Here is a 576716-nt window from a genome sequence, read left to right on the forward strand (position 1 = left end):
CCACAGAACTGTGGAAAGGTCATGAGGACTCGAAATGTCAACTCTTTTCTTCTCCGCCGATGCTGCCAGACCTGCTGAGTTTTTCCAGGTAATTCTGTTTTGGTTTTGGATTTCCAGCATCTGCAGTTTTTTGTTTTTATCTCTATAAACTCCATCATGACCTCCCTACTTTTGTAATCTATGCCTCGATTGATAAAGGCAAGAGTACCGTATGTCTTTTTCACCACCCCACCAACATGCCCCTCTGCCTTCAGAGATCTAATGCACACACGCCAAGGTCCCTTTGTTCCTCAGACCTTCCTCATGTCATGCTGTTCATTGAATACTTCCTTGTCAAATTACTCCTTCCAAAGTGTATCACCTCACACTTTTCAGGTTTAAATTCCATCTGCCACTTATCTGCTCACTTGACTATCCAATCAATATCTTCCTGTAGCCCAAGATACTCAACCTCACTGTTAACCACCCGGCCCAATCTTTGTGTCATCCGCAAACTTACTAATCCTACCTCCCACATAGTCATCTATCTGGACACTGGACACTGGCTTCCAATCACAAAAGCATCCTTCTGTCATCACCCTCTGAGACCTATCACACTCTAGGAGACCTACAACTAAGCCAATTTTGAAACCACCTTATCAAATTACCCTGTATTGATGACATTTTCTATAACTTTGTTGATGATTGAGAGTAGACTGGTGAGGTGGTAAATGGCTGGATTGGATTTGTACTTTTCTTGTGTACACGACATACCTGGCAATTTTCCACATTGCCAGGTAGATGCCACTGTTGTAACTGTGCTGGAACAGCTTGGCTAAGGGTGCAGCTAGTCCTGGAACACAAGTCTTCAGTATTACAGCCTGGATGTTGTTAGGGACCATAGCCTTTGCTATGTTCAGTGCCTTCAGTTGTTTCTTGATATCATGTGGGATGAACTGAAATGGCTGAAGACTGACATCTGTGATGCTGGGGCCTCAGGAGGAGGATGAGATGGATCATCCTCTTGGCACTTCTAGTTGAAGTTGATTGCAAATGCTTCAACCTTGTATTTTGCACTCCCCTTTCATTGAGGCTGGGAATGTTTGTCAACCTCCTCCTCTGGTTAGTTGTTAATTGTCCACCACAACTCACAAGTGGATGTGGCAGAAGTACAGAGCTTTGATCTGATCTGGTGTGTGTAACATGCTGATTCTGCTGTCTGGCGTGCATGTAATCCTGAGTTGTACTTTCACCACGCTGGCATGTCATTTTTAGGTATACTTGATGCTGCCCCTGGCATGCTATTCTGCAATCTTCATTGAATCAGGGTTGGTCCCCTGGCTTGATGAAAATGGTAGATTGAGGGATATGAGGTTACAGGTTGCAGTTGAGTTCAATTCTACTACTGTTGATGCCCCACAGTGCCTCAGGGGTGCCCAGGTTTGAGCTGCTAGATCTGAATCTATCCCATTTAGCATGCTGGTAGTGCCATACATACAATGGATGTTGTCCTCAGTGTGACTATGTATCCACAAGGACTATGTGGTGCTCACACATACCAATACTGTCATGAACAGACACATCTGCAACAAGTAGATTGATGAGGAAAAGGTTAAGTAGGTTTTCTCCTCTTGGTGGTTCCCTCAGCATTTGTCAGAGGCCCATTCTGGTAATTATGTCCTTCAGAACTTGATCAGTAGTGATGCTTCTAAGCCATTCTTGGTGATGGACATTGAGGACCCGACCTAGAGTGCATTCTGTGTCCTTGCTATTCTTAGTACTTCTTCCAAGTGGTACTGAATATGGAGGAGTACTGATTCATCAGCTGAGGAAGGGTAGTAGGTGGTAATGGGCAAGAGGTTTCCTTGCCCAGATTTTATCTGATGGCAGGCAACTTCAAACAGTCTGGAATCAATGTTGAAAATTCCCAGGGCCACTCCCCCTCCTGACTGCACACTACTGTGCCATCCAACGCCTGTGGTAGGACACGATAAACCCAGGAATGGTGTTGGAGGAGTCTGAGACATCGGCTGTAAGGTGTGATTTGTTGAATATGAGTATGTTGTTTGATTAGTCTGTTGGACAGCTCTCCCAATGTTGCTACAAGCCATCTCCAGGTGTTAGTGTGCTTAGGTGAATGCTGATTGGTCTGTTCAGTTTTATTCCTATTCAATGTTTCTGTTGCAGTTTGATGTGACTGAGTGACTAGTGAGCCTAGGCCATTTCAGAGGGCAATTGAGAGTCAACCACAGGTTTGTAGGCCGGATCAGGTAAGGAATGACAGATTTCTTTATCTGAAGGACATTAAGGAACCAGATAGGATTTTAATCACAGTACAGTAGTTTAAAGTCAGCATTACTGATACTAACTTATTAATTCCAGACTTATTAATTAATTGAATTTAAATTCTCTCAGGTGCTGTGAAGGGATTTGAACACATGTCTCTGGAGTATTGGGCCTGGGCTCTGGATTACTTATCCAGTACCATCACCACTATGCTACCACTCCCTTATCAAGGGGAAAGCAACAGAGGATTCAAATCGATACTGGTCAGGCAAAAGATCTGTGGCAAACATTTCTCAAAGGAGGATGGTGCAGAGGGAGGGATATCATTGAAATTAATACTCTCTCTAAAAAACTTCTAACTTATAGGAGATACCCTAAATTTCATTGCTGATTTTCCTCCTTGATTATTTTCTCTTTTCACACATTAGCCTGTCAAGGAACACTGCTCAATGTTAATTCAAAAACCAACATTTTGGGCAAGCTTGGGTGCTGTAGTGGGAGCATCTTAGGCAAGAGAAAGCAGGACAGGCAGATTTTGAAGCAACAGCAGCTGGTTCCCGCTTTATAATACTACCATTTTATATTCAGAGCTATTAATATATATAGGGTTGTTAATCAATAGAAAGGCAAGCAAATTTTATTTTACCTGTAAAACCATATATGTCTGTCCTGTGGTTTTTGCTTGACTGTCGTAAAGCTATAAAATGTGTTCTCTTCTTGCTGCATGATGCACAGCCACATCAAAAAGCTCAAAGCTGGTCACAGGGTGTGGATTTCAATGGTAACATTTCTGAAAACCTTCAGAATAATATACTAGTATTTATCCCTCAATCAACATCAGTAAAGAAACAGAACATCTTGGCATTATCAAACAGTTTGTAAGATATTGCTGTGCATAAACTGACTGCCACAGTTCCTGCATTGCGTCAGTAGCTACAGTTCAAAAAGTACTTAATTGGCTGTAAAGCCTTTGGAACACACTGCGGTCGTGAACAATGCGATATAAATGGAAGTCTTGCTCTCCTCTTTTTATATATATACAGGAGCATCACAAATAATCACAACATTTCTGTAACTGTAGGGGAAAGAAAATCTAAGGTTCCTAGTTCCAGGCACTGTCCAGTTGGGATATACACATGAGCAGAAATTGAACATTGAGCTCAGCTGTGATGTACCTTATAGTTGAATAGTCTTTCAACGATCATTGTCTGGGTTTATATAATGTTCATTGCCTATGACTATTGCCTTGAAGTGAGGAGGGGAATAAAGGAAATAATCAAGCCAAACTCAGCACTACTATTCTTTCAATGTGACCTAACAAACTGTTCAGAATAACCATCATTAAAAAATACAGATGAACTGGTCATTATCACATTGCTATTTGTGGGAACTTTCTGCATGTAAATTGGTTACCATGTTTCCTATATTACAACAGTAGCTACACTTCAAAAGTACTTCATTATTTGTAGAGTGCTTTGGGATGTCCTGAAGTTGTGAATAGTGACATGTAAATACAATCCTTTCTTTCTTCTTTATTAATAAAATACAATAATTAGATCTGATTTATATAAGGTAGTTTGATTACAATGTAGACTTTGCAATATAACTCAAATTGTGTAAATGCCTATTGGAGGCAAGATATTAAGATATAAATGTTTCTTATAGTATTCTGTACACCTTTTAAATGTAAGCCAGAATGATTTTCAATTGTGAAAAATATCAAATAATTGTTCCTAGTTTATTCTGTTGGAGCAGTTAGAATGTGATTAATTTGTACATGCAAGTTTTCCTGAAGGGGTTTATAGGAGAAATTCAATATCAGTCCTCAATTAACCATGATGATGAAGAAATACTGTCTTTAGAATAAAGCACAATTAATAATGCCATTGTACATTTATTAATAAAGAATTGTCTAAGGAAGATTAATAGATATAATACTTCACTTTCATGAACAAAATCTTGAAATACTTAGACTTGTGAAATAACTTATTGTTGAACTTGAAGTTCAAAGAGGTAAATTTGTATTCTCTAATCTTAACTGGTGGCATCATAATTTATTATCATCCCTTAAGCACTGTTGTGGATCAATCTCCACACAAGATATGTGAGCCCAATTGACAGAATCACATGAGCCTCACCACAATCAAGGATGTGGTCCAATGTGTTTTCTGTGTGAATCCATACAAATACATGTACTGCCTGAAAGGATGGTGGAAGCAGATTCAACGGTTGCTTTCAGAAGAGAATTGGATATATACTTGAAATAGGAACATTTTCAGGGCTATGGAGGAAATAGTACAGGAGTAGGAATAATTGGATTAGCTCATTCATAGAGCTAGTACAGACATAATGGGCTAAATGGCGTCCCTGTGATATATGACTGTGTGAAAGCAGCTGGCATGTACAATGTAAGTATGTTGGTCTTATAAGCTTCTTTTTAAGATTAGGGTGCAATCATGTTGTTTTTATATTCATTCTTGCATAGGCATCACTGACAAGGTATGCATTTATTATCCATTCCTAATAGCTCTTGAGGACATAGTTGTGGGTCTTCTTTTAAAACCACTGCAATGTTGACCTCATTAGGGATAGACAGGATTTACCCAGGGATAGCCTATCACTACTATAGCACATGTTTGTTTGAACAAAGCATTTCTTGTCCAGCAACAAATTATTACTTCTTCTAATGAAGAATTCACAGTGATTGTATTGAAATTGTCAAAAGACAATGGCATGCCACAGTCAGATAGATTCTTACCAAACTCTTCTGCATTGTTAGCTTTACTTCCCCTTGGAGTCTGTTGTACTGATATTGAACTTGAGGTTGAAACCCACACAACTCTTGGGAGGTGTTCATTTTGTAAATCTTTGTAACTGCCATTCTCTGTATGTATAAGCAAAAATTATTACACGGTTAAAGAAGCAAAACATTTAACTAAAAGCAAATTGTTTCATTTGAACGGATTATTGGTGATGTATTTACTACATTATCTATGCATTTTGCAGCTATATCATTTTTACATATGTGTAATATATCTGTGCTTTTGAAATACTTCTGTTTTCTGCATAGTTTCAGAGCAACACAAAGTATGAACTTTATATATGAACCAATGTGAAAATGTCAGAACATGTAAATCATGTAAAGTAAGAATGTGTAAAACATGAAATGGGAAGTTAACATTTAGGCCAATTCTTTTGAGGCCCATATAGAATTTGCCCTGTGGACTCCATTCAGTTCACTCAGTCTCCTAAGGGAGGCAGGTGAAAGCTCCAAGAAGATAAAGCTTTGGGGCATTTCTTCCTGAGTCTCAAAGGTAATCAATCAAAACTCCAAGATATTAGCCCAATCTTAGTAGTGAGACTGACCAGCTATCAATGTCAATGCCTGCCAAATGATTGTATTTGACTGTGCAAACTGGCAGTTTACTGCCGTTTCCCAATGGTACAGCTGTTGACATAAAGGAAAAAAGAGAAAAAAGTAAACAATGGATAGTAAATTCTAATGTAAAATATCAGGATAAACACAGAGAATGGTATGTTAATGCATCTATAGGTTGTAAGGAGGTTTATTAAGCTCTGCTTTTGCAATTCGTAATTCTTCACTATGTCTTAACTTTAATCATGCTATGGGGCTTGTCTTATCCCATCTATGCTATAATGGACAGGATAAGAGAGAATTGCTGAAATCCCTGTTCCCTTCCCATCCCTATCTGTAATCAATAATATTTTGAGAGGAATGAGTGTGTGTGTGTTGTGTATGTGTTTTAACTCCTAATTGTATGGGCAGTTTGAATAACGAGAAGCAAACTTTTCGTGAGTTTCAAACAAAGAAAGATGATTGTTTATTTAAGAAATCACCTCAAACTCTAACTCTATGGCACCCATTCACACAAGCACACACACAAACATAGTCAAGGAAAGTTCAGTTGAAGAGAATAGTGCACTGTTACAAGTTACAAATAAAGGAATAGTTCATAATTCACATGCTCATCTTCTTTTGGAGAAAATGTGTTGCAGCCTGGTAGAAAGACGTCTTCACTGCTGAAGTGTAGTTTAGGTGAATTCAATAGCTGAAGTCATAAACTGAAGTTGTTTTCAGGATTTTCTTGAAGAGCTGGACTTTCTGCAGGTCACAAAGTTAGTTATTTGCATTGTCACTATCAGGAGGTCAGCTTGTTATATTGGTGGAATCAAAAAGTAACAGGCTTGGAGACATTATGATGTTACAGCCTGTGGTTCTTAAGGCATCTATGTTATTGTGCTTTCTGCTGTGTCTCTCTTTCTGCAGACACTACTTAAAGATTAAAAGGAGACAAAAGTGGCTTCCCTACCATGTGACTCCTCACAGTTCCTTTCCCAAATATTGTGGCGGTCTTGGGTTGATTAACCACATCCTGGTATATTGTTTGAAGACATTTATCCTGAGTGGGGTTAAGACGATCACCATCTTTGTTTCAAAAAGGACCCATTCAATTCAGGAATGTCTCCTGATGGTCTCAGGGTATGTATAGTTGATACCGTTTCATCTGGGGTGTGCTCTATTGTCTCTATCAGACAATGAATCAGCTTTTGAATACACAAGCCAGGTCAGCTGACTTTTGGCAGCCATCGTTGCAGCAGGTCATTGTTCATTTTCAAAGCAAAAGTCCATTTCCGTTCCCAATCGTGGCAGCGTCATGGCAAGCGCGATTGCAAAATCTCATGAGAAGGCCCAAGCATGATTTCCAATGACATTAAAGCAGGGAGCGATTGTGTGCTCCCCCCATCAATGGCGGTCCCCATTTCCCACCGTTGAAAGTTGTGAACGTCAGATTCATGTATTTGCATCTCATTATGATGCCGACTCACCGGAATCATCCCCCCACGCTGTACTTAAATCACACCCAGCGTGAAATCAGAACAATGGGCAGAATTTTCAGTTTGATGTGCGGGGGGGCGTGCGATGAAGTATGACACGTACCTACCATTAATTAATGGGCCAGTTCAGGCCCTTTAGTCTTCAATCGACGGCAATTTTTAGGCGCCAGTGTGATCTTCATGTCAGTGCACGGACGCAACGGGCAGGCAGGGAGGAGACTTTTCTATGAACTGCATCCACGGGCGGGATAAGAGGGCTCAGTGGGGTCGTCAATCTACTTTGTGGAGTATTTATTGGAGAAAGTATTTTAAACTTGCCTGTGTGATCTGCAGTAGTTCAGAACGAATTCCAGCAGTTTTTTCTGTACTTTTAACCTTCAGCTCAGCACTCTGCAGTCAGGAATCCTTTGTGGGCCTGTAGCTTTCAGGAAGCCTCCCCTCAGCCTGGGGGAATGGGATCTGACGTATCCACTGAAGTGCACTCCAATACCCCCCAGATCGTCTGTCAGTAATAGTGATAAAACAAAAAACTGCGGATGCTGGAAATCCAAAACAAAAACAGAAGTTTTTGTTCTGTTGTGTTCTGTTGAAGGGTCATGAGGACTCGAAGCGTCGACTCTTTTCTTCTCCACCGATGCTGCCAGACCTGCTGAGTTTTTCCAGGTAATTCAGTTTTTGTGTCAGTAATAGTGGTTGCATGCTGCACAATCTTGCGCTGGAAATGGGGAGACGCTGTGGATGATGAAGATGACGCAGTGTCTGCGGCTGCACACGATGAGTCCAGCACTGATTCTGAGGGTAAGCATGCACAGGGGAGTGCTGAGGGGTTAGACGCTGACCCGGGGTTACACCAAGCAGGCAGGGACACCCGAGAGGCTTTAATCCAATGAACCTTCAGCTAGCACACCACAAATGGATCAGCAGGACCAGCCTTGCCTGGTGCATCCATACTCGACACCTAAGTGCAAAATCTGCCAGGTCATCAGCAGGAACTAAGGGCCTTGTACATAAATTTGAATGTCCAAATAAACACTTATGACAGTTTTCTTAAACAAACACATGCAGAACAAACAAGCCACACTCAGCCATGGTCACACATCTGAATTTCAACTTTCAAATCAGATGTTCTCCCAATTGTAAAACAATACTGTAAACAAGCAAAAATAAATTCTAAGGACCTAATCTCGGGCCAATGCAAAAGCACCAGTGAGAAACCCATGATGTGCCTAATGTGCCTTATATTTCCGTTTGCGAATACTCTGTCTTGGTGCTGCCCCATCGCTCAGAGTGACATCTGAATCAGCTTGCTGACTCTACTGTCCTGTTGGCCTCGATGACATTGGCGGTCGTCCTCTGGCCCGTGGAGCCTGTGCTAGGCCTGCCTGGGAGGGATCTACCAGTTCCACATCTGCCATCTCCCCAGTCACCGCAGCCTCACTGGATGATACGGTCACTGGGAGAGGGGCGGAGGAGCTGGTGCCCTCATCCGGAGCACCCTGAGAGGAGCCCACAGAGATGACAGGCAGCTGCTGCGCTGATGTGAGGTCGCTTGAGACCTCCCTGCTCACTGTGGGTGGATGGGCAACAAGCTGGGAAGCTTGAAGCCCACACCATCTCCCACACTGGCACTGACCAGCTGTGGCCACTGGCGCTGTGAGTGTTTGCAGGTCTGAGCGTAACCCCAGGAGGACCTGATTTTTCTCCTGGAGGTGCCTCTCCACGGGAGTCGCCACTCTCTCCATAGAGAAAGCACAACGCTCTGCCATGAGGCTCATTGCATCAGTGATGCTCCGCGTGGACTCCTCTACCATGGACACCAAGCCAAGCATAGCCTCATGTATTACATCACTTTAGGAACCACATGGTATTTGCTCCCATAGCAAGGATGTGCAACTACTTGCAGTGTTGAGGGCAGCAGATAGTTCTTTACCTCGACACCTTGCTGCTCCCATTCCACCATTTCATCACTGTGAATAGGACATGTGTTGGAGTTCTGAGTATGTGCCTAGCTGCATCTCCTGCAGGTTGCCCCAGACTAGTCACGTGCGACTAAGAGCAACACATGGTGTGAGGGAGAACTCAGATCCTCATGAACCACTCAGGCTGATCTAAGCTTGGGCACTATCTGCTTGGCCACCCAGCGAAGGGAAAATGCCCTACATGATTCAATCCAGTCACGACAGTAAGAATTTCGGTGGGGGGGCGGGGGGGGGGGGGGGGGGGGGGGGGGGGGCCTCAAAGGTTAAGGCTACCTGCTGGGTTAAATGCCCAGTGCCAACATGGTACTCACCCTTCCAGAGCACAACAGATCATTGAAGTGCTTATGGCACTGGATCCAGGTGCACCGCACCACGTCACGGGAGCTCACCACCTCCTCCCAGGCATGTTTGGTCATGTGGGGGGTCTCCTCCTCCCATCCTGGGGGACCAACACCTCCCGCCGTTCTGTCACCTCCTTGAGGAGGGCAGCAAGGCATTCATCTGAAAAATGAGGGGTGCATTGGCCCCCCATTGACCTACGCTGCAGCCCGCCCTGCTCCTGTGGTAGACCCTGCAGCCTGGCCTGCTCCTCTGCCCTTATCTCCAGCCTGGCCTACTCAGTTGACCCCCTATGGTGTGACCTCGAATTAGCCATTGTCACCAGCCTACAGGAGGCTGCCAGGCCTTCCTTTTAAACAGACTGCCGGGTTGCCATTGGACCCAGCGGCCTGTGCACACCCGCTGCCGCCCGCCCACTCCCACTATCCATGGGAGTCAGGAAATACGCTGGGCGGGCCTTAATTGGTCCACCTACATAAAATGGTGGTGCAGACCCGATCACGACTGGCAATCGGGTCCGTGCCTGCCTGTGCCCGCTCTCCCCCTGCCCCCAAAATGGAAAATTCTGCCCAATGTGTTTTACAACAGCATTTAAATGATGTGCAGCTGGCCACCTGCATTTTGCGGAGAATTCTGAGGTTAGTTTGCACAACTTAGAGCACAGCACTCACGGGGATCAATGCAAGGCTTTGAATTAAGCATTGCTGCAGAGTCATGGGGGTCTCTCAGGCAAGTCTGCACAGTGACAGTCCTGGTTAAGTTGTAGCTGGCTTTTAATGTGCTGCAGGGAAAGGACTCCATTCTGGAAGGGGCAAGGCAGCGCTGAGTAAAGAGAAGGGGTCGCTGGGCAAGCACTCCACTGGGAGAGAAGAGCAGGGATGACTGTACACAAACACATGACTGGGGGGCGGCAAGTAAATGGCCCCCCAACTGGAAAATAAATTCAAAAATGAGGCCACTGCCGCAGCTGAGCCAGTTTAGCATCAGCTCAACTGACATGTGTGGAGTCAGGCAGGTGAAGAATTTTATGGCCACTTAAGCAACCCTGATTCCTTAAAGAGGCAATGACTCTTCCCTTTATTTTAACCCCTTGTGTGCAGCCTTCAAAATCAACAGAGACTTATGGAACAGCAAAATTATTGGGCGACTGGACATGCTTGAGGACTTCCTTCCCTTTCACAGAGGGGAATGCTCCAAACCCCCTAAATTATTGTAAGGTCGTCATTGAACTATCATTCTCATGGTCTTACCAATCCGCGCAGTCTTAGAGTGTAGGTTAGGATGAAGCCAAGGCCTGAGATGAGAGAAGAACATCCAGTCGAGAGTCCGAAGCTGTTGGCAGTCTGACATGTGGGTTGTGGCAGGGCTGGGGGTGGTTGTGGTCAACCTTCATGGGCACCCCCCCATTGGGCATCATTTTGGGGGCCAGGACTCTCCAGCATGCGTAAATGGGCCTAGAGGCCACAATCACTGGTGATACCTTGACCAAAAGTGGAGCTTAGGAAGCAGATGCTGATTCTTGCGTCTCTTTCATTGATACTGCAATGACGAGACAATCATGAAGGTGGACTCTGGTGTTATCACTGCCTGCACTATTGCTTATAGGCAGGAGAGAAGAAGGAAAAGAATGCGGTGGAGGGACCTGGCTCACCAAAAGGAGGAGTGGAAACCTCGATTCCAGACACAGAAGATGATCCCCCGAGGGCCATCATGTGTAGGCGCCTCACTAGACCCAGGGTCTATCCACATTGCATTTGCTACTTGCAGGTGAGTAAGAACCAGTGTTGCCGACAACTGCACGTCAAGGGAAATGATCGCTCACTTATGCCACCTTCTGCAGGATTTGGCACCTCAAGGACTTGGAGGCATCCACTGCCAGTGGCAGTGAAAGTAACCGCCGCACCCAATTTCCACTGCAGTGCCTCATTTCAGGGCTCCATTGGGGATCTTTGCGAGGTTTCACAAGCCTCCACCCACAATTGCGTCCAGGAGGTCACAGATGCCATTTTTGCCAAGGCCCACAATTTTGTCAACTGCAACAGAGATCAGGCAAGCCAGGACGCAGGAGCACTGGGCTTTGCTGAGATTTCTGGATTTCCACAAGTGCAGGATCCAATTGACTGAAATCTCATAGCTCTTAAATCTCCCTTGCAACAGGCAGTCCAATATGTCAACAGCAAAGGCTTCACTCAATGTTCAGCTGGTCTGCGACCATAACAAACATGTCATGCAATTTTGTGCTAGATACCCTGGAAGCGTGTATGATGCCTACATCCTCAGCGGGTCTCAGATCCCTGACATCTTCCAGGGACCACACAGGATGCAGGGTTATTTCCTTGGGGACAAGAGCTACCCACAAAAGACATGACTGATGACACCCGTGTGGCAGCCTCAGACAGCTGATGAGAGAAGGTATAACCAAGCTCGTGCTGCAACCTGGACATTGGTGGAATACACCATAGGGATCCTGAAAGTGCGATTCCGATGCCTGGCACAGCGCTCCAGTACAGCCAGCCCCCAAAGAGTGTCACGGATCAGCATGGTTTGCTGCACACTGGGCAACCTGGCTCTGCAAAATGGGGAGGGCCTGGTTGATGAGGAGATGGAGGAGCTGCACATCTCCTCCGATGAGGAGAGAGTTGAAGGGAATGAGGGTGATGAGGTCCTGGAAGCTGAGAAAGCAGGCAGTAAGGCCCTCATTGCCAGAAGACTCCAGGAGGAGGATGGCAAGATGCAGTGAGGACACTCCTAGATGACTCACCTCCATTATGGGCCAGCATGAACACAAGCATAGCTACTCTAGTTTCAGCCATGAACTTCCAGATGACAGTGCATGGTTGTATGGATTGGTCACATCGCCCTGATGCTTTGAAGGATGGGATCGCCTTGAGGGTGTGTGTCAGTCCTGAGAAGATGTACTACCTCGACATGGCACTCTTATCCGGCAGATTCAGTTCGGGTTGAAGAGTTTCATTAATCGCAACACAAGGATGGAGGCAGCATACCTGAGAATGACGAGGCCAGACACTTGGCTGCATGACATTGAGATGGCTGCTTCTGACATACAAGCAGTGTGTTCTCGTGGCCAGAATGATAAGATAACATAGAGCTCTCAAAGGTGTGTGTCTTGGCTTATAAGGAGCCCTGTTCTGGCTCATCACACACTCAATCATCGCATTAGTCCTCGGCACATTGTGAGAAGGAGCGATGAGCAATTCCAGTGCAGGTCTAAAGGCTGATGTAGCCCTCAGGGATCACCATTTGCAAGCTGCATCAATAACCTGCTGGGGAGTGAAGGCGATGGGATGAACATCGCTGTCCACGAATTTTGTGAAGATACCATTCTCCCCACAATAGTCACAAGGTCAGTGTTGCAGTCGCTCAAGTTTGGGCATCTCAGCGCCTGCACACAAGGGTGCCATTGCCTCAGCAATTTTAGGTGCCAAGGTTCTTTGACTTTGAGCTGAGATCATCATATTGCATCCGGAAGTGTCTGACACCTGTTTGGTTGATGGTAGCACATATAATCTCTGTGACAAGGCTCATAGCATAGAGACCCTGCTGAGAGAGAGTGGGCACATGGGGTTTCAGAGTACCTGAGCCTTCAGCAAGATATCATCATCTTCTCCCTTCAACACCACACCTTCACATTTCAAGAACGCAGATGAGATAGGGGGACACTTCCGCCTCAATGGTGCAGAACCAACACAGCACATCACAGGGCTCTGCGACGCTTGGTTTCGAGATTCTTGCAGCAACCACAGTTTACATTAAGGTGCAGGCAATACTGATCTGGAGAGTGACATTGAAATGGAACACTCACTGTGGTCAGAAGGTAACACACTGAACAGAAGAGAGGCCCAGGATACCGAAAATTGCCATTAGTGTGTGCAGGAACCAAGGTTTCACACCTGATTGACATTAACACAGCTCATCATAAGAAGGAGGCATACATAAGAAGACATGAAATGGTTGAGATTTAATATTCATGAACATTACGTACAAGTGTTTAACACCCGTGTCCACGCTGTGCAATTACATCTTCTCCACTTTCCTAACCCTGCTGCTACATCTTGGTGCTCACCCGACATCCACAGCAGAGGTGAAGGCAGCCTGCTGACTGCTATGCCCTGTTGTCTGTGATGACCTTGGCAGCCGTCCTTTGGAGGGCTGAAACCTGGAAGGCCCTGGCCTGCTTTCAAGGTCCTGCTGCGGGCCAGCTGCACCCTCCAGCTGGGCTGGAGCCAACGGAGTAACAGGAAGAGGGGATTTGGGTCGGCTGGACACTCCCGGGGTCAGCTGGATGGATGGCCCCGGGGTGTAGAGCTGCTGGCCCTCCTCCCTATGGGTGTCTGAAGGCCACTGGTTGACTCCTTGAGGAGAAGGAGAAGCTGGAGTGAGATCGAGACTCCCCATCCTCCTCTCGCGTTGACACTGATGGATGCCACCAAGGGCTTCAGCGATGGAATGCAGCTCATGGGCAGGATTTTACGTGTCGGTGAGCGGGGGTTGGGGCAGGGCCTGCTCACCGACGCGCAAGATGATGCATGGTGAAGTCAGGGGGAACTTCCGACATCTCTGCGCTCGATTTAAATTTTCTGGTAGGCAGGGGCGCAGCGAAATCAGCTGCATGCCTGCTGACCCGTCAATGGCCAATTGAGGCCATTGACAGAGGATATTAAGTAATTAAAGGACCTACCCGTCGAGCCTTAAGGTTGTCGGGCAGGCCAGGAGCCCCGACGCAAACTGGAAAAAGCATGAAACCTCATCCACAGGCTGGATGAGGTTTCATGTAGCTTTTAAAAAATTTTAATAAAGTTTTCCTGAAAATTATGGACATGTCCCAACTCATGTGACATTGTCACATGAGGGGACATGTTAGGGAAATTTTATTCTTCTATTTTAATCTTTTTGACATTTACGGCCGATCTCCCTGAGGCAGCACTTAGCCTCAGGGAGATGAGTGCGCTCTTTTGTGCGCATGCATGAAAGAGCGCACTTTCGATTTTGGGATTACCCCACCCCGCCCGCACAGAGAGCACATAGCACTTCAGTGTAGACATCACACTGGGCGGGCCTTAATTGGCCCACCCACGTAAAATAGTGCCGTGCCTCCGATCGGGGGCACTGATCGGAAGCACGCCTGCACGCGCCCACCCATCAACTTACCCCCCAATGGGGGGAAAATTCAGCCCCATGTAGCAATACAGGACTGATATCCTGGACCGAGGTCTCCGTGGCAGCTGCCGTCCTCCCAGTTGACCTCAGTGCATTGGCATGCCAGCGCTATTACCTCAGACTGATGATGGACAGATTCCTCCATCATGCCTTACAATCTGAGAAATGCAGCAGACATCCCTTCCTGATATTTCCTTGACTGTCGCTGAAGTTCCAGCAGCTGATTTAAGACCAAGTCTGGAGGCTCGTCATCGGACTTGCACTCAGCAGATTTCTGGCCTCCAGCAATCCTCCGAGTGCTGGCAGCCTGGGAAGTTCCTCCCTCCGCCTGCTGTGGATCAGACAGTGTGCTGTGTTCACCAGATTGTGACCAAGAGGTACCACTATAGAACTGGATCCCACCAAGGTGTGTGTCTCTGTGCTGGTGAAGGGTGTGAGCACTGTTATGGATCTTTAATGTGGCTCCCCTCAAATTCCTCATCAAGGTTTCATCGGGTTTGGAGTCAAAGGCTCAGCTCGTGCCCATCCTCAGCAGCTTTCCAGAGGGGACTGCGAAAGAGAGATAATTAGTGCATGGCAGTGGCCTGAAACAGGCCACATCACTCACAGCATGGTTGTCTGATGGATGTTGCACTGCTGGATCCTCACTTGAATGAGCACCGCCAACCTCACCGTCCACACAGGCATGTCCACTTTCTTGCTGGCCAGTTGGATGGTCCTATTCTCAAAAGCAAAAAGACTTTGATCTCGACGACACCTCTGCCGGTATAGGGCCTCTCTTTTTAATGGTGAGCTCGCTTGTCCTGCATGAAGACAAATGAGGAAGAGGCTTGCAAGTGCAGATGGCATGGATGCCTGGCATGTGTAGGTAACGAGTGGAGCCCTGGACAGGATTAGGATGCAAGCTCCAGAGGAAATGAGGCCAGTTGGAGATGTGAGGGTGTGTGGTGATGTCACTTCAGGTGGCAGCGAGTGAGATCATTGTGAATGTGTGATGGGTTTGCGAGTGTGTGAGCTGAGAGTGGAGATGGCTGACTCACCCTAGTGGAATGGAGGAGATCATTCATCTTCTTCCTGCACTGGTGCTGACCTCTTCTGCAGGGCATTGGCACTGATCACCACTATCACTGTCTCTCAAGCTGGATAGGTCAACTTGCTTGCAGTTCTCTGTCCATAGTGGGGGTAGAGAACATCGCAGCGGGTGCTCCCATGAAGCGTCACTAAATTTGGGCGCTGCATGCTTCCACCCTATGGATGCCATTGGTTTCCTGCAGCTCTCTTAAGCTGAGAGAGTGTGAACACTGTGCGAGGGTGGGGCGGGGTTGCCCCTCTAATATGGCACCCAGAGTTAAGGAGCTCTGAGGTCATGGCAGGGTGAGTGAATCAAAGGGCACCCGCCAGCGATATAGCGTGATCCCTGGGAGCATATGATATGGCACAAAAACCCGCCATTGCAGTCAGCGGGTGCAACAACTGCTAATGGACTTTGCCAATTTCAGGGATAATCTCAACCAAAAAGCCCACATTGAATAAAGTTCATATCTTAAAAGTTAGGAATGTGACATGTCTTTACTGAGCATGACAATACTATATATTGGTTAAAGGAATACAAAAATAAATTTAGAATAATACGATTGTAGCAACAATTATTATTTATTTATTTTTCAAATTGGGCTATTGAGATGTACTAAATGAAATGAAGGCTGTGGCAAGAAAAAAAAAAGAAGCCTGAAATATAAACTGGAAATGTAAATCCACAACAGTTGAAGAATCACATGTGAAGCATCCACTATTTTACCTCTGCAGATGCTGAATGATTTGCTGCTCATTTGTAACAATTTTTGTTTTCATAATCCATTCAATAACTGCTAATAATTTGTGAATAAGGAGAAAATAAGAGATAATAAGGGATGATTACAATGTCGTAATCTATTTCAGGATTTAGGTAATGCAATAACCCATGATAATTAGACTTGATTGAAGCCAATAATTGTACTCCATTACTGCTCTGTAACCGTTTTGAGGAATCTTCTGTTCGCTATAAAATACAATATACAAGATAATGCATAGCCTTGAATCTATTAGAAAAATGTAACTCCAGAATGCTCTCCTGTTAGCCATTGCATCAATATCAAGAATGTAATAACATTATAAATAGCTGTAATGTCATCCTTACCTTCATTACTTATTCAGATCTAATTAAGACTATACAATATCCATGAAATAATTGAAATTAGCCATACGGACTCAAAACGTTGACTGTGTTCCTCTCCAGAGATGCTGTAGACCTGCTGAGTTTTTCCAGCTATTTTTATTTTTGTTTCAGAAATTACACTTGGGCCAGAATTTTCACGGCGGCGATTTGGGGGTGGGGCCCGCTCGCTGAAGTGAAAATGATGTGGGATGACGTCGAGAGGAACCCCCGACGTCATCCTGGTCCCTTTCAACTTTCAGGAAGGCGGGCGGACAGCGAAATGAGCTGTCCACCCGCCGACCTGTCAATGGCCAATTAAGGCCATTGACAGGATAATTAAGATAATTAAAGACCTGCCCGTCCAACCTTAAGGCTGGCGGGCAGGCCAGGAGCCCCAGCGGGCTTCTGATAATACATGAAACCTCATCCACTGGCGGGATGAAGTTTCATGTTCCTTTTTAAAAACTTTAATAAATGTAATGTGATATTTATTAACCTGTCCCATCTCGTGTGACATTGTCACATGAGGGGGACATGTTAATAATATTTTTATTTCTCTATTTTTTAACTTTTGTACACTGTCACTAACCTCCCTGAGACAGCACTTTGTCTCAGGGAGCAGTGCCCTCTTTCGTGCACATGTGCGAAAGAGCGCACTTTGACAGCTGGGGATTTCCTCGCCCCCCCCACCCCATAGGAAACGCATAGCGCCCACTCAAAATAGTGGTGGGCCCCATTTCAGTGGCGGGGGTCAGCTGTCCGCCCGCCACTGAGCCAGTGAGGCCCGCATGCCCAGCAAGGGCAAAATTGTGCCCTAGGACTGGTGAAATGTTTTATTTATTTTATCCAAGAAACAGAATAAAATGAAAATAAGATGTGATGGCCTTCGCAATAGAGATAGTATGCATGCAACTCAAAGAGTTTGATGGGCCAAATAACCCTCTTTTATCCCATTTTTTACATTCTCAGAATGTGTATGCCACTGGCAAGATCAACTGTTATTGCTCATCCCTAGCTGCTCAAGTTTAATACAACTGAGTGGCTTGTTAGGCCACTTCAGAGGGCAGTTCAGAGTTAACATTGGTGTCAGACCGGAGCCACGCATCTGGCAAAATGGATAAAATCACAAGTTTCTTCCCAAAAACCTATTAATGTTTTTTATGGCATTCTGAAGCTTTGTGGTCAATTTTTTTTAATATCCAGATTTTTTTTAACTAATTCAAATTATCAGTCCATGGGTCTGTTTGACTAGCCTCGTAACATAACCATTATTCCACTGTACCAATTTTCTTATGTTCTGTATATACTGAAGCTTGTTAAATAATAGAATGTGAGAATAATGTTTGAAAGACATATAACTATCATTGTAATCTTAAGCTAAAGCAAACATCATTTCCACATATCCACTATTTTTGATAGTTTATAATTTAAACTGTGGGGTACATAGTTTAATTGTGTCCCTGTTTTTACTGTCAACAGCTACAGAAATGGCCAACAACTGGCATCCAAAAAGCATCTTCAACACAGTAAAATGTCCCTAGGCACTTCATAGAAGCATAATCAGGGAAAGATTCAGTTCAATAATAAATCAACATACTCTTCATAGTTGATATGTCATGACATATACACAGGATTTTGGATCATAGCAAATTTATCAAGTGATAATCTCATATACTAAGAATAACAGTCAGTACAATTATAAATGATGTTTTTCCTGAAAAGAAGCAATGCAACTGAGATTATAATGATTCCACTTGGACCTATGCAAGACTATATTCCAATTAAAATCTCATCTAGTTGCTATAATATACTGAAAAATGTAATTTACTCTTCCCTGATTTAGATATTGGAATAGAATAATGAATAATTATAATCTCGCATTGAGATTCTGTGGATATCATAAACTATATGTGGGAAGTCTTTAAATCAAAAATAAGACATAATTATTTCCCTTTATCCATTGTTTCATATGTTCATTCAGCATTTTTGATGTCATTATATTTGTAACTTGTACTAGTTTCTATTTGTTTATTCTATTTGTTTATGAATGTTGTTTCTGAAATACTTGATCTTGTGAGGTATACTGATTGTTAAGGGTAGTACAGGGTAACATTCCTAGATTAACTAGCCTGTGACATTATTACCAAGAGGATTATTTGCAGTTGATTCCCAGCAATGTTGAAATCTAGTGTATACATACATTATAAAAGCATATTATATCATTTCATTGGAGATACAATATTGTTGACATACATTCCAAAACAATATGACACAGTGCACATCTGTTGATGAAGTGCTGAGAGATTTTATTCTCTGAGGTGCTTCACCTGACATAAAATGAAATATTTATAGTCTACCCACAATAAAAAAAAGTTCCCATGTGAACAAGAAAGAGTGTATGTTATAGAAACAACAGAGGCAGTGACAGGATATGAGAATGTCAGAAGTGTGGATGGGTGAAGGTGCTAAGACTCATTTCAAAGAGTTTTAAAATGATACTATTCACAGTATTTGATGGTTAACATTCCAAACTAGTTAAATAATAGTAATGGTATACATTTCCTAATTTAGGCTTGAATATTTTCACTAGGATTTCGCAATGTTCTGCTAAAAAGGTTATCAACCTGAAATGTTAACCCTGTTTTTCTCTCCACAAATACTGCCAGGTCTGCTTAGTAACAGCAGCACTTTCATTTTTATTACAGCTAAAAATGGGTTTTTCCCAAAAAGATATGCATTTTAACATCCTTGATTAAAATGATGACATACTGAAAATGATTTTATAAAATATGCAAATCTATTTCTTAGTAAAATTGTGTTATACGAGTCAACTCCTTAGTTTTGTTTAAAAAAATTGAAAACCTTTCAAAATGTATTAGTGTCCATAGTTAATATTGTCGAAAATGGGTTTACCATAAGAGATAAGCATTTTAAATCACAGTGTCAATCCACTATCTGTGAATGACCTGATTTTAATTTACAGAAAATGTCTTTTAAATATTATGCAACAAAAATTCTAGTTAAATCAGGATACAGTAAAACTTTCTCAGTTTCTTAGTAATCTTGTTTAAAACTCACTCAAAACCACCGAAAACAAATGTATTAATGCCCATGCACCCAAAAGATCTAGTTTAATTTTGGAGTCTCGTAGAAGGCCTGCAAACCAGAGCAATTAGCGGAAACTCCCAATGGTGACTACTTCAGCCTAGGTGCATGACCAGCTTTGTGAGTGATGTTTGCTTTGAGCACAATATTTTTAAAGCTAGCACAAAACATCGCAGGAACTTGATTTGCACCAAAAGCAATTTGCACTTAAAATTCCGCTATCTTTTGCACCAGTTATGCTGATATCAAATGTAATGTGCTGAAAAAAGTGCAATCAAGCAGAAACTCCTGGCAACCTTCTTCTGGGTGAGAAAGTTAAACTGAGATCCCATCTACCCTCTTGGGCAGATGTAAAAGTTCTCATGGGCATTATTCGAAGGAGAGCAGTGGGAATGAGAGACTAATCTTAGTCAGATTAATATTTATCCCTCAACCAACATAACTAATAAAGTTGAATTGGGCATTTAACAATTTGAGCTGTCTTCATTGTACTTTCCCTACATTACAGTGTCAACACTTCAAAAATGCTCCATTAACTCCCTTAGGGACATCCTGCATTAAAAATGCAGCCTCTAACTTTTTTGGAGCGAGCCAATGGATTTTTGGAGATACCAAAAGGAACAGTAGCATTTCTACATGGATAGGGGAGGGAGAAGTGGTGTATAGAGGTGAGGTTAGGAAACAGAGGCACCGCAGGTACAGTGTATTTGTATTTCTATCCTGTATTTCTAAGCAGTTGTTGACAAAATAACATGAGTAAAATTTGAGAACTGGACAGGTATCCATCCTTTCATTCAGGAATGGTAATTGAAACTTGGTGGCTTTCAGAAGGAAAGGTTGAAAAATAACAAATATCATATGCAATATAATAATTTTATGCTGCGGTGCACCACTTAATTTTTCTAATAGCCATAGGTCAATAATGCTTGTCTAGTTCAAAACATCAGATCCACTGTAACATAACAATAGCGCCACAATCCATAATATTTATATTATGTAATCCATGCTGGCAGAAGCCCAAGACTGGAAAAGTTTCATTGTACTTTGGAACTCAAATATGAAAGAGACAGAAACAAGTCAAAACCCTTAAACTTCCAGCTTTGTTTACGGCCGTATGTCTTGAGCATGGCAACTAAAACCTGCACTCTTTTGCACTGCTGTTAGTACCAACAAAAGTTGCATTGATAAAATGTATTCCAGAGTATTTAATTAAAACTTTAATTTCTCAGGCCATAACATACATTGACTTTATCATTTTACCTTTTTTTTGGTCTATCAGGAAAGCAATTATAATGCCCCCTTCCTTATATTTCCTATTTTAATAAGCCCACTTATTAGCAAAGGTGGGATGGGGAATACTATTATAATGAGTCTTACAATCAAGTTTAATTACATAGTCCCATCCTTTAACTGTTTCCTTTTGATGAATTATATTTTTTGGAAATGACTCAAAGTGTATTGCATTACTTTATTAGCAGCTCTGCATTCAATCTTCAACAGATTAATACAATGTGCAGAGAATGATTAAAATGGAGCAATAGATCTGAGGGGCTCCTGAACCATGAGAATAAAGCTTAGCCAAAATTAGACCACCGTCCTGTAACCACTTTAAGGCATATTTTATTACCAGCAAAATGTAATGTATATAAGAGATTAAATAATCTGGAATATTTTTGCAATATATGATGCCAGAATATTTATCAGTCATATAATCAATAGATATGCTTGTATTGTATCATAGCATTACTCAATATTGATTTCACTGCAAGTCCATTTTTGTACAATTATAATAATTAATTTAACAATGGACAGAATGTATGTGAGTGACTTATGATGGCCTCACCAATGGAGAGGCAGACAGCTTATTTAATAAGGAAAGGGAGCTAGAGGCTACTGTAAAGGTAAGATGTAACATTATTCATTTTATAACCAGCATGGTTGCTATATAGGTGTGCACATTTAAGTTGAATAAATCTCAGGGCCTGACAAGATGTATCTGAGGATCGTTCAGAAAATAAAAGGAAATTGCAGGGGCTCTGGCACAGGTTTTCCAGAAATTACTGAATACTGGAGAAATGCCTGACCACTGGCGAAAGGTAGATGTTGCTCCCATTTTTAAAAAGTGTGGCAAAAATGAGCAAGGAAATTACAGAGCAGTGAGCTTGGTGCCCATTGTGGCTAAAGTTATGGAAAATATTAATAAAGATAAGATCATGGTGCATTTGAGGGAGGAACTAGAACCAGGAGACAGGGTTTAAGAGTAAGAGGTCTACTGTTTAAAACAGAGATGAGGAGAATTTTTCGCTTTCAAAGTGTCATTAGCATGTGAAATTTTCTTCCCCAGAAAGCAATGGGGACTGGGTAATTGAATTTATTCAAAGCAGAGTTAGACAGATTTTTGATTGACAAGGGAGTCAATGGTTATGGGAAGCAGATGGCAAAGTCGAGTTGAGACAACAACTGGATCAGCCATGATCTTATTGAATGGCGGAGCAGACTTGAAGGGCTGAATGGCTTACTCCTGCAACTAAGTCTTGTTTTCCTATGTTCCTAACTATGCCAAGGAAGTAGGTGGGTGGCGGGGGCGGGGGGTGGATCTTGTTATTGTAACTTAGTGGTTTCCTTTGAAGATGTAACAAAGGAGTTTTATAGGATGTGGTGAACTTGGATTTTAATAAGGCTTTAGCCCAGTCTTTCTGGTAAGGTACTAAAAATAAAGAAAGTGGGAATCAGTGGAGATATATTCCAAAATGTATGTAATTGGTTGATCAATAGGACCCGGAGGATAACGACACAAGAACTGTCATCAACCTAACAGATTGTTACTTCTGGGATCCCACAGATGTCTATTTGGGACCTTTTTTGTTTAATATCTTCATAAACAATCTGGAACTCGGAGTCAAAAGCACAGTGGCATAACTTGTGGGTGATACAAAGTCAATGATCATTGTATGCTGCAAAGGTGATCAGGGTAAACTATAGGAGGATTTGAACAAACTTGGGAATTGGGCAAACAGGTGGCAGATAAAAGTCAAAGTAGGGAAATGCAAAGTGCCTCACAAGGGAACAAAAATTCCCAGAAATGTCTATTAATTGAATGGAAAGTAAATAATGTGCACAGGAAAACAAAGATATGGGGATTCAGATTGCCAAATTGAAGCTAGCACAACAATCTATTGTGGCATTGTAAAGCAAATCAAATACAGGCATGTATTTAAAGATCAATAGTGAGCTGAAATAGTACGGTAATCCTGCCAATTTATAAATCATTGGTGTAACTGCACTTAAAATATTGTGTACTGTTCTAATCGCCACAGTCCAAAAAAATGTAGCTATTGAAAGGATACAGGGAAAAAACAACCAGAATGATTGAATGAATGGAAGAATTGAATTACATCCGATATGGATCATGAAAACCTGTTTCACTTGTCCAGAACAGTAGAACCAGAGAATGTTGCTCACACATGGAGAAAGGTAAATTCAAAACTAATCTGCTGAAACAATGGTTTGGTTTGAAGCCTAGAGGTGAGTTCTTTCTGGGCATGGTAGGCTGGTTGAATTGTTGTGAGGTCTGGGAACCCAAAAGAATGGTTCCCGATATCTTCTGCAGAATTGAACTGCAGGGCTGATTTAAGTTCTTTTCTATGAGGCTCTCATTCACTGATGAGCTGATTGACAGGCTGGAGACCCCTTGGGGGAAGCTGGCTTTACAAGGCCAAAGCCAAGAAGGCAGGTAAGCATGCTGTGAGAATGGGAGAGATTTAGGGGTTGTCCCAATCACTGGGGCAGAGGTGGTGGTGGTGCGGGAATGGAGGTCCAAATCATCGTCATGGGAGCTGAGTACCAGTCTGCATCGTGATTGGGGTGAGGTGTTCTAATGATTTGGGAAGGATCCAGTGGTGGTTGGTGTGTTAACTGGTAGAGGGGGAGAGAGTAGACAGCTCATGAGTGATGGGGAGGGGATGGGTTACTGGGAGCTAGTTGGTCATAGAGAAAGCATTCCTCCTGCTCATCCTGAACCCACAGTGTTGTGAAGGCAATTCCCTCATCGATTCAGCCCTCTAGCGTCCTGTAAGCCACTGAGCTTCCCAAGGTCTGAGAAATCCGAATGCCTGTGGAGAAAAATAGAATGACTTCTCAAACAAAGGCACAACCTCATCATAATGTGTAAATAACTAACCTGCTTCCCATAATTGATTTGTTTCCCTCCCACTTCCTACTCTGTTAAAACCCAGAATGCTTGCACTCGAGGTGCTTCTGTTCTTTTTCCAGGGTGCAATTTTACAACCCTGTTGTAGAGGGGGCTGCCCCTAAAATGTGGTGAAGCATTCAAACACTCAATGACTTTGGTGGGATCGTAAAACCCTGCTCGTATAACATCCTACCACTGGAGTTTCTGCATTTTAACTTCTGACATAACTTTGACTTTTGGGAGTTAAGGTGCAGCTCAATATTTTTGTGAGAGAGTGGTCAATCAATTGAAGAGGTTTGCTAAAGAGATGGAGGAAGCCGTTAACACTGATGCACTCAAATGTAAATTTGGTAGCTTTCACTTTGAAAATAACACTCTGGGACAGTCCGTGTAATTTTATGGTCCTGTCATTGCAGGGATGGGACCAGAAAATGCAACAAGCATTTCAAGGTCAGAATTTTATAGATGACGTGCGGGTAGCGGAGCCTGCACGTCAGCGCTTAAAATGTCGCGCGCTGACGTTGGGTGAGCATCCCGAGTCAGCATGCGACAATGCGATATTTAGGGGGGTGGATGCGTGATGAAGCGTGACACACGCCTGCCATTAATTAAAGGCCTTGTTAAGGCCCTTAACTTGGCAATTGACGCTGATTTTGAGGAGCCCGTGCGATCTTCGGCTCAGCGCATGGACGCAATGGGCAGGCGGGTAACTGATTTTTGAACAAACCTCATCCATGGGTGGGATATGTGGGCTCAGAGGGGTTGTTAATGTTTTATCTGAAGTATTTGTTGCAGAAAGAGTTTTAAACTTGCCTGTGTGATTGTTACCAGTTCAGATCAATTTCCAACAGCTTTCTCTGTATTTTGAAGTTTCAGCTCACCAGTCTGCAGACAGTAATCTTTATCGGGCCTGCCGCTTTCCGGAAGCTTCCATTTGGCTTGGGTATGGGTTCTGACATCTGCACTGGAGGCAGCTCCTCTGAGGAAGAAGGGAGGGATAGAATAAGGAGGAGGCCAGGAGTGGACAATCAGCCTCCAGGGGAGCCACCTTTGGGAAGCAAGGCGCAGGCACAAGGGGTGCAGGGCCAAAAGGTAGTCCAAGGTGGAAGGAGCCACAGAAGATGCCACTATCCTGCTGCCAGGGTATACAGGCAGAGAAGTGGCTACCTCAATATGTCTGAGGTGCAGTGCCGAAGGAGGCTCAGACTGTCAAGGGGACAGTGAACTATATCTGTCAGATGATTGGCCCTGAGATCTCCGCTAACTGTGTGGGTGGACACCCCATTCTAGCGGCTCTGAAGGTCACAGTTGCCCTCCACTTCTATGCATCTGGCTCCTTCCAGGGCTTGGTGGGTGATCTTTGCTGTGTCTCCCGATCAGCTGTCCACACTTGTGTCAAGCAGGTTACAAGCGCTCTGTTCAGACAGGCATTGACTTTCCTCCATTTCCGCTGCGACCAGGAAAGTCAGGCACAGCGAGCCAGAGGTTTCGCAGCCGTTGCTGGCTTCCCCCGTGTCCAGGGTGCAATAGACTGTACACATGTGGCCAACAAGGCGCCAGCAGGTGAGCCCAGTGCCTTCATCAACAGGAAGGGCTTCCACTCCATGAACGTGCAGATAGTGTGTGATCACAGGATGCTGATTCTGCAAGTTTGTGCAAGGTACCCAGGCAGCTCCCACGATGCCTACATCTTCAGGCACTCCCAGATGCCGGGGCTCTTCAGTGCTCCAGCTTGGCTGGATGGTTGGCTGGTGGGTGACAAGGGCTATCCCCGCAGAAGGTGACTCAGGACGCTGCTCCGCCATCCAAGAACAGAAGCTGAGGAGCACTACAATAGGAGTCATGGCACCACAAGGGCTGTGGTGGAGAGAACCATCAGTCTTCTCAAGATGTGCTTCCGATGCCTGGACCGCTCAGGGGGCGCACTCCAGTATCCCCCTGATCGCGTCTCTCTGATAGTGGTAGCATGCTGCTTTCTGCACAATCTTGCGCTGGAAAGGGGGGACGCAGTTGACGATGAAGATCTTGACGCAGTGGATGAGGCTGCACATGATGAATCCAGCAGTGGCTCAGAGGATGAGGAAGCACAGGGCAATGATGAGGGGCAGCACGCCGACCCGCTACTACACCAAGGAGGCAGGGACATCCGGGACACTTTAATCCAGCGAATCTTCAGCTAGCTCCACACACATGGATCTGCAGGACCAGCATTGCCTGGCGCTTCCACACATGGCACTTAGGTGCTACATCTTCCACCTCATCAGCTGCAACTAAGGGCTTAGTACAGAAACATCAAAGTCCACTGAAACACTCATGCAATGTCTGTGAAACATACATTTGCAGCACAAAGGAAACACCTTCAGCCATGGTCAGAAATGTGGACTTTATTGCCACCAAAATAAACAACAAACATCACTCTGACACAGATAATGAAACATACCCTAATCTAGGGCCAACACAAAATCACCAGTGACATACCTATGGAATGCCTAACATGTCTTATGCTTACGGTTGCAGGTGCTACGTCTAGGTGCTGCCCCATCGCTCGGAGTGGCTTGTGAGACAGCCTGCTCACTCTGCTGTCCTGTTGGCTCGATGACCTTGGCAGGCGTCCCCTGGCCCTTGGAGCCTGTGCTGGCCCCGCCTGGGAGGGGGTGGCCAGTTCCAGAACTGGCACGTCCCCAGTTGTCGCAGCCTCAACAGATGGCAGAGGGGCGGAGGAGTGGCTGCCCTCATCCGAAGCGCCCTGAGAGGAGCTCGCAGCAACAACAGGCAGCTGTTGCGCCCGACGTGAGGTCACGTTGGACCTCCCTGCCACAGATGCATGGGCACTGAGCTGGGACACTTGGTGCCCAGAACATCTCCCACATTGCGAATGATCACCTGTGGCCATTAGCGTTGTGGGGGTTTGCAGGTCAGACCGTAACCCATTCAGATGATTCTCAATCTGCTGGAAGCCCCTCTCCATGAGAGTCGCCAATCTATCAATGGAGGAAGCCTGAAGCTCTGTCCTAAGGTTCATGCCATCACTGACACTCTGCCTGGATTCCTTCACCACAGAAACCAAGTGAAGCACACCCTCATGCAACCCTGCCAGATGCTCCAGCGCATCCTGCCGCTTGTCCTGCAGCTGCTGCATGGTTGATTTCTCCAGAGGCACATCGTCACTGCATGACTCAGCATGTGCCTGGTCCCCTGCAGTCCTCTGGCTGCTGGGTCCATTGGCACTCTCTGTCCCGGCCATCTCCTCCAACGATTGTGAAGTGCCCTCTCCACTATGCCCCAGGACACTAGCCGACATTATAATCCCCACCGTTGTGTTTGTCGTTGCGTTGGTGCCTGGCTCACTGACATGATGTGATGCAAGTTGCAAGTGACGCTCCTCAGGTGTGGAGGGGGGGGCTCTGGACTTCGTGCTGGTGACCATGCGGTGGTGATGCTGAAATTAACAACAAGGGCAGTGCATCAGTTAGCGTTCAGTCAGCAGCACCATTCATCCCTTTCCCCCCAGGCTCATAATACGCTTAATCTTCAAGAACCTAAGGAGATGAACATTGGTGGGATGGATAATAGTCAAGAGGAGGCCCAAACATTACACGCTCATACAGACAGGCTGGTCAGATGGCCTAAGGAATGCCACATGGAATATTGTGTGGATAAGTGTGAGATTCAGCACTTGGGCAAGACAAGCAAGGTACGGGAATGCATGAGTAATGGTAGGACCTTGGAAAGTTACAACGATTACAGGGACCTTGCTGGGCAGACCCGTTAAGGTAGCAGAACAGGAACATAAGGCGTTTAACAAGGTCACAGCCAGACTTGCCTTTATTAGCTGAGGAATAGAATTTAGGAAAAGGGAGGTCATGTTTCAAGTGTAGAAAACGCTGTCGAGGTCACAGCTACACTTCTGCGTTCAGTTGTGACCTGCGCTTAATGGGAGGGATGGCATTGGAGTGGGGAGAGTGCAGAGGGTCCTGACCAGGATGCATGCTGGCCTGGTGCGGTGCTGAGGAAACATTGCAAACACTTGCGACATTTGCCATGGAGCACAGGAGATTGACAGGTCACATTATTGACCTTCATACCCTTAGGAGGGGCAGAGAAAGGGTGGACAGAAGGCAACATTTCCCCTTGGTGCAGGGATGAGTAATGTGGTGGCATTTATTTGAGTGCCATGAGGTTGACAGGTGAGGTGCTGAGGACCTTTTGGACAGAGTAATGTGGGGCGCACTGGCTGAAAGGGTGCTGGAGGTACACACCCTCCTACGATGCAATAAGTACTTGGATGTGCAGCAGTGATGCCATGGCATGTTAGGCCATGGGGATCGTGGTCACAAATGGGATAAGGTGACTTTAGAAGGTGCTAGAGACGTGCATCCTCAAGAGGCCGAGGGACCTTTGTGTATGACCCACACGTCTGACTGTATCAGTCTGTGAATAAGCAGTGTTGCTGCATTAACAATTGCAGCAATCGTCAGTGCTTTGGATGGTGGGCAGACAGAATGGATGGGACTGTGGCCCTCAAATACCTGGCTGCAGCATCCCAGCCTCGCCAACACCTACCGACCTGGCTTCCTGCCTCCTCCCCAACTCCATGGCCTGCTCCTCATAGGTGGTTACATGCTTCAACACGGCGTGCCCACCACCAGTCCACAAAGGCTCCCGGCTATTGTGCTCTGTTTTTGCCTGCAGAACAGGGAAGAGCATTTATTGGGGCTGATTGCTTATGTACTCTGCACGTGCATGCCACACCCCAACCACAGTGGCCCAACTGAGGCCTCCAGTGGCTCCTGTCCTGGTGATCAGTCCCCAGAAGATAGTACGGCTGGTCCCAACCCCCTCCCCCAACGTCCACCTTGGTCATATTCAGATTCCATCACTTTGAATAACACATGAGTCTTAGCGCCCATGGAAAAGAGGCGCAACTAGGTGTGGCGCCGAAGCCAGCAGATGGCTCTTGGGCCACGACACCTTGAGGCTCCCCTTCCACAATCTCATCACCATCACTAAGACATGTGTTGGAGTTCTGAGTATGTGTCTAGCTGCCTCCCCTGCAGGTTGCCTCCAGACTACTCAAATGCGACAAACACCAACATATGCTGTGGGGAGAGCCCAGCTTCTCCTCAACCATTAAGGCTGATGTAAGTATGGTCACTATCTGTTTGCCCAACCAGCATGCACCAAATTCGCAATGCAGTATAGACACTAAGACGTGAGGGGGGCGGGGGTCTCAAAGGCTAAGGCTACCTGCTGGGTAAAATGGTCAAGGCCGACATGGTACTCACCCTTCCAGAGCGCAACAAATCATTGAAGCGTTTGCAGCACTGGGTTCCTGTGCGCCACACAGCATCTTGAGAGTTAACAGACTCTGCCACCTCCTGCCATGCCTGCTTGGTATCATGGGGGGCCCTCCTCCTCCCATCCTCGGGAAACAACACCTCCCGATGTTATGACACCTCTTCGAGGAGGGCAGCAAGCCAGGCATCGGAGAACCGAGTGGCACACTGGTCTACCCTGCAGCCTGCCCCCCTTCTCCTCCTCTGCCCTGACCTCCTCTGGAGCCCGGTCACTGGCCATGGTGAACAGCCTAAAGGAGGCTGCCTGGCCTTTCTTTATACAGACTGCTGGTTCCCCATTGGAACTGGCTGTCTATACATGCAAGCTGCACATCTGAATTTCCCGCTGTACCCGGGAGTCTGAAACGCGCTGGGCAGGCCTTAATTGGCCCACCCGTGCAAAATGGCCACTGATTAGGTTGGGCCTGCCTGCCCAACAAACATAAAATTCAGCCCCAAGAATCCATTGACTTCAAATTCAGAAAATCCTGCTGTTGGGAGGGGTCATAAAATTCTTCATAGATTTATTAGATTGATCACATTCAATAGAATGTGAATAAGTTGAGACATGACATGTGGAAAGTGTAGCATGCTTGAGAGGAATGGGTTACTTTGACCATATGATTCCCAACTATTCACTACTAGGGTTTTCCTCATTTCACATTTGTGTCTGCTGTTGACTAATTGATTACTATGATTGGCCAAGAAAACCATTATCATTATATGATGTGACCATGAAGATCGTGGAAAGTGAACAAGATGGACTTTGGTCTTTTTTCATCTAGCAATTCCCAAACTTTGCAGAAATGGTAGAAGTTGGTACATGATGGCCCAACTGATCTTTCTTCATTCTGATGCCATAAAATTGGATTTTGTTAAAATAGGATTTTGATTTTATTCTGAAATATGTTTCTGCTATAAGTTAAACACAGTGTGTCAATTCTCTAGGAATCACATTCTACCCATTCCTCTAGACATTACAAATTTCTGTACCATCTTTAAATACCAGGGTCAGGATGCCTGCAACTTCTTAACTGGTCTTCCCATAAGCAAAGCCTGGGCCCTGATCTAGATCCTGTTTTGTTACATACCAGAACATTAATTTCAAAACTGTGTATATAGAGTTGAGGTACAGATTAGCCATGATCTAAGTGGTTCTAGGGGCTGAATGGCCTAACCTGGTTCCCATATAATTAATATAGTGACTTTAAACATTTGTTAAATCAAAATTTGTGATAGCAACCAATGCTTATTAAAGTCAAAACAGGGTTGAAACATCCTTATGGTAAACATCTGTTAAGAGATTTGATTCAACAATTCCCTCATGAAGTTTAACAGCATTCTATCTATTCTATGGGTGCAATGGTCCCTGATAGAATCTGAGACTTGCCTTTAAATGAATTATTGAACACTGCGTGCTACTGCCTACCAATAAGTGTTATTTTACAACATGTGAACCATTAGGTTTGATTTTCATGTGTGTAAAATGCAGGTCTTCTGGGAACTGACCTTCCCGCTCACACCCTCAGAATATAAATGAGAACTGCACACCATCCCACAACAGAAACACCAGTGAGTTAAGGAAGGGAACCAAACAGAAACAGATATCCATCACTATAAATGTATATATACTGAAATTCAATTATGAGGCCATTACATCATCTGCATTGCATCACTGTCTTGTAACACCTTGTTATTCATGGTTCTATATATATATAATATTAAAATGTGTGGCACAAGATATGTGAAGGGATAACCCAAGATATTGATCACTGTTGAGGCCGACCTCATACTTTTTGAATAATTAAGTCAGCATTGTAATGCACTCTGTAATTTAAATCAGTTTCTCCACACGCATGCCATTGGATATGCCACTGAATAGGTTTCTGGGGGTGAAATTGGTCTATGCTAGCAGTTTGAAATGGCTTATAGTGAATAAACAGCCTGTTATACACTTCGCCAGTCTTCATTTTCCATTGACTTAGAAAATATTGTGTAATATGTTAGTGTAAGGACCAAGCGCGGTGAAAACTCGCCCATGGGCAAGGAGCCGGATCTGCGCTGCCGGCTGGGACCAATTTCACCCCCTGTGACTTGTTTTTTCTGCAGCTTCGTGGCGGGTTCTGATCAATAATTCTGTTTCTCGTTTCTTTTTTCTGACATCATTGCTTATCGCCGCAGATGGAGGAAGGGCTATATTGCTGCTTCGCTGCAATGTTGTGACTTCACTGTTAGTTCTAAAAAAAATCAACGATTTGTCTATTAAAATATTGAGAGTGACATTGATAACGTTTTTGGCGATGCAAATATAATTTGCCATGTAATGCCGATACGGTTACAGCAATTGTTTTAACTTTAAGATTTGCACCTACCCGTCGAAGCTTCCAGCTTTGAAGCAATCGGGAGTGGAGCTGGGGAGCTGGATAGTGTGCGATAGTGGCGCTGACAGTGAACGTGGGATGTCATGAATACAGCATAGGTGCTGCTTACAATCCAGTCAGGTCGAAGGCTCGGACACCAGCACTAGAAATTGGAAAGTTGCAGCGTTTGGGGGAAAGAAACTATACCAAATGAGGACGTCTCACTCTCGGTAGATCAAGAGATTTAGCAGCAAAATGAGGGAGGTGAGCGGGCTGACGGGGGAGAGAACTGGAAGCCGACAGAGTAAATGGGAATGCAGGGCACGCACAGCTCAGGAAAGGTGGTTTTCAACAGGTCAGCTTCGGGAAATAAGCTGGAAGAGGTGAAAATTGTATAGAAGCAAAGTACATTGGGGGAAAAAAAATCAGAAAGAAGTTTGAACCAAGCTAAAGCAATGCAAAGAATCCCAGGTTATAGCAGGTTGCTAAAACAACAACGAAATATTAAAGAGAAATGATACCGTACATCAAGGTCAAATTATATCTTATCCTAATCGATAATTCAGACCGTTTCATGCGCTGAAAATAGACACACAATTGTGCAAATACAGCAGGTAACCAGTAGGAAGTGTTTTATCATTAACATAGGTATTTTTAAAATTAAGGGGTATTCCACTCACCTCAAATTATGCGGCCGAACCCCCGGAGAATAAACAAGCAAATACATCTCCAAGGATTCTGTCAACCATTCACCAAAGTTACAAATTCTCGCACAAATTCAATTTCAATTTTGATTGGTTTCATGGAACTTGAACTGAAAACAGTTTTGACCTGTCTCTGATTTCCATTGTTGCAGCTTTCAGGGCAGTTACCGAGTGTTAGAACATGTTGCTAATAAACTAAATACGGTGTCACCGGTATGCTGAAATCGCGACTTAAAGTATTACAAGTGTAAGAAAAAACATTTGTCGCAGAAATTTAAATGTGTGATATCTGTGATTTCAAAGGTGTGAACTTATTTTGCATTCATTGAAAAAGAACATGTCTTTCTGAGTCCAAGAAAAGTGCCGATCTATCCAGAAGTTAGAACTGTAAAAAATTTTGTGTCAAAATTCTGGTAAAGTCAAAAACAGGTGCATTGTGCATCCTTCAGGAAAGGTGTGCATGGGACCCTGTCTTACAACATCAATCTGTAGAAGTGATTCCGGGATTTCCCCCAGCAATTTGGAACTATATCACACAGTCTCATTGTTTTCTCTCTCTCTGAAAACTGGGATCCGGTGTTCTGGCTGCCACAATTATTAATGACCTCATATGGAGCGAATGGGAATCTTTTGTCCCCCCACTGAGAAACCAGGCTTTCGATCATATTCAGCGGGAAGAATTGATAAATTTCTCCTGGTACAGAGGGGCAGAGAGCTGGCGGCTGCAGCAAGTCCTGAAGCAACTTCTTGCAGCCGGCTGGGAAGTGGGCATGGTGCTGCGCTGAGGGTGATTGACAGGCCCGTGCAATAGCTGGATTTGCGCTGAGTTACTCCTCCCACACCCCCCCCCCCCCCCCCCCGCCTCCAGTCTCTCTCGGTAGCATATGCGCATGAAGTAGCTGAATGTCTCTCACACACTTACATAAAACAGTCTTGAGTGGTTTAGACCCAGCTGAAAAGCGTGGGGGGTGGGGAGCATCCTGCAACCTCTGGAGACAAGTGTCTGTGACTGAGGGGGGGTGGGGGGATGTGGGATCGGGAGTTGCAGTGTGTAGATCAACCTCTTCCCTAGTTCATCTCTATCCACCCCTCCTCTCCACCTTACCCCCTCTGCCCCCACTTCCCCCTTCCCCGGTTTGTGTGGTACAGAGTCTGCACCTCCCCCCCCCCCCCCGTCTGTGTGTGTGTGTGGGGTGCCTAGTCTGCACATATATAGGCAGAGTGCTGAGCATCTCCCTCGCTGCCGGGCGGACTGTGAGACGTGAGCCGCTCTCCCCGGGTCACTGCCAGGCAGACAGCGAGCACTTTGGGCCGGGGCCGAGCGATGGCACGGCGGCGGAGCACGGCAGCAGCCCTTCGGACGGCACTCCTCTGCTGGACTTACTACTCCTTCTGCCTGGTCTGCTGGAAGCTGGAGAGGTGTGACGGGGCCGCGGGGCATAACCAAGGTAAGCGAAGGGGAGAGCCCTCAGAATTCACATCATTGAAGCCGCCCCCTATTTTTTTTGCCGAGTCTTGCTGAGAGTGAGGGGTATGGACAACAGCCCAGGCATTGCCGCTGACCTGCTCTGTCCTGTCACTTGTGTCTCTTAATCCAACCTCCAGATTCAAGCCCAAATTCCAAGTCCTAGACTCCCGCCTCCAGCCCCTGCACCTAGATTCCAAAGCCAGGATCTCAGACTCGAGTCCCCCTTACACTCGAGACTAATCCTCTCCCCTTTAATTTTCTTACAAAATTCCAACCTGTTTGTGCTGTTTAATACCAATGTATATATAAACAAAATGCCTCATCGTCCCGAATTGAGTGGACGTTGTTCAGTGTTGGTTAGCACCGCTTCCTTCACTTGAAATTCAGTTTAAAAATCAATGGATCTGCTACCTCCCCCAACCTCTGCTAACTTTTCCAGGCCGTTTTCCTTCTGCCGGTAACAGTCCATCGCTTTCTCTCCATTTCAACTGCTCCCAATACCTCTGTCCCGAACTGTCGCACCCCTTATGCTTTTGGAAAAAGACCTACTTTAAGTTTGATGGTGTTATTAGCTCGGACTCGCTCTGAGCACTGACACACACACACCCCGTCAAACTCCGGGACCGACCGGCGCCGTGACAAAAAAAGTGGGTGAGCGGGTGGGGAGAAGCAACGTTTTATAAATAAATCGTTACTGCTTTGTTACTTAAAAGATAACGCGTTATTTGAAAGCTGCTGGGCCGCCTTTCTTTTCTGAAGGGACCGGGGTTTAAAAAGGGAGAAAGACATTTGCTCCTTCAAGTAAGACATGAACCTGTTCCCGCTGCCCTGTGGATCGCTAGACTCCTGATAATTGCAGACAGCACTCAGCAGCGCTGTTGAAGTTATTTACAATTCAGGATACTTTGTGGCGTGAATTCCTTCGATGTGAAATTCTTTTTCAGGGATTGGAAATATTTTTTCTGACAATTGAGTTAGCATGTCAGTTTTAAATGTACACTGCTTACAACGTTTAGCGACTCTGACCGATTTGATTTTACCGCAATTCACCTTTGCCCCACGTCCAAAAACGTTGCTACCCAGCGTTAATAACCGCACAGTACGGACGACCTTAACTTGGTTGTGGGCAGCTTTTAAACAAAATAACGTGAAATAACCGGAAACGAGCTTGTTAAGAACGAGGATTTGGTAGTGAGAGCGTGTTCCAGTAAGGGTAGTATAACGAGTTGGTGACAGTGGCTGTGATAATGTGTTCCACGGTTAATGCTTTAATTGCACCCTGGTGTTCTTGAACTGCACCGGTCATGTTTGATGTGGAAGGTTTATTCTTCCCCTGAGACGCCTCTCCTTGTTTGTAAGCTATATGATTCGTAATGTAAGATTTATATTCTGCAGCTACCTTTTGTGCGACACTGAATGTGCTTTTTAAACATTCAGAACCAAAGGTTTTTTTTAAAGAAAAGCACAATTTTCAACGCTTTCTCTGCAGGATCTCAAGCGAAGAACCGCGAGTGGAGGTCCACATTGGCGTTAATGAGTTGTATTTGAATGTATCAATACACAGTGTAGTGCAGATTGGTATTCGGCGTTCACCAAGGACGAATCTACTTTAATTGACTTTGAACCACAATCACACAGAATACGGTTTTATTATGTTTTTTGATTCTGAAATAAAAAATGTAAAGCAAACCTCAGAGCAAGTTTTGCTCTTGAACCTGATCCTGTAGAAAATGAAGAGGACGGATTTGCTGCTCCGCGTGTGGTCAGGACGCTTGGAATAGGAAATGGCAATGTCAGTGCAACTAAAAAATACAATGTCTCAAAACGCTCCAGAACTTTTACAATTCATACAAGATTGTGGAAAATAGAAAAAAAACCCCTGCAAATTCGGAAAAAAAGCGTTGAAACAAATTACTGGAAGTTCGCAATATGCTTTTATCAGAAAAAGATTCATGTTTTGGATCTTGATTTTGTTGCCCATATTTGAATGTCATGGGATCAGGTGTTAAGGAATTCATTATTTTGTCCAAGTACTTAAAATAATTCACATTCAGAAGGATGTGAAATTAAAACTTGGGTAGAAAATACATCTCAATATGCAAATATAAATTCTTTCAAAATGAAAAGAAACCTTTACATTTAATAAGTTCCCATTTCATTCCCGCTTTCGCTCCTTGCAGTATTTCGTTATTTTATGGTCCTTACGTTGTAACAGAAAGTTTTTTTTCTTGATTTTTGTTTCCTGGGTCCTCTTCGAGCTCGTGCAGTTGGCGTGACAAAGGCGGATTAAAAGCCAGGTCCAGTTATTGGTTGAGCTAATGGTAGATCACTGCCTCTGAGGCAACATTTATTTGTACCGCGTAATTGTATAACGATATCTTTTCACTAAATCAAATGACGTTGCTGGGATCCATACCATTACCGGTCAAGTCATAAATGCACAACTTTATGTGGCTGAAGGAATAAATGAACTGGCATGACCCAGAAGCTGCCTTTTATGACTGCTGCATTTCCTGTTTTAAATGCCTTCTGTCTTCATTTTTAAGATGATGGCTCTTGATTTATGATGACGCTTTTAACTGTCACACGCTTTCTTTGGCTCGAATAGTGGAGGCGAGCAGAACCTTGACAGAAACAGCGTAGGTACATAAAATAGCGCAAAGTATGTGGGGAATAATTTATTCTCGTGTTCTGCTTGCAAAGGTAAGCATTAGGTAACAAATATAACTTGGGATAACTAAAATTATAATATGCCAAGCTGTTGAAAACAATGATATATGCTCTCTGTGGCAAAGTTACAATTCTGCTCCTACCAACCCTACAGCAGTTCGTGGTAAAACATACTATCCCTTCGAGTGTTGAATGCTTTTTACACATTCAGCCATGCAACTTCTTGCTCCTTGCCTAAGATCAATATGCACACCTCTGGAAGGAACATTAGACATGTTGGTCATCAGAATTGCAGCATGCCAAAAAAAAAGTTGACAACCTTTGTCATCTACAAACACTGACACTAAAATTGAAGGCACTTTTAACATCATAGATATATGTGAGCATTTTTGCCCCATAGCCACTGGACAATTTGACGTTGGAAGTCACTAATCATTTTTGTAATAACTTCTTCATTTTTAGCTCAGTATCTTGCTAAAAATGTATTGTCAATGGTTAGGCTGTCTCTTAAGTAAATTGGAAGGGGAGCTTTGAAGGGTACTGATGATGTCTTCAGAACACATTAATGAGCCATAATTAAGCAGAATGAATCAAAGATGGGGTAAATATATTTATGATACTCTTATTGCAAAGGGCAATAAAACTCAAAAGGATGCTATATATTTTGTCTTCTTTACAGCAGAGGACGGAAAAATATATCTAAGTAGTTTTTCCACATGTAAATGAAGTCAGATATCCAGCTTGCAGCATTTAATCACTTACAGGTAGATATTTGTGACAAGAAAAATATGACTAGGACATGCATTCATGCATTCCTACAATGCATAATTGTCAAGAATTTGCCACCTGAGTATGTGATATATGGTGTTGATTGGGATGAAATATGTTAATACATTATAGAGGATGCCTACATCCTTCAAGCAAAAGCAATGAAAGTGAGATTGCCAGAAGTTTTTAAAGGGTTCTCAATGTGTCTTTTGAGTTTTTACACTTTCAAAGTTCAATGTAGGAAAGGTATATCTGCATGGAGAAAATTGAAGGGAAAATGCTTAGTACTTCCACCATGTGTGATAAGTGATTGAGGTTCTTAGTCAGAAGCTACACATTCTTGTGATTGAGAAGCTCAGAATTTTCTGAGCTGGTGTGAACATGAAAGATTTACTTAGCTGAATATGAATTGATTATTTTCTCTCCTTCCATGTAATATTTTACAATCTGCTGGAGAGAAATTCCAATTTTTCCCCCTTAATTGGTTCAGGTTTTTATCTTTTTTATCTCTCTGACGTTATTATATAAATTTCAGGCGGGGTGGGGAGTACCGGTATTGTGTTGCACAAGGCATCAATGTTGTGTGGAACAGCCTGGATGGACTAGTGGGTCTTTTCCTGTCCATCATTATTTGTATGGTTGAAAGTGTTCACTTTACCTGTGCTGCCTTTTTCACAGTGATGATTTATTTCAGCAGCCAATCGCTTTGCCATGCTAACACTTCTATTGCAAAAATCAAAGGCGGATCCTTATTTTTAAAAAAAATTCTGCCAAATTATTTTTGTTTTCTGCTCTTGTCTATAATAATTTTTTTGAGAAAAAAATTAACTGTCATTGGGGACAGTATGAGGAAGTTGAATTAGCATCAGTAGAAATAGTCATTAACCTTGGGCGTTGCAGCAATTTTATCATTTCAGCTATGTGCATTAATGCAGATTGCTCACACTGTTATGTTCAGTAACTTTTCTGTGACAGTATTCCTCAATGAGGTCATCAACACATAATTATCTTTTTTAAAAAATCTAGCAGAATTTTTTCAAAGGGAACATTGATGTTAATCTTAATGCTTCATTGTAAATGGAATTCTGATGGTGATGCTCTCTCCTTCAGCCCTATGTGCCTGAATACACAATGTATCCCACTTTTCCCACATGCTACAACTTTTAGACTGTTTCTTATTTACACTGAAAGCATTGGAGCAGCGCTCCATGACTCTAAGGAAAAAAAAGAAAGATATGCATTTATGTAATGCCTTTCACAGTCTTATTACATCCAAAAACACTTCACAGACAGTAAATTACTTTAAAATGTTGTAAAGTAGGAAATGCAGAAACTAAGATATGCACAGCAAGGTCCCGCAAACAGTAATGTGATAATAACCAGATCACCTGTTTCTTTTTGTGCCATATGATGACGGCTAATTGTTGGTCAGGAAAGCAGACACGTCACCTATGCTGTTCTTTGAAATAATACCTTGGGATCTTTTATATCCACTTGAGAAAAGAAGACCTTAGCTTAATGTGCCACCTGAAAGGCAGCACTATCAGCACCGGAATGGAGTACTATCAATGATTTTGTGCTTAAGTCCCTGGATTGGGGTCCAAAGACATGACCTTCAGATTCAGAGGGGAGAGTGTTATCGCTGAGCCACCCAGGTGGTCAGTCATTCCACAGCTTTTTCAAATGTTCTTTTCTCTCCAGCAGGCTGTGATTCAGACTGGGTCATGATCCTGGGTCACTGTCGACCAATACCTTGCTTAAGTGACCATTCTTCATCATTGAGCTGGGACAATGAGTGTTGCCAGCATATTCATTTGTGGTATTTTTATTTGGGGGTGGTGGTGGATGGTGTGAGAGGACAAGGAAATCAAGCCCTAAACTATCTTCATAGGATGCTACAGATGTACCTTCAATGAAGGTTTTCCCATCTAAGAACACAGGAACAAAATCTCTGGCTGTTTTCCTGCCTCCCTAGCCTGGAGTGCTGTAACCAACTGCAGCATTCTAGACTACAGCTCTGGCTTAGATCAACTGGCTGAGCTCAGATTGTTAATTTTAATTTAAAAAAAGACATGACTTTGAACAGCCATTTATCCAACATATCTTTGAGGTATAGTAATGAACAAGTAAAAGAAAGACATGCATTTATATAGCACCTTTCACAGCCACAGGATGTCCAAATTAAGCACTTCTGTAGGGTAATCACTGTTGTAATGTAGGGAACACCGCAAACCCTCACAAACAGCAATGTGATAAGGGTCAGATGATCTGTGTTTTTGGGGATGTTGTTCTTCTTTCAGCTGCTCCCACTTGTGTTCACCATAATGCTGGTTGATCATCCTTCTCCAACTCCTCGTCAGTCACTCATTCCTCATCCAATTCCATTGCATTTAAGTCTCTCACCACCATATCCTTCCACCTGGTCTTAGGCCTTCCTCTTGTCCTGCTTCCTGACAGTCCGATCTTCATTACTCATCTTACCACATGTCCTCTCTCTCTCCCTTCAACAGATGACCATATCATTTTAAACTCTTCTGCTGGTTCTTGATTTTGTCCTTTTTCATCACCCCACACATCCATCTCAGTATCCATATCTTATTAGTCTTCTTGATTTAGCTCAAAGTTCTGCACTATATAACGAGGGCGCTCTCACAACTGTCTTGTAGATTCTTCATTTTAATATCAGTAGTACTTCACTCTCACATAACACTCCACTGCATTTCTTTCAGTTACTATTCTATTCCATTGTTTAATTTCCATTTCTATACTCCCATCTTCTGCTACCACTGACTTCAGGTACTTGAAACTATTCACTTTCTCCAAGTCTTCACCTATAATCTTTATACCTTCACTCTGGGCCTCTTCTAAAGGCTCAAATGGACAATCTATATTGGGTCTTTGGTCTACTGATCTTCCTACCCTTGACTTCCCTTTCTTTGTGTGATGTTGATTGAGGGATAACTTGGTCAGGACACAAGGAATAATTACCCTGTTCTTGAAAATAATGCCATGGGGTCTTTTACATCCACCCGATTGGGCAGTTTGGGCCTTGATTTAACATCTTACTTGAAAGCTGAGATTGTTGTGCTCAAGTCTTGGCATGAGAATTGAAAACAAAACCTTCTGCCTCAGAGGCAAGAGTGCTACCAACTGGATAGCATTGGTAATGCTATAATTTGCTTCAGCAACATGTCATTGAGGAGAAAATTCAATCAATTCCTGATCTCAGGAAGCACCAAAGGCAGAGCACATGGATGGACATTTATGAAGCCAGATTAGAGATAATTTTGATGTATCCTATAGCTGAGTAGCTATCTAGACAAATGAAGAATGGTCAGTCCATATTTTTAACTATTTTTCAGCACTGTATTTGATGGTGCAGTTCCCAGCTGGGCCACAGGGGCAGCTCACAATTGTGTTTCTGCTTGGAGTTTTCTCTTGGCTCAAGAAATAAGTTTAATGTCAACAAACTGCCAGTATTTCATTTTGATAGGGCAGGCAGAGTGGAATAACATTTGAGCTGCCGTTTATTTGATTACGTAATCTCTGAGGTATAGCAATGTGTAGGCAACAATCACAATCTTTCACAGCAGAGTTAAATAGTGCTCACGTTATGAAAGATATTTTTATTTTCTGCCCAATTAAAAAGTTGTCTGCTCCATATCGTACATTGGGAAAGAGGAGCAGGTTCCTCAATGGTAGCAATTCGCCTCAGAGTCAGGAGGTTGAAGGTTTAAATCCCAATCCCGTGAATAGTTTGGCTGACATGTCAGGCAGTAACAAGGGAGTACTGCATTGTCATAGATAACATCTCTTTGATGAGCTGTTAAACTGAATCCTCCCCTGTTATTTCGTTTGAGAGTAAAAATTCCCATGTCATAAAGAACGGAGGAATTTTTCCCGTGTCCTGGAAATATTTATCGTTTAAACCCCATATTATCTCATTGCGGGCTGTAGGACCTTTTCAGGACCCATGTTGGCTGCTCTTGTGTTCTACATCACAACATTTCAACCATACTTCATCGTCCCGAGTTCGTCAGAGGCGCCATATAAATACAAAGTTCTTTCTTTAAGTCTTGGGAAAGGCTGCACCGCCCTTCCGAGGCCAATTCTGTCCCTTCTCTCCCTTCCTCCATGGAGGAAACTCACTTCATTGCCGGTGGGATCAAGCACTGATCATGCGGAAAATTGAGGGCACACCCTCATATGCTACTGTCCTCATGCTACTGAATGTTACTATCCCAGAGTGGTCCGCCCCTGAACTGCCCTTGAGATGGAAGAGCACATTTGCGTAGGACTAATGATGCTTTTGCAGCGTGTACTTTTTAAAGTGTGAGTGGGGGTCGGAGCAATTAGCGGCTGTTTGCAGGCGGCGGCCCCAATAAGTGTGTGGATTTTTGCGAATTTAGAGCCACTGATTCGGTTTTTCAGATTGAAGACTCCCACTGAAAATGATCCTTATTGAACCGAGGAATGGTTTAACCCTTGAAGAAATGCTATACTGCTAGTACTGAAAATCTCATCTGAGCTGACATTTGTGTTGAGGGGAATCTAATTTTTTTTAAAAAATAGAACAAATCGTCACTGCAATGGCACTTTTCAGAAAAGGTTTAAGCGAAGAAAAAGGCACTTGTCAGTTTGTAAACTCCTGAGTGATCGGGCCTCACGGGGTTAAAGGTGCCTGAAATAATCTAGCTCTATTCCGAGAACAAAGTTGGACAGTAATTGGTTGTGTTGGATTTATTGATAATAAACTTGGCGCGTGATCTCCAAAATATGCGATTCTTCACAACAAAAGCGACAGCGGCAAGCTTCAGTCGCAATTTAGCAGCCTTTAAATGTATTACAACATGCTGGGCCCCGAAAGATCTAAAATGTCTGTCAGTGGTCATGTTATCTCTGTATAAAACTTCGGGATCCTACTCAGTCTTTAAATCCCTTGTGAAATAGATTGCTTGCATCTTGTTTTCACCTCGATGTTTTGAACAACAATTTGTGCCCTTGCCACTTGTCTGGGTTAAGAGTGTTCTTTAATTGTGAGTGGGAGTGAGTAAAAGAAACCGGAGATTTGCACTAGAAAGTGACTGAAACGTCGCTTATTTGACCACTTTAGTTGTTATCTGTCTCTGTTACAAGAGCACAATTGCCCCCACTTTTTGTTTGTAAGAAGGCCGTTCATTTTTTTTTGACGGGGATGGTTCCAATATGTTATTTCTAGATATATTTATTTATGGTTCTCAGGAGGCCTCCAGTAATTACATTATAAAAGATTGAATACATCAATACACAGAGGCTGCTCTATAATGTAACTTAAGTGAGCAGTTCAAACATTCCTGTCACTGTAATTGATGTACAACATATTCTTGTTATTTACTTCACTTCAACATTACGGAAAAGAAATGATTCTAGTTATACCACAGAATCTTCCGAAGCACCGAATCATGCCCTTCACTGCGTCTCTTCCATGTTGAAGCTGCATGTTCTATTTCTGTACCCATCACGCATACAGATCCCACACATAGTCGGTGTTCAGCAGCCGAGACGCGCGTCTATTAAAGACCAAGAATCGGGAATAAACGAAGAAAAAGAAAATCTGTATAAACAGTTCCGGAACTTTGCAACTACACTGATCTTCGTGTTTCTAGTCAAACATTTGGAAACTGCTAATCAGTTGAAATATTGCCCTTCCCTCTCTAGAAATTCCCGAGTTATGTCAGTTGCGCATGCACCAGGTGGTGCTGTGTTGTGCGACGGGACGTTGTGCATACTAAAAGAGGCTGGGGGGAGGGGGGTGCATTTAGTTTTGTTATTTTGCGTTAATTTTCAACTAGGGAAAATGAGTTGGGAGTATCGACTTGTCTTGTGTGTAACAGTGAATACTTGTTTAGTGTTTAATTGCTGTGAAAATCTGTCAAATAGCTTCATGCTTGATAAGTGCTGTAGGAGCAATTCTCCATCCTCATGCATGATGCATATTTCCAAGTGTATTTCCCAATGTCAAAAACAGCTCTTACAAATATACTTTCTTGTACCCGCACAACACACAGTTGTATTACACAAAAATTGCTGGAAAAACTCAGCAGGTCTAACAGCATCTGTGGGCCGCTTTGCAGAACACCTTTGGTCTGTCTGCAAGCATGACCCAGACCTTCGGTCACTTGCCATTTCAACAGATCACCCTGCTCTCATGCCCACATGTCCATCCCTGGCCTGCTGCAATGTTCTAGTGAAGCTCAACGCAAACTGGAGGAACAGCACTTCATCTTCTGACTAGGCACTTTACAGCCTTCTAGACTTAACATTGAGCTCAACAACTTCAGATCACGAACTCTCTCCTCCATCCTCACCCCTTTTTGATCCCCTTTTTTCAAATATTTATTTTTTAGTTTATATATATATTTCCCAACTATTTCTATTATTTTTAAAATTTATTAACATTCATTGTTTTATCCCCACCTTTTAGCGTATTTCGAGCTTTTCTCCCACACTGTCCCCACCCCACCCCCACTAGGGCCATATGCCACTTGCTCATCCGCTTTCTAACCTTAATGTCACCATTAGCATCTCCTTTAGCCAGTACCACCACCATCAACACCCCTTTGACCTTCTGTTTATGACATCTTTTGCAATCTCTCCTTTGCCTTCACCTATCACTGGCCTTCTATCCACCTTCACCTGTCCTACCCCCTTAAACAGTATATATTTCACCACATTTTTACTTTTCTTTAGTTCTGAAGAAGTCATACAGATTTGAAACGTTAACTCTGTCTTTCTCTCCACAGATGCTGTCAGACCTGCTGAGTTTTTCCAGGAATTTTTGTTTTTGTTTCAGATTTCCAGCACCCGCAGTATTTTGCTTTTACCTTTGTATTGTACAATCTCAGCAGAAATATCTGTTTCTAATCTTGATTTTATCTAGGTTACCCACATCCTGATATTTCACAGCCAGCTGGCACTAAGGCAGCAACAGCAGGTTCTTTCATGTGGGACCTCAAGGGCTGTGGAGGAAGAGCATGTTTATTGTTGTGAAACTTAATAAGACAAGTTCATGGCAATGTGTTAATGTCCAAGAGCATGGTTCATATCCATATTGAAAAAAGAGCATATTGATGTGCTCTTAATTATTAACCAGGGTGCAGGAGAAACAATTTCAGGAAATCTCTCAAAGTGGAAGATCAAAATTTACAAAGTACTGTGATTCTGTAGTGCAACAGTTTCAAGGAGTGTTTAAGTGACAGAAAACAATGGGCGGAATCATCCCAGATTTGCACTAAGCGCAGTGGTGGGCAGGAAAAATGTGGCCATCATGTACTGACCGCAGTGGCAGGTTGTCATGCTGTACCACCTCATTAATAATGCAGTTACAGGAATCACACCATCTTGCTGATGGGTGGCCTCTGATTTGCCCACCATGCTGTTACTTTGCCACTTCCTCATGCAGGGCACCACATATAAACTGCAGCTGTATGCACACTTCTCAATGCTTGTAGCCCAGGAGGGCACGGGTGAAGACATGGCCCCAAAGGCCAAGAATAGTGCAGCCTCCCTGATTCAGTGACGCATCCCTGGGAAACTGCCTGGACACAGTGGAGGCCCACACGATATCCTCCAGCCTTGCTCTGGCAGCAGGAGACCCATCAGCCTCACCATTCTGGCTTGGGAAATAGTAGTGGCGATCAGTGCCAATGCTGCGCACAAGAGATTGGCCATCCAGTGCAGAAAATGGAAGAATGATTTCATCCGTGCCACCAGGGTAAGTCAACCATCTTATCACTCTAAACTTACACACTCACAAGCCCATCACACATTCACTGGCATCTCACTCACTGCCAGCTCAAGGGACATCACCACTCACTTTCTCACACACACCTGCACATCTCCATCTGGCCTCATCTCCTCTGGAAACTGCCTTCACAGTCCTCACTGTCTTGAGGCCACTTGCACGGATCAAGATGTGCCCCCACATTCACCCTGGAATACCCTCCTTCCCCAGTACAGCTCTTGCCCTGCAGCCTCTTCCCTTGCCTGAGGCCACTTCTCCCCCTTCCCCAAACAAGACCTTGCCCTGCAGCCATTGAAAAGCCACTCCGGACTTCCCCCAGTCTGGTAGGTAGAAACCTGCCTGTGAGCCCCTCTAAAAGTGATGCGGTGCTATCTGTGAAGCCTGGCACTGATGACCTCAAGTGCTTTCTGAAGGAAGCTAGGCAAATAAACCTCGAAGTCCTGTGAAAAGTGCAGCTCACCAGGTGCACGTCACTTATGTACAGTTGTGAAACATGCCGACGTGCCCGGATGATCCGACGTGGAGGGATAATTCCGTTGAGCAGAGCTTATAACGTGATGCAAGAGTATTGAAATTAGCTTCCTGATGTGCGACGGTGGGAAATGCAGCCCACCATTGATGAGTGGAGCAGACGATTGCAAACTAGTTTCACGACAGTGTGACATCAATTTTTGGCCTTCCCACCATATTGTGGTTCCCCCCCCCCCCCCCCCCCACCCCCACCCCAACTGCCATGCGCTTGATGCCAACGGGGCCGGAAAGTTCTGGCCAATTATAATTCGTATTAAGGCATGGCATATTAGAATTGTCATCATTTATGTAGATAACCTTACATGACAAAGTATATGATACCATTAATATTAAATGTGCATAGATTATGTCATTGTACATTTGCATCCATGCAACAAAATGCTTGGGAGACATTGTGCAGAGTTACTACTAACTATTGATGGATTTCGATGGAAAAAGCAGAAGGATTATAGGGAACTATTAAAATCAGCCTTTCACAGAAGCATCAAGATCCTAGAATTTTATATATGTGCAGGTGTTGCAGAAGTAGTCAGAATTCTTTACTAAAAGTCAAGTTTCCCCCACTCATTGCATGGCTTCTGCATATAAAATTCTCTTTCAGTTTAAGTTGGTGCCATAAATAGCACAAAAATAGTCGATAAGAAAGCAAGCCAGAGCCTGCAGCATACAGTGTAGTACTGCAGGTGGCTTGATGAAGGTAGCTATTACGCATTGAGAGACCTTTACAGGGAAGCAAAGCTGAATTCTGGAAGTAATGTCAATATCAATTATTAGCCTAGAGCACAGCATTAATTATTGAAAATGTACATTTTGCCACCTTCACTTTATTATTAAGATATTTTATTCAGGTTTGTCTGGGATATTGTTTATGTTCATAAAGTACCTTTGTGATATTCCCCAGCTACCTGAAAAATTTATTTTATAATTTTTGCTTAATGAACTAGTAAGTGAGCTGATCCTGTGGCAAAACTATTGTGTGATGTGACTCCATTTCATTTAAAAAAAAATTTGTTCATGGGATGTGGGTGTCGCTGGTTAGGTCAGCCTTTTTTACCCATCCCTAATGGCTCTTGTTCAGAGGGCATTTAAGAGTCAACCACATTGCTGTGGGTCTGGAGTCACATGTAGGCCAGACCAGGTAAGGATGGCAAATTTCCTTCCCTAAAGGACATTAGTGAACCAGATGGGTTTTGATGACAATCAGCAACGTTTTCATGGTTATCATCAGACTTTTAATTCCAGATTTTTATTGACAGGATTCAAACCCAGGTCTCCAGGTCATTGCCCTAGGCCTCTGGAATACTAGTCAGTGACAATACCACTATGCCACCACCTCCCCCTAAATGATGCTGTTCATGTTTTGACAGTAGCAATGGTGGTGATGAGTTGCTTGTCTTTTCATATACACATTAATGCTTGTTATCAACAACAGACGGATGCACATTTGCTGAAGTACAAATAACTGGGATCTGAGTCCTTGCTACCTCTAAGCATTTCAGATGGTGCAAGATAGTGCAAAGTGTTTTGAATGCAGTTTATTCATACACCATGTCGTTGTTTGCATATCTGATGTGTGAGTTTTATAAGGTAAATCAATTTCCTATTTTCAGTTATTCATTTCAATTATTTATTAACGGGAAAAAGTACAGAGCATAGCAACACCATCTTCTTGAAAAAAATTAGCACATTTGCAGATTCTAAAACAAATCTCTCTATGAACTGTATTGAATAGCAATTGTTATAGTTGCTTTCAATAAATGTAAGCATAATTAAATGTAAAAGAAGGTATAGAGATATTTTATATCTGCATGTTATTAAGGTAGTCCGTCTTTAATAATCAAGAACAGAGGAACAGGAGTAGACTATTAATCTGCCATTCAGTTGGATCATATCTCAGTTTCATTTACTTGCCTTTTTTCCATAATTTTGGCACTAAAGCTCCCTGTAAAACTTTGTTGCTTTGCGCATCAGATTGTTTCAATGTGCAGAACATTAAGTCTTTTTTTTACACAGTATTAAATACAGAATAAGGCCGACACAGCAGTTTGCAGTCTTGCATGTATGCAGATTAGTAGGAACATTGTTTTTTATTACCCTTATTTAATACAAAATATATTGATATCAGTCTTGAAAGTTTAAATTGTCTCAGAATCCACAGTGCTTTGGGGAAAGAAAGTCCCAGGTTTCCACTTGACTATTTAAGGTATTTTCTTGAAAATACTTTATTCCTATAGATTGTGGTGAATAAGTTGACTTATGAAGCCTCAAAAAATCCTTCCAAAAGTATAGGTTGACGTATACACTGAGTAGAAAACGTGAACCTGTGGTTTTGGTGTAGGTGGTTGTCATTTTAAAATGTGAAAAATAACAACACTGGTATTCAAATTAAATCAATCTAGTTTTAATTATTTGAATAAAACGTGCCACAAACATACATTTAACCACAATCAACATTTTCTGCTCCACACTGGACCTTTTCATTCCATAAAGCAACTATACCAACTAGCTGTTGCTCTGAAGTCTTTGCAAGACTCAGGGTTTGATTTGGCCCATTTAAGTGCGTATGTATACATTGCATTTCTGGTGACAATGTAACCGTTCTGACGATTTTCGAGGACCCATTCCGATACATGCTTCTTATGATCAGGCCAGTGGCTGGTCCCTGTTCTCATGGCGCTTTTGGTTTTGGGCATCTTCCTCAACACAGATTCCTCCTTCTTCCAACGTTGCACCAGTTTTTCACTAGCAGTGAATTCTCTTGCTGCAGCACAATTATTTGATGAGTTAGCAAATGTTATGACTTTTAGCTTGAAACCAGCTTTGTACTTCATTCTTTTTTCTGGATGACCCATTTCTGTGCATTGTCGCCATGTGCGGTCTGCTCTCTGTGGGCATGTTTTTAACTCCCGTGTGTCTTCTTGGCCACCCGGCCCATTTCACCTGCTTGATCTCATGCGCTGACTTAGAAGGTGAGTAAAGCATGCATTTCTGAGGTGAAAAATTGAGGCAAGTATAGCATTTCCTAGCAGAAAAGGGGGTCAATCTATACGCTGGGTATAGTCTAAACATGATTCTTAGCGCTAAAAAAGGGTAATCTTATATGCCAGGTGGATTTACATGCTGTGATCTACGGTAATTAAAATATCATGCAAATAAAAACTGAAATGTGCAATAAATGTGCAAGTGGGTTATCTTTTCCTTAAGGTGAGCGTCTGCTGTTAAATTTTTCTTTCCAGCTTTCATAAGGTGTCGGCAGCTGGTTCTGTTTGCAACTCAGAATTAATGTAAACCTTACTGATTGTTCTGTTATTTGCTTTTACAGTTAATTTATTGGATTCCAGAGCTGTAATGGGAGACCTGGGATGGATAGCCTACCCAAAGAATGGGGTAAGTCTCTCAACACACTCTTTGTCAGAAGCTGCATTAGCAGGCGACGTATTAAGGGTACATTTCAAGGTCTGAAATTCCCTGGAGTAATTTTTTGCCAACCAAGAAAAAAATAAATTGTATCATAAAGTGGTTGTAGATTGTATTTTTGTACAAGACTTAACCAAATACAAAAATCTGTTACACAAAGAATTAGCTTTAAGCCTTTCAGCATGTTCTACTCCCCATTATGAAGTAGTGGAAGCCATTGAGGCAGCCTTATTGCAATAAGTAATCTTGTGCTAAGTAGGAAGTATGCCTAAATATTTAAGTTACGTGTTACTGACCCCTTTAAACAATGATTGTGTTTGCTGACCTAAATTAGCTCCTGGTCCACCAACATCTTGATCTTAAAATTCGTTGTGTTCAGGTTCCTTTATGGCCTCTTGTGCATTCCACACTTCTTTCATCCCACCAGTGGTGGCCATGCCTTCAGCTGTCTGGGGCCTGAAGTCTGGAATTCCCTCCCTAAATATCTCCGTCTCTCCATCTCTCTGTCCTCCTTTAAGACACTGACTAAAACCTACAAAGCTTTTGGTCACCTGTCTTAATATTCTCCTTCTTCGTGTCAATGTCTAATCATGATTCTGTGAAGTGCCTTGGGCCAAGGATGCTATATATATGCAATCTATTGTAGATCTGAACCTATTTTAATCACAAGTATGACAATCTAATATATAAATATTTATACAAACTAATCTCATAAAAACAATGGACTGAATAATACAGGGGTGGTGGGGGGTGGTGGATGGCATACCCTGCCCCCCAGAAACAATGTCGGCGTGAAGCTGACATGCTCCATGCTGAGCTGCGGGCTGAACTAATGAGGGCCGAGTAGGACTTCTGCCCCTCATTGGGGCAGAAATCTTCCCTCTGGAGCTGCCTAGAGATTAGCCAGCAGCTCCATCAGTCCTGGCAGCACCACGAAGGCATCAGTGGCTGCTGCTGGGACTGTTGCAGAAGAAAAGACTCCAAGGCCTTGGATCCCCAGAACAGGTAAATCCAGGGTCATGGGCTGGGAGGGTTTGGGTAGGTGAGGGAGAGGTGTTGGGTTTAAGGGAGGAAGTGGGTAGGAAAGAAGCAAGGGTTCGACCGAAGTGTGGGCCATCCTGCGATTGGCAAAGGGCAGCCCCCGAAGAGCGACCCCCCCCCCCCCCTTTCTTCCTGCCCTTTAAACAGGCAAGGTAAAATAAAATCGACCTGCCCACTCCCACCTGGCTGCCCACCTCAAACATTTTAAGATGTAGGTAGCTTATTATCAGGGTCAATTGGTTTGATGACAAGTCTAATTGACCCTTGATTATTCACTTAAATATGGTAGGCGGGCTACTGATTTTGGCACCCGCCTGCCCCCACTGTATTATGGGGGTGAGCTCGGGGGTGGGTGGGAAGGTGGTGGGATGGGCACCTGCCCTATTTTACATGCCCCCCTGCAGGAAACATGCCCGCTGGGAGCATGTAAAATTCAGCCCAAGTATATCTAATCATTTAAATTATATTGAGTGTTAGACTCAGCTTGTAACTAAATGACTTAATTACATCACTTCAAAAACCATGCTTATTCTGAAGACATATATTTGAAGTTGGAAGATGGTAATCCAGAAATTTCATATTGAAATGCATTTTTGGTGCATGTTTTTCAAGTTGTTTGTATCATGGGGCAGAATTTTACGACAGCGGGATTTTACGTCCCCACCGAAACAGGGCTGTAAAATTCTGCCCATGGACATTATAATGTAAATAAGACTTTCCTTGTTTATACAAGTATTTGTAATATGTTTGAAACATAACACACAAAATCTGTAACTGTGGACTAAAATAGGGGCAATTCAAATTGTTGGGAAGTGATAGTAATTTTTGGCATCTAAGAATTTCTGAATATTGGAGAACACTGCTTCCTTTGTCAGAAGTATAAGTTTAATCCCCATCCCTAAGTATATTAGATAATGGAAATTTCCAAGGTGGGAAATTCTCAAGTTAAAAATATAAAGTACCGTAACAATAAAACATGCAACTAATTTGCATAATATTAAAGTAACTACTCCCTTCAATGTTTAATGGTCAATTTATTGTTTGACAGGTTGCAATCCTTTTTAGTTAGGAAAGTTTGAGATCTCTCAAAGGAGTGGACTTTTTGAACTTTGAAGTACAGTGACAGTTCCTTTGACAACATAGCCCATTTGAGAGTAACAGTTAGTTCAGCACAAGCTGAGATCAAACAATTCAAAGGACTCTAGCAACCTGACTTGCATGTCTATGTACTCTATCATAGCTTTTACATCTTTTCTGTATGTGGAAAGATTGAGTACATGCTGAAAAAAGAGAGGATATCCCAAATTCTAATGTTGCCATTTTAGATACAGACTTGCAGATTTAATTGCATTATGACAAAGACATGTGTAAATGGTTTCAGACAGGCACTCTGTAAACAATTTTAAGATAAAATAGTACTTTGAAGAACTCACAAGTATTGATAGATGGCATTTAGCGTGCTTCTTTGGAGTTGAAAGGTAATGAAGAAATTTTACCTATAATAAAATATCAAATGTTAAGATGATTGATAATAGAGCATTTTCCAAAAATATATATAAGTACACAGAACATTTTAGTAAGATTGCAGAATAGAACAAAAATATGATACTGATGTTTTACTAACCATCAAAAAAGATTGGAGTGTCTTTCATATTGTGTAACCCACAGGAGGAAAATTCCTGCACAGTAGGTTATATAACTGTTCTGCAAAATTCAATTTAATCATTCAAGGTATTAATGGGAACAGATTATGCATGACATAAAAACCACTTTTGTGATCAGAAAGCTAGCATGTGATTTTCAGAGAAAATGTTGCTTCTATTTTGAACTAGCTTGTAAAATTACATGCAAAACTGTGTACAAATGTTGATAGAAATCCTATTTTCACTGTCCTGGGAGCCCTGGGAGATGCTGGTTGAAAGGCCTGCAAAATACAATTAAGCTCAGCATTATTTCCTTTATATCTGGTACTGAGGTGTTTGAAATTGCACCTGCTTTATGCTGTGATTTAATTTGATAAAAAACATCATTTAAAACAATAAGGCATGACTGCCCCTCACAAATCTTTTCTCTGTTTCCATATGCCTCTTAAATACACATGAACAGTATTAAGTGTTAAGCCCACAGAATATCCTTGTAGGTTTGAATTTCACAATATGATTTTGCATTATTTCATTACATCACATCAAGCAATGTAGAAAAATGATACGGTGTGCAGATTTTTCAAACACTGCCTTATATACTCCATTAAGTCGCAGTATCTGGAATTTAAGACGAACAGTTGACAGGCTGTGAAAAATCTTATTCATTCTAACTTAACTCTCAGTTGGCTAAATAAACAGGAAGTTTATAGAGTTAGCACACCACATTGTGGTTTCTACTTTAAAGGTTATTTATTTATTGCCATGTTGGAAATTTATACCAATAAACTTCAACTCTAGGAGAAACAATAAAGCTGATTTTCATCTATAATGCAGATGGACATGGCAGTAAATGGAGAAGTGGCACTGTCTGCTTGATGACACTATCGAGATGTTTGAACCATTTTCATGTTCAGACCTTTGTTTAACTTGTCCTGAAATTTTCCAGTGTTTGTCATTGTCCGGTGACATGGAAGATTTTTGGGGTGCCAAGAAAAGCAGGAATCCTCCTGCTGGCAATGCAAATATTAGTGCCACAACTTTATTTTTACAGTGTTTTGGAGGGTACTGCACCAGTCCCTTTAAAGGCTGCTGGTTCAGCTGCTTGATCTACCGTTCCAAAGGGTGAAGGGCATGTTTCATAAGGAGAATGGGATCTTACAAATACCATAGGACACCCATTTAAATATTTTAATTTCAGATGGAAGCACTGGTCACTTATTTCAAGAGAAAACCGAGTCGGGTGGCTGCTTTAAGATGAGTGAATAGTACATTTCTTTAATAAAATTTCCATCTGCCTGCCATGTGAATGGGACAGTGGACAGATGAAAAGCCCCCAAAACAAAACTGCCAAAATCAATGAGATAAAGTTATTTAGATTTTGAATATAAGCCCTTGTAGTTAATGTTAGAATTGCAGATGATCTGAATCTGAGCAGCTTTCATAGAGATTCAAACATGAGTTTTTGGAGCAACAAGTGGCATATTCAATGCTATCTAAGGGAATACATAAAATCTGAAGGGCTTTTAATCCAATTTTCAAGCATTTCTTTCTGATTAAGTTGTATTAATAATGCTAATTTCTAATTCCTTGAGATACTATTTTTGCTTTCACCTATTACCACTGAAACCCTACTCCATCTTTATCACCTTGAGACTTGACTCTGACTTTTTCCCACCCTATCACCTTTTGCCCTGCACAATTTCCAGCTTACTCAGATCTCTTAAGACACCATTTCCTCTCTGCATTTCGATCAGTACCCTCCTCAACAAACTCCCCCATTCCTTTGCTCACTGCATTAACATTAAGATCCTTGTCCTTGCTGCGAAGTCCTCCGTCCTTTCTCATCCTCCATGAGCAATCTCCTCCAGCTGTATATGAACATTTTAAATTATGTTTTAAATTAGTCTATACAGCTGCCGATGAGAGAAACACCTGGGTCCATTATGTTCCTCTTATGCTGCATTACTCTTCCCTTTCTTGCTTTCTTCACTTGTTCCTTCAGCAAGTTGCCCATGATAATTCATTCCTAACCATCTTGTATCTCAACCAGTTTTCTTCACAAGCCAACCTTTCTGGCCTTTCTCAGTGAAACTTCTTTCAAGCTGTAGCTAATTTTATAACGTGGAAATAGGAAAATTATGATCAAATTTGTTTCATTTACAACCAGCAATAGCTTCATTCCACCAGTATAGGTTGAATGTAAACTCAGGCTCCACAGATGAAAAAGCTTGGCAAATATAATTTCTCTTTGTTACATATGATTCTACCTTTCAGTATGTCACTGCAGAGACAATTTTACACTTCCTATAGTCACTTAACTGACTTCATACAAAGGTTTTCCAGGGCATCTTTGTTTACATTTTTTTTAATAATCTAGTAATTTAAATTGAACTTGATCTGAACTTGGATGTTTGAATTTATTGGAAATTTCCAGGTAAATTCACTCTCAGAAGAGGCTATATGCAAATCAAATTGTTGAAATAAGGATTGTATGCCCTGTGATATATAATGGATTTTACATTAAACAAATGATCAGCTTGCATCTGGAGAGACAAGAAAAAAAAATCTTGTGGTGGTTTATTGTTTCCCAGAACCAACTCTCATGGGAGAACAATTGTGATGAAATCCAAACAAGATCAATTATTCTTTGCCTGTAATTTTCTCATCATTGTTTCCTCATTATATTAGAGCCAGGAGCATTTGAATGGGAGTAGTGCCTAACTTCTATTCCCAGCTGAGTTCCTTGAATATTCACCTATGTTACAGAAACGAAAAGCAAGATGTCATCCAAATGTAGCCTTCAATTAGGGCTTGCAATACATAAACCTATATATATATTCCAGAACAGATACTGTCAAATGCACTGTTTTTAAGCAAGCATTTCCCTCTCTATAGGTAATGTGGATGTCATTGTATAAAATGAAGATGCTGTAACAAACTGACAGGGCACAGTACATTTTTTTAATGGAATAGTGGTTAGAGAGCTGTGTAAAGCAGAAAGAAATAGGCAACAGAACATCACAGTTTTGTAACCGGAAATAGCATTGTTAGAAGTACATCACTGTTGTGTAATGAGGTATTGTCAGAGTTTTAACTGACACGAGCTGGGAGTGAGTGGGAGGCGAGTGGGTTCAGTTTCGCAAAGGGGGTTAAAGCCCTGAAAGGTAGCTTTGGGTCAGGAACCCAGTATGATCCCATCCACTTCCAGGTTTAACCTGGGCGGGATTGCAGGTGATTGGGAAACTCCCTTGGAGCTGTCAGATAAGAAATTAAAATATTCAAAGAGGCAATTCACTGCTTATAACATCCAACATTCTGGCTTTAATAACCAGCACACAGGTTTCCTGAGCTCTGTGGGACTCACTAGGGCCAAATAGTTGAGAACACAGTGGGCAGTACTTATTCAGCCCAACGTGTCTGCACTGGCTCTCCAAATGAGCATCATGACTTAGTGCCATTCTCCTGCCTTTTACCTATACCCTTGCACATGGTTTCTATTCAAATAATCATCCAATGTCCCCTTGAATGCCTCGATTGAACCTGCCTCCACCACACTTCCAGACAGTGCATTCTAGAATCGAACCACATGCTGTGTGGAAAAGTTTTTTCTCACATCATATTTGCTTCTTTGCAAATCACTTTAAATTACTTTTATTCTCGATCCTTTTATGAGCAGGAACAGTCTCTCTCTATCTACTCTATCCAGCCCCCTCATGATTTTGAACACCTCTATCAAATCTCCTCTTAGCTTTCTTCTCTCCAAGGAGAACAGTCCCGCTCTCTCCAATCTATCTTCATAACTCAAGTTTCTCATTCCTGGAACCATTCTTGTAAACCTCTTCTGCACTCTCTCCAATGCATTCACTTCCTTCCTATAGTGTGGCGCCCAGAACTGTACACAATACTCCAGCTGAGGTCTAACTAGTGTCTTAAATAAGCTCAGCATAACCTCCCTGCTCTTGTACTCAATGCCCCTATTAATAAAACCCAGGATACTGTGTGGCTGCAGTCCTGACTAGGTTAGAAGCTGGTGCTCACAGCACTTGTCAGAGTGTGCTTTCACTGCTTGACAAGTGATTTCCAACTTCTTGGTAGTCATTTTGTCTGTCTTACACTTCACTCAGTTTAATCTACACTATTCCACTTCAGCCTGCTCTACACCATGGGAGCAGTTTATGCAACTCCAACTTGGATATCTGATGAGAAACAAGAGGAACATCACCAACAACATCCACAGCAGTAGGAGTAATACCAGCAGATGCACAAGCTTCCACCTGCTCAGCCATATGCTGCTCCACAGAACAGAGTGGACACAGAGTTCCAGCTCACAGGAAATGAGACCACCAGGAAGAGGATCAGCTGTCTGGATATGTATGAGCATCAGTGCTTCAGGAGGTTCAAGTCTTTTACAGTAGGCCGTTGTTGAATCTGCAGTCTCCTGAAACAGGACCACCTTCCTAGTAACCAGAAGGGCATACGTTGTCAATGGCCAATAAGGTGTCTGTAACTAGAGGCCTCCCCACCCTCAGCCACCCTCCTCACTCTTGAGGCACATATTCAGGTTCAAGGGTCCATACTCTTATTGCACGTTTCCTCAGCTGCTTTCATCCACACCTGTCAGTGTGAATGGCAGGCCTCTTCCGATCCCATCCTTGGGACCCATCACCTTATTTCAGTCCCTCAGATCCCTCCAGGAAAGAGTCTGAGACCTGGGGTGCAGCCTTCCAAGGTCAGTTTACCATTTCTGTTGTTGCTTTAGCTTCAGGAATCAATTCACAGTTCAGCCATTCTTACCATGCCTGGACCCCTTGTAGTAGAAATCTTTCCTATGACTGTTACAGTGCTTCACTCTGCCTGACCTCTCTGATTGGTCAAGAAACCCAGAAACCATGGCTGAGTTAAAGAGCCATGGCAAACACACTTCAATTACAAATGGATTCACTACCCACTACCAGCCTCTGGGCTGTATATGGTTCTGTTTAAGTAAAAGTCCACTCATTATTTGTTACAATCACGTAATTCATGAATCAATTGAACCTATGCTTTGTAAAATAATTTTTCAACATTATTTATATATTATGTGTATAGTGTTTACCTTCTATGTTGAAACAACTCAAAAGCCTTCACACAATTAATTACTCATCCTTAAAGACAGGGTTTTTTAGGTATGTAGGCAAACATTCTGCTGTGCCAGTGGGCACTTTTGCATAAATCTGGATTAGTAGCTTGTTCTGAAATGTCAATTGCAGAGCAGTCAATAACCTCTAATATAAAAATTCTGTACAAACACTAAAACTTAACACCAGAGGCAGCTCCAGATTTCCAATACCAAAATCAGGAATCTGTGCAATGGAACAGAAGAAATTCACTTGATTGCTCCTACTATGCAATTTTAGCTCCAATTTCTTAACTCCAGTTTTTTGTTCCTTTTCTATAATCCCTTAATATCTTTATTTGTCAAGTAACTATCCACGATCCTGTTATATACTTCAATTTCACCTCAAGTTCTTTTGGGGAAGAGGATTCCATATAGCACAATACTGCGCAGGAAGCATCATTTTCTTGAATTCACATTTTTTAATTAATCTACAGGATGTGGGCTTCACTGGCCAGGCCTGCATTTATTGCCCATCCCTAATTACCCTGGAGAAAGTGGTGGTGAGCTGCCTTCTTGAACCTCTGCAGTCCATGTGGTGTAGGTACACCCATAGTGCTGTTAGGAAGGGAGCTCCAGGATTCTTATCCAATGAAAGTGAAGGAATGTTGACACGTTTGCAAGTCAGGATGGAGAGTGACTTGAAGGGACCTTCCAGTTGGTGGTATTCCTATGTGTCTGCTGCCCTTCTCCTTCTAGATGGCAGCGGCAGTGGGTTTGGAAAGTGCTGTCTAAGGAGCCTTGGTGAGTTTCTGCAGTGGATATGGTAGATAGTACACTCTGTTGCCACTGTGTATCGGTAGTGGAGGGAATGAATGATTGTGGATGGGGAGCCAATCATGTGGGCTGTTTTGTCCTGGATGGTGTCTGGCTTCTTGAGTGTTGTTGAAGCTGCACTCATCCAGAAAGTGGAGAGTATTCCATAACACTCCTGACTTGTGCCTTGTAGATGGTGGACAGGCTCTGGGGAGTCAGGAGGTGAGTTACTCGCTGCAGGATTCCTAGCCTCTGACCTGCCACAGTATTTATATGGTTAGTCCAGTTCAGTTCCTTCTGAATGGTAACCCCCAGGATGTTGATAATGGGGAATTCAGCAATGGTAATGCCATTGGATGACAAGTGGTGATAGTTAGATTCTCTCTTGTTGGAGATGGTCTTTGCCTGGCAATTGTGTGGCGCGAATGTTACTTGCCACTTGTCAGCCCAAGCCTGGATATAGTCCAGGTCTTGCTGCATTTGGACATGGTCTGCTTTGGTATTTGAGCAATGGTGCTGAACATTGTGCAATCGTCAGCAAACGTCTCCACTTCTTTGATAGAAGGAAGATAATTGATGAAGCAGCTGAAGATGGTCAGGCCTAGGACACTACCCTGAGGAATTCCTGTAGTGCTGTCCTGGAATAGAGATGATCGACCTCCAACCACTACAACCACCTTCCTTTGTGCTTGGTATGAATCCAGATTTGCTAGGGTGCCTTGATGCCATACTCGGTCAAATGCTGCCTTGATGTCAAGGGCAGTCACTCTCACCTCTTTTGTCCATGTTTGAACCAAGGCTGTAATGAGGTCAGGAGCTGAGTGACCCTGGCGGAACCCAAACTGAGTGCTAGCGAGCAGGTTAGTTCTCTGATAGCACTGTTGATGACCACTTCCATCACTTTACTAATGATCGAGAGTAGGCTGGTGGGGCTGTAATTGGCTGGGTTGGATTTGTCCTGCTTTTTGTACACAGGGCTTAACTGAGCAATTTACCCCCTTGCCAGTGATGCCAGTGTTGTTGCTGTATGGGAGTAGCTAGGCTAGGGCCGCAGCAAGTTCTAGAGCTCAAGTCTTCAGTACTATTGCCGGAATGTTGTCAGGGCCCATAGTCTTAGCAGTATCTAGTGCCTTCAGCTGTTTCTTGATATTTTGTGGCATGAATCAAATTGGCTGAATTCTGGAATCTGTGATGCTGAGGACCTCTGGAGGAGGCCGAGGTGAATCATCCACTTGGTCTTTCTAGCTGAAGATTGTTGCAAATTCTTAAGCCTTATCTTTTGCATTGATGTGCTGGACTCCCCTATCATTGAAGATGGTTAGGCTTGGGACACTACCCTGAGGGACTCCTGCAGTGATGCCTCCTCCTTCAGTGAGTTGTTTAATTGTCCACCACCATTCACTACTGGGTGTGGCAGAGCTTAGATCTAATCTGTTGGTTGTGGAATTACTTAGCTTTGTCTATCACTTTTTTTTAATGCTTTTTGGCACATGAGTAGTTCTGTGTTGTAACTTCACCAGGTTAACACCTCATTTTTAGGTCTGCCTGTTCCTGCTCCTGGCATGCTCTCCTGCAGTCTTCATTGAACTAGTGTTGATCCCCTGGCTTGGTCGTAATGGTAGAATGAGGGATATGTTGGTCCATGAAGTATTCAATGAACGGCATGGCACTAGAAAGTTTTGAGGAACAAAGGGACATTGGCGCTTGTGTCCATAGATCTCTGAAGGCAGAGGGGCATGTTAGTGGGGTGGTGAAAAAGGCATATGGGACACTTGCCTTTATCAATTGAGGCATAGATTACAAAAGTGGGGAGGTCATGTTGGAGTTGTATAGAACCTTGGTAAGGCCACAGCTGGAGTACTGTGTGTGTGCAGTTCTGGTTGCCACGCTAGGAAGGATGTGATTGCACTGGAGGGGTGCAGAGGAGATTCACCAGGATGTCGCCTGGGATGAAACATTTAAATTATGAAGAGAGGTTGGATAGACTTGGTTTGTTTTCGTTGGAGCAGAGAAGACTGAGGGGCGACCTGATCAATGTGTACAAGATTATGTGGAGCATGGACAGGATGGATAGGGAGCAGCTGTTCCCCTTAGTTGAAGTGTCAGCCACAAGGGGGCATAAGTTCAAGTTGAGGGGCAGGAGGTTTAGAGGGGATGCGAGGAAAAACTTTTTTATCCAGAGGGTGGTGACGATCTGGAATGCACTACCTGGGAGGGTGGTGGAGGCAGGTTGCCTCACATCCTTTAAAAAGTACCTTGATGAGCACTTGGCATGTCATAACATTCGAGGCTATGGGCCAAGTGCTGGCAAATGGGATTAGGTAGGTAGGTCAGGTGTTTCTCACGTGTTTGTGCAGACTCGATGGGCCGAAGGGCCTCTTCTACACTGTGATTCCGTGATATGAGGTTACAGATTGAGTACAACTCTGCTGCTGCTGTTGGCCCACAGCGTCTCTTGGTTGACCAGTCTTGACTTGCTCAATCTGTTTGAAATGTCCCATTTAGCACAGAGATAGTGCCACACAACACGATGGAGGGTTTCCTCAATGTGAAGATAGGGCTTCATCTCTAGAAGGACTGTACAATGGTCACTTCTACCGATACTGTCATGGGGAGATGCATCTCCGGCAGGCAGTTTGGTGAGGATGAGGTCAAATATGTTTTTCCCTCTTGTTGGTTCCCTCACCACCTGCCGCAGACCTAGTCTAGCAGCTATGCCCTTTTGGACTTGGCCAGCTCAGTCTGTGGTGGTGCTACTGAGCCATTCTTGGTGATGGACATTGTCCCTCACTCAGAAAACATTCTGTGCTCTTGCCACCCTCCGTGCTTCCTCCAAATGGTGTTCAACATGGAGAAGCACTGATTCATCAGCTGAGGTTGGGGGCGGGGGGTGGGGGTAGAATTGGGGGGTAGTATGTCATTATCATTCCTTGTCCATGTTTGACTTGATGTCATGAGACTTCTTGGGGTCCAGAGACAATGTTGAGGACTCCCAGGGCAAGTCACTCCTGACTGTATACCACTGTGCCACTACCCCTGTTGGTTCTGTCCTGCTGGTGGGACAGGGCAAACCCAGAGATGGTGTTGACTGTGTCTGGGACAGTGTCATATTCACAAGGGAACATACCTTACAGCCAATGGCAGGCTGTTGCTTGACTAGTCTGAGAAACAGCAGCTGTTGCTTGGTGATGGACATTGTCCCTCACTGAGAAAACATTCTGTGCCCTTGCTGAGAAACAGCTCTATCAATTTTGGCATTTGTCAGATGTTAGTAAGGAGGACTTTGCAGGGTCAACAGGGCTGAATTTGCCATTTCTGATGACTAGGCCGATGCTGGGTGGTCCATTCCTTTCAGGCATTTTAGTAGATTGATACAACTGAGTGGCTTGCTAGGGCATTTTAAGAGTCAGCCACCTTGCTGTGGGTCTGGAGTCACATGCAAGCCGGATCAGGTAAGGACAGTATCCCTAAAGAGCATCAGTGAATCAGATGGGTTTTTACGATAGTTGACAATGGTTTCATAGTCATGTTTTAATTCCAGATTTTTATTGAATTCAAATTTCACCACCTGCCATGGTGGAATTGAACTCAGGTCCCCAGAGCATTACCCTGGCTCTCTGGATTGCTAGTCCAATGACAATACCACTACATCAGTGCCTCTCCATTTAACTATCTTAGTTTTAATTTAAAGAGTATAGTCCTGTGCTCTGATTTTCAGGATGAGATGTTGATGGCATTGTGTCAGTAGGGTGCTTGCTTTGTGGGTTTTGTATGTTGAATATAGTGGGTTTACATTGCTATACTGCTGGCATGGGACAAAGAATGGAGATTCCTAATAGAATAAAGCTCTTTTGTGATCCCTCCACATTAAAAGGGGGAAATATTTTTCCTTGAAAGTGCACTTTATCCCAAAATATTGGCCCCAATGTTGTGAGGAGGCTGTAATCCCCAGATCCAATCCAGTAACAGCCAGCTGTCACAAGGCCATAACTGAGAAAGAGAGTTGACAAGATGGGATGGAGATATTGTGGGGTGGGAGGGATGGGGAGGAGGGCTGTGAATCATGATCGGGAGCTGATTGTGGTTGGGAGGAGAACGGATTTTAATCAGATGGGAGAGATTGTGGCCACAATGGAGAGATCCTAGTCAGTGGAATCATGATACATAATGCGTTGCCAGTGCTGATGAAAGAAGCTGGTAAGCAGGAAAATCTCTGAAGTTTTAAACCATTCAGTCAACATGGGGTGTGTGGTCTATAACTGGAGATCAGAGCACACAGATAGTATGTGAGTTTAACAAGCAAGGAACAGCACCTTGAGAAATGCCCAGCTCATCCTATTAAGTCCAAAACTGTGTCATCTACTCATGAATGGATTTACCCTTATGTAATATGCATGCTCCTAAGCCTTTTTTGGATGACTCCACTTCTAGAATGGGCACTTCTCTGAGATCGTAGAATTACAATAATGTCACAAAAATATGCCAAATCAGTACTAGGAACCATTTTTACCACACCAAGTTCCTTTTCGTTCTTGGGCCTAGATTGCTTCTGGTTTCTTCCACATCCATCGGACGATTTCTTAGTTATCATTGATTATTTTTCCAACTATCCCATCATCCATCAATTGCACGATACATCAAGCACTAACACACATGCTAAGTGTTACTTTAAGTTTATTTTGGGTACCCAGGGAGATAATCTCAGATAACAGGCTTCAGTTTACCTGTAAGCCATTCAGGGACATGGTAAGAAGTAGGAAATAGATTACACTACTTCATTTTTGCACTACCCCAGATCCAATGCATGGCTGAAAGAATGGTTTATATAGTGAAACCTTTTATCCTGAAGTGCAGACAGACCAAGGAAGATCTGCACATTGCAATGCTATACCTTAGAGCAACACCTCTAAATGCAACCATCCCATCACCGGTGGAACTCATGTTTGGTGGACCAGTGTGCACAAATCTACTTGGTATTCATTAATCTACCCTTCCAGAGGTCAGAGAAGATTTTTTCAAAAACAGTGGAGGACGAAAGGCAGGACAGGAATACTGGTAGAGTTGTTAAGTTCAAAGATAGGGTAATAGGATCAAATTCAAGATACCTCAGAAGGTACATGACAACCAGCTGAAGTGACAAGGAATAAAAACAGAAAATGCTGGAAATACTCAGCAGGTCTGGCAGAATCTGTGGAGAGAGAAACAGTGTTGACATTTCGAGTCCGTATGATACTTCTTCAGAGCTGAAGAGAGGCAGAAATGTGATGTATTTTGCAGTTTAAGAAAGGGGTGGAGCAGGCGAAGCGAAATAGAAGGTCAGGGATAGGTGGGAGCTCAGGAGAAATTTGACAAAGGTGTCATGGACACAAGATAAAGGAAGTGTTAATGTTCGTGTGTTAAAGACTAAAGAAAGTGATAATAGTGGCATAAAGGTCGGATAGAATGTGTTAATAACAAGACAAGGGTCAGCACACTGAAAGTAAAACATAAGAACAAGTTACAAGGAGCCCTGTGGGGGTAGAGGCTGGAAAAAAATTAAAAATGATCAAATTAGAGGACAGAGTTCATGGTCTGAAGTTGTTGAACTCAATGTTAAATCCAGAAGGCTGTAAAATGCCTGATAGGAAAATGAGGTATTGTTCCATGAACTCTGGCAGAAGTGCTATCTTTCAAATGAGATGTTAAACCTAGTCCCTGCCTGCCATCTCAGACGGATGCAAAGCAATGCTATATTTGCACTTACTTTATCGATCTAGTATTGCCTGCCTTTTACTTTCATCTGCTCGACTTCCTGAGGCCTGGAAAACTTGTCCAAAATAGGTAAAAGCAGAAAGCATGTAAAAATGGAGGTAAACAGTCTCCTTTAAAGATTTTAATGGTTAACCCGCCGCCTGAGAGCAGAATGATCTTCACACCCCCACCTCAACCTACCATCTGAGAGTGGATTGGTCTCCACCCCACCACCTTAACCCACTGCCTGAGAATGTATTGGTCTTCACCCCACCACTCTTAACCCACTGCCTGAGAATGGATTGGTCTTCACCCCACCACCCTTAACCCACTGCCTGAGAATGGATTGGTCTTCACCCTACCACCTTAACCCACTGCCTGAGAATGGATTGGTTGTCACCACCCCAAACCTGCCTTCTGAGAGCAGAGTGGTCATTGCACCCCCCCCATCCTCCCCCTACCCCAACATGCCTCTTGAGTGCAGAATGGTCATTGCTCCCCCACCTTCAACCTCCTGAAAGAGCTTGGTCACTGCCCCCACCCCACCCACTCCCAGCCTGCCCCCTGAGAGCGGATTTGTCATTGATGTCCCACCCCCGACCATCTCCTGAGAGTGGATTGGTCATAGTCCCCCCCCCCCCCCCCCCCCCCCCCCCCCCCCCCACTCCCCCACCTCCACCCCCCAAATACATTCCGAGAGCAAATTTGTCATTGCCAACTCTGGTCCTCATCGCAGCCCACCTCCATCCCAGGCCACCTCCTGAGAGTGGATTGGTCATTTCCACCCTACCCCCAACCACCTCCTGTGAGCAAGTTAATCATCGACTCTCGCTACCCACCCGTCACCCCTACCCACCTCTGTTAGCATCCCATGTTGTAGACGGGCTTAAAATTTTTCACATTTTAGCTTCTCAGCTGACCCAAATTCAGGCTGAAAAATCTTTTTTACACCTGTGCACTCTTTTAATTCTGTTCATCATTGGCAATGTATTTCAAATCATTTGCACAGATGTTCTGTGTGAGAAAAGGTGTATGTGAGTTCAGGAAGTGGAAAGAGTATTTAAGCATGAAAGTGGATAAATTGACCCACTGCATGCAAGATCCTGTGTTGCTCTAATGTATGTTGGGGTGTTCCTCCAGGAATCAGATTGTTATGCATCTGCAGTATCTGCTGTTTTTTTCCTTACAGGCTAGAAGGGAACAATTACATCCTGTGAATCTTCCTCACACTTGCTGTTTACTATTGTAAGCCAATTAATCATAGAGTCATCATTGTGGCTATAAATCTATGATAGCAGCTCGAGGATTGCATTCCTGATGTCAGAACTCCCATGGGGTTTCCCAATTTAAATCATAAAAGCATCAGATGTCCTCTGAGGTCCTGTTGATTACATTACCCATATGGTCAAAATCCCAAGACATTAAGTCATTTGCTTTATGTAAATCTATGACAAATAATGAGCAAAAAGCTAACAATAAGAAACATTATTATTCAATTTGCAATGTTTTAATAATCGATTAGAGCCCACTACAACATCATTTGTACATTTTCATTAGCTTTCTCCTGGTAGACCTAGTCCAAGAATTCACTGCAGAAGTGGAAACAACACAAAGAAAAATGCAGCCAAAAAAAGCGTTAAAAGGTAAAACTGAAATAACTGTAGTTTCATACGTCAATAACTGAAATACTTGCGGGAAATGCACTATCTCTAATATAACCTGTACTCCTGATTTAAATCCCAGGCTCGTCTTTTGGTAGAAATATATCCAAAACTCTATTGACATCCTGATGATTGTATTTTGCATTATGTTTGGGAGATCTTCAGCGTGTATTACCCTGTTGTTTGACCTGCTCTGCCTTCTCCCCATAACTTTGGCAGAAACCCCATTGCAGTTTCCGCAATATATGGCAATGAAGTGGAAAAATCCCTGAGAAAATTTGCTCTACTCATTGTTGTACAAAGCTGCGAAATTTTCTTTTCATGAGAAATGCCCTTATTTTGGTTGATGATCAGACTCAAGACAGGTCACTACAAAGCTAAACCTCTGCTTTTGGTTTTCGTAGACAATCAGAATATCTATTCTTGATGGCATGAGGCTGACTTTTCCAAATGCTAGGTGTCAGTAGGGAATGGCATCTGCTGGCTCGTGCATAGCAGAAAGTTGTGGGCACTTTGCCCACTGTTTGTCATCCATCATGTTAATTCTGTGGTGGCATTCATGAAAGGTGGACTAGGCTCTGTGCTGGCAATGTAAACTCAGGGAAATTGGCCTTGAACAATACTTGAATTTCTTGATAGATTGGGTCCTGACATGAACGGAAAGAAGCAAGATCAGCTGCCAAATCATTGACCTCCCCAACACCTCCTCTGGCCCTCTAATTCAGGCTGGCAGTTCTTCTTCCCATTCCTCCAGCAGTAACATTAACCTACTTACAGAGGAGTGAGAGCGAATACTAACCTCAGTGGAAATGTAGGCTTCATAGCCTTTGTCTAAAAGCCCTAAATGTAAAATGGATTCCCTTAGCATTATCATGTTCATATTGACCCTTGTTGAGAATTAGAGGATAAAAAAGGTCTCTTATCACCCGAGTTAATAAATGTACTATAATGAATCTCATCCAGCAATTACTTCATTTAGAAGCTTTTATAAATTGAGTTTCATTCATCAGCCTAAGGAAAGCTCTATTATAAGAAACTTACTCTCAAATTTTTTTTGTAGTGCGCGATCGATTCATTTATGTACAAGGACTCTTTAAATGTTTTTGCAGCACCGTGCATGGGTGGTAACTTAAAGGGGCCGATTTGTGCTTTACCTGCGCAGGAACTTTCAGGCTGGTGCTTAGTCGTATGGCTGTGCAGCTTAGAGTATATGCACAATGTAAGAAGGTTGAATTTAAATTTCTTCAATAGATTAAAACAGGACTGGCAAGTCAGTTAGAGTAGAAATAGTGGGTTGATGTAACAGCACAAACTCTGTTCATGCAAGTGCACAGGAGATGTGATTTTCACCTTCCTCCTTTTCCCAATTTTCATCTCTCATTAGCATTTGCTTACCTGAGTGTATTAACGCTTTGTTGGACTAAGGTTCCACAGGGGCTGGTTGCACTCTGACACCTCATCCAAGTGCCAATTATTTGTTTGTGTGTGATTTGAGGCAGTGAGTGTAGGCAGGCTACTCAGCTACATGATGCATCACAGCAAATCCCTAAATGTGCCCTCACTTAATACTTCCATGCAGACACTTGCAATAGGAGTCACTAGATAGTGATCGAGATTGGGAGCCAGTTTCCTTCGCCCCTACCTCGGGCACTCTTATCACTGCCTAGCTGAGATTATCTAATGCACACCTGAGAGTTCCCTAATTTGTATGGTTTACTTAGTTTTTAATCAGCAATGTACAGATTCCCATCACATTTAGCCAAAGCAAATGAGCGATCTACACATTTGGAGAGAGTACATTCTCTTTCCTGATCCATCATGATCCATTTAGCCAGCCCCAGACAGGTTAGCTAAGGTTTGGTTGAACCACATCTTAAGCACCCTAAGTATGCACAAGAAGACTGCTAGGTTCATTGGCTTCCTAACTTATCTTGAGTTGAGTGGAAAAAATCCAAGTCCCACCAGTGACAGACCTACCCTTCCAGATTCCATTACTGAGCCAGGTTAGCTAGTCAGTCAGAATCCATGCCATGGAGTACTGTAGATATACGTGGGTTTAGGTAGAAATTTACCAAGTGTGTCACAGAGAGTGGAGTTATTGTCTTCCTTCTCTAGATCATTTGACCTTAAAAAGAACTCACATACCTCTCTCCCTGCTTTCACCACCACCACCCCACCCCCCCACAACCCTTCAGAATACACTCAAACAGCTGGCTGATTGGGGAAGCTGCAGATGAGAATTTTAGTTTCCAGGAGCATAGACAGGGGCTGGATATTCATTGCAGGGTTGGGAACCCAACAGTTGGACGAATGCCAGGTCCCGACCTCGCACTCAAGCTGCGTCACTTTTACAATGCTATTTTTAAATTCAGCTAGACAAATTGGGCAGGAGTTGAGCTTGGGCACCCAGCTATTGGTGCCATGCTCTGCCAGGAGGCAAGAGTTGCCTGCCTGTGCCGGCCATGTTGGGGGCTGCTGCTGCTTTATCAATGAGAGCAAGCAACTCCCTTGAGGGCCAGCTGTGTCCATGGTGATAAAATGGGTCCCACAGATAAACTACTGTAGGGCGCTGTATTTGGCACAAAGTGGTCCAGGAAAGGTCAGATTTAAATAAATGGAAAGAAAATTTCTGATGGCCCTGCAGAGAACCCGACAGCTGTACACTAACATGAACCAGACTGTGTTCAGGTTTGTGGAATTAAAGATTCAAAATTGCAATTGTGAATGCACTGGCCCCTCAACAAGCTCATTAAAGGGCTGTTATTTGGTGTCAAGTGGGTTTCCTGTTCCCTCCCTTTACTGGCCCTTTGAAAAGTCAAATCTGTCCTGGAGTGGTTGGGATCTAGAGATGAGCTCTGGGTCTGTGATTTTTCAATTCCACTGCACCAGGTTCCGACCCTGCACCCTTTGTAAATCTGGCCCAAGGTGTTTGTATTACCCTTGTAATGTCCATGCCAACCTGTTCTTTCATAATTACAGTGTCCAGGGCTGTGGGTCCTAGCTGACTGAGGAAAGTGATAAAATTTATTTTCCTCATTGCTAATATCCACAGGGAAAGTGAATGTCTGGTGGCATTATTGGCCAGTACAAAGTACCGTAAATACTGAAATTAGCCACTCTGTGTACAGAAGATGCACAACAGTGATTGGCATTCAGTTGATAGCTGATTATAATCATGAATGAAATTATTACATTTTTTATTACAAATTGACCATGTCAGTCCTCCATTTGCCGTTAGAGAATTATATAAATGAGCTGACTGCTCTGGTGAGGTCAGGTCTTTTGTGCACAGGCACAGATAGTATCTGAACTGTGCCAATGTTGGGAGGGACTGTATTATTGGCCATCGATACACAATCAACGTTGCCTAGAACTGTAAATGTTTCTGGTGTGTATTTTGCATCTGTGGTCCATGCAGCATGCTTAATTCTTAGTTTTGCGTGAGCAGTGTTGCAAAGGAGAAATAAAGATGTGCAAACTGATATACTTGTTACTTTTCAAGATTATTTATATACTTTTTGCATTGGTATCCTCCTCAAGTGCTCAGATGGTTAAGGTAGCCACCTCCTGTGGGAAATGTCTTTGTAGCAGCCAAGCTATTGTTAAATTTGAAAAAACAATCTTACACCAAGGCTAACCTACTTCCTCCCACCTACAGGGTTTACAACCTTGGACCTATTTCCACAGATTCAAATTGAGCCTGAACTATGAAGCATTACAATGTTTTTCAACAATGATAAGGCCGATAAAGCTACTGTGCATTGGTGCAGGGCAGTCTGGAAAAATATAGAATTCAGACTAAATCTATACTGGGAAGCTTTGGCAGAGGGAGGCTGTTTTTTTAGCTTGTGTGCTTCAATGCATGTCAGTCTTGAATCGATTCTGTACAGTTTCTATTTATAATTAGTTTCACATGTTTCTATTGGAGTTGATGAAAATGGGCATATACAAAGTACAGAAAGATTGATTCAATCAGGCATCTGCTTGCCATCCGACACACTGCTCAGAAATCATAAAATGTGCTTCTGCATTATGGTGTTTTATAGTACAGCGCCTAATGAACCGAACATTTTTGTATGTAGTTGAGCATATACTCTTCTTTCCGAACAGGTGTAGCGCCACTGAGTCAAAATATAGAAATGTCACGTAACAGTCCTGTTTTTTTCTTGCATTTATAGTTTTAGATAATTCAGTGTGGCTCTGAGGTTCTGTGAATATTCCTCTAATCCCACTTTTGATATTTTCACTGCAGTATTTCAGAATTGAAGACTCCAAAAAGTATCCACTATTAAAAAGGTTTAAAATTGTTTTTGGTACCATTTCATAGGTTGCAGTATGGTAGGGTTGCAACCCATCCGAAGAGGACAAACACTTAAGCAATACTGGAAATTAATTTTGTCAGGTTCTGCCGTAAAACATGGCTAGATTTAGCTTTTTTTGGTTTTTGAATGCAAATTCACAATGTTCATTCACAGTGGCGTTAATCCAACCAGTTTTGTATAGATTTCTCAGTAACATACACCTTCATATCCATTGCTGTCATTATTTCCATGCAAGTATTAGAACCATGTCACACTAAATGATTTCTTGTACAAAAGCATGTTTTTAAATTTTATTTTTATTGGGTTATTTTGGAATTTTTTTGTTTTGTTTTGGCATTGTGAGTGTATTTTTCCACAACCAGCCTCATGCTTGCAGATGAGATGACAGCCCCATAGCCTACTCCCAGGCTGCTGCCAACATTCTTGTCGCTGGTCATTGAACAGGGAAGTGCGACTCTCCTCCTTTCAAGTTTCCATCACCACCTAGGAAAACACCAAAACCATGACACAACACTACAAACTTGTCACAACTCAGATTGAAAGCGAGAAATACAGGACTCAAATTTGCGTTCACCCCTGCAACATGATGCTGTGTGTTATCATGCCAAATCTCCATAGGGCAGCATCTTCTGGTCGGTGAGCAGGGGTGGGGCCCGCTCGCCGACGCACAAAATGACGCGGGGATATGTGGGGCGTGTGTCCCGATGTCATCCCGTGTCACTTAGATTTGCAGTTTGGTGGGCGCGCAGCCGAATGGACCTGCTCATCCAACCTTAAGATTGGCGGACGGGCCAGGAACTTAGGGGGGCTTCGAAAAAAATATGAAACCTCATCCATGGGCGGGCTGAGGTTTCATGAGGGTATTTAAATTTTTATGAAATGTTCCAATAAAAATTATGGACATGTCCCAACTCATGTGACATGGCAGGGAAATTTTTTTATCACCTTTATTTGAAGTTTTCAATCGGAGCCGATCTCCCAGAGGCAGCACTTTGCTTCAGCGAGATCTGTGAGCTCTTCGCGCGCATGCATGAAAGAGCGCACTCCTGGCTGAGGGAATCCCCCGCCTGCCTACACAGGGACCGCATAGCGCTTCCCGGCACACATCAAACTGCGCGGGCCTTTATTAGCCCGCCCACGTAAAATGGTGTGCGCCCCCCACCCGGACGTCAGAAGGTCGCTTGCTCTCACCCACACCTACACTTACACCCTGATGGGGGGAAAATGTTGCCCATAATATCAGAGCAGCATCATCAAAATAACAGATGTTAAAAATGTGTTCAAAGTATTGATTAGTTGGAAAACTTCAGTGCAGTGCTAAGGGAGTGCTGCGTTGTCAGAAGTGTTGTCTTTCAAATGAGATGTTAAACTGAGTCCCTGCCTGCCTTCTCAGATGGATGCAAAGCATCCCATGGCAATGTTTAAAAATGAGAGGACCAATATTTATCCGATAGGCAACATCACTAAAATACTGATTATCATGTCGTTATGAGCAAGATGGGAGAAGTGCACTGTCTGTCTCTAGTTCCACTACTCCACCGCCACAACATGTATTTAAATGGTTTCTCCAGCTGGGTATATGGTCAAATATGTGCTTTACCTGTGAATTTCAGAACGAACTCTTAATGCCCAGATTTCTTCAATAAACAATAAAATTATTAGTTTATTATGAAGCTAGACTTGTCGAGCAGAAGGCAAAGCTTAGGAACATACAGTATGAAATTTGAAATGTTGGAGCTCTCACACAAACACACCAAAAACAAATAAGATAGAGGAATTTTGCGAAAGGTTAAAAGTCAATAGTCCAAAGGAAAAGGATAGATAGTGGAGTCCTTGAAATGGTGTCTAGATTATACAGCTGGTGTCTCAGCACTGGTCTGTGAAACAATTGATGACTCTTGCACCACTTTTCAGGTGGACTTCACAGAAAACTTGCAGTCAGTTTCAGAACGTAGAGTGACTTTGAAGTAACTTACATTCACTTTCAGTTTTTGACCTGGGCTGGAGCTTCAGGAACTGTTGCCTTCGTTACCCAAGCAGTTGATCCTTGTTTTTCCTCAAAGCAAAAACCAGCCTACCAGCTTTTAAGCACAGTTTTCCAGGCAGGTTTTTTTTCAAAGCTGTAAACCACCATGTGACCCTTTTGTAAACGGTCCACCTGGGTCAAGAGGTTTCTAGATTCTTTAAAACCGCATAATTACCTTTTTATTGTAAAATGCTGACCTTTCCAGGAACAGCAGCAACCAGCGTCCTTGCATTAACTCTTTAAGAGACAGTGTCTTTTGAAAAATGCGAATTTTTCCAGAATGTTCTTCGCCCTTGAAGACGAACCAGTTTCTGTGATTAAACACTTATGACAATGTACCTCATTGCTATTTGTGGGATTTTGCTGTGTGTAAATTGGTTGCCTCATTTCTGTCCAGAACAAAATGCCAATTCACTTCAACTGTAATGTGCTTTGCAATGTCTTAAGGCTGGAAAAGGCAATACATGAACACAAATTTTTTCCCTTCCTTGAAAATTTCTTTTTTAAATACCAAAAATGAAAACTTGAAGGATGTTTTAATAAGCTGCTGGTCAATGAGTCTGTGATAAAAGTGCTTGTAAGTCTTACCTTGTGTAATTGTTGTGACGGTCAATTAATTATTGGCTCATGAAGTGGAGGTTTTCTTTAGCTGCAGGGAAATCACAGCATGATGGAGCCTTCAAATACATTAACTGTCTCTGGTTCCTGTCCCAGCCTGATGAAAGATTTGGGCAGATTTACTGATTACACAGTAGAAAATGTATGATAATGGTCTGTTATTGGTTTAAGGCCGATGGGTCGTGCTGAGCAGCTGGTTGTGCGTCTGGGTCCCGGAGTGCTCCATTTTAAAGACATTAGTAAAGCAGAGAGACTGAATGAGATGGATCATGTACTATTCTAATGGCTGCCACAGTAGTAAGAGTGGTAATTGCATCTCACTTTACTGAGCCAAATATATCAACAAGCTGATTCTCTGAAGGCAGCTGCAAGATTATGTGGAAACTTAGTCTTATTACCATAGCTTTCAGATTTATTAGACATAAGAGAGAAAAGAAGAAGCAAAAGATGCTTGCACTGCATTAGTCAAGGGAAGGAAGGTAGACATTTGTGCTTGTACTTTGCCTGCTTTCGGAAGCCGTGTGGCAGGTTTCCTACTTTCTCTGTCACCAGGGGAAAAGCATTTTCCTGCACCCTGTGGGCTAATTTTCAAAACAATTGCACTGCCTGCCCAATGTCATCAGCAAGAGGCCCAAACCGTCTTAGCGATTGAGCCTCATTTGAAGCATTCCACTGATGAATTACCAGCGTGTTCCAAGGATTGATAGGCAACTCACTGTTTTAGGGATGCCTCCCTGTGGTGGCTGAAAGGGCTGCCACCAGTTAGCTTTCTTGCTTTTGAGTTTCAGAGAATTTTCTGCTTTAAAAGTAATCAAAGCATCTGCTTCCTCCATTAGAATTTCACATAAGTGGCCCCCCAGTGCCCAACTGGCAGTCCAGCTCATGATATTGGATAATTATTAAGATAAGTAGTTTGAGGTGTTATTTTAACTTAAGTGGCAGAAAATGCAAAGTTAGATGTGACAGTGCAAGCATTTATCTGAACCAGCCACAAAATCCAAGCTGAAGGCTTGCAGTTTTGGAATGCAAGCAGTTAGACATAATACCAGTGCTTTCCATGCTCAATTGCTAAAGGGGATGCCATATTTCCACATTCATAGCATGGGTGTACTTTGAGTTGCCAGTGATGGACAACTTCATCTTGGCATTCTTCCTCACAACAGGCGGATTTGGTGGGTGCTCATTTAAGCAGGTTTGGGGTTAGGGGGACCCTGGCACCTTCCCACCTCCACCCTGAATAAACCCATGGATAGCCCTCCCACCCCGCCACCAATTGAGGGCCTTAATTAGGCAATTAATCTTCTCCTTAGGCTGTCTCTCAGGGTCAAGGATGACATGCTTCCGCACTAAAAATGAGTTCGCAGATGACTGAAGAGTTCAATACGTAACCTACAGTCTCTATCATAGGTGGGTCAGATAGTGGTATGGGGAAATGGGCAGGTGGGGTGCCCGGGCCGCCACACTCTCCTTTTGTTGTCAACACTTGCCTTCAGCTAGCCCTCGTCGATGAGACTCAAGGTGTTCAACTCCTTTCCAGCTGCTTTCCCCCCACTTTGGATGGTCTTGGGCCAAGGATTCCCAGGTGTCAATTGGGATGTTGCACTTTCTCCAAGGAGGCTTTGAGGATGTCCTTAAAGCATTTCACAGAATCACACAGTGCAGAAGAGGCCCTTCGGCCCATTGAGTCTGCAGCGACACGTGAGAAACACTTTCCCCTGCCCTCCTGGGGCTCGCTTGCAGTGGCAAAGCTCTGAGTACAGCGCTTCTTTTGGGAGTTTTATGTCAGGCTTGCGGACGATGTGGCCCGCCCAGTGGAGCCAATCGAGCATGGTTAATGTCTTGATGCTGGAGATGTTAGCCTGAGTGAGGACACTGATATTGGTGTGCCTATCCTGCCAATGGATTTGCAGAATTTTGTCTGAGCTCCCAGGCAACGATAGCAGTATGCCGTTCTGGTCTGTCGCTGTTGGCGTTGTCTATAAGGGTCCTTACATTCCATGTCCTGAACTCCATTTTAAGGGGCTGGAAGATGCCTGTGCATGAGTTCTTTAACGTGGGGTGGCCGTTACCACATGGGCTTCACGGAACAAGGCCTTGGTCTAGTGGCAAGTGGGGTCTGAGACGACTGGAGACCAGGCTCCGCAGTGTGGGCCGAGAACATACAATCCCAATAATACATTCCTTCGGATGTGAGGGATGCCGACTCCTCCCTGTAAGGTCTTGTACAGTTTTCTCTCAGAGAAGCTGAGGATGCTCTGCTTTCTGTGATTCCAATTTCACTGCCATCTCCCCTGTTGATGATGTTATTCGTCAGGTAGATATCACCAAAGAGATGCTGCTAATTTTCCTTTCAAACTACTAGCACTAGCTATCCTTGTCGTTATTATATTTCTCTCTCTCTCAGCACAATGACAGGAGAGGCGAACCACTGGGCTGGGTTGCTTTCCCCCAATCCCCTCTCCTGAATTATTCAGATCAGTTTCCTGCTTCTTTTCCTATTCCTATCCTTTCCTTCTCTGAGTGCCACTGACTCCCCCTATTGCTCCATCTTCTCTCTTAATCAATGCAGTAATATTGGTAAGGCAGTAGACTAACTTGAGATGCTTTAAATTTCACAGGAGATCAGCAAGAGATGGAGTGTAGGTCTTATGGTATAGCCTGTGTACTCCAGAGCAGAAAATATTGAGTTGATGTTGAGAGGAATCCGGGAATTAGAAGCCAAGCTTGAAAGACGTTGTAGATCTAAGTTTTTCCAGAGGTTGCAGATCAGGAAAGAAGAGAAAAAAATACAGCAGATTCTGGTTAGAAGCAGGGTCGTACTTTTTTTTCCCCAATGTAATCCAGCGCAGAATTATGGTCTAGATGCCCGATGAAGTCGAGGGATTTAAAACCAGATTTGAGAGAAAATCCGCAGCCAGGTCTTTTCCAGATCTTTAGCAAAAGTCATGTCGGGGGATAGTCTTTGAACCATGTGGCAGAGGCTGCTTAAAATAACACTTGAAGTTTGTGTTAAAATGCACCCATGGTTAGAATCGGGGAACTTTATCAGCAGAAGTGAGGATTTATAGGGGTGAAACAGCAAGGGATGGCAGCAGATGGCCATAGATAAATGGGCATGGTGAGGAACTCCCTAGGAAGCTGACAGCCTAGCGGGAGCCATCTCTGCAGGAGCAATAATGCCCACTTAAGGACTTCATCCCATTGCTGCTGGTATAAATCCATCACAATGCCCCTGCCAGGACAAGCAAACTCTGGCACGTTTGCTTGCAGGCTCCTGAGGAGGGAGTGTGTGAGGGGTTCCTTTGTTCAAAGACACTCATAAGAACATAGAAGATAGGAACAGATTAAAGCCATTCATTCCCTCAAGCCTGCTCCGCCATTCTCCTCAAACTTTCCTCATAGGATAATCCTGCCATTCCAGGAATCAATTTAGTGAACCTTCATTGCCTCCTTCTATGGCAAGTATATCCTTCTTTAGCTAAGGAGACCAAAACTGTATGCAGTACTCCAGATGCAGTCTCACCAAGGCTCTATACAATTGCAGCAAGACATCTTTATTCCTGTACTCAAATCCCCTTATGATGAAGGCCGTTTGCCTTCCTAATTGCTTGCTGCACCTGCATGCTAGCTTTCAATGACCTATGAACAAGGCCACTCAGGTCCCTTTGGACATCAACATTTTCCAACCTCTCACCATTTAAGAAATACTCAGTATTTCTGTTTTTCCTACCAAAGTGGATAACTTCACATTTTTCCACATTATATTCCATCTGCTATGTTCTTGCCCTCTCACTTCGCCTGTCTAAGTCCCCTTGAATCCTCTTTGCACCCTCCTGACCACTCACATTTCCACCTTGTTTTGTGCCATCAGCAAACTTGGAGATACTATATTTGGTTCCCACATCCAAATCAGTGATATAGGTTGTGATTCACTGGGGCCCAAGCACTGATTCTTGAGGTAACCCACTAGTCACAGCCTGTCAACCTGAAAAAGACCCGTTTATTCCTACGCTTTTTTTCTGTTCATTAACCAGTTCTCAATCCAAGCCTCTATATTACCCCAATCCTATGTGCTGTAATTTTGTTTACTGATCTCTTGTGTGGGACCTTATTGAAAGCCTTCTGAAAACCCAAGTACACCACATGCACTGGCTCCCCCTTATCTATGCTGCTAATTACATCCTCAAAAAACTTCTAACTGGTTTGTCAAACATGATTTCTCTTTCATAGATCCATGTTAATTCTTCCCAATCCTACTAATTATTTTCTAAGTGCTCAATTATCACATCCTTTATAATAGAACTCTGTGGCTGATCGAGGAATCTGATGTTGAGAAGGTGCATCGGCAGAGAAACATCCTTTCCCTTGTTGCTGACCTCATCCACACCATCAACCCCCACCTCCCCTGTGATCCCTCCTCCTGCCATCCCTCAACTGTTCCTCGGTACATTTTCAATCCATCCCAGTGGCAACCATCACCACCCTGGTTGCGCTGAAGAGTATAGAAGAGTTGCCAGCTTTTGATTGGCCAGCGGCTCTCAGCAGGTGGAACTTCTGCTCCTGGGGTCCTTGATCACAGAGGAAGGTCTGCCACTGGCCTGTTAAGTGCCTCATTGCACTTAATTCGGCAGGTCTTCCTGAAAGGAGGTGACCTGGAGCTCCCATTGGATCTCCAGCTGGCTGGTGAGACCCCTGTTACCTCCATTAAATCCAGCCCAATGTTTTATAGAAATTCTTTAAGAGCTGAGGTTCTAAGCATTCCCCAGCCACTTTCAACCACAGCAGTCCTTATTGCTGTAGACAATGTGTCGGCTACGTGATGGCCCAGATTTCACAGTTGTCAGAGAAATGATGATGTCATTACTGACCTCAAAGAAAACTCCCCACAAAGATCTAGTGATCCCTATGACATGGATTTCCCCTTTCCTGATAGTTTGAATGTGGTTCCAAGTCAGGGGCACCTAGCAACAGTGGTATCATTGACTGCACAATTACATTGAAATATTCTCAGACAACAAACCACAAAGTTAAATGCAGTCATTATCATTCAATTTTAACTAAATATTTTAGAAAGTGTAATAAATAATTGGGATATACACGTGGGATTATGGTAGAAGCTGAAATAGCAAAAAAAGTAGAAATTCTTTTTATCATAATGGAGAAATTTGACATTACACAAATATAAAATTAGTTTTTCAGGGTCAGAGGTCCCTTGAATAGTAATTATGAATTTAATATGCTGTTAAAAACACTCATTCAACAGGTGTAATTTCTTCAAGGTTATTACAATGAGCTTAATAGCACAGAAGGGGAAGTTCTCATCAGTTCAGTGATTTTTATTTGATTGCAGTCTGGGCAGATTTCACCTACATACCCAATGGAGAAGTGGAGAATCACTGACAGTAACTTCTGGATTTCTGTGCTTTACTACACATGTGCGGATTCCAGAAGTTGTTGTCAGTTTCAGAGAAGTAATGATGATAAATGATGACAGTTTCTCTGTCATTACTACTGCAAAATCCAGGCCAATAGTCATTAAAATGATTTGACCTTTGAGAATTTAGTGAGATTTGCTTCATGCTTGATACTTACCCCACATGCCAGAGGATTGGGCCCCTTTTAGCTGAGATGACTGATTTTACCTTGACATGCAATAATGATGTTAACCTGTTTATGAGAGGACATTTTATAATATATATAGCACACAGAGGAAATCTCCCCATCTCCTCCAGCCCTAGGTGATATAGTCTTTTATTTCACACATCTACAACAGTATTTAATTTTAATAATTGGAAATACATCAAACTATGCAAGAATCCAAAGCCATGGTCGATGGCAAATGGAAAGGTAGGAAAGTTTTATCCAATATAACTGTGTAGGTTTTGTAAAAGACCTTTTTAGATTCAAATGCTTCCCATGATAAAGGGAAGAAAAATCCCCTTATAAAAAGGGCAGTTAGGGATGGGCAACTAATGCTGCTGGCCATGCCCATGATACTCATATTCCATGGACTGCAGCAGTTCAAGAAAGTAGCTCATCACCACCTTCACAAGGGCAATCAGGGGTGGTAATAAATGCTGACTCAGCTAGCAACCCACTTCTAATGAATGAATAAAAAGAATGAATTTAAAGAAATGAAAATTTCTTCTTTTAGCTGTCCCCACAGAGTCAAAAGCTGGCAAAACACTAGCTGTTGGATCTGAAATTAATCATTGTAACACAGACACTGGCATCTCTTTCAATGCTATTTAGGAATTTCTTCCTGGTTTATGATGCTCTCTTTTTGTCGAGGCTAGTTGTACTGCAGTTTGTCAGTACCTTCTCAATTAGAGTGAGTTGTGGTTCTTCTGATTGCATTATATTCTTTTGGTAACCACATCAATTGATCTTGCCTGGACAAAACCTTCAAATTAAGTGCTTATTTCTGGGCCTGGTCCTGATATTCTATAGTTTATGGTGATCTCTGTTATAATTCATTGCTATGGTAAATATCATGGATAGGAGAAGTGATATCTACTTTCGCACAATCCAAAAGATGTTATGAATACAGTTTTTCTCGTCTCTTGTTATCTTTTGCAGATTAGGTTTTGGACAGGTTGGCCCTTTGGTGCATTTGACCTTATCTCTTTCAGATTATCAACATTAGCCCTTTTGTTTCACAGCATTTGATTGTTTTTCAAATGAGACCATTGCCCTGGCCTCAATCTCCCTCCTTGGCAATCTATTCCAGCTGTTGCTTCTTCTCCAAATAAATAAATATTTATTGACATCTGTCCAAATTCCTGACATCTATCCAGTCCAACCCTAAGCCCAAGACTTCCTTGTTTGATGCCCTGATGTACGTGAAAACATAGTTTTGATCAAATTTATTACTATGAGGTTCCAGTTCCCAGCATGAACCCCTTGGGCCATTCATTCAGTATTCCTCGCTGCTCTGAATTTTGTGGCCAGGCTGTTCTTACAATTCTCTGCTTCCCTTTAGCTACCTACTAACTCAAATTCGGGTTGGGCACACATCCACTCAATGAGAAAAAAATTATTTCCCTGATTTTCATGCAAAGATATTTAAATAGACACCCAGCACAATTCTGTAAGAATTGCCACGTATGTCCTTTATTAAATAAAATTTAGTGGAAATCTGGAACTTACTCCTCAAAAAGCTGTGGATGCTTGGTCAATTGAAATTATCAAGCATAAGATCAAAAGATTTTTGATGGGTAAGTGTATCAAGAAATAGGTAGGGAGTAAAGGCAGTAAATAGAATTAACATGCAGATCAGCCATTATCTAACTGAATGGTAGAACAGGCTCAAGGTATGATTACCTTCTCAATTAGAGTGAGTTGTGGTTCTTCTGATTGCATTATATTCTTTTGGTAACCACATCAATTGATCTTGCCTGGGCAAGAACCTTCAAATTAAGTGTTTATTTCTGGGCCTGGTCCTGATATTCTATAGTTTATGGTGATCTCTGTTATAATTCATTGCTATGGTAAATAACATGGATAGGAGAAGTGATATCTACTTTTGCACAATCCAGAATTTGACCAGAATTTAACGCTGTTTGAGTGGGTGCGTGCCCAACATGACAGAGCGCAAAATCACGCGAGAAAACATTGGGCGCCTGCCCTGACGTCATCGCGCACTCGTGCAATATTTCGTTCGGCCTGCGTGCGCAGCAATCGGAAGTGCGCCCGCTGACAATTAAGTGGGTAATTAAGCCCATTAAGGAGTCAATTGAAAGTGATTTTGCATGGCACATCCACTTTTACGATAGGCAGATGGGCCACTCGGCATGGCAGACTTCATGTTTCTTCTACAACCTCGATCCAGGGCAGGCTGAAATGTCCGGGGTGAAATATAGTAAAAAAATTATGTCCGATAACTGAGGTTTTTTGAGTTCTGCTGTCAGGTGCTTGAATGGGCTGCATCGACACAGTTTTTTCTTCTCCTTTAACCTGTCCAGGTCTGCAGATTCCTGAGGCAGCTCCGAAGCAGCTGCCTACCTTCAGGGAGCTTGTTAGAAGTGCCCAGGCACGCCCTCACTTTTCTTGTTTCCCGCCCTCTTCCTGCCACCCCAACCCCCACCTCGGCATGGCCGAGGCTCTCTCAGGGCACCTTTCACGCTGCCTGCCCGTTATTTGGCTAACCAGAGTGAAATTGGGTTTGAGGGCTGACTGTGGCCGCTTCCGGGCCTGCGGATTGAGTGCGCCCAAAGAGCGCAAGTTTCAGGCCTGTGTCTTGCATAAGAACAGGAGTAGGCCATTCAGCCCCTTGAGCCTGTTCTACCATTCAGTTAGATAATGGCTGATCTGCATGTTAATTCTATTTACTGCCTTTACTCCCTACCTATTTCTTGATACACTTACCCATCAAAAATCTTTTGATCTTATGCTTGATAATTTCAATTGACCAAGCATCCACAGCTTTTTGAGAAGTTCCAGATTTCCACTAAATTTTATTTAATAAAGGACATACGTGGCAATTCTTACAGAATTGTGCTGGGTGTCTATTTAAATATCTTTGCATGAAAATCAGGGGAAGAATTTTTTTCTCATTGAGTGGATGTGTGCCCAACCCGAATGAAAGTAAAATAGTGTGCGATGATGTCAGGCGAGCGTCCCGATGTCAGCGTGCACTCTCACGATATTTCGTTCGGCGGCCGTGCGTGAGAGGGAACAGCGCACCTGCCAACAATTAAGAGACTAATTAAGGCTATTAATCAATTAATTAAATCTGATTTTTCGCTGCCCGTCCAACTGTTTGGTTGGTGGGTGCGCGAAAAGGCCAAGCGGCCTTTGGATTTTTTATGAATCCTCATCTACAGGCAGGATGAGGTTTCCAACAGGAATTAAAAATAAAATAAAAGTGTTGAAATCTTATTTATAACATATCCCTGCTCATATGAGGGGACATGTTTTTAACATTTTCAAATTGTTTATTTATGTTTTAAAAAAATCTTCAGCTCCCTGAAGCAGCTTAATGCCTTCAGGGTGCTTTCAGTGCGCACATCCGTGCGCATGGGCAAATGTCTGTGCTCGCCCTCCTCCTGCCCCCACCTTGGCGGTGCTCAGCTTTGCAACGCGCGATTCACGCTGGCTGGCCGTTAATTTGCCAACCAGTGTGAAATCGTGGTCGGGGCCTGATCGCGGGTGGTGGTCAGTTCTGTGACCACTCCTGCACCCGCCCGCCAAGGTAAAAGTCCTGTCCAAGGGCTTTATTGACACAAAGGCACAAAATAGCATAAGCAATCAAGCACACAGTACCAAGAATACTGTGGAGTTGCAGCTCAGTCTGAAATGGGAGCATGATCAACTAGGCACTGGGACTGCATATTGGGAATTCAGTGATTGAAAGAATCTGTTCTAGGACTTAACTGTCTATTACAGTGAGGGTGTGCTGAACTCTGTTCCACATTCCTGGCTGTAAGAGGGATAGATCTTGCTTGACCAACCTTTTTCTGAGAAATTAACATCCTAAAATGATGATGGAAAGCCTTGTGATATGGCGCACCCTGACCTCCAAATGATTTTTGATGAAGTATTATCTAAAGGACTCCTTGACAAACTATCTTTGGGTTTCAAAAGTAAGATATTAGGAAATATATTTTGTCCTTTGAAATCATTCTGGTAAGCTTGGCCTGTATTCTTTTGAATTTAGAAGTTTAAGGGATGATCTAATTGGAGTATTAAAAATCTTAAAGGAATTTGACAGGGAAGATAAAGATAAACCATTTCCTCAAATGAATGAGTCCAAATCAAATTAAGTGTTAGGCCATTTAGGAATGAAATCAGGAAGCACTTTTTCACAGTTGAGTTAAGTCCTCCAGATATCGAATTGTATTTTGAGTGAAGCTAAAATAATAGAGAATGATCACCAGGAGAGAAGTTCCACCACTGTGACAGAGGGATTGCAGCACTGGGGAGTAACAGGCCCTGTTTCCATTTTCTACTGGGCTGCAACTGCAGTGTGCTGAACATTGTCTGCTTGATTGCTTGCACTTATTTTATGCCTTAACATTATTAAAGACTGGTTTCATATAACAATATTTAACCGGATACCTAGCAGAATTCCGTGGAAGGTTTACCCTTTTTGCTGAAATGCCCTTTTGGATGGAAAACAAATGTATAACAAAACTTGATAATTGTGCTTTTGATGTAGAAAAAAAATGTGAAGATGCACTGAGGCATCATCAGAAATAAAAGAGATACAGTATTAGGAAAGGTGGCCGGTGTCTTGGTCAAAGAAATGGCTTTAAAGTGAATCAGGAGAGACCTAAAGGACGAGAGGATGGAAAGGTGGAGGTTCTAAATCAGTGAACTCCAGAACTTAGGGCCTAGTTGGCGCAAGTATGGTGGAGTGAAGGGATGGTTTTGTATAAAAGGTTATATTTGGAGAAATGGAAAATTTGTGAGGGATTGTAGAGTTAGGGATTATTGAGAGAGGTGAGACCATAAAGCAATTTAAACATGAGGATGAACATTTTAAATTGGAGATGTTGGGAGACTAGGGTTGAATCTTCAGGGCCCCCTGAAGTTGGGAATGAAGCTGGGGGCCCCTGAAAATACTAATACCAGGCAGCGTGCTAATTTCAAGGTGCCAATCCCAGCACTGGCAATAGTAAGCATCATGGTGGGGGGTTGTTGGAACAGCAATCCCATTCTCCCTTCAATTGAGGCCAACTAACACCATTTAGAAGCTTGTTAAGAGATTGTCAGAGGCTGACCTTTTTATTTTTAAAGGGTTGGACAGATTAGCCATGCCTTCAGAAACTGACCAGCTGAAACCAGATGGGTAAGGAGTGGGGAGCCAGTCATGGTTGCCCCATGGCATTACCGACCCTACAAGAGGGTCAATTGGGCAAAGGTGGACTGGACATTTGGAAAGGGGTGCCCTTGACACTGCACAGGGGGCAGAGAGAGTGGACGCACAGCACCCAGGTGTTGAACAGGTTTCGCACTGCCCACCAACCACACCAACCCCACCAACCCCACCAACCCCACCAACCCCTTGGATTGGGGTGGGTGGGAGGAGTGATGAGCAAGAGTTAAGGACAATTTGGTGGCCATTTGCCAAGAAGGAATGTTCCAGCTGGCATAGGGGGCACATTAGCCAGATATCGGGTCTCATGGCAATGAAGTATAACAGCATTGGCAGGAAGGGCAGAAGGGCATGAGGAGGGAATGGGAGATAGAGGGCAGGAGGGCAATGGAGGACAAACCCTCAATACATGATTAACCACTGAAAACGGGGCTATTTGGAAGTGACCAAGACCCAGTTCTGCAAGAGACTGTGATGGTCACAGACATGTGTAGCCTTATTGCTGGAAACCTCATATCTCACAGCACTGGTTGTCATGCTCTGCCAGTGGTTGTCAAAGTCACTGTGGCCTTGAACGTCTTCACTTCTGGCTCCTTCCAAAGATCAGCTGCAGACCTTAGTGGCATCTCAAAAATGGCTGCACACACTGCATCTTAAGGTCACTGATGCCTTCATTACCAAAACTGGACAGCATATTCACTTAACAACGGACATACCCTTGCAGGTACGGAGGGCATTGGGTTTTGCCTGCATTGCTGGATTCTCCCAGGTGCAGGGCATCATCGATTGCATCCATATAGCCATCAAGGCACCCAATGACCGATCAGTGTGATTCATCAGTGAGGCTTCCACTCCCTCAAAGTCCAACTGTAAGCACAACAAGAACATCCTCCATATGTGTGCTCACTTTCCTGTCAGCTGCCAGGTCTCCTTCATTTTCTGGCAGTCTAGTCACTGCAACCCCCAAAGTACGTGGATGTATCCTAGGGAATAAAGGAAGTCCTCTGAAGAGATGGCTACTGACCCTCTACAGTGGACCTAGACAGAGGTGATACAACCAATGCAACCTGCTCAGTGGGACTACCAATGAGCAGGCCATCTGGGCTTTTTAAGATGTGATCCCGATGCCTGGCCTGGTCAGGTGGTGCCCTGTGGTGTCTTCCTGCAAGGGTCCTAGTCATTGTGGTGGTCTGCAGCTCTCTCCATCACATGGCCCTCCAGAGGCATGGACTTTGAGGATGGTGAGGCTCTGGAAGGGACATCTTATTGTGGGAGGAGCAGGAGGTAAAAGACAGGGAGGGGGAAGCAAATGATGCTGAATGAAAGGTGCCCTGCTGCAGAATGAGGTTATCTCCTCTTGACATATTCCAGAAAGAGGACCCCTCCTCCTCTTCCTTGTGGCCCCCAACATTAGATCCAGGTCGGCAGCTTTGAAGCAGAGGACTGTCCTGCCCTGGATGCCAGGCTGCTGGCTCTCCTGTGACATCTCACTTCTCTTTGGTGCTGTGAAAGGCATTGACACAATCACTGGATTTCTTCCACAGAGATAAAAACAAAAAACTACGGATGCTGGAAATCCAAAACAAAAACAGAATTACCTGGAAAAACTCAGCAGGTCTGGCAGCATCGGCGGAGAAGAAAAGAGTTGATGTTTTGAGTCCTCATGACCCTTCAACAGAGTTTTTCCAGGTAATTCTGTTTTTGTTTTGCAGTGGATTTCTTCCCCAGGACAATCAGTACCCTCAGTGATGGCTGCCTTGGGGGTGAGTCCCACAATTCATCTGACCTATCCCTGTTCCCACTGGCTCTAATTGGACAGAAAACCCGGCTCCATATTAATTAATATTAACCCCTGTGAAAATCAGAACCTCAATCACTTTCCCACTGGAGGTGGGTTTCTGACCCCAAAAGAGACCTGGCTTCTGTTTCCTGCCTTCGTGGTGAAAATCCAGCACTGGGAATGAACTTACATCGGTAAACATGGTGGCGGATAAATGGTACTTGGTGTGGGATAGGATAAGGCATCAGTGTTTTGGATGAGCTGAAGTTAATAAAAGGAAGAAGATGGAAGTTGTTATAGGGTCTGGATACTGTTCAGTAGGTCCCAATGAAATCTTTGTAGTCTTAAGTAGGTTAATTGTATGTATTTATTAACTACAAGAGCTATGTACATATGTAAGTAAAGTGTTCAAGCTATGAGCCATCTCCATGCTTGCTTGTGAACCCCTGCTCTGTCCAACACTAGACTGACTCCTAGGTGTGGGTCATGTGTTCTCTTACAGCACTGTGTGGATGTTATTGTACTCTGTCCCACAGTAACCCCATATGTGCCGGACCCTTATGCTACAGGAGTCTATTCCAATGCTTTGCTGGATAGTCGAATCTGGAAGTGACAAATGTATGGGTGAAGGTTTCACCGTCAGGTGGGCTGAGGGAGGAGTGGAGGTGGCCATGTTAGGGGGAAGGAAGAATGTTGTCTGTTGTAGACAATGTGGAGTCAAAGATTCAGCTCAGGATCAAATAAGATGCTGAGGTTGTGAAGAGTCTGGTTTATCTAAAGATACTGAATCTTATGAGGGGCATCAGGACCCTGACATTGGCTAAAAATGGAGCCCCACTTGCCAGCAGCAGGACCTACTCAGCAATTTTACCACAGCAGCCTCCTAATTGGCTGCCTGTGGGCTCGCCAGCTTATGCTGATGGCCCATAGGACCAGCAGCTCTGAAGACTCAGTAGCAGCACTGAGAGAGGCAGTCACTGCTGAGGAATGCAGGAGACCTGGAAAGCTAGGAAGTTAAGAAGAAAAAAGAAATCAACATCTTGGGGCAGTGTCAGAGGGGAAATCCCTGCAGGAGACCATTGGAGCTACAGGGTTGCTTTCCCTGCCCCCTCTTTGTGTTATTAAACCAGCCCTCTCCAAGCTGCTGCTGGGAGGCTGCATCCATTTAGCTAGTGGCTTCCCCAAGCAGTGCGAGGTCACAAAATGCCAGAAAATAGACCCTAATTGAGCCTTTTGTTGTGGAAATCAATTGTCTGCCTCCTTGGAACATCTTTGCATCTGGTTCCACCATCAATAAAATGCCTGGATGATGGCAGTGCATCGGGGAGCCAATCCAATGCGGCTCCCCATGATTTTACCACCCACCCTCCATCTCCCCAAACTCACCACCTCCCAAACTGCCCACAGGAGTCAGGAAGATGCTGGCCAGTGGCTGGGAAGAGGATGAAACTGGTAGCAAGTGGATGCAAGTGGAAGAGGCAGAGATAATGGATTTGGTTTTCCTAATATCCAACTGGGAGAAATTGCACCTCATATAAGACTGGATGTAGGGCAAACTAAACTGTCTGACAACACTGAGGTAGTAGAGGAACCGGCACAGGTGGTAGAGAGATAGAGTTTGGTTTCATCGGTATAAATTGGGAAAGTGATCCATGTCTATGGATGATGTTGCTAAGAGACAGAATGCAGGTGAGGAAATAAAGGGGAGCAAGATCGATCCTTGAAGTATATTGGGAAAGTGATCCATGTCAGTGGGTGATGTCACGGAGAGGGCAGGAAGAGAAAGGAATGCTCTGGCTATGACTGGAGAGGTAAGAGTGGAGCAAAGCAAGAGTGGGTCCATTGAACCAGACTAAGAGGAACAGAGGTTAGAGGAGGATCATGTGGTTTACTACATCCAAGCTTGGAGAGATGATGAGTAGGGATAATGTACCATGTTTACAGTAACAAAGGATGTCATTTGTGATTTTGGTTTGGGCTGTCTTGCTGCTGTGGATAGAACCAAAACTAGATTAGAGCGAGATAATTTCTTAAAATGGCATGGAGTGATGGAGTTCTTAAAATGGCACAGGCTTGTTTGTTGCTTTCCGATATTTACATTGCCCTTTTAGTACAGTGTTGTTTTTAACTGAACACGTCCACCATAATCCTATAATTTTAATCCATATTGTTGCAAGAACATTTTTGTGGGCTACATTTTTTATTTTTAAAGTGGCTTAAATTACAGTATTTCATGATTGAGGTTTTGCAAGATGAAATTAAAAAGGCTTGCTAGGAAGATCAGTAAGCACCAGATCTTATTTACAGAAAATGGCCCACCTACCTGTAAATAAGCTTGGACAAATGCCTCAGCTTCCCTCTTTTCAGCAGGGACCTTGTTGCAGAGCTTCACCATTGCAAGGATAGCTGAAGCCAAGTTGTAACAGAGAGATGGCATTGCCAAAGGTTTACAAAATTACCATTGCCATGCATGATTATGCCAGTGGTTCACAATCTGATAGCATTACAATATAAGCTAATTTGCTGATTACACATGTATCTGTTAGGTCAGTATTGTTCAAGACATTAACCACTAGCCTCATGTGGTTAATTGGGAATCCAATTGCATTTTTGATTAGTAAATAAAAATTTGAGTAATAAGACACTGTTGTTCGACATGTGTTGTCAATATTAATATTTGTACGGTATATACATGTGCACATTAATCTATTTGCGCATTTCTTGGTAAAATGGTACGATGAAAAGCAGAGTGTATGAGGGCTTTATGGTCAGTGTGTTGTTGCTTTACTTCTTTGGTTACTGCTTATCTGCTAAAGTGGTGCGTAATACGAACGAAAATGCACAGTGGAAAAACCAGCAACATTTTATGGGGAGTGCATGGGGCCATCACCATGATCCGCTTGACCAGTTGGAATAATTGCTCCAAACCAGCAGTTAAAAAGCAAGTCCAACCAATAATGAACCACTTGCAACAGGGCATGTCAGTGTGAGCAGCATCCAACCAGGTTCTTGGATGGGTAGCAGTACAGTTCTGGCACATGTTGCTGTGCCAGTCAACATTCTCAGTAATTAATCTGATGAAGTCAAAAGTACTGCTCACAACTGCTGGATGAACTCTTTAAGTGCCATTAAGAAGTGCTGTCTCTGATAAATTCACACCAAAATTCCAAACTTTGGTGAAAGAGGAAGACTGCAAAGTTCCAAACTAAACAGTTAAATATGTTTAAAGCAAATATACAAGTGAAGCACTTTTACCTGCATTGTGTGTGAGAGGTGTTACTTACTATATCCTGTGGCCAAAACTGAATTGCTGTTACAATACCTTAGCTAATCAGTGAATGCTACTGGACAACACTAATTAGATACTTTTGGCCAACGTGCTCAGCATTTTCACCTCCCTTCCTGTGCTGTTATATATTCCAATATACAATGGGTCACAGATGCCTGTCTAGAAGAGGGTATTTAACCCAGTATCTGTGATTTGATGCTGACAGAATTTCATTTTGTGCATACCAAATTATTTCAGATAGTTAATGTATTCAAGTGACATTCACATGCGTGATGTTCAAATGATCTCATTCGTTTGAGCTTAGTTGTAGGTAACTAGCAGGAGACCTGCACTCAGCAGGACAGTTTGCTCAGTTTGCATAATTTATGATTTTTGATGTTACAAAGAAGCACAAGGAATTATATTGAATTTCACTGAAACTGTATCCTGGTTTCTTCACATGCAAACTAAACCAACTTGTTGGTTGACAATTGGCCTGTTCTCACTAGAGTATTTAGCACTCTATATCCTGAAAGATGTGGGGCACAGCTGATGCTGGAGGCACGCACAAAATTACAGTGTCCAGTACACAGACAAGCTTTCATTGTTACAGCCCCAGGTTAGGTTGTCTCATGATTAGACATTGGGTGGCAAGGGTGAACTCTTCAGTGCAGGGCATACAAAGTCTGCTACACGAGCCAAAATTTGTAACAGTGGTACATCTTACTATTGTTTTTTGCCAGCTCCTTAATGAATGCAGGCGTTTCCTGTATTTGTTTCCACTGCATATACAGTGTTGAGCCTGGGTGCCATCTCTAGCCATGTATGGTACACTGCCTTCTTATGGAGAGAGCAAAGCCTCCTCATGCAGCAATATGTCCACTTCGCCAGCCAACAAACAAGAACGAAGGGCTGATGAGCTGTCACTTAACCACAGGCCGGGGTTTTCTGGCCCTGTCGTGCTGGAACATTCGGCAGCCTAGCCAGCTGTCCATTGACTTTCGGTGGGATCGGATTATCCCGGCAGTGGGCGCGGCCGGAAAACCCCATTCTCAGACTCCGCTTCGCAACTTGACATTTATTTGCTTTTTGACTGCCATGTATTCTTTTCTCTTTCCCCGATCAAACTCTACCCCCAAATACCCACTCCTCAAAAGTTTTCAAAGTTCTTCCCAGCCTTTCTGAAAGACTGGAAACGTGCCTGTCTTCTCCCTCTTCATGAGGCCATTCATCTTTAAGTGGCTGAATCACTAAGTTTTCTCAGCAGTCCCCTGAATTTTGCCATATACCTTGTCCCCTCCAATGCGCTCCTTATGCCTGGATCATTCAGAAGTCAGATACAAGTAATTTAAATAGTCTGACACTTGTGACATGACTTCTGAATTGGCCTTTTTGAGTTAACATATTTTACCAGTCTCCTCCACACCACCCACAGTAAACCTGTATCTAAAATTACTTCAAATAAGATATTATTTCTTAAATTTACAACTTTAGTGTGTTAGAAGAAAGGTTGTATGACAGTAATGAACTCAAAGCCTTCATTTGGTTTTATCACAAAGCAAATCAAGCCACTGGTTAAAGAAGTGGGGCATATTCTCTTGTTCTGTACCAGAGTGTGTTGGTTCACCTGGATGTAACACACTGAGCAGGGAGAATGACATGCCCATTTAAATTGATGGATGGTAGTGGCCTCAATTGTTCCACTACTATTTGTCCTTACAAGGTCAGCACATTTCCTGCAATATCCTTCTCCTCCCAAATCTGCATAGTCATCTCTGATGTGCACCAAGTTTGTATCTTTGAACCCCCACCTTATTGCACTGCTCTGCACAATATCCTTCATAGGCACGGGGTTATATTATGCAGACATGTAAGTAGACAACACCCAGGTCCACATGACTTCATGATAATCCTGCTAAGGACAAGCAAGAATTTTCCTTAAATTAACATGACTGAAACTATCTTGTTTATTCTTCACAAAAATTCTATCATCCCGCCTCCTGGGTATTCAATAAGACTAAATCCAGCATTGTACAGCCTGAGTATCTTGTTTGATCCTAAGCTGTTGCTACAACCCTATAAAAGTGTCAATCAACCAGACCTTTAAAATATCATTAGCAGAGTTATAAGCACTTGACACCTCTTTATCATGTGCAAATAAACATTGAGCCATCGATACAATAGATCACAGAAACAATAGCTCATTATAACCTCATAAAGCTGTCCATCAGGCAAAGTTTTCCCTTCTCCTCAGCTGCATGAACAAACTAAAACCTTTTGTGGGAGTCTGAGCTCTCAGCCCCTGGAGCGAAGATCCAACCATCTGGGGCACATTTTCCTGTGTCGGGTTTGTGTAGCCTGGCATTGTCCCGACTCTGAGCTCCCAACCCAGGAGTGAAAATTCAGGCCTTGGTGTCCAGTTATGAAGCATGTGAGGATTGTTTGATATATTCAAAGTGCAAAAAAAAAATTGCAAGTTGTAAACATTTTTTGTAATACAGCACACACTGAAACAATGGCTGACTAGGTTAAAAACACATCTTAGTGCTACTAAAAATAAAAGGCTTTACAGAAGTAATACTTGTTCGTATTCATTACAATTACTGGTTTCAGAATGCTGGGTTTAAATACAAAATTGTGTGACTTGTGTGTCAGTCATGGCTCAGCTTGTAGCACTCTGATCTGTGTTACAAGCGTCTGAGTTTAGGACCCACCCCGGCCTTGAGCACAAAATCAAGACTGACATTCTAGTGCAGTACTGAGGGAGTGCTGCACTGCTGGAGGTGCCATTTTTCAGATGTGATGTTAAACCACTGTCCCATTTCTCTGTTCGGATTCATATAAAAGATCCTATGACACTACTTTGAAGACAAGCAGGTGAGTTATTCCTGATGTCCTGGCCAATATTTACCCCTCAATCAACATCACAGACACAGATTAATTGGTCATTATTATACTACTGTTTGTGTGAGTTTGCTGTGTCCAATATTGGCTGCTGTGTTTTCTTCATTACAACAATTACTAAATTAAATAGTACGGCACTTGCTGTAAAGCACTTGGAGACATCAGATGGTTACTGAAAATGCTATTTAAATGCAAGTCGTTCAGTTTTTTTATTTGATTGCGTGGTTTTGTGCTGCTCAGTTAATGCTCCATGAAAGCTTTTGCTCACTCACAATTATCAACTTTTAAAACTTTGGCTAGCTGACTGAACCAGCATGGTTAATTTAACACATTGTGATTATTTAAGAAAATGAGAAAAGATGAGATAATTAATGCAGGAATTTTAATTTTGTGACAAGTGTGATCCTCAGTGGCTATTCTGAAAAAAAATAGGTTCCTAAGATTAATACCATGAAAATGGATGGAGATTTGGGGAAAATGTGCAACAGATGTAGAATTTTTTATGCCCAATAATCTGATATTGGCTCCTGGCATGTGATACTCTTCTGGAGTAGGGAGGGGGCATGTGTGTAAAAGTTAGAATAACACCTGTTACTCCCTCCCTTCTTTTTTGGTTAGAAAATTAAAGGAGCTATCCTAGATTCCTCATTTGGTAAGTTTTCAATGTAAAATATTAACTGTTTTTTCTGGTTTTAGATGCTAATGTATATTTGCGCATCATGGATATATGCGATATTCAGTTTACTTTTACTAATTTTTAGAAAAACTTGTTTTGACATATTTAAACTTTTTGAAGAACTGTTCAATGGTCTTGTATAATATTCCAGCATTTGATTAGTTTCATTAATAAAGCTTCACAATGATTAGAGAATTTCATGGGACTTCCCTAATATCCTGAAATAGTCTATTGAATTAGATGGAGGGGACATTATCGGCCTGCCTCCCATCTCTTTTTATTCTGCCTGTGTTCAATGAACATCCCAGGGGTGCTTGAAGATTGCTGGTGTGGGATCTGATCCAGGATCTGTACAACCAGAGACTGAAGATGCAGGCAAGGTGAAAAATAACTTTAGACTCCATCCATCAGGCTCTCACCCCCAGAAGATGCAAAAGCTTTGGACTCTCCAGGCTATTGCTGGAGATCAACAACCAGCAGGCCCTGATGCTGATGCCAGGATGCTGCTCCAGGCTTCTCAGGCTTGCAGTTGCATTCCTGCTTCCTCCTTGATGTACAAGCACACAGCCCAGATGCGTATTGGCCAACATCTGAAGGTCTTTCTGCCAAAGTGGTGTCCATGGAGGAAAATCTATCTTACACTGTGTCAGAAAATCTGCCTTTTAAATATATCTGTCATGCAGCTCTTCCAGTCTCTTCATCAGTGAATGTGGCTCGTTCAGATTTGTTCTGGTATTAAAGGAAGCAAATTGGAGAGAAAATAGCAGTGATGATAGTGTTAATTTTGGAGATAAAATAAGAATGGCTCAAGCGTAGAGATTAAACAAGATCGTGCTGTGATGCAATATGGATAGAACAATAAGTGTGTTAATTAAAGATAAAGAATGAAGAAATTGTAATGATGAGAATACAGGGAGAAAACAGCATGATGATTATTGTGGGTCGAATAAGATGGATACACAGAAAGAGTCAACGCTGGGTGTACACTGGGTTAGGGATTCCTGGTGGAGGCAGTCATCCAATCAGTTCCATATCTTACTCTGTTATCATGAAAAAGCCAAGGGGGACCAGAATTTTTCAACATGGTTAGAAATGGGCATTTACTCACTGAGTTCAAGTTCAGCTTCTGCCCCAAATTACTCCCACACATAATGGATAATTTTAACCATGTGCAGTTGCATAGAATTGGTGGTACCAAACTGGCAGCTCATTTTACAGAGAATCATAGAATGATACAGCACAAAATGAGGCCACTTGGACCATTATGCCTGTGCCAGCTCTTTGGTAGAGCTAGTCAATTAATCTCACCTCCCTGCTCTTTACCCATTTTTTTGCCTTTAAGTACTTTTCTAACATTATTAAATTTGCTTCAAAACCCCTTCATACAAGGACGTCTCAGATCACAACAATTCACAGTGTATACATAAAAAAAATCCTTATGTTGTTACTGTTCTTCTGCCAACCACCTCATATCTGTGTATTATGGTTTCTGTCCCATCTGACATTGGATGAATTTTTCTTTATTTTCTTTATAAAAATATTTTATGATTTTGAACACCTCTATCAAACTGCTTCTTAATCTTCTCTGCTCTAGGCAAGCTCAGTTTCTCTAATCTCTCCATATAACTGACACCCCTCATCTCTGTTCCCATTCTAGTAAATCTCTTCTGCACCCTTTGCAAGAGCTTGCCAGTCTGGTGCCCAGAATTACAGGTTTAGCATAGTCCTTGCTTCCTTTTTTTCACTCTATTCCTCTATTAATAAAGCCAAGGATCTCATATGCTTTTTCAACAGCATTTACTTGATCTGCCATCTTCAAATATTTGTGTATATATACCACAATCTCTCTCTGCTCCTGCACCCCCTTTAAAATTGTACCATTTAGTTAACTTGCTTCTACTCATTGTTCCTACCAAAACATATCTCTTCACACTTTTCTGCATTAATTCTTATCTGCCATATGTCTACACATTTCTTCAGTTTGTTTATGCATGTCCTCTTGGTGTTTCTTACCATCTATCTCATTGTTTACTACATTTCCAAGATTTTTCTCATCTGCAACCTTTGAAATGATGCCATGTACACCCAAGATAAAGTCATTAAAATACAAATAAAACAGCAGTGATTCTTCTACTGACCCCAGGGGTGTACAAGGAATATGTATACTTCCCACCAATCTGAATAACAACAATTCACCACAACTCTCTGCCTGCTGACCCTCAGACAATTTTATACTCACAGTGTTACCCTCCCTTTAATCCCATGGGCTTTAATCTTGTTAGCAAGTCCATTCTTTGGATTTTGGTACTTTGTCAAAAACCTTTTGAAGGTCCACATACACACCACCAACAATACTATGTGCATCAACCCTTTCTACTATTTCATTAGAGAACTCGATCAAGTTAGGTAAACATGATTTGCCTTTCATTTATTAGCCCATACTTTTCCAAATGCCAATTAATTCTGCTATGCATTCATATCTTCAGAAGTTTCCCCAGACCTCTCCTATTACAGTCAATAGAAATAAAAATGAGATCTCAGATAGATTCCAATTTGTACCATGCATTTTAAATTACCACACAGGATCAACATTTTGCCAATTTGTGCTAGTTCTGTACTTCTAAATGAACCAGAATTTTCAGAATGAACTATTTTCCATAGGTTAATGGACACGGACGTGGAACAAACTCACAGAAAATGTATTTTAAAACAAGTTAGATGAATATCTGCTGAATAGGGAAATTAAGAACTAAAACACTATGAAAGCACAACTTTATTTTTAGTTTCATAAGAAGTGTGGGAAAGATTTAAATCGAATTTACAAACGGCAGCGGAGGGAAGTCTCAGATATCTTGGCCCCTCACTGGCTCTGGTTGACTCAGATTTGATGGGCCAAATGTTCCCTTTTCACTTTGGATTTTCTTAGTTACTGTACAGACTGTACAACTTACAGCAAATGTGCTTCATTAAAGATGGTGTTAAGGATACATTATACTACCATGTCAGCACGAAAACTAGTGTGCATTGTTTTCTTCCTTTTGCAGTACAGGATCCACATTTTTGCAATTAGCTTTGTTAGCTGCAAGCTTCACAGCATTCATAGCATGTTCCCTTCGAAAATTCATCTTTCCTGAAATGCAATTGATAAATGGGCTCACATATCTTTCACTATTTCATAAAAAAAAACTCATCTTTGCCCTTCTTTGTAATTAGTGAGCACCTACTGTTCTTTCTGCTATGCAAAGACGAATTCCTATCCCCACTCTACAAGAGCTATTGAATGTGGTAGTTGTTATGCTAACAGCTGAGGATAGAAGACCCTCTCTACATATGATTAATCTGCTCAGCTCCACTTAGCTGAATGACTCTTAACAACTTTAATTATGGATTCTTGTAATCTGGTTTTCACATATATATTTAGTGGAAATTCATTCATATATGCTTATTAGATACATTTTACTTGCAATGAAAAACAGGATGTGCATATTTAAAAAAAATAGCATACAGAGCATGTCATAATGCACAATGATCAGTTAGGTTTTGATAAATGGTCATTCAGAAGGCAGGGGACGAGCAATGTAACAGCAGAATTCAGTGTATGATTAAATTTGGTGTTTTGGTCCAATGCTATAATAATTATGGGGTGTACTGGAATCAAAGCTGATTCCATCTGCTGCTGCTGCTGGAGTTGAGACAGCTGTATGATTACAACATCAAGGACAGTCTAAGTGGGCAGCATAAAACAAGCCCATTATTGGGTGCGAGGAGGCTTTTATATCTTTAACACCAGAATCCTGATTTACTCATAGACATTTCTGCTAGTGAGATACATTAATGCTGCTCATGAAGATCAGGCTGAAAGGACTTCAATGTTTATTAGAGAATATAATAACTTAAGCTTGAATAAGCTTCAAAGGACTAATGTGGACTACTTGGCCAGCAGGAATGAGATGTAAATTTGGCCTGAATAGCCCCTGATTACAGATAGATAATTAAAGCTGGACTGAAATTGATTTATGGATGCAGTTGTTGAGACTAAGCTGCAAGTGTAATATTATCTGTGTGAAAAGCTATGGACAGATTAGTGTCTGGGGAATTGGGTACAAGAATGTTTTGCACGTGGCTGCACAAATTTAGAAGGTTTTCTGTTACCAGGTCATTCAGACATAAGGGAATGACATTCTGATTAGCCTGAGCAGTGAATGCAGAAAAGTCCAGAGATGATCAAGGTTATTCCATTTAATCAGACCAACCTTATTTCTTTTGAGGAAGGATGATTAATGAGGATAGTTTAAGTTTATATCCTGCTTTGTATAATATGATTATCTTGAAGAGCAAAACAACATATCACTGAATTTCTTTGTGAGAAGCCTGCTATAATTATCACCTTTTTCAAAGGAAGCTTTACCATTTCTTCCACAATGGTACTGTACAAAAGGGGTAAAAACTGTTCATCATTCTGGGTGCATAGTCATAATTATGTATGTATAATGCGTGTGGTATCTTTAGTCTCCCTTTCCCTGGAGAACATTTTAGTTCCTCTGTAAAAGTGGTGCCTGTTGGGATGATCTTTTTAATATTAGTTCCTTGCAAGTGTTTGTTGATTAGCAATGCTATTTCAGCTACTTTACTTTTCAGTAATTGTGACTAAAAAACATTTATATTCTTGAATAGTAAATAGTACAGGTGTTTATTTTAATGCCAAGTTGATTTAATAACTGGGATCTACAGAACATGTTTGGGCAGTGGGGCAACAATCAGTTTAGCGATATTTAACCTGTTAAAGTAACTGAAGATAATCAAAGGTAGAAACTAAAACTCAGCAGTATTCACCATCAGAAGTGTTAAAACACTAGGCTATAGATTAATATAGTTTTCCAAAAATTACAGTCAATGGTTTTCTTTATATAGCTTGACCTGGGTACTTATCTCTTTGGGTTTGAGGATTGAAGCCCAAATTCAGAAACAGAAAACTGATGAGTCCTTAAAAGACATTGGTTAGTTCATAATTTCTGATCCCATATCGCCTCCATCATCATGTCTCTGTCTGTGCAACAGCTCACCTGCTACCGAAACCTTCATCCATGCATTTGTTACCTCCAGACTTGACTAGGCTAAGACTCTCCTGGACAGCCTCCGATCTTACACTTTCTGTAAACCACTGCTCATCCAGATCTGTTGCTGCATCTTAAATCAGACCAAATCCCATTTATCCAGCATTCCTGTGCTCGCTATATTGACTGCTGGTCCAATAGTGCCGTAAACTTTTCAAATCCCACCATGGTCTCGCCCTTCCCTATCTCTGTAATATTCCCTAGTCCTGCAGCCATCCATAACATCTACAGCTTTCCTCAGTTCTGGGTCTTGTGCATCCTAATTACCTGTTTTGATCTTTAAAAATATCTCAACGTTCTTTACAGGGTAATGAAAAGACACCAAGCCAAAGTAGGAATTATATAAAGAGAGACTTGCATTTATATTTCTTTATTCGTTCATGGATGGGGTTGTCACTGGCTAGGCCAGCAGTTATTGCTCATCTCTCATTACCCTTCAGAAGGTGGTGGTAAGCTGCCTTCTTGAATCGTTGCAGTCCCTGTGGTGTAGGCACATCCACAGTGCTGTTAGGAGGGAGTTCCAGGATTTTGACCCAGCAACAGTGAAGGAATGGCAATATATTTCCAAGTCAGGATGGTGAGCGGCTTGGAGGGAAACTTCTAGGTAGTGGTGTTCCCATGTGTCTGCTGGCCTTGCCCTTCTAGGGGGTAGTGGTTGTGGGTTTGGAAGGTGCTGTCTAAGGAGCCTTGGCGAATTCCAGCAGCGGGTATTGTAGATGGTACACCCTGCTGCTACTGTACCTTTCATGACCTCAAGACACTCCAAAGCACTTGTATCCAATGAAATCACTTTTTAAAAAATACTTTTGAAGAGTGGTCATGGTTGCAATGTAGGAAATGCAACAGCCTAATTGCACATAGCAAGCTGACATAAACAGCAATGTCAAAATGACCAGATAACCTGCTTTTTGTGATGTTGATTGAAGATTAAACATTGGCCACAACATTAGGGCTAACTCCCTTGCTCTTCTTTGAAACAGTGTCTTAGCATCTTTTACATTCAGTTGAAGGGGCAGACAGGGCATCAGTTGAACATCTCATCTGAAAGACAGTTCCTCAGTAGTGTACTGGATTGTCAACCTAGACTTTTGTGTTGGAAGTCCTGGGCAGAATTTTAGGATTCCCCCACTTTTAAGATTGCAGGTGAAGTGGGTTTTGTGGGGGGTGGGTCTGTAAATTTCCTTGGCTGGGCTTCCCACCTTCCTGCCTGCTCCTAATCTTTCCGCTATTTGATGTGGTCTAGGGCGGCCTACCTGTCCTCACCGCAATTGAGGCCCTTAAGCCTCAATTTTGAGGCTGGCAGGAGTAGTTCAGGGGCGGAGGGTGGGGGAAGCCCAGCAGGTCACCCTGATCCGGCCTCCGGTGTTAAGGGGATGTGGGGAAGGGGCGCTTCCCTCAAGGGCCACCTTTTTATTTTGGTCTCCCCTCCCCTCCCCCCAATGACTCCCCTGCCCCCTGCCAAAATGTACTTGGTCCTGTCTCCGAGACTTAGAACCTGGGGATTACTTGTAGTCTCAGTCTTGACCACTGTTGCCACTGGCGTCACTGGGACTACAGAGCTGCCGGCCAATCAGATTGGCCGACAGACATCTAAGCAGAACCTCCTTCTGAGTGAGGGGTGGAAGTCCCATCTGCAGTCATTTAACACTCCTCAGAGAGTTAAGTGCCTGTGGAGCTGCAGTGATCAGTGGGGATGCATTCCCCACCAACTCGTCAGGTGTTGGGGCAGGAAACCTGCCATCTGAAAAATCCTGTCCCCGGAGTGGGACTTGAACCCACAATTTTCTGGGTTAGAGGTGAGAATGCTACTAACTGAACCACAACTGACATTATTAGTAGAAGAGGTGAGCAAAATTGTGGTCAGTCAGATGAGTTTTAAAAAGGATCTTAAATGAGGAGAGGAAATTGGAGATTCATTAGAGTTTAAGATAGAAATTTTAAATTGTGGGGCCTAGTTGGTTGAACACATTGCTAACAATGATGGGTGAGGGGTAGGCATTGCACAAGAGGCAAAAACCTTAGAAAATTATGAGCAGAATGTCATAGGACTGGTGGTTCATTGAAGAGTACTAATCATGCCAAGGACACACATACCAAATATTTTTTATAATAGTATCATTGCTGTGGATCATGGTCTGTACGTTACGTTGTAATTAAGGCTGTGCACTCATTATAGGAAGTCAGAACTGTCATGATTTTAACATTTTAGCTCTTTTTGGGCCAATCTAATAAACCAAATCAACAAAATGAGGATAAAGTAAACACAGCCCTAAGTTAGGTTAGCTGTAAAACCAAAGACAAAGTTTAAAGAAAACTTACAAACATCAAATCAAACTGTGATTAAGAGGGTCAATAAAGCACCCCAGTCTCCAGAGTGCCCACCGGGCACGGAAGGCCTTGAGGGTGCCTGCAGACACCGCATGCTCCCTCTCCAGGGACACCCGGTTGCGAATGTAGCTGCGGAAGAGGGGCAGACCGTTGGGTGGGACAACCCCCTCAATTGCCCGCTGCCTGGACCTGTTAATGGCTAATTAGGGATTTTAACATTTTAACATTTTAAATCAACAAAAACATGGACTTATGAACTAGAAGCAATGACGCTGCATTCCATTCTCAGGCACTAAACAGACGCCTAAGTCTCCAATATTGCAGATGCACGCTCATTACGGGTTGGATGCGTGCCACCTGCCACATTGGTGTAGACAAAAAACAAGTCATCTAGGCCTGCTCCTGAAACAGCTATTAGGCACCTTATTTGCTAATGCCTGTTTGAAACAACCTCTGTAATAATGGTTTGCCCTAAGGCTGCCACCAAACTGGTAAATTTGTTTTAAAAAATTCCGAATGTGGGGCCGAAGGAGCACGAGTGCTTCTCCCAACTCCACATTAAAAACATAGCCTGCTCTCAGGCTCAGCTTTCTCTACTCCAGCATCCATTTGTGACCTCAAGCCCCCTCTGATCACTGCTATCACCCCCTTTCCTGACTCTCAGGATACCTATTGAGTATTTGGAGTTTACCATTTCGATAATAACAGGTGCCTATCAATTTAGGCAGGCCAGTGTGAATTAATTTCTAAGTCATTGGTTTTTCCCATTGGGCTGGAGTCCACATCAGTCACAACAGAGAATTCGAACTCTGCTTCTCCCCATCTGCAAAGTCTCAATGCTGCAGCAATAATTTTCCCAGTCAAACCTCAATGCTGTGCTTGTGCTTGTCTGCTCCCTCAAATCCTTTTTCTCCTTCTCTCACTGCCTATCTAAATCCTAACATTTTGCTACTTTCCACACACCTGTCCATTGTCTCTGCCTCTCCCTTCTCACAGAAAAATGTTGGTTATGTAACTCTTAAAAGGGGTATTGTGCCAATTATTACGGAAATAAGAACATAGGAACATAGGATTTAGGAGCAGGAGAAGGTCATTCAGCTCTTCGAGCCTGCTTTACCATTCAGTATGATCATGGCTGATCAGGTTGTGGTCTCAACTGCACTTTCTTGTCTGCCCCCCATAACTCTCGACTCCCTTGTCCACAAAAACCTGTCTGACCCTATCTTGCATAAATTCAATATCCCAACCTCCACTACTTTCTGGGAAGAGATTTCCACATACTAATGACCCTCAGAGAAAAAAAAAAACTCATCTCCACCTTAAAAGGGTGACCCATTACTCTTAAACTGTGTCCCCTAATTCTAGACTCCCCGACAAGTGGAAATGTCTTCCCACTATCCACCCTATCGAGTCCCTCAGGACTTGTATGTTTCAACAAGATCATCTCATTCTTCTAACCTCCAATGGGTATAGACCCAGCTTGTTCAACCTTTCTTCATTAGATAAGCCCATAATCCCAGGAATGAGTCATGTGAACCTTCTCTAAACTGCTTCTAACACAATTATATCTTTTTTCAAATAAGGCGACCAAAACTGTACATAGTCCAGTTGTGGTCTCACCAAAGCCCATACAGCTGCAGTAAAACTTCCCAACTTATATATTCCATTCCCCTTGCAATAAACGCCAACATTCCATTTGCCTCCCTAATCACTTGCTGGACCTGCATACTAATTTTTTGTGATTCATGTACCAGGGCATCCAGATTCCTCTATATCACAGAATTTTGCGATCTTTCCCCATTTAAATAAAATATTGTTTTCCTATTCTTCCTGCCTAAGTGGATAAATTCTCATTTTCCCACATTATATTCCATCTGCAAATTTTTTGCTCACTCAATTAACCTGACTATATCCCTTTTCAGACTCTCTACCTCCTCTGATAACTTAATTCCCAACCTCTCAGTGTCATTGGCAAATTTAGCTATGATACATTTGGTCCTTTCATCCAAATCCTTGATGTAGATTGTAAAAAGCTGAGGCCCCAACACTGATCCCTGTGGCACTCCACTAGTTACAGCTCGTCAGCATGAAAATGACCCAATAATCCTTACTGTCAGCTTTCTGTTAGCTAACCAATCCTTTATCCATGCTAATATGTTACCCTTATAGCAAGTAATCTTATCTTGCACAGTAACCTTTGATATGGTATCTTATCAAATGCCTTCTGGACTTCCAAGTATGCCACATTAACAGGTTCCACTTTATCCACCTTGCTTGTTACTTCCTCAAAAAAATTCTAATAAACATGATTTCCCTTTCACCAAGCCATGTTCATGGCTCCCATAGAATGGGAGGAAAAAGGTAAACATGAATGAGAAGAGGAAAGAGAAAAAAAAGTGAAAGGAACATTAGAAAGAATTGAAGTAACAGGGAGAATACAAAATAGAAGTGAGTAGAAGAAAAATACTGTAATGAAAGAGGAGTCTCAAAATGGAGTGAAGGAACAGGAAGAGAGAGACAAGGGGAGAGAAAGAAACCAAAGTGGAATGGGAAAGACAGACAAAAAAAAGATGGAGGACAACCTGAGGGGAGAAGGGAGGAGAGCGAGAAACAGAACTAAAAGGGGGGTGGGGGTGGTGGATGGGGGTTGGTGTGGAAGCCATAGTGGAGTTGTAAAATAGAAAAATAAGAGCAGAGTTAAAGGGACCAAATTGGGAGAGATAGAGAAGTAGAACAAAGAAGAGAAACAGGTTGGGGAACTGAGAAATAGAGTGACAGGAAAGAGAAACAGAAAAGGGGAAAAATGGAAATGATGGAGGAAGGAGAATCAGAGGAGGAAGAGAAGTGAAAGAACAAAGAGAGAGAAACAGAACTGGAGGGTCAAGGAAAGAAAAATGCAGAAGGGGCAGAAGAAAGTGGGAAAGAGAAAGATAAACAATGTGAAAGACAGAAGTGAAAGAAAGACAATTACAGCGTAGTATAGGTGATCTGGTTACAAAAAATATCCCCCTGACATTGCACATTTTTTACTACAAGTTCTGCAAACTTTGATATTTAATAATGAAAAATCTGTGATTTCCCAAAAGATATACCATGACAACTATAATTCATTAATATTTGAACAGTTGCTTTCCTATGTTCTATCTAATGCTGTACTTTTGTTTACTTTCTACAGTGGGAAGAAATCAGTGAGGTTGATGAGAATTACACTCCCATACACACATACCAAGTGTGTAATGTTATGGAGCAAAATCAGAATAACTGGTTACAGACTAACTGGATCTCCAGTGAAGGAGCCCGTCGTATATTCATTGAGCTAAAATTTACACTACGAGACTGCAATAGTCTCCCTGGAGGTCTCGGGACCTGTAAAGAGACCTTTAATGTGTACCATTATGAATCCAATGATGAAGATGGGAGGAACATCAGAGAAAATCAATATATAAAAATTGACACGATTGCTGCAGATGAAAGTTTCACAGAACTCGACCTTGGAGATCGAGTCATGAAGTTAAATACAGAAGTGCGAGATGTTGGCCCTCTTTCTAAAAAGGGATTCTACCTCGCCTTTCAAGATGTTGGAGCCTGTATTGCTCTGGTCTCTGTGCGAGTCTACTACAAGAAGTGCCCATCTACATTCCATAACCTTGCTTTCTTTGAAGATACGATCACAGGAGCTGATTCATCCTCACTGGTGGAAGTGCCAGGCACGTGTGTCAACAACTCAGTGAAAGATGACACTCCAAAAATGTACTGCAGTGCTGATGGGGAATGGTTAGTCCCAATTGGGAAGTGCATGTGCAAAGAAGGCTATGAAGAGAAAGGTAACATATGCCAAGGTAAGTTAAACCACAAATAGTTAGATGCTGCTGAAACTAGAGAGAGAGATGGTAACAATAAAACAACAGAAAAATATGCTGAAAATTATACTTCTTGGGTGACTAAGTAATTAACAATGACATAAAAGGAATAAGTGATCTGATGCTGGTTCAGATTTGCAAGTTACAATAGTTGATGTTTGTACAGTTTTGTGCATGCTTATGTATCAGTAAGTGAGAAGGGGATATGACATATCTAGAGTAGGGGAAGCACAGCCCTAGAGATAGAGGAAGGCTTCTGGCTGCATCTCCAATATGTGTCTCATCCTTTTGTGCACAAATATGTTCAAGATGGCCTCCCCTTAGGGAGTCAGAAGCTTGTAATTTATGGGCCATCCTCCAGTTCATTTTGTATTAAGTGTCACCTTTTTGTATAGGCATATGTAGCCTTGAGCTGTTGCAGATTGAAATGGCACATACAGTGACAAACATAGGCCAGGAACAGATCATTTACCCTTTATCCTAAGGCCTTGAATAGTATGGTACTTCAATCCTTGGACCGTTTCATCCTTCTACTTATTTAATATTGATGTAACGGTTAAATGTAACAACGTGAATGAATGCTAAGCCAGAAACTTATACAGTCATTTGTTGAATTTAAAATACTTGTACTAAGCATACGTGACACAATTTTCAACTTAATTCCCTTCCTGCTCTCTAGAAAAATGAGTTCTCTGTTTCGAAAGAGGATAATTTAGTTATTCAGTGCGTTTTAATTCTTGTTTTCTATATCTAATACACATCAATCTCTTGCACCTACTATTAGGGAACTATTTTATCAAATCACCATTTAACAAAGCCAGATGCAAAGCACAAGGTGGAGAAAAGCTTCTAGTTATTAACCTCTGACCCCCATAAGGCTTATGTTTATCACCAGAAACAGACTTAGCACCAATTTGTTTGATAACAGCAGGGCTCTGGGGCGGGTGGGGGGTGGAACTAGTTTAAATGTATCACTTAAATTAGAGCATGATCACTTTTAGTCTACAAAAATAAGTACCATCTCTTCAAGCTTATTCATTTAAAATTACAATTTTTAATATTCTCAGATCCAATGAAGGGGATTTTAATTTGCAAAAATGGATGAGTTTTGATTGGATGGCATGTTTAAAAAAACTGGAACCCAACCCCAACCTGCTTCCAAATCATCCATTTCTGATTTTAAAAGGCATGTTGGGAATGGGCAATTACCTAATCACTAGTGGCAGGTTAACATAGGAACATAAGAAATAGTAGCAAGAGTAGACCGCACAGCCCATCTAGCCTGCTCTACCATTCAATAGGATCATGGCTGATCTTGGGCTTCAACTCCATTTTCCCGCCAGCTTCCCATATCCCTTAATTCCCTGAGACACCAAAAACCTGTCTGTCCAAACTTAAATGTATTCAATGATGGAGCATCCACAACCCTCTGGGGTAGAGAATTGGTTGGTTATTTAAATATTATAATGAAGTAGAATATCAGGATTAACCACTAGTTTAGTCTCTGACCATAATCTTTCAGTCTTGTCTGGCTACAGGTATAGTGCCAGAGGACTGCTAGCATTGTACCTTTGTTTATAAAAGGAGAAAGGGATAGACTGAGTACAGTCAACCATCCTAAACTCGGTAGGCAAATTATTGGAAAGATTCTGAGAGACCGTATTAATCTTAATGTAGAAAGGCCTGGATTAGCCAAGGAGAGTCAGCATGAATTGTTTAAAGGAAGGCCATGTCTGACTAACTTGATTGAATTTCTTGAAGAGGCAACAAGAAGGGTCAATGAAGGTAGCACGATTAATATCATCTACATAGGTTTAGGCAAAGCTTTTGACATGACCCAACATGGTAGACTCAGAAAGGTAAAAGTCCATGGGGTCAAAGTGATAGTGTCGAGATGGATCCAAAATTTGTTCATTGGCAGGAAGCAAAGGATAACGATGGGCAGGTATTTTTGCCATTGGAATGTTGTTCCAGTGGGGTTCCACTGGTGGATAAGGTGGTAAAGAAAGCTTATGGAATGCTTTCCATTATTGGACCAGGTATAGAATACAAAAGCAGGGATGTAATGATGGAACTGTATAAAATGCTGGTTGGACCACAGCTGGAATTTTGAGTACAGTTCTGGTCACCACATTACAGGAAGGACATAATTTCTCTGGAGAGAGTACAGAGGAGATTCACAAAAATGTTGCCAGGGCTTGAAAATTGCAACTATGAGGAAAGATTGGATAGGCTGGGGTTGTTTTCCTCAGAACCAAGTAGGCTGAGGAGTGACCTGATTGAGTTGTACAAGATTATGAAGGGCTTAGATAGAATGGTCAGGCATGCCTTGTTTCCCCTAGGAGTAGGGTCAACTACCAGGGGGCACAGATGAAAGGTGATTGGTAGAAGGGTTAAAGGGGACACGAGGAAAAACTTCCACATCCAGAGGGTGGTGAGTGTTTGGAATTCACTGCCTGATTTGGTGGTTGAGGCTGAAACCTTCAACTCATTTAAAAGGCACCTGGATCTGCAGCTAAAGTGTTGTAACCTGCAAGGCTATGGGGCAGGTGCTGGAAGGTGGGATTAAAATGGGCAGCTAGTTTTTTTTATTTTTTCTTTTGCAGCCAGCGCAGACATGATGGGCTGAATGGCCTCTTTCTGTACTGTAATTTTTCTGTGGTTGTGTACTAGGTTCCTTGTTTTCCATGACATATATGAAAGATTTGGATTAAATGTAGGCAGCATGATTAAGAAGTTTAAGATGGAAGGGGAGAAAGCTGTAGATTGCAGCAAGATATCAATGGGCTGGTAAAGTGAATAGAAGGGTGGCAAATGAGATTCAATTTGGACAAGTGTAAAGTATTTCTTTGGAGAAGGCAAACAAGGCAAGGAAATACACAATAGATACTGGGATACTGAAGTGTAGAGGAATGAAGGGATCTTGGAGTGCACGTCCACAGATTCCTGAAGGTAGCAGGACAGGTATGTAAAGCGATTAAGGTGGCATCTAAGATGCCTTCTTCTGTTAGCTGAGGCATAGAATATAGGAGCAAAGTGGTTATTCTGGAAATGAATAACACACTAGTTAGGCCACAGCTGGAGTACTGCATGCAGTTCCCACCACCATAGTACAGGAAGGATATAATAGCACAAGAGAGGGTACACAAGATTTACAAGGATGTTGCTAGGACTGAAGAATTTTTGTAATGAGGAAAGATTTGATAGGCTGGGGTTGTTTCCTTTCAAAAGAGGAAGCTGAGGAGAGATTTATTTGAGGTTTAGAAAATTACCAGAAAGCTAGGTAGAGTGGATCTGAAGGACTTTTTCCCCTCAGCAGAGAGGTCAATACCAAAAGGAATAAATTTAAAGTAATTGCTAGATGATTGCAGGGAAGTTGAGAAAATGTTTTCACCCATATGATGATGGGGGTCTGCAACTCACTGCCTGAAAGGGTGACAGAGACAGAGAAAAATTCTGATTTAAATAAAGTGTTTGGGTATGCACTTGAAGTGCTGTAACCAAGAGGTATGAACCAAGAGCTGGAAAGTGGGATGAGGCTCAATAGCTATTTTTCAGCTGACAAAGACACAATGATCCAAATGACTTCCTTTTCTGCTGTAAATTTCTATGATTCTCTGATTTTAAATATAACCCTGGCTGGGCTTTCTGGGCCTGGGAAACCCATAGGTTAAAGGATGTTGAAGGCTGCTGGACCAGGAGATAAGAGGCTTTACACTTATCTGCTGAATGTAGTTTACCTGCTCCACCCAGCTCCATATTCAGACACCCTCCCAACCTTTTGCATCTCGCACCCCTACCTTTCCTTCCAATCCCCTCTCTGTTCTAGACACGATCTTCCTCAGTCCCTCTGGTGTCCCTTCTGGCTTCCAATCATCCCTAGCCTTTCCAAACCCTCCCTCCCTCTCCATTTCTGTTGTGGACTAGTCCTGAAGCTGTACTTGCCCAACAATCAGCCAGTCTCTCCATCTGGCTGGCTGCAGCCAGAAAACAGAAACAAAAATTGGTCATTCGGTTCTCTTATTAAATTTAGATCTGCAGGAAGCTTGTTCATTTGGGTTTCCTGACCACAAAATTGATCCCCACCGACCCACCTGTTCCCTCCCTGCCTCTGAGATAAAATCAAGGCCAACTTTATTTTTAATTTCTTGGGATGTGGACATTGTTGGCAGGGCAGACATTTAAAGATCAATCCTTGTTGCCCGAGGTGGTGGTCTGGACCTTCTTCTTGAACTGTTGCAACAACTGAGACACGTGCTAGGCCGCTTCAGCAGCCAGTTAAGAGTCAACCACATTGTTGTGGGACTGGAGTCATGTGTTGAATAGACTGGGTTATGATGGTGGATTTCTTTCCCCAAAGGATATAGGTGCGATTAGGTTGTTATGTGATCAGATTTATATATGCCAGCTTTTCATTTCCAGAATTTTTTTCCCAAATTGAAACTGTTATTGTTCTTCAGATTATTAGTCCAGGATCTTTGATTATTAGACCAGTAACATAACTACTAAACTACCATACCTAAGTAAATTATAGTTACATTAATTAAATATATATTAGCTTTCAGTGAATTATTAAAAGTTGTGGCTGTCTGGTTTATTACACTGCAGGAGCAAAGAGCGGTTCCATGATATCATATGGGGAGTGGGGAACTGTGCTCATGGGTGGCATGGTTTAGAGATATAGCCACAAAGCTACAGTCCCAATTGACCAAATGGTCAATGAGTGTGATCTCTCCCTCAGTGTGGGATTGCATAATTTCTCCATGTTGTGTATTTGCTGATTTGTTGTATATTTTATTTACTTGATTTGCCTCAGAGCAATGCAGATATGAAAATAGTTTCTGAGTATGCAACAAGTTTATTTACAGTGCTTTTAAAATATCTCTGCAACCACAAAATGTCTGTACCATGCTTTATCCCAGTGCTAACTTCTTGGAATTTCTGTGGCATCTATTTAATTATCTGAGTCAATACCCAGGCTTAACCAATCAAGAACAGTGAGCACAGATCAGTTATCAGACTAACATAATCAAACACAGAACAATTAAACAATTGGATACCTATAAAAAACAAACAAAATAGCCAAGTAAGCTTGTAAAAAAATCTTTATTATCCACCATAGCTCCAATAGTTTAACAACCTTAAAACTATTGTCCAATTGTGTACATCCTGGAGTTGCCCACTTGCAGTTCTACCAGCAATGGTGCCATTAATAAGAATTAGCTATTTAATGTATCTATAAATCTCTGAAGGTGGATGCAAGTGAAGAATTATTTTCTATCAGCATTTATGACCAGATTTTTGACACTTTATTTTAGAGTAGACCTTGTACATATTTTGAAGTATTCTATTTGTATATCCTACTACTTTAGCTTTATAGGAAGGAAATAGGAGTTCCACATGTTGTGCCTACAAGCAATGAGAACCTAGCAATATCACGTGATATGGTTTTATCACCCCTACCATCCTCATCATATTCGTACCATGGCTCTAGATGCAAGAAAGATATTTATTAATTTTAGGTATAACTGTATAGGCTACTGCATGACATTAGAAGAAAAGATCAGAAAGGATATCAAGGGATAACTAGTCAGACTTTAGGAGGATAAAAGCATGGGTCTGAATGATCTGCATATACTGAAAGAAGCTAGGGAAGAGAAAGCAGAGGCATTATTATATATTGAAAGAAATCAATAGAAAAGGAAATAGTGGACTAGCAGACAGCTAATTTGTTTCCTATATTTAAAAAACAAATCCAGGAAACTATAGACCAGTTAGCTTGACATTGGTGATAGGAAAGTGTAGTGACTGTAGCTTTAAGACTTATTATACTGTGTAGTATCATGTGACAGTGTGAACGAATCAGCCGGAAGCGCGAGGAACCTTAGGGGTGGAGTTTGTTACTAGTGGTGGTTCTTGAAGAAAGCATGTAACTGTTGCTGAAGCCCTGTAAATAAAGTTCACTTTCTTATGAGAAATCTGTCTGGAAAATTAAGTCTATAACAACTGGCGACAAGAGTAAATTAGTTCTGGCGCTGTCCCATACCCAGTGAATGTGAGTATCTTGTTGTAAACAGAAGAAAGGGTAAATATACTCACTAGGTAAGCTACTCTATGGCAGGATCGACCCCTTAAGCTCATCCACAGAGGAATTCTCCTAAACACCTGTGGGAGTAAAATTTATAATTTAATCTTGCAGTTTGATGGCCCCGAACGCTCCCGATTTGAAAACCTGCAGCAACTTGATAGATCTCGTAAAGGGTCATTTTCAACCCAAACTCTCTGTAATCATGCAGAGGTTCAAATTTAATTTGACAGTAAGTGCCCCGGGGGAGACCATACGTAGCGAAGTTGAAACAGCTAACTGAACTTTGTGACTTCGGGGAGACCCTAAACAATATGTTAAGGGATTGTTTGGTCTGTGGTGTGCACAATGATGCCATTCAATGATGGTTGTTAGCTGGAGTAAATACCGAATTTAAAAGAGCATTCGAAATAGTGCTTGTGATGGAAAGTACCGAGCAGGATTTGCAGGCCATACAAGGTGTACAAAATGGCGCCTTTTTCCAGTTGGGGTGGGAACAGACTGCCGGGCGTGGTGCGAAAACCATGGAATCAGCTGCAAAGCGGAAAAAGTCCTTGCTATCCAAAAGTTTTTAAAATATACAGGGGACAGCTCAGCAGCAAATCTGAAAATGAATTGTTACCAATATTGAAGTAATCATATCCCTGAAACTTGCTGCTTTAATGGAGTGCCATTATTGTCATAAAAGAGGGCACATACTGAAGCAATGAAGCAAGATTGAGACAGACTCCGGGCAGCAAACTAAATTGATTGAAGTATATAATGCGAAAGAACTAGAAGCCACTAATTCCGATGTTTATTCTCTATTTAATGAGAAAGTACGGAAAACAGAGCCAATCACTGTTACTCTACAGATCAATGGAAAACCTTTTGATTATGGAAGTGGATACCAGTGCATCAACCACCGTAGTGTGGGAGCACACATTCAAATATTTAAACAAGGGTACTCAACAGTTGAATATGGAGCAGACTCCAGCCAAATTGAAAAAAAGTATACTGGTGAAACCATACAAGTGAAAGCTATTACCACTATACCTGTTTATTACAAACACCATGGTAATGGAAGGTGAAGGGACAAGCTTTCTAGGTCGTAATTGGTTGAGGGAAATTAACATTGATTGGCCAGTGATATTTCGAAAGAAAGCCAGAGGAGTTCCCAAATTGGAAAAAGAACAAGTTACTTCAGAGTGAACCCGGAAAGTCAAAGGACTTTAACAGGATGCAGAAGGAGTGTGTAGTGTATAGCTATTCAGCAGTCTGAGGAAATGAAGACTGTCTTAAACAGCAGCATGAAAGAACAACAGAAGAAACTCAAGGAGACTCTGCTGAATTACAAAATTCAAGATGAAGCAGTGAGCTTCGCAAAATAAAGGAAAACCTGACCACACACTGCAAGGATCCCTCAGGTCAAAATTTGTATCTCTAAAATTATTAAGACAAGCAGAATGACTTTAACATCATTCTGAACAAACTGAAGAACCAGCTGGCAGAGAAGATGTAGCAATGTTCAAGGTTCAAGGGGGAAGCCAAAAGACACAAGAAGGAGGCAGACGAGCTGAAGAATCAGCTGAGTGAAACAGAAGAGGCATTGGAAGGAAAAGTCGTGGAACTTACCAAAATGCAAATGGGTGATGAAGCCATGGGTAGCTCAACCCCTGAACTGAACCAAGTTGAGATTTTGCCTGAGAGAAGCCTGGCCAACTGTGGAGTCAAAATGAAGGACGAGACTAAACTCTGTGGTAGTCGGAAGATGACAAGGTGGAGGATGGTTCAGAAAAGACAATGAATGACACCCCACACAGCAACAGGTTCAAGACCTTCAGAATTACTTATGATGCGCCGCCTTCATATGAGATTAAGCCTGATACTCTGCAAATTGGGAAGTAAGGTAGAGAACAGTCAAGGGAATCAAAAAGTGACTCATGATTTGCATAGTCAAGTGCGAAAATTTACTGTTGGTGAAACAGTATTTGTACAAAACCTCAGTGGTGAATTGAGTTGGTTACCTGGTGTGATAGTTTCTGTGACTGGACCGTTGTTGTACCATGTAGAAGTGGAGGGCTGGATCACTCAAAAATACGTGGATCATTTGAGAAGAAGGGAGATACCCCAATCAACCCATGTTCCACCTGTAACCACTGTAGAACCTGTGGTCCACCAAGGATAGACATACCAGATGCCTCTGTCGGAGTGGATAACACTGAACTGCCTATGCCCGAGGAGGTACCTGATGTTGCTGCTGTTCCAGATGATGAAGATTCAGTCAAAGATTCTAAAATCGTAGAGCTACAACCTTCCACCCGGATCAGGAAACCACTTGCGAGACTGAACTTGTAATTTCATTACCCATGTATACGTGTGTAATGTCATGAATGTAGTTGTTCTTGTAAATACAAATTGTAAAAAAAAAAAGGGGGAGGAATGCAGTGACCCTAGCTTTAAGACTTATACTGTGTAGTATCACGTGACTGTGTGAATGAATTAGCCCGAAGCAAGGGGAACCTTAGCGGGTGGAGTTTGTGTCTAGTTGTGGATCTTGAAGGAAACATGTAACTGCTGCAGAGCCCTGTAAATAAAGTGCACTGTTTCTTATGAGAAAATCAAGTCTATAACAGAAAGATGTTTACTCAAGATGTAGTAGAAAGAAAAACATCTAGAGTCCAAAAATATAATCAAGAACAGTCAGCACAATTGCAAAAGGGAATGCCATGCTTGATTAACCTTCCTGAATTCTTTGAAGGTACAACATAAGAAGTCAACAAGAGTAATAGAGTGGATGTAATATACTCAGACTTTCAAAAGGCCTTTGTTAACGTACTGCATAGTAGATTCATGGTGAAGATTAGAGCATGTGAAGTCATTAGACTAGAGGCAGAATGGATTGTAAACTAGCTGCAAAACAGAAGAGTAGATTTAAAGGTACTAATTCAGACTGATGGAAAGCAGAAAATGGAGTTCTACAGTAATTGTTAATAATTTACATAAATTGTTAATAAGCACAAAATCAGAATTTTCAAAAACCTAATTTGGGGATATAGTTTATATATGGGGGAAAGACTACAACAAAATGTAAAATGTTAACCACTTACAGAATGGACAATTGGATTGCAAATGATTTCATTGTGGATGTATGTTTGAGATGATGCACTTTAAGAACATAAGAAATAGTAGCAGGAGTAGGCCAACTGGTCCCTCAAGCCTGATCCACCATTCAAGATGATGATCTTTCTGATCTTCTCCCCTCACTCCTCTTTCCTGACCTATGTCCCTTAATTCCCTACATACCCAAAACTCTGTCAGTCTCTATCTTGAATATATATTGAACAACTGTGCAAGCAAATCCCTCTGGGATAGAGAATCCAAAGACCAAAACATAGAGTGGAGGAGTTTCTTCTTAATTCAGACCTCAAAGGTAGGAGGAAAGAGGAGGCCACCTACTCCTTATGAAGTAAGAGTCTAAGTGGAGCAACAGCATAATGGGATCTAGGGATACAGAATCAAAATTCATTAAAATAGCAACAAAAGAGATAGAGCCTTAAATTTGCATATAAAATACTGGGATTCATTTCCAGAGAAATAGATCTGAAAAGCAGAAAGGTCATGTTAAACCTTGCCTAGACTATAATTAAGTGCGGTGAGCAGAGTTCTGGTCCCAATGTCATGAAAAGTATATTGGAGAAGGCACAAAAGGAATTACATGGGTGATGCCAAAAGTGAGATTTTATAACTGTCAGGAAAAATCAAACAGGATGGGTCTTTTTTATGTCTAGAAAAATGAACCCAGAGAGGTGATCTAACATGGATCTTTAAAATTTTGAAGAAGTTCAATAAGTTAAACATAGAGAAGATATTTCTACCTGTGGGGGAATCCAACACTATCCTATATTTATTTCACCTGGTAATGAATAATTCAATAAGGAATTCAGGAGAAACCTCTTGACTGAAGAGAGAGGTTAGAACTTTCTACCACGGAGTAGTTGAGGTTCTGAATTAATGGGGAAGTACGTGAGGGAGAAAAGAAAATAAGGATATTTTGATATTCAGATGAAGTAGGGTGTGAGTAAGCTCTTTGGAGCATAAACACCAGCATAGTCCTGTTGGATTGAATATCCAGTTTCTGTACGGTAAAGAAAATGTAAATTCTGTAACACAAGTTCATGTATTAATTAGTTTCCCATTCTGCTAAAGTGACTGAAGACACTGCAAATCAAAGGAACAATTCTTCCTGTTTGCTACAAAACTCCATATCCCTAAGGATCCATGCCTAAACATCAAAATCAGATGTCATAACTTTAAGAGTCTTATCAGGTTGCCAATGACTAACAAAGCATGATAGAAAGTAAAGGAAATAGCCACCATCAGACCTGTGTTACAGTGTCTGCTATTCGGTTATACATAATACATAGTTACATAGATTAAATACTTTCATTATATTCGGCTGATAGATGAGGCAAGGTGTCAGACAATTGCCAAACAGTCATGTTATAGAGTGGATCTCAAATCATTTGCCTTGAAAACAGGGTTGTTATATAATTAAATCCATTCAGATGCTTTTCCCAATATTTTTCCTTCCTAGCCTGCCCCATTGAGCGCAGTAGTGCATGCAGAGAAAAACTGAGTCATGGCAGAAGAGCCTGCAGTGTAGTAAGGCACACGTGCAAAGCCTGCAGTGAAACAAAAACTACACTTGTGTAATGCCATACTACAATGTAAGGTTTAAGCACACGGACTGCATGAAGATTAAAAAAAAACAATGTTCCTTTATTCCACTGGAATCAAAATTGTATAACCTGTCAAGGGAAAATGTAACTCCCAAGAAACAACAATTTACAGAGACTATTCACCACCGATGTTCTAGATCTCTTTCCCACTTAGGGCCTCAGCTCCTCAGCGTAATTCTCAGCAGGTATCTTCAGGCTTGCCCTGCTCCCTTCTCTCTACATGAGGCTTCTCGGACTCAGGGGTGTTGCCAGTCAGTTCCAATTCGCCTTCCTGGCTCTTCAGCCACCCTCAGGGGTTTCAAGCTACCCTGTGGTCCTGCCACTCAAGTCCTGGCTGCTTCCTCCCTCACCTTACAGGATCTGGCTCTGCCCCTCAGCTTGTCAAAGACATTGCTCCATGCAGGGAGGGGCCCACAGGGACAGACTGGTTTCCCTACTCAGTGGTCTCCTCCACCATCCCCACCTGCCGCTGGAGGTCCTGCTACACAAGTGAAAAGCTGCAGAAGACCAAATAGATAGGGTGAAATCTTATAGACTGCTGGTTTGGAGCAGGCTGCACCTCCTCAGAGGGCAGCAACTTCAGAATATCTGTCCTCCATGTTCAAAGGGAAGTTTCACAGGCAGAATTATAAGACCATAAGACATAGGAGTAGAAGTAGACCATTCACCCCATCAAGTCTGCTCCACCATTCAATGAGATCATGATAATCCTCAACTCCACTTTCCTGCCTTTTCCCCATAACCCTTGATTCCTTCCCTTACTGTTTATAAGACCGTAAAAATTGACCTCCGTGGAATCCAAGGCACTTGACGGTAGCTGGATAAAGTTGCTGTTCACAACAAAATCAGTAAATTTAGGCTGAAATACTGACCTGATAACAACAGCATAAAGATTGAAACCTGCAAACTGGTGGTCGAAATCAGTGAAAGGCTAGCATTGACAGGAGCAGTTTTTTCATGCAACGAGTTCCTACTGTGCGCTTGGCTACTCCAACCTGGCAAGTGTGCTGGGTCTGAAAGGAGGAATCCAGGGTTAAAGAGGCTCCTAATTATATTTTAAATTGGCTCAACTGGTTTCCAGCCAGACCCAAGGGAGTTCTCTGCTGGCCTTGGAATCAGCCCAGAAGAATGCCAGAATATTGCAGGATGACATTGGGATCCCAATGCCACATCAGTGTCAGGAGATTTAATTTCCTGCTCACAATGAAGCCTATCTCCCCTTGGCTGGGGAGTTGACATGGTGGCCCAGGCAATGACTATGGGAGGATCATGGGAACTCTCTGATGTACAAGTCTTTTAACTTGAATTTGCCTTGGCAGCAGATGTTGACACGCAAGCACCAATTTTAAAAAAACTGAACCACCATGTAAAATGCAATGGACATTGTAAAGAAATAATGATTTGTAAATCTATTGGAAGGTTGCTAAGGTAGCAGTCCAGAGATTTTGTTAGTTAATAGGGCCTCAATGAAACTTCATTAGTGTCATACAATCTCCCCTCTTGGCTTAAAGAAAATGTATAATAAATAAAAATAGCAAAACACCTGTGGTTTTACACATGGGGTGTCAAAACCAATTACAGTTTTCCTCGTGAAGCGAATTAGAGTTAGGGATGGTTGTAGGTGAGGGTGTGCAGACATAATTCACTCTCCAATGTAAGTAATATATTTATCCTTGTTTTATATTCTGTTATTGATTTTGATATATGCATTTCTAATTTGAATTGCCTATATAAATTTGACACATCTTAGTAACAGCCTCTTCCGGTGATGATGTTGTAGTGCCTCCATTGGCAGGAGGTTGCAGTTACAGCGTGACAATAAATTTAAATACCAATTGGTTGTTTCCATTGTAAATGTAAACGTAAGAGGTTATGATGGAAAAAGTTAACAGGAAATGTAGAATGCATAATGTTTAACCAATTTTTGTTTATTAAAGCCCATTTTTAAAAATCCTTACAGTTCTTGGGGCCGAGGAATTTGTCAGTAGAAAACGGTAATAGAGGCTGAAATGATTAGAAAAACAATATAATTCTATGAGATTATATCATAAACCTTATTTTTAATAGTTTTAAACATACTTGGGGACATGAATTTTCATTTGTATGTGGCTCGTGTTTAGATCTTCATTTGTTAGAAAGTTATGCTCTCATGCATTTTATGGCTGTTTATTCAGTGGCAAAAAACCATACACTATTCATTCTGTGCTAAGTACATACTGCTGTGAAATGCTATAAATTGCTTTGGTTGAATTCAGTCTTTATTTGTTGAAGTGGTGCTGTCACTTGATTGGAGAATCTTGTGGACAGGCAACAAGAAGGTGCTCCAGAATATCTGTGGCAACATTCTGATATGCCAAAAAGCAGTTTTAAGGGTTTAATCACAGATTTAGTCAAACCTTGACAAAACAATTAATTTTGGACAACACTCTGGTGATTACGTTCTCATTCCTTCCTCTGTTTACAGATGTGATTAAGTCCTTTGCAAGGCTCTGATGTTGTGGCATTGATTCTCAGCATGTCTGTCTTACTGGCTTTTATCGAAGGCATTTATTATCCGTCCCTATTTGCCCTGATACAATTGAATGGCTGGCTTAGCCACTGCAAAGGGCAGCTAACAGTCAACCATATTGGAGTGAGAATGGAGTCACATTTAGGCTAGATTGGATAATCTTTTCCTTTGAGATTGGAGGGGTATCCTTCCTTAAAAGAAATTAAGGAGCCTGATGGGTTTTACAAGAATTCGATTGCTTCATGGCTGCTTTCGCTGATACTAGCTTTTTATCTCCAGAGTTTTAAACTGACCTCAAATTCTCAAACTCAAAAATGCTCCTTTTAAAACTGGGTTAAATGCATTAATTGCAAATTCAATTCATGCATTTAATCTCCATGTTAGGATTCTTTTGAAAAGCTGTTTACAAATCTTTTACAAATTGAAATATTTTTTGTCGGGAACCACACGGTGGGTAGAGGAAGTTATTTTAAAAAAAAAGTAAGATCTATTTTGAGGGGTCAATGTCCAGCTCTTCTGATAAAGTCCAATTTTGGAGTGGTAATCAGATAGCTAGTTAGCAGTGATCAGGTGGGAGCTGGGTGAGATGTTGCCACACTGGAACTCTGGCCACTTGGTGCCCTGCACAGTTGCCAGTGGATATAACAAATAGTTTTGAATAGAGGAGAGCTTCTTTTAAATATTAAATGGGATACGTGTTGTGTTTTCCCGTACAGGGTGTCAGACAATAATTAAGTCCATGTGCTATTCATGATCAGCTTGCAACAGGTTATTGAAAAGAAACAGTCATATTAAATTAGAATTATTTAAGCCAGGTCTTACTGGTTTACTCTTTGTAGTTGTTTTTGTGGCTGCTGGCACTTCGGTTTTCATAAGTCTTTGTGCCAATGGTTATACAGGTACGTTTTTCACTTTTTTGCACATTACTGGCAGGAATGGAAACTCCTTTAATCAACCTTGTTTGGAAAAGAACAAAAGAAAGACTTTCATTTTATATAGTCTCTCACGACAAATTAACATTGTGAAGCACTTTATACTCAATGAAGTACTTTTGAAGCAGAGTAATTGTTGTAATGTAGGAAATGCAGCAGCCAATCAATCACACATAGCAAACTCCCACAAACAGCAATGCTATAATGACCAGATGTTGATGTTTATTGAGGGATAAATATTAGCCAGGGCACTGAGGATGACTCACCCGTTTTCCTTCAAAATTATGCTCTTTTATCTTACCATGATCTTTTAAATCCACCTAAGCAGGAACATGGGAACACTGAAGTGTTAGCCTTTTTGTCCCCAAGAGCTGGAGCAGGACTTGAACTTAAACTTAGAACCTTGTGACTCATAGGTGAAAGTGCAACCAACTAAGCCACAACTAACACCTGAAAAGAAGAGAAGAATCTATCTTGAAATGCTGGGAAGGACAGATGCTTGAGAGGTGCACTGTGCCCACCCAGTAGTCCTGCCTACCTGCATCTGCAGACAGAGGTGAATATACCTCGCTTGGGAAGATAATTGCTGCAATGAGTGTTGCAAATAGTTTTGGTTTCCTTACCTAACAAAGGTTTACCAGATTGATTTCTGGGATGGAGGGATTGTCCTATGAGGAGAGATTGAGGAGTTGTATTCTCTTAGAGATTTGAAGAATAAGAGACAATCTAATTGAAACGTACAAAATTCTTACAGGGCTTGACAAGGTAGATGCAGGAAGGATGTATCTCCTGGCTGGGGGGTCTAGAACCCCCATTTAGGACTGAGATGAGGAGGATCTTCTTCACTCATGAGGTGGTAAATCTTTGGAATTCTCCACCCCAGAGGGCTGTGGAGGCTCAGGCTCGAGTGTGTTCAAGACAGAGGTTAATAGATTTCTAGATAGTAAAGAAATCAAGGGATATGTGGATAGTGCAGGGAAATTGCACTGACGTAGAAGATCAGCCATGATCCAACCGAATGGCAGAGCAGGCTCGAGGGGCCGAATGGACTAATCCTGCTCTTATTTCCTATGTTTCCATGGTCCGATAGATACGTTGAACAGTATGCAAACTTGATTAAAATAATCTTGGATGATTCTGAAGAAGCATCTCAGTCATACTGTGGGTAATCTAAATTTCCAGTAATAATATAGGAAGACTGATATTGATACTGCCACCTATTATACAGCTCTCCTGATTTTTATTTCCATTGAATTCAAAGATAATTAAAATCTGGAGGGTGCATACTCTGTGCAGATCGAATATTGGCTGTTTTGTATTTTGGTTCAAATCCAAAATCACCCCAGTATATAATGCCTTCAATAGCATTGCAAAAGAAGGCAGTGCAGGTTCACCAAGAGCTAGGGTAGCCTGAGCAATAAGTCCCAACAAGGTGTTAGTCACTGTATCTTCAGAGTGATGGGAAACTATCTTAGGCCCTGTATGAGGCAAGGACATCTGCAGTTGCCACGCAGCATAAAACTGGCACATTGCATGACAATAGTGGCCAGCTGTGGCCTGAAACTTCGCTCCAACTCCTTGCTGTCATGGTGCTGTGGAACAGCACAGAGCATGGAAAAAAAGCCTCTCACAACCTGGGGATGCCCCAAAGTGCTTTTGAAGTAGGTCACTGCTTTAGTGCAGTAAACATAGCAGCATATTTTTGCAGAGTAGGATCCCACAAACTGCAATGAGATAATGAGCAGATAATCTGCTTTTACGTCCACTTGAGAGGGCCAATGGGCCTCGATTTAAAATCTCAACAGGGCAATGAAGACCCTGTCGGCCCTGGGAAAAAAAGGACAACTGTCCTCACAATCACCTCAGGCAGCAATGCTGTTACTTCAGCAGCCATTAAAAAAATCTGACAGGTGCCATTTGCTTCCAGATGTAGCTTTGAATTTATTCCCCTTATATAAAACTATATATTTTTTTTATATATGGCTGGCAAAATGGTAGTTTAATGTCAAGATTAATAATCCATTCAGCAGCTTCAGCTGACACCATGTGAACAGTTGTGATGCCCTCAGGAACGGATCTCTCGGGGCAGAAGTTAAGTATATGGTGGTGGGGGGGTGGTGTGGGGGGGTCTGATCTGGATGGCCACAGTCACAATTTGAATTGTTCCCCATGCTCTACTTGTGGAGCAAGTGGCTACATCTCCCCTGGCCATCCTCAAGTGGCTGAGGCTTGTCCAGCTTTTCTGTGGAAGGTTGAAACCTGGGACCTCACTACTTGGGTCAGTTACCAGGTTGTGGTTGATGATGTTTGCAGACAACCAGGAAGTGTGCCATTAAGAAGGTGGGGCGAGAGGGAAGGGAGGGTCAGCAGTGTCCAGAAGGGTCAGGGAGTGCCAAAAATGGTCACATGACCCTATGTCCGAACTGGCGCAAAACAATGTTAAAGTGAAACTCCTGATGCTAAGCATGAATACTGGCCCTATTAATCCACCAATGTTAATACAGAATAACGTTTAACAGGGCAACTTAAAATGGGGACTTGCTGCATGTTATTGAGAGCAGGGCAATGGGGCAGTAGCTCAGTGAGTGTCAAGTGCCTTCCCTGGATTAGCTTGGATTAGTTTCAGATGCTTGGAATGGTGGTTGGGCTGTGGATGTTCATAAGCAGCTTTATTAGACGCTTCCTTCCCTGTGATCTGATGTTCTTGAGGAATTCTGGGTAAATCCCATTGATTCTTGCTGCTTTGCCTGACTTGGTTGCCGTCAAGGTGCTGTTCACTTCCTCTTGTTGGTAAGGGCTCGAGAGGCCTGTCTGCTCTGGGGTAGTCTTGAGAGACTGCATCGGGGCTGTTTTTACCATCCACTTATCTTCCCTGCTTTTGCGGATCTTTGAGTTTATTGGGAGTTGTGAAGCGGTGGCATCAGTGTTGATCCTGGTCCACTGGTGTAGTTGTTGCTCAGCTACTTTCAGGTAGTGTAGGAGTTTTCATGCCTTTCGGCTCAAGTGTGCAAAGTCAATCTTCTGCACTGTTGTCCACTATCTTATGAAATGTAACTCTTTTTGAGGTAAAACAATTAAACTAAATTAACAAAATGAAGGACAAATCAAGCACAGTCCCTAATTCAGGTCAGCTGTAAAACTGAGGACAAAGTTTAAAGGAAACTTACAAACTTTAAACCAAAATGTGATTAAAGGGGTCAGTAAAACACCCCAGTCCCCACGGCGCCCACCTAGCACGGAAGGCCTCAAGAGTGCCGCGTGCTCCCTCTCCAGGGACACCCGGCCGCGAACGTAGCCGCGGAAGAGGGACAAACAATCGGGCAGGACTCCCCCATCGATCACCCGCTGCCTGGACTGGTTAATGGCCAACTTAGCCAGGCCCAGGAGCAGGTTCGCGAGGAGGTCCTCCTCCTTCCCGACCCCCTTCCGCACCGGATGTCCGTAGATCAGGAGCGTGGGGCTGAAGTGCAAACTAAACATTAATAAAGGGTCTTTTAAATAACTAAAAAGGGAGTGCAACCTACCACACCCTATGTAAGCATGGTCCACAGACTCCATAAGACCATCTTATGAAATGTAACTCTTTCGAGTTAAAACCAATTAAACCAAATTAACAAAATCGGGATAAATCAGGCACAGCCCCTAATTCAGGTCAGCTGTAAAACCAAGAACAAAATTTAAAGGAAACTTACAAACTTTAAACCAAAATATGATTAAAGGGGTCGATAAAACACCCCAGTCCCCGCGGTGCCCACCGAGCACGGAAGGCCTCGAGAGTGCCAGCAGACACCGCGTGCTCCCTCTCCAAAGACACCCGGCCGCGAACGTAGCCGCGGAAGAGGGATAAACAATCGGGCGGGACTCCCCCGTCGATCGCCCGCTGCCTGGACCTGTTAATAGCCAACTTGGCCAGGCCCAGGAGCAGGTTCACGAGGAGGACCTCCTCCTTCCCCACCCCCTTCTGCACCGGGTGTCCGTAGATCAGGAGCGTGGGGCTGAAGTGCAAACAAAACATTAATAAAAGGTTTTTTAAATAACTAAAAAGGGAGTGCAGCCTACAACACCCTATGTAAGCATGGTCCACGGACTCCACAAGACCATCTTATGAAATGTAACTCTTTCGAGTACAAACACATTTCCATCTGTTTCAGATGAAGTTACATTGTTTCCTAGTTTGCCATTGTGAGATTTGAACTCTTGATCTTGGGGTTACAAACCCAGTACCATAACCACTTGGCTATTTAGGCCAAGCATCTTATGAAATGTAACTCTTTCGAGTACAAACCCGTTTCCATCTGTTTCAGATGAAGTTACATTTTTTGCCATTGTGAGATTTGAACTCTTGATCTTGGGGTTACAAACCCAGTACCATAACCACTTGGCTATTTAGGCCAAGCATCTTATAAAATGTTTGTGCTCTTGTTTATTACTGATGTAAATTAGCATTGTTTAAATTTCCAGTTTGCTGAATTAACTCAATGCTCAACACAGATGTGCAGTTGCAGTTGAAATATTAAACTCTGTCTTTGTAAAACATGTGAATATTTGGTTTCTACTTAGTGTAAAAAAAATCTGACATTGAAACACTAAAGTAAAAACCATGAAGTAATCTGAAAAGAATTTCATTTCACCCCTTGGATCTCTGCAGGATGTTTTGTCTTGCTGTGACTTGTCATTTTCAGACAGATGATAAACAAGTGACATGATTTAAACACACACTATCTGTTTCCCTTTATTAGCATTTGAAGGTAATTTTCTTACAAAGTATTATAACAGAGTTCTAAAACAATCTTAGAGTTATGAGTTTCATATTCTTTTTCATTTATGAAACATTGATGAATTTAACTAGCAGTGTGACTGATGATTAATCTTTTTCCTTAGCTTGCTTTGCATTCAATTCTCTTTTAAATTTTACTTTCCTGTTGTGATAAATGTAAATGTTCTGTGGTAGAGTAAGTGACAGAGAGCTAATTAAAGTAAGAAATGATAAAAGCAGCCAGCCTAGTGATTACAGCATGTGGAGGTAACAAATTGCGACCATTCTGAATAGTGCTCAAAATAGGATCACTGGCAAGGAAGTCTTTTGGTCAATATTTAAATCTGAGTTTAGTCATCCAGCAGGGCCTAATTACATGTGATACAGCCAAATAAAACACTTCTTGGTGCCTTACCAAAATTAATCTGTGTTGGCATCTGTGTTCTTTCTGGAGCACATTTTGAAATCAAATCGTATGCGCTATTTAATATTAAATTGACCAGTATTCCTACTGACAGCACGCAAACCAGAAAGAAAAGAATATCGATGATCTGTAGCTGGATGGTTCCTCTTGTCTCCATATCTTTCTTATCTACCTACCCAATATCCCAGATCAACTTTTCTGATTTATGAGACTATAAGACACAGATATTCACATTCCCTTTATTCATTCAATCTGTCTTATTAACTCTATGAATACATCATTCCTAGTAGCATTTAATGCTGTAACCTTCATAGAAAATAAATAGGACAATATATTTCCTTGAATCATTCAATTATCCTTGCACCCTGCAGCAATGTAACTAGCAGTAATACTGCAAAGGTCAAAAATGCACTAACTTCTTTCATGAAAAATTGATGTCTCACAGTGAAATGGCTCACATTTATCAATCCTGCAAGATATGTGCTATAGTGAAGATTTAAGGGTTTTCATTTGTTTCATATTAGTATAAAAATGCTGCAATACAATATTATCAATCCATATTAACAAATTAATTCTTAAAATACAAATTGCAATGTTTGCCTGACTGTTAGTATGACGTTTCAATTTATTCAGCTATCGCGTTTAATGATGCAACATTTCAGAATAGGAATAAAAAAAAACTATAATGCATTCATTTTTTATTTATTTTCCCAATGCATTTTTTTCTTTGGTGTTTGATTTCATAAGTCTTGCACTTCTTGACAAAATACACGAAGCTCGGTTTTCAGTAAGGTTGAAAAGTAGAAAGCAAGAAAGAACTTCAATTCTATAACATCTTTCACGACCATGGAATATCACAAGGCGTTTTACAGCCATTTTGCTCTTCTTTCGAAGTGCACTTATTGTTGGAATATAGCAAGTAGGGCAGCCAGTTTGAGCTCATCAAGATCCCACAAACAACAATGTAATCATTTACGACAATTGTACAGACACAACCTGCTAATGCTGCTGTGCAAGTAAAATTAGTAAATAAAAACGGAAGATGCTGGAAGTACTCAGCAGGTCAGGCAGCATCGGTGAAGAGAAACAGAGTTGACATTTCAGGTCAATGAAAGGTCATCGCCCTGAAACATTCTCTCTCTTTCTCTCTACAAATGCTGTCAGACCTGCTGAGTACTTCCAGCATTTTCCATTTTTAATTCAGATTTCCTGCATTCACAGTATTTTGCTTTTGTAAAATTATATATTTTTCCCTTTTTGGATTACAATGAACTATAATTTTCATCATCACATGAATTATTTAATACCCACCCCATTTATACATAACATTTTTTAAATGATTGTTATTCTTTCAAAAAAAGTAGTATACATTAGAACTCAGCTGGAATCTATACAAGTTGTATTCCTACATTAAAATAATATTCTTACCTAATTAGTTATATTCAAAGGACAGATGTGAAGACAGACCTGTGCTGTACATTATTGTTGCATCAGTGCACTGCCACCTTTGTTAGCACAACTTTGTAGCCATATTCTCCACATATTGGAGCTAGATTTACTCATTACAGAGTGTATTGTGGAATTATAATCATTTATAAAAGGAGATAGAAGAGTAGAGTAAAATAATATGTATTTACATTACACATTCCACATGTGGACATAAATTAAGTCTTTCAGTTTATGAACTTAAATCTCAAAGCACCAAAAAACTAACCAACTTGATTTTCAGTTTTAGATTCAGTTCCATCACGTGAGTTTCAGTGAACAATGATATTAAATTGCATTTATACTGTGGCTTTAACATAATAAAATGTCCTAAAGTGCTTCACAGGTCTGTAATCACACAAATATTGGCACCCAGCCACATAAGGAGATATTAGGACAGGTGACCAAAAATTTTGTTAGTAAGATTGGTTACAAGGGTTATCTCAAAGGAGGAGAGAGAGGTGGAGAGCTTGAGAGGTTTAGGGAGGAAACTCCAGAATTAAAGGGCAAGACAGCTGTCAATCATAGAGTAAAAGAAGTCAGTGACAAAAAAGAGCCTGGAATCCCCGTAGCTAATGTTGGCATTAATTCCCCAATGGCTAAATAAATGAGTGAAGAACTAAAAATATGTTGCTTGTAATAGCCAAATAGTTAGAATTGTAATCCTATTACTTTCCACATGGTTTTATCAGAGGGAGACTGGTAAATAAATGTAGATCTAAATAAAATGCCTCAAGAAGTTCATTTACCTGTGCTGAAGTTTGTTCTCCTACTCCTTTTTGTTTAGCCAATAACACTTAACATCTGGGTGGTATTTATTGCACAAAGAACACATGGAACAGGCCAAGTTCAGTAAAGCGAATAATTTTTAAATTCAGTCAAGCATGTACAAATGTCAAACATCATATAAGTCAGAAATCCATGCAACTGTGAAGGCTTTTCCCTCTTATACTGACTATTGTGTTTATTAAAAAAGGTGTAAAAGGTATTTGATTGTAAGTTGAAAAGGCAATTAATGCAACTATTGATGAATACTAGCATTTCTTTTAACGCCATTTTCCAGATCAAGTTAGTATATAGATTGTAATCATTTTGTTTCTTGAAGGACATCAAAATAGTTTTACTTCCATGAAAAGTTCATTTTCAGTATTTAACATACACCCGAGTTTGTTCTGGCAGAACACCCTTTTCATTAGAGTACATTATTCTTGCAATATTAATCATGATGGAAAATCACATAGTTGCTGTCTTTATTAAACACGCTTCTCTGTTTCCTGAAATGTCACTCGGTCTGTGGAATGTTAGCTTTTAATTCAGTGAAACCTTGTTTGAAACAATCCCTTTGAGGTATTCCAAGATACCTAAGATTGCCAAAAGTATGGTAATGCAGTTCCACAGGCAGAAAAATAATGATCACTTTTATCCAGGTGGATTATTGTCCCATATCACTGTTGAATGATGAGAATGTAAGATGAACATTTAGTAGCATTTGGTATGCTTTTACTCCCGAGCCAGCGGTTCCACTAGAAGTGCTCCTGGTAAGAATGCTGCACTTGTACCACTGTAATGGGGAATTTTTATGCTCTTTCTTTGTTGGAGTGGATCTGAGAACGCATGTTGAACCAGTATCATGGCAACTTAAACCTTATAAAATTTGTACACTCCAGGTTCATACTAGTGTAAGATCTGAGCCACTGTCCATTTATACGTGCTATTGTATAAATGCTTCAACTTGAAATCTACCCCCTTCTAAGTGACCTCGGATGTAACACATTCATCAGAATATTACCAGAGTTGAAAGGGTTAAATTATGAGGACAGGCTGAATAGTCAAGACTTGTCTTACTGTAACAGTAGAAGAGTAAGGAGTGAATGGATTGAGGTGATTGAAGGGGCAGAATTTTACCCTTGGCGTGTGGGATCGGTGGGGGTTGTTGGGAATCTGACCACTGCCCGCGATCGGCAGCGCTCCGCGATTTTATGCCCACCCAGCATGATACACAGCCTGCAGTGTACACGAAGGGGCGGGGACATGATGTCCGCTGGGTCCAATAGCGACCCAGCGGCCGATTCAAATGCAGCCAATTTAAATATGGCCTCAGCAGCCCCTGGAAGGCTGCCACTGAGGGACGCGGGAGCGTTGCCAATAGAGACCACAGTGGGTGGACACGGCAGGTGGGAGGGCAGGTCGACGGGGCAGTCAGCCCCTCGTTTCTCGGATGAGTGCCTCGCAGCCCTCCTGGAGGAGGTGGCTGTCAGGATGGAAACCCTTGTCCCCAGAGATGGGAGGAGGAGGCCCCCTCCATATCTCACCAAAATGGCCTGAGAGGAGGTGGCATCCAGGGTCAGCAGCCATGATGTGGTGACGTGCACATGGGTGCAGTGCCAGAAGCGCTTTAACGATCTCCTGCCTTCAGGAAGGGTGAGTACCGTGTTGGCATGGGTCACTTTGCAGAACAGTTAAGATCTGCCCATCCCCCCGTGGACCTCAGAGGTGTTACAGTGTGTGTGCCAAATGTCAATGAGGCAGGATCTGGCCAAGGTGGTGAGCCCTGGCTGTTTGGACTGAGTGCCTTGCGGCTCCAGGGTCACAAATCGGCTGAGCCTTGCGAGGTGTTCCTCAGGTGGGGTTGGCCAGGCTGCAATGGCGTTGCGGGTGGACTAATCAGTGCTCCTCTATCCTTCCAGGATAAATTATCCCATAACAATGCAAAGAGGTCATGGACTGGCGGGGGCCCCCGCACCTACTAATCCTCTCGCAATACGAGCAGGAGACCCTGGAGCTGGAGAGGCATCATGCACTTTGGTCAAGTGGCTGCGGTGAGATTGAAGTGCCAGAGAGCGCAGTGCACTGAGGTGAGAATGTTGATTATTGCAACTATTCCAATGTGGCCTCTATATTGATGTGAGCCTGGAACCTGCAATCCCCATTGATAATGGAAAGATGAGGGTACCGTGATGCAAATCTCTGTCTCATCAAGGTGCCAGGAACCACACTGACAGTTTCATGAATTAAACTATTAACATGTCCTTCTTCTCCCTTTCAGGCTCACCAGCAGCTCATTATGAGGAGCCTGAAGGCCCACCCCAACCCCTGAGGAGCACCATGCTCACCATGCACCTGCGTCATACCTTTTCTGTCAAGCAGGCACATGCGCAGATACCAGCATCGCAGTGGGCATAGCATCGGCATCTAGTCTATGGGTGCACTTTGGTGAGGGCACTTCACACTCATTTGAGGTGCAGGTGGAGGCAGAGAGTGCCCAGGGTGCCGGCACAGTGCTCAGTCGGTGGCTGATGATGTGCCTCTGGAGTCGTCCCTGAGGCAGCAGATGTTGGAAGTCCAGCAGGTTGTGCGGGAGGATCTGGCGGAGATACATGAAGGAATGCGTGCCATGGTCTCCAATGTGGAGGAGTCCATGTGGAGCATGAGCAATGCAATGACCCTCATGGCCGGGCGCACTGCCTTCTCCATTAAGACAGTGGCAACTCTCATGGAGTGGCTGCTCCAGGGATTCAGTCAGGGGTTCCTGGGGATGTGCTCAGATCTGCAAGCCCTCACACAGGCAATGATCTCAGCTGGTCAGTGTCAGTGTTGGAGAAGGATTGGGCACCCAGTATCCCAGCTAGGTGCCCATCCATCAGTGGTGAGCAGGGATGTCCAAAGCGACCTCACGTTGGCGCACGAGTTGCCTGTCCTCTCTGCGGGCTCCTCTCAGGGTGCTCTAGATGATGGCAGCAGCTCTTATGCCCCTCTGACAGTGACCGTAGCATCTGATAAGACTGCAGCAACTGAGGATATCCAGCCGTGACCCTGGCCATTCCCTCCCAGACAGGCCATAGGACGCCTGCCAAAGTCATCAAGACCAACAAGACAGCAGAGTGAGCAGGCTGTCTTCAATGCTGGTGCCAGCGAGGGGAGAGCACCTAGACGTAGCACCCACAAGCAAAAGCTTAAAGCATTTTAAGCACAACATGGCCTGATCACAGGTAATACTTGATTCCCCCATTTTTCTTCAATTTTTAATGGAATGATGGAAAACACTGGTTCATGTTAATTTCCGATACTTTTGACATTCACCTTGTGCAACTGGCCTCTGTATGCTTCATTTGTTCTGTTGGTGCAGGGAAGGCCATGATGTTATGATGGACCTGTGTCTCCTGAAACTTCATTACAAAGGTACATAGTTTATATTGTTGACCAAGGAACTGGTCCTGTCAGGTATCGAGTATGGAGCCTGCAACCCTGGCATGTGGTGGTGGTTCTTATTTGATGGACTAGCTGAAGGAGCGTTGGATCAAAGCGTCCCGGGTGTCCCTGCCTCCCTGGAGGTTTCCCGGGTCAGCATCTATGCCCGCAACGTTCTCCTGACCGTGCTTGTCCTTGGACTCACTATTGGACTCATCATCTGTTGCTTGTGCAGCTGCGTCAAGATCTTCTCCCTCCACTGCGTTCCCCTCTTTCCAGTGCCAGATTGTACAGAGTGCAGCATGCAACCACTATCAGTGGCACATGATCTGGGGGATATTGGAGTGCGCCCCCTGAATGGTCCAGGCATTGGAAGCGTATGGTTCTCCCCGCCACAGCTCTTGTGGAGGCATGGCTCCTATTGTACCGCTGCTTGGCCTCAGTTCTTGGATGGGGAGAGGCGTCATGAGCCATCATCTGAGGGGATAGCCCTTGTCACCCAGCAGCCATCCATCCATTGGGTTGGAGCACTGAAGAACCTCGGCACCTGGGGGGGATGTAAGCGATGTGGGACCTGCCTGGGTACTGTGCACAGACTTGCAGAGTCTGCATCCTGTGATCACACACTATCTGCACGTTCATGGAGTGGAAGCCCTTCCTGTTGACGACGGCACCGGGCTCACCCGCTGGTGCCTTGATGGCCATATCTGTACAGTCTATTGCACCCTGGATGCGGGACCCCAGGATTCACTGAGAAGCCTCCGGCTCGCTCTGCCTGGCTGGTCCCGACCGTACGGTAAAGAATAAAAGTCAACGCCTGAACAGAGTGTCTCACCATTTTGACGCAACAATGGACAGTTGATTGGGAGACTCCACAAAGATCCTCCCGTGACCCCTGGAAAGAGCCAGGGGCTTAGAAGTTGAGGGCCACCATGACCTTCAGAGCCACTGGCATGAGGTGTCCACCGACACAGTTGGAGCTGATCTCAGGCCCAATCATTTGACAAATGGAGGTCACTGTCTCCCTTGAGAGACAGAGCCTCCTTCGGCATTGCACCTCAGACATATTGATGGGCTAGCTGAAGGAGCATTGGATCAAAGCGTCCCGGGTGTCCCTGTCTCTCTGGAGGTTACCCAGGTCAGCATCTATGCCTGCAGCGTTCTCCTGACCGTGCACATCCTGCATCGTTGCCTGTAAACCCTGGCAGCAGGATAGAGATGTCTTCGGCGTCCCCTTCCACCTTGGCCTTCCTGTTGGCCCTGCACCCCTTGTGCCAGCACCTCTCTTCCCACAGGTCGCTCCCCTGGAAGCTGTATAGGGACACCTGGCCTCCTCCCCCTTCTGGCCCTCTCTTCCTCCTCAGAGGAGGTGCCTCCAGTGGAGACCACAATTCCCTTTACCAGGGTAAGCAAAGGCTGTCTGATACCTGGAACGCCCCACGCGGTGTGAATCCTCCTGGAAAACAACAGTTGAGTCCTGAACTGAAGCCTCTAAATGCTCTGACTGCAGCGCTGAAGCAGAATGAAGCTGTCCCATTCACAGAAGCAACCAGCTGTAAGTTAGGCCATTGACCCCTCTTATCCAGCCTGTGGATGAGCTTTTGTAAATTGTGGCCTGCCTGCCTGCCCATGTGACAGCCTAAAAATTGCACAGGCTACATAAAGTCACAGACAGCCTCAAGGGCCTTAACTGGCCACTTAATTAATGGTGGGTGCACTTCCATCTCCATCGCGCGCCCGCCCAGCAAAATATTGCGAGATTGTGCATTGATGTCAGCATGCTCGGCCGACATCAACACGCTTTATTTAACGCTCGAGTGGGTTGGGCGCGCACCCGCCCACCAAACTAAAAATTCTGCCCAAGGATTTTTTATGGTATACGGAGAGAAAGTATTTCCTCTGGTGTGCCTGCCCAGAACAAGGAGACACAGTCTTAAAATTATATAAGCAGTTGAGGAATGTCTCAGGAAGCCTTTCTTCATACAAAAAGTAGTGGAAATGTGGAAAACTCTTGCCCCAAAAGCTGTTGAAGCTAAGCCAATTTAAAAATGAAAAACTAAGATAGGTTATTATGAGTATGATAAGAGTATTATAAATGTTGAGATAGATAAGCAATGATATAACTGAACAGGTTTGAGTGGCTGAATGGCCTTCTCCAGTTCATATGTTCCTAGTTCTGTTGAGGACTAGCTGTTAGCTTGACTGCAGCTGACAGAAATAGCACTTTATCTCAAGTAAAGAAAATTGCAATGCTAGACCACAATGTCATATTAGCCTAGGTAGGGGTTCTCACTGCAAGAAAGAGAGAGAGAAAGAGAATACAGTGTAAATAGGGTAACACCGCTATGATTCGTGACAGTGACTGGATTAGTCCCACAATGAAGTAAATGAGTTATTGGTTACGTCAGTCAGCCTGTAACTAAAGGGAGGATGCAGTTTCAAGCAGCATGAAGATTGACAGGACTGGGCACTGCTAATTGGCAGTTGCTTCCAGCCACTTAAATGCCTTAAGGGTGACATGGCTCAGCTGAGTCCTGTGAATGTAGTTCAGTGCTGTCTGTCAGGATTATAGTCAGGGAAAATGGAGAAAATTGCCTGATCTTGATGCTGTGACTGGTGTGAGAAACGTGTGATCTTCCTTTATTTTCATATCTGACACCCACAACTATCAGAGATGTCAAACATAATTTGATAAGACCAATGTGCACTTTGCATTCATGCTGCAATGGTGGAATTGGACAGCAGTAAGTTGCAAAGTATTCCTTTCTTTTCCAGAGGATAATAGAGGTTTTGGAATTGAGTTCTTGGATAATTAGTACAAATTGCTATTGATTAGAGCAGTGCAAAAAAGATTTTATTTGTACCCATTAACATACCAATTGTTCCACTAGCCAAATGGGATTCCTGATTATTTAGTAGGATATGGACATATACTGCTTACTTACACTTCTATAATCCTGAATGCATTGTTGCCAGTGATTTTTGTATTGAGGGCCTCATGCTTTGTTGAGGCAGTCACTGGTACATGGTTGCTGAAATCATTACAGGCCCTAGCAATTCTTTTCCCACAAACTACTCATTCAGTTCAGGTACACATCAGCTCAAAAGCAACCTGCTCAAAATTTGTGTGTGTGTGCAAACAGTTTTAGAAACAGGCAGTCAATTATTAAAATTGTTCCTTTTGTGAACACTCCACCCTCATTATAACATGGAGCTTTAAGGTAAGCATTGTGCATTATAACAAGGTGTTTCCTGTTAGTGTTACATTATATAGAAGGAAAATGGAAAAGTTAAGACTCAAGATTCAGATGTTTTTCTAACCAGAATCTTTAATTTATATGGTGTGTAATAAAATGCCCTGAGGATGTGAAAGTTCATTTTTGATTTTTACTCGTGAATGAATGTCATAAATGGACTTACCTTAATTCTTAAGTTTTCCCCATATCAAAATGATATTTTCCTTCATGCAATCATTTTCTACCCGAGAGGATGGGCAATGTTCTGATTCTGTTATCTACTATATTACAGAATTTCCACCAGTGGCAGACATGCCTTCAGAAGCACCAATATTTACCTCTGGAGGTGATTTTGTTTGCTTATCAACTTAAAGGATAGGCTCAGGAAATTTTCCCACAATATAAATGGATCCAGTTAAACACCATGAGAAACAAGTTGTATTATGCAATTGTTTCTGATGAAAACAATTCCATTAAAAATGGAATGTAAAATATGTCAGAGGCCTCGCTTAAAAGTGACTGTTCTATCAAACCCATGCTCATAGCTTCTTTTTAATGGTCAGCTGAAGTCAAATACTCATGCCTTAACACACATTGCTTTAAGTTCCATTGAATTAGCTTGTTTACATACATTACTGTCTGGATAATTTTAATGCAAATTTTAACCTTTTTTTTGCTTGGTCAGAATATTCTTTTAAAAAGCACTAAATGAATTAAACACCAACCTAATATAATCTGCACACAAGGTACTAAGTTCTTTGTTAATTATTGGGTTTACTATAGAGTAACGTTCATACTATTGTTTATGAAGCATGTATATGTTTAACCTGCTGACTGAACAAACTAGGCCAATGATTGCTGTGATGGATCTTCAAAGGTGAAAGTGAAATGTTAAATCAAAGTTGAGAGAAACCAAAATATAGAAAGTGAACTTCATATTACGTTTAATGTATGGCAATGGGAAAAAGGATGATGAATGGCTACTGCAAATGTGAGTGAATACAGCAAAATTGCCGCTACAGGTGTCTTAAATAAAACATCAATTACTTTTCCTGCAAATTGAAAACTGATAATATAAAAATAGATTTCAGATATACAACCAACTTTAATAATGAACATATAATACATGGTAAAAGGAAGATGTTTCCGCTGTTCTAGAGCTTACAGGATGTTAACGTGAGCGCTGTGGCACTGATCTTTGTTAAAATGATTCAATAATAACCAGCATATTTGTTTGGTTGTGCTTACATTTGGAAAGTGAGCTGTGGCTGGAATTTACTAAAACTGTCTGTGCTACATCCTGTTTCAGATCTCATTTAGTGTGGATGATATTATAAAGCAGCTAGAACTAGTTTATACAAAATGAACGGCCTGTGAAATTGCTGTGAAAACACTCCATTGTAAGCAGACTCCAAAAGCAATCTATTAATCAGTTGCTTTCTGCTTTGTGCTGGAAAGTTAACTAATTTTCTCAAGTTGAAGGTTGCCAGCTTCCAGCCAAAACCACAGACCAACCATAAATTAATCTTACTTTACTACTTTCAGAACCGAATCAGAAAATATGATGGGCATTTACTGTATCAGATCAGAAATGTCCTTCAGATTATATTCACTATCTTGATTTTTAAAAAAAGTAACTATAGTAAATGGACACTCCCAATTCTATGGACCTGTAGATTACTGCAAACCTTTCCCTGCATTGAAAGGATAAAGATTAATTTAAAACTTTTTGATAGCCTTTTTGGATATTTTATCCCCCCTCTCTTGAATGCAGTGAAAATAATAGCAAATGTATTTAATATGAGAAATGGAGTTACAACCAGGAGACTATGGTATTTGCAGTTGTGATTACTTTTTTCGAAACACCAAGGACACATGGAGTAGTATCTAAAATACTCATATATACAGATCTAGCAACCTTACTATGTCAACTATTATGGGTTGTTGGTTACAACTCGGTAGGTCTGAAGAAGTCTTCATAGTCACATGGAGGTTAATAGTAAGTCTTTATTGACTCTTAGAAGTATTTACAATTATACAGTTAAATGGTACAAATTAGGAGCTGCCTCCATGCTTGCTGGTACATACAGCTCTGTCCAACACTCAACTGACCCTGGGTGGGTGGTACTGCACTCAGTCCTACGGAAACCCTATATGTGCTAGATCCTTGTATTACATCAGCCAATGTGATTTGCTTTTGGACTGCAGTTATTGGTAATGATTTTGTTTTTTCCTCCACGAGACATACCTTTGTTTCTTTACTTGCACCATCACCCATTTTGTTATTTAGTCTCTCCTGTCTTCCAACCAATCATAGACCATCCCCTTTGTTCTGTCTTCCCATTCCCCTTTTTCTTAACCTCTGTACTTGCTTTAAACCTGTCACATCTCTAACTTTCTCCAGTTCTGATGCAAGGTTATTTACCTGAAATGTTAACTCTGTTTCTCTCTCCACGGATTCTGCCAAAACTGCTGAGTATTTTCAGCATTTGCTGTATTTTTTTCCATACTGTTTTGGTCAGAGAATGATTACCTCAAGTGTTCATTGAAAAACTAGTTTTCAATAAATAGTGTGCATGAAGAAAATGTTTACAATACAAAAGCAAAATGTTGCAGATACTGGAAATCTGAAATGATAACAGAAAATACTGGAAATGCTCAGCAGGTCAGGCAGCATCTTTGGAGGGAAACAGAGTTAACATTCCAGGTTGATGACCCTTCATCGGAACTGAGGAAAGATAGAAATGTAATAGATTTTGAGTGAGTGAAAGGGGGAGGGGAGTGTCATGAATGTGGGATTTGGGGGGAAAAGAAAAGCTAATCTTGCTTTTTAAATGAACACCAGAACCCCAGGAAGAATTTTGAGCAATAACTTCAGAAAGGGTTCTTGGTCAAGAGAAGACAAAGAGGAAGATGTTAAGAAATCAACTGTCGCTTCTACCAAAAGTCCAGGCCATCTGCAAGTGCCTTAACTTTCAGAAGGAGCGAGGAATAGGAAACCCTCCCCCTCTTTCTCTCAAAAACCTGCTGAATCCACCCGAGAGAGGCAAACGACAACTGCAGAAACCATGGCAACTGCTATCCGAACTTCAAGTTTAAACTCCTTTGCTTGAATTCCAATTCCTTCTTTCTGAAGTAATGGGCCCATAATGATAGATGAGCATCTGATTTGAAATCTTTGAAATTGCATCTTTAAGTATCTCTTTCCTTTATCTACATTTTAATCATTGTATCTGTATTTGTTTTAGTTAACAACGATATCATTTTTTACTCAAGTAACTTGTAGCAGTAGTTTTTGTAGTAAACTAACCCTTATCTTGTTTAACACTAAAGCCTGTCAGCTGGGCTATGTTTAAATTAACCATTCATAAATTAAATGGGAGCTATCTACACACATAAATTCTTAGCTCACAGATCCTGTAAGGAAACATCTTTTCCGTGGTTTTGATAGGGAGAAAGAACAAAAGGGAAGGCCTGTGATAAGGTAGTAGCAGGAGAGATTAAATGACAAAAGGTTTCATGGTGCGAAATCCAAAAATGTGCAGATGAGGTGTGAATGGCTGTGTAGCAGCCGGCTGAATGCAAAGTAAAGGAAGGAACTAGGAAAAAACAAAATGAAATAGAGGCATCGATTATGATCTAAAACTGCTAAACTCAATGCTCAGTCCAGAAGCTGAAGAATGCTGTTCCACAAGCTTCATGGGAACATGGAAAGATAAGTCTGAAGGGAGCAAGGTGGAGAATTGAAATTACAAGCACCAGGAAGCTCAGGGTCATGCTTGTGGACTAAACAGTGGTGTTCTGCAAAGTAGTCACCCACTCTGTATTTGGTCTCCCCAGTGTAGACAAGATCATATTGTGAGCAGTTAGTACAGTAGACTATATTGAAAAGTACAAACAACTCCCTGTTTCACTTGGAGTATTTGGGGTGAGAGGGGAGGAGGCGAAAGGACAGGTTTTGCATCTCCCACACTTACATGGAAAGCTGCCGTTGGAAAGGGATATAGAGTATTGCAGGTGACTGAAGAATGGTCCAGGGTGTTGTGAAGTGAACTGTCCTTTTGGAATGCTGGAAGAAAAGGTTTAGTTGCAGGAGGCTTTGTACTGCATGCTTGATTAATATATTACAGGAGAAAGTTTGTGCCGTCAGGATAGGTTGGAAGATATTTCACTCGTATACTGTGAAACAGAGGACACACCTACTGCTGAAACAGTTGACTTATCATCACATTTTAATGCGTTTACAATCCCTACAACAGTTGTCACTGTGAATGGCCATGAAGGCAGTTATTAGAGTGTAGTGATAAATCATGTAACCTGTATTAATGGACAGTGCAGTTATGAATCTTGCAGTGTGGATTAAATAAGAAACCAAATTAGGCCAATCTTAATTAAGACTTTTTCTGCTAGAAATCCCAAAAGACACAATAAATGATGAAAAATGTTCATTAAATATTAAAGTGGTGGTCTTGTTTGCCTGATCGACAGAAGAGAAACTCAGGCCCTGACATTCCTAAAATGATGGAATTTTCATTGAGCTGCATTCAGAAACTCGGATGGCCAAAATTTCTGATGGGAGAGCCTCCTCCTAATTTGGTTAGGCTTTGTCACATGATATTCTGGTGCAGAGAGCTTAGCCTGTAGCGCGTTTGGCTGGGCTGCCTAAATCCTTTGAGTTAGTAGTTAGTATAAGTTCCATATACCCTTAACTGAGATTTGGTGGTGGTACTGGTAATGGAAAGGTTGATTCACAATGATACAGTGGAGGCACACACTTTTAATGCTGAAATGTTGCATTGTTCATTTGCAGGAGACCCAGCAATAATATGTTCCCCTGCTTGGGGCTCAGCACCATTCTCCAGTAAAAGCAGGGATGTAAACTCTGGAGGGATGTCCCTAACTGTAGTTACCGACACTCCTTATACCCAACAGAAACAACAAGAGGTCTGTTGGTATCAGGTGGAAGGGAAAAGAAACACACAAAATTTTGCTCACATTTCTTATAGGGCCCATCACCCAGAGTCACAAAACTAAGTTGGGATCTGTTGCCTCATCTGTGAGGTACCAATTAAAACATAGTTCACAATTACTCACCTTTGCTCACGCTTCTTCATTGCGCCAAACCTGCATGGCACACTCTACTTGAAGGTGGAGGTGACAGTAGAGGAAAAGTCATAAGATGCTGAGGTCCCCAACTTGGCACAGCCTCACTATCATCAGATCACGACCCTTGCTATCAGATAGGTAGCAAAAAGCGATGGAGGAGGGAGCGGCAACCAACAGATTCCCTTTCTGGACTAGCTGTGTGTTATTGACTCATCTGACTGTTGTACCAATGAATGCAACCCCAATTTCCCTGTCACTGATTGTCCCACACCTCACCTTCCCTCCATTACTGACTGTCACTGTGCCCGTCTGACCACTAGGCTAAAACAAAAACCACCACAAAACAAACATTCAAAACCAATATTCCATACAAAGCTCAACTAATCACCCTTGTACATTCAACCCTTTTAGTGCCTGTCCTCCGTGTGCCTTTCCCTGTCTTGATTCTCCTAAGCAGTGGAAGGCTGCTGTAGGATGGCTTCGCTTGGCTCTAGGCCTAGAAGGGCTGGCTGCAGACTGCACCATTTTGGTGTAGACAGCAGCAGTCTGGATGGACTTGGCTGGCTGTCAGACAACAGCAGGGGCACAACCACAGTGGTTGTGCTGGAGGATGAATGCTGTCATCCTGAGAGAGGAGGGGATGTTTGTGTTGCACTGAGCCACAGCCAATCCCTCAGATGGTGCCTTAGCAATTTTAGTAATCTGCTAGAGGGCAGGTTGTTGGACAGCTGTGACAGACTGCAAGCCTATTTGCAGGAATCTGATTGCAGGAGTCTGAGCTTGTGTGGCAGTGGCGGAGGTTTCAGGAGAGCAGCCTGACCTTGCATGGCAGCAAGGTAAGCTTGCACAACCTCAGTCTGAGGTTCCACTGCGGCACCCAGACACTGTGTGGTTTCTGCTTGTTCTGCAACGGAGGCTGAGATATAAGCTATCAAACAATGTCCTTAAGTGTTCTCATGGAGTTGACCACCACTTCCACGTTAGAGGGCATGAGCTTCAAGCTCTGCACAAAGCCCTGTGCCAAGTTGGTGCCAAACTCCTCCATGCTCTTTAACATTAACCACAGACCTTCTGATGGGCCTGCCAATGCACCAAGCATTTCAGTATGCGCACCCATCAGCCTTTTTCTGTAGGGCACTGCACCAAAATCATTATATGCAGCATGTACAGCCTTGCCCACCGGTACCTGCGCTACCCTTGTCGCTTGCCCTGGCTGCAGCCCAGTCATACCCCTGTGTCTCACCATATGCAGATCCTGCCTCAGCTTTTGCCTAGGGCAGGGGTGGGGAACACTTTTCTTATTACGGGCTATTCACACGTAGACAAAATCAGTTGTGGGCCACATACACTCGAAAATCAAACTTAATTTAATCAAACTTCGTTGCTGTATTCTTGCTTTAAAAAAACCTTTCAACTCACCCGCTGGTTAATGCGATGGCTGAATTTGAATATTATATTGTTAAATATTATTACTGTAATTTAGCTGATGCTTTTATCCAAAGCAAATTCGTAACCCTGATGATAGCTATGTTGAAGGCGCTACTGTCATAGGTCTGTATTTTTAGAAATCTTGCTCGGGCTGGATGAAATTGAGCAACGAGCTGAATCTGGCCAGAGGCTCCGTAGGTTCCTCGGCCCTGCTCTAAAGGAAGTGCAATGTCAGTGTCAGAGCCAGTGGCAGTGAGTGACAGTGTTTCATCTTCATCACTATCTTCCTGCTCTTCCACCACTTTCTCTTGCACACTGTCTGGTCAGTTGTCAGTTTTTGGGTATCTGCAAGGAGAAAGGAACATGGGTAGAGTTGTGGTGAGAAGAGGGATGGAAAGCAAGAGGTACATGCTTACATCATCTGCAGCTTGTAAATCAGAAGAGATTATGGGATGAGAGAGAAATGGAATGTGTGAAGGTATGAACGTAATGCCCATAAGACGTAGGAGCAGAAGTAGGCCATTCGGCCTAATGAGTCTGCTCCGCTATTCAATGAGATCATGGCTGATCTGATATTCCTCAACTCCACTTTCCTGCCTTTTTCCCATAACCCTTGATTCCCTTACCGATTAAAAATCTGTCTATCTCAGCCTTGAATACATTTAATGAGCCAGCCTTTACAGCCCTCTGCGGTAAAGAATTCCAAAGATTCACTACCCTCTGAGAGAAGAAATTCCTCCTCATCTCTGTCTTAAATGGGTGACCCATTACTCTGAGATTATGCCCTCTGGTCTTAGACTCTCCCACAAGGGGAAACAACCTCTCAGGGGGCTTGACAGGGTAGACACTAAGAATCTTGTATGTTTCAATAATGTTGCCTCTCATTCTTCTAAACTCCAAATGAATAGAGGCCCAACCTACTTAACCTCTCCTCATAAGAAAATTTCTCCATACCTGGGATCAACCTAGTGAACCTTCTCTGGACTGCCTCCAATGCCAGTATATCTTTCCTTAGATAAGGGTACCAAAACTGTTCACAGTTTTCTAGGTGCGGTCTAACTAATGCCTTGTATTGTTTTAGCAAGACTTCCCTATTTTTATACTCCATTCCCTTTGAAATAAAGACCAACATTTTATTTGCCTCCCCTATAACCTGCTGAATGTCATCTTCAATATCAACCATGGCCACTGCAAAAATATGGTGCACCATTGTTGGGTTAAAGACATGCAGTTGTGCCCCCCCCCCAACCCCCTGTTAGGTGCTGCCTTCAGTTATACACTACTTTACAGAAGGATGTTTAAACATTTAAACAGAGGTAAAGAGTGCTGAGTGTGCTGATTCAGAGAATGACATTGGGATCGAAAGAGGAGGAAGTGTCAGTTAGTGTGGTGCAATCTGTTTGGGTAATATTGGGCCATAACCTCAAACTAGTGTTGGAAAGTGCAGGCCCACAGAAATGAGAAGAAATAAATACCTACTTACCTGGCCTTGAAAATAATGTTGACATTTCCGTTCGCTGTAGCTGCTTGGGGCCTGCATTGAAAGACTCCTCACAGGCCCCAGTGAAGCCTAAATCCATCATATTCAAGGAAGCCACAACCCCTTTTTTATAGCACTAGCTGCCGTAAAGCAGATAAGTTGAAAGGGCCAGGGGAATTGACAGGCCGAGGAGAAGGTAAGTGTCTAAGGTAAGTAGACAGGAGTTGGGGGTTTGAGGAGGGGGTGGTTCCAGGGGGATGGTGGTTTCAGGGAAGATGCATTCACTGACCTGACTACTCGCGTGAGCTCATCGAAGTTCTTGCAACACTATATCTAGCTACCTGTTCCCACTGCCTTTGGAATGTTAATCTGGGAGGTCTCCTGGCCCCTTGTGGATATAGGACATCTCTCCTCCTTTCCACCTGCTGCACAAAGGCCTCCCTTGCAGTGTCTGAGAAGCTTGGAGCACAGTCATTGAGTATATTCAAGACAAAGAATGATAAGTTTCTAGATATTAAAGATATCGAGGAATATGTGGATAGTATGGGTGAATGGCATTGAGGTGGAAGATCAACCATGACCTAGCTGAGTGGCAGAGCAGGCTTGAGGGGCGAAAAGGCTTACTCCTGCTCCTATATCCTATGTTCCTACCCACCCCCAACTCTTCTGGACAGCCGCCATGCTCTGCATTCTGGCTATCCTTCTTTGAGTTTTTATGCTTATCCTAACAAGCAGCAAGTACACTGTGCCTGTTGGATAGGATCTACCCTGTTGCATCGTTTAGACAGTCCACATGCAGGTCAAGGTCTTTTCCCCAGCCACTTCCAGTATCTGCTCCAGCCGAAATACACCTCCCCTTTAAGAAGGGCAGGCTGGCTTTAAGTTTTGCAGATGAGGTTTAAGTAGTGCTAACCTCATACACATATGGGCCCCATTCCGTGTTGTACAGCCACTCAGCAGTGCATTTAACACTTTGCTGAATACTCAAATTATTTATATGGGCAGTCAGCAGAAAGATTGCATGATGATTAAAGTAACGTGATAATCGTGAAATAAAAATAAAAATACCTGGAAAAACTCAGCAGGTCTGGCAGCATCTGCAGAGAGGAACACAGTTAATGCCTTGAGTCCGTATGACTCTTCAACAGAACTAAGTAAAAATAGAAAAGAGGTGAAATATAAGCTGGTTTAAGGGGGGGTGGGACAGCTAAAGCTGGATATAGGGCCAGTGATAGGTGATAGGACTCGAAATGTTAACTGTGTTCCTCTCTGCAGATGCTGCCAGACCTGCTGAGTTTTTCCAGGTATTTTTATTTTTGTTTTGGATTTCCAGCATCTGCAGTTTTTTACTTTTATCTATGTGATAATTGTGCATCATGATCCCTGAACCAATTTTGAGAGCTATCCAATTTTGTCCCTCAGTTCTCCTAATTAATGAACCTTAGCTCCATTTTACCATGAAACAGTAAAAACAGATCACTTTCTAATGGATGATAAATTGATGTCAAATTTGACCTTTATTGACTGTGTAATTACCTAAAATTCATTTGTTGTCATGGTGCTAGATTAATTACCAATTAGCCTTTCTGTGATGCGTTTACAATGCCCTTTCCCACCTCGTCACTAGAGAGACATCCTGCTTCTTACTTTTCAATGAGGTCAACACTCGAGGCTCAGCTTGAATGCCAAATGAGGCGTAGCAAAATCCAATCTCATTCACAGAAAGAGCAGAACAGACTATAAAATTATCTGATTTTCTGATTTCATGGTGTATATTTTACTGGAAGTGTCGGAAGCAGCCTTTAACATCTATGGTTAAGGTGTCATGCCAACTGAGCACTTGTTGCAAAGCATTGAAGTGCAACATTACCGTCTTTACCAGTTTTAAATGGGGTCCTGCACTGCTACAAGAATTTACAATGTAAATCGTACAAATTTGTAAATTGTACAAATTGTACAATTGTAAAATGTACAAGGTAGTGAAACTTCTGTTTGTGATACTTATGGAGTTCACTTCTAGAGAGTGTGTGCACTTGATAAATTGATCACTTTTTAATTGTTGATAATGACCTAGGCCATTTTTATTTAAGAATTGGCTGTGAATGCATCCCAAATCCTACAAAATAGCCAACTGTTCAATGAGAAAGGAACAGCATTTAATTTATTGTGTCATAATCTTTGAATTACACTTTGAACCTTGAAAGGTGTTCCATTTCACATTGCACCTTCTTGCCGGATAGCTCCAGTTCCACAACCAAGAGATGTTATAATTTCTATCCTTGGATAGCCAAAATAAACACATCATTTACAAAGAAGTTTTGCACACAAAGGAACTGTTAATCTTTAAATAAATGTTGTTGCACATCCATTGTCCTTCAGTGCAGTTGGCTTACTCCGTGAACTGACCAACAAGGATAATTCTCATACGTAATGCAATTGAAACTTACTTTTGGACCAAAACAACAACAATAAATCACTTAGCCCCTCAGTCCTGTTCTGCTCTTCAGTTAGATCATTGGTTGTTCAGATTTTCAACTTCATTTACTTGCCTTTGCTCCAAACACTGTTGACAAACAAAAAGTACGTTTTAGTTCTGAAAATTTCAATTACCTTTTGGGTGTTGGGATATGGGGGTGAAGCTGCAGATTGCTATTACCCTTTGTATATAAAAGTGTTTCTTAATTTCACTCCTAAGGGTCCTTATAGCTCTAATACGAATGTCCTGGATTACCCCACCTGAGAAAATAATTTCTCTGTATTACTCAACTGAATTTTGTTATCTGTTTAAAGTCCTTGATTACATTAGACCAGCTCTCAACAGCTTAAACTCAAGGGAATTCAAAACTAAGGGCGGAATTTTCCATCCTGGAGACTTAAGTGCGGTGGTGGGTGTGAAATTCAGTGTGATTCCCGCTGGGCAGCAGGGTGGGTGGACACGCACAATTTTCTGCCTTTCAGCTCATTAATTATGCATCAGGAACTTGGCAAATTTTACGGTGGGTATGCAGGAAGTTGCCCGCCCTGCTATTACCTCATGGGTTCTAAGTTCCTGACACTATATTTAAAGGTCACGTGGACAGACATTCACTCACTGCAGGCCAGGAACTCCGCATTACTCCTTCAGAGCCCTTGCGTCTGCAACTCGTCTTGGAGAAGCTTGCATATGTGAGCAACCACATCCCGAGACATGCCGGGGAGCCTCTGGCATTGATATTTGCTCATTTCTAGATAAGAGTACAGCTGGTGATACACCCATAGTCTGACCAACACTTGCCATTGCAGTGGTCCATGTTCGCCAGCCTCTAGACCTTATAGAGGCCCCACTGGCTCTTGCTACTCAGGCTGTTGATCCTCCTGGCCCTGTGCCAACTGGCGATGGGCCCTTCATCTCCTCATCTGGATGAGATCCATTACCAAGGCAGGATCGACTGAGGCCTGCATCATCAATGCCTCAGTGGATGTGTGATTGAATTGAAGTGATAAATTTCGTGTGCATGCCCTTTACATGTTTCTCTCCATCTCCAAACCAGCAGGCCAGTGCTAAGCCCTTCACCTGGCCTCTGTCTAGGCATGGTATTCCTATCACATCCATACCAGGTAATGGACATCCTGTGGGACCAGAGATGGGTGTTCCTACGATTCAATTATGACTGCGCATGGAAACATGGCTCTCATCAACCTCGTCAAAGAGCAATGTGCAAGAAGCCTCACATGGATACTTTTCTGCTTGTCTCCACTGTCCTCGAAACTCTATAGAGAGACCGTTGCCTTGGCAGCTTAGATGAACTAACCACATGATCCCTTGTCAGCCATGACCATTCACCTGGGAGAATGGAGATTTGGAGTTGCGGGTTGGCTGCCCTCCACCAGATGTGCACCTTGGAGGCATCCCACCACCCTCCCTTCCTACATCCCTGCCTCCGACTGAAGCTGATGGCAAATGGCACGGAATGAAGGGCAGCTCCACACCTCACTGGAATCTCGATGTTAACAGAGACATGAGCCGGGAACAAACCTGCTGCAATGTGGACTTCGTCACAGAAAGGAGAACACAACTGAACATCTTTGACATCCAGTGCCTCAATTATTGGATGCCCCTTTAGTTGGCCAGTTGTGTTGACCTCCACCCACCAAAAAGAGCTTCCTCCCACTTCAAGGATTCACATGTACTGAGCAATTGTGTTGTCAAGTACAGCCTTGAGAAAATGGTGCGCATAACTTTTCATTCACGCTCCACCACCTTCACCCATCACCCACCAACCTCCCCCAACCCCCTCCCCATCAGCATAGACCCACCTAATATCACCATTCCTCTCCCTTCTGTCACCCTTAAAACTCCCACCGTTAACCTGGACCCTATAACTACCCATCTTCACATGCCATTCCTCCCCTTATAGACAACACCCATTACCATCCCCATGCCCACCCTGATCCTACTCCTCCCTTTATCTGAGCCACCTGTCTTGTTCAGCTCTGTGACCCACCCGCTGATACTTCACCTGCCAGACTCACACCCTGAACCTACTGCATCCCACTTCCCCCTCTGACCATGACGGTTCCCTCCTACCACCAGTATCCTGAGTTCTCCCCCCCTGACCCCACCGTCAACACCATCAATCCCACCCTTTAAGGCATTCTACCCATTCCCTGGACACACCCCCACCCAGCTTCCCCTGTAAGCCTGCCTGCCCAGCCTTGGAGCTGCCTGTGATACAAGCACCCAAAATCTCGCAGCAACGCTCTTAAAGGTAGGCAAAAACAGCATATATGTATCTCAAAGCCATTGATGAACTGAAGCTCACTGGTACATGTCACCTATGTACAGTTGTGAAACAGATCTAATTATCCACTGGCAGTGCACCAACTTATTTGGAGGGGGAATGTAATTCCGGCAAGTTGGTCTTCTAATGAGCATTAATGGGATGGAAATGAATGCAAATGTCAATTTAGATCAGTGGGAACCTTGACCTGCCTTTAAACTGCCATCAAAGTCAGGAGAACAAAATTCCAAACTAATTTTCCGCTGTTGGAAAACTGACTTTTTTTAGTGCCCCCGCCCGCCACCATTCCCGTCATTCGTAAGAGCAGCTTTCCCAACACATAGGTGGTGCAGGTTAACTGCCTGGAGTTGGGCATCCAGTGGCAGCTCAGTGCTCCAGGCAGGCATCTGCCTGTCTGGATGCAGGTGCAGCAAAGGCTGGCCTGGAGGGATTTCGCAATGTCCTCCCACTCCTCCCCCACCCACAGTGTTGATTTAGCTGCTTTTCTATTTTTTGTGTATTTTTCTAAAAGCACTTGGTGAGAGCGCCCCTTAATGCTGAAGTGCCCTTTCAGTTACTTATCATTTACTGCAGCCTCCTTCTCTGGAGTTGGAAGGCGTCTTAATTGGACAGGAAGCCTGTCTTCATGCCAATTAAGGGAACACCCCAGTCAACATCCCAAAGAATGACTGTTACCCCCCGACCAGAGGCAGGTTTCAGAACTCAAAAAACAGCTCCAACTCCTGTTTCCCACCCACAAAGTGAAAACTCAGCTCTTGGTGCAAGAACTTGGTACCAGGCAGTAGAGTTTTAGACGAACTGAAGTTTATGGAGGCTGGTGGATAGGAGGCTGGCCAGGAGAGCAATGGAATAGCTGGAATTTAGAGGTGACAAAGGTATAGATGTAAACTTCAGTGTAAGATGATTTGAAACAAAGATAGAGGCAGGCGATGCTATGGAGGTGTAATCATTGTGATGGAGAAGATGTGGGGTCAGAAGCTCAAAATGCAGTTGAATGGGACTCCAAGGTTGCAAACAATCTGGTTCAATTTAAGACACTACCTAGTGAAGGAATGGAATTTATGGTACAGAGTTTATGACAGGAACCAGAGACACAAATAAAACAAAGTGCTGAAAATACTCGGGTCTGGCAACATCTGCAGAGATAGAAACAGAATTAATTTTTGAGTCAAACTTTTCTGTAGATTCTTCTGCAGAACTAGATTGGTGGGTGGGTGGTATATCTTAGCCTGAGGGGCCATGGGAGTGGGTAGGGGGCATAAGATGCATGGATGGAACATTGTGAGTGTAAGGGGGTGTGAGGGCTAGAGGGCCTTATATTTTTCATTATGACAGGGGACAAGGTCCCACATCATCAAGGCAGGCCTTTTAAACAGCCTGCCTTGGCACCCAGCAGCTCCAATAGCTGCCTCAGAACCCTTTCCTGGATTGGCTGGCCAATCCGCAGCCTGAAACCTCCACCCCCCACAATGAAAGTTCTATCTTTCCTGGCATTTTCCAAGGCAGTGGCCCAAGCTGGGAATGTTCCCAACTCCAAAAACAGAATTACCTGGAAAAACTCAGCAGGTCTGGCAGCATCGGCGGAGAGAAAAGAGTTGACGTTTCGAGTCCTCATGACCCTTCAACAGAATGTTCTGTTGAAGGGTCATGAGGACTCGAAACGTCAACTCTTTTCTTCTCCGCCGATGCTGCCAGACCTGCTGAGTTTTTCCAGGTAATTCTGTATTTGTTTTGGATTTCCAGCATCCTCAGTTTTTTGTTTTTATGTTCCCAACTCCTGCTACTTGCCTCGATGATGAAAATTAGTTACGGAGGAGAAATTTGTGATGTCGACTAACTTTCAAACTAAATACCTTTCTTTCAACAATTTGTAACCCTCTATAATGCCCAAGCCAATTGAAAGTATATATATATTCCCAAATCTGATAAGAAAACTCTCTCTCTAGCTTCCCTCAGCAGAGTACAAGAAGCAGCTTATTGACAATTTTTCTTGACACCAGCTAACCCATCTCTTTCGCATATGTTTTACCACTGTCTATTCTATTAATATAACTGAAGTCAGTGCTTTGCTGAACATTGTTCCCTTGGTTTCCTCAAGTTTTATTCTGTAAGCTCTTGTTCCCTGTATCCCTACTGCATTGAAATTAGGTGTCATGGTAATTTCCCTGAACTTCTCATCTTAGTCTTTCCTTCCTCTGTCAAGCTTTTAAAACCAGACTGGTTTTGATCTAATCATTACATCTTGATAAATGTAACCTTCTCTTCTGTTGTTTTCAACCTTGTTGGTATTTTGCACTTTGGAATTGGCCCTTCAACTTGTTTTTTCAATAAAATGTTACAAATGTGAGGTTTTATAAGATTGTTATATTTTGGGACTGTGCCTTCAATTTAGGGTAAGATGGAGGAATGAAGGGTGTCATGTGACCTACTCTGAATTCTGCAGACAACAAGCTTGGTTAGCTTTGTTGTTAAAGGTTAAAAGGGGACCCAGGTTGTTTTACTGGGAAGAAAGTGCAAGATTTTCACACCTGTAAAGAATGACCCAAGGGAGATGTTAGGGATGGCAGGTTTTGTAAACAGTTATACTTTAATCTTTCAATTTACTCCCAAAATGGAATAGAGTTGAGGGTGTCTAGAGGACAGCTAATTAGCATTTTTACCTGGCCCATGTGATTCAGGTTGCCATGGAGATGGGCTTGGAGAGGGGAAGAGTCCATCTAAAGCTATTGTACAAACAGTTTGCACATTTTCCTAAATTTCACTGAGCCTCACAGGGTCAGTCTACAAGAGTCTGAAAGACAGAAAGAGCACAGAAGTTGAGGCAGCAAGTCTCTATTGTTAACCACACAAAATGCTTGAATGGAAGAGACCAAGGTTGTGAGCGTTTAAACAAAGCTGCAAGATTCGCCTAACTTTGGCTAGAGCGAGGAATCTCGAGGGTAACCCACACTGTGAAAGTCAGTTTGGGGACTAGAAGTTATCTGGTTGGAAAAGGAAAAAGGAGCTAAGAATCACTTGGACTAGTTTCTGGAGAATGAAGGTTATGCTTAAGGAACAGAATAAAGGGAGATTTTTGATTATTTTAAATGTTAAAATGGGGAATCTTCTCTGTAGTTTAGAGTATAAGTGCTCACTGAAAATGTTTAGTCACTGTTACTTTTAGTTTGTGTGTTACAGTAAAAATCTTAAACCCTCGAATTTTGTCATGTGATCGTTTTACCCATTCAGCTGAAAGTTCGATTGTCTTTTTATAAGTTAATGACCTCTACAGGGATCAGAACAACAACAATACCAATTACAGATACTTGTTTTCTTTACATTTTTAGAAGGTAATCCTTAAAGCAAAGGGGAAAGAATTGTAGACTATGCTGAGTACATAATAATAGGAAGGAGATGGGAGACTTGGCTCTTGATATTGTCATCTTTAATACTATCCCAAAGATGCAGCTTCAATAGAGCATTAAGTGTGCTCTGCACAGAGACCTAATTTGAATTTCATTTAAACAGTCATTTTCCTTTGCCATATAAGAAAGGCAAGTCATGACATAGACCACATAACTCACTTATGCCCGTGGCACTCATTAGGTCTGTCTATTTACATCATTCATAATTGAGTAATTCATCACTTCTTGATATGTATTCTCTACTTCTCATTTCCGATTGGGTTGCTTATCATCAACATGAATTCACAAGAAATGCTCTCTAATGGAATATATTTTAGCAAAGATGATAGATCAATTTTACAATTTTTGGAGAGTTGAAAACTATTGCTGGATTATCAACCAGCAAAGGATGATGACAATGTTAACGAGAGACTTCATTTCTCCAGCCGAGCTGATGAAGTTAGATTAAAATGATAGATTGCTTGCTTTTTTTTCCTGAAGGGGTGAAGGAAGGGCAATTGACTGCCTGGAGCACAGCTGATCACAGGCTGGCTTCTGAGGTGCCTCTGTCTTTCATGCATAAAAAGGCACCAGTGTTTTTAATGAAAATCTGTATTCGATATGTGACAAACACATTTGTACCTATCGTGCTGCAGATTGGATCATAAGTAAGGCCAAAACTATGTCATGGGTGTCACAAAGGTCACACATTCTATGATTTTCACTCTCTGCTATGATTATCATCCTCTTCCAGCCTTGTCTTACTTTCATTTGGCATCTCTGAAACTAGTTTCTTCTGCTGCATTTGAGTGGAATTTGGATTTAACGTGAATTGCTTGGGGTGGATTGATAGTTTGGAATTTCCAAATTTCTGTACTCAATCCTCGCATGCAGTGTTTCTTAATATTGTCTTAACAAAACAACTGTTTTGCCAATGAAATTATGTGAGCTGTGTGATTTCCACTTTGCAGCAAATTTCTGTAATTTAAATCAAAGAATATTGTGTACTTGGACTGAATGTAGAAATTTGAAGTGAACTCAAATCATAAATACAACTCAGCACTTCACTTCAAATCCAAATCCATGCTGGAGCCCGTGCAGCCTTCAAAGCTGCCAGACAGCTAGCAAAACTGGCAACTACAACTGGAGCAGATATAGTAAATTCCAGAAGCAAACAGGACCCACTGTTCTCAAATGTTATATTTCCAGCACAATAAATTACTGGTTTGTGACTGCATTATAACAGCATATTTGCCTGGTTAGCAATCAAACAGCTTTCATTTATATAGCAGTCTCTCATGTACGTATTCCCCGAAAGGAAGAGGTGAACTCTTAAATGGTAGATGAAGGATATTTGGGTGTTGAGTCCGATGGCACTGCCACTGAAATTGATGTTTTAGCAATTGAAGTCAGGTAAATTGTTCAATGATATGATTTGGAAGAGAATTCCAGAGGGCAGAAGGATAGTGGTCATAGTATGGTTCCAGTGTTGGAGCACAGAGAGCAAACAGTCATCCAGCATATTCTTAAAAGTTTGTTAAACCCAATAGACCCTTACCCTGGATAATGCAGATCAAATTAATTATTTTCCCTTTTTTTATTTGGACAGTGAGCATTAGATGTGGATGATGCAGTAAAATAATTTAGGGGCTGAAATCAGTGGTTTCTAATGAAAGTGGAATGTAACATTGAAAAGTATAAAGCATCCCATACTGGGAAAAAAGTTGATGTATTGTAAAATGTACATGTATTGAATAGAATTAGGACAGGAAAATGTATTCAGGGACCTGAACATAAAGAAATAACTTGCACTGTTATTGTCCTTTCTTACTCAGGACATCTCACAGCCAACTGATTACTTTTGAAGTGTAGCCACAGTTGTAACGCAGTTAAATCAAACAATTTATACTCATCAAGCTCCCACAAATAGCAATGAGATGAATGACCAGGTAATTTGATCTGGTAGCTGGTGATTGAGGGATAAATGCTGGGCAGGACAATGAGTGAACTCTAAGATAAAAACCTCCTGATATTCGTGAAATTACGCCATGGGACCTTTTATGTCCACCTGAGAGGGTAGACAGATCATAACATGTTTTGAAAGATAACATGCTTAACAATACATCACTTCCTAATTATTCTACTGGAGTACTAGAATAAGTAACATTAGATTTGTTGTTTTTTGTATCTAGACAATGCATTGGTTGCACTCTTGTTTTGATTCTGACTAATGTGTCACAAAGTACAAGCATTATTCTAATGATTGCAGGAAAATACAATAAGAAATATCCTAAGTTTTAAGGGGATGAACTATAATGTAAGTTTAGAGAAGTAGGCTAATGAACTATGTAAAATATGACATGATATAGATAAAGTAAATCCACATTACTTGAAAGTAATTCAACCTAGTGAAACCAGAGAACATAAGATAAAGTTAGAATAGGCTTTAGGAAGAACACTTTTTTCCTCAGAATGATGAATGTTTAGAATAATGTGTTGGACAAGCAGCTGGCACATACATTAATGATAATCAAAATGTAGTTGGGTAGTGTTCATATGTAATCAAAATACTTCCTGTCTACGTGTTGTGAAATCTAGGAAATTTATTGTCAGCTATTCAAAAAATATGTCCCAATATGTCAGTGGTTCATCAGGTTTCAGAATTGGAGCGGAGAGTTGAAATCTACAACTGCATGGCAGTCTTAGTTTTAGAATCATACATAAGCAAGCCTAACTTGGTCCATGAGAGCAGTCTTCAATAGCACACTTCGTAGGTAGGTGAAATATTTTACAGTATTCAGTCTAGTTTGTCAATGGTAACGGATGGGACTTCTCTTTTCTTCGTAATGGTGATGAGGCAGTAAGTTGTTACTAGTTAATGATCAAGCTAAGCCAAAATGGGGGAAATGTAATGTTAAAAGTTTCCATTATGTATGACTAATGTATTGTGGTTTATACATTAAAAATCTTCTGGTGTTGGCAAATTAGGCGTTTTTCTTTTTAATATCTGATATTGCCAATTTTTAAAAAAATATGAAATTGACTAATAAAGCAGAATATGAATATGGTAATTTCTGTGAGAAAAAAGTCAATTGTCACCTGATGTAGAGCAATTTATTTAATGCAGTGAATTTAGATTTTTTAGTAACAGTTTGAAATGTACAGTCTGTGGTTCATGTATGGTTGTATAATTTTGACTTGACTTCGTGAATCATTAGTTTTTTTTTCCTCAGAATTTTTGGGAACAACTTCAATTCTGCTGAAAGTGCGTGCTAGACAAATCAAGAAGCTATTTTTGCATTGATAGTAGACTGTCCAAAGCTGTCATTCAAACCATCATTTATCATGTCCAGTAGAAGGCAAAAGGTTAACTGTAATTGTAAGGCCACACTGTGATATGAAGTGGTGGTTCCCTGCTCAGTATTATTTCACAGTACTCAAGCCAGCCTTCTCTGTGCATTGTGTATGCCCTTGAACTGGAGAAGCAATGGCTTAATTGAAAGAATATAGTTTTCATAATTAAAACAATTCTTTATACACAACAGCATTTTGGTTGTTAATAATTAATCAACCTATCAGTCACACTGGAACTGACTGATGTAGATGGACGCCAGAACAGCCATTATATTTAATATCTATTTAATTATGAAAAAAAAACATGTCACAAGAAAGTTATTGTTAAATAATATTAGAATGATAATATCACAAGATGTGAATGGTAGGTGTGATGACATTTGTGCTATAATCTCTAAGTTTGAGCAGCATATTTGATGGTTAATCAGCTGTTTGCTGTGCCTAAGTAAAACCGACAGAAGAATTTTAAGAGCTGGGAAAGAAGTATGTAAATGCCAAGAGATTGAGCACTAGAAACATATGTCTTAATTGCTGTTTTCACAATTCTCCTGTGGCAAAAGATAGATGAAGCACAGTAAATTAAAATACAAAACATAGTACAAAAGATGGGTGTAGCTAGTTGTGATTTGTACATTTTTTTTGAATCTTAGCATTTACTAGCAGCATAATTTGGAGATTTTAAAAAAAAGTCTCAAAACTTTTTTTTAGAAAAAAACAAGTAAAACTGCGAATGAAAAGCAGAATAAACTTTTATATAATTATGGATTGTTTCTTCTGTCAAACAATTTCCTGAAGGACATATTAATTTTTCCTGAAGCTGTGATGACCTTGTTTGGGATAAACTGACTGGCCTGATGGTGAAAGGGAGAGCTGTAGATGCAGTCATTAACCCAAAGTGCTTCAGTAACTGTGAAATTTTAACTTATACTAAGTCAGCTCCCTGACTTATTGTTGGCTGCAGAAACTCTTGCTAATTTCCTTGACGATCTCATAAATGCTTGGTGTAAAAGCTAGGGGCATTTTCTAAATATCAGACAAGTTTTGTGTCAGCAATTGCACCTATTTACTGCTTAGTCAATTGAGCTTATTTTTGGCTCTTTAGCCACCAGAAATGCAACCCATTTGATCAGTGGTGACCAGCAGGAATCACAGATAAGCACACCAGCAAGGTGGATTTGAAACTCTTCAGCCCTAAAAGGTGATTACATAGGAATACTGATTTGAAGGGTGGCCTACGTGCCTAGAAAAAACCCCTCTTGTGCATCCAAATTATATAAGCAACAAGTGATGGCACCTTGGATGGGAGGATGCAGCAGAGATTGGATGCTATGATCAAAGTAATCCTTTTTCAAAGACGTTACTGATCTCTGCTGAATTGAGAAGATAGACTGTATTAGTCATACCCACCATGTGTGTTCCTGTATCCATAGATAAAAGCTGGTTGATCTGGAGACCAAGGGCAACTAGCACAACATTCTGCACCAAGCACTTCTACTACAATAGTCGAAAATCAGCACTGAGTTTATGAAAACTAGACCCACATATCAGTATGCATATCACCTCAATAGCTTTCTTCTGGCAGAGAGGGTTTAGCACCCTTATAGCATGAAAGAGAATTGAGGAAACCTGTTTTATGTCCAGTGTTGTAGATTTAATATGCTTGTGCAAGAGGACACTACTATACCAGCATTAAAAAGACAAATATATTGCTGTAATGGTAAGCAATGTCATTAATCAGTCGTTTGATCCAAAAACTGGGAGGTTCAATCTCTGAAATGACGGATATGTTGGTCAAGAGAAGATCTGAGATTAAGTCCGCCCTATGGGCTACCTCATTCAAAATAATGAGTAAATGAAAGTTCTACGGCTGGAATATTCCAGCCCTGTTGGTGTCAGGCGTCATGGCAGGCGGGAGAGGAACGATATGGCAAGAAGGCCAAAAATCAATTTCACACCAGCGTGAAATCACAGCGGGATCATTTGATGGTGTACGCCGTGGCGGAATGCGAATCTCGCTGGAGGCTGATTTCCCGATTTGCATCCCATTAATGGGATACAAAGTAAGGCCTGACTGGAATCACCCCCCGACGCTAGATTTACCGTTACGCCAGCGGGAAAACATGCCAGCCCAGAACATGTCAGGACAAGTATGATGTGCAGAAGCCAGGACTTGCTGTTAAGGCCTTGCTCAGATCGTGGATAATTGAGAAGCAGAAGATACTGGAGCCCTACAGCTATCGGACCCTGGAGGACCATGTGCATTGCATGCTGGGTGGATTACCATGGACATGGCTCCACCACGAAGCAGCTCGCAGAAGGTGTGAGTCTCTGTTGATGTCTCGAGTCTGCTTTGGAACATCATGGACTTGGCCATGGGCTGCTACGGATGATCGACAAGGAGGGGGAGAGGAAAGTCAAGCTAGAATGGAAGGTTTACTGGTGTGGGGTGAGTAAGGGAGGCCTAGGTGTGACTGGGAGGAAGATGTACCAGATGGGTGAGATTGTGGGGGTGGACAAAAGCGTCGGGGGTGGTGGCAGAGTGTGTGACGGGAAGCAGGTGTAACAGGGGAGAATGTGGCAAGGGGTGAGGTGGGTGTGAGAGGAGTCCGGAGTGGTGGTGGTGGGGGGAGCCCAGGGAGGAGGGAGTAAGGGTAGAGGAGGGAGTAAGGGTAGAGGAGGGAGTAAGGGTGGAGGAGGGAGTAAGGGGTGGGGGATATCTAGGTGAACGTGCAAGGGTGAGGTCTGTAGAGTCAATGCCTCCTTGGGAGTGAAATGAGGGTGGCGTGGTAAAAGGGAGTGGTGAGTATGAGAGGGGGCAGAGGGAACCAGAAAGGTGAGGGTGCATAGTTAGTGGTAAAAGGGATGGCGAGGATGGTTGGAGGGGACTCGGAGGCAGACACGGACCCTAGGGGTGGGAAGGAGGAGATCAGGGAGGTTAACGTGGATGGAGTGGAATTCACAGGAAGGGAGGGAATGTGCACATTCACCTGGACACCTGGTAGGTGACGTTGGGGAGGTGGAAGATGATGCCAGGGGGGCCAACAGCGATGGGGGAAAGGACACAGGTGACTGGGCTAGGGGCCAGGACAGGGGGAGCTGATCAAAAACACGACTACAACCATCATTGTCGAAATCAAAAGTGAGCGGAGCCTCGTGTTGGATGGGCACAGGTGCTGCTTGGGAGTGTGATCAGTGGATGGGCGGAGATGCAGCTCAGCTCAGATGGACAACTGAGAGTGAACCCCAGCAGGCAGCATTGAAAATGCTCAGGACATGGAGATGTGTGTGGTGGAGGAAGGCTCTGCGAGTGTGGGAGAGTGCTTGCACGTGTCTCTGAAAGGCCCTGCTGCAGGCGCTGTTCTCCCTGCAGAATCCTTAATGGTCAGGGCTGAGTGCTGCTGAACTGCTCGTGATGGGGGGAGGATGTAGTGGGAAGACTCACGAAGCCTGTCAATGAAGCTAAAGTACAACATTACACATTATTCATTGAAAGTGAATATATTTGCACAATATAAAGTGACAAAATGTGTTCACCCGTACAACCACTTGTGATCAGAATTTCTTAACGTTTCTAGGCCTTGATGGCCCTGGTTTGCTTTGTCTGTCCTCCTGTGGGCCAGCTGCTGCCTCTGCAGTGACAGAGCATGAGGTTGATGGGGGTCACAGAGAAAGGGGAGCAGGCAGCCTCTGAGATTTCTGAGTGGATGACCCAGGGTTGTCCAGCTGCTTCTCCTCCTCCTTTCCGGTGCCCAAGGACACTAGCCTGACTCCTTCAAGGGAAGGGGCACCTGTAGGGACATCGAGGTGCCTGATTCCCTCTCACATTGCCACTGCAGGAACTTGCCCATGGCGACCGCGATGGAGTGCAGTTCTGTCCACATCTCTGCGTTCTGCTGGACCATAGTCTTCATGCTTTGTCCACTATCCTTCCCATGAAGATCTCCATATGTGCACGTGTGGGCATCACTTCATCAGAGAACAGATAGACTCACTCCTCTGACTTGTGTACCATTCTGTTGACGGCTTTCGACAGCTCTGCGTGATGTTTCCATGCCTTCTGCTGACTCTCCAGGATGAGTTGGAAGGCCAAATCCAGAGACTCATCATCTGACTCGGACCTCACAGATGCCTCTTCCCCAGCAGTCCTACGAGTGGCAGGGAGCTTGACAGAACCTGGCTCCTCCCACTGGAAATGCATGTCTATGCGGCAAATACCAGATTGTGAACCCGAACCTTCTCTAGATCTAGTCCCACCGAGGTGTGTCTCTCTGTGCTGGTGGAGGGTGTGGCTAAGCGCTATGACAGGTTGCTTATTTCCAGCTCTTCAATGGAGGAGGTGTCCTCTTGGCTGGAGGTGAGGACCTAGATGGAGCTGAGGGGCTGGTTGGCTGAGGACATCGGTCGCTTGGCAGAGCTCCCTGTGAACTAAAGTAGAGATAATTAGTACATGGCAGCAGAGTCAAAAGCAGGGGAGAGAGCACTCACAGTTGCGTTGAGAGAGGGATAATGTGGTGCAGGATCCTCACGAGGGTGTTTGCCGCCTACCTCACCGTCACCGCAGGCACGGTCCACACCCTCACCAGTCAGCGTGATGGCACGCTCTTCAAAGTGAGTGAGGGGCCTAATGTCGAGTACTCCACCCCCTGCCAGGGACCTCTCCCTGCTGTTGTGAGCCAGCTTCTCTTGCATGAAAACAGTTGGAGAGAGTGTGAGCAGGACGCATGACACTGCATGGAATGGTTGTGTGGTGAGCGGAGCCATGGATGGGATGAGGACGTGAGCTCCAGAGGATATGAGCCTGATTGTGATGCGAGGGTGTGTGTGAGAGTTAGTGGTGTTGTCCCTTGATGTGTGAGATCCCTGTGGATGTGTGATGGGTTTGTGAGTGTGTGGCTTGAGAGTGAGAAGTGGTTGACTTGGCGGAACGGATGAGATCATTCATCCTCTTCCTGCACTGGATGGCTGACTCCCTCTGTGTTCTGGTGGCGCTGACCACCCCTGCCATCGTCTCCCAGGCCAGACTGGAGACTCTGATGGACCTCCTGCAGCTAGAGCAGGGATAGAGGACATTGCGGCTGCCTTCCACTGCATCCAGCAGACGCCCCAGAGAGATGTCATTAAATTCCTGGGCTCCTGTCTGCTTTTCTTTTGGGGCCTGGAGCAGTCCTAGCCTGAAGACATGAAGTAGGCTGTGCTCTGGTGCGCTTTAAATATGGCACCCAGAGCAAGCAAGCGCTGAGATCATGGCGGAGCAGTCAAATGTGAGCCAGCCTGCCAGTGATCTGGAGTGGTTCCAGTGAATGCAATATTGTTGAGGTGGGATGCACTGGGAATTGGACGATATGGCGCGAAAACCCATAGTTGCAGCCAGCAGGTAAAACAACATTTTCCTGCATGCTACCGCACTTTGTGCAAATCTGGGACATTTCCACCCCATGTTTCATGGATAGAACAACAATGTGGGACTTTACAAATGACTTTGCACTTAGCTAGAGTGAAAGATCATGGGCAACATTTTCCCCCCAGTGCGGGGAAGTGCGGGAGTGGGTGCAAGCAGGTGCGCTTCCAATTGGTGGGTGGGCCAATTAAGGCCTGCCAACGTGACATGTGCCAGGAAGCGCTATGCCTCCCTGTGCAGGCAGGCGGGTTTCCCTCAGCTGGGCGTGCGCTCTTTCACGCATGCGCACGAAAGAGCACACTCATCGTCCTGAGGCAAAGTGCTGCCTTAGGGAGATCTGCACCGATTTGAAACTTTCATTAAAGATTAGAAAAAATTTTCCCTGCTATGTCCCCTCATGTGACACTGTTACATGAGCTGGGACATGTCCATAACTTTTATTGTAAAATTTTCTGCATTTTTTAAATCACTCATGAAAGCTCATCCCGCCCGTGGATGAGGTTTCATGTTTTTTCACAAGCCAGCCTGGGCTCCCGGCCTGCCCAACAACCTTAAGGTTGGTCGGGCAGGTCCATTACTGAGTTCAATTGGTTTTTTAATGGCCTTAATAGGCCGTTGGCAGGTCAGCGGGCGCGCATCCAACTCGGATGTGCGTCTGCCAAACTGACAATCCAAGTGACGCGGGGTGACATCAGGACGCACACCCAACATCACCCGCTCGCCGACCGGAAGATGCTGGCCCATGAAAAGAACGATTCCATGAGTTGAAGTATTCCTTGGTCCTTCCCTTTAATCTCCCTTGCTAAAATGAACACATCCCTGTTGGAGTAGACCAGATTCAGTTGAGAGGAGTATGTGTATTGGCTGGTAGAAATGGATGGATGAACATTTTCCCTTGCAAAACTGGCAAGCACTAGGTCATTTTTTTGGCATTGGACTGATTGCTGTTATTTCTATAACCACATGTCTGGCCTGGCACACTCAGGATTCTGAAAAAGCTGGCTATTGTATAAAAAGTTGTTCTGCCAGGTTAACTATTAGATGGAGTTCTGATGGTAAGACTCCCTCAGGAAAGTGGCGTGCAAACTGAAAGGTAATGTGAAGTCATGATGGCTCAGAGCTGTGCAGTAAAACTGCTGTATCAGTAGTATTTTCTATACTTGAAATCTAAGCAAGTATGTGACCAGATTGATGTTCTTTAGGAAGCAATAGCTTCCTTATTAAAGCGGGATCTTGATTGATTTCTTAGAATGATCCTAATATATAATTCCCTGCTACTAAATATCACTAGAAATCAAAGCTGTACAAAATTTCTAAATTTGAGACTTACATCCATTCTGGAATTTCATCATAAGAATTTAAGGCATATTCCCACAAAATCAAAGGGGGTGCAGCAAAAGCTGTACTTCCTTGGATGAGGATTAAAAAATGAAATTAGAATACGACTTGAAACAGACGTGTGAGAAATACAGGACTAACAATACAAAGATGTATAGAGGGGAAACATCAAAGGAGATCAGAAAGACAAAGAGGATGTACGAAAGAAGATTTGGGAAACAACAAAAGATTTCATAAACACAAAAGCTGAAAGAATAGGTAAATGGCTACTTGGGAGATAAAAAGAAATCTCATCGAGGATGAAGGATTGGTGGAGATAGAATTCGCATTTGTCGTCTTATTCAAAAAAGTATCCGGTAATGGGAATTCAAGGATACAAATGAGGGAGGTGATGCATTTAGATGAGATAAATTTGATAATGAAATGGCAGTGAAATGTTGGTAGAACTCAAGTGTGCAAAAGACATGCTTTCTAGATTGTTCAGAGAGGAAGTAGCAGAAATTCTGATCTTTCAGAATCTTGGCTATCGATGTTGTGGCTCGAGAGTGGAGGGTTGCCAAAGTAAGATTTTCTTTAAGAAGGGAGAAAGGGCTAAGTAGGATAACTTGATCAGTCAGTCTAACAACGGGATTGAGCAAGCAGCCACGGGCCGTAACACAGGATTACATTCTTACTAAAAATATTTGGGTGCATGTAAGGATACACCATATGGACTTGTAAATTGTAAGCTTATATTATCTAAATGAAATGAATAAAATTAAAACAAGACTTAAAATGCTAAAGTTTTTGTTTTGGTGTATGAATTATTTTGGTGTATGAATGTTTTAGCAAGCAACCAGTCTAGATCATTTCCTCTATTTAATATCAGATCAATCATGCCTTGGACTTATGTTTCTAACATTAAACAATTAAAATAAACATTAGTAATGAACATTAAATGTACGATGGTTACCTCTTTGTCTACAAAATTTAGAAAAATTGTGATCAGATAACTATCCTATTTCTTTTCTGCTGAGAATTTGCTTTCCATTATGTTGTACATTCAATTCTAATAAGGATTTGTAGTTATAATGCCTATATTAAAATGCCATTTTTACCATTTTTTATTCTTTAGTGGGGCATGGCATCACAGGCTAGGCCAGCATTTTTATTGCCCATCCCTAATTGCTCTTGAGAAGATGGTAGTGAGCCACCTTCATGAACCGCTGCAGTCCATATGGTGTAGGTACACCCATAGTGCTATTAGATAGGGACTTCCAGGATTTTGATCCAAAGACAGTGAAGGAACGGTGATATAGTTCTAAGTTAGGATTGTGTGTGACTTGGATGGGAATTTGCAAGTGATGGTGTTTTCATGCATCTGCTGCCCTTGTCCTTTGAGGTGGTAGAAGTTGTAGTTTGCGAGGTGCTGTTGGAGGAGCCTGGATGGGTTGCTGTAGTGCATCTTGTAGATGGTAGTGATGGTGGGAGTGAATGTTTAAGGTGGGGGATGGGATATCAGTCAAGCATGCTGCTTTGTCCTGGATGGTGTCGAGCTTCTCGAGTGTTGATGGAGCTGCACTCATCCAGGCAAATGGAGAATATTCCATCACACAGTCCTGACTTGGGCCTTGTAGATAGTGGGTAGACTTTGGGGAGGTGAGCTATCCCATGCAAAATTCTCAGTCTCTACCTGCCCTTTTTGTACCAGTATTTATATGGCTGGTCCATTTCAGTTTCTGGTCAGTGGTAACCCCAGGACGTTGATAGAAGGGGATTCAGCTATCGTAATGTCACTGAAGGTCAAGGGTAGGTGGTTAGATTCACTCTTGATGGAGTTGGCATTGTCTGGCACTTGTGTGGAGTGAATATTACTTGTTACTTATCAGCCGAAGCCTGAATGTTGTCCAGGTCTTGCTGCATATGGACATGGACTGCTTCGGTGTCTGAGGAGTCACGAATGTTGCTGAACGTTGTGCAATCGTTAGTGAATATCCCCACTTCTGACCTTATGACAGAGGGAAGGTCATTGATGAAGCAGCTGAAAGTGATTGGGCCTAGGACACTACCCTGAGGAACTCCTGCAGCCATGCCCTGGGACTGAGATGATTAACCTCCAACAACCACAACCACTTTCCTTTCTGCTAGGTATGAATCTAACCATTTGAAAGTTTTCCCCCTGATTCCCATTGACTCCAGTTTTGCTGGGGCTCCTTGATGCCACATTTGGTCAAATGTTGTCTTGATGTCAAGGGCAGTCACTCTCACCTCACCTCTTGAGTTCAGCTCTTTTAACCATGCTTGGACTAAGGCTGTAATGAGGTCAGGAACTGAGCAGCCATGGTGGAACCCAAACTGAGCATCAATGAGCAGGTTATTGCTAAGCAAGTGCCATTTGATAGAACTGTTGATGATCCCTTTCTTCACTTTACTGATGATTGAGACTAGACTGATGAGGTGGTAATTGGCCTGATTGGATTTGTCCTGCTTTTTTTTACGTTTAAATTTAAAATGATGATTATGATATTTCACAAAGCATGTTCTGTTTTCATCTTCCAACTATAAACCTGTGCTCAAAGCTAACCTTTGTAGTCATTTAAGCCCACCTCCTTTCAGCTACAGGATAAGAGGCAATTAAGTTGACAATCACCACTATTTTTAACTGGGAAGGGAGGCAGAGTTGACATCATCCAATTTCTTAGTTCAGAAATAGTTCCTACAAGTGGCACAGATGACCTAGGATATATTGTCATGATGGTATGAGTCAATCACATCATAATTTCCTTGAACTTCTTAGTCAGTATGATGAACAATAATGAAGACCTGTTACAACAGCTCCAGCTTTAAGGAGGATATAAACAATTGCAAAAAATCTCCGAGAAAAAGCCATGTACAATGGCAATAGGCACTCCTAGGTGTTAGGACTGTAACCTGCCTGTAGTAACATTTTTAAACACATTTGCTGTCCTCCATACACCGCTGAATAGACTGGGCTCACCTTATTCCTCCCTGTATCACATATTCGATCAGTGATTGGTATTAAAAATTCCAGTACCTTGACTTTTCCCATCTTGGCAGCAGTGCTGTAGATGCATGATTTTCAGATTCCTGAATAATACATTACTTGTATCTGATATATGTCACAATTGATACTTTTCTGTTTTAATTCTTCTCCCTCCCCAAAAATGTTTGTTAAATGTTACTTCTTGGAGACATAATCCATTTATCATGATTTAATTTTTTTGTAATTTGCTCTTTTTTCAATGCGCTCATTCTTACAAACTTTTCTAATCAGCCAGAGGCTGCACTAAGATCATTGGTTAATTGACTCTAGATTTTGAAAATACTTGGCACTTGGGTGGATTGCTAGAATTTTGCAGCCATCTAGACCAAAGTTCCGCAGCTGGATCAAAAAGCAATGTTTGCACATACACACAAAATGTTGTCCTTTGTTTCAACAGAGCCATTCAGGATTAGAGTGGCTTTCCTGGCTTACATTCCCACTCTTAACAAACCGGATATCTTGTCAACAGTGGGTTGCAGGATTGGCAACAGTTGAACTCATATAAAATGATTAGGCTTTCTATTTTGAACAAATGAAAAATAAATGTTGGTTTATGCTGGATAAATAACTGAACTAATTGTACAATGTGGGAGTTAAATGAATTAACTGGAGAAAATGGCTGCAACACATCTGTATACACTAAATCCATTGTGATTGGGTTATGTTCACAAATTGGCATTTTATGGGCTGCCTACAATCAATTAAGATCTGTAGTATAAACACCTGGGCACTTCCTTAATGGATTATCTGTACCAGATTCTGTTTTTTTTGCTTCAGCAGTTGACTAATGGAGCAATTCCATATTACCCAATATTACGAGGTCTGTATTACCTCCTGAAAACTGAATAGGCGTGAAATGAAAACTGAAATTGCTGATAGTTCACAGTAGGTAGGCCCGCATTTGAAGAAGAAATTCAGAGGTTCTGATAAAGGTCGTAATCAAAACATCTTTCTCTGTCAATAGTTGATTGATCTATTGTGCAATTTCTGTTTCTGTTCACACTTCCAGTGCGATTATTCTTTCTCTCAGTGTAAACTGGAAATACACATTTTTTTTCTTCAATATGAGGTGCTTTCCATGAACAGAGGGCAACATCAAACTGTTTATTTTTGCCTGCAAAGATGATGAAGAGGGCTAGAGTCAATCAATTGTGCAAGTTGAAAAGACTTACGTAGAACTGCACCAAACCATTATGTTAAATTAAGAGGATTACACGGAACTATGTTGTTAATCGAGGCCTGGTAGTGGTGCTCTTACCTCTGAGTCAGATGGATGTAGATTAAAGATCTGCTCCAGGAACTTGAGCACAAGATCTAGGCTGACACTCTGGGCTGAATTTTCAGGGCTCCTCAAAGGTGGGAACAGAGGCAGGGGGGGACACTGAAAATCTCGTTGCCATGCTAATTTTAAAGTGCTGATCTCAGCACCAGCAATAATCGCCAGGGCAGGGGAGGGAAACAATAGGAATCCTGAACTCCTCCCAAGTGAGGCTAATTATATCAGTTTAAAAAAATCCTAAAGAGCTTGCTAAGAGATGATCTTTATATTTTTAAAGGGGCAGACAAGTTAGCCACCGCCCAGCTGAAGGCAGGTTGTTAAAGAGTGGCGAGCCAATCATGGCTGCCCCAGGGCAACAACCCCAGCCCCATTAGAGGGTCAGCAAGACAAAGGGTGACTGGACAATGGTAATGTGGTATCCTTAGCAGTACACCTGTGGAGGAAGAGTGGACACTCATTGCCCATGCTTTGAATGGGGATGTTGGCTCCAGGCATTGCAGGGGCAGCAGAGTAGGGGTCAAGGCTGTGAAGGATAACTGGGCAGTCACCTGCCCAGAGGGAGGCTCTAGTTGGAAACAGGGATGCAAATATGAGACTTTGGGCATTGTGGTGATGAGGGGCAACACCCTCTGCAAGAAGGGTAGAACCCTCGACGTCAGGAGGGGATAGGAGAGGAAAGAAGAGCAGGCGATACCCTCAACATATGATCTACTGCCGAATACCAAAATACCTGGAGATGACCAGGGACCAGTGCCACAGGAGACTGCAACTCTTGAGGCAAATAGTCACATATATCTGTGCCCTCATTGCTGGAGAATTGTACCTCACAGCACTGGCTGCCATGGCCATCAAAGTCACTGTGCCCTTGAATTTCTTCGCTTCTGACTCCTTCCAAGGATCAACTGCAGACATTGGCGTCATTTCAAAGACAGTTGAACACCACTGCACCTCACTGTTCACTGATGCCCTTTTTGCCAGAGCTGGGCAGTCAATTTGTTTCACGATAGACCTGGCCTCATAGGGACAGTGATTACTAGGTTTTGCCTCCATCACCGGATTCCTCCATGTACAGGGCATCATTGATTGCATCCATGTGGTCATCACGGCAACCAGTGATTAATCAATGAGGTCCATCCATAGGAAGGATTTGCACTCCAAATTCCAACTCATCTCCGACTACAACAAGAGCTTCTTCTATGTGCATGCTTGCTTTCCTGTCAGCTGCCACGACTCTTTTATCCTCTGGCAGTTCAGGCTGCCTCAGCCCCCAAAGTGTGTATCCTAGGGGACAAGGGAAATCCCCTGAAGAAATAGCTTCTGTCCCTGCTACAGGAGCCCCAGACAGAGGGATCGAGGCAATGCAACCAATGTCCACCAGTTCAGGACAACCATTGAGCATGTCATTGGGCTTCTGAAGTTGCAATTCCAATGCCTGGACCAGTTCGGTGATGCCCTCCAATACCCTCCTGCAAGGGTCTTGGTCATTGTGGTGGTCTGCTGCTCTCTCCATAACATGACTCTCCAGGGATGTGTGAAGCTTCATGAGGTCCTGGTAGAAGACAACTCTTCAGGGGAGGAGCAGGAGACAGAGGAAGGTAACACTGAATGGGGAGGTGCCTGTGGTGCACAATGAGGTGGCCTCCTCCTGCAACCCTCCAGGGAGAGGATCTCCCTCCTCTCCTTCATGGTATGCAGCATTAAATCCAGGTCAGTATCGATGAATCAAGGATCTGCCCTACCCTGGATGCCAGGCTTCTTGCATCCGTGTGCAGTAAAAGCCTTTGACGCAAACCTCAAATCTCTTCCTCGGGACAACTAGCAGCTTCCATAATGGCCACCGTTTTATGACTAAATGAGTTCCACACTTCATCTGACCTCCATTCCTGCTCCCACTTGGTCTTGGGCAGGAAGCCCATCTCTGTATCAACTATGGACTTACCCCAGTGAAAATCTGAACTTTAATTCAGTTTCCCACTGGAGGTGGGGTTTTGACCTGAGAACAGACCCGGCTCCTATTTCCTGCCTGTGTACCAAAAGTTCAACCCACTATCTCTCTTCAGCTGGGGCTAATGGATAGAGATCAGAAGCCCAAATGACCTGTATTTTTGGTTGAGCCTTTGTATAAAGGCAGCAAGCTATAAATATCACAGACAGCTAAACTCATCTTTCACTTAATCCTCCATTTCTTTGAAATAAAAAGCAAATTTTGAGGAAAAACAGAGATGCTAATTCTCCATGTTCTAAAACCACCCAATATCTACTTATACCAATTTCTACCAATCTCTTCCATCTCTGGTATATTGCAGCATAACCCTTGTTGTTTAACTTCAGAAAAATCACTTACACATAGAATGGAATCTATTAGACAAAAATGCATATGTGTTTCGTAAAGACAACTGTGAATGCAGAGAGAGCATTGGCACGAATGGTGAGAGAGCATTGGCACTCATTTCAGTGGGGAGAAGAGGCAATGTTTGGTTGAGTGGAGCAAAGCAACTTACAACCTGTGGAAAGTTCTTTTCTGTCTATTTGGTTTCCAATTGCTCACATGCTGCTTTGCCCACAATGCAGAACATTTACATTCTTCTCTTCATTCAAATTAACGATTAATTTGAATTGAAATTGTGCAAATGAAAACCTCCTGTGTTTTCTTTTAATTCAAATTGCTCAATTGACTTTTGGATAACTTGAATTTGTTTACAAGCAAAATTTCAACGGCTTGGCCTAAATAGCCAAGTGGTTATGGTACTGGGTTTGTAACCCCAAGATCAAGAGTTCAAATCTCACAATGGCAAACTATGAAACAATGTAACTTCTTGGCTTGGCCTAAATAGCCAAGTGGTTATGGTACTGGGTTTGTAACCCCAAGATCAAGAGTTCAAATCTCACACTGGCAAACTATGAAATAATGTAACCTCATCTGAAACAGATGGAAATGTGTTTAAAGTATACAAGACCAGTTCGGACCAGTATTCTTATAGCTTGGCTTAAATAGCCAAGTGGTTATGGTACTGGGTTTGTAACTCTAAGATCAAGAGTTCAAATCTCACAATGGCAAACTATGAAACAATGTAACTTCATCCGAAACAGACAGAAATGAGTTTGTACTCAAAAGAGTTACAAGTTATAAATTGATGGTTATTTCCAATGTATATATAAAATGTAGGAATGTTTTATGAGGTGCAAATTGCTTGGCCTGGGTGGCCAAGTGGTTATGGTACTGGGTTTGTGGCCCTAGGATCAAGAGTTCGGATCTCACAGTGGCAAACTATGAAACAATGTAACTTCATCTGAAACAGATGGAAACAGGTTTACTCAAAAGAGTATCAAGAGTTCAAATCTCACAATGGCAAACTATGAAACAAAGTAACTTCATCTGAAACAGATGGAAACAGGTTTGTACTCGAAAGAGTTGCAAGCAAAATTTCAACGGCTTGGCCTTAATAGCCAAGTGGTTATGGTACTGGCTTGGCCTAAATAGCCAAGTGGTTATGGTACTGGGTTTGTAACCCCAAGATCAAGAGTTCAAATCTCACAATGGCAAACTATGAAACAATGTAACTTCATCTGAAACAGATGGAAACAGGTTTGTACTCGAAAGAGTTACAAGCAAAATGGCTTGGCCTAAATAGCCAAGTGGTTATGGTACTGGGTTTGTAACCCTAAGATCAAGAGTTCAAATCTCACAATGGCAAACTATGAAACAATGTAACTTCTTCTGAAACAGATGGAAACAGGTTTACTCAAAAGAGTATCAAGAGTTCAAATCTCACCATGGGAAACGATGAAACAATGTAACTTCATCTGAAAAACAGATGGAAATGGGTTGCTTGGCCTAAATAGCCAAGTGGTTATGGTACTGGGTTTGTAACCCCAAGATCAAGAGTTCAAATCTCACAATGGCAAACTAGGAAACAATGTAACTTCATCTGAATAGGAACAGATGGAAATGTGTTTGTACTCAAAAGAGTGACAAGCAAAATTGACTCCCAATTAACAGGCATGGATTATATATTCACAGTTTGAACTATTTCTATGCTATTTTGCACCAGCCCATATACAGGAGACCAATGAGATTGCAATTTCATGTGAGGCTGCAATGAAATATGGATGGGAGTTCTGAAGACCTGGAGCAGAATTTTGCATTTGTCGGGCGGGTAGGCCTGATCCAATTGCCGGTGGGCATGGAGCCGATCGCTGCCAGCGATTGGGGCCGCGCCGCTATTTTACGTGGGCAGTCCAATTAAGGCCCACCCAGTGTGACGTCCGCCGGGAAGTGCTATCCGCTCCCTGTGCGGGCAGGGGATCCCTAAAATCGAGAATTCACTCTTTCGCGCATGTGCACGAAGGAGTGCACTCATCTCCCTGAGGCTAAGTGCTGTCACATGAGTTGGGACATGTTCACAATTTACATAAAAACTTTATTACAATTTTTAAAACGCTACATGAAGTCACATCCCACCGGTGGATGAGGCTTCATGATTTCCGCCCGTCGTCATCCCACGTCATTTTACGTGTCAGCGAGTGGGCCCTGCCCCCTGCTCGCTGACAGTAAAATTCTGCCCCTGGAATGCAGCCCAGTATGTTTAAACATTGTAGAATATCAAGGCAAATGTGAGGCTGACTCTCAAATTTTGATTTTGAAGGAGATGCAATCCAAATGTGACATTTTTTGTCAGGTTAGTTGTATGTTTATCAGAATTCAGTTTTATGCCTGGGAGGCAGCTAGAGCTGTTAAACAGCAACTTGCTTTCACGACTCGCAACAGGAGTTGCAATCCATGATTTTTCAGCTGGTTACATCTTATTCACCTTAAGTAATTAATTTAAAGTGTTCCATACCATTTGCCACCCTTCAAATACTGAAGAAATCCTTATCTATATGTAGCAAGGCTTGGCCAACATTCAGGCTTCGGCGAATAATTGTTGTGATATGTGCATTCACCTTTGAGAAACTGCTGTCAATTATCACTGACACAGGATATGCTGTAATAGTCCCGTGACTTGTGGGCGGTCTGCAATCAGAAGTGGTTGAGGTCAGACGTGCGTCTCCCAGTGACACACTATCTGTGTATAGTCTTATCTTCAAGTTATGAACCCACATTATAGTTTTGCTAACCCTTGTGTATGTTAACTTGTGTCAAACCAACGAACGTCATAAGTGGCAAATAACATTTGTGCTTCACGAGTGCCAGGCAATAACATCTCCAGCAAAATAAAATTTAACCATTTCCCCTTGACATTCAATGGCATTCCCATCACTGAATTATCCACTATCAACATCCTGGGAGGTACCATTGACCAGAAACTTACCAGCCATATAAATACTGTGGTTACAAGAGCAGGCCAGGGGCTGGGAATTAGGCGGCAAGTATCTCATCTTCTGACTCCCCAAAACCTGTCCACCATCTACAAGGCACAAGTCAGGAGTGTGATGGAATACTCTCCACTTGCCTGGATGAATGCAGCTCCCACAACACTCAAAGCTCAACACCATCTGGGTAAAAGAAGCCTGCTTGATTGATACTCCATCCACCAACTTAAACATTCACTTCTTCCACCACCAACACACCGTGGCAGTAGTATCTACCATATACAAGATGGACTGCAGCAACTCACAAAGGCTCCTTTGATGACATTTTGCAAACCTGCGAACTCTACCACCTCGAAGGACAAGTGCAGCAGATGCAAGGAAACACCACTACCATAAAGGTTCCCCTCCAAGCGACACGTGATCCTGCCTTGGAACTATATTGCTGTTCCTTCACAGTCACTGGATCAAAAACCTGGAACTCCCTTCCTAACAGCATTATGGGTATATCTACACAGATGGACTGCAGGAATTCAAGGAAGTGGTTCACCACCACCTTCTCAAGAGAAATTAGGGATGAACAACAAATGTTAGCTCTGCCAATGATTCTCACATCCTGCTGAAGAATAGAAAAAAATCAGAGTGACCTGGGATGGAGCACTAGTTTTGGTATTTTGTTTCTAGTAACATTTATCTTCTTGCTTTGATATCTGCTGCTGCTGCATGCCAGATGCCCGCAGTGTAAATGTGTAAAATCCTGTGGCTTTAGTATCTTCTAACTTTGAATAAACAAGCAAACAAAATAAGACAAAAGAACACAAACCAAAATATGTATTTTTTGACTGTTAAATAAAGTTTTGCCATTTGTTTTTATGGGCGTATTTGGTTAGTTTTACCCTCTCTATTTTCACCCACTTTGTTACTTAGCCCATTTAACCCGGCCGCTGCAGAGAGATTGATTCTTGGCTTGTTCCCAAGTCTCTGTCACTGCTCCCTATAAATATCACTATGAGCCCACCCTTGCCAGGGCTCTGATTTTCCTTTACTGAGAGATATCTTAATTGCCACCACCCTGCTCAACACACCTTATTCCATTGCCCATGGAAAAGAGCCTTAATGCAAGAAACCCCTTTGCCATTGTACCATAGCTATTCTCATAAACTTTTTTTTTAAATGCCCCTTCCTACTTACACCCAAGTCAAAATTAATTTGCCTAAGAATGAAGATATGTATAAGTTTTGAATTTAAAAATGTTTTCCAAAGTTCAGGCATTGACTGCTTCTTAGTCTTTTTTGGAAGAGAATGAGACAAGTCCACTGTACAGTATAAGTTATCATATAGCTAATAGTTCCAAGGTAAAAACCCTCCTTCATAAATCACACACCGACAGTTCTAAATCTAAGCCTCTTAGAGAGTGCATGAAACAGCTGCTTTGAAAGTGGCTTCAGGCTAGGCTAGAATATGCTTACAGCTGGCACCTTGTAGAAAATCTATATTGCAATGAAGAAGATTGTTGTAATTTGAAGTTTAGGAAAATATGTAAAAGCAGTATTCATAAGGTGTAAAATGAGAAAAAGACCTTACTTTTTGAATGAAAATCCATGTAACTACAGTCCTATTTATTTATCACAGAGACAGTGGGTTGGATATTTCCAAATGCATAAACTGAGTCCCACTGCAATTACCTAGACTATTTTGCTGAGTCATGGATGGTTTTTATACAATCTAACAGCCCTTCCAGCAAAGGGAATCTGTTCCTCCCAGGAAACAAGAACTTTGCAGTGCTATGGAGGAAGAGTGTTTAAAGGGGTAACATTTTCGGAAAGGTTGGCCATGAGCTTGCAGGGTATCATTGATGAGATAAAAAGGGACCTTAGCACCTAGTACTGTGACACTGGAGTTGCAGTTTCTGACATCCATCACAATCCCAAATGTGGCAGTAGTTTACCGATTGCTGCAATGCAAAAATTTACGGAGGTAACATATCACTTGACTGACACAAAGCAAACACACTGCACATTATATTGATATCGAAAAATGTAACAAAAAGTAAGAACTCGTATTTATATTTGCTTTTCTTGACCACACAACATACCAAACTGCTCACAGCCAATGAAGTACTTTTGAAACTCAGTCACTGCTGTAATATAGGGAAGCAAAGCATGACATAGATGAAATATCATCCAGATAATCAATTTCTGGTGGCATTTTTTGAGGGGTAAATGTCCAGTGTTCTTTCTTGAAATAGCGTCACGAGATCATTTACGTGCACGCTTCACAATTGAACAGTGTAGCACTACCTCAGCACTACACTGAAATGTCAGGCTATGGACCCATGTGCTCAAGCCCTGCAGTGAGGGAGTTTAGACCCATGGATTTCTGAGCCATTACTATCACTGAGCCAAGGCTGATATCTAAATTTGATTACCCATTTAACAGATCATGATGATTTTAGCCCACCATTTTCTGAAGTATGATGACAACTTTGACTTGTGATAACTTTCATCTATGCACACTCCAAAGCCTGCTTTTTGAACCATACTTTATTTTCATATAACTACAGAACAAACCGGGTTATCAGGTGAATATCTTACTACTGTTGGTGTGAGTTTGTGTTGCACAAGTTGGCAGCTCTGTTTCACACATTACATACAGCAGTGACTACATTTCAAAGATATAGTTAATTGGCTGTAAAGTGCTTTGGGGCATCATGGGATCATGAAAGGTGCCAACTAAATGCAAATTCTTGCTTTTCTTTCATAAAGGACTTTACACAACGGTCAAATTTCCCAGTTGAATGACAAAAGTTTTTGTTCTATGAACTGACAACATGTGACAGAATTAGATTGGTCTAATTCTGTTGAAATTATATCGGTGTTGCCAATTCCATTGGCACATTGATGTCATCTAATGCAGTCACCTCTGTTTTTATATCAACTGTAGGTTTGACTTCTGTTAACTTCAATACCAGTAGACAATGCGCTGGTTCTGACATCAATGAATTACTTACAAATGTGATAGCAAGTGACCAACAAAAGAAACTCATCAAAGCCTTGGCCAGATGATGCTGGCTTTTGCTATTTTTTAAGTTAGTCTCCATTACCACTTCTTTCTTATTGGAATCTATTTTTATGGCCCTGCTACTAGCTTTGAAGTTGACATTAATTGAAGGAAGTTCCTTATCATTAACAGCTAAAGTTGTAGATCTCTTGATACGAGACACTTGCCCTGGTGATTTTAATTAGGACCCTTTGCTTTAGCCTCCTCAGATGATGAGAATGAATGACACAAAGAACAGTACAATTGCTAAGTTCTTTAACATTTAAGAGGAAGGAGCAGGCAAAGTTTAAGCCAAGTTAGAATTCTCTGTTTGGAACTCACCCAATCTAAGCAACTCATGTACCTAGCATTTGGACTGCAGCATGCATTGAGTTGTTAATTTGGAAACCAGATTTTTGTTGGTGGCGCTCTACATTGATGGGATTAGTCAGCAAATTTCAGCTCTTCAATCCAACCTTCTCACATGACATGATTGTAGGGTAAAACTGCCAATTAATTTCCCAACAAAAACACAGCATCGAGTAAAATGATCAAGGTAGAAAAATAATTTTGAACATTTTAAACAACTAAAGGTAAACAGAATTTTGAGCCATAGGTGTGAACAAGTTGTATGAGAGAGTAGTTTATGGAAGATCTCTCTTATGTTTTAGTTTCACACCAACTATCCTATTGATCTCTCCGAATTACTCTTCAAATTTAGTACCACACATAATACTTGCCATTTAAGTCATCAGAATGATTGCTCTCATCCAGTATATCTAGATTTTAACTACATTATTTTAATTTGACAACTGTAATATCAAGTTTTCACTATTCTCTTGGGGGGGGGGGTGGAATTCTGAATTGGCTGGGCATACTGTGCAGTTGATTTGAAATCTTGGTGCTGTGTATACATTGTTCTAGAGGGCTACATTGCTCCATTAAATCGTACAATCTCATTCTATTTGAGCATGCATGAGCTGCTTAATAACCTGAGGAAATCCACACTCATTGGAATATATGACTAGAGTAGTCAGCTGATTTGGAAAAGGCATATTTGCATTAAATTTAGTTGCAGGGGCTAGATTGATTTGAATAACTGAACATTGAAGGGTCTTTTACTGTGGTACTGGGCTCATGTGTTGAATAGCTTTGTGCATTATTAAAATATGGGCAGAATTGCTCCCAATTTCATATGGTAACTTTGGTGGAAGATTGGTGCAAATGCTGGAGCAATGGAATAAACATTTCCACAATTACTTTGTACTTTCTGGAAAGCTTCCACCAAAATTACAGCAGGAGACAAAGTGTATTCTGGTGGAAATTCTATTCCATGATCTTATAGTTTTAAAAATAATTCAATAAATTGAGTTTCTCCTTAATTTAAAAATGGTCTATTATCCTAAAGTTACATTCAGAGTCTCACCATCAGTAGTTCCTTTTAAAAAAAATTTTTTAAAGGAATGGTAGCGTAATGGTTATGTTACTGGACCTGTAATCCAGAGGCCTGAACTAATAATCAAACTCTCCACTACACTAATATGGTTGATTCTTAATTGCCTGCTGAGGTGGCCGAGCAAGACACTCAGTTGCATTGAACTGCTAGAAAAGGTTAAAAAGCACCACACAAATTGCAACAGTTCAACAGCAGACCCACCCCACTTTCTCAAGACAAGTGGGGATGGGCAATCAATGGTAGCTTTGCTATCAGCTGTCAATATTGATGGCTTAATTCTGAGGCTGGGTAAAATATTCAGGCTTTGACACCTAATTTACCTTCCACAAATTTTAGTGTCAGTGCAAAGTCAAAATCATTTTGCAATAAAGCTAAACTTGAAAAGTTTGAAATCGGCCTCTGCCAGCAGTGCGAAATGGGCTTGTAGCGAATTGTAGTCTGTTATTCTGCATACTGCATCAGCTTTTGTTTCCATCTATTTGGAAAAAATTGTCAAGATTGTTATTTCAAAGCCAAGTAAAAGTGACAGCGAAACGTGGAAATGAGCCTCAAAGAATTTGAACTATCATACTGCGAACTTCAGTCGAAAGCAGATTGGACATGGTGAAAAATCGGCATCCGATTCGCTACACCCTGCTGGCTTAACCAATTTTACCGTCCACAATGCAAATGCACTGCTCCTGTTCACGCAAAGCTGACATAAAAATTCATGTTCAGGAGAGGAAGGGAAAGGATGTTGAAGTTAACCATTTTTTGTAACACCCTGGTGGGGAAATTCTTATCATTCATAAGTGATGAATAATTTCTGAAAACAAAGGAATCAGAAAATTAAATATAAATTATATTTGTATTAAATATAAAGTATTAAAATATAAATGACTACTTAGTGCATAGCATTCAGATATTGTAACCTCATAAAGTGTCAAATATATTTTTGATCAAGAACCTGCTTGTACACAGGCCCACTAGGTTCCAAATATGTTGCGCTGCAAACCAGCCTTGATTCCAGGTGTACACGGTGATGGTGCATGCCAGAATGGACAAAGACTGAACTAAATTTGTCCTCGGGCCTCATCACATATTTCAGGCAAGCTGAGAAGGTTAATAAGGCGCCCCAATGCTTCTTGCCTGTCAGGCGTAGCCAATTTCATTAGGTGCTGAACGATAGGGAGATGATCGGGAGAGGGAGAATGCCAGCTGGCAACATGCTCCAGTTGTTTTAGTGGAGTCAGGAGGATCTGCTCCCTCTGAGTTCACAAACAACAAAATTTGGTGAAGATCTGGAGCCTTTTGTTGCCTAGTCTCCTTTGAGGGCAACGGGGACTCTGGAATACAAATTGGAGCTTGTGCATTTCAGGCTGTCTACTTTAAACAAATTTAGGAGTCTGGGTCTCAGTTGGGTGAAGGAGCCTTGTTTTATTGTTGAAATGATGCCTGCTGTTGTTTCAAGCAGCTGCTAGATTTGTCAAAAATGAGACGCAATTTAGCAGTTGTCCGAAAACCTGTACGGTAAATTGGTTTTCACTGCACTTGTTTTTTTTTTCCCATAACATGGGTGCAGGAACATTGAATTTAGGCCTCACTATACTAGTTGATAATAGTTTCCAAAAAACATTTTAATCAGAGAATGTCCAGAATTCACTTAATTATGCCTCTCATAGTGGCAAACTGATAAACCAAAACCTAGAGCATAACTGGTATTTTGAGGACTTGCACTCTGCTAGAAAAATCATGTACAACACACCCTTAGCTTGAATATGAATTGTGCAATTGCTGTGCCAATAGCTAATAGATACAGATGGTGCTTGAAATTTGAACATGGATAATCATGTTTCTTTTCTAACCAATGAGAGAATTGCATTTTCTGAATGGATTGGTTGGATTCCCGTTCGAATTGCATTCATGTGATCGGAATGAAAGGCACTTTGAGAAGTTTGAGTTTGTTGGGGGAATCCATTGAGCACAAAAGTATATGGAGAATTCCATTCTTTTAAATGCCAGACACATTGGTGCTATGCAAGCAGTTGCAAATTTGAATAGGATGTTGGAGCTTCTTTCTACCTCAAAGTGAAATAACCAAGCTTAATACGAAAGCATGCTGTAATAAGACATTAATGAATTGCTGCAGGGACTTCTCAGCTATTGTGTTACATAGCATTTTGTATTTTAGAGTAACATAATTAATAAGGAAACCAGTGATTGGACATCTAAAAATCTGTTGAAGGAGACATTTAAATGCCATTATTGCACTCCTAGTCTGCAACCAGAATTTCTGGTGACCTATGCCATAAAGAATGTGATGTGTTTTAAAAAAAACAGCACACTGGGAAACCACAACCATAGAAGCGGTTTCTGTCTTGCTGAGTAGACGATCAAGGCAGAGTAGCATCATTTATGTACCCGAATACAATATGGTGTTCTCAAGTTTCCTGTTTATTCAGCAACTCTGTGGCATGCTTTTAAGAGAGCTGGCAACATTTAAGTCCAATAGGCAGATTTTACATGTTACAGGTGCAGTAAGAATGCTGGCTAGCACTGCTCAAATTTGCTAGTAATGTCAAGTTTCACCAGAAATGACAGTGCTGAAATATAGCTTTTACTTCAGGATGACATTCTCAGTGTTGCAAGGTATCTGAGATGTGACTTGAGAGTCATGTACACTTTCTGTAACTTTTTTTTTAAAAAGTTCTGCAACATAACAGCATCAGCAGCTATCCTGTGGTTCAAGGACAGCAGAAGGAGAGGTTTGTATTCTAATTAATGGAGAGTCATCAAAGTCTGCTAAAAGCATACTCTCCAGCAATCAGTGAAGGTTCTTAAATCATTCCTTAATATTATCTCTTGATAATTTTACATCTTCTGAATTGTTTTGGTTTTACACAGCACTAAAAATGCAGGTGCCAACTTTGTTGTTTGTTTATAACCTTGTTCTCCTGACTGTCAGAATTCCCTTTCTCAGACTTCTACAGCCTTGCACAAAAACCGTTAACAAAGTACTTAGGTCTGATGTTTCCTCATGATTTCTTCTGATATAATAATGGAATCTGGTTGGATTTAAATTAACCAGTGCTAAAGATCACCGAATTTTAAGTGAGTTATATCTATAACCACTTTATGCTGCGGCATCCATGCATTTTTTTACATGGGTTTAGACGTTCCTTTTTGTTCAAAGCAGGCCCTGCCCACAACACTGACTCCAACCCAAGTTCAGCGTGAATCGTTTCTGCTGAATACTTCTGTTCAGGAAGGCTCATCACATTGTGCCCAGAAATTCAGATGCTAGGCCACCCATTGTCTCGTAAATCCAGCTGTAATCACATGACTATAGCAGTTAATTCCAGCCACTGACTGGTCTGTTTATAGGATCTGTTGGAAATGGGGACGGGACTTCCAGATCCGGGCTCCCAGCATCATTTTGGATATGTTGCAAAATCTTCACAACTCTGTGAAAATCTAGGCCTGTTTCTCTCTCTACAGATGCTGCCAGAGCTACTGAGTATTTTCAGCATTTTTTGTTTTTATTGTGGTTTGTTTCCTAGTTTGTTCCTAAATCTATTGATCTAGAAAACTAGCTTGCATTCATTCCATGAACTTGTCCTCCACACTATTACAACAAATGTGGTTTGCCAAATTAGATTACCTCTCTTTCTAAGCTCCATGGTGTAGAGGTCTAGTCTACTGAATCATTCCTCATGGGACCATCCCCTGATGCCAGGAACTTGACTAGTGAACCTTCATTGCACTCCCTTCCTTAGGTAAGGAGAGCAAGCCTGCACCCAGTACTCCAGGTTTGGCCTCACCAATGCCTTACATAGGAAGATTTCTTTACTCTTATACTCTGATCCCTTTGTAACAAAAGATAATACATAATTTGCCTTCCTAATTGCTTACTGTACCTGCATGTTAACTTTCAGTGATCCATGTAAAAGTACACCCAGGTCCCTCAGTACAAAATCCCAGTCTCTCACCATTCAAAAAAATATTCTGCTTTTAAAATTTTTCTTACTAAAATTCTTCACATTGTATTCCATCTACCATGTTCTTGCCAATTCCTCCAACCTGTCTACATGCCTCTGCAGCTTCATTGTATTCTCCTCATTGCTTACTTTCTCACTTAACTTTGTATTTTCAGAAGACTTGGGCATGCTACACTCAGTCCCCTCATCTGAAGCATTAATATAGATTGCAAATAGCTGAGGCTCAATTATAAATTATTTTGGTCCCCTATAAGTTACAGCCGACCAAACCAAACTGTCCAATTTGCTCCCACTCTATCCTATTGTTCTGTTCATTAACCAGCCCTTAATACATGCTAATATATAATCCCCAAACCAATGAGTCCTAGTTACTTATAAAAACCTCTTGTCTGGCATCTTATCCACTCTTGGTCATTGACATTGAAGTTCTCCACCCAGAGTACATTCTGTGCACTTGCTACTCTTAGTGTTTTTCCCAAGTGCTGTTTAACATGGAGGAGTGCTGATTCATCAACTGAGGGAGGGTGATGGGTGGTAATTGGTAGGAGCTTTCCATGTTTAACCTGATGCCATAGACTTCATGAGGACCAGAATCAATGTTGAGGATCCCCAGAGCCACTTCCTCCTGACTGCATATACTGTCTTGCTACCTCTGCTGGGTCTGTCATTCTGATGAGACAGGACATACCAAGAGATGGTAATGGGGGAGTCTGGGATATTCTTTTCTTTAATCCTTCATGGGATATGGGCTTCACTGGCTAGGCCAGCATTTGTTGCCCATCCCTAATTACCCTTGAACTGAGTGGCTTTCTGGGCCATTTCAGAGGGCAGTTAACAGTCAACCACATTGTCTGTAAGTATATGGTGAGTATAAGAATGTCAGGCTGTTGTTGGACTAATCTGTGGGACAGCTTCCCAAAGTTTGACACAAGATCCCAGATGTTAGGATGGAGGACTTTGCAGGGTCGACCAGGCAGGAGGTGTTTTTTCATTTCTAGGGTGTGGTAAGTGCTGAGTGGTCCATCCAGATGTATTCTTATTCAACTTCTCCATAGTGGTTTTATACAACTGAGTGGCTTGTTAGGCCATTTCAGATGGCAATTTAGAGTGGATTTATTGCTGTGGATCTGGAGTTACATGTGGGGTAGACTGGGTAAGGATGTCAGATTTTCTTCCCCAAAAGGACGTTAGTGCTTCAACTGTATAGTGTTCTGGTGAGTCTACATCTTAACAAAGGCACTTAAGCTTTGCAAGTAGTGCAGAGAAATGATAGCTTGCTGCATTATAAACTTCATTGTTCTATTCTCTACTAATTTGGAAATAGATTTCTGCTTGTTTTGAGAGAAGGAGATCCATACTGACAGAGTAAGAGACTTCTGCATATCCCTGGAAAATACAGTCCCCAAAATCAATGATAATACTTTTTCTAAATTCCAACTATCCAGCCTTTGGCCCTCTCTTACCTTCATTGTTTCTGTGGCTGATCTGCTCAACCACTTTTCATCTCTCTCGTCCCCTGCTATGGCTCCCAGATTAGGTCTGTCAAGTCCAAGGGGTGCAAACTTGAATGTATCTGCCATGCAATGGGATTAACCATCCATCACCAGATGGTGGGGCAACGCCCAATGTTATCGGGCCTCACTCTCCTCTTTCAAAATCACCTACTTCTCCAAAATGATGCTGGAGAATGAAGATAATTCCTGGTATTCTTTCCTCAACTGTTCCCTTAAACACCTGGCCTGTCTTCTCCACCATTACCTCCAAAACATGCGAGAAGCCCACTGCTTCTTTGCTTTGCCCCCACTTATCCACCAAAACATATCTTTCCCAAGGATCGACAACTCCACCTCACACTCAACCCATGACGTTTTTGTATTCTCTCTTCCATCTCTCCTCATGCCCTTTCCAATCTCATCTTGTTCATGAGACCCACTTCCTGCCCTCACCACAATCCCACTAAAATATTTATCACCTGACTTCCCTTCTTGATGCCCATGCTGGATGACATTGTTAATGGTTTTCTCTCGTTAAGTACTGTCACCCTGCTCTTTCAAAACCAACCATTAAGTTGAGGACATGATCAGATCTACCATGATTGTATTAATTGGTGGAGCAGGCTTGAGGGGCCGAAAGGCTTGCTCCTCCTATTTCTTATGTCATTATCCCACCCCTCATTCAGTCCACTCTCAACTTCACTGTCCTTGCAAACTACTTCACCATCTCCAATCATCCTTCCTGCTGCAAAGTTTTTCAATATGTCACCTCACAAATCTGTGCCCAATTTTCCTGCAACTCAGTAGTTTAATATTTCCAATCATGTTCTTGCCCCGGCAATCCCACTGAATTGACCTCAACTAAAGCCATTTTTGACATCCGTGTATGTCATGCGATGTGTTATTCTCTCTTGTCTCCCTCAACATCTCTGCAGTTTTCCACCTGCTCAATTTTCTAGTTCTGTGGGATTGTCCTGGCTCTGTTCTACTTTTACTTTTCTGCTTTTAGCTAGAAAATTTGCACCAAAAGTCTACCTTCTCACCCCCACACCATTACCTCCAGAGACTCCAAGGACTTACTTATCTACATGTTGCACTATGATGACATTATTGTGGACATAAGGTTAGCTTTCATATTTACAGTTATGGCACTCAGCTCTTCCCTCTCCATCACACCTCTCAAGCCATTCACGGTTCCTGTGTTGTCAAATTGCTTGTCCAGCCGCTTAGCTAGTTTGAGTCATAATTGTCCCCCGTTAAAGTTGAAGGAAGCTGCTGCCATTGTCATTTGTCTGTCCACAACCTTCTTACCTCATGATTGATTCCATCCCACTCCCCAGTTGTTGTCTCAGGAATCAGTTTGTTTGCAATTATGGTGACCTTGACTTGAGCTTCCAAACTTATATCCTCGCCTTCACAAAACCATTGAATGCCATCTGCATTTAGGTCCCACAGACAGGAATTCCCTCCAGAAAATACCCCAGATCTTTTTCTTCCTTTAGGACAATGCATAAAATCAACTGCTTTGAGCAGGCTTTTTGTTGCTCCTCCTAATATCTCTATCCTTGGGTCCAGACCCATTTTTGTGTGTCTATTTTTCTGTGAATTTCACTGGGATGTTTTTCTACATTAAAACCACTCTATAAATGCAAGTTGTAGTTATTGTATAGCTTTACATTGTTGGGGTGTGAACATATGAAGTGGGCCACATCATCTAGCAGAGGCTACGTGCTTTCAGCTTAGTACTTCCATAATTAATAATATTCAATAGAATAATTAGGTCCCAGTAGTCAGTAACGGTAGAGCCATTAGTTATCTGCAAGGGTTTGTATCATCGTTTCTTCTGTCCACTTCTTTGGAGTTCAAAATAAAAAGAATCATAGGAAATCAGAATCTCAAAGCACTGAAGGACGCCATTCAACTCATTGTGCCTGTGCTGGCACATTGAAAGTGAGCAAATTACCCGACTTCCCTGCTCATTTTCAATGTTCTGCAACTTGTTCCTTTTCAAGTTTATACCTAATTTCCTTTAGAAAGTTACTATTGAATCTGTTTCTCCCATTTCAGATATTGAATTCCAGATCATCACAATTGGCTGTGTCAAAAGAATTCTCCTCATTTCTCACCGCCGTCTCCCCTTTTGCCACAATATAGGAGTGATTTGCATGTAGAGATGATGGGGTTTTAGTGTTTTCTCTTTAAAAGTTGATTAACTCATTTTGATGTGACTGTTCATCTGATGGATGAGAATTGACAGAATCTGTTTCAATGAGACGACAGCCCTAATGTAAAACTTACAATCTTCCAGTCAGAAGCCAGATGCTGAACTGCTGGGCCATCTGGGATAGCAAAGTAGAACTGCTTCTAAACTTAAGCAGACAATAGTGTTCAAATAATGATGTGGTTGAAGGTTGCAGTGATAATCGAAGGGCTACAAAACTCACCAAGGGTCAATACCAAGATTGAAGGCATAATTGCATGCTGATAAAGGGGTGCTGTTACTATTTTAAAAACAGTTTTTTTTAAATAAAAATCTCCAGCGATGGCAATCTAGTACAATGCTTCATTGCAGAACTTGTGTTACATAGAATTTCTTGCACAAATGCAGGTCATTCAATTCAACTGCTCTATGTCGGTGTTTATGTTCTACACGAGCCTCCTCCCACCTTACTTAATCTTTCTCTATTGATATACCTTTCTATTCCTTCTACCTCTTGCACTTATCCTGCTTCCCTTTAAATACATTGATGTAAATGACTTTATTAGGATGCAAATGAGCTCCTCTGGCTCATCTCCAGCCCCCCCCCCCCCCACAAACATAAATATAACCAAACGCTTTTCATATAGACAACCCTCTTTAAAATGCAGTGAACCTCTTCACCAATTTTCCCTGGCCTATTATTCATATATTGTGCCTTTAGTTGGTAAGAGCCTCTATTCTTTTACCACCTGATGTCAATTTACAGGAAATATTGAAAACTTGTTTTCTAATGGCTCACCAGCTAATTACATAGGTACTAAAACCCAATAGTATAATACTACACTTTGACTACCTCAAGGTTAAGCAATTTGTGCATTACAAAAGGCTGCATTACAACTATGAATTTACTAAAGTGATATTAAATGTGTCAAATAGTGGGAGTGAATTGCAAATTGCAATGTAATGAAGGAGTCCTGGTTACACAAAAGTCAAATAGGGCTAATGAGTACAAACAGCAAGCTACGAAGAGGTTCCTGGAAGAGCTTCTATGAGAAGGAATCTCTGTCTACCCCAAACATGATCCTGGATTTTCATCTGTGGGTTGGGTGCGCAGAGTTGGGAGAATTCCTGGCTCCACGACCGTGACTTTTAAAAATGTCTGCCCACACATCAGGTTTTTGGTCAGTAGGGGGACTATATTAGGAGTTTGAGTGGCCGAGCCCGGAAGTAGTGAGGTGACAGAGACGGGCCCAATGTAGGCTGGGCGACTTGGGTGTATAGAGCAGGCCTTCAGAAAGACCCACTTGATAGATTGGTCGTTCATGGTTAGCTTCCTGTGTCTTGGGGGAGAGGTCATTACTTTGTCATGTGAGTGTGAACAATGCAAATGTTGTTGAGTCGTTACCTGACCCTTGAATGGCTGGTCCATCATGGGCATTCCCTATGGAAGCATTGTCATTGTTGCTACCATTCAAAGTGTACTCCACTGAAGCACTGAATGCATGGAGTGGATGCTCAAGACACAGCCATGGAGATGGCATCATCTTGCCACCACTATCTGGTACAGATATTCTGCGGTGAGCTAGTTAGCTGCCAAGACTTAGTGGATGAATGATCAAAGGTGCCAAGCTTATTATCTCATCCACTTGCCCTCTTGCCACGCATCCATCAGGATGCGCCTATACTGTTGACCCTTGACCAGGTCCCTCACAGCTGCCCACTGTCACGTCTTAACAGTGTGACTAAGAAGGAATGAACCATTTGGGCTGCCAGTAGTCACAGAACACAGCATGCTACCTTAGTGACAGCTGCAACATACATGGCACCAAGCATTTGTGCAGAACCATTCACTCCACCACACTGTTAACAATATTCATTGATGACATGCAGAAAATTGTTAGTGTGTATAAGCTGAAATGAATGAGAGCATTGTAGCCTGAATTGCTCATGACCCTTTTTGCCTTACACTTTTTTATTGATAGAATTGTGAATTTCACACACACAAGCTGTAGGGGAAGGGATTGGTTCAGCTGCCCCACAGCTCTCTGATCAGGACTTTCAAATATTAGTGGAAGAGGCCCAGAGGAGGAGATGTGCCCTGCACTCTGCCGGCCATCAAAACCCACCTGCCACAACCAAGAAGGTTTGGATACAAATTGTGTCTGCATTGAGGGCAGCAGAAGAGCGTGAGCGTTCCTGGATTCCGTGCCAGAAAAGGTTCAGTGACCTGCTGCATTCTGGCAAGGTGGATAGCATGGCTCATCCACACAGAGCTCCAAGGGTAGGGACACATCTGGATGCTGCAGCTAAGGTGTGAGACCTGGCATATACTCTTGCTTCAGCTTTGAGGCTTATGTGTGTAAGCAACTCATGTAGGTGGACCCAGAACACATGAATGAGCAATGTGAAGCACAGACACAGTGAAGAGAAATATTCCTGCATGCACTATATCAGGCTAACAAAAATTCATGTTGTAATCTGAAGAGGGCAAAGAATGCTAAGTCGATGGCCTGGACTTGGGGTGTGTCAGCCTGGCTGAGAAAATTTGCTTGGTTGAACAGATGGCTATGGGGATTGCCAGGGTGTCTGAAGAACTGCCTTTTGGTGATGGTGAATCACCGTTAGCAAGTGGTAAAGGTGGTGTTGAAATCACCTTGGAGCATGGTGGTAATGGTGAAGGTCATGATGTCAGTTTCACCGAGCACAATGGGAGCGCAACGATAGAGTTGCAACATATGGGCCATGCTAACATAGTTAAAGGCAGTGGCGGGCATCAGAGTGTGTTTCACAATGAGAAGGGCTCTACTTAAATATCTCATTTTGTCTCACACAGATCCCAACTCTGTTTGCTCACTCTCTCAGGCCACCTCATCCCTCGGGCATCAAGAGGAGGAAGAGATGTCCGAGGATGCAGCATCACTTCCTTCTAGCTCATGGTCCGCCAACTTGGGTATCAGCACATCAGAGGGATTTAGCACGTGTTGAGTTGGTGGAGCAGGGTGAAGGGCGCAGCACCTGAGTGCAGGAGAAGGTGTCAGAGTCAGAGCTGTTTACGGTTCCTCTCAGAGGAGGGAGGAAAGTCACTTTGATGCTCCACTGGCCAGGAACATGGAGTCTCAGGAGTCACCTTTTGTGGTACAGTCATTGCCCAATTAGCAGCAGATGTGCCAAAATCTGTGGCAGAGTTCCCTGAGGCAGCGGGAGCTCTAGGACTGTGATTGGAGGAGTCCACATTGTCCCAGGGGCTCAACCACATGAGCTCTGACCATGAGAGACTAGCCAATCTCATAGAGAGACTCATACAGCAGCACTCAGAGTGAATGCAAGAGCAATATCTCGACCAGAAAGTGTGCAAGTCTCCCACAGTTGCCTGGATCAGTTGCGGGAGGGGCTTCAAACTTCAGGATTACCTGGCTCTGTCAAAGGGTTTGACAGGTAGGAAATCATCGCGTGAGGTCGAGGCATTTCGAATGCCACAGCAATCGGTCTAACTGGGGCCAGGTAAATGGTAAGTTCATCAGAAGGGCTGACACAAGGGCTGCAGAGTACTGAAACCTTATTGAATCGTCTGCCAGTTGGGATAATATGAACTGTTCCTGTATTAGCTTGTCTGGAGCATTCCTTGCACAGATCTCGTGATGCCTTCCAGGTTGTCCCTGGGGCTCCGCAGAATCCTGTGCCTGGTCATCATCTTCCTCCATCTCTTCATTATTGGAAGAAGCATTGTACTCAATGATATCCTTATTACTGAAAAAAAAGAGGCAAGCTGTCGAAGTTTTTTGTCTTGCACTCATCAGCACAGATACACAAGAATACCAATTGTAAACAGAATAACAATTTATACTGCATGAGGAAGAGTGCTGATTGGTTGGAAGTGGGCTCTGATTGGTAGAGGCATTGCCATTTTTTCAAGTTCTGTACTACCAAACGACTATTTCATATCCTCATTGTTCAATTGCTCTCCTCTTTGGAGCATGATGTTGTGTGGGGCACAGCACACCACAATGATATGGGCGACCCATGCTGGGCATTCAGGAGGGCTCCAGTAGGTCTGGCTAGGCATCTGAACACATCTTCAAAAGTCCTATGGCCTGCACAAAACTCAAGTTTTGCGTGGGCAGGTATTATATCTTTCCTCTACATCAGTGTGAGGGTTCTTCTTGGCATCAGTAACCATATCTTTAGTGGGTAGCCCTTGTCACCTTGAAGGTATGAGAGGATTCTGAAAAGATCGAGAACCTGGAACTCCCTTAGTAAGTAGGCATCATGACTGTGCCCTAGCATCTGTGCAACACCTGAAGGAAGTATTGGTGGTAGTCGCAGTTATTAAGCAAGAAGAAGCCCTTTCTGTTGATAAAGGCCACTGGTTGGTCCGTGGGAGCCTTGATGGCCATGAGTTGCAAGGATAATTCTGGCCTTGCCACATCAGAAATTTAGCGCCGTTACAAATATTTCTAAGGCTTCGTGGTTCCAACAAAAGCAGGTTGTTGACCTTGCTGCCCTGTGGCCTGGGATGATCTTGGTGATCATCTTGAAGCCTGGAGGGCCCTGGCATGCCGAGAGGCTCCTGAACATTTGCCTCTCATCACAGGCCCTGCATCAAACCTCCAGTGCTGCATTGGAGAATTTCAGGGTTTAATCTCTGGTCTTTTTCACCATTTCCACTCCTTTCGCTAATAAACTTTTCCACATTGGCTTCCACCTGCTGCTGCAGAGTGCACTGCACCTTTAAGAGGGTTAGGCTGGTTTTAAGTGGTGCAGACTAGATTTGAGAGATTTCAGCCTCGCTTGAACTTGGTCCCCTGCTGAGGCATACAGCCGTGGAACTGCAGGTTTACCAGTCGACTGCATGCCACTATCACAGCATAAAATTTGCAAGCTGCACTTTGAATGGAATGGGTTAACTAAAAATTATGCTTCCTGAGTAACCAGTTTGGAATTATTTGTATTGTCTCTCAAATGTTAAGTGTAGGAAAACAAGAAAACTTGCCATCTAAAATTAACATTAAGTAGATTTATATATTTTGCTTGCAGTTGAATTGTACTAATTTAATTAGAACTAACCTGTTTGTACAGGAAAGTTTTAAAAAAAAATTCAGTTCATTAAATGTAAACAAATAAGCTCTGGCAACAATGCATACATATATGTAGATATTTATGATTTTTTAAGCTGATTTATTAGTTGTAATAAATTTTACTGTTTATGTAGTGGTGATAGGTTATTTAGGCTATTTAGACTGTGCTCTTGTACATATGGAGAGCTGTTTAGTTAGCAACTCCAGAGTCTTGTAAATCAGTTTACGTTCTACCAAATTGAAAGTGTGTTTCTTGCTGAGGTTGAGCTCCAAGGATGTTTAATCATCAAACAGCTGGTATGTACTGACATGCAGTTTGTGCTTTTACTCATAAAAGACATATATAGATAAAAACACATTAATTGTACTATACCAGATTTACACCAGTAGGAAATAAACTTGGCATGTTTCCTGTATTTGAGACAACGATAGAAAACTGGCACAGGAACTTAACTACTTCCCAACTGGATTGGTGCCAGTTTCATATTCATATTTTCAAAATCAAATGCCAGATGAAGCTTGAAACCAGTGTCGGAATTCATGGCCTTAAATCCCCCCTTTTTTTTCTTCATACAGTAAATGCAAGGTCATTCATATCTTTGTCACCGGGACTTTTTTTTTACTTTTGTTTCTGCTCATACCAACATTGTCCTTGGAGTCATTTTTACTGTTAATATTTGTAATTCATATTGTTTTACTTGAGTTTCTGACTTACTGCATGTTTCTGCATTACTCCAGTGCTAATCTAAATCCAGCAGAAATGATATAACTTGCCTTGCTTTGTTAAAAACTGTGGCCCAGTGAACTTCTTATTGAAGCTAGAAGTGACATACATTCATACGCAAACAAAAGGAATATGTTCAAGCTTGTTTCCTTTTTTGAACTATCCGGGAGCTTGAGGGGGGGGGCCTATAGTTCCCTGTTGTTACTCCATGGCAATAGTTAGCACGTCGACTCTGGCTGAGGCAATCAGCACCTTTTTCTTCTGCAGTATAAAATGTTGACTTCGTTTGAAATTTGGCATTCTTGCATTTGTCCTGAAGAGTGCAAGATGAAAAGCTTCAGGAACATGTCCTTCTTTTCAGCAATATTCAAATTCTGTACCACCAAGATGTGAAAATCTTGTACCTTCTTCCCAGTAAGATAACTTGGGCCCACTCTTTAATAACCAAATCACTAAGCTTGATGACAGTCAGAACTCAGACCAGGTCACATGACCATTTCATTCCTCTATTTTGCCCTAAATTCGGGAGACAGTGTCAAAACACAACAACCTTACATACTTGTTATTTGTAATGCCTGTCAAGCCTTTTCAGAATATGGTACGTTTCCATGAGGTGACTTCTCATTCTTACAAATTCCAGGGAATATAGGCCTAATTAATCAGTTTCTCATCATAGGTCAGCCCTCTCATCCCATGGACCAATCTAGTGAACCTTTGCTGCCTCCTATGTAAGTGTACCCTTCCTGAAATATGTTGACCAAAACTTGACACAGTACTGCAGGTGTGGATTCATCAAAACCTTGTATAATTTTATTCTAATGCCTTTGCCGTTAAGGCCAACATGCCATTTGCCTTCCTAATTGCTTGCTGTATCTGCACGCTAACTTTGTGTCCTTTGTACAAGTACACCCAAGTCCCATGACATCAACATTTACGAGTTTCATGCCTTTTTGCTTTCCTATTCTTAATACGAAAGTGAAGAACCCCAAACTTAGCCAGATTATACTTCATCTGCCACCTTGCTGCCGATTTGCGTGACCTGCCTATATCTCTTTGCAGCCTCTTTTTGTGCTCTTGACAGCTTACATTCCCACCTAGCTTTGTATTGAGAGCAAACTTAGACAAAGAGACCAAGAGTAATTTATCTGTTATTCTAAGGAAGGAAGTCTCGTTTCAGGAAGGCTGCAGATATTAGCAACATTTCTTCTTTCATCCTACTAACGTCAGGTTACACGTAAATTTCCTGTGGCAATCTCATCAAAATGTGCTGAAATGTAAAAATGTGCATAATTGAGTATAAATCTGTGTAAACAATTGGAGACCAAGGAACGCACTAAACCCAAACCATATGTTTCTTTAAGGATGAAACTAAGAGTTTCAACTCATTTTATCATTGTTCCTGCACATCAGGTGCAAGACAGGCTTAGAAATCTGCAATCAAGGAACCATTTCAATTTCCAGTGAGGTTTTTTAATGATTTTTTAAAGATGCATTCAAAGAGACAGAAAATACAGATTAGGTCATCCATGGGAATATAAAAAAAAACACAGCAATTGCAATAAAGCACCAGAAGAGTTTCCTTTCACATTTGAAAATCTGGTCATAATTTGAAGAGAGCCTTTGAGCAATCACCATTACAGGAACATTATATAAAAGCTCAAAAACTTGGTGCAGAGACATTGTTATTGGCAGGAATTCATTTGGATAAGGAATTGATAGACAATTGTAAAAGATTGAGAAGATTTGTTCATATTATACTTACCTGCATAACTCGTTACGCTTAAAATTCTGCATTATTGTCCATGTCCCTGATGGCAATTACACTGGAACTTTTAGGCCAGAGTGAAGAAAGGCTTTCATTTATAAAGTATCTTTCACAGGACACCCCAAAGTGATTTACAGGCAATGAAGTACTTTTGAAGTTTAGTCACTGCTATACTGTAGAAACTGTGAGAATCAGTTTGTGCACAACAAGCTCCCACCAACAGCAATGCGATAATAACCAGATAACCTATTTTTATGTGATATTGTTTCAGGGATAAAGATCGGCCAAGGCACCGCGATAACTCTCCTGCTCTTCTTCAAAATAGTGCCATTGGATTTTTATGTCTACTTGAGAGAGCAGGCAGAACCTTGGCTTAACAGCGCACCCAAAAGTGGGCACCTCTGACAGTGCAGCTCTCCTCAGTACTGCACTGCAGTGTCAGACCAAATATTTGTACTTAAGTCTCTGGAGTGGGACTTGAGCCAACAAATTTTTCAGAGTTGAGAGTGTTATTTGCTGAGCCCTGGTTGATAGGCAAAAGTTGTAGTTACCATTGCCATGTAGCTGATAGCATGGGGCCGCATTGCTCAATGAGAGTAGGGAGAGCCAGCTAGGCAGAGCCATACCCTGCTGCTAGCTGAGGAGGGAGGGTAGGAAGGAAAAGCTGCTGAGGAAAAATAATCAAAATATGTACAGAAACCCCCTCCCCAGCCACCTTGACAAACCAAAAATTGTGCCCAAAATTGCAGGATTATTTCTCCAGCAAAATGCAATAGTGAATGATAGCTACATGTTACAAATTATAGGCATGAAATCAAATCTAGTTACTTACAGAATTGCAGACTGCAGGTGTGATTTATGGGGGAATGGCCCAATCATTTCCATGGTGGCTGGGACATGTGTCGACACCATATGGAGCCATTAATATTGGGTGTGAAGGCGCATATCTGTAGAGATGCAATGAAGACATCTTCGCATGCTGATAGAAAGCTGAAGCAACACCCTAACATTCCAATGAACAAAGGCCCTTAACAGGTCAAAGCTGTCTGAAACAGAATGTTACTTGTCAACAGGGGATTGGATGCTCTGCAGTCTGAAGGATTTTGATCCTTCGGGGATTGATTGCCTCTGTAACCCCCTCTCCCTCTCCTCATCCAATACCTTCCACCCTCATCCCCCCCACCTGTCTCTCTCTCTCTCCCCTTACCTATATTCTCCCCTCCTGCTTGCTTTTGTCTGATTCCTTCCTGCTTCTCTTGGGCTCAGCCTCTCTCCCATTTATTAAAACATGCTGAGCCTGCTTTTCACCGACATGGAGTGGGACCATGGCAGGAGCAGCATCAGTAGCAACGAGAGATGCTGGATGGCCAGAGAGTGTTGCAGATTGCCCTGGATCAGCTCTCGCTGCTTGGTCTAAACAGTGACGAGAACTCCATTTATGGCAACGAGCCCGGGACTCCCTAGCCCCTGAGCCCCGGTGTTTTGCACCTTGTGCACCCCACTCTCTCAGGCCCTGGTCCTTCGCAAAGGTGAAATTATTGCAGCCAAACAATTTCTGATGATTAAGGAACTTGGGAAGTAGCCTTGGCCAACACTGCATTTCCTTCCTCTCAATAGCCTCTCTCATTAATCAAATAATGAAAGTGTATTACAAAAAAAACACATTTACTTAAATGTTGCTGTCTCAGGATTAAGCTAGACAGATGTCTTATGTTATTCAACTGTTCCAAAGCAACCCAAATTTGAGCAAAGCTTCCCATATCTTTCTCTTGGAAAAAAAAGTTTGATCCTTTTGACCTGCATAAATAAAGGTCAACATACAGGTGTTACATTTCAAAAAATGTTGAAGGTTGTCAACTTGGAAGTTTATCAGTGGTCTTTAGTTTCTCAAAAATCTTACACCTTTAAAACTATCTAGAGTAACAAAAACGTTAAATTACAGGCTGCATTACTCAACTTAATATATATATGTAGTCCCTAATCCCCAAAGGTAATCAGGCAAAATTTGAAGATTCATCTACTATCCAAACTGCAATCTGCATCTCCAAGTGGCTCCACCCCACCCTCACCACCACAGGAACTTATATGTTCAATAAAGTATTTTGATCATCTCATTCTAGGATGCATTATTATCATCTCCACACATTCCTCAATCAGGCATTTATCCTTTTTTAGGATGCTGTACTTTATATCATCAGCCATTTTCTTTTGCTTTAAATCCTCTATATTAATTAAGAATTAAGAAAAATCTGCATCATTTGAGGCTTTAATGTTAAATCTGTCACTCCCAACGCAAGCCTGTATCAACATGACCTATGCCTCTCAACACTTTAAAGCCATGTCCCTCTTTTAATCTTCAGTTCTGTGAGTTTTACAATAGAGCTTCACCTTGATATTCTTTGCTCACTTGCTTCACATTGTTCACAATATGTTCCCTCATTGGTGATCTCCCCTGGGTTAGAATTGCTTGCTTAAACTTTTAGTCAAATGTCCTGAAGATTTATCCTAGCATTTTATTAGCCTTATTACAAACTCCTTTGTATTGACTAGTGGCTTTCACTGCATGATCAATATTCACAGTCAGATTATTTTACTTGTCCATCTTTCTGAAAAGACAAATCTTCATAACCTGCAAGTCTGTTGTTTCATGCTATAATATGAAGTCTTTTAAATTTGTAAATCTATATTAAAATCTACCTGCTTAATTCTATCAGGACATATTGAATTCTGTTCATCTCTCCACATATTTTCTTTCACTTGGCCATATAATTTGGCATTATCAGTTTAATAATCAAACACAGATCCTTCTCCATCTTATCAGACAAAAATCACCTCTTCATTATCAATACTTTTGCTATTTAATATTATAATATGCATTGCAACAGATATCTGGAACTCCAGTATTCACTGTCTCTGGATAGTTTTTATCCTTACCCACTGCATTTCCATATTCAACTACTGGGGCTTTAATTATGTTTGAAAGAATCACACATGAAACTTTATAGAATGGCATTTGCATTTCTGAGTAAATTAGGTTTACTGTTATCCATTAATTTAATTACCTTCTTAAAAATTGCAATATTTTAGTGATTGCTTCTAAATCCATGTTGGCTAGTCTTTCTGTGCTCTTTATATAAGCATTGAAAACATGCTGTAAAATGCAATCAAGCATTTTCCTCATTATAAATGTTAAGCCCACTGGTATATAATATTTAGGTTCCTACCTTTTCTCCTTTTGAATATTGAGATGAAATTATTCTACAGTGCTCATTCAGCATGTGTTTATGAAGCTGCTACACATATGAGTCAGAGTTTCATCTGTTTCCTCCCACATTTTCTTAAAGATTCTAGGCTATATCCCATAGGACTTTCTCTTGTCAGTCCTTAGCCATGCACCCAGTTAGAAATCTCTACAGGATCAAAATGATCAATCCGAGTGGACTGAAAGCTTTATTTAAACTAGACTGTTGTTTGGTCATTAATACTGGATTTACAACAACTTATTTCAGTTGGGAGAGAAATGAAAGAGAAACGATAGAAATTACAATATGGAACAGGTTGTTCAGCCCAACCATTCTGTAGGTCCCACTCGCCGCAGCGTAAAATGACGCACGGTGATGTCGATTGTGCATCCCAATGTCACCGCATGTCATTCCGATCTTCAGTTCGGCGGGCGCACACCGGAGTCAGCTGCACGCCCGCCAAACTGTCAAAGGCCTGTTAAGGCCATTTAACAATCAATTAAAAGAATTAACGGAGCTGCCCATCCAACATTAAGGTTGGCGGGCAAGCGAAGAGCCCAGGTGGCCTTTGCATTTATCATGAAACCTCATCCACGGGGATGAGGTTTCATGAAGGCTTTATAAATCAAATAAAATTTTTAAATAAAATTCATTGACATGTCCCAGCTCATGTGACACTCTCACACAAGGGGACATGTCTGAATATTTTTTTAATATTCTTTTCTTGAAGTTTTCTTAATGAAAATAATCTCCCTGAGGCAGCCCTGTGCCTCAAGGAGATTTCAGTGCTCTTTTGTGTGAGCTCAGGCCCCAACTCTCCCTCCCTCCCTCCCTCCCCCCGACCCCTCTGCCTTCACAGGGAGTGCTCAGCACTTCCAGGTGCATGTCACGCTGGGCGGGCCTTAATTCGGTGGTGATCGGCTGCATGCCCAGTCCTGTCTAGCCTGCATGACGGGGAGAAAATTCTCCTCCAAGTCGCTTCATTTTCCTTGCTTTGAAGCACCTAATTAAGCTATTCTTCAATATTGATATGATATCTGCTTCAGTCACTAACTCCAGTGGTGTATTCCATACCCTGACAAACCTCTGTGTGATATAAACTCCTATTACCTCCTAAATCCCTTGTGATTAATCTTCTCTTTATGTCCCATGTTCATATTCCCAACCATCCGTGATAACAGTCTGTTTCTCTCTACCCTATTCCATTTCTTCATAGTTTTAAACCTCTCTATCAAATTAACCCATAAAGTTGTCCGTACCAACAACAAAATCCCTGATTTATGCATCTTTTTGCACTTTTTTATTTCCTTGTGCCAGGCAGGTGAATCAGTGCTGTAGCCACTCAATTGCCTCAATATTCTTTCTAAAGTATGGATCCCAAAATTGCACACATTACTGCTACTGTGATCTTATGAAGGTTTTATATATTCTATATTTTACATTTTATGCCACTTGCCATAAAATGCAGTATTCTATTAACCTTTTTATGATTTTATCCACTTGAGATGCTGCTATTAATTTCTTGTGAAGCTGAACCTCCAGTAAATACCTCTGTTCTTCCACATTACCCAGCTTTCCTCCAATCAAAGCATAATTATTACTTTTGTTTAACTAAAATGTGCCACATTTACTGATCTGAATTTCAGGTGCTTCTTTTTTCCTCATTCCACCAAATTGCAATTTATTTTGGTTCTCAAAGTTCCTACCTGTCTGTCCTATTTTAGTATTGTCTGTGAATTTGTACTTAGTTCCTTCCAGCTCTAAAATCATTTGGTTCAATGTCTGAATTTTATAAAAGCTATTAATGTTCAACATTTATAAAACAATAATAAAAATAGGTACAAATATTAAAAGGAAAATGGGAGGACAATGGAGAGAAGGAGCCCTTGTGTGAGGAGTGACCGTTTTTTTATGCAATGTGGTATTTCATGTGGCTCTCACCCAAACTACCTTTGTTATCTCATGATGACATATTGCGCAAATAGCGGAATACAACACAAATTATGTTTTTGAAATGGGAATTACATGATCTGACTGCATGGCTCTCAAGATTAGGACAAGATTTTCATAATAACTTTATAGGGTTGATTCATTCAAGCACTTACACTAGTTCAAAAACAGAATTATCTGGAAAAACTCAGCAGGTCTGGCAGCATCGGCGGAGAAGAAAAGAATTGACGTTTCGAGTCCTCATGACACTTCGACAGAACTTGAGTTCGAGTCCAAGAGAGAGTAGAAGTATAAGCTGGTTTAAGGTGTGTGTGAGTGTGTGTGTGTGGGTGTTGGGGTGGGGGGGGGGTGGGGGGGGAGAGACAGAGAGAGAAGTGGAGGGGGTTGGTGTGGTTGTAGGGACAAACAAGCAGTGATAGAGGCAGATCATCAAAAGATGTCACCAACAATAGAACGAAAGAACACATAGGTGTTAAAGTTGGTGATATTATCTAAACGAAGGTGCTAATTAAGAATGGATGGTAGGGCACTCAAGGTATAGCTCTAGTGGGGGTGGGGAGAGCATAAAAGATTTAAAAATATTTAAAATAATAAAAATAGGTGGGAAAAGAAAAATCTATATAATTTATTGGAAAAATACAAAAGGAAGGGGAAGCAGAAAGGGGGTGGGGATGGGGGAGGGAGCGCAAGACCTAAAGTTGTTGCATTCAATATTCAGTCCGGAATGCTGTAAAGTGCCTAGTCGGAAGATGAGGTGTTGTTCCTCCAGTTTGCGTTGGGCTTCACTGGAACAATGCAGCAAGCCAAGGACAGACATGTGGGCAAGAGAGCAGGCTGGAGTGTTAAAATGGCAAGCGACAGGGAGGTTTGGGTCATTCTTGCGGACAGACCGCAGGTGTTCTGCAAAGCAGTCGCCCAGTTTACGTTTGGTCTCTCCAATGTAGAGGAGACCACGTTGGGAGCAACGAATGCAGTAGACTAAGTTGGGGGAAATGAAGTGAAATGCTGCTTCACTTGAAAGGAGTGTTTGGGCCCTTGGACGGTGAGGAGAGAGGAAGTGAAGGGGCAGGTGTTGCATCTTTTGCGTGGGCATGGGGTGGTGCCATAGGAGGGGGTTGAGGAGTAGGGGGTGATGGAGGAGTGGACCAGGGTGTCCCGGAGGGAGCGATCCCTACGGAATGCCGATGGGGGGGGTGAAGGGAAGATGTCTTTGGTGGTGGCATCATGCTGGAGTTGGCGGAAATGGCAGAGGATGATCCTTTGAATGTTGAGGCTGGTGGGGTGATAAGTGAGGACAAGGGGGCCCCTATCATGTTTCTGGGAGGGAGGAGAAGGCGTGAGGGTGGATGCGCGGGAGATGGGCCGGACACGGTTGAGGGCCCTGTCAACGACCGTGGGTGGAAAACCTCGGTTAAGGAAGAAGGAGGACATGTCAGAGGAACTGTTTTTGAAGGTAGCATCATCGGAACAGATGCGATGGAGGCGAAGGAACTGAGAGAATGGGATGGAGTCCTTACAGGAAGCGGGGTGTGAGGAGCTGTAGTCGAGGTAGCTGTGGGAGTCGGTGGGTTTGTAATGGATATTGGTGGACAGTCTATCACCAGAGATTGAGACAGAGAGGTCAAGGAAGGGAAGGGAAGTGTCAGAGATGGACCGCGTGAAAATGATGGAGGGGTGGAGATTGGAAGCAAAATTAATAAATTTTTCCAAGTCCCGACGAGAGCATGAAGCAGCACCGAAGTAATCATCGATGTACAGGAGAAAGAGTTGTGGAAGGGGGCCGGAGTAGGACTGGAACAAGGAATGTTCCACATACCCCATAAAGAGACAGGCATAGCTGGGGCCTATGCGGGTACCAAATAACTTATACTAGTTAACCACTACAAGTTCCAGTGGTGCAAGTTGAGATTAATATGGTCTTTGAGCCCAATGCTTTCCTGAGACTGCAATCTGGCTATCTTTGCTTTATGAGTTATTAGACTTCAAATGATGAATGGGATGCATTATTTCCATAATTTTCAGCATTAATCATTAATGAATGATTTTGGAGAAACCCACCTTCTCCATACCATATCAATCTCAAACTATACTTTAAAATATGATTTTCCCACAGAATATCCTATAGTGTTATGCTGAGCATGTCACTGTCATTCCTGTACCAGCATCATTCTGCAGTTGTACTGCACCTGTGTACTTGCTTTAGCTTCAGACCGCCAGAGGATTAGGAGCACACTGTACATTAGCCAATTTGATAAATGATCTGAATCATGGACAGCCTTCAGCAGTGCCAAAGAATGTATTGACAGATTAACAGTGAATATGGAGCATTGCCAGCAATGTGGTATAAAATAAATGAGGTCTAATTCAATGACCTCAGGAATGAACCTAAATGGCTGAGCTATTTCTAATTTGGGAATACATCAAAATACAATATCTCTTAAAGTGTGTGCGTTACTGACATTGAATTGAATATAGAGATTCATTTTCCCCTTAGGATTATAATTAAAAAATAATGAGCTTGGAGGACTAATCCTAGTCACAGGTCAGTTTTGAAGTACTTTGGTTTAATTCACCACCGTGGACTCATCTTAATGTGAGGCAGAGGGCAGCAGATGGCTTTTCCCTTTATATATTTGCAAACAAAAAGAGGCTTCCAGCCAAAGGCTCTGAAAAGTCTTGCCTTCAAAATAGGTTAATATTGATCTGAATAGGTTTGACTGTGGACCTTCAGGCAAAAGTGGATTCTGATTCATCTATTGTAAGTATACTCAGGAGATGGTTCATAACAGGCTTGTTCAATTTAAATTAGTTTTTGTGCTAGGTGGTATAGGAGAACCAATTTGGGTTAGTTAATGAAAAGTCAGCCCACTCCACAGTACAGAAACTGATCATAGACTTTTGTTTTAATGGGTGAACAGCTCTTTCAAATTAGCTTTATTTGAACACGCAAGCGATAAAAACATGGAGGCAGGCATTGTCTCAATTTAAATGAACTGATTTAACAGACTATATTGAATTTGTCATTAGTTTAATTTTTTCCCTTCATTCAAAATCAATTTAAATGAAGGCAGAGCCAAATAGCACAACTGCAAACTGCACATAGCCAAAATGCACCCCATGCATTTATGGATTTTGACTGCAAGTCCTGGTGCGCGACAACAGACAGTAATCAATAAGTACTAGATTTCTCACATTGATGCAAAATTGTTAATCCTTTTTGAAAAAGTCTTCTTCCTTGTCTGAGGACATACAGTTCAGAATTCAATCCTTTGTAATGACAGATTTAAGCATAGGAATATGTCCAATGTGGAAATAACTTTGCCTTGTGCATTTGTGGTCAAATATTTGGGCATTAGATACTCTTAGAGTTTGTGTTAGTAACACATTGTTCTGAAGTATCTACCTCAGAGTTCATCTTTTTTCCATCGATGTTTGTTTTGTTCTCATTGCCCATCAAGGGTACAGTTTTCTTCTAGCTCACCCAGGTGGTCAGTAATAATTTCCTCCAACTGTGATCGCAAGTTTTCTATGCAACAACATTGAAGCTGAAATCCTTTCTTTATTATTCCATGCATATTCCAGCAGAAGTTGCTGAATAGCAATCATTAGCAAGAACCCAAACTTGTGAACCATAGAATATGACTGGACATGACTTTATGATTCAAGACTGCCAGTAGAATTTGATTAATTATTGCTGCATGTGTATTGGGATAAATGAATTTCCTGGTAATGATCTTACATTGACCCAAATTAAAACAAAAATGTTCTGCATACTCAGGATGTCAGGTAGTATTTATAGAGAGAAATACAGACTTAATGGGGCATCTTTTATGGAGTCTGCTAGAGTGGGAAATGTGGCAGGCAAGATGGCTTATTTTGGTGGCAGCTGAAATTTCACTTTCCTGATGACAGGTTCAAATTTGGAGATGAACTCAGTGGTGTATTTGTGGCGGGTCAGGCTGCATGATGTCCTGTGGTAGGCTGTTCCTTGTAATGCATTCACATGATATGAATATCCATTATATTAAAACTTTTTGTAATTAAGTCCTACCTTCATGATAAAGTCAGTGGTGTGCGAGGATCTCATGGCACCCGCTTCACGTTTGTTTAAAGGTAGCGTGCAACAGCCGGCATTGTGCAGTTGTGCCTGAGGTCAGCAGCTTTTCTTGTTAGCACAAGGGAGGTGGAGCAGGAGAATGGCAGCTTGCATGGAGGCTCAGGACAGGCAAGGGTGAGTCAGTGGTGAGGCAGGGTTTGGAGTGGTGTCGTGGCCGTGCAGGAGTGGAAGAGGGATCCAAGGGAGGACAGAAGGTAGGTTTGTGGGCTTGGAGGAGTGGAGTGGGAAGGGCCTGGCATTCTGGGTGTAGTTGGGGTGGGGAGTGAAAACAGTCAATAAAGGTAAGAAAATGAGGGGTCTAAAGGGCAGTGCCACTACTGTCCACATGTGGGTTCATCTCAGGGTGTTGGCTGGCAGAGACCTTACAGGGCCTTGAGTTCACCTACAACATCCCCTTGGACAATGCCCTTTACAATGTATAGAAGGGAGGGCTAGCTGAGTGTGCAATTACAGTTATGTCCCACAGGGAGATGAGTACAACATTGGGCACTAACATGAACATTCAATAAAAAATGAATGCAAACACAACATTGTTTCTTCCACAAGAAAGAAATGTCCCTAACTCCCTGCAACCATCAGTGTGCGCCAACGTGAGGCGTGCCAGTACATTTAGTTCTCTAACTTTTTTTCATTCACGGGGTGTGGGCTTCGCTGGCTGAGTCAACATTTATTGCCCATCCCTAGCTGCCCTTGGGAAGGTAGTGGTGAGCTGCCTTTTTGAATTAAACTAGTGATGATGCGCGCATAAATAAAATGAAGCTAATGTAATGTGAAATAGTTACAAGTAAAATTTAAATTTGAAAAACATCCGTGTCACTCTAGTGGTCTCCATTAGTCTTAAGTTAATGGAAGTGGAGTTGACCAGAAAAGTTGTGGCCGTGATGAAGAGCCTCTCAGTTTGTTAGGAAGCTCTTTTATAACCCACCTGTACCTGCTGCATTGTCAACTGAAGGCGGGTTTCAGCACCGAGAAACATCCCCCCCCCATTGCGTGATCGCTCGTGTCTCCCGTGCACGCTGCCAGCACTTAAGATTTAAATTGGAATTGCATGGGAACGAACAAAAAGCAGGAGAATGCAAGTGGTGCCCACTTCCTGTTCCGCCGGGAGGAATGGCTCATCACAGTTAAAATTCCACCCAATGTTTCAGGTCGATAACCTCTCACTGGAAAACAAACCCTGACCAATGGAAGTAGTTTGACCACCACCCCCATACCATCGTTTACTGTATTCAACCATGAAAACTGCACCTCATTTTGAATTCCAGAGCATTTCACCCTCTGGTTGCAACTGCTCCTGATTTTTGAGATACTTTTTAACTGAAGTAATATTTCACAACTAAAAGTGATTTACCAATTCTTCATTGATAGCTTCAGTGGTAGCTGGAGCTCACAACAGTAAAATACCCCCTTTATTTTTTGAATTCCATAACACCAGGTTCCCATTTAGACAATGATGCATGCACTTTAATTTTAAAGGCACTGTTGACAAGTTTATGCTGATCCATTAACAGCCCCAGTGGCTGCAAAGTCCTATGGGCCCTTGAATGAAAAACCGTTGACGCTGCACATTTATTTTGCTGTCAGCAGTTGTGCTAAAGTAAATAGGGTAAAACTCCAGTAAAGATGAATGCCATGAAATTGCATTGATAAGAGTTAGGAGGAATTCTGTTCACTGCACAGCCAATGTTGAGAAGACTTTGGGATGAAATGAATGCTGTCAGAGATAGATTTATTGTGGGCTAAATTCACTGAATAACATTCTGGGAAAGCCTGAGAAATAATTAGGTGAAGCCGGCAGAATGATCTTGATATGATTTGATTTGGAGCTTTCATGAAGTGTGAAACGGTACTAGATTGACAAAACAATAAAAATAGATCTATTTCTTCAGAAATCCCGAGCTGAGAAAAGCTAAAATCCAAAAACTGGTTCATCTCATCAACAAGTTGCAGCACCGTATTTGATTAGGTTAATGTATGCTTGAGATATTTAACTATTCTTTATGGGAGTCTCCTTAGGCCAGGCGTACATTTCCTTTCAGTGAAGTGATAACTGATGTCACCTATCTGTCTAGTGAGTTTGGACAATTGAAGTGTTAGCTCTTAAAATTTACCTGCGGTGTTGTGATGTTCTGGCACAGAGAGGATGCCCAGAATTGTCTAGAACATTGCAGGTTCTTCTGAGTTCCTGATTTCACCCACAGTGCTGAGGAAAGCATCAAGCAGTTGCCAGATTTCTAACAAGAGGGATGGGAATTGAAGGTCATTGGGTCTGGGATAGTTTTCTTACAAGCATGAGACTAGGTTACTCTGCCTTCTGACTGCATTAGCATGAGGTTTGCAAAAAATCAAAGGAAATTGGTAAATAGATGGAACCTTATCCTTGAACAGTGGAGACTTTCACATAACATTACATGGTATTTATAGCATAGAAACAGGCCATTTGACCTAACAGGCCCAGGCAGGGTTTATAAGACCATAAGACGTAGGAGCAGAAGTAGGCCATTCAGCCCATCAAGTCTGCTCTGCCATTCAATGAGATCATGGCTGATCTGATAATCCTCAATTCCACTTGCCTGCCTTTTCCCCATAACCCTTGATTCCCTTACCGATTAAAAATCTATCTATCTCAGCCTTGAATATACTTAACGACCCAACCTCTTTAGCCCTCTGCGGTAAACAATTCCCTAGATTCACTAACCTCTGAGAGAAGAAATTCCTCCTCGTCTCTGTCTTAAATGGGCGAACCATTGCTCTGAGATTATGCCCTCTGGTGCAAGACTCTCCCACAAGGGGAAACAACCTCTCAGCATCTACCCTGTCAAGCCCCCTAAGAGTCTTATGTTTCAATAAGGTCATCTCTCATTCTTCTAAACTCCAATGAGTACAGATCCAACCTACTCAACCTCCCCTCATAAGAAAATCCCTCTAAACCCAGGATCAACCTAGTGAACCTTCTCTGGACTGCCTCCAATGCCAGAATATCTTTCCTTAGATAAGGGGACCAAAACTGTGCACAGTATTTTAGGTGTGGTCTAACTAGTGCCTTGTATAGTCTTAGCAAGAATTCCCTATTTTTATACTCCATTCCCTTTGAAATAAAGGCCAACATTCGATTTACCTTCCCTATAGTAATACTTGCTGAACTTGTATGCTAGCTTTTTGTGATTCATGCATGCTGACCCCCAAATCCCTTTGTGCTGCAGCTTTCTGCAGCCTTTCTCCATTTAAATAATATTCAGCTCCTCTATTCTTCCTGTCGGAAGTGCATAACCTCACATTTTCCCTCATTATATTCCATCTGCCAAGTTTTTGCCCACTCACTTAACCTGTCTATATCTCTCTGTAGACTATTTGAGTCATCCTCATCACTTGCCTTCCCACTTATTTTTGTGCCATCCGCAAACTTGGCGATAGTACAATCACTTCCCTCATCCAAGTCATTAATATAGATTGTAAATAATTGTGACCCCAGCACAGATCCCTGTGGCATTCCACTAGTTGCCATCCTGTAAATAACCCCTTTATCCCAGTTCTTTGTCATTTTAGTTAGCCAATCCTCTATCCATGCTAATATACTACCCCCAACACCATGGGTTCTTATTAAGCAGCCTTATGTGTGGTACCTTATCGAACGTCTTTTGGAAATCTAAATACATTACATCTACTGGTTCCCCTTTATCTATCCTGCTTGTTACCTCCTCAAAGGATTCTAATATATTTGTCAGGCATGATTTCCCCTTCATGAAGCCATGCTGACTCTGCTTGATTATATTATGGGCAGGATTTTACCATCGGCGAGTGGGGCCGGGGCCCACTCGCCGATGAGTAAAATGACCAATTGAGGCCATTGACAGGATCAATTAAGCAATTAAAGGACCTGCCCATCCAACCTTAAGGTTGGCAGGCAGGCCAGGAGCCCAGGCGGCAGCTAGAAAAAACATGATACCTCATCCATCGGCGGGATGAGGTTTCATGTAGGGTTTTAAAAATGTTAATAAAGGTGTTATGGAAATTGTGAACATGTCCCAACTCATGTGACATTGTCACATGAGGGGACATGTAATGGAATTTTTTTTTCTATTTTTAATATTGCTGATCGGAAGCACGCCCGCATGCGCCAGCCCATCAACTTCCCTCCACCCCCACCCCCCATGTATTTCTAAATGCTTAGTTTAGACTCTTTATAATAGAATCTAACATTTTCCCAATGACAGATGTTAAGCTAACTGGCCTATATTTACCAGTTTTTTTTTTGTCTCCCTCCCTTTTTGAATAAGGGTGTTACATTGGCAGTTTTTCAATCCTCTGGGACTTTTCCAGAATCTAAGGATTCTTGGAAGATTACTACCAGTGCATCCACTATCTCTGTAGCTACTTCCTTTAATATTCTAAGATGTAATCCATCAGATCCAGGGGACTTATCGATCTTTAGCCCCAATATTTTCCCTAGTTCTTTTTCTCCATTGATAGTTATTGTATTCATTTCCTCCCTCTCTTTTGCCACTTAATCATTTAGCATTGGTATGTTATTAGTGTCTTCTACTGTAAAGACTGATGCAAAGTATTTATTCAACTCCTCTGCCATTTCCTGGCTCCCCATAATTATTTCCCCAGCCTCATTCTCTAAGGGGCCAATGTTCACTTTGGCCTTTCTCTTCCTTTTTATATATTTAAAGAAGCTTACACGAGCCTCGTCCCAGCCGCCTTCATCTCACCAATCAGTATCCTATTAGCCTTTTCCCTTCATCTAGCTTCTGTAGTCTGTTGCTTCTAGTTCTGATCTCCTCAGCAACTGGAAGCATTTATCCAAACCTTTTATAATATTAAGGATCTCACTCAGGAGTCATAATCATATAAATGGTGAATAACAGTGGTCCCACATCGATCCTTGTGGAATGCCACTTTTCAACTTTTCCAATCTGAGTAACGAACTTTAACCCCTGCTCTCTGCTTTCTGTTTTATAGCCAGCTTCCAATCCATTCTGCTACGTGTCCTAACCTTATTCAATGGCCTATTATGTGGTCCCTTATCAAATGCCTTTTGACAATCCAAATATATTACATCCATTGTGTTACCCAATTCTTTTTATGTACGAGCATATGAATTAGAAGCAGGAGTAGACTATTCGGCCGCTCGAGCCTGCCCCGTTTTTCAATAAGATCATGGCCACATTCTGCCTACCCCCGATAACCTTTAATTTTTGACCTTTTGACTTTCCCAAGCCTTGGGCGGAATTGGCCCAGATTTGCAATAAGTGTGTTGGCGGGCAGGAAAATGTTATTTAACCCACAGGCTGCAAAGGTGGGTTTTTGCGCTGTTTCATCCCATTCCCACCTCATTAATTATACAGCCACAGGAAACACACTGTCTCACTGGCAGGCAGCCTCATGCAGGGTGCTATATTTAAATTGCAGCCGTGTGCATAGTTCTCAATTCTTGCAGCCTAGGCCCACTCCAGTGAAGACATGGCCCCAAAAGCCAAGAAGATGCAGCCCCTGATTCAGTGATGCATCCCTGGGACACCTTCTGGATGCTGTGGAGGCCCACCATGATGTCCTCCAAGCCCGCTCTGGCCACAGAAGGCCCATCAGTGTCACCACTCCAGCTTGGGAGGTGGCCAGTGCCAATGCTGCACACAAGAGGTCGGCCATCCGGTGCAGAAAATGGATGAATAATCTCACCTGTGCTGCCAGGATGAGGCATCACTCTAAATTCACACACACCCAAGTCCATCACACATTCACTGACACCTCACTCACTGCAAGGGATCTCACCACTCACTCTCTCACACCCACCCTCACATCTCCATCTGGCTTCAATCTTCTCTGGAGTCTTTCTCCTCAGCCCTCACCACCTTGAGGCACAGATCAACATGTGTCCCCACACATACCCTGGACTAACCCCCTTCCCTAATACAGCCCAAGCAAACCCTAGCCCTGTAGCTGTTGAAAAGACTTATGGCTGGTCTGGTCGGTAGAGACCTGCCCGTGAGCCCCCACTAAAAGTAGTGTGGTGCTGTCTGTTAAGCTTGGCGCTGATGACCGCGGATAGATCATAAGACGTCGGAGTGGAAGTAGGCCATACGGCTCATTGAATCTGCTCCGCGACTGGGTTATCATGCTGCCCAAAGCAAGGCAGGCAAACAAACCTCGAAGTCCTCGGTGAAGTGGAACTCGCCAGGTGCATGTTGCTTATGTGCAGTTGTGAAATACACCGATGTGCCCGGATGCTCCAGCTTTTTTGGGGGCGGGGGGTGGTTTGGTGATTCCGGTGAGCAGCGCTTCTAATGAGATACTAAAGAATTGAAATTAGGTTCCCAATGCATGGCAGCGGGAAATGCGGCCTGCCATTGATGGGTGAAGCGTATGATCGCAGGGCAGGACGGGGTGAAACCCGTTTTTGGCTTTCTCACCATGTTGTTCCTTCTGACCCGCCCGCCATGACGCCTGATGCCAATGAGGGCAGAAAATCTCAGCCCTCGTGTTAATGCAGTCAGATGGATGAGTAACCTATTGCCAGGATGGTAAACCAGTCCGTCCCAATGCTTTCTCCTTCGTCTTTGCCTACCGTGCAGTACCTTATCAAAAGACTTTTGCAAATAAAAATATATTACATCAATTGTATTGCCCTGATCGAGCCTTGCTATTACGTCTTTGAAGAATTCTGTTGAATATCTAGAGCATGTAAATATTGTGACAGGGACTATTCTCCAACAACACTTAATGATTGTGATGAAACGCTTTGGGACTTCCTGCAGATGTGAAAAGTGCTACACAAATCTAAAGTCTTTTTCTCACCCACTCCCATTATCTTTGTTTTTTTTGTACACGGAAGGGAATATTCATATAACTGTGAAACAGCTCTTGTAAAGAAAGAATTTAATCTAGGAATTTAACAAATATCTCAGATGGAATTATTTTCCAGCCACCATCTTGCAAACTAACAGCAGCAATGCAGTACTCATTACACATATCTTACTCATATCTTACAGGTATGGCATATTTATGCCACTAATAGAATCTATTCTACTTGGAATAACTTTTATGTTCTCAAATTGCCTTGTGTAAAAGGAAATACTATATATTTTTTATTTTGAGCAGCCATTTGGTGCATTTCATTGAAATCCTTGTCTTTCGTTTAATTTCTGCAGTTTGCCAGCCAGGATTCTTTAAGGCCTCACCATACAGCCTGTCCTGCAGCAAGTGTCCTCCTTACAGTTATGCCAATGACAAAGGGTCAGTATCGTGTCACTGTATGGAAAACTACTTCAGAAGAGATAATGATCCACCTGCAATGGCCTGTACAAGTAAGTAAATCTTATAAGCCATGAAATTATTTCTGCGGTTGAAATTTATTCAACAACTTTAAAATGGAACATGTAATGGAAACATTCAAACAAACCCTGAAGTTTATAGTGGACTAGCCTCAGTTGCAATGTGACACCACTTTTCACTCTATGCTTTATAACTGTTATGGGGATGGAACTTTCACTTGGTGAATACAAGCATTTAATATATTTGTGTTAAATTACAAACATTGGACTGGATTTTTGCTGCTGAGGCAGAGAGCTTGAATCAGGAAATTACCCAACTCACTGGACTTGTCTCGGTAGTAAGGCCCCCGAATGGCGCCATCTTTGCTCCAGGGGGTGGGTGTGGGATTGAGTCAGGCCTGTCACCCCTGGATGCAAAGCCTGGTTAACAAGGGAAGGGTTGACTATCTAAGCAAGCAGGTTAAAAGGCCTACTTGGGTTCTCTGGGACTTTGGGGATTTTGTCCCAGTTGTATTGTGACATTTTAGGTCTTTTAGCCCTCACCCCTCACCATGCTCCTCCCCATGCCCCCTCCATGCCACTTTATGCCTTTTCATACCTTCCTACCTACCTCCACGGCCCTTTATAATTCCCATGTGAACTCATGCCAACTTTTGGCCCTCCATCCCCTTTCATTGAGTGTTTCTATACATAGCATACAATGAGCCACATATTAACAATGACACATGTGGAACTCAGAAAAACATCCATTCACAAATCTTTTTTTGAAAAAATACTGCTGTTCTTACAACTCTTTAAAAGTGCCAATCAGCCAGACCATTAAAGTATCAATAACAGAGTCTTCAAACACTTCACATGGCTGAGAGTCCAGACTCATAAAAGGATTATCTTAATGGGGTTCTGTTTTAACAGCTGGAGAGAACTGTTGACTTTGCCTGATTGACATATTTAAGTGTTTATCATAAATGGTTCCATAATTCCTCTGATTGCAGCAAGGCCTTGGATTGACCTATACCAGGGCAAAGAAGATGGTGGCACCGGCTCGGTTTGGTCTGAAGGTTCGTTATTTCAGCACCACAGTGGTCAAACCAGTGAGCAAACTGGTGATGCCACCTATTCAAGTCTATGGAGTTGAAAGTAGATGCCAGCAAGCAGAGGAAACTGGACTGAGTGGAGCAGGAACTACATAAGATAGTTTCAATAATGATAGACCCCAAGTTCTATGGAATGGTCAACAATCCCCACATTAAGCGCAATATCGAGCAAAAAACTGTGAATGACATTCTGTTGAAACAGAAAGTTTCCCCAATCATGCTCAACTTTGTCAATTTGTTAGCTGAGATTGGACGGTTGTGCCAGACCCCCGATGTTACTACTGCTTTTAGTAAGATCATGAGTGCATATCGTGGGGATGTTCTCTGCTCAGTCACTGCTGCTCAGCCCCTGGATGAAGCAAATCTTTTGGAGGTAAAATCTGTTCTTAGTGGTTTTCTTAAAAAAAAAAGTGAAACCCTGAAACTGGAGACCAAGACTGATCCTTCAATCCTGGGTGGAAAGATTGTTAGTGTTGGTGATAAGTATGCTGATATGTCTACAAAAACCAAGATTCAAAAACTCAACAAACTGATAAATGAAGCCGTATAAGAGTATCACCTGAATCTGAGCAATTTCCTGTTGGATGTAATTGGAAATCTGTTCCACTATGTGTACAGTGATCACTGTCTGTGTGATTGGCTTTCATTCCTGTACAAAAGATTTGATAAAAGTATCTTTGAAACGGAAAAAAAACAGGTTTCCATTTACACAATGATGCATGCACTTTTATTTTAAAGGAATTGTTGACAAGTTTCTGCTGATCCATTAACAGCTCCAGTGGCTGCAAAGTCCTACAGACCTTAAATGAAAAACCATTGATGCTGCACTTTTGTTTTTCGATCAGCAGCCTCAATGTTTTCATTGTTTATTTGCACAAGATTAAGAGGTGTGAAGTGTTTGAAGCTTCTGTCCTTGAAAATTTAATGGTCTTTCTGATTAACACTTTTTTATGGTTGTAGGAACAGCAGTTTTTTCAAAAGAAGATCTGTGAATGGGTATTTTTTCTGAGCGGTTCTACACGTCATTTTTACTATGTGGCTTATTGGTTTTGTACCTAGTGTACACTGGGTGAATGGTCATAGAAGGGCCATAAGCCAGCATAGGGGTTATAAAGGGCCTTAGAGGTAGGGTGGCATGAGTTGGCACTGAGCTGGAATGGTTAGAGCATGGGGGTATTAGTAAGACCTTTTGTCCTTACCTTTCAAGAGGTTATGGAATTCAGACTGTGGATCACAACTCCTCTGAGATCCATGAATCATGAGTCATGGAGAAGCTGTCCTGACTCCACAGTAATTGAGGGGGGCTAGGAGATGCATACCCCTGCAGTGGAACCAGCCAGGTCGGGGATGCACAGCGGGCTCGCGACCCGTACCTTTATCCCTTGCCAGTAAAAATTGGTGGTGCTGGGAATGGGGGCAGGAATACCAGAATCTGGTCCCACCTGCCATTTTTAATTGGCCCTGGAGTCATTCTGACTCCATGAAAATCTGGGCCATTAACTCTAAAATTGGATGTGCTGCTGTTCTTTTTTCTGCATTTAGATTTGACCCACAAGCGGATCAAATCCTGGAACTCTCTGTTCCTAACAGCCACATGGGCTGCAGTGGTTCAAGAAGGCAGCTCACCACCACCTTCTCAAGGGCAATTTGGGATGGGCAATAAATGCTGGCCTAGCCAGTGATGCCCACATCCCATGAGTGAATAAAAAAAAACTTTACATTCCCATCTACTCCTGATAACCTTCCACCCCCTTGTTTATCAAGAATCTATCTACCTCTGCCTTAAAAATGTTCAACAACTCTGCTTTCACTGCCTTTTCAGGAAGAAAGTTCCAAAGGCTCACAACTCTCTGAGAGAAAAAATTTCTCCTCATCTCTGTCTTAAATGAGCGACCCTTTATTTTTAAACAGTGACCACTAGTTCTAGATTCTCCCACAAGCAGAAACATCCTCTCCACATCCACCCTGTCAAGACCCCTCTGGATCTTATATATTTCAATCAAACCGCCTCTTACTCTTCTAAACTCCAGCAGATACAAGCCTAGTTTGTCTAACCTTTCTTCATAAAGCAACACACCCATTCCAGCTATTAGGCTGGTAAACCTTCTCTGAACTGCTTCCAATATATTTACATCCTTCCTTTAATAAGGAGAGCAATACTGTACACAGTACACCAGATGTGATCTCACCAACGTCCTGCATAACTGAAGTATAACCTCTCTTCTTTTATATTCAATTCCTCTCAAAATCAAGGGCTGATTTATGGAGCCACCAGCATTTTGCTGACCTCAAGACAACCTCTGACATGTGGGGAGGCTGCCAGCTAACTGGAGGCTGCACCCAAGCAGCAACCCAGAGGACCATTGGAGACAGGCTCAACTGCCCAAAGAGGAGGCCACAGGCAGGGATGGTAGCCCCCACAACCCCAACAATCACCCTGGAGGAATTTCCCTTCCGATGTTTAACACCCTCAATATTTTTTTTAACTTAAGGCTACCGAGGTCCCTGCCTGTCTCAACTGTGAACACCTGTCCTAGTGACGCTGCTGAGGCTTGAGAGCTGCCAGGCCTCTGATTGGGCCTTGAGCATCAAGAGCCTGCCGGATGGCTGGCTGCCTGCCACTTGGAGGCCACCTGCGGTAAAATTGCCATGTCTGTTCTGCTGCCAGCAAATGCAGGCCTGCAACCTATTTTTCACCCCAACATCGGAGTCCAGATGTCCACAGTAAAATTCAGGACAAAGAGTCTGCAAAGGGATGTGGACAGATTCAGTTAGTGAGCAAGAACGTGGCAGATAAAATATACTTTGAGGAAAAGTGAGGTTATTCACTTTGGCAGGAAGAAGTGAAAAGCAGATTTCATTTCAATGGTGTGAAACCATTAAATGTTGATCCTTAGAGAAATTTAGGTGCCCTTGTACACAAAATGCAGAAAGTGAACAGGCAGGTACCACATGCATTAGGAAGGCATATTTTGGTCTTTATTGCAAGGGTTTTGGATAGAACAGTAAGGAAGTCTTGCTGCAAAAAGGATTTGGTGATGGAGGACAGTGGATGGAGGACTTGCCTGAGAGGGGATGCAGCAAAGGTTCAGGAGGTTGATTCCTGGGAAGAGAGAGCTATTTTATGAGGAGAGATTGAATAGAATGGGCCTATATTCCCTGGTATTTAGAAGAATGAAAGATGATCTCATTGAAAAGTTTTTTTTAAAAATTCTTAGAGGGCTTGACAGGGTAGATGCTTGGAGGCTGTTTCCTTGCTGGAGAACCTAGAGCTACCGGTTCTCTGTCTTGAATGTACTCATTGGCTGAGCATCCAGAGCTCCATGGGCTAGACAATCAAAGAGATTCACAACACTCTGAGTAAAGAAATTTCTCCTCAGCTCAGTCCTAAGGGGCTTTGCACAGCTCCATGTCATGCCTACCAGCTAGCTCACCTGAGTTTAAAGATGACACCAATCTGTGCCAAATGTTTTGATCATAAATATTTCATGAACAACTGTTCGTATTTATATAGCACCTTTAAGGCATTTCACAGGGGTGTCATAAAGCAACATTTAACACCGAGCCAAATAAGGCAATATGAGGACAGATGGCTAGAAGCGTGGTGAAAGAGGTAAGTTTCAAGGTGCATCTCAAGGAGGAAACAGAGGCAGAGTTATAGGGATGGAATTCCGGAGCCTAGCAGCTGAAGGTATGACTACCAATGGTGGAGCAATTAAAACTGGGGATTCTTTAGAGATTAGAATCAGATAAATACAGGTATCTCAGAAGGCTTTGTGGCTGGAAGACATTACAGAGATAGGGAGGGACAAAGCCATGGAGGAATTTCAAAAGAAAGGTGAGAATTTTAAAATTGAGGTTTGTTTAAACAGGAGTCAGTGTAGGTCAGGAGTGATGGGGGAATGGGGCATGGGAAACAGAGTATTGGAAGACCTTAAGTTTACAGATGGAAGAATTTGGGAGGTCAGCCAGGTGTGCATTGGAGTAGTCCAAGTTCAGAGGTAACAAAGATATGGATAAGGGTTTCAGCAGCAGATGAGCTGAGGCAAGGGCAGAGTCAGGCAATATTGTGTAAGTAGAAATAATTGGTATGAGTGATGGTGCGAGTATGTGGTCAGGAGCTCACCAAGGTTGCAAGCAACCTGGGCTGAATGTTCCTGGTCTGGGGGGTTAATTAGAAGCCAGAACCATGAGCAAAGTTGCAAAATAGTGCAGCGGTTCGGCTACCTGGCCCGTTACTGCCACTAAGTAATTTTACCAGAGGCGGGGCCAATGCAGCAGATGATTCCCACCTAGCAGCAGTGGGTAGCCTATTAGGCCCAATAATTGGAAAATATTGATGGCCCTACTCTGATCTTTCCATCTGTGGATGGGCCATTCCGCTAAGGCTAGAACCCAATATGTAACTGAAGGCGGCCTCACAATGGGAGGCTGGGAGTCCTTCAATGCCTCGATCAACCCAGCATGGGCCTACTGGGGTGTGATGGTTACAGTTGCGGCTGCAAGCCATTCTGTGGAAAACTGTGGCAATGTGTGATTCTTAATTTTTCCCAATGCTGAGGAGAGTGCCTCCAATTTGAGTTGTGCTTGTGGTCTCCTGCTTGTTTCAGCTGCACCCACCTCACTTAGTGTGGGTCCTGCCATTCTGTCTCCTGCTTCCCTGGTTTGCCCACCACCCTTAATTGCTAGGGCTCCCAGAGGCAGCTTCCTAATTGGCCACCTCCGGGAAGATATTCTGCCATGGTCACTTCCCGGCTCCCAACCTGGAATTGAGGCTGACATCAGGCTAACAACCCAACTGGGAAAATTCCACCATTTGGTTCAGCCTCAGGCAGTTAGCAGGGAAAGGAATGGAGTTGGTAACTGGGGAACAAAGTTTGTAGCAGGGGCTGAAAACAATAGCTTAGGCATTCCTAATAATTAATTGGAAGAAGTTTCTGCTCATCCAGTACTGGATGTCAGACAAACAGTCTGGCAATTTAGCAGCAGTGGAGGAGTTGAGAAAGGTGATGGTGTATTAGAGTTAGGTGCCATAAAAGTGCATGTGAAAGCTAATTCCATGTTTTAGATGGTGTTTCCTAGGGGTACATTATATATAAGAAGGACCAAGGATAGATCCTTCGAGAACACTGGAAGTAACAGTGTGGGAATAGGAAAAGATGCCTTTACAGGTGATACTCTGACTATGATTAGATAGATAAGAAAGGAATCAAATAAGTGCAGTCCCATCCAGCTGGATATTATACTGATTAAACAAATTCTTGCTTGCTTTTGTTTATTCTTTAATCATTGTAATGTTTAACTTAGTATCAATAATGATAAAATAAGGAGCAGATCAAGCCAACTAGTCATACTTCAGTGACTTAAGCACAAAAATCTAGGCTGACAATTCCAGTGCAACTGTGAAGGAGTGCAGCACTGCTGAGAGTGCTGTCTTTCAGATGAGACATTAAAGCAAGGCCTCTTTCCCTCTCAGGTGGACGTAATGGAACCTATGACACTATTTTAAAGGAGAACAGGGGAGCTCTCCATGGTGTCCTGACCAATACTTATCCCTCAAGCAACATCACTAAAATAAAAACCGATTATCTGGTAATGATCTCATTGCTGTTTGTGGAATCTTGCTGTGCACAAATTGGCTGCTGAATGTCACACATTATGACCCATTACAACAGAAGCTATGTGACCCTGATATTGACACGAAGTTTTGAAATGACCTGGGGAGGAAGGATTTCCAGATGGGATACCCAGAATTATGTACTTCCTGGACATTATGCTAAAATTAACAACAGGATATTTTTCAAATATTGTTCAGCATGTTTCCCATGGCCAGATGGATGGGAAATCCTGAGCTGGGAGCGGAGAGGAGGAAGGAAAAAAGGGAGGGAGAGATTGTTGGAGTGTGGTAGATGAGTCTATAATGGGTGGTGAGAGATCATGGAGGTCAGTTTGAGATGGTAGAGGTCAGGGGCGGTTGAAAGCCAAGGTAGGAGATCATGCAGATCAAGGGAGAAATTGAAAAAGCCAGGGGAGATGTGGAAGTCTGGATGAAACTGTGGTGTTCAGAGGGAGAGATGGTGAAGGCCAGAGAGGGAGATAGTGGAGGTTGTGTGGGGAGGTGATGTAGATTAGAGGGAGGTATCATGGAGACCACAAGGAAATAGTGGATGTCGGAGGGGGAGATAATGGGGGCCAGGCTAAGATCATGGAGGTCAGGGGGAGATTGTGTAGGTTGCAAGTGCAGATATGTGGGGAGGCTTGTCCAATTCTAGCCTTATAAGGACATTTGCATATTTGTCTTGGAGGAAATGGTCTTGGTCCACAAGCAGCATTGTAAAGGCACCTACCTTATGATTCGGGTCTTGCTTGCCTCCTTTTACTTGATGGATTTCCTCAGCCCTGGGAAGTCCAGCTGACATTAGTTAAAAATAAAGGAACTTTTAGAATGGAGGCAAGCGCCACCTGAATAGTCTTTAGTGACAGATCCATTTCTTGAGAGCAGCTGGTCATTGACTCCTCAACCTGCCTCCGTTAAAGCTGGAAATGGCCGTTTTGGAGGCAGGTTTGGAATTTTTTAATTTTAAATTTTTCACCCACCCAAACCCATCCATTCATGGAGGCTAAAATTGCTGCTGACACTTCAAAAATACTCATTGGCTCTTGAGCCACTGAAGCCATGAACTGTGCAATTTTTTCTTCCTTTCCGACTAATGCACTCAGTAGAAAGTTGCATTCTATTAAAATTTTCATCCTTTGTTCTTGCTTAAAGGTATTGGACTATTCATTCTCACTATATCATTGCATCAACTAGATAAATTCCCATCATATAGACCATATCTTGAAATACTATCTCACCACTCTGCTTTAGTACAGTAGGCGCATCACTCAAAGTTCTTGGTTATTTTTATTTATACATTTTTGTTCTTTTCAAATAAAAGGAAACAACAAATCTAGTTAACAGAATTATGATGACAATATACCCAATTCTAACCCTGTATGTAACTTGGCAATATTAGGGCATAAGAAATAACAAAGCAATTGCCCAGTGTTCCTTTCTGTTTTTTGTTATTGTGCTTGTTGAACTGTTTAATTCTACTGTGCACCATTTTCCCAATTGCTGTGCAGTCACATGCCTGCACAGCTTAGGAGTAACATTGACATCTGCAATTCTTTCAGGGGTGCACTACGTACATGTACAGCTATCCCATTTTTTCTCCTCTAAAGGCACTGGATTGAGGTTTTATTGGCATTTGCAGTTTTCCAGTACTTCACCCAAAAATTGTTTTGGGAGAACCTAGACAACCAGTACGATGAGCACTGGAATGAATTTTAAGTAAATAGTAAAACACAAAGGTACATTAATGTAGCCAGAGCTAAATATTCCAACCATATACTTGTACTGGATGTCAGAAAGGAGAAAATAAAAATTAGTAATTCTTACGCTCAAAAATGTTGTAAATGGAATTCAAAATCTTTTCTCACCTGGGACTTTCTTCTATTCCGATATATTCCTGTGTAATACTTTAGTACATTAAATCACAAAGAATTTAGAGCATAAGGCGTGTATTTCAAGACATCCTAATAGAATGGATTTTATAAGAAATAATTATTGCACCTAATTGTTAATTTAAATTCAATATGTTTGTTTGTTCTGTAAATGTAGGGAATGTACACACAGGGTATGCAATTTACATTGTTTTTGTCACTGATCTCAGGACCACCCTCAGCCCCACAGAATGTCATCTCCAACATTAATAATACCAGTGTGATTCTGGATTGGAGCCCTCCTGCTGACAGTGGAGGACGAAAAGATGTGACATACCTTGTGATCTGCAAGAGGTGCAGCGTGGATTTGATTCAGTGTGATGAGTGTGGTGGCGGTGTCCGATATATCCCACAGGAGGCTGGGCTCAAGAACACCACGGTGATGGTGGTTGATCTCCTGGCTCATACCAATTACACCTTTGAGATTGAGGCAGTGAATGGAGTGTCAGAGCTGAGTTCTGTCTCCAGACAGTTTGTGTCTGTAAATGTCACGACAAATCAAGCAGGTAAGTGCCTTTGAATAAGGTGGATTAGGATTTGGGCATTGTTGACCTACAGAGCCTGCAAATGTGTTTCGGTTAATGTTAGTTTTCACTAGCAACTGAACCCTTGTGCCATTTCAGGAATTTTTTTTCCATGATTCAGCTCTCATTACTCCACCTGCAAAGTAGTTTGAATGAAAACGCGTGCATTTACTTTTAACACGTGAGCAGGGATAAATCCTTACCTGTAGAGCACATTGCTACATTTTCAGTTTTATCACAATGGGATACTGTTAATTGACTTGTGTTCTTTTGTAATTAAATTAATTCAAGAATGGCTCCTCTTAATTAGCAACAGATAGTGTCCTCATTTTAAAAAGCAATAGAAAATGGATGTTGTGGTCACTTTCCTTTCGTACTCTGTAATAGATTCTATGTAAAATCTACTGTTGTACATAGATTAACTTCTGCAGAACAGAGAACTGAACATGGCTTCAGGAACAGGGTGTTGTAGTTCATACCAGAATTAAATTGATTACTCTATTTTTTAAGTGAAAATTTGATCAGTTCTGGACATTGATCAGAGTTCATCTTGTAGTTTTTGTATGTTTCACCATTGAGATCATACTTGCATGTAACTTCTGACCGTAAAGGTCCTAATTAAAACCAAGTTTGGACTGATTGAATCCAGATCTTGGTGGGTTTGTTCAAGAGCACTGAACAGGTCATATTTTGGAAAAATTGCACTAAACCTATACTGACACTTCAGTGTAGCTCTGATGAGTGATGCACTGTTAGAGGCACCATGTTACAGATGAGACCTTAAATTGAGGCCTCAGGAGGGCAGTCTCCTTGTTGACAATTTTCTCCCAACCAACAATAATAAACCAGATTATGAGATCCCATGCTATTCACATATGAAAGTCTATGGCATCTATAAATGGTACAAACAATTTTCTTCCAAATGTTAAAAAGCAATCTAGAAATCCCATTGACTTTTTTGGTCACTCGTTCTGAAATTTAACTTGCAAGCAATATATGTAGATTCCTCATTTCTCAGATTTGATGCTCAATGAACAGCACATATTTTTCAAATACCCTGTTGGGAATCTCAGTTTTAAGTAGCTACTTTGTTATTGCAGTCAATTTTGAATACACCAAGTTGGTGTTATCACTAAATATGTTGCAAAAAATGAAACCCATCTGAGCAAAAAAATCTAAATTCGAAAGGCTGAAATGTCAAATGACTATTATATTGGTTTGAACTCAAGTGCTCATTTAGTCTAAAGAAATTGTATTTGACTTTCACCTGTGAGTTGAGTGCACAACTAATTTGAATGACTTGGTGAAAGTATTTTAGTGATACATGTGGCTTGAAGTGATTTATTGAACATATTATTCCACATAAATTTAAATAATTTATAGGCCTTTCTGGTTTGCTAACAGGATGGATGTGACTAAAGTACTGAAGAAGAAATAATAAATGATATTCATATATAAATTCTCAATTTTTATGCTTTCTTCTTCACACAGGAAGAAAGAATTAGAAGCAATAAATATATTTTGTTACAGCGTGCTTATAACAATCCACTTACTGTATGAAATGATTTATTCCACTGTTTCTAAGTTACATGACCTCAGAATAAACCAAGATTAGTAAAATAACCTTGAGGTACTTTTTTTTCCAAGCATTTCAAAAAGCAATTCTTTTTTCAGATATGCTGATTCGGTTATCTGATCATATATTAATTCCTATGTTACATTGAACTCAATTTAACAGACACTAATATACAATTTGGTGAAATAATTATGCACACTTGAATGATGATCTAGTCAATTCAGATAAACAGCTGTAATTCTATATATGTCAGATACATTTGCTAATTCAAATATTACATGATGCTGCACAAACTGAGTTTTACTTTCTTCATCTACTTCTGCAAATGATGACAACAGAAAACAGTAATACAAGTAGTCGCTTGGTAGTACAGAACTTGAGTATTGCTGAAAAAAGAGACATGCTGTCAAAGCTTTTCATCTTACACTCATTAGGACAGATGCAAGATTGCCAAATCTCAAAGATGAACAACAACTTATACTTGATATGATCCTGGACCAGGTCCTGAGTTTTTGGCAAGATTCGGCTAGGGGCCAATAATGACTTGTTTAGAGTAGACAAAGTTTGAGATTCAAGACATTTTCTCAGTGAATAAAAGCCACAAGATTCCACGGGTTTTGAACAAACAGAAATAAACTTTACTATATACGGTCAGAAAAATAAAACAATTTACAATATCTATCTTATGTTAACCCTGAATGTTAGTGTATGAGGTACATGTAAACTAACAGGCAAACTGTGGTCCAGTATACCACATTGCACAACAAATAGCAAATGCAACCAAGACAAGTCCATAGATTTCTCAACAACCCACCCAGACATCAGGAAACACTCCGAGAGAACCAATCTCGATCAACCTCTGTGTCTGCCGTGAGGGATTCCAGCCTTTACCTTCGAAGATCTAACCTTGGAATTCTCTGCACAAGTTGCTCCATCTCGGATGGTCTCAACAATGACCCATTTCACAGGGTTTCAATCTCACCTCCCGAGATTCCGTTCCCCTAGATTCCTGAGTCTGCACTCAAGCACCAACTCTCAAACACAACTTCAGCTCTTTGGCCATGCCGAGCAGAACTCTACTGATCCAAAGGGGTACCTTCACCCCAACAGCCTGCAGCCACAGACCTTCTGCTGCCTTCCTAGATCCCCAGGGCTTCTCCTGAGCCCTCTTCGATTGCCAAGGCTTCTCCTGAGCCCTCTTCGCTTTATGTCTGCTAACCTCAGCCCTTTTCCTACCTGTAACTTAACTGAGGCATCTTCCTGTCCCTGCCTGTGACTCTTCCTTTGGGACCTCTCCCTGTCCCCTTTCCAATTCCCTGTCCCCTCTCCCTGTCCCCTTCCTGGGACTCTTGTCTGCAATGGCATTCTGCTCCTGGTAATATGACCCAGTTTTAACACCGATTTTCTTCATGCACAGGTGTGCTAGATCCAAAGGACTTAAAGATGCAGAAGAGAACTGCACATGTGCAGCCCGCTCCTGGTCTGCACATGTGCAGAAACTCCCAGGTCTGTCGCAAGTTGGAGCTCCTGACCTCTGCTGTCACCAAGAAGGTAAGTTGACTTTCGTAACATGATGCATTAGAAAAGGAGTGCTGAATGGTTGGCAAGTCAGCTCTGATTAGCTGAGACATTGCAATGGCGAATGCACCAGGGAGCTCATGTCGCCCATGCTTTTGTTTATTCACTAGCCTAAACTAACAACCAATTTAAGATTGTCAGTCAGGCTTGCAATGTGGCTCATCTATGCTTTCTAGAAGCTACATATATTCATATGCATGGAACTGTCCTCTGCACGCAAAAGGAATAAGATACTGCACGTTTTTTTGAAAAAACAAATGCATTGGGGATTGTAGCTCCCAGGTGCATTTGCCATGACAATGTCTCAACCAATCTCCAGAGCCAACTTGCCAACCAATCAGCACCCTTTTCTCATGCAGTATAAATTTTTGTTTCCTTTGAAATTTGGAATTCTTGCATCTGCCCTGATGAGTGCAAGACTAAAAGCTTTGACAGCATGTCTCTTTTTTTTAGCAATTATCAGTAATATATGTTTTTTAAATTAAACCTCCTCAGAAAAAAATCAGCATATCCAATATGATGATGCCAACTGAGTGATCAGTTTTTGATTCATTTTACATTTGCAATCTTCAAAATTGAACAGCGTTATTTTATTTTACTAAAATCACAATAAACCCATTAAAAATGTAGTTTTGGATACTATGTCCTGGCCAAATTGTCCTGCAATAGTATATCTTAAAGCAAATTCCATTGTTGATCCTCCAAGTGGAAGAATGTACTAAAGGATACATGATAAGCAGCCATGCAGTACAATTTTTAGCAAACAAGTGAGCTTAAACTGATGAGCAACAAAGTTATACATTCTGTTTCTACCGAATGCTAAATAAGAATTAAAATGATGAAAATTAGATGTAAATTTTACTTTGCAGTGCGAGCTAAATTGTGTGTTATTTGCAGATGGTTCTGATGGCATGATTTTTTTTACAGCACCATCTGTTCTCAGTTGTGGCATCATCTCCGTAAAGTGAAAAAAAACACGTGTGATATAAAATACAGTTCTCAATAGATGAATCCACAGGGAGGGTAAAAACCTGTCTACTATTGACAACTAACTGGCACTAGTAGGTACTGTTCACCATAAACTAAAACTGATTTGGCAAGCCGAATAAGAAAAGGTACAGGAATAGCTTGTGTGTAAAGCACTGCAGTATACTGCCAAAGTGGTCTCTACTCTGCTGCTGTTTAACTTCAGATTCAAGGAAATTAACGTGCAACAACTGGCTCCTTGCATTTATGCTGCTAAATCTGGCCCATCTTATCCTGATAGTAAACTCTCATATCCATGAAAAACTGGATCCATGGGAGCAATTTTAATCTGGACCTGTCTGGCAGGAAACGGATGCGTTCAGATCAGCTGTGCGCTTTACGTTTTGTCCAAATTTACTTTCTGTTGACTTCAATGGCATTCAATCTGTACGAATGGCAGCATAAAAGTGGCTTCAATTGGGAGGTTAGACATATTATTAACAGGCTGTTAAAAAGTGGAAATGTACTACACTATGCTCTGAACCTCATTATAGCCTTGGGTCTAACATGGACAAAAGAGTTGAATTCAAGTGGTGAGGTCAAAGTGACTGTCCTTGATATCAAGGCAGCGTTTGACAAGTTTGACATGAAGGAAAACTTTACTGGTTGGAATCATACTTAGCACAAAGGAAGATGGTTGTGTTTATTGGAGGCCAATCATCTCAGCACCAGGAAATCACTGCAGGATTTCTTCAGGATAGTGTCCCAGGTCCAACCATATTCAGATGTCTCATCAATGACCTTTTTCCCATCATAAGGTCAGAATGGGGATGTTTGCTGATGATTGCACAGTGTATTCTGTGCCATTGCGACTCCTCAGATACCGAAGCAGTCCGTGTCCACATGCAGCAAGACCTGGACAATATTCAGGCTTGGGATGATGGGTGGCAAGTAAATTTGTGCCACAAATGTGTTAGGCAATGACCATCTGCAACAACAGAAAGAATACTGAGGATTACCATCGACCAGAAACCTTAGCTGGACCAGTCATGTAAATATTATGGCTACTAGAGCAGGTCAGAGGCTAGGAATCCTGCAGCAAGTAACTCACCACCTGACTCTCCAAAGCCTGTCCACCATCTACAAGGCACAAGTCAGGAGTGTGATGAAATGCTTTTCACTTGCCTGGATGAGTGCAGTTCCAACAACACTCAAGAAGCTCAACACTATCTAGATTGAAGCAACTTGTTTAATTGACGCCTTGTCTACCAGCTTAACCATCCACTCCTTTCACCACTGGTGCTCAGTGGCAGATGTGTATAGTTTATACAAGATATACTGCAGCAGCTTACCAAACCTCCTTAAACAGCACTTTCCAAAACCACTCCCTCTAGAAGGACAAGGGCAGCAGATGCATAGAAACACCACCACTTTCAAGTTCCCCTACAAGTCGTACACCATGCTGACTTGGAACTATATTGCCTTTCCTTCACAGTTGCTGAGTCAAAATCCTGGAACTCCCTAATAGCACTCTGGGTGTACCTATATCAAATGGCTCATCACCACCTTCTCAAGGGCAATTAGGAATGGGTAGCCAACTCTGACCTTGCTAGTGATACTTCCATCCCATGAAAGAATAAAAACAAAATTAACTTGATGATCTTCTGAGTATAAAATCTTGGCAATTTAATATAAAAGAATGCAGAAACAAAATACTGTGGAAGCTGAGAACCTGAAATAATGGCAGAAAATGCTGGAAATACTCAATGGGTCATCAGTATCTGTTGAAATGTTATCTTTGTTTCTTTTGCCACAGATGCTCCCTGAGCTCCGAATATTTCCACAATTTAATGTTTTTATTTGTGACCAAAGAATGTTGCCTTTGCTAGGGGAGTGTGATCAAGCACCGTGCTCAGCTCATAATTTATTTTTTTGAACAGCCTAAGGCTGTGCTTTCCAGTCTATATTTTCTCTTCTGTGGAAAATGAGCTGTAATGACAAGGCAAGACTTGGAGAATCTGATAATGGCACTTTTTACATCAGCATTTTCAAATGACAAATCTACCCACTAATGTGGCAGCCGATCATATTGTACAACATGCATTGCTGACATCATTCAAAAATAAACAAAAAGAAATGTAAACTGTTCTACAAACCAGACAGTGGGGTTCCAGCAAGTTTAACATCTCTCTTCATTTGGAAGATAAATCTGTTATTTGTTTGGAGTAAGTAAAAAAGCAGCCAATTCCAAAGCCTATTGCGTAACATTGTTATAATTTGAATATTAATTATTGGTTTTCTAAATATTAATATTTGTTCACTGTACTTACTTGTAGCATAATTTTGAAAGTCTTTATTCTGAGGATTACCCCTTTCAAGGAAGGTAGGGGCTGAGTAATGAAATCTCTTGTTGTCAGGCCTGCCAGGTTAAAAATGATTTGTGTGAATGTCAGAATCCCAATGTCAGAATCAAAATTTGTGGTTGAAAGTAGCTTTAGGGTTCGAAACCATTGATGACACATGTACCATTATCACATCACTGTTTTCGACCATCTTGGTAAACTTTTGCATGCTTGTAATTACAGTTAATGCTGCTGTCTCGAATCCTTATATTACCAAAATGGCGATGGACTATGCAGTGGAAGAGCACTTGGGCTGTGCTGTTAAATGAATATACTTGAAGGAGGATGAGGAAGGTCTCTTCAGGGATGCTTTAAGCCTCTCTTTTGCGAGCCTCCTGCAGTGACCGAGTTCCGAGTAGAACAAAAACAAAAAATACCTGGAAAAACTCAGCAGGTCTGACAGCATCTGTGGAGAGGGATACAGTTGACGTTTCGAGTCCGTATGACTCTTCATCAGAACTAAGACATATAGAAATGAGATGAAATATAAACTGGTAGAACGGGGTAGGACAGGAGAGCTCGATAGGGGGCCAGTGATAAGTGGAGGCCAAGAAGACACTGCCAAAGATGTCATAGACAAAAGGACAAAGGGGTGCCCACGGTGGTGATATGACCTAAAAGATGTGCTAATGGGGACATTAAGGGAAGAAAGCAGGACAAGCTATTGGCAGATGGCCCTAGTACAGGTGGGGTGCGGGGAAGGGATCGAAATGGGCTAAAAGGAGGAGATGAAACAATAGATCGAAATAAATTTAAAAATAGGAGGGAAAAGAAAAAAAAATAGTTGTAAAAAAATTATAAATTATTGGAAAAGGGGGGATCAGAAAGGTGGTGGGGATGGAGGAGGGAGTTCATGATCTGAAATTGTTGAACTCAATATTCAGTCCGGAAGGCTGTAAAGTGCCTAGTTGGAAGATGAGGTGCTGTTCCTTCAGTTTGCGTTGAGCTTCACTGGAACATTACAGCAGGCCAAGGATGGACATGTGGGCATGAGAGCAGGGTGGTGTGTTGAAATGGCAAGTGACAGGGAGGTCTGGGTCATGCTTGCGGACAGACCGAAGGTGTTCCACAAAGCAGTCACCCAGCCTGCGTTTGGTCTCCAATGTAGAAGAGACCGCATTGGGAGCAACGAATGCAGTAGACTAAATTGAGGGAAGTGCAAGTGAAGCGCTGCTTTACTTGAAAGGAGTGTTTGGGCCCTTGGACAGTGAAGAGAGGGGAAGTAAAGGGGCAGGTGTTGCACCTTCTGCAGTTGCATGGGAAGGTGCCGTGGGAAGGGGTTGAGGTATAGGGGGTGATGGAGGAGTGGACCAGGGTGTCCTGGAGGGAATGATCTCTGTGGAATGCCACCGGGGGGTTGTGAAGGGAAGATGTATTTGGTGGTGGCATCATGCTGAAGTTGGTGGAAATGGCGGAGGATGATCCTTTGAACGCAGAGGCTGGTGGGGTGATAAGTGAGGACAAGGGGGACCCTATCATGGTTCTGGGAGGGAGAGGTAGGTGTGAGGGCGGATGCGCAGGAGATGGGCTGGACACGTTTGAGGGCCCTGTCAACCACCGTGGGTGGAAAACCTCATTAAGGAAGAAGGAAGACATGTCATTTTTCTGAGTAGAACAGTTGCTTTGGGAACTTGGTGTCAGGCATATGAACAACATGTCACACCAAGCTGATTTTGAGTGATTAGCGCCTTGATGCTGGGCATGTTGGCTTGGGAGTTGGCACTGCTATTGGACTGCCTCTCTTGCTGTATTTGGTGGATCTTGCAAAGACACTGTTGGTGGTACTTCTCCAGTGCTTTGAGGTGTCTATTATAGATTGTCCACCTTGTGTATTCCTTTAGTGCCTTTCTTCCAGGTGCCTTTGCCAGTCCTAATGCTCCTATGCAGTATCACCTCAGTAGCTGAAGCATAGCTGATACATGGCTGCTCACTTTCAATGGAGGAGACTGCGGGTGACCTTGGAAGATGTCCTCAAGAAACTCTGGGTGTTGAAGCTGTCGACATCACTTTGGGCCTCAAAGGGTACTCTTGGTGCCCAAAAGTACCAGGTACCCAGTTTTTGTGCCCAGTAAGTTTTGATTTACTTTGTAGATTGAGTTGTGTAACTTTGTTGGCTACCTATAATATTTTGTACAATGTAACCCTAATTTTGGTGACTGTAATGGTGATCACATAGTTAGCACAAACCCATCAGAAATCCCAGATGCAACCTTGTTTCATTATAACATATGATTTGTTATTAGATTTGGCACAGGTCTACTTAAATAATATTTACTCTGTCTTCAGCTGGTGCAGCCTGATTAAAGGCACATTGTCATTCAAATTTGTAAACTATAGTTAAAGCTGTTAATTAATCTTGGGACCTTAAGGGAGCAGAAGAGAACTGAGTCTGTTATGAATATATATTGATTTAATATTTCATTGACCTTTAATGAATTGTCAGGCTAATACGTCTTTTGAATTAATGCAGTTATTTATGAGTTCGAAAGCAGAGTGGTATTAGTGTCCTTGAGAACTAAGTTGAGTTAGTATACAGGTTGGGCAACTAATATATTTTTCTTAACATCAGTGTCTGTGGTTTAATCACATTCTAAGCGTTATGTTTTTGAAAACTATATGCGTATGTACCAATACAATATATTAATGTTTTTGAAAGATTATAACCTCTTTTAGAAATGTTTGAAATATTCTCTCCTGCTGGAATGATCAGTGGATAGCTATTTGTGTGAAGCAGGCAGAAAGGGCCACATTAATCCACATAATACACTGCTTTACTATTTGTAGACAGCAAAGAGATTTGAAAGCCACTAAATTGGGCTATGTATGATCTGTTTTTAGGTGTGATGTGGCCAGCTAATGCTTGAAAATGGGGCCTGAACTGTGCAGACACCCTTATGATGCACAGGATACTGCCTTGATAACAAGGTGTGTGCTTGGGCATCTAATGGTCAATGGCAGAATGCAGAGCAGGCAAGTTATGACGTGAAACAGCATGCATTGCTAGCACCAGCACCATCATTAACGTCAAGCAATGCTTCTGCTGCCTGGGACACTCTGGAGGAGCCTGGCAGTACTCAGCTGATTGAGTATCAAGACTTGTAGTAGTATGCTGCATGTTGCACAACATCACTATTATGGGGAAACAACCCTTGCCACTACCCATCAGGCAAGAAGCTGAGGAAGTGGAAGTGGAGGAGGAGGAATTGCAACAGAAAGTGGAGGAATTAGAAGAGGAAGGGAGGCTACATCGTAGATGATCACTTTCTGCCTGTAGTCTCCATGGTCGTTGATGCATGAACGCTACCAATAACCTCAACCACCCTCCCCATTGACCAGCAGTCCCATATTCTTGCCTTCACTCTAACACTAACCATCACATTGTCCTCTTCCTGACAAAACAAAATTAAAAAACCTTCAGAAAGTGCACACTCTAATCCAATGTTATTAATTCAATCATGACATAGTGGTCACAAAAAGCATCAGCCTTGTGCATTCCCTTAGTGCCTTTCATCTGTGTGCCTCTCCCTCTCCTATTCCTCCTACAAGACATTCCCCAGTGACTGCAGCATGAGTGGTGGAAAGGCTGCTCTCCTCCAGTTGAGGACACTGCAAATTGAACTTGGGGCGGGGTGGGGGGAGGGGAGGCTACAGACCACATCGTCTGGGCTTGGGCTGTAGCACGTTTGATTGGCTGTTGACATGCAACAGCAACGGCATTGGCGGAATGGCATGAGTTGAAGCATGAACTCTGTCATCCTGACAGATGGACAACCGGATCATGATCCATGGTGCCGCTCCCATTCTCCCAGGGGGTGCCTCAGACACCCTGGTGATCGGATGGGGAAAAGATTGATAGACTCCCGTGACAAGCTGGAATCCTCTTTGAACAGTGGTATCCAGAGCCATGATGGCAAAAGTCTGATCTGCAAGGTGTCAGTCTGTGTTTCCACTGCAGTAGTCATGCCTTTGATTGGAGCTGTTTGTGCTGTCATGGAAAATGTGACATTAGTCATTAGATGCTGCATCATCATGCGTTCCACTGGTGTACTGATGGAGGTGACCACACGTTCAATGTTGAGCTGCAAGCTTTGCAAAAAGCCTTGTGCCAAGTTGATGCTGGACTCCTGCATCCTCATTTACATTGTGTGCAGGCTTTTGAGCAGGCTTTCCAACGCACCAAGCATATGGTTATGTGCACCCATCAGCTTCTTCTGTTACCAAGCCCATTGAAATCCTCATTTGACTCTTCTGCAGCAGAACTGGTGTGTCACCTTACCTTCCAGAGAGCTGACACCTTCACTGTCCTTTTCCCCCCCAGCTGGCTCTTGTGCCATTAGTGGATTTCTTCTCTGTCCTAGCCTCTAAAATACACGCAGTGTCAGTTTGTATGCTGGTGGCTGCAAGTTTAAGATCGAGAGTTATTGGGTCTTCATCTTCACTGTTGTCGTCTTCCTTTTCTGATTGGGAAGTTTTCAGTTCTTGGGTATTTGAAATGAAAAAGGGACAAATGTTTGGCTGAGGTGAGTGGAGTGGAGAGGAGAAAATAAGATGTGCAAATGCTTAAGCCTTCTGCAACTTGAGTCAGAAGAGATTGTGGGATGAGGGAAAAGAGGGATGCGAGAAGAAGATTGGTCATGTAGAAACCCTCATTATCGATCCCTCCAGTCCTGCCAGTGGCCATGGCCTCGGCCCTTCCCCTGATGGCCAGCACTGTCTCCTCAATGGAGGTTGAATTATAGTGGTGTGCTTGTCCTCCAGTTCTTTCATGCTGCCTCCTGTTATGCCACACATCCTGCAGGGAGAAATGTGTCAGAGAGTGTCCTGTATTATGTTTCGGTAATGTGGCTGCCATGGCTGTCAGTATGTGCAAGCAGTAGGAATGAATGTGAGACTTGCAGAGGTATAAGAGAAGGAGGTAAAACACATGGATTGATGGGTAGGGTGTGGATTGAAAGAGGTTATTGGTCAATGAATGATGAAGGTATAGTGAATTGAGCAGTGCATGAGGCTAGTTGGTAGGATATGCCATTTCAAGATGAACTTACTCACCTTGACAACTTGTGTCAGATCACCGAACTTCTTTCTGCACTAATCCATTAACAATTCCTCACATTATCACAGCGCAGATTCAATTTACAAAAAGCTTTCACTACTTTTCACAGCCACTGTGCACCCCTCCTACGCTTTAGGAGACGCAAGGCTAATAGTACTCGAGACATTACATCCCTGCTAATGTATTCTGCCAGTGAGCAACGTGAGTACCTTTGGCTGCATGTAGTAATTATTTAAAAGAGCAAGCAGTATGAGTTTAATGTGCTGACCCTACCGCAATGAATGGGTGTTGATTAGTCGTACACTATGATCCCCATGCTCTTTTTCAGGGGCTAGTCAATCTAAACCTCATGAAGTTTCTTTCCTTTGGTAATATGGTTGATGTTTGGGCTACACTTGGTACAATTTATTTCAAATTCAGATGAAGCCACCTGTTCCAGTAATTGGGCTTAATGTAAGAAAGTAAGTAGGCCAGCACAGCCTCTGGGTGTATGTTGCCTTTGAAATGTGATTATAATGTTTTCAAATGAGCTGGGATTTCTGTGTTAATGCAATTGAATTTTTTGTCTTAAACTGTAAAATAATCTTTTTCAGACGCATTGAAAGAATTATTGGAAGTGTGTGAAGTATTGTTACTGAAGTTCCAATTGATATGACATCACAGAGCTATATATTATTGGCAAGATCATTCATTGGGCTTTATTGTTTAACGTTTGAAGATGGAATCACTTAATTAAGACTGATGTTTTGGGTGGAATTTCCTGTGGGGTGTAATCGAAAAGTTACACCTGAAATTGCATTCATGTTTTGCCAATGTTGATTTTCATTTGAATTTCTTGCCAATCCGATTAACACATGGCAGAACTCAAAAATCAACATACGCAAGGAAGAGTAGGGCTCGAAGAAATCACTGCATGCAAAATTTAATGCCCTCCTGTGAGGTGAGATTGGTGGTGGGGATCTTTTTAATTGGGAAAGAGGGCGGTGGGTTGGGAATCTATAACCTTCCTGATTCTTCCTCGATTAAGTCTGTGATAGGAAGTCTCGTGAATGGTTTTCGCACCATTTAAGGCTGTTAAGTGAGAAATCAATGCCAACTTAAGGATTTCATCCCACCACTCTTGGAATTCACTCACCGTTGGGCAGGGTCACACCACATGGGAAGCCTAAAAAAGCAAACCCTGTTGGGGTTGCTTGCAGGCTTCCACTGCGTGTCCCTCATTGAAAGACGCTCAGTGTCAATGCAAGAGACCTGGCATTGTGAAGGGGAAGAGGCCTGCTGAGAGCCACTTCCCCACCCTTGCACCCAAACCCCCCGCCTCACCCCCTGCCCCATGATTCCTCTTCTGCTATCATACACCTATGGTCTGGGTCCCTTGGTGACCCTGGGCCTTGGGTGGGTGCACTACTGACAGCAGCCAGCACCTCCCTAATGGTGCTGACAATCAACCAAGAGCTGCCAACCTCTGATTTTGGCTGGCAGCTCCTGGCTGGTCAGACTTTTGTCCCCAGGGTCCTTGATCCTGATGAAGACCCACCCCTGCTCAGTTAAGCTCCTGATTGGCACTTACTGGCGGGCCTTCCTGAAAAGAGGTGATGTGAGTCTCTCACCAGCTGTCCAGCCAGTGGGCAACATCCCTGTCACCTACATTAAATTGCATCCCACATATTCCTGCTTTAGGCATGCAATTTAAAGTTTAAACTGTCATTCATACATATTAGGCCCAGGATATTGAAGAATGTGTAATCATGGAACCTTTCTTGACTTTTAATTTAACTGTACTAAAGTCATAAAAATGCATTCAACATTTTAAAAAAGCAGTTCAGGCTGAATGAGGACAATTACACTAAAATTGTTGATTAAGGACAGGATTTTCAGAGACCGATGGGGCTGGATTGAAGGTGGGCAGGCCTGGCATCTTGTGCCACCAGCTGGCATGCTGGTTTGCCAACTTCAGCCCATCCTCGGGCCATCTTTGAGAAGGCCAGGTCAGGGGCAGAAGAGCTACACCTTCTGTCAGCAGTGCCTAGCCAGTTGACGTAATCTCCCATGCCAGCTGAAATTTTCCAGTCTGCGGACAGGTCCCACACAGCAGCCAAAACACGGCCAGTGAGAGTGTGCACTTTATCCCCTTGCCCCCGCCCCCGCTCCTGCACCCTCCATGCCTGCCAGGCCACAGCTGCATCTGCTGGCTGTCTAGTGGAGAGATTGCCCCTCCATAATCATAGACTGGCAGCTGTAGCCATTTTTAAATCAATTTTTTTTACCTAGTCTTTGGTGTTTCTGTTGTGATTTGTGATTTGTCCTCTCTCTGCAGGCTTTGGCAGTTCCCACCTTTGACGGTTGGCCTGCCAGTGTCTCAGCGTTTGAAGGCCTCCTGTTGGTTCTCCAGCCTCGAGCCTGCCTGCTGTCCTTAATTGGATGGTGAATATGGCCTCTGACCATTAATTGGCCAGCTTGCCAAAAATTGCGCCTAGTGTCTGATTTCGATACAATTTGGGCTCGGGACCTGCATTTGATCCTGACATTGGAATCCCAAATGAAAAATCAAATCCCAATTTTTAATAACACCAGAAAGCAAACTTTGTTTCCTGCTGCCCTAAAATTCTGGGCTTAATTTTACTCCTGCTTTGAACCAGCGTATTTACCAGAAATACATGTTTGCGGCTCTTTGACCTGGGGCTAGAGCTATTAACATGAGCCAAAATGTATTCATGCAGAGGGATCAATAGGCAGGCATAATTGAGGAAATTTGTGTGTAGCGTAATTGTATACTTGTGCCTGGCTTTTCTTGATCTTGTACTTGGCGTACTTGCTTTACATCTTAATTACAGGTATCTCTGGGACCAAACACACTGTGAAATTCTTCAATGGTGTATCTTTCTTAGATATTGATCTGAACTTGGCTCTTAGCTTTAGGGCTGTTATCCAGTATTACCTCACAGCTACCAAATGGACAAACGTATGGTTCCCTAATAATATGTAAGGTTGCTATAAATAAGTTTCTGCTAAAGAGAAGAAAAGCCATCTAGGGGGCCAACAGAACTGCTCCCTTATGTTTTTTTGTTGTTGCCTTTCTTTCAAAAATGAAAACCAAGATAAAACTAGCTAATGTGGGTATTACTTCCACTAGCAATTCAAAAATTAATACTCCTGGTCCTGATTCTCTCCTTTCTACTTCTTTCAAGGTGTGCTTCTCAACTTACACATGTCCTAAGCCATCCTCTCAGCCTCTCTTAGTCTAGGTCCATCTTTTTTAAAATTCACCCTATGCTCAAGCAACATGTTGCTTCAAGTTTCCCATTACCATCCTATTCCCTTATATCAGTACTTTCTAATGTTATGAGAATTGTTACTAATTTTCAAATTATCCACACTTTATAAATTCTGGCCTGACTGTTGAGCCGCAGTATTGTTTTTGCCTTGGTTGCACCAGTGATGATCTTGTTGTCTGTAATTGACCCCTCTAGAACTCTGCTGTTGCATACTTTGGTGGATCATTTTTCATTGTCTTGGACATCTCCAAAGCCTTCAACAAAATCTGGCAACATGCACTTCTTAACAAGTTATGATCATTTGGTTTCTTAGTTTCTCTCAAACTGTTCTACCCTCTGACTCTTTCCTATTAGCTCCAGAGCTCCCCAGGGCTCTGCACTCTTCCAATTCATCTTCCTAAAACCAATTCCTACATTATAATAGTGATCACACTTCAAGGCATGCTTAATTGGCTGAGAAACGCTTTGAGATATCCTGAGGATGTGAAAGGTGCTTTATATAAATGCAAGTTCTATCAATAACCTCCTACACTTATCATCCAACATCATCCATTCTCTCATTAATGATTCCAGTCTACAGCCATCAATTTCTTTCACATCATACATCTTAAGTTCGTATATTCTCTCACAGTGAACTGGTTAAATCATTGCTCGATCCCCTTCTCTGGGGTAATAAAAATCTTATATCTTTCAGTTCTACAAATAGAAAAGTTTATTCCTATTTCTTTTTGGAAGCTTATCAGATACTTATCACCTTTTATCTTTTAAGGTGCCTTAATCCTTCCTCATTTATCAATATTCTTAGTCTCATTATATCTTCTAACGTCAAGACAAAATCCTGCTTGTCCCCCCCTTGCTAACACTGTCTCCTGGAAAGATTCTTTTCCTATTTTGCCCAAAACAACTCTTAAGCCTTTAAAATTCAAAGCTCATAAACCTAAGAAAGCTTATAAAGCTAAGAAAGCTCACATATGTTAGAAAGTTCTTCTAACATGTCTCTCATGTTTTTATTAGGGAAAGAGAAAAAAATCTTCTCTTTCCAACAGCCTTCAACCTCTTTATCTCTCATTATAACTATTTTTCTTGTTTCTATTTTATCAATGCTATTAAGATCATTGCTTCTCTGTTCCTTCAAAGATACAAACATGACATCCTGCCTGTTCTTCCTTCTCGCTGTATGGACATTGTGTTGAAATTAGAATACCTACGCAATTACTTCATTCTTTTCCATGACCTCAACAATGTGAAACTTCTGTAAAGGTTTCTTCCTACAATCTTCAGGTAGTGTGATCAAACTGTTACTTTCTGATTTACTATGTCATCTCTCTTCCTTTTGCACTCATCACCTTGGTTCCTCAGGATTAAAGTAGAACATTCTCCCTCCTACAGTTCTATTTTCAGTGGGCCAAGAATTTACTTACAAGCAGAAATGACAGCCTTGGGTAGGTTTCGTATGACATAAGGATTTCCCTTGTTGCAACCCATTCCCATGTTGAGTTATTCATTCTCTGTTGCACTGCAACAAAAATTGATTTAATATTGGCAGAGAGTCAGTAAACAGAATCTGATGCAATCTGACGATCTGGTTGCAGGTGGAAAATTACAATAACAAAAGCAATAGTTAAGTAGAGTGATAAACCATTACCAAGCAGTACAAGATTACTTAGTGCTATCCTTCTTCATCCATAAATTGCCTTGCTGGTTTTGCAGTTAAACTACAAATTTGAAGTAAATATGCCCATGAAATTATGCACTGATATATAATGCAAAATAAGCTATACAATAGATATAGGCATAGAAATATTAAATGGAGGTAAAAGGCAGTTGATCAGGTCAAGTCCAGCTGAACTGGACTAGCCATTTAAATACTGTGGCTAGAAGAGCAGGTCAGAGGCTAGGAATCCTGCCATGAATGACTCACCTCCTGACTCTCCAAAGCCTGTTCACCATCTACAAGGCACAAGTCAGGAGTGTGATGGAATATTTTTCACTAGCCTGGAAGAGTGAAGCCCATCCAGGACAAAGCAGCCTGCTTGATTGGCATCCCTCCCACAAACATTCACACCCTCCACCACTGACGAACAGTGGCAGCAGTGTGTACTATCTACAAGATGCACTGCAGGAAATCATCAAGGCTCCTCAGACAGCATCTTCCAAACCCACAGCCACTACCATCTAGAAGGACAAGGGCAGCAGACACGTAGGAACAACATCACCTGAAAGTTCCCCTCCAAGCCCATCACTATCCTGACTTGGAAACATACTGCTGTTCCTTCACTGTCACTGGGTGAGAATCCTGGAACTCCCTTCCAACAGCACTGTGGGTGTACCTACACCACATAGACTTCAGTGGTTCAAGAAGGCAGCTCACCACCACCTTCTCAAGGGCAATTAGGGATGGGCAATGAATGCTGGCTAGCCAGCAACGCCCACATCCCATGAACGAATAAAAAGACACTGACAATGGTCACTGTTTTACAACTTGAAGGAGATGATATTTCAGTTCTGAGTCTATTAGGAGGAAAGTTGCAGTGTCAGAGATGTATACGTTAAGAGTACTTTCTTCCTTTCATAATATTTTGTCTTGCGTTTACTTTTTTCTTCAGTGTATAATTTTTGTACCAATGTTAATTTGATGGTGGCCTGCATGTTCCGTAGCTAATGGTACTTTGTGGAACTCTCTTCAGGAGGCACATGGGCTGTTCTGGGAGTGGGAAGGACAGGATTTGAGTACTCTTCTTCTCTAATCCTCCACCCGCCCACATTCATATGTATTGTGGTGCATTGTAGTGACTGAGAGCTTGAGAGAATTGTCATTTAGCTTATTGCCTGTATATATGTAGTACAATCTGAACCACGTACTTTCTCAGTCCAGAGACAGTTGCATCATTTAGGCTTGATTCATGCAGCTTTAGAGCCAGAGATAACTCTTCATCCAATTTGGCTGAATTAGGGCTAAACGTTTCTTTCAAACAATGCTGGAATATGCATAACTGTTTGGGGGCTTTGGAGGGATCTACAAAGGAAGGTTTGTCCTAAGTCCAGTAGAGAGAAGAAGGAGCTATATGCATCAATCAGATGTGTCAAATGGTAGCCTTTTGGTGAAAAAATCAGTGCTGTAGACTGATTCAGTTTTTATGGTTTTGTGCTGTGTGCTGTTAACTAATATTGATTGGTACAGTCATGAATCCTTCACATTAACAGAGACCCTGGTTATCACCACTTTGCAGGGAGTCATTTACCTTCTTGACCTGGGTGATTGTAAAATTACAAACCATTCTCTGTGAAAACAGGTAAACAAAGCAAGCAATATTTCACTCTCTGTCCTCACAATAATTATAAGTGAGAGATGTTTCTTTGTAATCTTGGACATATTTAGTAAACAATGGCACTTGTTTGCAAAAAAAAAATCTTCTTTTGCCCAACTTGTAATTCGCTGTGGAATTTGTGCACAGTTGTTACTTTTTAAAGAATTAGTAGGCATTTTCTGAATCATATGCTGTTTACTTTCGACTTTTCATTACATTTGAAGCAAATGCTTAATTTTATGTCCTAAAAGAGTTATTCAAAAGGGCAAACCACTCACTTTAAATCTTGCAGACCAGGAAATAGGATGGAAAGGAACAAAAAGGCAGTTAATGATACCCTCTCATATATCAATGTTCATAAACATATTATCTACCCAAGGGAAAATTACATAGCAATCACCAATGCTAGAAATGCACTGAAAATTGTCAAGATCAGTTAGTCCTCTGAAAGAGAAAAGATAGTTCAGGCAGGACATTTATAAGAATTGAGTTAGCCTGAAGATACTGACTTGATGTGTATTTCTAATGGGCCACAGTTTCTAATTGCCAGCATTTTCATTTTTTCCTTTTGTCCCAACTGGGCACATTTAATAAAACAGTCAGTGGAAGTAAGCAGTTTTGATGAGAGATTTAAAAAAAAAACTCAGCTAGCTTAAATTGCCGTCATTACAATTTGTAACACATGCTGGATGTCTAACCTTCTGTTCTATTGCTTTCATATTTGACTATTCGGGTTGCCAAAATTTGCCACATGAATTTCTCACTCAGGTTTTGAGTTCAAGTACTCACAGCACCATTTCACAGATGGAACAAGAAGGTAAGACAAAGACGGTGATGTAAATTGACAAGAAATATAACACCCCTTGTTGCCAGGATTTATCTTTAGCCATCTTTAATTTATATTTACCATCTTGACCTTATCCTATTTCTAGAAATGTCTTTTCTTTGTTAAAAAAAATCGCTCTCCACTTGCATCCACAGCGCCTTTATTACCCTAACCTCTAATCCCAGCAGACAACATAAATTGATGAATGATTGAAATTTCCCATCAGCTCTCTGCTTCTCCTCAGAACTCAGCATCTTGAGGCCACTTGTACAGATCAACATATTCCTCCACAAACACCTTGGGATACCCCTCTTCCCCAGTACAGTCCTCGCCCTGCAGCCTCTTCCCTTGCCTGAGGCCACTTCTCCCCCTTCCCCAAGCAAGCTCTAGCCCTGCAGCCATTGAAAAGCCACCCCCACCTTATGGCTGGTCTGGTAGGTTATCACCTGCCCATTAGCTCTCCCTAAAAGGGATGTGGTACTGTCTGCGAAGCCTGGCGCTAATGACTGTGAATGCTGCCTGAAACAAGGTAGGCAAACGAACTTCAAAATGCAGTTCGCATGTCACTTATGTTACAGTTGTGAAGCACGTCAGTCTGCTTGGATGATCCAGTGTGGGGGAATGATTCCGGTGAGCAGGGCTTATATTGAGATGCTAAAGTATTGAAATTAGGTTCCCAACGTGTGGCAGTGGGAAACACGGCCTGCCATTGACGAATGGAGCAAACAATTGCAAACTGGTTTTATGACTGCGCCAAACCAATTTTTTGTGATGTCCCAGTGTTTTCCACTCCTGCCCACTGTGACGCCCACCACAAACGGGAACAGACAATTCCACCCTTAGGCTTTATAGCTTGGTTTTGTTTGAAAATGACATTGAATTTAAGGAGTGGACGTGTTTGGGGCTGACTTTCTAAGGATTTGAAAAAATGCATGCTAAGCGGATTAATTCATGAATGTGTTTAACTAGATAGCACAGGCCCATTTAATTTGTTGTTAGGCAGGTATTACTCTACGGCACAGGGAATGAATTTCCTCAGAGCTTCCTCTTGCTCTGTCACTGTAGCTTAAGTAGAAACTCTATTTGCACATGTAAACAGGTTTTCTGCTGTTTTTTCCCCAAACTTATGTTGGCAGAGTGGGGAAAACCCCAAGGAAATTTACCTCCATGGTGTGTCTTCAGGTGTCTTTACACTATTAGGATTGGTAAAACAGCATCAACAACAATGCTTGCTGCCACCTTTTCCCCAAAGATTCTTTGAAGAAAAGCTGTGATTAACACAATATGTTTGTAGCGCAGGATGCATAATATCCGCTAAAGCACATGACAGTCGATACAGTGGTACCTCAGCACAGATTCTAGTCTAATCCCCCAAACAGGGCTGTCTGAACTCTACCATTGAGATCTTACACAGTAGTTGTGAATGTTTCTGAATTTAATTAGGGAGGGGACTATGGGAGGTCAGGTACTGCAATTAATATTCAATTTTAATATAATGAACCAGTTCTAAATTATTTTAGCAAAAGGTGTTAGATTTTGAAAACTCTCTTGCAGGGCCAACCGGTACTGCTGCCTCAAGCACATCAGCTATCAGCTATGAACCTAGTGCCAATTCCTTCTTCAGTCCTGAGGGAGACTGTGACTCATTTTACTTGCTCCCCCAGCTGAAGGAGACTGCATAAAGGAGAATAATCATGTCGTAGGATCAATAAAAGATGAATGTGGTTTTAATTTATATCATATAACAATAATTATTTAATCCTAATTTTAAATGCACTTCTGTCAAAATACAGAATGGCAAATATATTAACAGCCAATAAATCACCTTCCATGCTAAATGAACAATAACAGGCTTAAGAGGTATTACATGGTCGAGAAATTCCAATGACATCCTAAAGAGCAAAAGAAAAATCAAACTTGTAAGTAATGCTGCACTTTCCCCAAAGTTAATGTTCCAAAGCACTTTATAGCTAATGAAGTACTTTTAAAGTTTAGTCTCTGTTATAATGTAGAAAAATGAAGCTGATTTGTGAAGCAAGGTCCCACACACACAAATGCGCAAAAGACCAGAAAATGTTTTCATGACACAAAGACAAAATACTGCAGATGCTGGAAACGTGGAATAAAAGCAGAACATGGTGGAAGTAATCCACAGCTCAGGCAGCATCTGTGGTGAGAGAAACAAAGTTAACATTTCAGCTTGATGACCTTTCATCAGAGTTGGCACCTTATTCACTACTTTAAGCATTTGCTCCCTCCTTGCTGGCACACACTGGCTGCAATGCGCACCATCTGCCACATGTACTGCAGCAGTTTGCTGAGGCTTCTTCAACAACACCTCTCAAACCTGTGACCTCGGCTACCTAGAAGGACAAGGGAAAAGTACCATCTGGAAGTTTCCCTCCAAATCAAAAACCATCCAGATTTGGAAATTTCACTGTCCCTTCATTGTCACTGAGTCAAAATGTTGTACACCCACTGCTAGGTAAGGAGTTGCTACACAGATTTCAATGGCTCAAGAGGGAAGCTCACCATCACCTTCTCAAGGGCAATTAGAGATGGGCAACAAATGCTGGCCTCACCAATGATGCCCACATACCATGAATGAGAAAAGGAAAACGAAACCCAGATATGCACTATCCACCACTTTTCATCTGTTAATTCTCAACACTAGCTCTGCATGGACAAAGTTTAAATTTCAAACCAGATTTGTATTTGCATGTGACAACTTGAAAACTGTATCAAACTGCCCATCACTGAGATTGGAGTGATGCGAATGAAGACAGCACAGCTTTTATATAAACATTCATGTGACTAGGGGGAAGAAACAGCTTGACAGCATTTGTGTCCTTAGTCTGACCTTTTATCACAGGAGTTTGACAAGCAGATTGAGTTTTATTGAATAGCAATAAACTCAGCTTTTACCAAATTTTTAGTTTACAAAGTATACATGAGATCCTTCGGTAATAAATACAAAAATGTGTTGCAAGGCAGTAACACACCAAATGGTTTCAAAGAATATCATAAAATATGAGGACAAAGCTGGACAATTTTTCAATGTCTTCCATCATATACATGTTTAGAATCATAGGCCTGGATTTTGGCAACAACTGAGAGTCTCTCTGTCATTGCGAATATGAAGGAGGAGGCCGAAAATTGGAAGCCCCGCTTCGAAAAAGGCACCTACCATTTTTATGGGGGCGGCAGCTTGTGTTTCACGCATGCATGCTTTGCAGATGCAGCTGCCTATATAACTCATCAGCTACCTTCACTCAGGTCTGATTTTGGTGACCCAGGTGTGTGAAACATAACATGCGCAGATTAAACCTGAGAAGTCAGAATTTTGTGGATTCATTTGGATAGCCAGCGTACATTTTAGAGAGTTAAGGTACCCCTTTGGATACAATACTGGGAACCCTTCAGGGGAGCATTGGGGGGGAGTCAAATGCCCTTTGGGAGAGGTCAGGTGCCCTTTGAGATTGTTGAATGTGCATCAAACATGCATAAACACATTGAAATTGTGAAGCTAATTGGAACCGTCAAAACGTTAGGTGGAACTGTCAAGAGAAACTGGGGAAAGAAACTATCAAAGGGAGCTGTCAAGCTGCCATGGCATTTTAAACTCCTGCCCTTTAAATATTTGAAAAATATTGCCTGAGGTGTTCAAAAAATCATTGCTTGCTATTTCACTCTGTCTGTTGACAAATGCCTGAGGGCTACCTGAAACAAACTTGGGGCGGAAGTTTACAGCACATTCATGGTGGGAGGGGGAGGGAGTGTAAAATGCAACATGCCATTCAAAAGTCCATTGACTTTGGTGGGACCGTAAAATCCCACCATTGTAAAATTCCACCCTTGGTGTACTAGACAGGTTTATTGTTAGAAACAGCAAACTTTATTTACAGAGCTCCTGATGAAGTTACATGCTTGAACAAGGTCCATGGCCAGACAGCTCCACGCCTAAGATTACTGAGCTTTGGAGTGATTTGTCTGTGCAGCCACATGATCCCCAAAACGGTATGAAAGGTTTTAGTTACAATCACTACGTTCCCATAACATATACGAATATACAGAGTTCATGCAATTATATGTTAAGTCTCTAAGGCGGTTTTCTAGTTCAGTTAGAGCAACGCAGCTCTATGACTTGAGATTCTTCCACTGGATCATCTTGATTAGGAACTGTGGCATCAGGGACTTCCTTAGACAATGGCATTTCAGAATTATTTACTTCAACAGAGACATTAGGCATGGCTTATCAGCCATCAAAGGTTTGCCTTTGATTTCCGGTGGAGTAACTGGTGGTTGCAGTGTCTCTCTACTTCTTAGATGATCCATATATTTTGTAACAATACAGTTTTCTACTTCCACATGATATGACAAAGGTCCTATTTCAGACACAATTATACCAGGAACCCGCCTAGGTCCATTTCCAAAATTTCATACGAAAACTGCCTCTCCCACCGTAAATTTTCGCTCTTTATTGTGAACATCATGATTTACTTTCTGACTGCCCTGATTCTTTACCTTCCCTTCTAAGTTAGGAAACACCAGACTCAACTTTGTATGAAGGCGGCATTTCATTACTAATTCAGACAGTGTTAAACCCATAGTTGCGCAAGGAGTTGTGCGATAGTTGAGAAGAATCCGCAGCAATTCAGGTTTCTAAAGTTCCTTTGCTCTTTCTGCTAACCCATTGGATGAGGGATAATATGGTGCTTTTTTGATATGTTTCATCCCATTTAAGTTCATGAATCTCTGGAATTCCATACTAGTGAAAGCAGTTCCATTATCCAAAACACTGACTTCTGGTAGGCCATGTGCACTAAAACATTGGCACAGCTTTTCAATACTTGCACACAATGTTGGTGATCTAACTTCATACACATCCATCCACCTAGTGCATCGATGATTACTAAAAATATAGTACCTAAAAATGGACCTACTTAGTCTATATGTAGTCTAACTAAGGGTTGACTCCCACAGATGCAGTGGAGCTGAAATGTGCAACATGTGTTGTTGACACTGGAGACAATGCCTAACCTTTTTTTCTGTATCACTGTCTATACCTGGCCACCAGATATAGCTTCACATGCAAGCATCTTCATCTTCGAAATGCTTGGATGTACGCTGTGAAAGTCAGAGTGGTTATAGGCACTTTGGAGTAGGGCTATGAATTCTAATGCTTGATTTTATAAGGATTATGCACCTGAATTAAATGTTTGTTGTAAAAATGGATTATAAAGTTGAAGGAATATTAATGTAGCGAATGGATTTCTATGCCTGAATGATTCAGATGGTGGGGTTTCCCTTCCTGCCATCTGAAGAGTTGGCTGGGAACACATCTCCACTTACTCTCAGCCATTTCATGCTTCAATGAGCATTTATTAGCTGCGGGCAGGGCTTCCGCCTCTCCTCGGGAGGAAGTCCTGCCTTGGTGGGCTGCCAGCCAATCTGATTGGCCGGCAGCTCTCTAGTCCCTGCAGCAACAGGAACTACAGTGGACAGAAGAGGAAGTGCTTCAATGTGCCTGATCCTAAGTCCCAGGACCAGATGGCAAGGTAAGTTTTGGGCATCCCAGGGTAGGGAGGCTAGGGAAGGCTAATCCAGCATTGGCTCAGCGACAGGAAACAAAGGGTAATGGTGGTTGAATATTTTTGCAGATGGAAAGCAGATTCCATTGGCATTCCAAAGGGCAGCCCTTGCTGTTTCTCATTTATATTAATCATTTGGACTTAAATGCGGAAGGCATGATTGGGAAATTTGCAGATGACACAAAAATTGGCCATGTAGTTGATAGCGGAGAGGATAGCTGTTGTCTCCAGAATTATATCAATAGTTTGGTTGAGTGCGTGGAAAAGTGGCAAATGGAATTTAATCTGGAAAAGTTTGTGGTAATGCATTGGGGGAGAGCAAACAAAGCAAGGGAATACTCAAAAAACGGGAGGATATTGAGACGGGTTGAGGAAGTGTCGGTGCAGACTCGATGGGCCGAAGGGCCTCTTCCGCACTGTGATTCTGTGATTCTGAGAGACCCTGGAGTGCATGTCTACAGGTCACTGAAGGTGGCAGGACAGGTGCATAAGGTGGTAAAGAAAGCATATGGAATGCTTTCCTTTATTGAACAAGGTATTGAATACAAAAGCAGAGATGTGATGATGGAATTGTATAAAATGCTGGTTAGGCCACAGCTGGATTTATGCATACAGTCCTGGTCATCACATAATTGCTTTGGAGAGAGTACAGAGGAGATTTACAAGAATGTTGTCAGGGCTGGAAAATTGCAGCTATGAGGAAAGTTGGATAGGCTGGGGTTGTTTTCCATACATCAGAGGAGGATTAGGGGTGAATTAATTGACAAAATTATGAGGGGCCTAGATAGGGCAGACAGAAAAGAAACGTTCCCCCTAGCTAAGGGTCAATTACCAGGGGCATAGATTTAAGGATTAGAGGGGACATGAGGAAAAATCTTTTCACTCAGAGGGAGTTGGACGTCTGGAATTCATTACCTAAATTGGGTGGTTGAGGCTGAACTGCTCAACTCATTTAAAATGTACTTGGATCTGCACCTGAAATGCTGTAACCTGCAAGGCTATGGACCAGGTGCTGGGAAGTAGGATTAAAAACGAGCGGCTAGTTTCTTTCCTTTTCTTTGGCTGGCACAGTCACGATGGGATGAATGGACTGTTTCTGCGCTGTAACTTTTCTATGGTTCAAGGGGGCTTCTGATGGATGAGCAAGTCCCTACAAGTCTGGGATCTAAGGCTGCTCATGTTTGGGCTTTAACACATGTGGTAAATCCTCTCATCAGCCTAAAAATTGAGTCTGGGTGGGAAATGGCCCTTAAGTGGCCAATTATTGGCCACTTAAGAGCCTCAATTGGGGCAAAGTGTAAAATAGCTGCAAGGTAAGGCTGGCGGGAACCCTGAAGGAATCCCATTCCTTCAATTTCATGCTCCCTCCCCTCTACCTGCAAAACCGCTGGTGAAATTCAGGCCCAAGTCTGCAATAGACACGTAGAACTTTATTTTATTTAATCTCAGCTTGGGCCCTGAGGTCTGCCCATGGTGGATACTGGGTAAGTTAGAATGGTAGGCGTGGACACTGCACATCAAATCTTTACCAATATGGATGGGTGGCATGGGTTGACATGAGTTAGCACTAAGTTGGCATAGGGGCTGTAAGGGTCCATGGGGGTCGGTGGGGGTTGGCATAGCAGTTATAAAGAGCCATGAGAATGGGCAGAGGACATAGGTTGGCATGGAGGCAATAAAGGGCCATAGGGAGGTGGGTAGAGGGCATAGGTTTGAATGGAGGTTATGCAAGGTTATGGTGGCTGGGCAGGGGGCATAGGTTGGCAAGGAGGGTATGAAGGGTAATGGGGATGTATGGGAGCATAAGGTAGTATGGATTGACATGGATGGAGCATGGCGAGTGTGTCAGGGTTGAGGGGATGTGATGGCTAGAGGGCTAATTTATGTTTTATTGTTGTTTTATTAAAATTCAACATAGCTTTGGAGCACCCAAGGCAGGCCACTTACCCAGCCTGCCTCGCCACCCGATAGCTTCCGCACTCATTATGGGGACATGCGGACTGACTCTCAGAAGACACGGCCACCCCTGGAACAAAAATTCCAACTTCTGGTACACTTTCTCTCAGATCTGGCATGCAGAACCGTGAATTGTCCCGACCCTGAGCAGCCGACCCGAGAGTGAAAATCCAGACCACAGAATCACAATGATATAGCACTGAACAAGGCTATTTGCCCATTGTGCCTGTGCAGCTATCTGGTAGAGCAATTCAATTAATCCAAATATCCTGTTCTTTCCCCGCAGCTTTGTAGGCTTTTTTCTTCAAGTATTTATCCAACTTTTGAAAGCTACGATTGAATTTGCTTCCACCACCATTTCAGGCAGTGCATGCTCGATCACAACAATTTGCTGTGTTTAAAAATATTTCCTCTTGTCTCCTCTGGTTGCTTTATCAATCATCTTAAAATCTCTATCCTGTGGTTCCTGATTTGTTTGCCACTGAAAACAGTTTCTCCTTATTGACGCAATCAAGTCCATTCGTCCTTTTAAACATCTCCTTCTCTGAACCTCCTCTGCCCTAAGGAAAACAATCCCAGCTTCTCTCATCTCTCCAAGAAATGCATTCACTCATTACTAGTACATTCTTATACATCTCTTCTGCACCATCTTGAAGGTCTTGATATCCTTCCTAAAATGCATTGCACAGAATTGAAGACAATACTGTAACTGAGGCCTAACTCATATTTTATATATAAGTTTGGCATAACTTTCTTTTGTAATTTATTCCTTGACCACCGCTGGACCCCGAGCCAGGACTACCATCAGGTCCTGCCCCCCACAATTGGACCTCCTCCATACATTGGGGACTCCACTCCAAGATCAGGAGCCCCTCCCAGCATAATTGAGAGGAAGGGGGAGATAACAGTTGCTGCAGGAGAGTAGCAGTGACAATTGGCAGGGTATAGCAGCAACAATCAGGAACAGCACTTCTGCTTCTTTTGGCCCCATATTCAAGTAAATATATCTTAAAGATTTACCTTGTTGGTTGTGGCATAGCAAGTGTGCCCTTGTAGGACCGTCTGTTAGGCTGCACATAGAGCTGGTTATTATATACCTGGCAAACCTGTGTTATAGTGAATGCCTGATTAGACTTTAGGCTCTTTATTTATATATGCAAAGGACATAACACATGTTCAAGGTGTGGGCACTGCACATCACTTTTTAATCTTTACCAATATGGTGGGTGGCAAATTTCCAGCTTTTACTGAGCATTAAAACTCATATATAATGCTTCCTGCCAAACATTTTGGAGGCTGATTAATATACAAAAAATGTGCATTGCACAGCTGAGTTTCTAAATCTCATTGTTAGGTAAAGGGAAGATGAAGTGAACCAGAGTTTAATTGTTTGGTCAGGAAATTTTGTGAACTGGAAAGTTCTGCTTAGTTACAGATTCAACTCCTAAGCAGCCAGCTTCCTGATGTTTTGTTCCTCTCTCTTTAAAGATTGTGTTTTACATTTATATTAAAGTCTGAGGATGATCCTCATTCTGGCATATCAGTGTAGTGTTGGGGAATGTGGATGGGTGTGAGTCTTGATATCGGACATGGAATAATCTTTGTAAGTGATAAAACGTGTGAGAAAGCTTAAGGGCAGAATTTTCAGGTTGGCGAGCAGGGGTGGGGCCCGCTCACCGACATGTAAAATGACGCGGGGAGGCATCGGGCGTGCGTCCTGATGTCACCGTGCGTGATTTAGATTTTCAGTTCAGCGGGCACGCAGCTGAGTCGGCTGCGTGCCTGCCAAACTGTCAAAGGCCTATTAAGGCCTGTTTAAAACTAATTAAATCAGTTGAATGAGCTGCTCATCCAACCTTAAAGGTGGTGGGCAGGAGAAGAGCCCAAGTGGCCTTCGCATTTTTCATGGAACCTCATCCACAGGCGGAGTGAGGTTTCATGAAGTGTTTATAAATTAAATAAATTTTTAAATTAATGTTCCTTGACATGTCCCAGCTCATGTGACACTGTCAGATGAGGGGACATGTCTTAAAATATTTTCAATTCTTTATTTAAATGTTTGAACCTTAAACAAATCTCCCTGAGGCACCTCTGTGCCCCAGGGAGTTTTCTGTGCTCTTTCGTGCACAGAGAGCGCAGGCCCGGACTCAGGGAATTCAACCCCCCCCCCCCCCCCCCACCAAAATCTCCAGCTTGCACAGGGAGCGCTCAGCGCTTCCAGGCGAGTGTCACACTAGGCAGGCCTCAATTGCCCCCCCCCCCCCCCCCCCACCAGGGGGGTGGGGGGGGGGGCAAATTGGCAATGCACACCTAATATGGGGTGCTGATCGGGTTCACGCTTGCTCCCGCCTACCCCGGACGGGGGAAGAATTCAGCCCTATAAAAAAGAGAGGATGTGTGAGTCGCAGTGGGAAAGGTTTCTAAGGCTCTAATTGATGGATTAATAGTGGGTAGGAAAAGATGCTAGAAGAGAGTTATGGCCTCGTCTCCTACAGAGCAGGGTAAAAAAGCATAATTTAACAAAGACAAGAAAAATAACAAGCAACACATGGACCTCCATGAAGGATTGATCTTTCTGTGTCACATAGCAAACAGAAAACCTCCCAACTGTTACAAACTCTGTCCACCCCAAGCATCTTAGGCTGTTTTTATTTGTGTTCCTGTTAAGCACCGTGGGGATGCTGTACACTGGCCCATTATATCTCCCTAATGCTCACTACTTATTCCTTAGTCTGCTTTTGTTTGTGGTGCCTTTGCTATTTTCACACAGTGATCAAACGAGTTGGAGTGTGGGGAAGGGAAGAGTAGGCAAGATATTGGCTGGAGAGGCCATTATGGCCAGGAACAGCAGGGTTCCAGGAGAGACAAACCCAAGTCGACAGCAAGGATCACAGTAATCACTTTTAATAGCATCCCAGGGACAAAGATAGAGCTAGTCCATGAGTGGCACGAACGCCCGTTATCTAATACAAGAACAGCTTCCCCCAGTTCAGCCTATGTCTGTATATATCTCTGGTTAAATATAAAATAGCTCAACTCGTTATACAGCCCTGGGCTGAACTGAATTTGTTCAGGAAACTCATCATTTGGCTTCATGAAACTTCAGTAATTTGCAGCCTCGGGTAGCATTTGATTAAAATAAATAATTGAAGTTTAGGAAAATGCAGATGAGAGACAAAGCAGTCTAAGTACCTGATCACTATTGTATTTGACACTTCACATGAATGAATCTGTGACAGGTAAGGTGTGACACCCTTGAAATTGAAAGCACCTGTGATAGTGTCATCTAGAGACATAACAAGTATTACATGTACAATATTGACTTTTCAATAGGGGTAAAGTTCACATGAATATATTCAGTTAAATGTACTGCATATCAGTTCTAATATATAATAGATATAGATAGATTTTTACTGCACTATCCTTTATCTTGTCAGTTGCTAAGTTAAAACTGCAAACCTTTAGAGTAAAAATTGATTCTTCTTAGCTGCAGAATGTACATCCTTTGCCTTAGAAATCAAGTTAAACAAATAGTAGAAGACCATTCATCTTGTAAAGGGCAGTATTGACAGATGTGCTACAGTTTGATAAAATTGGAGAATCAAAGATTCTTTTGAGAGTTTTTCAGAAAAAATGCTTGAGATCTAAGATGTTAGAAAAAGAGAGAAAAGGAGAGAAAGAGTTGTGCTTGTGGTATGTACCAGGTCCCTCTAAGGAAACTGTCAGTTGCTTTCATAGACGTTTGATATTCCATGCTGATAACTTTTACGCTATTTGTCAAGATAAACAGATTTACATGGCATAGTTCCATAATGCAGTGCTGCAAGCCTGGCTCAGACTGCACCATTTTAGCTTTCCTGGCAGAAATCCAGCACCTTAAGTTTCAATATTCCAACTGATAATACAGCTGTCAAAAAAACAAATCATTCACTAAAATAACACCTTAAAGCTAGACCTGAACAAACTGTTACCTAGTTACTGGAGCTGATCTTTACTCGCAGCCTTGTATTTTACATTAAATGGCTATATCATTTAAATAGAATTGCACTGACCTGTCCTAAACAAGCTGGTTATACATCACGCATCTAGTGGAAAAAACAATGGGATGATTGAATCCTTTTTGTGGTATATTGTTTTATGACTCCCATAACTGCACACAATCAGCCAGTGCATTTGCATTAGTCAGTTGCTAAAATGAATACTTACTAGTTAACTTAAAGAATCCTAAGTTAGTTTCTATTATTACATGGAGAAACTGTTTCCACTGGCAAGAGAACTGATAACCAAAGGACATAGGTGTAAGCTAATTAACAAGAGAACTAGAGAGGAGATGATGCGAGCTTATTTTTATTCAGTGAGATGTTATGACCTGGAATGCACTGCCTGAAAGATGGTGAAAGTATATATGTTAACAAACTTAAAGCCCATGGGATTAAAGGGACATTGGCAGCATGGGTATGAAATTAATTAAGGGATGATAACGAAGAGGCATGGTGATCTGTTCTTTAGACTGGGAGAAAGTATACATTGGTGTGTCCCAGAGTTTGGTATTAAGACTTTTTGATTTAAATTGATTACTTGGACTTGGGTATAATTTCAAAGTTTACAGTTGACACAAAGCTCAGAAATGTAGTAAACAATGAGGATAGTAACAGACTTCAGAGGACATGGAGAGGCTGCTGAAATGGGCAGTAAACATGCGACAATATAATTTTTAAGCAGGTGCAGGAACAGAGACCTGCACGTAAAAAAGTGACGGGAAAGCTAAAAAGGCATTTAGGATCCTCGGCTTTGTTAATAGAGGCAGGAAGTTGAAAAGCAAGGAGGTTATATTAAATGTTAATAAAAGATTGGCTAGGCCCCAGCTGGAGTATTTGTATAGAGTTCTGGGCACCACATATTTGGAAGGGCATCAAGGCCTTTGGGAGAATGTAGAAGAGATTTTCGAGAATGATACTAGGGATAAAGGACTTCAATTATGTGCCGAGATTGGAGAAGTCAGGATTGTTTTCCATAGAAGGTTAAGAAGAGATTTAATAGAGGTGTTCAAAATTGATGGAGTAAATAAGGATAAACTCTTTCCATTGCAGAACTCTTTATACAATTGGCTGCTGTGTTTCCTACTTCAGAAATAGTTTATTGGCTGTAATGTACTTTGAGAGGAGGTCATGAAAGGCACTGTATAAGTGCAAGTCTTTCATTCAAAAACTGCAACAAAAACACACGATCTGATATTGCTTGTTGATAATCAGACTTCATTCCCCACACTAAGGCAGACGTCCCCTCACATCATACCCTGCTAGGCTAGACATAGTGCAGCTCAGTGTCTGCAGCTCCTGCTTCTTCCATTTGGTCAAAACTGCAACATCTCCAGTAAGCTAAATAGTGCCTGTATAATTGGTGAATTGGTCACAAGCACACAGAGATCAAAACTGGGGCCTAGAAACTATGGTTACCTCTTAAGCCCCATTGAAAAAAAAATGACCAGGGTGTGAAGAGACAGGAATGGTGGAAAAGAGTATTTTTTTCCACAACACCCTCCCTCCTCACTGTTGCTGATCATGAAGTCTTGATTTAATGTTTAAAATGCTGCTTGGGCTCCTGTATACATGCTAGTAATTTATTATCAGTTCAGTCCTTAATTGATTTAAATGCTGTATTTTGAAAGCTGATTGAGAAAAGACAAGACCAATTGAGCATACCCCCATGAAACACCCTTTGAGATGACCAGGTCTAAAGTAATAACCAACATCACTGTCAGGAGCAACAAAGAGATAGTTGTTGCCTTCTAAGATTGAGTGGCAAATGGGACTAGCAGGTTCCCTGCCATTTCACAGTAAACTCTGTCAGATTTGCACTAAAACTGCAGTGGGAATATGAAAGAACCTCCGCCCGCCACTGCCAAGGAAATTTGGCATTCTTATTTTCTTGGCTTGTAAGATTATCAACTTAATGATTATCATGAAATAAGGAATTAATGGTGGAATCTGCCTCGGAGAAATCAGCTTCATACTAGTTGTGTAAAGGTAAATGCTATTTTATGTAAACACAACGAAATACCTATCCTTACTCTAAGTGCATAGCAAAGTATATCTTCGTTTTATCTCCTTAGGCTCGTGTTCACTCCTCTTTTGTCCAATATCATCGCTAAGCTTCTGGCAACCATCTCACCATGATTTTTATGTTTGTTGAACCCTATCTTTGTGGACATAATCATGATAAGGCTGGAAGTCTCCTTCTACAGTCAGATTCTTTCAGCAGTTCTTTGTCTGACATTCCAACTTATGAATATATAATTCTTGAGGTCAGTGAAATTGGGCACTGAAACCGTAGCTAGTCTGGTGCAGAATCTAATTTGAATGTTGCCTTGCATATGAAATAGCCTTCTTCTGTGCTGTTAACTCAAATCAGACACAACGTCATGGTAACGAGATTACTCAGTATTCTTATTGTGTAATTTGCTTTGCGAATGTTAAAAATGTAATTGCAAGGGACAGATGAATGTACCCATCCTTGGGTGCACACTACCATTCAGAAATCTATAGCAAAAAGCTAGAGTCTGTGATTGTAGCGTTGTGTGCATTTTTGTAATATGCCAACCAGTTAACCATAGATACACCTTGTACTTAAATTTGTGCTAAATATCATAACTCTGCTTTATAATTATTGGGAACGACTTAGACTTTTCCTTCTTCCATTCATGCAAGTTAGAAAGATAAATTTGTAGATGCCAATGTGTCAGTGGGGAACTGTATTTGTAGGCAGTGCAGGATGGAGAATTTTTTTTTTATTCATTCCTGGGATGTGGGCATCGCTGGCTAGGCCAGCATTTATTGCCCTTCCCAAATTGCCCTTGAGAAGTTGGTGGTGAGCTGCCTTGAACGGCTGCAGTCCATATGGTGTAGATACACCCACAGCGCTGTTAGGGAGAGAGTTCCAAGATTTTGACCCAGCAACAGTGAAGGAACAGCGATATATTTCCAAGTTAGGATGGTGCGTGGCTTGGAGGGGAACTTCCAGGTGGTGGTGTTCCCATGTGTTTGCTGCCCTTGTCCTTTTAGATGGTAGTGGTTCTGGGTTTGGAAGGTGCTGTCTAAGGAGGTTTGGTGAGTTCGGATAGTGCATCTTGTAGATAGTACACACAACTGCCACTCTGCGTCGATGGCGGAGGGAGTGAATGGTTGTGTATGTGGTGCCAATCAAGTGGGCTGCTTTGTCCTGGATGGTGTCAATCTTCTTGCACTCATTCAGGCAAGTGAGGAGTATTCCATCGCACTCCTGACTTGTAGATGGTGGACAGGCTTTGGGGAATCAGGAGGTGAGTTACTCGCTATAGGATTCCTAGCCTCTAACCTGCTCCTGTAGCCATTGTATTTATATAGCTATTGCAGCCATCTTTCATGCTCTTTGAGCTGTTATGATTCTTGACCAGAACCCCAAGTTGTTGGTGAGATCCAATTAGTAGACAAAGTTTGAGATTCAAGAAACTTGCTAATAGAATAAAACCTTAAGATTCCACAGGTTTTGATCAAACAAAAATAAATTTTACTATACAAGGTCAGAAAGATGAAACAATTTACAATATCTGTCTTATACTCCAATATTCAAGGTAAATATGTGATACATGTGAATTAATAGGCAAACTGTTGTTGGACACTACACAATAAATGACAAATGCCTCCAAAACAGATTCCAGGGATTTCTCAACAACCCACCCACATATTAGTCTCACTGTGAGTCAACCAATCTCACAAAACCTCCGTCTCTCTCACGAGGGTGTAATTTTGACGGAAGTCTTTCTATTTGTACCTAGAGTTTCTGCTACACTTCTGTTGGTGGAATAGGAGCAGCTCTGAGAAAAGTCCCAGCTGAGGCCAGAATTGCCTGTGAATAACTTTCTGGCTGCCAGAGAGAGTCTGCATATGCTTAAAATATAGAATTGTGGAAATAAAATTAGAAATAATTCACAAAGAGAAAGGCTTCTCTTTCATGTTCTGTATATTAACTGCAAAAAAATCAACTAAACTTGTGAAAAGGTTTTTAAAGTTGAACACATGTCAATATTGGCGTAGATATCAACGAGTATATGCTCCATGTTTATTATTTATTAAAATGTTAATTGTTATGGATTAAAGCAACTGAGGGGCTACATCATTTTTTTATTTAAAGTCGTCCCAAAGATGTTTTTGCACTGCATTGGAATTAGGAACAGTAGTAGATCCTTTAGCCTGCTGAGCCTGCTTTGCCATTCAGTTAGATCATGGCCGAACTGTACCTCAACTCCATATCCCTTGATACCCTTACACAACATAAATCTAGTGACCTGCCTTGAAAGCTCCAACTGCCCCAAAGCTGCAGAATTCCAGATGCCTGCAATTAATGATTGTAGCACCTAAACTGCAGCCCTGCCCGGGAAGGATCTTCCCTGAGATGCAAATAAAGACGCTTCCGACTGAGAAAGCCTAGGCCCAATTAAATATGCAACAATAATGTGTTGGTACTGGAGTTTCCATGAACTTCAAGGAGTAAAGGAACAGCAATCTGTGTGTTGTTTCCTATAAGTCCATTCACAGTGAAATATAATTGTTACTTTGATTATCAGTAACATTACCTGGCTAAAACCTAATTAGGAAGCTTAGTTTGCCTTGCACTTTCTCATTGAAATAACTATTGATTCAACTTTATGGAGAAATGGTTATTTGAGAGACTCCAGTAAGCAATAGTTTGTCATATTTTACTCTATTATATGCATCCCTGCCTAAAACTAGGCCACATTGAGCAGTATGATATGCATCATTGTTTTAACATGACGACAGGCAACTTTGGCACAACAGAAAATTTCCCACACCAGCTAAAGGACTCATGGGTCCGGTGTATTTATTTGTGTTTGTATTTGAAACAGCTGGTCGGGAAAGTCTCAGTAATTCCTGTTGAAGGAAAGGGCTGAATAGTATTAAGAATTTTGAGGGGGAAAAGCATAGTTTCCTCCATTCCATTCAGAAAACAGTGGACAAAAACACAATCTGTCGTTTTAAATAAGAGATAAATTATATCCAAAGGAAACGCCTGTTAAAATGTAACTAAAAATAGAAACTCACTAATTAGCATGAAGAAATGTTATTCAGAGCTAATCTACTCTATATAAAAGCACAAACATTCAATTAATTGATCTGATAAATTTGCATGTTTGCAATTAGTATTAAATGTAGTTAAAAGTGGGATAATTAATGAGCTCTTCATCTGGACAAAAAGACAGCAAGGAAAGGCAAACTGTAAAACGAAATGTATTTCCTGAAAAAAAAGATGGTTTGTTCAGTTTATGGTAAAGATACTCACATCTCAAACCAAAACACACGGTTACACATCATCATAATCACATGTAAACTACATGCCTCCTTTATGAGACATTCAATTCATTCTTAGCTAGACCAGTAAGGACAGTACATCTGTTTGTCTGTGTCTCTGTCTGCCTTGCTTCAGTAGGACAACCTTTAGACAAATCAAAGAAAGCCAGTCATTTTCTGCTGGCTTTATTATTATCTGTTCTGTTGAAGAGTCATGCGGATTCAAAACGTTAACTGTGCTCCTCTCCACAGATGCTACCAGACCTGCTGAGTTTTTCCAGGTATTTTTGTTTTTGTTTTGTATTTCCAGCATCCGCAGTTTTTTGCTTTTATCTTAGTGTTTAATTGACTGTCACTTCTCTTTAAGGAATGCCTACCTTGAAGAAGTTTTGCGCTTCTCTCTGTCAGGATTTTCGTATCTCTCTTTTGCCTTGTTCACCTTCATTGCTTTCCATTTCTCTCCTGGTGTTTGACAGGTGTTTACTAAAACCTGCTTTCACAGCCATATTTCCTTCCTCAGTGACTGTCTCCGTCTCCGAGTTCTTTTGAAGAGTCATGCGGATTCAAAACGTTAACTGTGCTCCTCGCTACAGATGCTGCCAGATCTGCTGAGTTTTTCCAGGTATTTTTGTTTTTGTTTTGGATTTCCAGCATCTGCAGTTTTTTGCTTTTATTATTATCGTAGCCTGGCCAAGGCTAGATGCAGGGGTTTTTGAGCTTTTGCTAACATACAAAAGTTTTCTTCGGCAGTTAGCTTCCGGTTGACCATGGGATGTGCCTATTTAGATCACTTCTCCATAGGTCATACCCGAGTTGTGACCTTAAAAGAGCAATAACTAAATATTACAGCTAATCAGTACTCTAGACCCCATGCTACCCGTGGGCAGTGCCATAGCAGATCAAATGAATTTTTAAAAATAATCAGTTTCTCTAAAGAGGTGAAGAGATTGATGTTTCAGGTGTAAACCTTCACATCTGAAATCTTGATCTTCCTTTTGCTTTTAAATGCCAACAGACTACATCCTTTGCTGCAGGAGAAGAGCCTTGTATGTGCATTCCTGGCACATTTTATTTCAAATTTCTTATTAACAGATGCCAATATTGTCTCTTTTCACTACTCCAAAGACACTTACCTACAAAATTGACACTTAAAATAAAACACAGAATACCAATGCAACGTACTGCCAACAAAACAGATTTTTACAGAAATAACAAAATAAGTCAGAGGGAAAGTGGAGATTTTTACAAAACTGAATATATCGTATAACAAGCAAAAAGAACACTCAGTAGATCACATACCTCTACCATGGTGTGTTAACTCAACATTATTACAATGATAAAGCTCTTCCTTGAGGCTTTTCCCTGCCAGGTTGATGCTTTGTAACTGTAGAAGTGAAAAAAATAGATCATCTTATTCAGAGATTTCTCACTGAGAAGGTTTCAGGCCAATCCACCATCAACCTGATCTGAAAACCCTGCTCACGTTTTGACAGCTGTGGCAAATTCTACCATTGCAACTGAGACAGTCTACAGCATTAAAAATCAATCAACAACATTCTAAATGAAACAGTCCAGTCATTTGGTAGTACAGAACTTGAGTATTGTTGATTAAAAGAGACATTTTTGTAGAAGATTTTCATAATGCATTGATCAGGACAATTCACAAGGATACGTAACGTAAAGGGAACAACAATTTATACTTTATGAGAAGAGAGTGCTGATTGGTTGGCAAGTGGCTCCTACGGACAGAAAGAAAGTGTGCACACATTGTGCCTGTTTCAGCTGAACAAAGTAAGTGGGTGATTTGGCAGTGAACTGTCAGCAGTCATTTCTCTGGGCCATTCACTGGTTCATTCCTCAGGGCAATGCCTTAACTAATCAGAGTCAAGCTGTCTGGTTTAAATTTCAAACAATGCTTGGCAGTCAACTGTCAGTTCCCATCTTCTGGTGCATTCTCCATGGCAACGCCTCTACCGATCAGAATCCACTTGCCAACCAATCAGCACTCTTTTCTCATACAGTATAAATTGTTGGTCCCTTGTGTTTTGGTATCCTTGTGAATTGTCCTGATGAGTGCAAGACAAAAAGTTTTGACAAAAAAGTCATTTTTTTTTAGCAATAATCCACAACATCCTAAAAAGATAATGACAGTTTGTTTTATCTCTTAATGTTACCAGATCATTTGAAAAAATTCCAGGATTCATATCCGGATCTGACTCTTCACCAAAAACTAACCAATTCATCCTTGGGTCATACCCTATTTGTGTACTAAGTTTTGTTGAGATCTGTCCAGTAGATTTTGAGATGTATTATTTACAGACAAACAAAAGGCTAATAAACAGGTGCAAAAACATTGGGCAGAATTTCCCGGCCGGCTTAAGGGGGCGGGACCCACACGCCCACGTGTAAAATGTAGCGGGGTGATGTCAGGCGTGTGTCCCAACATCACCCCGCAGCATTTAGATTTTCAGTTCGGCGGGCATGCAGCCGAATTGTCAAAGGCCTATTAAGGCCTGTTAATTACCTAATTGAGGTCGTTGTCAGGGCTGCCTGTCCAACCTTATGGTTGGTGGGCAAACCGGGAGCCCAGGTGGGCTTCCGAAGAAACATGAAACCTCATCCACAGGCAGGATGAGGTTTCTTGAGGGCTTTAAAAATGTTTATTAAGTTTTAACATTCAATTAATTGACATGTTCCAGCCCATGTGACAGTGTCACATGAGGGGACATATCAGTAATTTATTTTTTCGCCATTCAGCACAGTTTTGAAGCGATCTCCCTGAGGCAGCACTTTGCCTCAGTGACATCTGTGGGCTGTTCCGCACATGTGCGAAAGAGCACACAGACCTGCTCAGAATCACCCGCAAAGGGAGCATACAGCGCTTCAGGACGGACGTCATGCTGGGAGCGGGCCTTAATTGGCCCGCCCATATAAAATGGCGGCGCACCCCCAATTGGGGGCACCAACTGGGAACTCGCCCGCCTGCCCACAAACACATCCGCACAACCCCCCCCCCCGACAGCAGAAAATTCTGCCCATTATCTCAGCCCACCTTCTGTGGCGGAGAAAATAATGTCATAATGTACTTGGATATATGTATAGCGATATATACAGGTGATAATCCTCTTCGACTTAATCCTTATAAATCATAACGGCCTGCGTTTGTGGCCAATGGCAAAGAAAAAAGGGCCTTGCCACTGCGACCATGAAGTCTCGCAATCTCTCTAGTGACAACCTCACCTCTGTCGCTGTGCAAAGGTACAACATCCTGAAGTTGCGAATGGTTTCAGGTGGGCAATAACAGTGAATGCTGACAGTCCACTGTCAAATTCTCCCAGCAAAACCCAGCTCAATATTTAAGCCATGGGATGTAGAATCTATTGAGTGAATAAAGACCATTTTATTCCATCATTTCACCCCAGGAGTTGAAACTCTGGGGCAGATTTTTCTGGTTCTCCTTTACTTTTAATTTAAGAAACTGTTCCCCTCCAGTTTATAATATTCTGCATGTTTAGCTAAGAAACAACTATAACCAGCTTCTGGACAAGGTGACCTGACTTTATTTTATGTATAATTAACGAATTCACACAATTCAAACCACCAGCTGCTCAAGAGCAATTAGAAATGGGCAATAAAAATGTTGGCCTAGCCAGCGATGCCCATGCCCCATGAAAGAATAACAAAAAACTCTACAGCTCTTTACAAAACACATTCAAATGTGTTGAGTTGAAGTGGGTTGTTCAGTAGTTGTAGAGTCAACTCAGATCATCTTGCCTCTACATATACATGTGTTGGCAACATACATCAAAGGACTATCAAAAAATAACATCTAAAATTGACCTGGTCAGTCGTCAGAAGGAGAGTTTATTAGTGACTTTATAAAAACTTTATGATCAAATGCTACATTGTGTGGACACATGCCTATCAGCCAACCTATTCTTCCAAAGTGGATGAGGGAAAGTGGCTGTAGCTGATATCAGTTACCAAAGAGAGAGAGAGTTGACAGTTGATTGAAAATTGTTTGACTCAGAATGTCACACAGCAGTGCCACAAAATGCAAGCCAATAATTGTACTTGCAAGATTCGAAAAACATCTATTGTCTTCTGCTGAAGCATCTTGTAGTTAGATGGATCTGTTTTGTTCTCTTGGTAAGCGATCAACAAACAAGTTCCACTGATGGTTTAGTGAATATGTGGATTTTATATATCTATATCGATATCGGTGCAGTTGCCTTCAGCACTCCTGGGCCAGGGTTTCCGGGTTGGCGAGTTGGTTGGGGGGGGTGGGGGGGGGGCACTCGCCGACACGTAAAATTGAGGCCATTGACAAACTCATTAAAGCAATTAGTGGATCTGCCCATCCAACCTTAACAAAAACAGAATTACCTGGAAAAACTCAGCAGGTCTGGCAGCATCGGTGGAGAAGAAAAGAGTTGACGTTTCGAGTCCTCATGACCCTTCAACAGAACTGGGCTGGAAATTGTTGATGTGACGTAAGGTGTCAGAGGAATCACGGATATAGGTGGGAAGGGACTGGACAAGGGGAGAGAGAAGGGAGTCAAGATAACGAGAAATGAGTTACGTGGGGCAGGAGCAGGCTGACACGATTGGTCTACCGGGACAGTTCTGTTTGTGGATTTTAAGTAGGAGGTAGAAGCGGGCCGTCCGAGGTTGGGCGACTATTAGGTTGGAAGCTGTGGGAGGAAGATCTCCAGAGGAGATGAGGTCAGTGACAGTCCTTGATGTTCAGTGATGGGGTCATGGTCCAGGGAGAGGTAGGAGGACGTGTTTGCAAGTTGACGCTCAGCCTCCGCAAGGTAGAGGTCAGTGCGCCAGACAACAACAGCACAACCCTTATCACCGGGTTTGATGACAATGTCAGGGTTGGACCTGAGAGAATGGAGTGCAGTAAGTTCAGAGAGAGACAGATTAGAATGGGTGAGAGGAGCAGAGAAATTGAGACGACTAATGTCACGCCGACAGTTCTCAATGAAAAGATCAAGAGAAGGCAAGCATCCAGAGGGAGGGGTTCAGTTGGAGGGAGAATATTGGAGGTGGGTGAAAGGATCCCGTTGAACGGGGAGAGGACTCCTGCCCAAAGAAGTGAGCCCGGAGACGAAGACGGCGGAAGAAGAGTTCAGCATTGGGCCGAGCCCAAAATTCATTGAGATGAGGGCGTAAGGGTATGAAACTAAGTCCTTTGCTGAGCACTGAACATTCAGCGTCGGAGAGGGGAAGGTCAGGGGGTATAGTGAATACACGGCTAGGGCTGAGATTGGAAGATGGGGTGGGGACGGAGGGACAGGCAGGGGTGTCAAACAAGGTGTTTACTAAAACCTGCTTTCACAGCCATATCTCCTTTCTGTGTGACTGTCTCCGTCTTCGACTTACCCCACGTGGATTTCAACTGAAATTCCATCCCAGGTTCACAGGTATCTCCGGGACATAAAACGTTTCTCGGACTGCTGTTCCCGTCACATTCTGAGATCCACACTCAGTGCCATGCGCTGCCATATGAACACACTCGACCTCTCCCTCCAGCAGTACCGCCGCACCCTTTTTCAAAGCTGCATGTGCCCCCAGTTTCATTTTATTCTTCGGCTCATCCGACGCCTCAACAAGAAACTTTTTCTCTTTCTCTCAAGTGCTAAGGAACGCAAGCTCCAACAGCTCATCGACATCAACACCCATCTAGGACCCTCCACCCCTGCCTGTCCCTCCGTCCCCACCCTTTCTTCCAATCCCAACCCCAGCCGTGTATTCACTATACCCCCTGACCTTCCCCTCTACGACGCGGAACGTTCAGTGCTCAGCAATGGACTTAGTTTCATACCCTTACGCCCTCATCTCAATGAATTTCAGGCTCGGCACGAAATTGAACTCTTCTTCTGCCGTCTTCGTCTCCGGGCTCACTTCTTTGGGCAGGAGTCCTCTCCCCGTTCAACGGATCCTTTTACCCACCTCCAATATTCTCCCTCCACCTGGACCCCTCCTTCTGGATTCTTATCTTCCCTTGACCTTTTCATTGAGAACTGTCGGCGTGACATTAGTCGTCTCAATTTTTCTGCTCCTCTTACCCATTCTAATCTGTCTCTCTCTGAACTTACTGTACTTTGTTCTCTCAGGTCCAACCCCAACATTGTCATCAAACCCGCTGACAAGGGCGATGCTGTTGTTGTCTGGCGCACTGACCTCTACCTCGCGGAGGCTGAGTGTCAACTCGCAGACACTTCCTCCTACCTCTCCCTGGACCATGACCCCACCACTGAACATCAAACCATTGTTTCCAGGACTGTCACTGACCTCATCTCTGGAGATCTTCCTCCCCCAGCTTCCAACCTGATAGTCGCCCAACTGCGGACAGCCCGCTTCTACCTCCTACCTAAAATCCACAAACAGAACTGTCCTGGTAGACCGATCGTGTCAGCCTGCTCCTGCCCCACGTAACTCACTTCTCGTTATCTTGACTCCCTTCTCTCTCCCCTTGTCCAGTCCCTTCCCACCTACATCCGTGATTCCTCTGACACCTTACTTCGCATCAACAATTTCCAGTTCCCTGGCCCCAACCGCTTCCTCTTCACCATGGACGTCCAATCCCTCTACACCTCCATCCCCCACCAGGATGGTCTGAGGGCCCTTAGCTTCTTCCTCGAACAGAGGCCCGAACAATCCCCATCCACCACTATCCTCCGTCTGGCTGAACTTGTTCTCACAGTGAACAATTTCTCCTTTAACTCCTCTCACTTCCTCCAAATAAAAGGTGTGGCTATGGGTACCCACATGGGCCCCAGCTATGCCTGTCTCTTTATGGGGTATGTGGAACATTCCTTGTTCCAGTCCTACTCCGGCCACCTTCCACTACTCTTTCTCTGGTACATTGATGATTGCTTCGGTGCTGCTTCATGCTCTCGTCGGGACTTGGAAAAATTTATTCATTTTGCTCCCAATCTCCACCCCTCCATTATTTTCACGTGGTCCATCTCTGACACTTCCCTTCCTTTCCTTGACCTCTCTGTCTCAATCTCTGGTGATAGACTGTCCACCAATATCCATTACAAGCCTACCGACTCCCACAGCTACCTCGACTACAGCTCCTCACACCCCGCTTCCTGTAAGGACTCCATCCCATGCTCTCAGATCCTTCGCTGCCGTTGCATCTGTTCTGATGATGCCACATTCAAAGATAGTTCCTCTGACATGTCCTCCTTCTTCCTTAACCGAGGTTTTCCACCCACGGTCGTTGACAGGGCCCTCAACCGTGTCCGGCCCATCTCCCGCGCATCCACCCTCACGCCTTCTCCTCCCTCCCAGAAACATGATAGGGTCCCCCTTGTCCTCACTTATCACCCCACCAGCCTCCACATTCAAAGGATCATCCTCTGCCATTTCCGCCAACTCCAGCATGATGCCACCACCAAAGACATCTCCCCTTCACCCCCCCATCGGTATGCCGTAGGGATCGTTCCCTCTGGGACACCCTGGTCTACTCCTCCATCACCCCCTACTTCTCAACCCCCACCTATGGCAGCTCCCCATGCCCACGCAAAAGATGCAACACCTGCCCCTTCACTTCCTCTCTCCTCACCGTCCAAGGTCCCAAACACTCCTTTCAAGTGAAGCAGCATTTCACTTGCATTTCCCCCAACCTAGTCTACTGCATTCGTTGCTCCCAATGCGGTCTCCTCTACATTGGAGAGACCAAATGTAAACTGGGCGATTGCTTTGCAGAACACCTGCGGTCTGTCTGCAAGAATGACCCAAACCTCCCTGTCGCTTGCCATTTTAACAATCCACCCTGCTCTCTTGCCCACATGCCTGTCCTTGGCTTGCTGCATTGTTCCAGTGAAGCTCAACGCAAACTGGAGGAACAGCACCTCATCTTCCGACTAGGCACTTTACAGCCTTCCGGACTGAATATTGAATTCAACAACTTTAGATCTTGAACTCCCTCCTCCATCCCCACCCCCTTCCTGTTTCTTCCCCCTTCCTTTTGTTTTTTCCAATAATTTATATAGATTTTTCTTTTCCCACCTATTTCCATTATTTTTAAATCTTTTATACCCCACTAGTCTTTCCAACCCACCCCCCACTAGAGCTTTACCTTGAGTGCCCTACCATCCATTCTTAATTAGCACATTCGTTTAGATAATATCACTACCTTTAATACCTCTGTGTTCTTTTGTCTGTGACATCTTTTGATTATCTGCTCCTATCACTGCTTGCTTGTACCTACAACCACACCACCCCCCCAACTTCTCCTACACCACCCCCCCCAACTTCTCCTCCACCACCCCCCCCCACCCCCACACACACACACCTTAAACCAACTTATATTTCACCCCTCTCCTTATATTTGCTCAGTTCTGTTGAAGGGTCATGAGGGCTTGAAACGTCAACTCTTTTCTTCTCCCCTGATGCTGCCAGACCTGCTGAGTTTTTCCAGGTAATTCTGTTTTTGTTTTGGATTTCCAGCATCCGCAGTTTTTTGTTTTTATCATCCAACCTTAAGGTTGGCGGGCAGGCCGGGAGCCCTGGCAGGCATTAGAGAAAGCATGAAACCTCATTCATGGGCGGGATGAGGTTTCATGTCAGTTTTAAAAAATGTAATAAAAGTGTCTTTGAAAGTGATGGACAGCGCACTATCCCCAGCGTGTCATGACTCATGAAGAACATAAAAGGTCACTTGAGCTGAGTACCTGAGGACTATCAGTTTCAGAGGATTGTAGCATTGACATAATTAGTACCTTCAGGAGAGCAAGTTCCTCTCCTGAGCTCTTCAGGTTCATTTGTAATATTGTGAATAAATGCAGGAAGGATTCACATAATGAGGCCTGTTATCAAGCTGCAGCAGGTATTAAGTTCAGCATGTTTTAAATCATGTGTCATTGCTGGTAAAGGACAGGTCAGTCCTAAGGAGTATCCAGTAGATTCAGGATTTAAGGATAAGATGCCTATAATCCGACCTGAAAAAAACCACGAATGTCTGGAAGAACCCCTTTAGCAACAACAGTAAGGACGTCCCTAGTTGATTGTGCACCTAGGCAGTTGCAGGCTGAAGCATGTATCTACATAAAAGATAACAACATCGTGAAGTAGATTTTTAATTTTCAACACTGGATGAAAACTGAAAGTAACAGACCAGCCGCCTGTCATACAAACCAGCCATTTCTCCTGTCAATTAAACTGAAAATTCAACACCACACAATGAGTGCTCAAATGGTATAGGAACAAATAAAATTGCTCCTTTAAAATTGCCGTTTGCAAACTCATTGGATGCAACTTACTGATTTTATTATTTAAAAAATTATGATTGGGTAAATGCTAATCAACGCACAATATAATTATTTTGAAATGCTGCTCAAGTATTTTTGTGGTTGACTGTACAATAATAGATGGTTTCAGGTGAAATGCAACTCAGTTACACAACTGAGGGACTCGGTTGGGATCAGCCTAAGGTGGTTAAAACAGCCCTACACCATGTGAGCTCTGAGATCTCTGAACTTTTTCATGTTGTTCTATATATCTTAAAACTTGCTACATTGACTTCGTTAAGGCAAATCCTTGTATTGTTCAGCAGTGATTGTGGTGGTAATCAGTTAAGAATGTTAGTCACATGACAAGTGTTAACACTAAAGAATGTAACTGACTCTTTTACCAATTCAAGGACTTATATCACACATTATTTTTCTTTTCAGGGAAAGTTCTGATGTTATATCTTTTTCCATAAAGTTACAGAGAAATTAATGGATACTCAAGAGCTAATAAAGGGCAGTTCTCAAATCCTGGCGTTCAGATGATATCTTAAGCTATTACACCAGCTTCTAAACCGGCAACCCCTATCACCCAGGAGGACAAGGACATCAGATGCATGAGAACATCATCACATGCAAGCTCCCCTCCAAGTCACACACCGTTCTGACTTGGAACCAAGTCACTGCCATTCCTTCGCTGTTGCTGGGAGAAAATCCTGGAACTCTCTTCTTAACATATGAACTTACGAAATAAGGGCAGGAGTAGGCCATTCAGCCCCTTGAGCTTGCACCGCCATTCAATAAGGTCATGGCTGATCGGTTTTTGTTTTGAATTCCACACTCCCATCTACCCATGATAATCTTTGATTCCTTTGCCTAACAAGCTCTGTGGGTGTCCCTGCAGCACATGGACTGCAGTGGTTCAAAAAAGCAGCAAGCCACCACCTTCTCAAAGGCAATTAGGGATGGGCAATAAATGCTGGTCTAGCCAGCAATGCCCACATCCAAAGAACAAATATAATAAATGAATAAAATATGATTGGTTTTTAACTGTTTTCTGAACCCTGAGATGAATTTACATTGTTGAATTCTCTACATGATAGATAGATATATATATATATATATATATATTTAGGACTTTAATGGACGGTTTCATTCTGTACTGGATCCTATCTTTTTTCCAGACTGCTTCCCAGAGTGAAGCAGGTGGTGTACCTCATGTTGATTTTATCATCATTTTAAACGAGAAAACAGGGGGCATTGCTAGATTGCGAGCTCCAGACGCTGCGGCACATCTGGGAGGGGGAGAGTTACCTGGTCGCTTTGTTTCAGGAGGTGGTCACACCCGGTAGATTAAGTACCTCAAATTCAGTCAGGGTCAGCAGGGTGTGACTGCAAGTGAGGCAGGTAGAGGGATCCTGTGTTCAGGAACAGAGGAGCCTCAGCTCTTGACCTTGTCCAACAGGTATGAGGTACTTGCTCCCTGTGTGGATGAGGAACAGGGCTGTAGGAAGGATGAGCCAGCTGACCACGGCACCGTGGCACAGGAGGCCATTCAAGAGGGGGGAGCAAAAAGACAAGTGGTAGTTGTAGGGGATTCTATAATTAGGGGAATTGATAGCATCCTTTGTAAGTAGGATCGAGAGTCCCGCATGGTATGTTGCCTGCCCGGTGCCAGGGTGAGGGACATCTCTGACCGGCTTGAAAGAATATTGGAGAGGGAGGGGGAGGATCCAGTTGTTGTGGTCCATGTCGGGACAAATAATATAGGTAAGACTAGGAAAGAGGACCTGTTTGGGGATTATCAGGAACTAGGAACTAAATTAAAGAACAGGTCCTCAAGGGTTATAATCTCCGGATTACTACCCGAGCTGCGTGCAAATTGGCACAGGGACGCGAGAATAAGGGAAGTAAACACGTGGCTAAAGGAGTGGTGCGGGAAAGAGGGGTTGCATTTCGTGGGGCACTGGCTTCAGTATTGGAACTGGAGGGATCTGTACCGTTGGGATGGTCTCCACCTGAATCGATCTGGGACCAATGTTCTAGCGAAAAGGGTAAATAGGGTGGTCAACAGGACTTTAAACTAAAAAAAGGGTGGGCTGGGGCGAGGGAAGGGTAAAACTCCAATAAGTATGACTAATGGGAAACAAAGCAGCGGGTTAGCATGTGGGGGGGCGGGTGGTGGATTCAACTTCATGGAAAATTATGAAAAAACTGAAAAGAAAGAAGAGCCCAGGAGAGGCTATTAAAGTCTCCAGAACACAAAATAGGGCAGTGTGTTTGGAAAGGGCTAGGAATCTAACTTCAAGCACGGGACATACAGGACTGAAGGTGTTGTATCTGAATGCACACAGTATACGAAATAAGGTAAATGAGCTTGTGGCGCAGATTGAAATTGGAAGGTATTATGTGGTGGGCATCATAGAGACATGGCTGCAAGGGGATCAGGACTGGGAGCTAAATATCCAAGGTTATACATCCTATCGAAAAGATGGGCAGGTTGGCAGAGGGGGTGGAGTTGCTTTGTTAGTAAGAAATGAAATTAAATCGATAGCAAGAAACGACGTAGGGTGAGATGATGTAGAATATGTGTGGGTAGAGCTGAGGAACCGCAAAGGTAAAAAAAAACATAATGGGAGTTATGTACAGGCCTCCGAACAGTAATCAGGATGTGGGGCACAAGATACACCAGGAGATAGAAAAGGCATGTAAGAAAGGCAAGATTACAGTGATCATGGGGGATTTCAATATGCAGGTAGACTGGGAAAATCAGGTTGGTAGTGGATCCCAAGAAAAGGAATTTGTGGAATGTCTATGAGATGGCTTTTTGGAGCAACTTGTGGTGGAGCCCACTAGGGAACAGGCGATTCTAGATTTAGTGATGTGTAATGAGGCAGATTTGATAAGGGAGTTTAAGGTGAAGGAGCCCTTCCTTACGAGGAAGTGACTATAATATGATAGAATTTACCCTGCAATTTGAGAGGAAAAAGCTGGAATCAGATGTCACGGTATTACAGTTAAATAAAGGCAACTACAGAGGCATGAGGAGCTGGCCCGAATTGACTCAGAGATGAGCCTAGCAGGAAAGACAGTGGAACAGCAATGGCAGGAGTTTCTGGGAGTAATTTGGGAGACACAGCAAAAATTCATCCCTAGGAAGAAGAAGCATACTAAAGGGAGGATGAGGCAACCATGGCTGACAAGGGAAGTCAGGGAGAGCATAAAAGCTAAAGAGAAAGCATATAATGTGGTGAAGAGCAGTGGGAAACCAAGGGATTGAGAAGCCTACAAAGATCAACAGAGGACAAATAAAAAAGAAATAAGGAGGGAGAAGATTAAGTATGAGGGTAAACTAGCCAGTAATTTAAAAGAAGATTGTAAGAATTTTTTTTAGATTTATAAAGGGTAAGAGAGAGGCAAAAGTGGACATTGGGTCACTGGAAAATGATGCTGGAGAAGTAGTAGTGGGGAACAAAGAAATGGCGGAAGAACTGAATAGGTACTTTGCGTCAGTCTTCACGGTGGAAGACACGAGTAACATCCACAAAGTTCAAGAGAGTCGGGGGGCTGAGGTGAGTATGGTGGCCACTACCAAGGAGATGGTGCTAGGAAAACTGAAAGGTCTGAAGGTGGATAAATCACCTGGACCAGATGGATTACACCCCAGAGTTCTGAAGGAGATGGCTGAAGAGATAGTGGAGGCATTAGCAGTGATCTTTCAGGAAATCACTGGAGTCAGGGAGGGTCCCAGAGGACTGGAAAATCGCTAATGTAACCCCCTTTGTTTAAGAAGGAGTGAGGCAAAAGACGGGAAATTACAGGGCGATTAGCCTGACCTCAGTCACTGGTAAGATTTTAGAGTCCATTATTAAGGATGAGATTTCAGAATACTTGGAAGTGCATGGTAAAATCGGGCAACGTCAGCATGGTTTCATCAAGAGGAGGTCATGCTTGACAAATCTGTTAGAATTCTTTGAGAAAGTAACAAGTAGGTTAAAGAAAGGAGATCCAATGGATGTTATCTACTTGTTCTTCCAGAAGGCCTTTGACAAGGTGGCGCACAGGAGGCTGCTCATTAAGATAAGAACCCATGGTGTTAGAGGCAAGGTACTAGCTTGGATAGAAGATTGGCTGTCTGGCAGGGGGCAGAGAGTGGGGAGAAGGGGGTCTTTCTCAGGATGGCGGTCGGTGACTAGTGGAGTTCTGCAGGGGTCAGTGTTGGGACCACAACTTTTCACTTTATACATTAATGATCTAGACGAAGGAACTGAGGGCATCCTGGCTAAGTTTGCAGATAATACAAAGATAGGTGGAGGGACAGTTAGTGTTGAGGAGGCGGGGAGGCTGCAGAAGGATTTGGGCAGGTTAGGAGAATGGACAAAGAAGTGGCAGATGGAATACAACATGGGGAAGTGTGAGGTTATGCACTTTGGTAGGAAGAATAGAGGCATAGACTATTTTCTAAATGGGGAGAGAATTCAGAAATCTGGAGTGCAAAGGGACTTGGCAGTCCTAGTCCAGGATTCTCTTAAGGTTAACTTGCAGGTTGAGTCGGTAGTTAGGAAGGCAAATGCAATGTTGGCATTTATTTCGAGAGGACTAGAATATAAAAGCAGGGATGTGCTGCTGAGGCTTTATAAGGCTCTGGTCAGACCATATTTAGAATATTGTGAGCAATTTTGGGCCCCGTATCTCAGGAAGGATGTGCTGGCCCTGGAGAGGGTCCAGAGGAGGTTCATGAGGATGATCCCAGGAATGAAAGGCTTAACATATGAGGAACGTCTGAGGACTCTGGGTCTATACTCGATGGAGTTTAGAAGGATGATGGGTGATCTGATTAAAACTTACAGAATACTGAAAGGCCTGGATAGGGTGGACATGGGGAAGATGTTTCCATTAGTAGGAGAGACTAGGACCCGAGGGCACAGCCTCAGGGTAAAGGGAAGACCTTTTAAAACAGAGATGAGGAGAAACTTCTTTAGCCAGAGAGTGGTGAATCTATGGAATTCATTGCCACAGAAGGCTGTGGAGGCCAGATCATTGAGCGTATTTAAGACTGAGATAGATAGGTTCTTGATTGGTAAGGGGATCAAAGATTACAGGGAGAAGGCAGGAGAATGGGGTTGAGAAACTTATCAGCCATGATTGAATGACGGAGCAGACTCGATGGGCCAAATGGCCTAATTTCTGCTCCTATGTCTTGTGGTCTTATGGGAAATATCAAGGTTTATCCAGGTACTCTACTATCTTGGCAGTTTCAAGACAGAACAATAATGTGATTGTAGACTGATAAATAAAACATAAGGTGAAAAAAACCCCAGTGACAGAGAGCCTTAGGAACCATGAGTCCAAAATCACCTGTTCCTCCCAAGCATGCTACACTGGTCACTTGTGGCATCTCAGATTATTCATATACTGTGTCTCAATGTTACTTTCTCAAATAAATCTATTTAACTTGCATGTGAAGGAATCAACACTAACTGAGGTTCAAATTGGGCTTGGTAGGGCCTTGGTGTACAACACTGATTTGATATCTGTACTGTCATTTATGAGCTCCTCTAACCAGCCTTTGTCCAGTCTTAACCTTACAGTGCTGAATATGACACTAAGTAACATGAAGGACCCCCACCAGGGATCATCAGCTACTTATAGGTTAACTTCTATTTATTCTGGTTGTGTTGTAATTCTGCGCGCACTGAGTGCTTCTAATAGTTGGTTAAAGTTCTAATAGTGTACTGAAGTACATTTTTGCTTCCTTAAAGGCTCCTGCACGGGCCAGTTGCTTCAAGACATGAATGGACTAGTAGGCCTTTCTCTTAGCATTAAGCCTGACTGGGAGAATGAACAAAAGCCACACAGAGCTGGGCAAGCTGCTAGAAGAGGGGGGAGGAGGGTGGGGCTAAAGAGTCCTCAGCAGGGGGCTACATCCAGAGAGGGTATTTAGGGAGTATTTCTTCAGTGATGACCACTTGAAAGATATGCACTTCACTAAAGAGATCACCACTGAAACCTGTCACTTGCAGCAGTCACCTTAGAGCAGGGAAATGACTACATTGACTCTGACTGTCAAGCTGACTATGACTCTGAACTTCTCCTTCCAGGCTGCTGCTGCAGCATCTTGCAGTGTACAGTGCATTAAGGCTCTCTATGCAAATTGACATCTTTAACTTGTTTCCTCTCACTAGAGAGCAGCAGGCAGAGTGAAAATTAGCAAGGGTTGCAGACTTTGAGGAATAGATATTGTCCAGTATACTGGGGATAACTTCCCTGCTCCTCTTTGAAATAATGCTGTGGGATCTTTTGCATCCATCTGAAAGAGCAGACAGGACATTGGTTTCACCTCTCACTCAAAAGACAGCATTACTGCCAGTACAATGTTCCCTCAGTATTCCGCTGGAGTGTCAGCTTTGACTTTCGCGCTCAAGCCCAGGTGTGAGACTTGAACCTATACCTTCTTGACTTAGACGCAATAATGCTGCCAACTGAGCTGCAGCTGACATCATCCTATCTGGTGAAAAGCTAACGATAATGAGGAGGAAGCAAAAGAAGTAGAAGGGGTGGAGGCAAGAGAAGAGGAGGCAGAAGAGGAAGGAAGACTGCACGCCAAACAGTGTCTTACTGCCTGGGCAGTACGTGAACAAGTAATTAATGAATGATGCCAGGAACCTCAACCCCAATCACCATCCATCGACAAAACCCGTACTCCTCTGATATTTGCTCTCATATCGTACTCTTTCCCACATACAAAAATAAAAACCAACACAAGATACACATTCAGATCCAAATTTATAAATTAAATCATGCCGTAGGTTATGCTAAAGTAATCACCTTTGTGAATTCCCATAGTGACTATTCCATGTGCCTTTGCCTGTCCTAATGCTCCTACAATGTGCCCTCCCATGTGCCTATGGCATGGCTGGTGAAAGGCTGCTAACTTTCAATGGAGAGACTTGTAGGTGGACTTGGAGGGTGACTTCAAGCAGCTTTGGGATGAGAAACCCTGGTTTCAGATTGCATAATCTCAGCCTGGGTTGACTGGCTAACTAACAATGGGTGAGAAAAAGTAATGGTTTTAATGGGGTCAAAGTTATCAAAGGTGATGAATATAGTGTGTTTTTGTAAATCAGTGGCTGTTATGAAATGAAATGTTATGATGAATTGTGGGCCAAAGGCTAGATAGTTGAGAACTTGAAGTGATAATTGACTTGGAAGAGAGTTTTTTCTGGGGTAACACAAAGAAATATGGTTGGGAGGGGCAAGGGTAATATAGCTAAATATGAGGAAATGATTAGAGATTGCCTTACTAGTGATAGTGACAATGGGAGTAGTGAGTCCACATGAAATGGTGAGACCGAGGCAGAGGCCATGAATATGGGTAGGAGAATTTATCTGGAGGGAGGGTTTCAGGGAAGAAAGGAGAGCAATGAACTCGGAAGTGAGAGAGAGCAAAAAGAGTATTTGGAAGGAGTTTGAAATCACTAAGGATGAGAAGTTACTCAATGCAGAGACTGGTGGAGGAAAACAGTGTAGATATCCCAGTGAGAAACTTAGTGTACTAGCTGAGTGGATGGTACAGATAAAGATTTTAAATGAGAAGTTTGAGGGGTGGAACAAGGAAAATGCTCAAAGGAAGTTAAGTTGCCTGGAAGCAGGCCTGAGATGGAAATTGAGGTGGGGGATGGCAGGGCTGGCATGTTAGAAGGCCCACCTCCATTTTCTGGAACATTGGTCCATTTGTAAACATAGTTCTTAGCCCCTCTAGCCCTCATCATTACCCCCACTTCCATGTCCCCATACCCCCTCCTCATCCCCTCATATCTCCCATTCCTCCTCTATACTCCCTCATATCTACCATACCCCCTTCATGCCCACTCACCTAGAATACACTAGGTGCACAACCATTGAGACAAAAAATAACACTGGCAAGTCTTTGAAACACTCATGATAAAGCAGCCATTCAAAAATCCATTTGAAAATGTTTTCCCTCTTACCTTCTCAAACTGACAATCAAACACAGGCATTGAAAGTCCAAATGAAGAAAGCTTTATTCCACTTTATACCTCTTAATCTTGTACCACTGAACACAGGAATTGAAAAACCTCTTTAAAGAAAGATCAGGTTACTACAAGATAAGTAAAGATGTCAATCAAACAAAGCTAGCACTCCCGTTTATAACTGAGTAAACAGACCCCTTGGTGGGCTAAGTCCATTTGTTATTCTTGGGGTTCAGCCAAGCATTCACAATGAGGCCATCTGGAAAAAAATGATGCATGGCCATTTGCTCAATCTGCTTCAGTCTCAGCACCCGACCATTCATTCACCATGCCTCTGTGCTCCTAGACAATTGCAACTACTTCCAGAACACTTGCATTTGTGGAATACTGACATACCAGTTTCTTCAATTTCTATAAATTAGCTAGTTTCAGGAGCCTATCTCAATTTTCTCTTGTGTTCTCATGGCCAAATTTTAATGTGCTCCCAAGTCTCAAATCTTTCATATCCTACCCAAGCAAATATTTCCAGACAATAATCCCTAGTGCCTCCCAAGCCCCAGCACCTTTCACTGCTGCCTATATGCAAGCATCAAGCTCCACTTCTTCCTTTCATGACTCTCTCCCTGCCTGAGTCATCAGATCCTAACTTCCTCTCTCATTTGAGTACATTCAGTCACTTTCTAGAGAACTTTCTGCCATATGATCACAGAACTCAGTTACAGCCTGCCTCAATCTTAATATGTATTCTGGGCTTTAAAAAGGTAGGAAACAAGTCTGAAAGATACAGGTGTGAAAGGAACCAATGTTCTAGAGAGTTGAGACAAAAACCCCAATTTAACCTAATCCTGGTGAAGACATCAGCTGTCTGATCTACACCTGCCCAACTGACTTCAAAGGAGCATGGAATTGGATGGTTGCAAATCAGGCAAACAATCTAAATTTGTCCTACACCTAGTTATAATGTTTTTATTTTTCACCACAACCAATGCACAAAATAAATAATTAAAATGTATGTTAAATGATTGAACACTACCAATGTAAAACAGTGTAAGCAACACCCAAACACAGCCCCTTATGTGAATGAATTTATTTACTAGGCACAGGATATCAGAATTAAAAAAGCTTTCAGAACCACACAATTCGGTTGGAGATTGCTGGCTGCTATTTGTAATTAGTCAATGATAGTTTTGGATTAGGAAATGCAGTTGTAGTTGAAACTGTAATTAACTTTGCACTTGAAAGGGGGTGGGACTATAGTTTGTTTCTTTTATTAAATGAATTCAGTTTAAATTACTTTCCTCATCTGTGTTTGGCTTATGATCTTATCTCTTTTTCACCTTATACAATGCAACAAAGAACGTGCTTGTAATAACTGCAAGAAATGGTCTAACATTCTTCCCTTTATTATTTTTAAAGTGGCATTAAACAGCAGCATTGCCCTTGAACAGTAAATATTAGTGACCTCTGCATGCAGCTTTATACTATATTGAGTTGTGTCACAGAGATAGCATTGCAAGATGTTCAGCTGTGAACCTTAACATGGGAAGGTTGCACTTTCTTCCAGCTCCTATGATCAAATTTCATCTTGTTAGGTTAAGAAAAATCCTCTCTACTGAAACTAACTTGCTCATGGAACACAAAATAACACAAGCACAGCAGAAGCACAAAAATATCTCACACAATACCAGTGAGGTCAAATAAAACTGTTTAATTGGTCTTTATATCAGAGTAGGATTTTCACTAAAATCGAGGAGTCTCTCAAATTGGTAGCATTTCAGAATCCCTCCATTAACCTGTGGTGTCCAGCTTCCTTCTCTGAATACAGCAGGTTTCTGACTGTGTTCATCATTAGTCTCATGAGTTCTATGGTGATAGTTTATTAACCTTCTTAAAAAAAGTGAAAAGTTACCTGAAAAATTGTACAGGGAACAAAGAAGGGATATTAAGTCTCTAATGGAAATAATCTCAGATAATGGCCCAAATCTTCCAGTCTCTTGATCAGTGGAGATGTTTCAGCTTCCGATGGGCAATTCCCCCACTCACCAGGACCCTCCGCAAATTTATCCAACTGTGAGCTGGAGTCAGACACTTTGGACAGTTTCCCAGTACTTACATGATAGTTATCCAGGAAATATTAGATTAAAACCTAGTCTAACACCTGTGCAAATACACAACTGTTATACAGTTGATCTTCAGTCAACTTTCCTTAGTGGAAACATTTGGTTTTACTTACAAGACAGCAGTAGCAAACTACAAAGTACCCTTCCGTAGAGGTTCCCCGTGCTGTTAACACATTGGTTTACACAGATCATGTGATTTTACAACACAGGATTATTCTTAAAGCTGCAGTCCAACATTTCCCAAAACTATAATTACTACATTCCTCCCCCTTTAACTTTTCTGCACATTTTGTATTTACAAGGATATTTATCTCATGACATTACAATATTTACACAGGTCATGAAATTACAATTCAGTCTTTCAGGTGGTTTCCTGATCTGTGTGGAACATCGTAGATCCACGACTTCAGATTCTTTTGTAGGAAATATATTCTCTGGAACCGCATTAACATTAGGTACCTCATTAGGCACTTGCAGTTCAGTGTCTTCATAGAGACACTTCTGTTCCGTTCTGTTGAAGGGTCATGAGGACTCGAAATGTCAACTCTTTTCTTCTCCGCCGATGCTGCCAGACCTGCTAAGTTTTTCCAGGTAATTCTGTTTTTGTTATGCAAGTCATGCGTCGCTTTCTGGTTCCCATAGTTTTTCTCCACCTTCCCCCCCAAATTGGGAAATGTTACAAAGACAGCACCTCATCAATTCTGCAGTCCTTGCTCCTGTCGTAGTGTGGGGGGTTGTTCTTTAGATGAATACAAAACGAGCAAGTTTGGCCTCCAGCGATTCACCTGTTAACTTTTTCATTCGCATCTTAAAAATTTGTACTGCTCTTTCCGCCTGTCTATTTGATGACGGATGGTACAGTACAGTCTTCACATGGTTGACACCATATAATGCAGTGCCATTATCCATTATGCCATTATTCATTATTCATTATTATAGAGGGATCAACAACCAGAGGGCTTAGATTTAAAGTAAGAGGGGAGTTGAGGAGAAATGTTTTCACCCAGAGGGTGATGGGAGTCTGGAGCTTATTGCCTGAAAGGGTGGTTGAGTCAGAAACTCGTAACATTTAAGAAGTACTTAGATGTTCACTTGCATTGCCATAGCCTCCAGGGCTATGGGCCAAACGCTGGAAAATGGGATTAGTGCTGTCAGATCTTTGTTGACTGGCACGGACATAATGGGCCAAATGGCCTCCTTCTCTGAGACTATGAGATGAATACCTCGGGCAAGCCAAGGATGGTGAAGCTCTGGCATAGTTTTTCAATAGTAGTGCCCAGCGTTTGTGACTTTACCTCATAAATGTCTAACCACTTGGAATGAGCATCTATAGTCAGTGGAAACATGGTTCCAAGGAAAGGACTGATGTAGTCAATGTATAATCGCATCCACAGTCTACCAGGCCACTCCCACGGGTGTAACGGGGCTGTCACTGGCAACCTTTGTAGCTGCTGACATTACACACAGTGTTTTACCATATTTTCAATGTTGCTATCCATCCCTGGCCACCAAAGATAACTGCACACCATGATCTTCATTCGGGAGATCCCTGGATGGGCACAGTGTAGCTTGATTAAAAGTAGTTCCCTTCCCTGTGGAGGAACTATGACCCATGTACCCCACAATAGAATACCATCTTGATTGCTCATCTCGTGTTTTTGGTTGAAGAACAGTTTGAATTCATTGGAGACTGGCGCCTGGGACCAACCATGTAACACTAGGTCTCTCATTCGAGACAGGACTGGATCATGGCTCTCCCAGTTTCCTACCTGGCACAGACTGGCGAGGAATCGAAAAAATTCATCAGTAATACCAGTTCCTGTGGAACTGAGACTTGATCGACATTCTCTTGCAAAAGCAGATGACTCAGGGCATTGGCATTTGCTATATGGATCCCTGGTCTGTGAACAAAGGTGCATTCATATGCTGCCAAAATGATGGTCCATCTTTGCATTCTTGTGGAGGCTATGGGAGGTATAGCCTTTTCCTCACTAAAAAGACCCAGAAGTGGTTTGTGGTCTGATACTATTGTGAAATGTCACGTGCACGTATTGGTGGAATTTTTTTATACCACAAATAATCGACAGACCTTCCTTTTCAATCTGAGAATATTCTTTTTCATCTGTGGTAAGTGTCCTGTTGGCCTACTGGCCTCACTATGCCATCATCCATTTTATGAGATAGTATTGCTCCCACTCCATAGGGCTACACATCGTAGGTTAGTACCAATTCCTTCCTCTGGTCATAATGCACTAACAAATTGGAAGAGTGTAAGAGCTGTTTTACTTTCATGAAGGCTTTTTTTTGTGGTGCTTCCCATAGCAGTGAATACAGAGGGGCCAGAACTGTGGATAAATTTGGTAAAAATCGTCCATAATAATTTATCATCCTTAAACATGATTTAAGTTCAGAGGTGTTCTTGGGTGCAGGTGCCTCTCTTATTGCTTTAACCTTCTCTTCAACCAGGTGTAACCCTTGAGCATCTACCTGGTGGCCCAAATAGATGACTTCATTCACTTGAAAAGTACATTTTTTCCTTCTTCAGTTGCACTCCTGCTTGTAAAAATCATTTCAGGGCTTCCTGTAGGTTGGACATATGTTCTTTTTCTGTGAATCCAGTTATCAGTACATTGTCCAGGTAGACCACAACCTGAGGTAGTCCCTGTAGTAAGCTCTCCATTGCCCTCTGAAAGCTGGCACAGGCTGAGGAAACACCGAGGGGCAGGCATGTACAATGGTATAACCCTTTGTGGGTATTGATGGTGATGAATTCCAAAGAGGCATTATCCAGTTCAAATTGCTGATGTGAGTGACTCATATTAAGCTTTGTATACGTTGTCCTCCTGCTATTTTGGCATATAGATCTTCAATTTTGGGTATAGGATACCTGTCCAGTTTGGCTACTCTGTTGGCTGTGAGTTTATAGTCCCCACAGATCCGGACGGCCTGGCCTAGTTTAACGGCAGGGACTATGGGTGTTGCGCACTCAGAAGTGAAATGCTTTTTTGACAGCCAGCCTCTCTAGCCAGTTCAACTCAGCATCAGCCTTCTCTATCAGGGTGTATGGCACCTGTCTTGCTTTCGAGAAGCAAGGGGTTGATTCTGGATCCACGTAAATCTTGGCCTGTAGGCCTTGGATATTTCCCAGTTCATCCTTGAAGACAGTGTCATTTTTTTAGCAGCTCTGGTAGTCCATCTGCTCTCAAATGGAAGATTTCAGACTAGCTTAATTTAAACTCCTTTCACCAATCTCACCCTAGAAGGCTTGGCCCTTCACCCTCTACCACCATCACTGGTAGCTGTGCCGATTGGCTTTTATAATGAAGAGTTGCTCTGGATTTCCTCGCCTGTGTACATTTTCAACTTGGAGGATGTTTGTTCCAAATTTAATTCTTGATAACCCTTATTTACATATCTGAAAGTGTGTTCTGCTATTACAGTGGTGGAAGCACCCATGTCTATTTCCATTTTTAATGGTTTACCATTCACTTGCACTGTAGCAAATATTAGTCCTATCTTCCCAACTTCCATGTCGAATAATGAATAAATATCTGAATTGGTTGTTTTGGGCTCCTCTACACAATAGACTTCATTGGACTTTGTTGTTTGGACGCCTGTTTAAATCTTGCTTTGCACTGTCTCACTATGTGTCCACCTCTGTGACAAAAATAATATTCTTTTTTGTATTGTCAATCGCTAGAAAAATTACTGTTTCCACATTGCTGAAAGTTATTTTTTGGTTTAGTTGCTAAGCTGCTTCCTTCCATTTTTCAGTTAGCAGGGGCGATTTCTCCCTTCGCAGCGGAGTTCTGGCTTTTTGCACCACTTTCGTTTGACTGTTCCCACCTAATTTGGTGCACGGTGCCATTTTGCATCCCTTGAATTGCTTGTGAACCCTTTACAATTCTTTCCATCACCAGCGCTAATTCTAATGCTTTCTTAAAATCAAGATTCATTTCAGCCAGCAATCTCCGCTGTATAGTGTCTTCCTGCATTCCACATTGTAAACGATCCCTGAGTATGTCATTCAGGGTTTCACCAAAATCACATTATTCCGTTAGTTGTTTTAATGTCGCCACATAGGTAGCAATTGTCTCACCCAGGGCTCTACTTCTTGAATTGAACCTGAACCTCCGTATTGTGACTGAGGGCTTGGGTTGAAAATGTCCCTTAATGAGGTCTACTGATTCACTGCAAGTCTTTGAATCTGGGGCACTGGGAACCATCAAGCTTCAAATTAAACTGTAGGTTTTGCTCCCACAAGTACTCAGGAGGATCACTCTCCTCTTCTCTTCCCCTGTGATTTTGTTCACTTGAAAGAAGAACGCAAGACCTTCTATACACTGAGACCAATTGCCTATGGCTGGCTCAAAGGGATCGATTCTATCAGGCTGTGGCATTTTGAATGAGTATATCTTCTGTTATTTTTAAAGAACTTAGATACAATCATTGGGCGAGGTACAGCACCGAATCTGACTTATCCTCATCGCCAGTTTGTTATAGAATTGATCTTCAGATAACTTTTCTTAATGGAAACATATTTGGTTTTATTTACAAGACAGCAGTAGCAACTACACACATCCTGCAAACTCCATAACTACGAAGTACTGTCCTGTAGAGGTTCCCCGTGCTGCTATCACATTGGGCTACACAGGATTATTCTTAAAGCTACAGTCCAGCTTTTCCCAAAACTATAATTACTACAACAACTAAACCCTCTTGCCCCCCTACCGAACACCCAACTACCCCAACCCCCCTGACTACTCCCCTGACCAGACATGACTATGCCCCTGACCCAACTATCCCCAACCATTCGACAACCCCTGACCACCCAACTACCCCTGACCCAACTATACCCCCTGACTCGACCGGACTACCCTCCTGACCCCACCCACTAAATCCCCCAACCCAACCTGACCAACCCCTGAACCAACTACATCCCAATCCGACCCTGGTACCCCTCCCGACCACCCGACTATCCTCCCAATCCGACTTCCCCCTGACCTTATCTGACTGCTCCCGACCACCCAACTACCCCACCCCGACCTGACTACCCGCTCACCCATCTTCCCCACAACAACATGCCACTTCAGTCACCCACCATCTCACCACCCACCACCTAACCCACCTCACCCATCTACCACCTCACCCAGCTACCCATTTACTTATTCACCCATCCACTTACCCATTCGCTAACATTCATGCACTAACTGAACCCTTAAACTCACCATATGGCAGCCAGAGCTGTAAAAGGAGGCGTCAATATTCCCCAGCCTGTCTTCCCCCGACTCTACTCCATCTTTACAGAGCTCCCCAATGGACGCTGCGCTGTGCATCTCTCTGGAATCTGGGTTTGGAAGGTCCCAGTAGAAATATGCAGCAGTGTGAGTGGAGACAATTTGTGATCGCTACAACAAGCGGACGATCGTTGCCACCATGTCGGAAGACCTGGGCCAATATAAATAGTCATAAAATGATGAAAACTAGAGCACAGATGATAACATCTGATTCCTTTTAAACTTCAATCACTGACAGTATTATGCTTACTACATGTTAGAATTGTTATTGTTTAATCCATTCCTGTTAGGAACAAGGTCTGAGCTGAACTGAAGTTCTGTTGGCAAATGCATTGCTTGGTGTGAAGATGAGCAGAAGAGCGGCAACCCTGCAGCTCCAGTGTTGGTGAGTGCTGAGTTAGCTGATCTCAACTACTCACTACTCAGGAGGAGGGTGACAGAAATAAGTCAAGTTATGTTCTACTTTGGATTGGAGCACCTGCTAGTAAGAGTGTTTTGAAGGCCTAGTCAGATTCAGCTGGAATTTCACCCTGGAAGATTAGCATCTCAGGCACACTGAGGAATAATAGTCACTCAAGGTAAGTTACTGATGATGAAACCATATCTGGATAAGAGCCACTACATTATGGAGAGGAGGGGAGAAAATTGTTATGGGATAAAAAGCAAGCTAACGTTTCACAGAAAATTAAATTACTTTCATTTGAAATTAATTTTTGCAGATATTCACTGGTACATTGTAACTAGACAGAACACAAATTACTTAAAAGTGCAGATATTTTTCTGTTACCTACCTACAGGCCATGCTGGAATACAGTTCCTTGAACATTAACTATCCTCTGGTATCTTGTCCAACTGACCATTGTTCGCACTAACCCACATTAGATGGATATTCAACCTTGGGATTGGGGATGGAATACACAGCCAAGTCCTTTCCATTTCCAGCAGATGTTTCAGTGAGCAGGAGTGGGTCTCCAGCTAATTTCTTGGCCTTACATAGGTGTTGAGTCTGTTCCCAGGACCCAGTCAATCTCTGTGGGTGAGCTCAGCTAACTCAGCACAGATCAATAAACACTCCTGCAACTTTCCTGGTTTGCACAGGTTAGTAAAAGATCATAATGTTTATTCATGCACCAAGCCGTTAATTTGTTAAAGATTGACCCAGTTTGCTTTCTGTTCTTGAAGTTGAAAGGGTGAAAAATGTGTGTAATAAGAAAATTATTGGGCGGAATTGTTCCAGGTTTGCACAAAATGCAGTAGTGGGTGTGAAAAAAAGATATTTTACCCACCGGCCACGATGGCGAATTTCGCACTGTATCGTCTGCTTCCCGCTGGATTTAAAATCCAGCCACAGGAAACACGCTGTCTTGCTGGCGGGTGGTGTCTGTGTCACCCATCTCACGGTTACCTCACTTCAGGTGCCATATCTAAACTGCAGCCAAGTACAATGTTCTCAATGGTTGCAGTCCAGGACTGCTCCAGTGAAGACATGGCCCTGAAAGCCAAGTAGAGTTCAGTGACCCATCACTGGAATACCTTTTGGAGGCCCACTGTGGTCCTCCACCCCTGCTCTGGCCACAGGAGGTCCAGCAATCTCACCACTCTGGTTTTGTAGGTGATGGCAGTGGTGGTCAGTGCGCAGAAGAGATTGGCCATCCAGTGAAGAAAGAGGATGAATGATCTCATCCATGTTGTCAGGGTAAGGCAACCATCTCATCACTCTAAACCCACACACTCACAAGGCCATCACACATTCACTGGCATCTTAGTCACTGCCAGCTCAAGGGACATCACCACCTACTCTCTCACACACACCCTCAGATCGCCATCTGGCCTCACCTCCTCTGGCGACTGCCTCCTCAGCCGTAACCACCTTGAGGCCACTTGCACCGATCAAAATGTTCACAGTTGTGAAACATATTGGCATACAATCACACCAAACATGCCTGCATGATTCAGTGTTGGGGGATGATTCCAGCAAGTGGGGCTTATAAAGTGATGCTAAAGTATTAAAATTAGGTTCTCAATGTGCGGCAGTGAGAAATGTGGCCCTCCATTGACAGGCAGAGCGGGGATGATTGCAAACTGGTTTCACGATGATGTAAAACTAATTTTTGGCCTTCTCGCCATATTGTCCGCTCATGCCCGCTATGATCCCCATTGTCAACTGGAGCAAAAAACTCTAGCCATAGTTTCATACCAGGAATTCAGTCTAAATGAAAGGAATGATGAAAAATTATTTTCAGATCAAATTTATTCCTTCATGAAAAGGTCTACATTAAGAAAACAAATATTCAAAAGAGTTTGTAAAGAATACAAATACATTTTAACTTTAATTGTATGTGAGATCAAACACTTCAAATGTCTGGGGCCGTAACTTCCGATGGAGTGACAATTGAGTTGGATTGCCACTCCGCTTGAAGTTTCTTACCTTGAAATCCAGGCAATCCAATCTCGCCTGACCTTCCAACTCAGGCTGGGCGAGCTCTGGGCAGTGCAGCGCATCCCCGGGCCTAGTGTCGAAGGCTGTAGAATTGTAGGTAAGTAAGCACTAGCTACCTTAAACCAGGTAAGGTTAAAGATCCAGCCAGGTTTAAAGGTCCTTGACAAGACAGGGAGAAGGTAATGTATAAAGTAAGTGGATAGGATAGGGGTTGGGAGAAGTCAGCAGTTGGATCTGGTAGTGGGGGCTTTTGGGAGAAGTTGACCTTGATAGGGGAGTTCCCCGTGCTGGCATGGGGAGAGTGGGTGGAAGAGTCCCACTCGGGGGAGGGGAATCCCGTGGGTTGGGGAGTCCCTGTCGTGTGGGATGTGGTCCCTTTGGGTTGGGGTGGGTCACGTGGGGGTGGGGCGTCCCATGGGGACGGTAGACGGGGGAGCGGTGATCGGGGGAGTCTTCTGGGGTGGTGGGGTCAGTCCTGTAGGGCCAGTGTGGGTCTGTATAATAGTTACCCAGAAGCTATGAGTGGTTTTAATTCTTCTAACTTTTTCTTGGGTAATTATTGATATAACACAGTCGGAACCATCTGAAGTTTGTGATTTAAATCACATTTTCGAATGGCTCCCAGTGCGGAGCAATTGCCCATGGGAAGTTTGTACTTCCCAGGCAATGGCTGTGCAAACCTGTGTATACCTGGGAATTTCGGGCAGGGGGGAGGGGGGAAGGGGTTCCCCAGCACACCTGTGGTGTACCCCCAAATATAACACCCTGGATCTCGGAGGTTATGGCCCATATATCTTATGAAACATGTGTGTCTTTTCACGTGAAGATGCATTGTTTACATTGCGATGTCCTTTGCATTCATCAGGGTAAAGGTTGCAAGCCTAAATATTTGGAAATTTTAGCTTCCTTTTTGAGTTTTAAATATTGGCCAATGTTGTGCAATATGTGAGAAGGCTTCTTCTCACTGCTCCCAAACTACCATACCCTATTGTACCAGAAAGAATTGTTGCAAGACAGTTTTAATTATATTTTGAGGATATTTACGATCTTATCCATGTAATAAAGGCTATAGATGCTGCGACAAATTATTATTTTTTGCTGCCAAAACACAGAGCAGAATACCCAATGATCCTTTGATTAATATACTGTTCAGCTGAAGAGGGAAGATGCTGAATTGAAAACCAATCCAAAAGCAAATTTAGTGTTATTTTGTTCTTAACAGCGGGTCAATAATAAGCTTTCTCATACTTATGTTTTTATAGCACCTTCACCCATTAGTATTGTGAAAAAGAAGAAGGTCACGAAAAATAGCATCTCCTTGTTCTGGCAGGAGCCAAACCGGCCTAATGGCATCATACTGGAGTATGAGATCAAGTATTTTGAAAAGGTATAAACTAACTGTAAAAAAAAAATCCTGTTCTTCATTTCCACTGTATGCCTGTGTATTTTCTTTTTCAGTGCTAAATACCGTTATAGATTTTTTAATAAACGCTGGTGTTGGTTCACTAATTGATAATCATTGGTATTGGATCAATGATTGATAATCACTGCCACTGAACTATTGCTTCACAGGCATAGTTATAAATTAATTGGTTTCTCAGCATTGACACAGATTCTGATCCTAATGGCACGTGTGCAAGACAATCACAAGGTTTTTCATTTCTTAGCATCTAAGAATGTTCAGCCAAAGGAATTATAATAACCCCTAAAATTACTTCTGCCATTTCTGGCTTGGTTTATGTATGAAGAGGGAGCAAAAACTATTGGCAAGCACATAAACAGAATATCAGCAAACCTTTAGGTTTCTATTGTAAAAACAAACCTCGGATGGTGAAAATGAGCAGAAATTAAAGATCTGAACAATATTTGACTGGTTAGCTGATTAATTTGGAATCTTCCATTGTTACTGGGATGATCCTTGTTCCTTTTCATTTTTAAATGCCAAATGGATCATGAAGTAAATGGCCCTGATATTTATTGAGAAGTGGGAAGCATGCATTGAAAATGGCTGGGGAACGTATGGAAACCAGAGACATGGACTGGCAGGACCTCGTTACAATTTATTCTTCTATTTCCCCAGTGGTAGCCTGTCAAATTGACAGTGTGGCCAGCTGCCAGCCAGGAAAACCAACACCTGGAGACATCAGCCGGCGTTTCTTGGGGCTGATCTCCGGCAGTCAGGAGGGATTAAATCTAGAGATCAGGGCTAGCAGAGAGAAGCAATTGGGAGGGGGCGGGGGGGGTGGGGGGGGAAGACCAGAGATTGGGACTTGCTGGGGTGAGAGGAGAGAGGCAATCAGACAGGGGACAGGGAATTGCTATGGAGAAATAGAAGCTATCAGGAAGAGAGAAGGCCGGAGATTGGGGCATGGAGAGGTTGTTAGCTGTGATTGTAGTATGGAGCACTACTTGTAGTATGGGGCTTGTGATTGTGGCAAGAAGGAAAGTGGCACTGGCAGAAATTAAACTAAAGGCTTCCTTAAAGTGTCAAATGGAGCACTCTTGCTGCTGGTTATTTACAAGGAATGCTGCAAAATATCACATGCCTTCTTGAGCGAGCAGGTCTTGTCTCACTTTTACTTTTGGGATTTGGGAAACCCATGTCATAGTTGTTAAGTTTAGGTCAGGTTCCTAATTGCACTGATTTCAATATGTAACTGAAGTGACCTGCCTCTCCACACCATCGCCATGAAACTCATCGCCATGAACATGGAAGCAAGAGTTGGTGGGGTGTGATGGTGTGGGTTGGTGCAGCGGTTTAATGTTGAGGCTGGTGACTTTGTTTTTGGTAAAATGCAAGCCTGCCTTATGACTGCTCCTGTAGATAAAAAAAAATGATTCTCCAGCCTTGCACTTGTATTGATCTTGCAAACAGCTGCTTCCTGATTAACAACATGCATATTCTGCATCAATTATGTCATTAATCAGTGAACAATAATTACTCATTAAAATAGATGGTGCAATGAGTTAAAATCCCATTCTCCCCCAGGGCATAGTGAAAATCTATTCACTTCAATGGGATCTTCTTTCTGTGCAAGCTGTCACAATCCTAGTTTTGTGACCTAGGTCTATTAGTTTACGACCATCAGCAAAGGCATAGGTGCCTACCCCATTGAGGGAGTTTTGCTCTGCACACGCTTATCTTGTACTGACCTTAGAATGATGTGTGCACTGGTTAGCGCAAATGGAAGGAATTAGGTTTCTCACTTTGATAAGCAAAGAAAGAATTAACATTTTTGATTTATCTAGAGGACACAGAATTAAGGTGATTGGCAAAAAGAATCAGAAGCAACATGAGCAAACATTTTTTTTGACACAGCGAATTATGATCTGAGTGCACTGTCTGGAAGGGTTGTGAAAGCAGATTCAGGAATAATCTACAAATAGGTATTGGATAAATAATTGAAGAAAACAGTTGGGGTTATGGGGAGCATGCATGGGAGTGGGATGAATTGGATAGCTCTACCAAAGAGACAGCACAGGGACTATGGACTGAAGGGTCTCCTTCAGTGGTAGAGCATTCTGAGACACTGGTAATAAGAAGCCACAACTAGTTACGTGAAAAAAATATTTCCACTATTGCCTGTCATTTTACTTCAGTTTGTTTTTCAGAGGAAAGATTATAAATCACTTTATAAAAATTATGGACTGGAAAAGAAAATTGGAATGATACAAAGTATGCTACTGATTTGCTATCACTTGTTTTGTGCTGGTGTTCTACGGACTTCACCCTCTCTGTCTTCAAAAGTTCCATCTATGTTGATATTAAATAGTTTTTTCTACACGCCTTTTTAAATATAGTATTTATTTGTGTGTAGCATATGAAGACTGCATTATTCATTTAGGCAATATATTAGATTTACTGTTGCATATCTTGTAGCAAATGGGCTGCTCAAACGCTATTAAAAATTCTGCAGTTATGGAGTGATCACCAGGACATAAGTTTTGTGTTTAAGAAACCTGCTTCAAGAAGAGTTTGTGTGGTCAACAGTAAAAACAAAGGAAGCCTTTTGTAGGAACCAAAAATTGCTTTAAATGTAAAAAAAAGTCTTAAGGGGTATTTGTTACAATGAAAACCATGCCTACTCAGTTGCAATTAAAATTTTATTTTCAGATGATGCTGAAGAAATGGTGACCAGTGAACATAAAAACTGGGATCCTTTACAGGTGTACTAATTAGAGTAGTGTTTAGCTAATAATCGACAACTTTGTAACACCATTGTGAAATGACAGGCAAGATGCTGGCTCACTGTTCATCCCATAATATGCTCACTTTTGTATTCCATTATCTCCAAGGCTCAGGAGACCAGCTACACCATCATTAAATCCAAAGAGACTGAGATTATTGTCGATGGCCTGAAACCCACCACAGTGTACATCTTTCAGATACGAGCTCGCACAGCAGCAGGATATGGGGGCTACAGCCGTAAATTTGAATTTGAAACCAGCCCAGTCTGTAAGTCATTTTATTTACTGTCGTTCAAGACAGTTGCAACGAAAGTTTCTGCAAATCAATAAAGAAAGAGAGTTTTTTGACAACCTTGCCTTTGCAGTTACACAGTCTTTCAGAGAATCTATAAATTAAAGTGTCAGTCACTTTATGTGCAGCTTGACAGAGCCAGGTGCAAAGATTAAAAATGCAGTCTGAGCAAATCATTACTTTAAATATTACATTAGGAATCTGATACAAGAGAAATTATGGTGGTGATAAAATGCATAGTAACTAAAAATAAAAGGCATTTCCATCAAGGAATGAGAAACGAAGCTATTTGTAAAAGGCCCCATGTCAACTTGTGTGTATGCACGGATTTTTAAAATTCATTCATGGGATGTAGGCATCGCTGGCTGGACCAACATTTATTCCCCATCCCTAACTGCCCTTGAGAAAGTGGTGGTGAGCCGCCTACTTGAACCGCTGCAGTCCATGTGGTGTAGGTACACCCACAGTGCTGCTAGGGAGGGAGTTCCAGGATTTTGGCCCTGTGACAGTGAAGGAACAGCGATATATTTCCAAGTCAGTATGGTGAGTGGCTTGAAGTAGAACTTTCAGGTGGTGGTGGTGTTCCCAAGTGTCTGCTGATCTTGTCCTTCTAGATGGTAGTGGTCATGGGTTTGGAAGGTGCTGCCTTGGTGAGTTCCTGCAGTGTATCTTGTAGATGGTACTCACTGCTGCCACTGTGTGTCAGTGTTTGGGGGCGGAGTGAATGTGTGTGGATAGGGTGCCAATCAAGTAGGCTTGCTTTGTCCTGGATGGTGTTAAACATCTTGGGTGTTGTTGGAGGTGCACTCATCCAGGCTGAGATGAATCGAGGCCAAATCATGTAATGCAATTAAACACATCGGTCGGGATTTTCCATGCTCGCTGGCATTGGGCATGTTCAGGGGCATGAGCGGACAATATGACAAGAAGGCCAAAAATCTGTTTCACAACGTTGTGAAACCAGCTTGCGATCATCTGCTCTGCCCTCCAATAGCAGGCTGCGTTTCCTGCCTTCAGACATTGGGGACCTCATTGTAGTACATCAACATATTATCAGGCCAGCCTGCTGGAATCGTCCCCCGTTGCTGGATTGTCCGCCCATGTCAGCGTGTAATCATGCCAGTGTGTTTCACAACACCATATAAAAGGCATGCACTTGGCAGGCTGCACTTTGAGGGGAACTCAGAGGTGAGTACCCACTAACGTTGTGGAGTGCTCGCTCATGTCGCCTGTTGGGCTTCAAGATTGATGCGCGTTGAGGGGGCAAAAGCTGCCCAGCAGTTGAGGCGCGTTGTGGGGGCGGGGGCAAGGTCTGCCCTGCAGTTGAGGTGCACTTGGAAGGGCGGGGGGAGCCGTGGTGTTGTGGTTGGTGTGCAAGGGCTGCCCTACAGTTGGAGGTACCGCACAAGCACATGCTGGGGGCAGGGTGGACAAGGGAAACGGCCACGCATGAGGGACACCTTGTATAAAGTGACCATTCCTCTGCAGCTGAGACAGTTCAGGCGCAGCCACATTGATATGATTTGGACTCGGTTCTCTAACTTCTCTGCTCACTCAAGGAACGCCAAGGCATGAAAGTGCCACCAAGTGCTCCAGAGCTTTTCATCCTCGGGCACAGACTGCAAAATAATTAGCGTTTTAGAGGGCTGCAGAACAGTTGGACGACTGTATATATTGTACAATCTCCTTGCTAAAGCAGGTTGTGGAGCAGTCACTGCTGGAGGCACTCACAGCCCCTTGCGATGTCATCATCACGGTTTGGAACAGTCTACCCTAAGGTTCAAGTGTAGCCTTGCAACATGGGTTTGGAGAATGCCTGTGCCTGAGTTGAGAGTACAGCATGCAGTCCAATGAGCAAAGCTGCCGCCAATCGGTCAGGTGGAGTGGGGTGGAGGTGGGTGGGGTTTTGGACAGCTATTCCACGCACTAATCTCTGGCCATCCAAGTGGTGGCCAGCACTCTCCACAATGCGTTAAGGGGCTTTCAGACTTAACCAAAACAGGTTCTTGGTACACCCATGCCAATCCACAAGTATCTCTCTTTCATCCTGCAAGAGGAATACATCAGGATCATGGAGACTGGTGAACTAGCTGTATGCCTTGTGGCTTACAGAAAGTGAAGACAGCTGAGAAGAGAGTGGCTAAGGCATCTGGCTGCGCAGAGGAAGGGGCAACACTCTCTAAAAGGAGGGGTGACTTAGGCTTTTGCACATGCCACTGAAGAGCCACAGCAAACCATTGCTGGTCAGCACCTAGCTAGACTCAGGATGTAGAGACGCTGCCTTTCATTCCTGCAGATGACTGAGAACCAGTGTCGTGGAAGACTGCACTTGTCTAGGAAACTGGTCGGTCTCATCTGCCAGCTACTGCAGGATTTGGCACCACATGGACAGAGAGGGTATCCACTGCCAGTGATGGTGAAAGTGACCGCGGCACTCAAGTTTTATGCCAGTGGCTCCTTTCAGGGTTCCACAGGTGACCTCTTTGGGATATCACAAAGCTCTTACCACAAATGCGCCCAGGAGGTCACGGATACCAACTTCATGAGGGCACACAACTTTGTGCATTTCACCCAAGACCGGGCCAGCCCAATTGGATTTGCCCAGATATCAGGTTCCATGAAGAATTCTATCATGTCACACAGCATCTATTGACCTCTAAGTTGTGGATGAAGTGAAGCTCATTGAGTGTATGCCACTTATAAACAGTCATAAAACCGATCATTCTAATTGTCAAAAACAAAAATAGCTGGAAAAACTCAACAGGTCTGACAGCATCTGTGGAGAGGAACACAGTTGACATTTCAAGTCCATATGACTCTTCATCAGAACTAAGGAAATAGAGAAATGAGGTGAAATATAAGCTGGTAGAGGAGGGTGGGACAGGTAGAGCTGGATGGAGGGCCAGTGATAGGTGGAGGCAAAGAAGAGATTGCCAGAGATGTCATAGACAAAAAGACAAAGGGGTATTGACGGTGGTGATATTAGCTAAGGAAAGTCATACGGACTCAAAACATCAACTGTGTTCCTCTCTGCAGATGCTGTCAGACCTGCTGAGTTTTTCCAGCCATTTTTGTTTCAGTTTTCCAGTATGCACAGTATTTTGCTTTTATCATTCTAATTATCTGCTGGCTGGGCACTTATTTTGAGGTGGAATTTAATCCTGGTGTGGTGGCCTTTTAATAAGTACCCGTTTACATCTATTTGCGCTGTTAATTCACCTACCTTCTTGTGAATGCTCTGTGCATTCAGGTACAATGCCTTTAAACGTGTCTTAACATTTTTTTTTTGTCCTATGGCCCTATTTGCTGCTAGCCCTTGTTTCCTCTGCCTTCCACTTTTGTTTTCTACATTTCTGTTTTTGATTCCTATCTTTGTTTCCCTCTCTTGTGTAGTGGATGCATTGGTTGTAATCTTTTCAAAATTCCCCAGATTCTGGAAAGGAATAGAAACCTGCAAATGTAACACCACTGTTCAAGAAAGGAGGGAGACAAAAAGCAGGGAACGATAGGCCAGTTAGTCTAACATCTATCACTGGGAAAATTCTAGAATCCATTATTAAGGAAGTAGTAGAAGGACATTTAGAAAATCATGATACAATCAGGCAGAGTCAACATGGTTTTGTGAAAGGGAAATAGCGTTTTACATATTTACTAGAGTTCCTTGAGCAAGTAACAAGCAGGGTGGATAAGAGAAACCAGTGGATGCAGGGTGGAAGTTTCCACTCCTTCCAGCAACAGGAATCATGTTGGGCGGGTGGTGGGGTGGGGGGAGGGTTGGTGGTGGGGGGGGGGGGGGGGGGGGGGGGGGGGGCGGCGCGGTGGAATGCAAAATTTGATGTGAATGGAAACATCAGTTTCCTGCCGTATTAGAAATACAGTCTGGAATTTTGTTCCCCGGACTTTCAAGGCGGATAAAAGGCTGAGCTATGCCAGGAACCTCAATTGAATTCATTATCATCTCTTGAATGCTTATTAAAAGGCCAACACACCAGGGTTACATTCCCACTCCAAATTAAGTGCCTGGCCAGCAGATAATTAGAATGGTCTGTTTTACGACTGTTTATAAGTGGCGCACACTCGATGAATTTCACTTTATCCATGATTTAGAGGTCAATAGATGCTGACTCTACCTTCCTTTAACACTTGTCACTGCTAAATATTGGGTGCCTGTAGCACAAGCTGTGCCAAGGCTGGGCATGGGATGCATGACTAGAGGGGAAGGGTGAGACGGAGGCAGGATTGGGGGTGTCAGGAACAGAGGGAAAAGGTGACACAGAGGCAGGACTGGGGTGGGGGGGGGAGCAAAGAACTGAGGGGAAGAGTGAAAGACTGTCCAGGGAATTTTGAGAGACTGTCCTGGGGTAGATGTTAAAAGACTGTCTGGGGAATGCTCAGAGTCTGTCCTGGGGCTGAGGCCATGCTATCGGGGGCATATTTAGGAGACTATATTGGGCTATGATAGAGGGCTCTGCGTGGAACGATTGCCTTGGTCCCAGTCTTGGATAGGGAGTCCTCTCTGGGGACTGATGGTCATGGGCAGAATAGTGTGTAGGGCATAGTCAGCCAACTGAGGCATTTGGTCCTGGGGGTTGGAGTCGTAGTATTGGGAAACAGAGGGCACAGTAACATTCAGGGGAGGCATCTGCTTTCTGTAGGTTCGCTGCTGAAAAGTCATGGTGGGGGGTATAGGACAGAGCGAGAGTTCCAGCGAGAGGCAGGGATTTAAAAAATAACTGGCACGAGGACAGAACGAGAGTTAATTAACACTTATTATGTTTACTTAAATTCTAATTTTGGTGCAGTGGATAAATAATTTGAGGCATGGCAGGGCTGCTCATACCCGTCAAATGCACATCCTGTACCATGTGGGGATTTCAGGATGCTACCCACATCCTGGACAACTACATGTGCAGAAAGTGCCACCAAATGGAAAACTTAAGCACCATACCTTGGAACTCGAGGAGTAGGTGGTGTCACTAAGGAGCATTCACGAGGATGAGAGCTATGTGGATAGCACGTATCAGGAGGTGGTCACCCCGCAGCTTAAGAAAGGGCAGACAGGGAAGGACTGGGTGGCCGTCAGAAAGACAAGGCAGGTAGTGCAGCGGACCCCTGAGGACACCCCACTTTCTAACAGGTACTCAGTTCTCTAACAATGGGGGAGAGGGTTCCTCTGGAGAGAGCAGTGACAGTCATGACCAGAGCACCGTGGGTGGCTTGGCTGTACAGGGAGGGAGGAGAAAAGTTAGAAGAGCAATAATGATAGGGGATTCTATAGTTAGGGGAACAGATAGGTGCTTTTGTGGTCGCATGTGATTCCAGGATGGTATGTTGCCTCCCTGGTGCAAGGGTCATGGGTATCACCAAATGGCTTCAGAACATTCTGGAGGGTGAGAGTGCACAGCCAGAGGTCGTGGTTCAGATTGGTACCAACTATATAGGTAGAAAAAGGGTCCTACAGGCTGAGTTCAGAGAATTAGGAGAGAGATTAGCACGCAGGAGCTCAAAGGTAGTAATCTCTGGATTACTTCCAAGGCCACATGCTAGTGAGTATAGAAATAGGAGAATATGCCAGATGAATGCGTCGCTGAAGAGATGGCGCATGAGTGAGGGCTTCAGATTTCTGGGGCATTGGGACTGTTTCTGGGGAAGCGGGACAGCTCACACCTAATAGGACTGGGACAAATGTTCTTGCAGGGAGATTTGCTACTATTGTTAGGGAGGGATTAAACTAGATTGACAGGGATATGGGAACCTGAGGGCTGATTCAGATGGGACAAATTCAGAGCAGGGATGGGACACAGAAAATTAGCAAGTGACTCTGAAAGACATAAAAAGCAAAGGTTAAAAGATTTACAGCACAGGAGTTTGACAATGTTAATAATTTAAATGCAAGGAGTAAAGTAAACAAAGCCGTTGAGCTGAGGGCACAGATAAACACATGGCAGCATGATATCATTGCTATAACCAAAGCTTGGCTTAAAAAGGGGAAAAATGGCAGTTCAGGCAAGACAGAGAGGGGGCTAAAGAAAGTGGGGGTGTAGCATTTTTGGTTAAAGAGTCAATTACATCTGTGAGGTGGGATGATATACTAAATGAATCACCAAATGAGGCTATAGGGGTTAAGCTCAGAAATAAAAAAAGGGGCAGCTACACTATTAGGAGCATACTATAGATCCCTAAATAGTGAGAGGGAGATAGAAAAGCAAATATGTAGGCAAATTTCTGAGTGCAAAAACAATCGGGCAATAGTCATTGGGGATTTCCCTAATATAAACGGATACGAACAGTGTAATAGGGATAGAGGGCAGAAAATTCTTGAACTGCATTCAAGAGAACATTTTTAGACAGCATGTTACAAGCCCAATAAGAGGGAGCGCAATTCTAGATTTAGTATTAGGAAATGAAGTTGGGCAAGTGGATTAAGTAGAGTGGGTGACCATTTTGGAGATAGTGACCATAATACAGTTGGATTTAGCATAATTATGGAAAAGGATAAAGATAGAACAGGAGTTTAAGTTCTAAATTGGGGAAAAACAGATTTTACTAAGCTAATGGGTGATCTGGCGAAAGTGGACTGGTTATAGTTACTTCAAAGGAAATCAGCGACAGATCTGTGGGAGGCATTCAAAAGCAAGACTCTATGGGCACAGTGTAGACATTCCCCACAAAGAATAGAGGTGGTACTGCCAAATCTAGAGTCCCCTGATTATTTAGATGCATACAAGGTAAGATAAAGCAGAAAAAGAAAGCTTATGACAGTCACAAAAAACTCAATATTGTAGAACCCCTAGAGGAGTATAGAGAGTACAGGGGCAAAATAAAAAAAAGTTAATTAGGAAAGCAAAGTGAGGATATGAAAAAATATTGGCAAGTTAAATCAAAGAAAACCCAAAGATGTTTTACCAGTACACTAAGAGCAAGAGAGTGACTAAGGAAAGAGTAGGGCCAGAGATGTACATGGTAACTTGTGCACAGATGCTTGAGATGTGGGTAGGGTTCTCAATGAGCACTTTGTCTCTGCCTTCACTAAGGAGAGGGATGATGCAGACATTCTAGTTAAAGAGGAGGACTGTGAAATATTAGATACAGTAAGTATGATGAGAGAGGTTGTACTGGAGGGACTGACATCCTTGAAGGTGGATAAATCACCAGGGCCGGGTAGATTGTTTCCCAGGCTGTTAAATGAAGCCAGAGAGGAAATAGCGGATGCCCTGAGGAACATTTTCCAATTTTCTCTAGATACAGGTGAGTTACTGGAGGATTTGAGGTCTGTGAACATTGTACCATTACTTAAAAGGGGTACAAAGGATAGGCCAAATAGTTACAGGTCAGTCTGGATTGGGTGCTGGTCAAATTATTTGTATCAATTCTGAGAGACAGGATAAACTGTCATTTAGAAAGGAACGGATTAATCAGGGATAGTCAGCATGGTTTTGTTAGGGGAAGGTTGTATCTTACTAATTTAATCAAATTTTTTCAGGAAGTAACAAGGAGGATTGATGAGGGTAGTGCAATGGATGTTGTCTGCATGGATTTTAGTAAGGCATTTGGCAAGGTCCCACATGGCAGACTTGTCAGAAAAGTAAAAGCCCATGAGATACAGGGGAATGTGGCGAGTTGGATCCAAAATTGGCTCAGCAATAGGAAATGGTAATGGCTGATGGATGTTTTTGTGAATGGAAAGCGGTTTCCAGTGGCGTTCCACAGGGCTCAGTGTTGGGTTCCTTGCTGTTTGTTGTATATATTAATGATTTGGACTTAAATGTTGGTGGCATGATTGGGAAATTTGCAGATGACACAAAAATTGGCCTTGTAAGGTGATAGTAAAAAGGATAGCTATTGTCTCCAGAATGATATCAATGGCTTGGTTAAGTGGGCAGAAAAATGGCAGATAGAATTCAATCCAGATAAGTGTGAGATAATGCATTTGGGGAAGGCAAACACAGCTTGGGAATACAGAATAAGTGGGAGGATATTAGAAGGGGTAGAGGAAGTGAGAAACCTTGGAGCAAAGGTCCTGGAGGTGGCAGGACAGGTGGAGATGGTGGTAAAGAAAGCATATGGAATGCTTTCCTTGATTGGATGAGGTGTAGAATACAAAAGCAGGGATGTAATGCTGGAACTGTATAAAACGCTGGTTAGGCCACAGCTGGAATTTTGTATGCAGTTTGGTCACCACATTACAGGAAGGACATAATTGCTCTGGAGAGAGTACACAGAGGAGATTTACAAGAATGTTGCTAGTGCTTGAAAATTGCAGGTATGAGGCAAGATTGAATAGGCTGGGTATTTTCCCTTGGAATTGAGAAGGTTGATGGGTGATCTGATTGAGGTGTACATGATTATGAGTGGCCTAGATAGAGTAGACATGGATGCCCTGTTTCCCCCAGCAGAGAGGTCAATTACCAGGGGGCATAGATTTAAGGTGATTGGTAGAAGGATTAGAGGGGATAAACTTCTTTGCCCAGAGGGTGGTGGGTGTCTGGAATTCACTGCCTGGTTTGGTGGTGGAGGCAGAAACCCTCAGCTCATTTAAAAAGCACCTGGATCTGCACCTGAAGTGCTGTAACCTGCAAGGCTATGGACCAGTTGCTGGAAGGTGGGATTAGAATGGGCAGCTAGTTTTTTATTTTTTATTTTTTAGCCAGTGCAGACACGATGGGCTGAATGGCCTCTTTCTGTGCCGTAACCTTTCTGTGGTTCTATCTCTATTAGATGGTCTCATGATGGTGGTGGGGTCTTGAAAAGTAAAGGTGCATGTGGCCCTGAGCAGGGGAGGGGTCAGATTGACAAAAGACATGGGGAACTCAACACTAAGGGGATGAGAGAGAACAGGAATATCAACATGTACAATGATGGAGTCAAGGGTAACAGGAGGAGGCTGGATAGTTACAGGAGGGATGGAAATTAGGAGGCGGTGACTATGGAGGAAGATGGGAGGAACTTGGTAGGTGAGCAGGGGAGGTTGGAAGCTGACTGCACTCATAAGAACATAAGAAATAGGAACAGGAGTAGACCATTTGGGCCCTCAAGCCTGCTCTACCATTCAATAAGGTCATGGCTGATCTTCTTGTGTTTCAAATTCCACATTCCCATCTACCCCTAATAACCTTTGATTCCCTTGCCTAACAAGAATCTATCTACCTCTGCCATAAAAATATTCAATGTCCCCACCTCCACCGCCTTCTGAGGCAGAGTCCCAAAGTCGCACAAACTTCAGAGAAAAAAAGTCTCCTAATCTCTGTCCTAAAAGGGCAAGGCCATGAACTTTTAACATGAAGAATAAAATACTTATTAAGACATGAAAAGTGAACTATATTACATCAGACATAATGGTTGGAAAGATCTCAAAACAAGCACAAGAATATTTTTCAAATCACACTATTCCTTTTACCCCAACAATATTTTTACTGACACATAGAAATTCAGAAAGATAACAATTTACAATATCTATCTTATACTCTAATATTCAGGGTAAGTATGAGTTACATGTGAATTAACAGGCGAACTATGATCAGACACACCACACTCCAAAGTAAATGACAGAAGCAACCAAAGCAGATTCGATGGACTTCTCAACAACCCATCCAGAGGCTTGTGACACTGTGAGCCAACCATTCCCACTGAACCTCTCTCTTTCTCATGATGGTTTTCAATCTCCGCATTCGAAGAACTCACCTTGGAATTCTTTTCAAACGTCGTTCCCACTCAGATGGCTTCAACAAGGATCCACCTTCACTGTTTTAATCTCATCTTCTGAAAGTCCTTTCTCTTGGATCTCCAAGTACGCTCAAGCTTCGCCTTTCAGCACGTTTTCAGATCTTTGGCTGTGCCAAGCAGAACACCACTACTCCAAAAGGCCCGCAATAAGGAGTCACCAAACTTTGGCTGCCTCCTTGGATCTTCAGGGCTTCTCTTAAGTCTGCTTCACTTAAAGCCTGCTCCCCGCAGCTTTCTTTAACTTAGAGCCTGTTTCTCTGCCCCTTTCTCTCAACTTTACTTAACAGGATCTGTTTCTGACCTCCACCCTTGTCCCTTACCTGGGACCTCTGATCCCTCTGCCTTTACCTCTGCCTGGGACTTTCTTCTGGGACTTCATTCTGTCTCTGATTTGGGACCTTATTCTTAGTTTGGGACCTTTTCCCAACCCTCTCCCCATGTCCGTTTCCCTGTGACGCCTTCCCTCGAATGGCACTCCGGTTCAGGTCACCTGAACTGCAGTTTCACTTCTTTACTTCCTTTTCTTTTGCACACGTGCTCAGGGTTGGTTCCCGGCCTAAAGATGTGAAAATGGACGAACTGCACACGTGTGGCCATTTCCCAGCCAGTGCATGCATAGAAGGCCCACCTGGATACTGTAGTTCCTGAACTGTGACTTTGATTTAAACCTAAGGCAAGTATCAGAGTTCATTACACAAGGACTTGGAGGTCATCGCATACCGACTGCTTTGAAGCTGACTGCTGCCCTGAACACTTTTGCCAGTGGGTCCTTCTAGGACTCCACTGGCGACCTTTGCGGAATATCACAATTGGCGACACACAAATGCATAATGGAGGTGACAGATGCCCTTTTCAATAAATCTCACCATTATGTTCACTTGCGCTTAATGATGCAAGCCAGGCTGCCAGGGCTGTGGGATTCACAGTGATCTCAGGTTTCCTGCAAATGTAGGGTGCCATCAACTGCAAACATGTGGTCTTGAGTGCTCCCTGGCAGCAGCCAGTGAGATTCATAAATCAAAAAGGATTTTGTACTCTGAACGTCCATTTAATTTGTGATCTCAGAAAGCAGATCCTGCATGTTGTGCTAGGCATCTCGAGAGCTCTCATGACTCTTACACATTGACTCACTCACAGGTGCTCCAGATCCTTGAGAGACTTCGATACTTAGAGGGTTGGCTCCTCCGGGCCAAAGGATACCCTATGAAGACCTGGCTAATCATTGTCCACATAGTGCAGCCAAAGATACAATGCTACGCATTCTGCCACAAGGTCCTTAATAGAGCAAACTATTGGCCTCCTGAAGATGCATTTCTGATGTTTGGACCAGTCAGGCGGGGCTCTCCGATACTCGCCACAGACAGTATCCTGCATCATTGTTGTTTGCTGCACCCTGCACAACCTTATGTTGCAAAGGTTGGAGGGGGGGTGAGATTTGTCACCTGAGGCAGACATTGAGAAACTAGATATCTCCTCTGAAGAGGAGGACATGGAAGGGGATGGTCCTGAGGTCGAGGGATTCAGTCGAGCCCAAAGAGGATGTCATTGCATGGGCACGACTAAGCAGATGTACCTGTGACAACCTTATAGCTATCAGATTCCAGGAGGAATAAGGTGATGACAAATTCTCACAATCATTTTCCTTCGGCTTTTGATGCATGAGATGCACCAACACCTCCATTCCCAGCTTGAACATCTCGGGAAAGGTCAAATATCTCACAATGACCACAGAAATAGCATCAGTCACAGCATTCCCTAATGATGGGGTCATCCTTGGAAGGGAGTTTAGTCTTACCAACATGTGGTCACTGTGGAATGTGATTAGCAGCCCTTAGCACACTTCCTTTAGCAACTCCACATAGTACAGTCCCTTCACCCATGGCCTCACCAAGTCAATGGCATGGCAGCTTTTAAGCAGCTGAAATTCCAAATCTCTCAGGGATGCACTCATTTCAGTATGACACCAGCTCAGTAAGGTGGCTCGAATCCACATAGTATTCTTTAATACTTTGCGCTTGGACATCTTGAGAGGGAGCAGCATCCAGAGAACTCCATTTCTCCTATCTCCAGCTCTCATCAATGCATGATGCTGGGGCACCATCTTGCTCGTGATGCCCATTCGACCTTCGCACACTAGGGTGCAATGACTTGTAACTCTACATCATGCAGCCAAAACTGCGAGGTTTGTTTGTGGTGCCCTCAGAGAGTGCCTCACCTGGACAATGGTTTGATTGATTACAAACACTCAGGACCTGGAAACATCAGAAAACCTGAAGGTTTCTCTCCTGGGTGAGCTTTGCATTAGGGAGAAATGTGGCCCAGTCAGTATTGACACGGCAGTCAATGACAACATCGTCCCCTCATAAACCCTGCTGAGGACTTTGAAGATATACAGTTACATCGCATTCAGAGCATGACAGTCCTCGACGTGGTCCAGCTTACAAAGGCCAATCCCTTCTTTATACCCTAAGTCAGTGAGAGCACTGTCATGCAATGAATTCCAAATTGAGTTGTGTGCTGAGCCTTTACACAAGGAGCACATAAAGCCCCATTAAGCAGCTGTGAAGTTCCAATGTAAGATCCTCACGGGTAAGAAGATGGGTTCATCAGGATGAGCACATACCTCTGACATCACACACTCATTGCAGACACTTGTACATTTTCTGATTGACCCTTACTTCCCAAGTTCAACATCATACATGGGGAGAGTGGGAACTCAGCACGGTATGATGTTCAGCCTTAAACACGGAGAAGGGATCTACCTGCAGAGAAGCCATGGGGATTCAGTGTTTGATACTCTCACTCTCAAGGGCATCAGGCAATCTAAGGGTTAAAGCCCACAGGGATATCACACATGACTAGCTGGGACATCAGCACTGAATGTCTGCCAGCCACTTTAAGCTCACCACCTCCGTACAGTTGCCCCTTCTCCTCAAGGAGTCAGGTAGGGGTACCATCAGGCACCCGAAGGAAGGACAAGCACCAGCCAAGCACTCCAGGAACATCCACCCCCAGGACACTCCATCTACCCTGCTGCTCCATTTACCCTCTGCCTTCAGCAGGTCAGGCTGAGAAGGATGCACCTGCACTGGAGCAGGAGACCCTTAGTAGGCTGGGGTTCTCAAGGCCTCAGGCCACCAGATGACATCTGCCCAAGTCATCTCAGACAACAGAGCATAGCAATCAACAGGCTGCCTCTTTATAACCCCTATGTCAACTTGGTGCCAACTCATGCCAATCTATGTCTCCCACCACCACCCTTTGCCCTTACACCCTCACACCAACAGACCCAGGATCCATAATGGGCAACACTCAGGAGCCATGCTGAGATGAGATAAAATAGTTCTATTTACCCATTATAACCGTCGCTATATAAATAAAATACTCTCATTTGTGAAAACCCATTCAATACATTTAAATTCCCTCAAGTACTTAACCCTTTATAGAAACTAATATATGTATTCACAGCCATCATCAAAGACAGCTAATCATTTAATAACCTCTTGGAACTGCCTATCATACTGTGAACTTACAGTCCCCCACTGTGATAATGATAGGTAATTGAAGCAGTCAAGCAGTAATAATGCAATAATGATAGCACTTAGAGTTATGACAAGAAACATCTATTGAAAATGAAAGGACTGATTTTCTTCAACTCAGACACAGGGAAGCTGTTTTTTCAATTTTTAAAGGACCGGGGAAAAAAATAACTTGGCAGCTTGACAGTTCCGCAGTCCTTAGCCAACCTTTATGAGCATTTATGTCTACTCTAAAAATTCTTAGCTCTCACTCTGTGGAATAAGGCCCTCACTACAGCAAAAATGAGGTCTGTTTGAACTTAGTATTAAGTTTCCATGCAGAGGAAAACCCAGCCCATTAGTATATGACATAGTGAGACTCAAAAAGGGCTGGATTTTCCTATTTGAGTTGGAAATTGCAAGTCAGGCAATTTCCTGATGCCTCAATCCTGCCCCCTGCCCATCAGTGCCTGCCCACACTATTTTCATGGTTGGGAGGTGGTGTTGGAGTCAGGCTTTCTGCCTCCCGAGGCTGGAAAAGAGGTGGAAGATGTCAAGGTGGGCATGTAAAAAGGCCCTCCTCCATTTGCAGGGAATGGGCCAGTTTTGTACATGAGCATTACGCACTCAGGCCTTCATCCAAAACCCAATCCCCCCCCTACCCCCACACACCAGCCCTTCCAAAACTCTATGCTTTCTCCATTACCCCTGATCCCATATCTCCTCTACCCCTTCCATATCCTCTGCCCACATACCTCCCATGACCTCATCCCCTGCCCTTTCCATAATCCCTGCCTCCATAACCCCATTCCCCTCCATATGCACCATATTCCCAATATCCCCCCATTCCACCCAGATCCCCTGCCACCTCGAAATTCCCATATCCCCTCATGCACAATAATCCAGTATCCACAATGGACAGAACTCATGAGCCCTATAATAACATTGGGAAGTCTTTGAGATGCTCATGAAACTGTCAAAATAAATAAACAGCCATTCAAACTCCACTTGGGAAAGACCTAACCCTCTTAAGAGATCATAAAACTTGTCAGTCATACTCAACCAGTCAAACCCCACTTGAAAAAAACCTTAATCTTATTACATGATGATAAAACTGTCAAAATAAACAAATAGCTATTCAAAAACCACTTAAAATAATCCTCTTTGAATCTCATGTAACTATCAATCTAAACAAATCTCACCATCCTCTGGGCAGCTCTATCAATAACTCCCAGTGAGCTGAATCCGTTAGTGGGGCTTAGAGCTCATCCAAGCATTCCTAATGAGTTTCCATTGCACAACAGCATCCACAAATCCTCCAGGACTTAATACATTAAAAACTTTGAAATAAAAAAACAAATGGCCATCTGTTGCACTGCTTCAAAAGCTGATTTGTTAATCAAAGAACTTGGCCATCTGTTCTACTGCTTCGAAGGCTGAACAGATGGCTGACTTGTCAATCAATGAAAATATCAAAGCACATGTGCAGTTGACACAGTAAAATCTGAATTACAAAACTATTTAATGCAGAAGAGCATTCTATCCAGTGGAGAAATTAACCTGAAGACTTTTCCACATTCATAGTGCCAGCAAATTTAATGGTCACTTATCGTTTCTAAATAAATCCCTATCATTAATTATTGCATTATAAATATATTTATCGTACAGCATTTCATTGTGACATGTGAAGTTAGAAACACCTTTTAAACTTACCTATCAAACAGTTTCTGACTCTAGACCAGGCGTTCCCCATGGTTTACCAAACCTCCTAGCTGGTGTAAATCATATCTCCTTCAGAAGCCAGCCCGTCTCCATGAAAATTGCAGGGGGATCTGCAATCACCACCCTGCAATGTAGCTGCCAGTGTTGGGATTGCTGTGTGCAAGCTTGCGACTTGTGCCCTTAAAAATACCACATGACAGGAATGGGGTGGGAATCCTGGAATCGGGTCCCACCCACCTCTTTTTCCTGTGTCGGGATGACAAAATCTGGTCCAGAGCACTAGTCACATTTTCTACTTTGGAAAATGCTGACATAGCCATCATAAGTTTCAAAGGTGATGGAATGTCCCAGAATGTTGAATGAAGCTTCCTGGGGAAACAATAATGTTGAAATGCTATTTTTTTATTCATAAGTGTTTAACATTTTATAAGATGCTGACAGACAATTTAGCGTTTCAGAAAAAAAATGTTTTACACATGTAAATTACTCTTTCATATACCTGAAACAATACTTTGGTTATGTAGTCATATCTTATGTCCACAGAGCAAATGTTTCATCATTCAGGATTGTCAAATAGAATATAATTTTGGCTGTCAAGCTATAAAAATTTTTCTTTAAAGTGTTTTTACTAGCTCTAGGCATGTCAGGACAGTTTCCTCATGCATTTGTAATATTTGCTTCTTCATTTTCTGTTTCTAGCCTTACCTGCCAGTGCTCAGAGTCAGGTGCCAATCATCGCAGTCTCCGTGGCAGTGGGTATGATCCTACTGGCAGTGGTGTCTGGCCTGTTACTTAGTGGAAGGTATGGGAAATATGATTATCCTGCTAATGTCTGGTGAAAATGAACACTCCTTGTTGCAAGTAATACATTAAATTGCCAAATATTTCTGTTGCTTAAGTTTATCTCACAGATAATGGGTGGGACCGGAAATTCCCGCCCAAAGTCAACAGAATTTTGGTTGCTCTCCAAATTTTCATTCCCGCCCGCACTGATTCCCCCTGCAGGCTGGAAAGGAAAATCCTGGCCAATGTTTCCTTTGCTGATAAAAGACTTAAAAGGAGAAAAATGCATTGGTCTCAAATTCACTTGGCTTGTGGCAAAGTGTAGTCTTAATATCAGCTTATTGGCAACTTTATGTGTGAATTCTGCGTAAGAATCCATTTCCACCCTTAATGACAGCATTGGTATTTTTGACATGACGGCATATGTTCAATTTATGTGTGCTTTTTCATACTACTGAGAGTTCATTGCTATATATTAAAATGAAAAATAATGGTGTTTGGGTCCTCAAAACCAATGACATGTTTCTAATACACCGAGGCTACCTTGGAACTAAAGCAGGATGTGCATTTGTTGCCAGTGTCGCCTGTTGCTCATATCAGCTGATACAGCTGGAGTGCTTTACTTTGCTGTCTGCAACCTCAAGTAACTTTCAAGAGATAATGCAGGAGTTACCAAGTTTTGCTTTGCATGTGGATTGAACTGGAATGGCTTCTGGTTGCGTGAATGCCTTAAAGGCCACTGGGAAAGTTTTGTCCCAGTGCTCAGTCTGAGCATCAGCTATGAAATTTTATATGAGTATTTGCTTGTGTCCGATTTGAATGGAAGGTGAAGAACACTGCAAGATAGAGGAAAGGTTAGTAAGGCAGCATTTGAGGAGACATTGTCCTACAACACATTACTCCTCCCCTGGACAATTTTGCCATCCAAAAATACCTGTTCACAGAGATTCCTGGGGAGGTGACCAAGCTACTTTGAAGGCAAAAGCACATGGAGTGGAGTATCAGGAAGTGTCATTTGCAAAGGCCATCAGAGCTCAACTAATGAATATTAAATGAAACAGTACAGGAGCCTGTACATTAAACTAGGTATTAGTGGAGCAATATGTTCTCCCAGTTTTGGTGACTCGTTTGTTGTTAACATAAACTTCTGTCATTTCATTAACAAAAACATAGCCTTAAATGCACAAGATTTCTTCTCGTGATATGGGCATGTGCTCAATCACTGATGCAGCTCATGTTGTAAGCTCGCCCACCCTATTTAGCTGATGCTGCAGATGAAATTCAGAAATTGGTGGATATTCCTGATACCAGCATACTTCCACCATATAATGCAACACTTGCCTGCAAGTATGCTCTTAGAGCTGTATCATGCCCACAGGGCCAGATTTTGCCTGCTCAGCCAGGAATTGGGAGTCAAGCGATTTCCTGACGTCATGTTCCTACACGGTCATATTTTCCCCGCTTGGAGTCAGGGTCGGGCTGGAATCAGGACTGCCACTCCCTGAAGCAGGTCTGAGGCAGGAATGGAGGTAGGTGGATGCCAAGGCAGGCAGGTTAGAAGGCCCACCTCCATTCCCTGGGACTTCAGCCCAGCTCTGCTCATGACTGTTAAGCCCCCTAGCCATCCACCCTAAGCTCCCCACCTGCCCCACATGCCCCTTCTTACCTCCATGACCCTTTACAAAGCCTTCATGCCTCCTCCATACCCCCATAGCTCCTTTATACCCACTCATCTGGTATCCACTATGTACAGAGCTCATGAACCCAATTAGAACATTGGGAAGTCTTTGAGATTATCATGAAAGTCTCAAAATAAACAAACATCCATTCATGCTCCATTGAAAAAAACCTCATAAAGCTGCCAGTCAAACACACAGCCATTCAAACACCGCTTGAAAAAGATTTAGTCCTCCTAAGTGTTCATAAATCTGTTTAACAAAATGAATAGCCATTCAAAAAGTACTTCAAAAAACATAATCCAATTAAGTGCTCATAAAGCTGTCAATCAAATATAGTTCACTGTTCCTTTGAAAGCTTTGTCAACAACTCCTGCTGAGCCGAATTTAATAGTGGCTTTGAAAGTTAGACAAGCATTCAGAATGAGATTCCATTGCACGTATGTGTCAACAAAACCTCCAGTGCTGAGTATATTAAATACAAACAGAAAGTGCTGGAAAAACTCAGCAGCTCCTGCAGCATCTGCAGAGAGAATTAACATTTCAAATCCAAACTCACTCTTTGAGACCAAAGAGAGCTATAAATATTTTATGCTATTGAAGTTGGGTTCAGGGGTGGGGGCTGTGGTATTGGAGCAAAAGGGAAAGTCTGGGATAGGTTAAATGTGGAAACATAGAAAATAGGAGCAGGAGTACGTCATTCAACCTTTTGAGCCTGCTCTTCCATTCAGTATGATCATGGCTGATCCTCTATCTTAACTCCCACTCTCTCCCCATACCCCTTGGCACATTAGAGTCCAGAAATCTATTTCCTTTTTAAATATATTCAGTTTCTTGGCCTCCACAGCCTTCTGTGGTAGAGAATTCTATTGGTTCACCACCCTCTGAGTGAATAAATTTCTCCTCATCTCAGTCCTAACTGACTACCCAGTATCCTGAGGCTGTGATCCCTTGTTCTAGATTCCCCCAGCCAGAAGAAATATCATCCATATATCCAGTCTGTCCCACGTCTGTCAGAACGACTTATATTTCAATGAGAGCCCCTCTCATTCTTCTAAACTCCAGCGAACACCTGCCTAGTCGACCCAATCTCTTCTCATATGGCAATCCTACCATTCCAGGAATCAGTCTGGTGAACATTAGTTGCCCTCCCTCTATGGCAAGTATATCCTTTCTTAGGTAAGGAGACCAAAACTGCACACACTACTCCAGGTGTGGTCTCACCAAGGCCCTGTACAGCTGCACTAAGACATCCTTGCTCCTGTACTCAAATCCTCTTAAAATAAGGGCCAACATACCATTTGCCTACTTAATTGCTTGCTGCACCTGCATGCTTGCTTTCAGTGATTGGTGCACAAGGACACCCAGGTCCCTTTGTACATCAACATTTCCCAATTTATCACCATTTAAATAATTCTCTACCATTCTGTTTTTCCTACCAAATTGGCTATATTCACACTTATTCACATTATACTCCATCTGCCATGTATTTGTCTACGCATTCAACTTGTCTAAATCGCCTTGAAGCCTCTTGACATCCTCCTCACCATTCACATTCCCATCTATTTTAGTGTTGTCAACAATCTTGAAAATATTACATTTAGTTCCCTCATCCAAATCATTGATATATATTGTGAGTAGCTGGGGCCCAAGCAATGATCCCTGCGGTACCCCACTAGTCACTGCCTGCCACTCCGAAAAAGACCAGTCTATTCCGACTCTGTTTCCCGTCTGCTAACTAATTCTCGATCCTTGCCAATATATTACCCCCAATTCCACATGCTTAAATTTTGCACACCGAACTCTTATGTGGGACTTCTGAAAATCCAAATACACCACATCCACTGGTTCTTCCTTATCCATTCTGCTAGTTATGTACTCAAAACACTCCAGTAGGTTCGTGAAACATGGTTTCCCTTTCATAAATCCATACTGACTTTGTCTAATCCCGTTGATATTTTCGAAGTGTCCTGCTATCACATCCTTTATAATAGGCTCTAGCATTTTCCCTACTACTGATGTTAGGCCAATTGATGTGTAATTCCCTGTTCCTCCCTCCTGTTTTAAATTGTGGGGTTACATTTGCCACTCTCCAATCTGCAGGGACTGTTCCAGAAACTATAGAATTTTGGAAGATGACAAGCAATGCATCAACTATTTCCATGGCCACCTCCTTTAGTACCCTGAAATGTAGGTAATCAGGCTCTGATGATTTATTAGCTTTCAGTCCCATTAATTTCTCCAGCATTATTTTTTTAGTAATACTAATTTCCTTCAATTCCTCCTTCTCACTAGACCCTTGGTTCCCTAGCATTTCTGGGAAGTTATTTGTGTCTTTCTCCATGAAGAACTAAAGTAGTTGTTTAACTGCTCTGCCATTTCCTTGTTCTCTGGTATAAATTCTTCCATTTTGGATTGTAAGGGACCTACATTTGTCTTCACTAATCTTTTTCTTCTAACATACTTATAGAAGCTTTTACAGTCTGCTTTTATGTTCCTTGCAAGCTTACTCTCATACTCTAACTTCCCCCTCTTAATAAATCTCTTAGCCCTCCTTTGCTGAACTCCATACTGCTCCCAATCCTCAGGCTTGCTACTTTTTCAACAACTTTATATGACTCCTTTTTGGAACTAATACTCTTCTTAATTTCTTCTGTTAGCCATGATTGGGCCAATTTTCCTGTTGTGTTCTTGTGCCAGAAAGGAATGTGTAACTGTTGCAACGCTTGCATTTGTTCCTTAAATATTAACCATTGCCTATCCACTGTCATGCTTTTTAATAAAGTTCCCCAATCTATCGTAGCCAACTCATCCCTTACACCTTCATAGTTTCTTTTGTTTGGTTTTAGGACCCTAGTTTTGGATTGGACTACTTCACATTCCATCATAATGAAGAATTCTATTGTGTTATGGTCACTGTTCCCTAAAGAACCTCGCACAACAAGATTATTATTAACCCCTTCTCATTGCACAATACCAAATCTAAGAAAGTCTGTTCCCTAGTTGGTTACTTGATGTATTGGTCTAAAAAACCATCTTATACTCACTCCAGGAATTCTTCTGCCACAGTATTGTTGTTAATTTGATTTGCCCAGTCTATATGTGGGTTAAAGACACCCATGATTACTGTAGCATCCTTGTTACATGCATCTCTAATCTCCCCGTTTAAAAGATTTTCTGAGCCAATACCCTTTCTCACTATTGCACTAATTTCATCGTTAACTAACAACGCCACTCCACTTCCTTTTCCTTTTTGCCTGTCCTTCCTAAATATTGAATACCATTGTATATTCAGTTCCCAGTCTTGATTGCCCTATAAACATGTGTCTCTAATCACAATCATATTGTACCTGTTAACACCTATTTATGCTGTTAATTTGTCTACCTTATTGCATTCAGATAGAGTGCCTTTAGACTTGGCTTTTTACATATTTTTTACTACTATGGCCCTATATGCTATTAGCCCCTGTTTCCTCTGCCTTCCACTTCTGCTTTCTACTTTTCTATCTTTCATTTCTATCTTTGTTTCCCTCTCTTGTGTCTTCTCACACTGCTCCCATCCCCCTGCTGCCCTAGTTTAAACCCTCCCCCAAAGTACTGATGAATACCCCTACAAGGATACTGGTCTTGGTCCTGCTGGGGTGCAACCTTTCCAGCTTGTACAAGTCCCATCTTCCCCAGAATCAGCCCCAATGCCTCAGGACTCTAAATCCCTCCCTCCTACACCATCTCTCCAGCCATGCATTCATCTGGTCTATTCTTCTACTCCTGATCTCGCTAGCACGTGGCACTGAGGTTACTCCCTTTGAAGTCCTGCTTTTTAATTCACTTCCTAGTTCCCTATATTCTGCTTTCAGAACCTCATCCCTCTTTTTACCTATGTTGTTGGTACTGATATGGACCAAAACCTCTGGCTGTCCACCTTCAGAATGTCCTGCAGCTGTTCAGTGACATTCTTAACCCTGGCACCAGGGAGACAGCATACCATCCTGGTGTCACGTCTGAAGCTACAGAAACGTCTATCTGTTCCCCGTATGATAGAATCCCCTATCACTATTGCTCTCCCACTCTTTTTTTCTTCCTCGCTGTGCAGCTGAGCCACTTGTAGTGCCATGGATTTGGCTCTTGCTGCATTCTTCTGAGAAACCATCTCCCCAGCAGTATCCAAAACAGAAAATCTGTTAGTGAGGGAAATGGACCCAGGGGACTCCTGCACTATCTGCCTAGTGCATTTACTGTGTCTGGTGGTCACTCCTTCCCTTTCTGCCTGTGCATTTTTACCTGCGGTGTGACCACCTCACTGTACGTGCTATCCATAAAGATCTCAGCCTTGTGGATGCTCCACAGTGAGTCCAGCCGCAGCTCTAGCTCTGAAATGTAGATTTCAGGCAGCTGCAGCTGGAGACACTTCCTGCAAATGTGGTTGCCCTGGACACTAGAAGTGCCCCAGACTTTCCACATCGCACAGGAGCATTTCATGTCGCCGAGCTGTACTGCCATAACGTTTTCTTAAATTACTCCCTTTACTTCCCCTAAATGTATACTAGGGACCTTATTTCTTATTCATTAAACACTACTTAACCTAAACTACTTTAAAGAGTGGACAGAAGAAATACTCACCAGGTCCTACTTACCAAGGCCACCGCTCCTATTGGACTGGCTCCTGATCCTGCTCTGGTCTCTGGCCTGGTTCCCCTCGCTCTTTCAGGCCACCGCTCCTCTCATGTTATCAATTGCCAAAATAAAAGCAAAGGGCTGGCTTCATATGCTCCTAAAACAAAGGCTAGCTGACCCAGTCACAGAGGAACCAGTTTCAGCTGTTTCTTTAATTAACTAAGTCCAACTGCTCATCCAGTGGAGACCTTGTTAAAAACCTGCTTAAAGCTGGGAACGTTAGAATTTAAACTATAGATTCTAGTTAAATGTTAACTATAAACAAAATTAGATCTTTACAAGAATTTTTTTTAAAAAGACTCCTTATTCACCATCCACCAGCATCTAGTCCTAGAGGGCAGGAGAGATTAAAACCTTGCTTAAGGCTGGAGTCTCAGAAGCCAAGAGAGATTAAATAACAAAGATGTCATAGAACTAAGGGCAAAGAGAGTGGTAATGTTGTAGTAAAGAAACAAAACATTGGTCCAGGGTAAGTGTTCATGGTGGAATAATGGACAGCTCTGTCTGAATGTAAAAGCATGAAAACATGCTGAATCTTGACAAAAAAACAACAAATCAAAATGGAGGTCAGGGTTCATGGTCTGAAGTTGTTAAACTCAATGTTGAGCCTAGAAGGCTGTGATGTGTCTAACCGGAAGATAAGGTACTGTTCCTCCAACTTGCATTGAGCTTCACTGGAACATTGCAGCAGGCCAAGGATAGATATGTCAGTGTGAGAGCAAGGTGGTGAATTAAAATGGCAAACAACAGGAAGGTTGGGGTTATGCTTGCAGATTGAGCAGAGGTGTTCCGCAAGGCAGTCACCCAGCCTGTATTGGGTCTCTCCAAGGCAGAGGAGACTGCATTGTAAGGAGCGAATACAGTATACTAAATTGGAAGAAGTACAAGTAAATCACTGTTTCATCTGCAAGGAGCGTTTGGACAGTCAGGAGAGAGGAAGTGAAAGGATAGGTGTTACAACTGGGGCAGTGAGGAAAGAGGAGGTAAAGAGGCAGGTGTTACACCTTGGACAGTGAGGAGAGGATAGGTGAAAGGGCAGGTGTTACACCTCCTACGATTGCATGGGAAGGTGCTGTGGGAGGGGACAAAGTGTTGGGGATGATAGAGGAATGGACCGGGGTGTTGTGGAGAGAGCAGTCTCTTTGGAATGCTGACTAGAGGGGATGGGAAGATGTTTGATGGTGGCATCAAATGGAGGTGGCAGAAATGGTGGAGGATGGTCCTTTGAAGGTGGAGGCTGTTGGGGTAATAAGTGGTTCTTATTATGGTTCTGGGAAGGAGGGGGAAGGGGTGAAAGCAGAGGTGTGGGAACTGGGTCAGACAGGGTTGAGGGCCCTGTCAACAACAATGCTGGCGTATTCTTGGTTGAGGATAAGGAAAGACATTTCAGAAGCGCCATTGTGAAAGGCAGCATTTACCAGAACAGATACGATGGAGATGGAGAATCTAGGAGAATGGAATGGAGTCTTTGCATTCCACCATGGTTCACAAACTCAGTGACCTGACATGGTTCGACAAGCTTCAGAAACCCATCCATTTTTCTGAAAATCTCAAAACTCAGTTAAATTCAAAATTAAGGTAGGCATTAATATGGAAGACTCAACGTCAGTTTGTTTATGCATTGGATCATGACTCGCCATGTTTCCTGTGCCAATCAAAATGGCGGCAGACTGGAATCAGCTCACAAATTTGAATTTACAGTCTCCTGCCTTCATTTACGGCTGCCTGATGCAGGTTTACCCCTTGTCCAGATGGCAAAATCCTGCCCATAGTCCTTATCCCTAAAACCAAATAAATGAACATTATTGTTGAGGGTTTGTCCACTGAGCCCAATGCTAGTGGGCACTTTCCCACTGAGCCTGTTACTGTCAGATACTTGCCACTCTGAGCTCAAAGCTGTCGAGATGATGCAAAGTGGAAGATCTCCTTAGATTGCTGCATTTCATTGCTTACTTGCATCTCATGAAATGCTTTGATCTCAGCTGCACCTCAGTGGTAGAACTCTCACCTTTAAATCAAAGGCCGTAAAATTAGGCACTGTAACCCCACTGTTACCAATGTTATAGAAGCCCGAGTTGTAAAAGTGTTGGTTGGCATGCTTCCGGGCACTTCTGGTGCATTCTGATTGACGGGATGCTCGCACACACTTGTCATGTGCGCACTAGAAGGATACAGAGTGAATAGATTGTGATGCCAAATAGCCTCTATTACTGGGGGAAGGACACTAGCTTTACTTAAAGGGCTAACTATCCAAGTTCCAGGTGACATGCTTTTATCTAATTGTTACTTGTACAGAGTTATTAGAAGTAATGTGTTGTGTTTTTGGGGGAATTTTGCTAAATTTTAGATGTTCAAGGAAGTGGTGCTGGATCCTGATAAGATGGTGAGAGGAGTTTTCTGACCTACCAGGAGAAAACCTGCTTCATTAATGGGGGCAATAGTTGCAATCCCTCTTAAGCTGCAGCATGACTTGGAAGTGGAGCACATGTAGGGGAAGCAGTGCACAGAGGGAGAAGGAATAGGCCTCTAGGGACCGAGGGTCTTTACGGAGCACCTCTCCTACCGCACCTCAACCAGGAACAGTGCCTGAGGCACCTGCATTTCAACAAAGAGGTGGTCTCTGCATTGTGCCTCCTCCTACAACCCAACCTGAAGCCACACAGCATGGAGAGAATGTGATATCAGTGGCTGTCAATATCCCCATCACCCACAATTTCTATGCCAATGGATCTTTCCAGATGTGAACAGCCAACAGCAGCTACATTTCACAGTTTGCCGTCCAACATTCGCCACCCATCAGGGAAGTGACAGGGTCCCTTTAGAGGAGAAGAGACTTCTCTCTGGTCACTCAGATGAAGAAGCAGGAGGAGACAGTATGTGGAGTTGCTAGGCTGTCATAATTCCCAGTAGTTCAGGGGGCGATTTACTACATGCAGGCATGTCTGTGGGCCCCACATGTTATCAGGAGTTGTTCCGTAACTGCAAGGGTTACCGCTCCATCGACATCCAGTTGGTGGGTGGCCATGATCAGAAAACCCCCTTGGTGAATGCCCACTATCTTGATCATAGTCCTGGAGCCTTCCTCCTGTGGCAGCTAGCCATACCCACCAGCTTTATGCCACAGTGAAGAATCAGAGACTGGTTGCTGGGTGACAGTGGATATCTGCTCACTCGGCATCCTTCCATCCCTATAAGTTGATGGACATGCAGCAAATCAATTCCGTTAGGGATGGAGAACTTCAAATGGGGCACTTTTGCTGATAGCTGAAGAGACTAATCCAAGACAGGCAGATTCTGCCACAAGTGAAGTGGTTAGCAGGTGTTGTTGTGGGTTGTTGTTTTCAGTGTTGACGTTTATTGCCAAGCCACTGTAGCCACCAAAATCACGGTGGCACATTCTGGCCTACAGGTAATGTTGCTATTTTCTTCTGTCATCAGCCAGGGCCTTCCATATGTGAAAATCAGTGTTTAGGGCCTTCTTGAAACGCTTGCAAACACCCTTGATGCGGAGCTTTGGGCATCTTACTTTGGGCTCCAGCTACCTCGCCATACAGGAAATACTTAGCTAAGTAACTATCTTTCATCTTGTGAACGTGTCCAAGCCGGTGAAGTCACCTATACTTGATGAGTGACCACATAATGGGAGGACTGCTACTTTCAAGGGGAGAATTTTCTTCCCGTCAGGCGGGCGGGTCGGGAGCGGACGCGGGTGGGCGCGTAGCTGATTGCCACCTGTGATTGGCTGTGCACTGCCATTTTGTGTGGGCAGGCCAATTAAGGCCCGCCCAGCGTGACACGCACCCGGAAGCGCTGAGCACTCCCTGTGCAGGCAGGAGGGAGGAGGGAGAGTTGGGGCCTGCGGTCTTTTACGTGCATAGCGCAGAAATCTCCCTGAGACACGGGGCTGCCTCAGGGAGATTAATTTCATTATAAAATTTTGCAAAAAAGAATTTAAAAAATTATTGAGACATGTTCCCTCATTTGACAGTGTCACATGAGCTGGAACATGTCAATGAATTTCACTAAAAAATTTTAATACATTTATAAACCTTTCATGAAGCCTTATCCCGTCTGTGGATGAGGTTCCATGGAAAATGCGAAGGCCGCCTGGGATCTTCACCTGCCCGCCAACCTTAGTAGCCCTGTTAATTATTACAGTTGGTATCTAAATGGCCTTAACAGGCCTTTGACAGTTCAGCGGGCGCGCAGCCGACTCCGGTGCCCGCCCACCAAACTGAAAATGGGAATGACGTGCGCTGACATTGAGACGCACGCCTTACATCACTGCACATCATTTTACCTGTCAGCAAGTGGGGCCTGTCCCCGTACGCTGACCAGAAGATTCAGGCCATGATTTTGTCATTCTATGAGATGCCCAGAATGTTCCGCAAAAAGCAGAGATGAAATTTGTTAAACTTCCTATCATGATAGCTGTTAGTCATCTGTGTTTCCCAGCCATACCACACGATGCTGAGAACACAGGCCTTAAGCACCAGCAGCTTAGACCTAAGAGTCAGCTTGATGTTATTCCATGATCAAGATTTTCTTGACAGTTATATTCAGGACAAAAAAGTTAGTATGCAGAATCAGAGGCTGGCTGCTGAGTGACAATGAATACATGCTATGCACCTGGCTAATGACCCCCTGTGCCACCTGATTGCGTGAGAGCTGCTTGTCTGTGATGAGACTCATGCAGCAACAGGGAACGGCATGAACAAACCATCAGGGTCCTGAAAGCAACATTTTCACATTTGGCTCGCTCGGGTGGAGTCTTTCAGTACTCAACAGAGCACACATCCAAGTTTGTGCCTGCTGCATCTTCCGCAACCTAACTATCGTGAGGGTGCAGCCATTGTAAATAAGCATTTGGAGACCAATCCAGGAGATGGGCAGCAAGAGAAGGAGGAGCAGGGCAGATTAGAGACCAGAAAGAGAATTTACACATGGAGGCCAGGGGGGCATGGTGGAGGTGTTAATACTTTGCATCTGTCTTTACCAAGGAAACAGATACTACCGAGGCCACAGTGACAGAGGAGGCAACGCTGTTACTAGAAGGGTTCAAAATTGATAAAGAGGAAGTGTTGGACAAACTTTCGGTACTTAAAGTTGACAAGGCACCGGAACCGGATGAGATGCATCTAAGGGTATTAAAGGAAATGAGTGGAAATTGCAGGGGCACTGGCCATAATTTTCCCATCTCCCCTAGGCTCAGGGGAGATGCCAGAGGACTGGAGAATTGCAAATATTATGCCCTTGTTCCAAAGGTTGTAAGGATAAGCCCAGCAATTACAGACAAGTCAGTTTAATTTCAGCTTAAAAACAATTATTTAGGATAGAATTAGTAGTCACATGGAAAAATGTGAGTTGATTAAGAAGAGCCAGCATGGATTTCTAAAGGGGAAATCATGTTTAACTAACTTGGTGGAATTTTTTGAAGAGGTCACAGAGAGGTTGATTAGGGTATTGCTGTTAATGTCGTGTACATGGACTTTCAAAAGGAATTCGATACAATGCCATACAACAGTCTTGTGAGGAAAGTTATTGCTCATGGAATAAAAGGGACAGTAGCAACATGGATACAAAATTGGCTGAGTGATAGGAAGTAGAGGGTAATGGTCAATGGATATTTTTCGGGCTGGAGGAAGGTTTATAGTGGACTTCCCCAGGGGATCGGTATTGGGACTCTTGCTTTTCCTTATATAAATTAATGATCTAGACCATGGTGTGCAGGGGACAACTTCAAAGTTTGCAGATGATATGGAACTTGGAAGCATTGCAAACTGTGAGAAGGACAGTATAGAACTTAAAAAGGATATAAAAAAAAAACTGCGGATGCTGGAAATCCAAAACAAAAACAGAATTACTTGGAAAAACTCAGCAGGTCTGGCAACATCGGCGGAGAAGAAAAGAGTTGACGTTTCGAGTCCTCATGACCCTTCAACAGAACTGATCAACTGAAAAATTTTCCTTAGTTCTGTTGAAGAGTCATACGGACTCGAAACGTTAACTGTGTTCCTCTCTGCAGATGTTGTCAGACCTGCTGAGTTTTTCCAGGTATTTTTGTTTTTGCACTGGATTTAACTCCCCTGTTCTTCTTCAAAATGATCTTTTATGCCTACTTGAGAGCACAGACATAGTTTAACATCTTTTCTCAAAGTTGCCATCTCTGACAATGCAGCATTCTCTCAGTACTGTACTGGAGTGTCAGCCTAGATCTTTTGCATGGAGTCGGACATGAACCCACACTCTTGTGACTGAGGCGAGAGTGTTACTAACTGAGCCCTAGCTGACATTAACGTAGCAACTTTATCCCACAACACTAGCAATAACGTAAAAAATTGAGCAATTCACCCTTGTGCTTTGCCTTACTGCCCGTCTTGCAGGTGCCTTCATCTATCCTAGTGTTCCTACATACTGCTACTCCAGAGGATGCAGCATGGCTACTGATTTTCTCTTGTGGAGACTGCAGATGGCCATGCAGGCTGATATCAAACAGCTCTGGGCCTTGTGAGCCTGTCTTCTGATTGCACAATATCAGCATGGATGGCAGCAGTCTGGGCTGGCAAGCTGAAAGGCAACAGCAAGAACACTGAAGAGTAGCAATGGTGAGTACTGTCATCCTGAGAGAGGACACCAGGAACATGCACCATGGAGATATAGTTGCTCGTGAGTCAGTGCCTCAGAAATCTGTTGGACAACAGAATATTGAACTCTGGGAGGACTCTAAGCTTCTTTAAGCACTGAAATCCAGAGCCATGATGATAGCAGTCTGAACTGACTCCAAGTATGGTTCTCATGACTTCAGTCAAAGCCTCCATGGTAACACTGAGATTGTTGGACAGCTTCTGTCTGTACTGCAACAGAAGCTGAGACATTGGTCACCCTAGGCTGCATCACGGGTGTATCTGCAAGTGCTGCCTCGGTATTGGTCGTCACATACATGCTGGAAAGGATGGACTCCCAAGTTTCTGCATGAAACTGTGCTTGATTGGAGCTGCACTCTGCATGCTCCTTGCTAGTGACAACAGGCTGACTGGCAGGTCTGCCAATGCACCAAGAAACACCATGTGTGACTCCATCAGCATTCTCCTGTGTGGATCCCACCTCCGCCCACCCCTTCGAATTTCATGTGCTAATCCCAGTGCCAGTATCTGAATTGGTGGCTGTGAGTGTCAAATCAAATGATAGTGCACATCATGAGGCTGCAGTGGGTGACCAGGCTCCACATGGAATTTTTAGGATGCCTTTGTCTCTGCTTCCCTCCCTTGCCATATTTACCCTCCTCCCAACCACTTTTCTGAGGAGATGGGCATCATTTTTCCATGTTTCCAGTGTCAGCTGAAATTTTTGCCCCTACCTGCCAGGCAGCTGCCGCTTCCAGCCATTGACTTCCCAGAAGCAAAGGGAAAGAACAAGAGTTGGAGACTCATGAGGCTGTTTCCAGCCCCTTTATGGTTGCACTGGGGACATGTCAGGACTATGCTAATGGCCTGATCTCACACTTTTGATGTGATGTACTTGGCATTAGATGGACCAGGCATGCTGGAGTAGCTCCAGTTCTGGGTGGATGGGAATAATGGGGCTGTGCACTCCAGAGTGATTGCAATTCTGTGATCTACAGGCACACAGAATATACTTATATGGTTACTGATTTTTATACAGGGTCAGCCAAAAAGTTCATGGAATTTAGACTCCATTAAATCACATACAACCACATGCCATAATTCATAGAAATCAAAGCATATTTGTCAATAAATCTGACAAACAGCCCTGGTTAGGCGCATCCACATATAATGACGTGTAAAGGTCTGTAAAAGAACAAAATAAACTGAATAACACTCAATAGAATAAAATGAATGTTAATAATTAAACTGAAAACTGATTTTAAATATCGAAATGTGAAACTATTTTGTCAAATTCAGAGAACAAGGATACTAATGCAAATGTTAATGTCAGTGATTCTTCCTCAAGCTCACATACATCTCAGGAAATAGTGCTATGTGCCTGTGGCTCTGACTCCATCAACCTTTCTCGCTGCTTATTCAGGTTGAATCAGTGGTCCCACTGCCTCAACGAACCTGCCCAAGCAGGATATAGCTTTAAATCTCAAATCCCATTCACTTCGATGCAAATTAATTTCCCTTTATCTTTGCTTCAGGCAACTTTTGCTGGTGAAGTTGTTGATTTAGTTGCAACACTGCCTAAGGTTCGTACTGGAGAAAGAGAGGGCTTATCTTCCAGTTGCCATGGTCAGTGTTAATACAACTTGGGGTTAGGACATCAAGGAGAAAGGTTTTTGTTAGACTTTATCCTGTTGCCCACAGTCCACCATTTCACAGCTGGACTCAAATGCTTCAATCTAAAATGAGTAAGGGCCTCATTTTAAGTGCCAGCCTTGCTTAGTACTCTTGCCTCTAAGTCCGAAGGTTGTGTGTTAAACACAACGTCAGAGACTTGAACGTACAATTTAAGCAGACATTTCAGTGCAATACTGTGCTGGGAATGCTCGGAGGTGCTGTCTTCGGATGAAGTGTAAATCCCAGGCCCACTTACTCTCCCCGCTGAGCATAAAAGATCTCATGGCACTCTTTGAAGAAGAGCAGGGAAGTCACGACCAATATTTTCCCTCAAAACAGATGATCTGGTTATTTATTAGTTTGTGGGAGCTTAATGTAGATAAATTAGTTGCTGTGCTTTCCACTTTACAACAGTGACTATAGTTGATGAGGAGTTCATTGGCTGTAAAGTTCTTACCCTCAGCAAAAAGACAATCAAGTTGTGCATGTTATGAGCCAAGGATAGTAATTTTCAAAAGGAGATTCTTTGGAATACATAGAAAATTGCCCTTTAACTTGTGATTACAACAGTCAAATTGGTCAGTGATTTTTTAAAAAAAAATAACATTCTGAGGGGCTAAATTAAATTTGATTGTCCCCAAAAAAGCACAGAGATTGAGATGAGCAATTACCTCACACCCATTCGAAGAAATAGTGGCAGCATTGCTTCTTCATGCTATTTGCTCAATATCATAATTTCTATGTGCAGCCACTGCTAACCATGCTGTTGATTGGCTGCATGCATCAATAGGGAGCCCAAAGTTGTTACTTGCTGACACTACTTATATCTAGCTTGCACTGCTTAAAGCAAGTCTGCAGCTCATGAAGGGGAGGTGCATTGTTGTTGGAGCTGGTGCTGGAGTCCTTTGTGAGCTGAATCTGTGACCTAGGAAGAAGGCAGAGAACAGACACCGAGGTTTTCCATCGTTGCATTGGAGGCTTTGGTTGAGGAGGTGGAAAGGAGAAGAGATATTCTATATCTGCAGGGGGACAGGAGACCCACCAGATGCACGGTGAGAAGGCAGTGGGAGCAATAGCATTGGAAGTAAATGTAAGGAACTTAATCATGAAGACTTAGATGTAGTGCCACAAACATACAATGACCTCAGATGAGTGGTCAACGTCAATGAATGCATCTTCTAATGCTTTATCCTACCAACCGCACTGGTAGCATTAGCCACAGCTGGATTCGCTATATCCCCATCATTCACCTACAGGCAACCTCTCTCAATCTGGATCAATCAAGATTCATACCTAAAATTCATATGCTTTACCTTACTCTTGGCATTTAGCCACACTTGGCACAGATTGCATCACACTCACTGATACACTTCCCTTCCATTTTTGCAGGAGAAGTTGGTATACAACATGAGGCTGCAGCAACTAACCTAAGGGGTATAAGTATGCCTGCATATTCTGATCTACATGGAGGAGATGGTGCTGGGTGTTAGTAGAATGGCCATTGCTGAAGCATTGGGGCTGAACCTATTGAAAATTATGGTATACTCATACCTAATCCTCCCTCTCACATTCCACTTCCCCCTCAACCCACAATCTTTTCTGACTTGCAAGTCACAGATGGTGTAAGAATACACTACTTAATTTCCTCTCACTTCTCACCTCAACCTTGTCCCTTAACCCCTTTTTGATTTAGATACCCAAAAACTTCAATCTGGCTAGGTGGTGAAGGTAGACCAAGAAGACAGTGATGATGAAAGCACACCATCACTTGACTTCACACTCATAGCCACCAGCTCAGGTACTGACACTATGCATATCTTAGAGGCAGGATCTGATTGTGGTGAGAAAGTGGACACAAGTGATTCCAGCTGGGGAAAGGGAATAGTGCAGGTACCAGCTGGCCAGAGATGGAGGTCGCACAGCTGGTCAGAGGTTAAGGTTTCACAGCTGGCCGGTTGTCAAGGTCGCACATGGGTTCCACTTCAGAGGACTCCGATGAGGACCTTGACTGGCCAGGATACAGAAGGAAGCTAATGTATACACACTGAAGTACTTGGTGCATTGGGAAACCTGCCTGTTCAATGTCAAGAAACCTGGCACCAGCTTGGCACATGGCTCTGTGTAAGAACTTGAAACCCATCCCTTCCAGCATGGAACTGGTGGCCAATTCTATCCATGCAGTCATGGAACTAACCTTCATGCAACACCTGATGGCTGATGTGTCAGGTTCCATTGTAGCACACATAGCTTTTACCACATGTCTGAGTGCTGAAGTGGAAGTTCAGACGTCTGTTATGCAAGGTCAGCTTACTGCCATCTTAACTGTGGATATCAGTGTTCAAAGAGCTTGCAGAATGTCACTGCAGTCCAACAGTATATCCTCCAACAGATTACTAGGATTGCTGAGACAGTGCTCCAGGGAAGTGGCCGTGGCTCCATAGAAGCATGAACTTGCTGTCCTTTCTCAGGATGACTGCATTTGTGATTCCATTCAGCCACTCCACCAGTGCTCTTTCTGTTACCTGTCAGCCAGCCCAAGCTCATCCTCAGAGGCCATCTACATCTTCCTGCATTGAAAGTCATTAGGCTTCCACCAGCCATGCTGAAGCCACTGTGTCAGCACTGGGTAGGAACACTATGACAGGCAAAGTCACACAAAGGATATGGAATGCACAAGGGTAAGTGGTTTCAATTTATATGTAATATGTCATGGGCAGGATTTTGCCCTTGGCGGGGGAAGCTGACTGCTGCCCGTGATCAGCACCGCACCACGATTTTATGCAGGCTGGCCAATTAAGGCCCGCCTAGTGTGGAACACAAGCGGCAACACTTAGCGCTGCCTGTGCAAGCAGGTGGAGGAGGGTGAGTGGGCCTAACTGGAAGGTGCTGCCTCAGGGAGATGAAGCACTCTTTGAAAAAACTTAATGAGCAAAATAAAAATGTCATAAAACATGTCCCCTGATACGACTCTGTCACATGAATACGGACATGTTTTTAATTCAAGTGTGAATTTTTTATTTTATTGTTATTTACTTTAGGAAACCTCATCCTGCCCGTGGATGAGATTTCCTAAAACGTGCAAAGGCCGCTTGGCATTTTCGCCTGCCTGCCATCTGTTAGGTTGGATGGGCAGCATAAATTTTAAATTAATTACCTTTTTAATGGCCTTAATAGGCCTTTTAATTGTCTCCGCATACGCTGCCAACCACGGTGCGCGCCCGCTGAACGAAGTATCACGGGGCTACGTGATGACATCGGGAAGCTCGCCTGACGTCATTGCGTGTCATTTTATGCTCAGCCAGGTAGGGTGCATGTCCGTCTACTGAGCTGAATATTCTGCCCATGGTTTAATTTATGAATTTGATTTGGAATGAATGCTTTTTGTTGTATTTTACTTTTGCATTGTGGCCAAGTGGGCAATGTGATTGTCAGTGACTAAGAAAGTTAAGGAGTGTGGTGAATTGGGAATTGGTTTTGAGGTTACTGGTATCACACTCAACTTAGTTCTTCAAGTATAGCCTGCACAGAAAGGGGCTGCCTAGTTTGCAGTCTGGGTTCCACTTCCTCCCCTCCTCCCTCTTCTTGCAGCTTGGGTTGTTCTGTGTGGTCTCTGCTCATTTTCCCTGTCATGTGGGATTCCAAGTGGAAGATCTATGTGCACCCATGTCAGGGAGTAACTGGTATGGGCAGAAGCCTAGAAGTCAACAAAAAGTGCTTCACCTCCCACACTACACCTTTTAGAACTTTGCAACTTGTAACAACTCCGGAAACCCTAAAAAAGGCTAAAATTGCTGCAACAGTCAGAAAAAAGTCAACTATGAACTAACCTGTCAGGAGTGTGATGATCCTTTGAAATGATTCTGTTGAGGGGTGTGGCAGATGGGGATGGGGGTGTCCTTTCTGGCATTGAACTTGTGCTCAACTGTACGAGCTTAAGAGAGGATGCTGGCTGGAACGCAAGGATCTTCAGTCTCCATCCCCAATGGAAACCATCTTGCACTACTTGCCTATAGTAAAATTCCCAGGTTTACTCACCCTCTTACTGGCTCTGCCAGTCTTGGTGCTGCTGCCAATTACCAGTTTTCCAGGTCTGTTGGAATTGCTAGTGGTCCCCACCCTCAGCCCATTACCTATTCTCCCATTCCCCCTTCTCAAGCCCCAAACTCATGACCTTCAGACCCTCTTATTCCCATTTGCTGAAGTCCCATTTTCCCTTCTCCACTTCCCTGTCTGCCTGACTTCCCCTCACATGACCCCCAATCTCCTGACCCTCAGTCCTTCATTTCCTTCTCTTTTCCCAACTCCAAGTCTGCCTCTCTTCCTAGGAAAATGAGCCAAATTAGGTGCATGTTAAAGATCCCATTGCATTTTCAGTGCAGAATAAAGGGTGTCTGAGTCAATATTCATCCTTCAACTAAGATCACTAAAACAAATTCTCTGGACATTTATCACATTACTGTTTGTGGGACCTAGTAGGATACAAATTGGCTGCTGTTTTTCCCAAGCTACAACAGTGAATACTTTTCACAAGTACTTAATTGGCTATAAATCACTTTAGGGTGTAATAAGGATGTGAAAGGTGCTATATAATTGCAAGTCTTTCTCTTTTTTGCATGTACGAGACATTATAAGGTGTCTATATTTGAACAAGATCTCATCCATTGGAACCTGATCTAGCTTGTCAACCTCATAGCCATGTGTTTTGAGGACATTCATTTTGGCTCTATGCACAGCAAGTACTAATTACATTAATAAATTAGATTTAAATTCCAGGTCATATCACTCTTGCCAATCCTGTATTGTTTATATTTTTGATGTTGTATTTGAAGGCTACATTTCTCCAATTCTTAATCCAGAACAACTCAGGGTATCACTGTTTATTTGGTGATTTCCAACACCTCACATCCCTATTGATCTATTCACCTTGGTGAAAGTAATTGACTTAATCTTTGTGGTAATTAATTACTATTTGTTACCAGGTTACAGAGTAGATCATTTGACAATAAATTAACCAGCTTCTCATGTTCAGCTATCAAAAAATTTGGGCCATGTCATTTTATCCCTGCCTTGCATGTGATAGAAGATTACTTGCTCAATAATTTATTACTAAAATGTAGCACGTTTTAATTAGCAAAAAAATTCCATTTTAAATACCCATTATTCTCAGTGGCAATTCTGTCATAGTATTACTTCCTCATTAGTTGAACTGGTCCATTTTAGGATTATTCTAGGTACATAAAGCTCTATAAGCATCTTGAATGCCCATCAAACTGGTTTGTTATGGGCTGATCAGTTGAAGCATAGAGGACGTAGAAATGAAAATTTTAATGCATAATGGTGCATTCATTTATCATCTCTGGAGTACCTAGTTTCATCTTTATTTCTGGGTGTGGATGTTTTCATCCAATAACAAGGAGCCGTGAAAGTGATTAATCTCTTTTGTTTGTGTTGATTCTAGGGAAATAGAACAAAACAATTGGAACAACAATTCCAAAAATATAGCTTACAAATAAAATGGTGCAGTTAGTTTCTGTTCTTCATAGAATGTAATTTGTACTGACCTGAAGTACTAAGATGGTTGAGTGGCAGGTGGTTTGAGTTTAGGTAGTTTTATGCTTGCAGATTTCAAATCTTTATAATGGACAGTGCCCACAAACACAGTCAATGTTGTGAGAGCTACTAATTAACATGGACGGTATTACTTTTGCAGGATCAGGATGTTGACTCTAATTGGTACATTACAACAACAGCAAAGCCAGCTTGTATTTATATAGCACCTTTAAGGCAATAAAACACTCCAAGGCACTTCATAGAGGCATTATTAAACAAAATATAACACTGAACCACATAAGGAGACATAAGGGAAGGTAACCAAAAATCTGGTAAAAGAGGTAGTTTCAAGAAATGCCTAAAAGAAGGAAAATGATGTAGAGAGTCAAAAAGGTTTAGAGAGGGAATTCCAGAGCTTAGGGCTTCCACTGTTGAAGGAATGTATGGCCATCACGATGGAACAATTAAAATCAGGAATGCTCAAGAGGCCAGAATTGGAGGACGGCAGATATTTTAAAGGATTGTAAGGCTGAAGGAGATTACAGAGGTAGGAAGGGGCCAAGCATTGAGGGATTTGAAAACACAGATGAGAATTTAAAAATTAAGGCATTGTTTAACCGGGGACCAGTGAAGGTCAGCAAGCATAGCAATGATTAGTGAACAGCTTTTGGCATGAAATAGGACACAAGAGTAGAGTTTTAGATGACCCCGAGTTTACAAAGGATAAAACGTGGGAGGCTAGCTAGGAATACGTTTGAGTAGTCAAGCTTGGAGGTAGCAAAGGCTGAATGAGGGTTTCAACATTAGTAAATTCTACTGAACTTAGGCAGAAAATTTGACTGAAGCAACTACAATTTGCTCATTTAACAATGGTTAAATGTCCTTTTCCTTCAGAGTAACTTGATTTACAAAGGATAGCTGACCTTTGTTTGCTGATTGAGTGGCGGTGACAAGATCCCCTCTCTCTACCTCTTCCCCCTGTGATTACTAGTCGAGTTAATAGAACAGCTATTAATGATGTTCAGTGAACTAATTTAACCTTATTAATCTGCTGCCTTCAAATGTCATGCCTAATACACCAGGTAATATGCAATTATCACTTAATGCTGCATATGAAGTGGAATAATTCAGAAGTCATTTATCTTGTTGGTGTGAAAATGGAAGGTACAGATTCATCATACAGCTTTTCCAATAAAGGTTTATTTCCAATGGGTTTACTTCTTTGCTGTGTGAAACTGTATCTACTTGCTGATTTAATTTACCATGATGGGTATAACTTGGAAATATAGTTTAGAGGTGGCAGTTTACTACAAACTGCAGTCTAGTTTTAGGTATGTGGTTCATGCAGATAGACCTTACACCTTTCTAAAAACAATGCAAGGGTTGCATTTTTGTTTAGAGCCTCTCATGCACACTGAGAGAGCTGTTCTCCATGTGTTGCTCTTGTTCTTTTTTTATGTCCTGTGTTAAATTCATTGGGTAATAAAACCATGACTATTCTTTGAAACCTCAAAAGAAAAGATCCTGAAAAGATTAATGTGAAACAGGAGAAACCCTCAGCACTTGACCTGCAAATGAAATGTTCTCGCCATGTTCTGTGAATGAAGACTAAACAGAGACCCTGTGGCATTCCATCTCTGCTGTGGTTTTATATTGCGCATTATTGTAAAGATCTTGTTGTTTGTGCTTAGTGACATTAATTTTACTGCTGGGGATATTTTTCAAATACAGTCTAATCTCTTACACAGCTGTAGCTTTTTGTACAAAAGGATCTCCAGAGACTCCTCTCTGCCAAGCATGACTTTGCTGCTGAAAGCCAGAATAACAGAAGAGGCTTCGATGACAAATGCCATCCATAACTGGTTTCTGTCTAACTTACGACTTGAATTGGGAAATGTATGATTAATGGATGTCTTGTTCGCTTTAACCTAGGCGGTGTGGATACAGTAAAGCTAAACAAGATCCAGACGAGGAGAAGATGCATTTTCACAATGGTCACAGTAAGTCAGATATCAACAAGCTATACTGTGGATTTTGGGGGAAAAAAACCAACTTCTGGAAAAGTTCAATTAAAGTTCACCACCAAGCATTTGGCTTCAAATAAACAAAAATAGGGATGTTCTATTCTTCCTGTGTTATCCGTTGACTTTTACAAGGTTATGTTACAGTTTGCAGATGGAGAGTCATAGAATAATCCATTTTTATAGAATAATCCTACTCTGGCATTGTGCAGAAATCTTTATAGCTAGCAAACGAGCAGTGATGGTAATAAAACATATTTTATTCGTGCTATACTCATGTTACCAAAGACTATTTTTTCCAACTCAAAAGATCCATTGCAGGACAACTCTTGTCTAGTGCGGGGCTGATGTTATAAAGTTCATAGGCAGTACAATTGAAAGGCCTCAAATGTCTGCAGCTGTTCCAGGGTACTCATGTCATCACTTTGGCAAGAGTATTCCAGATTGAAAATATTAAAGGACCCAAATAAGTCAGGTCTAGTGTTGCATCACAGTTTCTTCACTGAAGCTCAGTGTATGGTCAGTGAAGATAAACTCATCCAGACTAGACCTGGTGGTACTCGGGTCCCGCTCTTGGGTCCAAGCTGGTGTTGAGGCATGAGCCAGAATTTTAACTGCTAAAGAGAGTCAAGTGCAGGTGCAGGCAAGTGTTAAAACTCTGAAAGCTAAGCCTTACTCCAGAAACTTAAGCACAGAAGCTAGGTTGATAATTCTGTGGAGTAGAGAAGGAGTGCTAAATAGTTGCACTCTTTTGAATAAAATATTAAATTAAGGCCCTGTCAGTCTTCTCAGGTGGACATAAAATATCCCATGGCACTTTTCAAAGGAATAGCCTGCAGTACCCCTGCTTCGCTTGGCCAGCATTTGTCCCTCAACCTTATACCTTTAGAATACTTTATCTGGTCATTTATCTCAGTATTACTTTTGACACTTTCCAGTGTGTAAATTGGCTGTGAGCATTTCCCCACATTACTATAGTGACTGCATTTCATTGTGAAGTACTTCAGGGGGTGGCGGGGGGTGGGGGGGTGGTGAGTGTCATGAAGTCATGAAAGGCACTATATGCAGCAGGCTCTTCCTTCCATATTTATAGATCGCTACGATCAAAGTTTCATCTTCTGCAAAGCACAAAATAATTTTAAAAAATCTTTAATATCTATAAATTAAAAATTGTTCAGTGTTTTATGAAATAAATATTTTCCAAATAAATGCACAAGACGAAATTCTGAACTGGCAATGCCAAGCATTTTTTTGCTTGGTCCAAGCTTAAAATTAACAAACTAAAACTGATGGGATGTGTAAGTTTTTAACAGTTAACACTTCTTACACCACAGATATATGTTCAGCATTCTTTACTTTTCTAACATCTAGCATTTAAATTAGGACTTTCCTCTTTGGCCCAGCCTTTAGTCATTAAGTGAACTGGATGATCACCCTAAAACTATACAGCACAATTAAAAATAAGATCCATGATCTCCTAAGTTGTATATGCATTAATTACGTTTCTATGACTCTTGTTGAATTATATTTTGTAAAGTCTATCCTTGCATTGTTTCCCTTCCTTGATATTTTTATACATTTATTCTAACCCCTTTTCTGTGTTTTTCCATTTCCTTCCTCCCCTACCCTTCCATTTTCCCCCCACCCCCTCCATTTTCCCATGGTGTATTTTGTCAGCTATTCATACTTTCTAAGTTGATGTACCATTTTCATGTCTAACTGAATATATGTCATTAAGGTCTGATATCCCCTGCATAAAGCCCACTTCTGTGGACAAGCTAAACCTCATAAGGTCAGTTAACTGTGCCCTTGGCTATGAAGAGAATGTTGCCCACTCATAGCCCTTTGGCACCAAGGAAGACTTTCATTCTGTGTGGAGTGTACTTTTCTCCCAGTCACTAGTATCAGTCCACCAGCACAGTAATTAGATTTTAAAAATCAATTAAAATGCAATACACAGTGAATATGTGTGTCCAGTAAAAGAATACTGTTTAGTCTGTATTATCATCACTTGGCTTTCAAACTGTTCTTTTGTTGAATTGTCACATTTAGGCTTTGTGCCAACAAAAAAAAGTACTCTGACCAGGCAGAGGAAGCAAAATAAGTATATTGTACCCTATCACAAAACTGATATATTTGAAAGCACTTTACAAAATGAATTCTTCTTTTGAGTGCAAAAATGCTATTATTTAGTCAAACACAGCAATAACACGTCACAAACAGGATTGATGTGTGTTATCATTTAGCCTGTGTTTTTGTTTTGGTGGTGTTGGTTGAAAGGGGTGTGCAGACCAGGACTCCATGCTCTTCTTCCATGAGCGCCGTGAGATGTTTAATACCCACCTGAACAGCTGGCTAGGGCATAGGTTTACAGTCTCATCTAAAGGATCGCAGGTCCAACAATGCAACACCTAATCAATGATACACTTAAGTGTCAAACTAGATTATGTGCCCAGATCAAAGGTGATAACTGAGAGTATAGCCCCTCCTGCTGTCTATCAGGGGTCACGTGATGTTATGTTAAAGCTCTGACCAGTGAGCCCCAAGCGCAGGCAATCTGGGGGATAGGGCTTTCTAACGCTCCTGATCGAGCGTGTAGCACCTAAAAAGCTCTATGTAATAAAGTTTAGCTGTTATTTGTTGAAACCTGTCTGCTCTGTCGAGTCAATACAGAATCCCACATCTTCCTGACTCACAAGCAGAAGTATTAACTCAGCTAAGCTTATTTACATGGAAGACTACACCATTCCTTTAGGGCTTCACATAAACATGTGAAGACAGATGTTCTTGTCTCTTCCCCACCACCCCCCAGCTTTGGATAGGAGCTGCCCATACACAGTATTCTGCACCACTCCTGCTGTGCCAGGATTTTCTATCCTGGGCCATTGCTATAGGTTAAGAACAACCTTTGTGCAGGCTTGCCCCTTGGCTGAGGAACACAAAAGTCAACTGCTGCTAAAAGCCTCGTAGACCTTCAGCTGTGCTTGGGATACCGGGCTGCTTACTCAGACGGCACAGGGCATGCCCAGTACACCACCTGTTTGGGAATGAAGTAATTTATTTCCAAAGGACACCCATGTTAAGTGGGCACCCAAATTGTTGGGAAACTAGCTATGGGTATTAGCTGATTTAAAAGAGTAAGAGCAAGTAAATTGAATCTACAATTATCCTTATTTCGTGAATGGTTTTGATTACTCTGAGGGCAGAATTTTGTGTCCCGCAAGCAGGCACACGGCCGACCTGACCGGGCGTAAAATCGTGCGAGATGACGTTGGGTGAGCGTCCCGATGTAATCGCGCACTTGCACTATATTTCGCTCGGCGAGCGCGCGCTAAAGTCAGAAGTGTGCCCACCAACAATTAAGTGGGCAGTTAAGCCCATTAATGGCGCAGTTGACTGCGATCTTTCATGGCCCATCCAACCTTACAGTTGGCGGATGGGTGAATCAGCCAGACGGCCTTTACATTTTTCATCAAACCTTATCCAAGGGTGGGATCTAATTTCCATTAGATAAACAAAAATAAATATCTGTGGTCAGCATTTTTATGAGTTGAGCTTGATTGTGATGTGTGGTCATTTTTTTGTAGCTTTATTTCATTACTTGCAGGTCTGCAGCTCCCTAAAACAGCTGTCTGTCTTCAGGGAGCTCTCTCGCAGCGCTTAACTGCACCTGTGGTGAGGTTGTCGCCCAACCTCCTCCCGCCCCCACCCCAGCAGCACTGAGCGTTTCAGCACACGTTTCCCATTAGCTGGCCGTTAATTGGCCAGCCAGCGTGAAATCGCGGTCAGGATTCTGTTTCCCAGCCGCTCCCGGGCCCACCATTCGCGTGATTCCAACGACTGAAACATTCAGGCCTTAGTGTTTTTTTTCAGTTGGCATCTAGGTTTTCATGAGCCATTGCGCCAGTCTTTATTTTATTTTCCAGTACCAGCAAGTTTCTCATTGAGGATCCCCAAGTCTAGAAGAAGGTGATCTATAGAAGTATATTTGATTATAAAAAAAATGCTTTGTACCCACATTCAGCTGTGGTCTGAACCTTGGCTCCAGCTCCTTGCCTGCATACTGCAGTGCTGCTCTATGAGGATGGCACTGTGGGGTGGTACAAAGACTCATGCTGCGCACCCCTTCCACTCCAGCAGCCATCAAACGTGCTAACATCTTTCTCATATTTGTCAGCCTTTGAATAGGCTGCATTGGAGTGGGGAAGAAGAAAACAGTGGCAGCAAGCACAAAAATCGATCATGTTGATGTCAAGGCACAAAAATTAAGTTTATTGGTGGGTGATGGATTGGCATAAATCACAAGCTGCTGGTTGATGGCTGATAAAGGAGTTATTGTTGCTGCAAGTGATGAGAGCATGAAGGGACTGAAGAACTCCTGTTCCATATAGCAACAAAGCACAATGCCTGAAAGAAAATGGAAATCAAACTGTATGCTGTCTTAAAAACTACAGAATCCAGAAAAAGTATAAAGAAGTTGGCAAAGTATGAATTACGCAACAATACTTTATACCAATGTGTACAAGATTACACCATAAAAATGCTGTCTTTCAACCTGTCCCACATATGCACTTTGCGTCAGGTTTTGCCACCCCTGATGTGACAGAAATGGAGGGGCGACTGTAGAAGAAAAATGACGACTGAGGAACATGGCTGGGACTCCCACTCCACTTCCTCTCTCTGCCATTTTCTGGACGCCCTATTCCTATTGATACTCTTTTGAGTACAAACCTGTTTCCATCTGTTTCAGATGAAGTTACATGTTTCACAGTTTGCCATTGTGAGATTTGAACTCTTGATAATCTTTTAAATGAAAACCAAATCAACAAAATTGGGATAAATCAGGCACAGCCCCTAATTCAGGTCAGCTGTAAAACCAAGAACAAAGTTTTAAAGGAAACTTACAAACTTTAAATCAAAATGTGATTAAAGGGGTCAACAAAACACCCCAGTCCCCGCGGTGCCCACCGAGCACGGAAGGCCTCGAGAGTGCCAGCAGACACCGCGTGCTCCTTCTCCAGGGACATCCGGCAGCGAACGTAGCCGCGGAAGAGGGACAAACAATCGGGCGGGACTCCCCCGTCGATCGCCCGCTGCCTGGACCTGTTAATGGCCAACTTGGCCAGGCCCAGGAGCAGGTTCACGAGGAGGTCCTCCTCCTTCCCGACCCCCTTCCGCACCGGGTGCCCATAGATCAGGAGCGTGGGGCTGAAGTGCAAACAAAACATCAATAAAAGGTTTTTCAAATAACTAAAAAGGGAGTGCAGCCTACAACACCCTATGTATACATGGTCCACGGACTCCACAAGACCGCAAAAAGGGCACGTGTCCTGAGAGTCCGCGAACCAATGCATCCTCTTATTATAAGGGACTGCTGCATGCAACACCCTCCAACCCAGGTCTCCGATAGAAAGGGGGAGGACACCTCCGTAGAGGGCCTCCCATCGGGGGCTTCCGCCGCCGGACGGCAACAAGGCACGCCAGGGCGTGTCCGGTCGACGGACAAGGGCGAGAAAATGGAAGGTGTGCAGCAGCAGTCCGTACAAAAAGCTCCTCTTTGCCGTGCCAAAAGGCACAGAGGGCATGTCCCCGAGGCGGCTCATATTGCGGGGCACCAGCACCCGAGGGAGGGTTCGGGGCTTGGGGCCAATGTGGAATTCCGTCCGAACAGGGGAACGCTCAGACGGAAGACCACCGCGCACCTGGGCCACCTCAAGACCCAAAATAACGTCGGGTCCGAGCACGACCGTTCTCAGGTCTTGGATGGCATCGGCTGCGACCTGGACACTCACAGACGCGCGTCGCGCCAACTCCTGCGGGAGCATCCAGCCCAGTCCTCCGCCACCCAGCACGTCCCCGATCCTGGTCACCCCTGCGGCCACAGCCCTCCTCTCCGCCAACCACTGAAAAGGACGGAGGGGCGGATTCCTGAGCAGCGGCTCTCTGACGATAGCCGCTACTCCTGACGGGGGAGAGCTGCGTCGCGAGGCGACCACTTTCCAGACTTTGATCAGGTCCTGGTAAAAGACGGGCAACGCCTGCAAGGAGCCACCGAGGCCCAGCTGTTCTATAAACAGGAGCTGCACGTCATAATTCAGGCCGTGCACCTGACGGAAGAAATACGTCATCAGGGCACACCATCTAGGAGGAGGCTCAACGTAGAGGTATCGCTGCAGGGTCTGAAGGCGGAAAGTCGCCACCTGTGTGCGTAGGCACACTAGCGCCTGACCACCCTCCCTAAGCGGGAGACTCAGAACCTCGGCAGCGACCCAGTGCAATCTTTTGTCCCAGAAGAAGTCGACTAACAATCTCTGGATTCTTGTGACAAAGTCCGGGGGAGGGGTCAAAGTGACCAGCCGATACCACAACATGGCGGCGATCAGCTGGTTTATGACCAGAACTCGACCCCGGTAAGATAGCACTCGGAGCAGTCCTGTCCAGCGCCGCAGGCGAGCGGTGACTTTCGTCTCCAGTTCCTGCCAGTTTGCCGGCCAGGATTCCTCAGCGGGGCAGAGATGGACCCCCAGGTAGAGGAGGCTGGTCCTGCTCCAGGTGAAAGGCCTGAGCTCCTCGGGTAGGGGATCCATCTGCCACTGACCAACCAGGAGTCCAGAACACTTACCCCAGTTGATCCTGGCAGAAGAAGCGGCAGAGTAGACCTCCTGGCACTCGCGCATCCTCCGCAGGTCAGCCGGGTCACTAAACATAAGGAGCACGTCATCGGCGTAAGCCGAAAGGACCACCCCGATGCCCGGCCCGCGCAGAACCAATCCCGACAACCTCCTCCGCAAGAGGCGCAGGAAAGGCTCCACGCAAATAGAATACAACTGGCCAGACAGGGGGCAGCCCTGACGTACCCCTCTCCCAAAACGAAGGGGCGCCGTCAGGGACCCGTTAACCTTCACTAGACACTCCGCGGCAGTGTACAGAAGTCGGATCCGGGCGACAAAATGCGTCCCGAACCCGAAAGCTCGCAGAGTTCCGAGTAAGTATTCGTGATCCACCCTGTCGAACGCCTTCTCCTGATCGAGAGACAGGAAGGCGCTCGACAGACCAGCCCTCTGGGAATGGTGGATGATGTCCCGGACCAGATGGATGTTATCATAAATGGTTCGGTCCGGGACGGTGTAGGACTGGTCAGGGTGGATCATGTGGTCCAGCACGGTGCCGAGCCGAGAAGACATGGCTCGGGCGAAGATTTTGTAGTCCGTGCTGAGGAGGGAGACCGGGCGCCAGTTTTTAAGAAGGCGGAGATCCCCCTTCTTCGGTAGCAGGGCAATCACGGCCCTGCGCCACGAAAGGGGCATCTCCCCGGTAGCAATGCTCTCCCCCAGGACCCCCGCGAAGTCGCTCCCCAAGACGTCCCAGAACGCCCTGAAGAACTCCACGGTCAGCCCGTCTAGTCCCGGGGTTTTGCCCCTAGAAAGACCGTCGAGTGCGCCGGTCAGCTCCCCCAGACTTATAGGGGAGTCGAGCTTTCCGGCGCACTCCGGGCCGACCTGCGGCAGGTCCTCCCACAAAACTCTGCAAGCTTCCTCACTGGACGGATCCGGAGAGAAAAGGGCAGTGTAGTAATCTCGGGCAATGGCCCTGATGCCCTCCGGATCCGAGACAAGTGATCCGTCGTCGGCCAGCAGCGTAAAGAGCTGCTTACGGACCCCGTGCCTTTTTTCCAGTGAGTAGAAGAAGGGAGAGCCACGGTCCATCTCCTTAAGGAAACAGATCCGCGACCTCACGAACGCGCCCCGAGACCCGACCAGTTGCAGGTCCCGCAGCGCGCCCTTCTTCTCATCGTACACCGACCGCAGGGCCGGGTCCGCGTCGGGCTGACGGAGACGTGCCTCCAGGTCGAGCACCTCCTTCTCCAACTCCTCGACCCTGGATTTGCGTCTCTTTGTCGACCCCTTCGCGTACTCTTGACAGAAAACTCGGACGTGAGTCTTGCCCACGTCCCACCATAGCCTCAAGGAGGGGAAGCCTCCCCGCTTCCTTCTCCAGCCGGCCCAGAAGCGACGGAACGAGTCCAGGAACCGCTGGTCTTCCAACAACAGGTTATTAAAATGCCAGTACGCGGACCCCGTCCGAGCGCAGAACGAAGTGAGCTCCGCCCACACCAGACGGTGGTCCGTGCACGGAACCTGCTGTATAGAAGCAGCCGGAACGCAGGACACGTACGCCTTCGAAACGTAAAGGCGGTCGAGTCTGGACGCTCCGACTCCAGGTGACACAAAGGTGAACACGCTGGAGTCAGGATGGAGATTTCGCCAGACGTCCACTAAGTCGAAGGACCTGACCAGGTCCCGCAACTTACTCACACCTCGCGTGCAGTGCGGGGTACCGTGACGGTCCCGGACCCCGAGGGTGCAATTGAAATCCCCCCCGAGGACGATGCACTCGCCAGCGTCGATGGAGCCGAGATGAGTGGACACTTCTTCAAAGAAGCTCGCTTGCTGCTGCGTGCCCAGGGGAGCGTACACATTCACAAAGTGAAGCACCGCCCCCCCCAGACGCACAGTCAGGTGCAGCAACCGGCCTGGCACTGGCTCCTTGACCCCCAAGATCTCCGGCTGAAAATGTGGGGCCAACAAGATAGCCACCCCGCCAGAATTGGAGGCTAGGTGACTCATGTAGACCCCCCCTCGCCACTCCAGGAGCCACGTGGCTTCGTCTCCCGGAACGGTATGGGTTTCTTGCAGGAAGCACAACGCATACTTCCCGTCCCTGAGGACCGAGAAGTTCTGGAACCTGCGCTGTGCGGCCCTGCTGCCGCGGATGTTGAGGCTGGCTATAGTCGTCTTCATTGTCAAAGGTACATCAAATCTTCACCTTAAGTCATTAAAAAGAAGAAGAGGACTTTTTAGTCCTTCCTCTCCTTCAGGAGCCCAGCGAGAAACGTTTGGACCCTCCGCCGCGCGTTCCTATCCAACTCAGGAGACTTGAGAGCCTCGCGAGTGGACCAGAACACCAGCGGAAAAGAATGCCACCGGTCCAAGGCCAACTGAACCCTGTCTCGGCGACCGCGATGACTCGCCAAAAAGTCCCGGAGTTCCCTTGGGGGGATGAGGGGGGAGTCAGTGGAGGGCACCAGGGGATCCACCGCCTCGCTTGAGAGCGACTCAGCGTAATCTCCAGCGCTCACCACGGACACCCCGTCCTCCTCCAGGTCGTCGCCTCCAGCTTCCGACCCCTCCCCCGCATTGAGTACGGGGGCTGATTCGGAGCTGCCAGCTGGCCCCACCTGTACCTCGATCCCACCCCCAGGATCAAGGCCAGAGGGGTCCTCTCTGGTCTCCTCTAAACGTTTTGGGTCAGAGGGCAGCGGCAGTTCTGATGCCCGCTCTCCTCCCGGCACCGGGTCGTCCGGGGAGCTCAGGACAAGCTCCTGACCTAAAACTAGGACGCCCGGTGCTAAGGGTTGGGAGGGAGCGGGAAGGCCTTCCTTTTCGCCGCCACCCAATGACCCGTTGACATTTTTTAAATTTTGCAAGTTACAGTCCCCCGATGAGCCAGAAGGTACCTCGGGGGTATCGAGGGTCTCTGAGTCGGGCACCACCTCAAGGGAGGTGCCTTCAGTGACCCCCGAGGGGCCCTGTTCAGGGGACTGCAGCAGGTTGACAGGGGTAACAGTGCTGGGAGTCGTTGCAGGTGTTTTGAGTTCCCCCAGAGGACAGGGCGAGATTTTACTTGGCGGAGACGCCACCACCTCTTCATCGGGGGAAGGGACACACCCAACTTCTTCAGTTTGGGCATCACCCACCTCCTCCTCCGAAGCGTGACGTCTCTTCCGGGTCAGGCTGGGGGCTAGGGAGACCTCCATTTCCGAGGCCCCCTCCTCCTTGTCCAGCCCTCCCGGACACTCCACCCTCTGGGTTTTGGGTGTTAGATACCCCGGCTCGGGGTCCCGCGTCCCTTCCCCGCCGGCCCCGGGAGCACGCGCAGGGACGACGCCGGGCCCAGCACTCGGCGCCTTAGCACCCACGGGCCCGGGAGCACACGCGGACACGACGCCGGGGCCGGATGTTGTCTTTTCCCCCGAGCCGGTGCTTGCAGGTGTTTGGGGGGTTTGGGGCGTTTCAGGGGCCGCCTCCAAATTTCGGGTCTTCCTCCGCGCCTTCTTACGGCGCGGGGGCTCTCCCCCCGCCTCACCGGCAGCCGAGATGGCAGCTGCTGCCGGGGTCGCTTCCCCTTGCGGGGAGGGAGATGGAGTGGTGGCGGGGGGAGGAGGGGCGGTGCCAGCCGCGGCCGCTTGGGTGGGGCTCGTGGCCTTGGAGGCGGGGCAGTTCTTTCTTACGTGCCCCACCTCCTTACAGGCATGGCACCGCACACCCTCCGCGGTCCAGAAGACCCGATAGGCGGTCCCCTCAAAATTAACTGAGAAGGCCCCCTCCAGGCACTCCTCCTGGGCCAAGCGGACGAAAACTTGGCGCCGGAAGGAGTACACGTGGCGGAGGGCCGAGTCTTTGAGGCCGAGCGGGACTGGTGCAACCCCCGACCTGACCTCCCCCAGCTTATTAAGGTGGGGGAGGAGGAGCCCACATGGTATAAAGGGCGGGACATTTGAAATAACAATCTTCTGGGCGGTGGCCTCAAGGGGATCCACCGCCAGAAAAGTCCCGCCCACAGTGAGCCCCTTCTGCAGGGCGAGTCGCACCGCCCGCTCGGACTTCAAGAAAAAGATGGCCCTCCCGTACATCTTTGAGGCCGCGACAATGGCTGAGGGGCCGACAACCCCAGCCATAGCCTTAACGCAGGCCTCAATAGTCATCTCAGGGTGAGCGTAGCATTTTACCCCCGAGGGCCCTGGTGAGGAGACGGAATGGCGACAGGGCAGCGGGAGCAGCAGGAGCTGCAGAAGCAACCACCCCCGCATAAGTCTTTTTTGTAGGCCCTGCCACCGGTGACAAAGCCGCCTCCACATTAGCCCTCGAGGGCCCGGCCACAGGAGATGTTGAACTGGCTTTAAGGCCAGAGCCACGCCCACCCTGGGAAGGATTGGCCATTTTTTTTTTTTTTAAATTATATATATTTTTTAATATATATATTTTTTTTTTATTAAATATACAATGTTCCTCCCTAGGGAGGGAGGTAGTAATAACCTCCCCCTTTTGTACAGGAGAGGAGAGGAGGGAGAGGAGTGAAGGACAGGGAGGCACAGGAGGGAAAAGGGAAGAGTCCAGGTGGGTGTCTCCAGTGAAAGGTGGATGTTGGGTGGGGTGTGATGATCTTCCTGCAGGGGGAGGCGATGTCTTCACCAGCCACCGCTGGCCTTACTGGGAAAGGGCTGGGTGGGGCGGGGGGGGGTAGCAGAATGGTGGTTTTAACCACACACCCCCCTCTCTTCCTTCCCCAAACCTTCCTGCAGTCTTCTTTCCTCCCCCTACAAAACACAGTCCTTTATTGCCCCCACCTTACACAAACAATAATGTTGGACACCCACCTAGGATGTTGTTTTCAGACACAGTCCTGGCCTCCTGGCCTCCCTCTCTCTCCTTTTGCTCCACACGGGCAGGTCCAGCAGCAGCAGCAAACACCTTCAAGTGCAGGTCCAGCAGCAGCAGCAAACACCCTCAAGTGCAGGGGCAGCAGCAGCAGCAAACACCCTCAAGTGCAGGAGCAGCAGCAGCACACAGCAGAAGCAACAACCCCAAAGGCAGCAGCAGAAACAGTTGAAACACTGAGGAGCAGCAACACCAACACCACACACCTTCTCTCCTCAGTATCAGGAAACCAACTGAATCCACAATTACCTCCACGAGATCATTAAGAAAATGAACTCTTGATACTCTTTCGAGTACAAACCTGTTTCCATCTGTTTCAGATGAAGTTACATGTTTCACAGTTTGCCATTGTGAGATTTGAACTCTTGATCTTGGGGTTACAAACCCAGTACCATAACCACTTGGCTACTTAGGCCAAGCTCTATTCCTATTGATGAGGTGCTTAAAATCATTGCTGGCTCATTAAGAGCCTGTCCCCAGTAAGTTTTTTTTTTAATTGTTAGTGTGGCTGCCGGACTTCTGCAGCTGTCAGGAATCAGACCAGCTGAATGGAGTCAAGGACAGGATCAGCTGTTAATTTATGTGAGAGGATGCAGCTTGAAGTGGCACCAAAGAGGCTGAGCATGGCAAAGAGGCCCTATCCCATTGTATAAAAATTCACTGACATTAAAGAATGTGTCACCAGTCTACCCTGTCACAGCTTTCAAGCCTCCCACTGTTCTACCAAATGTGGGAAATTTCAGTTTTGTCACCTTTTGTCCTAAAATCTGCAAACAGCAGCCACAGCAATGGCTGCCAAAGTGAGGCACAACATGGCCCCGCTTTTTGACTGACCCCTCTCCGTCCCCATGTTTTTTGAATGTCAGGCCTATCCCTTGGACATTTAACTTCCTGACGCGGTCAAATAGCAGCTGCTTCCTTTCTCACATCAGGAGTGAGTTCGCACCCTGGAATTGAACGTCTCTCCCGATTCCCACCTCCAACTGGAAAATTCAGCCTTTTCTCTTAACAAAGCCCCACATAGCCTCACAAATTTTGAGTGTCAGTGCACTGAAAAAGTATAAGATCTTTGCCATTCCACTGAAGTAAAAAGGGACAAAGCAAGCACAAATACCACATTTTGCTACTATAGGCTAAAAATTCATTAAGGCCCATTTTCTGTTGCAAGAGTCACAATTCCAATCTTCCTGCACCTGTTAGTGTTGAGGCAGATCATGTGCAAACTTGCTGCTACCTATATGTAGCGTTGGTCCAAGTGAGATCTGCAATGTTGGCAATCTGGGCATTCAGCAGGAGTATGTGCTGATATCATGTGGTATAACCAACCTGCTCCTCTTAAAGCTAGTCTTCACCTCTTAAAGGTGAGCTTCACATAAGGGAGCTGACTACTGGCTGCATGTAGGAGCGGCACAAATGGACCATCAAGCAAGAAAGAGGGCTCCTAAGGTCACAGATGCATTGCTGGAGGTATTAGTCATGGACATGTATAGGAGCAGAGTGGACATGTTTCCACAGGGGGTTAGAAGACCCTCAGGACACACCTCAAAAGGAGGTGGGAGCAGGTGGTTGGGGAGATCAGTGCCCGGAGTCTAGCCCCAAGGGCCTGGCAGCACTGCGATAAGAAGTTTAATGGCCTCACACAGATTATCAAGTTCTGGGAATGTATCTTCAAACAATGTCATACCTACTGCACTACCAACCTCATGCCATCAATGCACCATGCCCCCGTCAATCATCCATCAGCAGTGTCTGATACTCAGGACTCAGTCTTAGCAGCTAGATACCCCATCTCACCATCACACACATTCCAATGACACCGACCTCATACCCAGCTCCTGCAATTTCCACATATCTCCCAGCTATTCAGCTGTGGCTGGCACATCATTCAAAAAACATGGAACCCAATCGATGAAATTCTTAACTCTCTCTTAAAGGACACATGAGTTCTAGCTGCCAGGAACAGAGCAGAGCCAGTGGGCTCAAGGACAACTGCAGCTCCTGAGCCTAATAAAGGAGATAATTCTCCACATCATGGGTGGTATCTGGCATCACTGAGAACATTGAAGATAATGGTATGCCCCTTCTCAACTTCTAGTTCACCATTATCCTGCTTTCTGGCATGAAATGCAATTGGCAGATGGTGTGACCATGGGCCACTTGCTCTCCAACCCACCCCCAACACCTTCTTTCAACCCAACCTTCCCATTTTTCATTTTCTGCTTTCAGGCAACCAAGAACTGCCCAGCCACAGTATCCTCAGCAGGAAGAGAGAGAGAGAGAGCAACAGGACAGCACTGATGAGGGGGCCCTGTCATTTGGTCTGACATTTGCGGCCACCAGCTCAGATACTGGCACTGTGCATAGTTTAAAGGGTAGTATAGAGTCAGAATAAGCACATGGTGAGTTATTGAGCATGAATGAGCAACAGTCAGGCCAGGGAAAAATTATAGCATGTGTACCAGGTCACTGGAGAACAAGGTCACAGATGGGTTCTGTGACACGGACTCAGTTGAGAACTTAGATGGAGCAGCATACAGGCAAGCATTCATAAGCATGCACACCAAGATGCTGAGTGCATTGGCAGGGGTGCTAGACAGCCAGACTCATTGTCAAAGAGCATTGAGTAGTTCAGCTCCAACCTGGCAAAGGATATCAGGCAGAGCTTGAAGCCCATCCTTTTCAACATGGAAATGGCTCCTAGTCCATAACATTGTCACATGAGGGGAACATGTCAGGGTTTTTTTTTCACACTTCCAAAAATTTCTGCAACTTCCACTGATCTCCCTGAAGCGGCATGCACGAAAGAGGGCACTCCTGGTTCAGGGAATCCCTCCCCCCACAACCTGCACAGGGAGCACACAGCGCTTTCAAGCAGACATCACGCTAGGCATGTCTTAACTGGCCCGTCCACATAAAATAGTAGCGCACCCCCAATTGGGGGCGCTGATCGGGAATCCACCCGCCCGCTCCCACATATGTTACATTGAGAAAATGTTTCCCAATGTAACAAACCAATGTCTTTTACACAATGTTTCCTACAGCACAAAGGCACATTATTGACCACAAATTGTCATAGATTAGGATGAAATCAATCAACTCTTGGAAAAATTTGGGTTTATCAAGAATAGTCAGCATGGATTTGTGCTTGACAGAGTTCATTGATTTTTTTGAACAATTTACTTTCTATATAATTAATGGAACTGCATTGGCAGATGTATGTTGGATTTTCATAAAGCATTTGATAAGATCCCACATAAGATGCTTGTAATGAGCACTAAGGCACATGGTATTAAAGACAATTTAGGATTACGAGATGACTAGGCAACAGGAAGTAAGGTGTAGGGTAAATGTATGCTTTTTTGATTAGCTGGGTATGAGTCACGAGGTGTCTTTGGGATTTTTGAAGGAACTATTTATATAAATATTTAAGCACAGGCAAATAAGGAACAGCATCAAAAACTCTGGGAGATACCACAATTGGGCTCAGCAAACTGAGGAATGCAGCAGAACAAAGATAGGTTAGATGAAGGCAGAGGAATGGCATATGCATATGTGAACTGTAAGGAGGATAAGGTAGAACTTCAGAAGGACATAGACAAGTTAGTGAATGGGCAGAGGAGTGGCAGATGAAGTTAAATGCAGAGAAGCTTGAAGTGTTTTGTTTTGATAGAAGAACATGGAGAGACAATATAAAGCAATGAGTACAACTCTAAAGTGAGGGCAGGAGCTGAGGGATTTGGGTATATTTGTGCATAAGTCTTTGAAGTTGGAAGGATAGATTAAGAGAGTGGTTCATAAAACATACAGTACCTTATGCTTTATTAATAGGGGCATAGAGTACAAGAGGAAGGAGGCTATGTTAAGCTTGTATAAAACAATGGTTCGACCTCAACATAGGAAATGGAAGCAGGAATAGACCATTCAAACCCTTGAGCCTGCTCTTCCATTCAATGAGATCATGACTAATCTTCCAACTCAATACCATTTTTCCTGCACTATCCCCATGTTCCTCAATAACTTTAATAACTAGAAATCTCTCTATCTGTGTCTTGACCATACTTAATGACTGAGTCTCCACAGCCCTCTGGGGCAGAGAATTCCAAAGGTTCACCACCCTTTAAGTGAAGAAATTCCTCCTCTTCTCAGTCCTAAACCTCTTGATCCTGAGACTGTACCCCCTGATTCTAGACCGCCCCAGCCAGGGGAAACATGCTTCTGACATGATCGCTTTAAGAATTTTGTGCCTCAATGAGGTCACCTTTCATTCTTCTAAACTCTAGAGAATACAGTTTCCTCAGTTTCACATCATAGGACAATCCCGCCATCCAGGAATCAGTCTAATGAACCTTTGTTGCACTCCCTCTATGGCAAATATATTCTTCCTGGGGTAAGGAGACCAAAACTCCACACAGTACTCCAGGTGTGGTCTTAGCAAGGCTCTATACAACTGCAGCAACACTTCTTTAGTCCTGTACACTCTGGTATACTGGAATATTGCATCCAGTTATGGGTGCCACACTTTAGGAGAGATGTGAAGACATTAGAGTGCAGAAAATATTCATGGGAATGGTCCCAGGGATGAGAAACCCGTATAGATAGATTGGAGAATTTGGGACTGTTTTCCTTGAAGAAGAGAAGGTTGAGGGGAGATTTGATAGAGGTATTCAAAATCATGAGGAGTCTGGAAAGAGTAGAAAGGGAAAAACTGTTCCCACTGGTGGAAGGATCAAGAACAAGAGGGCACAGATTTAAGATAACTGACAGAAGGAAAAGCAAACACATGAGGAGAAGTTATTTTACGAACTGGAATGCACTGCCTGAGAGTGTGTGGGAGGTAGGTTCACTCAAGGCATTCAAGACAGAATTAGATTACTATCTGAAAAGGAAGAATGTGCAGGATTATGGGGAGAAGGCAGGGGAATGGCACTAGATATATTGCTCATTTGGCGAGCCAGCACAGGAACGATGGACCACATTTCATCCTTCTGTATGTAACTATTCCATGATTTTGTGATTCTGTGAATATAACACTAGGATGAGATTTTTTCTATCTTTGTATAAATAATCTGGATTTGGGTAGAGGGAATGCAATTTTGAAGTTTGCAAATGATACAAAATTTGGCAATGCAGCGTATAGTGAACAAGATAGTAGCGGGCTTCAGGAGCGGACAGACTAGTGAAATGGGTAGATACATGGCAGATGAAATTTAGTGGATCAGTGTGAAGTGATGCACTTTGGAAGAAACAACATGGAGAGACAGTTTAATCTAAATGGTACAGTTTTGATGGGGGGAGGGGAGGTGCAAGAGCAGAGGGAGCTGGGACTGCAAATTCACAAACCTATGAAGGTGGCAGGGTGAGCTGATAAAACAGTAAATCACGCATTTGGGATCTTTGCCTTTTTAAATAGGGGCATTGAGCACAAAAAGGAAGCCATGCTAAATCTTTATAAATAATTGGCTAGGCCTCAAGTATTGTGTACAATTTTGAACACCACACTTGAGGAAGGAAGTAAAGGTCTTGGGCAGAGTGCATGGCATGAATTGTAGACAGGTGGTGGTCATTAACTTGGGGTTCACTTGTGCTCATATAAATAGACACAGAAGCTTGGCCTAAATAGCCAAGTGGTTATGGTACTGGGTTTGTAACCCCAAGATCAAGAGTTCAAATCTCACAATGGCAAACTATGAAACAATGTAACTTCATCTGAAACAGATGGAAACGGATTTACTCAAAAGAGTATCAAGAGTTCAAATCTCACAATGACAAACTATGAAACAATGTAACTTCATCTGAATAGGAACAGATGGAAACGTGTTTGTACTCAAAAGAGTTAAATAGACACAGACTTCATCTGTAGTTGTGGGTTAGGAGGAACTTGCTTGTAATCTATAACTTTGTAAGTAAGTGGTTATGAATGTATAAAAATTGGCTCCAGTGATATCCTTTACCAACTGGCTTTCTGGAATATGACACTGAGGGGGTTAAGCAGGTATGAGGGACTTTTTATGCAAAGACATTGGAGAAGCTAGGATTGTTCTCCTTACGTGAAGGGAAGATCTAATAGAGGTATTTCAAATGATTGTGATTATGATAGATAAAATAGGGTGAAATGGTTTCCTCTTGCAAGTAGATCACTAACAAGAGGTCATGGAATTGAAATCATTGGCAAAAGAATAAGAGGAGTAACAATGAGAGATATTTTCATACAGGTCTGTTAAGATTTGAAACCTGAAAGGGTGGTGGAATTGGATTCCTTCTGAACTTTCAAAAGACAAATGGGCATGAAGAGATCCAATTTGTAGGTTTATGGAGTGAACACAGTGGTGTGGAATTAAATTGGACTGGTCTTTCAAAGAGATGGTATGATCATGATGGGTCATAGCTATTTTACCCTGCAAGATTCTATGAATGTATTGGTTAGGTCACAGTTGGACTATTGATTCCAGTCCTGAACACTACACTATCAACAAAATATTAGAGCCATGAGAGGGATATAGCAGATATTCATGAGAATGATACCAGATATGAGAGATGACATTTGGAACAAAAATCTAAAATTGTCAATTTTAGATCATGAACTCTCTCCACCATCCCCACCCCCTTTCCGATCCCCCCTTTTTTTCCAATAATTTATATAGATTTTTCTTTTCCCACCTATTTCCATTATTTTTAAATGTATTTCCATTCATTGTTTTATCTCTACCTTTTAGCCTTTTTCGATTCCTTCACCCCACCCCACCCCCACTAGGGCTATCTGTACCTTGCTCATCCTGCTTTCTACCCTTAATGTCACCTATTAGCACATTCCTTAGATAATATCACCACCTTCAACACCTCTTTGTCCTTTTGTCTATGACATCTTTTGGCTACCTCTACCTATCACTGGCCCTCTATCCAGCTCTGCCCTCTATCCAGCTCTACTCACTCCCTTAAACCAGCTTATATTTCACCTCTCTTCTATTTTTACTTAGTTCTATTGAAGGGTCATTTGGACCCGAAATGTTAACTCTGTTCCTCTCCGCAGATGCGGCCAGACCTGCTGAATTTTTCCAAGTATTTTTGTTTTTGTTTTGGATTTCCAGCATCCGCAGTTTTTTGCTTTTATCTAAAAAAATCTGGGGCTTTTTTCATTGAAATAAGAAATTAATTGGGTCTCTGGATGAGATTTACAGAATTATGAAAGGCTTTGAAAGGGTAAGTGGTGAAAAATTGTTGCTGTTTCTGTAACAAGGATTCAATCTTACCATTAGAGGAATGAAGGGGAAAGTTGGAAGAATTATATCACCGGGTCATAGGGTGAGATTTTACAATCTCACCCGCTGCTGGTACCATCTGGCCTCGCCAAAAGTCAATGGACTTTTGATTGGGCTGCCACAACCCCGCTGCGGATCTCACCACAGCAGGGCCAAAAAATCCCAGCAATAGTGGCCAGGTTTTACACATCCTTGGTAATGAAAATCAGTTGGAGCGTAAAACTGCTGGGTTTCTATTACCTGATTATTAGTTATAAGAACATTGGATGCTTTACCAAAAGTAGCCATTGAAGCAGAGACCATAGTATACTTTTTGAATGATTAAATTATATATGATTCAAATGGGATTTGGGAATTTTTAAAAAAAATGTATACAGGAAAGGGGATCCTAACAAGAGCTCCAGCTGAAGAGCCAGCATCAGCACAAATATGGTGGGCCAAATGGACTCCTTCCATATGATTCTGTGACTGAGTAAAACATGTTTTAATCTGGTTGAATTTAAGTGGGTGAAGTACAGAGTACTGTGTGTAAGGAATTGATGGTGACCACCTTTCACTGAATTGTTTGAAAATTACAGGCTGAAATAATGAATAAAATGAAATATTTGATAGTTGTTACATAAAAAGTTTTAAATCATTACAGCAGGTTTGACCAACACGTCATATCAGGACAATGTAAGGGAGCTCTGCATCCCAATTGACCTATGTTAATTTTAATTTACAAGTGGCTGAGGTTTCCACTGGCTATAAACAAGGAATCTGTTTAATTCTGCAATACTATCTCTTTGGTTGAGCACAGTTTCATAACACTCTCAAATCTTATTCACAAAATGTTGTTTTCTGATGCACTAGACATGTTCTGGAAGTTGCATTTTATATAGTTTACTGTTAGGAAGATAAGAACATAGAACTTAAGAGCAGTAGTAGGCCATTCAGCCCTTTGAGTCCGCTCCACCACTCAAAAAGACCATTGCTGACCTGGCTTTGACCTCAACTCCACTTTGCTGTCTGCCCCCATTACTCTTGACTCCCTTTTCTATCAAAAACCTGACTAACTATGCCTTGAGTAAATTCAATGGCCCAGCCTCCACTGCTTTCTGGGGAAGATACTTCCACATACTGATGACCCTTTGAGAGAAAAAATTTCTCCTCATCTCTATCTTAAATTGGTACACGTTTTATTCTTAAACTGTGTCCCCTAGTTCCAGTCACTCCCACAAGTGGAACATCCTCCTAGTATCTATCAAATCCCCTTAGGATCTTATATGTTTCAATAAGTTCACACCTCATTCTTCTAAACTCCAATGGTCAGAAGGGAAAAAACAGTTTGGACCAGTATTCTTATTTCCCAGTTTTTACTGTTTTTTGCTTCTGAGTGGGCCTAGCACCCAATCTGTTCAACCGTTCATCATAAGATAAACCCCTCCTTCCATACTCTTTGAGTAGTACCATAAAAATTAGTTAATTTGAACAAATGTGGTAAAGTAGAACAGATTCAATAAACCTTTGGAATACAATATATAAGAAATTTGAGACATGACATATGGAAAGTGTAACTTGCTTGTGACCAACAAGGGACTTTGGACTTGTGGTTCCCAAAGCTGTCAACGACTGAAAGTTTTCATATATAATTTCTGGGTCTGGGTGCAGACCAATTGATTAAAATTGATTGCTATGATTAGTCAACAACTCCATTAATGTTGTATCATGTGACCACCAGCATGGTAGAAGATAAACTAGGTGAACCCTTGCCTTTATTTTGCCAAACAATTCCTATGTTCCTATCCTTAAATGAGTGATAAGAGCAAAATTCTATGCAACTTCATCATTTTATCTTTTTCTTCTCCTCTGTTTCCAGACAGTAGAGTATCCATTTCACCTCAGGTCCCCGCCAAAACCCCCCTGTATCTAGTTACCAGGAGGTGTGCAGGAATAGACTTTCTCTGCAGTTTTCCTCACAGAGTGAAAAAATACAGAGACCCAATATCCCTGCTCTCTGTCCTGTTTCCTGTCCATTGTGTCTGGGAAATGAATTCCCTGGGTCCTGAAAACTTAGCTATAAGAACTTTGTGTATCAAGTCACAAGATTTAATAAGCTGGCTCATCTTTTCTTGAACTGATACCACCTACTTGGCTTCCAACATCAATCTCATTCCAGATGATATCATTAATTAAGGAACCATTTAAAAAGTTTGCTTCAAAGGTCCCTGATTACATATTCCGCAAATCTTTTTGAATGAAGAAACTCTCTTTACTCTCCTTATTCCTAACGTTGTAATCTTTAAATTGTATGGCCTGGTGTTTGGAAAATCAAGGCCATAATCGTATTTTCTACAACTCCACAACACAGTGCTTTGGGATAAAAACAGAAAGTGCTAGAAATAGTCAGCAGGCCTGGCAACATCTGCAGAGAGAGAAACAGAGTTAAAGTTTTAAGTCAAATATTATACTACTTCAAAATTGAAGAAATTGCTTCCCTGACAGTGTGAGTGGACTAATCTTGGGTAGGCCTATTTTGTGAAATAAAGATATGGTGGAGGGGTTGGGGTGGGGGGTGCGGGTAGGTATAGTCACTTGTTTAAAAACACATAAATGACATTGGAAGGTGTTTGGCTTGCAAAGTTGTTTGTTAGTAACATTGCGCTAGAGAATTGCAGTTGAAAACATATCGATAAAGGTTTGGTTAACTGCCTTGCCGATAGGAAGCACTGAGCTTTCTGTTGGGTTGACTCACGGTTGACTTACAGAAATTCTTTAAATACTGTAATGATTTTCTTAATTTGTAACAGTTTATCTGAACTGTTAAAGAAATTGGCCCTAAATTTCTCCAGGGGTTCTCTCAATCTCAACCCTAAGCAGTAGAGACTTGGTAGGACCAGTCTCAGTGGGAGACAGGTGAACTATTATGGAATTTAAGGGTCTTTTCCTCATTTGTCCCCTGATGGTGCATCTACTTAGAAATGTAATTAGCTTAAGTGACATCAGCCACAACAGATTAGCCTGGCTCCAGCGATCTGGAAAGGATTCTTAAATGTTATGCAGAATTAAGAAGAAAAGCAGCTTCTTGAATATGTAAAACATGATATGATATTTTATCAGTAGGACATGTCAAATACATTTGAGGCCTAAATAGAAATAATGTATTTATTAACATCACTCATTTGCTCCACAGAGGGCCAGCATATCCACCATCACGTTTAGTCCATCTAAAACTTTGCTGCCCTGTCCTACCCCATTCATCCGTCAACCCCATGCCTGCTGAGTTACATTGGCTCCTAATGGCCCCAGTCCTTCAAATTTAAAATTCTCATTGTTATATTGAAATCCATTTGTGGCTTTGCCCCATCGTAGATCTGTGATCTCATCCAGTAAGCCTCTGAGAGATCTGCATTCCCTTAACTCCAGTCTCTTGTGTGGCCCCACCATCAGCCATTTAGGTACCATTTAGGTTCCTCCCTTAAATCATCTCCTTTGAGATACTTAAGTAACATAGTGCTGTAACCATTTCATGATTCTATTCTATATTACTTAAAACCATTTTTGATAAACTTTTTATCACCCCATTTAATCTCTTTTTGATTGTGGCCCATTTTAGTCTGTTTATGCTGCTTTGAGATGCCTTTGGATGCTTTCTGCATTAAATATGAACGCAGCTGTTGTTACAAGTAATAACTAATAGATAATAATAGATAAAAACATGCAGATTGCAGCTGGGAAATAAACCTGAAAGAGGGAGAGAGTTACACAGTTTTAAGATTGTGGTAAAGAATGAGCATAGGAGATGATATAATGAGCCTTGATTTCAACAAGGTGATGTAGGTGGTTGGGTGGGAAGGGGTGAAAATGCATGCTTGGATGGTACGTTTGAAGTTTAGGAGGAACAAAGTTCATAGAAATTGTGAAGTAAAAAGAGTTCAAAAGGTTCCGGAATAAGAGGCTAAAGTTGAGAGAATTAGAAGGAATTTGAATTTCCAAAAAAGGTCTTGATGGCTTTAAAATATGAGGATTTTGTGCAAAAGTAACTCTTATTCTCTAGATGCAAAGTAAAGATAAAAGATCCAAAACTTGTGATGCTGGGCCTCTGCACCCTATAAGTTGCCCAGATATTTCTAGGACTTCTTCTGATGTGAGTGGACCACTTGCGACTGAAGCATAGAAATCCCAAGCTATTGAGACAGTGTTAATGTTGCAACATCTCCTTCATCTCAGTTCCCTGTATGTCTGCTTGTTGGAGATCCTTGATAGTACTCAGCCTGCTCAACTCTGAGATTGGCTTAGAAGCAAACCTTTGGAACATGCTAGGTGGTAGGACAAGCAGGTTGGGCATATCAACTCAAAGCTTTCTAGCTTCTGTTTTGGCACAGTAGCCAGGAAACCCTGAAGGCAATGGCTGATATAGCTGCTGCAGGCATTACAGGCCCGTTCCAGCAGTTGATTTTCTTCACTCATTTCGTGTGGTTATAGCAATATCTGAAAGTGAAAATGTAGGCACGTTTGGCCTGGTCAGACAAGAATGCACGTGTACCCGTGATGGTGGGTGTGAAGCCCCAAAGAGACTAGTAATCCTTAAACTGTAGAAAATGTGATTGTGAATGTTCGATCAAAAGAAATCATCCAAACGGAACGGAGCTGTATTAGAAATACTAGAAGCAGAAAAAGCAAAAAACCTTGTAATATAATAATTAAAATAAAAAATAAATTGTATAACCATTTTACTGAGAAATGACACAATATTGAACTAATGTCTTCACAATTTATTCTCATTAAACAGTTAAATTGCCAGGTATAAGAACATACATTGACCCTCATACCTATGAAGACCCAAGTCAAGCTGTTCATGAGTTTGCCAAGGAAATAGATGCATCATGCATCACTATTGAAAGAGTCATTGGTGCAGGTGGGTTAGATGATAAGAATCCTTGTTACATTGTTAGGTCCTGTGCTACTATAGTAAATCAAGTTACATAACATCACAACGTCTTATTTCTCTTTCAAGGTGAGTTTGGCGAGGTGTGCAGTGGCCGTTTGAAGTTACCTGGAAAAAGAGAATTCCCAGTAGCCATCAAAACTCTAAAAGCTGGTTATACAGAGAAGCAGCGCAGGGATTTCCTTGGTGAAGCAAGTATAATGGGGCAATTTGACCATCCCAACATCATCCACCTTGAAGGGGTGGTCACGAAAAGTACGTAACCTTCCATACCTTGTCTACCAAATGAATAAATCAGACACAGTACTATGAAAATGCAGATTGTGAAGCAATTACCATATCTAGAAATGTAAATCATAAATCATTATTTTTAAAGCCTATTTGGTTTCAAAACTTTAATTTATTTCCAAAGCAGAATCATGCATTCTGCATATAAGTATATATATATATATATATTAAAATATGCATCTAACTAACCTGTATGATTGTGTGTATTAAACTTGGTTCTGAAAAAGCTGTTGGATGTGTGAATGATGAATGTTTTTCCACAAAGTACTTTGTTAGCTTGTTCAACATTGGGTCTGAATTTCACATTAACTGCATAAAATCAAGAAATCAGCTACTATATTAAATTTGTGCACATGGGCCATGCAATTTTCTATTAAAGCAAAGAAGTTTAAGACTAGATCCCTACCAATTGTAGAATGGCATTACTATAAAAGTATAGTAATGTTCTAATTGCCAGAATGATATTCATAACTGTAGTTACTTTATTAGGAATAAACCTCAAGTTCAGACAATCTTTCAAATGTATTGGTATATTTTGTGGGTCTCAGCTATTAATGTATGTTGCTTTCTTTTAGTCAATTAGTAAAAATGAATTTCCATTCAGATAGCCCAGTGTCAGAACATTCTCCACATGAAACAAGCACAGCTGTCCATAACATGTCAAGGCTGACAACAGAATATTTGCTTATAGATTTCACACTGAATAATGTTATTAAACTTCCAATGGTACTAAATAGTTAAGTGATCACTCTATTATGTTTGCTTCTTAGTCCAGAGACATAAACAGTTTTGTAATTCAGTGCAACACCATTTTCCAGCATATGTTTTCAATTGCATTTGCAATATTACAATTGTTGTCCTTATACTGTTCTTCACCAATAACCTGTGCTAACAAGCATTACTGAACACCCACACTATATACATACATTATTCACAATAATATGCTGTGAGGTACTAATTATATACATTACTAAAGCAATATTTGTGCTACTAACTTTGTCAAACATTAATCAGCTAATTTGTAATTTTACATTAATACATTCTATGTTTTCTCATTTCAATGTTACTAATCATTAATTGCTTGTAAAGCATTTTGGAAAAATGAAACCATTGGAGAATGTTTCCTTAAAACAGATACAGTAAAACAACAACACAGGAATGTGGAAAATTACATTAAGTTTTGAAGAAATACTTTTGAATTCTAAGGTGTTTATGAATAATGTACACATTGTTGCAGTTGTAAAAAATAAAATCTGGTTGACTTCCTGTGTTAATAGCTACAGCAACATGCATTTTATTAACTGATGAAGACACCTCAGTGACCGATTACTCATTTTTTTTTAACAGGCTCATTGTTTGTTTGTATCTGAACGTTGACTCACAGTCTTTAGACATTACAATTGTGCATGATTGAAAAAGAAAGAGTTTGAGCTGATTTTTGGTCCTGAGTTGGGAATGTAGAGTTGAGAAATTTACCATCTGCACAAACCTGACTCAGGAGAAAGTGCTCCGAATAGTTGGATTTTCACTCCAGGGATGGGGGTGTGGTTGCCAACTAGAGCTTGGCCCGCCACCCCTGGAAAGATTTCAGAGGCAGCCACAGAGGGGCAGTCAGCTGCCAAATCCGCCTGGTTAAAAGGCCTACCCTGGTGCCCTGGAACTCCAGTTGTAAAAAAAGGAGTACAACCAAAAATAGCCCTCACCCCTCAGGCTCTCTCAGCACCGAAACACTCCCCAAGGCCTCTCATACCCTCTGTGCCAACCTATGCCCATCTACACACGTCCCTTGGCCCCGCATTCCTCCATGTCAACAAATGCCCCTCTACCCACCCTCCATGGCCCCCATACCCTCTGTACCAACTTCATTCCAACCCACCAACCCCATGCACCCTGATGGCCCTTTATAGCCCCATGCCAACTTAGTGCCAACCTATGCAACCCAACCAACACCCTTTGCCCTTACACACTCCATGTCAACTCACCCAGTATCAACCATAGGTAGGCCTCAGTAGCCATGGTGAGATGAAGTAAGGTTCTAAGAATCTATTATAGATGTCACAAAACTTAAATTAAAACACCCTCATTGATAAAACTTTGTTTAATACATTTAATCCCCTTCAAGTACTTAATCCCTTATAAAACAAACATTATCATCAAATACTCAATCCCTGAGAAAAACAAACATTTGTATTCATAGTTTCACATCAAAGACTGCTAGCTCTCTTTGTAGCCACTTGGAGCTGTCAATCAAGGAATTAACTTGCAGGCCCCTACTGCGATAATGATAGGTTGTGGAAGCAATCAAGAAAAAAAAATACACTCAGAGGCAAACATTGAGTGAAATTGTATGCACAGAATATTTTCAACTATAGGATGGCTTTTTTTTCTCAAAACTTAAAGGGCAGGAGCTTCAAATTTCTTGTCATCTTGCTAGTTCCACACTGCTTATCCACTTTATGTGCACATTCATGTCTACTCTTAATAAACCCAAAGGGGCATCTGACCTTTTCAAAAGGGTACCTGATCTCTCCAAAAGGGCGCCTTATGTCTCCAAAGGACTCTGAAAGGTTCAGACTTTTTCCTCAAATGTCTAAAGCCCATAAGTCATGATTCTGAAACTTTGATGACCAAAATTGCTTCTGTTTAAAGGCAGCTACATTTTTAGATGTGCCGTTGCCTATGTGAACTGCAGATAGCCAAAATATGTCCCGTTCCCGTTTCTATGACCCCCCCACCCCCACCACCCTGGTGAAAATGATTGGGGTCAGGACATCCAGGTTCTATGTCCCAGCACCATTTTGCTTAAGGTGTGGAGCCCTTGCGACTTTACAAAAAATCAGACCACAGTGTCGCTTTTTTCAAACAACACCGCTACACTGAACCTGACACAGTCCTACTATCAAATAGATAGTTTGAATGATCTCAGAAAGACAATGCTAAGCTTTGCTTCTTATATTCCCAGTTTTGTATACATATAAAATAATGTTACAGTGATATATTTATTACTTAGTATATTTATTCAAAAAGGTAGATTTATTAATAGCTTGATCCAAAGAGAATGGAGCCAAATTATTGACATGTCATGAAACATATTAGCATATAAAAAATACAAAACTTTAGATGTCTAGTTCATAAATAAATGGCTATGCTAAATGTTGAATGTTCAGGATAACAGCTCTCTGTTCATCACTTCAATCATACTCTGTTATCTGTGGTTTAATAAACACAAAAGTACAGTTGACGTGAGTTTTCATCTACATATTTTTTGGAAAATTAATTACCTTAAATAACTTGTTTTAATGCAACATACATGTAACCTAAGCTGCATTTTTTAAAAATATAAAAGCAGAATATTCTATTCTATTGGCATTCAATGTTGTTTTATCATATATCACACTCTCAATTTATTTTTTGTAATGAACCAATATATTCATTTTGAAGCCTATTCAAACAAACTGAGCTACAATGCTGTGCAAGACAGAAATATAATTCCAACCAATTGATTATCTATTAATGTACAGTTATAGTGACATCTGTTTTGCTTCCTGGGACAGCACCTCATTCCCAATCAAGTTTCTTAAGTCTTTGACACTACTGACATTGTGTCATAATGCTGATAGTTTGAAATAACCCATCTTCTCTTCGTACAATAAACTTGTCACCACTGTGCTGTGAATAGATTTTCTACTACAAACTTGAGATAGCTGTGGTCACAGAGGTATAAAAGAGGAGAGGAACAGAGACATGCAAATAGATATATATATATTTATTAAGTAGATCTCGCTAGCTAAATTGTTTTACTAAAGTAATTGTCTACAAACTAATCCATTATATGTTCATATGTTTGTGCACACTTCCTGTGAAACTTTATCATTAGAAATTGTTACATCAATATTTATAATAAGAGCTATCTATATAAACATGTCATACTGTAATTACACTCTCCCACCAGTAATAGCAATGCATTGTCTCAGTCTTACATCTCCTAGCTCCTGACCCTGTAGTACAGAGAAGCTCTTATGTTCCAACCATCTATTTTTCTCAGTCTCCTAACTCGTCATACATTTTGCTATTTAATTATCAAAAATGTAAAAATAATGACAGAGCATATGACTTCAGAATGCCAACTAAATTACTGTCCCAAGTCCAATTATCCCCAATCCTATAATTCTGCTTCACCTGAAGGCTACATTTAGACAATATGAAATTCCATAAGGGAATTTAGTAGTATATACTTTATATTTGCCTCATTAAACTGGGAAAATAATTGGCTTGGACAAATTAATTTTTCATTTACTAGGAACATGAATGGTATTGTTTTAATAATGAAATATACAGGTAGATATACTGAATCAGTGACCTAAGTACAAAGGCCACTCACCAAAAGCACTAATTCAAATGTAAATCTGCCATTATTTTTATTGCTGGTATGTTCATATTGCTCATCTTTTGGGGGTTGAGAGCATTAAAGGTGAATCACGTAGTGTTGAATTTCAGTCACATGTAGGTAAACTGTGTAAGTGGAGCAGATTCCCTTCCCTGAAGAACATTAATAAGCCATTTGGGTTTTTCCAACAAACTGCATGGGCATTTTCTAGTGCCCTTCCCCAATTTATGAATTAAATTACACTTGTCATTGTGGCATTAAGAAATCATGATATCAGAGTTGCTAGTCCAGTGCCATAACCACTGGGCTACTGCATGCTCATTGACCTGAATGTTAATTCTGTAATGAAGTTAGACTCTGTAAACCATTCATATAAATCAATTCTCAGATAACCTGGGGAAAGGAACATTCACTTCCTAAAGTGCTTATTTGCCTCCTTTCGCTAACTTTAGCAAATAAAGAAAGTGAGAGCAGAAAGGGTGAATGCTGTCAATTATATCACTAAAAGTAAATTAAGGAAAACAATACAGTCCTTAAGTTCACAAACATTTGCTGATTTGATGCAAACTACTAACAAACCAATGGAATAATTGGAATAAGCTGATGGACTTAAAAAAAACAAGCAATAACATGATTTTTTATTGATGAGCTTGGTTGCGTTACTCATATTATGATGCCATTATTTTGTATGAAATTATAGGGCTGATTTGTGATCTGACATTCCCAGTGGGAAGCACCATTCAGAGGGAGCGAATCTTGTGAAACTGTAGTTTGCCATCAGTTCAAGTTCACAGATGGAAAATCATTGGCTACCTGCTGAAAATTTCTCAGCATTTGCTCCTACAACCACATTTTCTATTTACCGAATGTTTCTGTAGTAATTTTAATTTTTTATATATATTTTAAGGTAAACCAGTAATGATAGTGACTGAATATATGGAGAATGGCTCTCTTGATACATTTTTAAAGGTGAGTTTTTTCACATTTCAGAAATTAAGTAATTGATCAATTGACAATTTAATGGTTTAATTGTTTCCTTATGAATTATTAATGGAGAGAAAATGATATATTCTCATAACATCTAAATAGTTCTAAATTTTAAAAATCTATGCAGTGGTTTTCATTTTATGAGTTAGTGTTCCTAATGTGCAGCCTTGTGGTCAGCACACCCAATTCACAGCTTTCCCACTTTTCTGCTCCTGAACATTGGGCTCGCCACATTAATCTCTGTGCCTAGTTGTCCATTCTGCCCTCCTAGCGTGAACCTCCTCATAGCGGATGCTGTTTTGTTACTTGTATCCCAGTATTAACATGTATATTTAAATTGCACCAACAGACTACAGAGTGTGAAAAAAAAATTGGATCACTGATGCAAGGTATATGAAAACGGCTCCTATTTTTATTAAGATAATTCATGATGTTGAATGAAACGGAGCCACTAATTGGAAAACTAATTATTTTAAATCAAATCTTAAAAGCAAGACTAGTTGATGATGTCACGTGTGCACTGGAAGAGGAATGCTCACTAATGCATATTGGAAAATCACAAGCATCCCATAAATTTCCATCCATTCCAAATCAATGCCTTAACCATGAGCAAGACTCTGCAACACCAGCCCAAAGGTATTGTTTGGAGATGCTCTGGCTGTGATTGGATAGGTAAGACTGGAACCATGCGAGGGTAGTCCCACTAAAATGGACAATGAAGGGGAGGTGTTGAGGATGGATAGTGTGGTCGACTGTGTCAGAATCTGCAGCAAGGTTGAGAAGGGCAGGGCGGGATAGTGCATCACATTAACAGTCAGAGATGAAATGTGGCAATTAAGAGGAATTCAAAGCAGATCACTGCACTTTTTATGATTTTTGGAAATTCTGCTGGAAAGTAAGGCAGACCCCCCCTTTGGTAAAGATGTCACAAAAAGAGGCAAAGGAGACATCCTCCGTCTTCCTTGTCTGGCCTACATGACAGTGGTTGACCTTTAACTGCAATGTGAATAAAAATGAAAGGAGAGTGCCAGCTTCAATGGAAAGGATAGATAATGGGGAGAATTTTCTCCCCTTCAGGGGGGTTGTGCGGGGGCAGGCGCAGGTGGGCCCGCAGCCAGTCGGTGCCCCCGATCAGCTGGGCGTCGCCATTTACATGGGTGGGCCGATTAAGGCCCACCCAACGTGACGTGCACCCAGAAGCACTGAGCACCCCGTGTGGGTGGTGGGGTTGCCTGAGTCGGGGACCGCGCTCTTTCGCGCATGCATACGAAAGAGCGCAGAAATCTCCCTGAAGCACAGAGGTGCCTCAGAGAGATTACTCTCACTTATGAAACATTGAATAAAGGTTAAAAAAAATTAAGGGCCTGTCTCCTCTTGTGAAACTGTCACATGAGCTGGGACATGTCCATTAATTTTATTAAACATTTTTCAAACACTTTAAAAACGTTCGTAAACCTGTGGATGAGGTTCCATGAAAAACACAAAGGCCCCCTGGGCTCTTCGCCTGCCCGCCAACCGTAAGGTTGGACAGGCGGCTCAGCTAATTGCTTTATTGGCTTTTTAAATGGCCTTAACAGGCCTTTGACAGTTTGGCGGGCACGCAGCCAAGTTGGCTGTGTGCCCGCCGAACTGAAAATCTAAATGACATGCGGTGATGTCGGGATGCACATCCAACGTCACCATGCGTCATTTTACACCTTGGCAAGCGGGCACCGCCCTTTCCTCGCCAAGCTGAAGATTCTGCCCAATAAGTATGAACTTGATTGAGAAGAATGCCAGTTTGAATTGAGGAAGAAGGATGCTAGGTTGACATGCAAGGATCTGGAGAAGAGCTGATATGAAATGCAAGGATTGGAGGAGGACTGAGTGCCTCTGGAGAGTGTGAATTGGATGGGGTTCAGTGGGCAGAATCGCCCCTGTTTTCACTAAGTGCAGTAGCAGGCAGGAAAAATTACATTTTGGGTTTTCACGTTGTATTGTCCAAAATCCATTGCATTACTTATGGGAAACACACTGTTTCCATGGTAGGTGGGCTCCCATTTTTCTGCCACACCATCACCATGCTGCTGCAGCATACCAGATGCCATATTTAAAGTCTAGCCATATGCACACATCTCAGTGCTTCCAGCCCACAACTGCTGCAAGGAAGATGTCCACGAAAGGCAAAAGGACTGCAGACCCCAGGTTTAGCGACTGGTCACTGGAACACCTTTTGGATGCTGTGGACCCCCGCTCTGGCCACAGGATGGGCAGCAGTGTGATCAATCTGGCTTGGGAGGCAATGGCGTCCGTGGCCACCGCCAACACCCTTCAAAAGAGGACAGCCAACCAGTGCTGCAAGAGGATGGATGATGATCTCCATTCTGCCAGGGTAAGTCACTCTTCTCACACTCTCAACTCTCGCACACTCAAACCCATCACACATTCACAGGGATCTCACTCATTGCCAGTTCAAGGGACAGCGCCACTCACTCTCAGACACATAACTTCATTGCCCTCATCCTGTACATGGGATTACTCACCACCCACATTTGCCAAGTATACTTATCATCTGGCCTGGCAGGCGTCCTTCTTACACTCTGTCCATGCCTATTCATGCAGGACAAGCTGGCACACAACAAGAGGGAGGGGTCGCAGACAGGTGGTGGAATTCCCGAAGTCAAGGTCCCCATGAACTTTGAAAACAGAGCCATCCAACTGTCCGGCGGTGATCTAGACTGGTCCTGTGCAGGCAGTGAGGTCTGTGGTGCTCTACCATGTGAGGATCCAGCAGCGCAACATCCATCAGACAACCATGCTGTGAGTGATGTGTCCTGCTTCACAGGCCACTGCCATGCACTAATTATCTCCCCTTGCTTCCGCAGGCACATCTGGGAAACAGCCGACAGAGTCCATGACCCAGGGCCTCCAATCAAGCCCCAAAGAAACCTCTGAAGAGGAATATGAAGGTACCCTCCCTAAAGCCCCATCACAGCGCTCAGCCACACCCTCCACCAGTGCAGAGACACACACCTCAGTGGGACCTAACTGTAGAATAGCCTTGGGATCACAATCTGGTGAGCACATCACCAGACAGCAGCAGGGACTTCCCAGGTGTCTGGCACTCAGAGGACTGCTGGAGGCCAGATTTTTGCTGAATCTGAGTTAGATGATGAGCCTCTGGACTCAATCGTGTCTCAGTTGCTGGAGCTGCAAAGGCAAGCTCGGGAACATCAGGAAGGGATGGCCGCTGCACTCCTCAGATTGCAAGGCACAATGGAGGAGTCTGTCTGCCTTCAGGCTGAGGTGATAGTGCCGGCATGCCAATGCATTGAGACCTTGGTCCAGGACGTCGCTCCTGCACTGCTGCATGGGCTCAAATCCATCATTAATGCCCTGGTTGGCTTCCAACAGTGTGTACCTGAGAGGGGTGCGGGGCAGCCCAATCTCACTCCAGCTACCCTTTCCCCTCAAGGAGTCAGCCTGGGGCCTTTGGGCACCCACTGGGAGGAGGATCAGCAGGTGTACCCCACAGGGCCATCCATCCAGGTGACTCTGGGAGTGTCCGGACCATCTGAATCCCCTGTTCATGTGACCTGAGCAGCTCCAGCTCCACAGGCTGAGGAGGGTGCCACTGCCAAACAGCAGGACCCCAAAAGTAGGCCGGGGACCTCCAGGTCTCGGCCTCCCAGAGGACAGCTGCCAAGGTCATCACTGACAGGGCATAACAGTCAGTAGGCTGCCTCCACCTCCACTGTGGATGTTGGGGGAGCACCAAGATGTAGTGGCAGGGTTAGGTAGGTTCAGATGTAGTTGCACAGACTGGGCACAGGTGTTAATCACTTGTACATGCTGTTCACTATTGTCAATAAACTCCCAACGATGCCTCCCTGCCTATGGTTCCATGTTCTGATGAACAGTGTCCTTGTCACTCAGATGTGAAACTTTTCTGCACAAGATAAAGGCAGGTGTCTCAGTCCAGGGCCTCTTCCCTGTGTTCTGTGCAGCCTTCAGACCAAAGCGATTGTCTGGCCTCACGCTCCAGGACACATTACTGATGTCTGTACATTGGCGGTGCTTGTCGTTGCTGCCAGAATGTCGTGGGCTGGCGCCACAGAGTTCTCTCATTCTCTCGACATGCTCGCAGCACCTTTAATGTGGGGCTGGCCCCTATCACACCAGCATCTGTGACCAGTGATGCTCTGCTCCTGATGGGGTCAGGTGCTCAAGGGAGACAAAGAGTCATGTGCTTCTAAAGTTTCATGGCTGCGATTCCATGATATGACCCTGATCACAGAGCATAAGTGAGCTGCCCTTGGCCAGACAAGATTCAGACATTCGCAGAGGCTATGTGAAGATCTATGAAGTATCCTCACTTCATGTCATCATCATCCTCCTGCAATTGAGTGACTATTAGGGCTGCATCTCCATGACAGGAGCATTATCACAGAGGGTACTCGCACTGCCATAAGCCATACTGGAGTCAAACATTCACAGATGCAATGTGAGCATGTATGGGGTCACCTCGCTGCATATCATCATCATTCTCCACAAATCTAGCAGCTATGACGGCCTCCTGAGCATGCCTGTCTCGTCCAGCCAGTGTGCAGGCCTCATCCCTGCCTTCAAGGACCTCCTCATCCCATTGGCGTTCTTCTCATCCGAGGGGACCTCCAGCTCCACCACAGCCTCTTCAGCCAGCTCCTGTCCCCGTTGCAGCACCAGGATGTAAAAGGTACAGCAAACGATGATGATGCGTGACACCCTCTGCAGACTGTATTGTAGGACTCTGCCAGACCGGTCCAGGCATCAGAGCCTCATCCTCAGCTTCCCAATGGTCTGCTGCACCAAGTTGCGAGTTGCAGCTAGAGCCTCATTATACCGTCGCTCTGCTGCAGTCTGAGGCCGTCGCATGGGTGTCATCAGCCACGGCCTCTGCGGGTAGCCCTTGGCCCCGAGGAGCCAACCCTGCAGCTTCTGCAGACCCTGGAATATGTCAGAGATCTGTGATGAATTGAGGATTTAGGAGTCATGCACACTCCCTGGAAACCGTGCGCACACCAGCAGGATGTGTTTCTGGTAATCTCACACCAGCTGCACGTTTAATGAATTGCGGTTGATGTAGTTGACCATGTGTTGTGATAGAGATCTGAGCGAGTTCAATCGATGACACACTGCATCTGTGGGAAACCCGAGATCTGGACAAATCCAGTCGCTCCTACACCCTGGCTGTCCTGGTCCCGGGCGAAATGCACAAAGTCGTGTGTCCTCGTGAAGGTGGCATCCGTGACCTCATAGATGCTTTTGTGGGTGGAAGAATGTGAGATCCCACAGAGGTCACCTGTGGAGCCCTGAAAGGAGCCACTGGTGTAGAAATTGAGCACTGTGATCACTTTCACGGCCACTGACAATGGATGCCCTCTATGTTCCTGTGGCTCCAAATCCTGCAGTAGCTGGTAAATGTAACCGATCAGTTCCCTAGACACGCGCAGTCTTCGGTGACACTGGTTCTCGGTTATCTGCAGGAATGAAAGGCGGAGTCCATAGACACTGGGTGTCGCTAAGCGCCGACCAGCAATTGCACACTGTGGCTCTTCAGCAGCATGTGCGGGAGCCCCAGCTGCACCTTTTTCCTGAGGGTACTGCTCCTCCCTCTGTGCAGCTAGATGCTTCAGTCTATCTCTCCTCCATCATCTTCCCTCTCTGTGCACCACAAGACGTACAGCTAGTTCACCAGGCTCCATGCTCCTGATGTACTCCTCCTGCAGGATGAAAGAGAGAGACACATGGGTTAGCATGGGTGTACTAAGAACCTGGGTCATGAGGACTCGAAAAGTCAACTCTTTTCTTCTCCGCAGATGCTGCCAGACCTGCTGAGTTTTTCCAGGTAATTCTGTTTTTCTTTTGGATTTCCAGCATCCGCAGTTTTTTGTTTTTATCTTTAGTACTAAGAACCTGTCCTGGTTAAGTGTGAAGGGCCCTTAACCCACCGTGGAGAGTGCTGGCCACCACTTGGACAGCCAGAGTTAGCGCACTGCATGGCTGCCCGAAACCCCACCCACCTCTGCCCCACTCCAACCAACAGATTGCTAGCAGCTTTGCCCATTGGACTGCATACTGTGCTCTCAGCTCAGGCGCAGGCATTCTCCTAACACACACTGCAAGGCTGCACTGTTAGCTTTGGGGAAACTGGTCCAAACCAGGATGCTGACATTGCAGGGGACTGTGAGTGCCTCCAGCAGCAACTCCTGCATGGCCAACTTTAGCAAGGAGATTGTATAATGGGTGCAGTCGTCCAACTGTTCTGAAGTCCACTAAAATGCTCATTAGTTTACAATCTTTGCTTGAGGGGTGAAAAGCTCTGGAGCATTTGGTGGCACTTTGATGCCTCTGTGTTGCTTGAATGAGCAGTTAAGCTAGAAGCCTGCCTCCAGTCATATCAATGTGGCTGCGCCTGAACTGTCTCAGTTATAAAGGAATAGTCACTTTATATAAGGTGTCCCTAATGCGTGGCCGTTTCCAACACCCCCTCTACAACCCATCCCAATGCTTGAGCGCTATATTCAACTGCAGGGCTGCCCTTGCCTCCGCCCCCACAACACGCCTCAAACTTGAAGTCCAACAGGCGACCCAGGCAAGCGCTGCGCAATGTTACTGGGTACTCACCTCCGAGTTCCCCTCAAAATGCAGCCCGCCAAGTGCACGCCTTTTATAGGCTGCTGTGAAGCATGTCAGAGTGTTTTCCCGCCGACGTGGGTGGACGATCCAGTTGGGCGACGGGGTGGGGGGGGAAAACGATTCCAGTGGACAGGCCTAACAATGATATGCAGATGTATTACAATGAGGTTCCCGACGTCCGATGGTGGGAAACACAGCCTGTCATGGGTGTGCTGAGCGAATGACTGCAAACTGATTTCACACCATCGTGAAACCAAACGCGCCATATTGTCCGCTGACACCATCGAATATTTCTGCCACCGGCAGGCATGGAAAATCCCGGCAAGTGTCTCTGAGCTGAGGCAGAGGGGAGATTAGAACTGGGAGAACTACTATTGAGGCAATTTTTCAGTCTGATTGACCTGCTGAAAATCCAAATGTTACTTTGTTTTTCCTTTCTTTAGATTGAAAATCTATTCATTGTGAAGGAGAAAAATACTTAAAATGCTAATTTCTCCAGAGGATCCCATCCCCAGAGCCCCCTCCGCCACACCACCCCCTACCCCCCCATCACCCCCCGCCCCCCAACTCCCAAGAAATGCTCCGCTAATTTTATGCTTTCAACATTTGGATTTGCTCTTTCAGGCTTTCATATCATTGTGCTTTTTCTGTCCAAGATGAAGTTATATTATGCATGCCTACACTGAAATTACAAAGTCTGGATAAATTACATGTTTTCATGTGGTTATTATATCAGGGCTCTTCTTCTGGTATCTGTTTATTGGGAACTCTGCTAACTCTCTTGAAGCACTTTGGGGCTTTTGCTAGTTTTCCAGATTTGTATGCATGTATATTTAAACAGCTAAATTCATTGTTGGTGGGAATTTTACACTCAGTGTCCTGTTTCCTGCCAGCAGGAAGTGGAGACATCCAGACTTGTTGGGAATACACATAGCTGAAATCCTGTCCCCATAAGTGAGGAAACTGCAACTGATAATGGGACTGTGTGTGTGTATATATATATATATATTTATTTATATTATATATATAATATAAACTGTAATGTTAATTGGTTGAAGTGATATTATTGGCGACTTGAAGTTGTCTCTCATCCCATTTAATCTCTATCAGTGCAAAATCAAGCAGGTGGCAGAAACATGAATAAGCCTGTACAATGTTCTTTAGTGGTTAGCTGGCTTTGAATTTAATGCCTCAAAAATTTATGAAGTCTTGTTTATTTTGACACAAGGATTTTTATACTTTAAAGGCAAATGTCTTTTGATGTGTGTTTGTACTTTCTGACCAGACTGGAAAAGCACAGCACTGATTTGTAAATTGACCAGACCTATTTCATTCTGTTCTTTAAAATGTTACCTAATTTTGCCTAAACTCTATTTAGTTTCTTCCAGGAAGCTGTTCCTACTCCCCACAGTTCACAATATCCCATGACTAAAAGGACATGCAGACAACCAGGTTCTGCAGGCGCACCTCTAGTCTTAATAATTTAGGTGACGTTAACAAATGAAAGTGTAACATGTCTGTAAGGTGGTGCTTTGTTTAATATTTTAACAGAGACATTACCTAATTTAAAATGGACCTCTTTCTTTGAAGGCACATCTCAATGTTTCTAGAACCAAAATACAATTCAGTCAAGCTTTTGCTCGTTCTTTTTTGAAAATACTATTTAATAATAAAGATACCAAATGATCAATTCTTTAACTCTCCTTTAGAAAAATGATGGCCAATTTACAGTAATCCAGCTAGTGGGAATGCTGAGAGGAATTGCCTCTGGAATGAGGTATCTTTCAGACATGGGTTATGTCCACCGAGATCTGGCTGCTCGAAACATCTTAGTCAACAGTAACCTGGTCAGTAAGGTTTCTGATTTTGGCCTTTCCCGGGTACTTGAAGATGACCCAGAAGCTGCTTATACGACAAGGGTATGTGAAACTATATTTGGTCTGTGTTGTCTTTGTTTGTAGTTTGAATAATAAGGAATACAACACAGGTTGCAACAATATAAAGGGTAGATGTGTCAGACCTTAGGTGTGACTTACATCATAAAAGTTTTTGGAAAATTAGAGTGGTATATCAATAGGCAAATCAGAGCTTTCCCCACACAAAAAATGAATTCCAGACATTAAGACTATCTGGCGGTTTGGGCAGGAAAGAAAATGTTTAGGGCTTTGCTGCTTGTACTCCTTGTTGATATTTTTTGGATTAAGGTGCACCTGCAGCAATTTATTTATTCCTAATATGAACACAAGGTTACTAGCTTCAGTTCTCCTTTATTCATTCCCTGCATTTGGGCATCATTAGCAAGACCAGCACTTAATGCGCACCCATAATTCCTCTTGAAAAATTGGTGGTGGACCATCTTCTTGAAACACTGCAGTCCATGTGGTAAAGATACTCCCACAGTGCTGTAAGGGAAGGAGTTCCAAGATTTTGGCCTAGTGACAATAATAGAAGGATAAAGTTACCATTAGTCTTTGGTGGTCAATAGTTTATGCAATTAAAACTTCCCATGTTTTACAATATAATGCTGGTTGAGAATTGGAGAAAATTAAAATTTGACATATGCAAAGACAACAACTTGCATTTATATTGTGGTCTGTAGTAATTTTTTTAAGGCACTTCACGTAAAATTATTGAGCAAAAATTTGACATTGGGCCACATAAACAGAAATTAGGCCAGGTGACCAAAAGCTTGGTTAAAGGAATAGATTTTAAGAAATGACTTAATGGAGAAGGGGCCAGCTAGAGAGCAGAGAGATTTAGAGAGGAAATTCCAGCATATTGGGCCTAGGCAGTTGAAGACTTCACAAGCAGTGGCAGAGCGATTAAAATGGGGAACCCACAAGAGGCCAGACTTGGAGAACTGTAGAGATCTTGGAGGATTGTAGAGCTTGAGGAATTTAAAGAGATAGGGTGGGGCAAAGCCATGATCGCATTTGAACCTAAGGATGATCATTTTAAACTGAAATGTTGTTGGGCTGGCCAAGAGCCCGAGCATAAGTGTAATGGATGAGCAGGATTTGGTGTGAGTGAGGATATAAACAGCTGAGTTTTGGATGAGCTGACGCTTACGGAGCATGTAAGGTAGCAGGAACATAAAAGCACATATCTAATTTGCCCATGAGAAATTATTTATGGATTAGCATCCGGGTCCTTCAGAATTTTACTTAAAGGCTGTGGCAACAAATCAACTAATTGTAGAACTCATCAGAATTGACAGGGTATAAATATGTATACACGTTTGATCCAGCCCTTCAGTTTCTTCTCTACAGAGGCGAACTGACATTATCTCAATAACAATGCACTTCGGCTGTTCAATCAAACCAAGCCACAATTAAACCTTTGCAGGCTCAGATAGAATTTGTTCTGGATTTTATTTCTATCCCCATCTCCTGTAGAAGCGTAATTCCGCATGAGCTGATATTTGTTCATATGTGAATGTGACCAAGTAACATTTCCATTCTGCAGACATCCAGCCTGGGACTACACTGCGCTGCTGTATATGCCAACATTCTACACTATCTCAAAACTTTAAAGTTTCTGCATCCTTTAAAGCTTTGTTGCTTCTATACAAATATCACAAGTGGCTGCTACAATATCTCTCATTCATTTTCTCAGTTAACCAGGGATTTACTTGTCCTAAGGAATCTTTATTAAAAAGAACACCCCTAAACCAATTTATTGGAATTAAAATGCCAGCTGTACAAAAACCGAGTAGTGCAATGCTAAATAAAAGGGCTTTGTGAATGTATGTAAATATGGGGTCAATCAACGTTATCAGGGAAGAGATGGGAGACATTTTGCTGATAGTTTACTGCATTTTTTTGGCTTCAGAGATGATTAATGTGCCTGTAGTTGTTGTAACCTCAAGGGATGCCTGGCAGTACACCTTATTCAACAGGGGAACATTTCTGGCTATTTCCTTGCAGCTAACAGTGGCTTCAGTGAGAGAGGAGGAAGGCTCATGTGACACTTTCAGGGGCTCCTGAGATGTTTGTGGTCAAGTCTTAAGATTGGGCCTGGAAGAACCGAGCTACAGTAACTTGATGGCTGTTGGGAGATTAGCTGCACTAGCTTTCTTTGGCACCAGGTTAAGCATTGGTTATTCGGCTTGCAAGGGCTTTTTATCTTGAGAGATAGGCAATGCATTTTATTCATTGCACAATTGCTGTCAGTCTGAGGGTTAATGCTCAGGATCAACAGGAGAGCCGGCTGTAGGCTATTTGTGATCCAATTAAAGCTGTGAGCCATTCTGAGCTAATAGAGTCAAAAGTCTGTATGACCCCAATATGAACATCCTTTAGATATGCAACAACTGGTGCCACAGATACAAGTATTCCAGCTTTAGTGTCTGTTGAGGTGGTTGCATACTCTCAAGTTGATGGCAGAGTGTGAATGCCACACAAGTTGGTAATGGACCCTTGCATACTTTCCAATATGTTGTGGTAGTTCCCTGGTAGACAGACTAATATGTCATAAATTGATGCACAAATCACATTTTTCACCTAAAGGCTGTGCCCCGAAAGCTTGCACCGCTGGCCTTGTCAACAAAGTAAGGCCCAAAGCTGTGCTCTTCACCCCTTTTTGATTCCCTTTTTTCAAATATTTATTTTTCAATTTTTATATATATATTTTCCCACCTATTTTTAATATTATTAATTTTTTAATTTATTTCCATTTTCATTCATTGTTTTATCCTCATCTTTTAGCCTATTTCGATCTTTTTTCCCACCACCGTCCTCTCCCCCCACCCACCCCCACCAGGGCCATCTCTCACTTGCTCATTCTGCTTTCTACCCTTAATGTCACCATTAGCACCTCCTTTAGCCAGTACCACCGCCATCAACACCCCTTCAACCTTTTGTTTATGACATCCTTTGCAATCTCTCCTTTGCCTCCATCTATCACTGGCCTTCTATCCAGCTTCATCTGTCCCAGCCCCCTTAGACAGTTTTTATTTCACCACATTTTTACTTCTCTTTAGTTCTGAAGAAGAGTCATACGGACTCGAAATGTTAACTCTGTCTTCCTCTCCACAGATGCTGTCAGACCTGCTGAGTTTTTCCAGCACTTTTTGTTTTTGATTCAGATTTCCAGCATCCATAGTATTTTGCCTTTATTGAGGTGTTTTCTGGGTTGTATATGTTTTGTGCTCTGAGAATCAACTCATGCAGATCATTCTAACTCACTAGTTATTAGCACACGTAATGTTCATTTCTATGTTGATGCTTGGAAAGGTAAAATTGGGTGATGGTGCATGTTTGGGAGCATAAGCACTTAGTTGATAAGTGGCAATGTGATGAAGCACCAGGTTACCATGCTATGTCTGTGAACTAGAGATTTAAATGGAAACAGAAAAGCAAAGGAAAATGACTAAATAACCTCACCATCTCCAATGAAGTTAACCAATGACCAATTCCTCCATTGCTGCCAGAGTTTGGAATAGAGTGGGACCTCCACCTGTTTCTTGAGGTTTCCCTTTGATTTTGTGCCAGCTTCTTCTACAAGTAGGATCGCAGTGGGTTAAAGTGTGCCCTGTTGAAGGGTTCTGCAAATATGTCAACTAGTTTAGCAGGAAAGATGAGCAAAATGGGCAAGTTAATTGTGATGGCAGTAGAAGTTGTTGAGGACATTAAAGAAAGAAGCAGGAAGTGTCTTGTAATTAGAGGAGAGATCTGTGAAAGGTTGCATGTGCTAACTCCAAAGTATGGTGCAGGGAGGAAGAAAGCTAAGTGGAGTCTCTTACCTTAGCAACGGCTCTAAGGTTTGCTTTATTGTCTAATTACATATCTTTCTATTTGCAGTCAGGCCCTAGATTTCATAGAGGTATTCAAAACCATGAGCCATGATTGGACAGAGTAGATAGGGAGAAATTGTTCCCATTGGTGGAGGAATTGAGAACCAGAGGGTACAGATTTAAACTGGTTGGCAAATAAAGCAATGGTGATATGAGGAAAATCTTTTTCATACAGTGAGTGGTTAGGATCTGGAATGCACTGCCTGAGATTGTGGTGGAGGCAGGGTCAAATACATACAAACATTGAAGCTTTCAAAAGGGAACTCAATCATTCTCTTACAAGAAAAACTTTGCAGGGCTACGGGGAAAAGGCAAGGGAATGGCATCTTCAGAGGGCCAGGATGGACATGACTGGCTGAATGTTCTCCTTTTGTGCTGTAACCATTCTATAATTCTATGAATTATTCTCCTGGCACCAACTTGTCCAGCCACTTCTCCCCAGTGCTGTTTGTAAACAGCTGGGTTACATAATGCCCGTATGAAAGAAAAAGGACCTGCTTCCTATTCCTTGTCCTCCTGAGGACCTCCACAGCTGCATTGGAAATCGGGATGCCCTGCTCAAAGTTATGCTGCCTACTGCCTCCTTCACCCACTGTCCGTTGACCACCTTTGAAAATGCACTTCCCCTTTAGAGCTGCAAGCTGTCTTTGAGTGGTAGCTCTGGCATTCCTGCCTTCCCAAATGGTGAGCACTCCGTTTTGGCAGCTCATCTGCGTCACTAAAATGAAGCTCAACCACCAAAACCAATCGGACTCCCAAGGACACCTCCACAATCTGTGCCAGAAACGTTAAGCATCCCTTCTTGTTTCTTTCAGAAGTCCCAAGGAGCATTGTTGTACCTGCACACATCTCCACGCGTTCAGCTCCATTAAAGCATTAACTCTTTTCCCTACTTTATAATCTGTTAGAGCTGGGTTTGGCCAAGTGTCATAGTCATAGAGACCTACACAGAAAAAGGCCCTTCGGCCCATTGAGGCTGCACCGGTCGAGCAAGTACCTAACTATTCTAATCCCATTTTCCAGCACTAGGCCCATAGCCTTATACGCCATGGCATCACAAGTGCACACCCAAATACTTCTTAAATGTTATGAGGGTTTCTGCCTCTACCACCTTTTCAGGCAGAGAGTTCCAGATTCCCACCACCCTCTGGGTGAAAAAATTCTTCCTTACATCCCCTTTAAACCTCCTGCCCCTTACCTTAAATCTATGCCCCCTGGTTATTGATCTCTCCACCAAGTGAAAAAGTTCCTCCCGGTCTACCCTATATATGCCCCTCATAATTTTATACACCTCAATCATGTCCCCTCTCAATCTCCTCTGCTCCAGGTAAAATAACCCCAGTCTATCCAATCTCCCCTTTTAACTAAAACTCTCCAGCCCAGGCAACCTCCTGGTAAATCTCCTCTGCACTCTCTCTAGCACAATCACATCCTTCCTATAATGCTGATTCCAGAACAGCGCGCAATACTCTAGCTGTGGCCTAACCAGCATTTTATACAGTTCCAGCATAACCTCCCTGCTCTTATATTCTATGCCTCAGCTAAAAAGACAAGTATCCCATATGCCTTCTTAACCACCTTATCTACCTATCCCACTACCTTAAGGGACCAGTGGACATGCACACCAAGGTCCCTCTGATTCTCGGTACTTCCCAGGGTCCTACCGTTCATTGTGTATTCCGGTGCCTTGTTTGTCCTTCCCAAGTGCATCACCTCACACTTATCCAGATTAAGTTCCATTTGCCACTGATCAGCCCATCTGACCAGCCCGTCTATATCCTCCTGTAATCTAAGGCTATCCTCCTCACTATTTACCACCCCACCAATTTTTGTGTCATCCGCGACCTTACTGATTAACCCTCCTTCTTTCAAGTCTAAATCATTTATATATCCTACAAACAGAAAGGGACCCAACACCAATCCCTGTGGAACCCCACTGGACACAGGCATCCAGTCACAAAAACACCCCTCAACCACCGCCATCTGCTTCCTGCCACTCAGCCAATTCTGGACCCAATTTGCCAAATTCCTTGGATCCCATGGGCTATTATCTTCGTTATCAGTCTCCCATGCGGGACCTTATCAAAAGCCTTGCTGAAGTCCAAGTAGACTACGTAAATGCATGCCCTCATCTACGCAGCTGGTCACCTCTTTGAAAAATTTAATCAAGTTGGTCAGACGTGACCTCCCCTTAACAAAACCATGCTGACTGTCCTTGATTAATCCCTGCCTCTCCAAGTGTAGATTAATTCTGTCCCTCAGAATTGCTTCCAATAGTTGCCCCACCACTGAGGTTAGACTGACTGGTTTCTCTCTTCCTCCCTTCTTGAATAGAGGTAAGAAAGTGTAAAGGTAAGAAAGTGAGTCAATATCACAAAGTAGACTGGTTCATGCTGTGGCTGATTGAGTGATCTTCATTTTAACAGAGTCAACTGAAAGGATTGAAAGGCCTTTTCTCATTCCTGGATTCATTCTTTTTGGTTCAAGGGGTCTGCAGGCTTATCTTTAGATTTCAGTGAAGGATGCAAGTCGGTGATTTTTCTAGACCATATGACACTGAAAGATCAGTAAAGCAAACTTACAACTAGTGTAAATAACTACCTGTTGCTGAAATCTTAATCCAAAGCAGTGTCTTGAGGAAAAATAAATAGTTTGATATTAAAGAAAAGTTTGCGTTTACATTGAAGACACAAAAGAAATTAGCAATCACAATGTGTTGAAAATTGACACAATTGCATAAAAGCCCATTGTTAGCACAATGTCATCCCAAAGGAATTTTTTTTGTCTGCATTAGATCATTGTCAGATTTAATGTTAAAATTTTTCTTCTTCAATTTAGAATATCTTGTCAAACTCAATCCAATAATAAATTCATGACTGTTCACGTCAAGTGAAACACTGGAGTTGATTTGACATTTGGGTGACTGGCTGATGCAGCATTCTGGCCAGTCTTCCTTTCCAATGGTGAAGAGGGCCCAGTGATTTTAAGGGTAAGGCCTTAATTAAATTTGGCAGGGGAGTGCAAGGCACCAAGCAGATATCTCAATGCAGCTTGTTGGATTGAAACCTCAAGATCAAACAGGGAAAGCTGCCAGTGAACAAAATTTTGGGTGGGTTGGGCGGTGGGGGGAAGGTGGAAATTTTGTTGGGTCCACAGAAATAATTTTGATTCTTAAATTTTTGGGCCTCTTCAGTTCCATCACTTGTAGAACTAGTCAAAATGAGCATGGCACAGGCTCTGACCCATTCCAGCAATCAAGGCCTTGAACAAACAGATTTTTGGACACCCAGCATTCAGCCCCTTTTCAAATGGCCCTCTAGGGGAAGTCAATGAAAATCGATCACATTGACTCAGACTTATTCGTAATGAAGCATTTTATCTGTATATCGTGACTATTGTCACCAGCATGAAGTCAGAAAATGATCCCCACTGTTCCAAAGCTTAATCACTGATTTCCAAAAATGGAATTAAGCTGGCTCATGGTGACAAGTCACCAGTGCCAGCAGCTCAGCCTTGCCAAATTTTCCAAAAGAAATCCTTCCTAATTTGTTCGCATATGGCACATAGCACTGTTAACCAAAGAGATTAGAATTGGGTGAAGCAGCAGCATTACAGATCTGCTGTACAAGGGGCCGTAATTATGAGGGTAGAAAAGGAGACTAAACATGACTGAAAATCAGCAGAACAGATGGAATCCAGGCTGGCACCCACGCAGAATTATGGCTGTTTGCTCATTTCCTGGATAATTTTGTTGGAGTGGAGCCTCTGCTCACTGATTAGAAGACCATTGATATTCTTCGGTTGCTGTCACAAACTAAATTCCCTAGCCACCAACTCTATCCAGCTCTTTAGTTTAATGTCTGAGGCTGAACCAGATCATTTGCAACCTTGGCATCCTATTTGACTCTGAGATGAACTTTCAGGTAATTTCTTCTCCATTACCAAGGCTGCCTACTTCCATCTGCATAATGTCCCCCTTCTCGACCCCTGCCTCAGCTCATTTGCATCCATCCCTTTGTTATCTCTAGACTTGACTGTTCCAGTGCTCTCCTGGCCAGACTCCCATCTTCCACACGACATAAATTTGAACTCATCCCAAACTCTTCTGCCCATAACTTACTCATGCCAAGTCCTGTTCACCCACCCACTGTGCTTGGTAACTGACAATGGTCTGGCAACACCTTGATTTTAAAATTATCACCTTTGTTTTCAGTTCCCTCCATGACCTTGTTCCTTGCTATCTCTGTAATCTCCTGCAGCTCAGCAACCCTTCGAGATTTGTACATTCCTCCCATTCTAGCCTCTTGCACACAAAGGATTTTAATCACTCCACCATTGATGACCATACTTTCAGCTGCGTAGGCCCTAAACACTGGAATTCTTAAGTTAATCCTTTCTCTCTGCCTTTAAATTGCTCCAAATAACCAACCTCTTTGCCCAAGATTTTGGTCATCTATTCTTATTTCATCTTATCTGCCTTGGTGTCAAATTTTGTTTGATAGTGCTACTGTGAAGAATCTTAGGGTGGCTTACTATGTTAGTAAGGGGCACACGAGGAGACAGGCGACTATGCTGCAGTGAGACAGAGACCGAGTGAGTAGCGAATTACACTCAGGTGGGAATTAGGTGCATGGGGGATACAAGTGTGGTATACATAGGAATTATTCTAAGTCAGGAACAGGAGTAGCTGAGCAGAAACAGACCAGGTTGTAAACCTCACCTTCGGAGCTGAGTTTGAGAAATAAAATCAAACAGTGACATCATAGGAAAACTGTAAGTTCATTGATGGTAAAAAAAAACTTCTGTTAGGGAGTGTCTCTAAAGAGCTGTAAGCTAGAAAGGCGTATCATTTTTAAAGAAGTAGCTATTTGGATTTGAGTAAGAAACATTAGGAATAGGGGAAGTCAGGGTCAGTAACATAAAGTTATATAAGTAAACCAACATAAAAAAAAATTAAGTAAGGGAAATAAAATTAAGATATGGCAGGGCCGCTCGGTAGTGTGGAATGCATGTCCTGTAATATGTGGGAAGTCAGGGACACTACTGGTTATCTAGACAACTGTATGCGCATGAAATGCTGCCAGCTGCAGAAACTTGAGCTTCAAGTTTCAGAGCTCCAGCGGCGGTTAAAGTCATTGTAGCGCATCAGTGAGGCTAAGAGCTACATGGAAAGCACGTTTGGAAAGGTGGTCACACCGCAGGTTAGGAGCATGGAGGCAGAAAGGGAATGGGTGACCACCAGGCAGTCTGAGAGAACCAGGCAGGTGGTGCAGGAGTACCCCACGGTCCAACTCAATAAGCGGTTTTCCATTTCGGATACAGGTAAGAGCATTGGTTCCTCAGAGGAGTGCAGTTAGAGCCAAGTTTGTGGCACCACAAGTGGCTCAACTATACAGTGGGGAGGAAAAAGAAAGGAAGAGCAATAGTAATAGGCGATTCATTAGTTAGGGGAACAGACAGGTGATTGGAGAACATTTGCTAAATGACCCTCAGTGTGCTGAAAATTATGCTGACAACCAATTTAAGATCATGGGTCGGATCATCAGTGTGGCACATTTACGTGTACTGGAAGATACATATATTATTACGCATGGCCCTGTTCTTTGCAGACAGAAGGAAGATGTACACATATTGTGCCTGTTTCAGCTAAAGAAAATTAGTGAGAGCCATTTGCTGGTTCATTCCTCAGGGCAATGCTTTGACCAACCAAGCTGTCTGGTTTAAAATTTCAAACAATGCTTGGCAGTAAGTCACTATTAACCGGTGCATTCTCCTTGGCAATGCCTGTACCAATCAGAATCCACTTGCCAACCAATCAGCACTGTCTTCTCATACAGTATAAAGTCCTTGCTTCCCCTGACATTGATATTCTTGTGATTGTGCTGATGAGTGCAAGGCAAAAAGCTTCAACAAAATATCTTTTTCAGCAATCTTCACGTTAAATATTCCTGGGTACAATGTGTTCAGGAAAGATAAGGCAGGAAGAAAAGGAGGTGCGGTGGCGATATTGGTTAAGGAAAACATTGCAGTGCTGGAGAAAAAGGATGTTCCAGAGGGTTCAAGGACAGAATCAATTTGGTTAGAGCTAATGAACAAAAAGGGTGCAATTACATTGCTCAGTGTAGACTATAGGCTACCAACTCGTGGGAAGGATGTCGAAGAACAAATCTGCAGGGAAATTATAGAAAGGTACAAACATTATAGAGTAGTTATAATAGTGGGCTATAATTACCTGAATATGGACTGGGACAGTGGTAGTGTAAAGGGCAGAGAGAGGTAAGATTTTCTAGAGTGTGTTCAGGAGAATTTTCTACAGCAGTAGGTGTCCAGCCCAATAAGAAAGGAGGTACTGGTAGTCCTGCTTCTTGAAATTGATGTGGGCTAAGTAATCAAGTGTCAGTGGGGGAACATTTAGGAGATAATGATCATTGTATCATAAGGTTTAGGATGACAGTAGAAAAGGACAGTCTGCAATCCAGAGTAAGAATAATTAACTGGGGGGAGCCGACTTCAATGGGGCAAGAACGGAGCTGGGCCAGATGGACTGGAACAAAAGATTGATGGAAATGACTGGGCTGAACAATGGGCTACCTTCAAAAAAGAAATGGTTTGGGCACAGTCAAGGTATATTCCCTCATAAGAGAAAGGTAGCGAAAACAAATCCAGAACTCCCTGGCTGAAAAAGGAGATAGAAATTAAGATAAAGAAGAAAAAGTATGTTTATGACAGGTGTCTGGTGGAAAATACAACTGAGAACCAAGCGGAATGCAGAAGGTTCAGAGGAGAGTTGAAGAAGCGAATAAGAGAAGCAAAGAAGGATTATGAGAAAAGACTGGTAGCCAACATAAAGGGGAATCCCAAAGTCTCCTACAAGCACATAAATAGTAAAATATGGTAAAAGGAGGAGTAGGGCTGATTATGGATCAAAAAATTGGGATTTGCACATGGAGGTGGGGGCATGGCTGAGGTGTTAAATGAATACTTTGCAGCTGTCTTTATCAAGGAAGCAGATGTTACCAAGGTCATGGTGACAAAGAAGGAAACTCTGTCACTAGAAGGGTTCAACATTGATAAGGAGGAGGTATTGGATAAACTGTCAGTACTTAAAATTGACAAGGCACTAGGACTGGATGAGATACATCCAAGGATATTGAAGGAAGAGAAAGTGGATATTGCAGGGGCACTGGCCATAAGCTTTCAGTCTTCCCTAGACTCAAGAGAGATGGAAGAGGACTGGAAAATTCCAAACATTACACCTTTGTTCAAAACAGTTTGTAAAGATAAGCCCAGCAATTACAGACCAGTCAGTTTAACTTCAATGGTGGGGAAGCTTCTAGGAACAATTATTCTGGAGAGAATTAATAGCCAAATGGAAACATTTGGGTTGTTTAGGTAGAGACAGCATGGATTTCTTAAGGGAAAATCATTTTCAGCCAACTTGCTGGAGTAGTTTGAAGAGGTAACAAAGTCTGCAGATGATACAAAACTTAGAAGTATTGTGAACTGTGAGGAGGACAGTGTAGAACTTCAAAAGGACAGAGACAAGTTGGTGGAGTGGGCAGGTAGGTGGCAGATGAAGGTCAATGCAGGGAAGTTTGAGGTGATGCATTTTGGTAGGAAGAGCATGTAGAGACAATATAAAATAAGGGGTACAACTCTAAAGGGTATACAGGAGCAGAGGGACCTGGGTGTACATCTGCGCAAATCATTAAAGGTGGCAGGACAGGTGGAGAGCAGTTAATAAAGCATATCCTAGGCTTTATTAGTAGGAACATAGAGTACAAGAACAAGGAGGTTATGCTGAACTTATATAGGACACTAGTTAGACCTCAGCTGGAGTATTGTGTACAGTTCTGGGCACCACACTTTAGGAAGGATCTGAATGGATTAGAGAGAGTGCAGAAGAGATTTACAAGAATGGTTCCAGAGTTGAGGAACTTCAGTTATGAAGATAGATTGGAGAAGTTGAGACTGTTCTTCCTGTACAGGAGAAAACTAAGAAGAGGTTTGACAGAGGTGTTCAAAATCATGAGGGCCTGCACAAAGTAGATAGGGAGAAAGTGTTCCTGCTTGTAAAAGAACAGATAATGAGAGGGCACAGATGTAAAGTGATTTACAAAAGATGCAAATGCAATGTGAGAAAAAACCTTTTCACACGTGAGTGGTTTGGGTCTGGAATGCACTGTCTGGAAGTGTGGTAGAGCCTGATTCAATGGAGGCATTCAAGAAGGTATTAGATCATTATTTGAATAGAAACAATGTGCAGGGTTACTGGGAAAAGCAGGAGGCACTAAGTTATAATGCTGATTCAGAGAGGCGGTGCAGACACAACGGGTCAAATAGCCTCTTCCTGCGTTGTAACAATTCTGTGATTCTGTGAAAGGCACTATATGATCCTTAACAAAACCAGAATTACCTGGAAAAACTCAGCAGGTCTGGCAGCATCGGCGGAGAAGAAAAGAGTTGACGTTTCGAGTCCTCATTCATGAGGACTCGAAACGTCAACTCTTTTCTTCTCAGCCGATGCTGCCAGACCTGCTGAGTTTTTCCAGGTAATTCTGTTTTTGTTTTGGATTTCCAGCATCCACAGTTTTTTTGTTTTTATAACTATATGATCCTTGTTTTGCTGATATAGCACAGGAAGCAAGACAAGGGCAGGGACTTGGAAACTGATACTTCATGTGTCCTGTAATAAGAGACCAGTAATTTGGTTTGCAACAGAAAGCCTGTTGCAAGAGGTGCAACAACGGAGGCTGGGCTTACCTGGGCTGAAGAGACTGCTGGTTCTCTCAGGTTGATCCTTAGCTATGTCAGTACACTTGGTGAAATAAGTGTTGATTTTTTTTTCCCTTTGTACAGTATCTTGCACTTGACATATTAGATTTCATCTGCCGTTGATCTGGCTAAGTATTTATTTTGCCGAACTCACAATTTCTGAGGCGCCCCTTTCAACTCTGCTCCCGGTTGGAAATAAGGCTTTGCCACTTTGATTCTGAGTCCACTTTGTTTAACTAAATGAGAAGTGGACCCCACACTGATGCCTGGCACACTCTACTCAGTGCTTCCCCATCCCCATGCTGGCATAACCCTTCTACTCTTACTCCAGTTTCTTATCCATCCCCAAGGCATACTCTTGAGTAAAAGCTTGAATTTGACTGACAGTTTTCATGTGGGAATTTGCTGAATGCTTAATGGATACTTAGATACAGTATGCTGTAGGGCTTTTTAGTTTATTCCAAAGGCTACTTCCTGCGCGATATTGAGATGGAATGATCTTCCCCTTCTGAATCCTTGTTGGGTACTATTTACTTCCTTATTATTGTACAAATACTTTTCCAATTGCACCTCCTGCATTAGGACCTCCAAATTATCAGCATCAACAGGAACAGTGTTGATCACACATTACAGACTTTCCACTGTGAGCCCTTATTGTATTATTTTGTATGGATATTAATAGGTTTTGCAGTTGCCAGTGTCTGTTTTAACACCTCCCTCCCCCTGCCACTTTGTTGATTTTAGACAGCATATTCACCATCAATTAGTTCCTCAGTGTCACTGACTCCCATTTTTGCCATCAATATTAGAGCATGATGTTCAGAAGCACATACTTTCTACTCCTGGCCCATAAGGGACCCTTAAAAAAGTTCAATAAAAAGATTTATCCGAGCCTCCTCTGAACATTCAGCTGACTGCTGTCAAGTTTGCCCATGCAGGCCTCTCAATTCTTTAAGTTGAACTGACACTATAGGGCCATAACCTAAAATAGGATTTGTCTTGGAGGGGTGGGTCCCCATGTTTATTTTAGGGTGAGTTAAGCTGGAGGAGTTCAGGGGCACTGAGAAAACCAGCCCCGTCCCACACTCTTCCATTTTAAGGACCTTCACCTCCCCCCACCATCCTGGAACCCTTAAAATATACCCCTAACATTTGCCTCTGTTTAATAAAGGTTTTATTTTCATATATATGTTTCAATATATTAGTAACTTGTCAGAGAGAGAAATATTGCTTTGTTAACATATTTGTTGTGTGACTGATAATGTACAATAAAGCCAATTAAGTTAGGTTACTGCACTGAGTTATGTTTAATGAGAACCTGAAGATTGCAGATGGAGCAAGACAACTGAGTGATTTGAAAACAAGATCAAGGTTTGGAAAAACAATGTTTGGTCATTCTGGGTAGCCAACAGAAAATGGCAAAGTCAGAAGTGCTAGGTTTGCAGAGCTTATTTTATGACAGTATACATAACAGCAATGACTTGTATTCATATAGCAACTTAAATGTAGTTCCAAAGCAATTCACAAGAATGTAATCCAATATGTAGCAGAATCATGGATGAAATTAAATTTACGTAAGGAGGAGCTCAGGAAGCTGATAAGCATAATCCACGTACCCTGGTTATATTTCTGTTGCTCTATTACCTCTGCTGCAGAGCCCTACATGTACAATATCCTGGTTTAAGGGATGAATTCAACAGGGGTCCCAGTGCACTGTGTTTCACATTGTCATGCTTCAGGCACTTTTTTTCAGTTAATCCATTTGGCAGTGATGAATAAATAGTGCTGATTTAAATGGACTTTTGGCCAGCTTTTATGCTGGTGATCCAGAATTCCAGTGGGTTAGCGGGGAGGAAATGTTCACAAAACAAATGCTGCGACTAATTCCTCTCGTGAGATGAAAGATCACAAAGTATAAATAAAGATTTTTTTTTTCTCCGTCTCTGTAAAATCTTGTATGGTTGGTCCATTTTAATGGTGAGTATAATTCTCATGTGCATTCAATACTTTATCAGAAAGCTAATTGCTCAAATGATATTTGTCACCAGATATTCAACACAAGACTGTCGTATATGATATGGACAAAATAAACAGAGATGGAGGCATCTGAGTCAGTCTCTGCCTTTTTCACAGCAGATTGCAGCACAACAATGGAAAGAACAGGGGAACAACACTGGACTATACACTCCTCTGTTCAATAATTATACCATGTTTCTCATCTTAGGTAAACAGGGTGTAATATGTCAGCTGAAAGTGTTAATGGATTATTTATCCATGCTTTTTTGCTGATTAAAGGATTCCTATCAGCAAAGTAATAGGTGAAACAAATGAGCCAAATGTTTTCTCCTCTAAAGCCATGAGGAACCAATGAAACTTCCCTCAGCTGCAGAGTCAAAGTGAAAAGTTTGACCTGGTTAGACCTGAAGTTAGTGGGCTTATTAATAGAGAGAGATTGTGGAACATCAGTACAACAGTGAAGAAGTGCAAATGCAAACCCAATTCGTATTGACTCCTTCCCCAATGAGCAATTCTCACTGAAACTGTATCAACTGCAGTTGGTAATTATATCATTTGGCGCTGCTTCACAGTAAAAGGAAAAGCAAAAACAAATTTCCTGTAGAGATTAAAAATGGTACGTGGTTGCAAATATACATTTTACTTAGATTTTAAAATTGTAAAGCTTGTTTCTCCACTTGATTACCTCAGAAAAGAAATAAGCACTATTTCCTGATTCCCTAATCAAAAAGACAGAGTCCCATTACTCCTGGGTCCACCTCCCGTAGGTTGCTTCAGGAATTCCAGAACCTTCCTCAAGAGTGGAGCAAGATTTGTATCTGCAAGAGGCATAAACCCAGCATTCTAATGATAATAAGGTGGGATCATTCATTTCTGATGTCCTGTCGCCATTTGTTATGCTTGTCCCTCAAGGGAAACCATTTGATGGTGGGTCTTATGCCAGCTCAAATTACCAGAGTTCAGGGGTTTCTTCCACCACACTGGTCATCATTTGGACGTCCAACTTTAATTTGGACATCCAACTTTAATACATATCTTTAGGAAGAGAACCCATTATTCCTAATTTTTTATCCTAACCAGGAGAATATCATGGGTACATCAATGGGCTTCTAATATTTGTTGTCCTGCTGATGAAAATTAATTCAGAGCCTTATAACTAACTAACTAACTAACTTATAACTTATAACTAACACCTTCACATCATAATCTGGAGTGACACTTGAGTGAAGTACAGATGGGGAGCTGCATAGCCAAAAATACTATCTGTCAGATGAGACTTTAAACCGAGGCTCACCTGCCTTTTCAGGTGGATGTAACAAATCCTTTGGGCAGTCCTTGAAGAAGATCAGAACATTTTCCCGATGTCCTGGCCAAAATTGTTCCCTTAACCAACAACATTGAAAACAGAAAAATACATTAACCAGTCGTTCAACTAATTTACTGTTTGTGGGATTTTGCTGTGCACAGCATTGGCTACCACACTGCTTACATAGCAGTGTCTAGATTTGCTAATACATTGAATGTGAAGCATTTTCTGATGATCTAAGGCTTTGATAAGCACTAAATAAATGAAAATAATTTTTCTTTCTTCATAATGTGTAGAATTAAGTGCAAGAAGTAGATTTTCAAAATCGGATCTTTGATGAACGGCTAACGTTTTTAGACAGTTCTATGCAAAATCTGGATTGTGCAGTTCAAATCCAGTCAGTGAGCAACCCTGATACGTTCATCTGTAACACCCCAATTGTTTACTATCTCACAGTAAGGAGAGTACTTCTTCAAAGTCTATGGTACAATCAACTCTTCATAACTCAAGGAACAAGAGCCTAGACTTAGTCTTCAAATTCCATAGTTTCCCTTACACACAAATGATGTGGTGTTCTTATAATATTTCACATGCACTATTGGTCAAATACATAAATGTGCCGTATTTGACTGATTAAAATATACCTTCATGCTTCTTATGTGCTTTCTGCGTCTTGTGGAAGACCATCCTTGAGTCAGCTTAATCAACAAGTCAATTCTCATACTTTGTGGGTATTCAGACAAAATCTGTCTGAAAAATCAAGACAACCAATTAACAGTCAGTCAGCCTTTGCGTGAGGGCTTTGCTCTGCAGAGATCAGCTGCCTTCTGTCAGTTCTATTTAGTCAGAGTTTCTACATCTTATTTCTGTGCCATTTGCAAGGAGTCTTATATCCTTAGGCATTGACAGTGTTCTCTTCCTATTTCCTGGACAGGGAGGGAAGATCCCAATCAGGTGGACAGCTCCAGAGGCGATAGCTTACCGCAAGTTCACCTCAGCCAGTGATGTTTGGAGTTATGGAATTGTCATGTGGGAGGTGATGTCGTATGGAGAGAGACCTTACTGGGAAATGACTAATCAAGATGTAAGTACTCCTGAGCATCATTCCTTGTAGACAATCAATGAAGAAAGCATTCATTTTGGAAATTATTGCTGTCAATGGCACATGATTGCTGAGTTCAATTCCTTTCTCCATTATTTTAGCAGCAGCATTAACACTTTTTTTTTAAAACCTCTGTTAAAATTAAAGTCAAGCCTCACCAATCAACAAGGACCAATTGAGCAAGTTAATGGAGGGTAACCAGAGTAGAATCAAAATACAGCAGAGTTGACACCTTCCACAGAGGATAGGAGGGGGAATTTTATAATCCTATGATTCAGTACATACAAACCATGGTGTCTATCAGGAAACTACCACAGGGACATCACAGGCATGCTCAATCCTGCCTTTACCCAAAGTGCATACACTTGCACTTGCACAGTGGTTTCCATATGATGCTGAGAGGATCTTTTGCATCTTGGGGGAGTCTAGAACTAGAAGAGGGCACAGTTTCAGAATAAGGAGTCTTCCATTTTAGACAAAGACGAGGAGGAATTTCTTCTCTCGCTGGGTCATTAATCTTTGGAATTTCCACCCAGACATCATTGGAGGCTGACCCATTGAAAATATTCAAGCCTGAGGTAGACAGATCAAGGGAGTAAAAGGTTTATGGGGGGCAGGCAGGAAAATGGTGTTTGAGGTGACGATCATATCAGCCATGATCTTATTGAGTGGAGCAGCAGGCTTGAGGGGCTGAATGCCTATTCCTGCTCCTATTCCCTATGCTCCTATAACTGCCTGCTGAGGCCATTTGCAGCACGTGTAACCATGGTTGGGGTTGGTGGGGTGGTGTGGGTGTTGCCGTGGATCTGCTAAACCAGAACAGAGCAGGAAACGGGTACGAGTCTCTCCTAGCCCTTATGCATGAGAGAAGATTCACTTTGTGTATTATGTGTAACAAAAGCCTTAAGCCCATTTTCTAAAAGTCGACTTTTCGATTTTTGTGGAACATTGCACAAAGGAAATCTAACCTCATGCAATGCGTTTGCTTACTGAGCCAACATTCCATTTCCATTGAGCAGAAATATTAAGGTCCTATAGAACTGGGAGCTACTTTCTGAAGTTCCAGGGAACACATGCCAGACCTTTGTTCTTCTCATCAATCTCAATTACTGTGGTGAAAAGCCAGTTCTCTTGCCATGAAGAAAATAGCCTGGCAATGGAAGATAATTGAACTGGACCTTTTTGTGACATGTGCTCCCAGAAGGCACCAGAAGCACAGAAGTGTCCCCTTAAGGGACAAATTTGATGAGTAAAGATCAGCTAAATATCATGTTAGAATGCCTCATTAAGGAGTAAATCCAGACACTCAGCTAAATATTGACAAATCGAATATAATGTTCCCTTTTTGAAAGGATAGTGCTCTCACGGTCTGCAAGCTACAAATCAAAGCTGCGTATGAAGATTTTGTTGGAAGTGAGCTAAATTGTAATGAAATGAGGTAAAAGCTGTCTGACATCATGGGTGGAATTTTACAGCCCCATCATGGCAGGGGCAGGGTTGGTGAGCTGTTCAAAAGTCCACTGATTTTGGCGGGACCGGAAAACCCCACTGGCGGCGGAGGGGCTGTAGAATTCTGCCCAAGGTATGTGTTACTATTTGAAAAACATTTGGTTTGTTTGCAACAGGTGATAAAGGCTGTGGAGGAAGGCTATCGCTTGCCAACTCCCATGGACTGCCCAGCCGCTCTTTACCAGTTGATGCTTGACTGCTGGCAGAAGGATCGCAACAGCAGGCCCAAATTTGAAGAAATAGTTAGCATTTTAGATAAAATGATTCGCAATCCGTGCAGCTTGAAGACGTTAGTTAATGCCTCCACGAGGTACGTTGATTTCTGTGCAGTTACAATTATTTAAGATATAATTGGCAAAAGAGCCAGAAGGGAGCTGAAGAGATTTTACTTTTTACACAGTGAGTTGTTGTAATTTGGTGTGCATTGCCTGAAAAGGTGGTGGAAGCAGATACAATAGTAACTTTCAATGGGGAATAGATTATAATCTATGGAATACTTACAATGGAGAAGAGCAGATGAATGGGACTAATTATTTAGCTCTTTCAGAGAACCAGTTCAGGTACGATGGGCTGAATGGCAACTTTCTGTGCTGTACCCTTCCATGATTCTAGCTAACTTTTCTATGATTAGTTATCTTCTTAAGAAGATATTGACAACTATTCTAGCTGTTGAGAGCGTACTGAGAATTTGTCACTTAGTGACATTTTACCCAATTCCTTATGAAAACCCAACCACCAACAGATGCATCATAGCTTCCTGAGAAATCATGAAACTATACCTACCATTCATGCATGGCACAATATTGTATCTTCATTATTAATTAGCCTAGGACAAGTACATCCTTGTTCACACACTATGCCTGTGGAAGGCATACTGCCCCTAATTTTCCTGCATGCCAAATTTAAAGGAGAGTGGATTGTGGCTAGTGTGACTGCAGTTTCCTGATGTGCACAGTTGCTGGACGAGGTTCCTCACCAGCCGTATGCACTTGTAAAATCTATCCTATAGGTGAATCCTATGCTTCCATCTTTGAACAGTAGTTGCCGGTGTTAAATGATCTGAGGTAATTGCCGTACAGGAGCAGAGCACTAGCTTTGCATTGGTGGCCATTTGAAGTAATTTTAGGTGGGAAATGGGAGTGCTATTTGCAAAGAAAGGGTCACTGCTGATACTTAAGTTCTTTGTAGCAATAGAATAAAATGTATCTTTGACTCCTGTCAGGAGTCCACACTTTGATTTCCTTTTGCCTTTACATTATGCTAATGTGACTTGAATTGTTGAGGTCTCATGAGATTTTTTCTTGGTAGTAAAAGTGAATGGGAGTGCTGACAACAAAGAAAGTCAAAGAGGTTTATTGATGCACAGATAGCATATTGATTAGGTACAGCAGATCAGCAATGTCTTCTAACACAGTGGGTAGTGTCCCTGCATGAGTCAGAACGTCCAGGTTCGAGTCCCACCTCAAAACTTGATGACCAAGGAAGGTGCATTGTTAACGCAGCCAAATAGGTTGATTATCAACCTGCGAATCTTTCTAACACACACGAAAGGTAGGTGGAGAGCAGGAGTGAACAGGAGGTGGGTCTCATGGGCAAGTTAAACCCAGAGAGAGCATGAGAGAGATGTGAGCTTAGGGCTAGGGCAGTAGTGAACTTTACAAGCAGTTTGGCCCAGTGGGCTAATGGGAGGGAGGGATACAGCAGAGGCAGCTGACTGGATGATAACAGTGCCAAATAAATCCATGAGCTCCTTGCACTTTAAGTTGGAGGTGAGTGGGGAGGAGATGGGGAGAGGGGTTTAAGAAGATGGTTTGCAGTAGAGAAAAGAAGTGGAGGGTTATCTTTGCATTCCAGGATGATCCTAGAATAGTGAGCAGTTGTAACAGATAAGAGCAGGACCTGATTGCACTTTATGTGGTCCAGCCAGGTCTGGTGTGGATGGGTGTATCAGTTGTCCATCGTATGTTTTCAAGTCTGCATTCCTTGTACTTAAGAGGGTGGGGATGAGACCCATATTTGGGGAATGGTTAGATTGAGAGAGGGTTATGGTTTTATTGAGGACTAGGGCATCTAAGGTGGAGATGAAGGCATGGTTGAGTAGAATAGTAGCTGCAGAAGTGTTGCAGTGAATGGGGGGCCAGAGGCTAGATAGTTGGGATTTTGTAAGTTCAGTTGTAAGTGAATTGCTTGATAGTTTTTATTTCTGGGGACAGACACTGGAGGAAGTAGGTTGTGGAAAGGGGGTGTGGGTGCAAAATGTTGTAAGAATAGATCAGAGATGGCCTTATCTGTGATTGATACAATGGAACTAACTAGACCACATGAGATGGCAAGATCAAGGAAGTGACCATGAATTTGTGTGGACGGGAGAGATTTAAAGAGATTAAAAGGACACAGAGGAGAAAGCACGATGAGTTGAGATAATCATTGAAATAACCGAGGGTGAGACATTGTTCAGTGCAGAGACCAGGGAAGAAAACAGTGAAGATACCTTGATGAGAAAATTTGCATTATACTTGGAAGAGCAGTAGAAAATAATGATTTTGAATGAGAGGGGTGGAACATGGTGAGATGCTCATAGAAGGAGAAAGTGCCAGATGCTTAGCCAATCAAGTCAAAGTGAGATTTAGTGATAAGTGCCAGGCAGGGAGAGAGACTCCATGAAGGGGAAAGGTGTCATCACTGCTCAGCCAGGGGTTTCATCAGGACCATGATACTGATGTAATCATCCACAAAACTTAATGCATGGCATGATCTTTGTTCCGAAGTGTTCACAAAGTACAAAAAGTAATGAGTATGACGTAAGAAAAATATGAAATCATAAAAGCTGAAGCCTAGAAATAGAGACAGATCTTCTTGAACTGCTGAGAAGAAGAACCTTGAACGCTGGAGATTACAAAACAGAAAAAGGTAATGGCCAGCTGGTCTGTTAGCATCTGAATGAGAAAAATAGGGCTCCTGTCTCAGCCTTGAAACTTCATGACTACACCTTGCATGAAGCCATTTTTCAGCGCCTGCCTGAACTGCACATCCAGTCTTCTCTGTTTTAATTCCCAATGACGTGTTGGTGCTTCCAACCTGTTCAGTTTCAATTTTTCTTTCCTCTCTTTTGATCTATTGCCAAGATTGTCCATCTGGGATTTATAATGATACTGAACTTCAGTGCTAAAAAGGAAATAAAAAAGTTTATTTGATTTAAAATGGAGCAAGAGAGGGAGTCTGACATGGGTCAGCAGGCAGGAAATATAGTTATCAAAAAAGATTGGGCAATCACATGAATTTCAATATCCAATCTTCAATACATTTATTATTAATGCACGTTGGTGTTCTTTTTTGCATTCTAAACATGTCTATTAAATTTGAAATTACTATCAGTTACAGGCTGAAATCTACTGCAATAGTAGCAATACAACACCAAACACTGAATCAAGTATAAAAAAATAAATTAACTGTTAAAGAACAAAGAGCGTGCAAGGAGATAAATTCAACATATCAATCAGACCACAATCCATATATCTCCTGCAGTGAAAGTATTTTTCAGTTCTGTCCTCAATAATGATGGATGATGTCTTTAAAGTTTAATTGTAATGAACTGAAACATTAAAACGTTGATTCTTTTTAAATATTTTTGTTAAGTTGGTGAAACCTGCATATTATAGATATTTCATTTTTCTTTATTCAAATAAATATGTGCCTGACATACAGCAACTTAGTTTATTGTTGAAGGTCCTGCTTTTTAGAGAGGTAAACAGCACAGAACCTGTGACACTTTCCTCTTCAAAAACAAAATAAACTGCAGATGTTGGTAATTGAAAACAGAACTAGAAAATACTGGAATACTCAGCATGCCAGTCGTAACCTATCCAAAGGACACAAGTCGACATTTTAGATATTGAATCCTTCTTCAGCACTGGAAAAAAAAATATTGATGGACAGCATTTAAAAAAAAATCACAGGATTGTTACAGTGCAGAAGGAGGCCATTCAGCCCATCATATCTGCACAGGCTCTCTGAGTGAGCATTATGACGTAGTGCCTTTCTCTTGCTTTTTCCTCGTAACCCTGCACATTGTTCCTGTTCAAATAATCATCTAATTCCCTCTTGAATGTCTCGATTGAACCTGCCTCCACCACGCTTCCAGGCAGTACATTCCAGACCCAATCACTTGCTGTGTGAAAAAGTTTTTTTTCCCACATCGCATTTACTTCTTTTGCAAATCACTTTAAATCTATGCCCTCTCGTTCTCGATCCTTTTATGAGCAGAAAGTTTCTCCCTATCTACTCTGTCCAGACCTCCTCATGATTTTGAACACCTCTATCAAATCTCTTCTTAGCATTCCTCACTTCATGAACAGTTTGAACGTCTCCAATCTACCTTCATAACTGAAGTTTCTCATCCCTTGATCCATTCTTGTAAACCTCTCCTGCACTCTCAACCTTCCTATACCGTGGCACCCAGAACTGTACATGATACTCCAGCTGTAGTCTAACTAGTGTCCTATACAAGTTCAGCATAACCTCTTTGCCCTTGTAGTTCAGCATAACCTCCTTGTTCTTGTAAAAAAGATTGAATCATGTAAAAGGTAGAAGATAGGAGGGAAGGGGGAGCACATAGCACACGGATAAGTAATAGGACGACCTAAGAAGTTGAAATAGAAAGATTTAGATAGAGAACTGGGATGGGAAAATGGAAGAATGATGTGATCTGTAATTTACTGCTGATAGGATGGTGGAAGCAGGTTCAATAGTAACATTCAGAAGGGAATTAGATCTAGGAAAAGGAAAAAAATTGCAGGTCTATGGGGAATGAGTGTGGAGTGGGACTAACCGGATAGTTCTTTCAAAGGGAATGATGGACCAAATGGCCTCCCTCTGTACTGGAAGATTCTATGCTGTAAATCGTAAATGCATGAGACAAAGGGAAGCATAATGTGAGAAATGAAGGAAATTAAAGACATATATAAGGTACAGTGTGAGAAGATAAAGGAAGAAAGGTAAAAGTAGAAGCATGAAAATCTAACTAACATTTTCACACAGCAAGTGGTTAGGGTCTGGAATGAAATGCCTGAGAGTGTGGTGGAGGCAGGTTCAAACGAGGCATTCAAAAGGGAATGAGATGATTATTTGAAAATAAACAATGTGCAGGATTACGGGGAGAAGGCAGGAGAATGGCATTAGGTGAAATGCTCATTCGGAGAGCTGGTGCAGACACGATAGGCCAAATTATGAAGATGATATAAAGAGGCTACAAAAGGACATAGATCAATTAGGTGAGTGGACAAAGATCTGGCAAATGGAACATAATGTAGAAAAATGCGAAATTGTCCGATTCGGCAGCAAGAATAAAAAAGAAACATATTATCTAAATGGTGAGAGATTGCAGAGCTCTGAGATGCAGAGGGATCTGGGTGTCCTAGTGTATGAATCCCAAAAGTTTAGTATGCAAGTACAGCAAGTAATTAGCATAGGTAATAGAATGTTATTTTTATTATGAGGGGAATTTAATACAAAAGTAGAGAGGTTATCCTTCAGTTATACAGGGCATTGGTGAGACCACAGTATTGGTATCCTGATTTAAGGAAGAATGTACATGCATTAGAAGCAGTTCATAGAATGTTTACTAGAGTAATACCTGGAATTGGTGGGTTGTCTTATGAGGAAAGGCTGGACAGGCTAGGCTTGTATCCACTGGAGTTTAGAAAAGTAAGAGGCAACTTGACTGAAACATATAAGATCCTGACGGGACTTGACAGGGTGAAGGTGGAAAGGATGAGTAATCTTGTGACAGCAAACTAGAACTAGGGGGTCACTGTTTAAAAATAAGGGGTCGCCTATTTAAGACAGAGATGAGAAATTTTTTCTGTCAAAGGGCTGTGAGTCTTTGCAATTTTCTTCCTCAAAAGGTGGTAGAAGCAGATTCTTTGAATATTCTGAAGGCAGAGGTAGATAGATTCTTGATAAGCAAGGGGGCAGAAGGTTATCAGGGGTAGGCAGGAATGGGGAGTTGAAGTTACAATTAGGTCAGACGTGATCTTATTGAATGGTGGAGCAGGCTTGAAGGGCTGAATGTCCTACTCTTGCTCCTAATTTGTATGTTTATATGTTTGAATGGCCTCCTTATGTGCTGTAACAATTCTGTGATTCTGCGGAGCAGGCCTCCACAACCCAGGAGCCTGATGGAAGAAGATTTATTTCCTCTTCGCTATTTATAGCAAGAGCATGAGTTTACTTAGAATAAATATATGTATCTGTGCTTTTATGATTTTGCTACAAAGATCAGACAACACCACAACTTATATTTTTATAGCGCCTTTGATGGAATAAAACATCCTAAAGCGCTTCACACATGCAGGTGTAGGGAGGGATTTCCAGAACTTGGGGCCTAGGCAGCAGAACGGCACAGCCACCAATGGTGGAACGATTAAAATTGGAGATGCGCAAGAGACCAGAGTTAGAGAACTGCCGATATCTCAGTGGGTTTTCTGGCTGGAGGAGATTACAGAGATAGGGAGAGCCGAGGCCATGGAGAAATTTGAAAACAAGGATGAGAATTTTAAAATCAAAACATTCTGTAGGACAATGAGCACAGGGGTGATAGGAGGATGGGACTTGCTGCAGGTTAAGATATGGGCAGCAGATTTTTAGATGACTTCAAGTTTACAGCAGGTAGAATGTGAGGAACCAGCCAGGATGCATTGGAATAATTGACTCTAGAGGTAACAAAGGCATGAATGAGGGTTTCAGCAGCAGATGAGCTGAGACCGAGGCAAATTCAGTCAATGATATGGAGTAGGAAATAGGTGATATTCGTAATGGCATGAATATGTGATTGGAAGTTTACCTTGGCATCAAATGTAACATCAAGAGTTCAAACAGACTGACTTAAATCACAAACTGTTGCAAAGAAGAGGAATCGAGTTGGTGGGCAGAGAATGGCGTTTGAAGTGGGAATCGTACACAATGGATGGAATTGTCCCAGATTTGCACTAAGTGCCATAGCAGTTGGTAAAAAGAATGTTTTTCCCGCCAGCTGCAATGGCGGGTTTTCACACCGTATCGTCCCAATCCTGCCTCATTAATCATGCATTCCCGGGAAACACGCCGCTTTGTTGGCGGGCTGGCTCTCATTCACCCACCACGCCATCACCTAGCTGCTTCATCACGCCGGGCACCATATTTAAGGTGCAGCCATGTGCACACCTCTCAGTGCTTCCAGCCCAGGACTGCTATACAGAAAACATGGCCCCAAAAGGTAAGAAGACTGCAGCCCTCACCCGGTTTCATTACATGTCCCTCGAGCGCCTTTTGGACACTGTGAAGGCATAACGTCCTCTAACTCGGCTCTGGCTGCAGGAGGGCCAGCAATGTCACCAATCTGGCTTGGGAGGTGGTGGCAGTGGGGGTCAGTGCCAATGCCTTGCAAAAGAGGACAGCCTCCCAGTGCCAGAAGAGGATGAATGCTATCCTCCATTCCACCAGGTTAGGTCACTCTTCTCATCACTCTCAACTTTCACACTCACAAACCCATCACACATCCACAGGGCCTTCACTTACTGCCAGTTCAAGGGACATCACCACTCACTCTCTCACGCACACCTTCATTGTCCTCATCCCATTCATGGCACCACTCATCACCCACACATTGCCAGGCATACTTATCATCTGGCCTGGCAGCATCCTGCTTACACACACTCCATCTGTAGTCATGCAGGAAAGCTGGCACACAACAAAAGGGAGAGGTTGCAGAGTGGTGAGGAATGCCTGAAATCAAGGACCCCATGGACTTTGAAAATAGAGTCATCCAACTGGCCAGCAAAGATCTGGACCATTCTGTGTGGAAGTTGAGGTTGACGCTGCTCTACCCAGTGGGGATCCAGCAGTGCAATATCTATTAGACAACCATGCTATGAGTGATGTGTCCTGTTTCACAGGTCACTGCCATGCACTAATTATCGCCCCTTGCTTTTGCAGGCACACCTGCCAAACAGCCGATGAAGTCTACGACCCAGGGTCTCCAATCAAGCCCCAAATAAACCTCTGAAGAGGAATCTGAAGGTACCTTCATTGAAGACACATCATGGCACTCACCCACACACTACACCAGTGCAGAGACATACACCTGGGTGGGACCTAACTTTAGAGTAGCCTGGGGATCACAATCTGGTGAGCACATCACACTGTCTGACACACAGCAGGTGGCGGCAGGGACTTCCCAGATCTCCAGCACTCAAAGAACTGCTGAAGACCTGAAATCTGCTGAGTCCAAGTCAGATGATAAGCCTCTGAACTTGTTTATACTTCAGTTGTGAAGCTGCAAAGGCAAGCTCGGGAACATCAGGAATGGATGTCCGCTGCACTCCTCAGATTGCAAGGCATGATGGAGAACTCCATCCACCTTCAGGCTGAGGTGACAGCACTGGCATGCCAATGCACCGAGGTCAATACTGGTAGGATGGCGACTGCCATGGAGACCTTGGTCCCGGACATCGCTCCTGCACTGCTGCGCGGGCTAAACTCCATCACTGATGCCATAGTTGGCCTCCAACTCTATGTACGTGAGAGGGGTGCAGGGCAGCCTGACCTCTCTCCAGCTTCTCCTTCTCCTCAATGAGTCAGCCAGGGGCTGTTGGGCGGAGGACCAGCAGCTCGACACCTCGGGGCCATTCCCCCAGGATGTGAAAGCAGAGCAACTTTGCCCCTCCTGCTAACAATGTGTGCACCATTACTCTCCAGTATCAACAAATAGAAAAAAGCGAAAGAGAAGATTATATTTTTTTAAGTTTTAGTTTGATTATTATGGCTGTAACTTGGCTGTTGAACTGTGACAGGACAGTCACTGCAAAAGCATAATCTTTCAATTGAACTCTTCTTCTGATGCTCATTGCATGACATTGAATGGAACAGGAGCAGGTTGAAATCGTCCTTTGCCTCTTGCAGATTAGAGTGCTGCCAGCTGTGTAACTCTAATTGACTTCATACCTATGTGAATTGCAAAGGGACTGCTCTTCCTGTGTACTCTGATAAGTGGGTGTTATAAGACCTCCTCCCTGACATCTCTTCATCATTAAATTGACGATTATACTGCAGTTATCCTGAAAATGTGCGCTTTTAGAGTAATATGGATGCACAGCACTAAATTATACTGTCCACTTGCACTACTCTTTAGTGAGTAGAAAGCAGAATTCTGTGCTTCAAGTAAGTAAATGCCTATATTCACCTCCAAAGGTGGTCTTTCAAAGATAGAAATGAGTGGGTAGGATTTTAGTTCCTTTGTAAGTTTAGAGACTGAAAGGAGGTTTAAAACAGATCAAAGGGGATTCATTAAACTATAATTTTAAACCTTAAAAAGCCTATTGTATTTATGCTGAGACTAGTGTGAGACAAAGAACCAAAGGTTGTTTCATACCCGATGTCAAATTGATGCCTAAGTGACTTCAGTTCTCTTGTAATTCTTGTGTTGCCATAAAATAGAAACTATTTTGCAATGAGACGAATTGAGAAGTACAACTTGGTAGTCGCTTTATAAAATTGTGCATGTGTAGTTAGTGCTAACATCTGTCTTAGCCCCCTGCTCTTTTATCTTTGGCAGTGCTCTGTGCTAAAGTTCTGGGCCTTGCATTTGCATTTCTAATTTTTAACATAAAACAGCATTTTAACTGTATGTTAAAAACTATTAAAATTGAATAAAAGGATTTTTCTTCCATTTCAACGATTGTGTTTCTTATTCAATCTTGTTCATTAAGGAGCTCACCAGCTGGTTAGGCCTCTGAGTTGATCTATCACTCAGGCCACTATTTGACCAGTTTTTGATTAACACTGCTGAACTGCCCACGTTGCGGAATAGGAATCCTCTCTTGGGAATAGAGTCCTATCCCAGAGTTTCAACTGTCTAGTGGGTAACACATAGGCCTGGATTTTCGTTCCTGGGTCGAGAGTACAGAGTCAGGACCTTTTCTAGCTCTGCAACCCGGCACAGGACAAGGTGCCCCGGAAGGTTGGATTTTCATTCCCAGGTGGTGGGGACCTCGGGGAGTCGAGCCCACCGCCCCCAGAGGTGGAATGAGTTCAGAGGCTGCTGATGTGGAGGCAGGCTGGAGCAGAACTCCTTCCTCTGTGCTCCAACATTATGTCCTAGGTTTAAAAAAAAAGCATAAAACAAAAAACAGCCTTCCAGCCCTTACCCCTCACGCCCCTTCCCATCTCCCTACACACTCCCCATACCCATCCACGGCAATGCAGGCCACCTCATGCCCTCATACCCTCCATGCAAAGCTATGCCCCACCACCTATTGCTCCTCATACCCTCCATGCCAGCCTATAACCCTCTACCCAAACCCCATGTTCCCTCATACCCCCATGCCAACCTATGCCCCTCTACCAATGGCCCTTTTTAGCCCCTATGCCAACTTAGTACCAACTCATGTCAACCCATGACCCCCATCCATCACCCTTTGCTCTTACAACTACCTTGCCAACTCATCCAGTATCCACCACGGGCAGATCTCAAGAACCGTGCTGAAGTTAAATTAAGTTCTAAGTGACTATTGCAGAATTTATTTTTAATTTATTTTTAAAAAACACTCTCATTCATATAAACCAGTGAACTACATTTACATTCCTTCGTCTACATCCTTATAAAACAAACATTTAATTCAAGGGCTTAATCCCTTATATAAACAAACATTGGAATTCATAGTCCCACTTCAAAGAGTCTGTAGTCACTTGCAGCTGTCAATAAAACTGAAATGGAAGGCGCCCTATTGTGGTCTTGGAAGGTTGTGAAATCAGCCATGCTGCACTAACCTATTAATGGTAGCTCTTGGACTTATGTCAACAGACAGAGTGAAATGGCAAGAAATATTTTTTAAATATTGCAGACATCTTTTTCTCAAAGATTTAAAGGGCAGTTTTAAATGCCTTGGCAGCTTGACAGTTGCCTTTGATAGTTCATTTTGGCAGTTCCAATTAGCTTGACAGTTAATGAGTTTGTGCAACTGTCAAAAGTGTCAAAATGAAATGTCAAAGGCAACAGTCATGCTGGGGTTTGGGTAGAGGGGCATGGGGCTGGCAAGGAGCGTATGAGAGACCATGGGGGTGGGAGTAGAGAATGCGATTTGGCATGGATGGGGCATGGGGAGTGCAGGGGGGAGGAGGGGGTGTGAGGGGTGAGGGCTGTGGTGCTGTTTTTTGTTTTATTAGTTTTAAAAAATCTTGAACACAGTACATCTGTCAGTACATCTCTGCACCTGGCAGCCTCTGCACTCATTCCAGGTGCAGGGGGTGCCCAACTCCCAGAGAACCCCACCACCCCAGAATGAAAACCCAAATTTCTTGGGCACATTCTCCCGAGTCAGGTTTGTGGAGCGGGAAATGTCCCGACCCTGTGTTCCCAACCCGGGACTGAAAAGCCAGACCATGGTGTTGGTTCGCTCTTGTAACTCGGTGACAATGAATTGATATCCAAAGGTTATATTGATAGAGTGGGTACAAGTGTGCTGCTGTTAGGATCAGATACAGCAGACAAGATAATGGAAAGGATGCTAGCTGAAGGGACTGAGCTTACTGCGCACTATAGGTGCCCCCTGCCAGCAGAGAAATCAGATCGATAGCTCAAATTCCATAGACTTTGGGAGGAAACGTCCCAAATTTGCACTAAGTACGGTGGCGGAGGGAAAAAAGGATGTTTTACCTGCTGGCCGCAATGGCGGATTTTCATGCAGTTTCACCCCATTCCCATCTCACTAATTATGCATTCCAGGGAAACACACCAAGTCGCTAGCGGGCCATCATCTGATTTGTCCACCCTGCGGTCACCTGAGTCCTTCAGTAAACCGGGTGCCATATTTAAAGGCAAAGAACTAGCATTCTTCAAGGGATAGGAAGCTGCTTGGAACTGATGGCTACCAAAGGGAGGAAACATACTGCCCCCAGATTTAGCGATGCCTCCCAGAAACACCCACTGGATGCAGTGGAGGCCCGCCACGATATCTTCAACCCCCAGCTTTGGGAGAGGGCCAGCAAGCAGGGTCACTAATCCAGCATGGGAGGCAGTGGCAGCAGTAATCAGTGCCAATGCCCTGCAAAAGAGGACAGCCAGCCGGTGCAGGGAGAGGAAGAACAGTCTCATCCTTTCCACCAGGGTAACTCACTCTTCTCATCACTCTAAACTCACAAACCCATCACACATCCACAGGGATCTCACACCTCAAAGGACAACACCACTAACTCTCATACACCCACATATCTCCATTAGGCTCATACCTTCTCGAGCTCACATCCTTATCCCGTCCATGGCTCCATTCACCACAAAAATATTCCATGCAGTTCCATGTGTCCTGCTTACACTCTCTTCATCTGTTTTCATGCAGGAGAAGCTTGCTCACATCAGCAGGGATTGGATTGGCCCACATTAGGCCCCTCACTCACTTTGAGGAGCATGCCATCGTGCTGACTGGTGAGGACGTGGACTGTGCCTCCGGTGATGGTGAGATTGGCGGCGAACACCCACATGAAGATCCTGCACCTCATCATGCCCCTCTCAACACAACTGTGAGTGCTCTCTCTCTAGCATTTGACTCTGCTGCCATGCACTAATTATCTCTACTTTGTTTCACAGGGAGGTTTGCCAAGCAACTGACACCCTCAGCCAGCCCGTCCTTCAGCTCCATCCAGATTCTCACCTCCAGCCACAAGGACACCTCACCCATTGAAGAGCTGGAAATAAGCAGCCTGGAAGACCTGTCACAGCGCTTACCCACACCCTACACCAGCGCAGAGACACATACCTCAGTGGAACCTAGATCTAGAGCAGGCTCGGGTTCACAAACTGGTGGCCACCACATACACGTGTCTGCAATAGGAGGAGGCAGGTTCAGCCGAGCTCCCTGGCACTCAGAGGGCTGCTGGGAAGAGGCATCTGTGAGATCCGAGTCAGATGACATGCCTCTGGATTCGGCCTTCCAACTCATCGTGAAGAGCCAGCAGAAGGCAGGGGAACATCACGCAGAGCTGTTGGAAGTCCTCAGCAGAGTGGCTATTGAGTTAGAGGAGTGCATCCACCTGCTCTCTGATGAAGTGGTACCCACATGTGCATGTATGGAGGTCTCCATGGGAAGGATGGCAAATGCCAATGAGATCCTGGTCCAGCAGAATGTGGAGATGTGTGCAAACTTTCACTCCATCATGGTAGCCATGGGTGAGTTTCTGCAGTGGCAATGGCGAGAGGGCAACAAGGCACTTCAATGTCCCTCCAGGTGCTCTTTCCCCTCAAGGAGTCAGGTCGGGGCCCTCAGGCCTCTGAAGGGAGGAGGAGCGGCAGCTGGACACCCCTGGTAATGCACTCAGGAATCTCAAAGGCTGTCCTCTCCCTCAGAGTCCCTTTTGCCTGTGACACCCCCTCAACCTAGTCCTCTGTCACTGCAGAGGGAGCAGTAGACTCACAGGAGGACAGCCAAAGCGGGGCCCTCAAGGTCTCAGCTCTCCAGAAGACCCATGCCGTAGTCATAGGAGTTAACAAGGCCAACCATTGCACAGGCTGTCTCCGCTCCTGCTGCGGATGTCAGGACAGCACCTAGAAGAAGGGGTAGGTCTAAAAAAGTTAAGAATTCCTGATCACAACTGGTAGCACAGGTGAACAAATTTTGTTACTTTATAATCTGAAAATATATTCACTTTTACTGAATAATGTGTAATGGTGTCTTTCAAGCTCCACTCACTTTCAATTTTACAAGATGGTTATTGTAAAATATGTTTTCAGCTTCCCTGTCCTTTTCCCTCCCCCAGTCACTCATGTCCTCTCCCCCATCACTGTCGATCCCCCCTGGCATCACCTTCCACCTCCCCACCATCACCTACCAACCCGACCCTTTTCTTTTCAGGATGTCCAGGTGAACATGCACATTTCCTATCTTCCTGACAATCCCACCCACATCCACAATGACCTCCCCAACTTCCTCCATCACACCCCCAGGGTTCTTGTCTGCCTCCGAGGTGCCAGCAGCCACCCTCGCCGTCCCTTCTACCGTTATCATCGCACCCTCATCCTCCCACCCTACCAGCTCACTCTGTCCTCTCTCATTCTCACCATTCCCTCCTACCATACCCACCCTCATTTCTATCCCCAGGAGGTAGTCAATGACCCCACAGACCCTTCCCTTGCACATTCACCTGGACGTCCCCCCCCCCCCCCCAGCCTTTACTCCTTCCTCTACTTTTACTCATTCCTTCACGCTTACTCCCCCCTCCCCCAATTCCTTCCTCAGCCCTGACTCCTTCCTCCTCCCTAACTCTCTCATCTCCCGGACTCCTTCCCCACTTTGAACTTCTTCCTCCCACCAAAGCACTTCCCCCCTCCAAACTCCTTCCCCCCTCCGGATTCCTTCCCCCCCACCGAACCCCTTCCCTTACACTTTCCTCAGCCTTACACCATCTCTTCAGTTGCCGCATTCTCCCCCATTACAATCTCCTCCATCTGTATTCACCCCCCTCCCAACTTCACCCCACCCCGACACCTATGTTCCCCTCCTCCCAACTTCATACCCCCTAACACATTTGTTCCCCCCCCAATCTTCAAGCCTCAAGTGAGCAAGGCCCTAACAATAAGTCCCAACTTCTGCACATCACACTTGTCAAGAAGTATTCCCAACGACGTGGGCAGTAAATTTGCCGTAGCGGGGCTTATACTTAGATGCAGATGTATTAAAATGACTTTCCCAACATGCAACAGCGGGAAAGGCGGAGCAGACAATCGCAAACTTGTTTCATGATGTCATGAAACCGATTTTTGGCCTTCCCGCCATGTTGTCTGCTCATGCCCACCACGACGTCCGAAGGCAACAGGGACGGAAAATTCCGGCCTTTGTCTCAAAAGAGTGCAAAATTTAATTATTGCTTGTTGGGGATGAGCGACAATATTTGGGGCTTTTTTTCTTTCATTGCATTAGATGGATAAATTCTTCCTATCACATTAATCGCCAACATCCCAATTAACTGTTAGCAAAACTGCATGCCACAGTGAGAAATAATATCAGGCTAGGGAGCAGATAGTGTCCAATATCTAACTCAATGTAAATCATATTCTACAAAATCGTTTTGGTTGTCAAAAAGCTGAAATACTTGGAGCTAATAAAATCATCATTGTGTTTTTGAACCTGAAACATGGATCAAAAACCCAGTCAGTAGAATGTAGTATTATGTACCTGCTGTAGACATGGTATAGAATTTCCTTGGTTATAAAATGAAATAATGATCCATGGCTGAGCATAGCCATATTTTTACATGATATAAAATGATCAAGCTTCAAAGTAGGAATAAAAACAAAAAAAACTGCGGATGCTGGAAATCCAAAACAAAAACAGAATTACCTGGAAAAACTCAGCAGGTCTGGCAGCATCAGCAGAGAAGAAAAGAGTTGACGTTTCGAGTCCTCATGACCCTTCGACAGTTCTGTCGAAGGGTCATGAGGACTCGAAACGTCAACTCTTTTCTTCTCCGCCGATGCTGCCAGACCTGCTGAGTTTTTCCAGGTAATTCTGTTTTTGTTCAAAGTAGGAATGTTGGCCTGAAATTTGTAGTTATAATAATACTCAGGCTATCAACACTCACTAGTGTAAATCAGACAACAACTTCTAGCGTTCAATCATTTTTAAAAATTCATTTATGGAATGTGGGCTGTCCTGGCAAGGTCAGTATTTATTGCCCATCCCTAATTTCCCTTGAAAAGGTGGTGGTGAGCCAGCTTGTTAAACTGCTGTAAACTGTGTGGTGTAATGCATCCACAGTACTGTTGCGGGGGGGGGGGTTCCAGGATTTTGACCCAACAACGATAAAAGAATGGCAATATAGTTCCAAATCAGGCTGGTGTGTGACTTGGAGGTGAAGTTGCATGGGCGTGTGTTCCCATGTGCCAACTGCCCTTATCCTTCTAGAGGGTTAGAGGGTTCAGATTTGGTAGGTACTGTTGAAAAAGCCTAGGAAAGTTGCTGCATTGCATCTTGTAGATGGTACACAGTGGAGGGAGTAAATATTTAAGGTGATAGGTGGTGTGTCAAACACATCATGGGTTGCGTCAAACTTCTTGGGTATTCTTGGAGCTGCACTCATCTAAGGAAGTGGAGAGTGTTCCATCACATTCCTCACATGTGACTTGTAGATGTGGCAAGGCTTTGACATATCAAGAGATTAATTATTTGCTACAAAGTACCCACCTCTGACTTGCTCTTGCAGCCAAAGTATTTACTGGACTGCTCCAGTTAGGCTTCTTGTTAATGGTGACGCTCCCCTGGACATCGATATTGGGAGAGCCAATGATAATAATGGTCTTAAATGTCAAGGAGAGGTGGTTAGACCATCTCTTTTGTTGGACATCACTCTTGCCTCTCATTTCTGCAGTATGAATGTCACTTTTCACACATCGGCCCAAGCCTGAATATTGTCCAGGTATTGACCTGAAAGATTTACTTTGTTTCTCTCTTCATAGATGGTGCCTGATCTGCTGAGTATTTCGAGAATTTTTTGCTTTTGTTGCAGATTTGCAGCATTCATAGTATTAGTAAAAACTTTCCCCCGATTCCTATTGAGTTCAATTTTGCCAGGGCTGCTTGATGCTACACTCAGTCAAATATTGCCTTGATGTCAAAGGCAATTACTCTTACCTCAACTCTGGTATTCAGCACTTTTGTCCACGTTTGGATCAAGGCTATAATAAGAATTGGAGCTGAGTGATCCTGGCAGAACCCAAACTAAGCACTTGAGCAGATTATTGCTGAGTAAGTACCACTTGATAGCACTGTCCACAACATCTTCCATTACTCTGCGGATGATTGAGAGTAGACTGATGGGGCGATAATTGGCTGGATTCAATTTGCCCTGCTTTTTGTAGATTGAACATACCTGGGTAATTTTCCACTCTGCCAGGTAAATGCTAGTGCTGTAGCCAGCTTGGCTGGAAGCACAGCTAGTTCTGGATCACAAGCCTTTAGCACTACAGCCAGAATATTTTCAGAGCCCATAGCCTTAGCTATATTCAATATGGTCAGCCATTTCTTGATATTCTGTGAAGTGAATTGCCTTGGCTTAAGACTGGCTTCTGTGATGGTTTTGACCTCAGAAGGAGGCAAAGATGGATCATCCTTTCGGCACTTCTGACTAAAGATGACTGCAAATGTATCAGCCTTGCCTTTTGCACTTGTGCTGAGCTATGCTATCATTGAGGATAGGGATATCATGAAGCCTCCTCTTCAAATTAGCTGTTTAATTTTCCACCACCATACATTTCTGGATGTGACAGGGCTCCAGAGCTTTGGTCCAATCTGCTGATTGTGGGATTGCTTAGTTCTCCACATAGCATTCTGTTTCCACTGTTTGGCATGTTTTCTAGCTTATCCATGTTTGCGCCTCATTTGTAGATAACACCTTGTTCTGCTCCTAGCATGATCGTCTATGCTACTCATTAAACAAAGATTGTTCCGCTTGCTTCAAAGTAATGGTAGAATGAGGCATATGTTGGCTCATGAGGTTACAGATTGTAGTTGAATACAATTCTGCTGCTGTTGATGGCTCACAGCACCTCATGGATGCCCAATTTTGAGCTGCTAGGTCTGTTCTGAATCTACCTCTTTAGCATGACGGTAGTGCCACACAACACGATATAGGTTATCCTCAGTGTGAAGATGGATCTTTGTGTCCACAAGGATTGTGCAGTTGTCACTCCTGTCAATACTGCCATTGACAGATGTGTCTATGACAGGTAGATTGGAGAGGATGTGATGGATGTCAGATTGCTGGATTGATGTGAGGTGTAGCAAGTCCCTTAGAACACAAGAACTGGGAGCAGGAGTAGAGACCATTTGGCCCCTCGACCCTGCTCCACTATTTGATAAGATCCTGGCTGATCTAACTTTGGCCTTAGCTCCATTTTTCTGCCTGCTCCCCATAACCCTCGACTCCCTTGTCGATCAATAATCTATCTAAATCAGTCTTGAATATTCAATAACCCAACCTCCATTGCTCTCTGGGGAAGAAAATTCTGCAGACTAATGACCCTCTGAGAGAAATAAAATTCTCCTTATCTCAGTCTTTAATGGGGGGGGGCTTTAATTTTTAAACTATGTTCCCTAGTTCTAGACACCCCCACAAGGGGAAACATCCTCTCAGCATCTACTTTATCAAGAACCTTCAGAATATTATATTTTCAGTAAGATTATCCCTCATTTTTCTAAAATCCAATGGTATACGAGTATATCTTACCTCTTAAGATAACTCCATACTTACAGGAAATCAGTCAAGTAAACCTTCCTTGAACTGTTTCTAATGCAATTACATCCTTTTTAAAGTAAGGAGACAAAAACTGTGCACAGTACTCCAGATGCAGTCTACCTTATGCCCTGTGCAATTGTAGCAACACTTTCCTACTTTTATATTTCACTCCCCTTGCAATAAATATCAATATTCCATTTGCCTCCTTAATCACTTGCTGTACCTGCATACTAACTTTCTGTATTTCATGTACCAGCAAGCCTAGATCCTGCTGCTCCATAGCGTTCTGCAGTCTCTCCATTCAAATAATATTCTACTTTTCTATTCTTCCTGCCAAAGAGGACAAATCTACATTTTCCCATATTATATTCCATCTGCTAAATTTTTGCACACTCATTTGACCCATCTAAATCCCTTTCTAGAATATTTATGTCTTCTTGGCAACTTACTTTCCTACCTAGCTTTGTGTCATAAGCAAATTTACCTATCACGCATTCAGTCCGTTCATCCAAGTTTTTAATATAGATTATAAATAGTTGAGGCCCCAGTACTGATTCCTATGGCATTCAACTATTAACTGCTGAAAATGACCCATTTATCCCTGCATTGCTTCATGTTAGCTAAATAATCCTCAATCCATGCTAATATATCACACCCTACATCATGAGCTCTTATTTTGTTTAGTAACCTTTGACGTGGCACCTTATTGAAGGCCTTTTGCAAATCCAAATATACTACATCTACAAGTTCTCCTTTACCCACCTTGCTTGTTACTTCCTCAAAGAACTCTAATAAATTAGTCAAACATGAATCGCTTTCACAATACCATGGTGACTTTGCTGGATTGTATTATGAATTTCTAAATGGCCTGCTATTACATCTTTAATAATGAATTCAAGCATTTTCCCAATGACAGTCGTTAGGTTAACTGGCCTATAGTTTCCTGATTTCTGTCTCCCTCCTTTCTTGAATAGAGGTGTTACATTAGTGATGTTCCAATTCGCTGGGACATTTCCAGAATCTTGAATTTTGGAAGATCACAACCAGTGCATCTACTATTTCTGCAGCAACTTCTTTTAAGACCCTAGAATACAGGCTATCAGGGTGAGGGGCTTCTCAGCCTTTAGTTTTAATGGTTTTCCCAATACCTTTTCTGAGTGATTGTGATTGTTTTAAGTTCCCCACTCCTTTTCGCCTCTTGATTTTAAAAGTAATCTCGGGATTATTTTTTTGTCTTCTACATTGAAGGCAGACACAGAATACCTGTTCAACACTTCCACCATTTCTTGTATCCCATTATTAATTCCCCAGTCTCACCCTCTAAGAAACTAATGTCACTTTAGTTACTCTTTTCCTTTTTAAATACTTGTAGAAACTCTTTGTTTCTCTTTTTATATTGCTAGCTAGCTCTCATACTCTACATTTTTTCTCTCCTTATGTTTTTTGTCATTCTTTGCTGGTTTCTCAAATCTGTCCAATTTTCTGACCTACCACTAATGTTCACAGCATTGTATGCCTTTTCTCTCAATTTGATATTATCCTTAACTCCCTTAGTTAGCTACAAATTGTGCGTCCTTCTCATAGACTCTTTCTTTCTCAATGGAATATATCTTTGCTGAGCATTATAAAATATCTCTTTAAATGTCTGCCACTATTTTACTACTGTCCTACCTTTTAACCTTTTTTCCAAGTTAACTTTTGCCAGCTGTGTCCTCATACCCTTATAAATACCTTGATTTAAATTTAGGACATGAGTCTTAGATCTACATGTCTCACCGTCAAACTGAATCTGAAACTCTATCATGTTATGATCACTGTTGCCTAGAGGCTTCTTTACTATGGACTTATTAATGAATCTTGTCCCATTGCACATTGCCAGGCCTAAAATAGACTGCGCCCTGGTTGGCATTATAATATACTGCTCTAAGAACCTGTCCAGAATATAGTCTATAAACTCATCTTCCAGGCTACCTTTGCCAATCTGATTCATCCAACCTATATGAAGATTACAATCATCCATGGTTATTGCAGTACCTTTATTACAAGTTCCCATTATTTCTTTCTCTATACTCTGTCCTACAATGTAGTTGCTGTTAAGGAGGCTGTAAGCTACTCCCATAAGTGACTTCTTACCTTTTCTGTTTCTTATCTCCACCCAAACTGATTACATATCTTGATCTTCTGAACAAAATCATCTCACTACTGCACTTATGTTATTGTTACTTAAAACAGCCACCACTTTTTCCTAACTTCCTGTCCTTCAGAAATGTCAAATACCTTTGGATACTAAGGAGTCAGGCTTGCAACCACATCTCTGAAATGGTTATCAGGTCATCTGTATTTAATTTTAGTGCTATCAATTCATCCATTTTGTTGTGAATGCTGTGCGCACTCGGATACAGAGCCTTCAATTCTGTCCTTTTACTAGTCCTGCAAACTCTGACCTTATCTGCTGCTGCACTCTCAAGTTTGTAAGCTTTGTCCTTTCCTGCCACAGTCTGGTTACCATTACCCATATCACTATCCTGCTCTATTGCCTTGTTCTTTCTCTTCAATTTACCACATCTCCCCTCATGTGATCCCTTGGCCACACAATTTAGTTCAAAGACCTTTCTACCGCCTTAGTTAAACAACTCACCAGAACACTGGTCACAGCATGGTTCAGGTGAAGACTGTCCCAGCAGTACAGCTTCCACTTTCCCCTGTACTGGTGCCAGTGCCCCATGAATCAAAACCCATGGCTCCCTCACCAATCTTTGAACCACATATTCAACCCTGTAATCTTATTTATCTTACATCAATTTGCGCATGGCGCAGCTAGTAACTCAGAAATTATTAGCTTTCTGGTTCTGCTTTTTAATTAAGGCCCTGGCTGTTCATAACCCCTAAGCAGAACCTCTTTCCTAGTCTTAGCTATGTCGTTAGTACCCACGTGGACCATGACAACAGGATCCTTCCCCTTCCAGTGCAAGTTCCTCTCCAGTTCTGAACAGATATCTTGAACCCTGGCACCAGGCATGCAACACAGCCTTCCAGACTCGCTCTCTCTGCTGCAGAGAACTGTGTCCATCCCCCCCAACTTTAACACCACCACACTTCTACTTACTCCTCTCACTTGAATGGCTTTCTGCACGACTATGCCATGGTAAGTTAGCTCATCCACCCTGCAGTCCCCACTCTTATCTGTACAAGCTGCAAGAACCTCGGACCTGTTGGACAATTGTGAGGGCTGAGGCTCCTCCACTTCTACCTTCTCAATCCCCATACCTGCCTCACTCACAGTCACACTCTCATGTTCCTGATCACTGGCCAAATCAGAAGACCCTGGTCTAAGGGTTGAGACTGCCTTCTGGAAGTGACCTGTTAAATTCTTCTCTCCTTGATACATTGCAGTGTTCAAAGCTCAACCTCCAATTCATCAACTCCGAACCAAAGTTCCTTGAACTACAGGAACTTACTGCAGATGTGATTGCCGTGGATAACACTGGTGTCCACCGTTCCACATACTACAGCTGCAACACATCACCTGCCCTGCCAGCTTTTTTGTATTTTAATTAGCTTTAATTAAATATTTTCTTAATTAAATTTTAATTAAAGCCTTTATTCCTGCTTATGTGTACATTCTCATTATTTAAATTAATGTTATAATTACCCCGATTAAAGTTCTCTAGTTCAGATAAGAGAAAAAGAGAAATATTCATCAACCAATCATGTACCTGCTTTCCTGTTACCTCACGCTTCAGTTTTCTTTGGAATGCTCTGAACTCAGAGATTTACCCCCCTCCTCCCCACTCCCCCTCAAAGTCTCGCAAACTGTCTCTAGATTACTGTCTGTTTCTAGTATGCAACTGTGTCTTCTACAGCTGCTGCATTCAGAGATTCTCATGTGAACCAAATTCCTGACTCTGCACTCAGTTTACCTTGTACTCCGGTGTAGTCTCTTCTCCATGCCATCCACTTCACTGATGTACTTATCGATCCTGGTCTCTGCTCGTACAAAGAAGTCTGGGCTTCATTGCAGAACCCAGACTTTGGGTGTTTCTGTTCATACTGCAATGGAAGCTGAGACATAAGCCATCACACACTACATTATTGTTTAGTCTGCAAGCATGCTAATGGAGTTGGCAACCATTTATGTACTGAAAAGGATTGGCTCCAAGTCCTGCATGCTCCTTGACATTGACTGCAAGCTTTTTGGCAGGTCTGCCAATACACATGCATTTCATTGTGCAAATCCACCAAGCTTCTTCTGTAGGCAACCCCATTGGAGTTCTCACCAGAGTCCTCTGCACAGAATTCTCTGTACAACTTGGATGAGCTGGCACTCACTTTACCTTTTCCCTCTGTCCTGGCTGCAGTGCACCCATTTCCAGTGTTTCACTGCCTGCAGATCTCACCTCTGGATTATTCTCTAAATTACTGCAATGTCACTTTCTGAGCTGGTGGCTGTGAGTGTGAGATTCATGTGTTTCTTTATTAACACTGTCTTTATGCTTTTCCACCTCTTTCTCTCCACCATTGCCTGGCCAGGCGGCAGTTTTCGCGTATCCGCAAAGAGAAAGGTGCACGGGTAGGGTTCAATGAGGGGAGGCAGGTTGTGAGAAGAGTGATTACGTAAGACCAACATTTTTTGTTGTTTCAGCCCTGCCACTGCCCTTATTCTTAACAAGGTTGCTCTAATGATGTTAAACACCATCACTTCCATGGCGTAAAGACATGCAACCGCTGGTTGTGTCCTGTTGCCTCTGGCTATCCACCACCGTGTCCTGCAAATGAGAGGAAACTGTCTGTGAATGAGTGCAATGTGTTTGGGTGATGTCAACTGTCAGCGTGGGTATGAAGCTTTCAGCTGTACTAAGTATGTGAGGAGGAGGTGAAGCTATGAATTTTAGGTATGAATTGTGATTGATAGAGATTTTTGGTAGGTAAGTGATTGACATATGGTGTATGGAGCAATATGTGAGGCTAGTAATGCGGTTGTTTGGTGGAATACTTTCACTGACATTGTGTGAGGTAATTGAACTTTTGATGCACTGCATTTAGGTCCTCAGTGCTTGACTTATGGCATTGACTGCAGTGTTTGTCATCAGGGTCTCCTCCTTTGCTGTGGATAGACCACACCTCTCTAAGATGTGCAGTGCAGCACAATCTTTGGAGCTTGCTCTTGGTTATATTGTGCCATTAATGTGTGTTCCACACCTCAAAATAACTTTAGAATGGCTTTCAGCATCTGTTCCATCCACAATGCATCTCCCCTTTACGAGGTGCAGTGCAGGATAGCGTTAACTGATGATCACCTCTCCTAATTTTGTGCCCCCGCTCAGCACTTAGTGCTTGCTACGTGCAGCATCAGAAGCAAAGTAATACCCCATTACAATCCCCATGTTCGGTTTCAGGCCCTGTCCAAATTTTCCCCCTGTATGTCTCAGTGAGGATTCTTCAATCTGATTGATTGAAGAGGTGAGTTATTGTTTGTCCTGTTCAATGGCTCCCCTGTAGAGGGCACAACACTCTACTGGACTCCCAATGACCATATGCAGGCACTAGAAAACCCACAAGAAACGGTGGGCAACTGTCAGCGTAATGTACGGCAAGTGTCATCCATAGCCACTGATTGAAAAATCTGGCCGGAGTTCTGACTAGCCTCTATATACAAAACCTATTTCAATAAGTGTCTTTATGAAAAGGTGCTTACAAGCCTTTTATCAGCTAGCGAATCTAATCTTGTTCACTTCGTAAATGAGGACGTTATGATGAATTTCACTACAAATTACATCATTGCATAAGATATTTGCATACAAATGTAACAAATGTAAGAAGGTTTGCCAAACATTTTAACTATAGGAGCACTTATGTGCTTTTCCTGTTTTTTCTAGAGTGTCTAACTTGTTGGTGGAGCACAATACAGTGGGTCTTAGTATCTACCAGTCTGTGGGAGAATGGCTGGAGACCCTTAAGATGGGACGGTACACAGAAAATTTCAATGAAAGTGGATACACCTCGTTGGATATTGTGACAAAAATAACTTTAGAGTGAGTAGTTTCCCATTCACTTGTGCTGTTTGTGCTGCTTAGCAGGGATTAGGAGGCTGGAGTATTACAAGTTATACTTATTCTAGTTGAATGTCAAACTCCATAAAAAAGGAATATCCATTGAATGGGGTGTCATTATCCCTCACTGTGCTGCTATCTAATCAGTGCTTTGTGTCCTGTCCAACAAACACACTGTAACCTGACAGCAGCAATATTCCCTATGCTCACCTGCACTGACTTCACTATTGCCATTGACTTTAACTCAATGGGGTCAGTAGTCAAGCATCTCCAACTGTCAATATTTATCATCATCCAATTCCATAAATGGAAGATTATGTTATCATCAGCATTTTACATGGGCTAACATTCAAATAATAACCATCAGAAAATCTATACTGCTGACTCAAATATTTTCATTCCTATCCTCAGAGAATCAGTTATATAAGTTTTAGGAAATACATTTCAGTAATGTGCTACTGTTACTGCACAGATCGTCACAGATTCTCACTACCTTGAGTTAAAATATGAATGCTCTAATACAGTGGTCTGACTAAATACTTTATAGAATTTACTAATTGCCTTGTAAGATTCTGCAATCCAGGAATACTCACTAGCTTTCTATCATGGCCCACCTATGGCTTAATATCGCTAAATATCCACACACAAAAACTAGCTATTAATAGTGCTGTAGAGAACCTTGTGCCTCATGCCCCACAGGAAAAAATGAGAGGTAATTTACATATCAGCTGTGCAAGAAAAACTGAGTGAGTGTTTCTGAAGCATTAGTACTTTAGGCTCAAGGTTGTGAAGGTAAGTGAAGATCTGTGTAGCAACAGCATCATATTGTTATCCATGGAGAGGAACAGAGTTAATGTTTGAGGTCATGGAGACCCTTCATCAGAATTGAGGAAGAAGATATATCTAGAGGAGGTGTGAATGGTTCATAGCAGCAACATTTCTTTATTCCTTCCTGTTGCACTCAGGCAGTTGCTATGCAGCCATTCACACCCCATCTGGATACGTATTTTGTTTGTTTACTCATTACCACTCCCTTTGACTTTTGTACAACTAAACCTTTTGTCATTTAATCTCCCCTGCCCTCTACCTTATCACAGACTTTTACTTTTGTTCTTCCATGTCCAGCATCCCTTCCATTTGCTCAGAACATATTACATTTCTGTCCTCCTTCAGTTTTGATGAAGGGTCATCGTTGACTTGAAACATTAACATGCGTGCTGCCTGACCTGCCGAGTATTTCCAACATTTTCTGATTTTATTTCAGACTTCCAGCTTCTGCAGTATTCTGTTTTTGTCACTCTGATATGCCATTGCTGCTGCCATTTGTCCTCTCTGCCCTCATGTTCAGTTTATAGAATGCACTGAGCATGGATTCTGCAAATGTCTGAATGTAGTTTGAAAGCTGCAAAGAGAATTTAGTGCATTATTAATCAAGGAATTAAGTTGCTTTGATTCCTGTTTCTGGATTGTTTGTTTCACATTACAATGGAAAAATACGCTAAGTGAATCATCTTCATTAATATTTTCTCATTTTTTAGTTTTTGTCTTCTGTTTTCTTGCCCCTTCACTGACTTTTCAGCCGGCATATCGGAAATGTGAGACAATTCACTCTTCTGTTGCTTGTGCATCATGTCTGCTTGCATCTGTGTCTACACATTTATCATTTAGAATCAATTTCATTGTATGGTTTCAATTTTCCACCAACTTAACCTGTTCACATGAATTATGATTGTCCTCTTTGAGATCAATTCAATTCAAATCTCCAGTTGTAACTCAGTTTGGCAGATTTTTCTCTGTTAATCTCACCAATATCAGCAGAAGCAGTGGGAACGTGTGACAGTGAGCCCTGCTGCTGTCTCCCCTCCCTGTCCTTGATTTCCCTACCTCCACTTCTCCACGACAATCACCCTTATTTCGCTTACCATATGCAGTTGCTGGCAGGTTGTGGAGGAGGAGTAAACAAAGCACAGTCTCCCATCCCATTTGACCCCAACCACCAACAACCTCCCCCATCGCACCAGCACCCCACCCTCCCCCCACCCCCACCAACCTCGGCCACAGTTATTGTGTCTGTCCAGGAAGCCCTTGTTGAAGTGGGCAAAAGCAGGATAGTCCCAATGTGCACAATTATTGCTGGGGCACAGGAGAGAGGTTTCCATCTACTTAAAGAAGAAAGAGAAGGCCGGTCAACAATTGTCAACCTTCCTAACAACTTGACAAGCTGACTAGCAATCATTAACTGAGCTCAGATATACTTACCAAAGAGAAGGTGGTTTAGATACTTTACTATTGTACCAGCAAGTCTTGGGCATCCACAACTGTCATGCCTAATGTACTTATGTACAGCTCCATCAGTTTTTTCAATATACATTTTAGGTGGTGACAGGAAAGCCTTGGTACTCTTTATTTAAAAAATTGCTGCATTGTATTCCCACAGAGATTTGAAGAGAATTGGTGTGGGTCTTGCTGGCCACCAAAAGAAGATCATGAACAGTATTCAGGAGCTGCGAGTCCAGTTTATGAATGGCATGATGCCTGTGTGACTCTATTACAATCGCTTGAGCTGTCACTAGCCATTCAGCACTTTTATTTTTCCTGATTTGGGACTTGTATTTATTCCTGGATGCAAAAGTTGGGGGGAGGGGGAGGAGCAATGAATATCTGGAACAACAGAAAGCAATTAATGCTCACCTTACTGTTCCAGTATTTGAATTCGCTAAATCCCTAAACCTTGGAATCATCATCACTGGAACAGAGAGAATGGAGACAGGTTCAATAAGGGGTACAGTTCATCCATTTACTTTCACACCGAGCAGCACTGAATACCTTGGCACACATGTTCCTTCTCTGTAAGTTCGTATTGGCACCTTTAACATTTTTCCTGTATTAAAGTACTCTTAATTCTCCTTTGGGAGCATCTGACTTTCTAGATAATTTCAATTCATTGAGAAATGGCAGTAGATCCATAATAGTTTACGTAAGTTTCCTGTATCAAGTCTTAATGACCAACAGTTGTGTATTGAAGAGCAATATTGAGTTTACTACTTAGTAGTAAGATGTTTTGTAAATTATAAGTGCAGTTATAACATGCTGTATTTAATAAGTTATAGAACGTAGTGTATAAAGTCTTTGCTTGACTCAGTCTTGCTCAGTATGTATTTATTGATTAAAAATGTTAGCGCGTAATGAAAAACGTTATTTGAAAACGTACATATTTACTTTGCTCTTGCTATATTTGAATATTCATGTGTATATACTGTACAGTTTGCTACTGCAGGGTACAGAATTTTCTCTGTGAACAAAACTAACTGTATGATTTGACTAAAATGAGTGACACTTTCTTAAAACTTTGTTTTAAGGACCCTGCTTTTTGTTCTGGTCAGTATGCAATGTTGAGAAGTGTTTTGCAATAGTACTCTTTAACTTGTGCTGGTAATGGAGTGCTCTGCAAAGAGATTATGAGCCATAATTTTCTGTACTGGCCATAAATTAGGCTTGCCCTTGCATGCTAATAATGTCACAGCGAGGGAAGGAAAACATCTGGGACCTGAATAAACAGGGCAAGCAACTGGGTAACTCCTTAATTAATCAGACTGAAGGATTGTGAAAGCAACAGCACAAGAACCAAGACAGAAGTGCAAGGTAAAGTGGGTGAATTCAATGTCAAATCAGTGCAGAAAGCAAAATAAAAAGAGGAAGTTAAAGATCAAAGTAAGAAAGAGAGATAAAAGGGACAGAAAGGAAAAGTAATTTTCTTTTAAATCTCCAACAATAATTAATACCTGAAAGAATGAGAACCCACACATGTAATAGTCAATTTTCAATGCTGAGAGGTTGTTTAGCAGGAATTATTTACCACTTTATTAAAAGTATAATTAGACTGAAATAGACTGAACCTAACTTCCTGTGGCAAATTTAGTCTGTACCCGTCATGCAAATACAGAGAGTACATGTAATTCATTGCATTTCAATAATCCAGTGAGGTGCTGTTTTCATACAGCTAAGGGCATCGTGGCACAACATATATTAGAAAAATAATGGCACTCAAAAATGACAAATCACCCGGCCCTGATAGTTCCCACTCCAGGGTTTGAAAGGAAGTAGGTGAGGAAATTGCAAATGCTTTACCCATAATCTTTAAAAGTGCTCTCGATTCAGTAATTATCCCTTCAGATTGGAAAACTGCAAATGTAACTCCATTACTCAAAAAAGGAGTGACAGAGACACCAGGAAATTATAGCCCTGTTAGTCCAACATCTGTTGTGGAGAAGTTATTGTAATCTATAATGAAGGACAGAGTAACTGAGCATCTAACTGAGTTTTTTTGAGGGAGCAACTAAAGTAGCAGACAGGGAAATTATGTAGTTTATATGGATTTCCAGAAGGCATTAGATAAGCTTCCAAATAAGAGACTGTTAAAAGTTCACAGAATTGAAGGAAAACAATTGACTTGATCAGAAGATTGATTCAGCAATAGAAGACAGAATAGGAAAACTGGGTATTTATTTGAAATGGGAGGAAGTGACAAGTGCTATCCCACAAGGATTTGTGCCGAGGCCTCAGCTAATCATTATATTTATTAATGGCTTGAGTAACATAATGAAGAACCATAGATTCCCGTTTGCCAAGGACACAAAGATTGGTGATATACTAAATAGTGTAAACAGGAACAAAAAATTACGAGTAGCCATATGATAGATTGAGTGTGCGGGAAATCTGTGGTAGATGGATTTCAACATAGGTAAGTGTTAAATCATCGATATTGGAGTAAAATTGGATAGACATGTGCACTTTTTACATGGTGTAAAGCTAGGAAGAGTGAAGGTCCAAAGAAATTCAAGGGTACTTGTTTACAGATTACTAAAATGTGGTGGTGGTCAGGTACAAGAAATAATCAAAACACCTCATGGAATGTTAGCCTCTGTATCTAGATAGCTAGAATTTAAAAGATGGAAATTATGCTACAGCTATACAATGCCTGGTTAGGCCACATCTGGAGCACTGTGTACATCCATTGGCACTGCACCTTGGAAAGATATATTAGCCTTGTAAGGAGTGCAGCACAGATTCCCCAGAATGTTACCAGTGCTCCAATGTTAGATTATGAGGAATTATTACATAAACTAGGTTTTTATTCCCAGGAATACAGAAGGTTAAATGATAATAGAGTTGAGGCTTTTAAGGTTTTGAAATGAATTGATAGGTTAGAAAGAGAGAAACTTTGTTGCTCGGTGAGAGATTAGAACAAGGGGTTAAAACCAGAGACTATTTAGGAAAGAAATTACAAAACAGTTCTTCACACAAACAGTGTTAGAATTGTGGAACTCTCTCCCACAAAAAGCAGTGGATGCTAGAACAACTAATCATTAGATTTTGCTAACCAAGGGTCTTAACTGATATGAAGCCAAGGCAGCAGATGGATGGAGTTAGGATTCAGATCAGTCATGATCTCATTGAGTAACAGAACAATTTTGAGGGTTTGAATGGCCTGCTCTTGATCCTAGGTTTATACATCAGCACTCAAGATGGTAATCTAATTTTGTCATTTGCATAAAATATTGTCCAGAATTTGAAGTTGCAAATCAGATTAGCTCATTCAATTAATATACACTGAAACAAGCCAGAGTCATTTAAACATTTAGGAGCTCATTAAGAACAAAAGCCAAGATGTTAATTAATTCCAGACTGACTGTAAAAAGGAAAATAATTTAATTAAGGAAAGCCGAGGAGTCTTCTTTATACTATCTTTTAACTAAAATGAATATAAAGGATATCTGGCTCTGTATAAAAATAGTCTCTGTGTTTCTCATCTTCTTTGTAGTGCCAACTATATTCAGCATTGCACTGTTATTTTGTGTTTTTTTTTTAATATTCTGTTTGCTGCCAACCTTACATAGACCTGGAGGTGAAATTTATGATCAAAAATAGATAGAGAGAAGAAATTTATACATGTGGAACTGTGTTTATTTATCATTGAAATACATCAAAATACGTCACGTTTGATAACTAAGAAATGAGTGATAGCCCCTTTTAAATTTCAGAAAGCCAACCAGTGGAGCAGGCTTGCGATTTGCCATTCCACCAGCCAAAAGACTGGATCCATTTTAAAGCCAATTAGTAGAATTAGATAGTCATAGGGACCAACTGGGCGTCTGGATGCAGTTTGACAGCTATAGGTTGGGATGATATTGCGCGCTTGGAGTTGGTGCAGCCAGCAGCAAGGTATGTCCAGGGTGGGCAATGATCGTGGTGAGGTGGGACTGGGGGCGCACTCTGGGGGAGTGATCAGGTTCCGGGCCAACTGTAGCTCAGAGCATTTTTGTTGGGCCCAGAGAAGCTCTCCAGATTCTCCTGGCCCCAAAAAGGTAATTTTAAACTTACCCTTCTGGAGCCACTTAAGTCTCCGTCACCAGCAAAGTTGTTCAGAGGGTTCATGGTCCTGATTGATTCTAAGACCTCAATTTGCACATTAATTGGAGCACAGGGAGGGAGGCGTGCAGCCACCTAATAGGCCCCTGCAAAAAGACTAGGCATCAGGGTAATGGGATGGTAAATCCACTGAGCCAATTTGAGCCAGTTACCAAGTGATTAATGATTTCGGCCAATTAAATCGATCCACATGTGAATGAGATTTGGACAGGTCTCCATATATTTGCTGGGCAAACCACAAAGACCCTCCACTACATTGCCTCTGTGCTTCTCTTTCTCATCATGCCACTGTGGCTCCAGTAACATTGCAGTATTGAGCAATGCATGGTCTGAGCTAGATATAAGTGGAAAAATTTGATAGAGGCACTGAGGTTTATGTTTCTATTTGCTATCCAAGAGTACAAAATAACTTCAAACCTTGAATGCAGCAATGTTTTCTGTGTTTCAGTGCTTAAAGTGAAAATTCTGGTGTGGCCTTTTATGTTTTTCTGAAGCACCTATGCATGCTGAGACTCCCTCCAACACTATCAACCTCTTTGCAGCTGAACCAAGGATTTGAAAAAAAAAATAGAATTTCCCTCCTTTTTTATTCTTTCATGGAATATGAGCATTGCTAGCAAGGCCAGCATTTTTGTTGTCCATCCATGTCCTTGAGAGGGTGGTGTTGGTGAGGCCCTTCATGAACAGCTTCTTGTAAGATTCCAACCAACCTGCTAGGCCAGGAGCCCGCATGTGGGGCCCACTTGCACTTTTGTGGAGATCGGCGCATCTCATCTGTAGTGGCCGTCACTGATTTTGAACAGCCTCAACCAAGTTCCTAGTGGGCCCTTTACAATTTGACAGAAATCATCAGGCTGAAAGTGCATATGGTGTGGAATGGTGCAAAAGTGGAATCCAATTCCACTGTTTTTTGGGTTGGAGTGGAGGCAGATTGCTGGGTGGAGTAAATGAAGCTTTGCTCTGCATGTCACTATGTATATCTAACCTAGTAGAGTATGAACTTAGTTACTCAAGTTGAAAGAAATGTTCGGTTTTCCAGCATTGGCATCCCTCACCTTGATAAGAAAATAAATTTACCCACTTCCCCAAAAAATCACAGTGGCAATGCAAATACAGAGCAACTTTGTGAAATAATTTAGAAAGATATGGTGAGTTTATTAGCAGAAATGAGGACAAAATATTGTATCCCATTTTAAATATTACAACACTGATTACAAACACTGAACAAAATAATGCAGGAGAGGGGATAGAACAATTAAAAATTGCATGAGAGCAATTAATATGGCAGTATAGGGAGAACTGAAAGCAGTTTTGCATTAAAGTGCAGGAGATGGTTAAGATGGATTGTACCACGTTGTATGTAACTTTTAAAAGCTCATCTTGGTCAGTAGACAACTACAATCAGATAATGAAGTGAAGGGCTGGGGTGTGAAAAGTCTCCTTTAAATGAAGAGGATAAAGTGTGTAATTATTTGTAGTTCTCCATTAAACCGTTGCAAGAATGTAAAGCAATTCCCAATGCTATCATGATGATAAGTTATTTGGAAGCACATAGGGATTTCTAAAGGAACATGGATGCTTTTGTAAGTAATGTGTAAACTGAGACAACTTAGGGGAAAGGAACTCCATTTCTCACATAGCAAAGCAAATTACAGTAGAAGCCTAGTATCCAATCAGCAGCATTTCAAGCTTACATTTACTGAGTAACAAGCAATCACACATTCATGCTATAAGGCTTACATTTTGCTTTGAGTTGTTTACAACTAGCTGAAACCTTAATAACAACCTTAGTGTGCTTTATTTATTTTAAGAACAGTATCCTGACACTGTCTGTATTTTGTTTGTGTACATGTTTTTGTAGTGTAAGATATGAAATTTTATATTTTCATAAAAAATAAATTTTTATATCAGCATTTTTTGTGAACCTCAATTTATTTATCATGCAAAACAAATGGCATACGGACATACAAACATATGAATTAGAAGCAGGAATAGGCCGTTTGGCCGTCCTCAAGCCTGCTCCACCATTTGATAAGTTCATGGCTGATCTGATTGTGGCTTCAACTCTAACTTCCTATCTATTCCTATAACCTTCAACTCCCTTGTCAATCAAAAATGTATCTAGCTCAGCCTTAAAAATATTCAATGGCACTCCCTGCATTGCTATCTGGGGAAGAGAATTCCACAGACTAATAACCCTCTGAGAGAAAAAGATTCTGTTCATCTCTGTCTTAAATGGGAAACCTCATTTTTTAACTGCCTCCCCTAGTTCTGGTCTCCCATAAGGGAAACCATCCTCTCAATGTCCCTCTGGATCTTATATTTTTCAGTAAGATCACCTTTCATTCTTCTAAACTCCAATGGATACAGGCCCAACCTGTCCAACCTTTCCTCATAAGGTAACTCCATCCCAGAAATCAATCGAGTGAACCTTCTCTGAACTGCTTCTAATGCAATTATATCCTTTCTTAAATAAGGAGACCAAAGCTATACACAGTATTCCAGGTGTGGTCTCACCAATTGTAGTATAATACTTAAATATTTCACAGGCTACAATGCACTTCACTGCCCTGATTAAATTATCAAGAAATAAACCTTTCCATTATTTAGGGAAGAATTTTCCCCCCGTTTGGAGGGAGGGGTGGTGCAGGATCGGGCATGTGCAGGCGCACCTCCGATCGGCACTCCCAATTGGGGGTGTGCCGCCACTATACTTGGGCGGGCCAATTAATGTCCGCCCAGCGTGACATCCGCCAGGAAGCGCTAGGCACTCCCTGTGAGGGCGGGTGGGGTTTCCCTTAGCCGAGAGTGGGCTCTTTCCCACATGCATGCGAAAGAGCGCATTCATCTCCCTGAGGCTAAATGCTGCTTCAGAGAGATCAACGCCAAATTCAAAATTGGTCAATGCACAAACATAAAATTTCCCTGACATTTCTCCTCATGTGACACTGTCACATGAGTTGAGACACGTCCATCACTTTTATTCAAACTTTTATTAAAATTTTAAAAACCTTCATGAAACCTCATCCATGGGCAGGATGAGGTTTCATGCTTCTTTTGAAGCCTGCCAGGACTCCCAGCCTGCCCATCAACCTTAAGGTTGGATGGACAGGTCCATGAACAATTTGAATTATTTTTTAAATGGCTTCAATTGTCCATTGGCAGGTGGGCGGGCGCACAGCTGATTTGGCTGCGCCCTCACTGACCTGAAAATGGAAATGACGCGGGGTGATGTCGGGAGTTCCGCCCGACGTCATCCCACATTATTTTACATGGCGAGTGGGTCCCGCCCCCTGCTTGCCGACCTCAATATCCTGGCCTTAAAATATAATCGATCTCAAAATAAAAACAAAAAGTGATGGAAAAACTCAGCAGGTCTGACAGCATCTGTGGAGAGAGAAACAGAGTTAGTGTTTCGAGTCCGTATGATTCTTCTTAAGAGCTAATCGGAGCTTATTTATTATAAGTGTCAAATTTGGGAAAATATTGCAATTCTTAAAACAGCTTTCTCAGGGAATTTTATGAATCTGTGCAATTGGCTGGAAGCCTTGCCCATTCATATCAGACATTGAGACGTACATATGCCAACATTGATCAGAAAATGACTGCGTCAAGTATGTCTGATATTTGTGTATCTGTCAGGTGGCCACATCTAATTTTGTTGAAGAGGAATTAGGATGTTTTATACCTTTTGGATAATACCTACATATGAACATACAAACATATGAACTAGGACCAGGAGTAGGCCACCCGGCTCTTCAAACATGTTCCGCCATTCAATAAGATCATGGCTGATCTCATTGTAACCTTCCGCCTACCTCCGATAACCTTTCACCCCCTTGTTAATCAAAAATCTATCTAGCTCTGCCTTAAAAATATTCAAAGATCCTGCTTCCACTGCCTTTTGAGGAAGAGAGTTCCAAAGACTTACAACCCTTTTGAGAGAAAAAAATTCTCCTCATCCCTGTTTTTGATGAGCAACCCCTTAATTTTAAACAGTGACCCCTAGTTCTAGATTCTCCCACAAGAGGAAATATTCTCTCCACATTCACTCTATCAAGACCCCTCAGGATTTTAGAAGTTTTGTTCAAGTCACCTCTTACTCTTTTTAAACTCCTGCTGATACAAGCCTAATCTGTCGAACCTTTCCTAATAAGACAACCCACCCATTCCTGGTATTAGCCTAGTCAACCTTCGCTGAACTGCTTCTAATGCATTTACATCTTTCCTTAAATAAGGAGACCAATACTGTACACAGCACTCCAGATGTGGTGTCACCAGTGCCCCGTACAACTGAAGCATAACCTCCCTATTTTTGTAGTCAATTCCCCTCAAAATAAACGATAACATTCTATTAACTTTCCTAATTACTTGTTGCACCTGCATGCTAGGTGTGTTTCATGCACTAGGACATTCAGATCCCTCTGAATCTCAGAGCTCTCACCATTTAGATAATATGCTTCTTTTTTATTTTTCCTGCCAAACTGGACAATTTCATATTTGCCCACATTATACTCCCTTTGCCAAGTCTTTCCCAACTCACTTAGCCTATTTATGTCACTTTGTAGCCTCTTTACGACCTCTTCACAACTTATTTTCTTACCTATCTTTGTGGCATCAGCAAATTTAGCAACCATTCCTTCATTCCCTTCATCCAAGTCATTTATATAACATTGTAAAAAGTTGAGGCCCCAGAATTGACCCCTGTGGCATACCGTTCGTTACATCCCACCAACTAGCAAAAGACCCATTTATGGCTACTCTCTGTTCCCTGTTAGCAATCTAACCTTCTATTCATGTCAATACGTTATCCCCATACACCATGAGCGTTTATTTTCCGCAATAACCTTTGTTGTAACATCTTATTAAATGCATTCCGGAAATCTATGTATAGTACATCCACTGGTTCCCCCTTATCCACAGCATATGTGACTCCTTCAAAGAACTCCAATAAATTGGTTACACATGATCTCCCATGTTGACTCTGCCTGATTACCGTAAACTTTTCTAAGTGCCCTACTATAACATCTTTAATGATAGCTTCTAACATTTTCCCGATGACAGATGTTAAGCTAACTGGCCTGTAGTTTTCTGCTTTCTGTCTCCCTCCCTTTTTGAATAAAAGAGTTACATTTGCTATTTTCTGATCTAGTGGAACATTCCCCGAATCTAGGAAATGTTGGAAAATTAAAACCAATGCATCAACTATTTCACTAACCAATTCTTTCAAGACCCTAGGATGAAATCCATCAGGATTTGGGATTTGTCAGTCTACAGCTCTAACAATTTGCTCAATACCACTTCTCTGGTGATTGTAATTTTTCTGAGTTCCTCCCTCCCTTCCCTTTTCTGATTTACAGCTATTTCCAGGATGTTACTTGTGTCCTCTATAGTGAAGACCGATAAAAAATACCTGTTCAATTTATCTGCCATTTCCTTACATCTCATTAAGGCAAAAGTAATAGATTTAATAATTTCTCCACATTTTTACAACTAGTGGAAATAACAAAAGGAAATATACTTTTCTGGACCACGAAAGATGCATGTAATCTTTTCCCCCACCATTTAGATTCACACACTTATTCCCTCATTCTGCTTCGCATTCCCTCCCTACACTCTATTCTGGTTCACACTCCCTCGCTTTGCCCCATTCTGTTTCATATTCTGCCTTTTCTCCTTATTTTGCATGACACTCGCTCTCCTCCCTACTCAGAATTACATTCCCTCATTTCTTCCCATTCTGGTTTACATTCCTTCTCTTTTCCTATTGTGGTCCATTTTCTGTCTGTGCTCTCTTACTTGTTTCTGGCTATATGTCTTGCCTTCATTCTCATTTAAATTACCTCTCTTCTCTCCACCCTCTGCCAGGTCTGGAGAGCCTGCAGGTCAAATTAATTATCCATATAGTTGATGGACCCTGAATCAAGAAGACAATTGGAAGAGAACCATCCATTTTACGGGAGAATTTACAGAGGCCAAATCCCCACAAATTGTGCTGAACGTAGCAACTTGTCCTGACTGACACAAACTTGTCCTGACTCACATAAACATTCCCCAACTTACACAAAAGTCTTCATTCTTTTTAGGGGGGGGGGCAGGAAGGATTGCGGGGGTCCCAACAGTGGGCAATGAACCTGGCAATATTCTTAATGGCAAGGTTTATTTGAATAATTATTTATAGGCTCTTGTCTGACACCCGGCCATACTGCTTACCTTACCAGTGGATCAGAGTGGGCATCTGGCAGCAGGTATCTGTGCGAATGGACTTCAGCAATCAACGCAGGTGGAAGACTCTGGCTATGATAGGGAAGGGAGTGCTTGATGCCATGGACCCCAAGGCTTCCTTAAGAAAAGAAGCTCGCCTGCTCTTCCTAAGCCAAAAGGAAACCTGAAATAAGACTTTAAGACTCACGTTCTGGGCCTCCTCTGGTTGAGGCTCCACCTCCCAACAGTTTTACCTGATGGAGATGCTGACACCACTGCCCCACTCAGCTCTTCAACTAAAATTTCAGATTGAGTCTGGATAGCATCATCAAAGCTGATTTGAATATTCATATTAGGGACTCACTTCCTTTCTTATGTCCCGCTCGCCTCCTCAAATGAGCAGGTTAAGACCTGGATGTCGTGGGAAGGCAACAGGATCAGAGGGCTAAATAACTGATCATATTTTAACAGCTCCCCTGGCCTGGCTTACACCAATTGAAATCGGAGCTAAACATTCTGTGCTTGACACCAACCTGGCCTGGCTTGAAACAAAGACCTCAATTGTAAACTACATTTTCCTTCCCACGCCCCACCAACCCGAACCCACTCCAGCCCTCACTCCAGGCAGAAAAGGATCAAGCAAGGGTTGAACTAATAAAAATGTTGAGCCAGCCTCCAATTTTCCGCAATCCTACCTGTCGCAATATGGACAACAACGTGTCATGGTATCAATATGTCTCCTGCTATAGAGCTTGGAAACATATGGAATATATCCATAAATTTATGGAAATAGGAATCCTACAAAGGGGAATTTTTTCATATGCAGTGAGTGGTTGAGGGCGTAATGAAGATAGATTCAATAGGGGCTTTCAAAAGGGAATTAGATGAGTGCCTGAAGAGAGAAAATTTGCAGGGCTATGGGAAAGGGAAAGGGAATAGGACTAGCTGGATATGACGGACCAAATGACCTCATTCTCCGCTGTAACCATTCAATGATTCTGTGATACAGTTAACCAATGTGATTTTAATAGGTGAAGTCTGCATTTTGCACAGGTCAGCAAGGTCGCCAGGACAACTTGGTGGGATTGGGTACCGAAGCACAAGTGTGCTTAAAGTGAAGGGGGACTTGATCTGAATACATTGCTATAGGGCATACAAACAGAGGCTCAGTTTCCATGTCCTGACAAAGGAGCAGGTGCTCATGGACCTCTGCAGCCTCCTGCAGGAAGACAAAATGCTTGCTGGACAAGGCAGTCTTGTCTTGCCTGTGCAGTCCATAAATCTCTGAATCCTTGCAGGCTGCCATAGGATCCATATAAAGGATATCATGGTCAGCTACTTGTTAAAGGCATCAAGCAAGTCACCGATGCATTATTTGCCATGGCCAGTCAAAATATTTCCTTCCCAACTCCTAAATCTTGGACAGAGTGTTTGAGCTTGGAGCTCTGGATGGCTTTCCACATGTACAGAATGTCATAGACAGCACAGTGTAGACATTAGGGCACCCACTGCCCAGACAGGAGCCTCTGTTATTTACAAGGGTTTCCACTCCATTATTGTTCAGCTCAGATGCAGCCAGAGACTTATGCAGGTATGTCCCTGAAACATGCTGTCAGGATGCTTTCATCTTACACCAGTCCAATATCCCCTCTACCCTCTGGTTCAACCAATCTTATAAGATGGTCGGTTGGGGACAAAACTGCCTCATCCTACCATAGCTGATGATACTTCTTAGGAACCCCAGTACTCAACAGCAGAACACATACAACACCTTATCACAAGATGCGTCTTAGAGCAATATTCACCAAGCAATAATTGTGGCATGTTGCTTTCTCCACAACATCATTTAACAAAGAGGGCTGGTGGTACAGAATGAAGAAAGTGTTAAGGAGGAAGATGGAGGACACAAGATACGTCGTGCATCTCATCTTGCAGCTCAGGATGCAAGGAATTCTTCTTTTCCCTGCACTTCACCCAGAGATTTCTCACTGCACACACTCTTATGTGGATGTGGTCAGACTCTCTCACATTAACAGACTTACAATCTTTGCTCCATTGCTTTACAATCCTTAAACTTGTCATTTTGAAAATTTTGAACCAACTTCCACAATGTCAACATTAAACAGAAATTACCTTGAAATCAAAGAGCACATGAAAGTGACAGTGGTGAAAAAGATTTCAATGTACACCAAAAATCAAGCTGTACCAAGTAAATTCATGCAGGTGTGAACTTGAAGTGTTCCTTTTAACCACTTTCACCCTATGAGATGCTATCACTACTTGAACAGTGCTAGTGGAAAGCTTCTGAATATCCTCTTCAGGTTCCAGAGGTGCTTATAGCCCAGGATCTCTGGCTGCTAGAGCCCATGGGAGTCATGCTACTGACTGATCCTCCTGCACTTCTGTCAAGGCAGACTGGGGCAGTGAAATGCAGACATCATGGGCTTTTCCGCTTGGCGTGCGAATGTGTGCCCAACGCACTTGAGCATGAAATAATGTGTGATGCTGTTGGGCAAGTGTCTCGATGTCATTGCGCACTCGTGCAATATTTTGGTGGCAAGAGTTGGCAGTGTGCTCAATGATTAGGAGGCCTATTAAGGCCATTACAGTAGCAAATTATGGCAATTTTTCACTGCCTGTCCAACGTTACGGTTGGCAGGAGGGTGAATCGGTCAAGCAGCTTTTGCAACTTGAGGAAATCTTATCCAAGGGTGGGATGAGGTTTCCATGATTAATTAAAAGAAAGATTAAAATGTTTTGAAAAAAATGTCATCATCTGTATGTTGAGGTGTCTCATTCTGACACATGGACATTTTTTCTCATTTTAACATTCTGCTTTTATTGATTTTAAGTTAGTCAGCTCCCTGAAGCAGCTGTCTGCCTACAGGGAACTTTCCTTCCACACACGCCTGCGTCAGTGCTGACTTCAGTGCTCGCTCTCCTTCCACCCCCACCCCAGCAACGCTGAGCCTTTCAGCACACCTTTCACACCGGCTGGCAGTTAATTGGCCAGCCAGTGTGAAATTGCGGTCAGGGGCCGGTTGCAGTCGGTGGTCTGTTCCCTGGCCGCTCCTGGACCCGCCAACTGCAGCTGCCTGCCAACCCAAAAATTCTGCCCCATGTTAGGGATTGGTTGAGGGGACGACAGGGAAGCATATATGCTAACTACCTGTGAGAGGTCCACATGAACTGTACCCATCTCATTAACCTCCCTCCCTTGAGGCAGTGGCATCTCAGTCCTGCTGATCAGCCGGAGAGCAGATTGAAAAGATTAATGATGCATTGGAAACCTCAACCTATCCTGCTCACCAACATACCAGTGAATTGGAAGTTAGCAAATGTAATACTGCTATTCAAGAAAGAAGGGAAAGAGAAAACAGGGAATTGTAGGCCTGACATCGGTCATGTGAAGCCTTAAAAAAACACTTAAAAAAATGATAGTATGATCAGACAAAGTCAACATTATTTTACAAAAGAGAAATCATGTTTGAGAAATTAATTAAAGTTTTTTGAGAATGCAACTAGTCGGGTAGATAAAGGGGAACCAGTAGATGCAGTTTACTTGGATTTCCAAAAAGCTTTTAATAAATTGTTACACAAAAAGTCAATATACTAGATAAGATTTCATTGAGTTGGGTGTAATATATTAGCATGGATAGAGAATTGATTAACAGACAGAAAGCAAAGAGTAGGGATAAACCAGGCACTTTCATGTTAGCAGGCTGTGACTAGTGGAGTGCCGCAAGGATCAGTGTTGGGGCCTCAGCTATTTACAATCTATATAAGTGACCTAGATGAAGAGACCGAGAGTAATATATCTAAATTTTCTGACAAGATAAAACTGTGGGGAATCCAAGCTGTTAGGAGGATATGAAGAGGTTGCAAAGAAATATAGACAGATTAAGTGAATGGACAGCAAGCTGGCAGATAGAAAATAATGTGGGGAAGGGTGAGGTTATTCACTTTGTTAGTAATGATAAAAAATCATAATATTTTTTAAAAGTTAACGAAACTTGTAAATGCTGATATTCAGAGGTACTTGGGTGTTCTCATTACAGGGAACACACATTAGGAAGGCAAATGGCATATTGACCTTTTTTGTAAACAGATTGGAATACAAAAATAAGGAAGTTTTGATACAATTTTACAGAGCTTTGGTGAGGTCACATCAGGAGTACCGTGCACAATTTTGGTCTCTGCATTTAAGACAGATTATACCCACATTGGAGGGATTATATCCCTGGGGTGAGAAGGTTGCCCTATTTTGGAAGGCTGAGTAAATTGGGCCTATACTTTATGGCATTGAGAAGAATGAAAGGCAATCTTATTGAAACTTATAAATTTCTGAAGGGCCTTGACAGGATAGACACTGAGAAAAACAGAAAATGCTGGAAAAACTCAGCAAGTCTGGCAGCATCTGTGGAGAGAGAAACAGAATTAACTTTTTGAGTCCATATGACTTCTTCAGAGCTAAAAAGTAGAAATGTGACGGGTTTTATACTGTTTAAGAGGGGGTGGAGCAGGTGGAACAAGATAGGTCAGGGATAGGTGGAAGCTCAGGAGAAATTGACAAGTTTGTCATGCACACAAGACAAAGGGAGTGTTAATAGTAGCGTTAAAGACTAAATAAGGTGCTGATAGTGGTATAAAGGTAAGAGCAGAATGTGTTAACAGCAGAACAAGGGTCAGTGCTCTGTGAAAGCAAAACATACAAATATGTGACAAATGAGGAGAGAGTAGGTTTGAGGAAAAAGGATAAAAAAAAACAAATAAATAAAATAATAAAATTAATTAATTAATTAGATTAATTTTAAAAATTGTATTAAAAAGGGGGTCAAGATGGAGAAGAGAGTTCATTGTCTGAAGTCGTTGATTTCAATGTTAAGTCCAGATGACTGTAAGGTCTAATTGGAAGATAAGGTGCTGTTCCTCCTATATAGTTTGCATCGAGCTTCAATGGAACATTGCAACAGGCCAACGACAGATAAAAATAGGCATGACAGCAAGATGGTGAGTTGAAATGGCAAGTGACAGGAAGGCCTGGGTCATGCTTGCAGACTGAGCGAAGGTGTTCTGCAAAGCGGTCACCCAGTCTGCGTTTAGTCTCCCCAATGTAGAGGAGACCGCACTGGCAGTATAAAGTAGACCAAATTGAACAAGGTGCAAGTGAAGTGCTGCTTCAGCTGAAAAGAGTTTTTGGGGCCTTGGACGTTGGGGAGGGAGAGGTAAAGGTGAAGGGGTTGCACCTTCCCTGATTGCGTAGGGAGGTGTTGTGGGAAGGAGATGAGGAATTGGGGGTGATGGAGGAGTGGACCAGGGTGTCACGGAGAGAATGGTCCCTACGGACTGCTGATAGGGGGATGAGGGGAAGGTGTGTTTGGTGGTGGCATCACGCTGGAGTTGGCAGAAATTGCAGAGGATGATCCTTTGAATAGGGAGGCTGGTGGGGTGAAAAGTGAGAACAAGGGGGACCCTACCATGGTTCTGGGAGGGATAGGAAGGGGTGAGGGCAGAGATGCGGAAGATGGGTTGGACACGGTCGAGGGCCCTGTCAACCATTGGGGGGGTGCCCTCGGTTAAGGAAAAAGGAAGACATGTCAGAAGTGCTGTTTTGGAAGGTTGCATCATCACAACAGAAGCGGTGAAGGCAAAGGAATTGGAAGAATGGGATGGAGTCTTTACAGGAAGCGGGACGTGAGGAGCTATAGTCGAGGTAGCTGTGGGAGTCGTTGGGCTTGTAATGAATAACGGTGAACAGTTCTATCACTGGAAATGGAGACAGCGAGGTCAAGGAAGGGAAAGGAAGAGTTGGAGTTAGACCATGTGAAGGTTAGATGGGGGGTGGAAATTGGAAGCAAAATTAATAAATTTTTCCAGGTCCAGACAAGAGCATGAAGCAGCAATGAAACAGTCATTGGTGTACCAAGAAAAGAGTTATGGGAGGGGGCCTGACTAGGACTAGAACAAGAAATGTCCCACATACCCCACAAAAAAGACAGGCATAACTGGGGCCAACATGGGTACCCATAGCCACACCTTTTATTAGGAGGAAGTGAGACAAGTTAAAGGAGAAATTTTTCAGTGAGAGGACAAGTTCAGCCAGACAGAAGAGTGTGATGGTGGATGGGGATTGTTCGGGCCTCTGTTCAAAGAAGAGGCACAGAGCCTTCAGAACATCCTGGCGGGGGCTGGACGTCTACAGTGAAGAGGAGGCACTTAGGGTCAAGAAACTGGGAATTGTTGAATGACATAGGTCATAAGAGGAATCATGAATGTAGGTAGGAAGAGAGTGGACAAGGGGAGAGAGAGAGAATGGAGTCAAGTTAGGAGCAAATGAGTTCCATGGGGCAGGAACAGGCTGAAAAGATGGGTCGACTGGAACAGTCCTGTTTGTGGATTTTGGGGAGGAGGTAGAAGTAGGCTCTGCGGGGTTGGGAGACTATAAGATTGGAAGCTTTGGAGGGAAGATCTCCAGAGGAGATGAAGTCAGTGATAGTCCTGGAAACAATGGCTTGATGTTCGGTGGTGGGGCTATGGTCCAGGGAGAAGTAGGAAGAAGTGTCTGAGAGTTGGCACTCAGCATCTGTAAGGTAGAGGTTAGTACACCAGACAACAACAGCACCATCCTTGTCGGCAGATTTGATAACCTGACACTGTGACACTGAGAAGTTGTTTCTCTTGCAGCAGAATCCAAAACAGGAGCACAGTCTCAGGAGAAGGGGCCGATCATTTAGAACTGAGATGAGGAGTAACTTCTTCATTCAAAGGGTTGTGAATCTTGTAATTCTCTGCCCTAGAAGGTTGTGGATGCTCCATTGTTGAATACATTTTTATTTTATATATTTTTTCTTATTTTCTTATGTTCCTAACAGCTCTAAGTTTCTTGTTGTTTGTCCTTCGAGGCGAAGATGACCAGAAGCTTCTGCTGCAAATAGGACAGGAAAACAAAGATGATTGAGCTTTGGATGATGCCGGCTCAGGATTTCCTCTGCTTGCTTTTTCTCTCTGCCTCTGATATGCTCTAGCTTTCAAAGGATTCTGTGCTGTTTTTTTAATTGGTTGCACCAGGTGCAGCAATCCTGAGCAAGCTTCTCACAGGACTCGAAGCCAATATCAAAGTTCCTAATTGAAGCCTTTGGAGTGTCCTTCTAGCGTTTCCTTTGACTGCCATGAGAACTCACTCAAGACGCAAGCTCTCCATAGATGATTGGCTTTGGTAAGCAAGTGTCACGTATTTTGACTCCAGGACCAGCCCAGCTCAGTTGTGACTGTCTCACTTTGATTTGGATGCATGGCATGCCAGCTTGGGTAAACACCTCAGTGGCGGGTTTTTTGTCCTGCCATCTAACATTAAAGCAACCTTGGAGTCCAAATTCTGCAATAGAGGATGAACTTCCAGGAAGGCTACAAAAGCTTATAGCATTGTTTCCTGTTATTTATGAATTAATAGCAGGAAGAGGCCACTTGGCCCCTTGAGCCTGCTCTGCCATTCAATAAGGTCATGGCTGATCTGAATGTATCCTTAATGCCACATTCCTGCCTACCCCGATAACCTTCTATCTCCTTGTTAATCAAGGATCTATCCAGCTCTGCCTTAAAATTATTGAAAGACTCTGCTTCTGCCACCTTTTGAGGAGGAGAGTTCCAAAGACTCACAACTATCTGAGAGAAAAAAATTTCCCTCATCTCTATCTTAAATGAGTGACCCTTTATTTTTAAACAGTGACACCTAGTTCTAGATTCTCCCACAAGAAGAAACATCCTCTCCACATCCACCCTGTCAAGACCCCTCTGGTTCTTAAAGGCTTCAAGTAAGACGCCTCTTAATCTTCTAAATTCCAGTGGATACAAGCCTTTTTTGAGAGCCCAGCTGCAACGTCTCTGGAGTTGGCACATGGGTAGATTGCAGTGATTTGACAGGGGTAGGGGTATCTGGGTGAAATATTAAAGAGGAGAGACAAGCAACAATAAAACAAAGAGTATTTCAGAAATTGGTGGGATCGGACAGACAGGAAATGCTAGGGTTTGGAGCGTATAAGTATAAATGCTTGGAACTTGGGAAATAAGATTGGTGAGCCACAGGAACAATTTATCACGTGGAACTATGATATAGTATCCATACTGGAGACCTGGCTCAAACAAGGTGAGCACTGGGAATTTCATAATCCTGGCGACATGGTATTCAGGGAAGCAGAAAAAAAGGAATGTTGTTCTGTTACAGCACTGGAAATAGTTGAAGAACTTGAGGGTTCATAGATAGAATCTATTTGGTTTGAATTAAGGAGTAATAGAAGAGTTGTTATGCTGCTGGATTCATACTATAGGTTACCAAATAGTGGAAAGTAAATAGAGGAGCAAATTTGCAGCAAGTTACAAAAACTTTCAATTGGTGATAATGGAGGATTTCAATATTCCAAATAGAGACTGGGAAGATACAAGAGGGGGCAGAATTCCTGAAATGTGTCCAATGGAACTTTCTTGATCAGTTTGTTTCCAGCCAAATGAGGAAGGAAGCAGTGCTGGATCTGATTCTGGGAATAAAGTGGGGCAAGTGGAGTATATTTCAATAGGAAAGTTATTCAGGAAAGAGTGATTTTAATATAATTGGATTTAGAGTGGTGATTGTAAATACAAGGAAAAATCAAATTTAAAAGTACTCATGTGAGGAGAGGATAATTTTAGTCAGTTGGGATCCAGCCAGGTGGGTTGGTATCAAACTTTGGCAGGTAAAGCAGTAAGTGAGCAATGAGGGGCTGAATAATTTGCGTACAGACTAGATACATTTCCATGAGGGGAAAGGAAGGGTTTCCAAAACTACAGCTCCCTGGTGATTAAATATATGGGGAGAATATTTTGCCACTCTTCAGGTGTAAATGATCCTCTGGTGTGGCCACTGTGGGGCCTTGAGTTGAAACGCTAGCTTAGGCCACATTTAGTGAAAGGTGCCTTCTTAGTGAAGAAATTGAAGTTTGCATCTTTTAATGGCTGACCAGAGGCTTGTTAAGGAGCTGATTGCCACTAAAGTGCCTGTTAGCACTCATTAAGGAGGATGCATGATAATTTGGTGGCTAGCACTCCAACTTCTGCCCTCTGCGAACAGCAACCTGTTGTTCAGAAGTAAGTATAGTATTCATTTTGATTTGAAGTACTACATAAAAAGACAGTCACCAGTTTATGTTTATTGTTGTTGTGAAAGTTGTTGTGAAGAGACCCTTTGAAGTAAAACAAGGGACTTTTTGAGACGCTGCCAAAACTTCATCAACACTCAGGCAACATTTATTCTGGAAATTCTTCGACAACTTTACCTAAAAAGTGTAAGTGTTGTTCGACTCCATCTCAGTGGATACGTTATGGGAGTTATCAGAGTGCTTGGTCATGGGCATCTTGCTAAAGATTCTTCTTGTCCTTGGCAAAGAATAGGAGGAGGACTTGAGGTCAGGCAAAGCAACACTGACTACTTGCAAGAGAAAAAGAGAGAGAAAAAGCAAGAGAGAGACAGAGGCAGAGTTGGGGGCAGTGGTGGAGTGGTGTTGGCAAAGTGTTATACTTCCCTCCTTCATGTACAGGACCTAACTCTGGACCTCCTCCATCAGGCCATCCACTGTCCCAACTGACAACATGTGCGCCAACTTCTTCAGTCCCTGAACCATCATGCAATGTGCCGCCCTGTATACAGCCTTGTATAGCACCTTGGTGAGACCTCACCTGGAGTATTGTGTACAGTTTTGGTCCTCATTCCTAAGAAGGGATATACTTGCCATAAAGAGAGTGCAATGGAGGTTCACCAGATTAATCCCTGGGATGGTGGAATTGTCTTATGAGGAGAAACTGGGGAGACTGGTTCAGTATTCCCTTACAGTTTTGAAGAATGAGGGGTGACCTCATTGAAACTTACAAAATTCTTATAGGGCGTGGCAGGGTAAATGTAGATAAGACGTTTCCCATGGCTGGTGAGTTTAGAACCAGGGGACACAGTCTCAAAATAAGGGGCAGGCCATTGAAGACTGAGATGAGGGGGAATTTCTTCACTCAGAGGATGGTTAATCTTTCTCTACCCCAGAAGGCTAAGGAAGCTCATTCACTGAGCATGTTCAAGACAGAAATTGATATATTTCTGGAGACTAGTGACCAAAGGATATGGAGATAGTGCGGGAAAGTGGTGTTGAGGTAGATGATCAGTCATGATCTAATTGAATGGCGGAGCAGGCTTGATGGGCTGAATGGTCTACTCCTGCTCCTATATTCCTGTACCATCCAGAGCACTTCACACCTTCAGTACAAATGGGTGCAAGGAGCCCCCATGGACTGCTGCATGAAAATTGCATCTAATCAGCACTTGAGTGATAAACCTGCAGGTTTTATGGTTAGCACCTCCAGGCAAATGCAATTTATGGTAATCAACACTAAGAACCAAAACTGTGCATTAAATCCTGTTTCAGTCAGATTAGTCTTATTAGCATTACACAATATAGTGCCTGTTTTCACCATTTTATAGACCAGAGGCCCCAATCCTCTTGCAGACTTGGTGTGGACAGATCACCTATTCCCTTGTGTTCCCGATTGGATGCAGCAGCACACCTTCCTAAATCCAGGAACTGACTACACCAGCTGAAACACCCCAGAGCACATTTGAACACTTTTTTATTCATTCATGCGACATGGGCATTGCTGTCTAGGTCAGCATTTATTGCCCATCCCTAATAGCTCTTGAAAAGGTGGTGGTGATCTGCCTTCCTGAACCACTGCAGTCCACGTGGTGTAGGTACACCCACAGTGTTGTTAGGGAGAGAGATCCAGGATTTTGACCCAGCAACAGTGAAAGAATAGCGATATATTTCCAAGTCAAGATGGTGAGTGGCTTGGAGGGGAACTTCCAGTGGTGGTGTTCCCATGTATTTGCTGTATTGATCCTTCCAGATGGTAGTGGTTGTGGGTTTGGAAGATGCTAGTTAAGGGGGCTTGGTGAGTTCCTGCAGTGCATCTTGTAGATGGTACACGCTGCTGCCACTGCACGTTGGTGGTGGAGGGAACAAATGTTTGTGGATGAGGTGCCAATCTAGTGGGCTGCTTTGTCTTGGATGGTGTCAAGCTTCTTGAGTGTTGTTGGAGCTGCACTTATCCAGGCAAGTGGAGAGTATTCCATCACACTCCTGACATGTGCCTTGTAGATGGTAGATAGGCTTTGGGTTGTCAGGAGGTGAGTTATTCACTGCAGGATTCCTAACCTCTGACCTGCTCTTGTAGCCATAGTATTTATATGGCTAGCCCAATTGAGTTTCTGGTCAATGGTAACCCCCAGGATGTTGATAGTGGGGAATTCAGTGATGGTAATGCCATTAACTGTCAAGGGGCAATGGTTAGATTCCCTCTTATTGGAGATGGTCATTGCCTAGCACTTGTGTGGCGCGAATGTTACTTGCCACTTGTCAGCCCAAGCCTGGATATTGTCCAGGTCTTGCTGCATTTGGACATGGACTGCTTCAGTATCTGAATGGTGTTGAACATTGTGCAATCATCAGCGAATATCCCCACTTCTGACCTCACGATGGAAGGAAGGTCATTGATGAAGCAGCTGAAGATTGTTCGGCCTAGGACACTACCCTGAGGAACTCCTGCAGTGTTGTCCTGGAACTGAGATGATTGATCTCCAATAACCAGTGGAGAGATTTTCCCCTTAATTCCCATTGACCCCAGTTTTACTAGGGCTCCTTGATGCTACACTCTGTCAAATGCTACCTTGATGTCAAGGGCAGGCACTCTCACCTCAGCTAGGGAGTTCAGCTCTTTTGTCCATGTTTGACCCAAGGCTGTAATGAGGTCAGGAGCTGAGTGGCCCTAATGGAACCCAAACTGAGTAAGCAGGTCATTGCTAAGCAAGTGTCACTTGATAGCACTGTTGATGACCTTTTCCATCACTTTACTGCTGATTGAGAGTAGTCTGATGGAGCGGTAATTGGCCAGGTTGGATTTTTCCTGCTTTTTGTGTATGATGGTCCTGGGCCTGGCTCACTCCCTGGTATTTTGCAAACTCTTCTCCTACAAAAGGTCTAAGATAGGGTTATGAATAGCTGACAAGGATGTGTGCTTCCTATAGATCTATTGCATGAAAGGGAGAAATAGGTAGATGTAAAAAGAGTAGAGATGAGTTTGTGGAGATTGGCTGCAGTGTGAAATGAGATTTGTTGAGAGTGAGTGCAGGTTAAGCAGCTTAGATGATAGGACATTGGGTTGATTTTATTGGCAGCATCGAAAGGAGGAGGTGGGAGGGGTGGTGGTGGTGAATATGTGTAAGGATTGAGGAGGTGCAGTGTGCCATTGTCATTTGTAGTCGGGTAAGCAATGTGGGGTGAGGAATAGTATCAATGGCATAGGAGGAACAAGAAGGGCTACAAGGCAGGAGGTGAGCAAAGAAGCAAATTGCTGATCATCCCTGACCTAGAAATGTCATTGAATCATTTCCTGTGCTAAATCTAGAGCCTTGGTATGGGTTTTCTCCTGCTTACTTCCTCAACCACCTCAACAAGTTACATTAATGTAGCATTGTTAATGTGTAAAACACACCAAACCACTTTACAGCAATGTTATTAAACAAAATTTGACACCGAGCCATGTATGGAGGTATTGCAGACCGATAGCTTTGTCAAAGAGGTTGGTTTTAAAGAGTGCTTTTAAGGGGAAGAACGGGGGTAAGTGACAGAGAGGTTTATGGAGGGAATTCTATACCTTCTTTTGATTGACACAAACAATAGGAACTCAAAGCAGTTCTACCCCACCTATAATAATGCCAAGTTTAGTTGATGTTGTTTAAGGACACTGAGCCCATCATTTTGTAGAATCCACATTTTTAAAGCTGCAAATCTAATAAGATTAAAATACCAGCTTGGGGCAGAATGCGCTTCACTTTTGAGGCTCTCCATCAGCAGCACTATTCAGAAAGTTACCCCTCTATGTAGCAAACTTGATTTCTCAAATAGTTTTTTATTAGGCGTGACTTTAACTCTTTGTAAGTGAATGGTTTTTGAGCAAGATAAAATCGAGCATTATCAAAGTAACCCTGGTGATGTTGGTACAGGCTGGTTTAAAGTTGGGAAATATATTGTGTGATAGTTGGAAGAAAGGACTGTTGTTTGTCTCAGACCTCCTTATGATTAAGTATTTACAACAATCAAGGACAGAACCACTTCACTAGCTTTTAAGGGAGCAAATTTGGCCCTATCGGCTGCCAACAGCCAGCAAACGAAAGGTCAAATGAGGTCATCAGCCCAAACATTAACTCTGTTTCTCTTTCCACATCTCAAAATCTGATTGGACCACATTAAGCACTTTCAGATTCTGCTTTCCTCTACCAAAACTGTTTATTATTCAGGGTTGTCCTGAAATACAATGATATCTCCTGGCTTCTCTTCTTCATTACAGACTATCTTCTTAAAACCCGCTGCTCCTCCCCTCCATCCTCATGTCCAAAATAAGAACAAAGAGTTCATGGGTTTCTTTGTCACCTAGATTGAGACCATCCTATTAGTGCTCTGCTGCTTCTCTCCCTCTCCATAGCCCACATGGCCAAAGTTTTTCTCAGGTTCACAAATGTCCTGACCCTGAACTCACATCTTTCTCCAGTTTTATCTCCCCTCATGCCGGCTATGAGGTCATCTTGCCATTTGACCCATGCTACTGATCATCCAATTTCTCTTCCTGGGTCCTGCATTAGCTAATATCGTTACCGGATCTTACACTTCAGGTACAGTACCCCTCAACTTCAAATCTGCCATCATCATCCCTCTCCTCAAAAACAGCTGCCTTTACATCCCTGTCTTCCAAACTATTACCTCACCTTACCTCACCTCCAATCTCCCCTTTCTCTCCAAAGTACTTGAACGTGTTGATGCCTTGCAGACCCATTCTGATCTTTCTTGGAACTCTATGTTTGAATTTTTCCTGTCAGGTTTCCATCCCTACCACAGTACAGAAATGGCTCTTATCAAAGTCACAAATGACATCTTTTTTGAGTGTGACAGTGGTAATCTATCCCTCCTCATCCTTCTCAACTGTCTGCAACTTTAACACGGTTGGCCTCACCATTCTTCCCCAAAATTTTCCCCTCTATTTCCCAGTTGGATTGGACTTCCCTCTCCTGTTTCCATTCTTACCTATCTTGTCATCACCAGAGAATCACTTGCAATGGCTTCACTTCCTCCTCTGTTGCCTCCAGCGCCCTGAGGGATCAACCCTTGGCCCCCATCTTAATTCTTGTCTTCAGGGTGCCCCTTAGCGACAAACCCCAAAAACACAACATCAGGTTCCACATGTACACTGATGACACCCAGCTTTACCTGACCACCACTTCTTGAATCCTGCCACTCTTTCTGATTTGTCACACTGCTTGTTTAACATTCTGTAATGGAGGAGCAGAAATTTCCTCCAATTAAATATTGGGAAGACTGAAGCCGTTGTCTTCAGTGTCCACCAAAACATTAGTTCACTAGCCACTCGATCTATCCCTTTCCGTGGTTCATGCCTGAAGCTGAACTACACCATTCGCAACATTAGTGTCATATGTGACCCTAAGTTGATCTTCATGAACTTGAAATCATTCAATATTTTGCTACCCCAGTATCCTAACTCACATAAAACTCTATTCGCCGCACACTGCTGTGCTCATTGATCCTGCTCCAGCAATGTCTCAATTTAAAAACTTTCATCCTTGTGTTTAAATTGCTCCATGACTCTGTGCTTCCACAACTCTGTAATGTCTTACAGCCCTACCCAGAAGGGGAAAAGAAGAGTAAAAACTGTGAAATAAGAATACTGTCCTGAACTGGTCTTGTATACCTTAAAATAGAGCACCAGTAAAAACTGGGAAATAAGAGTACTGGTCCGAACTGTTTTTTCCTTCTGGATATGAGATCTCTGTGCTCCTCCATTTCTCGCATTTTGCACATCCCCATCTTAATCAATTCCAAACTTTCAGATGCCCTGGCAGTAAATTCTGGAATTCTCTTGATAAACCTCTCTGCATTTCTATCTCTCTCTTGCATTAAAACTCTCCTTGGAGCCTACCGCTTTGAATAAGTTTTGGCTATCTGCCCTAATATCTCCTTATATAGCTCAATATCAAAATTTGTTTGAAAAGTGCCTGTGAAGTGGCTTGGGACCTTTAAAGGAGCTATTTAAATACAAGTTATTGTTGCTATTCTGTGATTGTGAATGAAGAACTGAATGCCACTGCATTATAGGCTCATAAATTTTGTTATGGATTTTTTTAAAATACCATTTAAATAACATATTTTAAGTCGGATAACACTTTCAATAGATCTTCTTAACTAACACCATTGTATCAACAGCATCGCCAGAGGGAATTAGGGAGAAAGGTCACCATGTCCTCTCAGGACAACGAGCATTGAACAAGCATTGTCCTCACGCCAATAACAGGGAATAGCAAACAGAAATGACTTACAATCTCATTAAGTGCTTGTCCCATAAGACTACCACCAGGTGAGCCTGACTTTAGTGTCAATTGCAACAAGTTGCTAGGAGCTTTGTGTTATGGACCTATCCCCAGCATAACATGTGTTAGGAGTTCCTAGACTCAGTCAACTTCACAGCTGGCAAAGGCAGAAGAGTTCCAATCCATTGGTCTGGACAGATTACAAATCCAGAATTGAACATGGGAAAATCCAATGCAATGATCTGCTTTTCCACAAGATTGTCTTGTAATAAAACTTCATAATTTAGTCTTCTTTATATCTTTCAATCAATACAGAAGCTAATACAGTTATAGACAAAAATGCCTTGATGCTTTGAATTTTTGGAATTGGGATAGCTATCAGCAGCTGTATCTGTGGGTAATTTCGCCATTATTTCAAAGTTATGGTCCAGAAAGGCAAATACCAGTGGCAATCACCAAATGGACAAACAGCCCATTTCACCTTATAAAATCTCTTCAAATCATCTCCAGTAATTTTTAACAAATTGCTTCAGAGAAGCAATTCCAGTGTTTTGAAACAATTTATACAACCAATTTCCAAGCTCTCCCACACAATAATGCAACATAGAAACAATCTACTGTTCAAATAGTATTTCTCTTCACATCCTTCACTTAAAATGACTTTTGAATTTGCAGGGACCCAAGCATATTCATTACTGACAAAATGGTTGCAGTTTTGCCTTCACACAACTCGTACGGTGTTTTCTCCCTTGTGAAATTTTGGTATAGAATAGAGGAAAAGGTTAGGTAAACATTATTCTTTAGCCCCTCCTAAACCGAGTAGCTAGTTAAATGCAACAAACCTATTCATGCCAAGTCATTTAGGAAATTGAGTTTAATAATTTAGAAACTCAGGGCCAATTAGTTCAAAGCTGAAGTCAAAATTTTAAGGCCATGATGTGCAAATCAAATTTATATTAGATTTTAACCTTCAGGATCTGCCTAGTTCTGGGCAAGCAATAGAGAGTCCATGCCTCACATCTAAGTGGCCAACAAAGACAATAAGCTCAGACACATATGATTGATAATCTTTAAGAAATGTACTGTAGTTAAGTGTTACAGAAGCATGTATTTTTATAGTCTCTTTCTTGACCTCAGGATGTCCCAAATAACTTCCCAGACAATTAAATACATTTGAAGTGTAGCCACAGTTGTAATGAAATCCCTTTTTAAAGTTCTCTTTTATTTTGAATGACTGTCTGGGTCAGTGACTCAGCAACTTTCAGCTTGAGTCAGTAGCTCAATGAAATCAGGGAGAGTATCACCAGCTGTTGTCAGAGGAAGGATGAGGAGAGCAAGGAGGCTAAGATAGCACCCTCCCCCCAATCTTGCTGTTGGTACAGGACATTCCTCCTCTTCCTCCTCCTCCTCTGGACCTCCTTCAACACCTCCAGTGATGCATCTGAGAATCTGTGCAATGTACCACTATGTGACAGCCAGATTACTTCAGTGAAGTTGGTAAAAAGAGCTCACACGTACTGCTCCATGAAAATTGTGTCTAATTAGCAACTGAGTCCAAAACCTGTAGGTTTCTGATTTAGCAGCCTGAAGTAAATTCAAATTAGGGTAATTAGCAACTAGGACCAAGATTATGTGCTAAATCCAGACTTTCAAACAAGATAATCTTATTGCAATGTACCCATTTAGTTACTGTTTTCACTCTTTGGGCAAAATAGTCCCCTACATATTTTGCCTTTGATTAGGAGATTTGGTGAATAAATGAACATGAACATTGATTGTACATCAATCCAATTCCGAATAAGCATGAGCCTACAGCACAAAGCTACTCTTAATGCAGCACTAAATGGAAATTTCACTTGGGGAATGGCCGGTCAGGAAAGTGGAAAAATGTTGCAATAGCACTCAAAGGGTCCAGTTTTGATGTTAGGATTAAGACATGTTCTATAAGCAGAGCAGCAGACAATTTACATTTAATATGATAGTCAATGCCTATTACAACCATAAGCAAGAACAGCTACTTTTCTTAGTACTTTTACATTGTTGAACATCATCTGTTTTCTCATATTGCTTCATTGAGGCTGACGATCAAAAAAATGGTTGCTGCCAGCCTGACACCGCATTGTCTCAATATTTTACTTTTTCTCCCTGTGATCATGAGCAAATCTGCATCATGACATCTCTCAAAGCCAATTCCCACATATCCCTAAGTTTCTTGCCTGTTTCTGACAGGAATTGTGGTCACTAGGACTGAGGTACTATCCAAAAATAGGAATGGGTGTGATCTCGGCAGCAAGTCAGCTTTAATTTCCCTTACTAATTTGGTCCCAGTCACACATATTTCAGTGGAAAGTGTTTGGTAGGGACACAAAAAAATTACCCCCAATAATAGAACATCCATGTGGAAATACTTACTTTGGTAATGAAAAGCAGAAGTGTCTTCTCCTCTTTGTGAAATAATCATTTTACATTGGGTTGTGTGGGGCAGCCTTAAGAGTGGGAGAAAACATTTAAATGCAGAGTTAAACAAGGATGAGATTTGTGGCCTGAGCTTTACCAATGTGGCTTTGCATTGTTAAAATGAGGGGAAGGAACTGCTCAGATGCAAAAGTGAATGGAAAAGGAGAGGAAAGGAAGAGGTCATTTTGGTGAGCACAAGATAATGGGATGCAGATGATCAAGCCTAAATGAAAAGCACCCAGTGCTTTTAAGTTTTTATTTAGAAAGCCAGGACCTTTTCTTCTGTCATTGGTACAGTAACAGTTCCCATAAAGGCGAGTAGATGATTCATTGGTAGCTCATACTTCCCAGTACACCATAATCTGCAGATGGTGAGAATGCTCACCTCAAAAGCTAAGAACTCTTAAGTTGTCTGCCTGAAGTGCATTCCAGCCAATACCAATATGGTACTGATAGAAGGATGGAGAAATGGATTTTGTACAATGTTTATTGATTATATATGCATTGTGTATTGCCAAAGATTACCAACATGTGTGTTGGAGCAAGAGATGGGTTTCAAGATGGAATGAGATAAGATCTTGTCAACAAATAAGGTCACGGTTATGAGGAAACACAACAAAACAATATTATTGGTAGGTGGGCTAGAGGAACGGAGGTCATCTGCCTGAAAATATTATTATGTTACAATGCTGCTATTACATTCTCACATGTACTGCATCTGAGATGTTTGTTGTTTTCTGTAGGTACAAAGGGTAAAATTTCCCCATTGATAATTTCAACAAAAATATTGTAAAATAGGAATTCTCATTTTCAAAACAGCTCAGTTGATCAAGTCTGGAATCTGTCTTGGTTGGAGTTTCCATTTTAGGCACAATCAGCGATTAAGGTACAAACTGCACCCAGGATTATGCTAATTTCGAGAGCTGCTTTTTTCCTCAAGTTTCTGTGCAAGCTCATTTGCATATTGCCAAACATGAAGTCTGCCATAAACCAATACAATAGGGCAGAGTTTTAGAATGTAATTGTCTTTAAAAATTGTTTTGCTTTTAAAAAAACTCCTTGGTATATTTAAGAGCGGTAACCGGGTCAAGTTTTATTAATGCAGCTGAAAATGAGTTTGTCAAAAAAATTATTTTAAATGACAGAATTGATGTTAAAAAAGTCATACAAAACCAGTTGCCAGATACATTGGTGTATAATGGTCAGCCTCTTAGCAAATTAAAAAAAGATAACCTTAGATTATGGCATATAAATTGACCCAGTTTATAAACTGATTCAATTTCTTTGGCATCAAAATGCATGTTAAGGCCTAATATCGACACCCCCCCACCACTCCCCCCCGCCCCCCCCACCCCCACCCCACCCCCAACCCCACCGATCCCCATTTTTCAGCTAATAAATGCATGTATAGGGCTATACTCAGATTAGGAGTTGGCTTCAATTTTTCAGCTCCAGGACAATCGTTTAGGGTTATCCTCACCTTAAAAGTTGGTGTATGAGATCAAGCATGTAATATGGGTTTACAGTTTGTATTGCCAAGAAAATGTGTGCCAGTTTCAGACATGCCCACACAAAGCAGACCGTGCATGGTCACTGATAAACAGAAATGGTTCCTCCTGCATGAACATTGGCGGGCCACATTTTACACTCCTCGAATAAGTCGACCCCTGTTTATGCAAGGTTTTTTCAAAGCTTCAAAGATTGAATTATACTCCACGATCTATAGTATATGCAAAACTTTTCAAAATGAGTCTATTAACTTACTTGTACTTAAAAAAACCCTTAATCTTTAGAGTATCTTTGAAGCTCTGCACAAGAGACTAATTAGCAGAAACTCTTAATGATGAATAATTCGATCTGCGGGGTTGGTGTGGCCCATTTTGTGGGTGTGCCAGCTTCTAGCACAATGTTTATTAAACTAGCAGAAATTTTTGAGTTGTGTTAAATGTAATTTGCACTTAAAAGTTCCATGTTTGCTTGCACTAGTTTCATTGAATTCATGCAAATTGTGTCAAAATAACAATGCAACGGCACAGAAGCTCCAGGCCTCTGAGATTTTTACAACCTTTTTAAGATTCAAGGAAAAAAAGGCTACACTTAACTCTGCCAAATGTTTAGTAATTAATTTCTGTGTCGCCATATTTACTGAGTGACATAATTTTCATTACCAAGTCTACTATCAGTTTGAAACCAACAGGTTAAAATCTGCATTTCTTCTTCAGCATTTGCACTGTAACTCACCCTAGGAATATGGTAACATTACCCCAAATTAGCTAGAAACTTAAATAAATTGGGTCCCTCCATTCCCCAGCAGTTTGCATGGAGCCTTTTCAAGGGGCAGAACTTCAGCCGAAGCCACAGAGTACATGGTGCTGGAAAGAGGGAGTGGTCAGGGCTAGGGACATCCTGGCAGTCTGCAAAGAAACCAATCCAAAGAGGTGAGGAAGCTCTCCTTGAAGTGCAGCAGAATGGACCTTAATGACTGTGAGGAACTTGCTACCATTCACTCAGAATGGTGACAACACGTTTGTCAAGTTGTAGAATGATTCAAGTCCCAATGCCTTAATGATGAGAGAGAGCAATGGCAGAGCAGAAAAGATGAGGAATAAAATCCAGCACTCTGAACCCCACTACCCTGTGGGACATCCTTCCCCAGTACCCCTAAAGATTTGTGGATTGAAAGTTGGGCTGCTTAGTCTCGTGAAGACCCATGGCAGAAATTTGCAACATGGAGCCGATGTCATCCCCAAATTGAGGCACAGCTTATGTCTAACTCAGCTGAGTCTTGAGGCAATATCTCATCTTTGGACAAAGAGGCTTATATTGGATTAGGTAGTTCATGTCATTTCTGCTCAGGTGAGGTGGACGGCATTTTTTTTTAACATTCTTGGTACGTGGATGTTTCCTGCTGTTATGACCCCAGCTGATGTTACTACTGTACAAGCCAGATCCCGGGGTGGAACCCAGCCTGATGGATCCTAACTTTTATTTTTTTGTTTAGATACATGGGAAGTGGCTACTGAACAGTCACAGAAGTCAGTTGATGAACTTTTAACAAAAGAATAAAGCAATTAGTAAACAAGAAAAAATTAACTATATTACAATACTCCTTCACCCACAACAATACCTTGACAGGTATATACAGATTTATAAGGACAATGAAAGTTACAAGAGCCATCTTATACACTAATGTTCACAGTAAGTGCACAGTCCATGAAAGCCAATAGTTGACTTGTGGTCAGGCACATGACAAGTGACAGATGCCACCCCAAACCAATGCTATGGATCTCTCATCAACTCCCCCCCAGACACTTGTCAGACTGTGAGCCAACTGGTCTCACTGAACTCCATCTTTCACTTGAGGGTTTCCAATCCCCACTCTCTAAGAAGTCGCTTTGGAACCTTCTCCCAAACCGATGCTTTCTTTCAGATGCCTTCGACAAGGATTCACCTTCAGGGCTTTGATCTCTCCTTCCAATTTTCCTTTCCCCTGGATCTCCACGTACATTCAAGCTTTCTTCCACGGACTCACTCTCACTGATTCAGCCATGTCAACAGAACACCGCTGCTCCACATGCCCATAGTAAAGATTTGCAGACCTTTGGCTGTCCCCTTGGATCTTCCAGCTTCTTACATGCTTATCTGCATCCTGCAGCTTTCTTTTCTTTAAACTTGAAGCTTCGAGCCTTCCTCTCTGCTCCTTACTTTCACTTCCATAGAACCGGACCTATCCCAGACTCCTGTTCTTCCTTTGACTAGACCTTCTTTGGAGCCCTCCTTTCTGTCTCACTCCATGGCCTTAGGACCTTTCAGTTATTTTGGGAAATCTACTCTCTCTGCAATTCCCTCTCCCAGTAGATTGTTGACAACTTGGTATCTCCCTTGAGATCCAGAGCTCACTTGACATTCACTCTTACTTTAACTTAGAGCAACTCTTCTAAGATGCTTAAACTTATTTCCCTCAGCAGCCTGCTATTATGTCAGCTAGAGAGAGACTTAAACTGCTCCCTTCAACTTACAGCATAACGGCCAACTGAGCTCAAACTGCTTTCGGTTTCTGTGTGTGTGCATGCGTGTGTGAGGCCTCCCTCTCCGGACCCCTGTCACTAAACAACAGCACTTTTTTTTTACCTTGTGCTTGTTTTACTCCCTTCAAGTTTCATAAAAATCTCATTAGAAATGTAGGCATCTTCTAAAGTGAAACTAAAACTCTCAATAACTTTTCTTAACAGACAGATGCAGAAATACAAATCAAACATAAACGTTAAAAGTACACCTTATTCTTAAACACACCCAAATATGCATATAAGTTGCTTAAACTATCTTTATTTCCTAACACTGCAAAGCCAGCAAATATTGCACATCCCTAGATGCCCAGAGAAGGTGGTGGCATAATAAATGGCTTCAGTTGCCTGCCCTATACTCCTGAGGAAAAATATCCTGGATAATGTTTTGGCACAATTGCAGGTGATTATGAATAGAATAAAAAACATGGAGCATTTTTGAAGTGTTTACATTTTCTAGTGAATTAGGCATTTTGCTACGTCTGAAATAATTTGTGGAATTGTTCTATTGTAATTCTTTCAAATTACATTTCCTCAGAGACCTGTTCTGATTGTTCTGTGCCAAACATATTTATTTAAAATCATTGCCTGTGTTTTCCTCTGAATTGTTGGCTCCTTTCAACCGACAAAAAGAATTACACTATTTTTCTTTAGTTTTTTTGAACTAAATTTTTCATCTATATCTGTGCCTCACACCAGTAGTTATTTGGCAGTTTTTGACTAAATCATGACTACTATTGTGTTGTGCATGATTGAGTTGCATCATTGCATTTAAAATTTATTTTGGGCTATTTATTTTAATGGCCTTAAACTTCTGATCAGAACCCGGGTTCGATGCTTATCAGACAGAAAACTACCGAATTACCTGGATACATTGAAAAGGTTCCAACTTCTGATTGATGGTGCAGGAAAACTCCCTTAGCACAGAATCCCCGCAGAGAGCAGCAAAGAGAATCAGTGTAGGAAGCATGCCCCTTTTAACGGCAATAGCTTCAACTTATTTTTAAGGCCTCGATTTTCATCCTCAAGGTAGGTAGCAGGAGTTGGGAAAATTCCAGGCTTGGCCCGCTCACCTCAGGAGAAAATGCCCCCAAGGACAGAATTTTCATTATGGGGGCCGGGTACAGGGCAGGGAGAGGATTTTGGAAACAGTTCAGAAGTAGTCATAGGGGCTGCCAGGTGTGGAGGTGGGCTGTTTAAAAGGCCCACCTTAATGCAGTGGGACATTGTCCCAGTTAAAATAAAAACAGAAAGGCACTCCAGCCTTCAGCCCTCACGCCCCCTCACTACCCACAAACTCGCCTTGCCCAATCCATGCCACCATATACCTTCAACCCACTCCCATGGCCCCTCATTCTCCCTGTACCAGGATATGACATCCAAACCACCCCATGAACCCTCATGCCCCCATGCCAAACTATAATATTTCCATGCCCATTCACCCACCCTACTCTGTATAAAACAAATGAAGCCTATAGCGATAGTAGTATGTTAAAAAAGACTTTAAACAAGTTTTAATTGATAACTTTCCACTTTCTTTAAAAAATACTTCATTTTTACTACAGCTCAATAAAAGTGTCAATCAAACAGACCCTTTTAAATATCAGTATCTGTAACTGCAAACACTTAAAATCTCTATATCTTGTGTAAATAAACATTGTGAAACTGACAGCAAATATCAGACAGCCTGAGCTGTCTATCAAGGAATATTTTCTCTGAGGCTTAGGTGTTTCAACAGGCTTATGTATTTCTGGGCTCTCAGCCAAGCTTTACTACGTATTCTTGGCTGAGAGTCCAGAGTACTAAAACACAAGAGCCCCAGAGAAACCATTGCTTGATTGACAGCTCTGGCTCTCTGATCTTTTCTGTCAATTTCACAATGTGTGGGGACCTCCTGGAGTCCCCAGCACATCTTCTGGGGTACCTCCGAGGTACGATCCTTTGGAGAATGGAAGATCTCCAGGCAAATACAGGGCAAATATGTTCCCGTAAAGACAAAGGAGTGGGCCGAGTCTGGAGAACTCTGGGTGTCAAGGAGCATAAAGGTTAGGATTAAGAAAAAAAGAGAAGCTTATGGCAGATACTGAAGGGTCAATACGGCAGAGTCCCTAGAGGAGTATAAAAAGTGCAGAGGGGAACTTAAGGAAATTAGGAAAGCTAAGAGAGTGCATGAGAAAGCATTGGTGGGTAGAATCAAGAAAAATCCAAAGGGTTTTTAAAAATATATATAAAGAACAAGAGAATAACTAGGGAAAGAGTAGGGCCAATTAGGGACTATAGAGGTAATGTGTGTGTGGACTAGGAAAACGTAGGCACAGTCCTCAATGAATACTTTGCGTCAGTCTTCACAAGGGTAAAGGACGACACAGGTATAGACATCAGGGTGGAGGACTGTGAAATATTAGAGGAAATTAACATAGAGAGAGAGGAGGTACTAGCGGGTTTAGCGGCCTTAAAAGTGGATAAGTCCGGAGGCCCGGGTGGGATGTATCTCAGGCTGCTGAGGGAGGCAAGGGAAGAGATATCAAGGGCTCTGGCAGTAATTTTCAAATCTTCTCTGACCACAGGTGAGGTGCCAGAGGAATGGAAAACTGCTAATGTTGTCCCATTATTAAAAAAGGGAGGAAGGAATACACCAGAAAATTACAGGCCAGTCAGTCTAACCTCAGTGGTGGGGGGGGGAAGTTACCAGAAAGAATTCTAAGGGACAGAATATATCTGCACTTGGAGAGGCATGGATTAATCGGGGATAGCCAGCATGGATTTGTTAAGGGAGGGTCGTGTTTGAAAAATTTGATTGAATTCTTTGAGGTGGTAACCAGGACTGTTGATGAGGATAATGCATTTGATGTGGTCTACATGGGCTTAAGCAACGCTTTTGACAAAGTCCCCCATGGCAGACTGGTCAAGAAAGTAAGAGCCCATGGGATCCAAGGCAAAGTGGCATGTTGGATCCAAAATTGGCCGAGAGGCAGGAGGCAGAGGGTAATGGTAGAGGGATGTTTCTCTGACTGGAAGTCTGTTTCTAGTGGGGTTCCCACAGGGCTTAGTGCTGAGGCTCTTGCTGTTTGTGGTGTACGTAAATGATTTGGACTTAAACATAGGGGGTATGATCAAGAAGTTTGCGGATGACACGAAAATTGGTAGGGTGGTAAATGGTGAGGAGGATAGCCATAAACTGCTGGAGGATATTAATGGACAGGTCAGATGGGCAGAGCAGTGCCAAATGGAATTCAACCCGGAAAAGTGTGAGGTAATGCACTTGCGGAGAGCTAACAAGGCAAGGGATTACACTATGAATGGTAGGGCCTTGGAAATTACTGAAGATCAGAGGGACCTTGGTGTGCATATCCATAGATCCCTGAAGATAGCAAGGCATGTAGATAAGATGGTTAAGAAGACATATGAGATACTTGCCTTTAGTAGCCGAGGCATAGAATACAAGAGCAAGGAGGTTATGCTTGAAGTGTATAAAATGCTGGTTAGGGGTGCAGTTCTTGTCACCACATTATAGGAAGGATGTGATTGCACTGGAGAGGGTGCAGAGGAGATTTGCCAGGATGCTGCCTAGGCTGGAGCGTCTGAACTATGAGGAGAGATTGGATAGGCTGAGGTTGTTTTCCTTGGAGCAGCGAAGGTTGAGAGGGGACCTGATAGAGGTGTATAAGGTTATGAGGGGCATAGATAGGGTGGATAGGAAGGCATTTTTTCCATTAGTACAAGGGTCAATAACCAGGGGGCATAGATTTAAGATAAGAGGTAGAAGGCTAAGAGAATTAAGGAGAATTTTTTCACTCAAAGGGTGTTGGGAGCTGAAACTCTCTGCCTGAAAGGGTAGTTGAGACAGAAATTCTTATAACATTTAAGGAGTATTTAGATATTCACTTGCATTGCCATAGCCTTCAGGGCTATGGGCATGTGCTGGAAAATGGGATTAGTGTAGTCAGATTTTTGTTGACTGGTGCATACATGATGGGCCGAATAAGCTCCTTCTGTGCTGTAAATGTCTATGAGTCCATAGTGTCATTACCTCCCATATATCTCATTGATCTGGTTAAATGCATTAATACTTGAATCCAACTCATGTTTTCTTAGGTTGTTAGAAACAGACAACACAAGAGTCTTTCTCGGACTTGGAGATGACCTTTGAGAAAACAGCAAAAGGATTTATTTGCTACTGGCTCATTTTCACAATGAAAAGGTGTTAGAGATGGAGGAGTGCAATGAATTCTAACCTCCCTTCCTACATGTACTATCTGGGAAAAATTCCAGGTCAGAATGTTTACAAGAATACTGAAAAGGGTGCTGTCCTTATGGGGGGAAATGAAAGGTTTGGCAAAACTTCAAACAAGGGAAGAAGCAGAAGAGTTAATTTTCATTGCTATCATGGTGAATTTGCATGCAAGTCAAGCAGTGATGGATTTTGACGGAATTTACAGCAGAGAAATGTAAAATGGTCCAATATCACCTTTTCAGGATGACTGTGTCCCTTTAAATTATCACTTCTATTTCAGTTTCACAAATTCAGTATGAGATGGCTAGTGATTGCAGTGGAAATTGTCAGACCTGTGAATGAAAGTTGGTAATAACCAGATGAATGCAATAGATTCAAAGATCCTTTCAAAAGAAAAGCAATCAACAGAGAATAATGGAAGTTCAAGCAGCAAGTACTTTTCATATTGCCACAGATCAAATCCATATAGTTCAGTAGCACAGTGACTGACACTTCAATGGTTAACATGCTTTCCCACCTCCCTACACGCAACCCAGTCTATTTCTATTGCTCTGGAAACATTGATTTTTACTGGGATACATAAAGCAGGAGGTTGTGACACTGGACAATGTACTTCATGGTCACTACAATATCCTGAAGGTGATCGCTTTGGATTGTGAAAAATTTCTTAGGATGCTGTCCCCCTAAGTTGCATTATGAGAGGAGAATGTTAGAGAAGGACCCTGGGACAGGCAGTCAGCAGCACCTAGAGGAGAATGCAAGAGCAGGACCCTGGGATAGGCAGTCAGCAGCACCTAGAGGAGAATGCAAGAGGAGGACTCTGGGATAGGCATTCAGCAGCACCTAGAGGAGAGAGTGAGAGGAGTTCCCTGGGACAGGCAGTCAGCAGCACCTAGAGGAGAGTGTGAGAGGAGGAGCCTGGGATAGGCAGTCAGCAGCACCTAGAGGAGAGTGCGAGAGGACCACCCTGGGACAGGCGGTCAGCAGCACCTAGAGGAGAGTGTGAGAGGAGGATTGTGGGACAGGCGGTCAGCAGCACCTAGAGGAGAAAGTGAGAGGAGGACTTGTTTCTACCTGTCAGAGGCGAAGTGCATTGTCAAAGAAAAACAGGTAGGTGGGTAGCTCTTCTGTGTCTCTTATGATTGACCAAGTGGCTAAATCAGGAGACATTATTACAGGTGAAGAGTACAGTTAAGAAATTCACTTTTAAAATATTTAACTTCCAAATTAAATAATTAAATAGGATAGAGATAGCTGGGCAGATGATGTGTTGCAGCTGTAGTATGTGGGTATGGTGGATGCTGGTGCAATCCATGGTGACCACATCTGAAATGTTGGCTGCTCGAGGAACTTCGGCTCAGAGTTGATGAGCTGGAGTCCGAGCTGTGGACACTGTGGCACATCAGGGAAGGGTAGAGTTACCTGGACACTGTGTTTCAGGAGACATTCACAGCCTTTAGATTAATTACATCAAATTTGGACCATGGTCAGGGACAGGAGGGCATGACTGTGAGTGAGGCAGGTATGGTGATCCAGAATTTAGCTTTGGAGGAGTCTCAGATGGCGCCCTTGCTCAATAGGTATGAGGTTCTTGCTCCCAGTGTGGACGAGGGCACAGACTGCAGGGAGGATGAATGAATTGACCACAGCACCGTGGTACAGATCGTCATTCAAGTGCAGGGAGAAAAGAGAAATGTAGTAGTAATAGGGGATAGCATAGTTAGGGGAATAGATACTGTTCTCTGCAGCAAAGACAGAGAGTCCTGAACATGGTGACAAGGTTAAGGACATCTCTTCTGGGCTGGAGAGGGGCTTGGAGCGGGAGGGGGAGGATCCAGTTGTCGTGATCCATATAGGTACCAACGATGTAGGTAGGGCTAGGGAAGAGGGACTATGAGCAGCTCGAGGCTAAATTAAAAAGCAGAACCACAAAAGTAATAATCTCCAGATTACTACCTGAGCCATGTGCAAATGGGTGTATGGTAAATAAGATTAAAGAGGTAAATGCATGGCTCAAAGATTGGTGTGGGAGAAATGGGTTCTGATTTATGGGGCACTGGCACCAGTACTGGGGAGGGAGACAGCTATTCCGTTGGGGTGGGCTTCAATTGAACTATGCTGGGGCCAGTGTCCTGGCGAATCATATAACTAGGGTTGTAGATAGGACCTTAAAATAATTAGTTGAGAGGAAGGTTCAATTGAAGGAAAGTTTAAAAAACCAAAACGAAATGAGAGAGCAGAGGTGCAGGGCAGTGAAGAGGTGAATGGTAATCAAAGTGTGACAGGAAGGGGCAGAAAATATAACCAGAAGAGTGCAGCAGGAATCAAAACCAGAATGAGTAATAATGGTAAAAAGTCAAAGCGTAAGGTTCTTTATCTGAATGCACGCAACATTTGTAAGAAGATAGATGAGTTGACAGCACAGATAGAAATAAATGGATATAACTTGATAGCTATTACTGAGACATGGTTGCAGGGTGACCAAGACTGGGAACTCAATACTCAAGAGTATTCAAACTTCCAAAAAAATAGGCAAAAGAAAAAGGAGGTGAGGTAACTTTGCTAATAAAGGAAGGTATCAGTACAGTTGTGAGAGTGATATAGGTGCAATTGATCATGATGTGGAATCAGTTTGGGTGGAAATATGGAATAGCAAGGGGAGTCGTCTATAGGCCCCTGAAGAGTTGTTTCACTAGGACAAAGTATAAATCGGGAAATAATGGAGGTATGTAGGAAGGGCACTACAATTGTCATGGTGATTTAATTTGCACATTGACCGGACAAATCAGATTGACAGGGGTAACATTCAAGACAAATTTATGGAGTGCTTCAGGGATTGTTTCTTAGAGCAATATGTTGCAGAACCTACCCAGGAACAGGTTATTTTAGATCTAGTAATCTGTAATGAGGTGGGATTAATAAGAGATGTTGTAGTTAAGGATCCTCTAGGGGGTAGCGATCACAACGTGGTGGAATTTCAAGTTCAGTTTGAGGGTGAGCAACATGGGTCTCAAACCAGTGTCCTCAACTTAAATAAGGGTAACTACAGAGGCGTGAAGAAAGAGTTGTCTAAAGCAGGCTGGGAAAATAGACTAAGGGGAATGTCAATGGATGAGCAGTGGCAGACATTTAAGCAGATATTTCATAATGCTCAGCAAAAATTTATCCCAATCAAGAAGGACTCGATGAGAAGGATGAACCACCCATAGTTAACAAAGGTGGTCAAGGAGAGTATCCAATCAAAAACGGAGGCATACAAAGTGGCGAAAACTAGTGGTAGGCCAGAGAATTGGGAATTTTTTAGGAACCAGCAGTGGATGACTAAAAAGCTAATAAAGAGGGAGAAAATTGATTATGAAAATAAATTGGCAAGAAATATAAAAACAAACAGCAAGACCTTCTACAGGTATATAAACAGAGAGAATGGCTAAAGTGATCGTGGGACCCTTAGAGGATGCGACTGGAGAATTGATATCAGGGAACAGGGAAATGGCAGATAATTTAAACTAATATTTTGTAGGGTCTTCATGGTGGAGGACACTATAAATATCCCAAAGATATCAGATAAGCAAGGAGCTAATGAGAGGAAAGATCTTGTAACAGTCTCTATCATGAGGGACAAAGTATTTGATAACCTAATGGGACTAAAGGCAGGCAAGTCACCAGGACCTGATGACCTGCATCCAAGGGTTTTAAAGGAAGTGGCTCCAGAGATAGTGGAGGCATTGGTCAAAATATTCCAGAACTCACTGGATTCCAGGAGGGTTCCAGCGGATTGGAAAACTGCTAATGTGACATCCCTGCTCAAGAAGGGAGGAAGACAAAAAGCAGGAAACTGTAGGCCAGTCAGCCTAACATCTATCATTGGGAAAATGCTAGAGTCCATTATTAAAGATGAAATAGCAGGATATTTAGAAAAGCTTAACGCAATCAAATGGAGTCAACATGGTTTTGTGAAAGGGAAATCATGTTTGACAAATTTGCTAGAGTTCTTTAAGGATGTAACAAGCAGCATGGATAAAGGAGAACTGGTAGATGTGGTGTATTTGGATTTCCAGAAGGCATTTGATAAGGTGCCACATATAGGAGCTCATGGTACTGGGGGTAATTTATCAGCATGGATTGAGAATTGGTTAACACACAGAAGACAGACAATCGGGATTAATGGGTCTTTTTCAGTTTGGAAAGACATAACTAGTGGAGTGCCACAAGGATCAGTCCTAGGGCCTTAATTATTTACTCTCTAAATTAATGACTTGGAGGAGGGGGCAGAGTGTAAAGTATCCACATTTGCTGACGATACAAAAATAGGTGGGAGGGCATGTTTTCATGAGGACATAAGGAATCTGCAAGGGGATATAGATAGCTTGAGTGAGTGGGCAGAAACTTGGCAGATGCAGTTTAATGTAGAAAAGTGTGAGGCCATGTAATTTGGTAGGAAGAATCAAAAGCCAGATTATTATTTAAACGGAGAGAGACTCCAAAGAAGTGCAGCACAGAGTGATCTGGGTGTTCTTCAGGATGAAACACAAAAAAGTTAGCAGGCAGGTGCTTCAAGTAAATAAGAAGGCAAATTGAATTTTGGCTTGTATTGCTAGGGGTTTGGAGTTTAAAAATAGGGAAGTCTTGTTACAACTGTACAGGGTGTTGATGAGGTCGCACCTAGAGTACTGTGTACAGTTTTTGTCCCCTTATATAAGAAACGATATACTGGCATTGGAGACAATTCAAAAGAGATTCAGTAGGCTGATTCCTGGGATGAAGTAGTTGGCTTATCAATAACTGCTAAACAGATTTGGCTTTTATCCATTAAAGTTTAGAAGAATGAGGGGTGATCTTATTAAAACACACAAGATTCTGAGGGGGCTTGACAAGGTAGATGTTGAGAAGATGTTCCCACTAGCGAGGGAATCTAGAACTAGGGGACATAGTTACAGAATAAGGGGACACTCATTTAAAACTGAGGTGCAAAGGAATTACTTCTCTCAGATGGTAATGAATGCCGGGAATTCTCTAGTCCATAGAGTTGTGGAGGCTAGATCACTGAAAGTATTTAAAGAGGAGGTAGGTGGATTTTTGAAATATCGGGGAGTTGAGGGCTATGATGAGTTGGCATGGAAGAGGAGTTGAGGCCTGGGGCAGATCAGCCATGATCTTATTGAGTGGTGGGGCAGGCTTGAGGGGCCAAATGGCCTACTCCTGCTCTTATTTCTTATGTTCTATGTTCTTAGTTTGTTTTGTATCTGTCATTTTGCCTACCCCCTGGAGTTTACTTAGCTAGTGGCAGCTGGGGAGTACTGAGAGTTGAGTTTTGCAACGTGGTTGAATGGGGCAGACTCAATGCACCAGTCAGTCTTTTTTGGAATGTCTGTATGGGTGCCATAAGTCTTCTGGCATCTCTCCCAAAAGCAATAAGTGTCAGTTGGGGAAATTATATTGTAGCCAAACCTGTCCCCACTTAAGAGTTACATGCATAACTTTCCTGTAGAGGGTCATTGGCCAGTCTTTAGAAGTGAAAATACTGTGTGTCAGTGTTTTGTGATAGGGTGATGTTTTGTGTCAAGTGCAGATGTATGATCCACAGTCATTGGCTAGCTTACCATGAAAAGAGACCCAAGTGCATAACTCTAACTTGTCAGTATCCAGCCTCTGCACTACTATGTCCACCTATATTGCCTCCTTGTGGTGACACACAAGAACCCCATGGCCAGAGGCTGAACTGCAGAGGATCTCAGAGGAACCTTGGCCTCCAAAGGTGCGATATAGTGGCCTGCATCCGTGTGGGCACATGCTGGCATCCATCAACCAAGTCAAATTTGGATGAAATAATACCCACTACCTTGTGGACGCAGCTTTGGAGAGTCAAAGGCTCTGGAGTGGAGCTCTATATGTGGCTGGTGATCCCTTTAAACAAGCACCTTCCAACAACTCCTACAAACAAGTGTGCTCCAGACATGAGACTCCTACCCTTCCCCTGGATTCAGTCTATAAGTCTAAGAGGGAGATGCAGATGCTAGGTAGGTCTGTGTTTCAAAACCCAGCCAGGCTGTTCAGCCAGAATCAAACAGAGTGGGCACTTTGCTCTTAATAACAAATGGAGAGGACACATCATCCTTACTCTTAGCAGTGAGGAAACCAACATGGGATGTAGCAGTTTAGGGTTATAAGCCCAGTTCAATTGGTGTTAGGGAAGGGCAGCACAGGTTGCCTTTGATGGTGGGAAGAATTGCATTCTACTGGTCAGTCACCCCCTCTCTCAAGCTGGGCAGCCCCCAGCCAATTAGTATTGACCCACCAATGTTTGCCTTCCTCTACTATGCATGTGATAGGATTAGGGATCCTATCTTGACAAGCAGACAGTAAATGGGTGCCCAAGAGACAAAGGGTGAAGATTATTTAGCTTGGAAGCTGGAGTATGTCATGACTGTGTGTCCTGGCATACATGGGGACTTTCAGTCAACAAAAAATGTATGTAATATGGTAAGGATTGACTGTGAGCAATACAAATTCAACATCAACATTGTTGCTCCCCACAAGACTAGATTGGCTTATACTGGATCAATATGTGAGGCCAATTATACCTTCTACTAGTCTACACCTGATACATTGAATGGGCTTTACTGCCAATAAGATCAACTCAGGTAGTTGCGACATCTGAGCTCCTCATATCTCTTCATCTAGCATCAGATGGAGGTTTTGTCACAATCATTTGTACTACAGCACCAATCTTATATGCCAATGCTGGAGACAATGATCACTTCTATCACACTCTGGAAGATATTCTAGAGCATTTGTCAGAAGGGGAAAAGTTATTACTCCTTGGGGACTTTAATGCAAGAGTTGAATCAGACAGAATTTCATGGTAAATGTGCCTCGATGTTTGCAAGATGAATGAAAATGAGCAGTGGTTACTAGAACGTTATGCACAGAATGGACTTTGTGTTACCAACATCTTCTCCTGGGGAAGGCATTGGCACAAGGTGTCATGGTATCATCTGAGATCTGGCCATTGGCACCAACTTTAATAATCACCAGAGGACACAATCTACCTAGCATTCTTCACACCCACACATATTACAATGCAGACTGAGATACTGATCACTCGCTTGCCAGTAGCAGAGTGAAGGTGCAACCATGGACAATGCATAAGTCCAAACACAGCGATATTCCGCACATCAACATTCCATGCATGAGGGAAGGCAACAAATGTTAGAAGTTCTCAGAAACTCTTAGACAGTCCCTTCCAGCTGACACCTCACCAGATAACACTGATGAGGCATGGAAGTCTCTGTGGTTATTCATCTATGAAGCTGCAGTGACTGCATTGGCAAAGGAAAAGAAAACAGGAATAAAGATTGGTTCAAGACCATCCTTGCCAACGTGACTCCTGTCAATGAAGTGAAGAACGTAGCTCAGCTGGCTTACAACCTGTCTCCTAACCCTAAAGCATATGATAAATCTCATGCTAGCCAAGACAGTTGAGCAGAAGACAGCAAGGTATGGATCTAACAAGTATTGGATCAATCTATGCGAAGAAATACAAATTGCTAGTGACAATGGCAACCTTCATAATATGTGTGATGGGATCAAAAGAGCACTTAACTCCGCCAATGCCAAAGTTACCCTTTTGAAATCTACATATGAGGAAGTACTCACTGAGAGGAAAAATCAAATGACCCACTGGTGAAGCGCTACGCAACTATATTCACATGAGACAGCTATCTCTCTGCCTGTGTTTGATGATCTTCTGCAGTTACCTGTTGTGTCTGAGCTTGATGCAGAATACTCAAAACCTGAGCTTGGAAAGGCCACTGACTCCCTAGCAGCAAGGAAAGTATTTAGAAAGGATAGAATACCAGCTGAGCTGCTCAAGTATGCAAAGCCCCACCTGTTGCCTTACCTCCATGACCTCCTGCTCTGCTGGAGAGAAGGCTCTGTCCTACAGGATATGTGTGACGCAAACATCTTCACATTATACAAGAACAAAGGTGATTGAGGGGATTGCAACAGCTACTGGGGCATCTCACCCTTCAGAGTCATTAGGAAGGTCTTTGTCAGAATCATTCTAACAAGACTCCATCGACTAGTCAGCAGAATATACTTGGAGGCACAATGTGGCTTCAGAGCAGGCAGATCCACGGTGGGCATGGTCTTCTTCCCATTTCAGCTTCAAGAGAACTGCAAAGAGCAGCAAACACCACTGTGCCTTGCTTTTGTGGATATGACAAAAACATTTCACGCTGTGAGCAGGATGGGCCTCTACCAAATACTAGAGAAAATTGTCTGACCTTCCCAATCTTCACAGTCTCATATGGTCCTTCCATGATAACATGCATGGCACCAGTCAGTTTGATAGCTCAATCTCTGACAGTTTTGAGATCAAGAATGGGGTGAAACAAGGCTGTGCCTTAGCCCTTAATCTGTTTTGTATTTTTTCTCTGTCCTCCTGACCTATGCTTTCCCTGCCAACATGGAAGGAGTGTACCTCTACACACAATTAGACATGAAATCCCTCAACCAATCAAGACTGAAAGCCAAAACAAAAGTGCAACATGTCCTGGTCAGAGAATTTCTGTATGCTGATGATGTTGCACTAGTTGCCCAGACAGAAGGCCAGCTCCAAAGGCTCATAGATCATCTTTCCCATGCCTGTGTCATGTTCTCCCTCACCATCAGTGCTGAGAAAATTGCAGTTATTGGACAGGGTACTATATCTCTACATGTGATCAGACTCAACAACACACCACTGGCAGCAGTCAGCAAATCCTGCCAGCTTTAGGTCTATGTTACAGAACACCTGTCTCTTAATGAAGAGATCAGCACAATCATTGTAAAGACAGCCATCAACATTGGCCGATGAACAAAACAGACTGACCCACAGGACCAAGATGCTTATCTATAAGACCTGTATCCTCAGCACATTGCTGTATGGCAGTGAAGCCTGGCCATCTTACACCAACCAAGAGGAAAGCTTAATGGCTTCAATCTCTGATGTCTATGACATATCCTTGGCAACACATGGAAAGACAAAGTCACCAATGAAGCAGTCCTTTCTAGGGCAAATGTGCCAAACATGCTAGTGCTAATAAAGCAAAAAAGGCTTCGCTGGCTTGGGCACGTGCGCAGGATGAAAGCTGACTACATCCCCAAGATATGTATGTGGAGAGGTAGCCTGTGCCAAGAGACAAGTGGGATACCCATAGCTCTGATTCAAGGATGCTTTCAAAAGAGACATAAAAGTCTTCAACATCAATTATGAAAACTGTGAAGCTTTAGCTGACAAATAATCGATATGGCGATGCCAGCTGTGGGCAGGAGATTACTACCATTGTGACATGTGGTTGCAGAACCACCAAAGCAGACCAGCTCTGCAAACAAGGCATCAGCAAAGATCATCCCACACCGCTGCAAGGAACAACTTCATGTGTGGCATTTGTGGCAGACTTGGTCTTTTCAGAAGTGACTTGTTCAGCCATCATATGAAATGCTGCAGGTGATCTCATCTGGCCTCACCAAAGTTCTGAGGTTGCATTTCCATCACCTAGCAGATGGATGCCAACCAACCATCTGTTATTATCCTCCATGCAAGATTGGGGTGCTGAGGCCAATTTTAGCACTTTATCTCCCTTCCCCATCAACCTGACCTGAGCCATGATCAGCTAACCCAGCACCAGCTGGAAATTTATCCTCCATGTCCTGGTCTAAAACATACTGATCTCAAATGAGGAAGGATGGATATTGACACCAGTACAAGCATAGTTGATATAATATTTTTAGATTTAAGAGCAAACTCTAGTGGTCCCCTGGACCATCATTCACATGTTCATAATTTAAAAGAACTGAAAATGTTGTTAGTTATATGGAAGGTGCTGGTGGGAAGCATTGTGCCTTCAATACATTGGAAAATGTCATGTGGAACCCTACCTTCAACTTCACAGGGATTGAAGGTTATCCACAAGCAGTAAGTGAAAATGTGGCACTTACTGTGGAAACAAAGCCAGTATCCTTCAGTGCAATGCAAATGTGACAATGTGTTTATCTCTTCCCTCATTAGCTCTTTTGTTTTTCTTTCTATTGTTGCTCTTTTTTTTGTTCCATCTGTCACTTTTCTCCATATTTTCTATTCCTTTTTAACCTTTTGTTTGCATTTCTCTCTTCACAACTGCAAACGTGAGTGACGGCTATTGAGCTTCCCTTTTGCTATCACTTGCTGAATCATGAAAGTAAAAGAACACAGGTGGTGAGGGAGCTACCTCAGCATTCTTAATAATAGTACATCACAGCATTGGTCTCTGGATTTAATAAAGGCTTTCAATGATAACACCCCCTCCATACCATTCTCCTGTAGAAAGAGCAGAGAAATTTGTAAAGTTGAGATTTACCCACACAATGAAAGTGTGAGATTGTGATTTCACATATTAGCCTTAAGCAAAATATGGGACAGCTGGCGGTGGTAGTGTGGCACTTATCACCAAGTCACACCTTTGCCTTTTCCTCCTGCTCCTCTGGCACCCTCTCTTCCTTCAAGCACTTCATCTGGTTCCATTCCCCTCAGCACCCCTTTGAAGTCTTCATTGTGTACTGACCCCAAAGTCCCATACCAAGTTTCTCCCTCGATATACTGCTTCCTTCCTTCCTGCAACCCCTGACTTGGCCCTCCTTATTCATTGTGGAGATCACAGGTTTGGGAAGTATTGTCAAAGAAGATTTGATGAATTGCTGCAGTGTACACTGCAGGCAGATAGTGTAGATAGTGGCCACCACCCCACGGTACATTGCTGGTAGATGGCTAAGCTGGTGGCTGTCTTAAAGCTCTGATCTATCTGGGCGGGTAAGGCTATAATTAAGAATCTAGGCCTGGATTTTCACCGAGTCGGGTTGACTGCAAGCCCTCAAAAAATGGTGGGTAGGTCCAGATTTAGGGATTCCCCATCCCGTTTCCCAAGCTGTGTGATTTTTTGGAGTGCCTTTAAAAGATGCAGGCTGCTTCCTGTCAGGAGCCCGTATCCGGCACTCCCAACCGGGCTGGCTCCATAATGAAGATATGAACTCCTACTCCTCTGTAAGCATACATAATGAGGCTTGACTGAGAGCCTAGACATCTATTGGTTTAACACTCCAGAGGAAACATTGTTTGATTGACAGCTCAAGCTTGCTGCTCTCTGTGGTCAATTTCACAATGTTTGTTGACAAAGTAAGAGGTTTCAAGTGTTTGTGGTTTGCGGTTTTTGAAATTTCAAAGGGCCTGGATGAATGACATTTATTAACTAGCCAACCAGACCTTTCTTTTATAAGAGAAAATGATCAATGGGTAACATATTTTTAAGAGTGTTTTTTTAGGCATCCCACTTTACATTATGGTATTCATTGGTTATAGAAAGTATATAGTAGGACAATGGGCTTGGAAGTGCCAGAACCTGGCATAGGGGGTGGGTGAAAGGGCAGGGCTTGACATAGGGGCATGAAGAGCCTGAGGGGGATCAGTGGAGGGCATGAGGTAGCATGGATGAGGCATGAGGAGTGTTTGGAGAATGAACAGGGCATAAGAGACAAAGAAGAGAAGGTCTTTGTCCCAGTGACAAAAACACAAAGTCCCATAGTACCGAGGCAGGCTTTTTAAACAGCCTGCCTTGGCACCCAGCAGCTCCTGTGTCTTCCTTTGCACTTCTTCCCAGGTTGGCTGGCCTGACTCCAGCTTGCACCTGGCCCCCAGCAATGAAAATTCCCCCCTGGCAGGCACTTTCTCTTGAGATAGGCAGGCCAAGCTGGGAATTTTCCCAACTCCCTCTGTTTGCCTTGAGGATGAAAATCCAGACCCTACAAATAATTCAGCTCTCTAGTACTCACTGAGCATAACAAAAAGTAGCTACGTTTATTGCAGGGCTTAAAACTGCTCCCCTGAGTTCTCCTAATGAGTCCACCGTTGATCTCACAGAGCACTGGATTTTCAAATGCTGTTGGGGGCAGGAATGAGTGCAGATGTATTTTGAATATCCTGGCCCCTGCACCCTGTTGCAGGTTTCAGAATCCATTCTCCTTCCCTCCTTTGGAAATCTCACTGTGCTCTAGAGGAGGTGGAATCTAGTGCCGCAATTTTCAAATAGCACCTGTAAGCTCAATCCTGCCCCCACCGGCAATTGAAAATCAAACCCAATGACATTTAACGCTACTTATTAAATGCTCAAATACAGACTCTAGAACATCTGTGAACCAGAACCTGTGCCCGGTGCAAATTCATACAAAGTGAATTCATACCATTGCTGCAAGATAACAACAAGACTACATTCCAAGTGAACAAAATTTAGCCCCTGTATTTAAAGCTGAGCTGAGCTGGGCTGAGAGGAGACTTAAACAGAAATACAGCCAAAACAAAGTAAGATTTTTTTTTAAAATCAAAGTGACAAATCATGTATATATTCCATAATCCCATGCATTTCTTCTTGATTGAAAAACAAATGCAATGTTGCTCATCTCTAAATAATATTCTTAACCTAGCTTTTCTGCCAAGTAATGTGCTGACTGTTTTTTTTTTTTATAAATGCAACAATAATGGGCAGCTTTTGATTTGAAAGTTTAGAATTTTCCTTTTCTCGTCTCCTGAATGTGCTGATTTGTACATGCACATGACTCCATGGTTGAGCTACCCCCTTGACTGCTCTCCATGTATGAGAGTGTGATGGTGTTCAAAGACAAGAGAAGAAACAACCTGGTAGAGATTGGTCCAGTTGACACCCAACACCTACATATATGCATTGTCCAGCAGTGCTTCTTGAGCGAGGATGTTGCAAAGTATAGGACTAGAAAAGAGTCTACAGTTCATCAGGTCAATCCCAAAATCTAATCTCTTTCAATTGCCCACATCCTCAAATGCCTATCAAATTCACTCTTGGGTTTCTCTGCACTCATGCCCACCCAACCCTTTCCAGGTAGTTCATTCCACAGACTCCCTCCCTTTTTTGTAAAGGAGTTCAATCTAAACCTACTGCAAACTTTCTCACAGCTAAGCTCGAACCACACCCCTTGATTTGTAACACTTATGATCAATTTTACTCTTTAATGGGGCACTGATCTCAGAAGTAGCTCTACATATGTTGTTCTATTTAGGGATGTAGAATTGTGGAAACTTTCAGTAGAAAAAAGATCATATGGCCCATCATGTCCATTCCCGTGCTTTGAGTTACCCAATTAGTTCCACGCCTCTGCTCTTGCTCCATAGCTCTTCAAATGTTACTTTTTATATCCAATTCTTTTTTAAAAATTACTATTGAATTTGTTCCCCTGATCCTTTCAGGCAGTGTATTCCAGATCATTACAACTCGCTGTGCCAAACAATTTCTCCTCCACCTGCAATGGTTCTTTTACCAATTATAGTAAATCTGTGTCCTTTGGTTAGCAACCATCCACCAGTGGAAAGAGTTTCTTCTTATTTACTCTATCAAAATCCTTCATAATTTAACCTCTATTAAACTGCCCCTTAACCTTGTCTGCTCCAAGGATAACAATCCCAGCTTCTTGGGTACCTGCATTGTTGTCCCTCATTTCTGGTATAAATCTGGTAAACCTCCTCTGCATCCTCACTACATTATCTTCAGTACCCAGAAATAGGTGCAGTACTCAATCTGAGGCCTAACCAGTTATTTAGAAAAGTTTAACAAAACTTCCTTGCTTCAGCAGAAAACATTTAAATCCATTACTTCTCTTTTCCACATTCCAGAAGGATCAGTGATTTATCAGAATTACAAGTTATGTTTTCTGAACAGAAGCTTGGAATTGAAATTAATAGCAAATGAATTGTTGAAATGAAGCTGACTGGAGATTGTTCTACCACTATTTGAATTCTTCAGCTGATCAGGGTACATTTTATCCAGATAAGTCCCGAACACAATAAACATTGCACTCATCATTAGGTGAGGCCTTTAATTAAGATATAACATGTGCTTCCATGTGTAGACTTAGGCTTTGAGGTCACTCTCATTAGTACATGAATAGTTTATGGCAGGAAAATAGAAATAAAACATGAATGTCAGGGCAAAAATGTTAATAATTGGGATAAAAAAACAAAAGATGCCAAAGCTATTATCATTGTCTCTGCTTTTTAATCATTTTCTATATTTGGGGGAAAATAAAAAATAATAGTAATTGAAATGCTGCTGCAGCTCTTAAATACTAGCTGCTGAGGGCGTGAATGGAGGTTTTCTCCAAAACTCCACATATACTCCTACCCAACATCTTTTGCAATGATTGCGATCCTCACATCTGGGTGAAATGCACTCTTGCAATGATCACAGCTTGATTCAAAAGTGAGATATTTAAAGGTCAAATGATTGGCATTCTAGAAATTGATGTGTACCAGCTCCAGGTTCCCTTTTATCCAGAATCACCCCAGTCAAGCTTCAGATTCTCAATGAATGGCAATGCCATCATCTCCTATCCATAATGGGCACAGTGTTGCAAACATCTGAAGCAAGAATGCTTTGGAATTGGGTTTGATGCCTGCATTATCACTGTGTGAGTCTAGTTCACTTGCTCAGGGCAGAAGTGCAACCAAAATTGCAGTGGCTTTGGGAAGTGTTTTGATATAGTTTTGGTTCAGACTTATTTGCATATCTCCAAATGCAAGTCTGCCAGGAACCAGTTCAATAAGACAAAGTTTTAGAAGATAATTTTTTTTAATGTACAAAAGTTGATAGCACTGTCACTCATTGTGAACCTGTGATGTATTTTAGAGTAGTGCAACTTTATTAATAGAGCTCAAAATCAATTCATCACAACAAATAAGAATTTTGAAGTGTCTGGTTCCCTGCCTGTGAGTAACCTAATTTTAAATAATTGAACATGAATTTTGAAAAAGTATACAGAACCATTTGTTAGTTGTATTGCTTTAGAGTAGTCAATTTCTTAGTAGATTAAAAATATTATATTTAAAAGCTTTTACTATATGTCTATCAGTGGTGTGCCTAAAAGAACTAGCTTAATTTTAGAGCCTCCTCAAAAGCCTTATATGGACAAAATTAATGGAAACACACAATGGCGATTGCACAATCTATTGTGCTACTTTCACTAATCCCTGGTGAATTGTACTGAAGAAAAGGGCAATTGGAGGAACTCCAGGCCAATGTCACTGTTTAGTGTCAGTAATCCTTCCCATTATGTCAATGATGCTCAACAAAGTGATTTGTCTGCTCTTCTTATCAAAACCAGATACCCTGTTCCCATTGGCAAGTCATAATAAGGCACAATTAAACTATCTGCCAAATGTTTGATGCAGATTTCATGTTGGCAATAAATCCCAGCTATTTAAGGGCTTCCTTTGTGATTTTTGTTGTGCTGCTTGTTGTTTTACTGGCTAAAAAGTTGGTGAAAGTAAATTTAATAGTAACTTTCAAAAGAGAATTGAATATATATTTAGGAAAGAGAAAAGAATGCCGGGCCATGGGGAAAGAGCGGGGTGGGGTGGGACTAATTGGATTGCTGCTCCAAAGAGCTAGCACAGGCACAATTAGCTTGAATAGCCTTCTTCTGTACTGTATGAATCTATAGGTAGGATTCTCCCATCCAGGACTAAGTCCTGTGGCAGGGGTGGGGGCAGAGATGGGGACGGGAGGTGTTCCCCACTGCAGAGGTTGACGGGAAATCCTCAGGTATCTTCTGTCCTTGGCATCATTAATTATGCAGCTGAGGGTTTCACATTGTCTTCTGTGGTGGGGCTAGATGGATGCCATCTTCTTATTCAGGTACCATATTTAAAAGGAGCCTGGACGTCCTCACTGTCAAAACGAACAGTGGAAGTGAAGGTCCAGCACCAAAGTTTAGTGATGTCTCCCTGCACATCCTCCTGGATCACGTCCAGGTCCAGAGGAATATACTGTACCTGGCTGATGGGAGGAGGAGGCTGAGCAGGGAAACCAACCCTGTGTAGGTGCAGGTGGCTGATGCCGTCAGTGCTCAGACTATATAGAAGAGATCAGCAATACAATGCTGCAAAAGGATGAACAACCTCATTCGCTCTGCCAGGGTAAGTAACTTCTCATAAGGCCACATAAACCACAAAGAGACCAATATGTCAGTGTACATGGGCCTCAGTAGCAATGACATAGACATGCCTCATAGCCCTACTGCAGTGCATCAACTCTGTAGCAAGGATGCTTCAGAATTGGAATTGATGTTTGCAGACCGGCACTCCATTGTGGTAGCCATCAGTGAGTTTTTGCAGTGGCAATGCAAGAGGGAGCTGGGGCACCTTGACCTGCCTTCAAGGAGCCAGGCTGGGGCACAGGGGCACCCTAAGAGAGAAGGAGTGGCTGCTAGTATCCCTGGGTCATCCACTCATCCATTTCAGAGGTTTATCCACACCCTCTGAATCCCCATGGCCTGTGACCCCTTCAGCCTCATTCCTCTGTCACTGCGGAGGGAGCAGCTGGCCCAAAGGAGAACAGCCAAAGGAAGTCAGGGCCCTCAAGGCCTCAGCTCCCCAGCAGACAACTACCAAAGTCATTAAAGACACCAGGCAAACTAGTCAGCAGACTGCCTCCACCCCTGCTGCAGATGTTGGGTAGCATCTAGAAGTAGTAGGCAATGGAAAGTAAATAAATTTTGCTGACAAATGGTTGCGCAGCTGAACAAATATTGTCACAAATCTAACTTCTGTAAATATTATCGCTTTCACTGTTGTTTCTTGTCTACTGTTTCTTTTTCAGTGTAGTTCTTAACGCTTAGCGAATGCAGCACCGCCCCCGCCCCCCTACCCCGAAGTCACCTCTCTTAAATGCAGCCAAGCCCCCTGAGTGGGTTTGCTTGGAGAACGGTGTGTGGCAGGACATTTGTGAACCATGTGTAAGTACTCTCCCACACACACTGAGTCTTCATCCTTCAAACTCATATCCCAGGTCCCTTGCATAGTCAATACTGCCTGATGGGATTCCCTTTCAGGTGTCCAGTTCAGACAACCTGCATCTCCACCCACCCACCCACTGACCCAACTCCCATGCAGCATCTGTGCCCATCCAATACGAGGCTCTGTTTACTTTGGAACTGACCAGCATGGTTGTTGTCATGTATTTTCTGCAATCCACCACCATTTCCCCTCCTCCAGTCATCTATGTCCTTTCCCCATCACCATTGACCCCACCCCGGCATCTCTTTCGACCTTCCCACTGTAACCTTCCAGCCTGAACCCTTTTCCTTTGAGAATATCGAGGGGAATGTGTGCGTTCCCTTCTTACCTGAACATCCCACCCCTGTACACATTGACCTGCCTGAACTCCTGGCTGCCCCCCGAAATCCATGTCTATCTCCACATTCCCAACAATGACCCTCACTGCCCCTTCACCCGACACCATCATGCGCTCACATTCCCATCCTACCAGCTCCCTCTGCCCCCTGTAACCTTGACCATTCCATCCTATCATGCCCACTCTGGGTTCAGCTCCCAGGAGTCGATAATTGATAGAAAGAGTGATCCTACAATGAATAGATCAGAACAATGCTCTTTGGTCCTGCCAGATCCAGTCATGAATAATGAACGAACAACTAAGGAGAAACAGAGGCTTAATGCACATCCTCATCCTCAATGATAGGGGAGCTGAGCACGTGAGTGCAAAGACAGGGCTGAAGCAACCATCTTCAGCCAGAAGTGCAGAGTAGATAATGCACCTTGGCCTCTTCCTTAGTTCCCAACCATTATAGGTGCCAATGCTCAACCAATTTAATTCATTCCATGGGATATTAAGTAACAGCTGAAGGCTCTAGTGATAGCATAGTCTATGGGCCCTGACAACACCTTGACTTGTGCTGCTGAAGACTTGTGCTCCAGACCTAACCACACCCCTAGTCAAACTATTCCAGTATCATGACAGAACTGGCATCTACCCAAAGAAGTGAAAATTTGCCCAGGAATGTCCTGGCAACAAAAAAATGTGGACAAATCCAATCCAGCAATTACCAATCGGCCACTTTACTCTCAGTCATCTGCAAAGTCTTGGAAGGTGTCATTGACAGTGTTATCATGTGGTATTCATTCACCAATAACTTGCTCATCAACGCCCAGTTTGAGTTCTGCCAAGGTCAGTCAGCTCAAGACCTCATGACAGCCTTGCAGGAACTGAATACCAGAGTTTAGGTGAGAGGGACTGCCCTTGACTTCAAGGCAGCATTTGACAGAGTTTGACATTCAGGGAGCTCTAGTAAAATGGGGATTGGGGGAAAGCTCTTGGCTGGCTGGAATGATACCTAGCACAAAGAAAGATGTTGTCTTTATTGGAGGCCAATCATCTTAGCCTCAGAAAATCATTACACTAGTCTCTCAGGACAGCATTCAAGCCTCAACCATCTTCATCTGCTTCATTAATGACTTCCTTCCATTATAAGGTCAGAAGTGAGGTTTATTTTCTGATGATTGCATAGTGTTTAGTACCATTCACAACTCCTCAGATAATGAAGTAGTGAAGTCCACATGCAGCAAGACATGGAGAACATTCAGGCTTGGGCTGGTAAGTAGAAAGTAACATTTGTATCACACAAGTACCAGGAATTTACCATCTCCAACATGAGAGATTCTAAACACCTCCCACTGATATTCAAAGGCATTACCGTCATAGAATCCCCACCATCAACATCCTGGGGGTTATAATTAATCAGAAACTTGACAAGACATATAAATGCTATGACTACAAGAGCAGGTCAGAGGCTGGGAATTTTGTGGCAAGTAACTCACCTCCTGACTCCCCAAAGCCTGTCCACCATCTACAAGTTAGAAGTCAGGAGCAATTTCAGCTCCAACAACACTGATCAAACTCAACACTATCCAGGACAGAGATAAAAACAAAAAACTGCGGATGCTGGAAATCCAAAACAAAAACAGAATTACTTGGAAAAACTCAGCAGGTCTGGCAGCATCGGCGGAGAAGAAAAGAATTGACGTTTCGCGTCCTCACGACTCTTCGACAGAACTTGAGTTCGAGTCCAAGAAAAAGTTGAAATATAAGCTGGTTTAAGGTGTGTGGGGGGACGGGGGGGGTGGGGGGGGGTGGTGCGGAGAGAGAGAGAGAGACAGAGAGAAGTGGAGGGGGGGGTGTGGTTGTAGGGACAAACAAGCAGTGATAGAAGCAGATATCAAAAGATGTCAACAACAATAGAACAAAAGAACACATAGGTGTTAAAGTTGGTGATATTATCTAAACGAATGTGCTAATTAAGAATGGATGGTAGGGCACTCAAGGTGTAACTCTAGTGGGGGTGGAGGGAGCATAAAAGATTTTAAAATATTTAAAAATAATGGAAATAGGTGGGAAAAGAAAAATCTATATAACTTATTGGAAAAAAAAGGAAGGGGGAAACAGAAAGGGGGTGGGGATGGAGGAGGGAGCTCAAGACCTAAAGTTGTTGAATTCAATATTCAGTCCGGAAGGTTGTAAAGTGCCTAGTCGGAAGATGAGGTGTTGTTCCTCCAGTTTGCATTGGGCTTCACTGGAACAATGCAGCAAGCCAAGGACAGACATGTGGGCAAGAGAGCAGGGTGGAGTGTTGAAATGGCAAGCGACAGGGAGGTTTGGGTCATTCTTGCGGACAGACCGCAGGTGTTCTGCAAAGTGGTCACCCAGTTTATGTTTGGTCATTCCAATGTAGAGGAGACCACATTGGGAGCAATGAATGCAGTATCTAAGCTGGGGGAAATGCAAGTGAAATGCTGCTTCACTTGAAAGGAATGTTTGGGCCCTTGGACGGTGAGGAGAGAGGAAGTGAAGGGGCAGGTGTTGCATCTTTTGCGTGGGCATGGGGTGGTGCCACAGGAGGGGGTTGAGGAGTAGGGGGTGATGGAGGAGTGGACCAGGATGTCCTGGAGGGAGTGATCCCTACGGAATGCCGATAGGGGGGGGTGAAGGGAAGATGTGTTTGGTGGTGGCATCATGCTGGAGTTGGTGGAAATGGCGGAGGATGATCCTTTGAATACGGAGGCTGGTGGGGTGATAAGTGAGGACAAGGGGGACCCTATCATGTTTCTGGGAGGGAGGAGAAGGCGTGAGGGCGGATGCGCGGGAGATGGGCCGGACACGGTTGAGGGCCCTGTCAATGACCGTGGGTGGAAATCCTCGGTTAAGGAAGAAGGAGGACATGTCAGAGGAACTGTTTTTGAAGGTAGCATCATCGGAACAGATGCAACGGAGGCGAAGGAACTGAGAGAATGGGATGGAGTCCTTACAGGAAGCGGGGTGTGAGGAGCTGTAGTCGAGGTAGCTGTGGGAGTCGGTGGGTTTGTAATGGATATTGGTGGACAGTCTATCACCAGAGATTGAGACAGAGAGGTCAAGGAAGGGAAGGGAAGTGTCAGAGATGGACCACGTGAAAATGATGGAGGGGTGGAGATTGGAAGCAAAATTAATAAATTTTTCTAAGTCCCGACGAGAGCATGAAGCAGCACCGAAGTAATCATCGATGTACCGGAGAAAGAGTTGTGGAAGGGGGCCAGAGTAGGACTGGAACAAGGAATGTTCCACATACCCCATAAAGAGACAGGCATAGCTGGGGCCCATGTGGGTACCCATAGCCACACCTTTTATTTGGAGGAAGTGAGAGGAGTTGAAGGAGAAATTGTTCAGTGTGAGAACAAGTTCAGCCAGACGGAGGAGAGTAGTGGTGGATGGGGATTGTTCGGGTCTCTGTTCGAGGAAGAAGCTAAGGGCCCTCAGACCATCCTGGTGGGGGATGGAGGTGTAGAGGGATTGGACGTCCATGGTGAAGAGGAAGCGGTTGGGGCCAGGGAACTGGAAATTGTTGATGTGACGTAAGGTGTCAGAGGAATCACGGATGTAGGTGGGAAGGGACTGGACAAGGGGAGAGAGAAGGGAGTCAAGATAACGAGAAATGAGTTCTGTGGGGCAGGAGCAAGCTGCGACGATCGGTCTACCGGGGCAGTTCTGTTTGTGGATTTTGGGTAGGAGATAGAAGCGGGCCGTCCGAGGTTGGGCGACTATCAGGTTGGAAGCTGTGGGAGGAAGATCCCCAGAGGAGATGAGGTCAGTGACAGTCCTGGAAACAATGGCTTGATGTTCAGTGGTGGGGACATGGTCCAGGGAGAGGCAGGAGGAAGTGTCTGCGAGTTGACGCTCAGCCTCCGCGAGGTAGAGGTCAGTGCACCAGACCACAACAGCACCACCCTTGTCAGCGGGTTTGATGACAATGTCAGGATTGGACCTGAGAGAATGGAGTGCAGTAAGTTCAGAGAGAGACAGGTTAGAATGGGTGAGAGGAGCAGAGAAATTGAGACGACTAATGTCGCGCCTACAGTTCTCAATGAAAAGATCAAGAGAAGGTAAGAATCCAGAGGGAGGGGTCCAGGTGGAGGGAGAATATTGGAGATGGGTAAAAGGATCCGTTGAACTGGGAGAGGACTCCTGCCCAAAGAAGTGAGCCCGGAGACGAAGACGGCAGAAGAAGAGTTCAGCATCATGCCGAGCCCGAAATTCATTGAGGTGAGGGCGTAAGGGTATGAAACTAAGTCCTTTGCTGAGCACTGAACGTTCAGCATCGTAGAGGGGAAGGTCAGGGGGTATAGTGAATACACGGCTGGGGCTGGGATTGGAAGATGGGGTGGGGACGGAGGGACGGGCAGGGGTGGAGGGTCCTAGATGGGTGTTGGTGTTGATGAGTTGTTGGAGCTTGCGTTCCTTAGCACTTGAGAGAAAGAGAAAAAGTTTCTTGTTGAGGCGTTGGATGAGCCGAAGAATAAAATGAAACTGGGGGCACACGCAGCTTTGAAAAAGGGTACGGCGGTGCTGCTGGAGGGAGAGGTCGAGTGTGTTCATATGGCGGCGCATGGCACTGAGTGTGGATTTCAGAATGTGATGGGAACAGCAGTCTGAGAAACGTTTTATGTCCCGGAGATACCTGTAATCCTGGGTGGGTTCGAAACATGAGGGGTAGAATTTCAGTTGAAATCCACGTGGGGTAAGTCGGAGACGGAGACAGTTACTGAGAAAGGAGATCTGGCTGTGAAAGCGGGTTTTAGTAAACACCTTGTCAAACCCCAGGAGGGAAATGGAAAGCAATGAAGGTGAGCAAGGCAAAAGAGAGGTACGGAAATCTTGTCGCAGAAAAGAACAAAGGAGGTAGGCATTTCTTGAAGAGCAGTAGCAGTCAATTAAACACAGAGATAAAAACAAAAAAAACTGCGGATGCTGGAAATCCAAAACAAAAACACAATTACCTGGAAAAACTCAGCAGGTCTGGCAGCATCGGCGGAGAAGAAAAGAGTTGACGTTTCGAGTCCTCACGACCCTTCGACAGAACTTTGCCCCTTCACTTCCTCTCAAAAACCCACTAGAGCTATACCTTGAGTGCCCTACCATCCATTCTTAATTAGCACATTCGTTTAGATAATATCACCAACTTTAACACCTATGTGTTCTTTTGTTCTATTGTTATTGACATCTTTTGATATCTGCTTCTATCACTGCTTGTTTGTCCCTACAACCACACCCCCCCCTCCACTTCTCTCTCTCTCTCTCCGCACCCCCCACACACCTTAAACCAGCTTATATTTCAACTCTTTCTTGGACTCGAACTCAAGTTCTGTCGAAGGGTCATGAGGACTCGAAACGTCAACTCTTTTCTTCTCCGCCGATGCTGCCAGACCTGCTGAGTTTTTCCAGGTAATTCTGTTTTTGTTTTACCATCCAGGACAGAGTAGCCCACTTGGTCAGCACCCCATCGACCACCATAAATATTCACACTGTCCAGCACTAATGCACAGTAACTACAATGCGCACCATGTACAAGATGCACTGCAGAAATTGGCCACGGCTCCTTCAATAGCACTTTCTAAACCCGTGACTTCTACTGCCTAGCTATATAAGAGCAGCATGGAAACACCAGGCCGGCAAGTTCCCCTCCAAGTCCACACCATCCTGTTTTGGAAATATGCTGCCATTCCTTCATTATTGCTGAACTCCATACCCCACTGCCCAATAGCATTGTGGATGTAGTTATAGCACATAGACTACAGCAGTTTAAAATGGCAGCCCACCACCATGGGCATTTAGGGATGGGAAATGAATGCTGACCTTGGTTACGACACCCACATACCATTACCAAATAAAACAAAATTACTAATTGAGTGAAGTAAACATTCCTGTGAGTAAGCATAAAGATTATGGGGTTAAAGGCTACTCAAGGCCATGGGTGAAGCGCCCTTTGTAATAAATTCCATCTTAAACATCAGTTTTATGTGAACTACTTGATATTTTTTGTTAAGTGTTAGAAAACTGCAAACCTTTGATTTACATTCTGGAATTTTCCAAACTAGTTGGTTTTCAAAACCATTATCATCACTCACTCACAGCTCTCAGCAGTGAAATTACTGTACTGAAAGCAATAAACTGGAGTTAACATATCATATGATCAAATGTAACAGACACCAACATCAAGCTGACTGCAAATATTCTTTTTTGATAGATGTTGCTGGTCTTTCCCACAATAGATCCATTGTGATCAGGAGTTTAATTATTCCATACTCAAAAATGTGATAGTTTGACTCAGAGGGAAGGTAGTATACTGACGAGACACACTTGCTATATTGCCTGGTTCACTGATGCTCCACACATGCACTAATATATGCTTTTCCAGTCTTCCAGATGGGTGATTAATTAACTCTTTAGGGTGAAATGGCCAGATGTAATCAATAAACCATTTATTTTACAATCAGTGAGTGAATATATGAGAAGGTCAATTTTCATTTCTTCCACTGCGTAGCAACAGCATAGCTGTATGATTAAAATAGCAATGCATCACCTACCGGCCCAGCTCACTGACATCCGGGTCACCACCATTTCGGTTGGAACCATGAAAATGGGTCATCCAGAGGCCAAACAGGAGGGAACCACATCAGTCCATGCAAGGTAGGGTCTAACGGCATCAAAGAACACAATGTAGTTTTGAAGTACCAGTGGGCACAGCATACCTCATGTATGCTCCACCTCCATTGGGGCTTGTTGTTGGGTGGCCTAATCAACAGTCCTTAAAGGCCACTCAGAAGGATCATTCATGTTCTTTCTGTCCTCACACCAATCCTTTGTCCCACTGCCTGACCTTCGTACAGTCCTCTTCCAAGATAAATTTCCCTCATTTTAACTTAGCTGCACTGCTGTTCTACACAAAATTTGCTGGATTTTTAACCCCAACCAATCAGGGAACTGCTCCAAAATGGGAATAAGGCCTGATCATGAGAACTTCTCAGGGCTTGGATGCTTCCTTCAGGTGGGCAATTAGCTCACTTCATCCAATCCTTGTCTGACTGGAAAGGTCACGGGAAAATCTACCCCAGTAAAAGCAAATCTCACCTTATTTAAATCTAATAAACCAAATAAAACTGTTCTTGAACGTGTGTTTGCCTCTTCCCTTTCTCCAGTCCCTTGGCTGAAAGGTCAGCTGCTTGACCCCTCCCTACTCCCTGTACATGAGTTGATCAGTAGAGTTGCTAATTAAATCAGCTGCTGACCCTACCCTGGTTCATCCCCCCCTCGCCCATGGTTTCAGAATGATTAATGCTATCCCAGCACAATTAGCCTGGATAGTTCACAAGAGTGTTTTCATGACCCCTTCTCCATTGTTAAATCAAAAAGCAGGTAGCCTGACCGCACATCTCCTCTTGCCTCCAGTTCTGGATGCAACTTGATATTTTTGGATTCACTTTAGCTGAAATGTAATGATTCAATATAAATATTATTCACATCTTTCCATAGTCAAAATTGTCAAAAGTCCTGAAACATTACAAACACAGATTGGTACTTTTATATTTAAACTCAGGTAAGAACTCTTTTCCTTGGAGTATTCCTTGAACATTTTTAATCAGCTTGGAATTAATTAAATTAGGTGGAAGAAAAGGTTTTCATTTGGAAAAAAACTGCTTTGCAGGAGATATTATTTTACCTCTCCCCTGCAGAGAATCACTGTCTCCTGTTTTCAGACTCTTTAGGGACTCAGCCAGCTGACATCATTTGAGTGGTTTCTTGCTGTGTCTAGAGGCCTGAACTGGAAGGTCTCCTGGGGCAAAGGAAATTAAACCGAAATTCTAAATTAAGTGCACTCTCCGTGCCTATACTCTCTCTCTTCCTTTAATAATTAACATTTACAAGCAATTATATTTTGCTGAAGTGATTATTAACTGTGGCTATTTTTGTTTAATTCCTTAACATCCTGAATGTTCACTTCTAGATTTAAAACTATATATTGAGACTCTGAATGTGTATTGTTAGCTAAGTAAATAAATTCTAATGCCGGTATGATCTCAATTTTATTGGCAATGCTCGTGAACAAACCAGAAAAATTACAGTTTGGTGAAAGTTTGTGTCATGATTACTCATAAGGAATAATTTCCTCCCTTGAGGGAGCTTCACTCACTGGGAGTGTCCATCTGAAATTTGGGTACAAACTGCATTCAATTTTGCAACAAACGCGATTGGTAAAATGTACCATACACACATGAATTTCCAATATGCACTGGCAACAAACGGGATCAACAATGCAAAAAATGACTCATTATGCTGCACAGCCTCCACTACAGATGCATAGATTTTCTTAGTCAATAATATGTATGATATATAAGCGCTAAAATTATTAGGGGATCCTTCCTTTTCCATGGTTGCAGAAAGCATTGCAAGTGCAATTTGATTCCAGCATCCTGAGCATAAGTGATGGAATAGACCACTTTCACAGGGACTTAAAATGTGATATTCTCATTTTCATTGAGCTGACTTGCTGAAAAGTAAATATGAGATTTCTTAAGGGAAAATCACATTTAACTAACTTGCTAGAGTTTTTTGAAGAGGTAACAGAGAAAGAAGGTTGATGAGGAAATGCACTTGATGTAGTGTACATGGACTTCCAAAAAGCATCTAATACGGTGCCTCACAACAGTCTTGTGAGCAAAGTTATTGTTCATGGAATAAAAGGAACAACAGCAACATGGACACAAAATTGGCTGAGTACAGGAAACAGAGAGCAGTGGCTAATGGATGTTTATTGTACTGGTGGAAGGTTGTGGTGAAGTTCCCTAGGGGTTAGTGTTGGGGCTCTTGCTTTTCCTGATATATATTAATGACCTAGACCATTTCAAAGTTTGAAGATGATACAAAACTTGGAAGCATTGTGGACTGAGAAGGATGGTGTACAACTTCAAAAGGATGTAGACAAGGGGCGGAGTGGGCGGACAGGTGGTAGTTGAAGTTCAATGTGGAGAAGTGTGAAGTGATTAATTTTAGTTGGAAGAACACAGAGAAGCAATATAAAGTAAAAGGCACAGTTCTAAAGGGGGTTTGGAGCAGACTGTGTATGTGCATAAGTCACTGAAGGTGACAAGACCGGTTGAGAGCACGGTTAATAAGGCATAGAGTATCCTAGGTTCTATTAATAAGGGCGTAAAGTACAAGAGCAAGGAGGTCATGTTGAACTTGTACAGACTGCTAGTCCTGCCTCAGCTGGAGTATTGCGTCCAGTTCTGAGAGCCACACTTCAGGAAGGATGTGAAGGCATTGGAGAGAGAGTGCAGAAAGGATTAATGAGAATGGTTTCAGGGATGAAGAACTTCAGTTATGAAGATAGATTGGAAAAGTTAGGACTATTTTCCTTGGAGAAAAGAAGGCTGAGTGGAGATTTGATAGAGGTATTAAAAATCATAAGAGGTCTGGACAGAGTAGATAAGGAGAAACTGTTCTCACTTGTGAAAGGATCGAGAACGAGTGGCACAGATTTAAAGTAATTGGTAAAAGAACCAAAAGTGACATGAGGAAAAGCTTTTTCACACAGTGAACGGTTAAGGTCTGGAATGCACTGCCTGAGAATGTGGTAGAGGCAAGTTTAACTAACCCATTCGAAAGGGAATTAGACCATTATCTGAAATGGAAGAACGTGCAGGGAGAAGATGGGTGAATGGCAATAAGTAAATTGCTTATTTTGAGAGCCTCTGCAGACAAGATGGGCCAAATGGCCTCCTGTTGCGCTATAACTATTCTGGGATTCTGTGATGAGAATGTGCAGACAGTGGTCTGATATTAATATTTGCAGCAGTATTGGTGGTCATGATATAGTAAGCATGAGATACAGATGTTTCAAAGTGGAAATAGGCTGGGTTTGAAGGAAACATTGAGTGAAAAAAGGAGGATTATTTCAAAGCCATGTAATGTGAAGCAGTCTTGCCAGCAACTTTGGTTTCATGGAGATACAGGGCAAACAACTAGAGGAAATGCAGAAGGGTAAGGGTGAAATGCCATGAGAAAGATTGTTAACATAATCTATCCAGCAGAAAACTGATGCAGTCAGATTGGCTGCCATTGAAGTCAATCGAAAATGAAACAGGCGCCTGATGTAACTGCATTAGCTTCCTGCTGGGAAGGCCAGATAAATATTGCTGCCATCATTTCAACAAACTGCCAGATCATTGCAAATGATGTAAGGATAATTACAACAATGCATCAAGAAGAAATGCCTCATAAATCTTATCGAATGGTAGAGCAGGCTCAAAGGGCCGAATGGCCTACTCCAGCTCCTAAATCTTATGTTCCAAAGTAGAACTATTAGCTATTTTTTGAAGTAAATTAACCATCATGACCAAGGCAAATGTGGTGGCAACTTTCCATAAACTATTAATGAGCAGTTAATATTTCTGCTGTTATACTGTGAAGGAAGAATTTTCACAGAACACCAGATATGACCAAGATAGATATATATTTGCACCTCAATAATCTTTTCTGACAGTCATAAATTAATTTCTGACTCTCATCTCATTGGAAATAATGGGTTGGCATCAATTCCCACTTACATTGTAACTGCAACATAATTGTATAAAGACTGCTGCAGACCACTCAAAAACTGTTGCATTTCAAAAGGTTGGACCCCTCATGAGTTAACATCCACACTACCTGCCCCTTCACAATCATCCCCCTTCCCTCTCTCCCCTTTTCTCCTGTCTACAGCTCCTGGGCTGTCTGATGGAGCTGTTCGAAGAGCTGCTCATATTGCTTAGCACCTTACTGATTGTGTGGGAAAGAGGGAAAGAGGGAAAGAGGCCTGGCCATGAAAGTTGGTTGGATCTTTTGCTGTAGCAAATGGGTGGGTGTAGCAGAGCCCAGACCACTTCATGCTTGTTTCAAAATTTCAAAAAGAGTGGTACTGTACTGGGATTGAATCTAAAAAGGATGGAAACCCACTTTAAAGAAAGAAATTACAGCCTCACAACATCCCAAAGCACATTACAGCCAACGAAGCACCTTTGAAGTGTAGTAAATAGTTGGAATGTATGAAACAAGGTAGCTGATGTGTGCACAGCACCGCCCAAATTGCAGCTGTAATAATGCCCAGATAATCTATTTTAGTGTGGGTGGTTAAAGGATAAATATTGGTCAGGATGCCAGGGACAGCTCCCCTCCCCTTCTTTGGATAATACCATGGGACCCTGGTGGAATGGATGACACCATTCATCCTGTTGTGGCACTGGCTGGCTGACTCTTTTCCAGGGCACTGGCACTGACCACCGCCTCCCATATTGGATTACTGAGGAAACTGTTGTTTCCTATCCTGCAGCCAGAGCAGTGGTAGAGGACATCACAGCGAGCCTCCACTGCATCGAAAAGCCACTCAAGACGCGTAATTAAATGGATGGGTTGCAGTCTTCTTGCTTTTCAGGGCCATGTCTTCTTTACACCAGTATTGGGCTGGAAGAACTGAGATGTCTGTGCGTGACAGCACTTTAAATATGGCGATTGGTGTGATGAAGCTGCGAGGTGATGGCGTGGCAGGTAACTGATGGCCCGCCCACTTTCGAAGAGGCATGTTTCCTGGGAATGCATAATTAATGATGCGGGATTGGGATGATATGGCATGAAAAGCTGCCATTGCGGCCAGTGGATAAAACGTCCTTTTTCCCGGCCACTACCACATTTAGTACAAATCTGGGATGATTCCATGCATAGTGTTTACTGACATTTTGGTGGGCTGTTGAGAAATCCATGGTCTCTGTCATAGTCGTATCTGCCATTTATTGTGCAGTGTGGTGTGGTTGACCACAGTTTGTCTGTTAATTCACATGTATCTCATACTAACCCTGAATATTAGAGTATAAGATAGATATTGTAAATTGTTTTATCTTTCAGGCCTTGTATAGTAAAGTTTATTTATGTTTGTTCCACCGCCATGGAATCATTAAGCTTTATTCTCTGGGCAAATGTCTTGAATCTCAAACTTTGTCTACTTTAAATAAAACTTTATTTGTCCCTAAATGAATCTGGGGGTCTGGCTGAGGACCATAACTATATATAGCTGTCCTTAAAACTTTAAGTTTTTAAAAAACGTTTTCTTTAAAAATATTCCTTGATATATCTAAGACTGGCGACTTAATGCAGTTTGATTAATGAACTGAAAATGGGTTTAATTTCCCAAAATAAACATCTTTAATACATGTATCAATTGTCCTGTGACTAACCTGAGAACCTCCTCGAAGGGCAAACAAACACATTTAACCGAAACTCCCAGTGGTGCTTATTTCCTCTGGGAGCTTGGCCAGTGTTCTGGGAGGGATCAGCTTCAATGCTATGCTTTTCAAGCTAGCACAAAATATCATGGAAACTTGATTTGCACTGAATTTAATTGACACTTAAAATTCTGCAATCTCTTGCATGGATTGCATCAATTTCGACTGAATTGCATTGAGAACATTAATGCAGTCAAGTGGAAATTCTACCCCCTTATGTTTTTGTTCTTGTACCTTATGAAATTTTCTGAAACTCTCGATCAGTACCTCACACTCTGTCTGTTGAGCAGCTGCATCAATGTACTCATGATTTTTATCAGATTTTCTATCATTTTCAATTCTCTTCTTCTGATTATTTTTCTTTTGGCCATTAGCCCTTAAACTAATTGTCCCTACAACCAAGAAGTTTTTTTTTATGACACATCATCGCTTCCTTTCTTTAGTATCAGCATGAGTAGGTTCAAAGTTAGGTAATCTGAGACTGAACTTATTAGCCATGAAACAAGAATCTAAAAATATGTCCGCTTATATCAGGGTAAATTATCTTGACAGCGGACCATTGTAACTAGCCATTGATATGTTGACATCCTAAAAACATACTATGGCATTTCCACCTTATAGGAACATTGGACAAAGGAACTTAGGACTTAGGAGCAGGAGTAGGCCATTCAGTTCTTTGGGCCTGCTCCTCCATTCATGGCTGATCTGGTTGTGGTCTCAACTCCACTCACCTGTCTGCATCCCATAACCTTTGAATCTTGTGCCTATCAAAAATCTGTCTAACTCAGCCTTGAATAAATCCAATGACCCAGCTTTCACTGTTTTCTGGGGAAGAGAATTCTAGAAAACCTTTTACCTTTTTAATTCCTACAGCCTAAAAGAGTGATGACCAGAACAAAAACAATTGGCTGCCAATAAGATGAAAGCCAGAAAGTAGTAATTAAGTCATATCATTTGGTATGTTTACCAACCCAACTAATCTAATCTGTGGAGGTGTCCATATTTATACAGCTAAAACAATGCTCTCATCCATCTATTGTAGTCATTGGCTGCAGGGTGATATCTGGGAGGCAGAGATATTTCCTGCTCAATCCTTACTTTAAAAACATCTACCAGGACTAATTACTAGGCTGGTACAGCACTTATCATAATTACAGAGCTGCCTGACTGTGATGGCTACAGATTCAAGCCTCCAGTCAAAAGTACAATAAAGGAATAAATTATGCCAACAGAACACATTCAGAATCAGAATGTAGACACATCTGGCATTAGCAAGGCATTTATTCCTGCTGTTTCATCATTCACACCTCACTAATCATTATGGAAATGGTCAATAAGCCAATATGAGTACAAATAGGCTCACTGAGGTAGTATTAATATGCATTTTGATATAAAATGATTTCCGTCAAACTAATCCTTTTAAAATAATTAAGGAGTGTGTCAGGGTCAGAATGACAGTGCTGGCTCTGCAGAGGGAACTAGCTCAGGATAGGGTGGCTCTTTTTCACTGAACAATAAAGAAAGAAAATTGAAAAGCTGTGGAAAGATTTTGGAGAAAGGAAAATAATCTAAAAGTTTTCAATACTTGCTTCCATTTAGGGAACACGACAAATTTCTTTGTCAATATTGTAAAACTTCTTAATGACTGGTCACAAATTATAGTCCTTCCTTTTTGTAGCAGTTTTGCTGTGCATTACAAAATGTAATAATTAATAATTACAGAATGCTCCTTGTCGTGGAGACACAGTGAAGGCCCTAATATTTACTCGATTGCAGGAGGATGATGACGACATGCAGTAAGGACATTCCATAAATCTTCACATAGACTCTGAGATTTTCTAACTCCTGTCTGGCCGAGGGCAGCTTGCTTGCGCTCTCTGTGATCAGGGTCATATCATAGAGACACAGCCATGAAACATTAGAAGCATAAAATCCTTTGTCTGCCTAGCACCTGAACTCTTCAGGAGCACAGGGTCACTGGTCACAGATGCTGAAGAGATGGGGGCCAGACCCATCTTTAAGATACTGAGAGCACACCGAGAGAATGAAAGAACTCTGTGGTGCCTGCCCACTACCTTCTGGGAGAAATGACCAGCTCCAACGAGGTACAGGCATCAGTAATGTTTCTAGTGAGTCTGAGGCCAGACCATCACTTTTGTTTGAAGGTTGCACAGAGCACAGAGAAGGGGCCCTGGACTGAGACACCTGCAGAATGGTTTCAAATCTGAGTGACAAAAACATTGCTCATCAGAACAAGGAGCCATCGGCTGGGGTACATTCTTGGGAGTTTATTGACAATTGTGAACAGTATGTACAAGTGATTAACATCCATGCCCAGGCTGTGCAACTAATTCTTCTTAACTTCCCTAACCCTGCTGCTACATTTTGGTGTTTCCCGGACATCCACAGCGGAGGTGGAGGCAGCCTACTGACTGTGATGCCCTTTCTGTGGTGAAATTGATGGGCATTCACTGGAGCGCCAAGACCTGGGGGGGGGGGGGGGGGGGGGGAGTGGGGGGGGGGTGGGGTGGTGGGGTGGGGGGGCACGGCCTGCTTTTGGTGTGGCAGTGGGCCCCTCCTCTGCCTGTGAAACTGGAACTGCTGAAGTCACAGGAAAAGGGGATTCGGATGGGCCAGACACTCTTGGAATCACCTGGGTAATGACCCCGGGGTGTGCACCTGCTGATCCTCCTCCCTATGGATGTCCCAGGGCCCCAGGCTGATTCCTTGAGCAGATAGGGTAGCTGGAGTGAGACCAAGCTGCCCTGCACCCTTCTCGCATACACACTTTTGGAGGCCAACTATGGCATCAGCGATGGAGTTCAGCCCCTCCAGCAGTGCAGGAGCAACATCCTGGACCAAGGACTCCATGGCTGCTGCCATCCTATCAGTGTTCACTTTGGTCTGCTGGCATGCCGGCACTATCACTTCAGTCCGAAGGCAGACGGACTCCTTCATTGTGCCTTGCAATCTGAGGAGTGCAGCGGACATCCCTTCCTGATGTTCCCAAGCTTGCCTTTGCAGCTGCAGCAATTGTGACATGACTGAGTCCAGAGGCTCGTCATCTGATTCGGACTCAGCAAATTAAATATGGTGCCCGGCGTGATGCAGCGGTGGGGTGATGGCTGGCCGGTGAATTACGCTGATTGTGTGTTTCCTGGGAGTGCACAAATAATGTGGAGGGCTTGGAACGATACGTGCTGAAAACCCATCATTGCGGCCGGCGGGTTACTGGCCCACTGCCATACTTAATGCGAATCTAGGACTATTCCACCCATAAAGTGGGATTTTCTGGCCCTGTCTGCCAGTGGGCTCCTCTGCTCTTGCCGAAATTCAATGGACTTTTGGCTGGGCTACCACATCCCCTGAAGTGGGTCCCACCATGACGGTGATGGGAAATCCTGGCTGATAATACAAAAATAAAATACAGTGAATGTTGCAAATCAAATAAAACCATTCTAATAAAAAGCCATCCTGTGATGCCATCTGACCTGCTGGTTGCTTCTAACATGTCCTGTTTTTATTTCAGGTCAATCCTCTTAACATGTTTTAGTGAGCTTCAATCATTTGCTTTACTACTTGTTTTGTCTCTCCCTCCAAATTTGTATTCCTCACTCCTGATCTGACTCATGTTAGGATATAACTGCATGACTGCCAGCAGTTCTCTGGTGTCTTGTCTTCTCTTATCAGCTAAGCTTGATGGGAGAGCTAGCAAATATGACTGAGCGTAATTTCACCCTCATCTAAAGCCCAAATAGGAACAATTCCAGCAAACATTGCAGAACTAATCAGGACCAAGTCTCCACTGCCATCTCAATTTAGATCTAATAACTCAGTCCAGACCAGATCTAACCTATAAACAATGTTATGATTTCCCATGGAGGCCAACAAACTGAAAGAATCAAATTTACCTAATGTTCCCAGCAAAAAAAAATCATTGATCATGATTTCACTTTTTATAATTTTTACTTTCACAATCAAACAAAAATCAAGATAAGTGAAACATGAATTAAGAGGTAAATTGTGTGGGCAATATAAACTATAAATCGCACTTTAAAAAACAGATACAGCAAATCTCATCGATTTGCTGCCAGTCCACTTAGCATATATGGCACCAATTCCAGCCACAAAGTCCTTCAAAACTCTAAACTTTCTCAGACCAAATTAAACTCCTTTTTCCTAGAGGCTTTTGTTACCAAGTACCACCTGGCAGCAGCTGTACTCCACCCGGCTTCTATGATACAATTTTCACCAAAATGCTCACTTTTCCCTCTCAGCTTGCCACTGTGGCTCTGTTAGTAGCACTTGCCTCTGAACCATGGGGTTCCAGGTTCAAGTCCCACTCCAGGGCTTGAGTGCAAAACCCAAGGCTAACACTGCAGTGCAGTACTGAGGGAGTGCAACGCTGCTGGAAGTGCCATCTTTTGAATGAGACGTTAACCCAAGTCCCCATCTGCCTATTCTGGTAAAAGACCCCATGGCACAATATTGAAAAAGAGCAGGGGAGTTATCCCCAGCATCCTGGCCAAAATCTATCCATCAATCAACATCACAGAAACAGATTGTCTGGTCATTATCACATTGTTAACCACATTCATAATGAATGAAAAACGATGGCAGCATATGGGTGTTAATCTGTGATGCTGACACAGCCAAAGCAGAGCAGCTCTGCTCCTGGATGTACACTTCTTGGTCTTCTTGTTCAGCTGCGCCACACTACTTCCTCTTTCTAACCTGGTCACCTGAGCCATATATCCGCACTGTCCCAGGTCACACAGGCCCGCATCATCATTGTGGACTCCAATTCCAAGATTGCATCAGACAAAGCATTGCTGCACAGTATGGATGATAGGTTGGCCTTCAGTATGCCATAAGGGCTGGGCCCCAGCAAAAAAGATTAAAACTAAAACAGACTATCTGGTAATTTATCTCTTGCTGTGTACACATTAGCTGCTCCATTTCCCAACATTCTAACAGTGACTACACTTGAAATAAATTTAATTTAATGTGAAGTGTTTGGGACATTCTGCTGGAGTGCAACTTGGTCCATATCAGTGATGTGCTGTAAGGTCATGATTAAGATACCTATAATCCTATTTAAGAAGCCAGACAGGTTGACATGAGAGCATTTAAGAGTCAATCACATTGCTGTGGGTCTGGAGTCAGGTGTAAGCCAGACTTGGTAAGGATGGCAGATTTCCTTCCCTAAAGGACATTAGTGAACCAGATGGTTTTTTGCGGCAATCGGCAATCGTTTCATGGCAATCATCAGAGTTGTAGCAGGGCACCTGGTAAAACTTAGGATAATCAGGCAGAGTCAACATGGTTTTGTGAAAGGGAAATCATGTTTCACTAATTTACTGGAGTTCTTTGAAGAAAACATATGCTGTGGATAAAGAGGAACCGGTGGATGTACTGTATTTAGATTTCCAGTGCTACATCAAAGGTTATTGTGAAAAATAAAAGCTTATGGTATCGGGGGTAACATATTGATATGGATAGAAGATTAGCTAGCTAACAAGAAAAAGAGGGTAGGCATAAATGGGTCACTTCTGGCTGGCAAGATGTAACGAGTGGTGTGCCACAAGGATCAGTTCTGGGGCCTCAACTTTTTCCAATTTATATAAATGATTCGAATGAAGGGACCCAAAGTATGCTTGCTAAATTTGCTGATGATACAAAAATAGCTAGGATAGTGGGATGTGAAGGAAGCTACAAAGGGATATATCTATATATAGGTTAAGTGAGTGGACAAAGACCTGGCAAATTCAGCATAATGTGGGAGAGTGTGAAAGTGTCCATTTTAGAAGAAAAAAATGAAAAAAGAGCATATTATCTAAATAGTGAAAGATTGCAGAGCTCTGAGATGCAGAGGGATCTAGGTGTCCTAGTACAGGAATCGCAAAAGGCTGATATGCAGGTACAACAAGTGATTAGCAAAGCTAATAGAATGTTATCATTTATTTTGAGGGGAATTGAATATAAAAGTAGGGAGGTTAACCTTCAGTTATACAGGACATTGGTGAGGCCACGTCTGGAGGACTATGTACGATATTGGTCTCCTTATTTAAATGTATTGGAAGCAGCTCAGAGAAGGTTTACCAGATTAATACCTGGAATGGGTGGGTTGTCTTATGAGGAAAGGTTGGACAGGCTGGGCTTGTATCCACTGGAGTTTAGAAGGGTAAAGGCAATTTGATTGAAACATATAAGATGCTGAGGGGTCTTGATAGGGTCAAAGTGGAGAGGATGTTTCCTCTTGTGGATGAATATAGTACTCGGGGGCACTGTTTAAAAATAAAGGGTCGCCATTTAGGACAGATAAGGAGAATTTTTTTTTCTCTCTGAAGGTTGCGAGGCTTTGGAACTCTTCCACCAAAGGCAGTGGAAGCAGAATCTTTAAATGTTTTTAAGACAGTGGTAGATAGATTCTTGATAAGCAAAGGGTTGAAAGGTTATTGGGTAGGGAGGAATGTGAAGTTGAGGGCACAATTAGATCAGCCATGATCTCACTGAGTGGTACAGCAGGCTCAAAGGGCCGAGTGGCCTACTCCTGCTCCTAAATCGTATATTTGCATGAATGCCGTTTGGTAGTTCTTAATGAAGCCCTTGTAGTCTTAAGTAGAATAACTGTATGTATTTATTAACTGCAAGAACTATGGCCTGAATTTTCCCTGGGTCGAGGCAGGCTTGGTGGGAGTGGGCAGAGGGGTGGTTGCAGAGCCACCTGCCGCCCGCAATTGGCTCCACACCACCATTTTACGCCAGTAAAATTAAGGTATGCCTAGTGTGATACGCGAGCGGTAGCACTGAGCACTGCCTGTGCAGGCGGGGGGAGGAGGGAGAGTCAGGTCCAGCGCTCTTTCGCGCATGTGTGAAAAAGAACATTTCAATCTTCCTGAGGCATGGAGCTACCTCAGGGAGATTGAAGTACTTATCAAAAAAATAGATTCAATAAAAATTTAATGAAACATGTCCCCTCATGTGACTGTCATATGAGATGGGACATGTTTTTATTTTTCATTAAAAGTTTTTATTTAATTTGTAAAAGTTTTAGGAAACCTCATCCCGCTCGCGGATGAGGTTTCCTAAAAAATGTAAAGGCCGCTTGGCCCTTACGCCTGCCCGCCAACCATAAATTTAAAATTAAGTACTTTGTTAATGGCCTTAATAGGCCTATCAATTATCAGCGAGCTTGCAGCCAACTCCGTTATGTGCCCCCCGAACGAAATATCATGAGACAGCACGATGACGTCGGGATGCATGCCTAATGTTATCGTGCATCATTTTACTTGCTGGCATGTCGGGCCCACCCCCACATGCCGACTGTAAAATCCTGGCCTATGTACATATGTATATATAGTAAAGGGTACAAGCTAGAAGCTGTCTCCATGCTGATTGTGCACACAGTCTACTGTCCAACAGTAGACTGACCCCTAGGTGCTATGTGTTCTTTTACATCCCTGTGTTGGCATTACTGTACTCAGTCCCATGTTAACCCTATATATGCCAGACCCTTATGCTACAAGATCATTAAAGCACTTCCTGCACTGAATCCAGGAAGGTGGCACAAGTTTCCTCCTGCTGAATTCCTGCGCCGCACCTTCTTCAAGGCAGCAACAGGTTTCTTCCCATCTTTTTTGAAGAAGGCTATCTCTTACTGGCTCTTCACAGACAGTGCATCAAAGGAGCATTGATTGAAACACAGTGAGGCTTTTGACCATCCTGAATTCATTGCCAAACATCTTCCTCTCTTATTTCTAATTCCCAACTTCTCCAAATTCCAATTTTGGATTGGCTTCCTAGTCTCGGTGTTAGGTCCTCACCACGCATGACACCAACCTCAGGAGTAATTGATAATGAGGTGGATATGTTAGAATGTCACCGGCAGATGTGCTGAACCTATACAATATCAGACTAATTGCCCCCACCCCCTGCACCACCTGCACTACCTCCTCCAACAGGTCCCAATGCACATTAGCATTATTGTGGGGTCATGCTGATCAATGACCTTTCATCAGAGCTGGAAGGTTTTATAGATGAAAAAGGGGGAAAACTCAAAACAAAAGAGCAGGAAAAGAACAAAAGAGGTCTGTAACAAGATGGAGAGCTGGAGTAATTAAATGACAAAGGGATGGTGGTGCAAGACAAAAGGAGGTGGTGATGGGGCAAGCAAAAAAGCAAAAGATGGAACCAGGGATAGTGTAAATTCTTACAGTAGAATAGCACAGGAAAATGGAAATAAGGAATATCTAGCAAAGCGGTGAAGGATCCCATGTCCTGGGAATGCGGCAGAAGAAAGGCAGGCTCCACAAACATCCTCATCCTCAATGATGGAGGAACCCGGTACATCAGTGCAAAAGATAAGGCTGAAGCATTTGCAATGATCTTCAGCCAGATGTGCCAAGTGGATAATCCATCTTGGTTTCCTCCAAAGGTCCTCAGCATCACAGATGCCAGTCTTTAGCCAATTCAACTCACTCCATGTGACATCAAGAAATGGCTGAAGGCCACTGGATACTGCAAAGGCAATGGGCCCTGACAATATTCCGACAATAACTCTGAAGACTTGCACTCTAGAACTTGCCATCCCCCTAGTGAAGCTGTCCCAGTACAACTAGAACACAGGCATCTACCTGGCAATGTGGCAAATTGCCCAGCTATGTCCTGTGCACAAAAAGCAGAACAAATCCAACCCAGCCAATTGCCGTCCCATGAGCCTACTTTCGATCATTAGTAACGTAATGGAAGGGGTCATCAACAGTGCTATCAAGTGGAACTTGCTTAGCAATAACCTTCTCACTGGTGTTCAGTTTGGGTTCCGCCAGGGTCACTCAGCTTCTGACTTCATTACAGCCCAGGTTCAAATTTGGACCAAAGAGCTGAACTCCAGAGGTAAGGTGAGAGTTACTGCCGTTGACATCAAGGTGGCATTTAATCAAGTGTGGCATCAAGGAGCCCCAGCAAAACTGGAGTCAATGGAAATCAGGGGGAATACTCTCTGCTAGTTGAAGTCATACCTAGCTCATAGAAAGATAATTGTTGGAAGTCAATCATCTCAGTTCCAGGTCATCACTGCAGGAATTCCTCAGGATACTGTCCTGGGCCCAACCATCTTTAGCTGCTACATCAATAATCTTCTTTCCGTTATAAGGTCAGAAGTGGGGATGTTTACTGATGATTGTACAATATTCAGCACCATTCACGATTCCTCAGATACTGAAGCAATCATGGCCAAATGCAACAAAACCTGGACAATATCGAGGCTTGGGCTGACAAGTAGGAAATAACATTCATGCCACATAAGGGCTAGGCAATAACCTTCTCCAACAAGAGAGAATCTAACCATCTCCCCTTGACATTCAATGGCATTACCATCATTGAATCCTGCACAATCAACATCCTGGGGCTTACATTGACCAGAAACTGAACTGGGCTAGCCATATAAATACTGTGGCTACAAGAGCAGGTCAGAGGCTAGGAATCGTGTGGCGAGTAACCCACCTCCTGACTTCCCAACTACAAGGCACAAGTCAGGAGTGTGACGCCATACTCTCTGCTTGCCTGGATGAGTGCAGCTCCAACAACACTCAAGAAGCTTGACCCCTTCCATAATGTTACTAATGATCAAAAGTAGGCTTATGGGATGGTAATTGGCCTGGTTGGATTTTTTCTGCTTTTTTTGCACAGGACATAGCTGGGCAATTTGCCACATTGCCAGGTAGATGCCTGTGTTCTAGCTTGACTGGGACAGTTTCACTAGGGGGGTGGCAAGTTCTAGAGCGCAAGTCTTCAGTACTATTGTTGGAATATTGTCAGGGCCCATTGCCTTTGCGGTATCCAGTGGCCTTCAGCCATTTCTTGATGTCACATGGAGTGAATTGAATTGGCTGAATTTGCCACATTGCCAGGTAGATGCCTGTGTTCTAGCTGTACTGGGACAGCTTCACTGGTACCCTTTCCACAAATATTTACTCCCTCCACAACTGACCAAACAGTAGCAGCTGTATGTACCATCAACAAGATGCACTGCAGAAACTCACCAAGGCTCATTCACCAGCATCTTCCAAATCCACGACCACTACCACCTAGAAGGATAAGGGAACATGGGAACACCACCACTTGGAATTTCCCCTCCAAGCCACACACCATCTTGATTTGGAAATATATCGCCGTTCCTTCACTGTTGCTGGGTCAAAATCCTGGAACACCCTCCCTAACAGCACTGTGTGTGTACCGACACCACATGGACTCCAGCAGTTCAAGAAGGCAGCTTTCTAATGGGCAATTAGGGGGTGGGAAATAAATTCTGGCCCAGCCAGCAACCCCTATATCCTGTAAATGGATTAAAAAAATGTCCCCAAGGGTGCGTAGTAATGTTATCTGCAACATGTCATTTTGCTAGAAATCTAAATATATGCAATAAGTCAGGTAGCTTCTGAGCACCAGTGGTGAATTGTTAAGAAGAGTCAACCTGTAACATGAACATGTTTCTTTCCATTTATGATGTACCCTGGAAAAACTCAGCAGGTCTGGCAGCATCGGCGGAGAAGAAAAGAGTTGACGTTTTGAGTCCTCATGACCCTTCGACAGAACTTGAGTTCGAGTCCAAAAAAGAGCTGAAATATAAGTTGGTTTAAGGTGTGTGTGTGGGGGGCGGAGAGATAGAGAAACAGAGAGGTGGAGGGCGGTGGTGTGGTTGTAGGGACAACAAGCAGTGATAGAAGCAGATCATCAAAAGATGTCAACGACAATAGTACAATAGAACACATAGGTGTTAAAGTTGGTGATATTATCTAAACGAATGTGCTAATTAAGAATGGATGGTAGGGCACTCAAGGTATAGCTCTAGTGGGGTTTTTTTTATATAATGGAAACAGGTGGGAAAAGGAAAATAAATTATAAAGATTTTCCTTTTCCCACCTATTTCCATTATATAAAAAAAACCCCCACTAGAGCTATACCTTGAGTGCCCTACCATCCATTCTTAATTAGCACATTCGTTTAGATAATATCACCAACTTTAACACCTATGTGTTCTATTGTACTATTGTCGTTGACATCTTTTGATGATCTGTTTCTATCACTGCTTGTTTGTCCCTACAACCACACACCACCCCCCCCCCACCTCTCTGTTTCTCTATCTCTCTGCCCCCCACACACACACACCTTAAACCAGCTTATATTTCAGCTCTTTCTTGGACTCGAACTCAAGTTCTGTCGAAGGGTCATGAGGACTCGAAACGTCAACTCTTTTCTTCTCCGCCGATGCTGCCAGACCTGCTGAGTTTTTCCAGGTAATTCTGTTTTTGTTTTGGATTTCCAGCATCTGCAGTTTTTTTGTTTTTATATATGATGTACCCTGACTAGCTGCACAATTCCATCATTTTCATTTCAGGTTCTCAGAATTTGTATTGTTTTTGTTGATCTATTACTTTGCTAGATCTGTAGACAGAGTAACGATGCAATAGCATCTAGATCATGTATTTATTACCATTGATCCTTTATCCAAGATCCAGAAATAGCATCCACTGCCACATAAACTTTACTCTGCAACAATCTTGCCAACGTGATTGTTATCATAGGGTTTGATGTTAATTTTGACAGCAGGCAGTTCCTCTTTACATGATGGATTAGATTTGCTTAAACAAATTCCACTGTAATAACATTCTCCTTTAGACGTACTTGAAAAAGAATATGGATTGGAAAAATTGGTTACAGAGATTCAATTCTGGAGGCAGGTTTTCTGACCTCTCTGCTACATCTATTTTCTGCTACAGTGATTTTATGAAGGGCTTCACAGATTTCTTTTTCCATTGCTATATAGCAGCACTCATTAAAAGTGTGAGCAAACCACAATTCGCACAACTGTATACATGTCAAAGGACAATGGAATGGTTTCAGCATTGAACATGATTCTGCTTTGGTCTGGCCCTCTGTATTGAAATGTTCTGCAAACAAATCAGACCATCTTTACTGTGCACTGAAGGTTATGGTTTGGCTCCATCAGCTCACTGGCTGCTAAGGCTCAGCCTTGTGCTTCAAAAAACGTGTGGGAACCTCATCCTTTGTGGAAACGTTTAAAGCTGGTTGACATTTCATCAAGTTGCTAAGTCCATACATTTCTCACTGTGAATTATCTGAGGTATCATTGCTGGGATTGAACACTTTGCATCAAACAAGTCTGTGGTAAAGTGGATTGCTATGTACCTTTAACAGAAGTAGTTAATGAACCACGTGACTGTAACGGCCAATCGCCATATAGCGCGGGCTACTTTGGTTACTGTAAGTCTAGAGCTGGAGGTGACTGAAGAAGTACACATGGTACTAGTGCTCTGTTCTTAGTTCCAATAAACCACCAGTGTTCGTTCAATCGGTCTCTCTGCCTATATTGTTTCAAGCACCAACTAGTGTGTAGATATCAAAGGCCCAGCTAGTGTTCGGAGGACAAAGCGAAACTGGTAACTCAAAACATGAAAAAGTGTAAGATGATTGAAAAGGGGAAATGAAAAGCTTTTATATATACAAATAAAATATCTATCTATCTATATATCTATCTACCTATCTGTAAATACAAATATTCATCTATACAGTGAAACCTGTTATTTAGGGACACCTAAATGTAAAATTAGTCATTGTAATTACCACAAAAATTTCCCCAACAATCTTGAAAAATCAGCTTATGATCAGCATCTAACCAGGAGTAACAATCCTGGCAAAAAATGCTTGGATGCACATATAACAACAAAACTGAAGTTGCAATGAGGGGAAAACAAAAACAGAATTACCTGGAAAAACTCAGCAGTCTGGCAGCATCGGCGGAGAAGAAAAGAGTTGACGTTTCGAGTCCTCATGACCCTTCGACAGAACTTGCGTTCGAGTCCAAGAAAGAGTTGAAATATAAGCTGGTTTAAGGTGTGTGTGTGGGGGGCGGAGAGATAGAGAGACAAAGAGGTGGAGGTGGGGGTGGGGGTGTGTGGTTGTAGGGACAAACAAGCAGTGATAGAAGCAGATCATCAAAAGATGTCAACGACAATAGTACAATAGAACACATAGGTGTTAAAATTAAAGTTGGTGATATTATCTAAACGAATGTGCTAATTAAGAATGGATGGTAGGGCACTCAAGGTATAGCTCTAGTGGGTTTTTTTTTAATATATAATGGAAATAGGTGGGAAAAGGAAAATCTTTATAATTTATTGGAAAAAAAAGGGAAGGGGGAAACAGAAAGGGGGTGGGGATGGGGGAGGGAGCTTACGACCTAAAGTTGTTGAATTCAATATTCAGTCCAGAAGGCTGTAAAGTCCCTAGTCGGAAGATGAGGTGTTGTTCCTCCAGTTTGTGTTGGGCTTCACTGGAACAATGCAGCAAGCCAAGGACAGACATGTGGGCAAGAGAGCAGGGTGGAGTGTTGAAATGGCAAGCGACAGGGAGGTTTGGGTCATTCTTGCGGACAGACCGCAGGTGTTCTGCAAAGCGGTCGCCCAGTTTACGTTTGGTCTCTCCAATGTAGAGGAGACCACATTGGGAGCAACGGATGCAGTAGACTAAGTTGGGGGAAATGCAAATGAAATGCTGCTTCACTTGAAAGGAGTGTTTGGGTCCTTGGACGGTGAGTAGAGAGGAAGTGAAGGGGCAGGTATTGCATTTTTTGCGTGGGCATGGGGTGGTGCCATAGGAGGGGGTTGAGGAGTAGGGGGTGATGGAGGAGTGGACCAGGGTGTCCCGGAGGGAGCGATCCCTACGGAATGCCGATAGGGGGGGGGTGAAGGGAAGATGTGTTTGGTGGTGGCATCATGCTGGAGTTGGCGGAAATGGCGGAGGATGATCCTTTGAATGCGGAGGCTGGTGGGGTGATAAGTGAGGACAAGGGGGACCCTATCATGTTTCTGGGAGGGAGGAGAAGGCATGAGGGCGGATGCGCGGGGGATGGGCCGGACACGGTTGAGGGCCCTGACAACGACCGTGGGTGGAAAACCTCGGTTAAGGAAGAAGGAGGACATGTCAGAGGAACCGTTTTTGAATGTAGCATCATCGGAACAGATGCGACGGAGGCGAAGGAATTGAGAGAATGGGATGGAGTCCTTACAGGAAGCAGGGTGTGAGGAGCTGTAGTCGAGATAGCTGTGGGAGTCGGTGGGTTTGCCCTGTCGCTTGCCATTTCAACACTCCACCCTGCTCTCTTGCCCACATGTCTGTCCTTGGCTTGCTGCATTGTTCCAGTGAAGCCCAACGCAAACTGGAGGAACAACACCTCATCTTCCGACTAGGGACTTTACAGCCTTCTGGACTGAATATTGAATTCAACAACTTTAGGTCGTAAGCTCCCTCCCCCATCCCCACCCCCTTTCTGTTTCCCCCTTCCCTTTTTTTTCCAATAAATTATAAAGATTTTCCTTTTCCCACCTATTTCCATTATATATTAAAAAAAAACCCACTAGAGCTATACCTTGAGTGCCCTACCATCCATTCTTAATTAGCACATTCGTTTAGATAATATCACCAACTTTAATTTTAACACCTATATGTTCTATTGTACTATTGTCGTTGACATCTTTTGATGATCTGCTTCTATCACTGCTTGTTTGTCCCTACAACCACACACCCCCACCCCCCCCCTCCACCTCTTTGTCTCTCTATCTCTCCGCCCCCCACACACACACCTTAAACCAGCTTATATTTCAACTCTTTCTTGGACTCGAACGCAAGTTCTGTCGAAGGGTCATGAGGACTCGAAACGTCAACTCTTTTCTTCTCCGCCGATGCTGCCAGACCTGCTGAGTTTTTCCAGGTAATTCTGTTTTTGTTTTGGATTTCCAGCATCCGCAGTTTTTTTGTTCTTATATTGCAATGAGGGGAGCCTGTTCTAACGATACTCTAAGAAAATGTACAAACATACCAGATGGGATCAGGAGCTTGTGCAACCACTAGGTAAACTAGGCAATTGCCTTGAGTGGCAAAATTTGTGGGGGTTGGAGCGGAGGGGGTGGTGGTTGTTGATGGCAAAAAACTGAATGAACTCTTCAGGACCATTATTAGCATGTTGTCCCATCCATTAAATTCTGCTTGTTGTCAAATGCTGATCAAAAGGGTTAAAACAACACCAAGAGAAAAATGTGAAGACTGAGGTGCGCCATAAACTCGTGGCCCGTGACTAAGTTCAAAATGTTGTGGTTGTGTTTGAAGGAATTGCCTACGCTGCCACAGCTTCTCATGAACGCACAGCACTTGAACATGTTGGAAAAGTTGAATGAAGGCAAGGAAGTTGAAGGTCCATAATGAATGCAAAGGCTCTCCTATTTCCATTAGAATGACAAGCAACAAAAAAACATTTATTGTCATGCTGGAAGCCATGGCAGATGATAGGAAGTTACCACTACTTATGATAGTGAAACAACTGACTCTCCAGGGATGAAAGTCCACCAGATTAATGCTGTGTATAAGGAAATATGCTATTATTGATGGATAATTTCTGTGGCTATTTATCCATTAAGGGACTCATTTAGCAGTGTCACACTGCTTTGGCCACAATAGCAAGAAGGATGATCAGTCAACATACGTGCACTTAAACAACCTCAATGCACCAAAAGTGACTTTAGAGAGATAATCATTAGTTAACACTCAGGTTGACACCTGCAGAAAACCAAGTTGCTTGAGAAACAGAAATGATTACTGGAAACTTGGCGGCGGGTGACAACAAACTTCATTATTCAGGGATTTTTTAAAACGTGCAAGCTTTTTTTGGCAATTTCATTCCCACTGAAGTTTCACTAATTCGCTAAACTTACTATTATCTGGTCAAGAATGTCACATCTCTCTGATGAAATATTAAACCTATTTCCCCATCTATCCATGGGGAAAATTCAACAGTCTCCCACTGGTGGGTTTGCAGGCTGTTGGTTGGTGGGTAAAATTCCCTGGGTGGTCTTCCCACAGCCCCCCCCACCCATTTGATCTGTTCGCAAATTTTTGCTAGGTCGGCCCACCAGCCCTTGGCCCAATTGAGGCCCTTAAATGGGCAATAACTGACTACATAAGGGACATTACCCACTGGTGGGAGCAGTTCAGGGGCAGGAGGATGCCTGGCAAATCATCCTGCTCAGGCCTCGGATGGGAAGTGTAGATTTGGGAGGGGTTGTGGGGCACCTCCCTCAACTGCCTCCTTTTCACAAGGTCTCCCCCCCAAGAGTTCTTCCTCCACCTCGGCTTCTCCACCAAGAGTCCCATCCCTCTCTCCCCACATCCCGGGCCTCAGCTCCGGTCCTGCCATGAGATTACCCACGCTTACCTGGTTCTGGACTCAGGCACTTTGAATCTGGGGACTGCTTGTCATCCCAGTCCTGGCCACTGCTGTCACTGATTATGTTATCTCCTCTCCCCTTTCCAATAGCCGGAGCTGTAGAGCTGCCAGGTAATTTGATTGGCTTTCAGCTCACCCAGGAGGGACTTCATCCTAATTGAGGGCGTATGTTCTCATCTGCAGCTGATTATCACTCCTTGGAGCAATAAATAAATGCATGGCAGTCAATATTGGAGGGAATGGGTTCCCTGCTGACTCTTCTGAAAACCCCACCATTCGAAAAATCATGCCTATATTGCTCTTTGAGGAAAAGCATGGATGTTCTCTCCAATCTCATGGCTACTACTTATCCTTCAACCAACAACATTGCAAAAAATAAGTGAGCTCCTTACTGTTTGTGGGACCTTACTGTGTACAAACTGGTTGCCATATCTCACAATAGCGACTTCATATCAAAGGTACTTCATTGGCTGTAAGGCACTTTGGGGGTCCTGAGGTCATGAAAGGTCCGAGAGAACTGCAAGCCTTTCTTTTTCAGAAAGGGCACAAAATTCTGCACAGATAATGAATTACTTTAAGGTCTTTGTGTTTTGCCATCTCTGCTGTGCTTCAGAAACAAGCTCTGGCAATAAATAAGGTCTGGCCTGCATAGTTTGTTTTTCTTTTTCAGTAAGTAATTCCTCAATATCAAAAAAACTGGGCATGTGCTGCAAAGTTTTCATTCAAAACTACAAAGGGGGCAGTGGAACTGTATTTTGTTTTGTTAATTTATTCCCAGCATATGGACAATGCTGGCAAGGCCACATTTACTTTTCCTTAGCTGCCCTGAGACAATGGTACTGGACATTTTCCTTAGAAATACTGCAATTTTGCTGCTGCCACACATGGGGCAGGATTTTACATATTGCCACATGTGGATCTCAATGGGTCCAAGGGCATTTGGATTGCCCAATGTCTCTTCTGACGTGCATACAATAGTATTGCTGATGGGGTTGGGGGAATGGGAAAGGTGGGCACTGGGAAAGGCGCCTATGGCATCACACCAAATTCTGCTGATGGTGGTAGGGAGGGAATTCCAGGATTTTGACACAAAGAATACTTAACCTCTTGCTGATGTCTATCATTTAACATATTGCTCAATGTATAATTCCCAGTACATTATTGCAAATAAAAGCATCCATATATTTAAATCTATAAATCTGTGTTCTCCTGCTTTTTGTTATACTCATAAGGTTGGGATGAGGTGGGGTGGGGCGGAAGGTGTGTATAGAAATCGTGAATTGGAGAAGCAGTCTGAATTTTTGTGCGGATGGACTAGGCCCTTGGCTAGCCAAAATGGTCCCAGAGGCCCGATTCTGGAAGTCCTGCTCCAAAACCAAACCCTCATCATTTTTGCTAGGGTGGGAAGGGGGGCTTGTTGTACTTTGCACATCTGTGGTTCATGGATGCAGCAGTGCATACTAAAGTGCAGCTGCCTTCAATCAGATCCAATTTTCATTTGTGGGACATCCAATACATGATATGTGCACTTTAGACCTATCAGCAGAAAGTCTAAAGGTGGTGGAGCTCTTTGGGTGGGGTAGGATACCCTTTTGGAGAGGACATATTTAACTCATTGGAACTCTAAAGGGAGCTGTCAAGGGAACTTTCAAGGGATCTGTCAAGCTGCCAAGGTGTTTAAATCTCCTGCCCTTTACATATTTGAAGAAAAGCAGTGATTGTTTTTTCACTCTGTCTGTTGACATAAGCCTGAGAATTGTCATTATGGGATTAGTGCTGCATGACTGATTTCACAACCTATAATTATCACAGTGAGTGCCTGTCACTTCAGTTTGATTGACAGCTCCAAGTGCTTATAAAGTCTTTGAAGTGAGACAATGAATACAAATTCTTGATATATAGGATTAAGTAGTTGAAGGAATTCAAATGTAGTGAATGCTTTTTTCAATGAGATTTTTAAAAAAATAATTAATTTGTCAATAGACACTTAGAACTTTATTTTATTTCTTCTCAGCATGTGTCCTGAGGTCTGGCCATGGTGGATACTGAGTGAGTTGGCATGGAGCATGTAAGGGCAAGAGGTGATGGGTGGGGGCATGAGTTGGCATGAATTGGCTCTTTAGGACTTTAAAGGGATATGGGGGTTGGTTGGGGGACATAGGTTGTCATGGAGGGTATGAGGGGCCATTTGGTGTGGAAGTGGGGCATGAGGTGATAGAGAGTTTGAGGGGCTAAGGAGGGTGGGTGGGTGGGTGGCATGAGGCATAGGAAGCTTGTGGGTGTGAAGGGATGTGAGGGGGTAAGGGCTTGAGGGCTGTTTTTGTTTTTTTTAACAGCTGGGTTGAAGTTCTGGATCACGGAGGCTGACCTTTCACCCAGCCTGCCACCGCACCTAGCAGCCTCTTTGCTGCTGCCAAGCTGTTTCTGAGGTTGGCAGGCAAGACTCCCATTACACTCTGCCCCCCAACATCCACCCACCACCACCCCCCAACATCCCGAACAAAAATCAGAACTTCCGGGGTCGATTTTCAGGAGTTGGGTTCATAAAGCCGAGAATTCTCCCAACTCTGCCATAGACTACATGTTCAGGCAGCTGACATTTGTGTGAGCACAGTGCATCAGAGAAGTTTGTCATAGGGGAATAAAGACACAGATTTTATTGCTAAAATTAAAATTTTCTTGGGGATGAAATTGGGTTGGGAGTGTCCATTGCTTGGGCACATTGAATGCCGCTGGGAGATCAAAATGGTGTCCACTACGTATATGCACACCTCTGCTACAAATCTTGTTGAAGATGTTAGAGTGACTATAGCTAACCATAGCTGTGCAAAACAGGAGATCGTGACATCAATCAGCCTGTTTGATGCCAACTCTATCATTTAGAGCTCAAAGCTTCAGCCGATGCTTAAGCTTAACCTTGCAGAGATGGCAGGCATTAAGCAGCGGGAAGGACCAACCCTTTCACCCCGCAACCAGGGCTAGTTAAACAATGCAAAAACAAAACTACCTGGAAAAACTCAGCAGGTCTGACACCATCTGCGGAGAGAAATACAGTTAATGTTTCGCGTCCGTATGACTCTTCAACAGAACTAAGGAAAAGTAGAAAAGAGGTGAAATATAAGCTGGTTTAAGGAGTGGGGCGGGGGGGGTGGGGGTGGGACAAGTAGAGCTGGATAAAGGGCTAGTGATAAGTGGAGATAGACAAAAGGACAAAGAGGTGTTGAAGGTGGTGATATTATCTAAGGAATGTGCTAATAGGTGACATTAAGGGTAGAAAGCAGGATGAGCAAGGTACAGATAGCCCTAGTGGGGGTAGGGTGGGGGGAGGGGATCAAAATAGGCTAAAAGGTAGAGATAAAACAATGGATGGAAATACATTTAAAAGTAATGGAAATAGGTGAGAAAAGAAAAATCTATATAAATTATTAGAAAAAAGGGGGATTGGAAAGGGGGTGGGGATGGAGGAGAGAGTTCATGATCTAAAGTTGTTACCCATAGCCACACCTTTTATTTGGAGGAAGTGAGAAGAGTTTAAGGAGAAATTGTTCAGTGAAGGAACAAGTTCAGCCAGACGGAGGAGAGTAGTGGTGGATGGAGATTGCTCGGACCTCTGTTCGAGGAAGAAGCGGAGAGCCATCAGACCATCCCGGTGGGCGATGGAGGTGTAGAGGGATTGGACATCCATAGTGAAGAGGAGGAGGTTGGGGCCAGCCTGTTCCTGCCCCACGGAACTCATTTCTTGCTATCTTGACTCCATTCTCTCTCCCCTTGTTCAGTCCCTTCCCACCTACATCCGTGATTCCTCTGACACCGTACATCATATTAACAATTTCCAGTTCCCTGGCCCCAACCACCGCCTCTTCACCATGGATGTTCAATCCCCCTACACCTCCATCCTATTAGTTGCATTAGTTATCTTTATTTGAGGTAAACTTTATCTCAAAATCAGTTTGGTAGCAAAGACACAAATGTCACTAAACGGCAACCCCTGCTCATTAACTCATTGATGTCACGGGTTTAGGGTTAATACCAATAGTAGTTTGCAGGTTTACTTGTTTCAGTCAGTTTTACTCCTCTTTTAAGAAAATATTTATTCTGCATTGGGAGCCGAGTAGAAAGGACAAGTTTTTTTTATTGTTTTGGCCTAAACTATTTCTGAGCATTTATATTCAGCGACACAACCTGTGGTCAAACATAAACAAGGCTAAACAACCGCACAATGAGGTGGGAAACCTCGATATGCTGAATGGCTTGCATTTGTGCCTGCAACTGAATGTTTTGCTCCTACAAGTCAGTCAACTGATAAATGGTAAAACAAAAGTACCTGGAAAAACTCAGCAGGTCTGACAGCATCTGTGGAGAGGGATACAGTTGACATTTCGAGTCTATATGACCCTTCATCGGAACTAAGAAATATAGAAATGAGATGAAATATAAGCTGGTAGAGGGGGTTGGGACAGGTAGAGCTCGATAGGGAGCCAGTGATAGGTGGAGGCCAAGAAGAGGCTGCCAAAAATGTTATAGACAAAAAGACAAAGGGGTTTTGACGGTGGTGATATTATCTAAGGAATGTGCTAATGGGGACTTTAAGGGTAGCAAGCAGGACAAGCTAGTGGCAGGTGGCGCTAGTGGGGGTGGGGTGGGGGGAAGGGATCGAAATGGGCTAAAAGGTGGATATGAAACAATAGATCAAAATAAATTTAAAAATAGGTGGGAAAGGAACAATTTATTTGTAAAAAAAATTATAAATTATTGGAAAAAGGGGGAACAGAAAGGGGGTGGGGATAGAGGAAAGAGTTCATGATCTAAAATTGTTGAATTCAATATTAGGTCCAGAAGGCTGTAAAGTGCCTAGTCGGAAGATGAGGTGTTGTTCCTGCAGTTTGCGTTGAGCTTCACTGGAACATTGCAGCAGGCCAAGGATGGACATGTGGGCATGAGAGCAGGGTGGAGTGTTGAAATGGCAAGTGACAGGGAGGTCTGGGTCATGCTTGCGGACAGACCGAAGGTGTTCCGCAAAGCGGTCACCCAGCCTACGTTTGGTCTCTCCAATGTAGAGGAGACCACATTGGGAGCAGCGAATGCAGTAGACTAAATTGAGGGACGTGCAAGTGAAATGCTGCTTCACTTGAAAGGAGTGTTTGGGCCCTTGGACAGTGAGGAGGGGGGAAGTAAAGGTGCAGGTGTTGCACCTTCTGCGGTTGCATGGGAAGGTGTCGTGGGAGGAGTTTGAGGTGTAGGGGGGTGATGGGGGAGTGGACCAGGGTGACCCGGAGGGAACGATCCCTGTGGAATGCCGCCGGTGGGGTGAAGGGAAGATGTGTTTGGTGGTGGCATCATACTGGAGTTGGCAGACATGGCAGAGGATGATCCTTTGAATGCGGAGGCTGGTGGGGTGATAAGTGAGGACAAGGGGGACCCTATCATGTTTCTGGGAGGGAGAGGAAGTTGTGAGGGCGGATGCGCGGGAGCTGGGCCGCACACGGTTGAGGGCCCTGTCAACCACTGTGGGTGGAAAACCTCAGTTTAGGAAGACATATCAGAGGCTGGTTTGGAAAGTGGCATCATCAGGGCAGATGCGACAGAGGCGAAGGAGCTGAGAGAATGGAATGGAGCCCTTACAGGAAGCGGGGTGTGAGGAGCTGTAGTCGAGGTAGCTATGGGAGTCGGTAGGCTTGTAATGAATATTGGTGGACAGTCTATCACCAGAAATTGAAACTGAGAGGTCAAGGAAGGGAAGGGAAGTTTCAGAGATGGACCACGTGAAAATGATGGAGGGGTGGAAATTGGAAGCAAAATTAATAAATTTTTCCAGATCAAGATGAAAGCATGAAGCAGCACCGAAGCAGCTATCGATGTACCGAAGAAAGAGTTGTGGGACAGGGCCTGAGTAGGACCGGAACTAGGAATGTTCCACATACCCATAAAGAGACAGGCATGATAAATGGTAAAAGCTGAATTAAAAACTATTTGTACATTTGGGAAAAATGGTACCTATAATTTCATGGGAGAAAGATTCGGGACCTTCTAGTGATATGTATAAATGAGGGAGGGGAGAAGAGTTCTAAATAAGTCTCTGCTTTATGATTCAACCCATTATCTCTAGTGGCAGTTGGGCATGGGAACAGGACAAGACCATGAAATGTTAACAAAAACATGCAAATTGAGACTCTCCTTCCCACAAATAGCAGGATAGCTTGCAGGGTGTGGGAAAGGCTTAAATGTTGGTGCCTCAGTTTTTTTATTCTCCCTCTGAAAAATGGATAACCCCTTCAGAGAACTGTTAAGATATGATAATCAACTGACATCCTTATGTAATGTTGCATTTTAAGATTTGACATCTGAGTGCAAGCTGAGTTCTGCTGAAACCAGCATAGTGATCCTCAAATCCTAGTGATCATAGAATATGCATTAGTGGGAGTGTTCTTGCATCTGAGTTAGACGGCTGTGGATTCAAATCCCACTCCAGAGAATTGAGCACACACTGTAGATCGCGGCATATAAGTCGACCTATGTAGTTTCAAAAAATCCTTCCAAAAACTGGAGTTGACTTATATATCAAGTATAAAATGTATCAATTCAAGCAGCAAAAAATAATGTAAGTACTCAGACTCATCTCCTTTGGGAGACACTGAAAAAGCATTCACTGCATATGTGGGAAGATGGATATATAAGTCAACCCCTGGACAGTTTTCCAATTCACGTAAAATAATAAGAAAAATGTTAATTACTAGGACAAAAAAAATTAATACATTTTATTGTCAATTCTTGCCTTGGTTTCAATAAATGATTTCCTTTAAAGTTTTAATCATCTTTTTCATCTAACTACAATGTTTAGTGAACTTCCCCCATGGTCTGATTGAGTTCATACTGTCATACTGCTTTTCAACATTTAAAAATTGTTTTTTGGAAGCTAATATAATCCATGTAAACTGAGGAAATTAATTAGCAGAAAAAGTGGGTTGTGGTGAGTGGGGGCAGGGGGTAGTTGGTCGACTTATACACTGAATATAGGTCTGAACACCCATGTTAGTGCCGAGAAAATTGGGTTTTCTTATATGCCAGGTCAATTTATATGCCAAAACCTGTAATTTAGGTTGACACTTCAGTGAAGTGCTGTCTTTTGGATGACAAACCAAAGTCCCATCTTCGCACCCAGCTGGGCATAAAAGATCCTATGGCATTATTTTGAAAAAGATCAGAGAGTTGTCCCTAATATCCTGGCCAAGGTTTATCCCTTAACCAATATTACTGAAAAAGCAGGTTACCTCATTACTTCATTGCTGTTTGTAAGACCTTGCTGTGAACAAATTAGCTGCCATATTTTCACATTACAACAGTGACTACACTGTTGGTATGCTAGTGCACTTCATTAGGATGTCCTGAGGTTATGAAAAGCACTACATAAATGCAAGCTCTTTCTTTCTTCATCTCCCAATGGTAAGGGTCCCATGTTAACTGGGTATATTTGAGTGAACTAGATTTGAGCCTGGTTTAGAGATAAGAACTGGACCTCTGACCTACTTTCTATCTCCCATTACCCAATCCCTAGCTGGGATATTTTGAGTCCAATTGTGATACCCACTCACTACAACAACTTATATAACACCTTTAATCTTCTAAATATATCCCAAGGCATTTCATAGGAATAGGAATAGCCAACAAAAAAAATTGACATTGAGCCACAGATATTAGGACAGCTGACCAAAAGTTTGCCAAAGATATAGGTTTCAAGGTTTAAGCTTCTTAAAGGCAGAAAGAAAATTATAGAAATGGAGAGTTTGGGGATGGAATTCCAGGGCTTGGGGCCTAAGCAGCTGATGGTACGGCCACCAATGTTGGAACAATTAAAATTGGGGATGCTCAAAAAGTGAGAATTGGAGGAGCACAGATACCTCTGAGGGTTGTATGGCTGGAGGAGATTACAGAGGTGGGAGAGGTAGGGTGGTGAGGCCATGGAGGGATTTGAAGGATGAGAATTTTAACATTGATGCATTGCTTAACAAAGGTAACTTGAGGACAGACATCAAAGATGGAGGTGGGGGTATGTTGAGAAGATCAGTATTAGCAGATATGGAGGGCCAAAGGCTAGACAATGGAATTTGGAAAGTACAGTTATAAGTGAATTGGAAGATAACTTTTTTCCAGCGACAAACACAGAAGCATTTGGTTTAGGAGGGGAAAATAGGATGTAGGTGGTGAGTGATGCAATGAAATGGTCAGAAATGGCCTTAACTGTGATAGAAACAATTGGAGTAGTCAGACCACAAAGGTTTTGGTAAAGTGGAGTGCTACCTTTAAGAGAATGTAGTTAATTGACCATGTGACTGTATTGACCAATTGATATACAGCACTGGCTCTTTTGGTAACTGTAAGTCCAGAGCTGGAGGTGATTGAAGAAGCACAAGTGGTGTTAGTGCTCTGCTTTTAGTCCCAATAAATCACCAGTGTTTATTCAGTTAATCAGTCTCTCTGCCTATATTGTTTCAAACAATGACTAATGTGTCAATATAAAGAGCACAGCTAGTGTTTGCCGGGCAAAATGAACCTAATAACCAATAACATAAAACCGGTGACGAGGATAAACCAGATCAATTGGCAGCAATCAAGAAAGCTGTGGTAAGCCAGCTATGTTGCTTCTCCACTATCTTGGAAACTGTTTGAAAGTGCGGTCTCCTTAGCCATTGAGTATTTGGGGGTTTGGGCATTTTGAATCATTTGATCCCGTTTCCAATGACTGGTCTCATTATGTCGAATGCCTAGCATTCCTCTTTACCACTAACGACATCGTGGGGGAGGACAAGAAGAGGGCGATTCTTTTGTCCACATGCAGGAGCAAAACTTATGGGCTGATCTGCAGCCTCACCTCACCTAATACTCCCGGTATGAAGTCTTTCGATGAGTTAGTTAACATTGTGAAAAACCACCTGAAGCCAAAGCTCTCAGTCACTATGCAGCGCTTTAAATTCAATTCGAGGAATAGGCTTCCAGGAGAGACAATCACTGGCTATGTACCTGCTTTAAAGGAATTAATGGAATATTGTGAGTTCGGAACTTCAATTAATGACATGTTGAGAGACTGATTGATATGTGGAATTTGGGTCGATGCTATTCAAAAGTGATTGCTATCTGAAACAAATCTAGAATTCAGTAAGGCATTAGAATTGGCAACAGTAATGAAGAGCGTTATTAGAGACTCAGCGGCAATAAAAGATACACAAAATGGCGCTGTCCATCTTGCAGGGCAGGAAGGGCCAGTAACAAAAGGCAGGAAAACGTCGGACTCCGCAGAGAAGTGGGGAATGCCCATTATGTACAGACCACTGAAGAACAACTATACTATAGTGAAAACCCATGACATTAATAAGAGAAATACATCCAGGCAGCCTGCAGGCAATCGGCAGTTCAGAAATATCGAATGCTTCTTCTGCTACCATAAAGGTTAAAAAAAAGGTCAAGGGGTGATCATGATCATGCGTTGGGGACTTTATATGGAGGGGGAGAATTCATGAGAGGATAGGAGGACAGTGAATTCAGAGGCAGGGGGAGAAAGCATGGTGAATTGAAATGGATGATGGGAAGTGACCCAGTACAGAAGTTGTGTGAGGTAAGCAGTGAATATATCTCAATGAGAAACTTCTTCAGTTCAGGCTGGATGGCAGTAAATGAGGATTTTAAATGAGAGGCAAGAGGAGCGGTTCAAAATGATATGCTCAGAGGAGTAGAAGTGGCAGAGGAGTAGGAGGGACAGCCAAAGATGTGATATGGTGATTAAGAGCTACACTACCATTACAATGGTATGGGCAAGGCAAGAGGTGGAAGGTATTGCCAGGAGGGGAAGCTTCATTTCAGGGGAAGGTGTCACCACCTCTTAGTCTGCTTTCCTAAACCACTGTAAAATTTAATAAAATCATTTGATACATCATGCTATGTTCCATAGAATTATTCAACACAAATAACAGATTAGGAACGTACTGCATTCAAAAATACAGGAAATGTGAATTCCTGTTAATTGTAATTTCTGTTGTACACAGTCTTGTCAGTCCTCTTCTTTCATCTTCAAGGAAATCAACTCGAATTTTACTTTATTTATTTACATTTCTTTAAATAATTGATCATTTTAAATGGTTTTAACCGGACGCTACTTGAAGGAAACAGAAGTTCTGAATGCTGCATATATCTGACCTGTGAAAATTACTTCAACTATGCCTGGGAACATTTTTTTGAGATATCACTCTTGGGTTATTTTTGTGACAGCATAATAATCCTATTCTCCAGAAATGACAGCTACTGAAGGGACCTAATAAACATGTTTGAAGAAATGGCAGAGGCATAAAAAAGTGTCATTTTTAAATTACGGAGCATTTTATGAAATTTGACATTTGGCAAAGAGACAGAATGGCAGCTCGCTCCTAAAGAGCTGTAATCACCTGGATATAGAGCCTCATGCTATCAGTCAGCTCACGTCCTTCAGAACTGCTTTCACTTCCACCTGATTGTACCACACATCACTGAATTTACAATTAACATATCCACAGATTACGATAAGAATAGAGGTGAATGCAAATAAAGTCTCAGAGGGATTTTCTGGATTATTTGATATAATTCAAAGACAGCATTAAGTTTGATGTAATGTTTTTAAGACTGTGGGACTGCTTTTCTCATAACGTTTCATAAACATGGAAGATTGGGAATGGGTAATGTGGCTCTGGAGCCTGAGATCAAACCTGGTCATATGAGAGGATGAAAATCTTTTGCTTTCAGTTATAAAGCAAGTGAATGACTTGGGGCAGGTTGGCTGCCAAATTTGGCTTCATAGTACCGCTGAAGCCAACATCAAAGGCACTCAAAATGGAGGATGCAGCACCCCCAGCTATTGTTGGTATGTGTGGTGATTGATGCTGGTAGGGGTGCCACTGTGGGAGTGCCATGTATGCATGGGAAGCTTCCACAGTGGGCAGATCATGACGTGAAATAGCCTCTGAGGCTGCTTTAATACATGCTCTGAAAATTTGGAAAATGCAGGTCCTGTACATTATGTGTTTACCACTGACAGCTGAATATGCGTTCGTTTGGCAGCATGAGGGACCTCCCTATAAGTGCTACTTAAATGCTCAGCTATCCAACTTGCAGGTGAGGTGCTTTTGATTTACCGCTGCTTTGAAAGTGTTTGTGGGAGCACTCTGGTGTATTTTTAGAGGTGTCCTGGCAACTTGCTGGATTTGGAAGGAGGTATTGCTGCATCCTGACAGGGCGGCAGAGCAGTTTTGTGATCTGTCGGCAGAAGGCCGCTGCAGTCATGGGAGCTGTAGCTGCAGTACCCTGGGTCTTAAACACGATAGGGCAATAGAGCTGAGGTTGCAGAGAGAGGAGGGCTTTCCACAGAAGGCCCTACCCTCCACAGGTTTTCAGGGAACACTTTTACCTCTACCTCTGAGGCAGCTGTGTAGATCTTCACCCTCACAGCAGGGCAGAGAGGACACTACCAGCAGCCATCAAGGTTACCATCATTCTCAGCTACTACCTACCAGAACCTTCCAGGCAGGGCAGGCGAGTTCGGCAACATTTCCTAATTCACGGACAATGCTGCATCTAAGTCCTGTACACCAGGAGAGAGAACTTCATCATCTTCCCTCTAACCAGAGACAATTAGGATGAGCGAGCACATGACTTTGCCGATGTAGCAGAATCCAACTTTTGCAGGGAGCCATCGACTGCACACACATGGAGATGTACCATAAACACAGAGGGCTCCACTCCTTTAATGTGCAGTTAGTGTGTGACCATATCTGGACAATCACATCAGTGAATGCCCAGTATCTTGGCAACAGTCACCACATCTTCATCCTGAGGCAGTTTGTTGTTCCTGTTGTCATTGGGCCACAGTGAAAACCTTGAGGCTGGGCACAAGGGGCAGGCCCATTTAGCTCCTGGTTCCCTCCACCACCCTGACCATGAAAGGACAACGTGCCTATATTGATAGCCATGCTGGCACTAGGAACACCATTGAGCAGCCTATTGGTATTCTCAAACAATGCCTAAACCACTCAGGAGGTAGTCTGCTGCATCTTGAACATCCTCACAATGAGTGTGCAGTTATATGGAGGCCATCTTGGTTGAATGAGGAGGAAGAGGAGGCAAGAATGAGATGTCTGGCACCAAGCATCTCAGACTGTATGTTCATCAAAGTTGTCCTCTAGGCCACCCCATCTTGTTCTCTGGGAAACTGGCAAATCTGCCTGGCCTGGCTGCAGCCTATTCATGTATAAGGGTCATGGGTGGAACGCAAGAACTCCATAATCACACCATTAGCTACATGCATTGCATGCCAGGTAGCAGGATTGAGGATGAGGTGGAATTTGAGGCAGGTCATAAGGCAGGAATATACTGTCATCCCAATGTTCTTGGTAAGACTTGATGCACTGGCCTCAGCCACTATCAGCTACATGATGCAAAGCATCATCTCATCCATAGGGCTCAGGTGATGCAGACCTGCCTGTGCTCCTCCAATTCTGTGCTGCCACTTGTGGATATGGGTCACCTTGTCCTGCAAGAGTGAGAGAAGACTTTCAGCAAGTATGCTACACTGTGATGTGCCTGTCATGGCTGAGTAGCTAGAGGTATGTAGAAGCAGTGAAAGATGAGAGTGAAACTAGCATCATTGGAGTGTGTGCGAGGGTGAGGTGGAATACCTGATTATTAGGCTTCAGTCCTGACAGCTAGGCACTGCTGCTGACTGAATTATGCTGGTATGATCCATTGAGCAACATAAGAGGTTTTGATTGTGGCCAAGTAAAGATGTAATCTGACAATGTATTCGCTGAACTTCACCATCTATGTGAGGCCATTTCAGCTTCTTCAGCACTGCTGCTAGGTCCTTTGGACGAGACTTTTAAAATTGACTTCCCTGGCCTCCTGCTCTAATTCCCTTCTGAGGGGGTTCCTTGAGGGCCTCCAGCCCTACCCACCCCAGACCTCTGTTCTCATGGTAACCTCCGGGACTTATGTCTCCAGTATCACATTAATAACTTAACAACCCTCCCTCTTGGCTGTTGCCCCACTTGGTGTCCTCCTCACAGCCAATTACACGACTGGCAGATTCCTTATAATGAATGTAGTTACCTTTTTAAGAGGTGCAGGCTGCCTTTCAGAGTTGCAGGTTGCATTGAACACATACTAGAATGCACACTGCTGGACTCCCTGTTGACTTTCAACCAGCAGCATGGGTTGCACCTGACTGAATGCTACAATCTTTCAAATGTTTGCGTGTTGACTGCCTTAACAGGAGCAGGCGCGTGCTGATTGTGAATCGCGACCCCCATGACTGCAAATGGGAGTAATCCAATTTTCAGCCTGTTAAGTCATATCTTAATGCAGCTGTACTTTATTGTGCTAAATTGGTTTTGTGGAAAGTAGCTGAACTAGGTGTACTTTGAGGATAAAGTTGAGGTCTTAGTACTGAGAAAATGTAAGGCAAGATATGGGAATGGTGCTGTAGAACAGCACGTTGCATGAGGTAATTCTGAAGTTATTTTGTAACTGTTTTATGCAACGGCTACTCAACTTCAGCAGCCACCAAATGAATCCATCACTAACTTACAGACTCACATCTGGATATGGAATTTCCTTTCCTTCCATTTTTTGTCTGTCACTGTTTAATACATTGTTTCTGCATCCTTGGCATAGCATGCAATTTGATTGAGATTTTCTGAAAGCTGGCAGAATATTTGTACTTCTACTTTGACAATTGTCCCCATTACTTTGAACTTCAGCCCTAAATAATGTTCCATTCGTACCACTGGCCTGTTTCCTGCTCTAAATCTACTTTTGGTATTATGAAAATGACAACACAGGAAATTCGAGTGCTATTAACAATTAACCATTGTGGACAAATTATCCTCAGTTCTTACGAAGACCAACAGATGAAAAGCAGATCCTTCATTGTTACAAAACACGGGAACAATTGAGAATGGAATTATCATAGAAAATTATCTCAATAGAATGTTATGAGATTAGGTTCAGTGATTAGGATTACATGTGTAGTAATGTGTAGAAGTGTGCAGAAAACCTCAAGCGTTAGATGATTATTAATGAATTAATAATATTCTCACTCCAAAAATATTTTATATGACAAAAATTATTTAAAATTCTAATCATTTAGTGATGCCATCTCCATCCAAGGCATGGGTAATGGAGGTAATAGATATCATGGTGGGTGTGTTATACCACAGAGATGATAAAGGTGAACAAGGTCATAGAGGTGAAGTTTTATCATAGTAATCTCTGCCTCCCCCCCAGTGTAGTCCACTTGGACACTGTTCCATTGTTTGAAGCTCACATCATTTTAGTTACAGTTATCGGCCAGGATTTGGTAGACCAGGATTTTATGGCCCCTCCCACCTGGTGGGATATTATGGCCCCGCTGAACTAAATGGAGATTTAAATGACTCGCTGTATCCATCTGGGTGGGGGGAGACATGCCATGGCCGGGCCGTAAAATCCTGGCTATGTTTTATTTGGCACAAGCAAGAATTATTTTATTTAAGCAGTAATTACAAAATACAATAGACAATTATATTATCCTGTTGCCCTTTGGAAAAAAGCTGTGACTTTGTTCCACACACACTCTACAAATTTGCCTTTATACATCCACCTGGCACCATCTGTTCAATCCTCTACCTCTGAGTTAATTTTGAGTTGGCTACTTAATCCCTAACCGTTCAAGCCCACCATTTGTCAACTCATGCCTACTATTATTATCAGATTTTTCCTTCTCCCTTTCCCTTGATCCAGTAGGATGAAGACATGCTCGTGATGGAAAGCCCCACATCTAGTTGCGACATCTTAACACACATGACAATGGCTAAGTCGCATATAACGAAAATACCATCCTTGACAATTTCATGTCTGAACATGTTCCTCTTTCTGGCCTGCAGCACTTGCTATAATAGGCTACACAGAAATATGGAACAATTGCTTTTCTATAATACTGGGGTGTACAGACACTCATTCAGGCATGTCTGTTTGGACAGGTTCTAACAGTATCTAACAGTAAAGAAATCCTAGTCTAAGTATCATTCTTTTCACTAATTCTAATGAAAGAATAAATGTGACTGTAGTCTAACAATTCTTTATCCGAGGAAAGCTTAATATTGGGAAATAGCGAAGGGGAAATAATAAGAGCTATTTAGTACACATGGCCACCACTAAAGAAGTAGCTAACAAGATAACAAGTTTCATATCTCAGTGTTCCTTCTTTGGTTTGCAATGATAGGATTCTCATATTAAGAATGGCACAATTTTTCTTAACTTTCAACTTTTAGCTACCCTGATCCCTGCATTAATTTAGTCTCAAAAATGTTTAAGCTGTTTGAACTGTTTAATTAAAAGAAAGAACAATTCCAGCCAAACTCTGAGCCATTTTACTCTTTCTATCCCAATCCCAAAATTATCCTATCCTATTAAATCTTTATTCTTACAATAGCAGGTAAGAAATAAATAATTATCCTATGTATTTTTGAAAAGTTAAAATGGATTAAAAGAAAACACAAAGATTTAAAAAAAAATTCTTAATGGGGTGTGGGTGTCACTGGCAGTCAGCATTTGTTGCCCATCCCTAACTGCTCTTGAACTGAGCGGCTTGCTACGCCATTTCAGAGGCAGTTAAGAGCCAACCATATTTCTATGGGTCTGAAGTCACATGTAGGCCAGACCAGGTAAGGATGGCGAATTTCCTCCACTGAAGGACATTAGTGAACCAGATGGGATTTTTACAACAATTGATGATAGTTTCATGGCCACAATTACTGAGACTTGTTTTCAATTAAAGATTTCATTAATTAAATTTAAATTCCACCAGCTGCCAGGTGGGATTTGAGCCAAAATCCCCCAGAGCATTAGCTTGGGCTGCTGGATTACCAGTCTAGAGACATTACCACTACACCAACAGCTCTCCCCTAATGCTGACTGATCCTGGTAATGGAAGCATTCTGTCCTGAGATGGCTATATTTGGCAGTCTTGTGATGGAGCCTTAGTGGTAATGCTCATGGATGCCCATGAGAAAAGGGGCTAAGTACTTAAATCTGGAGTTAAGAAGTATAGCTAGCTCATTTTGAGTTCTGCTGAATATTTTGGTATTAAAACATACTGACTCGAGACTTAAACTTGACTTTGTAAATACCCAGTAACTTCAAAGTGAAGCCAAGGCCTGAAGAGATGTTTGACCCATTGAGGAAATGGGTCAGCAGAGCATTTCACACCTGGGATCTGGGCACAAATCCAATTCTGTTGATATACAGGACAGAAGTCTCTTCTATCTGCCAGCTCCAAGGCCCAACATGAAATTAGCTTGGGAACAGTCTGGATCCAGATCCCACTGGGTGGTGGCCTCTAGCATAAAACTATCCATATCTTTACAGAAGTTGGCTAAGATCCCAATGTCATTCAGAGTTGACAAGGCTGGATAGTGTGGGAAAAAGAGCCACACTGAGCATTAAGAGGTGTAAGTCTGACTGCAGTACTACTTTTGAGAAGAGAATATTATTTCTGTGAGATGCTTAAATTATAATTGCTTCATAGAAACAGTAGGTACAAGAATGATATCATGTCCTGTTCCTCAGAATTAACATTATCCAGCTTGGTAAATGATCAAAAATGCTTAAGAATTGTAACTGTGTGTTTTATTCCCTTACTGTGAAAAATATGATCCTCCTGTTGATATTCAGTCACATTATCAATGGTTTTCTAAAGAAGATAACACCTTTTATACATGGATGTACAAAAGCGAAAAGTAATTGCATAATTCCAGACATCTTTGAAGGAATCTGGATTTCGTGCAAGAGGGGTGAAGGATGAAGAGAACTGGGAGGAGTAGGAAAAGGTACAGGAGGAGAATGGGGAGGGAAAAGGGAGAGTAAAGGTAGAGGAGGAAGAAGAGGAAGAGAGGAGAAGAGGAGGATGATTAAAATGGAGAGGAGGAGAGGTACGGGGAAAGAGGAAAGGAAAAGCTAGGAGAGGATTTAAAGAAGCCAGAAGAAGGGTGGGGGAAGAAAGAAGAGGAGGAAGCAAAATGGAAGGAGGAAAAGAAAAATGTGAAAAAGAAGGAGTCATAGTCATAGCGTTTTACAGCATTGAAAAAGGCCTTTCAGCCCATCATGTCAATGCTGGTCATCAAGTCCCTATCTACTCTAGTCCCACTTTCCAGCACTTGGCCTATAGCCTTGTATGCTATGGCGTTTCAAATATTCATCTAAATAATTCTTAAATGTTGTGAGGGTTTCCACCTCAACCACCCTTTCAACCCTCTGGTTGAAAACATTTTTTATCAAATCCCCTCTAAATCTCCTAACCCCTACTTTAAATCTATGCCCCCTGGTTATTGACCCCTCCACTAAGGGGAAAAGTTTGTTCCTATCTACCCTATCTATGCCCCTCATGATTTTGAAGCCTTCAGTCAGGATCCCCTTAGCCTTCCATGCTCTAAGGAAAACAACCCCAGCTTACCTAGTCTCTCTTCATAGCTGAAATGCTCAAGCCCAGGCAACATCTTGGTGAATCTTCTCTGCAACTTTTCCGGTGTGATCACATCCTTCCCTTAATGTGGTGACCAAAACTGCACACAGTACTCCAGATGTGGCCTAACTAATACTTTATACAGCGCCAACATAACCTTCCTGTTCTTGTGTTCAATGCCTCGACTAATAAAGGCAAGTATCCTATATGCCTTCTTAACCACCTTATTTATCTGTCCTGCTGCCTTCCAAGGATCTATGGACATGCACACCAAGGTCCCTCTAATCCTCTGTACATCCTAGGGTCCTACCATTCATCGTGTACTCCCTTGCCTCGTTAATCCTCCCAAAATGCATCACCTCACACTTTTCAGGATTAAGTTCCATTTGCCACTGTTCTGCCCATCTGACTAGCCCCTCTATATAGATCTGTAGCCTAAGGCTTTCCTCCTCACTATTTACCACACCAACAATTTTTGTGTCATCCGTGAACTTACTGATCACACCTTCTACATTCACATTTAGATCATTAATGTACACTACAAACAACAAGGGACCCAGAACCGAACCTTGCGATACACCACTGGACACAAACGTCCAGTCGCAAAAGCAACCTTCACCTATCACCCTCTGCCTCCTGCCACTAAGTCAATTTTGGATTCAATTTGACAAATTGCCCTGGATCCCATGGGCTCTTACTTTCTTGACCAGTCTTTCATGTGAGACCTTGTCAAAAAACTCACTGAAGTCCATGTAGACTACATCAACTGCACTAGCCTTATCTACACACCTAGTCACATCCTCGAAAAATTCAATCAAATTCGTTAGACATGATCTCCCCCTGACAAAGCCATGCTGACTATCCTTGATTAATCTCTGCTTCTCCAAGTGGAGATTAATTCTGTCACTCAGAATTTTTTCTAAAACTTTCCCTATCATTGATATTAGACTCACTGGCCTATGGTTCCCAATTTATCCCTACCACCCTTCTTGAATAATGGTACCATATTAGCTGTCCTCGAGTCCTCTGGCACATCTCTTGTAGCCAGAGAGGATTTGAAAATTAATGTCAATTAGTACAATCTACTCCCTTGCTTCCCACAGCAGCCTGGGATACATCTGATCTGGGTCTAGGGATTAATCCACTTGTAAACTCGATAAAACTGCTAATAAAATCTCCCTCTCAATGCTAATTTGTTCAAGTATATCATAGCTCCCCTCCCTGATTTCTATACCTGTATCGTCCTTCTCTATAGTGAATACAGATGCAAAATATTCATTTAAAACCTCACCTACATCTTCCGGCTCCTCACACAGATTGCCACTTTGGTCTCTAATGGGCCCTACTCTTTCCCTGGTTATCCCCTTGCCCCTAATATAATCATAAAGTGCCTTTGGATTTTCCTGTACTTTACCCACCAGTGTTTTTTCATGCCTCCAGTTCGCTCTCCTAATTTCTTTTTTAAGTAACCCCCTGCACTTTCAATACCCCTCCAGCACTTCTGCTGTTTTGAGCCCTGGGTATCTACTATAAGCTTCCCTTTTTTTCCTTATCCAATCCTGTACATTCCTCGACATCTAGGATTCTCTGGACTTGTTGGTCCCACCCTTCACCTTTACGGGAACATGTTGGCCCTGCAGTCTATTTCCTTTTTGAATGACTCCCAATGCTTTGATGTAGATTTTCCTACAAGTAGCTGCTCCCTTTCGACTTTGGCCAGAACCTGTCTTATCATATTAAAATCAGCCTTCCCCCCAATTCAGAACCTTAATTTCTGGTTCATGTTTGTCCTTTTCAATAACTACCTTAAATCTTACTGAGTTATAGTCACTATCACTGAAATGCTCCTCCACTGACACTTCTATCACTAGCCTGGCTTCGTTTCCTAAAACTAGGTCCAGCACCGCCCACTCTCTTGTAGGACTTTTTATTTGCTGGCTTAAAGAGCTCTCCTGTATACATTTTAAGAATTCTGCCCCCTCTAAGCCTTTCACACTTTGTCTATCTCAGTTAATATTGGGCAAGTTGAAATCCCCTACAATTATCACCCTATCATTTTTACACTTCTCTGAGATTTGCCTACATATCTGCCCTTCTATCTCTCCCTGACTGTTTGGGGGTCTTTGGTACACTCCCAGCAATGTGATTGCCCCATTTTTGTTTTTAAGCTCTACCAATATAATTTGAGGAACCTTTGTGGCAGAATTTTGCCCTTGGCGGGCAAGGCTGGGGGGTGCTGTTGGGAAGTGGACTGCCGCCTGCGATTAGGACCGGACCGGGATTTCATGCTGACAGGCCAATTAAGGAGTGCCCAGCGTGGAACATGAGTGGCAGTGCTCAGCGCTGCCTGTGTGGGCGGGGGGAGGAGGGCGAGTGGGCTGAGCGCAAATATCGCATATGTGTGTGAGTGAGCACTTCATAATCTCCCTGAGGCACAGAGCTGCCTCAGGGAGATGAAGCATTGTTAAGAAAATAAAGAAAATCAAAATGGAATAAAACAAGTCCCCTCATGTGATTCTGTCACATGTGTGGGGACATGTTATTAATTCAACTTTAAAACTTTTATTTTATTTTTATTTGCTTTTGGAAACCTCATCCCACCCGTGGATGAGGTTTCCAAAAAAATGCAAAGGCCACTTGGTTAATTGACTATTTAATGGCCTTAACAGGCCTTTTAATTGCTGGTGGGCATGCTGCTGACTCTGGCACTTGCCCGCCGACCAAACTATTGCGTAACTGTGTGTTGACATTGGCATGCTCGGCTGACACCAATGCATTTCATTTCACGCTCGAGCCTGCCCGCCGAGTGAAAATTTCCGCCCTCTAAGATATCATCGCTCCTTATTGAAGTGATTGACTCCTTGATCAATACTGTGACACTACCTCCTCTTTTACAGCCACCCAACCCCACCTGGTCTTGCCTGAAGATTCTATACCCCGGAATACTGAGCTGCCAGTCCTGCCCCTCCCTCAACCATGTCTCCATGAAAGGGATGATATCAAATCCCCATGTGTTAATCAACACCTTCAACTCATCTGCCTTACTCTCAAGACTCCTTGCATTAAAATAAATGCCATCCAGTCTTGCCATGCTCCCTTGCACCTTAACATGACTACATATGCTCTGCCTTCCAGACTGACTTGTTTTTTCTTCTATACCTGTTTGTACATCACCCCCTACTACATCTCCACTCCTTATCCCATCCTGCCAAATTAGTTTAAACCCCCACCAACAGCACTAGCAAACCTCCCCACAAGGATGTTGGTCCCATTGTGGTTCAGGTGCAACCCGTTGGACATGTACAGGAGGAGTAGCAGCACTTAGAACAGGCACTTAGCACCCTTACTAGAACAAAATGTCCCAGGCCATTTGATATACCAAAGCACACCTGGCAGTAGTAGAAGAATTAGATGTTGAGCAAGTATGTCATCAAGAAGCATAAGCTGTGAGGAGGCTTTCAGAGGTAGCAAGAAAAGCAATAAATTAGTAATGTTTAGGGATGGATTTCCAGAGGGTAGGATCTGGACAGACTCTTACTGGAAACAAAAGTCAATCAATCAATTAAACTAAAAATCAGAGGGGGTGACAGCCCTGGTGAGGAACTGTAACTAAAATAAAAGTGTCAAAGGAAACTTACAAAATCAAATCAAAATGTAATTTCTAGGAGTGATGACACACCCGGGATATAGGTTGATGTTCAAAGCAACAATTATCCCTCTACACATTGCTAATTTCCCAATGTTTAACATTGTTTTCTTTCCATCTTGACTATGGTTGGTAGTTGAGTTATTGTCAAGCAACACTGGCAAATCTAATGATGGGGCCAAGGGGAAGGTGTATGTGCACAATCTAGTGGGGAGTGTTTTGTTCTGTGGTCAGCATCCAGACGAGGGTTTTGAGGATTGTCTATTCTCCCAAGCTATGCTGCTCGGGTCTGTAGTTTCTGAAAACCATGATTCTTTATTCACAGCAAGTATTTTCACATTTGGACCTTTACATGAGATTGGAGCTTCTCCCCCTCCCAGATCTCTTTTACTTCTCTGTCATGTTATCTGACATCATTATTACATCAGTATCATGTATGCTTCTGATGTTAACCCTTTAATCTACATACTAGCAAATCTGATGATGGGACCAAGGGCAAGGTGTACTTGCAAAACCTAGTGTGAAGACACAGCTTCATGATTGATGCGTGATTTTCTATGGCAGCCCAGTCATAGGGTGGATGTAGTAGTTGCACTGCTTTTCACTGACACTATTTGCAAGATGATCATTCTGGGATAGATGCATTGTTATGATACCAGCTGATGTTACTGCTGGACAAGCCAGATCCCAGGATGGAACTGACTTGACAGATCCTAAAATTTATTTTTTGTTTTGAAACATGGAGAGTGGTTACTGAACGGAATCACAGGAGTTGACTGATGAACTTTTAACAAAAGAATAAAACATCTACTAAACAATAAAATGTGAACAGTATTACATTACTCCTTCATCCATAATGATACCTTTACAGATATACAGAGATTTGTTTTATTTTTTGCATTACTGAAAAATAATCTGCTAGTAGGGACTCACTGTTGTCAAATGTGAACAAGTCCACTCCAATTTTCTGCCTCTCTGGGACACTGTGTGACTGAAATGATTCTTTTTGTTGTGATTTATTATACTTTTGGCAGACTGCACATGCATTCACCATTTCCCTGATTTGTGCTCCCATTCCAGGCCAATACATTCCATCTTGAACTCTTCTCCTGCATGTTTCTATGCCGAGGTGACTTTCATGTATGTGCTGCAGCATTTCGTTCCTCAGTGTTGCAGGAATTATGATCTTTTCTCCCTTGAAAATTATTCCTTCTGCTGCATGAAGTTCCTCACAAAAGCTCCAGTAGTCTTGTACAGCAGAAGGGGCTCCGCTCCGATGTACGGGCCAGCCAGTTTCCACAATTTGCTGTGGTTTTCTCAGGGTGGCATCATTCTTGGTCGCTTCTCTGATCTCATCCAGTTTGGTTACAGCCACAGGTACTTCTTTGTCAGCATGTAAACCTGTGCTTCCATTTCTTTATCTCCTTCCTCCATGATGGGTAAGTATGCACATGTCAGGGTGCCTGCAATGTATATTTCCTTGCCAGGTTTGTATTTAACTCTGACCTGGTACTTCTGTAGATGCATTGGATTCTTGGTGGTGCACAGTTCAGAGGCCTTTTTAAGTATAGCTTCCAAAGCTTTATGATCAGACTCTACCTCAACGTCTTTGCCATGGACAAACTGGTGGAAGTGTTCTAGACCAAACAGGATTGCTAGCATTTCTTTTTCTATTTGGGCATACCAGTCATTCTTTTTGAAGTATAAGCCACTGTTGCTTCATTTTGCAAGAAGACAGCTCCCAGGACAGTCTTCGAAGCGTCCACTGAGGTCTTGATCAGCTGACTGACGTCGTAATACTTTTACACTGGTGTCTTCAGACTGGTCAAAACTTCCTGGTGACTTTGATCCCAGTGCCATTCCACATCATTTTGTAAAAGTTCTCTGAGAGGTGCTGTCAGGTCTGACATGTTCAGAATCAATTTCCCAAGATATGTCACTGTTCCCAATAACCTCTCCAAGTCTTTCTTACATTCTGTGGGTGGCATGTTCATGACTGCTTCGATTGTACTTTGGTCTGGCTTCAGTCCCTCACTTGTTAGCACATGTCCCAAGTACATGAAGGTTCAGAAATAGGAGCTGTGTTCAATTAGCCTGACCTGCCAGAAGCTTGAACTCGCATCCAAGACTGAATAGTATTTAGCATCGGCTAACTTCCACGTGATCTCTTCTATTGTGGACTGGTAATGAGCTGGTAATGCTCTCTTTGTACTGTCTTGTTTAGGTCTCCGGGATCCAGACAGACTCAAAGATTCCCCTCTAATTTTTCTACAATTATAATTGAACTACTTTGTCGGTTCTTTAATTTTCTTGATGATGTGAAGCTTTTCCATTCTGTGCAACTCTGCTTTCAGTCAGTCTCTCAGCATTACTGGTATTTTCCTGGATAGGTGTATTTTGGTGTCACACCTTCATCAATCTTGATGGTGTTTTAAAAACATTTTTTTAAAAATTTGTTAATAGGATGGCATCACTGGCCAGCATTTATTGCCCATCTTCAGAGGGAATTTAAGAGTCACCACATTGCTATGGGTCTGGAGTCAAATGTAAGCCATGCAAGGACAGCAGATTTCCTTCCCTAAAGGACACTAGTGAACCAGATGGGTTTTTCTGACAATCAGCAATGACTTCATGGAAATCATAATTTAATTCCAGATTTTTATTGAATTCAAATTTCATCATCTGTGGTGGTGTACCTGAGCAGTACCCTGGGTCTCTGAAATACTAGCCCAGTGACAATACCACTATGCCATTACCTCCCCACAAAGAAGGTGTGTTCTCCTTCTGGGCAGCCAATCGTTAGAGCACATCTTTATACTCACTCAGGATGTCATCAGTGGTGACAATTATTATTCTCTTGATTAGCTTCAGATTTTCACAAGCATTGATTCCAAGAATAGGTTTTACATCAGTTTTCACCACAATGAATGGAAGTTCTTGAGACTTTTTTGTAGTTCACTTTAAGTGTGCACTTGCCCTCTACAGCAATCTTTTCACCTGTCGAAGTGACAGCTCCACTTTCGTTTTAGCTAGTTGTTTTTCTTTGCTTATCTTTAGATACAGGCTTATGAGAATAACATTTGCTTGTGCACCTGTGTCAAGCTTGAAATTCACCATCATGTTGGCAATTTTAAATTCAACCATCCATGTATCTTTTTTGGAATTTGTTGTTACTGCACTAATGAAAAGTTCAGTCTCAGTGTCTGTCATCATCTGCAATCGTGTGCATTTTCTTCGATATACACATTTTAGTGAAGTGATTTCGCCTACCACAGTTCTTACACTGATTTCCATAGGCTGGACAACTACATGATAAATACTCTGTTCTGCATCGGCTACATTTAAATGTTTTAATAGCAGTTTTGTTCCTTTTACCTTCAGACTGTCTATTTGTTCTTTCCCGGGGCTGTTTCTGTTTAACTGCATCTAACTGCTTGACCATGTACAGCTTATCATTTTCTGTCATCTGTATAATCTGGCATTACATTGTCTTTGCCGCTGTTCAGATATTTAATGTTTTCTTCAACGTGAGATCGACTTCTCTCAAATACCGTTCTCTCAGAGAGCTATTTGTGATTCTGCAAATTAGTCTCTCAGATGAATGATTCTTCAAGCTCTACAAATTCACATGATTTTACTCATTTTTCTCAGCTCAGTTACGTACTGACTAATGTTGTCACTGCCTTGCCTGCATGAAAAAAATCTATATCTTTCATACATGATGTTTCTCTTAGGGTTGCAGTAGGCTTCGAATTTTTCCATTATTTCTTTTAAGTCATTTTGTTTCTCATTGCTTTCAAACATGAACGTGTTATAGATTTCTAGCGTTCATTCCCTTGCTATGTTAAGAAAGATGGAAGACTGTACCTGAGGATCTTTTTTAACACTGCCTGTCATTGAGGTGCAGCTCGAATTGCTGCTGTAACCTCCTCCAGTTTTTGGTGAGATTGCCCCCCAAACTGTGCTCTGTTGGTGGTTTCTGAACCTCCATTAGTCTACTTCTGACACCATGACCAGAATTTTCATGTCGGTGTGCGGGGGTGAGCCTGGCACACCAATGCGTAAAATGTGTCCCAATGTCACTGTGCATCAATCCAACTTTTCATTCGGCGGGCACGTGCCGGAGGCAGCTGCACGCCCACCGAACTGTCAAAGGCCTATTAAGGCCATTAGGAGACTAATTTAGATAATTAACAGGGCTGCCCATCCAACCTTAAGGTTGGTGGGCAAGCGAAGAACCCAAACAGCCTTCGCGTTTTTCAGGGAACCTCATCCACAGGTAGGATGAGGTTTCCTGAAGGTTTTATTAAATAAATAAATATTTTTTACACAATTCATAAACATGTCACATGAGGGGACATGTCTAAATAATTTTAACCTTTCTTTATTTTTAACTTTCAATTTGAACTTAATCTCCCTGAGGTAGCTCCGTGCGTCAGGGAGATTTTTGCTCTCTTTTGCACGCATGTGCGAAAGAGCACAGGGCCCGACTCTCCCTCCTCCCCCCGCCCACACAGATGCGCTGAGTGCTGCCAGCTGTGTGTCACACTGGGCGGGCCTTAATTGGCCCGACCACTTGAAATGGCAGCACGCAGCCAATCACTGGCAGCAATTGGCTTTGCGCGCCCACTCCCGACCAACAGGCAGAAAATTCTGCCCCATATCTTGCTTCTTGTTTCTTTTTTTAAATGATGCATACAGGCTGCCAACATTGTAGCTGAGTCAACTTTATTGACAACATATTTTCCCAACATGAACATATACCTGCAGTGTCTGAACTCTGCCAAGATAGACTCCAACATGTGCTATCTGACCTTCAACCACCAGGTCAGGTGACCCCGTATATAGTAAAGAGTACCATATAGCATCTAATACTGGAGCCCACAACCACAATAAACTATTATAATGACGCAAGCTAACAAATCAAATACTTCAGCAGAAACCACAGGAAAAGGTATGAAATCTCAGCAGTAAACTCTCACCTGAACTCCTAACAACTCACACAGCCAATGCTCGGGCCCACTGTTATCCCACCCTTGGGTGAGAAATAAGAAAAAATGGAATGGCCGCATGCATGTGTTGCCCATGTGCTAAATTGTGTGGGCAATCAATTGGGTTGTTAATGGGCTGAATTGCCTGTTTAATTATCAGTGGGTGTGGTCCCAACTTCTGCATGAACCCACTGACCATAATGTTGTGCCCGAGCTTGAAGACGCTGGGACATGCACTTGACATCTTCTCGCACTATTTGACCTGATTTTGAGTCAGGCACATGGCCATTATTCAATGTAAAATTCTGGCCTATGGATGCAGTGCACATTAAATTGGTCCCCAAACATGAATTAAAACCGCTTTCTGCTGTAAGCTCTGTACTGTATAAGGGAGCACAGGGAAATGACATCCTTACACTACAGATAGAGGATGATGCTGATCTGGGGAGAAGTTATATTTCCTTTCAAAGGCACTCACAATCCTACCATTGCCTCCCCATACTCCTACCTCAATCCCCGCTTTGAGATCTCTAATAGCCAAGATATTCCTTTCCAGTCTCATGATGGAAAAACAGGTTTAGAAGTTTATGTTTAAAATATTCATTGTTCATCTCATCATTTGTTACTAATCTTAAAATTCATAGCAATGATTTCTGACAGCTGTCCTCCCCTTTGAATGTTATCCTACAGCTCAAGAGAAACATGCATGCTAAGATCAATAAATATTGAACCACAGCAGTCGAGATAAAGAAATATGGAATCAAAGAACATTACCTGCTGAAGTCTGCAAGTCTGAATCCAGACTCAGACTGATAGATCTTCAAATTCAGCAGTGAGTTGAGAATAAGATTCCAGAGCAGTTGATGAGGCAAGAGTGGATATCAAGATTAATGCAAAAGTCTCATTTTCAACTGTAGAATTCTTGGGAAGAATCATTTGATGCAAAGGATGAAGATCTTAATTCCAGTACAAATTTCTGTGACATAGGCATATGCACATGTAATTCCATGCACCAGATTGTAGTATTTTACTGACATTGCAAGCTACAAGATAAACCAACATAAACAAAAACATTGTTGTTACACCGAAAACATACAAAATAGCCCAGAAATGGAAATTGAGAGAATGGTTGCTATAGTTAATCAACAACTCCATCATCATTACATCATGTACAACCAGGATGATAGAATTTGGACTAGATGAACCTTGATCTTTGCTCAACAAAAACAGAATTACCTGGAAAAACTCAGCAGGTCTGGCAGCATCGGCGGAGAAGAAAAGAGTTGACGTTTCGAGTCCTCATGACCCTTCGACAGAAGTTCTGTCGAAGGGTCATGAGGACTCGAAACGTCAACTCTTTTCTTCTCCGCCGATGCTGCCAGACCTGCTGAGTTTTTCCAGGTAATTCTGTTTTTGTTTTGGATTTCCAGCATCCGCAGTTTTTTTGTTTTGATCTTTGCTCACCTAGCAATTCCCATGTTCCTATGTTCTTGTTGAATAGGACTCACCTCAAATGACACCCACACACATCAGAATTTATGCCTTAATAGAGTTTCTATTTGAATTGCTCCTTCTTCATAAGCAGCAATTCATCAGTTACTGTCATCATTTTTTTAATGAGGTTTCTTACTTTTTGCAAAAAAACTGCCATTGGATGCAATTTGCTTCCATGTGCTTAATGTGTCACTTGCTAGCTTTTAACTGTGAATGTGATTGGAGTGAAAAGCCACAAAAAGCTATTCAGATTTCATTCATCCAGCCATATCACTAAAAATGAAGCAATATGAATGGTTACAGTGGAAAATGGAATAAGTAGAGGCTAAATGGAATAAGTAGGCTTATCCTCCCAAAAAGTCATATACAAATTCTGCGGCTGGAATTTCAAAGGCCATGGAGTTGGGTGGACATTGAAAATCATGGTCCTGGAGGTCATCTCGGGATCCCAAAGCCTCCAGGACAGTTTCAAATTTTGAAGGGGCAGGCGGGTGGAAGGAGCATGAAATTACTCGCTGCCAATTAACGACCCCTTAAGCTCATTAAGGAGCTTGTCTATTCCCAAATTCCATTTTCAAATTCTTCCAGCAAGACTGTACAGTCTTGTGCATGTCAGTGCCCAAATGAATTTTTCTGCAGTTGTCTTGGAAACAAATCTGTGGGGACGACTTATGCTGACATGAGTGTTGGTCCTCACCTTGTCATTGCAAGGCCACTATCTACTTTGTTCCACCTCCATGGCCTTCTCAGGCACTGTCTGCTCTATTTAGCAAGGCAGCAGCAGTCCCCAACATGGCTGTGTTCTGCTTTTGCCACTGGTGGTAGGCAGACAGCTGTTGCCTCCTGGAGGCACTCAGGCTTGCCTCCTGCCCGATTATGCTATTCACATTTAAAAATTGCTTTGTGAGAGCAACAAAGCTTGAATGTGGGGTTGAGACCTGGAATTAACTGAAAATCTGGCCCAACATCCCGGTATCATAATAATCAGTGATAATTGGATAAACATACACTTATAAAACGTAAAATGGTATTGCATGATATACTTAGCATTATATTGTACAAAGTACCTAGATTACATGGTGCAATATGTTTAGTTCCATATTGTACAATGAACATGGAACTTTTTAATATACTTAGCATTATATTAAATAATGAACTTATTATTATATTGGACAACACACCTATTATTAAAAGATCCAATACACGTTCTATTATATGGCATGTTATAATTAGTGTTACGTTGTACAATACACTTAGTATTATATATAAATCATAAAGTGCTGGATAAATTCAGCAGGCCTGGTAGCATCTGTGAAGAGAGAGAAAAGAGTTAACATTTCAAATCCAATATAACTCTCCTTCAGAATGATGATCACTCTCTACTAAATGATACACTTTCTAAACTTCACAAACACCTCTACAACATCATCATCCTTGTAGGCTTTAGTTGTACATTCACTGCTGTGCTGGTTGACATTTTATTTTCCATTTATGTACGATTCACTGAGTTTTCTTCTAGAGCTAATGTAGGTCGATTTCCCAAATCGGCACTAAATCCATTTAAAATGCTTTAGGTTTACTTATAGACGCTTGCTGCCATCATGCTATGTGTTCTTGTTATCTTTTGGATCCCAGATGTTAGTGACAATCACAATTAAACTTGGAAAGATCAGAACTCTTTATCTTTAACTTGCCATGCTGCCTTGCACAAAAGCTGGACTGGTTTGAACTGGTTCTGTTATAATTCACATCACTCTCTAGTCCATGAAATGTGGCCCGTTGGTACACTTACACATAACAATTAGTTCCTAGCTAGTTAGATCCTAGCTCTTTACAGATAATACAATATCCATCTCAAACTCATTCCTTCCCTTTTTGGGAATAGCATGTTGACAAATAATCGAAGCCTACCAATTCCCATATTTGCTTTGACTACAGTTCCTGTCACCCCACTTTCAGGAAGGATATTCATCCATTCTCCCAATTTCTTCATCTCCATCTGTACTGATGATGCCAGTTTCCATACCAATGCTTCTGATATGTGTTCTATTTCCATTAACTAAGAATTTCCCAACACAGGAGCACACTGGTAACAAGGCCCTCAACTATGTCCCTCTAATTTCCTGCACTACTGCTCTCTGAGCCCTTCCCCATCCTCTTAGAACAAAAATAGGATTCCTTTTGTCTTCACCTTCCACCCCACCAACCTTCACATGCAATGGAACCTCCTCCACCATTCCTGCCACCTCCAGCGTGATGTCATCACCAAAGACATCTTTCCCTCTCCTCTTCCAGCATTCCAAAGGTACCATCCCCTCCATGGCACTCTGGCCCACTCTTTAATCAATCTGAATACTGGCTTTCCTTCCATGCCACCTTCCCATGCAAGCACAGGAGATGAAAAACCTGCTATTTTAGCTCCTTCCTCTCTACTGTCCTGGGCCGCAAACACTCCTTCCAGGTGAAATAGTGACTAACTTGTATTTATTTCAATTCAGCACTCTGTTTTTGCTGCTCATGATGGGGCTTCCAAACATAGACGGAGTGATTGCTTTGCAGCATACTGCCATTCAGTCTGCAGGTCTGCCTTGAGCTTCAGGTTGCCTGTTATTTTAATTCTCTGCCCCACTATCACACTGATTTCTCTGTCCTCCACCTCCTTGAACCATAGAAAAGTTATGGTGCCAAAAGAGGCAATTCAGCCTATCGTGTCTGCACCGGCCAAAAAGAGAAAAATGAAACTAGTCCCTCATTTTAATCCCACTTTCCAGCTCCTGGTCTGTAGCCTTGCAGGTTACAGCACTTCAGATGCAGATCCAGGTGCCTTTTAAATGAGTTGAGCATTTCAGTCTCAACCACCAAATCAGGCAGTGAATTTCAGATGCTGACTGCCCCCTGGGTGAAAAAGTTTTTCCTCATGTCCCCTCTAATCCTTCTGCCAATCACCTTAAATCTATGCCCCTTGGTAATTGACCCCTCAGCCAGGGGGAACAGGTCTTTCCTGTCTACCCTATCTATGCCCCTCAGAATTTTGTACACCTCAATTAGGTCACCCCCTAGCCTCCTCTGTTCAAAGAAAAACAATCCTAGCCTATCCAATCTCTCCCCATTGCTGCAACTTTCAAGCCCTGGCAACGTTCTTGTAAGTCTCCTCTGCACTCTCTCCAGAACAATCATGTCCTTCCTGTAATATGGTGACCAGAACTATACATAAAATTCCAGCTGTGGCCTAACCAGCATTTTTTACAGTTCCATCATTACATCCCTGCTTTCTTATTCAATACCTCGCCCACCTGTAGACATGCATTCCAAGGTCTCGCACTTCCTCTACCCCTCTCAATAACTTCCCATTTATTGAGTATTCTCTTGCTTTGTTTACCCTCCCCAATTGCATTACCTCACACTTTTCCTCATTGAATTCCATTTGCCACTTCTCTGTCCACTCAACCAAACCATTGATATCATTCTGGTATCAACAACTATCTTCTTCACTGTCAATTACACAGCCGATTTTTGTGTCATCTGCAAAATTCCTGATTATGCCTCCCACATTTATGTCTAAATCATTAATATATACAACAAACAGCAAGGGCGCCAACACTGAGCGCTGTGGAACACCACTGGATACCGTTTTCCATTTGCAAAAAACATCCATCGACCATTACCCTTTGCCTCCTGCCACTGAGCCAATTTTGGATCCAACCTGCCACCTTCCCCTGTATCCCATGAGATCTCACATTCCTGACCAGTCTGCCATGTGGGGCCTTGTCAAATGCCTTACTGAAATCCATGTGGACAACATCTACTACATTATCCTCATCAATCCTCCTTGTTACTTCCTCAAAAAATTCTATTAAACTTATTAGATGAATTCTAATGAAGCTTAACCTAAACTTGAGGAACAACACCTCATCTTTTGATAAGAAACTTTACAGCTTTCCAGACTCCACATTTCGTTCAACATCTTCAGATCATAACATTCAGATTCCACTCTTTTGGACAGCAGCTGTTAGTAATGGTTCTGCTATTGCTAGGTGTATGTCCCCTAGACCCATCATCTCTTTTATCAGTTAATTGTGCCTGTTTTCCATCGTATCAGAGGTATTCTATTTTGTTCTTTCCTACCTGCCCATATTTTCCTACCTTACATCTCCAACATTTTCCAATTCTGATGATAGGTCAACCTGAAAATTTAACTTTGTTTCTCTCTACACAGATGTTGCTTGATCTGCTGAGTATTTCTAGCAATTTCTGTTTTTATTTCAGATTTTCAGCATTTGCAGTATTTTATATTTATGTTAGTGAATTGTGCATCAGGGTGATCAATGAACTTATGTAACATTAGATTATGGACGAGAAATATTATTTGATAACACAGTGCACTCATTCTCTCCAATGAAAGAAAAACATTCAGGCTGACAGACCTCAATCTCAAATGAAAAATGCTAAATGGTGTTAATTAGGAAATAAGGATTGAATTTTCCCAGATTTGCACTAAGTGTGGCAGTGGGCGGGTAAAACAACATTTTACCCAACGGTCGCGATGGAGGGTTTTCACGCCGTATCATCCCAAGCCCGCCTCATTATTTATGAACTACTGGGAAGCACACCGTTTCCTTGGCAGGCGGGCTCTCTCTTACCCAGTGGATATCACACCGCTGCCGCATCATGCTGGGCGCATGTTTAAAATCCAGATGCAAGAACGGCATTCATTGCTTCCAGTTCACCACTGCTGCATGGAAGACATGGCCAGCAAAGGAAAAAAGATTGCAGCCCCCCCCTCCAAAACGCTTCAATGATGGGTCCCTCGAGCGACTGCTGGATGCTGTGGAGGCCCACTGGGATATCCTGTGCTCCCACTCTGGCCGCAGGATGGGCAGCAACATGGACCAATCCACTTGGGAGGTGGTGGCAGTGGTAGTCAGCGCCAATGCCCTTCAAAAAAGGACAGTCACCCAGTGCCGCAAGAGGATGATCTCCTCCGTTCTGCCAGGATTAGTCACTCTTATCACACTCAACTCACACACTCACAAACCCATCACACATCCACAGGGCCCTCATTCACTGCCAGTTCAAAGACATCATCATTCACTCTCTCACACACACCGTCAGTGGCCTCATCCTGTCCATGGGACCAATCACCACCCACACAGGCCAGGCATACATGTCATCTGGCCTGGCAGGTGTCTTGCTTACTCTTTCTCCATCTTTATCTATGCAGGACAAGCTGGCACACAACAAGAGGGAAAGGTCGCAGACTGGTGGCGGAATGCCCAAAATCAAGTTCTGCATGGACTTAGAAAACAGAGCCATCCAGCTGGCTGGCCACGTTCTGGACCAGCTTTGTGGGTGACGGTGAGGCCAGTGCTGTTCTACCAAGTGAGGATCGAACAGTGCAACATCCATCAGACACCCATGCTGTGAGTGATGTGTCCTTTTTCACAGGCCACTGCCATGAACTAATTATCTCTCCTTGCGTCCGCAGGCACATCTGGGAAACAGCCAACAGAGTCCATGACCCAGGGCCTCCAATCAAGTCCCAGAGAAACCTCTGAAGAGGAATCTGGAGGCACCCTCCTTAAAGTCCCGTCACAGCGCTCACCCTCCACCGGTGCAGAGACACACCTCAGTGGGACCTAGCTTTAAAGTAGCCCCAGGATCACAATCTGGTGAGCACATCACATTGATAAAAACAAAAAATCTGCGGATGCTGGAAATCCAAAACAAAAACAGAATTACCTGGAAAAACTCGGCAGGTCTGGCAGCATCGGCGGAGAAGAAAAGAGTTGACGGTGAGCACATCACATTGTCTGATCCACAGCAGGCAGTGACAGGGACTTTCCATGCCCCTGGCACTCAGAGAACTGCTGGAGCCCAGAACGTTGCTGGGTCTGAATCAGGTGATGAGCCTCTGGACTCAGTCATGTCACAGTTGCTGGAGCTGCAAAGGCAATTTCGGGAACATCAGGAAGGGATGTCCTCTGTGCTCCTCACATTGCAAGGCACAATGGAGGAGTCTGTCTGCATTCAGCCTGAGGTGATAGTGTCGATATACAATACACTGAGGTCAACATTGGTAGGGTGGCAGCCACCATGGAGCCCTAGGTCCAGGACATCACTCCTGCACTGCTGTGAGGGCTCAACTCTATAGCTGATGCCATAGTTGGCTTCTAACAGAGTGTACACGAGAGGGATGCTGAGCAGCTCAATCTCACTCCAGCTACCCCTGCTCCTCACGGAGTCCACCTGGGGCCCCTGAGCACCCATAGGGAAGAGGATCAGCAGTTGCATGCTCTGGGCCCATCAATCCAGGTGGCTCCGAGACTGTCCAGCCCATCCAACTCCCCTCTTTCTGTGCCCTTAGCAGCTCCAGCTCCACAGGTCAAGGAGGGTGCCACTGCCACACAGCACAACTCCAAAAGCAGGCCAGGGCCCTCCAAGTCTCGGCCCTCCAGAGCATGCCTATCAAGGTCATCACCCCCGCTGTGGATGTCCGGGGAGCAACAAGATGCAGGGGCAAGATTAGGAAATTTAAAGAGAATTAGTTGCACAGCCTGGGCACGGGTGCTAATCACTTGTACATACTGTTCACTGTTGAGATTAAACGCCCAAGAATGTCTCCCTGCCTATGGCTCCTTGTTCTGATGAGCAGTGTTCTTGTCACTCTGATGTGAAACCTTTCTGCACAAGATAAAGGCAGGTGTCTCAGTCCAGGACCTCTTCCCTGTGCTCTGTGCAGCCTTCAGGCCATAGTTATGGTCCAGCCTCACACTCCTTAGAAACATTACTGATGCTTGCACCTCGACAGTGCTTGTCATTGCTGCCAGAATGTAATAGGCAGGCGCCACAGAGTTCTCTCATTCTCTCTGTGTGCTCTCAGCATCTTTAAGGAGGAGCTGTCCCTCATCTCTTCAGCATCTGTGACCACTGATGCTGTGCTCCAGCTCCTGAAGGGCTCAGGTGCTGAAGGCAGACAAAGCATCAGATGCTTCTAAAATTTCTTGGCTGCATCTCTATTATATGACCCTGATCATGGAGCACAAGTGAGCTGCCCTCGGCCAGACAGGAGTCAGACATTCTCAAAGATTTATGGAGTGCCCTCACTGTGTGTTGTCATCATTCTCTTGCAATCAAGCGATTATTAGGGCCTCCACAGCCTCTCCATGACAGAAGTGTTCTCACAGAGGGTATTCACACTGCCATAAGCCAGAATGGAGCCAAATGTTCACAGGTGCAATGTGAGGATCTATGGGGTCACCTCACTACATTTCGTCAGCATCCTCCACAAATCTAGCAGTAAGAGGACCTCCCAAGTCTGCCTGCCTCATCTAGCCAGTGTGGGGGCCTCATCCCATCATTGTCACCTCTGAGGATCTCCTCACCCTCATCCCCATTGGTGTCCTCCTCATTGGAGAAGATGTGCAGCTGCTTCATCTCCTTCTCAGCCAGCTCCTCACCCTGTTGCAGCACCAGTTTGTAAAGGGCGCAGCAGACGATAATGATGCGTGCCACCCTCTGCGGACTGTATTGCAGGCTCCACCAGACCAGTCCAGGCACTGGAACCTCATCTTCAGCATCCTGATGGTTTGCTCCACCAAGTTGGGAGCTGCAGTATGAGCCTCATTATAGCGTCGGTCTGCTGCGGTCTGAGGCTGCCGCACGGGTGTCATCAGCCACGGTCTCTGTGAGTAGCCCTTGTCCACAAGGAGCCAATCCAGCAGCATCTGTGGACCCTGGAATACTCCAGGGATCTGTGATCAACTGAGGATGTAGATGTCGTGCACACTCCCTGGAAACCATGTGCAGACCTGCAGGATGCATCTCTGGTGGTCACACGCCAGCTGAACATTCAGTGAGTGGAATCCCTTATGGTTGATGAAGTCCACTGCATGTAGCGATGGAGACCTGAGCGCCACATGAGTGCAGTCATTCACACCCTGCACCTGTGGGAATCCCGAGATCCAGGCGAATCCAATGGCTCTTGCATCTTGGCTGTCCCGGTCCCGGGCGAAATGCACAAAGTTGTGTGCCATGGAGAAGATGGCATCTGTGACATCATGAATGCATTTGTGGGTGGCGGATTGTGAAATCCCACAGACGTCACCTGTAGAGCCCTGAAAGGAGCCACTGGAATAGAAATTGGGCACCGCAGTCACTTTCACAGCCACTGGCAGTGGATGCCCTCCATGTCCCCTTGGCACCAAGTCCTGCAGTAACTGGCAGATGTGAGCCACCCAGTCCTTGAACATGCGCAGTCGCCGGTGACACTAGTTCTGAGTCATCTGCAGGAATGGCAGGCGGCATGTACCCTGAGTGTCGCGAGGCACCGACCAGCCATGGCTCGCTGTTGCTCCTGGGCTGTATGTGCTGGAGCCCCAGCAGCCCCTTCTTCATGAGTTTGCTGCTCCTTCCTTTGCATGGCCAGATGCCTCAGTCGCCCTCCCCTCCATCTTCTCCACTCTCTGTAGGCCATCAGGCATACAGCTAGGCCACCAGGATCCATGATCCTGACATGGTCCTCCTGCAGCATGAAAGAAAGAGAGAGACGTGGTTATCATGGCTGTACTTAGCACCTATCCTGGCTCTGTGTGACCGCCCCTTAATGCTTCCTGGAGAGTGCTGGTCACCCCTTGGCTGGTCACAGATGAGTGTGCTGCATGGTTGCCCTGTCAGCCTGCGAGATGGGGGAGACTCGCTCCTAATCAGGATGCTGAGATTGCAAGGGGCTGTGAGCACCTCCAGCAGTGACTGCTACATGGCCAGCATTGGTGAGGAGATTGTACAATGTGTGCAGTCCAACTGCTCCGCGGTCCAGTAAAGTGGTCGTGGATTCGCAGTCTGTGCTGGGGGGGTGGGGGTGGGAGGCGGGTAAGGCCTGGAGCACTTGGTGGCCCTTTTGGTGCCTCCGCATTGCTTGTATGAGCAGGTAGTCTAGGAGCCCGACCCCAATCATATCGCTATGGCTGCACCTGAACTGTCTCAGGTACAGAGGAATGGTCACTTTATACAGGTTTCCCTACCGCGTGGCGACTTCCATTGCCTACCCTGCCCCCACCTTGATTTCTTGTGCAAGGGATCCAATGTCAGAGCAACAGTCACCTCCAAGGTTGGGCATCAGTTTCTCCCGGACAACCCCTGCCCTCGACAACAGTCACCTCCGTGGCAGGACGGCACTTCACCCCAGCCCCCCAGCACCCCTGAATCCTGCAAAGCAACAGGCGACCCTGGTGAGCTCTGCAGAATGATGCTCTTCACCCACCTCCAGTTCCCCCAAGTGAAGGCTGCCAAGTGCCTTGGTGCTGTTGTGAAACACATTGATGTGCTTTTCCACCGATGTGGATGGACGATCCGGCGGGGGTCCAAGAGCCTGGGGTATGGCCTTTTAATGATATTCTGATGTATTACAATGAGCTCCCCAATGACCATTGGCGGGAAACGCAGTCCGCCGGACAATCGCAACCTGCCTTCCCACCACTGTGAATCGGGCCATATTGGCCATGCCACCTATCACATCCGCTGCCAGCAGGCATGGAAAATTCTGCTCTAAGTCTATATACAATGAATCTGCATTTGTTAGCACCTTTCACAAGCTCAGCACTTCTCAAAGTGCTTTTTGAAGTGCAGTCACTATTGTAATGTAGGAAATGGGACACAGTTGGCACACAGCAAGATCCCACCATAATACGGTAATCTGTGTTAATGATGCTAGTTGAAAAAGAAATATTGGCAAATATACTTGCTCTTCTTTGAATAGTACTATGGGATCTTTTACCTCCACCTGAGATTCAGATGAGGCTTTGTAACAAGTGCAAGTTAGATAAATTATGTTACTTCATTTATGTGTTTCAAAACAATTAAAATTTGATATGGTAATTTTTTGCCAATGTGTTCAGGATGAGAGTAAATTGTTGCTTGTATGCTCCTGATGGCATCACAGTCACCGAGCTCATACTGGGAAACACATACACATTGGGATGTAAAACATGGGTTGTGGACGCTTGGTTTTCCCATATGTGTTCCTGGTAAGTGATATTCAGCAATGGAAACATGTCAAAAAATGGCTTAAATTGGAAATTTACTCTTACATTGTTATGACCGGGTGAGGAGGAATAAATTGGCTTCCCACTTTTCTAAATCCAAATGTATTTACTTTCTTTAAGGAACCAATTCAAAAAGGCTTTCTTGGGTCAAAGGAAGAGTAAGTTTATTAGCTATTAAAACGCAAGGAAAAATAATAAAGATGCGACACACACAAACACACGCACACATGCGCACACACACACATGCACACACATAAGCACACACAAATATACAGGTCAGAAATTAGAAAGTTAACAGTCCAAATCAAAGTTAAAAAGAATATACAAATCAGTACTTGGCTTGTCTGTGAGGTGTAGATGGTAGTACACTGTGGCCATTAAGTTGGATGATTTCAGTAGAGCTGACTTTGGCAGATTTGCTGTCTGTGGGAGACACTTGTTGGCTTGTCCCTGGAGGGAGAAGTGACTTGATTAACTCTGCAGGGGTAACTGAAGAGGCTGTCTTGTTTCTTCCTGCTTACTGCCTGCTAGACAATTTATCTCCAGCAAGAGAGAAAGGGAGAGAGATCGCCTGCCTATCTCTACGGGGAAGACTGAAGATTGTTGTTAATTCTTGCTTCTTTGTTCTTCTGTCTTGCTACATGCTGATCTTCAGCCAGTTTTAACGCATTTTATCTGTGTATTCCTGGGTGAGGGAAATAGGCATGTTTTGTAACTACCATCTGTTTCACTTTCATCTCAGAACATTTTTACCCATTTTGTGATATAAATCAACAGGAGATAGGTTTTTTTTTGGATTTCTGATGAGATATACAATCCATTGTCTCCACAACCACAGGAGATTAAAGCCTTATTGCATTTTCCATACCTTTCTTTCAAGTATCTCTCTTTGAAATGAGCCTTGACACCTCTTCAGGTGTGAAATCTTATGTTCTCAGGACAGGTCTGTCAATGTAATCCACATAGGAATTTTCCAGAAAGTGGTCCCTTTACAGTATCAGTCATTTTATGATCAGTGTCTTTACTTTTATTTCTTTTAAAAAAGTTCTTCCTTAAAAAGTTGGATGTACTCGTAGGTAGTTGGGGAAGCTGTAGTCTATTTGTTCATGAAAATATTATAGAAACAAATTTCATGGAGCCCTTTCTGGCTGCCATGACATGAATGTATTGTCCACAGTACTAGTTATCTCTGCCTTAGTGTCCTGAAGACAGAACTGTCATTCTAAACTCAGAAAGAAGGAGTTGGCTTGCATATCGTCTTAATTACTAACTGGCAGTCGATTCTGCTTTAACTAAGGGATGCCAATTCTGACACATTGCACAGATGTTAAAATAAAGATTATTTTTGATCATTTATCATTATGAATAATGATGTGGCTGATCATTCTGGTGTAAGGATGAAAACAGATGGTAAATGGGTGCTATGCTAATAGGACACGTGTTTGAATGACTGGTTTTACCAAAGAGCTTTGGGCTTAATTGATGTAACCTTAGTTTGAACTTGCCTGGAGGTGCCAAAGCAGATACCTGGAGGTTTAGCATTCAAGCATTGATTAGGCACAACTTTTGTGGAGCAGTATATATAAGTTCCCGAATACTGGTAGCACTGACGGAGGAGGACCATAGGTGGATAGGAGCCCATCTCATTGTCCTGTCTGCTTCTGTCCCTTTCACCTGCAGAAGCTGATGCTACTCTGCCTGGCCTCATCTCTTCCTCCCATTCCACCAGCATCCCAGAGGAGACACCCAGAAAGATAACAATGACTGGGCATTCCTTTTCTCCTGGTGACTCCCATATGGTGTCCATAATTTGGAGTAGCACGGCACACATGTTTTTAGGTCAAGTCCTCAGAAAAATTCCAGAAGATATGTTGATAGAGTGTTGCTGTAGCCTTGACAAAGTGTATTGTGGTCCAGAGCACTTTGTTAGACTCAAGCTCTCTTCCTAATATTTTCAGTCAAAAGTGTTATTTGGCCATCTGAGGTCATAGATACCAATACCCAATGAATTCAATGTGCACCGTGTGACACTAAGAAGTGGTGGGGTGCACTGAACATAGAGATTGTGTAATTTCTGACAATATTTCAGCTGCACTGCTGAAAAATTACACCCCATAAATAACCACCCCCAGCCAAACTATTTTAATGCAGCCATGAGCCTGGCATACACCCAATGATGCAGAAAGCTGCCCAGGTATGTAGTAGCCATAAAACAGGATAAATCCAACCCTTTCAGTCTCCCCACAATTATCTGCAAAATGTCACGAGGTTATGCCCCCTTATTTTTGAAAATATCATTTAAACTTTCAACTGATTGGACTTTTTACAAATTGCAATGATGCAGAACAAACTACTTAAAAATGCAAGTCAACATTCCAAGGTGAAGGTGAAAAAACAAACAAGCCACCCTCAAGGGGAGTGTGAAGACAGAAACATTTCCTACCATTCAGAGACTCATCAAAACTTGTCACTGTCTAAGGGAAGAGATATTAAAATGCAAAGTGCTGGATGTTGAAACAATGGTTGCTACAGACAGACTCATCCAAAGCCCCTTGAAAATACACAATGGGTGAAGTATAACAGGCCAGGCTACAGCTGCTGCAGAGAGATTGCAAGAAAGCTTTTTAGCAGAGAGAACAGGCTGAAAGCTAGGCTCTCTCCCTCTCTCTCTTTTGGAACAAGTGTATTACCTGGCTCGGAAAACAACATTATGAGAAATCTACCTGTGAACTGAGCTATAGATTGTGAATAGCTGGGCCCAAGCACTGATCCTTGCGGTACTCCACTTTTCACAGTCTGCCAACCTGAGAATGATTTGTTGATCCCCACTCTCTGTTTTCTGTCTATTACCCCATCCTCAATATTCCATTGTACACCAGCATTATCTACCATGATAACGTATTGTTGCAGACCAGCATTTTCCGCCATTACTGCACACCAATATTATTCATCAGTAAAATGCAGGACCACATACTAGTTTTATTTGGCTGTGTAATGTTGGAATACATGCAAATATTATCCACTGGTATTATCATTGTTATCACCGGTATTATGCACCAGAATAAACATTGGCCTAGCCAATGCCCACATCCTGTGAAATAATAAAAAAAACTATTATGCATCATATCGCAGATGTACTATCCACAGCATAATGATGCACATTGGAAACCAGTATTGTCCACCATTATAATTCAGCACTGCACAACAGTATAATCCATCAACATAGTAATCTCAACAACAGTATTTTGCACCAGTATAATAGACCACCATACACTAATATCACAAAACACTATAATGCACCATTACATGCCAGCATTATAAATCAATATCATACATCACCATAAACAAGTATTACGGACTAATATAATATAATCACTGTTTATAGGAAAGTTCAGTTCAATTTGCAAGCAGGTAATATTCCCTGAGTCTTACTCTTTATTGCAATAATAAAATATCCCATCGTCTAGTTTAAAAACAAAGGGGCAAAATCTTTAAAAAATAGCTTTGCCAATATCTTTCTTGGTAATAAGGCTCATTGCTAGTTTTAGAGGCCAGACTTCAATGTTATATTATTTTCTAGAGATATAAATAAATCAAGAATAATTATTTGAATAATTATTGTCAAATTCTTTGCTAAACTGTCAGATGAAATGTGCTTACCCCTTAATTGCTCAGGGCAAGCTGTGTTAATTCCCTGGTTGCTGCAACATGCACTCTCAGCTATCTCTCCAATTGTTAAAGATCCTTTCCTCACTGCAGGAATGAGTCTCATCTACAGTTAATGTTTCCCACTCATCAGTTTCTATAATCTTATAAGTAGTGAATTTACTGGAAAGTCCAAACTTTCAGGCCAAAAAATGCAAATACATATTTGCTGCTGTGCATTGGGCCTCATGGTAGCTTATATAATCGGTTATCATTGACATTATACAGGTTCAGTGCTTCGTTAGGATGTGAATCTCTATGTTAGCAGCAGAGAGGCTCTATTTTGTACTCATGCTGACTTTTAGTAAAATTATTGACAGAAGGAACTTTTCAATACCTGATTGTGAAATAATATATTCTTCAGCAGCAACAGAATTTGGTCTGGAATAATGAGATTTACAGCAGCCTGTGAAAATACATGAAACCTATAACCTGTAGTAAACCTGAGAGAAAAATAGATTTTTTAAAAGTTCTTTCAGGTGATAGAGGCTGTGCATAATTTCTGTCACAATATTATCATAGAAAGGAGCAGAATAATTTTTTTGTATGTTACTCAGCATTGTTTTCATCAAGATGGGGAAGATAGATATTTTCAAAGCATATATTCATTTGAATTAGTATCTCACAGCATTTTCCCTTTATATAGCAAGACTCACTTAAAAGAATGCATTGGATTAGACTTGTGGAATTCAATATCACAAATGACTGATTTAGATATATCCACCCACAACCCTACTGCCAGTAGGAGGTGATACGACAGAGACAAGGCAAAATATACACCTGTCATGTGAGAGTGGGGATGGGGGAAGAAAGAGAAAATAATCAGACTTTTGTTCATAATAATTTCCTGATTTTGAAATAAATTCTACATTGCCTTTGACTTCATGCTGAATTGGCAATCAGAGTCTTCAAACATACTCCTAAATTTCTACACGCGCTTTCAGAAGCCCTTCAATTAGGTGCCAAATATGTGTATGTGGATTCAGGGTCCAGGTAGCAGAATTATTGAAAGATAACCGTAAAACAGGAAGCAGAGGGTGAGTTAAAATTCCTCAAGACTGACAAAATATTGGAAGCGATATCCTACAGAGATTTGTGCAGGAACTATTATTGTTCGCTATTTGCATAAAAGTTTTATACTTGGAAGTTGAAGATATTGCCAATTTTTTCAGATGTTATTAAATTTGAAAGTATAATAATGTGGAGGACTGCAGCAAAGTAGAGGGACATAAACAGACTTGGAGAGAGGGGGTGGATGAATAGTTTAAACTCAATATAGAAAAATATGAAGCAGTTCATTTTGATGAGAAGAGTAAGGAGGCCACTTATTTCTTGGAAGGTAAAAAAACTAAGGGGGAAGATTTGATTAGGCCTATTTTTGGACAGATGCCACGATGCATGATTATCTCACATACAGTCTCATTCAGGCAGGCAATATGCAAACTTGGTGCTGCCTTCTTATTTCAATGATTGCAACATGCTGTCCAGTGGAGGAATGTGCTGCTGACTGGCTGCAGGCTTGAAAGAGGGCCCAGCAGTGGTTAATAAGTAATTCAGTGAGCCTGCATATCTTGATGGCAGCCTGCCCCTCTTAGAAAGAAGCTGCATGCATTGAACAGAATTTGCTGCTGACTGTGGAAGAATTGGCTACATGGGGAAGCACACCAATTGGAGCAAAGGCAAAAGAGAGAGGAGAGCTCCTGGATTTTTCAGTGCGACACTGGGACAATTCTTGTAATTCTCCTTCCTGTTCAACTCAGCCCTCCCACTGCTCACACTGTGGAGGAGATTTTTTTTCTCTCAGAGGGTCATTACTATGTGGAATTCTCTTCTCCAGAAAGCAGTTGGGTCATTAAATTTATTCAAGGTAGAGTTAGACAGGAAATCAGAGGCCAGTTAGCCCAACATAAGCCAACAGGAAAATGTTAGAAGCTTTTATTAAAATTGTTGTAGCAGGGCACTTAAAAAAATTCAAGGCAATCAGGCAGAGTCAGCATGGTTTTGTGAAAGGGAAACTTGGATGAAGGGACTAAAGGTGTGGTTGTGGAATTTGCTGACGACACAAAGGTAGGTAGGAAATTAAATTGTGAAGAGGACATAAGGAGGCTAGAGAGGGACACAGATAGGTTAAGTGAGTGGGCAAAGATCTGGCAAATGGAGAATAATGTGGGCAAATGTAAAATGATCCATTTAACCAATTTACTGGAGTCCTTTGAAGGAGTAACAGTTGTGGACAAAGGGGAACCGGAGGATGTACTGCACTTAGATTTCCAGAAGGCATTTGATAAGGTCGCACATCAAAGATTATTGCAGAAAGTAAATGTTCATGGTTTAGGTGGTAACATATTGGCATGGATAGAAGTTTGGCTAGCTAACTGGAAACAGAGGTTTGGCAGAAATGGGTCTTTTCCTGGTTGGCAGGATGTGACGAGTGGTGTGCCACAGGGACTAGTGCTGGGGCCTCAACTTTTTACAACTTTTGTAAATGACTTGGATGAAGGGACTAAAGGTATGGTTGCGAAATTTGCTGATGACACAAAGATAGGTAGGAAAGTAAATTGTGAAGAGGACATAAGGAGGCTACAGAGGGACATAGATAGGTTAAGTGGGTGGGCAAAGATCTGGCAAATGGAGAATAATGTGGGCAAATTTTGTAATGGTCCATTTTGGCAGGAAGAATAAAAAAGAAGCTTATTATCTAAATGGTGAGAGTTTACAGAGCTCTGAGATTCAGGGGGGCCTGGCTGTGCTGGGCATGAATCATAAAAAACTTGTACAGCAAATAATTAGGAAAGCTAATGGAGTGTTATTGTTTATTGTGAGGGGAATTTAATTCAAAAGTAGGGAGGTTATGCTTCAGTTGTACTGGGCACTGGTGAGACCACATCTGGAATACTGTGTAGAGTATTTGTCTCCTTATTTAAGGAAATATGTAAATGCATTAGAAGCAGTTCAGAGAAGGTTTACTAGACTAATACCAGGATTAGGCAGGTTGTCTTACGAGGAAAGGTTGGACAGGCTAGGCTTGTATCCACTGGAACTTAGAAGAGTAAGAGGCGACTTGATTGAAACCTTTAAGATCCTGAGGGGTCTTGACAGGATGGATGTGGAGAGGATGTTCCCTCTTGTAGGAGAATCTAGAACTAGTGGTCACTGTTTAAAAATAAGGGGTTGCTCATTTAAGATGGGGATGAGGAGAATTTTTTTTCTCTCAGAGGGTTGTAAGTCTTTGGAACTCTTTTCCTCAAAAGGTGGTGGAAGCAGAGTCTTTGAGTATTTTTAAGGCAGAACTAGATAGATTCTTCATTAACAAAGGGGTGAAAGGTTATTGGGGTAGGCAGAATGTGGAGTTGAGGTTACAATCAGATCAGCCATGATCTTATTGAATAGCGGAGCAGGTTCAAAGATTCAAGTGACCTACTTCTGCTCCTAATTCATATGTTCATATGAATGTTCGTATGATAGATTTTTGATAGAGAAGAGAATGAAGGGTTGGGGGGAAGACAGGAAGATGGAGTTGAGACCACAATAAGATCAACCATGATCTTATCGTATGATGGAGCAAGCTCAAAGGGCAGAATCCCCTACGCATGTTCCTAAGTCCTAAGACCTATGAGTTTTCCAGGTGATCAGCCTTCACCATCCCTCTGGAATGTCCATATACTTGTGAAAAAGGCCCTCACCATCCATGAACTCATTGTGGATGATTTGATCGACCTGCTAGCTTTGACAGAATCCTGGCTGACAGGTCTTGACCTCTTTTCCCCTTAACAAAGTCTCCCAACTGGTTACACCTTCCACTACTTGCCTTGTCTAAGCTAATGGCGGGCATGGCTCTTATCACCAGATCACACCATGGTCTGAGCCTTTACCCCTCTGGTACTTTCTCCTCCTTTGAGCTTCCCACTTTGTTCCACCCCTTTCAGCTCTCATTCAAAGTCTTTGTCCTCCACTGCCCCAGCACAATAAAAAGGTTCTCACTGAGATAGCTTTGTTGCTTTCCTTCCACAGTCTCTGCACCAAATGACTTCTCACCTTGATGATTTTAACCTCCATCTCAACCCATAATGCTCACTCTTCTCTGAGCTCGCTGCCCCCTTATTGCCCTTAAACTCTTCCTCCATGTAAACATCCTAACCCATATTCACGGCCACCCCGTTGATCTTGCCGTCTCACATGGTCTCACTATTCCCATCTTATCAATCACAGATAGGGCCATGTATTTCTCTCCTCTCACAACCCCATCCACATTCCAATCCAACCTCCTTCTGTATCTTCCCCTGGAAAAATTATTGTTAGGAGTTGGGGAGATTTTGTTAAGGGGAAAGTATTTTGCTTTCAAAACCTCACCCATCTTGCCTTTGTCCCTTCATTTGCCACAACATTTCTGCAGCTACTGATTTGCTCAACCACATCCTTACCTCCACCTAGGATGCCCTAAACATCAATGAAACCGTTATTCTCCCTCACCATGGCCATTCCTCCAATGCGGTTCTCAGCTCCATTCCATTATGTTCAAATGACACAGCCTTGAAATAATATGGCAAACAACTGGTGGACTACACGCAGCACAACTGGGTTCTGCTCTCATCTTATCAAAACCATTCCAGGATCATCTTGGAATGCAAAGGTAGCCCCCAGTTTCTTTTCTCTACTACAAACCATCTTCTTAAACTCTTCACCCTTTTCCCCTCCAACCTTACCTCTAAAGTTATGTGTGAGAGACTCATGGACACTTTTGTCACTAAGATTACAGCTGTCTTGCTTATCTCCCTCACATTAGGCAAAACTTCCTTAAGGTTCCCCATGCTCTGACCCTGAATTTATATATTTTTCTGGTATCTCCCCTATCTCCCCTCATGTCCTCTCTGAGTTCACCTTGTCCAAGAAACTCATGTCCTGCTCCCTTGATCCTATTCCCACTGAACTGCTGACCCATCCAATTTCCCCTTCTGTTAGGTGATATTGTCAACAATTCCCTTTCTTCAGGTACTGCACCTCTCTCCTTTAAATCTGTTGTCATCTCTTCTAAAAAAAACCTTGACCCCAATGGTCATTGTAAACTGATGCTGCATCTCCAATATCCCTTTTATCCAAAAGTCCTTGATCGTGTTTTTGCCTTCCAAATACGTATCCACATTTCTGGAAAACCATGTTTGAATCCACCCAATCAAATTTCTACCCCCATCACAGAATGGCAATGGCTCTTATCAAAATCACAAATGACACACTATGTAACTGTGACAAAGATAAGCTATCCCTTCTTGACCAGCCTGTACCTTTGACACAGTTGACCACACCATCCTCCTCCAATACCTCTTCACTGTCATCCAGCTGAGTGTAACAGTACTCGACTGGTTCCATACTTATCTATCTAATCGTAGCTCACCATTTTTTTATTCATTCATGGGATGTGGGCTTCGCTGGCTGGGCCAACGTTTATTGCTCATCCCTAGTTGCCCTTGAGAAGGTGGTGGTGAACTGCCTTCTTGAACTGCTGCAGTCCATGTGGTGTAGGTACACCCACGGTGCTGTTAGGAAGGGAGTTCCAGGATTTTGACACAGTGACAGTGAAGAAACAACGATATATTTCCAAGTCAGAATGGTGGGTGACTTGGAGGGGAAATTCCAGGTGGTGGTATTCCCATCTATTTTCTGCCCTTGTCCTTCTAGATGTTAGTGGTTATGGGTTTGGAAGGTGCTGTTAAAGGAGCCTTGATGAATTCCTGCAGTGCATCTTGTAGATGGTAGACAATGCTACTACTGTGCGTTGGTGGTGGAGGGAGTAAACGTTTGTGGATATGGTGCCAATCAAGCGAGCTGATTTGTCCTGGACCGTGTCAAGCTTCTTGAGTGTTGTGGGAGCTGCACTCATCTAGGCAAATGGGGAGTATTCCATCATACTCCTGACTTGTGCCTTGTGGATGGTGTACAGGCTTTGGAGAGTTAGGAGATGAGTTACTTGTCGCACGATTCCTCGCCTCTGACCTGCTCTTGTAGCCATACTATTTAAATGGCTAGCCCAGTTCAGTTTCTGGTCAATGGTAACCCCCAGGATGTTGATAGTGGGGGATTCAGTGATGGTAATGCCATTGAGCATCAAGGGGCGATAGTTGGGTTCTCTCTTGTTGGAGATGCTTATTGCCTGACACTTGTGTGACACGAATGTCACTTGCCATTTGTCAGCCCAAGCCTGGATATTGTCCAGGTCTTGTTGCATTTGGACATGGTCTGCTTCAGTATCTGAGGAGTTGTGTATAGTGCTGAATATTATGCAATCATCAGCGAACATCCCCACCTCTGACCTTATGATGGAAGAAAGATCATTGATGAAGCAGCTGAAGAAGGTTGCGCCGGGGACACTGACCTGAGGAACTCCTGCGGTGATGTCCTGGAGTTGAGATGACTGACCTACAACAACCACAACCATCTTCCTTTTTGCTAGGTATGACTGCAACCAGCAGAAAGTTTTCCCTTGGATTCCCACTGACTCCAGTTTTACTCTGGGCTTCTTGATGCCACACTTCGTCAAATGCAGCCATGATGTCAAGGGCAGTCACTCTCACCTCACCTTGTGAGTTCAACTCCTTTGTCCATGTTTGAACCGAGGCTATACTGAGGTCAGGAGCTGAGTGACCCTGGCGGAACCCAAGCTGGGCATCAGTGAGCAAGTTATTGTTAAGCAAGTGCCGCTTGATAGCTCTGTTGATGACCCTTTCCATCTTTTTACTGGTGATGGAGAATAGACTGATGGGGCGGTAATTGGCCAGGTTAGATTCGTCCTGCATTTTGTGTACAGGACATAACTGGGCAATTTTCCACATAGCTGGGTAGATGCCAGTGTTGTTGCTGTACTGGAGCAGCTTGGCTAGGGGTGCAGCAAGTCCTGGAGCACAAGTCTTCAGTGCTATTGCCAGAATACTGTCAGGGCCCATAGGCTTTGTAATACCCAGTGCCTTCAGCCATTTCTTGATATTATGTGGAATGAATTGAATTGGCTGAATACTGGCATCTGTGATGTTGGGGACCTCCGGAGGAGGATGAGATGGATGATCCACTTGGCACTTCTGGCTGAAGATTGCAGCAAATGCTTCAGCCTTATCTTTTGTACTGATGTGTTGGGCTCCTCTATTATTGAGTGTGGGGATATCTGTGGAGCCTCCTCCCCCAGTGAGTTGTTTAATTGTCCACCACCATTCACACCTGGATGTGGCAGGGCTGCAGAGCTTAATTTGATCTGTTAGTTGTGGGATTGCTTAGTTCTATCACTTGCTGCTTATGCTGTTTGGCACGCAAGAAGTCCTGTTTTATAGCTTCACCAGGTTGACACCTCATTTTTAGGTGTGCCTGGTGCCGCTCCTGTCATGCCCTCCTGCACTCTTCATTGAACCAGGCCTGATCCCTTGGCTTGATGGTAATGGTAGAGTGGGGGATATGCCAGACCGTGAGGTTACAGCTTGTGTTTGAGTACCATTTTGCTGCTGCTGATGGCCCACAGCACCTCAAGGTTTCCCAGTCTTGAGTTGCTAGACCTGTTCAAAATCTATCCCATTTAGCACGGTGGTAGTACCACACAACACTATGGAAGGTATCCTCAATGTGACAGGAATTTGTCTCCACAATGATTGTGTGGTGGTCACTCCTACTGATACTGTCATGGACAGATGCATCTGCGGCAGGCAGGCTGGTGAGGATGAGGTCAAGTATGTTTTTCCCTCTTGTTGGATCCCTCACCACGTCACAGACTCAGTCTAGCAGCTATGTCATTTAGGACCCGGCCAGCTTGGTCAGTAGTGGTGCTACCAAGCCATTCTTGGTGATGGACATTGAAGCCCCTCACCCAGAGTACGTTCTATGCCTTTTCCACCCTCAGTGCTTCCTCCTAGTGCTGTTCAACATGAAGAGGCACTGATTCTTCAGCTGAGGGAGGGTGGTACATAGTAATCAGCAGGAGGTTTCCTTGCCCATGTTTGACCTAATGCCATGAGACTTCATGGGATCTGGAATCAATGTTGAGGACTCCCAGAGCAGCTCCCTCCTGACTGTATACCACTGTGCTGCTACCTCTGCTGGGTCTGCCCTGCTGGTGTGACAGGACATACCTAGGGATGGTGATGGTGGTGTCTGGGACATTATTTTAAGATATGATTCTGTGAGGATGACTGTGTCAGGCTGTTGCTTGACTAGTCTGTGAGACAGCCCTCCCAATTTTGGCACTATCCCCCAGATGTTAGTAAGGATGACTTTGCAAGCTCGAAACGGCTGAGTTTACCGTTGTCATTTCCAATGCCTAGGTCGATGCCAGGTGGTCTGTCCATTTTGATTCCTTTTTTGTAACTTTGTAGCGGTAGTTTTCACATATAATCTGATGATCCCAGCTCAACCTCGCTACCTCCTCTCTCTCGACTCCTCTATTGTTGCTAAGTTGTCAGGCTGCTTATCTAACAGCTAATACTGGATGAGCAGAAATTTTCTCCAATTAAATATTGGGAAAACTGAAGCCATTTTCTTGGTCTTCAATTCAAACTCCATTCCTGAGCTACCAACTCCATCCCTCTCCCTGGTAATAGTCTGAGACTAAACCAAGCTGTTTTCAACCCTGGTGTCATACTCGATCCTGAGATGAGCTTTCCTCACATATCTGCATCATCATTAAGGCGATCTATTTCCACTTCTCTAATTTCAGCCAACTTTCTGCCTGTGTCAGCTCATCTACAGCTAAAACCCTCGTTCGTGCTTTTGTTATCTGTATATTTGATTATTCCAATGCACAACTGGCTGGTCTCACACATTCTATCATCTAAAATTGAGGCCATCCAAAACCTTTGCACTTGCGTCCTTACTTGCACCAAGTGTTCATTAAATATGAGCACACGATGATGTAATAGAACATGTGAACTGGCCATCTTTGGTGTCTGTCTTCTTTGTTGGAGCCACCTGATATGCAACAAAATTTGGCAAAGGGGATAGAATCAAAGTCTACAAATATCGGCAGCGAACCACCATATCAGGGATCACTAAACAGGACGAGCCAGCTCCCGGTGACATGTCCACTCTGGCTGAGGTTTCAATAGGATTGTGTGGAACATCGCCTTTCCCACCATCATGTGGCCACATTCTTGTAAAGTGGATTGGAGCAGACTAGACCCTGTCACTAATTCCTGTGGAACTGGAATCCAACACAAAGACTACAACACCAAGAAAGGAAAGGGAAACCTAGAATTTTCTACAGACCTTTGGTATTGTCACTGTGTCAAAAAGAGTCTAGAGCTGCCTCCTCAGTCAAATGGGCTGCCGCAGTGTCTTAATGTGCATCTGATTAAACTCTGTCACCTGGTTAAGAGGACATTTTCAACCAGCCACAAGATTACTTTCAGGCGAGCTTGTTCCATCTAGGTTGACATATCAGGCTGTTTTGTTGTGAATGCTTATGCTGAATATTATCTCCCTTGCACATTTAGTGTGCATAAGATTTTGTATCACTGTTATGGACAGCTGCAGTAAAGTGTTTACTGCATTGCTGATGCATTTGGAAGTGGTACAATATGGCCGCACCCATGGGATATATTGGAAGGCTCGCAACATATGAGAGTGCTCGATGACCATTCAGTTTGCATATTGAAAGAATGGACATGTTTTTTCAAAGCTGATAACATTTTGGATTAGGTCAAGACAATTCTTGAGTGCAAGAAAGCAATTTTGCTAACAGAAATTGGCTCACAAGTGTATGGCACGTTAACAAACCTTCTAGCTCCCAAGAAGGCAAAAGATGTACCATTCAAGACAAAAGATGTGCCATTCAAAGTAATTGTCACCAAGTTACAGGAGCTTTTCAACCCTAAGCCACCAGAGATAGTGGAAAGTTACAACTTTGGAACCAGAAATCAGAAAAGTAGTGAAAAAGTAGAGAAAGTAGTGAGCATATTGTGACACTGAAGAATATATCACTACATTGCACATTTTCAGACTGAGCATTACAAGACAGATTTGTGCGTGGGTTGGTGGATGAAAGAATCCAACTGAAGTTGTTAAGTACACAAAATCTTACATTTAAGCTTGAGCCGAAGATTGCTCTTTTCACAGAAGTGGCATTGAATAATGCTTGGGAATTCCATCCTATGCAAGTGACTCATACAGCTTCTACCAAGCTTAAAGTTGAGAGACCTGGTAATAACAGTGCTGGTGATAGTGATTTAGTGACTTATTATCACTGTAATTGCCACCGTATGTCATGCACATGTCAGTAAAGAATGCTTTAACTGTCAAAAATAGACAATATTGCAGCTCTTGTTAGTGAGGACTGTTGTAATACACCTCTAAGTGGACACAATTATGTTTTCTGCATACACCAAGCCCCCAAATCCTTCATAAACGACCCTATGTATTTTTTTGTTAACCAATCCATGGCTGGTGCCTTGATGTTTATCTGCCAGCTAAACACAAGGAGAAGAAAAACACAACATAATGCCAGTGGTGGGGATTTTTTTATTTTTTTATTTTCAAGCACACTATTCATAACATGGTGCCAGTGCTGATGGGACAAGCAGGTAGCAGAAAAGTCCAAAGTTACAAACCGCTCAGTCAATGCAAAGTGTGTGGTTTCGAATCAGAAATCACAATCTGTGAGTTCAACAGGCAGACACAATGCATTGAGAAGTTCAGGGCTGGCCACTGCTCAGTTAGAAGAGGCAAGTAGCTGGCAAGGAAGGACTGAGAAAAGTTGTGGAAATTGGGCCAAATGAGGTTGCAAAAACAATAGGCAAAATCGGGAATTGATGAAAGCTGGAAAAGTCTTCCATGCCATTATTCGTTTTGTGGAGCATCGTGGCGTGTTCCAGCCTCAACTCAACTTTCTGGGTGGAGCTTCAGAAATGGGTGTACAAGCAGCAGTTGCACTACTCATTCCAAGTGCTGCAGCAGCAGTGGAATGTGCTGTGGTGAATAGAGGAACAACAAGCAACTGATGCACTGCAATGTATTTAACATATTCACAGTATTCAAAACCTGATCAGTAAAACAGCAGGAGTATGCATTTAAATGGCAGAAAAGAAAGGTCCAGGGAATATTGCAAAAATATCCACAAAATTCCCAACCTTAAATTGGAAGGTGGCTGAACCACTTTCTGTGCTTAAACTATTTAAACAACGCACAGAATTATGGTTTGTCAACTCAGGCTTGTCTGAACCAGACAAACAGGCCATAAGGATTTGTTTAGCCACTGGAAATGAAGGTTTGTTTGTCTACTAACTAAGCACAAGGAGGAGAAAAATACAACAAAGGTCAAAGCAACAAAGAGAACTCATTAGTGTTAATGGAATACAGCAACATCAGAAGGGTGGAGTTCACAACCTTGAAATGAATTCAGAGTGGAGCTAGGGCTGTACAGTATTTATGCCATTAGCAATCACTCAAATGACAGCAACTTTGGTACAAAGGTGTTGGGAAATCAACAGTACATCAGCATCGATATGGCTGCAGATTGCTCCATTATATTTAGAAACATGTATCAGAGCAAATTCAGTGATGTACCTCTGAGAGCACAGTTCAGTTGAAAACCTACTCTACTGTGGTGTTAGAAATATGTGGACAAATGAAATGCAATGTACAATTTAAGGGCAAGTCCCTCAAGCTGCCCATTGCTCGAGCGAGATATATTAGTAAACAAATATTGACAGGAAAATATATTGGTTTCACAAGCTGTAAGCCTGAGACCTGCAGCCACTAGTTTTTTTTGCAATTTTGCATTTTATTTCTGCTTTGCTTTTGATTTTAAGCCTGTATTGAATATTTAAAATTACTTTGTGGACCTTGTGTGATTGTGCTTTAAGTCAAATAGCTAATCAATAGTGATCAGTAGTGATATTATTACCTGTAGACTATAACAAAAATTGCTGGAAAAACTTAGCAGGTCTGACAGCATCTGTGGAGAGAAATAGTATTAACTGTAGACATGTTTTCCTAAGACTTTGGGCGGAATTTTCTGTGCCCGCTGGCGTCAGGCGGGCCATGGCGGGTGTGAGCGGACAATATGGTTGGAAAGCCCACAATTAATATCATGTTGGCATGAGACACGTTCACAACTGTCCACTCCGCCCTTCAATGGCAGGCCATGTTTCCTGCCGCTGGTCATTGGGAACCTCATTGAAATACATCTGCATATCATCATATAAGCCTAGGTCACCAGAGTCATTTCCCCACGCTGGGTCATCCAAGCACTTCGACGTGATTGCACGCCAATGTGTTTCACAACAGCATTTATAAGGCATGCAGTTGGCAAGCTGCACTTTGAGGGGAACTCAGAGGTGAGTGCATAGTTAAGTTGCACAGCTCTCGCAAGGGTCTCCTGTTGTACCTCAAGGTTTCATGCAAGGGCACAGGCAAATCATTTTATCACGGCTAGCTGACAGTGTGGTGCTAGGCCAAGGGCTGCCCTGCGGTTGAGGCAAGTTGGGGTGAGGTGGGCAAGGGCTGCTCTGCAATTGATGGTAGTGCACAAGCATATGCGAGGCATTGGGGAGGGAAATGTCCAATGGGCAAAGCTGCTACCAATTGGTCAGGTGGAGTAGGGTGGAGGTGGGAGGGGTTTCAGGCAGCCATGCAACACTCTAAATTCTGTCCATCCAATTAGCTGCCAGCACTCTCTGGGATGCATTAAGGGGTCTTCAGGCTTAGCCAAGAGACATTTGTAGAACACCCAAGCTAACCCACACATCTCTCTCTTTCATTCTGCAGGAGTACATTAGGAGCATGGAGCCTGGTGATTTGCGGGAGCAAGGGCTGCATTGCAGTTGAGGTGACATAGGGAGGGGGGCAAGGGCTGCCCTGCGGTTGATGGTAGTGCACAAGGACGAGCAGAGTGGGGTGGGGGGGAGGGAAGTGGCCACGCATTATGGAAATTTTGTATGAAGTGACCATTCCTCCACAGCTGAGACAGTTCAGGCACAGCCACGTTATCATGCTTGGATTCGGACCTCTAGCTTATCTGCCCACTCAAGCAACACAGACACCTGAATTTGCCACCAAATGCTCCAGAGCTTTTCAACCCTTGGGCACAGATCATAAACTAATGAACATTTTAGCGGACTGCGGAACAGTTGGATAACTGGGCATGTTGTACAATCTCCTTGTGAAAGGTGGCCATGGAGCCCCTCGCAATGTCATCACTCAGGTTTGGACCAGTTGGTTAAAGCTAATAGCACGGCCTTGCAGCACGAGTTAGGAGAATGCCTGTGCCTGAGCTGAGAAACAGCACGTAGTTCAATGGGCAAAGCTGCCGCCAATCGGTCGGTTGGAGTGGGACAGAGGTGGGTGGGGTTTTGGGCAGCCATGCAGCACATTAAACTCTGGCCATCCAAGTGGTAGCCAGCATTCCCTGGGATGCATTAAGGGGCCTTCAGACTTAGCCAAGAGGTTCCTAGAACACCCAAACTAACCCATGCATCTCTCTCTTTCATTCTGCAGGAAGAGTACATCAGGAGCATGGAGCCTGGTGACTTGCAGGGGGGGAAGGGCTGCAGTGCAAACGAGAGCCTGCTTGCCGATGATGCGGTGTGTTTCCCGGGAATGCGTGATTAATGAGGCGGGTTTGGGAAGATATTGCATGAAAAGCCTCCATTGCGGCTGGCAGGTAAAATGTTCTCTTTCCTGCTTGCTACCGCACTTAGTACAAATCTTGGTTTCCATTCTTAGCTAGTATTTGGTCTACATCTTTGCTTTCCTTTTTTAAGCGAGACGACTAAAATGAAAGCTGCCTTTTGTTTACCAGAAGTGCTTTTTTTTTTACTGCATTCAATGACTTTTGAATTACAAGCTAGGACAATGAATAACCTTACACATGAGATGGTGAACTATAGTGTGGAATCAGGAGATGGAGTTTGATTAATGGGCATAGAATCTGATTGATGGCAGTTGGGAGGCACCTTCAAAAGATATGTAAACAACTTGAATATGGCAAAGTCTATGAAGCTTGAAGTGAATTGTTTTCCAGACTATTGTTTTGAAAACATCTGTGTAAAGCCTCGAAAGGCTGGAATGGAGCCAGAAATTGGCTTAAAGGGACACTGCTCCTAGGATTTGCTGTTGCAGCTGGGGTGGAATAGTTAAGTACTCGAGACTACGGGAAGAAGAGCTATGAACAGTGTGACTGACCAAAGTGCTCACCCGTGTAAGGTTATTCGGAGACTTGGGGATGCATGAACCAATTGGAATGTTACCATTTTGGGGAACTGTCTTGACCAATTTGGGTTAAAGTTTATAATATAGTATGTACCTGTAATATAGTATGTATAGTATGTACATAAAGTTGTCTTTCTTCCATTCTTTTAAGATAGGATAGGGTGTTTTTTCCTTTCTTTTTAATAACATTATCTTTCTTCCATTTTCTTTTGGAGGAAGTGGTGGCTGAGTGGTATTGTCAGAGAGGCCCAGAGTAATGCTCTGGGGACCAGGGTTCAAATCTCACCAGAGCAGGTGGTGATATTTGAAGCCAATGAAAATCTGGAATTATAACTCTCATGATGACCATAAAACTATTGGCGATGTCGTAAAAATCCATCTGGTTTACTAATGCCCTTCAGGGAAGGAAATCAGCTGTCCTTACCTGCTCTGGCCTATTTGTGACTAGAGACTAACAGGAATGTAGTTGACTCTTAAATCCCTAGCAAGCTATGCAGTTGTATCAAACCACTAAAAAGAATGAAGCCAGATGGACTACCAGGCATCGACCTATGCACCAGAATGACAACAGCAAACTCAGCCCTGTTGACCCTGCAAATTCCTCCTTAGTAACATCTGGAGGCTAGTACCAAAGTTGGGAGAGCTGTTTCACAGACTACTCAAGCAACAGCTGGACATAGTCACATTCACGGAATCATGCCTTACAGATAATGTCCCAGACACCACTATCACCATCCCTGGGTATGTCCTGTCCCATCAGCAGGACAGAGCCAGCAGAGGTTGTAGTGATTGTAAGTAAAAACTGTCTTGGGGATCATGTGACTGCACAGATGAATCAGCCCTAAGTGTGGGTAATCTTGGGGACGGGAGCATCGGGAGCTTTTTAGTCAGGAACCTGGTTCAAGCATGCAGCTTCATTAGGGGTTCTGTAAATAAAGTTTACTGTTTCTAACAAGAAACCTGTCTGGCACATGAAGTTTATTACAATTGGTGATGAGGATAAATAGCCCCAATGCTGCACCTCGCCTCGTGAATGTGAGCATATCGATTTTTAAGGGAAGAAAAAAAAGTATGCTCATCAGTCATGTCACTCTTCAGCAGAACTGACCCGTATGAATCATCCATGGAAGACTGGAGTCATTACACAGAGTGCCGAGGTTTCTACTTCGTGGTAAACAAAATAGCAGCAAGGGAGAAGCAGAAAGCAATTCTTCTAAGTGTTTGCGGGAGCAGGACATATAACCTCATCCGTAGTCTGAGGGCCCCGAATGCACTAAATTCCAGATCTTTTAACGAACTGGTAGACCTTGTGAAGGTGCATTTTCAGCCTAAGCCATCGTGATTATGCAAAGATTCAAATTCAACTCAATAATAAGGACCCCGGGTAAGTCAATCGCAACATATATCACAAAGTTAAAACAGTTCACAGAGCACTGTGACTTTGGGGATACTCTCAATGACATGTTGCAAGATTGTTTGGTTCGCAGTGTACATGATGATGTCATTCAGCGCTGTTTACTTGTAGAAGTTAATATTGACCTGAAGCGCACCATGGAAATAGCGCTAGCAATGGAGAGTGCTCAGAGGGATTCATGGGCTTTGCAGAGTGTGCAACATGGTGCTTTTCTTCAGTTGTGGCAGGAACCTATCTCCGGGTGTGGCGAGATCAATCGCGAAGCAGTCTCTACTGTTCGAAAAACAAAAAGGAATACTGGAAGCATCTCACGAATACCATCCTGAACCAACTGAAGGAACAGTTGGCAGAAAAAAACTCAACAATGTTCTAGGAGGAAGCCAAAAGATACAAAAAGAAAACAGAAGAACTGAGGAATCAATTGATTGAGACAAGAGGCATTAGGAGTAAAAGTCATGGAACCTTTCAAGATGTGAATGGGCAACTCAACCCTCCAACTGAACAAGTTAAGATTTCACCAGAGAGAAATTTGGCCGACTACGAAATCAAAATGAAGGACTAGAGTAGACAAAACTCTATTGCAAACGCAAGAAGAAAAGACAAATCAAATCCAAAAGGCCAATAGGATATGTCTCCAGAACCCTCTCTGCAACTGCAAAGATCTACTCACAGAATGAAAAAGAAGGCTTATCCGTAATATTTGGGTAAACAAGTTCCATCAATATTTGCATGGCCGACATTTCACCAAAGTGTCAGATCACAAGCCACTAATGGATTTATTTAGTGAAGATAAAGCAATTCCGCTGATAGCCTCTGCCAGAATTCAATGATGGGCTTTGATTTTGTTGACATACAAGTACACCTTTATGCACTGTCCAGGTGCACATATAAATGCAGACACCCTCAATCATCTTTGTTTGCCAGATAGCATTATATGCGCTCCAGTGCCACAAGAAGTTATAGTTGTGTTGAAATTCCTAGACTGTTTGCCAGTCTGTGCGAAGCAGATAAAGAATTGGACAAACCAGGATCCAATTTTATCAAGAGTCCAAGAACATGTATTGCAAGGGTGGTCAAATACACAAGCCTGTGAAGAGTTAAACCATTCTTTCCCTGTAAAACTGAATTAAGTTGTCAAGGTGGCATCTTGTTGTGGTGAGCAAGAGTTGTCGTCTCTTCACAAGGAAGAGAACCACTCTTGACAGAGCTTCACAGTGTGCATCCAGGCATTTCAAAAATGAAGATGCTTGTGCGCGAAGCTATGTCTGGCCAGGTATAGACAGTGATATAGAAAAATGATTAAGCATTGTCTCCAGTGTCAGCAACAATAGAAGTTGCCCGTTTCGGCTCCACTGCATCTGTGGGAGTGGTCTGGACAATTTGGGTTAGACTACATATAGACTATGTAAGTCCATTTAGGGTCCATATTTTTAATGATCATCGACGCGAATCCTATGTGGATGGATGTGTATGAAGTGAGATCAGCAACATCATGTGCAACTATTGAAAAGCTGCGCCAATGCTTTAGTGCACATGGCCGGCCAGAAGTCATTGTTTTGGATAATGGCACTGCTTTCACTAGTACGGAATTCCAGAGATCCATGAACTTAAATGGGAGTAAACATGTCAAAACAGCACTATGTCATCCCTTATCCAATGTTAGCAGAAAGAGCAGTACAAATTTTTAAAGTGAAGAAATTATCTAAAGGAACATTTGAAACATGAATTTCAAGATTTCTTCTTAGCTATCGCATGACTCCTCATGCAACTACGTGTTTAACACCAGCTAGATTAGTAATGGAATGCTGCCTTCATAAAAGGTAAAGTCTGGTGTTCCCTATTTAGAGGGGGAAGGTAGAGAAGAACCAGAGTAGTCAAAAAGTAAATCATGATATTCACAGTAAAGATCGAAAGTTTACCGTGGAAGAGACAGTTTTTGTGCAAAATTTTGGAACTGGACTTAGATGGGTTCCTGGTATAATTGTCTCTGAAACATGACCTTTGTCATACTAGGTGGAAGTGGAAAACCAGATTGTTAGGAAACATGTGGATCATCTAAGAAGTAGAGTGACACTCCAACAACTAGTTACTCCACCTGAAATTGAAGTCAAACCTTTGATCCTTGAGGCCAGATTGACATAGAATAGCCATACCTGATGTCTCTGCTGAAGTATACAATTCTGAACTGCCATTGTCTAAGGATGTTCCTGATTCTGCAGTTCCTGACCAAGTCGAACCAGTGGAAGAATCTCAAGTCGTAGAGTTACGTCGCTCTACTCGAATCAGAAAACCACCTCAGGGATTTACTCTATAATCACATGAAATGTATATAATTGTAAAAGTTATGGATTAAGATATTCTTGCAAATAAGAGATATAAAACAAAATTAAACAGGGAGGAATGTAGTGATTGTAAGTAAAACCTTTCATACTGTTTTGGGGATCATTTGGGTGTACAGACGAGTCAGCCCCTAGCGTGGGTAATCTTGGGGGCAGAGCTTTCTAGTCGTGAACCTGGTTCAAGCAAGTAGCTTCATCAAGAGCTCTGAAAATAAAGTTTACTGTTTCAAACAAGAAACCTTTCCGGTACACCAAGTTTATGACAGAGGTATACAATCAGGAGTGAATTGCCAAGGGAATCCTCAACATTGACTCTGGACCCATGATGTCTCATGGCATCAGGTGAAACATGGGCAAGGAAACCTCCTGTTTATTAACACGTACCACGTACCTCATTCCAGTGCAGTACAACACTGGCATCTACCTGTCAATGTGGAAAATTGCCCATGTAAGCCCTGTACACAAAAAAATAGAGCAAATTGAACCCAGACACTTACTGCCCCATCAGCCTATACTCAATCATTTGTAAAGTGATAGGAGGGGTCATCCACAGCACTATCAAGCGGCACTTCTTTAGCAATAACCTGCTCACTGACACTCAGTTTGGGTTCCGCCAGAACAACTCAGCTCCTGACCTCAATACAGCCTTAGTTCAAATATGGACAAAAGAGCTGAACTCCAGAGGTGAGGTGAGAATGACTGCCCTTGATATCAAGACAGCATTTGACCGAGTGTGGCATCATGGATCCCTAGAAAAGCTGGAGTCAAAGGGAATCGGGGAAACCACTCCACTGATTGGCATCATACCAAGCACAAAGGAAGATAGCTGTGGATGTTGGTGGTCAGTCATCTCAGTTCCAGGGCATCATTGCAGGAGTTCCTCAGGATAGTGTCCTAGGCTCAACCATCTTCAGCTGCTTCATCAATGGCCTTCCTTCCATCATAAGGTCAGAAGTAGGGATGATTGCACAATGTCCAGCACCATTCACGACTCCTTAGATACTGAAAAAATCCATGTCCAAATGGGCAATTTCTGGGCATTGGCTGACAAGAGGCAAGTAATATTCGCGCCACACAAGTGCCAGGCAATGACCATCGTCCCTTGACATTCAATGGCATTACCAACACTGAATCCCCCACTATCAACATGCTAGGGTTACCAATGACCAGAAACTGAACTGGACTAGCCGAATAAATACTGTGGCTACAAGACCAGGTCAGTGGCTCAGAATCCTATGGTGAGTAACTCACCTTGTTGTTCCCCCACAATCTACAAGACACAAGTCAGGAGTGTGATAGAATACTCTCCACTTGCCTGGTTGAGTGCAGCTCCAACAACACTCAAGAAGATGGACACCATCCAGGACAAAGCAGCTCATTTGATTGGCATCCCATCCATAGGCATTCACCCCGACCATCGACGCACAGTGGCAGCAGTGTGTACCATCTACAAGATGCACTGCAGTAATTCACCAAGCCTTATTAGACAGCACCTTCAAACGCACAACCACTATCATCTAGAATGACAAGGGCAGCAGATAGATGGGAACACCACCACCTAGAAGTTCCCATCTAAGCCACTCACCATCCTGACTTGGAAATATATCATCGTTCCTTCATTGTCGCTGGGTCAAAATCCTGGAACTTCCTCCCTAACAGCACTGTGGGCATGCCTGCACCACATGGACTGCAGCAATTGAAGGCAGCTCACCACCACCTTCTCAAGGGCAATTAGAAATGGGCAATAAATGCTGGCCTAGCCAGAAATGCCCACATCCCATGACTGAATAAAAAAAAATCATTAGTAAGTGTTATAGAATTGATCTTCAGACAACTTTTCTTAGTGGAAACATTGAGCTTTATTTACAAGAGAGCAGCAGTACCTACACGTGGGCATCAAACTCCATAACGAAAGAAGTAATCTCCCTGTAGAGGTTCCCTGCACTGCTAACACATTGGTTTACACAGATCATGTGATCTTACAACACAGAATTATTCTTAAAGCTACAGTCCTACATTTCCCAAAACTATAATTACTACATTTCTTCTGTCTAACTTTTCTGTACATTTTGTAAACAAGAATATTTATCTCATGACTTTACAATATTTACACAAGTCATGAAATTACAAGTTCAGTCTTTCAGTCTGTTTCCTGATTCATGTGGAAGGAGGGGTGGGGAGCCGATGATGTAATGGTATTGTCGCTGGACTAGTAATCCAAAGACCCAGGGTAATGCTCTGGGGACCCAGGCTTGAATCCTGCCACGGCAGATGGAATTTGAATTTAATTAAAATCTGGATTTAAAAGTCTAGTGATGACCATGAAACCATTGTCGATTGTTGTAAAAACCCATCTGGTTCACTAATATCTTTTAGGGAAGGAAATCTGTCTGTCGTCCTTACCTGGCTAGTCTGGCCTACATGTGATTCCAGACCCACAGCAATGTGGTGGACTCCTAAATGCCCTCTGAAATGGCCTAGCAAGCCACTCAGTTGTATCGAACCACTACAAAGTTACAAAAAAGGAATGAAACTGAAGGGACAACCCAACATTTACCTAGGCACCAGAAATGACAATGGCACACCCAGCCCTGTCAACCCTGCAGAGTCCTCCTTACTAACATCTGGGGCTAGTGCCAAAATTGGGAGAGCTGTCTCACAGACTAGTCAAGAAACAGCCTGACATAGTCATCCTCACGGAATCATACCTTACAGATAATGTCCCAGGCTCCACCATCATCATCCCTGGGTATGTCCTGTCCCAACGGCAGGACAAGCCCAGCCGAAGTGGTGGCACAGTGGTGTACAGTCGGTAGGGAGTTGCCCTGGGAGTCCTCAACATCGACTCTGGACCCCATGGAGTCTCATGTCATCATCAGGCCAAACACAGGCAAGGAAATCTGCTGATTACCACGTACCGCTCTCCCTCAGCTGATGAATCCTCCATGTTGAGCATAACTTGGAGGAAGCACCGAGGGTGGCAAGGGCGCAGAATGTTCTCTAGGTGGGGACTTCAATGTCCATTGCCAAGAGTGGCTCGGTAGCATCACTACTGACCGAGCTAGCCAAGTCCTAAGTGACATAGCTGCTAGACTGGGTCTGCAGCATGTCTGAGGGAACCAACAAGATGGAAAAACATATTTGACCTCATCTTCACCAACCTGCCTGCCGCAGATGCATCTGTCCATAATATTATCAGTAGGAATGACCATCGCACAGTCATTGTGGAGACGAAGTCCTGCCTTCACATTGAGGATACCCTCCATCATGTTGTGTGGTACTATCATTGTGCTAAATGGGATATGTTTCAAACAGATCTAGCAGCTCAAGAATGGGCGTCCATGAGGCACTGTGGACAATCAGCAGCAGAATTGCACTCGAACACAATTTATAACCTCATGGCCCGCCATATCCCCCACTCTACCCTTACCATCAAGCCAGGGGATCAACACTGGTTCAATGAAGAGCACAGGAGTGCATGCCAGGAGCAGCACCAAGCATACCTAAAAATGGGTTGTCAACCTGGTGAAGCTATAAAAAAACAAGACTACTTGCATGCCAAAGAGCATAAGCAGCAAGTGATAGACAAAGCTAAGTGATCCCATAACCAACGGATCAGATCTAAGCTCTGCAGTGCTGCCACATCTAGTCCTGAGTGGTGGTGGACAATTAAACAACTCACTAGAGGAGGTGGTTCTACAAATATCCCATCCTCAATGATGGAGGAGCCCAGCACAGCAGTGAAAAAGATAAGGCTGACACATTGACACATTCACAATAATCTTTAGCCAGATGTGCCGAGTGGATGATCCATCTCAGCCTCCTCCGGAGGTCCCCAGCATTACAAATGCTAGTCTTCAGCAAATTCGATTCACTTCATATGATATCAAGAAACAGCTGAAGGCACTGGACACAGCAAAGGCTATGGGCCCGGACAATATTCTGGCAATAGTACTGAGGACTTGTGCTCCAGAACTTGCTGTGCCCCAAACTGTTCCAGTACAGCGACAACGCTGGCATCTACCCAGCTATGTGGAAAATTGCCCAGGCATGTCCTAAACACATAAAGCAGGACAAATCCAACCCGGCTAATTACCGTCCCATCAGTCTACTCTTGATCATCAATAAAGTAATGGAAAGGGTCATTAACAGTGCTATAAAGCGGCACTTGCTTAGCAATAGCCTGCTCACTGATGCCCAGTTTGGATTCTGCCAGAGCCACTCAGCTCCTGACCTTGATACAACCTTGTTAAAATATGGACAAAAGAGCTGAACTCCCGAGGTGAGGTGAAAAGGACTACCCTTGACATCAAGGCAGCATTTGACCGAGTGTGGTATCAAGGAGCCCTAGCAAAACTGGAGTCAATGGGAATCAGGGGGAAAACTCTCCATTGGTTGGAGACATACCTAGCACAAAGGAAGCTGGTTGTGGTCAGTCATCTCAGCTCCAGGACATCACTGCAGGAGTTCCTCAGGGTAGTGTCTGAAGCCCAACAATCTTCGACTGCTTCATCAATGACCTTTTTTCCATCATAAGGTCAGAAGTGGGGATGTTCTCTGATAATTGCACAATGTTCAGCACCATTCACGACTCCTCAGATACTGAAGTAGTTCATGTCCAAATGCAACAAGACCTGGACATATCCAGGCTTGGGCTGACAAGTGGCAAGTAACATTTGCGCTACACAAGTGTCAGGCAATGGCCATCTCCAACAAGAGAGAATCCAACCATGGCCCCGTGATGTTCAATGGCATTACCATCACTTAATCCTCCACTATCAACATCCTGGGGGTTACCATTGACCAGAAACTGAACTGGGGCTAGCCTTAAAAATACTGTGGCTACAAGAGCAGGTCAGAGGCTAGGAATCGTACAACGAATAACTCACTTCCTGATTCCCCAAAGCCTGTCCACCATCCACAAGGCACAAGTCAGGAATGTGATGTAATACTCCCCACTTGCCTGGATGTGTGCAGCTCCCACAACACTCAAGAAGCTGGTCACCATCCAGGACAAAATAGTCTGCTTGTTTGGTACCATATCCAGAAACATTCACTCTCTCCACCACTGAAGCACAGTAGCAGCAGTGTGTACCATCTACAAGATGCACTGCAAGAATTCACCAAGGCTTCTTGGACAGCACCTTCCAAACACACAACCACTACCACCTAGAAGGACAAAGGCAGCAGATAGATGGAAACACCACCACCTGGAAGTTCCCCTTCAAGTCACTCATCATCCTGACTTGGAAATATATCGCCGTTCCTTCACTGTCACTGGGTCAAAATTCTGGTATTCCATCCCTAACAGCACTGTGGGTATACCTGCACCACATTGCCTGCAGTGGTTCAGGAAGGCAGCTCACCACCACCTTCTCAAGGGCAACTAGGGGTGGGCAATAAATGCTGGCCCAGCCAGTGAAGCCCACAAGCCGTGAATGAATAAAAAAAAAACATCACAGGTCCACAACTTCCGATGCTTTTGTAGGAAACACATTCCCTGGAACCACATTAACATCAGTTGCCTCAGTAGGCACGTGCAGTTCAGTGTCCTTGACTCTGACAAAGACATTGGGCATCTCTGTCCTTGGTTGAGCAACTTCAACAGGAACCACTGGTTCAGTAATGGTTACAGATGGAACATTATTTTGTTGGAGTATCTCTCTTTTCTTAAATGATCCACATGCTTACAGGTGATCCAGTCCTCCACTTCCACATGGTATGACAATGGTCCACTTACAGAACTTACTTTACCAGGTAACCACTTTGATCCTCCACTGAAATTCTTTACAAATACTGCTTCACCAAAAGTAAATTGTCGCTCATGACTATGCAAATCATGTGTCGCTTTTTGGTCTCCTTGGCTTTTCTCCACCTTCCCCTCCAAATTGGGAAGTATTAGGCTTAGTCTTGTCAGAGGACGATGCATCATCAGTAATTCTGCATCTTCTTTCTATGTGTCTTTTTACCGCAAAATTTAGTCTTGGCTTTCTTTTTGACTTCACTGTGGGCCAGGCTTCTCTCAGATTCAAACTCAACTTGTCTTAGTTCAGTAGTTTAGCTACCCATGACTTCATTATCCACTCACAGCTTGGAAAGTTTTACGACTTTTGCTTCTAAAGCCTCTTTAGCTTCTTTTAGCTGCTTCTTCAGCTGTTCTGTCTCCTTTTTATATCTGTTGGCTCCCTCCTGGAAACTTGAACATCGCTGCGTCTTCTCTGCCAACTGGTTCTTCAGTTCGTTCAGAGAGGTGGTAAATTCTTCCTGTTTCTCTTCGTAATTTTTCAGAGGCATGAACTTTGACCGGAGGCATCCTTGTAGTGAGTGATGTTCTTTGAACGGGTGTTCCTTTTACTTGCAAAGTTTGCTCACTTTGTCTTTAACTCTGTAATTCAGCAGAATTTCTTTGGGTTTCTTCCACTGTTCTTCTATATCGTTGTTTAAGTCAGACTTCATTTCTTCAGGTTGCTGAATGCTTACACACTCATTATTCATTCAGTTGCAGACCTTGGACTCTCCAGATTCATTCTGGTGTACCTTGCCTTGTTCTTTTTTTCAGGGTAGGAACTCTTCCTGTTTCCTTCTGAAATCTCACTGACCAATAAAAGTTAATTTTCCTCAACCAATTTTGACCTAGAAGGCTTGGTCTTCTGCCTTCAAATACCATCACTGGTAGCTGTGTCTATAATGAACCATTGCTCTGATGATACTTTTTGCTTGGATTCCTTAGCCTGTGTACGTTTTCAGCTTGGCAAATGTTTGTACCAAATTTAATTGTTGATCAACTTTATTTAAATGTCTGAAAGTGTGTTCTCCTATGACAGGGATAGAAGCACCCATGTCTACTTCCATTTTTAAATGTTTACCATTCACTTGCATTGTAACAAATATTGACTCTGTCTTCCCAACTTTAATGTTGAGTAATGAATAAATGTCAGATTTGATTGTTTCTGGCTCTTCTACCCTATAGATTTCATTGGACTTCATTTGTTGTTTGGTGGCCTGTTTAAGTCTCACTTTGCACTGTCTCATTACGTGTCCGCTTCTGTGACAAAAATGACATTCTACTTTTTTAAATTGCCAATCGCTAGAAGATTGATTGTTTCCTCGTAGATGAAAATTAATTTTCAATTTAGTTGCTAAGCTGTTCCTTTTAATTTTTCGATTAGCGGGGACTGTTTCCTGCTTCATGGTGCAGTCTTGGCTTTTCGCGCCACTTTTGGCTGACTGGTCCCACCCAATTTGCTGCATGGTGCCATTTTGTGCCCCTCAAATTGCTTGTGAATCCCTTATGGCGCTTTCCATCACCAGTGCTATTTCTAACGCTTTCTTACAATCAAGATTCACTTCAGCCAGCAATCTTCACTGGATAGTGTCTTCCTGCATGCCACATACTAAATGATCCCTGAGCATATCATTCAGGGTTTCACCTAAATCACAATAATCTGTTGGTTGTTTTAATTTTGCCACAAAGGTAGCAATTGTCTCCCCTGGGGCCCTATAACGTGAATTGAACCTGTGTCTCTGCATTGTGACAAAGGGCTTGGGTTGAAAATGCCCCTTAATGTGGTCTACTAATTCACTGAGAGTCATCAGATCTGGGGCACTGGGGGCTGTCAAGCTTTGAATTAAACTGCAGGTCTTGTTCCCACAAACACTCAGGAGAATCGCTCTCCTCTTTTCCTTCCTTGTAATTTTGTTTGCTTGAAAGAAGAACCTTCCATATATTGAGACCAGTCATCTCTGGCTGGCTCAAAGGGATTGATTCTGCCAAAGGGTGGCATTTCGGATGAATATATCTTTTTTTTATTTTTAACAAACTTAGATACTCACAATTGCTGGGTGAGGTACAGCACCGAATCTGATTTATCCTCATTGCCAGTTTGTTATTGAATTGATCTTCAGACAACTTTTCTTAGTGGAAACATTTAACTTTATTTATAAGACAGCAGCAGCAAACACACATGTGCCTCAAACTCCATAGCTAAAGAAGAACTCTCCGCTTTGCTAACACATTGGTTTACACAGATCATGTGATCTTACAACACATGATTATTCTTAAATCTACAGTCCCAAAATGATAATTACTCCAGCAAGTGCTTAATAGTTGTCAAATAAAGATTGTTGTTTTCATACATTGCTTGACATTGAGTTACCATTCATGTTTATCCAGAGTATGACTCTGTGCCTAGATGAGACTCCACAAGGGATTCTCACCCCCTTACAAAACTGAAATTGGACTGGAAGCATGCTTTGTAAGTTGATATGAGCAGGAAGCTTGGCCAGTAATTGAAAAGTTATAGTAACATTTTTGAGGACTTCAATGAAGGCATAATCAGGGTGGAAGTGCATGTTGGAATCAGGCACAATGCAGGAACAGTATATTGCAAAGCTAAGCTACTTTCTTATGCTCTCAAAATTCAGATTGAAGAGGAGCTAAAGAGGCTAGAGGGAAATCGTGTGCTAATGAAAACTGACCACAGTGATTGTTGTCATTCTATTTGTTGCCCTATTTGTAATCATGCCCAAATCAGACTAAACCATAAGACAATGCAAAGACTACAAAGCCACAATCAAATAAGCAGTGGATGATGAGCTGTATCTATTACTGATCTCCCAAGATTTATATGCAGAGTTAGTGGAATCTAAGCTAATCACAAAGCTGGATTTGTCCTGCATTTGTGCAGAGCTTAATGTGAATCAAGAAAGTCAGCAGTATGTCACCATAGATACACACATGGAATTATAATCCTGCACAGCGTTGTCTGATCATGTGAAGTCTCCATCAAAAATTTTCCAAGCTACAATTGGTAAGATTTTGCAACAAATGTCACATTGTTTGTATAATCAGGATGATGTGTTGATCTTAACCACAACAGAGAAGGAGAATCCTCAAGTGTTAAATGAAGTGTTCAATAGGCTGAATGATCACAAGATGAAGTTGAAAAGGAGTGAGTGTGCTCTTGTACAATCCGAGGTAGTGTACCTTGGATTGGAAATAAATGAAAAGAGGTGATAGCCAGTGAAAGAGAAGGTAGAGAAAATAGTCAATGCTCCAAAGCCTGAACTTAGGTCTTTTCTAGACATGGTTCAATACTACTCATGGTTTCTGCCTAAGCTTGCAACCATGTTAGCTCCACTACATGAGCTGTTGAAGGAAGATGTGAAATGAGAATGGCCTAAAGCACAACACAATGCTTTGATATATTTAAGAGATCTTCAGTCATTTTCAATGTAAGTTTGAGGATCAGCACTCAATCTTTTGATTAGCCACTTTATATCCTCCCCAACTCAATGCTAGTTAAATAATTTCATAACCTTTGACCCCCATTTTGTTTCCTTTTCCTTTACTGGTTTCCTTTTTCTTCTCTTGCTTTCGGATGGCAGCGGTTTGCCATTCACACCTTATCTAGATAAATCCTTTGTTTATTTAGTCCTGCGCCATCAACCCTTTTGTTATTTAATCTCTCCTGCCTTGCGCCTTACAACAGATCTGCCCTTTTGTTTGTTTTCCCGCTGTGCCTGCTTTCACACTTCAAATCTATTGCACACCTAACTTTTTCCAGTTCTGATGCAAGTTAACATCTGAATGTTAACTCTATTTATTTCCCCTCAAATGCTGTTAGACTTGCTGGGTATTGCCAGCCTTTTTGTTTTCTCTTGTATTCAGCCACATATGGGTGTGGCTTATTGGCCATCAATATACAACTGAATAGCTTACTAGGTTATTTCAGAAGGAAGTTAAGAGTGAACCACACTGCCATGGGTCTGAAGTTGCATGTGGAAAGGTTGGCTAAGAGTAGCAGATTTCGTTGCTGAAAGGACATTGGTGAACCTGATGGGTTTTTATGACACTCCAGTAGTTTTGTGAATACCTGACACTAGCCTCTTATTACAGGTGTGCTGAATTATCAGAATATTAATTCCGCAGCTGCTGTGGTGGTATTTGAACTCACATCTCCACATTTTAGTTCAGGTCTTTGGATTACTAGTGCAGTACCATAACCACTGTGTTACTATACCTACTTCATCTAGGTAATAGCATTACATTAAAATGCATGTAATTGATAGCAGTCAGTACTTTGAGAAGTCCATCAATGGCAGACAGTTGTTGGCGTCTCCAGTTGCAGATCTTAAATTCTGGGGAACTATAAGTAATAATATGCCCTTAGTATATTGGATGTTCCTTGAAGATGCCAGTAATTAAGACTATGGGTGTACTGGTATGCAATTTGAAGACTATCATTGCTTTCATTGATACTGGTAATCGACTAGGGAACATAGTAAAGATTACATAATGGGATACTAAACAACGCAAATTGCAGATTTGATCGGATCACTTCATTTTAATTAGATTTCGACAGTGGCTTTTAATCATGAGATCAAAAGAAGTCTTTGATGCTGAAGATTTATTCCTTAAATTACAAAATTTCGTTGATTGATTGGTTGATAGATTAATAGGAATCATAAATTGCCTTTCAGCTTTACAGACAAATTTGGGTGACACTCTAACTGGGATGTATGACTTAAGCTTAGTCCGCAGGGTATTTCATTGTATTTGAAGCACTATTCTCCATTATCAATGGTGAATTTGAATGAAATATTGTTAAAATAAAGTGAGAATCTCAACTTCAAAACAATAAATGGGCAAAAAGAGGGAACTTAGTTTGGGTGGATGTTCCAATATTATAGCCATGATCCTTTGGGATTCTGAGCTGCTGGTGGAGTTTTGCATACAGACAGGAAATTCAAGAGCAATTTGTTGTGCAGAAATTTCATTGCCAGTGCAAGACCTTACCATTACAGTTATGCCACTCTGGTACAAGCAAATGGAAACACTGAACTCACTTTGCTAGTAGCCAGATCTTTGTTTTGCGAACTGTAAGAGGTGCAGACATAAGCAGCCACATGGGACTCTGATATAATGGCCATAATATAGACCCGGTTAAAAGAAGAGGAGGATTGAGAGCTGCAGTTGAAACCCTAACTTAGGTCAAATATGACACCAATGCTGAGAACAACCTGATTCAGCCTCACATGTTTTCCAGGAAAAGGGCTGGAGTTGGTGGCTAAAGAAGCAAGTTTGTAATGGGGACCAGAGACAATGGCATCCTAATATTTAATTGGATGGAATTTCTGTTTATTCTGCTTATCTAGTACTGGATTTTGAGAAGGTAGTCTGATAAATTAGCAACAGTGAACGTGTCAAGGGAGATGGTGGTGAGGTAGATCTGGGTGGTGGCCACGTACAAATTAAAACTAACACTGTTTCAGGTGATGTTGCTGTGGGGTTGTAGTTGATGAGGAATAGGAAGGGGTCAATGATTATTCTTTGGGAACACCAGAGGTAATGGTTCAGGACCAACAAGGGATACCATTATAGGTGATACTCTGGATACAATTAGGTGGATAGAATGGAACCAGGTCAGTGTTTTCCCAGTCAACTGCATGATGCATTGGAAGAGAATGTGAAGTCAACCATATCAGAGGCTGTACACAAGCCAAGAAGGATGAAAAGGAAAGTTTAACTTTGCCACAGGCACATAGAATGTCACCTCAGGCTTTGATATATGCTGTTTTGGCAGAGACAAAGGTTGGAGGGATTCAGCCATGGAGCTCCGGGAAAACTGGGTGCATGTCTGGGAGACAAAAACATTATTAATGGTTTTGGGGAGGAAAAAGAGTTGGATATGGGGTAGTAGTTTGCAGGATGGTGGGGTCAATTGTTTTTGGAGGAGAGCTGCAAAGATGGCAGATTGAAGAAGAAGGACAGTACATGAAGTATGAGAACCATTGAGAATATCAGCAAACACGGGACCAAGTATTCAGGGAATATATGGAAAGAAATAGAAAGGGATGACATACTTGAGGAGTCAAAGACAGAAACTATTAGGATAAAATCAAGGAACTATTACGCAAAGTGAATATGCGATAGGCCACCAAATAGTGGGAAGGATATAGAAAAGCAAATTTGCAGCTAAATTGCAGGGTTACAAGAACTATGATGTAGTGATGATGAAGGGCTTCAATTATCCTAACAAACTGAGATAAGGGTCAAAGAGAGGGATGACCTCCTGAAATTTGTACAAGAGAACTTTCTTGATCTGTATGTTTCCAGCTCAACAGAGAAGGAAACGGTGCTTGATCTAAGAGAATACTTCAGTGAAGGAGCATTTGGGAAACAGTGATCATATCATCATATAATAGTTACAGAAAAGGTTGAAGAACATTCAGCCATGAAGATATTAAATTGGAACAGGGCTAATTTCAAGGAGTTGAAAGGAATATGACTAAGATTAATAATAATGAGTTAAAGATTGGCTGGTAAAACAATAATTAATCAATGAAAGACCTACAAAGAGGCATTGGTTTTGGTGCAGATTAGACATATATTGGAGAACAAAAGATAATCCAAACCAAAGCTCCCTGAATGACGAAAGAGATAGAGATTAAAATTAAACGGAAAAACAGGGCTTATGACAAAAATCAGGTTCATAATAGAGTGGAAAACAAAACTAGCTACAGAACGTACAAAGGAGGAATGAAAAAAGATATGAAGGGCAAATAGAAAGTATGAGAATGATAGCTAACATCAAGGAGGAGCTTAAAGTACTTTATAAACATAAATAATAAAAGAGTAGTCAGAGAAATAATGGGATCAATTTTGGACCAAAAAGGAAATATTCTTTTGGAAACAGAGGTCATGCTGAGGTAAATGAGTACTTTTAATCTGTCTTCATGAAAGAACTGGATGCTGCCCATTTCACTGTAAAGGAGAATGTAGCAGAGATATTGGAAAAGATAAAAACACATAAAGAAAGGCAAGTAAAATTTGACAGTACTCAACATCAAAAAGTCACACAGTGTGACTAATTGAATAGCTCTTCCAAAGAGCTGACACAGGCACATTCGTGCAAATGGCCTTCTTCTATGCTGTATCATTCCACGAGTCTATGATTTGTCAGCAAAAGATATTCTGAAGGATGTTGACTTACTATGAGCTTTCTGTGTTTATTTATATTTACATGCTTCACTGTAAATACTTGTTGAATTTTTACCCTTCATATCATTATTTATTTCTAAGAAGGAAAGAAATACTTGCACTTATATGCTACCTTTCATGACCTCAGGACATCAGAAAACACTTCACAGTAGATCAAGTATTTTTATGAACTGTAGTCATTACAATGGAGGCAATACAACTGCCAAGATGTCCACAGCAAAATCTCACAAGCAGCAAATAAATAAGTGACCAGTGATCTGTTTCAGTGATTTTGGTTGAGGAATAAATATTCAGCATATGATCTCCCTACTTTTCTTTAAATAGTGTCGTGGAATCTTTTATGTTCACCCAAGAGAGCGCATTGGGAACTTCTTTAAAGTCTCACCCAAAAGACTGAATCTCCCATGGTGCAGCCCTAAAACCCTCCTTCATATGTGCCCCTCCAAATCTAGCCTCTGGATCCCTGATTTTAACCACTCCGTCATTGACAGCCATGCCTTCAGCTACCCAGCCCTTAGCTTTAGATTCTCTCCCTGCTTCACTCTCTATATTTCCGTCTTTAAAATGCTCCTCATTGCTTTTGGCCATTAGTCCTCATATGTTCTTGCCTGACTCAGTGTCAGATTTCTTTGATGATGTTCCTATGAAGAACCTTGGAATGGTTTGCCACAATAAATATAAGCAACACATATAAATATATAAACAACATTCATTGTTGCCATTCTGCTTATTTCAGCTTGGATTGTGTGCTCAAATCTCTGGAAAGGGGCTTGAACTCGTAACCTTCCAGAAATTGTAAATATGTACATTAGAGAATAGATGTGATGCTCTGTTCCCCTCTCGAGCCTCACTCAATGGAAGTGTGAATAGAAAAATCCGCAACCTGTAGCACTCCTGATGTACCAGCAATGGAATTCATTTAGTGGAAATTTAGATTTGCCTCAAATCTCCATAGCCAATTCTTCAATGTTCCTTCCGAGTGGGCTTCAGTGAAGTATCACAAAACTTATCCTTGATCATGTCAATCTGTTGTTAATTTAATCAATTCTCAAATCAAATCAATCAATCAAATCAAACCAAATAAAAAATCAAGTCAAATCAAATCAAACCAATCAATCAAATCAATCTAAATCAATCAAATCAAATTCAACTTATTGCCCATTTGGAGATTCATTTTGTGTGCACTGCTCATTCATTAAAAAATTACAAATAAATGAATAATAACAAGAAATAACATAAAAGTCTAACAATTTTGAAGTTATTGTAAGTAGTATTGTGCCAGGCATTGTTTGATCCTATACGTAGAGTAATTCATAATCCTCAGATCACGCAATTCGACAGAAAGAGATTAGAGAAAGAGATCATAAGCAGTCTGTGACCCCATGTCCAGAAATTACATTCTTTTGTGTAATAAAATATGGTTTGTAAGTTTTGTGATGCTCCATCTGAGATTGGTTTGACAGGAGTGAGTATTGAAGGAGGGGGCATGGCGGCTCTCTTTACTTTCTCACTGATTAAAATGTATTACTCTCCAGTTCATGCATCTGTTAAAAGAAAGATGGTTAAATAAAGGGTCAATTAAAAGTCCTGACATAAGTTTGCAAGAAGTAACTACTCACGCCAAATTTCCAAGATTTTAAGAGACAAACAATTTACTTGCACAAGATACACATTGTTGGTTGCGTATTGTTTTATCCTCTCAGGTTCATATTTTTCTGCTGACATCCCATTACATCAGGTAATTTTTGCTCTTTCTCTTGTTTAGTATTAACATCAGTTTGACCTTGGTCTATAACTTCACTAATTAGTATTGGAGGCTGTTGTGAAAAAATGCATGAACTGAGCTTTTCCACTGGTGCATACACCCATTAGGATCTCATTTAACCCTCATGATTGCACTTGTCCTTTGCATCACTGCCAAACATAGAAAATAGGAACAGGAGTAGGCCATTCGGCCCTTCGGGCCTGCTCTACTATTCATTATGATCATGGCTGATCATCCAACTCAATAGTCTGCTCCCGCTTTCACCCCATACCCTTTGATCCATTTTGCCCCAAGAGCTATAGCAACTCCTTCTTGAAAACATACAATGTTTTGGTCTCAACTACTTTCTGTGGTAACGAATTTCACAGTCTCACCACTCTTTGGGCGAAGAAATTTCTCCTCATCTCAGCCCTAAATGGTCTACCCCATATCCTTAGACTGTGACCCCTGGTTCTGGACTCCCGCACCATTGGGAACATCCTTCCTGCACCTACCCTGTCAAGTCCTGTTAGAATTTTATAAGTTTCTATGAGATTCCCCCTCATTCTCTGAATTCCAGTGAATATAATCCTAATCGACTCAATCTCACCTCATATGTCAGTCCCGTCACCCCAGGAATCAGTGGGGTAAACCTTCGCTGCACTCCCTCTATAGCAAGAACATCCTTCCTCAGATAAGGAGACCAAAACTGCACACAATATTCCAGGTGTGGTCTCACCAAGGCCCTGTACAATTGTAGCAAGACATCCCCGTTCCTGTACTCGAATCCTCTGGCTATGAAGGCCAACATACCATTTGCCTTCTTTACCTCCTGCTGCACCTGCATGCTTACCTTCAGTGACTGGTGTACAAGGACACCCAGGTCTCGTGGCACATTCCCCTCTCTCAAATTATAGCCATTCAGATAATAATCTGCCTTCCTGTTTTTGCTACCAAAATGGATAAAACCTCACATTTATCCACATTATACTGCATCTGCCATGCATTTGCCCACTCACTCAGCTTGTCCAAATCACACTGAAACATCTCTGCATCCTCCTCACACCTCGCCCTCCTAACCAGCTTTGTGTCGTCTGCAAATTTAGATTTGGAGATATTAAATTTAGTTCCCTCATCTAAATCATTAATATATATTGTGAATAACTGGGGTCCCAGCATAGATCCCTGTGGTACCCCACTAGTCACTGCCTGCCATTCAGAAAAAAACCCGTTTATTCCTACTCTTTGTTTCCTGTCTACCAACCAGTTTTCTATCCATCTCAACACATTAACCCCAATCCCATGTGGTTTAATTTTACACGCCAATCTCTTATGTGGGACTTTGTCAAAAGCCTTCTGAAAGTCCAAATAGACCACATCCACTGGCTCCCCCTCACCAACTCTACTAGTTACATCCTCGAAAAATTCCAGTAGATTTGTCAAGCATGATTTCCCTTTCATAAATCCTTGCTGACTCTGTCTGATTCTGCCACTGTTTTCCAAGTGCTTAGCTATTAATTCTTTTATAATGGACTCTAGAATTTTCCCAACTATCAACGTCAAGCTGACTGGTCTATAATTCCCTGTTTTCTCTCTGCCTCCCTTTTTAAATAGTGGGTTTACATTAGCTACCCTCCAATCTGTAGGAACTGTTCCAGAGTCAATAGAATCTAGGAAGATGACCACCAATGCATCCACTATTTCTTGGGCCACTTCCTTAAGTACTCTGGGATGTAGATTATCAGGCCCCGGGGATTTATCGGCCTTTAATCGCATCAATTGCCCAACACAATTTCCCTACTAATACTGATTTCTTTCAGTTCCTCCCTCTTACTAAACCCTGTGTTCCCCAGCATTTCTGGTTTGTTATTAGTGTCGTCTTTTGTGAAGACAGAGCCAAAGTATGTATTTAGTTGGTCAGCCATTTCTTTGTTCTTGATTATAAAGTCCCCTGTTTCTGACTGTAAGGGATCTACATTTGTCTTCACCATTCTTTTTCTCTTCACATACTGATAGGTACTTTTACAGTCAGTTTTTATGTTCCCTGCAAGCTTACTCTCGTACTCTATTTCCGCCTTCTTAATCAATCCCTTGGTCCTCCTTTGCTGAATTCTAAACTGCTCCCAATCTTCAGGTCTGTTGCTTTTTTCTGGCCAATTTGTATGCCTCTTCCTTGCATCTAATAGTATCGCAGTTCATCCATGCGCTCTTTGAATGTTTGCCATTGCCTATCCACCGTCAGCCCTTTAAGTAACCTTTCCTAATCCATCATAGCCAACTCGTGCCTCATACAATCATAGTTTCCTTTATTAAGATTCAGGACCCAAGTCTCAGAATCAACTATGTCACTCTCCATCTTGATGAAGAATTCTATCATATTATGGTCGCTTATCCCCAAGGGACCTCGCCCAACTAGGTGGCCAATTATTCCTTTCTCATTACACAATACCCAGTCGAGGATGGCCTGTTCTCTCATTGGTTCTGCAATGTATTGGTCCACAAAAACATCCTGTATATACTCCAGGAATTCGTCCTCTATGGTATTGTTATTAATTTGATTTGCCCAATGTATATGCATATTAAAGTCACCCATAATTACAGATGTTCCTTTATTACATGCGTCTCTAATTTCCTGTTTAATGCCATTCCCAACATCACCACTACAGTTTGGGGGTCTATATACAATCCCCACTAACGTTTTCTTCCCCTTAGTGTTTCTCAGCTCTACCCATACGGATTCCACATTGTCGGGGCTAATATCTTTCCTCACTATTGTGTTAATTTCCTCTTTAACCAGCAAAGCAACTCCACCACCTTTTCCTTTTTTCTGTCCTTCCTAAATACGGAATACCCCTGTATGTTCAATTCCCATCCCTGGTCACCCTGCAGCCATGTCTCTGTAATCCAGACTACATCATACCTGTTTACATCTATTTGCATGGTCAATTCATCCACTTTATTGCAAATGCTCCTCGCGTTAAGGCACAAAGCCTTAAGGATTGTCTTTTTAACATTACTTGTCCCGTTCCCACTATTTTTCACTGATTCTTGCCCTTGATTTCTCTGCCTATCACTTTTCTTATTCCACTTTCTGTCTTTTGTTCTCGTCTTTGATTCCCCTTCCTCTGACTCCTTGCATAGGTTCCCATCCCCCTGCCATTTTAGTTTTAACCCTCCCCAACCACTCTAGCAAATATTCCACCTAGGACATCAGTTCCGGTCCTGCCCAGGTATAACCCGTCCAGTTTGTACTGGTCCCACCCCCCCAGAACTGGTCCCAATGCCCCAGGAATCTGAAACCCTCCCCTTCACACCATCTCTTCAGCCACCTATTCATCCGATATATCCTGCTATTTCTACTCTGACTAGCACGTGGCATTGGTAGTAATCCTGAGATCACTACCTTTGAGGTCCTACTTTTCAACTTACTTCCGAACTTCCTATATTCTGCTTTTAGGACCTCATCCCTTCTTTTACCTATGTTGTTTGTACCAATGTGTACCACGACCACTGGCTGTTCACTCTCCCCGTTCAGAATGTCCTCTAGCAGCTCTGAGACATCCTTGACCCTAGCATCAGGGAGGCAACATACCATCCTGCAGTCTTGTTTGTGGCCACGGAAACGATTATCTATTCTCCTTACAATTGAATCCCCTATGACTATTGCATTCCCACACTTTTTAAACATCCCCTGTGCAGCAGAGCCAACTGCAGTGCAACGAATTTGGCTGTTGCTGCTTTCTCCTGCAAGGCCATTCCCCCCAACAGAACCCAAATCGGTATATCTGTTTTGCAGGGGAATAGCCACAGGAGATTCCTGCATTGCCTGCCTAGTCCTCTTGATTTGCCTGGTGGTCACCCATTCCCTTCCTGTCTGTGGACTCTTAGCCTGCGGTGTGACCACCTCTCTATATGTGCTATCCATGGTACTCTCCCTCTTGCGGATGCTCCACAGTGTCCCCAGCCGCCGCTCCAGCTCCAAGACCTGGTCTTCCAGGAGCTGCAGCTGGAGACACTTCCTGCACACATGCTGGCTCTGGAAATGTGCCCGGCTTCCCACAGAGAGCAGGGGGAGCAAACTATGGCTTTGAGCTCTCCCGCCATGACTTACCCCTTTAAATTAAATTAAACCTTTTGGAAGATACTTAATATCAAATAGTATCAATTACTCTAGGGCCCTTCTTCCCTGCTCCTCGTTGTTACAGAATATAGCCCCTACAAACGATGAACCACAAAATAAGACCTTAAAAACTATAAGCAATAAAAGTAGTAAAAGCTTGCCTGGCCATACTCACAGTACTCAAAGAATCACCTCATTTCCTCCCCACTGAACTCCCTCAGTCACTCCTGCTCTCCCAGCTTCTCTTCAACTCCTGGCACCTGTCACGTTCTTTTTCAATTCCTGACCCCTCTCACGCTCTTCTTCAACTGCCGACTCCTCTTGCGCTCCTCTTCAACTCCCGACTCCTCTCACGCTTCTCTTCAACCCCTGACTCATTTCACACTTCTCTTCAACTTCTGACTCATCTTGCGCTTCTCTTCAACTCCTGACTCATCTTGCGCTTCTCTTCAACTCCCGACTCCTCTCGCACTCCTTTTCAACTCCCGACTCTAGGTGCTGCTGACCGCCTGTCCCAGAATCCTCCTCCCGCACTCTCCTCTAGGTGCTGCTGACTGCCTGTCCCAGAGTCCACCTCTCACTCTCTCCTCTAGGTGCTGCTGACTGCCTGTCCCAGAGTCCACCTCTCACTCTCTCCTCTAGGTGCTGCTGGCTGGCTGTCCCAGAGTCCTCCTCTCGCACTCTCCTCTGGGTGCTGCTGATTGCCTGTCCCAGAGTCCTCCTCTCACACTCTCCTCCTATCCAATGACTCACACAAGCTAGAAAATTCAAAGTTTTGTTAAATATGTGACTTATATAGTTACAGTCTAATTTTACTACTGTTGGTGGCAAGTCTGTAAAATTATCGTGTGAAAAAACTAAACCTCATGGGCAGAACTTTTCCTTTGTTAGGCGGGCTCGCTATCACCCACGATCGAGACCGGAAGGTGATTTCATGCTGGTGAGCTAATTAAGGCACACCCAGCATGAAACACGAGCAGCAGCGTTTACTGCTGCCTGTGCGGGTGGGGGGAAGGGGGTGAGGGAGCAAGCCTCAGGGAGATGAAGTGTGTTAAAAAAAATTAATAAAGAAATGAAAATGTAATAAAACATGTCCCCTCATCTGACTCCATCACATGAGCAGGGACATATTATTAATTACATTCTTAAAATATTTTTATTTGCTTCAGGAAACCTCATCCTGCCCATGGATGAGGTTTCCTAAAAAGTGCAAAGGCCACTTAGCCTGCCTGCCTGCCCGTGTAAGATTGGATGGGCAGTGAAAAATTTCATTCAATTATCTTTTAATGGCCTTAACAGGCCTTTCAATTGTCGGCAGGCTTTGCTGCTGACTCTTGCGCGCACCCACTGAACGAAATATCACGCGACTGCGCATTGACGTCGGTATACTCACCCAACATCAACATGTGTCATTTTATGCTCGAGTGGGTTGGGTGCCGCCGGCCTGCTGAGCTAAAAATTTTGCCCTATATGTTTTTGGATTTAGATGCAACCAGGGAACTATTTGATGGTCTGAAGTAAGACCTCGTCAGATTCAGGCATAGTTCAATCTAAAACAAAATCAAAAACAGTATTACCTGGAAAAACTCAGCAGGTCTGGCAGCATCGGCGGAGAAGAAAAGAGTTGACGTTTCGAGTCCTCATGACCCTTCGACAGACCTTGAGTTCGAGTCCAAGAAAGAGTTGAAATATAAGCTGGTTTAAGGTGTGTGTGTGGGGGGCGGAGAGAGAGAGGTGGGGGGGGCGCGGGGGGATGTGGTTGTAGGGACAAACAAGCAGTGATAGAAGCAGATCATCAAAAGATGTCAACAACAATGGTACAGAAGAACACATAGGTGTTAAAGTTAAAGTTGGTGATATTATCTAAACAAATGTGCTAATTAAGAATGGATGGTAGGGCACTCAAGGTATAGCTCTAGTGGGGGTGTTTTTTTTTAAAAATAATGGAAATAGGTGGGAAAAGGAAAATCTTTATAATTTATTGGAAAAAAAAAGGAAGGGGGAAACAGAAAGGGGGTGGGGATGGGGGAGGGAGCTCACGACCTAAAGTTGTTGAATTCAATATTCAGTCCGGAAGGCTGTAAAGTGCCTAGCATCCGCCCTCACGCCTTCTCCTCCCTCCCAGAAACATGATAGGGTCCCCCTTGTCCTCACTTATCACCCCACCAGCCTCTGCATTCAAAGGATCATCCTCCGCCATTTCTGCCAACTCCAGCATGATGCCACCACCAAACACATCTTCCCTTCAGCCCCCCTATCGGCATTCCGTAGGGTTCGCTCCCTCCGGGACACCCTGGTCCACTCCTCCATCACCCCCTACTCCTCAACCCCCTCCTATGGCACCACCCCATGCCCACGCAAAATTGCAACACCTGCCCCTTCACTTCCTCTCTCCTCACCGTCCAAGGACCCAAACACTCCTTTCAAGTGAAGCAGCATTTCACTTGCATTTCCCCCAACTTAGTCTACTGCATTCGTTGCTCCCAATGTGGTCTCCTCTACATTGGAGAGACCAAACGTAAACTGGACGACCGCTTTGCAGAACACCTGCGGTCTGTCCGCAAGAATGACCCAAACCTCCCTGTCGCTTGCCATTTTAACACTCCACCCTGCTTCTTTGCCCACATGTCTGTCCTTGGCTTGCTGCACTGTTCCAGTGAAGCCCAACGCAAACTGGAGGAACAACACCTCATCTTCCGACTAGGCACTTTACAGCCTTCTGGACTGAATATTGAATTCAACAACTTTAGGTCGTGAGGTCCCTCCCCCATCCCCACCCCCTTTCTGTTTCCCCCTTCCTTTTTTTTCCAATAAATTATAAAGATTTTCCTTTTCCCACCTATTTCCATTATTTTTTAAAAAAAAACACCCCCACTAGAGCTATACCTTGAGTGCCCTACCATCCATTCTTAATTAGCACATTCGTTTACATAATATCACCAACTTTAACTTTAACACCTATGTGTTCTTCTGTACCATTGTTGTTGACATCTTTTGATGATCTGCTTCTATCACTGCTTGTTTGTCCCTACAACCACATCCCCCCGCCCCCCCCCCCCACCTCTCTCTCTCCGCCCCCCACACACACACCTTAAACCAGCTTATATTTCAACTCTTTCTTGGACTTCAACTCAAGTTCTGTCGAAGGGTCATGAGGACTCGAAACGTCAACTCTTTTCTTCTCCGCCGATGCTGCCAGACCTGCTGAGTTTTTCCAGGTAATTCTGTTTTTGTTTTTGTTTTGGATTTCCAGCATTCGCAGTTTTTTTGTTTTTATATTATAGTTCAATCTATGTGTGTGATACCTTAATCAAATCATATCAATGACCAAATCCTCTCCACCATTAACACCAGCACAAGCCATGGTTATGATGGTATAGTCTCCATTTGCCAGGATAAGCGCAGTGGCAATAACACTTTGAAGGACAACACTATCTGGGACTCTGAAAGCCACTTGATCCATGCCTCAATGGTTAGCTTTTGCCAACTGTCCCCTTTGCCACCTTGGCTGCAGTGCGTGCTATTTTCAGCAACTTATTAAGCCTTCATTAGCAACAGCGCCCAACTTCATGACCTGGACCACCTACAAGGACATGGGCAATAGGAACATGAGAACACCATAATCTCCAGATTCTCCTTCAAGTCACACATTCTTCTGACTTGGACATATATTGTCATTCTTTCATTGCCATTGCAAACATTTGGTGAGCACCTTGAACACATGGGCTTGAACAGTTTAAGAAAAAGGAGCCATCACTAGCTCCAGTGATGTGTAATAAATACCTGCCTTGCGAATGGTGCCCAAATTCTGAGAATGAATTGAGAAAATAACCTATCCCTTAGGAACTGGATTCAAACTGGCCAAAATTACTTCACAACAGATCCTTTCAAACAGCAGATAGATTTTCTGCTTGGGCTTGGTTTGATTCTTGCTCCCTGGATGAAAAAGTCAAGGTCTGGAGCATTGGCCCAAATCCTCCAGTGTCCGTATCATCGAAAACAGAACTTAAGTTGGAAGATGTGAGTCAGCACCCCGCAGTAGTTCATTTTTCACATTCACCATCCTAAGTGTAAAGTTGTTAATTTTAAATGGGCTATCCATGTTCCACGTTCTAAGTTTCAGCCTTTATCCCTAGTTCTAGACTTTGTCTTGATCTGCAAAACAATAGAGAGGATACTTGGCAAGAAACTGACTGTACATTTGGACAAGTGTGTTTTGTTCCTTTCCATACTATGTTGAGAGGGAAGATGTGAATCAGCTATTGCTCAGCAATTTTGTAAAATTTGACATCAAAGTGGAGCAACTTGAACCAAAAACATTTCAAATGAATCCAAATGTATCCATTTTTGGCTATTGAAACCAGGAGTGCAGTTTCAAAATTTGGACAGCAGCAAATTGGGTGGTGTATTTAAAGCAAAGGAAGAATCTACAGGAAGACAGTAAACTTGGAGAACGGTAACATAAGTAGCAAATTAACTTCAATATAGATAATTAGGATGTGCTGTATTTTGGTAGGAAGGAGACCACATACTGCTTGGGTACTAAGAGTCTAATTGGGATAGAGGAGCAAAAGGATCCAGGAATACTGATACACCAATCACTAAAAGTAGTGAGAGTCGGAGACGGGACGGGATTCTCGTGATGGGATTTCTGTTTGTCTCTTTCCCCATGTTCACCTCCATTGCTTTCCACTTCCCTCCTGGTGTTTGACAAGGTGTTTACCAAAACTCAATTTCACAGCCATATTTCCTTCCTCAGTGACAGTCTCCTTTCTGACCTACCTCACTTGGATTTCAACTGAAGTTCTATCCCTCATATATTGAATCCACCCAAGATTGCAGGTATCTCCAGGACATACAATGTTCCTCAGACTGCTGTTCTCACCTCATCCTGAGATCCACAATCAATGCCATGCACTGCCATATGTGCACAGTTGACCTGTCTCTCCAGCAGCACCAACTCACACTATCTCAAAGCTGTCCTTGTCCCCAGTTCCATTTTATTCTTTGTCTCATCTGATGCCTTAACATGAAACTTTTGTTCTACTTTTCAGGTGTTAAAGAACATTAGCACCAACCAACAACTTATTGATACCAACACCCATCCAAGACCCTCCACCCCTTCCCATCCCTTCTTCTAACCCCAGCCCTGGCCTTGTATTCACTATACCCTCTGACTTCCCCCTTTTGATGCTGAATGTTCTGTATTCAGCAAAGGACTCAGTTTGATCCCCTTATGCCTTCACCTCAATTAATACCGGGCTCGGCAAGATGCTGAACTTTTCTTCCATTGTCTTTGTCTCTGTGCTCATTTTTTTGGCAGAAGTCCTCCTCCTGTTCAACAGATCCTTTCACCTGCCTCCAGTCTTCTCCCTCAAGCTGGACCCCTCCCATCTGGCATCTTAACTGCTCTTGGTCTTTTCATTGAGAACATCGGCTGTCTTCATTTCTCTTCTCCTGTCACCCACTCCATCCAGTCTCCTTCTGAACTTTCTGCCCTCTGTTCTCTCAGGTCCAACTCTGACTTTGTTATCAAATCTGCGAACAAGAGTGGTGCTGTTGTTGTCTGGTGTACTGACTTCTACATTGCAGAGGCTGAGCACCAACTTTCAGACACTTCTCCCTACTTTGCCCTGGGGTATGACCCCACCATCGAACATCAAGCCATTGTTCCCAGGAACATCACTGACCTCATCTCCTCTGGAGGTTTTCGCTCCAAAGCTTCAAGCCTCTTAGTCCCCCCACCCAAGACAGCCCGCTTCTACCTCCTTCCCAAAATCCACAAGCAGGTATATCCTGGAAGATCCATCATGCCAGCCTGTTCCTGCCACACGGAACTCATTTCTTCCTATATTGATTCCATTCTCCCTCCTCTTGTCCGGTCTCTTCCCACTCATATCTGTGATTCCTCTGATGCCCTACGTCATATCCACAATTTCCAGCTCCCTGGTCCTAACAAGCTCTTCTTCACCATGGACGTCCAATCCCTCTGCACCTCCATCCCCCAACAGGATGGTCTGAGGGCTCTCCGCTTCTTCTTTGAACAGTGGCCTGAACAATCCCCATCCACCACCACTCTCCTCCATCAGGCTGAACTTGTTCTCTCATTGAACAATTTCTCCTTTAACATGCCTCACTTCCTCCAAATAAAAGGTGTGGCTATGGGTACCTGCATGGACTCCCGCTGTGCCTATCTTTTTGTGGGTTATGTGGAATATTCCATTCTCCAGTCCTATTCAGGTCACCTCCCATAGCTCTTTTTCTGGTATATTGCTGACTGTATCAGTGCTACTTCATGCACTCATCTGGACCTGGAAAAATATTATTGATTTTGCTTCCAATTTCCACCCCTCTCTCACCTTCACATGGTTCACCTCCAATACTAATCAGAAGATGAGATGCTGAAACCCAACGCAAGCTGGAGGAACAGCACCTCATCTTCCGATTAGGCATTTTACAGCCTTCTGGACTTAACATTGAATTCAACAACTTCAGACCATGAACTCTCTTCTCCAACTTGACCCCTTTCTTAATCCAATTTTTCCCCCCAACTCCTCCCACATGGCCATCTGCCACTTGTTATTATGTTGTGCTTTCACAAAGTGCTGACCCTTGTTCTGTTATAAACACATCCTGGTATCTTACCTTTATACTACCATCAGCACCTTCTTTAGTCTTTACCACTACTGTTAACATTCCCTTTGTCTTGTGTCCATGACATCTTTGTTAATCTCTCCTTAGCTCCCATCTATCACCGGCTTTTTATTTTGCTCCACTTGCTCCACCCCCTCTTAAGCAGTACAAAATCCATCGCATTTCTACCTCTCTTTAGCTCTGAAGAAGAGTCGTATGGATTCAAAAGGCCAACTCTGTTTCTCCCTCCACAGACGCTTCCAGGACTGTTGAGTTTTCCCAGTTTTTATTTCAGATTTACAGCATCCACAGTATCTTGCTTTTTTTCACAGGGATGATACTTCACTTGAGAGGGTGCACATCGGGAAAAGCTGAACAGGAGAGGGCTGTTTTTTTTCAGAAAAGGAAAAGCTGAGATCTTTAAGATAATGAAAGGATTCAATAGAGTTGACAGAGAAAAATGTTTCCACTTGTGAAAGAGTTCAAAACTAGAGGTCATAAATATAAGATAGTTACTAATAAATCCAATAGAGGTTCAGAAGAAACTTTTTTGTGCAGATGGTAAGAATTTAGAACATGCTACACAAAGATAAATAACAGATAGATTTAAGTTGAAGCTGGATAAGCAAAAGAGGGAGAAAGAAATTGAAAGATCTGGTGACATGGTTAAAAGAGAAGTGGATGGATGTTTATATGGAGAATAAACAGCATAGGCAAGCTGGGCCAAATTTTATCAATGTTGATTGAATGCCAAATATTGATAAGACAGTATATTCAAGGCTGAGATAAACAGATTTTTAATCAGTAAGGGAGTTAAGGGGAAAAGGCAGGAAAGTGGAGTTGAGGATTATCAGATCAGCCATAATCTCATTGAATGGTGGAGCAGACTCGATGGGCCGAATAGCCTACTTCTGCTTTGACATCTGATGGTCTAGAAGGATATCATTTGCTGAGGCTGAAGGTCTCCCTTAGACTTGTTGTTGCGTCTTGCACCAAACGTGGATGGCAGAGGTGACTATCTTGAAAGAAGCATTTGTGAAAAACTGTAGGAACAGTGCATTAATCTATACAATTATGTTTCACTGCAGATAAAGTGGATGATGAGAGAGTAAAATACCTTTCTGCAATATAAAACACAATAGGCAGGGAGTTAAATGGCTACATGGATTCAATCAATCATTGCTTGTACTTGTAGAAAACCAGCTGTACAATGGTCTTGTGCGGCCATAGTCAAGCTGCTGTTGCTCAGTAGTGAATGTCATGAAACTGCTGGCACTCTTGAATAGGATGCATCTGTGGCAGCCAACTGGCTGTCATTGCACTTGTCTGGCAGGAACTGCATGATAACGATAAAGGACATGGTTACCTTGACAAGCACTAGAAATGCTGTCAGAGTGCAATTTTTTCCCATCGATCTTCTTGCAGGACCTGGCACAATTTGGTCACTGACTCCTTGGTATTCCATAATCTCCTAAAGCACCGATCTTTAATAAACCCCAGGTAGCTATGTGTGTGGGGTAATACACTTAGTGAACAGCATAGTGGCAAGTCTGAACCGTATGCCTTTGGTCTCAACTTACATCTCAAGGAACCACTTCCTGTTCCTCTTCCTGCCTATCCCAGGGGAGCAGTAATCACAAATTCCCTCTGTTGTGTGCACACAGAATAACCTTCTGTCAGAGGCAGCTGCTTCCTACAGATTCTGCTGTCAAAATTAGCCATGACCGAGGAAGTTCCTGCTAGAACAAGATCTGGCTGTGTTCCAATGCATCAGCTGGCTGATCTTGTATGTTCCCCTTGTTATGTACTGAATGTGTTTAGAATGTCTTATTGAGCTTGCAAGCTAGTGCATTGTGGGACCACAGAGTCCATGGACAGAATTTTACATTCGGCGTGTGGGTGCGTGAAGATGATGGAGGCGTGTCTGCCATTAATTAACGGGCCAGTTAAGGCTCTTGAGGCACAATTGTCAGTGATTTTACGCAGCCCACGTGATTTTCAGGGCATCGCATGGGCGCAGCGGGCAGGCGGGTAGGCCACATTTTCAAAAACCTCATCCACGGGGGGGCATAAGAGGGTTGAGTGGGCTCGCTAATGTGAGTTATTAGAACTTTAGATTATTCTCTACTGCTGCTTGCTTGTGTGAACAGGACAACTTCATTTCGCTTCAGAGCTGCTTTGACAGAAATAAGAGGTTTCAGTTCAGGATTCCAGAGGAGACATAACACTTGGGGCCTTCCAGGTATCAGACATATTTCCTTTACCCTGTGAATGGGAATTGTGGTCTCTGCTGGAGGCACCTCCTCTGAGGAGGAAGAGAGGGATAGAAGGGAGAGGAGGCCAGGTATCCCTATTCAGCTTCCAGGGGAGCCACCTGTGGGAGGAAAGGTGCAGGCACAAGGGGCTCAGGGCCAACAGGAAGTCCAAGGTGGAGAGGCCACAGAAGATGCCACTATCCTGCTGCCAGGGTTTTCTGGCAGCGATGCAGGTACCTCAATATGTCCGAGGTACAATGCCGAGGGAGGCTCCATCTCTCAAGGGAGACAGTGACCTCCATCTGTCAGATGATCGGCCCTGAGATCAGCTCCAACGGTGTGGGTGGGCACCACATGACAGTGGCGCTGAAAGTCATGGTTGCCCTCAACTTCTATGCCTCTGGCTCCTTCTAGGGGTCAGTGGGTGATCTTTGTGGACTCTCCCAATCAGCTGTCCACAATCAAGCTGGTGACAGGTGTTCTGTTCAGGTGGGTATTGACATTCATTCATTACCGCATGGATGATGTCAGCCAGACACAGTGAGCCAGAGGCTTTGCAGCCATTGCTGGCTTCCCCCGTGTCCAGTGTGCTATAGACTGTACACATGTGGCCATCAAGGCTCCAGAAGGTGAGCCCGGTGCCTTCTTCAACAGGAAGGGCTTCCACTTCATGCACGTGCAGATAGTGTGTGATCACAGGATGCTGATTCTACAAGTCTGTAGTACCCAGGCAGCTACCATGACACTTACATCCTGAGACACTCCCAGGTGCCAAGGCTCTTCAGTGCTCCAGCTCGGCTGGATGGATGGCTGCTGGGCGACAAGGCCTATCCCGTCAAATGGTGGCTCATGATGCCTCTCCATCACCCAAGAACAGAGGCCAAGCAGCGGTACAATAGGAGCCATGCCTGCACAAGGGCAGTGGTAGAGAGAGCCATAGGTCTTCTCAAGTTGCACTTCCAATGTCTGGACAGGGGGTGCACTCCAGTACCCCCCAGATTGTGTGTCACTGATAGTGGTTGCATGATGCACTAGCCACAATCTGCTGCTTGAAAGGGGGGACGCAGTGGAGGAAGAAGATGTTGCTGCCCTGGCAGCAGACGATGAGTCCAGTAGTGAGTCCAAGGATGAGCACACTCAGGAGAATGCTGAGGGGATAGATGCTGACCTGGGCATCCTCCAGGGAGGCAGAGATACCCGGGAGGCTTTGATCCAACGCTCCTTCAGCTAGTCTACCAAAGAGGAAACACCAACACATGCCATGGCTGCAGGCTCCATACTCGATACCTGACAGGAATATTTGCTTGGTGAACGACATGAACTATGCATCATTTCAATAAAGCTCAATGACAAATAAGTCACTCATAACATCATGGGCTCCCCTTCACCTGCAGAACTAATGAAACACCTGGAGGCTTGTTGAACAGAAACATATTTAATGCTGTGGTGCTTGACATACATAATACAAATTAATTGGAAAGGTGTTATCCATCACACCTAATAATAATTAATGCAAAAGTGGGGGAAAAAAATATCACCAATGATAAGCCCATGCTGTGCCTAAGGTGATTTACGCTTTCACTTGCGAGTGCTATGTCAAGGTGTTCCCCCCTACCTGGCACCGGCATTGGAGACTGCCTGCTCACTCTGCTGTCCTGTTGACCTTGATGACCTTGGTGTGCGTCCTCTGGCCTGTGGAGCCTCTGCTGGCCCCGCCTGGGATGGAGAGGCCAGTGGCACGGCTGGCATCTCCCCTGTCGCTGCAGCCTCATTAGATACCACGGTCATTGACAGAGGGGTGGAGGAGCTGCTGGCATCATTGGGAGCACCCTGAGAGGAGCCCGCAAGGAAAACAAGCAGCTCGTGTGCCAATGTCAGGTCGCTTTGGACCTCCCTGCTCACAATTGATGGATGGGAACTGAGCTGGGATAATAGTTGCCCAACCCATCTCCCACATTGATAGTAATCACCTGAGGTCATAGCCGGTGTGAGGGATTGCAGGTCTGAGCACATCCCCAGGAGCCCCTGATTAAGCTCCTGGAGGAGCCTCTCCGTGAGAGTCACCACTCTCTCCATGGAGGAGGCAATGCTCTCGGCTAAGAGCATCAACGCATTGCTCATGCTCTGCATGGACTCCTCCACAATGGGACCATGGCACGCATTCCCTCATGTATCTCCGCCTGATCGTCTCACACACCCTGCTGGACTTCCAACATCTGCTACTTCAGGGGCGACTCCAGGGGCACATCATCAGCCACCGACTGAGCATGTTCCTGGTCCCCAGTATTCCTCTGACTGCTGGTGCCCTGGGCACTCTCTGCCTCCGCCTGCACCTCAAGTGAGTGTGAGGTGCCCTCACTGCTGTGCACTGAGATATTCTCCACCAATGTAATGCCCACCAAGGTGCTGATATCTGCGCTGGCGCCTGCCTGGCTGAGAGGGCGAAACGCATGTGCATTGTGATGGTTGCTGTCCCCTGGGGTCAGTGGTGGGATTTCAGGCTCCTCACCCCGACCGGCTTGTGGTGAGCCTGAAAGGAAGAACAAGAACATGTGATTAGTTGAAGTAGTTACACTGTTACTGTGTATGCCTGGCACCAGGATCAGGGTGCCCTCGTCTTTCCATTATCAGTGGGGATTCCATGTTCAAGGCTCTCATCAATATACAGACAACAGTGGAATGGTTGCTATGACAGACATTCTGACCTCAGTGCACTGCACTCTTACCTCCCTCTGGCACCCCAACTGCACCGCGGCCGGTTGACCTAGGTGCATGGCACCTCTCCAGCTCCAGGGTCTCTTGCTCATATCTACTCAGGATTAGAAGGTGGGGCAGTCCTTCACCAGTCCGCAACCTTTCTGCATTGCTTTGGTGTGTTTTCTCCTGAAAGGATAGAGGAGCATTGATTAGTCCACTCTCTACCTGCAGCGCCATTGCAGCCTGGCCATGCTCACCTGAGGAACACCTCACAGGGCTCATCCGATTTGTGACTCTGGAGCCGCAAAATACTCATTCCAAGCAGCCAGGGCTCACCCCCTTGCCCAAATGCTGCCTCATTGACATTTTCCACTCACACTCTAAGACCTCTGAGGTCTTGGGGGTGGTGGGGTGGGGATGGCTGCTCCCAACTGCTGTGCTAAGTGACCCAATCCAATGCAACACTCACCCTTCCCAATCGCAGGAGATCAATGAAGCGCTTACAGCACTGCACCCATGTATGCCTCACCAAAACATGGGAGCTCACCCTGGATGCTATCTCCTCCTAGGCCTTTTTGGTGAGATGGGGGCGTCTCCTCCCCCCTCCCTGGGGACAAGTATATCTTGGCATGCTGCCACCTCCTCCGGCTGCCCCGCCAACCTGCCCTCCTGCCTGTCATGTTCAGCTCTGAAATGCTCCATGCCGAGGTTCCTCCGAGTCACTGGCAGCCTTCGCATGGCTGCCACGGCCACTTTTGAATCGGCTGGTGGGTCGCCATTGGACCCCGAAGACGTTGAGCTCCTGCCCCCACCTGCCCCTTCTCGCTGTTGCCACTGTCGTGTCTTACGCTGGGCGGACCTTAATTGGTCCATCTGCATAAAATGGCGGTGCAGAGCCGATCGCGGGTGACAGCCCCCGGCTGCTCCCGCTGAACCCGCCAGATGAATGTAAAATACTGGCCCATGTTTTTTTTGTTAGTTCAGTTACTGCAGTCAATAAACGAAGCACTTTGCTCAGCCACCTCTGCGCTTACAAAAGTACTTATCAATCTCTAAAAGGTTATCGGCAGTGCCAATAGTTAAAAATAATACCCCTGTAACTGCCAATTTTGTCAGTACTGATAGGGCACTGACATTGTGTTGTGTAGGGAAGGGCCCTTGTTCCCAATGTCACCAATGAGGCTTGGGGCAGTGATCAGTTGGCACAACGCATGCTGAGCCGCACTTCCAAATTAACAGGCAATTTTTCTCAGCACTTTCTAGGCTTCAATCACTCACAGTTAACCAATGTTAGTACACCAACGGAAGCTTATATTGTAGTGAGTCTCGCCCACAACAAGGAAAGGAAGCAATCATTTAAAATTATTCTTAAACTTGTATGCTTCCCCCAATGAAAAGATAAGTCTTTGGGAAATAACTTCCTTTGTTGTGAGGTTTGTTTTGTCAGGATCATTTCAGCTTCTCAGGAAACCAAAATGGTGGAGCATAGCCAGCGAAGGAAATTTCCCACAGAATACAGTAACCAGACTTTTAAAATCACTAAATCATAGCATTAGCAGGTGATTCACAAACATTGGTTCACAGGCCAGCTCACTGTAAAGTTTTCCTCAAGAATTGTTAGGTTGCTAATGATAGGACTCCTATTTGCGAGAAGCTTAAATCAAATCACAGGTGTGGTGTTGAGGGAGGTCAATATAGAGTAATCAAATTCTTTTGGGGTGGAATATATAAAATAATGTGGCCAACAGCTTTTATTGGCTGAATTCAATTCTACACAAAAATATATTAAAAACCATCCAACTGGCAATTAATACCACAGTTGAGTAAGTTCTGCTTTTTAAACAAAAATGTTACTGTTGTAAGGGACACAAAGTACACAAATAAAAATCCCTTGCTCTTGCCCACCATCAGCAAATGAATGTGATGGCAAGAATTTTGAGGTAAAAATGATGTTGAGTTTATCCGTATCACCATTATTAAAGGATATATCAGACAACATGTTCCTCTGACCATATACAGAATTAAGTATGGAAATCAGGTAGTTGCTGAGATGTCCTGCTCCTTCAGAAGCTGAACTATACCAGTACATTGGCAACAGATTCAGCATTGAAATACATGGAATAGTGTAACATGTCTTAGTTGCAGTCTCGCCAGCACTGATAACTTTCACAAGTGTACGGTCTCACTCCTTTGGGTTTTAATTGTTAATAGAAAAAAAAGGTAATAAAAGGATCTAGTTTTTAAAAATATTTTTGTCTCATTTAATCCCGTGTACCTTTCCCTCTCTTTATTTCTTTTTCTGTTCGGGGCTTGGCATTGAATTAATTATTCTTGGTTCAATCTCTGCATTGCTCATTAAGAAACCTTCAACCTGAATGGTTTAGGAGACATCCTGTTGCTTGCCTTGTGCATAATAATTCCAGATCCCCTATAGAGTGTGCCACACTGTTATAGATTTCAAATCACTGTAGGTTCGAGTGCAAAATCCCATAGGTAGTATGTGGGCAAATGTAAATGCAATGAATGGCTAAAACCATTTATTTACTGATAAGAACCAATTATGGCCTTTTTTTTAGCAAAGAAGATCGTGATGGAGTTTGAAGAGGGTCTAACGACATGACAACATTAAATCGATATAGCAATTTACAATGGCAAATGTTAACTTCAAAGTGTGACAAAACTTTCTGACAACTGGAGGTCAGATTTGGGCTTGGGAAGTGCACATGCAATCCAAAACATTTGGAACATGAATGATGAGGCCAGCAGGCCCAAATAAGAATGGAAAATCCTCTAAGACTCATTCTTCTTCCCGAATTCTCGATCTACACTTCAAATGGTGTCATTAGATCTTTCTAACCCCACCTGGAAGGGCAGACGTGGTTTTGAGTACATTTGACAGTGTAACACATCTTCAGCACTATATTGGAGTGTCAGTCTAAATTATGTCCTCGAGTCTTTGGGTCAGGGTTTCAATGCACAATCTGTGAACTCATTGGTGAGTGTGCTTTCATATCCAGGGCTAACACTTATTTTTCCTGAGGGAATTAGTCTCCTATTTTGCATTCACAGTGCACAACTTCACCTGCCCGAAGAGCAGGGAAGATCTCCCCAGTGCGCTGGCCAATGTTAATCTCTTAACCAACAGCACTCAGATGGATTCTCTGATTGTTATCACATTGCTGTTTACAGGGCCTTGCTATGTGCATTTTCATAGTATTATAATCACAGAAGGTCATTGGGCTCATCTCAGCTCTTTGTTAGAGATAACCGATCAACTCCATTCCCCTGCTCTTTTACTATAGCGCTGTAATATTCTTTTCCTTCAAGTGTTTATACAGTTGCCTTTTGAAAGTTGCTATTGAACCTCTTTCCATCACCTTTGAGGCAGTACATTCCAGGTCATAACAATACGCTGCCTAAACTTTTTCAGACCAAAGGAAAATAATACTAATTTCCCCAGTCTCCACATAACTGAAGTCCATCTTCCTGTGTACCATTTTACTAAATCTCTTCT

The 576716-nt window shown here is 42.9% G+C and overlaps 2 protein-coding genes across 6 annotated transcripts; both read left to right on the forward strand.

Moving 5' to 3' along the window:
* The first annotated feature begins 33740 nt into the window (after positions 1-33740).
* On the forward strand, positions 33741-407061 carry LOC121276977 (ephrin type-A receptor 5-like). Of its 5 annotated transcripts, none has more exons than XM_041185740.1 (17): positions 33741-33957; positions 49052-49116; positions 102163-102826; positions 203273-203428; positions 212205-212540; positions 276798-276922; positions 279832-279991; positions 295678-295780; positions 317891-317958; positions 341505-341630; positions 341730-341915; positions 347243-347304; positions 355689-355898; positions 372805-372954; positions 374598-374791; positions 398613-398768; positions 401224-407061. In XM_041185740.1, the coding sequence occupies exons 1-17, from the start codon at positions 33834-33836 to the stop codon at positions 401327-401329; spliced, it is 2991 nt and encodes a 996-aa protein (XP_041041674.1). In that variant the 5' UTR covers positions 33741-33833; the 3' UTR covers positions 401330-407061. The 5 variants fall into 5 exon arrangements, with proteins under 5 accessions (XP_041041674.1, XP_041041675.1, XP_041041677.1 ...); XM_041185742.1 differs by lacking the exon at positions 33741-33957 and adding an exon at positions 96457-96542 and having other exon boundaries at positions 49079-49116; XM_041185741.1 differs by lacking the exon at positions 341505-341630.
* LOC121276978 (ATP synthase subunit O, mitochondrial-like) lies at positions 204424-205039 on the forward strand. The gene is given in 2 exon segments (XM_041185746.1): positions 204424-204536; positions 204538-205039. Coding segments are annotated over 2 exon segments (615 nt in total).
* Positions 407062-576716: the final 169655 nt, after the last annotated feature.

This window comes from Carcharodon carcharias, chromosome 4 (genome assembly GCF_017639515.1).
Source record: "Carcharodon carcharias isolate sCarCar2 chromosome 4, sCarCar2.pri, whole genome shotgun sequence".
Taxonomy (NCBI): Eukaryota; Metazoa; Chordata; class Chondrichthyes; order Lamniformes; family Lamnidae; genus Carcharodon; species Carcharodon carcharias.

Coding starts and splice junctions, on each gene's coding strand:
- LOC121276977 (XM_041185740.1), top strand. CDS start 33,834: ATGGCACGGCGGCGGAGCACGGCAGCAGCCCTTCGGACGGCACTCCTC. Junction 212,541..276,797: donor TGTCACGACAAATCAAGCAG/GTAAGTGCCTTT, acceptor ATGTTTTTATAG/CACCTTCACCCATTAGTATT. Junction 347,305..355,688: donor CTCTTGATACATTTTTAAAG/GTGAGTTTTTTC, acceptor ACTCTCCTTTAG/AAAAATGATGGCCAATTTAC.